The sequence below is a fragment of the Aythya fuligula genome, chromosome 2, assembly GCF_009819795.1.
Source record: "Aythya fuligula isolate bAytFul2 chromosome 2, bAytFul2.pri, whole genome shotgun sequence".
Taxonomy (NCBI): domain Eukaryota; kingdom Metazoa; phylum Chordata; class Aves; order Anseriformes; family Anatidae; genus Aythya; species Aythya fuligula.
In genome coordinates this window covers 121,963,319-122,540,034 of record NC_045560.1, presented here as the reverse complement: position 1 = coordinate 122,540,034, position 576,716 = coordinate 121,963,319, and the positions used below count along the sequence as shown (strand labels likewise).

The window sequence follows — 576,716 nt, the reverse complement described above, 5'->3', positions numbered from 1 at the left end:
TACCTGACTGAGGCAGCCCCAGCCCAAGCCTTCAAGTAGTGTAAGTTCCTGTTGCAAAGGGCTCTCTGTTTAATAGGTGTGGCCACACAGTCAAATACCAACTTTCAGAGCAGGTTACTGAGATCTCTGAAAATACAAACCACTGTCTTTCACATCACCAACCTAATGCTAAAGGGGGTTATGTTCCCTTGAGTAGGAACAGGTATTTTCTGTTGGCACACTACCTAACACAGGAGGATCAGCTACCACAACATAAATATTTAACCCTAATAACTAGGGAGGTAAGGGAGGTAATATCAAGGGGATAAGTTAACATGATGCTCTCCAAAACTTAGAATGTATAAGCAATATCTCCATCACTTTTTTTTTTTTTTTTTTTTTTTTTTTTTTTTTTTAATAAATAGGGGAATAGAAGTCAGATTTTTCAAATGTAGAATCAAAAGTTGGTTAAAGTCTGAATTTCTGTGTCCATTAACACTGTAGCTGAGGAGCCCAGATTTTCAGCATAAGGTATAACAAGTGGAGATTTTGCTAGTGTAAGGAGTCAGACAATAAGAACAGGGTTGGCGGTGAAAGTGGGGGATTGCCTCTCCCTCCCTCCCCCTCCTCTCCCTGGAACACAACATATTTCTACCAGGAATAAAAATAAATAAATCCTCAGTTGTCTTGCTGTGCCCAATTAGTATTCCATCCACGAGCTGTCCCATCAGGGAAAAATGCCGCCCTCACACACGTGTTCAGGATAGCACTGATGGATCTGAGGGCCTCTCCAAACACAGTGACCATCTGCTAGGCAAAACATAGGGGTCTGACAAGCAGGAGCCATTCAGCCCTGTTGTTGGGCCACATTATTACATATTTGACAAGGGTAATGAGAGGCTGTCATTAACCTTACATGACAGTCTCCACAATGACACACACTAAAGCAAGAACAAAGAGCAGAACTCAGTAAAAAGGCACCTACTTCTCATTTAACCCCGGAATTGTCAGACACCATTATTGCTAATGGAGGCTGGCAGTCCTGGGGTTAATTTCCATCTCTGTGCTCTGCTTGTTCTCTTTTTGAAATGTACTCCTCATATGGTTAAAGAAGCAGTTTTATCAAGGCTATTGGGAAGGCAATGCATTATTTATCATAACACACTGAGATGTAAGAACAGAGAGGGTCTCCTGGAGGAATGAACAAACAGACATATTTCATGAACCCTTCTGATGGGCCGAAAAAAAAAAAAAAAAAAAAAAAAAAAAGGAAAAAAAAAAGCATTTCTGAGCTCAGTCTCTGATATTTAAGGTTATCATTGCCTAAGTGTGACATTTCTCTCATCTGTGCTTCCTGCCAGATTTCTGTCAAGCTTAAAATCACAAGACTGCTTTTCTTAGTGACCTTGTCACAGTCACCTGGCTTTATCCTCACAGGGAAATCCCATTGAGAAAGTTAATCGGTCCCCTGACTTTTACTTAAACAGCAGATGTAGGGAGCAACAGTATTTACAATCTCCAGAAATAGAAGGTCATCTGAATATAAAATCTCTGTTTCAGATGTGATGATATGGGTTACAGTCCTCCTGCAAGGAGCGGAGATCCCGTAACAGAGCTGCTTACCACCTTGGAGAGCCGAGGAGCACATTTATTCCCATAGTGACCTCCAGGCTGAACCTAGGATGGGGGGCTCTGGGAATGAATACGAGCACTTGTTCAGATGCTTTGGCATATTAGGGACAAATGACAGAAGTGAAAGTGAAGATTATGCCTCGCTGCAGGAGACTCGGATCTGGTACAGCTGGGTGTGAGCTCAGAGGAGTCACAGGGTTTGGGTACAGCTAGAGCCAATGAGAAAATAGGACATCAGGTGGCGGGTGCTGCAGTACGAGGATGCTCGGAGCTGTCGGGGGGAGGGGATGCCATCTCTGTGGAGAAGCTCTCTATAAATAGCATACAAAAAGCAAATCACTTTTTGTTGTTGTTGTTGTTTTTTTTTTTTTTTTTCCACACAAAGAGGGGAGTGCAGCAGCGGGAAGCTAGCCTTCCAGAGACTCTGGCTAGGAGGCTCAAAAGATTAACACTTCTGTGGAAAATGTGGAAGGTAAAAACTGAAATTACAAGACTAACTGTTCCAGAAGTGAGTACAATTAATACTCTTTTTTTTTTTTTTTTTCCTCCTGACAGTGTATTAGCAATCATCAAATGTTTACGATCCTTTCCACTATTATATAAGGTAGTATATGTTATACAAGTACATTTCAGATTATGGATTTCTTCTCCAAATTTATTGTGATGGTTCTTTGCAGAGTCAGATGCCAATGTCATGTGATGTCTTTTCTGTTATCTCACTGGAGAGTGTCCTCTTCTAAAGCCAGGCACTGTTAAATAAGTATTCTTGCCATTGAATCAAACATATATATATTTTTTTTATCTAGCCATCCAGAATTTGTTTTCCATGATCAAATCATTGTTTTACAAATGCCCTTGAAAAGCTACTGAAAGGGAGACAAAACACACATGAAACAGAGCTCTGCTTTAAAATGACAAAAATGCCGGTTTTCCCATTCTTCCCCCTTTACTGAGTCTGGATCCACATATGCTTTCTGCTACAGCTACAGGCATTCAGTGAGTAGTGGAAATACACAGCCCAATCCCCATTCCCCTCATCAGAGGATGAGGCTAACTCACTAGTGCTCCTCCCCAAAAGAACTTTCTTCTCAGTTCTCGCTCCATTCATTAATTCCCCAGCAAATGTTCATGTCAAACTGCTAAGGATGACTGAAGCATTTGTGCTGCAAATCCATCAATATATGGATTGTATACAGCTCTCTGTCTTTCCATCTCTCTCTTTCCCTGCCCCCAGCTCTTATCTACCTCCTTCCATTCCTTGTTGTTTTCTCAACCCTTAGCCTGAAAAATTCTTGGCTTTAGCTCAAGACAGAGTAATAGGGAAGTCTAACTTCATCATCTGAGTCTTAATAGACTGGTATGATCTCTAATAATGGTTGTAAAATGATATGTTTCATGACCCACTGATGGCAGCCTTAACGAGTATGCCTGCTTCTCTCTAGCATATACAATGAGAATGAAGCCAAATTGCCCTTGGTTAGGATTTGCTAGGCTGTCTGAAACTGGTGGATATGCTCACCTCTGCTTGGGTCAGACTCTGTCCATATGCCTATCAACAATGGGAGATGGCTGTCATTTGAAAGACAGTAATTTCTTGCTAGCTTTTCTGAATATTTTATGTGTTAGTCTTACAGTAGGAGAAAATGATTTATGAATATAGAAAGATCACTGCTCCTAAAGAAATCTTCAAATATAGCATATGCATAATATGCCAGTGACTTTTAATTCTATGGAGAATTTGAAAAGTCTGTTTTATCAAGATCCCTTAGGACAACAAAAAAAAGATTTGATATATCTTTCCTTAAAGGGAATTTTAAATGGATTCTTTAACTGTAATTAGTAAATCTGCTTGGGAATTCTCAGAAATAGTACTTTGTACTCAGAAAGGAAAAATACCTAATAATTTTCAAACAATACAAAGTTGATTTCCTGTTTTTAGTGCAAAATTCATACTTAACTATAGGGCTGCATCTGATGGCTCCATATTAACATACAATGAGTTCCCTCAACATATCCAACCTTTAACCTTTTATGAGCAGGACATCACATTTATCTGTAAGATATATTTCCTTACAAATGCATGCTTTTAATTATTTACTGTTTTATTGTTCTTGTGAGGTTATATAAATATATTACATTTTCTTTTAACACTATGCTTAGTAATTAAATGCTCATACTGTTATTGCCAGAATTGCTCTTCATTTTCTCTTTCTGAAGCTGAGATTAGTGGCTGTTTTGCTCCAATATTTTGTCAGAGACCCTATTTCCTATGACTTTTCAAGAGATATATATGGGGTAAGATTCTTCCTGTGTTATGTTATTAAATAGAGATCATCATTATGGTAAATGGTAACACTGTACTATACTTAAATTCTCTTGACATATATTCTAAAAGCTGAAATAAAATGATATAGAAACTGAAATAATACATAGTACTGAACTTTACAACATGAAAAGAAATAAAGAATACTGGTAGAATGCAGTTCTTCCGCATAACAGAAGTATTTTGCATAATATTAAGAAACAGATAGTGAGTTTATCACCTGCCCAGGGGATCCTTATATACCCAGTCTTGGTCTTGTGTGAGGTGTGCTACATATGCAATAGATATGGATATTTAAGGTGTAAGCCTGTCTTGTTTCCAAATAAAGAAAGAAAGAAAAAGAAAAAAAAAAAAAAAAAGATAAAAAGAAAGAAAAAGAGGAAACAATTATCAAAGTAAACAGAAATTTCTGCTATCCCAGAGAAAAAGGGAATCTGTATTATTTGGAATATAGGACCATATAAAATGATTCATATATTTTAATCAGCAGGAGAGAGTTCATTCTACATGCTTATCATATATAGGCAAGTTGTGCAAGTATAATGTTTTGCCTTTAATTTAGCCTCAACACTACCACATGAGTCAGACTAAGCTACGTTTAATCAGATGTCTGATGAATTATGAATGGGTCTACCAAGCAATTGGGCCATTAAGCATTAGATGAGACATAACTGTCCCAGATGCTTCACCTAGGGTAAACTCAAGTATTTATATTCCAACTTCCTAAAAGTTTGAAGACTTAACCACCTAAATTTTTTGATACCTCAGGAGCATAAGAGATCTGGGGAACTGTGAACCTGACTGTATAAAGTTAAGACAGGAATTACAGACTTGTAGAACAGACATATGTTATATATAAATATATACATTATATATATATATATTACATACACGCACACACATTTTTCATCATCTTTGGCAGAAGTAACATAGTCAAAATCTAAATAACTGGATTCCAAAGGAATTACTCAAACTGTGTTTTCTGCAAAGTTTTGTTTTCTCTATTTTTATCAGCAAATTTATTAAAATTTACGTCTTTAGGAATCCTTCTCTCCTTTCTTCTCCTTCCTGCTTCAGTTCTGCATACTCCACACTCGCTGTCCAGCCCATTTTATTTTTTAACTCTCTGCATATGAAAGAAATAAGTGGAGCAGGTAGCTACCTAAACTAGAGGTGACCTCTCTGAAGAAATGGCAGGCAGCTTCAACTTAGACCACATTTCCATATAAAACCATGAAAAGTGTCATCCATTCTAAGCCAAGTATTTGAAGACAAGACAGTAAAACAGCACAGGGGTACTGCCAGGCACTATTAAAAGATTAGTCAAAAATATTCTGTCAGTAAAATCATAAGATTTTCAATATCGAAGAGCTGGCAGCATTTTCAAAGTCACAGGTAAAATAATTGACTGACGCAGAAAATTCTGACCTACCACTGTTGTGAACAATGGCTGCAACGCGGAGAAACTGATCTCACTGTTCCAGTGTCAGGGCACTATTTCATCAAAGTAGATTGTAAACAGTCCAGAATTTAAGTTGTATTTCTGTCATTCCTCTCATGGTCCACAAAGTACTATTAGCTTTTTATAGCAAGTAGCTGCTGTCAGCAGTTCCATCGCACCCAGTTTCTTGATCAACTTTGCTGGAGAGAAGACAGCCCTGCATAAGACCGAAGTGCACAAAGTAAAGCAAGTCGGTATGGCAAGATTGCATTACAGCTCTAAATGTAAAATCCAGAGATGCATATATCCAGAGTGACTGAATTCAAGGTTATGAAGATGGAAAAGCAGGTAGAAGTCCTAACAATTCACTGGAAAGGAGCTCTTCTTGATAATTTATGAATACTTTTTGCTAGTGGTGTACTGGAGGGCTACTTTGCTAGTAGCCCTGGAGGAAGAACTTACTGGAGACTTCTCTTATGTATTGTGTCACTGCTATTGTCCTGGTTCCTACAGCTACGCTGGAAGCCTCAGTAGAAAGCATCCCATCCTCCCACTCACTCTCCCTGTGTCTCATCATGTGTTCACTTGGTAGTCCAGAGTGACTTATTTCCTTTTCTACACAGAGGTCCCACAGTATTCTCCCCTGTCCAAGAACCCATCGATGCTGTGTAACAGCTTTCACAGTTTCTCTCAGCATGGTCAAAGTCTGCTCTGACCCTCCTGTTTCTCACCACAGCTCCCTCCATATGAATGTTCTCACCATGCATCTGCTGGAGGCACATTTCCATGCCAGTGGCATCTGTCAGGACGGGATGATGATGACTCTCAGCTCATTTCTGTACTGAAGTTAAGAGTAATAAACAAATTATCTTGAGGAGTTATGCCTCTAGCCAAACAGCAGCCTATAAGGATACTGATGCTCCCCACTCCATGTCAAGAACTCTGCATGGTGCAGGAACAGCAGCAGCAGCACAAACACAACCCAAATCCTCTTGTTTTAGAAAGAAAATCTGAAATCTGATCTAATGAACTCTGAGAACACTTCATAGGAAACATGTTCTCCAGTGTTGCCTGCAGGAGTCAGGGTTTTGGAGCATTGTGATCTCTTCGTTATCAAAAACATTTTCTCTTAGAACTGAAGTATTCAGCTGGAAACTACCACAAAAAGAAAAACACTCAAGACTCAGATGTATAAAGGCTCAGTAAAATGTTCTATGAATTTCTACATCATACATAGAGCAAACAAACGTGTTCAAATCATCAAAGGTTAGAACAGGGCAGCAGCCTCCTGCCCCAGGGTAATGCTGAACTAGATAGCTTATTTGTGCCCTGCCTGAGTTTTTGTCCGTTCTAAAAACAACAAAGTGCTCTAGGGAGTCATTCAGCTGCCAATAAGAGCTGGGACTTCCAAAGTCAAGCAAGCATAATTCTGCTCATGTTTATGCTTCTGAAACAGGTCGTTGTCTTCTGAGGGAGATCTCTCTGGACATGGAGGGTTCAGTAATCTTTTGTGGAATTCCAGACTGCTCTGGGATAGTTGCACTTCATGAAATTAGGAAAAACACAAAACATGTTGTGCTCTTTTTAGGAATTGAGATCAAATTATTGCATTGGTCATAGTGGAATACACCTCTCCTGCTTCTTTTCTTAACTCACATTCTGTCCCTTACATTTCCTTTCACTGTCAGGCTAAGATCATGTTTTTGCCCTGGACACTCACCCATGCTGCATTTCATAAGTAATGTGCTGGTATTTTACTGATGGTACCCTGGACCCTTTCCTGAGAAATTCTTTGGCAGTCTAAGTAGGGGCTGATATACTGCTACCCCCTTCACAAGGCTCAGTCCAGTACCTATTTGCACACAATTAACTGGGTTCAGTACAGCAAAGAATTACAGCTGGGTTCTTTTCTCAAGAGGTGTTATACCTACCTGACAGCAGGAAACTGCATCAGAGGAGGTTCTGGTTGGATATTAGGAAAAGGTTCTTTACTGAGAGGGTGGTTGGGCACTTGAAAAGGCTCCCCAGGGAAATGATCATGGCACCAAGCCTGTGATCATGGAATCAAGCATTTGGACAATGCTTTCAGACCCATGGTCTGATTTTTTGGGTGGTCCTGCATGGAGCCAGGAATTGGACTTGAAAAGCACAGGGGTTAGAATGCTGACTCAGCAGAGGCAACCACTTGGCCAACCCAAGGGGACAGGAAACGACACGCCTATCTTTCTGATGTTTTCCTGACTTTATACCACTGAAAGTGAGAGGCATTTCTCACACTCACCTTGTTTCAGCTCTGCTATCATTCAGCAGAATGTAGAACCCACTGTGCAAGACAAGCTAGCTGAGCTCTACTCATATATCTGTTTTCACTCCAGCCTTGCTTCCTGGATTACAAGTAGAATCTTTTACTCATGGACAGAGACAGAGGCAATCTTTCATTTTAGCAACTAAAATTCTTAGCACACACAGAGAGGCCCAGTACCTTCATTCCTTACCTTTTATTGTATGTTGTTTGTATGTTTCTTTCTGCCAGTAAAGCACTGGGAAAAGAAAAAAAAAAAAAAAAAGACGATTGTAATCAGATCATTGGCTAACATAACTGATCAATAGCAACTGCATATGCTGCAAAGAGCCTTTAATGGCTCTTAATCCCCATTAGGCTGAGCTGGAGGAAGTTGAAGGGGAAACTGCATCACATTTCAACCATTTATAGCAGCATCCTGGTACTTGAGCAGCTTTCAGGGAACAGGAGCATTTGTTCTGAGGTGCTCTGGGACAACCATCAATAGGATAGGAAACTATTGCATCATTATTATCCAGGAAATGTTCTGGGGACCCTCCAGGGAATTGACTCCAAGTCTTATAATTTTTTAAAAAGAGTATAGGTTGGGTCAATCAGCAGAGCAGGCATATATGAAGCTTTTCTGACACTGGTAATTAAACATGTTTTGGGATATGTTTGACACAATTTATGAAATCAAAAAGGCCTGTTTTAATAATGTATGTCACTATACTACCTTTAGGAACATCTTCCAAACACAACTCATGTTTGTGGTATGTTTCAATGCAGACATGTAATGACAAAAGTTTCCGTATATTTTTGTTTTGTTTCTGTACCAAACCAAATATAATATTCACATCAAGCTTTATATTACACGTACAGGTCGCTTGAGAATATGTACTTTTAACTCACATGTAACTTCTCTGGGCTGAATCAATTCTACACGCATGTCACTTCAGCCTACATATTTTGTGTTGCAAAGACAAAAGACCAAAACAAAGAAATCTAAAATACTTAACACCTAGTCCATAAATACTAACCATTGAGACAGAATTCAACACAAAATCTTAATGAATCCAGTATTAAGTTTCCCTGGCGATGTATCTTGCTCCTGCAATGTATTGACTTTGAGAAATATCAAGCCTTTGAAAAACAAATTAAGTTGCAAGCTGTTTTACCTTAGCCATATGCTGTGGGCAGCAGCCTCTGGGAATGATCTTTTTTGTCTTCCAGTTACATTCACCGTGTTAGGTGGGAAAGCTAGAGAGGCTTGACAAGGCTGTGACTGAGATACAAGGTCAAAGAAACTCTGCTCCATAGGCTAGGGGTATATGCACGTCTTCCCTGAGCACAACCTTGGTATGTATTGAAAAACATATAGCAAAGCATATTTTGTTGATGGGATCTAGGGCTGCTCTAACAGCTGCTTCTTATTACCAAGGGAATTATTAGCAGCAAGTACACTCTGGGAATGACTGGGGGTCTTTTGATGGATGGGGGAAAGATTGGTCTTAAATGACATGTGTTGTAAAATGGTGTGGGAACTTTGAAAAAGGAAGTAGTAAGGCACTTTGAGGAAGCAGAATGGTGTTTTCTTGGGAAAAATGCAGTGTGAGGCTATGTTAGAAATAGCTACAGATTCCTTGGTGCAACTGTTCTTCTGCCTTTTAACTGTTCTGTCCTATCTAAGAGGAAGCAACAGCACCGGTGCTGCAGAAATATGAGGTATTGCTTAAAAATGCATTATTGAAATAGCAACCAACTTCCTGGTTCTCAGAGTTCTGAGTCTAGAAGAGTGTAAGGAATTAAAGAGGCAGCTCTGCATCAACACACACAGCTGGCACAAGAGACAGGAAAACACTGCTCTTCAAGATTACCTTAACTCACTATCATCTAGCCTCAAGAGACTCTACCACGTTCTGGTGAAGAACACAACCAGGATTTCTAAAGAATTTGTATTTGTTTCTTCAATCGCTTATAAAAAAGAGCTTAATACAGAAGATCAGCAGTTCTTTGCTTACTCGTAGGCCCAAAAATGCTAACAGTTTTGGTCTTTAGTATTAAGAGAAGAGTGCAATCTTTTGGTAAAACTTTATTATCAAGTTGGTTTTTTTTTGTTTGTTTGTTTGTTAGTTTGTTTCAGATCAATTGCACTAAGAAATTTCTTTTTAAAACATTGGGCTGCAGAGATCCATTGTTCTAGAGTAACTCATGGGAAGCCATCCTGCTATTCTTCACTTTTTATTGAAAAATAATCAGAGCCTTATGAGGTCACAGGAAATACTTTTTAGTGGACACTAGCTCTAGCTTGGATGACGGGCATACAAACTTCTTTTTTAATGACTAGACTATATTTCTCTTCATTCACCATGAAAATTCAAAGATTTGGAAATTGAGGATCTCAGTGCTCCTAATGGTTATACAGCAGTTTTAGCAATAAGACTAAATATAGAATTTTATTGAACTGAGTCTTTTTCCTAGGGCTTTTTTTTGTCAGTTTCTAAGGGTTAAATAACAGTTGAAGTAATATGAAGAGATCACAGAAAAACATCAGACACTGGAACCAATGCAGTTATCCCATGGTGCTATTTTGGAGCTGGCTCTATAGCTGCCTCATGAGGTCTTCTGCCTTCCTAAAACTGTACTTAATTGAAATTCAGAACACATACTTTCTACTGGCAAATGGGAGTAAAGCATAGTGACATTCTTGAAAAAAGCTGATTTTTAGTGTTTTTTAGTTTTACATCTTCAAAATGACATTTGCTTTGTGAGAGACTTAGAAATCTAAAAGGAAGTAAAATACAGAGAAGAATGAAATGGTATCTCTGATCCTTCTTTATTCTATCCCCTTCAAAATAAATACTTGTACTTGCCTTCCTGCAAAAATCAGTATAATGCCAACTCACTTTCTGACAGTTTTTAAATAACACTGTGTTTTGTGGAAATATTTTGAAAAGTTTATTTCCAAGTTCTATTTTCTATTAGGCTAATCAAAACAGTAAAGCATTTTAATATACATACATGAATAAGAACACACATCTCTCAGAAAATACCACTGATTCACAGTACTATCTGCAGTTTTACATGCTAGTTGAAGCTAGCTGATACAGTAATTCTTCCAAGATGCAACAAATTTTTCATTTTAGATAAATTGTATATTCCCAATTTTTTGAGTTCCTCTGGTACTTTCACATTAGGGACAAAATACCACCCACATTTCCTTCCTGTCTGTAGAAGAAAGGGCTTTATTTGCTTAAATGACACCCTCTGATGTGTGTATATAGATGAAGTGACTGGGGTCTGTAATCGTGTAAGGATGCACAAAGACATGAACTTCAATCTTCTCATCTCAGCTTGAGCTCCTGAGGATAGGACATGATTCTCTAGGCTGGGCTGCTATTTGCCTGGGACTCTCATAGAGGCTGGGGCTGGGGAGATAGGGTCCTCGCCACAGGTAGTGGGTGCTGGTGGAAATCTGTGTGGCATCAGAAATAAGGAAAGCGGTCCTCTGGACCTTATTGAAGTCCCCATGGAGACAAACCTACTTCTGTGACATGGCCAGAGGTGGTGGCACACAAGCCATGTGGCAGCGAAGGTTGAAGCACAAGAAGCAGCAGTAGGGGACAGAAGCCCCTGTGCCACCCTGACACCAGGGAGGTTTGCCGTTTGGCAGGGGCTTGGATCTGGGACATTGTGGAGAAACTACCAAGGCTCATCTGCTCTTCTACATTGGCACCTATGGCACGGCCAGGAGAGGTCATGGATATTATATGGCTCTGACGTGAAGGCTAAGGGCATGCGTGTCCAGTGGTGTCTCCTTGGATCTTACAGAGATGAAGGGCTCAAGGAGTACTGCATCCAGGTCTGAGGCCTCAGCACAAAACAGATGTGGATCTGTTAGAGCAGGTCCACTGAAGGGACACAAAATTGACCAGAAGGCTGAAACAACTCTTATATGAAGAAAGACTGAGAGAGCTGGGAAGAAGAGAAAGGGAGAGCTCATTGCGACCTTTCAGTACTTAAAAAGGGGGTTATAACAAAGATGGAGAGCGACTTCATACATGGGCAAATAGTGGCAGGACAGAGAGAATGATTTAAAACTAAAAGCAGGGAGATTTAAATTAGACATTAGGAGGAAATTCTTTACTATAAGGGGTGAGGTACAGCAACAGGTTGCCCAGGGAAGCTGTCAATTTCCCATCATTGAAAAAGTTCAATGCTGGGTTGGATGGAGCTTTTGGCAGCCTGGTCTGGTGGAAGGCATCAGGGGGGCTGGAAATAAATGATCCTTAAGGTCTCTTCCAAGCCATTCTATGATTCCATGAGTGGATGGATTCTGCACATCAACCAGTGTTTGCACACATGGTGTTGATAACAGAGATTCAGCTTTTAGGACCCAGGGATCCTCTCTGAAGAAGTGCCAAGAAAGGATGAAATCTGACCAAGAGGGCAAAACCATCTTTGCCATAGGTTGGCCAATGTAGTGAAAAGGGCTTTAAACTAGAAGTGACAGTGGGAATGACAGAAGAGGTGGACCAGGCTGGTAAGTGAAAGGCGAAGAGTCACGTGAACAAAAGAGACCTTTAATTATCAAAACAGGACAGAAGAAGGCCTACCCCCACCACATGCACACAAATATGGAAGTACCTACAGGGAAGCAATATGGAGGAAGATTTCATATGTTCTCTGGGAAATCAACATGAGTTGAGAGTCTCTCTGAAGTGTCTATACACTGATGCATGCAGTGTGGGAAGCAAGCAGGAAGAAACTAGAGGTCTGAATGCAGGTGCAGGGCTATGCAGGGCTATGATCTTTTTGAGGTCATGGAGACGTGATGGGATAGCTCACATGATTGGAGTAATGAAGGGAGTAATATAGGCTCCCTGAGAAGGACAGACAAGGATGATGAGGAGTGGAGTTGCCTTGTACATGAGAGAGCAATGGGGATGTGTGAAACTTTTGCCTGGGGATATGTAAGGAACCATATGAAAGCTTACGGGTCTGAATTAGTGGGCAGAACAACATGTACAACATGTTCTTGGCTGTTTGGTACAGAGTCATGATCAGGAAGAAGGACTTTTCTTCAGAGAAGTGGAAGAAGCTTCACATTTCCAGGCCCTGACCTTCATGGAAAATGAAACACCTCAGTATCTGCTGCAGGGATAACACAGAAGGACATAAGCAATTGAGGAGGTCTCTGGGGTGTATTGCTGAAAAGTTCTCAACACAGGTGATCAAGAAGCCACTGGGGGGGGGGGGAGGAAGAGAGTTTTGCTGGATTTCAAACCTACAAACAAGTTAGAACTTACTGGAGATGTGAAGGTCAGGGACAGCCCTGGTTGCAGTGACCATAGCATATCGTAAGTCAAGATCCTGAAAAAAGGGAAGAAAACAAAAAACAGAGTCACAATCCTGCTCAAAGATGTTGTGGATGCCTCATCCCTGGAGCTGTTCAAGACCAGGCTGGATGAGGCCCTGGCCAACCTGATCTACTGGAAGGTGTCCCTGCACATGGGAAGTGGGGTGGGACTAGATGATCTTTAAGGTGCTTTCCAACCCAAACCATACTATCATTCTACAATTCTATGATCCTGAGCTCCATGAGAGCAGATTTTGGACTTTTCAGGGATCAGCTTGAAAGACCCTCATGGGGTACAGCCCCACAGAGAAGGATCCAGGAAAGATAGCTGATATTTAAGAATTACCTCCTCCAAGTTCAAGAATTGTTCATTTCCATGTGCAGGAAGTCAAGCAGTGGTGACAGGAGGCCTGCATGGATGAAGAAGGAGCTCCTGACTAAAGTCATACTTTAAAAGGAAGAATACACAAAATGAAGGTAGGGACAGGTGATCCAGTGAATTGTTTGTGATCAGTAGCACAAAGGCCAGCTAGAGTCCAGCAACTAATTGTGCACCACAGGGGCTGATACAGGGTCCAGTCTCATAACATCATTGATGACCTGGATGAAGGGACAGAGTGCAAAATATGTGTGCAAAAACTTCAACAAAATGATACAAAACTGAGAGAAGTGGCTGACATACCAGAGAGTCATGCCACCATCCAGAGGGACCTCAATAGGTTGAAGAAATAGACTGACAGGAACATCGTGAAGTTCAACAGAGGGGAAGTGCTAAGTCCTGCAACCAGGGGGGAGTAACCCCAGGCACCAGTACACACTCAGGACCAACCATCTGCAAAGCAGGTCTGCAAAGAAAGACCTTGGATCTCAGGTGGACAGCAAGCTGACCATGAGCCAGCAAAGCACCCATACTGCAAAGGCAACTAACAGCATCCTGGGCTGCAGGCAAAGCAGAGCATTGCCAGTAGATCGAAGGTGACCCTTGTCTTCTGCTCAGCAGTGGTGAGACATATCTGGAGTGTTTGGCCAAGATTTGGGCTCTTCAGCTCAAGACATGGATACAATGGGGAGAGTTCAGTGAAAGTAAGGCAACAAAGATAATTAAGGGACTGGAGTATCTGACATACTAGTTGGGGCTGAGAGAGATGGGGTTGTTCAGTGTGGAGTAAAGAATCCTGGCAATGTGTATAATTACCTAATGAGGGGAGTGAAGGCAGTGAAGCCTTCTTCTCAGTAGTACCCAATGAAAAGGTAAGAAGCAATGGGCATAAACTGAAGGAAACTCTTTTTTTTTTTTTACTGCAGGAGCAGTCAAACAGCGAAACAGGCTGCTGAGAAGATGTTGTAGAGTCTCCATCCTTGGAAGTATTCAAAGCTCACCTCTACAATATCTTAAGCAAGCTGCTCTAGCCAGCTCTGCTTTGAGCAAGGCAGTTGGACAAGGAAGCCTCCAGAGTTGCCTTCCAGACTCCTTGATAGCATGATTCTGTGATCCATTTGTGAGGGGCTCAGTTATCACTTTTTTGCTTTCTGAGATGAGCTGTCACGGGAACTAGAGATGTACTACAATCTCACCCAAACTGGCAGATCCAGGAGCTCTTCCAGGATCACAGTTCTGTGTGCACACTTTAGCAATGGCTTGGGTCAGGGAGTGCTCCTGCACCTTGTGCCTTGATTTCTACTGGAAGGGAGCCACATTTGCACCACATCCAGAGCTCTACAAAGAAAAATCTCCCATGTGCACTAATGATCTCATTCTTCTTCTACATCGAGAAGTTTTTTAGGGGATCTTGGTTTTCTTCCTTAGTCCAGTATAATTTCCCCACAAGTCCCAGCTGACGGAGCAGAAAAAGACAATCTCCATGCAGTTTTGATTCTTCCAATAGATGAATCAACAAGGCTGGGACTCTAAGACAAGTCCAACACAGACAGGAGAGCACCAGACTGTAGTATGTTCGGCAAGCAGAAAGCTGACAAGCTGTTGCATTTTGTAGCAGATGTGGCTTTAACAGGGTATATGGCTCCATTCCTAGATATAATGAATTGCAAACGCACACTGGGAATGCTGTTTTTGTTCAGAAAGTATCTCCTCAGTTAATATACAATATGTGCACTGGATGAATGTGTGTTTCTATTCCCATAATGCAGTGAGAGATCACAGAGAGGAGCTGTCACACATTGCTGGACTGATACTGATTATTTTGGCTGTTCATATCATTGCTGTCTCTTCCTCTTCTAAACAATACAGTTAAAAAGCTAATGCTCAGAGATCAAACTAAAGGATGGTTCTCCTACCTCAATAAATGCTGTACCAGGCTCTGTTTAAAGGGATAGTTATTTTTTACCTCAGGTTCAAGGTAGCAGAATGCACACACACACTGTCTGCTCAAAAGGATGGATATGAAGTCATATATGCACCAAAATGCAGACAGGCTCTTGAACAGATCAAATGCATCTCTTCTGTTTACTCAAGCAAGAAAGGAGAAAATAGAAGGGACGGGGACCTCAAATAGTTGGACCTCATGAATGGATTACATGGCGTCAGGAGGGTGTTCAGGCAGAAAGATTCTTCCTTCAAGATAACTCAAGGACAAGTACAGGTATCAGACAGCTAGCTGGATAAGGCAAATTCACTAACTAAACAAGAACATGCTATTAGGGCAAATAAGCAGCACTCTCAGACAGATATCCAGGCATGTACGTAATCCCTCTGTCAACTTCATCTCACAGCATTAACATATGAATGACAAGTCTCATGAACATCAAAGACATTATGTTCAAAGTAAATTAAGTTTCTAATATGGAGCACAATGAAACATGAAAGAAGGATTGCTATCAGAAATAATGTTGATGAGAACACTGCCTGAGACATTACATATGTACACAGTGGAATCAGTATCAAAGAGGTACAAAAATACCAGAATAGCAAATTAAGGAAAGTTACTTCTTTTTCTGCTTCAGTCTGGGAGTCCAAGAACATGCTGAAATGCTGAAATGTAATGCCCACTACACTGAAAGCAAGTCACCAGCTGCAGCCCCTATCTTAATGAGTAGGAATATTGTTTGAGGCACTGGCAGTAAAGGGAGAGAAGAGTGCGATCGTAAACTTGTTTTCAGTGTTGTCATTAGTGTTCAGATATTGAATTTTTTATTAGCTTTTGTAAGCTAATAATGAGGAAAGACAGAATTAGTCTTGCAGTCTTTGACAGAAGCTGATATATTTCTGCTGCCACAACAAATTGCAGAATCATGCTAGTTCAAGGCGTTGCAAAACACCTTTATCAAAGTGGGTGCAGCTTTCTTGTCAGAAGAACCTTTCAAAATCAGCTCCTTGAGGAAATTCCTCCTACTGTTTCCTTTATTTCAACTATATTTCACAGCTAATTCTGCCAGCTGGCACATTTTGCAGTTCACTGGTGGACTCTGAATCACATCGAGTGGTCTACCCAGTACAGAAGAGGATGGTGAAAGAGGAAAAAAGAAGGTCTACATTTATATTAGTCTACTATGTTTAAATTGGGGTTACTAAATGACACAGACAGTTCAATGCATGAAGACAATTGTGTTTTGCTCTCTAAAGCTCCTGCTGATTTTGAGAGAGGAAAAGGAATAACGTCTTCATGTGATTGCAGAAGAGATTGCTTTACATATATGTATATACATATATATAAATTTCAAAAGGTGTTATTAAAAAAAAAAAGCGCACAACAACAACAACAAAATAAAACAAAAACCCAAACTACTACTGGGATCCTAAGTTTACAGGGTTAAAATTATGAAATATTGCAAACCATTTCAATAGGTAAAATACAACCCACCCAGGTACATATATATTATGAGAGTATATTTAACTGTATGACTTTACATCATAAACACAGAATATCATGTATATCTGCAATACTCTTGCCTCATGCAATTTACAAGATATACCATGTTCTAAGCATGAATCAAAGTGAAGTGGGAAGTTATGTGTAGCTGTGTCCAGCTTGTTGCTGTGAGAGGGACATACCAGGTGAAAAAAGATGAAAATTCCCAGAAGAGAGGCTGACTTCCTGATTAAGTGCCTTGACTATTGTCCGGAGAATCTCATTTTTTTCTCTGTCTAGATCACAGAGTTTCTGTGTGATACTGATCATTCCATTTAAGTAAACTCTCTGTGATAACTGCTGCCTCATTTTATGAGTGCCCAATCTGAAACAGCTGGAGTACTAAACTCTCATAGTTGCAAAAGTTTGATATGAACTGTGCTTTGAACACATAAAAAGCAGTAGAATGCCCAGAAAAAGTAGGCTCTAATCCTGAAAATTAGCCTCAAAAATGAGCTGATATAGGGCAATTTTGGCAGAGTCTCTGCTACCAGTTTGTAAAAGAGTGATACCATCCCATTACCTTGCTAGTGCTATAAATACATTCATTAATATATACCAAGAAGACACTGTGACCAGAATCAGAGAAAGGAATATGAAAAAAAACGAATACATTTGTTCACAGTGTAGCTTTTGGATGTTTAGAGTTAAATGACATCTGGGACCACTCTCCAGAAGAGGATGAAGAAAGACTGTTGTGGATAATGTGGAGTAAAAACTTTATCATAACACATATATACAGTTCACAGATTTTATTTTTTTTTAGAGATCTGTACGTATGTATTAGAAAATTTCTGAAGTTTCCACACAGACAGCTAGGAAATAGCTATGTCTATTCCCATTACATGGATGAGGGATTGAAACTAAACCATATGAATCTAATTAAAGAAAAAAGTTCTAAAATTTCTGAGAGTTCTAATATTCTTCTGCAGTAAGTCTAGCTTCCAAATTATCCAGGTTAAGGGGATGAGATGTTCAGAGAAGGAATTCCTTTAGACACTCGGGTACAGAAAACATGGCCTGGACAACCACAATTTTTTTAGGATATTATCATCTGCTTTCTTCTTGGTACCCTTCCCTGATCTTTCATATCCTATAGAATGAGCAAATGCAATGCAAGGGCTTGAAGGTCTAAGTACAACCATTATATAGTTCAGAACATCATGTTCCTAGGAAGACAAGGTGTTCAGATGATATAAAACCCATTATCTCAGCTCTACTTGCTCCTCCCTGAAGTCAGGTCAAGACTCAAGCTTATTTTCAGTCTTCCATAGACTGCACCAACATTTATTCTTGATAGGAACTCTTCATTGTTGGGATCCTTGGCCACTTCTGAATTATTTTGAGGTGAATGACATGTTCTTATGGAAGAAAGGATAGCAGATGATTGAAAGGTGTGGACTCAGGGTATCTGCAAAGCTGCTGCATCACACATCATTACCATTTTAGTTAAAAGCAGATGTGTTTGAAAATACATAGCTAAACTGAACCACAAGAAAAAACATGGATGTTGGAAATGTTGTGATGAACAGGTGGCCAAGAAGGCCAACAGCATCCTACCTTGTATCAGGAATAGTGTAGCCAACAGGACCAGGGAGGTGATCATCCCCCTGTACTCTGCTCTGGTGAGGCTGCACCTCAAGTACTGTATTCAGTTTTGGGCCCCTCAGTACAAGAAGGACTTCGAGGCCCTGGAGCATGTCCAGAGAAGGGCAACAAAGCTGGTGAAGTGTCTGGAACACAAATCTTATGTGGAGGGGCTGAGGGAACTGGTGTTGTTTAGTCTGGAGAAAAGAAGGCTCAGGGGAGACCTTATTGCTCTCCACAACTACCTGAAAGGAGGTGGTGGGGAGCTGGGGGTCGGCCTTTTCTCACAAATAGCCAGTGAAAGGACTAAAGGGAATGGCCTCAAGTTGTGCCAGGAAATCTTTAGTTTGGAAATTAGGAGACGTTTCTTCTCAGAAGGAGCAGTCAGGCATTGGAACAGGTTGCCCAGGCAGGTGGTAGAGTCACTGTCCCTGGGGATGTTTAAGGAAAGGTTGGATGTGGTGCTTAGGGACATGGTTTAGTGGGTGACATTGGTGGTAGGGGGATAGTTGGACCAGATGAACTTAGAGGTCTTTTCCAACCTTAATAATTCTATGATTCTATAATTATACAAGAAGCTGTATACCAGAGTGATGGGCACTGTCTTAACACACCAGGATTGAAGAGATCAAACAATAATGAAAGGGGATACCACACTCCACCTGAGACGATTCAGTACAGATCTCCCTGTATTTGGTCCTCAGCTAACTTCACAGTAAAAAAGGAAACATTTCAGAGCTGTGATATAAATAAGTACATTGTAAACAAGATTGTTTTTCCTCCAACTCAGGTGTAACTCATCTCAAAAGGGTGAAAATGTGTTTGAGACTTCCTTAGGGTCTTTATCATTAGACCAAAAAAAATATTTGATTAACAGAAAAAGAAAAAAAAAAAGTAAAACAATGCTCTTGGATTGGGATTTATTTTTCTCTTTTGTGGTCTTGCATACATATATTTACACATGACTATTCTCTTTACAGAGGTTTTCACTTGATGTTCTGTTCCCTCTCCTGAAGTTGAAGCATATGCAGTACCTGTTTCATTAGTGTCACTTCTCTTTTCATTAGACAAGGAAAATGAGCCTCTACAGCATTCAAGGAACAGACCAATAAAGATATATTACTGTCACTTTACTCAATAAGAGCAGATGGGTCATAATAGTGTGTCTGATACCAGTACGTTTGTAGAGTAATTTTTTTCTTATCAGGCAGTTAATGAAATGAATTTCTATCATAGCATCTTTAAAATATAATACTCTCACAACTGTCTTTAAAGACCTATTTTGAACCAAATATGTTATCTATCAAAATATTCATTAAAATTAGGTGCAGGCCTACAGGAAGAGACAGATTAAATCATTGAGGCATCTGGGTCTCTTATTCCTCTAATGTGACCTCATTATATCGTAATCTGTTATTGCAGAAATTTAATTTTCTGATGCCATGGAATTATTGAGGGTCTTCCCATTTCCAGCATTTTCATTCTACCTAATTGTAAACTTCAAGATCATTTGGTATTTGATAGTTTGGTTCCAAGATTGGATAGGAAACCAATACACTGTAAATGAGGAAGCATTTAATGAGGAAAACATGATCATGTTGTATTGACTATTCTATGACTACACTACCAGATAAGAGATAAATAATATTTTCACCTGAGATGTCCTAAACTTCTCATTAACACATTTATTAACTCTAGTTGAAGCAAACTGCTTCATTGCCTCAAAGAAAGCAAAGAAGGAGATTGAAGAGGCTAACTATGATCATGAGCCTACTAGCACCAGAACTGAGAAGTCACTGAGCCCAGGGTTACGGTAACAGAAGAAGAAATTACCTATAAACTTGATTGCTGGACTTCAAATTACAAAGAACTGACATAAGAAAGAGAAAAGGGCAATCCTGTTAACATGTTCTCTAATGTCTTCTTCATGCATTTGCTATATTGTTTACTAGGACACTCTTCTCTCCCATAGACTTATATTAAATAAAAAAAAAAAAAATGCTTTCATGGTACTCCATTAGTCCTCTCCAGTTGAGACATGCCACTGAAGGACTCCAAAATTTCCAGCAACACATGTTCAAAGTTGTATCACCTACCAGATTTTTATGGTAGAAAATCTCATCTCTACAATTTGAAAAAACTGCCTTGCTGGGAAGGTTCTGTAAGTTTTGGATACTGTATAGTTATTACATGAGGGACACAAAAACTAAAACACCTCTTAAAGAACACAGATACAGACTCAAACCTGTTACAAACTGGGTCAGCACACATAAAGGACACCTACCGTTTATAAATGAAAGTATTCCAATGTTTCTGTCATTTCTCACATCAACCAGAAAATGCACTTCAAGGACTTAACATTCAAAATCGGTGCTTGATCATTCTGGGACAGCTTATTCTGCTGTTCTGAAGTTTGAAAAAGTTTGTGTGAGATATAGTCTTAAAGAATCTACCCTTCAGATTTAGGACCAAAATATCTTTAATTAAGCAATTTCAAAGAAAAGCAGGTATGAACAACTGTATTGAGTTCTCCACAAATACAGCAATATGAAGAATGCATCCGAATTACATGCAGCTTGGTCATGTACCAGTTTACATGTACACCTGTTAAGGCTAAAATTTAAAATTTTAAGATGGCTCTAAATCAACACAAAGTGGGTTAACACCAATATGCATATGCAAAATATCACCAAAACATCATTTTCTAGGAACATGTCAAATGTTAATTCTTTAATGAGTGAACGAAATGTCCTGGTTTCAGTTAGAACAGAATTAATTTTCTTCCTAGTAGCTGGTGGAATGCTGTGTTTTGGCTTAGGATGAGAAGAGTGCTGATAACACCCCGATGTTTTAATTGTTGCAGAGCAGTGCTTATACCAAGCCAAGGACATCTCAGCCTTTTGCTCTGTCCTGCCAACAGGCAGGCTGGGGGTGCAGTAAGAGCTGGGAGGGGACAGACCCAGGACAGGTGACCCGAACTAGCCAAAGGGGTATTCTATACCATCTGACGTCATGCTAAACAATATATAGGGGTGGCTAGCCAGGGGGAGGGGGCCGGACTGCTCGGTGTTAGGCTGGGCTTCGGTCAGCGGGTGGTGAGCAATTGCATTGTGCATCACTTGTTTGTACATATTTTTATTACTTTCCTATTATCACCATTGTATTATTATTATTATTATTGTTATTATTATTTTTGTTATTATTATTTTCCTGTCTTATTAAACTGTCTTTATCTCAGCTCACGGGCTTCAGTTTCCATTTCTCTCCCCCATCCCAGAGAGGGAGGGGAGAGGGTGAGCGAACGGCTGTGTGGTGTTTAGCTGCCGGCCGGGTTAAACCACGACAGAAAATACTTTTGTAATGCTATTCCAGATTACACAAAAACTTCATGACCTGAATACACAAAATAATTGTTCAGAATGTTCAAATCTTATTATTGAAACAAAAAATCTTTCATTTTCCTCTCTTCAAGTGGTGCAAGTGGTACAGGATTTCTAAGATATAAATGTATATATATTTATTTTTTAAGGGCATTGCGTGTGTCTAAGCTCTCCAATTTAGCTTCTGACGTGTGTGTTTAAGTAAAAACACTTTTCTTAATTATCTTGTAGCTCAATAACCTAATAATTATTCATTTCAGCAAACCCGTAAATAACACTTAAAACACAAACTCCATTTTTAATCAGTGAAAACTGCCATTTGTTGAAAATGTTTTTTGAGTAATTACTTTGCATTCTTATTAGTAATGGGAATTTATAGGAAAATCAAAACTATATTAATTATACCATATCTTCATTATATATTAATAAACTCAGAAACCAAACATTTTTTGCCTTGCAGAGTGAGGTGTAACATTTATATGAGGCTTTGCAGCAGCAGCCAACACGGCACTTAGCTCTAATACACCTACTTTAAAGTATTGACTTGGTGCTCCTGGGAGCCATGAGCTCAAATCCCACCTGGGAGTGCAGATACTCTGCACTGAGTCTGCAGAACAATGTCTTGGGGTTTTTCTGTTCTCATAAGGGGCCAATTTATACCAGTGGGTGCAGTTTGTCTTTTGAGACATCAGCCCCCAAATGCAACATGTGTGTCCTATATTCATTTTGTGCAAGGCTATAGAATTCTCTCCCTTTGTTGGGAGGCAGAGCTGGAAAGATGCAGTATCTCAAGATCAGTTATACACAGCCCTATAAACACAGGCATACATGCATACACAACCCTCTCACACAACTATGAGCTGCAATAACGTGTCATCCTCGGAGGCACAGTAACAGGAATGTTGCTTCTTGCACTGCACACAATGTATTTGCCTGGCTAGGAAGCCTGGTCATTTTGTCAGCTGGTGAGATCCAGGATATGGGTTATTGTTTCTGGGTATAAGCTGAGAGCAGAATGACTGATCAATTGCAGCTCAATTATAATAGTTCTTGTCAGACATGTGCTTAAGTCAGATGTCAGACTTATGATGTTACTTGACCATTGCTGATTTTTCTAACTTCACTGAGTTTAGTACTTTTTCATCTAGTTGTTGCACAGTCCAAATTATTAATTTTGAAGGGTGGTAAAGTTGACCAGAGCTGTCAGCCAAATGTTAAAGCTCGCTTATGTCAATATGAATCTTTACTATGCTGCCAAGGACTGCCATGATCACCCTAGCTCCAGGACTTTGCTTCAAAAGTAGCATTCCTCAAAAGGGCCTTTGTGGGAAGACACTTTCCCTTGAGTGCTCTTTTGGCAACTGATCTGGAGAAACTCAGAGAGCCCATAACAGCACCTCTTGTGTGTGGTTTGCCACATCCCTCATCCCTGCCCCATCATACAAGGAGAAGGGCAGTCATCATATCACTGGTTCCCCCAGTCATACACTTTCCACATTTGCAGGTTCTGTCACATGCCTGGATCAGCATACCCTGTGAAGTCCCAAAGGAAAGAGAGGTCATGGATAAGATCCGTTGAAAGGATGAACCCATTCCTCCTGAGCTCAGGGGCCTTAGGATAAGACAATGGACAATTCTGGAACAGCTATGAATTGTCCTGGTGGATCTGGTACCATAGGAAACTTGCTCCTACAGTGACCTTGAGTGGCCCATTAGCCTCATTTATATGTGGCGCCTGGCAGTCCATACTTGGGTGAAGACTTCAATCCTCTCCCTTACAAAGTCCCAATCCCACGGCACAGTAGGGAATGATGCTCCTATAAAGAGAGTTAATTTCTCTCTCCAACAAAGGAAATAGCTGTTCTTCATGCCTGGTGGCTGCTCTCAGTCTGTTTTTAGCTTTTCTAAGTTTCTTTTCTTGACTTCACCATCCTCATAAGTGTTTGCAGCTCAAGCTGTGTCATCTGAATATGTCATTAGTCACTGAATAGCCAAGAGAGGAACTGTCAGCTGGGGAGGATTCAGGGCTATATAATACTGATCTCTGCCCTCTGTAGATTATGAGCATTTTTCTAAGTGTCTCTAATTTTAATCTCCCAAGCTGTGGCTTGTACAAAAATATATTCAATGGCCTCCTCTCTAGTGTAATATCTTTATATTAAGGATTTTCTTTTTCACCTCAGGAAGTCAGCTTTGTGGCAGACCATCTCATTTAAAATGTAGTATAACAACAGTGGCATTTTTCTGAGGAAAATTGGAAGTACCACAGGTGATAGATTCAGCTTTTGCCTCTGTCTACTTACAAGTGTTGGAGGCAGAAAAAAAAATCATTTTGAAACACATTGCTGAAAGTTCAGATCTTTTCCGTTAGTGAAAGTAAGTAATTTACTTCTGCCTGTAAGTAATAATTATCTATATAGAAACCATAGTGATGGAGAAAGACAGCCCAGCAGGATAAAAGGAGAATAAGAAATCCTGGGATTTTCTGAAAGCATTCAAAAGGATCAGTAAGCAATCTGCCTGTATCTCCTTCCTGCCACTGTGCATATAGGATGGAAACACAATAGGGGAAAATAAAATAAAATAATAAAATAAAATAAAATAAAATAAAATAAAATAAAATAAAATAAAATAAAATAAAATAAAATAAAATAAATAAAATAAAATAAAAGCAGACAGCTAACAAGCAGAGCATAGATGACTCTCTTATGATCCAGCAGTTAGAGACAGGATCAGGCTTGCAAGGAATGGGAGATGGATAAAGAGCCAGAGACAGTGTGGGTTTAATCCTGATCTCAGAAGAGCCAGGGTGTTTCAGAGTTTCTCTGTAGTTGTGTGTGGATCAGAATTTGTGCCCACATGAAAATGTAACAGTGGATATGGATGACTCAGGCTAAAATTTCTGAGAATGGATCAGGTGTTTCTGCCTAGGTCCTGGCTGAACATCTGTCCTTATTCATTCATTTATGTGCTTCCCAGCCAAGGAACCACAAAGCAACAGGGCCTTTTCATCAGCTTCCCTGTGGTTGTTGACCTATGGCTTCAGGCATAGGAAGCCCAATGGATCCTGGTGACCACAGGACTGTTTTCTGATACCTACTTTGATGTGTGCTAGGACACATCACCATGGCACAGCTTCAACCTCCTCCATGGGTGGCTTTCATGGAGACTATTTTTAGCATATGGCCACCACATCCTTCTCTTTTTTTCCTTTATTCATCCTCTGCACTACTTTGGTTATTCAGTCACATACTTCTCCCATGCAAGACAGGAATTTTAGTTTCAGGAGGATGGGAAACCAGTACAGGCAGCAGCCATTAGCAAATGTTTATGGAAAGACCTTTAGAAAAGGAACAAATGTAACAGTAATTATCCACTATATACAGACTATCTGATACTGCTCCCAGTGCTTCCTCCCAAGTGAATTCTTTATTTTTTTTATTTATTATTATTATTATTATTACTGCAGTCTGACCAATTTTTTCTACAGTAGACATTCCTACTTTTTAATGAATCATTAAACTCATCTTTATTTACCCAAACTCAGACTCAGTACTTTCTGTTCAGTGCCATAACTAAAATGTTTTTCACACCGCTAGGCCTTCCTCCCCAAATTGTTTCTGATCGACAATACAGCTTCATCTGCAGTCAGTGCCCTGAGCACTGCACCTCCCCTATCAACCGTTTCAGGCAGGAGGGAAAACACACCCTATCTGCCTACGATATCCTCTTTATTTCCTTGTTGCAGCCCTTTTCATTTCTCCCTGGCTGTTCTCTGACAGCTGCAGCCCAGGCTCCAATCTGCTGCAGGTGGCTCTTTTTGCCCTTCAGGCTTTCTTCACCATTGTGATGCATTAATGAAGTAGAGCTCCCTGTCAGACTTCATCAGCAGTCTTGTGAAGGCAGAATGAAATCACTTCTATTGACCCACTGGCATATTTATAGGCTCCTTCTTTTTTTGCTGAGTATGGCAGTTATCACCTTTCCATCCTCATGTTGTGTTTATTCAGCAGAAAGCTAAATCACATCTGTGCACAAGTGGAACATTAATCAGTAAACGTAAGCCTCTCATAAAGACTGCTGAACCTATCTAATTACCAGAGCTGGGACAGCTCACAACACCTACCCCTCAGAGGGGTTCACAACCCCATCAATCCACAGCCCTCTAAATAGAGCCCAGTGAGCTCAGAGACTTTCAGCTCTCCTTTTGGTAGGTTGTCCCCAGAATGCAGCATTTTAAAGTTTTCCTGGACTTATTCCTCGCAACCCTCTTTTCTTCTACAGCAAAAACAACAAACACTGGGGAGTACTTTTTTTTTTTCTTTTTTAATTCTGTCTCTGTTCTCTTCTTTCTTATTCTGCTTACCAGGCAGGAATAGAATAGAATAGAATAGAATAGAATAGAATAGAATAGAATAGAATAGAATAGAATAGAATAGAATAGAATAGAATAGAATAGAATAGAATACCTTAGTTGGAAGGGACCTACCTAATATAATAATGTAATATAATTATGAGAATATTTGCTTCCAATGTAATCTGTTACCATGCATATCCATCTGCCTGCCCTCCTTAACAGTTTTCCTCCCTATTTTCCACCAATTACCAAAATCAATCAGCATTCTACAGTAGACAGAATGGTCTACTGGGGTTGGAGTTTATCACACATGCAATTGTATAAATTCATATTATAATACAAGGTAGAGCATAATACTACGTCAGCATGGTAATATTTTCAGTGATGCAAAAGTAGCAAAAGATTTTGATACATATTGTGTAAAAAGTGATTAGTTGATATCTTTACATCTGTGATGGAAAACAGATGTTGTCCAACAAAATTTGCATCATTTTTAATGAGATAATTTGGCTACCCAAGATAGATAGATATACTTTAGCTTCTGAAATGTTTCTGACTTAGTCTTCCTTCAGTCTGATGAAATTAATAGTTTTCTTTCTGAATTTCAGTTAACTAATTTATTTTCTGAAAGACTGGTCAGCACTATCTAGAAAACATCAAATGGATTAAAACCAGGTAAATCTATAAATCTTAAAATAGTAAAGCATAATCTTCTGGGCATATTTTAAGCAGTAATTTTTCTTAGTCCTTTGCTATATTTAACAGTCAAGAGGAAGATTTTGAAGGTAGATTTTGCCAATAAGATAAAAATTTCTACACTCATTAACAAGGACAGATCAGTTCCAGAGAGAAAATGGCTTATTTTAGCAATATGCATTTTAATAAAACTTAATCTACAAATCAAGGTATTTTACATATTTATGAGAGAGGAAAATACTTCAGAAATTGTTTTGCGGTCACAAGAGTAGACATGGTGTCATGTGGCAGCTAAAGAAGCAAATGTGGCCCTTGACTGAGTGATCAAGGGAATGTCAGATAGAAACTAGGAGGTGTTTACACTACAGTGAGATCATTAGCAAAATCTGCTAATGGCTCCTAAGTTTATCACATGAGAAATTCAAGAAAGAGGGCTCCAAGAATTAATTCAGTAACTAGAAAACCTAATTACTGTGAGAAGCTAAAGCTGTTTAGTGTATTTCAGTATATTTAGTATATTTCAGGAGGAAATATGATCAAGTAATTACTTAAATAGGACATAAATTTCAGGTGTTAGTAAACTTATTTATCTAAGTAGTCAAAAGTATAGCAACAGTCAGAGCTTGGTTGCTTATGCTCAATAAATACAGTGCTAGAATTAGAGTTAAGATAATTTTAAAAGTAAAGAGAAACAACGAGTGAGACAAATTAGCCAGGTTTGCATTGTTTTCTCTGCCACATATAGAAACCAGGATAACAAAATCTCTAAAAATAGATGCCATGTTTCAATCAAAAATTATTACTTTTTATAGATAAATCATTTTTACAATTTTAGAAACTTAGATGATCTTATATCCAAGTAGGTAATAACTCAGGTCCTTTTTGAGGTAGCATTTTCATGCTCAACAGTGATCTATCTTCATGTCCACTAATAGGCCTCATTCAAACTCTGAAAATTTTACCGATGACAAAATGGATAATTAAAATTTTAGGGGCTTGCCTAAGCTATTAAAGAAAATAATTAGACCAGGAGCAGATGGCTTAAAATTTCATATTCACATCACTAGAATACAGGTCAAGAAGTATTAATTGCAAGGATCATGTAAACCATACACAGTCAGGAATTCAAGAAACTCAAATCTAGATTATTGAAGTAATTGCTCATTGGACATGCAACCTCCTTCAGTTTACCTGGCAGGTTTTAAGGAAACCAATGGTTTTAATTATAGAGATATAAACACAGAGAAATTCTGTTCAGTGACTGTATTATAGACGTACTTAGGTGAACTTTTGTCTCTTTCTATATGAAGAAAGATGTGAGTTCTACTCCTCGTGAAATCTGTCTCATTATTCAGTTAATTTAGTGATATAGTCATAGTTTGTTGCCTTTTCTAGGAGATGACATTAAACTAGAGTTGGAAAATAACAGGTGACCATCTAAAAAAAAAAAAAATCATTGTTGCCGGTAATTTAACATTGATAGATTCTTAGGTTTCTTCACCATTAATGTTTATTTAACAGGTTTAGTTTTATTTTTTCACAGGACAAAAGAGTGGACTTGCCCTTGAATGACACTATTTCAGGTGATTTTCAAGCTTCATTTCTGTTTGTAAAAAGCTTTAGATATTTCCTTATAAAGGTAAGCTAGAAATCTAAGATAAGCCATTACTTATGACGTCTGAAATTCTTTCAAATACAATAGCCTAGTAAGTATGAATTAACAAGACTTTATTATCTTATTGTGAGGACTCAGATCATTCCAAGAAAAGCCAAATGAAACTAGAGGATCTTCCTCTGGGATCTGAGTATTTAAAAGAAACTCATCATGCATGTGGAATTGATTATACTGTGTTGAAACAAAATGAAAGAATCAAACAATGCATTTTTTTTTCTGTTGGGAAAAGAACAGCAGTTTGTAAGTCATTTGTGGTTTCAGCATCCATGTCCTCTATGTGTAAGACACTTTTTGTCTGTCTTCTCCCATCGGAGAGTGTCTATTGAGCCAGGCAACTGATACAACCTACGATTATATGTTCCTTGTTATGTCAGATAAGAAAAAGGAGACCATGTCGACATGAATGTGTGTAAATCTAACTATAGAACAAGAACTCCAGGCATCGCTTTGCCATCATGCAATAACAACACAATTACCAAAAAGCTACCAAATGTCAATCAGTTCAGTCTTCAGACACTGAGGAAGTCAGGGAGGTAGAGAAGGCTGGTACCACTGAAGTAAAGACTACTCTTGCTAAGAATCCATAGCCCACCATTTACACTACAGTTCTGACGTTTGAAGTAATACTTCTACCACATGCTGTCAGAAGGAGACCATCAAAGAACTGCTGACATCATGCACTATTTCCTGGTCTTAAAGTTCCAAGATAGCAAGACAAAGAAGAGTGTTCACATGCATGTGCACATGTGAACTCAGGTACCTTTTTGTTCTGCCACTTGTCATTCTCCAGCATGCACCAAAAAACAATGAATTCAGATGGTCATTTCACTTCTACCCTGCTGTATTCAAGAGAATTAGAGACTTTGAGTGTGTTTTCAATGTCCTTATTTAATTATTTTATCTATACTTCCAACATTCAAAAATATGTCAGAAACAACTCTCTTGGTGAGGGTTCATACCTCTCAAGATTAGGTAATATTTTATCAGATCACCTGCAGCAAGACAAACACGCCTTTAATTCTGCAGTAACCCACAGAGGGTTTGACATGAGCAGCTGTGGTAGTTCCCTGTGGACCAAATATTGGCTGTTATTTACCTTAAAAATAGTCTCAAGTTTATAATACTCTGGACCTAGACGATCTCTATTCAGCTGCACATGCTCAGTCGTTTCCTTACATCATCATATGTAGTGCCAATGTTGCCCTAAGGAATTATTTCCATGTGACAGCATTGCATAGTCTTTACAGACTGCATGAATAAAGACTGTTATTCTGAGTTTTATCACAGCAGGAGCTGAGGAATTTCACTCAAGAAAACAAATTGATAGTGTTACCATGAGCCCTTTTGGAGTGGAAAAAGACCCTAAGAATAGTCTGGGGAGCAGATAAAACTGGTCTGGTTCCAGGATATCCCTTCCAAATTAATTCTGAAGCAAGTAACCTCAAAAAAGATCATCTTCAAATGCTCAGAACATGAGAGGATGTTAGGGTGCATGGTTAGAACCTGTGTCTCAGCTGAAGGCAACAAAACCTTTCACTTATGCCATGAAATGACCCAGGATAAAATAAGGATGCTCTTCAGGAGTTTCTTGAAGACTATTATCCTCTTTGTGAGATCTGTTTTAAGAGGTACCTTGTACATATAGAAGTTTCTCTATGACCAATATGACACACTTATTTCAAATTATCTAGAAAATGAGGTATTATAGACCCTTCCAAACCCACCAATCTTAACATTACTATTACTACTACTGTGTACATACTTCCCATGACAGGCTCTTCAAGGGGGAGCTTTTCCTTGATGTCTTGTTGACTGTTGTACATCTGTCATATGAAGTCAGAATACTGCTGAGACAGCGAGGGTTAATACCATAGCATGCGTTTTGACTAAATGGGAAAAAGGATGGGGGTAGAAAAGACGGGAAGAAGTAAGAAGAAAAGAGGAGAATAGCAAAATTTGACAAATGCTTTTCTCAGCATTATGTCAAACATGTTTACAGAACTGCACAATTAATAATAAAAAAAAAACTGCACTAGAGTCCCTAATTACTATTCTACACAGGGTGGAACACTTCTTCATTATCCCTTTTTGAATTGATTGTGTACATCAAACAGTCAAGATATAAATAAAATATGCCTGCATGCATAATACCCTCACATTAAAGCTGAAGGCAATTAACCTATGATTTTTCATTAATTAAATTAAAATAGCCCTCTGAAAATGTCTCAAATCAAAACAAGTTCCTTGCAGAGTTGGTTTGTTGGTTGTTTGATTTTTTATTTTTTTTTTAATTTCCATGATGCAAGGAGACTGTTTGTAAAATTATTGGTACAATGAAACTACAATAAACCTCCTCAATTTTATTTAAGGCTACCAATTTTTATTTGTGACTCCAGTGTTCTATGTATTCTAATAGTATTCTAATTACAATATTGGCTTTATTCTTCCATCGTTAAAATATTTACAAATGCTTGTCCACTAGTTAGCACATTGTTTATATTCCATTTATTACTAATTATAGTGATGTACTTCCCAGAATCACAGTTGGTATTGATCTGGCCAGCAACTTGGCAAAAAATATCTGACCCTAAGAGTGAGACACATTTTTCTCCTAAATTTATATAAATAATGACAAACTTGGTTAGTGTAAGGGTGTATTAGAGCTTTATGTTTATCTCCAGTTGACTGAATTTAGGCTGTGTTACCAGACAGAGGTAAAAGTAAGTCCGCTTGCCACCCCATAGCCAAACATTTGTCATTAATCAGAATGTTCAAATAAATGGAGTTATGCTAAAGACACCTTCAGATGTCTATTTGCTTTGTGGATTGTGAGGATACACAATCAAAAATCAAAGAGAAGACGTACTAGAGCCAAGAATACTCATTGGATAATAACAGAATGTCTAATACAAAATTGCTGTTTGTGAGATACAACTGTTTGCCTTTATCAGTTTTAAAGAATAGCTACCCTTACGGTCTATCAAGGTCACAGATCTGGATAGCAAATGTGATAGAGTTTTTTTTGTTGTTGTTGGCTGGTTGGTTTTGTGTGTATTTGCTTATTTGATTTTTTTTTTAACCTGATGATACAGAATTTTACATAGCTCCAGTTATTTAAATACCTTTAATAATATGAAAACATAAAATAAAATACCTGCATGTTACATTCTAAAATTAAATATTCTCACTGTAGGAGTGTTGAATTAAGTACCTCCCTTACATGAGGGAATTAAGATTTTCAAGTACAGAAGATGTGAACAGAGGTGGTAATTTTTTTAGTATGGGTCACACATGCCAAGGTGATAGAACAAGGCTGTGTTCTTGAATCTAAGCATTGCTGAAAGTCCTGAGGCCATGTGCACAAAAGAGCAGAGAGCATTTACTGCAGGGCAGGAACATGCTCTTCCATGCTTTATCATCCAAGGAAAATCCAGCACGGATTTCAGAAGACACAACCAAACAATTGCAGTAAGTCTCACAGAAGCAGCAATGACAAAAAGAGAAGTACTACATGTACTCACAAGAAGTGTAAGAAGTTGAATATTGAGACATGGAAGGATAAGGACAGATATTTTGTCTTTCTGCTTTTTCAGACATCACTGGTTGGAATCTCTTGCCTCAGGGAAGAGAATCACCTTGGTTCTTATTTCTTTGTCCATAAAATGGGGATAATACTGACCTCCCCCAAGTGCTGTTAGAGTAAGTACATTGAAGATTGCATGGAATTCAATGCATTTAACAGTGAGTTAGTTAGTAGAGACCAACAGGTACTTCTGCTGTGTCACAAGTCTTCAGGTCAGATACAACCACAGCTTCTCTTATGTTTTAACAGACCATGCAAGCCTCAAGACTTTGACTTTCTGTTAGGAAGAATCCCACATTTCTGAACACCTCAAAGCCTTCAGCACTGTTTTCTCTTCTTCCTCCTTTTTTCTGCTGGAAGGCAATGTGCAGCCATCGCTTTTCTTGGCATCGGTGCAATTCCATTCACACACTGAGAGCTCGATAGCTCATTTATACTAACACACACTTTTATGTTCAAATATTCATTGTGTGTTTGCCTCTTCTCCAGAAGGAATTAATTTTAGATTGTCAAGGTCTCCTAATCTTGGTCAAGGTAAAGAAATAAGCAGGTGAAATAAGTCAGTCATATCTTCCCTAACAACAATACAGAAAATCATAACACATCACTTTTTTTTCTAGTTGAGATTTGGCAATTTAATGGGAAATAATGATCAGAAATTTCATGAGAAACTGCAGTTTCAGCTATCTATTTTCCCTCAGATAGTCTAACTGATTAACAATCTAATTAAACTCAGAATAATTGTTCTTAACCTGTGTTTAGCTTTGAAGATAACTACTATTTCAGACCTGAAAGAGGGCTTATGTGTCTGAAATCATCTGTTTCTTCCAACTGTATGACTTGCTCTAATAAAAGATCTTACTTGACCCATAAATCTTGCCTTGAATTTATTATTGCATATGAGCACAATTGACATTCCGTGGAATATTCAACCCATTTCCTTCCCAGAGCAAAAAATAAATAACCTCTCATCCAGGTCACGGCAGAGGCTCAGTCAGAAAATTAATTATACTACCCACGTGTCTAAAAAAAGCTATACCAACATTTATTTTTAAGCTTGAATTCTTGCACCATTAATTTTTAAATTAAATGGGAAACAATCAATGTTTTTTAAAAGCATAAAGTGTTAGAAGCTGGACAGAAGACTCTATCAAGTACTGCCTTCCCAGTCTAGTTACCAGACATTTTCTCAAACTAACTTAACTGCTTCTCCTCCTATAAAAGTACTGCAAGATATTCATTCATCTTCTTTGTGGAAGACAACTTTCAGCTCCTAAACTGTCATCCTAATTTCATTCATAACAAGTAAATTGAGTTATTTTCTTTATCCAAGGGTAGATAACTCCTAATGGACTCTGTTTCTGCTCTTCAAGCAGCAGAGCCCACAGTGCCAGAGAAGAGCTATTGGTCTGTTGCAGGTACTTAGCTGATGCTTTCATGCACTGGAACTGGCAATGCCCCTTATTTCCTACAGAACATTAAAACTGGTTGTATATCTCTATACCTCAGTCAAAATACATGTATGATCAAAGTAGATTGCATTAGGGGTACTACATGTTGAGAAACAAACTAACAAACTACTGTTGAGAAACAAACAAACAAACAAACAAAAAACAACAGCAAAACCCATGAAGACTACAGGCTACTTTTATTTTTATCAGCTAGAGTCATTTTATAGATTGAGCTACATCTCCATACCTCTGATATAAAAATCATTAGGCCTAGAAAATAACCACAGTGAACCAAGTGCTGAGCTCTTTGCACTTCTGAGGGATTTGTGACCAAAAATAATTTTGTGATTCTAAGCTCTGGAAGCTATTTTTTATCCTAGACAGGAAAAATTCAACTGAGGGAAGAATGGAAGGGCACATACCTCCGTCACATTACATCCTTAAACAAAAACACCACAACCACCACAAATAAATAAAATAAAATAAAATAAAATAAAATAAAATAAAATAAAATAAAATAAAATAAATCATAATAATAACTTATGTTTAGGACATGGACTGGGTCAACATTTCTCTTCCAAAGTCACCTGGAATTTGCATGCCACTTCTTGTAACATTTTCTTCCTCCTATCAGTTGTTGTTCTTTCCTCTTCAACTACTCTTTTCCTACAAGGAAACCAATCAGAGAAATTTATCTGAAACAAGTTTGTGTTACGTAGACCAGAGTCTTAGACACCACAGGTGCTAAGGAAAGCAAGTGTCACTTGCTTAAACAGTAACTGATATTGTTAGCTTTACTCTATGCATGTGAAGAGTTTTGTGGGGCTTATGCAACATTAACCAAAAATAACTTTAAATTACTAAAAAGTGGGATTTTCCCACTCTTCTCCCCACCCATCAAAAATAAAGAGTTTGTGAAAAGATATACAAATGTGTTTGCAAACACATGAACATGAAGATTCTTTCTGGCAGCAAAATACTCCCTCACTAGAGTCTCAGGGGATTTGCATAAATACAAAAAAAGTGAAACTGCAAACAGCTGCAGTGTCATAGGCTATCACATGGTTTCCTATGATTATCACCTAAACAGACAAACAGACAAAAAAAGAGGAAAAAGAGAAACTGTTATCATATACGGGAGGGACAAGAGTGGGAACACTCTGCCTAATGTTCTGCCTTAATGGAGAGCCATGACAGTCAGCTTCACCTAGAAAACCTCCAATGTATGAGACAGCCGGGATAAGCAGACATATCACATACCAGGGCATTAGCCTGGGATTTCCCCTTTTATATCATGCTTAGGATACTTCAAGATGAACTAAACATTTTAACAAATTTAGGAGTCACAAATAGCTGTGCTGGCTTTCAAACATGACTTTTCTCATTTTCATAAAATAGAAAGAAATGGGGAATATAGACAAAGGATTTTGGTTACACAGAACTTCAACAAGCTAGAGTCTGAAAGTTTGCCATAAAACTCTTGCTGTTTTTTTCAAGGCCAGCAGAAGCCAGGGAAATACACCTTAAATACCACCACCATGAATCATTTCAATAAACACAGTCGTAGGGGAAAGCAGGAACATGAACACCATATATTTTTTAATTGTAAATTGTACATGTTTTTAATTTTTAATTAAATGTTATGATTTTTTTAATTGTAAAAATTACAAGAAACAATATGCTGGATCATCATGAATACATGACCAAGAGGTCTTTAGATCAGAAACTGACCACAGTTTCCAAGAGAGCTCTCCATGATTTCAGTTCAGTGACATATTTCTGCTTGACCAGACAGTTATTCATGTAAAACTTCCATCTGTAAGTGCTGGACAGGATCTACTATTAAAAAAAAAGTAAAAATGGATTGCTGGTATTTCTTCATGTTGCCTGCTTTGCCACAAGAGAGAAAAGAAAAACATGACAAATATAAAACTATTCTAGGATGAACAGCCTGAACATAAGTTCTTGTCATCTTCCTACCTGTCAGGAGAGCAGAAAAGAAATAAACACTCATTTAAGTTAGTCTAAACTGCCTAAATGAAGGAAAAAGTAGATATGATTCCAACAAACAATACATTTATTAGATTTGCCACTTGAAATCACTACACTATATGCCCCTATAATTCAAGAAAAAAAGCGTAGGATTACAAGTTACAAATTCAGTTCATGTGATGAAACAGTACATTGCAGTGTGTCTCTTCCTAAAAGAAGGATTGTGATGGAATTCAAAAGTGTTAAATAAGCTTAATTCTTGTCTCACACTCTAAGGATGCACCCATAGTCTGAGCTCAGTACAGGCCTCTAACAGGGTAACACTGGCTTTCATGACCTTTGTAGCTTCCAGTCCATTACAGCTGCTGTTAGAGCACAGTCAGGTCATACTGAAGGTATTTACACTGATCTGAGAAATGTTCAAGCTCCAGATATATATCAACTGGTGTTTTGTATAGTAATGCACCTGGTATTGTCACAACAGATTGTATAAATGAGAATTAAGACTCACAGTGAGTTGCTGACAGTGCTTAAGTGTTCCACTATGATAAGTGCTGCAGCTTATTCTAAACATACAAGTTGCACATAAATAATGTGGGAATTAAACTAGCCTGCTCTCAGAACACACAAAGTCTTCTGGTACCCAACAAGGAACCAGTGTGAGGAGCAGCTGAAGCAGCAAGAGCTTCTGAAGCTGGAAAACAGAAAGATGAGAAACTGTTGTGACAGATCTGCTTTAGGACGTTTCTGATTTGTCTCCAGATAGTCATTACATCCCCCATTACAGCCAAAGGTTTTCAGACTTTGTGTAACTGCAGTTATACAGTTATAAGTGCAGCCTAAACAAGCACTGTGGTGGGTTTGCGGTTTGGGAGTGTTTTTTGTTTGAGGTTTTCTTTTTTGGTTTGGGTTGTTGGTTTTTGTTTGTTTGTTTTGAGGGCTTATTTTTCACAATCATGCTTTTTTTTTTTTTTTTTTTTTTTTTTTTTTTTTTTTTTTTTTTTTAAGCTGAATTTTCATAAAACATCTGACTTACCTGCAAAGGTGGGGGAGGGTGGGAAAGCTTCCCTATTAAAACGGGGCTTGAGGTATTCTTCTTCACTCTCTTTTGAAGTCTGCACAAGTTATCTAGAGTTGGTGCTAACTTCCTGTGCGGAGAGAGGAAGTGAAGTGAGATGCAGAGAAACTCCATAGAGGCACCAGTGGGTGGCCAGCAGAGACAGGTGAGTAAAAATTAATATACTTTTCCTAAGGAGGTTGTGTCAAAGGTTACTATGTGGGCAGTAGCTGAGTTTCATTTTGCCATGACTAGGCAAAATGAAACTTTGCAGGTTAGGTGGAAGAGGAAGGTTTCCAGAGATCCAAGTTCCCTCCAAGGTAAATCATGTATGAGTGTGAACTATATGGACTACAGATGCACCATGGAAAAGTTAGAGGTGCAAAATAGACCTAAGACCAAAGCCATAGGTGTCATCCAGACTTACCTTTATTGGTGTTTTAGGCCTCACTCTTCCTATGCAGTGCTGGTAGTGCATGAGAAACAGATGTTGTGAAAGGCTCTACAAGTGAAAGGGAACGCTAATACTTAGTTTGAAGAAAAAAGAGTGCATCCATGGAGGGTGCAGAGAGAGGAGTGAGAAGGGCGAAGTGGCATGACAAGAAAATCACCTTTGCAGCAGGACTCCAAGAGTAAGTGGGAAGGCAAGTTGACAGCAGCAATACCCAAAGTAAAAAGATTTTGCAGTAGTTAAAATGCAGAGGTCCGGGTGTAAGTATGATTTGGGAATATTTGTGATTTTGTGCTTGCAGCTTACAGATCTTCAGCAGAAGAAATCTTTGCAATGCAGCAATAAGATTGGACTAGACACAACTGGAGACTGCCTCACTCAAAACTGGGGAAAGTGAAATGGGAAGGATTTTGGTACCTTCCAGTGTGACAAAAGGAGGGGGGAAGGTACCTCTGTGAGTGTAAACAGGAGCAACTACAAAAGGATAAATAATGCCTCCAGGATATTTCCCATGCTCATGTAGATGTTTCTACAGCAGCAACAACATGCAACATATGACTTCTGGTCATTCCTGGTTTACAAATAATAAATGCAAGTGATATATGTTTAATTCTACACTATTGAAAATGCTTAGGGCTTTCAGGAAAACAAAACAAAACAAGCAAAATAGTAACAAATGACATTAGAACTGAAGGCTGTATCCCTTCAGACACAGGCAACCTTAGTTTAAGAATTCTCGCACCACAGAGTGAAAATGTCACATGGTCAAGCTTCAGATGAAATCGGCTCATGGATTGTACATGTAAATTGCATTGCAGCCTAATCTTATACAGAGAAGTAATGACCAGCATGAAATAGCAAGTGGTAATGAAATATGAATTACTGTTGCATAGAAAAATATCCAGGTATTGGAAGATAATATTTTAGATGTAAGCAGTAAATAAACTGGTTTTATCATGTGTTGAAAGTGCCTGGTTAATGAAATTAAAGGATTGCTCACAAACCTCTCAGACTCCATTCAAAAATTAAGAATTCAGTAGGATTAAATCAATCAATCACACACACACACTTCCTTGGCCCTGTTCCATTTAGTTCCTTACAACAAGGTCATACATAAGATGTCTAGATTGCTTGGACTCAGTTGACGATAATTACTTTACTCTTGGCTACCTTCCTTCCCAATTCATCCCTAATCTGGCATGTTCTCTTCATCAAGTCCTTCATGACTGTCTGAGGAAATGCAAGAAAAGTATTTTCGAAGGATGGCTATAATGCAGAAGCAAAAGTTAGTGTGTTAAGGTGCTAAATATTTTTTAAAAAGAGAGAGACCTGAGAATGTGTGCATTAAGTGCTGTAAGTGTTGTGACATCAGGTCCGATTCAGTCTGTAAAAGCAGATTTACAGGTGACAGGCAGGTGTGATGGCTGACAGGTAAGGTGCACAGCCAGGGCACAACTCCATAATGGCAGAGTGCAGGTATTACAAGGAATAGGGAAGAAAGTATTGCTTTTTTTTCTTTCCAGTGCCCGCTTTACAACACGGATAAGCCTCAGTCAAAACAATCTGTCAATTATTCTTTAACTTCTCTATCTCTCAATGCTCAATCTTCTAGCTGGAAAAGGAAACAACTCTGTGTTTTCATGCTGTATGTCATTTTGAAAATATTTACAATATTTAAAGGTATTCTGTGACTCAACATGTTGAATATATAAACTGATTTTTCAGCTACAACTCTCCTTCCACAGTTTTTTGATTAAGCTGACTTACCTCTCTTTCAGATGTGTTTAGAAAAACATTATGCTTTCCTGACAGATCCTCAGCAAGACAGGAAATTCAGAATTAAAGCAGTGTAAGGCAGTCATACACTCTTATACTTGAAATTTATGCTCAACTAAGCAACTAACAGTGTTAAATTTCTACCAAATAGTTGGACATATTTAGCAGCTTCTTTTGTTTGAAAATAACTCACTGAAAGATTCAAAGCTTTGCAGATTTACTTGTCAATAAACATTAATCTGCAAATGGTTCATGGAAACATCCTGCAGCCAATGGGTGGCTCACAATCTGTTTATTGCTCCTATTGCTTGCTAGCTGTTAGCACTATAACTCTCAGCCACGCTAGTCACCTGGCTTGGTTTCTGTTTTCTCTCAGAACAACTCCTAAAGAGCTTCAAAAGGCCACCAAATGTTTTAAATCAAATCCTCATGTAAAGCCACATATGATGTTTGCTTCCCACAAACATCCTTCTGAACGCAGATCTGCACAGCAAATATTGATGGAGACAGAGGGGGATGTTTTTGAAACATTTGCCTAAGGCCAAAAATTTCAACATTTATTAATTATTTTTGGTACCAAAATTTCAGTACTTTTCAGACAGACATCTGCAAGAAATCTATGTACAGAGGCAAGTAATTCCACAATATCTCCAGAACAGGTTCTCCTCTGAGAACATCTCAGGCTGGACACCCAAGAATTCAGGTGTTCAGTACCCACAGGCATTTTTGAAAATTTTCATTCACTGATTTTTTTTTTCCCTAAAAGAACCACAGTGCTTTTCTCTCAGACCCGCTCTCTCAACTAAGATTTTCAAAACATAACATTTTAGGGTATCATTTTTCAGTTATAATTAAATTCAGATAACTTGTAGTTTGTTTTTGCCTTTGGGATAGCAAATTTACAGTAAAAAGAAAAGGAAAAAGAGCAGGAGAAAGGGGACCATGCATATTAAATGACAGGGTGAACTCTCAAATTACCATAGATATAACATTTACATTTTTCAAGGTCATGTGTCAAATACAAATGAAATAATGAACCTTTGTTACTCTGTGGTATCCCATGCCAGGCAGTTTATGCATCAGCATCAATACAGCAGCTTTGATGAACTGCACTCCTGTGCCCTGCTACTCTAACCTGGAAGTTAAAAAGGCAGCAATTAAGTTTTCTAAAAAGGAGGAAGAAAAACAGAAAAAAATATGGTTACAAGCTGCCAGTATTTTAATTATAAAATTGTTACTTAACATAAAACCAAAAGAGCTAAACAAAATGTGCAGAAGAAGGGTAAATGAAATGAAATGAAATGAAATAAAATGGGGATGTTAATGAAAAGGTTGAGTAGACAGCAGCCAGGATATTCACATCTGACCCATGAGACACTTCAAGAAAACAGCAAGGTGGGAGTGAGGAGGGGAGGAAAGACAGAGGCGGAGGAACTGTTATTTATGCTGCTATGATGGAGTGCACAGCAAAAACATGCATCAAAGCTATTCCTTCAGAAGACACAGAACTGAACAGAAAAAACTCTCCCCAACTTGTATGATTCTAAACTATGCCACTGCTGTGATATCATGCACTGCCTTCCAGAAAGGCAAGTTATAGTTAAATACATACAGCAAAGGAGGCTGGATATTCTAATCCAATTTAGGATAGGTTATATTGTATCATTAGAGAACAATTTTCACTTGGTACAGCACAAAATGTCTTAATGGGTTTAAAACACATGCCTCTTTTACTTTTCTCTTCTCTTCTCTCAACATGGCAAAAAACAACACTATGGGTAGTATTTCTGTTCCACATGCCTTCCTGGGAAGTATATATTACTGAAAATGTAATGGGTGACTCCAGAGATGTATATGTTAGTCATATTGTGAAACCAGTCATTTCAGGAAATGTTTAAAATTTTCAGCCATTTCACAAAATGGCAGTTTCATTCAATTACTCTAAAATAAGAGAAAGCTTCACACCTTTAATGAAGTTAGTGAAACTATTAAGGAGGCACCATGTAAAACATCTCATAACTTGTTAGCTGAATTAACTTTAAAAGACAATATGTAAGATTACTTTTCTTATTTATTTATTTCTAAAGTCAAGTGAATTTCTGCATTTGTTTCTGAAATCATCCCATAAAATACAACACCTGCCAGAACAAAACTTGTCTTCCTAACTGAGACAACTGTGACATTAGCTACTATATCTGCCTTGCTTTTCAGTGTTTTCATCCATCTGATTTTACAGATGACTCTGCTTTGCTGGGAACTTTACCTGCAGAGCCTGTGCTGAGCAGGCTCCTTCCTGTTGCCACTGTGGTCAGCACCCGGGGCAGGATTTTGCAGGAGTTTTTTGGGATGGTGCTCCAGAAGTAAAGGGCCAGGATATCAGTGGATGGAGCATTTGGTGTGTCTGGATGAATCTTTTCTATCAGACCTTGAGATATAGGAAGAGGTTGAAGCTTTACTTTAGATATAGTTCCAGTTTGGCTACCTACAGCTGTGTCACAGGGGCCAGTGCATCTTCTGGATATGTTGATGCAATAGAGTTAATAATAGAGTTAATAGCTGCTGAGCACCGAGAGCAGATTGTACACACTGTGGAGGTGGTTGATGATCCTTGGTGGTAGAAAGGTTGAACTAAGCCCACATTTGGTAACCATCAGCTCTAAACAATGTACAGTTTATTCTATATTTGTGGGAGGTGCTTTTGAGAATGGGACTAAGAAAATCCCTACAGTTCAGTTCTATAAATTACTGTCTACCATGCATGCTAGGACCTTTTTAATATGACCTTTGGAAGAGCCCTAGCTCTGTGGACATCTTACATTTGCATGCATCAGGCTAAGCAGAGGCCACAGAATCTTCAGTTCTTGGGTCAGCCTCTTCTAACAGGTAACTAGTGATAGGACAAGAGGGAATAGCATCAAGCCGTGCCTGGGCAGGTTCATGTTGGAAATGAGGAGGCATTTCTTCTCAGAAAGAGTAGTCGGGCATTGGAACGAGTTGCCCAGAGAAGTAGTGATGTCATCATCCCTGGTGGTGTTCAAGGAAAGGTTGGACACGGTGCTTAGGGACATGTTTTAGTGGGTGACATTGGTGATAGGGTGATGGTTGGACCAGATGACCTTGAAGGTCTTTTCCAACCTTAATGATTATATGATTTTATGACTTCATCAGTGAATTCAATCTTGCTATCATTCTGAAACACAGCAAAGGTACCACATAAGAGAAAAAATATTGAAAAGCTGAAAGATCACTACTTGCACTCCCTGTGAGGTAAGGCCACAGAAAACAAAATTTGGGCAGGTAGCCTTAGCACATTATTATCCTCTTGAGACAAAGCTTGCATATCAATGTGGTCAACATGATGAGTATTCATTGCTGGTTTTATACAAACACCTTTAATCAAGGGTCTCTTTTTCTTCCTCTGGCACTTAAGACAGAAAGATCTGAAGAGCTCAACAGCTTCTCTTGTGATGTTTGCATATTTAGACAATAAGTGATTTATAAAATGATCACAACCACCATAGCCTGTAGCAACACGCACTCTTCTGATATCACACATCTTCAGTGCTCACACAATATATGGGAAATGCTTCTTTAGTCCTACATTTCTTAATAAGCTTCTTGTTATCATCAAACTACAGAATTTCATACCTATGAGCAGGGGAGGAAATATAGAAGAATTAATGGTCAAATCCATAACAAATGAAAAGACAAATAATAATAACAGCAGAAAGCAAAAAATAGAGTGTTCTTTAAAACTTGGCAAGCAGATAGTACTCATGACTGGACTTTGATTTGGGATCTTGGCTTGCCTTTTTGATCTCAGCAGCAGTCGCACAGTATTCTTCCCTGAGTATCAGGTAGTTGGGCACTTCCCATACTTTTTGTAAAGTTCTTTTCTGAAATTACTTTCAAAATTCAGAGCCATCTTCTGCAGTAAATGCAGAACAAGAAAAGGATCCTTCTTCAGTAGCCCCCCCACACACACCTTTTCACAATATGCCTGTTACTGAGTGAAACAAACAGTCAAATAGTGTAGCAGAATATCCAGCACGTCAGTCATTTCATAAAACGCATGAAACTTTTAGTCATTTTACCAAATGAGTGAGTGAAGGAGTCATTTTGCAAAATGACTGAAAATTTCAGTCATTTCATGAAATGACTGGTTTCATGATACATCTAACATATCATGTGCTAAGGAAAGGCTTAGGGAGAAATTTCAAAACAGATCATGTTCTTCACACACCCTCTTGTGGCTGTATGAAATAATGCCATAAAATACTGCATTTTACTGAGATCTTTTGTTTAAATACTGCAATGATTGTTCAGGAAGGAAAGAAAGAGATGAGGGAGCTGTTATTTTTTGTAGGAGGATGCATCCCGATGCTTTATATTCTTCCTTGAAGAACTCTGGCAGAGAAGTTAATCTATTTTCTTAAGTAACAATACATGGTGTTTGAGCTGGACACTTCTGCAGAGATCAAGCATAAAGCAGTACCAAAAAGAGACCATAAGGATGGATCCACTAGCTATTTTATGTCAGTTTTGACTACTTAGTATAACTGTTTATGCCATATATCTAAGTACAACCTTCACTTTGTTTTCTGAAAACCATTTGAAAGCTTCATAGTCTTCAAGTAGAGCTGGAAAGAAATGAAGGTGTCCAGAGAATACTTTTTTAGCAGATAGCTAGCAAGGAAGGAGCTTTCACAAATGCTGATGAGCAACTATTCAGATCTAAGCAGCTTTTGACATAAGCTAGCTATAAGGCAAGGCTCATGGGTTTCCTAAGTAGAAACCAAATTATTGATCCACTGATAGAATTTGAATTTGACAGAAAAGATGAGTTAACACAGGACCCACTGTAAGAAGAGACAAGGATAAAGACGGAGGCAATCATGGTTTACTATGAAAATTATTGCATAATTCCAATGAGCTTTAAAATAATGAGGCAAGTTATGGCAGAAATTTTTGTGAACTCCTTTCTGTAGAAAGAAATCAGCACCTTGACATAACAAAATTGAATATTGAGGGCCTGGTGGCAGAAATGGTACCATACCTCTAGTCCCTGTCAAAAGGATAATGCCAGAAGGATAATGAAGTCCATCATAAACATTATTTAGTTTGGTGCCTAATAAGGACAATATCAGCCCTGGTGTCCTTTGCAGGTCTTCAGCACAGAAGCCTTTAGACACCATCCAGCACTGTGATAACTCATCTTGCGAATATTTCCATCTTTCCAATACCAAACGCTTCCTCTTTTTTTTCTTTTTTTTTTTTTCCTTTTCTTTTTTCCCCAGTACCCCACTATTGTTTCAGGGAATTCCTTTAAATAAAAAATAAAATAATAATAATTTAAAAAAAGCAACCACAAATTTAAATGAACTGTTTTCCTTCTTCATTAATGGGGCTACTTATTTCTTAGAAAAAAAAAAAAAAAAAAAAAAAAAAAAAAGAAGGTCTGTGGACATTTGTCATCTAAAACAGTAGCCTGAGATAACCTGGTAGAAGTCCATTTTATTGTACATCGTTTTCTGGCACACTGAATGACTAGAGATCAGCTACAAAAGTATACAAGTGCTTGATCTAATACCAAAGAATACAAATTAACTTCATAATGAATTCAAGTTTCATATTAGTTTGAAACACTAAACAGGGAATCATTTAAAAATATAATCCAAAAAGACATTACGGTATCAACAGAAAAGAAAGAAAAAAATGGTTGTGCTTTACTTGGTGTTTGTTGTTGTTGTTTTCCTGTATGAGGTGTCCAGAATTTCAGTACATCCTGATGTGCCTCAGTTTCATAAAAATAAAGATATTTTCCTCTATGGGAAAATTCATTCATGCTTGTGAAGCATTCTCATGCTATGACAGCAGGAAACTGGCTTGAGTACAATAACGGCAAATTGGGAGTGGCCCAAAGCTCCTAGGTAGGGCAGATCTAAATTAATTTTTCATTTTTTGACTTAACCTCACAGATAGCATCAACGTGACTTCTCCAGGTATCCTCCTACCTAATGGACATAGAGCAAATATTGGTGAGGGGGGGAGTGGGCAGCCATCCCGGGAAATGGTGCTGGGTGGAGGTGGCCTTACCAGCCCCTACAGGCATGGGAGCCTCAGCTCTGGCCTGATCCCCAAAGCCTCCTGCTGCCATCGCTTTCCTCTATGGCTGTGAGAGATTTTGGCCTCACAGCAGGTTGTGTGGGTCCTAGAAACACTGACATGTTCCTTGCCTTGACTGGTGGCATAGGTTTCAGGGTTTTACAATGACCCACACAAACAGTCATAGAAGCTACTGTAATCCTGAATAAAACATCACACAGCATTTAGCTTTTCCATCCCAGCAGTTTTAATTAAACCAGCCGGTTCATACTACACATTTATCAACATTAAAACCAGTATTATTTGCTGAAGTGAATGTAGACATGCAGAGCAGTAAGGTATTAGTAATTACTCTTAAAATGCACTATACATATACAGCTATGCTATTGATTTCCAATATTTAATATTCCACAGTGACCAGCACAGAGCTAGCTACAGTAATGAAAATACAAGTATATTATTCTCAGTCCCTTAGCCAACATTGAGACATTTATTTTTATTTACCTAATATAAGACTGCTGAAGAAAAGCTCTATCAATAATAAATTTGAGTGAGAAGTTACTTTCAAAGACCACAATACTTTGCAGATATATAATGGGAAAAAAAAAATCTCTTTCTAAATATTATTTGTCTACTTCATTCAAGTGTTACCTGCTGTAAGTATTTTGCAACCATGTCATGTATTTTGGAGTTCTGCACTATGAGCTTGCAGACTGGTCCATCCATCCAAATTCTGTAGTTGTGCTGTGCTGAGACAATGCCTACTAACACCTTTCTGCTACAGAAGTTTGATAGGTTGGCTTTTTTTTTCCTTACTCCATGAAGATGGTTTTACTGAGTCAAACTCAGTGCTTTCTCAAAGGTGTATAGTAGGTGGACTTCTAAACCATTTGACCTTTGAGCTGTTTCTAGAAATAATTTTCTAGGAAATGTTGTGCATTGTTTCTATCTCTACATTCCCCAGATCTCCCCTGTGCTCTTGTTTTCAATGTTTATTATTATGTGATTGGACTTCAGGATGGCTGACTTCAAGGAGCAAACAATTTTGGTTGTCACAGACTTCGACTTTTTCTGAGAATTCTGCCATTGACTTCAGTGCAAGCAACTTCTGGTGAAGACTGACTACATTTGAAAGCCCCTTTTCAACTCAGATGCTTTCCAGATGGTTCCTGTGCCCAGAAGGAGACAAGCTTCAGGATCAAGACCTGGTAACAATTGTTTGCTTGATCCCAGACTCCAGCAGTGGTAGGGATTAGATACTTGACCATGAAAACTACAATACGGAATAGATTACAGGCAGCAGGAAAAATACAAGTTTTTATGCATTTAAATATAAATGTGAATATGAAGTAAATTGTCAGCTCACAAGAAGATACAGTACCTGCTTTCTTAACCTTTCCACAACAATTGAGAACAGCCAGTTGAGAGTTTTTTTCCATCAGAACAGATTTAGGAAGTTAAGATTTCTCAACTGCAGATCTTCTAAAAAGCACATCAAACTGGTATTATTTGTCAATCTCGTCCACTTATCAGGTAAGAGGATCTTGGCACTTTTTCTGTAGCAACTTACAAAAACATTCAGTCTAGTCATCATTTCTGTTTCTTTTCTTTTTAGTTTTGTTTCTGTCACTTCCACTTCTTTAAGTTGTGACATTTTAAGACCCCGCACTTCCTCAGAAAATAATGCTTCAAGGTGCAAAGCACTTCTTGAAGATCAGTTTTGTTCAAAGCTCTGATGTTATTCCCAGTCGCACCACCCTTCTGTCCTACCTGCTGTACTTTCAGTGGTAGACTTTGTCTTTGCAAAACACTAGGAAATTAATCATCAAAATGATTGGATTTATCTGTCCATATGAAAAATATTGAAGACATATGGTTTGACAAGAACTAACCTTCTCAACAAAGAACAGTTGAAGTTTTCTTAAGGGGATCTATTTTAAAATCTAAGTATGTTTAAAATTCCCATTAAAATTAATGAGAATTACTTGTTCTTACCTTTGACAATTGAGGAATCCAGTGCTTTTTAGTGTGCAAACAATTGAGTCTCAAGTAACAAGTGACCTCTCAGTGCTGCAGAATGAAGACTGGAGGATTTACAGTCCTCACTGTATTCTCTCCTGGCAAAGATCAGGTGCTACCAGATGGGGATCAATTAAAGCAATGTGAAAAAGCTGATAATTTGGCTTCATGGCTAAATTTCAAATGGAAAAATAAATTCTTTTATTATTATGTAAAAAATGGGGAGGTTATTCCTAAGAAGTGAAAATCTATTGGGAAAAAAAAAAAAAGTGAAATATTTTTTTAAAGTTTAAACTTATTTTTATTATTATTTCTCTGTATGTTTTTTGGTCAAATGAATTCAACTAGCTTATCAAAAACTTATGAAGAGTTTCAGCTGACCTGCACTTACATTTGCAGCAAACAAATCACTCAAGCAAAAGATATTCATCACCTTTGGGAACAATGCACATCTTTTTTTTTTCCCCCACACGGCTTTCCTGAACACTAGTAAGCCATTAACCATATTTGCTGCTTCTTGCATTCAATTACCAAACACAGTGTGCTTGCCAGACCAGATTTTCCACATGAAAGTGTTCAACATACCTACATTTTCTGCAATCTTTACCCTATTCTAACAATTGGTTTTGTTTTTATCTAAACAAGGCATGCTGTCCATAATCAAGCATGAGAAACTGTTTCTAAATGCTAAATGTAAAAATTTGGAGGACCCAAGTTCTTCATTTATCTTAGATGGGATGAGGCACTGTCTAGGCTGGGTATCCAAATTACAGCACTCAGACTGATTCTCAAGAGAGCTGAAGCTCAGTTTCTTTCTCTATTTTTAATTTTAAAACAATACCCATATTGTATAATTGTGCTCTCATTTTCAGAGCAACTGCTTCAATAGCAGATGCACTCCAGCAATGACAGATACTTTAAAAAACAATAGGAAAGGTACTTTAATTAATTAATGCACTGTTAGAAGCAGTTAGGGATGTAGAACCTATGGGGGAAGATTATTAATATTTTGTCTGAATGCTTCTTCTGTTTCCCAACAATTCTGTAAATATTTTAATAGTGTAGCAAAAATGATGCATCCCTGATGAAAAGTTAAGAGACAGACAAAGGAAAAAAAAGTGATTTCAACCTTTGTACTATTTCCCCCCTAAAATAGGAGATGTTGCCTGGGGCCAGGCAACTTCAACCTTGTTAACTGAGCCATGAGCATCCTCCTAGGAATGACTAGAATTCATTGCAGGCTCACCAGAGCCCTGTAATGGATTCAGCATTAGGCTTCAAATGCAAGAGTTGAACTCGCACAGGCCTGCAAAAGGCCTGGGTTGCAAAACAGACAAGAACAAAAGCTCTGTGCACAAACTCCTTCCCCTACCTTTACAAACCATTTTTTTTATTGTTGTTGGTGGTGGGTTTGCAGCTTTTTGTTTTGTTTTGTTTTTTGTTTGTTTGTTTTGCTTAAATGCTTCCTTTTTGTGAGAAAACCAGCTTTTTCAGCATTTGTTGTCTTCCTAATTCTATTTCAATGCGAGATATTGTTTGGGGAAGGCGAACACATTTGAAAATATATCTGGCAAAAAGTGATAACACATCACTACTCTCTTTCTTTAAGCTTTCTATTTCTAATATGAAAACAAAGGTTTCCATCTCCCTGCTTTGTGAAAATACAGAGAGAAGGACCCCTGTGTATCTTTTTAGGAAATCTGAGCTTTCTGGAAGGCAACAGAATATATTCTCTGTTAACCTGCAGTGTATCAATGGCAAAAAGCCTTATTGCAGCTCTTCTCTTTCCATTTTCAATCTGCTCTTGCTGGAAGGCATAATCTTCTTAGTCTCTGCTGGATAGGATGGGACCTTGGGAGTTCCCATATTACTTCTTGTCCTGCAAGTTCCTGATATTCTCCCTGCCCCTCCAGACATTTTGCTGGATCCTGCTGAGAGGGTCAGAGCACCCTCCCCTAAATCCCATTTTTCACCTGAAATGACAGCACTAAATCTTCCTGTTTACACAAATCTGATCTCTGGGACATCCAAGGATTACCCTCCTCTAAGTCTGGCTCTATCTGCATGCAGTGTTTGCTTTTCCTTTCATAAGGAACTAGAGACAACCAGGGAATTTTCTTTGGGAGGCAAGTTGACAAGCATGAATGTGGTAAACTCCAAAATCCCTCTTACTTCTCCTGCACAACATTTAAGTGTGTGAGAAGCTGCTGGTCAGCTCTGTTTCAAGGGTATTTGAAGGTCTTCACTTTCCATAGTGTAATACGGAAAATAAGTTTAAAGTGTTCTAGTCATGAACCACAATGCTGAGCAAAGCAAAGGCTGCCTGTTGGTTAAAGCATTACTGAAGTACCCCTTTCAGACTCACCCGAAACACAGCCACAAAGTCTAGCAGTAAGCTCCTGTGAGCAGGAGTTGAAATTAAAGAATGTAGATGTCAGATTCTGTTGCATATCTACAAAGGCAAAAATTCTGTGCTTTGGGAGACTCTGGAACAGTAATACCAGGGGAAATCAGTGGGTAAGCTCTGACCTCTTTTTTTTTTTTTTTTTTTCATTCCTCTGTTACTCTCTCTCCTCCATCTCCAAAAGAAGTTAAAGATGTTTTTATAATGTGGTTGATAGAGATGGCTGATCTGCATAATGAAGCTGAAAACAGCCTGCTTGTGTTGAAGCTCCTCCCCTGCATGTTACATGCCAGCAGAGATTTGCTACGAAACAGAAAGAGAGCTGCAATGCAGCATTTTCCTCTGGAACTTTGCAGCTGTATTACAGTTCCAAGCACACCACAAAAAGACTTGTGTTTACAGTATTTAAATTCAATTTGAATGGTAGCTGTTAAAAGGAGGCAGATGAATCACTGCACGTCCACTCACACTTTAGTGCTCACCCACCCTCAGGCTGTTATGATTAACTGAATTACTTCATGTTCTCTTATAATTAATTTTCTTATTGTTTTATGGTACTGCCTGCCTCTAATACTTACAGGTCCTCAATGCTCAGCATTTTAGAAACAAGGTAACTGGGTGAAAAAGTAGCATCATAAAAGAACTCAAAATAAGAACAAAATCAGTAACAGGGGTAAGGGCAGAAACAAAGGGGAGAAACTTGAAGGAAAATTTCATATTAAAATCATCACCTCTCATTTTGCACAATGCTATTTTATGGTTGTTCGTGATTCTTCTGCATCCCAAAGTGTGCAATGTCATCAGAAGGTCAGTTAGGATGGCAGTATCTTTCCGTCAGAAGTTAAAGCTGGCAAGCATTTGGTAACTCCCATACCAGACAATGAAGTAACTGCCTTTTCTCCTTCAAATCCATAGTGCTTTAACGTTATCTGAGCTCAGCAAGGCAGGATGTTATGAGGTCATTTCCAATATGCTATCCTGCATCCCAAGCCTCGGGGCAATGTTCCAATTTATTCATGAATCTGAACTCCAAATAACCTGGAAAAAGTTAATGTCTTGGTCCAGCTTCCCCCTCCTAGCCCCTCCACAGAGGTATTTAATGCACCAACATTTCCATTAGAGCTTCAAAACATACTGCAGTTGCAAGTGAGAAGAATGACAGTGCTATTAGATTAGCTCCCCATGGAAATAGTTACCAAACCAGTCAGCATAATTATCAGACTCTGGTAAAGAAAAATCCTGGATGAAAAATAGATCAGTGACAATGATAAAATTCAGCTGATGAAAAATTCTGACAGAGCTCTGGGGGAAACTATCCCTATATTCTCTTGCTTTAGACACATGAAGATAATTCATATACAAGAATTATATTTGCACCATTTTAGCAAGCAGAAATCTCAAACTGGACTTTTTTTTTTTTTTCTCTCTGTTTTTTAAAAAACAACTTCTTACATTCTGGGTTTAACCACTGATTTCAATAAAGCCAGGATTTAACTCTCATTAACTGCAATGCAGCCATTTCTCCCTAAGCCTGACAAATACCTAACTTCCCACATATGTGCACACAAACAGAACACGAGAGTGGAAAAGTATATATTCACAGATCTGCTATAAGGTCCTATATCAATTGCACCTTACAGAATGATGTCTGCAAGAATGCTTTGCACCAAGCATTCTCTATACACTTAAAGCTATAGCACACAGCATTATAGCAGTTGCAAAAGCTTATGACTCTCACAAATGATAGAATCATCTCTCCTTCTTTCTCCTGCTGTTTCACTGAAGAAGACAGTTTTATGATGGTTCCTTATTTGAATGATCATCCTCTGTTTTCCTGTATTTTTTGTTGAGATTGACTAAGACTGATCAGTTGTTGATATGCATGCACCATGAATGTTAAACTAAACCTCACTAGAAATGGGGATAGATTTGCTGTGTACAGACATAATATTGTACAGGCCAAAATAGCAGGCCCTTTCCCTTGAAGTACCTACACGTTGCTGTATTGCAAATATAACACAGCAGTGAGTTATTTATGACCCACTCAAGCCCTCTTACTCCAAAGCATGACAAACCCTATTGCTTTGCCTGAACTGACCTCCATTGGAACAAAATTAATCACTCAATTTCCACAAAGACTGTACAGATGTCCAATACATGGAATCTTCCTAGATTTTTTTATTCTTTTCAGTGAGCAGAGTGCTGTACTGCGTAATCCCTAAATTGCTGAGCAGGTTTAACAGGGGAAGGACTTTATGTGCCTATATGCTTCCCTAAGCATCTGTTCTCACCCGCTGCTAGAGACCGAATATTGGGCTGGAAAGACCCATAGCCTGACCTCCATTTTGTGATTATAATCACAGTTGAAATTCACTGTATTTCATTCCATGCCAAAATTTGCAACTAACTTGCAAATTACCTGGTCCATACTGGGAAGAGACAGTACAGCAAGCACCTGCTTACCCCAACAGACCCTTCCTCCCTCCCACCCTGTACTCACACCACCGGCACTTTCCCCTCAGCAAGAGAGCTCACCTGAGCCCAAGAAACTTCCTTCAGACCCACAAAGCACACTATTGTTGGGGTCAGGGGAAACATGAAGTTCCAGACGTGGACAAATTCTTTGGGTTTGAGGCAGCCAGTTGGACCTTGCTGAATAAACATGGCCACTGTTCAAACACTGAGCAACTTTCATTCTCAGAAGACTGTTTGTTACTTGATACTATCCAACAAATCTTTTCTGCAACCTTAATTCAGCCAACTAATTGTTTGATTGTTTATAATCTTTGCCTGTAACTGCTGCTTTTCTTACACTGGGAATTCTCTTTCTGTAGCCATTTGCACCTGACAGTCAGCCTTGCAAACAAGGACATAATGTTTATGCACAGAAAAAAAAATGTTAGAGGGAAAAATCCATAGTTCTAAATTACCTAATATATATATATATATATTTGAAATCACCTGTGACCAATAATATTATCCAAAAAAAAAAAAAAAAGTATTTAAAACCCAGACAAACATCTATGAATGATTAATTTCATAAATACTAGAATAAATGTCAGCACTTCACATATTTATCACCTTGCATCATGTGCTTCATAGTTCTACATGAAACAGTTTTGAACCTTGGCTTCAACAGCCTTGAACCTTGGTTTCTACAGAGATATGCAGGGAAATATTACCACCTTTGAATAACTATAATACCAGTGACACATTATCATTAGTGGAAAATTAAAAATCATACACTAAAAAATCCCTGTGTTTTACTGCTTTGGAACCATGTAAGATATTCTGCTTTGCCAGCAGCATAGCTGCCTTACTCAACACAAGCCTCAACAACTCATGCATCATTGAACTCTGAACTTGCAGGATACTGTGGGCACAAGCTGCACAACATTGCTTTTTATTACACAGGCCTTCCACACTTAGCTCTATTGATATAGATGAATCCTGGTGGCAACAAACCATAAGAGAAACTTTCTTTTTCAACCATCTCACTAACCTGACACCTGCATAATTGCATAAACTAGTAAAGAATGCAAGAAAAGTAAGGACATGTGCAACCAAAATGCTGAATTTCTTAATGAGTATGATCACAAGACAAAAACAAAACAAACAAAAAAAGTAATTCTTGTACGCTCTAATCTGTCTTTATTCCTTTATGTTGTTGCAATTAAATGGTAGATTATAATTTAATTTCCTTAAATGAAACAGTATTTCATAGAAAATGGATGTTCTCCTGGATCCATGAACTTCTCTCTGAGATGTAAGTCAGCGTTAATAAAACAGTATTAAATTATCTTGCAGTAGTAATTACTCAGCCTGAGAGCTAAGCTGTAAATGGCAGTAAGGGAAAAATTTTTCCCCCTATGGATATTAGTACCTACTTTTGATATCTGCATTGCAGATTGAATTTAGTTTTTGGCTGGCTTTTACTACTCCTAATTTGGTAGGCTATAGTTTGATCAAGAATGGGAAGGATGAAGAATGCAAGGGGAGAACAGCATGTCCTGATCAAGAAAGAGGCAAATTCAAAAGGTGTTCATTCTATTCACAGAAAGTTCTGCCAATGAAAATGAATAAAAGCAAAATTTAATCAAGTTGATATGATCTAATATTCAGGTACCAAGTCCAGCTTTATAATTTAAGGAAGCAGCTTTCTCTGATTAAGTGGTCAACTGCCTGGAAAAAAGACTGACATTACCAGTAAAACTCTTTGACATGAAATAAGAGAAAGATGCCCATCTTTCTGAAATATAAATAAATAACCATAACTGAACACAGTCAAATACTGCATAACAGCAAGACAGTGTCAATGGACCAGGTGCTTTGACAGGACAATGATACTCTTCTGACAACTTGAATTTCTTTGTTTCCCTATGAATTTCTAATGCTCAGTTAAACCAAAGAAGACAACACTGTAAAAGCCTTCTGACTGCCTTAAAATTCTGTTTCATTAATCTGTATTATGGCACAGATGTGCCAGACCTTTAATTCTTCACTCAGAAGGAATATAGATATACCTTGTACAGTACTGTTCCATCACTTAGCTGGGAACAGTGAGTTCTTAGCTGGGAACAGTGCCACACAGGCCAAATAATAATAATAAAAATTCTTCTAATCCTTCAACAGTCACAAATTTCAGGATGTAAAAATAACACACTTGAGATGCATTAAATGCTCATTAAAATTAATGAGAATGATGTGATTCTTACAAAAAGTACAGCATTGTCTCGTGAAGGAACTGTTTAGTCTCACAAGTGAGCTGAGAGTGTTAAGAAGTCTGGTGTTACCAGATAAAATACATGACAAAGCTGTATAGAAAAATTCACGTGGCCACCTGGAAAAGAAAAATGACATTTCTGTCAGTTCTGTTTTATCATAGATTTATTTTTTTTTACTGTTTCCACATATATTGAGAGCAGTTTTCACAAACCCAGGGCTTTGTGACTTTTTTTTCCTTTTGTCTTTCATGCAGCACAATCTCTCAGTTATGTTTCCTAGCCTGATTTTTACCTCTTTGCCCTTGAAAAACTGTATACATTACTAAGCAAAATGATGACAAAGAGTAACAAAACCAGCACACTATGGTTCTCATGTTTGGATGTAGATATTGATAACTTCCATACTGCTCCAATTAGGAATAGTATTTAAAGCTCTAAGATCTGTTAAACGGTAACATAGGAAAATGAATTTTTCAAGGGAAAGCAAATAAATAAATAAATACATAAATAAATAAATGGGTGTTTCAGGACTCAGGGTAGTATCTGAAATGTCTGAAGGGGGGTCGATCTAATATTAAAAATGTTGACTATAGTCAGAGATCTTTGGAAAGAAACCATGGGTACATCTCATCATCCCTCTGCTGGCTCACACAGCATTTGCTTTGCCTCTTCAGACTGTAAATTGGTGGAGGCAAGGACTGAGAACCATCTCTCACAGTGCATTTGTACATGGATTTGCACATACAGCCCCATCTCTAGCAAGATCTCAAGGTACTAATTAATATAAAATATTAAAATATTTTAAAAATATATTATTAAAATATAAAAAAGGGCAAAGACTAACTCCATACAAGTTAATCAGTGCTTAACAGGATGAGGATTTACCACAAAGAATTGTCTTCCAATAAAACATAAAACATGCCGGTACAAGAAAGTCTGGCTGTTTACTGTAGCTCCTTAAAGGCAATAAAGCAGTATTAAAACAGAAGCAACTCCTGTTAATCTGTGATGCAGTGAGACCAATAACAATTATTATAAAAAATGTAAAAGAGCACTAATCAATTAAAAAGCAAAAAGCAAAAAAAGCAAAAAAATAAAATAAAATAAAATAAATAAAAATGCTAAAAATATAAAAGAAACATATTCCTATTGCAACATTTAGGCATTGCAGTGACACAGCCTGTATGTTTTACCTAAGGCAGCTCTGCAGTAATTGCAAACCCTCAGACTATACCCAGTTTAATGCCTTCTCTCCTCTGAGTCACTAGAGACCTTCATCCTACGGAGATGCCCTGGGACAGTCCCACCATACAGCTGGTGTCAAGTACCCTATCACCCAGCAAGAAAGAATTGTCAATAATCAGGTCTCCAAAAGAGAGGTACAACATTGAATTGGTCAAGCACAAAGGAACTTCAGGAACAATCATTCAGGAACAAAGCCAGAGGAAAAATAAGTAAATAAATAAATAAATACAAAAACAAACAAACAAGCAAAAACAAACAAACATCAAGTAAGACTTGTTCAAAGCCAAATGGAAAATTACTAGATCCAGCATTTGTCTTGCTATAATATTATTTTTTATATTAAATTTTCAAAGGCTGCATTATCTTTCATTCATGCCCAGATTACCATGTAATTTAAAAAAAATAATCAAAATTAAAATAAAATAATACTTTATTATTAAATTTTATACAAGAAGACAGAATGATATACAGTGGTTATTTTTCAGTCTTCATGACATTTGAGTTCCCATTGTGTAGTACTCAGTTATCTTAACCAAAGACAAGAATTCAGCTACTTTAAAATGCTAAAATAAAATATACTAGCCAACTTTGTGTAGGGAAATGGGTCACAGAATGCAACCCCAGCCCACTAAATCTGCTTAATGCAGACACATTCCTTTTCCACTTTGAATCAATACCAAGATTTTCAGGAGATATGCAATGTTCTGCTCTGAAATAAATGTCCTTGTGCCAGTAGTGCTGAGCTCCTATTGTTTCAAAAAAGTCATGAAAGATATGAAAGAAATGGCTTTGTAGGATCAGAGCCAAACTGCCTATATGTGTATAAAACACGAAGTCACATTTTATACATAATGAAGACAGACGTACACAACCGTGAAGAAAAAAATAATAATAAAGAAAATAAAAATAAATTAATTTATTTTATCCCTACAATTTTGGGACTGAAATTCCTGTCTTCCCAGAAGAATGCAGATGACAATGCTTTTTTACTTTCTCAGCTTTCCTTAAAATATATTTTGTGTTTCCATTTCTTGAGGATGGAGGGGAGAAAGGATTGTATTACAATTCATTTTAATTTTTTTATATTTCTTAATTGATATTCATTTTTAAATTGAGAGTTTATTACAACATAAGTGAAATAAAAGTTATCATAATATTTTTCCTTTTTGAGAATCAACAGGGGCTTGAAACTATTCACTCTAAAATATGTTACTACCACACAGAATCAAAGATTGCTCTTTTTTTTTCCAGAAACCTGTATGCTTCTGTGTACAACATTTGTAGTCACACTGAGATTTAAACATCAACATGGTTAACAGCCTCAGTGCCTAGGAATTATGGCCACAACTCTAGGGACTGGATTGACCAAAGTCAGCACACAGAGTAGAGGAACACCTAAACAAGCGATACTTCTTGCCTGTTCACCAGTCTCCCTCAACGACTTTGCATATGCTTTTCCTTGAATTACCTGAATTGCTGACTTAAGTATATGGCAACACAGATGCTCTTGAAGAAGTGGGTGCTGATATTTCAGCTGTGTTAACACAGCACATGCAGTGGGTGCCATTATTCTTAAAAGGCCATAAAGGGTACAACCACTTAGAGAAATTAATTGACATAGCCTGGCTCTTATTCAAGCACTGAATATGAGAAGCCTGTGGCCTTGCATTTTGTATCTGTTCTGCTTAAACAATAAAGGTGCTGAGAAATGTTGGATTTCAGTTCAGTAAAGAAATTAATATTTGCCTTTTTGATGCCAATAGAAAAGAAATACCACAAAACCACCTACAGTTCTAACATCTTATTAGGACCACAAATAAAAGGAAAGACAATGATCACATCCTAAGTGTTTCTATGGTATGCAGCTTCATTTCTGACATCACTGAGCCTTTTATGCAGCAGTTGCTCTGTTGATGCCTGCCTTGTGAGTATCACTATGAACAAGCTAGTACTACCATGTAAATTCATTCTCTGCAATTCACCCTCAATCACTGATTGAGAATGTGCATCCTTTACCAAGTGGTCCATGTGAGGTAAAGAGTCATTGACAGCTCAGACAGGTAATAACCACATGGGATCTGACCCTCTGGGAGCCAACGTAACATCCGACTCTCAGTATCATTGCTTTCACACCATCATTTGATAGAGAGAAAGTGCCTCTCTGCAGTATTTCCTGTTTGTACCATTAAAAAGAGGAATGGAAATAGCAGCAAACGAATGTGAAGACAAGTAAGGGCCAGTTTAACTATATATTAGTACCTCCTAGTTCCTCTTAGAAACAAGTGACCATTTGATTTGCTGAGCACTGCCTATAGGGGATAGTGACCATCCCAGTACTGCTGCACAAAGCTTGACATTTTGCAGAATCAGAAACAAGAAACCATTCTCTTACTGTCTTTCCTTCCCAGTTCCTGAGGGGATCAAATGCAAATGAGAACATGAGAGAGCAAATGAACAAGATAAACACTTACTAAATATTTACTAAAGGGAAAGCAGAGCACATGTAGCATCACCAGCCCAATTTTTTTTTGTCTGCTGGAAAAAATGTCCATTGACCTGGGAATGGATTGAAGGAAGAATAATGACTTTCCTAAAAACAGCAATTGACAGAATCTTTCCTTATTTTAGGGCAAGATACCCAAATCCCATCTAGATTAGATGCCTATTCTTACAGATACCCAACATCCCAAATTAGGAGCTCTCTGTAACAAAAAAATAGCAACACGGAAGAGCCTGGGTTCCAATACCCAGCTGCATGCCCTACCAGAAGAGCCAAACATATGAGATGACAGGGTCCCTGCCTTTATATTACACCTGTTGGCACAGAGCATGCAGATTTTTCCTAATAAATTTCCACAAATGAGTACCTCTGTCTCTCAGAACTCTTCAACACAACCACCTTGGCTGGACTCGAATTTAAGGTGTGTGGCTGCTATGCTGTATAACTTTCCTTTCAGTTATGAAAAAGACTGTAGAAAGGAGTCATATCAGACTATGGGAAGAAAAAAAAAAAAAAAAAAGTGTCTTTCTTGTACTATTTCCTTGGAGTAGTGGTATTATAGTGGAGAATAAACATGGTAATCGTCTAATCGTCATACAGGACACATATACTTCTATTTATCTCACCCAAATTATCTAGTATACTTTTCTCAAGCTTGCCAATATAACATTCAAAGAGCCAGTTCAATTACTGAAGTATTTTCTATTAAATTAGAAGCAATGTACTTCTCCAAGAAATCATCTATTATTTATAACTAAAAGCCAAAGAAACATCTACCCCACAACATCTTTACAAAATCTTGCATCTGAACTGTTAGGCTGTAAACAGAGCCATGTTAATGGGCTTATTCTATAACAAATTACTTAAAGATAGCACAGAAGCAGCAATGGTTGATGTTAAACTGTTTTAATAAAATTACAAATCCAAAAGTGTTCATGAGAAAATGTTAGACCTGTAAGTGAAAATTTACCTACACTTAAGCATCACCAAAATGTCTGGTGTAGGATTAAAGTGCAGTTCATTGCCTCCCTCCCAAAAATTCTAACTGTGTCTGATATTTATTGACTCGTGCTATAATATATTACATGTATAAGAGGCAACAATCAATACCTGCCTCAGAGTGAGGAGGGAGGAACTTCAGTCCTATTTTATAGGGAAGAGAAAAAAAAAAAAAAAAAAGTGGAAATCTATAAATCTTATCAGCACCAAAGCCCTGATGATAAAGATTTTTGTCACTGATATTATCGCTGATATTAGCCTTAGTTTGGGCCCACTATAACATATCCTGCTCAATATAACCGCAAGGTTAAAGGGGTTTATTGAAGCTGTTTATTTTCATTAATAAGAAGAAATTGAACCAATTCTTTCGAATCTGGCCAAGTAAAATGATGACAGGACAAGGGTGGGAAGATCTGCCCCTAAGTCTCTCTTTTGGGTATAAACATTGCATCCTTCAAACAGAAAGCACAAAAAAAAAAATTAGAAAAAAAAGCCTGAAAGAGTCCTCCAGGCCTTACCTGTTTCATCTCTTATCCTACTATTTCTGCACTGCTTCTGACAGACACTTCTCAATCTCTTACAAACTTCTTATAACAAGTTGCCCAGAGTTTTCAAGAAAGCTTTTTCCCAGGTTAGGCTATCCTTATTTACTTTCCTTGAGTCCTAATTGCAGTCTCCCTCATTATAACTTGAAATCATTACTTCCTGCCTTTCTCCTGGTAGGAGAAACTGATTGGAAACCAAACCTCTCTTATGAAGCTTTTTTTTTTTCTTTTTGTATGGGAAGATATAAATGCATCCCAAATTATTCTAGAGAGCATATATTTTCTTGATTTCAGTATAGACATTTCCTGTATCTTGTCAGTTAACGCCTTTTCCAAACATGGTGTCCAAAATTAACATTACAGTGTTTGTTTTGTAAGACCACATCTAGCAGACATGATTTATACAACCCAGCAGATCTACATTTGTTTGCAACAGCAGGTACTTCATTGATTCATGCAATTTACACCTGCTATATCCTGCAGACCCTTTTCTATAGATGATCTTCTTCTTCACTTTGTCTTTATGCAGCTGATTATACATGCCTCAAAGTAGGGTTTTCAGTATTGAATTGTATCTTACTTTTTCCCCTAGCTCATTTCAAATTTTAGTGCTGTCCTCCAGCATAGTTCCAGGTCTTCCCACCTTGATGTCATCCATAAATTTAATAAACATATTTTTCATTTCATTAGCCATAAACCAAATCAAAACATTCAGCAAGTTGAAGCTCAGGACAAGAACAAAACAACTTCTTGAGCCAATACAATACATAATGTTCTACCTTGAAAACAAACTCAGCACAATTTTTTAGTGTTTACACCTGCATTATAGTAGTTTTTTCCAGAATTTGAATCTGTAGCTTACTTTTAAATATCATGCAAGTCAACTCGAGAAGCTTTTGTTAGAACTTAGAATACCTATTACACTCTCTCTCCCCAGAAGTTGTTACATTGATAGAAAGATATTAGACTGATTTGATGCACTGTTTCCAACAGCCCTCCATGATGACTGCCTTTCATCTCATTAACTTCTAGGTACTTGCAAATAGCTGTTATAATAGACTTCTCTGTTTGTTTGTTTGTTTTCACTTGGAATTGAAATTACATTGGTTTCTAATTTACAAGCGTCTTCTTTCCCCCTTTTAAAAACAAAAATCTTGTTTGTCTTTTTCTAAATTTATAAAACTTCAACTACTGTTCATGAGACTTCAAAGGAAGCCTTTCACTTTTCAGAAATTATTTCATGTTGCTTTTTAATGAACTTTAGCTATTTTCAAAAAAGATTGAAGTCTTCTGGACACTCTCTAACACGTACTTTCTTTATGTACGAAAAGTCTTTATTGTTTATAATCCTTTTTGTTGTTGGTTGCATTAATAACCTGAGCACAGTCTTTTTTTTTTGTTGAGAACAAGAGCAGGGAAGTCCAAATTTTTCAGACTCCATCACATTTGATATTTTTCTCTCTGTTTTCAGAAATGGACCAATTTTTCCTTGATTGTCTTGTTGCTAACAATATAAGATCATTTCTCATTATCCTTTACACCCCACATAACATTCATCTTGATTCATATCTTGCCCTTTTGACTTTGTTCTTGCTGGCAAATCGAATTGTTTTATACTTATGTTTAGGAACTTGATCTGGCTTCCTTTTTTGAACAGGTTCTTCTTTTGCTCAAGGTCATATAAGTAGTTATGAGTTGTCCACATGTGATTATTTTATTCTACTGTCTACCCTCCGCCTACACTGGACAGTCTTTACCTGTGGCCTCAGTGTGACTTCTTTACAAGGTCTCCTGTCTCTCTTGAGCAACATTTTCCTAAGACTTATTTTCTATGCAATCTCATCAGTTAACTTTCCAAGTTGACAGTGTTCTCTTTGCCTTACCTCTGTAAGTTGCTTCAGGTTGTTTGTACAGGAGAGTATCATAAATCACCAGGAAATATTGACTTAATGATTTTTTAAGGCTTTGTTATAATATTTTGCCAGTGACAAATGTTAGGTGGTTGGTTTTGTTTGTTTGCTTGGGGAGGTAGCCTTCAGTTTGGAATATTACTGCTTTACTCACAATAGACAAAATTTAAGTTTTTCCTGGTTTTCAAAAAAAAAAATAAATCTATTTTTTATGCTATATCAAAACTATGTTAAATATTTACAACCATTGTGTTACAGAAATTATTATGAGCAGGAAAATGGTGAAACAATGAATCATTTTACTGGACAGAACTAAGTATCCTCTTTCTCCCTCTTTCTTTGCCCACCTTCACTGCATCTTTAGTAAGTTCAGGAACAGATACTGAAAGGCATAAAAGCAGCTTTGAGATCCTGAGCGCCATAAAAGCAGCTTTGAGCACAGCAAAGAAAAGATGTCACATGAACAGCCATAGCTGAAAAAGGATTCATGCAGTCAAATATATTCCTTAGACAAGAGAAAGATAAATACAGGAGTGCTCAGGTAGACAGCAACAGTCCATTTTGGTAACAAACACACAGCATCATCTACGCAGCTACCGGGCAGAGCAAACACCTCCAACACAGTCAGGCTGTTGGGCACAGGCGCACGGAAATCCACACAAGGAGTTCTGCAGTGTTTCAAGGTCAGTCTCTGTGGCAAGGACATGAGATTTCTGCAGCAAGCGTTCGTCAATCCTGCGGCTGTAATAACGCGCTGCCATCTGCAGCCCCACACCCCCGAATCCCCTGTCGGCTGCCGAGTTGCCAGAGCCAGGGCTTTTCGTAATTCCACGGTCACATGCACGCACACTGCCCAATTTATTTAACTCTTTCTCAGCACTTTGTTAACAAAACAGGGAAGGAAAGCAAAACCACAGAGTTCAAGAGGAAACATAAAGAGAGCTGAGCAGCAGAGCTTAGTTGTGGTTAATCCAGCCAAGTGCCTGCAGGAGGAATAGGGTGAGCTCAGAGGAGAGCAAAGGGTAGCAGTGCCCTGTGCCCACCACGCAGAGCAGGCAGCTATGAGGATGGGAGAGGCTGCTTGGTCCCAGGGTCTGCTGAAGCCAGCAGCAGACATGAACATGTGAGTCATTACCCAGGCAATCCAAGTCCAGGCTCTGCTGACATATCACAACAGAAAGAGAGGAAAGAAACCAGCACTGTAGTAATATTTTCTGATTCTCTTCCCAACTTCCAGGCATTTCTGTTAAAAAGAAAAAGGTATTTCTCTCTGATCAGATCTCACTTGCACATACAAGCCCTTAAGCAGCCACACACATCTCAGGTTTGCTTCTAGTGCAATGTGCCATGCTGAAACCTGGAGATGGACAGTTTGCCCGCCTCTCTGCAGACCCTGCAGAGAGCTTAAGCAGCAACATGTAGGCTTTGAATTAGCTCAACCCACAGCACTTTCACTCCAAGCTCAGGAAGACCATATCTAACCTGCTGGAGGACAAAACTAGCATTCAAAACCCCAGCCAAGCTCAACTTGGGTGGGTGCAGAGAGGGATGTTGATGATGGGTGGAAAGTTTGTCACCTAGGCATGCTTGAGGCTCAAAGAAATTATCCACGCATGACTGCAGTCAGCACAGGCCCATTCTCGTGACATTATCCAAAGCCAGCAAGTCTGTCCAGCTGGCTGGGAGAAGCTCACCGCATCATTCATTGTGCACTTGAAAAAGCACATTTTCCAATGCTTTTCACCTGCATCAGTCCAGCAACAATCATAACAAAACCTCTGGCAAGACTGGTGAAATTTCTTCTCAAGACAGTAAGTTTCTTCACCAAGCTTTCATCATGTTCAGCTCTGCTACACAAGAAGACAGTACCTGAGATAAATGGACACAATTTCATTTATCTCTAGGTTTTCTTCAGTTACTGAATATTCTTTTATTTTCTTCTTCCTTTTTCTTCTTCTTTTTTTTTTTTTTTTTCTTAATGACAGTTCCTGAAATAGCATAGGCTGGTAGTAAATTCTCCTGAATTATCATACCAGCTATCGCAACTGATCAATTTAATTTTGACTGATATGTTAAAACCATTATAGAGAGACTAGGCTCCCAAATGTAATTGAATTTCAATAGAATTTTGGCACTTAGTTCTCTTAGAAATGTAGAATATTCCAGACCTTAAGACTAAATATTAAAGGTGTTTTTTAAAAAAAAAAAAAAAAAAGATTGCTACAAAATAAAAATAAATAAATAAATAAATAAATAAGAACTAGCCCCCATTTGACTTCAGAAAGTTCACTCAAATTTACATCTTTTTCAGCACATAAAAAGAAGATGAAATTCAAAAAAGAAAATCCTATGGAACAAAGGAAAAAAATTCTTGAATATGACCCCTGAAATTATTGTTTAGCAGAATATATACAGCCACAAGATTTCACATTTTTATTAGAAATTCTAACCAGCTAATGAAAAATTAACAGATACCTGACCTTAAATTAATTTAAAGTAAATATTAAATATTTAATGATTATCATAATATACCTAATATACTTTTTTCTAGGAATTTAGATGGTTCAGATCTTTCCTTTTGCATCATGTGACCTGATGCAGATTAATACATTTTTTTGGCACTTAAGAAAATTGAAAATAATTAATCCGTAATGGCATTGATGGAAAAAATGTTCAAAATGTCAATAAAAGTGCTACTTTAACAGTACTTCAAATATTCTACTTATGCAACTTAAGAGACACATTATCTTCCAGACTACACACTTTTCCATTAAGGCCTATGAAATTCTGCAGGTGTTTAATTACCTGCTCTCCCATTGTTCCCTGGCTGCAGCAGGAGTATTTTGAATACCACCATGTAAAACTTAATGTGCAATTTGACATAACGGTTATGCAGATGAAATGAAAACTTTCCCTACTTTCTATTTTGTATGTAAAGTCTCATACAAATAAACTGTAAGATGCTTTTTCACCAGACAGGCTTGTTTACATATTTTCACTAATTTCAAACATTTATGAAATAAAGAAGTTAAGTATCACTATTGCAATCATCAACAAAATACCATAAAATATCTGGAAAAATACTCTGTGAAAAACTGCATCTTGTGAGAATAGTTTAAATACGCATTCTTTTTTCCCCAAAATTAGGAGAGAGTTTGTTTAATAAACTCTTATTTCAACAGTTTATCTCAGTTTTCTGTTGTGTTTTCACCAGTGTCAGAAGGACTCAGACAACTCAGTTGGATGTTTTTGCTAAGGACATTTAGTGTCATAGGCCTGACCAAAATGCAAAGAAAATCAATAATTTTTCCATTTCTTTGGGCATTGGTTCAAGGCCCTACCAGCTTGTTTGGCAAGCTTCTAATTTTTCTGTTTCATGCCTAGTCCTTTAAGGCAAAGCCACCAAAGAGGAGCAGTATTTGACTGCCTCATTCATGAACCCTGAATGAATATCTTCACACACACACAAGGACCCAGAAGGGGATCCCATTAGACCCCCAGTAGTTCCACCCATTGGCTGATCTTTGATACCATACTTCACCCAAAATCAACAGCCCAGACCTACTTCTGGGAGCAGGCACTTGCACCCTTTCCTTCCTTATGGAGGAGAGCTCTCCCTTATTTCTGAAGCACTGTAGAGTAGGAAAGAAGACTTCCTGTCTTTTGTGGAACAGCTCAGTGATGCATAGTTGTATCAGGTTTAGAGTGTCATCACCACACTCAACGTGGGCCGTAGCCCACCCTCTACCCTGGCCATAGAGACTATCCTACACAATAAAAGAAGAATTAAAAAGTAATGGAAACAGAGAAAGAGGAAGTAAGAATGAAATCGTTTCCAGGACATACCTGGACCTTTCCAAGGGAAGGAGTTTCATTTGTGTTCCATTTTAAACACTTTACTTGGTCTTCTGAAGGAAACCTTACCTAATGAAAGCAGTCTGAGGTTTTCCAGTTTCCCATGTGTGTCAGGCCCAGATCCTCAATGAAATGGAGAAGGACTACATTGCACCTTAAATCACATATTACTCCTGAACCCTATCTCTGTTTGTCACATTGCTGCATCAACATTACAGACAGGCAGATAAGTCCCCTCGGAATCTGTATCATTCGTGATCCTTTCAATAGAGAAATTTGTGAAAAGAGTTTGTTGCTCTCAAAAATATCCTGGAATATATTTTTACATTAGTGTTTCTTCTGTAGATAAAGGGGCACAATTAAACCTTTTGCTTTCCAGATATGTCCCTTATATGGAAATTACCACCCAACTCCCAGGATAGCAATTGTGTTCAGAGGCACATTGTTCCCAAACCTATTGCAAATATGTGAGGTAGATGAGATTAACTGCTTTCCTAGCCTTGTAGGCTTCCTAATTGAGGTACTTACTTCACTGCATAGAGAACACAATTAGTGTTGTTAACTTTAGTTTTGTGGAAGTAATATATAGGTTTCCACATTACCACTTGGGAACTTTAGAAACCATTCTTGACTTGTTTTAAAGTAACCTTAGGTTTGTTCTGTCTGTGCTCCAGACAAATCAAATCAAATCACTGGAAATCATATAGTCCTGTTGATATAGGATCACACCTAGATTAGTAAACTCTGAAACAAACTGCAAAAGACAACCCAGATATCCCTTAATTTAGTTTACTACTAGATTGTTATTAAGCTCCTTGACTTGGACATAGCATAATCTTTACCATTTAGGGATGAATATCACTTTCAGTCCTGAAGAGTGCAAATCCCAAGTTTCCCCATAATATGTTTGACAAGGCTTGGATACTGCATGAGGCAGTAGCAATAATCTCACATTAGGAATTTCCTCTCTTTTTATACCTGCTGCTGTTCACCACCAACCCTGGCCAGATGAAAAGATGTTATTTCATAGGAGGTTGCCAAATTTTGCTGATTTTGCTGAAGCTACTGAAATTGGCTTATGTAATTTTGATCTTTTTTTGCAAAGCTAAAAATACTAAAAGGGAGGGAAAGGGAGGTGATGAGGGAATTATGCTGAGAGCTTTAAATATATAGAATAGAACCAAGAGAGCAATACTTGTATTTAGTAGCTGGAGGAACCTTTCAGAGCATGGGGGAGAAAGAGAGAGACAAAGATTTAAATTCAATTCTTTTCTTTTCCTATTATGCAGTACTGCAGCATCAACAACCAGCAATTGAGAGAAGAGATACATCATTAAACTTATTTATAGCATTAACTACTTTGCATTCATCCACACAAGTGAAACTGTAAAAAGAAGAAAAAATTATAAAGGGAGTGTGTGGTTCTTTCATTAGCTTGTCTGTAATGTTGGATTGGTCCATAAATTAATGTGTAAAAGAGGACAGGAAAAAAAAAAAAAAAAAAGAATTCAAAGCTTTGCCATTGTAATTACAGCTCTTTAAATATCAAAAGACACAAAGAAAGATTCCTTTTGAAAAGAGTACCGATTCTCTTGGCAAGCCACTATTAAATACTTGCATAAATCTACAGTCTGTATCCTGCAAGTTGAGGTGACATTACTATCATGGCTTACAGGTTTTTGCATGTAACTATTGGTGCACTTCGGGATTATTTATTCGTTTTATTAGGACACCTTGATGGGATAAGACACCTTCCTTCTGTTGAGGGTGAAGGGCTAGGAAGCAGCAACTGAAGTTAACAAGAAAAAGGACCTTGATCAAATCTCAGCTAATTGACTTGAGCTGTTCCAGATGCAGACTGAAGGAGTCTTTGGTACAACTCAGACATCCAGGTGCAGTTTCATCAGATTTACCAGCAGCTCCTTCATAGCCTGGTCCATGTACTGGTACCGTGTCCACCGTGTCCTAGCAGCAGATATGTAGCTGCATCCCTCTGTGTTTGTTTTTTTTTTGTTTGTTTGTTTGTTTGGTTGGTTGGTTGGTTTGGTTTGTTTGCATCTGGCTCCAGAAAGTCAGCAAAGTTTGCAGACAAAATGTACTAGTTACACACCCTGTAACACACACAGCAGAGTGGATCACTAGGCATTGCCATGTCTAAATGAAACACTGCAAAGCTCAGCTCTCAGCCCCCATTCACTCACTCACTCACTCCCAGGCAACCATTCCACAGTGTCCCATAGAGAGAGGCTCTGCCATCCAAATAGTGCTGTGAAGAAGAAGATCTCATACTTGACACCTGTCAGGAGAAACCAATGCCCTTCAGTCCTATACATTTCTCAGACTGCAAACTTACCTAGGTCCCATCCCATATGAGAGCAGCAGCTTAGGGTATTCCTTTTAAAAGGATAAATCCTACACTTGATTCCTAGACGAAAATGGAATCATAGAATGGTTTGGGTTGGAAGGGACTTTAAAGATCATCTTGTTCTGACCCCACTGCCTTGGGCTGCAATGACACTCACTAGGCCAAGTTACCCAGGGCCCCATCCAACTTGGCCTTGAACACCTCCAAGGATGGGGCATCCACAGCTTCTCTGGGAAACCTGTGCCAGTGCTTTACCACCCTTACAGTGAAGAATTTCTTCCTGATGTCTAATCTAAATCTATCCTCTTCTAGTTTAAGAGCATACTCCCTTGTCCTATCATTATCAACATGAGTAAAGAGTCCTTTTCCATCCTTTTTATAAGCCCTCTTTAGGTAGTGAAAGGCCACCATAAGGTCTCTCTAGGGCCTTCTCTCCTCCAGGCTGAAAATCTCCAGCTCTCAGCCTTTCTCCACAGGTGCTCCAACCCTCTGATCATCTTTGTGACCCTCTTCTGAACCCACTCTAACAGCCCAACGTCCTTCTTGGGCTGGGGGCCGCAGACCTCAGCACTTAATTTGGGGCCTCACGAGGGCAGAGTAGAGGGGGACAATCCCCTCCCTCACCCTGCTGGCCACTCCTCTGTTGATGCAGCCCAGGATGCAGTTGGCCTTCTGGGCTGCAAGCACTCAATGCTGGCTCATGTTGAGCTTTTCATCCACCAGAACCCCTAAGTCTCTCTCCGCAGAGCTGCTCTCAACGAGTTCTTCCAGTCTGTGCTCATATCTGGGCTTTCCCCAGCCCAGATGCAGCACCTTGCACTTGGACTTGGTGAACCTCATTAGGTTCACATGGGCCTACTTCTCAAGCTTGTCCAGGTCCCTTTGAACAGCATTTCTCTTCCTTCTGTTGTATCAACTGCAACACTCATCTTGTCATCTGCAAACTTGCTGAGGGTGCACTCAATCCTATAATCATGCATTGCACATGAAATAATTCAGAAGCAGATTTTTTTTTTCCTTTTATGAAGCTGAACAAGTGTTTCCTCAAGACTGAGGTCAATGTATGTGTGAGCAGCTGCAGCTTTTAAGGGTTTTTCAAGGGGCCGGTTGTTTTCCCACAGCTCTCAAGCTGCCAAGCAGAACTTGCCTTATTGATGCTCAACAGCCACAGCTAGACCCATGTGGAGCATGGCACCATTAAGCCCTGGTAATAGCACAGCCTGTCCTCTGACTTGACACTTTCAAGCAAAATACAGGGCACAGCTCATCAAATACACAATGAAAGGCAAGAGTGCTTTCATGAAACTCAGCATCTTTTCCCCAGCTGCTACAAATGTAAGCCAACTCTGAGAAGTAGAAGTTTGCAGGACAATTTTCATGAAGTCAATGGAACTGTTTGCCTAAGCGCTCTCCTCATCTTCGTCCTCAAACATGCAGTTTGAGTAAAACAGATGAGGTAATATCCATCCTAACACCCAGGTATGTTTTAAAGGTAATCCAGCTGCAAGGAGAGAAGCACAGAGTGCCTCGGTTGGTCTTCCAATGGGAATGACCTGGACAGCAGGATGGAAGCAGGTGAGGATCACATCAATATTCACTGCTGTGACATTGCTGAAATTGAGAGCCCATAAGGAGAATGGGACACACCACAGAGGACTTCTTCACATTAACTTATTCTCAGATACTGTGGGTGAGCCAGCTGGTTACCAGGTGCAATAAGTTTGCAAACTCTGCTGCACAGCTTGGGCAGTATCTCTTTTAATGGCTCTTATTTGAAACAAACTGGCTTTACAATTCAGTAGAAAGTAGGGAAGCTCTTGTCATGTATTCTCTAAAAATCATAAAGAATACAGATATTTTTTTTCCTTGCTAGTGACAAAGAAAAGGTTTAAGAGGAGATCCTTGAGGTACTCTGTACTGGCTGCTTCTAGAATTGACTTGACACCATTTAGTACAACCTATGTGCATTCTTCTTTGCAAGCTAACAAGCCAATTAATTATGAAAGGCAACAGGTTTTGGCCTACAGCCAAATTACAATGGTGTCATTAGTCTCTGCTCTGTAACAAAGTGAAGAGTCCTGCCTGGATTACATTCTCTGAACTCTTCACTTCAATGATGCTGTTCTGTAGGACTCCAAGTAGGTGCAGACACTTACACACATCCTTATAGTAGGCACAATGATAGTAATAACAATGCTGTATTTGTAAAGGTCTTTTCACATTTAAATATTCAGAATTTCTCTGTAAGAAAATGAACTAAAACTTGCAAGCCTCTCCTGTTCAACTACCTACCCAAAGGGACCTCACCTAGGGTAATACATAAATATAAGCCTGGAGGCTGCTCACTCTCCAGCAATGCTCCTATCCCAACCCACCCACCCAGAGCCTATTACTGCTCTCAGTATAGCCCCCATCTCTGAAAGTCCTTGCCTCTGATTTTGCATGGATTAATCCTGAAGATTGATTGCTCTCAGGTTTAATTTCAAGAATGGTATTTTTTAGAAAACTGGTAGAGGCTGTACACACACACACACCAAAAAAAAAAAAAAAAAAAATCAATAAAAATACTTAAAAATACTTAAATTTAAATTAGAATATTATTCACACTAAAAAAGTAGATCTGATTGGTTTACAATGTACATATGTAAACTATACACAATAAGAAAAGAAAAAATCAGTAAAGTCTGAAGCACAGACAATTTCAGACAAGATGGTGGTCCCCTGAAGATTTTGTCCAATTTGGCTGCACCTCTATCACAATACTTTTAGGTCTCCCTCCTGGGATATCTTCTCTTTCCACCCCATTTCATCCCCCAGCACCACTGTGCCCTCTCTCTCCCCCCCTCCGCTCCACTCCCCCCCCCCGAGCTGCTGGCTGAATTGCTGAGCAGGCTGGAGAAGCTGCCACAAGCCTCCTAGCCAACTGAGACACAACGCATGGCCCACTGATATGAGCGAACTGGCTGCTGCAAGCCAAGCAAATTGCTTTATTCATAAATTGTGAAAGCTGCATCTAAATTTCATTCAGTATTATTATAAAGTGCCATAGTTTAAGCCAGTAGGATCAATGGCTCATCTAATCTGATTTCTGTATAATGGGAAACAATGGGAATTCACCCCATGACTTCTATGTTGCTATTGCTACTTCTGATAAAATATTATACAAACATATTAAGGAAACCAATAGAAAACACCTGAGATGTCTATCTATGTTAAAGCTTTATTACTTCTGGGATCTCAAAAGGCTTAGGAAACATCACTGAACATTGTTTCATACATACTTGTGAAAGGGTAGCATAATAAAAATAGGTCAAACAATGCTGAACATTAAATTTAATGTAAAGTATGTAAGAGAAAGAAATACAGGAAGTGTCAAAAGAATTATTAAAAGAGGGAAGAGCAAATAATTGTACCTGTGATTGTGTGCATATTTTTGCTGGCAGACAAAACCATTTTACCTCCAAGGAAATATACAATTAATTTTCCTCTTTTTTTTTTTTTTTTTCCTAACAAAATTTGGAGCAGCTGAGAGTATGGCTATTTCTAACCATCTTTAAAAATGGACTTATAATGTTGCCATCTGTTGGCATATGACAGATATAGCATCCCTCGATTCCAGACAGAGTCACAAAGACACAGAAAATTAAAGGGACAGATGTGAGGAATGCATGCTCTCATTTGGTTTCAGTGTTCACATCTGTTCTCCTCAAAGATTTTTAAATCATATAAATCAGTCCTTGGAAGCTAGTACCTTGAAATGTTATGGCATTTCTGGTAATAATAAAAAGCATATTCTAGTAGAGTTTACTACATTCCAAAACATCACTGCATTCATAAAAACTGGTTTCCATCAACAAGATACAGAATACATAGCAACATTATCTGTCTAGTTAACTTCCCTCTCCTTCACAAATCATGAGCAAAAAGGTGGGTGATTGATGCTACTGTAACAAAATTACAAGCATACAATTTCAGCAGTTAACTGCAGATACTTTATTTTTACACAACACCTCAAAATGAAATTGGTATCCCTTTCTAATGGTCACTGCACACTAGACTGTCCCTGTGAGGCTCATACAGAGCACTACTCCTGTTCTGCTGGTGTAATGGCATTTCTTTTCACTGAATTGGTTGCCTGCTGTTGCGAGCACATCTGTCTTCATTCGCAAAGTCACTCATTTCACTGTGCTTCTGCCCCACTGCTCCCACAGCACCAGCTCTCTGTGGCCCTGTAAGACCCTCTCTGAGTTGGATGGCCTGACACCCCCCCCAATTCTCACAGATGAAGTAACCACATAATCAGAAATACTTTTTTTCTTTTTCTTTTTTTTTTTTTGTTTGTTTGTTTGTTTGTTTTTTTTTACTCTTCCTTTTCTTACCTTCATTTTCTTTTCCTGTTATTCCTTGACTCCCTTTGGAATTGAACTTTGCATATCATTTTCATCCAACGGGAATTAGAAAGCACATTTTTTCACCATTATTCTGTCAGTTGGAGCAGGTACTGAGGGTTGCTGCATAATTGTGAGATATGCATCTGTGCTTCTATGGGCAAACATGTACCACCACTTTCTATTCATCATTAAAACCTATGAAAATAAGTAGAGTCTGTGAAGGACAAATATTTTTATTTTTCCTTGCATGCAGTGAACCCTTTTTCACCTAACGTATAGCATACCTCCTTCTTTGTAACACACTGCACAAATTCTCTCTCAAAATGGCACTGCCATCAAAAATTAAAAGGCATAGAACAAAGCAAACAATATTGGAGCTACATAATCATGCTGATAATTCACATGAACAGTTTTCAGTATTTACAGAAAGCATTGACTGATACAGTTCACTGGCCCCATGAGCACTATGTTAAATCATTAAAGCGTGAGCAGTCTTTATTTGTATTGCAATAATATTCCATATCCCCAGCCCAGAACCCTGGTGTGTTCACTGCTGTACAAACAACCACCAGATCATGATCTGCATTTGTGCATGATTTTTGTCTTTAAAGAACTAGTTTCATCTTTGATAACTCTTCATTTTTCCACACAATTTCAATTATTTTGAAACAGAAAATGACCTGCAGGCTACCAAGTGGAAGTCGGAATTCCTCCACACAGTTCTTACATTAAACGCTGAATTAACCTGAAGAGCCTAACTATTGCATGTTTCAGAAAGACCAGTGGCATATATAAATTTCAAAACATGTGAATATGTACTTCGGAATACATGCTTGGCTTTAGCTGATAGGAGCTACTTAGCAAACTGACTGTTTGGTGCCACTTGCTCCCCAGGAAATTAAGTATGAAAATGTAATGGAAAAATATTTCCCCTGAAGCTTCTGATTGTAAGACATTTTATTTTTAGCAGCTGGTACTTATCTGTCTTTCTAAACATGCTAGAAGCCTTAAAAAAAAAAAAAAAAAAAAAAAAAAAAAAAAAAAAAAAAAAAAAAACCAGCAGAAGTAACCATAGCTTCTTAAGTTTCAAGTGCCAGTAAGCAGTCGGACCGGTGATTCAATATATTGCTTCTGTGGGTTGACCTCATCTGTGGCCACATCTTGTGGCCACACAGCAAGTGCCATAACTTGTATTTCCATGAGAAAAAAATCCAGGGGATAAAGAAAAGACAGTAAAATTAGGGCTATTATGTCTAATGTGGAGTCTCTCAGAAGTATTTTGTCTCACATCTAACTACATTTAAAAGTATATTATATTTACGTGCTTAGTGCAATTCAGTATGAAAATGGGTGTAGCGTAGGTTTTAGTTCAGATTAACATTTCTCTGTAATACGTGGCATGAAGTTTTCAAATACCTTTTCCTTGTAGATAAAGTCAAGGTATTTTTTGGCAAATTAAAGGAAGAATATATAGGAAGAATGTATTTTCAGCATATTAAAGGAAGACTATCTCACCTATGTCTTCTACAGAAGGGAAAAAAAGAATACTCATTAGCACAACTGTCTCCTACTTGACTTCCTTAATGACATCATTCGCTGTTTCCTTCCCAGTATACCCAGTCATTTTTTCCAGTTCCTAAAAGGATTCTTCTTGCAGATATTTTGACCTCACTCACTCAAGTCTTTGCCCTATCACCCCTCTGCTGAACTTCTGGTCCCTTAATTTAAATATCTTCCCTACTTTTTCTCACCTATTGATTTAGTCTCTTCTTTTCTTGTATTCCCCTTGTATTCTTGGTGATAGCTTCACAAGTTGATCTCTGTTTAGCCATTTCTCATCCATTTTCATGTTTTCATCCATGCTGATAATTCTCTGCAAGACCTTTCACTTGAGCCAATTACTTTTACTACCATCAGTCTTTGCAGGAAGTGTTTGCACATTCCTGAGACCTGAGCTATGACTAGAGACAAAATCCCTCTTTCCCTCCATTGACAAAGGAGCGAGCTGCTACCACAGGTATAGTGATCCTCAGCTGATATTTTCAAGAGTTTTTGAAAAATGCTTAATGCAATTCAAGAGTAAGGTATTAAATAAAGAGAGTCATCATGACATCAGACTTCAGCTGCATTAAAAAGAAAAGCAGAAGCAACAACTGAATTTATGAGGCACCCTATTCTGTCAGTGTGTGTTAGTCTCACATCTCACCTGCTGTATCAGGGGCGTAAACAGAGAAACACTCAATTTTCTGAATCCTGAAGGAGCTCAAGCACAAGTAAGATACTGGGCTGCTCAGAACATCCTGAACTAAGACAATTCTGGCCTTACACTGCATGCAATTTTATCATTTTTAACTAACATCCAAAAATCAATAAACTTTTAGAGCTCAGGTATCTTCAGTTTTGGAAAGCAGTTGAGTAGGGGGGTTGAAAGCTACTTTTTGGTACATATATGTTGACAGACATGACTCATCAGCTGAGTGTATTGGTAAATAGGCAGCCCCCAGCCCTGATCCAAGTGTGAGGAGTCAGGATCACATCACAGGAGATGGAAGCAAGACCCAATTCTGGTTGTGCAAACAATGGGTTAATAGCTCATTGTATCCTCCTCCAATAGAGCCATTTCTGATAAATGCAGAGTGATGCATCATTAGAAATGAAAAAAATATTTTTAAAAAGGTCAAATTCAAATCCTGCATCATGGCACAAATGGATAATTCAAAGACTAACTTACAAACCAGAAAGTTGTCACCTGGCTATTTACAAAAGTTAAAATGCTTAAAGATGCTTCAATGCTTCTGTGTCACTAGGGAAAGGCTGTGTAAAAATTACTTCTGTTTATTATATTAGCATCCATCTTCATTAATACCCAATATGGTATCATTTCATACACTAGAAAAAGTAATTGTTAAAAATGTGATTTCCAAAACGTATCAATTGATCAGAGAGTCCAAACAGGATTAACCAACTTATGCAGACCAAGGAGAATTGTTTTCATAATCTTCTTGCATGTCTAAAGAAAGAAAGTACAAATAGTTGTAGCGAAGACCCTTTCTTTTTTTTTTCTTTCCCCTTAAACTATGTTCAAACACTCCTACACCACTGCCATCTGCTGGCAAACAGGAAATAGAAGTTTTACTTTAAAAAAAAAAAAATTAGTAGTGTTTAACCATGATGTTATAAGGCTAGAACAGGAAGCATGGCTGGAAGTAAGGCACCTGTAAGGTCCAGGTCTGCAGCAAGGCACTTGCTGTCACCACACTGCTAGAGATTCCCCAAGCTTGAAAGCACATGAGCTTCTTCTGCCGGTGGCATCATCAGCATTAACAAGTATTGCTGTTTCCTCTTCAAAAGTATTTTCTTTCCCATGAGAAAATCAAGTCTTAAAAATGACCCTTCATGAAATACAACAAATAAGTCCCACTTGGCTGCTGTGGGAGCTATAGGAAACATAACTCTTGTTGGAGAACTTTTTTCTTTTTAACTGTGAAGTTGTATGATCAGAAGAAGAAACAAAAAAAGAAAGACAAAGTACAACACAAAGCAGATACATCTCAACAGTTTCTTCCTCTTGCTAGTCAGTTTAGGTTTAGCATGAAATGCAAAGGAATATCTTGTGATAGGCACAGCAATACATGACAGAGAGCTCAACAGGCTTTTCTGCTACCTTCCTGAGTGCCAAAGTGCTACATGAATTACAACAAATATTTACAGCATAAGTGCCTTGTGATTTGCCCTGGCCAAAGGGTGGGTCAGTTGATCAAAACAAACTGGAACAAGAGCAGCAAGCTTTTATAAGCATTTGATTGGGATTAACTGATGAGGAAGACAAACATTTGGTTCTGAAAATTCATCTACCAGCAACCATTCCCCTGTACCCCAAGAATTAACATCCATCACAGCTCTAGTACTAGTTAAGACTTCTCAATAAATGAAAAAAAAATATTGAGCTTTTGGATAAAGTTATTTTAAAAAGATTATTAGTATTAGTGAAAATTTAAGATAAACTCTGGGACTGTTTTGGGAAAGAATGTAGGTTTTGTGATTTAAAGTTTTCAGGATTTCAAAAAGAGTGAGATTGTGCCTTAGAAACAAACAACACCCTCAAAATTTTAATCTATGCATTGATACATTTATATTATTGATATTATGAAAGCATCCAGAAGACTTGGCCTTGGACCAGGACTCCTTTTAACATTAGGGCACTGTAGAAACTCAGATCAAAAAAAATATATAGAGAGATATATATCTCCTTGCCTTACCATGCAAGGTTTCTAAGATAACAAGAAGAAATACAAGGAAGTCACAAATGGTGGAATTAATCCATCAGTTGGCCAGGAAGTTATCCTGGTAGCTACATCAAGAAGTTCCTCTGGGATGTCTTGAGTTCACATCTCAGAATGCAGTGAGTCATCCTCATAATGAGATAGTAGAGAGGTGGGCTGGAAAGAATATCACAAATTTCAACAAGTCCCGCACCTGAGGAGGAACAACCTCAATCACCAGCATGTGCTAGAGGCCACCCAGATCGAAAGCATCTTTGCAGAAAAGGACCTAGGAATCCTGGCAGACATCAAATTGAACATGAGTCAACAGTGTGACCTTGCTGCTAAGAAGGCTAACAGTACTCTTGGCAGCATTAGGCAAAGTATTTCTAGCAGTTTAAGAAAGTTGATCCTTCCCCTCTATTCGGCAGTGGTGAGGCCACAGCTGGAGTGTCACATCCAGTTCTGGCCTCCCACCCCCAGTACAAGAGAAACCTGGGCGTTCTGGGGAGAGATCAACATAGGGCCACCAAGATGATGAAGGGATTGGAGCACCTCTCCTATAAGGAAAGGCTAAGAGCTGGGACTGCTCAACCTGGAGAAGAGAAGGCTCAGGGGGTATCTTATCAACGTCTATAAATACCTGAAGGGAGGGTGCAAAGAAGACGGAGCTAGGCTCTGTTCAGTGGTGCCCAGCACCAGGACAAGAGGCAATGGGCACAAACTGGAACACAGAAAGATCTATCTGAACAGCAGGAATCACTTCTGTGATATGCAGGTGATGGAGCACTGGCACATGTTGCCCAGATTTCCTCCTTGGAGATCTTCAAGAGTCACCCGGATGTGGTCCTGCGAAACCTGTTCTGGATTACCCTGCTTGAGCAGGGGTGTTGGACGAGATGGCCTCCAGAGATCCCTTCAAACCTCAGCCATTCTGTGATTGTGATGTTGTGCCATAGGTAGTAGGCACTAATTACAGACAACAACCTTAAACTAGACAACTGAAAAAAAAAAATAATAATCCAGTTGAACCTCATCTCATGTCAGAGGAAATACAAGGAAGCAAGGTGCTGCTGTTCAGCATCAACTTTACTGGTCATAGCATGTAACAACCCTACATAAGGGCATAGAGGAGATGGAAATTTTGAAGGAGAGTATGAAGATTATTTAGTAACATGAGAAAGCACAAGGGTGTTTACTTGAAAAAATAAAAGAAAGAGAAATTGGCATCTTAGGCTACTTCAGAAGTAGTTCGCATATTTGCAGTAAAGGTAAGAAGGTGGGTAGGCTGGGAAGGAACTGTGAAACGAGGCTTGAGTGCGATGTGCTAAAGAAGTTATAAAGTCTAAGCAATGGCCTTGAAAAAAAGAAAATCTTTTCAGATGTGTCCTGCACAGTTGCGTAGACCAAAAATGCATTTCTCATGGCCAGATAGATGTTACAATAACTGACACAGAAAATTAAAAAAAATGCTACTTACATAAAATGGACTGAAAAAAATGATCAATCTTGAAAAAAACTGCAACAATTGGCTCTAACATGCAGGAGAGGGAAACATGACAGCCAAAGATATACTTTTATAGGTCTGAATTAAATAAGAAAGCAAGGTTGTCTTCAGAGACAAAAATAGGATGTGAATGTGTGAATATGACAGAAATGGAGGACTGTCTCCTTTTTATATATGTATGCTTTGTATATATATATGCATAAAATAAAATGTGTATCCCTCTATATGAAGTCTATATACATGTATAAATAGCCCTTTTGGTGACATGAGTTAATGATTGGACATTCTTGAAGAGATATCACGAAGGTGGAATGAGAGTGGATTTTTTTGAGGGTGGAGGTAGCTTGACAACAGAGAATAGGATTGCAAGTGTAGAAATAATAGTCATCCAACAAATACAATTCTGAGATACAGAGAGAGAAAGAGAGAAAGAAGATGAAGCAAAAAGGAGAGAATAAGAACCCAAAAGATACAATGAGGGAGAGATGCAGCAATTGACAGAGGTATAAAAGTTAAACCAGGCTGGATTTCCAAATGACATGTAGTCAAAGTCAGTCTTAGCACTTCTAAAAACAGACCTAGTGAAGAATAATTAGGAGCTTGTGAGAGTCACATTTAGAAGAAAATAGAGGCAGAAGAAAAAGAGGCAGAATAGGAAATAGCATAGTGCAGAACTGTAAAATAAAAACAAAAGGGGTAGCAGGCAGGACTTCTGGTGATCTTGGAGAAGCCAAAGCAAGGATGAGAGATAAAAACACAAGAACTGAGAGCAGATGAGGAAATCAAAGCAGATTAATTGACAGAGAGCAAGGGAGAGGTACCCAACAAGCAGTACTAGGGAAGACACCATGATGGCTAGAAAAAGAAAATGAGGCTGGGAGATAGAGGGGGACAAGGGACAGGCTGCTAAAGAATAAGATAGGTAAATGGTCTTTTGAGAAAATTTTGAAACAAGATCGTAGATTAAACTAAAATGTAAGAGAAAGGAAGCACGTAACTATCAGAGTAGGTACTTGATACTGGAGTTAAATCTGAAGTATTAATTCCCATTTAAATCAAAGGAAAGCATATCTATGGATTAGTTTTTTGGCCTATGATCTAGGCAATCTTGAGAGATCAAGCCTTCTCTTTGCCCAGGAGCCCAGCTCCCATGATCAAATATTAAAGCACGTGTGGAACATAACTAGATAAGTGGAGCATCATAGAGAAGTAAACAAGCAATTTGGTATTGAGCAGAGAACTTGCAAATGAAGGAGGAAAAATACCAGCACTTCCTTTCAGTTTGGGTCTAGAGTCTATCCTGCGTTTGAATTAAGTGTCAAGATCAAATGTGAGTGTTGTAAATTATTTAAACATATGATGCTTTGGGGGAAAGCCTTGTTTTTGATAATTTGTGACTAACTTTTAATCTTGACTTTTTTTTTATTAGTGTCTTTTGAATAATATTTTAAGTACTGCATCCTGTGAAGTTCCCATGAGCTCCAATTTGAGTGTGGTAAATAACATGTTTTGGAACTCAGAAATAATCTTCCATATTCCGAATATTGTAATCTTAAAAATGTTTTAGCCCATTTTTTTCTCCTTTGTGCAGTTTCTTATTCTTCTTTTGACCATGCAAGATTCTTTTCTTTTTTTTTCCCCACTTAGCGTCAGAGCAAGTATGGAATTTGGCTGATAATTTATTTCTAATACTGCTCATTGAGGGATTAACTCACTCCCCAAACCATTATGCATTGCCATTTCCATTGAGAAAGTGGCTAATCTAAGGCCTAAAACTGTTAAATAATAACATGATGGTAAAACTAGTGTATAAACGGCACCTGCTGGCTCTTCAGCTTCTAGTCTGTCCATAACCTGACATCCAATGGGATGAAACTAACTGTAGTTTTTTCACCCCACTTTTCAAAAGGTAGTGCCCTACTGTTCTAATCTTGATCCCTGGATCAAGTATTTAGGAAGCAGTTGTATATGATCAGAATCCTTTTTCAGGCAAGTAGTGTAAGATAGTATGTATGACAGCAATAGTAAGTACAATAACAATAATTAACATCAGGTGCATAATAAACTCTTTAACTGTAACTGGTTTATACTTATTATTTGTAGATAGGCTGAGAAAGAAGGTGAAAATTCTCATACTATGTGTGAATGTACTGGGTCTGGCTGGGATGGAGTTAACTTTCCCTGCAGCAGTCTGTGCAAGTGCTCTGCACTTGTAGCTAGAATAGCACTGATGTCACACCAATGTTTTGTCTATTGCTGAGCAATACTGGCACAACATGAGGACTCTCTCCATGAGACTCCTGATGGTCTCATGAGTGTACATTTACCCAATGGAATAAAGATGCCAACAAGTATGGAGAATAGTCAGACTTGTTAGTGTCACTGATAAGCACTGGCCTTGGGCAAGGAGGGAATTAAGAAGCTTTCTTCCACTTATTTCTTATGCAAACTTTGTGGATGGAGGTCTGCAAGCTTGGTGTGAGACTGTCAAAGGAGGGAGTCTTTCAGTGGTGAGATGGCCCTGTTTTGGTGGTAGAACAGGTCACAGTGCCCAGAGTGAATTTTTTTTCTTTATTATTTATAAAATTAATATTAAAGTTAACACACCTATAAAGAGCTTAAAATTAACACACCTATGAAGAGCTTAATGAAGTAAGTGCTAAACATATACGACTACAGTACTTGATACTTCACCCAAATCATGCCAAACATCACTCCAGGGGGAGAAGGTCAGGATATATAAAGAAAGTGTGGGAAAAAAAAAAAAAAAAAAGTATTAATGCTAGGAAAGAGTTAGTATTAGCATTAGTTAGATAAGTTTCAAGAGAAAATTTAGAAAAGAGAGAGAGGGAGGGATAGGAGAAATTGGAGACCTAGAAGAGGCTGTGCTCCTTCTCCACCAAGACAGGAACACTATCTTGGAAAGCTCTGTACCTTCAACTTTTGGTGAGGAATACCTCAGATAAGATTGCTGGCAATCTCATATTAAATTAGCACTACTGCAGTAAGCGTATTCATCAATGGCAATTCCTGATCTGTTATATCTGTACTTGGGAAGGCTCTGAAACAGGCAAACATTTGACTCAACTTTGTGAAATTGTCTCAGCGAAAGTCCTTGGCAGGGCTCCAAAGCAGACAAGTGTTTGACTACCCTTTAACATGACAACCAGTTAAGTTGTTTATCTCTGGGCCCCAACGGCAGAACACAGCTATGAAGGTCAGACATTACATTTGCAAGAAGTGACAGAGTTTCAGCATCAACTTCATAATTTTAGAAGCTATAACTGAAAACTATCTAGACACCTGAAAGGCAATAAGGAAGGACAATTAAACATAGGAAGATCAAGGTCATTGCAGTGTATAATACTACACTGTAGTGCATATTACTACATGACAGTTGGAACCTAACAAGGTCAACCTGTCACCAAAAAAAAAAAAATTAAGAAAGTAATTACAATGGACAGAGATGCCAGAATGCCCCAGCTTTCACTTGATGCTCAGTCTAGGAATTAAGAACGGCATGATAAGTTTGCAGAGAAAAAAAAAAAAAAGTATCAACTAAATGCAGAAGTCAAAGGAAAGGTTAGTTATACTGTTCTATACTAGAAATCTATGTATTAACCTAAATATTGTTTAGAACACTCACCAAAATTACTCATTCTGTTCTTCTCATTTATAACCCGGAAGATTATTTATTTAATTTTGGAATTTATTAGGTTTAAATTAATTCCAAGTTCTTAGAAATTCAGATTAGGTTTTTGCATTTTCAGCTAAGCAGACATTTTAAATCAATATTAAAAAAAAAAAAAAAAAAAAAAAACTGTAGACAATAAACAATTGCCATAATTCAAAGAGGAAGATAAAACACCCAGCCATCCAAAAAGATAATTCAAATGAATGAGAGTGGGTGCAAGAGTGAAAACAAACCATAAAAAAGTATGAAGTTTGTTTTACTTGAGGACAGTTTTGCATGGCATAAACCTACATTAACCTAAGAAGATTAAAGGAAAAAAGAATTTCTTTCTGTAAATCTCATTTTATTTGCACTAGTAAAATAAAGGCATCAAGAAGATCACAAGTATCTGCAGCTTGACTTGTAAAAGGTCTTGATTGCTTTGTGAAATAAATACACTTCCTAAATGATACTCTGAGTTCAGGTGTTATACATTGAAACCATATACATCAATAATTTTAATTAAAGAATTAGCTGGTGTATAATATAATTACTATAAAGAATGTAAATTTTAATTTTTATTCAGTGTCTTAGTTTGCAGCTAAAAAAACCATAGAAAAATAAAAAGTCCTTAATCTGAAAATTGAGTTCCCCAAACCTCTGCACATCCATTTATATGAACAGCAGTAGAAAATCAAAAATCTGTCAATCACAGAAAGGCTGGGGTTGGAAGAGACTTCTGGAGATCATCTGATCCAACCTCCCTACTGAAGGGACACCTACAGCCACGTCATGACAATTTTTGAAGATCTCCAAAGAGAGAGGCTCCGTAACCAGATCTCCCTCCTTAGAATAAGTCTGGTTACCACCTCCTTAAAGTCCTTTTATCAAACTGCCAATGTGGGCCTTCTCACAGATGCAATTGACAACAACATGGTCAGAGGCACAGGTCACCATGCAGGTCACAACAGCAATCCAAGTAGAAGCACTGTCTGTGGAAACTCAGACACCAGGAAGCAGAAGAGGATTAAAACAAACGTTATTTTAAAATATCCCTTTTTTACACCATCAAGCTCTGCACTACAAGCCTTGAGGGCACAAACACTACATTGCGTATACAGCACAATTTGCACAGGTCTGGAAGCTGCAGACAGTAGATTTGGCTATGCTATGCACTCCAAGAAGCTTACGGTATATATAAACCCTTTGGCAGCTTGGTTTCATGTAAAACCGCTGCCAGAACAAACATACAGGGATTTGATTACAGGACAGAAGTAAGAGGATCAAATCTGTCCCTCCCTTACATACATTTAGTTCTATAGATTGCATTGAGGCAGAAATGCTAAAGTGAAAACAGCACTGGGCTGTCATGTTTGTCGTCAAATGATTGGTAGCTCTAGAAGGTACACAAGAACACCTGCCAAGGTAGGATGGCAAGTAAAGCAAGAAATTTAAATTTCCCTTCACAAAGATGCAATTAGTGTTGAAATATTGAATTTGTATTGTACCTTAGGTATTTTCATAACAACAAAAAGGAAAAAGAAAAAGCAACCATGGAACTGAAGAAAAATATCTGCTTTTTGAGGCTGATATGTATTCAGCATATAGCTAAGCAGGAATCACCATGAAGAATGTACGTTACTCCTACTACTACTATTCAAAACTAGAGAACAGGCATCCTGTGATAATGAAGTCCTGCTGCAAACAAAATGCAATAAGCATGCATAACACTGTTTCTAAGACAGACATTATAATCTAGTTCTAGTTTATGGGAACAAAGATGCCTGGGGTAAAGTCACAGTTGGCATCAGCCTGCTCTAGGCAGCTGATTTCATCTTCCCCACCTCTGCTTTCTCACCCCACGTCACTGTTTGTGCTCTCCTGTTTGACTCAGGGAGCACGTGCCTCCATGTGTTTGTGGATACAGTGTGTACGACCATGAGCTGGCATTTTTTGCTGTCATTTCTAGCAGGTAAGAAGGGTAAAGAATAAAAAATAAATGCCCTTTTCTTCTCACCCATTTGCCACAGTCTATTTGTTAATACAGTTTTGAAAATATGGAAACACATTTTATGCACATATATTTTGCTTTTGGAAACTTCTGTTAACGTTCCTGCAAAGCCCACACAGCTCCAGGCACTATGCAAACATATGGGAATACATAGAGTGAAGTAAATATGGAACAGTAGAAAGAAATAAGGCTAGATATAAAAATGAGGCCACTAATAGCACAGACTAAAAATAGCTCAGGTTTACAGTATGGATTTTAATAAACAATGTTTCACATTCTAGTAGGGAGTGCATGCATGTAATATCATTCATTGCTCCACAAAATTGAGTTCTCAGAATTTATTTAGAAAGCTGCCCAAAACACTAATATAATCAAATCTCCGAAGCACATCAATGCTGCCAGTGACCATACTGTAAAAGGTATTGAACTGTCATTTTTTTCTTGTATTCCCATATTGAAGGGAAATCAACTTGATTTTTTTTTTTTTTTTTTTTTTTTTTTTAATTGAAGCAAGCATACCGAATCTCAATGGCTCCCTCTGCTGTCTTGTCTCAGAAGTTTCCGGTTCTTTTTTCCAGTCAACAAATATCTGGTGTTTTCACATACCATAGAATGCTCCATCCCTGGAGAGCCAAAGAGACCTTTATTCAAAAGCAACTTCCTCAAAGTGCGGTGAAACCTCTGCTTATCAAGGCTGGAACAGCAGCATCCCTTCAAGTTTGCACATCAGTATCAGGAAGCAATATTTATGAATATTTTATTATCTTTACTGTCAGCTTTGGGGTCCAGCTGGATTTAACTGCTAACAGAGAGATGGATTTTGCCACTAGTGATGCCAGACCACTTTGCATGATTCAACTGTACCAGAAAATAAAAAAAAAAAATATTTCAGAGCTATGGAAACAGTCCTAGAGGCAGAACAAAAAACAGTCCACAGCCTTGCCAAGCAGCTTACGATGACTGGCCTGCCTCTCAGCATTTAGTTTAGTGATATGTACTCCATCAGAGACCTAACTCCAAGCCTCAGAAATCAACAGGTCCCTCAGAAGAGCCCGTACTTCACCCAAACATCTGCCAGTTTTCTGCAGCACTCCGTCGAAACCCGGCAGTGTAAAATGAAGAGGGAAGCAAAATACTGGAGTACTTCACTTTTTGACCACCTCTGAAAACCTTCTCAGGCACATCACATGCATACAGAGCCAGTGGAGGGGGGACTCAAACACCTCTCTCCCCAGCAGTGCTCCCCTGATCTCAACAGTCCAGCAGGAATAGGTGCTGCTTATAGATACATCCTGCTGTTGTTCCCCCAAAGCATATTTGGCACAAGGTTAATGGAATGACTGCAGGGAATATTTCCATGCTAGAATTTGCCCCAATTGCTTCTGTCTCCCTTTCACTCAGAATCCGATACCTCCACTCCAAAACCGGGAGCTATATTTACCCATCACACACGGCAGCATCTGATGGTCTCATGGTTCTAAATTAAGCAGCTTCTGTCATGCCCAAGACCAGCCATAGCTCTTCTCTATCGACTCTCAGCATCTGCATTCTTGGTGCATTTGTCTAAATCATACTTAGATGCATGTACTTAAATAGCTGGCAGGCATCTCACTCATCTGATCTTGAATCTGAGATTGCTGGGTGTTGTACTTACACCCCTTTTTATTTGGTATGCATTTAAACTAGTGGAAGGCAGCCTTTCTCTCCTCAAATAGCATTAACACAGCTAGTCTAATTTTGCCTAAAAATTATTCACAGACTCATCTTTCCATCACCTTCTCCAGGAAACACGATAAAAATCATTGTGTTTCTATTCTTCACACATCTTTGGCATAGCAAAACTTCCCTCTAGATTTCAACTTTTGTTTTGTTCCATTTTTATTTTTTCTCAGAACATTTTTATCATGGCAGGCTAGTTCACTTCCAGTAAAACAAGTCTAGTTTATATTTTTTGTAAAGCTATATAAGCAGCACTCATTTATTACTACCTCTGAGCATGAAAAGGCCATGCTCTCTAGTTTCAACAAGCTAGACTCACACATTGAATTCTACCAACACAATTTTAAATATTTCTAACACTTCAGATTTAGCTTGGAGGGGAAGCATCATAATCTGACAAGAAAAAAGAAAAAAAAAAAAGAAAAAAGAAAAAAAGAACTTCTGAAATATTTCAAGTGAAGGATGCCCAAATAATATTGATATATTTGCTCCATATTTAAAATAAGACTTTCCAGTTATCTCCCCAATGCCTTCAGTTTACAGTCATGGTTATCAGCAATCCAAATCTCATATCCAGTGAACTTAAGTTTGGTCTTATTTGCTCAGATTGTAATAAGCTTATGAAGTCATTTGTATTTGCAGAACTAGATACTATATAAGCATATAGTGAAAACATATATATATAGTGGTATATAGGCATCAGGGGAAAAAGTTAACTTAGAATATTCAAAAAAGTTAACGTAAGACTCGTCATAAGGCATCTTGTAGTGCTAGTGAATACACAAACACAACAGAGTGGTCCACCTTTACTTACCCTCCAGATTAAAACTTTTGACATTCATGTTTGTATGAAGTTGCATCTTTATTTCCTTTGGTTCAGTTTGAATGCTGCACGCTACCAGTAGACTTTCCTGACTGGCAGAATTGGGAAGACCAATTTTCATGCAAGAACTGCTGATATTACAGCAGTTATTACAGATTTTTTGCAAAGGAAAAAAAAGTGGCACACTTATACCCTGACACTTCAACATACTGAATGGTGGAAGGCAAGGGGGTAGAAGAGGAATACAATTAGTTAATGCAAGCAGTTAGCAAGACCATCCTCCGTGTTTTTTTTAGAAACCAGTGAGAATGTAGCCTCCAAAAGCTCCTCTTGCATCTATTCCAAACTCTGCCTACAGAGCTGTAATAATTATCCTGACTCGGGATCAAGTGAGCGTCAGAAAGGCTGAAACAATAGAAGTTCATGAAACTTATCTTTAAAGAATTTGCATGCATGATTAATTTATTTCCTAACCCCTACTAGGTCAAGAAGCCTCTACATTACTAATGTGAAACCAAGGCATGAAGATAAAAGGATGTTTGCTGTTCAATGCCTGATGCACTTCTTTTTTCCCGTAATGCTCTCAACCAGTGAATTAAGCCAGAAAGTTGTGGATACCAAGTCTTCTATCACACTGCAGATACACCTGCTCGTTCTGCATAGTTATCAGCTGCGGTGGTCATTTTGTTGGCTTGTATGGTGGAGGTGGACTTGTGCAATTAGAATGACCATGCTCCAGACGTGCCAGATGTGATCCAGCTGCAGCTCAGAAGCTTGCCGCAGGCTGGGGGTGCTGCTGAGCTTGCCAGCTTTGTTGAAAGCAAGCTGAGTAGCAAAGAACATTACTGTGGCCCAGAACCATGCTGATCCTTCTTCTTCAATAGCAGGTAACTTGCATGGGGACGGCTTCTGGCCAGGAGGAGCAGGGAAGCATGTAGCAGAGATGCACAATGAAGTTTATGACCAGGGGATCATTTGCACAGATAATAACCTATGACATCAATGTTTAAAAATTACTTTCTCCACACTACCCCTCACTCTTTCACAAGCAGTTAACTTGGATAAAGATATCTTTATAGGCATTAGAATAACCTGAGCTCTGTGTGAATTCTGGCACAGCTATCGCTTGTGATTCAATCTCTTCCAAAAAGGCTCTACCTCTGTGAAGAAGGCTGAATACTCAGGTTAAAATCTGCAGCACGGAATAAGTAACATCCAACAGTATCTCAGCCCTTTTCTGGAAAACAGACATTGCTGGAAGGAAAGCATGGAATTCAAAGCATGGTTTCCATATTTCAGAAAGCATCTCCTCCAGCAGCTACAGTTCAGCTAAAAGCAAAGGAACTGACTTTCACCTGGGAAGAGGTTTTCCTATGCTAATTTCCACATGTACTGCCACGAGCGTGAGGGAAGAAGTGAACAGGGAAGAACCTAAACCAGTAACTAACCCAACATCAAGCACATTCTGTCTCTGTACAGGGACAGGAGCACTTGATTCAGTGGGAGTGCAGCACCTGCCCCCATCTAACTGCTAAATTAAGTCCTCCTGGAGGTTGCTTTAGCATGCTTCCTCTGGAACACCAAACATTTCAAGCTGGAAACTTCAACCCAATTCTCTCTCAAGGTAACTCATTGCAGGAGTGCTGCGGTATTTTTCCAGGGGAAAAGTCTGTGGACAGTTTATTTAGACACATCTATTTATTAATTGAAACTTTCTAAACATAATTCTGTCATATACAGTATAGATTTAATTTTGCAAAGCAAATGCCACTTTGCCTGGAACTAACCTTCAATTTATCATCTTGATATTTTTCCTATTTGTTTAAAATTTCTTTTAATGGAGGAAAATCACACTTAATGTTCAACTTAATCCTTTTGAGAAAGTTCTCAATGGACTCTTTTGTTCTTAGCTGTCAAATGAGTCATGCTCTTACTGCAGATATATTAATAATAAAAAGTGAAGAATATAGAATTTTCCTTTTAAAGGTTTTCTGAGTCTATTCAAGCTGCATTGAACTATTTATATAACTTGCAAATCATAAAGCAACTGAACTAATTCACTGAAACAAAATTCCAGAAGAGGTCCTGATTTAGAAAGTCCCAGCCAGCTGGAGGCTAGGAGAGCAAGCAAGAGGCAGCTTATGCTGTCCTTGCTCTTCCACTGGTTTTTAGATGTTCACAACCAGTTGTGGTAAGAGGCAGGATATCAGATTAGCTAAGTCTTTGGTTTCTCATATCCATTCTTATATGAAGCAATTTGTGGGAAGCTTTTCATTGTAAAATATCTGCAAAAAGGGCTGAATTTAAATTGCAAAAATATTTTTGCATCAAGCTTCTTGAACTTCTTAACACAACGAAATTATCTTCTCATACTTTCTGGATATCAGCTCAGGCAATATTTACATGTTTCATGCATTTACTTGTAGGATTTTTTTTTTTTTTTAAGCATAATGTTATGAACACTAAGATGTGCAAGTGTTGAAAGAACTTTGATTTAAAAAGAAATCAGGAAAAATAATGAACTGAGCAAAATTTAGTCAGTCTTCTTACATGCTACATTTTGATTCATGTGTTTAGTTGAAGGGGTAGAACACTCCTACACATGATTTTTTAGGATTATATTGTGGTAAGATTTGATACAATCTGCATTGGGTACTAGCACTGGTGACATTATTTAACAGGGACTTTATATTGAACAGGGACTTTAGGCTAGAACTAAGTCTATGAAGTTTTTTGCTTGAAAAGAACATGGCCCCAGAACTTTCTGCAATATTAATTCTTCCAATGCAGGTTGTAAGAATCACAAAATTGGAGCCCAATCTACCAACAATTTTTTTTTTTTTTTTTAAGTGATGTGACAGAAGATGGCTGCAGCTGTGTTAACCTCTCCTGTAAAATGTCATACCAAGGCATAGTCTCCCTTGAGGGTCAGCACTCTGTGTTTGAAAAGCTGCAGAGTTCCTTCTTCTTTACATTTTGCTAGCAAATTAGTGGGTAAATCACTTACCAGCCTGAATGTTTCTCTTGTGACTTCCCTCCTCCGGTAGGGATTCCAGGTCAAACTCTTACCTTTGTGCAAAGTTGCAACCATTGAACAAGTGCAGCCATCCTGTGAGCAGGGACCCATGCTTTCAACTCTTCCCTCCTACACGCGTGATGCAATGCCTACAGTGATTCCCTTCCCCCAGTTCACTCCCTCTTAACACTGAAAAATCCCCACTTACTATCAACAAGTTTACTTCTAAATCCTTTGTGTTCACTTCCACACCCTCGCTATCCATGGTTCATCCTGTACCTCCCCTACTAAACACTTCTCAGCCCTCAGTACTTTTTACTGTCCCCCCCCTCCCCCCCCCCCCAAAGGTCCATGTACCATGCTGGTTCACTGGTTCTTATTTAACCCTCCTCCCACCACCCTCAAAAAAATAGAGTAAAATATTTGCAGACAACACATTTTATTCAACTGTCTCCATTTCCTCTGTTTGTCTTAATTACAAGTTTTCAAGTCCAGGGACATCCATTTCTGAAGTGTATGGTGTGTCTCACTCTTTGCATGTTTCTCAACTCTACTAGTAGAAAATTACTAGTAGAAAATGTGATCTATTGTAATAGGACTATTACTTTATCAGTTAAATATAGATGAGTGGATGCCTGTCAATGGTTAGCTAGGTATAAATGGGAAAATTACTGCATTACATTTGTGCATTTTAGCTGAAGATGTTTCTCTAAAAGTACACAGCAGAAGTTTCTGTATAACAATGTTTGCAGGAAAAGATGCTTTGAACATCATAATCAGGATTGTCTTTTGAGTGCAAAATGAATGACAATCAAATTGTTTGATACCAGAATTAAGAAAATAACCATTAGCTAGTATTTTTAAATATATCTTACCACACTGAGTGACTTAGAAGTACAGCACAATAAGTAGCTATTCTGGTCTATCCACCTTATCACACAATTGTCCCAGCACTGTCTAATCAAATTTAGGCTAAAAGTTGAGTAAATATAGGATTTTCTGCTGTTCATTGTATTAGATGTGCAGAATATTCCAGAGCAGCTGAGAACCGACTCAACTCTCTCAACTGAGGTTTCCCACTTCTACTCCACAAGAGTTATTAGCAAACTACCTTCTCTGATGTGAAAATAAAAAAATCCTGAAGAGAACAAATTTTGCAGTCAGCACTGATCCCTAATAAGGAGAAATAAGAGCACAAAGGATAAGGTAGTAAGTCAAAACTCAGAAGCTGACTTTGATTTGTCTCTAACACCTACACAAGGTGTTCAACTAAGAGTAGGTGAGGTTTGTTAATTCCCAATCTGTATGAACAGGCTATTTTTCTCTCCTGCATGTATCATTTCTCACACAATACTTGAAGGACAAATACTCTGCTACAGAGTATGTGTCTCATTTAGGGTCTCTGGAAAGTCTCTGCCTGTGTTACCTCACCTTCTGAGAAGCACAGTTCAAAAAAAAAAAAAAACAGCTCATTCAATCTGTTATCTGGTACAGCAAGTAGCTCTCTTTGAAGCCTCTTTTCCTGTATGCATTTCAAGAAGCAAGCTGCATTATTTTTTAGGGCCAGCCAGGCTAGCAGCACCTCAGACTGATGCTTCAATTTGTACATTGTTTCATGGGTTGCTAGATGGCCCCTGAGCTGCCGCACTCCCAAACTAATTTGTTCAAATATCTGCATTACACAAACTTTTTCCTTCAATGTTCATACTTTTTTTTCTTTCTGGGGGATTAGAGGATGTGGAAAGATGGAAAGACTCAGAAGTACCTTCCAACTTTGAAAAGAAAATGAGCCACTTTGAATTTCTCCCAACTGAGCAGCTTTTTTTTTTTTTTTTTTGGTGATCTTTAGAACTGTAGATTTGAGTTTAGCAAACTCCTTCAATTAAAAAAGAAAAAAACAAAAAAACTCCATAGCAAACCAACCTACAAACATAGCAAAACATCATAGGGTACATCTGGAGAGTTTGTCCTCAGTTTCCTTTTACCTCAGACTTTGTTGGTGTGTTTGCTCCCTGCAGGTGCAAGCATCACACAATTCCATCTGTTTCACATTTTCTTGAAATATTTCCCATTATCCCTCCCACTTGCTGCAACTGAATAAATCAACAGCTCATTGTTCTTTTACATGCTATAGGAATGATTAACATAATTATGAGGAAAATATCACAAGAAAAAAGGTAGAAACTTAGAGTGTCCTTTCAAGTGCATTTTCTTGCAGAGAAAGCAGATTCCCTGAATGCAATTCATGTTGCAAGCTTATTCTTTGACCTGAAGACACTAAGTGACAAACTCCATCACAGTAACACTGCAGAAGCATTTAGACAGTTTTCAGCCTACTGAGCCTGAGTGCCATTAAGACAGATTTGAGACACAGAAAGCTAGCTAGGACTTTGAATAGAAGTGGTGAAAGTGTTCGAAATGCATGTTTAGGAAACCTTCCGTATTTTAATATACCTACTATAGAAATCACTTCACCATATTTCATTATCCTGTTTTAATGAGTATGAGGTTAAAAAAATAATGCAACTTACCAAAATAACCTGCTCCAAGGACTAGTAATTACCCACAGAAATACACTAGCAATTGAATAGCTTGTTCAGATAAGCAACTCAAAATAGGTAAGGCTAGAAAAATCACTGGCCATGAAATTAGCTGAGGAAGTTTAGAAAACATCAGTGACTGCTCCTTGCAGAAAGGGGCAGAGGTAGAATGGAGACAGGACCTGACCTATGCCGAACAATCAACTTCCAAAGCCTCAGTAAAAATATGATTTAAAGAAAATGTGAAGTAGAGAATTTTATACTGGAGTGCAAATTAACTCTAATACAATAAACTGACATAGAACCAACAGCAAAAATCATGTTAGGAGAAAAGTTGAAGTGCTTTAGGAGAGAAATGAAAAAGGCCAGCAGAACAAATTAGGAGCTCAACTGGAATAAGGTGTTCTATGTGCATAGAAGTATGTGCATTTTAATTCTTTGCTCAAAAAATTCTTCTGGCATCTGAGAAGTTAACACTGAAGTGCAAGTGAAGAATCAATCTCTCAACACTATCTTAGCTAACATCCTTTGTCTTGAAGAGCAGTCAGTTCTCTTTGGTACTCCAGCGCTTCATCCACTTCCCAGGACAAGTCTCCATCTTTGGCCTTTAAGTTTTCCAAGAAATCATTAATAGTCACTAGAAACCCAAAGGGCAGATAGGATAGGTATTTATTAACATTTAAAATAAGCATAAATTTCAGGAACTAAAAAGTTCTGAATTGTTCTTCATGTGGTATTGTTGAAATTAAAGAGGAAGATCAATACAACTGAAAGACCAAGAATTATAATGAAATATGAAGTTGAATGGAATACAGCTCAAGTTAATAGCAATTATTTTACATTAACTTGAAGAAATTAGTTTTACACATTTTCTGATGAAGCACCACACTCACAAGACCCAGTGAAGCATCTCATGAGAACTAAGCTGCAAACCAATTAAGCAGTTGTAAAACAAATTGGCAGCCAATTTAAGTTAAAAAAAAAAATAAGGAAGTTGTAAAAATTTAGTAGCGACATTTTCCAGAGGACTAACTGAAGAGGGATAGATTCAACATCCAATATATTCCAGTCACACAGCACAAACATCTTAATTTCAACCAATTTAACAATTCTGTATTCTTGTAAGAAGATCTCAGTCCTTTCATCCTCTACTTTACATAGCTGCTACAATGAACTGATGGAAATACTTGAGAGTCTTGGGTATTATTGAACAGCAGCTGCAGACATTAATGCCTGCAAAATAATGTTTTTGTTTTTTTTTTTTTACAGCAGATATACAATTACAGTAGATAATGAAAGACCAACAATCTTCTATCTTACCATTTTGTTGAAATGCATTAGATTATCTCAAACTGAAGCTAAACCTCCATTTAACTTGCTCAAATGCTTAGTTTGAAAATTTTTATTCCTGTTCTAAGCATAAATCAAGGATTTCTGTTTTTTTTTTAACATCTGAGGTTCTTTCAGACATTTGTAGAAAATGAAAGATGCATAAATTCAGAGTTCAAGATTAACATGTAATCCTTCACATATGAGGGCACAAATAAAGACAGCTTGTTCATTTGAAAGCCCACAAGCTCCACTTGAAGTACAATCATCAATCTAGAGCATCTTGTTTCACATTACATGAACATCCACTTCATTCTCAAGATGCACATAAACTTCTGCAGGCAGTTGAAATGTTACAGTCTGAGTGGATGAAACTAAAGAAAAAAAGTTCTTCAAGTGTTATGAACTAATCTTACAGGCAAAGAAAGTTAAGTCAGTACTAAGATGACAAGAGTAAATGCACACAGGATATGCAAACAGCTTTTAAACTCACTGTTAACACTTCAGTCATCACCACCACCAAATATCAGAGGAACACCTAAAGCAGATCCTTGCATGTAAATAACTATGCCCATTAAAATTCCAAAGGAACGATGCACCTCCACATTCTGAAAGAAAACACTGTAGAATAAGGTTAAAAAGATTGGCCTAAACCACATGAGGGACTCAATTCATTGAGTTCTTAAACCCATGCTCCTCTATTTACACTGCCAATTCCTGTGGCAAACAGGCTGAAACAGACCAAGACAAATTAAACTGTCACAAATTTCCTCCATCCAGAAAGGGAAATCAGTGGTATTAGAAGACCAACCCATTCGTGCTCTACTTGCACTATGGCAAACAGTTTGTTGTGAAATACAGAGGTAAACTGATTGGACAAAAAAAAAAATCCAACTCATGTCTTTCTTTGTCAGATACCCACTTCTGAGGAAAGACACAGTCAGATAAGAGCAGGTAATAGAAACATTATGCATAGAAGGGTACATTAATAACAAGTGTTGTATGCATTATTATTAATATTGGGCTTACAGATCCCTGGACACTGAGCATATGTTTCAGGATTATGGGAAGAAAAATATCGTCAAAAACCTGGACAGATTTAACTTCCTGTACTGAAAGGCCCATATTCATAATATTAAGATGTACTTTATCAAGTACATAAAGTAGAATAAACAGTACAGATGCTTTGATGAAAACATGTCAGTTGTACACTAATTCTGTAGTATTAAGTGTGGCCAAACTTACTTACAAATCCTACAACTCAAAGTCTCCTCTCCCACACCAAACTGTGGTGGACATGCCAGACTGAAAATAAGGATGTGAACAGGTTACTTTTGCTGAAGCTTTCAAAGAGATTAAGATCAAATTGTCAATTCTCATGCCAAAAAATCTCATCTATGTTACTGTACTCTAATGTACATAAAACCAAAGTTTAAACCAGATTTTGCTGCAACTAAGAAAAGATTTTTTTCTATTCAATCTCTTAATTTTATCAGTAAATTATATGGATTTTCACCTGTCAAAAGAATACGAGACATTGAAAACAGGTACGTATTTCTGTAACACAAAATGGTAGCAAAAATAAGGTTAAATGACTGGAAGTCACATGAAGGCCATTTCTTCATGAAGCGTAATTTGTATTTGAATACCTGGAATTAAGTTAAAAAATAGTGCAGTAGAAAATTCAAACAGTCCACAGAGGATTTCAACAGTGTGCGAATCACCTGAAGTATTTAGGTATCTTCTGGTGAAAGAACTACCAGCAGTATTGAAAACTTAGCTGCAATAGGGCCAAAATAAAGATAACTGATACTTACAGAATTAAAAATACTGTCACTTCATTGTTTTCACTTAAATTGCCAGTTTCACATAGGACTGAAGGGCTGGAGCACCTCTCCTATGAAGGAAAGCTAAGAGAGCTGGGGTTGTTCAGCCTGGAGAAGAGAAGGCTATGGGGAAACCTCATTGCAGCCTTCCAGTACCCAGAGGAACTCCTACAGGAAAGCTGAGCAGGGACTCTTTGTCAGTGAATGCAGTAATAGGACAAGGAGTAATGGTTTTAAACTAAAGGAGAATAGATTTAGTTATTTAGAATAAATTCTTTACTGTGAGGGTGGTGATGCCCTGGAACAGGTTGGCCAGAGAAGCTGTGGATGCCCCATCCTTGGAGGTGTTCAGGGCCAAGTTAGATAGGGCTTTGGGCAACCTGGTCTGGTGGTAGGTGGTCCCTGCCCATGGCAGAGGGGTTGGAATTAGATGATCTTTAACTTCCCTTCCAATCTAATTGGTTCTATGAAACATGTACTGATGATTGTACATCAATTTTTTAGAAGAATATTTTGTGTGGATACCCTTGTACACTACAGAACAAAACAGTTCAAAACAGAACTTTGACTCAATGAAAAATATTTAATATAAGTCCTCCTAAATACCCAGTTTTTCGCACCTGACCAAAAGCTTACCGTATTTGGTGTGACAGATTTGTCTTTGATCAATATCATTTTGGCAAGGGGCTTTTGCATCTCAACTTTGTAGAGTGTTATGAAACTGCTGGTGTATCATAGAAAAAGAGAGCAAGATGATATATAGAAAGAAGGTATTTGATAAATTAAGCCTGGTAAAGCAAAAGACATGAAAACAGTGAATTTTACCTAGTTGTAAATATTGAAGTTTTCCCAATCCAAATATCCCAAAAATAAAGTTGCACCCATGTTTTGCATCAGCCAGCAACCTGAGCATTCAACTGACAGAAGCTATTTCTTGTTAAATACCAAAAATATCCTATGTTAAAGATGCTGATATTACAAAGTCAAGACACTCAAGGATTAGCAAAGCTCAAACTTTAATTTGTCCCACTTGATTGCTGAAAGGCTTGGCCTGCCTATACATTTCTGACTTCTCAAATCTGTGAAAAAAAGTGAAAAAGTACTCAAAATGGAAAATACTCAGCATTTTTTCCCCTCCTCCTGGTATCACTAAACATGTGGTAAGTTATTTTACAGTACACTACAAAAACCTTACACTGAAAAAGACATCTGGTGGTGTGTTTTTTTCCTCAGGGTGCCCTCTCCTCTGCAGTTTTCACAATACTACTGCATATATGGTTCACCAATTCGAAAGCATAGTTACAATGCAGTTTAGCCTGTGCAACGGTGCTCCTGAAAGAACTTATATTCTTCCCTCCTCCCATCACCTCCCTTGTAAACAGCCAACCTCACAGAACTGCCCAGTTTGAGAAGTTTTCTGCTGGTTTAGCTGGCTTAGAATGGATCACAGGAAAACCGATGCTGACACAAAGGAGGTGGAATCACGAACAGAAAAAGGGTTCTAGCAACTCCTTCTTTAGCAAGCAGCCATTATGACGGCTTCACTGCATGGAAAAAAACAGACCCAAAAAAAGTATTTTACATTTATTTGAGATATTAAGCACCATTCCTTTTCTTTCTGGAGGAAAATAACTCGTGCATAAGAAAGCTGAAGGCTAGAAGTGTCAAGTGTCCATTAACCAGTACAGGACTCCATAGCTGATTTTACAACATTATACACTATTTTTACAGCACTTTATATGCACATAAAACTTTTTCATTTCAGCTGCACATACTAAACTCTCAGCAGTCTGCAAGTCGGTCACAACATGACTAATACCACCAGCAATGAAACTCTTCTATTTGTAGAATTGCTAACAATTCTGGAACAGCACAAGAACTGTCACAGCTTTCTAAATGTGATCACCTCCTTCTCTTACAATCCTCTCTCATTTTCCAAGCTTTCCAAGTCTGCAAAGTGACAAACCCATTTTATACTAAACCTGATTCAATCAAAGCGCAACGCTTATGCTATAGAGTAAAAGAGGCAAGGGGTAAAGCAGGAAATACTTTAAGCCTGCAAAAATATGAGTACTGCAGTGGAAGCAAACTAAGGTTGCACATGCAATCAATTCCTGAATACCTGACTAACAGCAGCTTTCTTAACTGGAAATGTCTTTGCATTTTCTGGAGATATTTTTGCAACGAAGAAGTAGAAACATGCTGATCCCTTGAAAGATCAGAAGGACTACATTCTTTGAACTTACAGCATTGGTTTTTGCCACTTCAAATAATTAGCTACAGTTGGAGTAACAGGCAGTAATCCATAGGTCAACCAATAGAGGGAAACAAATACCTACAAAATCTGTTAGCAAGAAACAGAAAGACATGGAAGTGGAAATTTTGGGGCTCAAGCCATGTTTCATAGGGTTTAGGGCTTGCAACCTTTCTCTCCTAGTCTCCTCAGGTAATAAGCACTTAATTTTCCCTTCCTTACCGTATTTGCATTTAAGTGAGATTGCTTTTCTCCAAAACATGGGAGTGGCTTCCATTTTGAGCTTCCAGAATCCAGGCAGTAAACATTAAAATTCATATCTGCTACTCTTCATTATAAAATAGTATTTTAAATAACAAGAAATAGCATGTACTGAAGGTTTTCTGTATGCGAGGTCAGAACAGAGCTAGGGGCTTAAAAAGAGAAAGTAAAATCCAGCAAAATAGCCAATATTTAAAACAAAGCTATAGAACTTAAGCTTCAGAACTTTGTTTGCCAGAATCTATAAATGAAAGGCTCGAAACACAATATAAACATCTGTGTTGGACATTAAGACATGAAACGTTCAAATATGTGGTATTGCTATTTTAAGCTATAACATATCTGACTTCTACAGTGCCATTCTAAAAAGAGAAAGCTATCCCTGGAGTTTGGTACAAGCTGTTCAGTATTTTGTACAGTCAATACACCTGCTTAACATTTTTCTAATATTCCCTTCCAGCAGACAATGCGCATGGCTACACAAACTGAAACAAAAGACATAATTTTGAGAAGTTAAAAGCTAGTATAGCATTAATCACTTTAATATGCATTCTAAAACTTATCGAATGTTCTAACAAAAAAAATCTTGCTAAAATGGCTACAAATGTCATCCCCATGGATCAGAGTATTTCTTTCAAAATGTTTTCAATATGTGGGAAAAAATAGCTGAACATTGGGACAATGAAACAAAAGATTTGAGAAACAGTATATGCTTGCTAAACAAGAATTATGTTTATTTAGCTAGTGAATCACCTAGAGGAGTAAATTTTCACTTTCATGATAGCAATCTGTCAGGCTTGCAAACACCCAGAAATAGGAATTAAAGATTATTTTAAATGTAGTTATAAAGGTCATAAAAAGTCTGATTTAGACTGAGGTACATTTACTCAAAACTGAGATTCATTGAGTGGTAGCAAACAAACAGTTCCTCAGACAAATGCACTTTTTCAGTATACATGTTACAGAAAAAAAAGAAATGTGCATTAACTGGTGGTGTCCACCAAGCTGCATATTAATATTCTCTTACACCAAACAGTTTGAAACAAGGGAAATGTCATTCTAATATAATTTTATGTTACGTTTCATTTGGCTAAACTGCAGCTTAAAGTTGCTTTGCCATATTAAAAGATTACTACAATAATTTCACATGAACATTTAGACTTGAGTTTTACTCCAGGACTAAATATGGCATGATTTGCTTTTAATCTGTTGAATAGCTAAAAACTGACAATTAAAAAAACTACAACAAAGAAAAAAATTAAGTTGAAGCAATGTGAATCTCACATCATTGAACCACTTCTAATGGTTAAATGTTAGTATTTAACAAATTCAAAGAGTTAATGAATCCTTGCATTCGTTCGGTCTCCTGTGCCTTAGCTAGGATGCATAAATACAAAAGACAGCAGATACTGGTAAAAGCTTCAGGACAGAAAGTGCTTGACGAAGGTACAGTTCTCAAGTGTGTTTGGTGAGAGAGTATAAGGGCAGATGCACTGATGAGAACCATTACAAGAAGAGTCAATTTTGTGTTAAAGTGTTCAAAGATGTCACCTTAAGCAGAAAAAAGCTTTAATAACGTCTTCTTAGACATATTAGGCATTTCCAGAGTCTACATCATTAGTGTTGTAATTCTAGCAGGACATCTCCGTATAGTTATTGTTTGTTCCTATTCCTCTCCTGAAAGAAAGCAAAAACAAAAAGAAAAATAATGTTAATACACATACATGAACTTTATTTGTTTTCTTCTCACTAGAGCAGTGGCATTGATTGTCATTTCTCTTAAATCAAGCAACTAGCTTTAAACGAAAAAAGTGTTTTTTTTTTTCAGAAATCTGAAATATGTCGTTCAAGTCAACTTTTTCAAAATAAGGCACACAACTATAGGTCAAATTAAAACACAAAGATGCTCAAAAACAGCTATCAAAAACCAAAGGTTTTGTAACATTACTTTTAAAAGACTGACAATAAAATATTGCACGAAGTGAACTGGTTAAGGAATCCAAAGAACCTACAAACAACACAAGAGGTAAACCTTCTATTTAATTTGTCAAAAATGTTCTAAGTTTAAATATCTGTCCACTAAATACCTGGAAAAGTGAGGATCATATTCCCAGGTACCTTATTCAAAGCCCACTATAATAAATGTTTCCGTGTGCTTAAGATCAAAAGGTAAAGGAACAAGTTGCACCAATACCACCACCTCCATGCATCATAGTGTTGAGAGGGCAAGTGAAAGACATTTAAAAAGCCATTCATACATTTGTTAAAAAGGTATTTACCAATAAAATTCAAAAACATTACAAATAGGATGGGAAAAAAACAAACTTGAATGCATGCCTGAGTTGGAACGCCTGAGTTGGAATCAGGCTCATATTCAGTACCAAGCTGCCACAGCATTATGAGGTGTAGCCTTTAATGTAAAGGAATACAATATACAACATCATATGTAATAAAAGAAACAATGAACTATAGTTCTATAGTTAAAGTCTAAAACACTAACTGCATCTCTAACAGGGACAAAATGTTCTTCTATTTTACGAGACTAACATAGGAGTAACTTTTTCAATGCTTTTGTCACCAATTTTCTCTACTTTGTTAAACATACAATTACATATTATGACTTATAGGAAAAAACAATGAAATATTTATTCTTTTCTTCATTATATATCGTTCTAACTAGACTGCAGGACACTATTGCTTGACTTTAGGAAACTAAGAAGTTTTCTTCCAATAGCATTTTCTTATAAAAAAAATATGTAAAACTGAGAAGGCTACATAAATGTTTTAAAATGCCTTCATGAAGATGTGGTTCTCTCCCCCATTTAAAAGAACAGAAGTAATTTGCTGTGTTTTATATTATTGTTGCATTACACAGTATGTTATAAATGGAACAAGCATAGCAAGGAAAACCAAAATAAACCAGGAGGTATTTGAACAATTTCAAAACCACTATCTGGTATCATATTGAAACTTTATTATGCCAGAAACTATTTAGAAAAAGCAAAAGTTAGCATGCAATCCCAAATAAATTCTTCCCAGAAGACATTATAATGAAAGAAAAGTCTATGTGACACTTAAATTGGTTATTAGTGTAGAGATGATGCTCTAGTCTTCTCCAAGACAGACTCCTGCCTCAAGAACAGTTGCTTCAAGATGAACACAAAAAAAGTAAGGCTTGCACAAAGTTCTTGGTCACAATAATCCCACCATCTCAGCAGCTGTGTGACTAAGCTTGTACAATCTACAGAACTTCAGTATATTTAAACAACAGCATCTGCAACTATTCTGCAGTATTTTTCCTAGTTCAGAGACAAGTGACCAATATTTGCATAGTGTTTTTGAAGTGAGATTGATGTTATCAGTCATTAATATAAATTGGTATGTTAAAAGTGTATCTCCAGGCTAAAAGCACATGATCACTGGCCTCATGCCTCACGACGCATGTAAGGCATGCAAAAATAGCCTGCTCATGTACATCTTAGATTATTGCTGTACTATTAGCAGACATAACTGAAAGGACTGCACAAAGTGCTGAAAACCACTACTGCAGTACTGTGGTAGCCTATGAAACTGCTATGTTAAATAATGAAGCAGTATTTAAAATATTGATATCTATACACAGGTAATACCATTAGTTGCCATCCATTTGCAAGTATGACAGATGTAAACACTTCAAAACATCTACAAAGCTTCTCTGCATCCTAAAGTGCTGCACAGTAAGCTGACCAGCCTTGTATTTCACACAGCCCTGAATCAAATGCATTTCAGTTCATAACAATTCACTGCAGAAAGGGAATGATATCCTGACTACCTGCTTCCAGTGTGTGAAATAAGGGAGGCTTTACTATTTTTAAGTCCATTTTGAACTCCAGAAAGGAAAAAAGGCTTTAAGAAAAATCAATGCACCTTTCCTGTAGTCTCAAGGTTACATTACTACACGTATAGTTAAGCACTTTAAGCAGACCGACAAACCTGACATTTTTCAACGTGTGCAAACACTGTCTTCTTCAGATATATTGGTGTCAGTGACATTTGGCACTGCGCACAGCAAAATGAACTGAGACAAAACCTGATTTCTTCAAAATACAAGAACAAGACTATGCTCAGTAGCAAACTAGAACCCTCCCCAACCCTAAGTCAGATCACTCAGTAACAGCTTCACTTCCTATCTCAAAAAGTATTCCCCTTTTTCTGCATAACCAGTGATTATTAACATAACAGAAGCCTTTATATCCCAAGCAGCTTTCCACCATCAGCACAGAGGAAATTTCCACTGTACTGTCTGGATTGTACCACATTTCCCTTTCACAAAGCACCTCTTAGTTATTCTGTACATTCAGATGAGCACCATCTTTGCCAAATCTCTCCTCAGCATCCTAGGGTAAAAAGCTTCTCTAGTCAATTCAAGTTGCCTGCCAAAGGCCAGCACAGCCTGCTTCACTTTACAATTTGCCAAAGTGAGGTTATTCAGCTTTAGGTGGAGTTTATGAGCAGGAGTGGAAAGTAATTAGCCATTTGAATTAGAACTATGTGGGAATGCAACAGCTGGTTAGCACTAACTGCTAGCTATAGACCATGTGGTGAGCAGATTGCACACAGGCAAACAACTTGCTACACAAACTGAAAAACCAAATAAAGGTGAACCTAAAGAGGCTCAGGCATTAGGAAGATGTCTCAATCTAGAGTAAACGAAGGTACAAAATGAGCAATGCAGCAACCTGGTCTTAACTGTTAGGTTGACTTATTTCAAAATTTCAGTTCTCTAAATTCAGTGCATTAATTGAATGACCCCGGGCTGAAAAGCAACTGCAGTGTAATTTATCCTCACATTTAACAACCACTGTGCCAACAAAATTTCAGCCTCCTAACAAAAAATGTTTTCTGATCTGAAAGAAACTGCCAAGATGCATAACACTGGTTTCTAGATTTTGATTTTGTTCCCCAAAAAGAAGGGAAATGAAAAAGACTGATTTTTAGTACAAAAAATTTAAGTCATGACCTAACAAAAAGCTGCTACAGTCCTCAGCTGCATTTTTCCCCCCAGGGTCCCACAAACTGAAGCTTAAAAAAGGTGACAGAGAGTAGACCTGAAAGAAGGGCTTGTGCTTTTTTATAGTAGTTGGAGGTGCAAGCATTTCAAAGTGTCCATTTTGAAATCTGTTCAGGATTGCAAACTTGCACAAGCAAATTGCAGATAGCTTCCCCACACGCTCACCTCCAGCACAATCAGCTATACTTGCAAAATAAAATTTTGCTGAACTTGTGCATCTTGCTGCAACATTTAAAACGTTCATGCCTGAAGATGTCTGCTTTGCCCCTCTGTCAAATGTAGCATTCTTAGAGCAGCTTCAGAAGCCAGTGTGTGGCATATCTCAGTTGCTTCGATGCAAACTTTGATTTAATCTTCATGTTCATCTGCAAAGTAAGCTAACATGTCAGACCGCATTTCTGAAGTGAGGTGCTCTGCCAGCTCTGCTGCGTGGGCAGAAACACCTGGCAGAGGCAGAACAGACAGCTGTAGAGGTGGTGAGGAGAAGCCACAGCAAAGTTCATGAAATCTCATTTACTGACGGCATCAGCCAGAAGCTGCAGTTTATTGCACCCCAGTCTGTCATTATAGCCGTAACAGCATAAAAATTGACCTTAGTGCTTCAGAAACAACGAAGAACTGATTACTGAGAAAACCAAAAAACACTAAAAATAGTTTTACCCCATTTACAGCAAGAATGTCATCAGCTGTTAACTAAGTACTTCACCGAAACTTTAAAAATTTGCCAAGTAGGAGTCCCTTTTGACTTCTCACTCATCTCTTAAGACAGATACTACCTCACAACTAGATAAAATACATTTTTCTGAGTAGTACTTCTAGTGAATTCTGGGAATCTTTGAGGAAAAGGTCAGATGAAAAGGATTTCCAGAGGCATTACATGGACCCAAAAGTTTCTTATGTGGCAGATGTAGTAAGAAATAAAAGGGAGATGATGACAACACAAACTAAAAGCCACAAATTAAAAATCAAGCTCAAAGGAAGTCAAATGAGGCTTTAAAAACTCCAGAGCAATTCCTTCTCCTGGTAAGTCCTATGAACTAATACTCCTGAGACCTCGCTGCTGCAGATGATTTCATGTCCAGATAGTAAATAAGGCTTTCTAGCATATAAATATTAAGAAAATCTACAAAACTTATCTACTCTTCATATCAATTTTGATGGCATTTTACTTTATTTCAACCTCTGCAACACTTAGCAACAGCAAAACTGAAAAATTACAATGGAAGTGGTAAATACATTTAAACTTGAGCAGAGCACTGTTAGTGGAACAGACAGATCATATTATTTTGTTATACTTAAAAATTGAATCCGTATCTGAATTTCCACAGCACACTAAGGAGCAGGGTATGAACACAGAAGGCAGAGGTGGGGAAAGAAACCTAACTAGTTTAAAGATACCATGTGATGACAACACGAAGGAAGGCTCTGCAGAAATCATGCTTGTACTAGAACTAGCAAAGTCTTTCCAGCCTTGTTTTCCCAGATGGATATTTTCAGTGATGAATAGGTCAATTCTAACCAGCAGTAGCAAATGCTTCCCTCCAGTGCTGTACACATTGGAATATCAGATGTTAATTAGCAACAATACAGCCATTTCAATCTCATTAAAAAGTTTTTTTAAAAAAAAAAATCAAGTTTCTCATTCCTCATTACTATTTAACAACGTAAGGCAGTGCAATATCGACGTTTGAAGACTGACAACTGATAGCTTTCAGAACTGCATCCATAGAAACTGCATCCACTGACGGTTACAATCACAGTTAAAGGAGCAGAAAGATGACTGACACCTCTGTTACTTCCACTCAGAAGCCCACAGACAACAAGCCCTTACTTTACTGCTCTGCTAGGGAATCTAGAGCACCCCTGGAAGGGTTATGACATTCAATGCAGGGTCTACAAAATATACTGGGGAAGAATTTCTGAGACATTCCTTAAGCCTCACCAATCTTTGCAGATGTGTAACTCAAATTACAGTCTGCCTCGAGGAACCGTGAACATTTTTAATCTTGGTTTCTCATTATATTCCATACGAAACTGGAATTAACATGCAAGTTTGTTTACATTTTCACAACCAACTATAAGCCTAAGTAGAGAAGCATACAATACTACTTCTGTTTATTAAGAACACTATCAGACCCCTGAAAAAGTGTTTAAACATAACTTGGCTCTAACAGCTCTTCTTTCAATTAAAAACACACTTCATAATAATATAATTTCATAATTTCAAATAAGTGTCTCTGAAGGTTAAAGCCAATTAATATTTATATAAAACTTCAACAATCCTAGTTTAACTGAATGTACAAAACAGCTTGGCTAGATATAAGCTTTGTATGGTTTTAAGCTGACATGGTTTTCCAGCAAAGCACCACTAGCAATCTCTGCTTGATTTTCTCCTAACTAGTCCATCCATGACATGAAACAATGAAATACAGCTGAAACAGTTTAGAAAGTCATGCAGGCTGTGATTACCTTATGCAGACATATTTCTTCCCACTTCCTGCAAACAGCAGGAAAAGCACTGCTGTTCTAGTCAATTTGTTTTCAGTGATCTGAGGAGATGCAGCAGGAAGCAAAAGGCTGCTGCATGATTTTTTTTATTTTTATTTTTAACAGCTACTAACATATACTCAGGGCTCTGCTTTTGCTCTGGAAGAAGGGATTTAGAATTGTTCCTTTATCTTATAAAAGATTACTTAGACACAGCATTTAGAAATAGTAAAGTTAACACAGATAACACTCCAAGTTGAAATTCTTGTTTTAAGGATCTACCTTCATATTCAGGAACATCAAAGAATTAGGTTCCAAAAATACCTGGTCTCTGAACACTAGGGTAAACCACTTGGTTGACATTCCTAGCTTTTCCAATAGGGGTCCCTATATTACAGGAGAAATTGATCATTCTAGTCCTAGAGTCAGAATTTAACTCCCCTCAGTAAAAAGGGCTCTGCGGTCTTCATCCTGCAGGCAGCACTTTCAAGAAAAAAGAAAAAGATCCACATAAGTCTTTGTAAACTCACATGTGAGTTTGCTTAGATTCCAGCTTTTTCATTCAACAGTCCAATACTGGACCTTCTCTGCTGCAGCACCTTTTTCCTTACTACAGGAAGGCACACCACTACCTAAACTCTTATTTAAGTCACTCTGACACTTTTTCTTAATACTCAGACCTCTCTATACCATCCCCATCCTGTAAGAAATTCTAAACACAAGCAATGATCTCAGCCACATCCACAGAAAACATGTTTTAAATCTCTACATCTACAAGAAAATTTGTAGGTCATTTTTAGGTACTTCCAAATGACTGAAGATGCTGAAGCAAATGAAGATACAGGAACTATGCATGTCATCATGGGATGAAACTTCTGTATCAATGTGTAAATTAATCTTGCTCCAAACAATCCTCTTCTCCCAAGACCAGGGGTACACATTAATCTTATGAGTATCAAAAGGAGAAAAAAAAAATCTTGATAACACTTCCTGAGCGTTTTTCTTTCTTAAAATAGTTAACAACTGCAATATGACTGGATTTACAAAGAAACTGTAGGTATGTAAGTTCAAGCAAATCATAACTACCTTTAAAACCTCAACAGAAGCATATAGCACTCACAAGATACTAGAAACTGTTTTATTTACTGTTTTGAATGTCCTTTAGACATACCTATGCAAAGTTCAGAAAGCAGTACTACAAAACAGTACAAATAGCATTTAACTACATTAAAAATGTCCATCAACTACCTGTTTTCCTTGACTTGTGCAAGGATTGTGTCTGTATCAGAATTTGACATTACAAAATTGTAATTGAATGGGTCAAAGGAGGGAAGAGTCAGTTTCCTCTTAATGGATTATTTCTCATTTCCCTTCTTCAAAATATTTTTAAGAAATATCTAATCAAGCATTAATACACCAATGTCCTAGAGTGGAAAGGAGATAAGTTGTGTCATTTCAGACTACACTGTTACATATCAGAGAAACAGAAGTTGCATTAATATCAGAATGAAGGAGAAAATAGGAAATGAATCCACTTAAATCAAAGTTCAGCTGTATCTGCATCGCTCTTACAAGATATGTAGTACAAGAGGAAAAAGCTAACATTTTAAATGTTTGACCTTCCATTTAAAAGTTTCTTGAAAAGTTAAAAATCCAAATGCAAATTAGAGAAATACAAACATACTGCATTTCCTTTATCCTTCCCTATGGATAACAATCAACTATTTTCAGTGCTATCACATTAAGACAACAATTTCATGTTAGTTACTGTGTCAGCATTCCACATTTACATGGGACCAGGACCTTGTTTCCATCATATTCTACAGAGAGCAGAATTCAAGAGGTCCTCAGACAACAGATAGTTGTAGTTTAATAAGCCACCTCCTGTGGGTGATAAAGACTATTAACAATCATTTGACTGGTTTTTGTTCTGTTTCTTTTAGTCAAATCCATGTTAGTTTGTTAGCATCTACATTAGTATGTTAATATCTACATAGTTATGCACCTGATCATCAGTAAATACTGTTTTTTTGCAAGCTATTTTTCTACTGCAATTATGCGCTCTTAAATTGTGTCTTTCTTCTGCTCCTTTAAAAAAAACTTTTTCTAACTGGTTTCTGTTGAAAGACAATCCAACAGAGTTTTAAACAATCTGAATGCAGTTATGCACACTTACACCCCAAAACAGTAGTTCAAACTACAGACTAATGCAATTTCAGATTTCAACGTACTATTAACAGACCTTGTGAAAAAGGGGCAAGATTTCTTTGCTCCTTAGGACTACAGCACTTGCACACTTAGAACAGGACACTAACCTGAGCCATACAAAAACTGTGAACGATTACTGCACAAATTAGTTTCCAATCCCACTTTTGGGAACACTACCCACAGCAGGGTCACATCAAATAACAGTACACACTCCAGCTCTAATATTTAGACTTGAAATGATTATTCACAATCATTTGGAAGTAACCTTTATCAAATGGCAAAGTTAAGCAAGTTTAATGTTCATCAGACTATTCAATGCACTTTTACAAGTATACTGTCCTATTTTAATAAAATATACTGATAGGTCATATTGGAAATTAATTATTGATTCCCCTGAGCTGTTAAGATTAAACTTTTACAACCAATTATTTTAAAATAAGTTAGCTGGAATGATGAACAGTTATAAAGTAAATTAAATCCATAAATCACATGCTGTTATGTTTAGATCAGTGATGGATTCAAATTTTTTTTTTTTACCACCTATTTAACAACAAAATATTAACTGAACTTGAAGGAACACGCAAGTGACTACTGCTGTCTGATGCACTTAATATTTTATTAAGAGCCATTAGCACATTTTTCATAACAAACACTAGAAACAAAATGATCCCCACAGCTGCCACAGAAAGCATTTTATACACAGAATATACAGTTTTACTGGCAGTAGAAAGTGCACTAATTTATATATAGCTCCATAAAAACCTAGATAGCACTAGGTAAAGGATTACTCAATTAACCATAAAACAGAGCTTACAATAGTAAGTAATTATTTCTGAGCTATGTCTGAATCATGAAGGAGTTAACTGTATGTTTACAGGTTGGGGATAAGTTGTTTATATACTGTGTCATAACAGAACAAGAAGCCTAGACATTTTAAATCAACACTCACATGCAAGAGAATGAAAATCATCTCAGTGCCTAGCATTAGTTTAATTTGGACTTCATACATTTTAAGTACATACTAATTTGCTCAAGGCATGTCTTAAATCCATCAACAGAAGAAATCTCACTAGATATCCAGCACTAAAGTCATTATTTGTTTAAGAATTGGTCACAAAAACAAGTTGTACAATGCTGGAGAAGAATCAATGCCTCCTGTGCAAGTATCAGGGCAAGTATGTTTGTTCTCATTAGTGCTGGGAAAGGCAGCTGTTTCAGCAGAGAAAAGCAGAGCTCACTACTTGAGTCATATGGATAATGCGTGCTTCACCAAGAAGATTACAGGAAATAGCAATGTTCCTTTATTACACAAAATATACATAACCTCATTGTCATCTAGAGACCCACTAAATGCTGAGTTTAGTAATTTGATTTTTAAGTTTATCATACACAGAAACACTACAAAACCCATGCTCCCTCCCCCCGCCCCCAATTACATTTCATGGCTTTTAGCTACTGCAGAGGAACCAAAACCACAAATAAAGCAGCTGCTAGGGCATGTCTGAATTATGACTCCTTTGACAAGTTCTTTCACAGAAGTATCAGCTTTTGAAGCAGCCAAGGTATGTGTGAAAGTGTCTTAAATAATCAGAAATATAAGAAACAGGAAGGCCATAGAGAAACACTATAATCCTTCTGAAACATTACAAATAATGTTGTATTAAAGCCTGAAAAAAATCAGTTTTCCCCATACATAGTATATTAGATACGAATGTGGCCCAATCTCCCATCATCAAGATGGCACAGAAGCAACAATACTGATTTAGGGCAACTCTGTTTTTAAAAAGGAAAAAAACAATACGTATATTTAAAAGGCATTACCCACGCAGATATTCATCCTGCCTCCAAATAAAAAACCTCTAACATAATTTATTGCGGAGTTGTGCAATAAAACTACGAAGTTGAATTTGGGTATACATGACACCAGTCTAGAGGAGATGCCAAACATATGTTGAAGGATTAGGTATGTTCAAGGGCTAGAATCACTAGACACTATCAGAAACCTAACAGAAGTAAGGAGATAGTGGAGCAGGTAACACAGCCAGAATGGTGACAGTTTCAAATGAAAACAAATACAGCACTTTACAGACCACAAGTTTCCTAATTAGCAAAACCCCTAGAGTTTTGGGGTTTTGTTCAGTAGGTGGTGCAATGGATGAACAGAAAGTACTACCACCAAACCCCAGTAATGCAAATTCTCACTTCTGAGTACTTGCACACCAAACTAGTACAATAGTTCCAGATCCCTGAAATGCTTCTCACCATGAGACAAGTCATGTATTTACTGTTACTAGCAAGCCTGGAAAGAAAATACAGTGAAAGTGAATATTGAGGCCAATAGCGAATAGAAGTGTTTTTAGTAGAGGGGGAGTACGCAAAACAAACAGAAGTACTAAAAGTAATTTAACTTAAATGCTTTTTTCTCTTCCCCATTTTTCTCAAATACTGACCTCCAAAACTAGTTTTCTCTACAGATTTATCATTTATTTTCTCTACAGATTTATTATTTTCATCACAGAAATTAACTTTTTAATTGCACTATCACCACTGTCCAAAAAATAATTCTGACACTGTACAAAATCACTGTATATCACATTTCACAAACTTAAATACAAATTAAATCAGGAGGAAGATCTTTTTCACAGTGATCTTGCTGTTAAAATTTTGCTAAAGCAACCTGAACTGAAATATTTTGTTAAACTTTCTGCAATTTCACATTTCAAATGACATCCAGAAAAAGTAAAAATCTAAACTAGAAAACTTCAGTCAATACACTCAATTTGGGTTTTGTTTACTTTGTAAAACACATCTGAAGTCAGCTAATGCCCACATTAGTATTGTGGTTAAATACGTAACTGTTGTTGTGTTAACGCAGATATAAGAACTTAAATCTTTTCATTAATAGGTAGTTACATCAAGTATATACACTTTAGGGGGGGGAAAGCACCACTTTCTGATTCAACACTCACAGAGATTTCAGTCATATGAAATAACAAGCTTACCAAAAGTAGGAAAAACAGGAGAGCTACTATAATACTGATTTCTTACCCTACGCATGGCTTCCTCCTCCTCTTGACGCTTTTCATAATGTGCAAAGTCATCAAAGATTGAGGTGGTATGCTTGAAAGTAGCAATTATTTTAAGCACTTGCTTGGCTTTTTCTAGGGGTACTTCTTGAGTGTCCCTCGAATTGGTAACTGGTTTGTTGTCATTGTTTTCCAAGCGAATATGCCGCAGTTGGTTATTGGGAACGTCTTTGACAAAGATCCATTTGACATCAAACTTGCCCTTCCACTTATCCTGAGACCAGACACCAGCATATGCATTGTAGTCCACAACAGACTTCATCTCAGCCACTCCACAAAAGTGTCCACTGCCATTCACGCTGAAGAGTAAATAGAGTGGGCCTTTTCCATTCAAGGAACGGTAAGCAGCATCCAAGCGCTTATTACCATGTTCAGTACTACACCAGATAGAGTACTTAATGGAGCGATGAATATCGTCCTCTGAATAACTTTTGATTATAAACACACGTCCATTCTTCAGGTTCCAATCGAAGTCTTTGGGATTGTAGTTGTTTATGGCCTTTAGTTTCTCCAGCACTGGGTGCACTTCCACACCAGAAGGTGAGGAGCTGACGGATACAACACCTAAACCAAAGTTTTCAGTACCAGCTCCGTTGTTCTGGCTGAAGCCCACCCCCCTATTACGAGGCGCTACCCAGCGGTTTTGCAGCTGTTGCTGCTGCAACTGGTGAGGCTGGGCCTGCTGCTGAGGTCCTTGTTGCTGTTGTGGTTGCTGTGGCTGAGGCTGCTGTTGAGGCAGTTGGCTTTGCACCAGTGGTGGTGGTTGAATTAATGGCTGAGGCTGCTGGATTATAGTCTGAGGAGGCAGTACTGGTTGGGCTGGGGGTGCTTTTACCACTGACCCTTTGTCATCCCAAGTTCCAATATTCATGTTGTGTTTTATAGGTGGGGGTGGTACAGCAGGGCCCCCAATGCCCACGTTACCTTTAGGCTTGAGTTTTGGCTGAGGTTTAGCAGGCTTCCTTGCAATGGCAGCCCATGAGGTTGGTTTAGGTGCTGAACTGCTAACTGGGGGCACGCTGTTGGCTGCAATGCTTGTCATACCTGTACTGCTCAGAGCTGAACCTACAGTTTTTGTTACAGCAGCCGTCATATCTCCACCAATTTTCAGTCCAGTCATGCCTTGCTCAATGCTGCTAATACCAGGCACCTTGCTCAGAGTATCGCTGCCAAATCCAGCCTGTCCATCTGCTATGGCTCTCCCAAGAGAACTAGGTGGATAGCCATAGCTGCTGCTGTAAGCAGAGCTTTGCGTTGATTGTCCCTGAGATCCACTCGTCCCCCATGTAGAGAAGTCTGCATTCCCAGGAAAAAAATTAAATCCATGCTGCCCAAGAAACGGAGGGGTATTTCCTAATGCCCCAGGTTGACTAAATACACCATCGGGTATGTAATGGTGTTCACCATTACTCATCTGTCCATAAGTTGTCAAGTATGGCATTGGAGGGTCACCTGCAGTTGACCATGCTGCTTCGCCTAAAGAGTACGGAAATCCAATGGATGGAGCATAATAACTAGGCATATATGGGTCTGACATTGGTGGATAGCTGTTACTCTGCAAGAGAACAAAACAAAAGATCAGCAATATAGACTACATCCACAAGCCAAAAAAATCTCTAATACCATCCAAATGTTTTTAACGATTATATGAATGAAATTATACTTTCACCACTCCTCACAGGTAACAAACACGAATACCTGTTAGAATTGGCCATTTTTTCCACAAACCATTTTAAAAACAGAGTCATAACAGTAGTTTCATAAGCAGAGAAGCATATCTGCAACTAGGATTTAAAGTTTTGCTATTTTTTTTTTGTCAGATTTCTCACTTTTAATAGGAGACAGCTGCAGGAACATGATGGCAGAAAGGATGTAAGGATGTCTATTTGTTCCAGGAGGAACAATACTCAAACCATAAGCTTTCCGTTAAGTATAATTTGTGGTCTAGCAGAACAAAGTTTACTGGCTAAATTCAAATATCAAGATTTGCTGGAAATCACAACAGTTATTTCTTTATGTGAGAAAGTACCAAGACACTTGAAAGACTACCCCCATGTAAATTCTGATGTTGTTTTGGAAAAAATATGGCACAAACATTATCATACCTCCTTAATATCACACTATTTGATTAAGTGGGAAAGCAAGAAAAATTCTCAAAAGCCTTTTAATAATTTGTCCTTTCCCATCTCTCATGGCCATCACAACATATAAAGTTAACTTAATGAATATTAACTTCTGACTACAGAGACAACTCCCAGCTCTGAAAACAAGTCATTAGCTTTCTGGCAGAAGTGTTATACCAAGCCATAGTAATATTAAACTTCAATCTATTATGCCATCAACTAGAAGATACTATTCCTCCTACCAATGTCAAAGGAAATCACATCCATGCAGTTAGTATTTTCTCAGAGCCAATTAAACTGTTGTTTTGAACTTAATCTAAAATATGATGAATTCATTGTAAATTTAAGGTGTGGGCTTTCACTTTGATATTTGGGTTTGTTTTATTTTAAGCTTCTTATAATTGGATCTTTCTGAAGTCAGAATACAAGATCAGGAGATATCAGAGCATGCTTTTCAACTGAATCTTTTCCAGAATTTAAGACAACTTTACCTGTTTAAGATATGATAAGACAGAAAATTATATTTCAACAGGTACTCAGACAAGTAATGCTAAGAAGCATCAAATTAGGTCTGGAAGTCCACCAAGTCGCACAGTTAAATTCAAGAAAGTAATATTCACTTACCTGATTTGTCTGACTACTTAGATATGGCTCAAAATCATCATCATTTACTGCATCCTTTTGATGAATCGAACCGTTTTGTACTGAAACTAAAAGTAAATCTGTATTAGGTATACTCTCTGGAAATCTATCACACTTTCGATCTAGGTAACACTTCTTAATCACCTGTGCACTGAAATACCTCTACTTATGCTTTGAGACTGAATATATTATCATTAAATACCACATTGCCAATTTAAAGAAAATAGTTTGTTTTGTCTTTAAGTCCCCCAATTACATCTCAGGAGAGGCCTGGAAAGACTGCAACCAGAACAGACTATTCCTGTCTGTGGAGTTTCCTCCTTCCTGAAAGAGGAATTTTCCTGAACTCCACAGACAAAAAAACTACAGTCACACCTTATTTGCATGGGCAATAAATCCAGCGTTTCCAGAAGTACCAGACCAAGTGCATATATACAGACCAACCCGACCACACATTCAATAGGTTCAGGGAAAGTTGCAACATGCACCTTTCTCTTGCCAAGAATAAAGTCAGTAACCCACCAAGACAACTGGGAAGAGCTATTCCAGCTGTTTAATTTTGTAATTGCTACATAACTATTATACTATACTAAATTAGCAGCATCTCTAGAGTTCATAGGGGACAAGACAAGATGTACGCAATAGCTGAAGTCCCCAAGGGTGATTACAATCCTTATGTGCCACTTCACACTGGAATCTCTACCTACCTGCTCTTCTTAGCCTTTTATTACTTTTAATTTCATCTAAGGCATTACACCTACCTGGGATTTTGCAGCTCCCAAATTATTTGAAGCATCTCTCAACTCCCCCTCCCAAGCTATTATTTAAACAAAGTCAAATTGCACAAATTTCTACTAAACTCCACTGTTTCCCATGGTGCAAAGCAGAACAGGCACTTAAATGAGGAGGCTGCTGATTTGAAATTATACAACTTCAATCTGAGAAGATAAAGAACTTCTTCTCAAAAAGAAGTGTCTGCTTTTCTGAATGCCTTTTTTGTTGTTTTTATTAGTAGCTTCAGTGAAAACAAGTTTTAGAGTAATCAATAAGGTACACTATGAATCCATGACAGCAGAAGTTCCAGGAGATTTTCTGACAGATGGCAAATCTGAGTTATGAGTTGACTCCTGTTTCCCTCTTCTAGCAAAAGCTTCTGAGAAGTATATACAACCACATAACTAAACTTTCAGCTTTGTTGTAGCCAGTTTTTTAGAGAAGGCTTTGTTGCTTGGTTGTGCTCCTCCCTCCCCCAAAGTTCACACTGCAAACCAAGCAGTACTTGGACCATATCACTTCCTAATTTTTTCACATTTGATTTCAATAACTCTAAAACAAACTATCCTCAGGGAATTAAACTAGATGAAAAATAACAATGGAATAGACGATCGTAAGAAATAACCAGAATTCTGGAAAAATATATTAATTTCAGACAGCAGTAACAAGAGCTGAAAAATCATAATTTAACACAGAACAATAAAAGATTTGTTCCAAAGCAAATACCTGGGGAGGAGGGAAGCAACTTGCATCTTGTGCATCTCCCTGGGGTTTTAAAAGTTAGAACACTTGACACTTCAATTGCTACAAACTGGCACAGTGTGTATGTATGCTAGCTGCAGCCAATTATGACCAGCAATAATGAGCATTATTAAAACAAGATATAAAAATACTTATAAATTAAGTAACAACTGAAGTTAATATTAGTGCTTTATTTTGTTTTCCCCATAAATAAGGAGTTTCAGTTCTGGTCATTAATCATCCCAAATTTACACACAATGGAAACACACTAATGAGCTGGAACACTGTATTCCTTTTTATGTTTGGCCCAGTCACACCAGAGGATGATCCTCAAAGTCTTTTCTCCACACCATATTCATTGCTTATTCTTAACCAATTAGTATGGACAGGAAAATTTTCAAATACTATTTTCTTCTAATAGAAAAGTAAATGGAGGGAGAAGTGTCTTGAAGGAATGCAGCCACAAATAAAGGGATGTACAAGCATGTCAAGACTGGAACCTTATCAAAATTAATCTCTTTTTAGCATCTGCCATGTTTGTTTCAGAGGTATCTAAAGATAACTTAGAATTATTTTTGGTCAGCCATGACACATAACAGAATGCTATTGTAAACTTATTTCCTTTCTTATTCATTCTGTATTGAGATCTTAAGTCAGAGACAAAATATTTCCACACTGCCATCTTTACTATTAAATGTATACATTCCCCAGTGAAATGGCCTGACTAGAAGTGTTTCTTTGGCTTTCCATTCTAACTTTACATAACATGTTAATCATGAAGAACGTAGCCCACACACAGATTTAACAAGAGCAAACAGATTAAGATGCATGCCTTATACCCCAAACCTCACACTAAGTGTTCCAACTGAACAGGGCAGCAATGAAAAACACTAATGGAAACTAATCTACAGTTACTAAAAATATCTGTATCAATCCAACCCTGAAAATACTGTATGCTTCCGCAAACACTGTGAAAACATACGATGTAATTAAACGTTGTGAAGAAACATCTCATCAAATACAGGAACTTAAAGCTTATGCTCTTTTAGCTGCCACTATCCTTTGAATAACCACTTGCAAAAAGCGCAAATGATGGCCAAAGGCATAAGAATAAAATTTTCCTTAGAAGCAGCCATTATACCTTGATTAATGTGGAGAATGAGGCCTAAAATAAACAGGTAACATTTCATTCCTGCTTTAAACCTCCTACAAAACCAAAAAAGATATATACACATATATATGTAAACAGAAGTCAGCACTTCTCTATCATAGGTGTGATACACTGGCATGAACAAAAGAAAGGGAAAGAGGGAGCTTGGGGAACACCAGGTCCCTATCACCCCCATCTTAAGACATCATTTGGTTGTTATCATTTCTGATGTTTCATGTCAACACTACAGCATTTGACAAACAGAGTAAGAGAACTTTCAAGATAAGATAATTTACTGGTTTAAGTCTCTGAAATACTGGAATTAACATCCAAGAGATTGATAGTACTGTTCTACGCCCTGCAACTTCAATCCCACACATTCTGGTCAAAGGAAAAAAGCACATTACACCAACTTATAATTAACTAGAACAAAGCATTAACAACATTTTACTAGACAATACAAATCAGCTACTTCTATCATTTGCAGGCTTAGTATTTTTATTTCAATATGATAAATACTTTCTATTTACATGCATACACCCATTCAACTGCCTGTTCTAAATCTCTCATATGCTCTATCAGCCCATGCAAACAGTAACCTTTTCACCATCCTTTTCAGCATCATGATTCTTATGCATAGAATCAAATTTAGTCTGTTGACTCAGACTAATCACATCTTCCCTCAAAGCCCCTTTAAGCTGGGACTATATCGTGACACCTGAAAAAGATTACTGTCTGCTAACATGTGGATGGACAGTAAGGATTTATGCTACTGACATACATCCTCTTGAATGAGTCGCTGATGCAAAGACAACTATTTGTGCTACCCTGTGCCACCATCTTCAATCTCCTAGCCCTTTAATCTAAGGCTAAATCATAAGTCAGATTCATATGCTATTTGCTTTAATGTATATTTCACCAGAATTGAGCTGATTATTGGTTTGTTTCACTACAACTTTCATTGAGGTCATATTCTCACCAGCAGCCTACATATATATACACATTATTTAACAGGATGCACTCCACAAAAATGCAAATTTAAAAAAATGCAAAAACATTTTTATTTAGGAATTTATGAGCTGTATTTTGATAGACATTCTGAAGTATTTACAAATTACAGCACAAAAAAATGCTAACATTAGTTAGTAAAGTTGACTTGTTTTCCTTATTGAACAAACTGCAAAAACAGCATCCAAAACAGAGATGCTTATTAATACTTCCACTCTCAATTCATATATATGGAGTACAGTTCAAAAAAACTACTTATAAGATTCTCTAATAGATGCATCTTAATAACCTCAGAAAACGAAACAGTGTAATTCAAAGAACAGGAAGCCACAAGCTACTTGCTAAGACAGAACTGACTTCTCATTTAAGAGCAACATGGAAGACAAACAGAACTGTTTTAGAGACACAGAAAGAGTTAAAAGCTCCATAAATATTAGAATATGAGAGAACATGAGAGCATGACCAAACTCAAAAGGCCTGAGGAGGCAAACAGGTTCATTTTTCTCTGAATGCATGTCACAATTAAAAGAGAACAGACCAAATTCAACAAGATTCAGGATCCACTTGTCAACACATGAGTGACATATACAATAAGCAGCAGATAATCTGCACACAGACAAGGCAGCAGAATAAGTAAACTGTGGATAACATTAAATGACAGTTCACTGGGAACAATTAGATTAGTTCAGGTAATGAACAGCATGGGCAAAAAAATGGTTCTTTTCTGCAGACAGAAATAACAAGCATATTGAATACATCATGCAGGTAGCTGTTTGCGTATTATTCTACAGCCCAGCTTACTGAGCAGGTAAAAAATATAAACGGGCACAAGTGTACTGATTAAATAAAAATAAATCCCAAATAAATTTTGAAATCAAAGATAAATCCCAGACCAGAAATAAATTGTAAGATATAATCTGAGATGCTGTCTAGGACAGACTTGCCAAGTATTTTTGAGGGAAGAATATTAAGTAGTTAACTGTTTGTTTCTGTGGGAGGGAAGAAACCCCAATGAGTATGGTATTTAAAAACTAAGATGTTAACAGAAATATGAAAAAGAAAAGCAAAGGGCCTAGAAAAACGAAGGAAACATTCTTGACTGACTAATACTAACATGAAAAGCCACGAAATTTTCTGAAAATAAGGGCGATCTGTTTTGCTCACAGATATGAGTAACTAAATAGTCACGTGGCTCTTGTCTCTCAAGCTGAGGAAGCTGTTCAAAGACTCTTCCTGATGATTCTAGTAAACTGATTCTATTCACTCTACAGAAAGACCCAAGGTATACTGTTAAAGAGATTATACAGACATATCACATATCAGCTAAAAATAAATAGCTATTTTATCTGCTTACTCGTGACATTAATCTTTATCTGCAAAATAAAACATTTTAAATTGATGTGCCATTGTGCAATAGTAAAAATGCTGGGAAATAATATTTGGCACACCATTTCCTGTCATCTTGCTCTGAAATAAGACATCCTATAGCTGCATTCTCTTCCCATAATTGTCTCAGGACACATTAACCTCCACAAACAACAAGATCAGAGACTTACACAAAATTACAAGGAATCAACTTACCTTTATTTCCCTGTCCTTTAGGTCTCTGTATAGGAAAGGGGAGGGGGAAGCAAAACAGAAAAGTTCAGTTAGAATCCTCAGATGTTTACTTCAGGATATCTCAATTTTTTTTGCTAGTTCTGTTGTTTTCAATTTAAGTATCAATTCAAACTACTATAAAAACACGCTGAAACACAAACCCAACAGAATCGTTTTAAAATTGAAAGAATTTCACAGAAAACCATTAAAGTATTCTACAGTCTTTTATAGCATGTGAAGCTTAACCGGTGGTGGAAATGCAATGAAATGAATTTTGATTGCCCCTCCTTGAGAAGCATAAGCAATAAACATAGCATAAACTGAAACAGAGAAAGTTAGCTTAAGATTACTGCCAGTGCTAGAACTTCATTATGATACGTCATCTTTAGAATTGACTTACAGTTATTTATCAGAGAAAAAACCTACCATGTCTTGCCTTTTAGATATACAGAAGTATACAAAAATACACGGTAATACTGCAAGCTGAACTACAAGCTGCGCATTCCTCATTTAGGCAATTACATTAAGTCTCTACACTTTCACACGGAAATACCTTAAGGAGAATTTTTTTTTCCAGGATTAGTCATTACAAAACACTGTTAATCTGTCATGCACTAAGAATCACTGTAACAGTACAAATTACAGTATCCTTAATTCCTCTACAGCAAAATAAAACAGCTTAAAGACAGAAACAACTACCAACCCTGAGAGTTTAATTCATCTCCTCATATATGTACAATTAAGCATGAGTTGGTCTCCTGGCTCCATCACTAGCAATTTTTAGTCCTGACAGACTCAGTATTTACTGGTTTGAAAGTTTAGGGTAGGTTAGAGATAACCACCTCCATCTTGCTTTCACATGCATCTGTCTCAGGGTTAGGTGCCTGTTTAACACAGCTCCATCTAAAGCTGCATTGGTTAGTCACTCCCCTCTACTCAGACGAGAAAAAAACATCTGTAACATTAAAAGCCCCAGCTATATCTTCTTTTCTGATATATCTCATCCAGGCACGCAAGGATCAACAAGAGCCGTGAAACTAAAAGAAAGTCGAGAAGCAGCAGCCCCCGCAGAAGCGAGGGGAGCAATGAAAAGCTAAGAGACCACTGAGCTAGAAATAAGTGCATAAAAGGAAACCGGAGAGCATGCAGAGGGACAAAAGCAGCAAAACGCTACAGGCACACGAGGAAAAATAAAAGAGGGAAGGAGGCTGCGGGGAGAAAACTTTTGGGGAGTGGCAGAGGCCCGAGGAGGAAGCAGAAAAGCACGCACCGAGAAACGAAGAGCAGCAGAGGCCTAGCAGAGATTAGTTAGAAATAATAAAAAAAAAAACCAACAACCTCACAAGGCCCGGGAAGGATCGCAGCGCAGCGACAGGGAAGGAACGGCGGAGAGCGGGTGGAAGGCGCGGAGGCCGCGGGGGAAGGAAGAGAAAGCGGCGAGGCCCGCGGGGAGGAAAGGTGGGTGAGGAGGGAGAGGAGAGAAGGCGTGGAGAGCGGGGATGCGGCGGCAGCAGCCCCAAAAGGCCGGGAGGGCGGCACGGAGGCGCCCGGGCACACAAAGCCGGCGGGCAGCGGGGCCCGGCGGGCCGGGGGAGGCGGAGCGGGGCGGATGGGCGGCTATAAATAGGGGCCGCCGGAGCGGCCCAGCAGCACGGGCAAGCCCATGGCGGCCGGGGCGAGCCGGGAGGGAGGCGGCCGCCGCCCCGGCGCCGGGGGGGGGGGGTGAGGGGGGGCCGGTACCTGGTCGACGCTGGTGGCTGACATTCTTCACGGGGAGCCGCGATCCCCTCGCTCCGCCTGGGCCTCGAGTGCTCGCTCGCACGCCGCCCGCCTCCCTCCTCCTCCTCCGCCTCCTCCTCGTCGTCGTCCTCGCCCTCCGCCGGGTTGTCGCCGCAGGAGGCAGGCAGCCGGCCGGCCGGTCGCAGCGCCGCTTCCCCCCCCGCTGCTGCTGCTGCCGCCGCTCCGGGCTCCGCTTGCCCACAATGGCGGACGGGCTCCGGCTCCCACTTCCGCTCGGCGGCGCCCTGACCTTCCGCTCCCCCTCCGCCGGCGGCGCCGCTGACCTTTCCCTCCCCGGCCCCGCCCCCATGTCACGTGGGGGGGCGGGGAGGGAGGGGAGGGGAGCGGCGGTGCGCTGCCAGCGGCTTAAATGGTGCCCGGGAGGGGGCAGTGCGCATGCGCAGGGCGCCTCCGTGCCCGCCCGGAGCCTTGCGGTGCGCATGCTCGGCGGGGACAGCTGGGGAGAGTTAATGGTGATGGGCTGCGCGCTACTGCGCATGTGCAGAGCGGGGGGGGGGGGGGAACAGGGCGCATGCGTGGGGAGCAACCGGTTGTGGCGGTTCATGTCCTAATCCCAATCCCACTCCCAGCCCCAATCCCAATCCTAATCCCAAACCTAGTCCCAGTTCCAGCCCCAATCCCAGCCAGCCCAAACCCTGAAGCCCCTCAGTTGAAGCACATCTTCTGACAGGAGCCCCTGCTGCCAGTGCTGCCTCCCCTCCCCTCCCTCCTCGTCGCCCTTAGCAGCAACGCCAAAATTTGGTGTGAGGGTGACCACGAGTTTAACGCTTGGTTAAACACAGTGTTATGTGTATGGCTACTTTCACCTCATTAATAAAGCATGCAGGCCTTAATCACTGTAAACACAAGTTCAGCATGCATAGGTGGTTCCAGTAGCAGACAATCTTCAATAAACACCATTGCTCATCTGATGATGGGGAAAATCAAGCAATTATGGGCTTGAATGTGAAAATCTATCATTGTAATTCAAACACATAGAGTTTTGGGGAGATAATGCCTTAAATCCTGTACCATCTGTAATATAAACAGAGTAGTCTGGGCAAAGTGAAAGGTATATCACTTGCAGTCAATTCCTTTTGCTACAGGGTGCACATCTGTTTTTTCCTCACAAAGTAAGGAATGTCTTTTTTATTGTTTGTTCTTCCTTTAGCAATTACGCAAATTGATCCAAATAACTGGGTAAACAACCATTCTGCATGGAAATCTCAGGTTAGAGTGGATAATAATTTCTTACTATTGTCAAAAAGTGAGCATTATACTGGACGTTACACAAAATTGGTGTAGTTATGACTTGAGTGCTCATGTATTCCACTGCAGTGCAGTCTGACAACCACCCATCAAGAAACATAGATGCTAGAGTCAAGAAGGAAACAACGAGGATGATGAAAGGTCTGGAAAATTGGTCTGAAGGAAAAGATTGAAAGAAATTACTTTAGTTGGACTAGAAGAGAGAATGAGGGTTGACGTGAAGACGGTCATCAAATATTTTTATGTATGAAAGAGAAAGTGATAATTTTTTTGTGCTTTTTTTTTTATTTTTTTTTTTTTTTTGAGCATCACAAAATAAAAGGGATTTAAACTATATGTGTAAATTTGGTCTTCTCTTATGACACCTGGATGACTAGCTGACCTTTCCTGACAACTGAAGTTTGGATAGGACTACTTTAAAAGACCGTCAGAGCAAATAAAACTGCAACCCTGCCTCTGTAGCACCACAGTTACAAATCAGGTGAGACCCTTTATGTTCAGTCTTTAAAATCACATTTCTCTTTTTTTTTTTTTTTTTTTTTTTACTGTTTTCCTACTCCATAGGCTGCTCTGGCATGAGGGGTTTCTCACTGTTTGATGAAGTGGATCTAGTTTGCATACAACAACAACAACAAAAGCACAATAAGACAGAGGAAAAAGTAAGAGTAACTCAAACAAAGAGCATGGGCACTTATGTGGGAATAATCCCCACCTCACATCTATCTATCTGTCTATCTGTCTATCTATCCAACTATTTATCCATCCATCTGCACCTTGGATAGTTTCCTTACCAGTAAGCTAGATGTTCATTTATACACTTTTTCTCCCACTGGCATCTTCTATCCTTGTTTTATTTAACCACAGTGAAATAACTTCAACACCAGAATACTTTTTAGTGTGGTGATTAGAATACTGCCACAATAAATGTGGGTCCTAATCTCTCTCCACTGAGGAGCTAATTAAGATTTCTCAGTATTTCAAGGGGACTACTTGGCCTACCAAGGTGGATATTGAATATGTCACTAAGGATTCCAGTTTGGATTTTACAGACCTAAATTTGACATTGGGAACACTAGATAGGAGTCTTCCATATCACTCCATTAGGGAAACCAGGCCAATGAATCAATGGGTTTTAAACCATCTTGCCAGTTTTCAGGGTTTTATCCCAAGATTTAGAAAGTGTATTTTTCAACCTCTTATCTTTGGAATCATAAAATGACATCAAAATAACATTTTTTTAAATGGTTTTGGTCTTCCTGATGGACAAAAAGTTTTGGAAGTAAGCAGCTAAGAACTTCAAAAACAGGTTTCAGAGAAAGGAAAACTCTATTTTATTTTATTTTATTTTATTTTATTTTATTTTATTTTATTTTATTTTATTTTATTTTAATCTCATTGGATTTGACCTCATGTCATTATTGTTTTAAGCCAAATATTATTGAATGTTCAGGGATTTAGGTATTGTTCCTCTTACACCACTAATGTGTTGCCTTTGAAAAAGTGCTGGTTGCTAGTGACTTAACAGCCTCTATTCAGTTGAATATGCAATGTAATAGTGGAACAAATAAAGCCAGTAGGAACTTAGAATTTATTTGTAATGGTCTCTGCAATGTGTGTGACAAAAATCCAATGTACTGCAAATATTTTCAATTTTTGATAAGGTTGGTATCTGTACTGGGAAGTGAATCTACTTTGTTCCTTCTTATCTGTATCATTAGGAATGTGGTAGAGTGAAAATTATCCTTAAAGAGAGTGCAAGTTCAGCAGGATTCCAGTCTGCATTGCAAGCTTTACAAAGTCTTAAGCTCAAATGAACCATTTTGATGGGAATAATGCACCACTCTGAGGACTTGCTGAAATGCTCTGTGGCAATTAGTTCTGTAACATTATAGTTCAAGTTCCTGCATTATGTGTCCCTAGAGACCTCAGAGGTATACACATTTCATTTTCAAAATGCTTTTAGGCCCCCTTTTTATCTCTTATTTTTCATCTTCTAATAGTTATCCTTGGGAAAATTGCTTGTGATCTGAACTGTGATAGTTTGATTCCATAAGCTTTTGCCATCAGATTACCATAATGAAGATTTGCATCATCCATGTGTGTGATTTGCAGAGTTGGTGCAGTTAGAGCTATGTCTAAGTCAACGTACTGTCAATTCTCCAGCTGGACTTCATTGGACAGAGATTGCCAACCAACACTAACATTCACTTCAGGACTCCAATTCCTCATGGTTGTTTGCAACACATACCAAACTGATGTGGGCTTATGACTGTGAAAAGGTCTTACGTAGCTCTAGACTACTATGGAGCTGAGCAAGAGGATCCTTTTTTTAACTATGGAATCAGTAGGTCATTATCAAAGTCTTCCCCGTTACATTCAACAAACCCTTCTAGATTTTTTCCATTCTGCTTTCAGAAGTTTGTTGTCAAATTAATAGCAAACTTAAAGGGCAAAAGAATGACAGTTTACCCTTTTGAGAAACATTTTTCTCTTCAGTTTTGCTGGACAAAACCAGAAGAACATATATATATTAAAAATTAGGAAAACTTCATGGTAATATCTTATTTCAAAATGATTGAGGTTTAAGACAAAGTTTCTTAAGCTCTTAGAAAATGTAGCAAGAATTCTTTTCTTAGCACGTAAAATGTTAAAAAGACCAAGTCCTAATAATCATTTTTTCTCAATACATCTCAGAGGCTCTCACTGGACTGGAAAACAGGTGCAATTTTAGCTACAGATAGAAAGTGATCCAGAGAGTCTTACAAACTAATAATAGACGTCAGACAAACTGTAAATAGCATGATGCCTGTGTTTCTCAGTGTAGTCAAACAGCTCAAAAAGATTATGAAACCACTTGTTACGGAGGAAGAAGACGGATGCTATCAATGTTCCTCTATTTCTCTTTCCAGAGTGTCTCAGTTACTGGCACACCTCCAGCTGCACATTGGCATTGAACCTCTGCTCCTTGCCTCTGTGGTCAAGAGGCTGGGCTGCTTGTCTTCATCTGGCATGAAGGACTTTCACATCAGTGAAAGTCCTCAAAACACTGCCATAAATGAGTGACGATCAGCTCAGCCTCTGATAACTAAACAGTTACTCTCCATAAGTGAGATTTGATAGTTCTGAGCTATTAAAAATAGGAATATATTTATCACGTATAATTTAGGTAGCAGTAATTAAACAACTACATGCTCTGCATCCTGTGTGAAATACAATCCTACGCTGAAGGCCAGGGCAGATCCCAGATTCCAGCAAGCATTCTTTTCCAGGGTTTGAAAGGGTTGAGTGATACATTATCATCTATGGAATGGTGAATTTCCATATACAGAGCAGGCATTCTGGAAAATACACTGACCATGAAAGAGTGATAATGTTGTATGATATGTTAATGTTGTTGATGCACTTCTTGGGAATGAGGAAATATGGGCTTGCATTTATGAAAGAGTTCAGAGGAAAACATTGTATGAAAGGACTGCAAATAATCATAGTACATGTAAAACTGTAATTAATGGACAATTAAATAGAATGTAATTCTGAGACAGAGTATTGCAGCTAAGTTGGTGCGTGTAAGTCTTTAAAAAAAAGAGATTCCATCGCTGAAACAACAATAATTTTGCCTCCTAATTACTTCAACTTTATTTCCTTTGTTATCCAGAATATTATTTTTGGTGGGCTCTATTAACTGGCAGCACAAGGTAAGACAGGATCTTCCCACACTGGCAAGCTTTTTTTCTAGGTATATACTAAAGTAAAGCATTGGTATATTTGATAACAATGTGTACTAGCTGTTTGGCTTAAATGATCGTGTAATCACATATCATAGTAGGCTGGGTCCATGACAATGATTAGTTGCTGATGGATCTTCTCATATTAGTTCTCCTTAAGAAAGACAGTCTTGAAAACAAACAAACAAACAAACAAACAAAAAATTTGATTTCTTCAATTTTCTGAAACCTGTCTATCAGTCTGTGTTTTTTTTTAATCTAAATCTCACTCACTTTTTTTTTTTTTTTTTCTGAAATGAGTATTTTCTCTTGCTGTATTTGCTCCTAGTCACAAAGAACAATCTCTTTTTTTGGTGCACAGTGTTGCTCATCTTAAACACTTTAGAAGCTTAGCTATGCCAACATCTTGACTACAACCCAGAGGGATGAGTAACAACCAAGTCCTGGGGTAGAGATACCCAGGGTCTGTATAGCAGGGGTACTTGGGGTATTGATGGCCCACATCACTGCGCTTTTAAGACTGTACCTCTACAAGTTCCTTGGTAAACTATACCACATCCAAGAAAACCAACAACTGCCTATTAATAAATAAATAAATAAATAAAACTTGTGTGTGGCTTTAAAACACAGATGCAGACTCCTGCAAGCAGAAACCCTCTTAAAGTAAACTGTATGCTCATGTTTCAAATTGTTTTATATGCCAGCTGAGAAAAAAACATGGAACTATGGCATAGACAGTGCTCAGATATATTACTGTTTGCCCAAACATTTTTACTAAGAAAACTTCTCTAGTTCCATTTAGCCTGTGACATTTATACTCGTGGGCAGCTGCATGAATGTTTCATTCCAGTCTTAATATTTCTTTGAGGAGCTGGAGGTAAATAGAATCATAGAATCATTAAGGTTGGAAAAGCCCTTCATCTGGTCCAACTGCCTATGTCTGGTTCATCTGGTCCCTTACTGCCAATATCACCCACTGAACCCTGAGCACCTAAGCACCTAAGCACCATGTCCAACATTTCCTTGAAAACCCCCAGGGATGGTGATGCCACCACTTCCTGGGCAACCCGTTCCAATGCCTGACTGCTCCTTCTGAGAAGGAATGTCTCCTCATTTCCAACCTGAACCTCCCCTGGCACAACTTGAGGCCATTACCTCTATTCCTATTGCTAGTTATCTGTGAGAAGAGGCCAACCCCTAGCTCCACACAGCTTCCTTTCAGGTACCTGTAGAGAGCAATAAGGTCTCCCCTGAGCCTCCTCTTCCCCAGACTAAACAACCCCAGTTCCCTCAGCTGCTCCCCACAGGACTTATGCTCCAGGCCCTTCACCAGCTTTGTAGCCTTTCTCTGGACACATTCCGTGGCCTTGATGTCCTTCTTGTACTGAGGGGCCCAAAGTAACCTAGCAGTTTAGGTGTGAAGCTTTACATGGTAACCTGTTTGCCTGAGAATATGCACTGAAATGCTGTTCTTTAATTTTAGATTAAGTTTATAATTTCTCTGACGTTCAAGAAAATAACACCCAGTAAAGGCAAAAGAATGTAATAAGTGAAGAATTGTATTCCTGAAATATGTTTGCCTTCAAATATCCATAATTATTTTTTTTCATCTGTATCATGTTCCTCTGCTATCTAAGGGTATACATTAATTTTATATGTATATCACTTTATATAATCAATTCTCATGATTATGTAGATTATATTGTCATGCTTGTTTATTTAAGAAGCACCTTTTTAGAATCATTTTTTTTACAACAAACTATGTTAAATTTCTTTGTCCTTGGGTGACAAAAGGGATGCATCTCCTTAAAAACATCTGCCTTCTGGGATGCTGAAGTCTTGTTAATAAATCCTAATCTAGGTACCAGCCAGTTTCTCAGTCCTTGGAAGCACAGATCCTACTGAAGGAAAAAGCTTCTGTATTTCTGTGTGCATCTTGGGTGCCATGATCTCTCACTGAACAAAACAAAAAAATGTACGTTCATTCTCCCTGAGCAATATGGGAGGTTAAATTCAGCCCTGGTATCGTTGTACAGTAGAATTGCTCCCACTGACACCAAGCTGAATTTGCCCATCAGAAATATAGAAGCTGCAGAAGGCAGCATTATGATTAATATAATATGTTATTTCTGCGTTGCTAAACAATCTTTACAATTTACCATTTGCAGGCACAAAATCCAGCCACCCACCCCTTTATCAGTACGATAACAGAAAGAATTAATCACCAAAGGCTAATAGAATTTAGTTAATTTCTCTGTTTGCCGATTTCCTTGACCAAAGTATGTGGGAGAACCAGACCTATGAATCAGAACATTTGATATTTTGTATGTGCGTCATTTTAAAACATTTAATGCAAATCTGGAGAAGGGGAAAGCCTTGTTTTCTTCAAAGTATGTAAGCTTTGCATATATCTTATCAGCACAGCCACACACCATCCCCAGTATGAATGTATTTATTTAAGTAGGCCCTAAATAAATGTGATACATATATTTATATCCAAATATTTACAAAAGAATATAATGAGCAAATATGCAGCAAACTATGATTCCCCCATTGTTATCTGTAGGAAGAGAGGAACTTAAATTCTGGTTTAAAGCAGAGATATCTTGTAATGTACCACATACAGACCAAAATACCTTACATAACTTCAAACCAAAGATAAAATTGTAATGATTAGTACACAGTACTTTGGTCATTTTCATTCAGTCTACTAAAAATAACTACATTTCCTCATTAATGACATATTTTCTCTATCACTACTTGTAGCTCAATATTTCTTACAAGAATTAATCCGTTTTCAGTCATGCCTTACTGTAAAATAACAATACGGTGGTTTTAGTATACAATGGGTGAAAAATACTTTCAATACACAATACAAACATTAGAACCAATAACTTTTTTTTTTCCTAATTTTAGACTAATTGAATAAATATGAGATAAATCCTACTGAACTCATTGCATGATGAAACCTACAACCCATTGGCTATTGCAATCCACTTTTATTTTAATAGCCTCATCAGAGAGACAAACAAAATCCTTATATTTCACTCGACACAGATGATGACCATTTTTTTGAGGCTTTTCATTAACCTACATAATCATTTCTGATCAGCTGCTGGATCAACTCCATCAGTTCTAGTCCACATGAAAGTGTCTCCAGGGTGGGGAGCTCAGGGTTATTTTTTCTCAACATTGGTTTCTGCCCTCAGTTCTTTCACTAATTTCTGTTTGCCACTGTTTGATCTTTCAGCCATCACTAACTGCATCTCATAAATGGTTGTGCTGATTCTGGCACAACAGTACTTTATTGTTTTCTAATGACACTTCAAGATATTTTTTCTATTTTCTATTTTAGTTGCCTGATCATGGCCATCTCTATTCCCTAATTTTACAAGGGCTACACTGGCTAGCTAATATTCGATAAGGCATAAGTGCTAAGTTGCTTAAGATTTGGTCTCAGTCCCGAGTCAGAGTAAACTCAGTTTACTTAGGCCAGCCACACATCACTTTAAATGTATGACATACATTTAAATGTATGACATGACAGTATGAATGACATACTTTACTTCATGAAGCAATATTCAGATCAACTACAGAACTTAAATAAGTAACCATCCATCCACAATTGAATTAAAACAATGAAATCAGTAAAAGTGTTAACAAACCTATTTATTGATTCTTGTGATATTATTTTTATTTTAGGAAAGTACATGGATAGAAGGCCTACTATGTGTCTCTGAACATACTCTATAGTCATATTTTTAAAACTATATTTTTATATAGTTATATAGCCACATTTTACTGACCAGTAAACAACATTAGGAGTACTTTCATTCTTTAGTTAGTTATTTTTCAATATAAAAATTATGACTTCTCAATCTCTCTCACTCGCTTTCATTTCAAAGGAGAACTTAATTTATTTTTTTTTTACTCTGGAAATTCTGATCATTAAAGGACATAGCTCTTTTACTGTTTTGGTCCTAATAAGTTGGGAAGAGAATGTCTCATTCTGAAGCTCCATAAAAGCCAAATTTTGACTGATGCTATTTTTTTCACCTTTATTAATTTAGTGTTTTTCAGAGATGTGACTTGTTTTCAACAATATCTATCAAATAGGAACATTTAAAAAGGGTAAACTGAGAGCTGTCATTCCTACTTTCAAAAGCTAAAATATTTTGCTAATAGATATATATATATTTTTTGAAGAGATCCACTAGGTGGTGCTTGAAATAAGCTACCCTGATGTTACTCACTTAGCCTTGCCAAGCACATCTCAGAAATCCGGGGGCAATTGGGAATTAGTGTGGCTGTGAAATATTAAACTATAATTCATTAGTTTAATCTCCAACATGAATATTCCTGGCAACAGGAATAAGATTTCTCTCCAAGTGCTTGGGTTTCTCCTTTTCCAAAAACAGGTTTTCTATCTGAGAAGTAGACTACCTCTTCACCACTCCTGAGGTGTACAGCTCTCAATTATAAATTTCGGTGATTCTTCACCTCTGATACTCTCAAAATGGTTATTTATTTATTTATTTTAGTAGATTATTTTCCATATTATTTTTTACATTTGAAGAAGAATTTTGTCCCATTCAAAATGATTTGCATAAGTAGTTCTATAAACATGTTATATAAAAACAAAGACTGGCATTACCAGACTGCTGCTCCACTCCTGAAAGTAGTTTAACTTCCAATAAGAAATGCAGGAAGATTTTTGCCATGTTACTGAGCATGGCTGAGGCAAGGAGCAGGAAGGCATATATTGTTATTATACTGGTACAAATTGAAGATGCTGTGCCAAATTCCTTGTGGAGACCAAGGAGTGTTTTCTCAGACAATACTTTAGCCATTTGCTCCATAATATAATTTCTAATGCAAGCCAGCATCCTCAGAGCTTTGAAAAACTCACAGCCACACAGCAATGCCCTGTTCAGTTGCCCGATCATTCCCCTATCTTTCAATCTGTCAGTAAAAGCTTCTGGCATGATTACTTGTTCCTGACATTGCTCTTCTACCAAAGAGGGTTTTACTTCTGTCAAACATCTGTTCAGCACCCCTGTGCAAGCTCCACAGCTCCTCCAGCTGCCAGGAGAAGCTGACAACACCTTCAGCCCTTGGGCCACTCTGATTTCCTCTCCTCTCCCTTGAGGAAACGAGGTGAAATTCTGGCAAGTTAGGTTTTCATTCTGCATGTGGTTTTGAGGGAAGTGTCTTTCAAAGAACATTTTTCATCTCTTTATAGACCCCAGGAGAACAACTCTAGTCCACATGGACAGCAGAATATAGGCAGAGGAGAGGAAGGAAATAATGAATTTTTTAGATAAGTGGCCCAGGGCAGCTGCCCAGGCTGCATGGGTACATGTAGTGCTGGCACTTGTATGGCCTGTGCAAGTCTTACCTGAGAAGCAGGCCAGCAAAAGCTGGAGCCATCAGAGGGCTCTGATTGACAATGTAGGCCTGGGAGAGCATCAGGTTTGAGGTGAGGGAGCTGGGGAACTGAAGTGGGGGAGTCCAGAGGGAAAGCAAAGGAAATACTGGGGAGGAATCAGAGGTGTTGCACTAGCAGCTGTGGAGAATTAGCATGAAGGTGACTGGAAGTAACCATAGCGGAACAGTTTGAGAGACACAGGACAAATTTACTGTAACACAGGCTTCTGTTATTCATAGAAAAATAAATGTTTAAAATTAACAGTATGGTTGGGTATGAAGGAAAACCGTATGTAAACAGCCAGTGGAATAGCCTGTAGATAATCTATAATAAAACTCCCTAAAGGTTACACATGCAAAACCAGAGAATTCAGACCTTGTTATTGATAAATGCACTGTAACAAAATGCAATGTGACATTTAGGAATAACAAAAAGTCTCATTTGCTCATAGCCAAAGCACAAAGGCTCTTTTCACCAGAGTTTTTAGAATCAGAGATATACAAACTAGGGTGATGTACACAAGAAGCTAATCTTCCACTTTCAGAATGGGTACTTTCAGATGGGAAACACCTCATTGGGTATTTTTCATGCTTAAAACAGCCTTTCAATACTTAAAAAGGGGTTGTAAAAAAGACGGAGAGCAACTTTTTGTCAGGAAAATAGTGATAAAAAAAGGAGGATTGGTTTTAAACTAAAAGAAGGGAGATTTAGATTAGATGTTAGGAGGAAATCCTTTACTGTAGTGAAGGATTTACCTGAGGTGGTGAGGCACTGGCAGAGGTTGCCCAGAGAAGCTGTGGATGCCCCATCCTTGGAGGCCAGGTTGGACGGGGCTTTGGGTAACCTGGTTTAGGGGGTGGCATCCCTGCCCATGTCAGGAGGGTTGGAACTGGGTGATCTCTAAGGTCCCTTCCAACTATTTTTCTGTGATTCTATTCTACAATTCTATGAAAATATAGTATATGAAGAACGAGCTTAAGAATATTGATCTCACATAGGAAAAATAAAAGGATTTGGGTCATTGGAAAAATATAGAGAAATTAATCACAAACTGAGATAGCATTTTGTGTGTAGTTGATTTATTGATCATGGAAAAGGAGAACTATTATCTGCAATGTATAAAACTAAAACCTTTTTTAAACCAAAACTCAACTGTGGGTTGATGGAGTTAGTTGATTTTACTGTTAAAGTATCACTGTTTATATAATACTGTTTGTATTGTGTGTGATTTTATCATTTATGTATTCATTAAATTCATTTTTAATGGCCTAATTGTTATTTACAGCCTGTTTCAATTTCTTGGCTAAAGAGGAGACTGAAAATATTTGATCAGATTATATCAGCGGCCAAATCACCAGAACTACCACTAGAAGTGCTGCACTCACATGCAGTTCTGGACAAGCTGTAGGTGGCCATTTCAGCAGGGAGCCAAAATAAAAAAAAAAGAAGCCCTTGGCTCTCTGAGTCCTGAAAGGGGGATGGAGGGAGCTACTGCCTGTGCCAGGCTCAGTAGAGAGCATACTGAAATCCACATTGAGAAGGAACATACTCTGACCTCTGTGCTTTACCATTGCACATACTGTTATCAGATATAAGTTGAAGAGAGAGTATTCAAGTTCAAGAGCTGAAAAAGGACTAGATAGGTTTTACATGTCTTTGTAGGACCTCAGCTAGGACACAGGAAAAAGGTTAGTTTCTATTTCAGTGAAATAAGGTTGTGTAAATTTTCACTCGTTTAAACAAGTGATTTAGCTAGGTTGTTATAACATCTTGTAAGAACTAGGAGCAATATGTTTCAAGATCAAAAGAAGAAAATATGTCTTTTTTATTATTTAATGCTAAAGTAGGACAAATGATGTTTTCTTCAGTTAGTTTTTAAGTTTTCCTTTTCAAGCTAAACAGAAAAATGCTTAGGTTAAGTAAAGATTTTTTTTTTTCCCTGTCAAGTTCTGAAATTGCTATTAGTTTTAAGGCTAAATTCATTTATGGTGTAACTTCAAACAACTTAACATTACTGCTTTAGAAACATTTTCTGGGACAATCTGTGAGACAGACACTGGAGCTTAGAGACAAGTCAGTCTGAGGACAGAACTGCAGAAGAGTAACTTGATTGAAAGCCAAACCAACACAACCTTTGTAAAGGGGAAGAAAAGTGCTTTGCTTGCAGGCTTTAGCCTGTGAAATAGCAGGTGAAGATGTCCTAAAAGCCGAGTCAATTTTGCACAGGATATCTCAGAGAATTAAGATGATTAAAGATTATGAATAAGTGTGGCTTTTGCTATGAAATAAACATTGAGTGTGTGAGGGGAAAAAAAAAAAAAAAAAAAAAAAAGGAAAGGAAACAACAACCAAAAAGCTGGAGTGAATGGCAGTTTCTCAAAATAGAAGGAGGTTAGTGACAGGCCATCCCAGGGATCTGTGTTAAGACCATATTATTTTCCTTTGGAAGCAAAACCTTTTACCCACTTGTTCTAAAAATAGGCTAATATGAGATGGAAATAGCTCTGTTAGAATCCAAAGATGAGATACCCCTTTGCAACAAGACAGAGTTGACTAATAACTATTCTGAGATAGAGTACGGTATGTGCCTGTTTTGTGGTTGTATTGGCTTCTCAACTATATATCAAGTCCAATTTATTTCCATGCAATTGTGTAATTGCTCACACTTTTAGGATTGTCACATCCACTTCTTCCCTCCAAAACTTTTCTTACTAGCAATTGAAATACAAGTATGCCTTCCTGGCTTGTCTTATGCCTTCCTGGCTTCTCTCACGGATGGTTAGCCAGCAAACTCCCCCCTCCCTACCCAACCTTTCTCTGCCTCCTCTTCAATGCCAATGTCATCTCTCTGCCTGTCATTTTGACTATACCTGAACACCTATCAGACTCCTTTCTCAATCCTTGTCCCTGGTTCATACCTCTTTTTCACTATTTCTCTCTGCATACCATGTCTAGGATAGAATTCTCACTGTCTGCTCACAAAGCTGTTGTTCTCATTCATGTTATCTCATTCATGTTGTCTCATTTATTGAGGCCTTTTTCTGGTCTTGTCAAATACAGTCTTGTCCTGCTCACACCTATCTATGAGGCTGCTGTAAAAATTGTTTTCAGTGTGATCCCTGAAAGTGTTGTCTCTGTGCATTCTTATACTCCCATTTCTCTGTCACATCAAAACTATACTGCTGCTTCAAATCAAAGCATTTTTTACTGCTAGCATCTAATCTATGACACCAGCTTTTCTGTATCAGTGATTTAAAATTAGGTGCAGACTCCCTTTTGCCCTCACTATTGGGAAAAGCTCCATATATTATAAAGGTCCTCTATTTTCTCCTTTCATTTCCAACTTCAAGCTCTTGTCTGGGATACTTCCAGGCTTCTCAAGACCTAGGTTGCAGGCCTATTGTTTTGACTAGTATGGTCTTACTGCTTTGTTTGTTTTTTTTGTTTGTTTGTTTATTTGTTTTATCCTCTGTCTAGCTCTGCCTTTTTGTATCTTTTTTCATATGGAGATGCAGGCTGCCTGTGGTCAGGACCCTCTTTTTGTTCTATGCCTACATAGAAGCTCAGAGAAGAGAGTAATGCAGTAACATCAATAACAGTAATAACACCATCAATGCATACGTAATATTATTTTTATGTCAGTGGTTTTTAGGAATCACAGGCACCTTTTTGGCTTAGCCACTTCATGAAGGTACCTTCTCTTTTCTCCTGTGCTCATGTCTTTCATTTAATTTCACTGATATCACAGCAAGTTCCCCTGCCTGGACAGCAGCAAGGACCTCACAAGGGTGAAGTCCTTACTTTTTCAGTATCTAAGGACAGTTGTGTCCTCTGGCTACCTTCATACACTAAAGAAAGGAAAATGTTGGTAGGAGATTGCAATCCTGTAATGATGCTGCTATAAAATCTCTGGATATGATTAGTATAGGCAATATAGACAGCATCATTATTCTTTTCATTTGAGTTCCATGAAGAAATTGTAAAGAAAATAAAGAATAAAAATGCTTAATTAATTTATTAACTCAGTTGATTCAGTGAATACCAACCAAACTAGTGATTGCCAACCTGGATTAAAGTTTATATATCATTCAAGAACTCAAATATTGTTTTGCTTGGCAGGCAAAGGTTTAAGTAAACAGGTCTACCCTGAAGGTAGCAAGGAAAGATGATGCAATGTAGTTATTTATTAGCTTTGCTATTACTGTCTGGGAAAAGGGCAAATAATGCCCTAATGCTTAGAAATTAAATGGGTTTAACTGCACTGCTTGGTCTCTGCCCAACTTCTTTATAAGTTCCTAGAAATAAACTTCTTGGTAAACTTTATAATTTTCTGAAGTACTTTATTCTCTTTTGGTACTTTGTGACAGTTTACGCTCTTTTAAATATCAAGCCATTCATTTAAGTTTTGCAATAAAACTACTCAGAACATTTTTTTTTTTCCTAGAAGATACTCCTCATTTAAACTCAAAGTTTTCATACAGATGTACTGATTTGCCTTCACAGAGATCTACCAATTTGGACTGAGTTCTTTCCTGAAATGTTCAATGTTGACTGTTTTGTCACTTAAAGTGTGATATCTAAATATACATATTTTAAATCCAAACCCAAACATTTGACATAGTATGCTCTCATAGTTCTTTCATTATTATTATTATTATTATTATTATTATTATTATTATTATTATTATTATTATTATTATTATTGCCTTTTTTTTTTTTTTTTCCAGTATAAGATGAAAGCAAATATTGAAATCTTAGAATAACTGGATGGTTCTCCTCTGGACAGGTTTAATTTTACCCCTAGCTTAAATTAGTTATTTGAAAAATATATAAAAACCTCTTGATCTCAGGTTAGGAAAAAAAAATATTCCTTTAAAAAAGCAACTTAACTGACTCAACTGGGGAAAAAAATACTGAAAGTAAGAGAGGCTGGAATGAGTTTCCCAGGGAAGTGGTGGCATCACCACCCCTGGGAGTGTTTAAGAAAAGGTTGGATGTAGTACTTAGGGACGTGGTTTAGTGGGTGACATTGGGGGTGGTTAAACCAGATGATCTTGAAGGTCTTTTCCAACCTTAATGATTCTATCATTCTGTGTTGGATTCTGTGTTTGTTGTTCAAATCTGTTTTCCATTTGACTAGGAGAAAATAATTTATGTAGTGGCGTATACCAATTTCACTTTCATAATACCCAATGGACACTAGCATCAGATCTTTGCTGATAGTCATTCTGCTCACTTTCCTCTGCAATCTCTTTTACAACATGGTTATGAGTTGGAGTTTGCTCACAAGATTTGACAGTGTCAGTACACCTAAACTACCATGGCACATAGTTCTTTGCTACGGAGCTCACATGCAGAAGTAATGCAAACCAAATGAAGATATTCCTTGACTGTGTCTTTGAAACATTTCACTGGTTATCTCCCCTAAAATATAATATATTTGAACTGACAATAGAAAATGGGAGATCCCTTACCTAACATATATTCTTATTGTACTGAATTAGTGTAAAAACTTGCAAGAACAGTGCTTCAGTGTTAAATACTTGGCACTAATCTAAAGCCTTGATTTCTGTGTGTCATTTTAGCATCAAGACAATACATGCAAATGAAGGCGTCTAACTTCAAAATTTTCAAGGTTTTCAGATATTATCATTGTTTTTCTGTAAGTTTCATAGAATTATAGACTCTTAAATGAGTGCCAAAACTATTGTCTACCATTTTAAACACAGCAAGTGAGATTAAGACTACTGAAGTGATACAGCAAATCCTATTAAAGTCATTTATGATAGGACTTCAAAGTTGCTTAGGTACCTAATTCTCCTTTTATTATAGTTAAGATGAGGTGCATAAAGAAATTTGCAGCACTGCGTCTTAGGGACGTTTGAAAATCCCACCCACCAGCACACTTTTTGCAGTTTTGCATCTAACATAGATCTGACTTCTCAAGGAAATAAATGTGCTTTATGTGATCACGTTGCCTGCTCATCTGTCTGTCAGTCCATCAGTCTGTCTCTGATCTGTCTCTCCCATTCAGAACTTTTGACTGACAGATAATTGTTGATTATATTTGATGAGAAGGCCCAAAGATACCAAGTTCTTACAAAGCATAATGTCAGGGAAAATAACACAGGCTCTATTCTCTCTCTCTCCAGGAGCTGCAACATGGACTCAGCTCTTGTTAGTCCCCTCTTGCCTGCCCAGGTTAACTAGTAGCACGCCTGCAGTTGAAAGCCACCACAGTCCCTCTGTCTCCACCAGCCTGAAGGTATGACCTTGGCTTTGGGAGCAAACAGTGCAGAGAAAGCACTTGGCACTGTTCTTCAGGGGGTGTTGTCAAACTTGAAACAGATCCAGGGTAAACCAGGCACCATGAGTTTCACCTGTCTAAAACCAGACATTTACTAGCTTCATATAGCCAACATGGAAGAGCAGCTTCTCAATACAGCTTCTGAAAAAAACACTCACAAAAACAAACAAACAAACAAACAAAACAAAACAAAACAAAACAAAAAACATGCATTTTCACTGCAAAGGCCATCAAGAGAACTTTTTAAAGTTCCTCTCTGGAACCCCACAATTTTGACCTCTTGCAAAGAGAAATCAATAAAGCAATCAATAAAAGACATGTCACTAGAGCAGCAGCTGTACTGAAGAGTTAACTTCGGTGACGACCCTGTACAAGGCTCTCCAATCCAGATTGGTGACATGCCACAGGCATGAGATGAACTGTAATTTCTTTTTGGTTCACATGGGTAATATTTCTTATCCTCCAGGTTCGCATCATCTTGATCCCATGTGACCAGCCAGCAGGACAGGTACCATGCCAGAAGGAAGCAATGGAACTCCAGTGCACAGTTCTCAGATCTAACTTGAGCTCAGGCTCTTTTGTAAATAAATCAATGCCTGGGTCCATGAAGCTCTATGTCTTCAAGGCAGTGAACATGGTCAATAAAAGTACAGTATGAAAGCCAGTAGAGATGACTGAGCTTCAGCTGGAAACTGAGAAGCTGGTGTCAAATGAAATTAGGTCAATTGCTCATCTTAAAGAGTTAAGACAATACCAATTGGAGGCAGCATAGACCAGGTTTTAATCGAGTGTCAGGAAGGAAACATAGGGTAGAAGCTATGTATCTCGCCTACTCAAGAGTATATTTATTAAGGGTATTTACAGAGAGTTAAAAACAATTCTGCACCTATCTGGAACCAACCATTTTCTTTTCCAGAAAAGATGCACCATTTATCAGTGGCTGATTTTTGTCAAAATTTTTGAAAATTATTTTTATTCACCTAGAGTGAGGCAATAGTGCAATATATCCCTCTCCACCTCATAAACCTCTTTAGCAGTAGGAATGAGGCCTACTGGTTTGTTTACAGTTTGTTAAATTGGCCTGATTCTGGTCACAGCACCTATGTTTAGGCAGTCCAAAGCTTGTCTAGGTGAGAAGAGGCCTGTTGTTTCAAATAAGATTGTGGTTTGCTAAGATACAAAACTAAAAGATGGACCATAAAATGGGTCAGATTTTTGGCCAGGAAGTCAAAACCAGCTGTGGATACTTACTGTTTGTGTTTCCAAAGGCACGAATGTGTTCATGGTGAACCTGGATATCTTTTTGCAGCATCTGCAGGTGCTCTTTTCTATGTTAAGTTTTTAATCACAGGTGTCAGCTTGTATATGATTTTCCCAGTGGCTCAGAGAATCAACTATATGTATTCTTGAGTGAAAAGTAGGTTTCACTCCTCTACACAGAAGCAGTAAACTTCATAGATTTTTGAGGAAAGTGAATGTCTTCAGAGCTTCAGAATCTCCCCGGAACAGAATATACCATGTACTAATTATTTCCCTGGAAATTGCTTTTAGTAATCTTTGCATTACTATCTTATTTGCCAAATAAATAAATAAATATATGTTTGTGACTCTGCTTACTAATAGATCATATCAATGAAAATCATATCAATAAAAATCAATGCCATTCTTATCTCCACAGCGCTGGTAATCAATGATACTCATGGAACATAAGAAAATGCAGACTTGCTGAGGATATAAAATTAAACATTACTTTTATAGGGGTCATTGAAGTCAATAGCACTGCAATCTGATTTCATTTTTAAGGCTTATATCTCTACAGAAGTGGTTCTCAGCTTTTCTGTGCCTGAAACCCCTTCATCTTCCAGTTCCCTTCTCATTCCTTGGGAATCTAACTCAGACTCTCATATCCCCAATATTTCTGAATTTTCTCTGGTGTTCAATGAGTATCTGTGTTTACTGTCAGCAGTACTGATGTTGTTTTATTGTTATTTTCTTCCTACTTATTCAGATGAACACTATGTAAGATATACTACTCTCTTTATTTAGAATTCAGAGTTTAAATTCAAAGCAAACTTATTTACTACATTGATCTCAGTAGTTTCTATGTGTTAAATTGCATATAATACATTCCTTTTTTTTTCTAAAGGAATATTTTGTCAGCAATTGCTGCAAATATTTTATTTTTCCCAAAATGTCCATTTTCCAAAAGACAAATATAATATTTTTCTCTGCCTTTGAAACTTTCATACCTCATGCAGGCTTCCTCAACTACTGTAGCAGCTTACAACACAACAGCAATGTTTATTCAGTGACAAGAGAACTGCTCTGCAGTCCTTCCCTCTTTATATCTTTGTATATTATGCTTGTAAAATATTTAAGCTGTTCCTGGAGCAGGATCCTGAACCAAAGTTCCTGCTGTTAGTACTCTGATTGTTCTGCTCTACAGTCAGGTTCATCTTACCATGCACTAAGACCCAAATAACTCTAGTGAAATATGTGTACTAGAAGTAAAGGACAGAGTGTTCTCATAGTATCGTTTTACAGCATTTAAGGATTTTTTTTTTTTTTTTTGAGATAAGCATTTGGAGGTGGAGGAGGGGAGTTAAACCTGGGGCTTTTACAGTCCTGGCAAATGTTCTAACCAGCAATTGACATTAATATGAACCAATTCCTCCCATTCTCCTCCTGAAACTATGTTTTAGTGACAGAAATTGATTTCCTTGGTTTTTGTTTTGTTTTGTTTGATTGATTGATTGTTGTTTTTGTTTTGTTTTGTTTTGTTTTGTTTTCAGTGCAAAATTGCAGTACAGGACTCTGAGAAGGGCACACCTTGAGAGCTCAGGAATCAGGCACACAACTCCCTGCTGGTAAAACTCCATTTAGAAGAACCTAGCTCTTTCCAGGCAAAAATTTGCTAACTCAGGGCAGTGGATGCTGCTTCTGTGCCAGGACTTGTATTTATTACCCTGTGTATCCTGCTGCATACCACAAACAAGACTACAGAGTCAACAGAACTAAGGAGTTGCCGAGTGCAATCAAGTCAGGTACAAAGAAGTGGGGAACCACACCTTGAAACAACATGCTTTTATTGAGTATTTGGCAGTAAAGGAAAAGAAACTGTAATTTGCTACGGTAAATCATAACTCGTAGAGGGCTGCTGAAGGCAGTAACTATATGCCTAGCATAGATCCAGGAAGAAAAAGACAAGGCATTTGAACACACAAATATTCACCCTATTGATTCTGCTTGTTGATTTTGCTCTCAGCTTTTCAGTGGCTGTTAGCATCAGAAACCTGAGTTAGCATCTTTTATCGCTTTTATACATTAGAAATCTTGACAAACTGCAAAAACAGCAAAAAATTATGAGCATAGGTCCCAGGGAGGGACACTGCAGCCAGCCAGACCAAACACACAGTCACAGACAGATGTTGTGAAATGCACAGATGCAGGCAGGGAATAATGAGAAGTTTGCGGAAGAGCTGTTCTGTTTGCTATTTTTTTTTGTTTTGTTTTGTTTTGTTTTGTTTGTTTGGCTCCTCCTCACCACTAGTTTACAGACGCTCTGCAGTGAAAACATTGTGAAATTACCTAGATAAACTTCAACTAAAAATGATGGATAAGTGGAAAACTGAAAGGTGAAATTAAAGCCTGCAGTCTTCAATTAAATGTGCAGCTGATGGGTAAATCCTTTCCAATATGTACTGGCACAAATTTATTTGGAAGAAGTGAAGAGACGAGAGGGTGAAGAGAACCTACACAGGTCTTTCCTCCCTTTCTTTAAGCACCTATAATGCAATACATATTCTCCCAGACATATGGCAGGGCTGGGCCTTTCCATTATCGCTTCTTTAACATGTCCAGACTTTGAGGGGATGCCCATAAATCTGGCAGTTATTAAACCATCACCTTTGCAAAATAGTTTGGTGTGGGTGATTCACACTCTTGCTACAGCAAGGCAGCAGGATCAAAATCTCTCCCAATCAACATACAGTCTTTGAGTTACCTTACCAGTTCCTCATAACAAATATTTTTCATCATCTCTTCACACACCAAGGGTTGTAATGTTTTACAGAGTAGATTAATTAAACTTTATTTAATTTAACTAGAAGCTTGAGGTGGGCTTATACTATGCTTTTGTTTGTTTTAAAACATTTGCTTTCATTACAAGATGGTTTTGTAAATAATCTACTGTGCTATAAAATCACAGACAAAGTTCTCTGCCAATTCTTACCATCAATTCTCTCCTGAGATTGCCTAATCACATTGTAGAGTGAGACTTTTAAAGGCTACTGCTAAGTAACTGACACCTGCTAACCGTGCTGTAAAGAATATTACAAGCTTTAAGGTCTAGTACAATAAGAAGTTTGCCAAATTGAGCAATGCTGCTAGCACAAATGAGCAGGCAGACCATGAGAAAGATGGATCATGGAGAAATTCAGGCAAAAATCAGAAAGTATTTACTGCAGCAACCAGAGCTACTAAACCTTGGGGTTTACATCTTTGGCACTACTGTCACTTGCTGCAGCATTCCTATAAGATCAATGCAGAGAAGGATGACATAGAATCATAGAATGGTTTGGGTTGGAAGAGACCTTAAAGATCATCTAATTCCAACCCCACTCCCATGGACAGGGATGTCACCCACCAGACCAGGTTGCTCAAAGCCCCATCCAACCTGGTCTTGAACACTTCCAGGGATGGGGCATCCACAGCTTCTCTGGGGAACCTGTGCCAGTGCCTCACCATCTCACACTAAAGAATTTCTTACTAATATCTAATCTATTTCTATTACAATTAGTTTAAAGCCATTACCACTTGTTCTATCACTACAATCCCTGACAAAGAATCCCTCCCCAGCTTTCCTGTAGGCCCCTTGTAGGTACTGGAAGGTTGCTACAAGGTCTTCCTGGAGCCTTCTCTTCTCCAGGCTGAGCAACCCCAGCTCCCTCAGCCTGTCTTCATAGGAGAGGTGCTCCAGCCCTCTGATCATCCTTGTGGCCCTCCTCTGGACTTGCTCTAATAGGTCCATGTCCTTTTTGTGCTGGGCACAGGGTTCCAGGTGGGGTCTCAGGAGAGCAGAGTAGAGGGAAACAATCACCTGCCTCACCCTGTTGGCCACGCTGCTTTTGATGCAGCCCAGGATGCAGTTGGCTTTCTGGGCTGCAGACGCACATTGCATGTTTAGCTTCTCATCCACCAGTATCCCCAGGTCCCTCTCACTCAATCCATTCTCCACTCAGCCTGTATTTGTACCTGGGATGCAGACATCTATTATATATATATATTTTTTTTTTCTGTTCAAAATTGTCAGCCTTCAGATAAAGTAATGAGTTCTTGATTTAGTTTTGCTTATCTTGAAAGATTTATTTTTTCCATCCTTACTGAAACAGCAATATTCCAAACTACTGTCTGTGAACACTCATGGCAAACTGGTGGTCCCATTGATTTAACTATCTGCTCTGTATGTCACTGGAGCTTGCATTTGTACAAGAGTTTGCTTGCACAGGAATGTTATTTTTACCTGTACATGCTAAGTACCTGAGTGATAAATAATATTTTTCCATGTGACGTGCAATTTTATGTTATTTATTTATTTATTTGTTTATTTTTGATAGAGAAGGACTATTTTATCTTAGCTGTGTATGTTTCTTTAAGGAGAAAGGCAAGAGGAAGGAGCAAGCCATCTGGCACTCTGTGAAAGAGTTCTCCCAGTTGTTGCCCTGATTTCCTGACTAACACTGCTGCACTTACACTTTTGTGGATTTTTCATTAAAATATAAATAGCCAAAGATCAGAAAATTAAACATTCCATGACATCTTTCTCTGCACAAGTTTAAGCAAGTTAAGTAGAACTTAGCTCACAGAGTTGCTGACCAGTGGCTGTTCTCACTGATGGAAATTAAATGTTCAGCATCTCTGAAGGTTTAATTTTTAGTTTCAATCCTATTGAAATTGTATGTTAGTGCTAGCTTAAATGTGTGTGCAGAAGACAAGGTCCTTCCATTTCATTCATAATATTCACAGAAAGAAAATATAACTGCTACTGTAGGGTTGAAATTTAAAAAATAAAAATAAAATTAAAAAAAAAATGGATATACTAGAAACTCTCACAGCTCCTACTTCCTGACCACTTTGAACTTTAGCCAGGACAATTATAAGGATTCCCTTGCACTGAGTACTACAACAATACGCAACAAATTTATTTCAACAGTGTCAGGGTTTCACACACGGGCGGTATGTTATGAGGCTGGAATCCTCATAACCTGTGCCCTGTTCTCAGTCTACTTAACCAAATGTGGTTTTTTGTTTGCTTGTTTTCTTTTTTATTATTATTATTTTTTTTTATTTTTTTTTTTAACTTAACAGATATATTTTAAAGCCTTAGAAACATCCCGTAGTATAATAGTATGAAGTTTGTATTAATGCATATTGTCTTACATACAGTGTAGGGAAAGGGGGATTTTTGAGATACAAGAACCCAGTCTTGGTATAATTCAGAAAAGTAATTGACATTGGACAATAAATAGGCCATAAAATACATGTTAAGCCTTATCTCCTCTGAACTTTAAAAGTTTTTGAGGTAGTGAGTTGTCCCATTAAATTTTTAAAAAGATATGGCATGCAAATGCTTTACATACATCGTTGACCTGAAAAAATAACTTTTGAGTCATAGATCATGTCTATACAATCTGACAACCTGAGGCCTGCCTGCAACACCACTCTGTGACCCAAGACTTCATTTCTGGGCCAAGTGCTGACTTTCACAGCACACCCAAAGCTGCTCTGCCCATTTTCCAAATGAGCTTGTGGGATCTTCAGTGCAACTGGCAAGTGGATGGGAGTTTGGAGGATGTACTGCGAGTCTTCACATGTGAGGACAACTAAAGAAAAAACAGCTTAAGCAGATACAGGTAAAGTCGTTAAACTTCAGAATGATTGTGTTTCTGCCACCTTTTATATACATATCCATAATATATGTGTACACGTACGCATGTATTTTACGGTCAAACTAAGATAGCTGCCTACACAGCACTCGAACTCTTTTCATGGAAGACCTTTAAAGTTATGATGCAGGTTCTGTGAAATTCTGTGATTCTGTGATTCTGTGATTTTACACAGATTTCTGCTGAAGGAGTGCAAATTCCAGCTATTTTGGAAAAGTCTGTCACAGGAATTTGCCAGAATCCAACATCTAAGAGACTTTGCTACAGTTGCAAGCCTTTGTTGCAGCAGTAAATCATCAAGGCCCAAGGACACCAGCAAGGTGTAGTGGGTTTACGTGGCAAGGTTTTGGTAGCAGGGGGCTATAGGGGTGGTTTCTGTGAGAAAGATCTAGAAGCTGCCCCATGTTTGGGAAGGGCCCCATTGTTTTCCAGATCTGAGCCAATAAGCGATGTTGTTTGCGCCTCTGTGAGAGCATATTTAAGACAGGGAAAAAAAAACGCTGCGCCACACAGCAGCCAGGAGTGAGAGAACAGCCTTGCACGTGCCAAGGTCAGTGTAGAGGGAGGGGGAGAGGTGCTCCAGGCGCCGGAGCAGAAGTCCCCTGTGGCCTGTGGTGAGGACCATGGTGAAGCAGGATGTCCCCCTGCAGCCCATGGAGTACCACGGTGGAGCAGGGTTCCACGCTGCAGCCCGTGGAGGAGACCACGGTGGAGCAGGTGGCCCTGCACCGACGGAGGCTGCCGCCTGTGGAAGACCCCTGCCGGAGCAGATTCTGGGCCGGACCTGTAGCCCGTGGAGAGGAGCCCACGCAGGAGCAGGTGACCTGGCAGGAGCTGCTGCCCGTAGGGGAGCCAGGTTGGAGCAGTTTTCTCCTGAGGGATGGACCCCGTGGTATGGACCCATATCTGGAGCAGTTCTGGAAGAGCTGCTGCCTGTGGGAAGCCCACGCTGGATCAGTTCATCAAGGACTGCATCCCGTGGGTGGGACCCCACAGCACAGGGGACGAGAGTGACCGAGAAGGAGCGGCAGAGAAGAAGTGCTGTAGACTGACCATAACCCCCATTCCCCCGTTCCCCTGCACCGCTCAGGGGGAGGAGGTGGAAGAGGGTGGATGGGGGGGGAAGGTGCTTTTGGTTTGCTTTTTCCTTTGTTTTCTCACTTCTCTCGCTTGTTAGTAATAGGCAATAAATCCTACTATCTCCTTATGCCGAGTCTGTTTTGCCCGTTACAATAATTATTGCGTGATTTTCTCATCCTTATCTCAATCCTTGAGCCCTTTTCACGTATTTTCTCCCCATTCCTCTTTGAGGAGGGGGAGTGAGAGAGCGGCTGTGGTGGAGCTCGGCTGCCCACTTGAGCGGAACTACGACACAAGGGAACAAAGAAGAGTATTTAATCTCTTGAACCTGTTTCCAGCTTTCACAATCCATGACACCTCTGGGTTCCTGCAAGCCCAGAACATCCCCTCTTGTGACAGTGATGGACACAACTCCTTTTGGGGGCTATAAGCAGGCAAACCAAAACAACAGGAGATCATAGAATCATAGAATCATTATGGCTGGAAAAGACCTCCAAGATCTTCTGGTCCAACCATCACCGTACCACTAATGTCACCCACTAAACCACATTCCTAAGTAGCACATCCAACCATTCCTTAAACAGCTCTGGAGATGGTGATGTCACCACTTTGCTAGACAACCCATTCCAATGCCTGACAACTCTTTCTAAGAAGAAATTTCCCCTAATTTTCAACCTAAACCTCCACTGGCACAACTTGAGGCCATTCCCTCTACTCCTATTGCTAGTTATCTGTGAGAAGAGACTGACCGCCAGCTCCTCACCACTTCCTTTCAGGTACCTGTAGAGAGCAATAAGGTCTCCCCTGAGCCTCCTCTTCCCCAGACTAAACAACCCCAGTTCCCTCAGCTGCTCCTCACAGGACTTGTGTTCCAGGCCCTTCACCAGCTTCATAGCCCTTCTCTGAACATGCTGCAGGGCCTCAATATCCTTATAGTGAGGAGTCCAAAACTGAACACAGTACTCCACCAGAGTACTGGAGTACTGGTGTGGCTCCACCAGAGCAGAGTACAGGGGGATGATCACCTCCCTGGTCCTGCTGGCTACACTATTCCTGATACAAGCCAGGATGCCATTGGCCTTCTTAGCCACCTGGGCACACTGCCAGCTCATGTTCAGGCGAGCATCAATCAGTACCCCCAGATCCTTTTCCTCCGCACAACTTTCCAGCCACTCTGCCTCAAGCCTGTAGTGCTGCATGGGGTTGTTGTGGCCAAAGCACGGGGCCTGGTACTTAGCCATGTTGAACCTCATCCCATTGGCCTCTGCCCATCAACAACATGTACAGGTCCCTCTGCAGGGACCTCCCACCCTCCAGCAGGTTGACACTTCCCCCCAGTTTGGTGTCATCTGAAAATGTACTGAGGCTGCACTCAATTCCCTCGTCCAAATAATCAATAAAGATATTAAAGAGGATGAGCCCCAACACTGACCCCTGAGGAACACCACTGGTGACCAGTTGCCAGCTGGATTTCAGTCCATTCACCACCACTTTCTGGGCCCAGCTGTCCATCCAGTTTTTAACCCAGCAGGGTGTACCTGTCCAAGCCATGGGCTACCAGCTTCTCCAGGAGAATACTGTGGAAGACCGTGTCAAAGGCCTTGCTGAAGTCTAGGTAGACTATGTCAACAGGCTTTCCCTCATCCACCAGGCAGTCACCTGGTCATAGAAGGAAATGAGGTTAGTCAGGCAAGACGTGCCTTTCATAAACCCATACTGGCTGGGCCTGATCCCCAGGTTGTCCTGCACATGCTGTGTGATTGCATTCAAGGTGACCTGTTCCATCACCTTTCCTGGCACCGAGGTCAGGCTGACAGGCCTGTAGTTCCCCAGTTCCTCCTTATGGCTCTTCTTCTAGATGGGCGTCACATTAGCACGTCTCTAGACATGTGGGACTGCTCCAGATGATCATAACTGCTAACAGATGATGGAAAGTGGCTTGCAATCACACACCATCAATCACATATCATCCTGTGTAACATGCTGTAGGTCACCCTGCTTGAGCAGGGGCTTGGACCAGATGATCTCTGAAGGTCCCTTCCAACTTCAACCATTCCATGATTCTGTGATCCACCAGCTCTCTCAGCACCGTCGGGTGGATCCCATCTGGCTGCATGGACTTGTGACAGTCCAGGTGGAGCAGCAGGTCTCTGTTTCCACCTGAACTGTGTGTGGGGTTTCTTCTGCTCCCTGTCCCAGGTCAGAAGGCTGAGTAACCTGAGGATAAGTGGTCAGCCTAGTAAAGACAGATGCAAAGAAGGTGTTAAGAACCTCAGCCTTTTCCTTATCCTCAGTAGTCATGTCCCCCATTGTGTCCTGTAAAGGATGGAGATTCTCCTTGCCCTTTCTCTTACTGTGAAAATATTTGTTAAAACGTTTTTTGTTTGTTTGTTTGTTTGTTTTTGTTTTGTTTGTTCTTGTTTTTGTTTTGTTTGTTCTTGTTTTTGTTATCTTTTACCACAGTGACCAGGTTGAGCTCATACAAGGCTTTAGCATTCCTGATTTTTTTTTCCTCTGAATATGCTGGCAGCCTCCTTGTGCTCTGCCTGAGCTGCCTGCCCCTTCTCCCACCAGACACAACCTCTCTTTTTCTCCGGGAAACTCAGCAAAAGTTCCCTGCGATGCGCTGAAAGCAGAAAGTTCTGAAAACTAAGTCTCCATAAGTGGGAAAAAGAAAAACAAACAAACAAACAAACAAAAACGGGTGGTTTGGGGGAGTAACCCGAAGGGTGCGGAGGGGTTAAGCCCCGCCGCCCCGGGGGCGGAGGCAGCCCGGCCGGGCTCTGCAGCCGCCGCCGCCCCGCACCTCGCCATGGGTCCGGCCGTGCGGTGGGGCTGAGCGGCGGCCCCCGGCCATGTCGCAGCGAGGGGACGGCGACCTCCCCGAGCAGTCGCCGCAGGCCCGGGGCGCCGTGACCGAGCTGCGGCGACGGGCGGAGGCAGAGCCCGGGCAGCGCTGGCCCCAGCCCCTCAGCGACGCCTTCCTGCTGAGGTTCCTGCGAGCCCGGGACTTCAACGTGGACCTGGCGTGGAGGGTAAGGTGGGGAGGGGGGCGTCACACCTCGGGGGTCCCCTCGTGTCACCCCCCCCGGGTGGGCTCGGAAATGGAGGCTGAGGGGTGAGGTGCTGCTCCCCGGGGGTGGACGGGTGGGTGATGCGCGCTGTTTGGGTGTTTCGTGGGTGTAGCAAAATGTTGGTCGTGGAGCAACGTGGGCGCACGCCAGCTTGGTGCGACCCCACCAAAAGCAGCCACAAAGGTTATGGGAAATGTGGGAAGGTCACAGCTCCGCTTAGGGAGTGGCATCCTTGCAAGGGCATCCTTGAGGATCCTCCTTGGGCCACCAGCACCTAGTACACCTGCTGGTTTTGTTATACATTTATAGTAACCCTAGTGTAAAGCTATCAGTAATAAGTTCCTTTCTCTTAGAGTTTGATGGTTTAACACCTTTCAGGCTTTAGTAAGTTTTGTTGCTTTCCTGGCTGTTTGCATGGCTTTTTGCCCTATAGACAATGCATGCCTGTTTTCGGTACCCAAAGGTACAAATTATAATTAATTGTTTCCTTTTTTACATAAAGGAAACCACTAATCCTTCTCAACAGAAAGTATTTCCGGATCTTCCCAGGGCAAAAGCATTTATTTGCTTGTGCCAGTTGGGAACTGTGTTTCCATGGAATGTGATGCTGATGACAAAGCATCAAACAACAGACCCCACCATTTATTTTCTGACTTCTGTGCATGTGGGTATACTGTCGGATCAGGGTGGCTAAACAAGACTGTGAGAAATTGTATGATGCTCTTAATAATAACTAGCTTAAAAATGTATTTTGTGTTCACCTCGCTTGATTCATATCATTGGCATTAGAGCTTTAAATCATCCCTCCTCAGCAGAAGAAGAAGCAAGTCAATCCAGATTCCTTTGGTTATTCATGCATCTCGCTTTTGCTTGAAGTTCATGAGATTGCTTATATCAGCTGTGCAGTAACAATTGTAGGACTGTGCTGTTCTTTTATTTCTTTCCCAGCAAAAACTGCCCCCCCCCCCCCCCCCCCCCCAGTATTACTAGGTTCCAAAAAGTACAGCTTAATGAAGGTAATATGCACTCCTACATGTGTTGCAATACTGGAAGTTAATAATTGTGTAGACATGGCTACATGAATTGCTCAGAATTTGGTCCATACATTTCTTCTGATAAGTTGTGAGACATATTATAAATGAGACTACTCTTCAAGAGTGTAAAATCGAAGCTAGGTTTAGAGATTAGAGTCTACAGAGTAGCAGATTTCATATGCTCTGTGAGAGTCAGCCCTTTAGGGCTGGAGACCTGCTTTGGAAGAACCAAGTCTTTTTAGAATCTCTTCAGAATTTCTGTGTCTCTGCTGGTTATGAACTCTGTAAAGTTCTTGTTTGGACCCTTCTTTGTTCTGAGAGATTTTGATGATCAAAAACCACACATTTCAGCTTTCCACCTAAAATTTCTTTCTCCAAATGCAGCTTGTACTTAATCTTCCACATACCAGCTGACACTGATTTCTAGGTTACTTCCCTTTGGAAGTAGCATGGGAAGAACACGAGAAACACAAACACTTTTTTTTTTTTTTTTATTTAATATCTGCAGTCAACGTGTTCTTAAAAAGCCCAAGAGAATTATTGTGCAAAAGTCTGTGGTGGTCATAAGATGAATATTCGTCCAGCCCAAGTGTGACTTTATGCAGAGGTTATAGGTTACATTAGTACTTCATCCTAGACAGAGCCCTCCTGTCGTCTGTCTAGACAGTGGGTGCTCCTCCCCTCCTGGTTAGATGTCCTCTCTCAGTTTGGAGTTGAGGCTGACACAGCCCCTTTTCCCCACTGGGCTTCTGTGTACTGCTGCATAGCACTTGTAGAGCAGTAAGGGATAATCAGAGTCTGTGGCTCTGTCAGTGCTTATGACCAAAAGATTGCAAGCTCTTCTCAAGCATCCTTCTTGGCATGGGCTTATACTTAGCCTTAAATATTAATTCAGAGTCTGGCCACTGACCAAACTGTCTCTTGATGCATGCCTGGTTAATATGTGACACAGATCTATCTGATTATTGGCCTCCCTGGAATTTCAGTTTATCAGTGTTTGGATATCTTTCAGAAAATAATAATCTGGTAGATTGTGAAAAGACATTCAATTCCTGAGTCATTTATGTTAACTCATTGGAACAGAAATATTTTACATTTTCCTGCTGGCAATTCCAGACTTGTTTCAAAGTACTCATCTATTGATATATACATATGATATGCTAGAAGAAAATTCATCACTGAAACAGGTATTTGGTGCTGAAGAACTCAAAGGAGAACTAGAACTGTCTGTATGCTTTAAAATCAGTGATATATTTAATTAAGCTTAGTAGCAGACTGATCTTTTTTAGAAGAAAATTCTTTTCCTGCATTTTGAATCACAGGAAAGATTAATTTTGGCCACATGCCTTATCTTCAAAAGTGGATGGAGATGTCTACATGAACCCTAACCACTTAAGGAGAAACCTCAAGAAGAAGAGATGAAATTAAGCAGATACCTTCCGCTATGGGATTTCAAATGCGTGAATGCTATCAGTGAGAATGGTTATGATGAAATCCTTAAATCCTATATGAAATCCTGTCACAGTTATGTCTCCAGGAATAAACAGAAGGTCTGTTGACACAGGCTAACAATAACTGTCAAATAACACATCAAACCCTGAATAAGTCAATAAGACAGTTCTTGTCCTGTGAGACTTCAAAGCAATGCTGACATCCCCAAAACATTGACACTTAGAAGGAATGGTGTTACATTGTCACAAGCACTTCTGCTTGTGGCTTTGTAATCACCGTGAGAAATAAAGGTAGGGGTCAGATGTTGATCATAGAATATCACAAGTTGGGAGGGACATGCAAGGATCATAAGACTCCACAAAGGACTACATAAAAAATAGATGATAAGTCTGAAAGCATTGTCCAAACGCTTCTTGAACTCTGGCAGCTCAGTGCTGTGACTGCTGCCCTCGGGAGCCTGTCCCAGTGCCCGACCACCCTCTGGGTGCAGAACCTTTCCCTAACACCCAGCCTGACCCTCCCCTGTCCCAGCTCCATGATGTTCCCTTGGGTCCTTTGGAGAGAAGCAGCCATTACTGTGGCTGATACCAGCAATTCAAGCTAATATATTAAGCAAATATATTCTGCTTAAATTATATGGAAATCAAAGAATCACAGCATAATTTAAGTTGGAAGAGATCTGTGTAGATCATCTAGTCCAAACTCTTGCTTAGTGTGGGTCCACGTAACAGATCAGTCAGGGCAAGGAGCAAACCTGTTATGTCATGTTTTGAATGCTGCAAAAGATTTCAGTCTGGATATAAATTCATACCGGACTTGAATATGTTGTTTACTTGTTCATTTGTACACGTATACCTACAAACTATACATGTTTTAAGCTAAAAAGCAGGCCATGGGTCTCCATTAATGTGGCTAAAGCAATGGGTTTAATTCTTTTAATTCTTTTTTTTTTTTTTTTTTTTTTTTAATGTGCCAGCTACATTTAACTTTCTTGCTGTGATCAAAGATACTGTCACAGTACAATTCAGTAAAAATGCATCATTGAAATGCTTTTCCTAACATACCACTTACACTTCTTTAAGCATCCTTTTTAGAGCGCTCAAAACCATCTAAATATCTAGGATCCTTTTAGGAGTTCTGGTTGACACAAAGGCATATATCTGGACTCATTCTTTGCCCTGCATTTGATTTATGGAGGAAACTTTGTGCTGCAAGTAAGTTGCATAGAAAATCTAGGATGTACAGTATGTGTCAAACATCCTGCTGTATGTGCATACTACATGTATACTTGGGTGGTGTCTGAATACTGCTGGATTTCAGGCTTTATCTCTGAGGATCTTCACAGCAGTCAAATGTAACTACTAAGTTCAAACCAGTTACTTGGTTGATTTTCAGACCTTTTGCCAATGAGAGATATGATGAAAAGGGTGGAAGAGCCCTTGGTAGGCTCTCTGAACTGACTTGAGGAAACATAAAACAGTTGGCCACTCTTCCCTTTGTGCTAAGCCAAATGCCTAAACTTATGCTCGTGCCTGTCTTCTCCCAGCTGGTGAAGAGGTAATACATGTGGAATTAGGGAAGTTCTGTGTCCATATAAAAATATTTTAAATTCTATGCCAGTATATGCTCAATCTTTAAATTCTCTGTGTAGATGAAAGCGCATATATAAGAAATGTAAAATACACACACACCTTTTTGCATATATTTATGTTTATAGTGGTTCTGTAACAAACACTGTTGTCCAGTTCTTTTAATTCTAACTAAAGTACTAAGTTCACTTTTCTTCGTTTTGCATCACATGAAACTTGGATTAATCAGTAACATTTCTATCTCCAATGTTCAGAAATCTGGAACTATCCCCAAAAGACCTCAGGAAAAAGCTCTTAATTAATGCTTAACTCCAGACAGTGGAGTTTTTCATCCAGCTTTAGCCATTTATCAAGCTATCTTGCATCTATTTTCAGATGCTCAGCAGCTTCTAAGTAGGTTACTCAGTTTGTAAACACAGATAATTACACATTGAGATGTTTTCCTTGTAGGTGCATGAGACATTTTTATTACATTTACATTGCATTTATCCAATGTAATCCATGCTTCTGTTTTTCCTGATTATATAAAGTTGCTTTATCTTCTGCATTCAGACTGATTATTATATATAAAGTTTACATTTTCCCCTGCTGCTTTTGCTGAAAAGTTTCCTATGTTTTAAATATTCCACATGGATTTCTGCATTTAAACAATATTAAAGTAGATATTTTCAAAATATAGTAAAACTGTAAGTATGTAGTGCTAATTTTTGAATTCAGTTACATATGTAGGAATTACTCATGTAAATAGCTCCGTGTGACTGGAGTGTGTCCAGCTGCTAAGAAAGTGATTGTTTACATAAATAAAGACTGAAAGAACATGTCTCCAAACTAGCTGCAGATGCTGTGGAGGGTTGCTAACGTCTACTTCAGCCATAAATCACTATTTCAGGTAATTAAATCACATGGTTTCAAAATCTGAGAGCTATTTACTTTGTAGCTTCCTGAACAAGGGAGGTAGGGCTGGAGCTTAGCCATGCCTCTGTAAAAAGATGTAGCATTTGCCCACGTCATGGAAGGTGTCAGAAGTGTTCCAACCGTATATTTATTGCTGAATGGACAGTCAGTAGGTAAATTATATCTTTCATAAAGATCTTGAGTGTGTTGCAAACTGTGAACACCTTTCCTTTCCTCTTCAGGCTCAGAACTTGAGCTCTTGTTTTTAACTTGGGAAAGGTTCATGCTCATGAAAAGAAGAAATGAACTGTACTGACAAATTGGGATTATTCAGGGGATTGAGTAAACATATTTATTCTCATCTTGGTTTTGGCAGGCAGCTCTTCAAAATCTGTGGAAAACATTTAAGTAATTGTTAATTAGTTCATTATGTTGTGGTACAACTGAAGTTAGTAGAATAGGGACAAAGGATGCAGCTACAGATGTTTGGTTAGATGTTTGGTGCTCTTTAAGCATCTGTGTTGGAAAGACAAAGGAAAAGAACACAGTATGTTAACAGTGCTGTCTGGTTGTCACAAAAAAAGTGCTCTTTATTGATGCTGGACTCTTTATGTGGCACCTCATCAGGCCTATTTTTGCAATCACAGTGAATTTCTGTTCCAGAGATTAATTTCTTTTCCCCCACTACTTCCCCACCGCCTGTTTTGTTTGGTTGTTAAATTAACCTAGACTAGAACATATATAAGACTAAGTAAAATTCTATAGCACTTATATGTTTCTTTTTTACAGTGTATGTCTTAGGATGAGGTTTTTATCAACTTGCTCATTGCCAAATCATATGGGATTTTAGTGTGGCTGTTGAACTCTCTCGTTTTTGTACCTATAAACACATATTTATAGGTTGTATTTCCAGGAAGGATATAGATAATTGCTGAGCAGTGCATCATCTATTTGTAAATAAATTATGTTAACAAACAATAATGCCCTGTAAATAGTTCCCTCATGACAATTTGTTTGAGAGACCTTAAAAATAACTCAGGACCTTCATTTAAGAAGAGCCTTAAGCTGAAGAAAAATGGTATGTTGTATACTAAATGATACAAGAAACTTGAAAGTAGAAGGAAGAATAAGAAATTACTGCTAAGACTAATTATCTAACATAAGTGGGCTATGAGGTAGACCATGGTGAATCTTCGGTTTCACTCCTGAGTCTGTAGCTACTCTGATGCTGTGATGTTCCAAGGGATGGATTCAGTATCCACTGAGGTTCCTTCCAACCATTCTATGAAGATGGTGAAGAAAATCATCCTTGCATAGCTATGAGAAATGTTGTTATTTATTAAAGGTTATGTTTTATTAGCTGGAGATTGACAGTTCTTTTAATTCTACTGCTTCTGTTCCAGAATGTGGTATAACTTAGAGATGAGTAAATACAAATTAACAGAAATAAAAGAGTGTTGGCTGATGTTTTTTCTTTTGCTGAACATACTTTATTTGTGCAACTGTACTGAGGATGATTGTTTTCTTGCTGTTTGATGAAATATAGCAACAATTTGAAAGGCTGGCCTGCGTGTGCTACCTTTGAGATTTAAATGTGTGTGTGAGTTTGTTGTGAAATGAGGTACTGAAACATTCTGATGCACTTAGATCCTTTGAAAATCTCAGTTAGGAGTCCAAACTGTAGCTATCTAGGAAATTTTAATGCAAAATTTAAATTATTTTCTAGAGCTATCCCCAAGGTCACTTCTGGACAATTGAGCACAGCAGAGGTAGATCATAGCTGATGAATTTACAGAAAGATTTATAAAAAACAGCCACTGTAACTCCTTACTTACCTATTCAAAATGTCGTAAATAAACTTTAGTTGCAGGGCACAGCAGTTCCTTTTCTCTACCACCACTTAATTTCTTTATTTTAAAAGGGAAACGATAATTAAACTGGGAAATTGGAACTAGTGCATCACCGATTTATTATTTCACAGTCCATCTCTACAATAATCTTTCACAATATTACCTGTAATTCCTCTACCTAGATGTTACCTCAGAAAGAAACACCTGTAATTGACTCTTCCTTAGATTTAGACCATTTCCTTTCAACACATAGCCCTTCCTATCCTTTAGAAGAGCCTGCATATGATGCTGCCTTCCAGCCTCGGGAACAAGGGCAGCAATCATGTTCCTGACAATGGGCAGAATCTTTGTTTTAGCAAAATGGGTTCTCGTTATTTCCACTCTGGGGTCTGATAGGTAATGGGAGAGATGAATCCACTACACTGTTGTGTTTTGTAATTTCAGAGGGATAGGAAGGACTGAAAATGTACTTAAGATATGCTGATGACCATATGTGTTTCAAACAGTAAAATGAAATTATTAATAATTGTGAATACAAAATGGGCCCAGACTTTGGGGGGAGGAGGGTGAGGAAGGAATTGTCCTCTGTAAGAAACTTTTTTTTTTTAATGTATTTTACATAGAAACGACTGCTGCTTTCTACGTAGTCCAATTTTCTTTTCTGACATAAAATAATAACTGGAGTCCATTAACAAGTTGATAGGATTCTAAATTCATAATGACTTGCTCATTTGATGAAGGATAGCAGCCTTCTGTTTCTAGGAGCGATTTTCTTAAAATGCACAGTGAAATGATAGCTAATATGATGAATTAAACCTCTGACTGTGACCACATGTTGAAAAGCACATTTTTAACTGTGATTTTTATGTAATACCTGATGCAAATCTGACATGCACATTTATTTTTTCCAGTTACTGAAGAATTACCAGAAATGGAGAATTGAATGCCCAGAAATAAGTGCAGATTTACAACCATCTTCTATTCTTGGTCTTCTGCATGCTGGCTATCACGGAGTCCTGAGATCCAGAGACCCATATGGAAGCAAAGTTCTAATATACAGAATTGGTGAGTGACAAAATTTCTTGGACATGTTTCATACCTGGTTTTTGCACTAATGTTTTTATGTGTGTTTTTGTTTGTTTGTTTAATTCTCACAATTTCAGTAGCAAAATAAAAGTATTTTATGGGTATAACACTGGGAGTTGATAAAATGGAAGATGATATCAGAATATCTTAACTAGAAAAGTAATATATTTATTGCTCCCTGTTAGAAATACCTTTAAGATAAAGATGGATTCATTGAGCTGCAACAGTTATATCATTTGACTTATCACTAGTATGGCTAAAGCTATACAGTCCTTTATGATGGACTGATTTTCTTTTAAATAGAATTATTATGTCTGCATCAAAAAAAGTCTTAAGGCTAAAAGCCTGAAGGTTAGAAGCATAAAACTTACAAGAATATGCAGTTATTTAGCCTTGAGTTACCAAACATTAATGTTGTTCCTATGGGAATTTTCAAAGCTGTATGCTAAGACTGTGCTGGTGCAGCCGCCAGCACAGAGTGGAGAGATGGAACAGAAAAAAGGCACACATCTAGCCATGTAGCAACATTCAGCTTACATGAGGATGAGTTCACTGGGTTTTCACCACTTAGATGTATGTAGCTGAAGAGCCCTGTTAGTAAGATACACTCTGAACATCCTTGGTTTGTATGATGCACTCCCCAAAATCTTTTAAAAAAGTTAAATGATCACATGATGCCATGCTTCTTTGTGCTTGTGTTGGACATAGAAATGATTTTTGCCAACTTTCAAATAATTTTTTTAATATCAGCTCATCTAGCAGAAGGAAAGGCTTTTCTTTGAAAAGTTGTGCTCTCTGAAGATTGTGTCCAGGGCTAATGCTAATACCATGCAATTCTTTTTCAGTCCTCACAAATGAAAATGGGATTCACTGAATCTTCGCAGTATTACTGTACTGAAGAAAAATTATATGAATTGGCTATGAGTTGATGATCAGTTCCTGAAGGCCATAGACAATGATTAGCCCATTTGAGCTATACTGTGCTTTGTTTTGGTTTCTGCTAAAATGACAGTTACTGACTTAAGCCGTTCCTGTCAAAATCTTCTACTGGATTCTACAGTAGATGTCACACACTACTCTGGTACCATCTACAGAAATAGAAATAGCATCAGAGATAACTGATGGAACAGGCGCATAAAAGAATTTCTGTACTGGCAAATCTGTTTAATTCAGAACCTTTGATATAGCTGGTTACTTTTTCTTGAGAAGAACATCAGAAGCAGTAGCAAGTGAAAGTACAAGTGTATGTTGTATGCTTGTGGTAATGCAGTGTAATCTTATTTACTCTTCAGGACAATGGGATCCCAAGTTATTTACAGCATATGATGTGTTTCGTGTAAGTTTGATCACATCTGAACTCATCGTAAAGGAGATTGAAACTCAGAAGAATGGAGTCAAGGCTATCTTTGATCTTCAAGGGTGGCGATTTGCTCATGCATTTCAAATCAGTCCAGCAGTGGCCAAGAAAATTGCTGCTGTGCTCACAGTAAGTATAACATACTGCTTTATGTTACTTCACTGCTATAACTCCCAATTTTTCTTCCATTGAAACTTATGGTAATTTTTCCTTCCATAGACATTTTTAGAGGTCATGCAGTTTGAAAGAACAAAAACTTAAATCCATGAAATGTCACACAGCTGAGGCATAAGCTGTGCTCGACTTGACTTAAAGTCTGTTCATGTATAGCAGCAAATGCCCTTTAACCTCTGATGTTTTATTAGAATTCCACTTGCCTGTTACAATACAGGAATTTCATGAGTAGATGAAGCCTACTTTTGTAATGATCTTTTCTGTTCTACTCTTTTGTACATTAACTTGTCGTTCAAAACCTTTTTATTTCTTTTTTTTTTTTTTTTTCCCCACTGAGACTCAGAGAAGGTGAGAAATAGCATGTGCTGGGAGCATTTAAGAGCAAGAGAACAATAACTTGTTGGCCAGTATGGATGATGCCACACCACCATCCATGTGCTACCAACAGTGTACAATGTTTATTTTGATTGCTTTTCTCACCAACACGAGCATTATTTTGTGCAACTTAGTGCTACCTCACCTCCTGACTTTAACAACACTTGCAGGGATCTTACTGTCTTTAAGATTTTTCCTTTTTGTCAAATTTGGTTGAATTTTACTAATGAATTTGACAAAAAAAAAAAAAAAAAAAAAAGGGGAAGGAGACAGAGAATTGACAAGCAGGCTACACTGTGCTTGTACTGTATTTGTGCTATTTTCCTTCTGAAATTAAGCTAAAAATCAGTAATAATAAAACCGTTAACCTATGATGTAGAAATGAGCTAGGGACATAATCTCTCACTTTGATTTGGTAAGGTTCGTGTCTGAGGTTTGTCTGAGGTTGAGTCGAAGCTTAGTCAGTGAGCTAATAGCATCAGAACTTCATCCATTCTTCATTTTTGATATTTACTATAGAAATTCAATGAAACTAGCAGGTATAACCCCCCCCCCCCTTTTTTTTCCCCATCTAGAATAAGACAAATCTCATTCATATGATTCTGGGCCAGATCTCACTAAAACAGCCATTGAGAGTGTTTCAGTCGATTTCTGAGGCACTAAACTAGTTACTAGTAATTTCATGACCTTGAAATTGAGAGCAGAAATTATGTATAATTATATTCACAATTAAATCTTAAGGTTTGAATCCATTACCTCTAACCAGGAAATTCTTTGAATGGAATGTTTCCATCATGACTTATTTCAGATTTATTTTATGCTTTTTAGGCTTCTAAAGGCTTAATATAGCTATTGAAAAAGAGGGAAAAACAGATTGTGTTTCTAGTGTTGTTTTCTTGTATAAGGAATCAACTTAACTGGTTTTTTTATTTGTTTGTTTTTTAGATTCTTTTCATCTTTCTAGCTGGGTTCATATACTTCTCCCAGAGATTTTAGTGTTAATTGATATGTTTATAAAAAATAATTAGGGACGTTGTTTTCAACTCTATGTTTTTCTTAAGAAATGTATCTTTCTTGCAAATTATTATCCTGTATGGAGAAACAGAAATTAATAGAAAGGAAATAAATGCAATACAGAGTGGAAAGCATAGTACCATCAGTAACGAACATCAGCATGAAAAAAATCTATTATCCACAGGCAAAACCAAATTGTTTTGTATAGAACAGTAGCCTTTAAACATATAAAACATAATAATGTGTAGTAAACCTAAAACCTGACAGTTTTGAGGTTTTTATCATACATTAAAATCTAATAGATTTTGCACTTAAATGCATGTGTTTTTTGTTTGTTTGTTTTCCTTAGCCATAGAATAGTGCATGAAATAAGGAGAAAAGGACTATTGTATTAGTGGGAAGAACTGTTTGTGACAAGTGCCATTTTTATAAGCAGAAAAACTCTGGTTGCAATAGTAGTATCGGAGAGATATGAATGGAACTTATTTTTACCCTATTTTATAATACTGTCTTTGAGCACTGCCATACTTCCTTTAAACTTGCAAAGTTGTGGTACTTCTTCATGAATCTTGAATCCAACTGTCAGTATTTCAAACTATAAAGGCTGTATAGAAGATGCAATTTTAATTTTATGAGAGTAATCTTACTGTAAAACTGAAGTTCTGTCTTGGGTAAATTTTTGCTACTTTTAAGACTTTTCTCTGGATAATATTTTATTATATTATTGTATTATATTTATTTAATTTTATTATATTGTATTTAACTCAAAGACAGCAACTTTGATAGTTTGTGTGTATATGTATATAAGGAAAAGAAAATACATATTTTCCTCCAGGTTGTGAATTGCCAATGAAAACACTAGATAGCTTTTTGGTAAAGGAGCAGCAGGATCTCTGCTGTGGAGGAAAAGCTTAGCACAAGCTTCATGTGCATTACTTACGTGCAATTCGTTTTTCATGCTTGTTTTTTTAAGTCAGCCTCTTCATATACTGATTTTTTTTTTTCTAATTCGAGGAACAAGATATGCTTTTCTAAGCAGTGTAAACTAAGAGCACTCCAAAGTGCAGGAATTAGCAAGGTCAGGAAGAATTCTTTAACCTATGGACTAGGTAGTCTTCACAGATTTGTCCTTAACAATAGAATCTTTTCAATAATTCCTTTTTCTCATGCTGTTTTTCATGTATGTTGACAGGATTCCTTTCCACTAAAAGTTCGAGGTATCCACTTGATTAACGAGCCTTTATTCTTCCATCCAGTCTTCGCTCTAATTAAGCCTTTTCTCACTGAAAAAATAAAGCAACGGGTGAGTGCACACAAACATTTCTTTCTACCACAAAACCCCTACGTTACAATCTGCAGCATTTCCTTTAGGATCTGAATACTGAAGAGGATACGTCATGTTTATGTCTTAATACTATACTGGCCTCTGGAATCTAATTGTAAAACATTCACAGTTACCAATAATGTGAGAGTTGCAAGTGTTTGATGTTGTCAAGTTGTCAAGTGTTTGTTGTTTAATCTTTTTGTAAAGATTAAAAAAAACCGTGGTAACTCAAGAGGGTTGGTTTAAATAACTTGCTTAAGGTCACACAGCAAAACTTCTGCAGAATTAGGAAGAAATAGGTCCCAGATCTCCTAGCATTCAGTCTATAAATGCCAGTGAGAAATTGTCACTGTTCAGTGACATTATGCTCTAAGTTGTGCAAAATTAGTAGAAGACAGCTATCCAGTTCTGTAAAAGCTGCAGAGGCATTTATGCATCAATAAAGAGGTCAGGCTGAAGTTCAGATTTATTTTCCAAGCAGCTTCTTAGCTGTTGCAAATTATTTTGTAGTTTTAAATTGGAAAACTCTGCATTTGGATGCAAAAGCATGCCAAGAATTCTGGAAGAATTCTGGTTTATTGCAATACAGGAAGGAAATATTGAAAGTTTCAGCTGGCAGAAGAGGAAATGCTGTGAAGTGTTAACAGCAGAGCTAAGGTACAAAATAAACAGCACAGTCTTTTAATATTCTCCCTCTGAGGCCTCCTTGTGCCTCCAATGCACGTGGATCTTGTGCATTTACAGTAGCTGCTGCACTCCAGGACAGTAAAGCAAGATTTTCACTGTTAGTGATGTTTGCCAGTCCCCTTTTTCTTAGCATGTGCGTTTTGTTATGGTAGAGAGGCAGGATTACTTCTGCCAGCCTTGTGTAGTCACTCACTGACACACAAATGATAAAGAAAAGAATACATTCCAGCAGCCTGATGCTGTGGCCCTTCCCCTGTCATATGTTACATGTCCATGTAACAGCCCCCTATCACCAGATCCAGCTCAGAGAATCTCTGGGGGCTAGAATTCAAAAAGTGGGAAAGAGGACAGATGGACAGTAAAGGCCTGAAAGAAGACAAACCAAATATCATGATTCGTGGAATGGCTTAGAGTTGCAGGTATAAGCTGAAAAGAAACTAGAAGGACCAGTTCCCCATACTTTCATAGGAATAATTACTATTCACTCATTATCTTAGTGCCTGATGTGGAAGCATTAAAGGCAGCTAGCTACATTTTGAGTGCATGTGTTTGTAGTGTTTGTGTAGTAATAATCACAGAAAATTCTTGTCAATTTTTAATAAGAGACCTATAAAATTTTCTGACCGAAATTGATGGACAAGGCTTCAAATCAGCTATAATAAAGCAAGAAAAGAACAATTAGAATGACTGCATTAAAAGGGTTAAAGTGGAGGAGCAGTCCAGGATCTAATTTCTTCTGGAACTGAATTGTAAGGACTGAAATGTAAGACAGGTATTCTTCTGAATATCCACCTTGGTACCTGTCTGAATTTACATACCTAGCATATAATGTTGAGTGTAAATGCATATAGCAGGACCAGATAGGAATAGCCAGGTGTCAAACTTTTTTTTTTTTCTGAAATGACTGAAAAGCAGCTATGCGATACCCATCATGACAAGACCAAGCCCCAGTATTCCCTGGTTTAGGTCAGTTTATCTATATGGGTGTAGTTAGTTTTGGCTCTTGTGCTTGGAGCTGCATAAAATGCAGTTCTTTGTCTGCAGATTGATTGAACATGGACTAAAACACAGACTGAATAATCATTAAGCAGGAGAGAGTTTGAGCATCCACGTGAAACTTGCTTACACAGTACTTTCTTCCTCATTGAAGGAACTCATTATGAACACTTATTTAGTAGAACCAAGCTGAGGGCTTAAGCCCTTGCATTGAGTTTGTTTGCTGTCTGTTTTCACCCATGAGTCTAACAGCTGTTCTGAAGTAAATGTTTTTCATATATTTTCTTTAGGTGCATATGCATGGAAATAACTACATGCAGAGTCTGACTGAACACTTTCCAGTCAGCATTCTCCCACAGGAATATGGAGGGGAAGGAGTCTCCTTCGAAGAGCTGGCCAAGGAATGGACTGACTTCATAATGTCGTGTGCAGATTATCTCCAGAGCATTTCTCTGGTTGCCCATAAATAACCTTATGGCAGTATTACAGCAGATCATGAAGACTGGAAGTGGAAATAAGTTTAATATGAAATCTTTCATGTAAACTTGAAGTTGCTGTAAATGGAAGCAGTATGTCTTTGCGGGGCACTGAGGGTTACATTGACTGCACTTTAATAGTAACTGGAGTGTATCTGTATGTACATCTGAGGAGACTAATGAATTCTAAATGTTTGCAATACTGTTTGTAACTGATTAAGTTGTATGTCAGTAGTTGTGCATTGGATACGACATTATTGATACTGCTCCTGTTAAGTCATTGGAGAAAACTCCTGTGACCAGAACCTTATGCTTAGCTCTTTTAATCATCAAGCCAAGATAAATACAAAGCCAAATAATTTAAGTAGAACAGAATGTGAATGGGGTAGACTAGTTGCAGAAGTATGAATACAGGCCTAATTTACAACTGGGGGAAAGAGGCTGCTTTTTGGATTGATCTCAGGGAAATGGTTGTTTTGTTAGTTTGTGCTGCTAAGATTGCACAGTCAAATTGAGAATTAGTCAGCAATAGTGAAACATTTGTTATCTCTGTGCTGCTTGTGCAGCTTCCCATTTTGTGCTAATTAACACAGTAATCTGCTAGTTTCATAGAGGAAGATGAGAAAAACACCATGTACGTGTTCTTCAAAGGACAGCATGAACCAAGAGGAACTGTTAAGAGAGTCAAAACAACTTTGAAAATTCTGATTTTCGTCCTTCAGAGATACTGTCTGTGAACAAGTTATAAGCAACCCAGTAATGCGAACACTTTTAATTCCTGCTGTAGAGTGTTAGAGGTCAAGAGCTCTTAGCTGTTTGCAGTATCAGTTTGTTTTGAAGGGTGAAGTAAATTATCCTTCATACATCTGAGCTTTAGAAATATCTGTTCTGTGGTATAAGGGTGCTTGTAGGTCACTTTGAGCCTCAGCTTAGGAGCTGCTGGCTGTCTTCCGTTTTATCTTCAGAAAAGTAATTGGTGTCTTGCCAGCTTACGTCGTGTTGGGCACTGGATGATTTAACTTTCTGTCAAGTCTTATATGTAATGAAAAAAATCTGTCTATAGTTATGGAAAATGGATTTTTCTAAGGGACATGATTCATATATGAGTACTGTATATGTATAAGTTGTCACGTATATTACATAGCAGTAACATCCTACATTCCTCAATATTTAATAATCTGAAATGTTAATTTACTTTTGACTCTGTTTTTTGTTAAAATTCCTGAAATACAGCAACTGCTGGAGTTCATTTACACAATTTTTATCTCTCTTTTGTAACAAGCCAGGGGTCTTTACATAAATACTAGATATTTAAGCATTCCATGTGAATGTTCATATAAATGAATCATTAATTACTTCTCAGGTAGCTAGAAGTGCTTAACTTCAGTTATTTTGAAATCATTAGAACATTGGAATGCTGTATTAATATATGTTTAGGGGAGAGAAATAAGAATATCTTACTAAGTCAGAAATGTCTTATTTTACTTTATTATTGATACTCTGTTATTGCAAAAGCCAGTGGAAGCTTCTCTTTATTAGCATGAGGAACACCTATGAAAGTCCTATATTATACTTGGTGGTGGTAGTTTCCTCTGATATTGTAAGATCAATGTCTGTTATAAAATTCCTTCAAAACTGACAAATTTTTTTTTTCCAATCCCCTCATTTTCACAAGTGCATTTTCATTCTTTTCTTTCAGGATATCTTTGAAACAGAGCCTAAATCTAAAGAAATTATTTTTGTGATGCATTTTCATATATGCATGTATTTCATATCCTTCTTTTTCTCTGAACTATTTTGTGATATGAAAAAAGCGCCTTAAATTGCTGAGTTCATTGCAATGATTATTCTTCTTTATTAGAAAATAAACTAAGTAGCCAGACATCTGGCAATTCTTCAGGAGTTTAACTCAAGTTCCAAATCATTTATGAACTGGAGAACTGAAAGTACTGTCCTAAAGTTATGCTCCTTCAGTTTTAGTGCTTGAATGTAAACTGCATAAAGGAATTAGCCATGTTTCAGTGAAAAAAAAAGATTCAATCCTTTCCTATGAAACCAGTCCCCGATTGTTGTGGTTTTATCTGAAAGAGACAAGAATCAGATTACTTCCGTTGATTGCATTTGTATATGTATGCAGACAAAATGTATGGGTTTTATCTTCATTTAAACTACACCATCTCTATGAAGTCCAAAATGTCTTCAAAAATATCCTGGATCTATTATTAAATGGTAATATATATAAATATATATATAAATGAATATATAACACAATGGAGCACTGAATAGTTATTTTTTTCATGAACTGTTAATTATTTTTAATGTTTACATGTTCAGTAGGAAGTCTGTACACTGAATTTGCTGCTATTAACGATGATTAAATAATCAGAACATTTGCATAACAAATGGCAAAGGTGTTAGTGTAATGGGTGGAGAAGGAGCACCCGTGAGCTTTAGAGTAAATAAATTTGTAAGTGCCTTATTCTTCTCTAGTGAGACCAGGAGTGCCTTTAAAGAAAACAAGCGTGCTGTGAAATGCTGATGCAAGTACTGGCAACAAGCGTTGATGTAATGCAAAATGGTTTTTAATCCTTTTTTTTTTTTTTTAACATGTCAACACCATTATTATCAATAAACCTCTTCTAGCTGAACCGGTCTTTGAGAACTTTTTTTTTTTTTTTTTTTTTTTCATTTAGCGATATAAACAGCTTGCCCGGTCCACGTTAACCCCTGGGGCCCAAACCCTGCCCCTCGGCCCCGCCCGCCGCCATTTCCACCCCTCGCTTCAGCTCGGAGCCCGGCCCCGCCGCCAGGACTACACTTCCCAGCGTGCCCCGCGGCGCAGGCAGCGAGGGGCGGGGCGGCGGCCGTAAGGAGCCGGGCGCCCCAGCGGCTCCGAGCCGTTGGTTCCGCGGTGCGCGGAGGGCGATGGGGCTCTGTGCCGGCTGCTCCCCGCTGCTGGCCGCCGCCTTCCTCCTCCTCCTCTTCCTCCTCCAGCTTCGCTTTGCCTCCCCCGCCGCTTTGCCCGGCCGCCAGAGCGAGCCCAACGACAGGCCCATCGTCGGTAAGGGGCGTTGTGGGGTGGGGGGCACTCACGACGTAGCCATAGCGCTGTGCTTGCAGCCTCTTGAGGTGCCTCCCGAAACTGGCGTGAAACCTCGCGGTTTGCTACAGTTTTGTTAAATTGTAGGTAACTTACTTAGGATAAGGCGTAGTACTTCCCTAAAACAGAGGAGTCGGGTAAAACGCGTTCACCTGACCCCCTGTGGCTAGGCATTGCGATTGATGCCCCGTTGCCTCGCTGTTCACAGTTCTTCCAGGCAATAAAGGTATCAACCTTTGTAACGTGGCATTTCAAAAACTAAGCTCTGATTTCTCTTTCAGCGCGTAACATTTCTGTGAAGTGTTCTCTATAATGCTGGTTTTCTTTCTTGGACCTTTCAGGGGTGCTGGCACAGGAATGTCACTTCAACAAGTTCCAGCAGTTTGGAAATTCGTATATTGCAGCTTCTTACGTGAAGTTTTTAGAGTCTGCTGGTGCCCGAGTTGTCCCACTAAGGTAGGTTTTTATATCCTTGTGAATGGTTAATAATCCTGTAACATAAGGGCATTAGAGGCACCTGAAGGTAGTTCTGCTGATTTTTTGAGTGCTAAGTGCTCGTCAAAGACCATTTCAAGATGCCACAATTTACAAGCTATTTTAGAAAGCAGAGTAAAGGAAAACTGGAACATATAATTTTTAATTTTCTTACCAAAATGTATTATTTTTTTCAATTTTTTTAACCTGTAAAATTACTCAGTAGTTCACATTAGTGTTTTTTCCAAGTTAGCTATGTTCAGTCTAGTGTATTTTGCCCTAAAAACACGCATATCTAGATAGATAAGACTATCTTTTGACACATTCTGTAGTCCTAGAATCTGACTAGTGGAGGAAGACTATCAGTAGTCCTTGAAGAAATCTAAATCCAGTTTGGCTCCAAGTATGGGTCACTAACACCATGTTGTATAATATTTTGATTGCTGTGTAAAAAGTAGCAAAGTAAGTAAAAAAAGTGACAATATTTCATAGCTAATTGTTAACTACGAAGTAGTAAATGTGCTATTGTCCAATGCTAAAATGACCTTTATACAAAGTTAAAGGTAATACTAATGAGGCCGCAAAGAAAAAAAAAAAAAAAACAAAAAACTAAACACAATAGAATGTATAAAGGCACCAGTGAAGTGCCTGAATTATAAGCCAGTGTTCCTCATGTAGCTGGTGAAAGTTTCAGAATGGTTGCTGACTGAAAGCTGTATCAATAACACATTGAACCAAGGCTTCCAATTCTTTCAACAAAGTTAGATGCCATAAAGCTGACCACTTTGAATATACCCAGTGTACCAGTTCTACACGAGTGTAGGCATCATACTGTTTTGCTGGTGCTGAGGTCATTCTCACCTTTCTACTTCTCAGCTTCACCTTTGTTGAAGAATGGGCGTGACTAACTGTTTGCAGTTCTTGGAATCAATCTGAAACTGGAGTTGCCAGTCTGCAGGAAATAATAACTACACCACTTACGTAAATGCTAAATTTAATGATTGGTTGAGAAGGGGTCTCAGACTACCTAATTCTGAACTGTACTTGACAGGGACCTGTTCTCAGTTGTGTGGATTCTCAATCTCTACTGAGCTGTTACACGTGATATGTTTCATTTGAACTGGGACTATTGTATTCTAAATGTTTAAAGCATGCTTTCTATGTATTTTCTATGCCCCTTGCTTCAGTTCAATAACTAAGATATTTTTGTGATTTAAATACATATATTTCATGTGTTCTGTAACTATTTTTTGGTGTTTCAGATTAAATCTTTCAGATGAAGTGTATGATAAAATATTCCACTCTATTAACGGGTAAGTTTTGAGCACTATCTTTCTGTTGAAATATATGATAATTCCTGTTTTGAGATCTGGCATATCCTCAAGGATAGTGTCTTATACTCTTTTGGAAGGTTGTGCTGAGTGTTGCAGATGTGTAAATCTGTTCTAAGATGGAGTACTGTTTCATCCCACATAGGTCTGCTGCATTTCCTTCCTTTTGGAGCATGTCAGTTAATCTGCAACACTGTCAGAGTTCGTTTTAGCACTCTCCAGTGCTTGCCTGCAAGTACACAAAAGTGGCAGGATAGAGGTTAACAATTGTTTTTACTTTACTAGTGAAGTAGGTCACTTCCTCTTTGTTATATTTTTTCTTACCCTCATATGAGTGATCACCTTAATTTTGAATTGTAATAGTGCTTACTGGGTGTGTCGTCACTCTTCGTCTTCCCTTCCCAGATCTTCCCATCCCTTCCCATCCTCTCCGTATTTCCTCTATTGTGAAAGCTTCTGATTTCCAGTCTTCATTACCCTATCTCTTTGGGTTCCTTCTCTCCTGCTTCTCTAATGGCCCATATTGCCTGGTGTGATTCTGTGGCTTAGATCTCTGTTAGACAAATGTATTTTAACTTCTCAGCTGACCTACAACCATTATCCACCCAAGTGTTCTTCCTGAGTTTTTAAATGTCAGATAATGTGATCTAGTTCAACACACATTTAATTATGGACTTAGCAAAGTCAAAACCTTTTAGGTTTGCTTTAAGCTAACAGTGCTTTTCAGAAGAGTTAAACCAGCTGGTGCTACATTTCAGTAGCTTGGTTGTGTGTGATCCCCTAGCATGTGATTGGGCTACTTGTAGTCATGAGATGAACATCTTAAACCATGAGTATTTTCATTAAACGTATGCATATAACAGAATGTTAATCAATGTGAGTAAAACCTGCATGTTTAGATTTGTGGCTGTCTGGGGAGATCAGTCTTACACAGCACACCCTATACATTAAGATGCGGGTCTTTACAGTGTTTTGGTGAAAACAACCATATGACAGCTATGCTTTCTCCCCTGTGTCTTCTCATAGTGGAGAAAAAATGAGTAATTTCATCCTTTTTTTTGTGACTGTCACCCTCTCTTTCATTGCCAGACGGACTGTAACCTGTGGAATCTCCTCTTTATTCTACTTCCCACCTCCATCAATGCACGAGGTGGTATTAGGCAAATAGATCCAGTTCTGTTATCCTTCTGTCTTTGCAGTGACTGGCAGTTGGGTCTGTGCTATGTAGGTGGGTAAGGATGATCTATGTTTCCTCTTGTTGCCCTCCTCTGTCACCTAATGGCTTCCACAATACAGTTGTTTATAACAAATAAGAGAGAAGGACTCGCTATACTGTGGAAACTTATTATAAGAAAGAGTCACCACTGATTTTTCTGACTAGATCCCTGGTGTCCCTAATTGAAGGTTAGATATCCATCTATAGGCTTCTGAAATCTAGGTGTCCTAATGTAGACCCGAATCCTACCCTTAAAACCACTGTCAAACTTTTTCTCTGTGTATGCTGCCCAGGTTTTAGTTTGATCACCATCATTCATTGTTGCTAATCAGATTCTTGGATGTTGCCTTTCAGGGTACTTTTTCCAGGAGGTGGTGTGGATCTAAAGACATCAGAATATTCCAGGGTTGCTAAGATATTTTACCGCAAGGCATTAGAGGTAATTACTAAAGAACAGTCTGTTCTTGTTATTGTCACTTCTTAGAGATCAAAATGACAGGGAAGCTTGTATTCTCAGTTTCCCACTGGCATACAGTGTGTTAACTATAAGCCAAATAATAAGCAGCTTATTGCTAGCTTCTGCTTAAAAAAGTCATTTCATAGCTTAAGATTCAGACACCCGATGCCCTTTCCTGTTACGTGTTGTGTCATTGTCTTAAAATCTGATTTCTTTGGGTGGGTACACTATCATTTATTCATTATAACTGGGACTTTATTGCTGTTTGGAACCTGCAATAAAATAACAACAATGCCTTCCAAAAGCACAGGGTGTTCAGTGACATTAAACATTGAACAAAATTATAAAAAAAATTAAAGGTAACTACATTTATGTTCACTTAAAGTTTAGACTTTGAAGGAATTCTAGAGAGACTCTCAAATAATCCAATTTACAGTAATATAACATTAAGGCTTCCTTTAACATATATGCTACAGCTAGTGAAAGACCTTTGTTCTTACTTACCTGTAAGTAGATTTAAATACATATTTGGAGGTTCATATGAAAGATGTACATGAGATAATCATAAGAGTTTTTATTTATTTATTTATTTTAAGATAATAACGTATTTTGAAGTAAAATTTTATCTTGTAAGTGCATTGTGGAAAGGAATGGAGATTCACTGAGCTTTATACTCAACCCCTGTGATTTCTGAAGGATCTTCTGTATTCAGGTTGAATAAAAAATGCAAATTTTCTTCACTTTTTCTTCTTTACTGGCTTTATTTAATTTTATTTTCAGCTGATGTTGATTACAATTGTTGCAGAAGTCATAGCTCAGAAAACTTTGCCCAATTCTAGAGCCAGTTGAGAGTAGTGCTTAAACTACTAGTACAGTAGGAGGCATTCACTGGCAGTGAGGAATTCCTTTCTGCTCTGGCTGCTGACTTTTCTTCAGCATGCAAGGAAAGTGAAAAGAATAGGAATTTCTGTTCAGTCTTCTTTCTGTAAATCTTCAGAACTTTTTATTTTGCTGCTTTTTATTTTGAAGGCTAATGATAAAGGAGATTATTTCCCAATATGGGGGACATGCCTTGGACACGAAGAACTGACATATCTCACAAGCAACAAAGTTTTACTCGTTAATACCAAGACAACTGGTTTGGCACTTCCTTTGAACTTTACCTCAGGTGAGAAATTCATGTCTGAGTTTTGCTGAGAATTAATGGAGAGGTGTTGTGGTTTTGTTTGTAATAAACACACGTGGCTGAATGTTTGGGAGGTTTCTGAAGACTGTCTTAAGTGCTTTCTTAATACATTGCTGTGACTCTTTATGAAGGCAGTGCAACTCTATGACTTCTAAGGAAGAGATGTGAGCACAAGCTACTTGAAACCAACAGCAATCAGCAAAAAACAGAGTTGTGGCTCCGTGAGTCATTTGATCATTTGTACCTACAAAAATAATGTGGGTTTAGGTCCCTTTTTGTTACTGAGCTGGACAAAATTCACAGTCCCAAAACGTATCAGACTTGGAGAGCAAGTGCATTTAAATTTTTCACCTTGCATCTTTCCTAATGATGAATATTTACACTGCTGTCTCACTTGAACAGTATTGAAATCAGAGAGGGTCCTGAAAGTAGAGCTGTGCCACTCAGTAACACTTGTCGAACGTTGATTCTTGTTATACTTCATATGAATTTATCCTTTTGTGAGTAATCCATGTGTGGTGCATGTAGTATTCATGAATTCTGGCAATTGTAGCCACTCTGAATGGAAAGGTCACTGAACTGAGTGGCAAAGCATTATGCTTATCTGTGGGAACTTAGGTGGTAAAGTTGGGTTCTCTCTAGGTCAAGGCTGGAAGACAGTGGTAACATCATACTTGAAACCTGTTGGAAGTTACTTCACTGACTTTTTTCCCCTTGCAGTATATTCTTAAATCAGAAAGTTATACCACAGAAACAAAAAAGGTTGCTTTAATGTAGTGTTTTATTAAATAGGTCTCCTTCTATTCAGTAATAGACAATCTGTTAGCAGTTTGAGTAATGGACAGTATCTTTTTTTTCTCTTTGTGACAGCTGCAAAAGACAGTAGGTTGTTCAAGAATCTTCCTAAGGATTTGTTACGTGCACTTGCTAACGAGCCATTGACATCAAACTTTCATAGATGGAGCCTCTCCATGGAGGTATTTAATCATTTTATTTCATTAACACAAATGTATTCTCTCTGTTAAAACTAGAAATAAGTAAACAGATAACTCACCTTTATTTTCTTTCCTCCTTATTGCAGAATTTCACAAAGAATGAAAAGCTTCATAAATTCTACAATGTTCTGACCACTAACACTGATGGTAAAGTGGAATATATATCTACCATGGAAGGTAGGAAAACGAATTTCCTTTGTATGCTATGATTGTAAGAGAGTATTTCTTCAGAGGTGTCAGTTTATGCTAATTTGTACAGCAAGCTTACCCTTAGAATAACAGGGTGAGTGCCGACCCTATATGTGCTGACTGTGAGGAACATACAGTTTACAGACAGAGTTTATCTTTTGAGTACATATCCTTGAGCCTAACTGCTTACTTCTTTTGCCCACTGTTCCCCTTCCAGATATGCTGTTGCAATTTAGCAATATTGCAGTGCTGTGATACAAAGTGTACAGCACTCATCTTGTAGCAGTTTAACCCCTCCATAGTGCAGCATGCCTCTGTTGTATCTTGCTTGCTATCTGCCTCTTTATGCTTGTGTTCCTGTGTGATGCTTTATTCTGTGTGCTGTATGAGGAGAACAATTCATGGTACTGAGATATAACAGCAATATCCCTCATTACTTTGACAGCAATCCTGGTAATTGTTCTCCTCCAAAAACCTTTTGTGCTGGGTTGTATATGTTCTGCACCGCACTTGCTCAGCTCAAGAAACAAGTTAGCTCATTAGAGAGTAGTTTATTTTGAATAGTATACTACTAGCAGCTTTACAATAAAGCCCAGCTGTCAGCCTATGGGATTCTTCTGTATGGCATGCTGGCAGTCCTCCAGAAGAGGAGAATAACCGTTTGATCAGAAGACCTAATTAGGCTAATAAGATATGTATCCTGTGTCTGCAAGCAGTTTATCACAGAGTAGTCATCAGCTGCTGTGCTTCTATTCTTTTTTTTTTTTTTTATATGAAAGGACTGGCTTCCCCTGGCACAGAGCAGATGGGAGCTGCCACTGTATTGACTGGGCCTTCAAGGGGATACTAAGACTTGGATCTGTTTTGACTTGCTCTCTAAGCTTTTGTGAAGCTGTTGATAAGTCAGATATATTTGTAGGTTGTCCTTTGAGTTTGTTTTGCAGTAAGACTTAGCACATCACTCTTAAGGCATAGATCTTGCTTAGATCATTCTTTGATGAAAAATGTGTTTGTTGCAGCATACAAATACCCAATTTATAGTGTTCAGTGGCATCCGGAAAAAAATCCTTTTGAATGGAAGAAATCAACAGGCATTCCACATTCCTCATCAGCTGTAAGAGCTGCATATTACATAGCTGACTTCTTCGTTAATGAAGGTAAAAAGTTTTTTGTTTATCAGTTTTTAGAGTGAAGAAGACTCTAATCTTTCAAGTACCTCTTGCTGCTTTCTTAAAAGTTTATTCTACAAGCTTTGTAGACTTACAAAACACAAGGGGTACTAGAAGTAGAATGGTTTTGTAAAAGTGACATCAAAATGCCGGTCATTCTTGCAGAAGTAGTCTCTCTTTTCAGTAGACTGGGCTAAGACTAAAAGTCTTGTCTGTGCTGTGATTTTTCTACCATTTTGAATGGTCTCTGTAACATCTTATCCTGCCTGGCACAAAGACATTGAAATGGAAAAAAATGCTCCATTCAGAATCCCACATACTTCCTCAGTTCTGAACTGAGGAAAGTTGTTGAAAGTGTTTTCTAACCAGAATACCAAGATTATAAATGCTGCTTGGGCTCAGTATACAGATGTGTCAGGGGGTGCAACATAGTGCCAGTAGTATATAACTGCAGGACGGCATTTTGAGGAAGTTTCTGAATTTTCACTGAGCTTCTAGTTTATTTCGTCATACGCAAAGATGTTGAAAGTAACTAATGTGTGAAATTTTGATAATTTATTATACTTTTTTTTGTTCACTGTGAGTGAGTGATGTGGAAATGCAGAAGTATTTGAAGCAATCAAACTTGCTTTATTCTTTTATCTGTACCTCCTAAACCATTCCAATGAAATAGCATTTTCAGATATTAAACTGGCGATGCATAAAATTGTCTCAGCTAATTGACTGGGAATATAATGAACATAAGCAATGGCCTAAGTGAGTTAGGATTCCAGATTTCATTTCTCATCAAAAGAGTCACCATATTGGAGAAATCGGACAGTGATTTAAAGAAGTGAAATATGTGCTGACCTGGTCAGTGAAAATGTAGAAATAAAAGTTATACGTTGTACAAGTTTAAGGCTGTTTCCTTGCATTATATAGTTCTACATTGGTTTGTGAAAACATAACAAAATAATGTAAAATTCCATATTGGTATCCATAAGCTTCACGTATTTATGAATTTTAGTAGTGTGCTTATGGGATAAATAGGGTAAAGTGTTAAGATGAATCCAATTTTTCTTATGCTGTGTTCTAATGTTGTACAATTCTTCAGCTTTGTTTGCTACATTCTGTAGTACCTATCTACATACTGTGTTACAGGCAGAAGTAAGCTTGCTCTAGCCATTATCCAAGTAAATGTGGCAAAATTCAGTGCCAACTATTCTCATAAGTCCTGCAGCGCATGTGAGTTTGTTCATTTGTGTATGTGCACACATAGTTGGCTTGTATGCAGTACCACACTGAAATGTAACCAGCTTTTGGATGTGCTGGACTTTAATTCTAGCAGAACAAACTGGTGTCAGCTAGCTGCGTGTGTCTAGCCTCTGCCTCATATCAAACCAAAAGTTCCTCTTAATTATCTCCCCTGTCTGTGTACAGCTACTTCTACTATTTCATATCTCAATGTTGTGATGGGTAGTTGATATTTTCAGCTAACCTAAGGCAGAGTGTCTTCCTTAACTTTGAAAATTAACCTTGGGGCAAAAAAATGTAAACTCTTTTCAACTGGCAAAAATATTCTTATTTGTGATTTTTTTTTTTAATAACTAAACTGATATCGTTTTTATATTCACCTGTTAATTTTGTGTAGAGTTGCCAACATGACCAAATAGAGCAGAATTCAATTTTTATTGTCCTCACCAACACATGCCATGTTAGGCTGATAGTCTGATACATTTCTTCCAGTACTATGAGTGCTGGTATCTTTGGTAGGTACCGACAGTACCTCATGAATAAATCTTGTTGTGTAGTCTTGGTTTTAAATGAGCAATTAATTTTCTCCCTCTTCAGTAATAAAATACCATTGTAACCAGCTTTCCGAATCTGTATCTTCACAGTTCTCCATATATTAGTTACTGTGATTCTGTTTGCTGTTACGCTACACAGAATAGTTTTGCCAAGAAAGATACTGTCAAGGCTGATAACAGTAACGTGATGTATACTTTTAAAATGTTTTACAGCACGGAAGAGCCTGCACCGTTTCCCCAGTGAAGATGAAGAAAGAAAAGAATTGATTTATAATTATACTCCAATTTACACAGGAACGTTTTCTTCATTTCAGCAAGCCTATTTTTTTGATTGAGTGTCTTGTCAGAGGTGCCGCATTGCTATTTATAAATGGAATTATTTGCCTGCATTGCATAATTAAGCTGATATAGTGCAGTGCACGTGATAGAAAGCCAGACCAGTTCTCTTCCTTTACAGTGACTTATTCTGTGTTTCTTCTGCACTACGGGACCGCTAATCTGAAAATTTACGTTCTACACCATAATAGTTGTCTTGGATCACACTTTAATGCGAACTACAGAAAAATGCATTTTTTTCCTACAGGGAAGGCATCTTGATTGTGCTGATGAATTTGAACAATTTCAGGTTTAGTACAGGGAAAAATACTGTATTCTTATATTGCAAAATATGGGGGTTATCTCTATAAAACGTGGACTATGATAGCACTACAGATTTAAGGTGTATTCCTTACTAAAATGCTGTCCTCTTCAAATGATTTAGTGAACAAGACTTTGGATCTTGGGCCTGTCACAAATGTATATGTAATCAAGTTCTTGACAGCGACTAGTTTGTCATTTGAAAAATTGTCCAAAATAAGCATGATAGCAAGGAGACATGAAAAGGATGTGTTATATCCACTTTGTGAAACTCTCCATTGTGCATTCAATTCAATGTTCAGAGAGTTCATACCTTGTGAGGTCTACATAAATATGAAGATGTAGTGTAAATTAGGCATTGCAAATTTCAGATAAAGTAAGTAAGTGTGGAGAGTGTAGTTATGTGCTGCTTTCACTTTCTGTTCTTTTCAAATTCCTTTTTATATATATTCCAAGAATCTGTTTGACAGTACCTAGAATCAGCAGGCAGATATGAGGTACAGACTTCTCTTTGTATGTAAAAGAATGTAAAACTAACTTTTGCTTTATATACTCTAACTTTTCCTGTAGTTACTTAGTAGAATTCTCACTTTTAATCTGAGATAGACACTATTGTCTCCACTGAGTCAATGGAAAACTTTCTGTGTTGTTGGATAGTTAGTACATCTGGAATTCAGTAAATGGATGAATGTGTATAAGAAACCTGCTAATATTGACATAATGTGATAATAGCAGTTGCATTCGGTACAGTGCAATATTTTCTGGGTGTTTGATTTTTGCTTTGCTACATGGTTAGTTTAAATCTTGTTCAGTGGTTTTGTTTAACATTCAGAAATTTACCAAGACAATCAGCTATAATTCTTTATTGCACAGCTTCCAAATCCTGTTAACATCAGTGGGGATTTGGAATTCACGAAAAATTCGGGTTTATACCTCAACTCTGTATCATAGTACGTTACACTCTCAAGTACCACTTGAAAGTCAGATACACTTCTCAGGTTTCTCAGGTAAAGGGCACTCTAACTTATTCTTTATAATGAAACAATGTCATAAGACAGAGAAAATGTGAAATGTATTAATTAAAATAGTAGTCACAGTTAATGTTTCCTTATACTAGAAAGACGCTGCTGGGTAACCACAAGCTTAAACATGTGATACTGTGGATTTCTATGCTTGTCAGATCAGCCAAATTCAGTAAATCTCTTTTTCATATGGGTGATTTTATCATGTTAACTATATTATCTGATTCCTGAGTAGAACCAGTGTAAAGAGATAATCATGCTCTACAGTTGCATATAAGTACAGCAGCTAATCATAGGCTCTCAGAATGGCTCAGGCTGCCTTCAAGATCATCTAGTTCCACCTGCACTGCCATGGGCAGAGATGCCACCCACTAGCTCAGGTTGCCCAGGGCCTCATCTAACCTGGTCTAGTCTATCCAGCTAAGATACTTATGAAACAAGTCCAGCCACCTATTTCTTAGTCAGGTTGAGTTCTTCGGAATACCTCCGAGAACTTGCCTAAGTAAGAGGGGCGGGATTTAGCCTTAAAAATAGGGACCGACCTTAGAAGTCAGATGTCTGCTAACTGCAGTGGGAGTAATTAGTTCCTAAGTGTACAACTTTAAGGAATATTGTGTGTAATATGATGAAAGAGAGCAGTATATTTATTATGAATTTGTATGTGTCTTTTCTTTTTATCCTTTATCTTGTAAAGCCTTTTTGATGGTGGCAGTGATTTTTCTATGATACTTGAAATAAAATACATTCAAGCAGATGTGTATTTTTGTTCTTTGAGGTACCACAGATAAAGCATTAACATTGATTGGCCTTTTTTCCCCTCCATCTATGTCTGTTATCAAGGCAATGAATTGTTATGATTTTTCTGAATCATAAAATTTTGCTGAACATTCTGTGACAGTCATAATTCAGGAGGCTACTCTAACCTACATGTATGTCCACTCGTTGTGGTTTTGGGAACCATTTCTCTGTTGAGATGGTGAAAGTGAGGGAGCTGTCTATGTCAACTTAGTCCAAGAAGGTATGCAGTTACTAATCTCTTTCATTCTGCCTCTTGGCACTATAGCTAGAGTATCCAGGATCAGAATGTTTGCCTGCTTACTTGCTAAATTTTTAGTCGCTTCGTTTCTGCAAAAGTGATGCTCTTATGCTGTGTGTTGCTTCTATGCAGTCACAAAGCTGGTAGGCATGATGGCTAGCGATTTGCACTTTTTTTTAGTGGTAACTCATAGTCAGATGGGAGGCAAACAAGGGAAAGCTGAAATAGCTGAATGAGCTACTGATTTTGGGAAAATTTTGTGGAAAATGCAAGTGATTGAACTATGTTGAAGGTTATTGTCCATCAGAAGTAGATAAGGCTTGTGTGATCCAAAACAGAGTTAAAAGCTTTTGATTTAGAGCGTTGCCTAGAAGAAAAATTGAACAGGGCTACCAGGGAAGGTGGCAGAACAGCTGGCATGATGGCCTTAGGAGGAAGGAAAGTAAGGAAAGCACTTCAGTAAGGAAAGCAGAACTTTGTCACTTGTTCAGTGACAATAGCTTGGGTCAGCCACAGTCTGAAGGTTGCTAGACAAGTCCTTAGTGACATGGCAGGTCCAAGGCCAAGCCAGAAAGTCACATCAGCAAGTTAGGGTCAGGATAAGTGAGTTCCGTGGCCAGGCACAGGTGTATCTACAGCACAGTTCAGGCAGGGCCCAGAGACTGAGTTTAAATACACTGAAATGTAGCAGCTGAGCCAGGCACAGAAGCTTTCTACAAAGCTGCTCACAGCATCTTCTTGCACAGGCCTTTCACAGCAATCTGATCCTAAGTGTCATTGGGCATAGGCAACCTAACCCCTGTAAAGGTGAGAAGGGCTTGTAGAGCTGTTGGGTGCTCTCAAAGTCCTGAAACTCCAGAGCTGTAAGCAAAGCAACCGCTATGTTCAGTGAAATAAGAGCCTCTGTCTGTTCGTGTATGTGGCATCTTCCACCAAGTTCTCTATTCAAAAAAGAGATATAGGCACCCAACAGAGGGTTTGAAATTGTTTTTAGGAACTTTCAGTAAACCTCTTACTGCTCTAAGTGATTACAAGATTTACAATATGGTTTTTAATTTCTCAGAAATTATAACAGGTAGTTTTCAGGATTAATGCTGGAGAGAAGGCTGGCCATACTCTCATATTATTCAGAGTATGGTTTATAAGCCTAATCATCTTGCTTACTGCTATGTGGGGAAAGCGTCCACCGATCAGTAAAGTAAACTCTAATATAACCTGGCAGATTATATTCAAACACTTTCAGAAAAATTTGGTTTTCTCTTTGTAATATTTCTTTCTTACCACTAGATGGCCCACGTGAACTAGTAGTTCAATTTCTTACTCAGACGAGGTGGTCTGTCAAAAGTTTTAAGCGTCACGCTGAATAGGGTGCTTATTGTATTGTAGTGTTTACATATGTACTAGGATACATTGTGTTGTGGTACCTACATATGTACCAGGATTTTGTGCATGTGGAGGCAGATGGAAGGAGACAGACTAAAACAGAAGCCTTAGGGCATGACTGGCCAGATTGGCAGGGCAGGAGAAGAGAAGGAGAGGGTACAAGAGCATAGAATTATTTGAGCTGGGATTAAATCATAATTCCAGTGAATATTTAAAACATTTGAGCATTAGCCGGAGGTGATTAGAATGAAATCCCAATATCCAGGTGATGGTTCTTCCCCTACAGCTACAGCGTCTGTCTTGGTTCCTTTTTCTATGAATAAGAAATGAACTCATGCAAAACAGAAGAGTTTAGGCAGGAGTCTGTGAGAACCTGAGCTCAGAAAACCTTTGCCTGGGAGGTGGAAAAGACCGTTTTGAATTCCTTCAGGTAAGGAAGAAATTACAGGGAAGAAACATTCTGAGTAGGTGATCTAAATACTGAATAAAAGAGTAAGATGATCCTAACTCATAAGCTGCTTCCTGGGCTAAAAACAAAACAATAAAAAAACAAAACAAACAAACAAAAAAAAAACACACAAACCACCACTGACCAGTTTTGTGAAATTACCTACCAAGATTGTGAATCCAAAGCAGATCAGTGTCCGAGTACCTAGAGGAGCTGGCCATGACCCAATTCCCACTTCAGCACTGACTATCTTGGTTACAGACTAATTTTTAACAGTTTTCAATTCATCATCAGAGCATCCTATTCATTGCTGCAGATGCCACTTGGATAAAAGATACAGAAAGCTAGACTGTACTGTACTTCTGTGCACATTTCTCTAAAAATTAGTAATGTATTAGGGATGTGATTAATTTTTTTTCATGAAACAGTGAGAAAGGTATGGGGAAGTCTTGAAAAAGCAGGAAAACTAGCAATGAGTAGTTTCCTAGTTGTATCATCCCTGCATTGCCCTTTTATGAGGCAAAGGTCCTGGGGGGAGAAAAATAGCGTGTGGTCAGACAGTAGAGAGTACATGCCAACATATACTCAAGAATGTTTGTGCTTGTGGTATGAGGGTATATGCAAGACGATTTCACAGTCGCTTCTATCATGGTAATTAATTTCATTATTTAAATTTGCCTTTTTTTTTTTTTTTTCTTCTTTGCAGTTCACTTACATGTATCTGGTGGTGGTGCTAGCATAAAAGCTATGGAACTTGGCTAGTATTCAAATTCCATTAAGGTTCAAATTATTTTGGCTTGAGTGCTTACATGGAAGACAGATTGACAGATACAGTGAGGTGATTGATTACCTTCTCTTGCTAGCCTTGTGTCTTTCCCCAGGGCAGGTCTTTTTCCTACTCTAGTGCTTATTTATAGGACAAATAGTGAAGAGTATCTTCCCCAGGGCCACCTGTCGATCAGGATACTATTCCAGCTTTCATCACTTCCTCATAATGTTTACAACTATTTTGTGATGTAGACAGTATGTTTTAAGAGCTGACTTTCCATATAAGTTCTTATATAACCAAAAATTTCCAAGAACCATTCACCACAAAAATCCAAATCATCTAAAACCAGCTGTCACTATTTGAAAGAGCTCTTGAACATGGCAACATCTGAACTTAAGCTAAAGAACTCAAATTCCCTTCTTTGTGATTCACAGAAATGCAGCGAATGAACATCCCTTTCAACCAAGCTTTCTGAAAATGAAATGCAAAAAGCAATCAGAGCAAAACGCTTAAATGAATAAATTCTAGGAATTGTAGCCTTACATAACCAATAGTACTTGGACTGAGTACAATTAACCTGGGACTACATACCTCCCAAGAATATTAGAAAGCTTCATTTGATGATCTAGGCTGTAAGGTATTTCATAGTCTTTTCCCTGTTACAGCAGTCCAAAAGCTGATTTTATATGTGTGTAATTTTTTTACTATTTTCCTGAAGAGATCAACAACAACAGAAAACCTGAAGTGGTAATTTTCTAGCTAGGAACACATTAGGAAATTAGTTTCTCCCTATGGCATTCTTGAGGCAGCACTGTAAACAGGTTATAATCATCTTTGCAATATTTCCGAGAAGCATCTCAGCCTATCCATTCAATCAAGAGTACCAGTAAACCTGTTTCTAGAGTTACACCCACACCAGCTTTGTTTCTTTGTTATGCCAACAAATTGAGAAAAAAAAAAAAAGTTTTTCTGTTAGAAACAGAAGCTGTTTCACCCTTTATCCCTAGCCTCTCAAACTTTACTTCAGGTTTCTCATGCCTCACAGGGATGAGTTCAAACACATCCTTGTAGTTTTTCTACTTGGGTTCTTGTGGCCCATGGTACTTCACAGCTCCTCAGGCAGCCTAGTTACTGTACCCACCAGTGAAGCCACTACTTCATCCAGCAACAGCTGCTGTAGTCTTCCCAAATTAATCCCACTTAGAGAAAGCTTTCAAAGAAACGCAAGACACAGCGTTCCACTTCAGATGCTTGCAAACAAGCGTATTGGGTTTGTGAGCATGCTGAGTGTTTGAGCAAGCCTGGAAGCTCCCTGGCTTAGAAGCGCCGGTGGATGCGTTAGTTGGAGCCTGCTGCAGAGCTGGGGGAAAGGAAGCAGCAAGTAACAGAGGCAGCAGCCTGTGCTGTCTGAAGCTGCAGCTCAAGCCATCCTAGTGTGCGCTGTGGTTAGGCAGCACTTGAACACAAATGCTGTTTGTGTCGTTTTAGTCTTAACTGTCAATACTCTTGCCCTCCTTTAGTTGTTTGTAAGGCTTCCCTAAGAAACCCATTCAGAAACTAAAGAGAAGTTTCCTCTTTGTTTTCCACAGCCAGGGGGCTGAGGCAAGTCAAAGGAATGAATCTGGACCAATTTCCAACTGTTTTAATCAGACTAGAAGAGAAACTTGCACTGTGGGTGTACTGTGGCTTTCAGCCACACCTTAGGGCAGCAAGTGGGAAATAATTATGGTACAGACGAAAGTATATTTTATACATCGATTTAATTTGAAAATAAACTGAATTGTATCACATCAACATAGGGAACACCAAAGCAGATAACATCTGCTTGAATAGCAGGGCTTACTGGGAATCTTTTGCCTCCCCAGATTTCTCACTGGAGCATTTAACAAGGGAGTCCAGGCTAGTTTATAAACCATCCTTTTAGCAACTGCTTCTGTGAAGTCTCAGTGTAGATAGTGATGGTCATGTGAGGAACTCCCTCCTTGCCCCAGTCAAAATCCTGGACCAACTCGTGTTCAGATTCAGCGATGTTTTGTTCTCCTGTTTGGTTGCCTGTGTCAGTCAGACCATGGGATTACATAGGTGAAAAATACAAATGACAAGTTATGTGGCAGATTAGGCTTGACACGTCAGGGTTTCACAAATCACACCTCATCTGTCACGTCTCACTCAAACAGCTTAGGAGAGTTTCACCTTCCCAAATGCAGAGCAAGCCCAACAGGCTTGTATTTGACAGTGCCATGTCTGAGTGCAGACGGGTGCACAAAACATGCCATATATATGTGTCATTCATTATGAATGACATAAAGGATTTAACACGATATTCAGAAAGGTCATGAGGTGTCAAATAATGTTCTGCCTTCCTGCATTTTCCATGAGAGATAAAATTAATACCCATACAGCACAATGAAATTATTTCTAGTCAGAAATTTTATCTTGTCAAAATAGTTTTTTCTTTCCTTTTCCTTTTCCTTTTTTTTTCTTTCTTTCTTTTTTCTTTCTTTCTTTTGTTCCTTGGGGCCTTGATAGTATAGTATTGCTTCATCTGAGGCTTTTAGCACCCTCCTGCTCCCTTTTTCAATTTGTTGTCTCTATTCCCATGACCTTTGAGGAAGCGAACAGCCAAGCTTGTAAGTGTGGCATCCTCAACATCTTCTCCTGCGTGGATATCCCTCCCAAGAGCATCCGTGCTTCCCTGCTGCTGCCCTACAGTTGTGTGGCAGAAGAAGGATGGCAGTGGTCACAATAAACCTCTCTGCTGGAAGTGGATATTTTGTATTCCTGACATTTATCCTACTTGCTGCTATGGGTGGCACTAAGCAAACCTCTCCTGGGATCAGTTGCTCTGACGTCAAGGAGGGAGGGCATTTTTATACAGTGGCATTAGGACTAGGGATTACTGGGAGGAAAAAAAAATCCTGGGAAAAAAAAAAAAAAAAAAAAAAAAAAAGAACTTCATAGTTATGCTCAGTTTTTAGTTACAAGACAGATGACCCCAGATGGTAAATGAAGGGGTAAACTGTCATCTTTATTATGGGCTTTGCTGCAGCCTCTAAATCAGTAACAAACATCATTTTTATTCTTTTAGCACAGCTTCCTGCTATGCTTGCCATGAATTCATTGCATGTTTTTTAACTCAACTATAGCACTGAAGAATATAATCCAAACAGATGGATGATTAATTATTTGAGAAGTAATTATAAAGAAACATGATCTCATACTTTAATGAGTAGTAGGATTTTTGGTAGTTGTTTTTTTTTCTGTGTCCTGTAAAACTTATTGATAAATTATAATCTAGATACCAAGACTTCATACCAGACAAGAAAAATTAAAGTGTGTCATTTATGCAATTTGAAATTAGATTGGAGTACTAAAAAATTGAGACAATTAAAATTTGGGATGTCTCATCTGCCTGATTAAACATGCAACAAGATGTGTGACTGACACTCCTCTCCAATCTTCATTTATTTGTTTAATATTAAAAAACTCCTCAGATGTATATAAGCCATCTGCTGTTCTCACATTCACTGAGCCTTGCTATATTATGCATCTGCAAAGCATTTTAATTTGATGCCATTAACTATGGAAATTTGCTCATGAAATTTGCTCATTTGAAAATATGAAATTCGCTCATTTTCCAGTAGAAAAACCTCATGCTTTCTAGACATTTCTGATTATGACCCAATCTTCTTTCCTCTTTTGTCTTCAACAGCTCTATTTTCATCATTACAGTTAAGCTGCAGGCTGCTTTGGTGATAAATAACACTGAGTGAGTCACTGCGAACAGGCTGGGTCCTCCTCAACACCTTCAGGCCACTTAACATTGTTAGCTCCTCAGTGCACTGTGAACATCTCCACCTGGAGATAGGGCCCTTGCTCAGCCAGTGGACTATAGAGCTACCCTAACCTGTAGCACGGTGAATGTCATCGTCCAACATTGCCAGGGTAAGTGGGAGAGTGTGACAGCATGCAGAGAGTTTCAGACAGAGGAGGCAACCATGCCTTCTGATGTGGAATCCAGGCAGCCCAGGGAGGGATTCACCTGAGCAAGCATTCAAGGTGGTCACCTTGACTCCCTGCTCTACACCCTCTGTTGCACTCCCCACCACCATGCCTTGCCTGTTTCTCTCCTAAGAGGGCGGGGAAAGCCCAGAGTTCTCTCCAAAAACAGAGTTGTAAGGCAATGTCAGAGGATGACCAACATCAGCCAGACCTTCTGCATGGCTGGAGGTGGTGAGCTGCCTCTCCTTCCTCTGCCTGCGTTTGCCTTTCTTCCTACCGTGCCTTCTGCCTGGTGCAAGCTGTTATGCATATGTACAGTAACAAGCGTGGTGGGATTTGTTACGGCAGCTGCTGTAATACAGCAAACATATGGAAATGAGAAGGAATACATCAGTGCCATAAAAGAAACTAGCCCTTAGGTCTTGGATGTAAGCTGAAGCAAGACATGGCAGTTGCAGTCAGTTAACATTATGAGTTACTTCAGGTGTTTGAGTTACTGGTTGGCTCTTATTTTTGTTGATTTGAACAAATACCTGTAGATTTCAGTCATTAGACTGCTTGCCAAGTGCAGCACCTGAAGGATTTAAATCCTTGCTGATGATTTCTTCTCAGTCTATTCAGGAGGTAGCTACCATTTGACCATCAGTGCTGATAACCTGCTTCGACTAGCAAAACACTGGGAAAAGGCCAAGATAAAGGAGAATAGTCCCTAAACCCTATACTGTAGGAAGAACCTTACGTAGCACCAATTCTGTGGCCTCCCCATACCTCATGAGGGAAAAAAATTGGGGTGAGGTATCACTGACTTGCAATTTCATTGTACCAGGCCTCATCACACAGTGGAAATGACTTTATCAAGAGGAAGGTGGTAGCTCCTCCATATACAGCCCATGAGCGTGGCTCTGACAGGCCCTGTCCGTCAACCCTCTCAGCTGCACTGAAGGGACAGCACTGGCACCACATAGCAAGGATTTAATCTCTCTCAGGAAAAAGGGGAGACTGAAATGTGCAACTTCTCAGTTGTGCCACCTCTCCTTTGCCACCTATGACTTGCACCACCCTCCCTTTCCCTCGTTCCTTGCAGGGACAAGTGGAAAAGTGCAGTGATGTTAACACGTGGCATCTGTCAATGGTCACAGGGCAGCTTCTCCCCTTGGGGTTCCTTCCAGTCTCAGCACAGAGTGCAGTATGTGCACTGCGTGAAGAACCATGGCCCCACCGCCAGCTAGGAGGAGTCAGCAGGAGAACTTAAGTTTGGTGTATTTCATTTTATTTTATGTCTCTTTGCTCCTAATGACCCTTTAGTCTCCTGTGCAGTAGAGAATGGAAGTGGATAAAATGGCAAATCATTACAGTCACACTTTATTCACTTGATGTACAGAATGCCGATTTAAACAAAGAGGACTGAGATGCAGAGTGCCTGGTGCATGTGCACAGAGGCACTCCTATTTATGATAGCCTCTTCCTGGACTATATAGAGATTTAATCCAGAGCAAGCAGTGACTGGAGCTCACTGAATGTATTGAAGGGACAGGGTGCGCGTCACTTCAGCAGGTACTAACTCAGCTGTTACTGTGGCTCTGATCATTGGTAATCATCTTTATTACTGTCACTGGGGCCAGTTTAAAAGACAGAAAACTTAGAGTCTGCAGGGTCTGCCGATCTGCATCTGCAGGGTCACCCAAATAAGTACATGCTATATAGCATTAAGTACACCGTGTCCGAGTTGGATGTGTCCTAGGGGTATTGAATTTAACATCTACTGTATTAACAGCCTGTGTATTCACACCAAACAAGCCAAGACTTGTTAATTTACAGCATGATCAAAAACACCACTCACTACAAGGCAACCCACCCCAAAAGATTATGAGATTGCTAGAAATCTGGGAAAGATCACAAGTCCTCAGATAATGATCCCAAATGGTGTCGAACAGGTGTAATTTCTGGCTGGGGAGAAAGGATATATACAGGAGCAAGGGCCACACTGCAGCCCTACAGAAAAGATCCCTTGCAAAAAAAAGAACAGCAAGTCAACATAACACTGGGTTAGTGTGCAGGCAATAGGATCTCATATCATGTTAACAGCAACATGGAGTACTATCTCTATCTCTCAGTTACTTTCTAACTGAGTGAAGGCAAACTCTGGAGACCATATCACATTTCCTGTCTATGATTTTATACTTTACTTTTCAGTGTTCAGTAGCACTTCTGAAGTGGAGAATAATACATTTCTACTTGTGTCTCCTAATGTGGAAGGTCTTGTGGCTGCTTTTTTTTTTTTTTTTTTTTTTTTTTTCTTTTTTCCCCCTCATTTCTCATTTTTTCCCTGAGGGAAAAAGAGATGTAGATAAAGCAGTCCTGTAAATGACAACACATTATTTTTAGTTCCTGAACTTAGCTATGGTTAATTAGTTTATCCAGCTGAAAATGAAAAAGAAAACCTCATGCCCCACAGTAATATACTTTCATGTGTAGCTCCCAATAACTGAAATCTTTTACTTTGTCCATGAAGAAAAGCCATTGTTGTGTGTGAAAAAGGTGGCACAATCTGTTATATATAATCCTCATATTTAATAAAGAACAAATAATTTCATCTCTCTTTATGAAGGTGGCCAACATGACTATCAAATTGCAAACCCTCATAAGACACCTTGAAAAAAATATCAGAAACATGAATGTAATGCAAAAGTCCAACCCTTTCTGTTAGTTTCCTGCTAGTTCTCTTTCTTGCCTGTTGGGTTTTGCTCCTTGCACTGCCCTTAGAGCTAACCTCTCTGTGACTGGCATTTTTATTCTAAATTACTTCTCCCCTCTGAATATAGAATATTCCCCTTCTTATGTTTCCATCTTTGATAAACCTTTCAAAATTAATGTATATAAAGGGAAGAAAAAGTGCTCAAGAAAAGGCAAGGGAGACCTTATGAGCCTTCCACCTACACTGAGCTCAAGCGTAGCCAAAATTCAACCCCCGCCCCATACGGACTGCCTCTCCGTGTCTTGTCCATTCAGGCTGAAGGAAGAGGAGCCCCAGGGTTGTAGTGAGCCTCCTGCCCCTGCTGTTGGGTCTGGTGTTGAGGCTGGTGTCCAGGCACTGAAGCTTTGCCAAGTGGTAGTGGTACCACAGACATGCCTGTCCCTTTGTGTAGGTTACAAACCTCCAGTTCAGCTGCCATTGTGGTCACAGTGGTACAGAAAATAAAGTGGGCCAGGGCCTATGATCTAACTTCTCGGTCAAATGTCTCAGTGCAGCTTATCCAAAAGCTACTAAAGCCTAAAGTGGACTTTAGTTAGTTGATATCCATCCATACTGACTACCGGGGACAGTCCCTGGCCCATGTTTTCCCCCAAGCTAAGCCATGCATGCACTGACTGGAAGAGTACCAGCAGGCCTGGCTCAGAACTATACCAAGGGATTAGTGACAGCAATGTTGGTTCAGTCAGCACTGGTGCTTGAGGCCCCAGCTTACTTGAGTTTACTAGGCAGCACAGACCCTGAGCAGCTGCTGTGCTCTCATCTTTACACTTAGCCATGGGCAGGCCCCAGGCCTCCTTTTATCAGGCTGGGCTCAGGGAAGGAGAGGGGAAGGGGAAAGAGGTTGGTGCTGGCACAGGTTTGCTTTGTGAAGGAGGTCCAGCTCTGGTCCTTTGCCAATGATTTTCTCTTTGCAGCTACATGGTAGTTCCCAGTTGAAGTCAAGAGAAGTTGAATCTCAGAACATGACCTGGGAGCAACTGATACAGCTGCCATACAAAACGTTGTGTTTTATAGTCAGTGGCTCCACTAAATTAAATGTCAAATATGAGTGAAATCCTGTTTCTGTGGACAAATGTTACATAACAATTATTATTCTCATTTCTCAGAGGAATGTGGTAGCAAGAGATTAAAGAGCATAGCCCAAGTCTCAAAGCGGGACTTCATGTCACAGACACAACTACAGTTTGGACTATTAGGGTGAGGTCTCACTAGTGGGCAGTGTTGCTTCTTCAGAAAAAATCCAAGTACCTTCTGTTTCCTTAAAGTTTCAGCATTCCTGCTTTGCAGTTTCATAGCATAAAGGGAAAAGAGCTGCATTTTCTTCTTTGTTTCTTTGTAAGGCTTGGACCTGAAGTAACAGCTGTACTAAAGTACAATAAGTAGCCACATCCACTGAAGAAGCTGTTTTCATTTTTCTCCAGGAAGACAAAGACATATCTACACACCATTATTTACTAATGTGTTGGCCCAAGCAAGTTTTCATCAGTCATTTTAAAGATCATTATAGAGGATGTGAGTGTTTTCAGAAGATAGCTTTTGCGTGGATATTCTAGCCAATGCCAGGAAGTCATTTGCATGCAATTTCAAAGCAGAGACTCTGTTTATTAAGGGCCCCCTACTTCTAACATACTGACTAATGGTATGCATAATTATCTGTCACACAGAGCAGACTGAGAGTCATAATAGTTCCACTGGATGAACAGAATGAATATCAAAGGTAGGGAGCTATTCTTGCAATACATTATTCATGGATGGCCAAATTTATCCCAGAAACTGGAAGTAGGGAAAGAATGCACAGCTTATAGCTCTTTTATTCCCAGTAAATTCTGACTACATTGTCATATTTGCTGCACACACTATCTCCTTCTTTAAACAATCTCCAGAAAGAGTTTTCAGGGCTCTTAGGTAGTTATGCAGTGTAAATTTTAAAACTGGCATAATTAGCAACATATATTCTGTTTTACTTTAATAAACAATTGCTTTTGAACAGGAAATAACTAGTAACTGCTATTTTTTTTTCTGATGACAATGTCATTTTAATTTATTTGAACAGTAAGTCATCTTTTGGGAATATGAAATTTCTGGCAAGTCTGAGAAATGAGGACAATCCCTAAATGCATCAATAATTTTGTAATGCCTTTTTTTTTTTGGTAAAAACAAGGTACAGTCCCTTTTTCAAACAACTACATTAAGAAGAAAAGCTGAATTTCAAAGAGCAAATGGTGCCTGACTTCCACATTCACTTTTACAAAGTTAACCTACAAGGCTTTTTCAAAGAGATAAAACCAAGGAAGGTTTCTCTATCCTCTGTCATGATGGAAAGACTGTAGTACTGTTCAGAGGAGCATTTTTAAACTATGTATAGTCATATAGTGGCTGGAAAGTTGCCTGGTGGAAAGGGACCTGGGGGTATTGGTCAACAGCAGGCTGAATATGAGCCAGAAGTGTGCTCAGGTGGCCAAAAAGGCCAACGGCATCCTGGCTTGTATCAGAAGTAACATGGCCAGCAGGACCAGGGAAGTGATTTTCCCTCTGTACGTGGTGACGCCGCACCTTGAATACTGTGTTCAGTTTTGGGCCCCTCACTACAAAAAGGACATCGAGGTGCTGGAGTATGTCCAGAGAAGGTCAATGAGGACCAGTAGGGGGAGCTGGGGTTGTTTAGATTGGAGAAAAGAATGCTCAGGGTACCTTATTGTACTTTACAATTACCGTAAAAGAGGTTGTAGGGTGGTGGGGATTAGGCTCTTCTCCCAAGCACCAACTGATAAAACAAGAGGAAATGGCCTCAAGTTGCGCTGAGGAGGTTTAGGTTGGATATTAGGAGAAATTTCTTTACTGAAAGGGCTGTGCAGCATTGGAACAGGGCTGCCCAAGAATCACCATTCTTCAAGAAACGTGTAGATTTAGAACACAGTAGCATGGATTAGTGGTGGACTTTAGTACTGGGTTAAAGGTTGGACTGGATGATCTTAAAAGTCTTTTCCAACCTGAGTGATTCTATGATTCTATGATTTCTCATGTGTTCTGGATTGGTTATCTGGTTTGTAGCTAACCAGAAACAGAAACAACCAACAAACCAACCAACCAAAAAAAAACCAGAAAGACATATTTTTGACACCTCATTTCCAGTTTTCAAGTTGGCATGTGTTTGCCTGATTAATAAATGTTTTGTTTTAAATGCGGTTTTTGTCTATTTAGTTTTCTTTAGATATTCAGGAATTGGCCATACTCAGAACTGTCTGAAGCTGAGCATGCTTCATTGATAGATCAGGAAAGTAAAAACAAACGATCTGGAAGTACATTTGTTTTACATTCCTCTGGCCTAACTCTGAGTGGGACTCAGATGCCCAAATTAAGAGCTTGATTACCACGTCAGGTGACTGGGCTCTTAAATTTAGATATTTAAGATAAATTCCTAAACTTAAATGAGATTAATCTATTTCTACTCATTTGTATTCAAGCTCATATTCATCTGAATCCAAGCCATTGGTTTAAGCAAACATTTTGTCCAAAATGATTTTGGTGTAGCTGAGAGGCTGTACATCACCTACCTGACTGTACACTGTTTCTTCGTTTCCTAGCTCCACTAGCTCCAATTACTACTTCACTATATAACTTATTCTGATGTAAACATATAATCTAGTAATTGCTAGTGTATTATGAACTGAAGTGTAAATTATATTCTCCTGAGCTTTTGAATTTTTTTTTTTTCTTTTTTTACTATAAGATGTTTAGGTCACCCTAAAACACTAGTCTGATAATTAGGTGTTTATTATCCACATCCAGGGCTGGAATTTCATATTAGTTATCCAACTTGTAAGTGGATAACTACAATATATACAAAATAATATTTCCTCTTACTAGAGTGATAGAAGCAAGGAAATGATACTTCCTGGAGATGATAGCACTATGTGCTTTCAGTTAATGGCAACCTACCAAAACCAGGCAAACATGAGAATTTAGTGCCATAGGAGGAGTTGTCTGTGGGGTGCTATCAAGTCAGATTTGGATTATCTGTTATGTTAGCAATCTGCTTGCAGTAAAACAGCAAATTCAACTGTTAAAAGGAGGTATGTTTTGCAGTGTTTTGTCCTTTCATACTGTATATAATTCACAGATTAGATATTAGCACTTTGTGTTGATTGGTCCCAGTGGGACTTCTGACATTTCAGCAATATATGCTGATGAAGGAGAAGTGCTATTCTTTTTCTTCTGCTATATTTTTGAAATATCAATCTTGAATGTGGTGTTTCTGCCACTAACCATGAGGTGGCATAATGTGCACATTGCGATGGCAGAAGAAGTGTCAAGCCTTCATTTTAATACTCCTTTGTAGATCATAGTCCTTGGCATATTAAATTTTAATGCTGAAAGGCAGGCTGTAAAACTTGTCAGGGTTTTAGAAACCCTACACTATGATAAAAGTGGTGACAAAGGTATATATTTGTGTGCATGTGTGCTGTGGTTCTTTTCATTCTAGCAAATAATCATTTTGAGTATACTGCTTCCTGATGATGTTAAATAAAAATCATATATATATATATATTTTTTTTTCAAGTTTGCTTTTCATTATCTACTTTTTCTTTTAGAATGATCCCTTTTGTCTGATTTATTTATTTGTTTCCTCAAATCTTTATTCTTTCACAGGGCTAGGTTTGATTTTCCTTTCAGGTTCTTGTAACGTGAAATAGATTTACTGAGTTAAGAATAGTCACAGGTTTAATTTCTTAATAACTGGACAGAGCTATAGGATTGTCTTTTAAATCAGATACTTTTCACACATCTGTTAATTACATGATTGAGTCTAATACTTCCCCAAACACACAACACTTTTAAAAAGGTGGAGTCTAAATTTGTATAAGAATATCTTTGTAAGAGCACTTGACTTCATATCAAACATCATTAGAAACTCATTTTTTGAGCACAGATTTTCATATTTGCTGGCTTGAGGAAAGAAGGACAAAACCTCTCTAATCCTAACACTAAGGTTTCTGGCAGATTTGGAAAACTTTCTGGCAAGCCATAAATCAGTAAATGGACTACATGCCAGGTTCTTTCATCCCCTGTAAACACAGTCTGTTATATCCATCTTATTTTCATCACCAGAGTCCTTGTGGTGAAGGGATGCAAAAGGAAGGTTATTTTGTCAGTGCAGGATACTTTATATAGGAAAAACAAACAAAACAGAACAGAACAAAACAAACAAACAAAAAAAAAACAAAACAAAAACAAAACAAACAAAAAAAAAGGTAAGCCTCTGTCAGGGGAAGTGGGAGAAGGATGCTTAGGAAGTGAAGGCAAGCCAGGAACCACAGGTGATGGGCCCTTTCCCCCTGTGCCCAACAAGAAGAGTGACCACCAGAAAAAGTGGCCACGACAAGGCAGGTCTGAGGTGGAGCCAGGAAGGGGCCTCAGTGATCATCACAGAATCACAGAGTGTTTGAGGTTGGAAGGCACCTCTAGAGGCCTTCTGGTCCAACCTGCTGCTTAAACAGGGCCACCCAGAGCAGGTTGCCCAGGAAAAGTCCAAATGATTTTTGAATATCTCCAAGAAGGGAGACTTCACAACCTCTCTGGGAATCCTGTGCCAGTGGTACATCATCTGCACTGTAAAGTGGTTCATAATGTCTATACCAAGCCTTCTCTTCTCCAGGCTGAACAGATCCATCTCTCTCAGCTTTTTTCTCAGAGGAGAGGTGCTCCAGCCCCACCATCATCTTCATGGCCCTTCATTGGACTCTCTCCAGTAGCTCCAAGTCTCTCTTGTACTGGGGAGCCCAGGACTGGACAAGGTACTCTACATGGGAGTCAGGGTCAGGCAGGTCCTTGGCCAGTCGCAGGCAGGGCCACAGCACATCTCAGGGCTTGGGTTTAAATACAGTTAAATGCAGCCTCGAGCAAAGCAGGGGAGAGCCCCGATGGGGCCCTCAGGGCTGTTTCCAGCAGGCTGATGCAGGCCACAGAGCCTACAGGTGGGAGCTGGCTGTGGTAGCCAGGGCCATTTGGTTGTCTCTGAGCCCCAGGCTCCTCTGGGTTTCTTCCAGAGCTGCCAGCCTGGATGGGTCTTATGTGTGCTCCTGCAGGCAGGCAGTGGTCTCCATAGGAGTTATTCTGGTCTCTAAAACACTCCAAGGAACACTTCCCACAGCAGTCTAGATACAGCTGCTCATCTAAACTTCAGAGCAAACAGACTTACGGCCTTTATAAACCAAAACATGGGTGTGAATATATATGTGTAAGAGCAAAACAGAAGGTTATCACACACCTGAGGATCTGGCTGTAACCTTTAAGCCAGGCAGCTTTACTTGCTAAGAAAAACAACGTCCTGCTGCGTGGATTATGAATATCAGACCAAGGTTGTTTAGATGAGCTGCTGGCTTTTCTGTACAAACACTTGGGTCTTTGTATCTGCTTGCCATTCTGATTCTGGCTATACAGATAAAGTACGATCGATACACCCTAGTGATGTGTTGTACAGCGTGGGGTGCAGATCTGCTTGCCTGTGTGTAGCACAGTTCTCATTCCAAGTATGGAATACTAGGAAATGCTGTAACCTTTCCTTGCATATGATGCTCTACTAATTGGGCAGGTACGCAATGATGTGGAAAAAGAGAAATTAGATTACACTTTGAGTCATATTCAGCCAACTTATAATTCAGCTTCAGCGAGTCTGCTTGGCAAGGACTCACGTGAGTGTTTTGAAAGCATGCTTGCATAAGACTGGTGTGAAATAAATAGGAGACTGGGACAGAAGGCTTAAAGCTGTGATATTAGGTCCCAGAGGAATAAGCAAAACAAGGAGAATCCTTTTTGCCTTCCCAGTATTATTTATGCATGGATGCTGTTTAGTGAGACTATCTCCCGAGTCTGCTGCTGGCTTTGAGAGGCAATAGACCATGCAATAGCAGCTATGCCACAAAGCTGTCACACACGGAACTGTGTAATGTGTGTGACCAACTAGCAGGTATTCATGTGGAGGAAGGAATTAAATCCAGATGCTTAATTTGTTTAAAATCAAAGAAAAGCATTCAAATTATGACTTATATGAAGAAAATGGAAATTATGGTGAGAAACCATCATTTATCAGCCATTGCTTATCGACACAGGGAAAGAAGCACATCTTATATGTAGTTGTCAAACAGCAAGCTGTACAGGCTTGATCTGTGTCCTTAGCTGCTAAGTAAGGACAACCTTGTGACTGGTTACAGTGAAGCAGAGTATTGCTGGTACACCAGGGTGATCAGGGACACCCTGAGAGGCTGTGAGCAGACCACCAGAATATAATGCAGATAAAGCTCTAAGGGCTAATCCTGCAGCAGTAACCTTGATCTGAAGCATCTTCTTCATGTGCTCATTGCATAGATCTGAATCCCAATTGTCCATAATGCTTGTAAACCCTATTTCAGTGCAAATTAACTAATCTTTCAGGTTTATCACCAGTTATACTTCAGGCAAAGTCAGCTCCCTGGATAGAGAGGACAGAGAGCGCTCATTAAGGCTGTATGGATATTGGGCATCCTCTATACCATGCAGTGCTATCCCATCAAACCTCCGATGTGAACTCAGCCACCCTACTCTAAAGGCATTGTTCTGGTGAGCAATAATATGGCCCATAGCTGTTTCAGGCACTAAAGAACTGGTTTCTATCAAGGCATTTGGCATGGTGGGTAAGAGCTGAATTTGTTTGTGAGAAAAAATGGCCTGCAGATGTGGGAGCTGTATGTGGAAGGAACATTTTGCCAAGTTGAAAAGAAACTTCTTCAGTTTACAAAAGAGCTCCCAGGTTGTAATTTATTATAATTAAACTAGATGAGACTGATTCTACAAGGAGGCAGGCCAATTAGTTTGGGATGTCAATTTTTGTTTGCCACTGTCAAAGTCTGTTAAGGGAACTTGATAGATTGCTGGGTTGGCTTTTTTTAATCAGATAATCCCCACATGAAAGGCAGACAGACAGCCGGGTGCAGAGAAGCACAGAGCAGTTGCCACTGTAAAAATACACCTGCCAATGTGGTGCTTGAAGGTGAAGGAGGTTTTGCTATGCCTGAGCTGTGGACAACTGTATGGAGAGGTGAAACTCAAGACCTAAACATGGAGCAGATCCCTGTGGGGCAGCTGCAAAGAATGAAAGAAGCCTTAATCGAAAGGCGTTTGAAAGACAAAACAGCCACTGTTTTTTATCTGGGAGAAAATCTGCCATTCTTCAGGAAGGGCTATGTCCTTCTGAGTGGCCCAAATGTGTGGTTCCACAGCTTTAGACAGGAAAAGTTAATTTTGTCACACATTAGCCAGCTCCCATACTCTTCAGACTCTGATATTCTAACTAATATGTGTTAAATATGTGTTAAGCCACTTGCCGAGGCGATCGGCTCCGGGGCAGACGCATTCTGCAGCGGAGCGGGGGATTGGACAGGCAGGGCTAATTTTTCCAGCACTCGAGGGAGCCGCCAGGACCCGGCAGCCCTCGTGAGGGAGGTGAACGAGGTGAGAATGTGGCATAGGCGGAGCCAGCAGCGCCCCCTCCCCGGCCCTTCAAAAGCTGCCCCTAGGGAGCTCAGCGACCAGGACGGGCAAACAGGGCACAGCGCGTCGGAAGGGCGTGGTGCGGCAGTTAGCACAGGCAGGGCGAGCAGGAAGGGCAGAGCGCTCCCCCCGCCCATATGAACACCTTCTCTAATGGCGGTCTACCGCTAGCTCAGCTGCAGTGGTGTACACCAGGCACAGTGCTCTCTCTAGGAAGTCTGTACACACCCAGACCGACTGCCCGCTCAAAACTGCGGTAGTTCAGGTCTCTGGATGCAGGGAGTGCCTGAGCCTGTTGCTACCACCTGCGGGGGGCACAGAGACTGTGTGCGTGAGGTGCGAGCAGGTGGATGACCTGGTCCGCCTGGTGGCAGGACTCAAGGAGGAGGTCAAGAGGTTGAGGGATATCAGGAAGTGTGAGCGCGAGATAGACTTGTGGAGCAACTCCCTGCACAGCCTGAAGGACAGGTACTGGGGTGAGACACCCCAAACAGGGGTGGACCCCCTGCCCTGCTGCTGTTGGACAGAGGGAGGGGACCTAGGAGTTGAGGAGGAATGGAGACAGGTCCCTGCTCGACATTGCAGGCGATGCCCCCCCACCGGCCTCACCTTCCCAGGTGCCCTTACGCAACAGGTTTGAGGCCCTGGAGCTTGAGAGACCGGTAGCTGAGGAAGAGGGAGAAAATGTACCCAGGAGGATGCCTAGGGTGAGGAAGTCAACTCCACGCCTCAGGACTGCCTCCACCAGGACAGAAAGAAGGGTGATTGTTGTGGGCTACTCCCTTCTCAGGGGAACAGAGAGCTCTATTTGTCGGCCTGACCCTACCCGTAGGGAAGTCTGCTGGGGGTCAGATATTGCCAGAAAGCTTCCCAACCTGGTTTGCCCCTCTGACTATTATCCTCTTTTAATAGTCCAGGCTGGCAGTGATGACATTGAAGAGAGAAACCTGAAGACCATCAAACAGGACTTTAGGGGACTGGGACAGTTAGTGGATGGAGTGGGAATACAGGTAGTGTTTTCGTCTATCCCTACGGTGGTAGGTAGGGGTACAGAGAGGACATGGAAAGCCCACCTGTTAAACACGTGGCTCCGGGGCTGGTGCCAACACAGAAATTTTGTTGTTTTTTTTTTTTGACCATGGGGCACTTTACTCGGCACCCAGCCTGATGGCTGCAGACGGGTCCCTATCTTTTAAGGGAAAACGGATCCTGGGCCAGGAGCTGGCGGGGCTCATTGAGAGAGTTTTGAACTAGGTAAGAAAGGGGACGGGGCTGAAACAAGGCTACATCAATGCTAAACGGAGGACTAAGGAGAATCTCCAGCCTTTACTGGATGCAGGGGGAGAACTTAGTTACAAAAGATGAGGAAAAGGCGGAGGTGCTTAATGCCTTCTTTGCCTCAGTCTTTAGCGGCAAAACCAGTTGCTCTCTGGATACCCAGTACCCTGAGCTGGCAGAAGGGGATGGGGAGCAGAATGTGGCACTCACTATCCATGAGGAAATTGTTGGTGACCTGCTACGGCACTTGGATGTATGCAAGTCGATGGGGCCAGATGGGATCCACCCAAGGATACTGAGAGAACTGGTGGAGGAGCTGGCCAAGCTGCTTAGCATCATTTATCAACAGTCCTGGCTATCAGGGGAGGTCCCAGTTGACTGGCGGCTAGCAAAAGCGACGCCCATCTACAAGAAGGGCCGGAGGGCAGACCCAGGAAACTATAGGCCTGTCCATTTGACCTCAGTGCCAGGGAAACTCATGGAGCAGATTATCTTGAGTGTCATCATGTGGCACTTACAGGGCAACCAGGCAATCAGGCCCAGTCAGCATGGGTTTATGAAAGGCAGGTCCTGCTTGACGAACCTGATCTCCTTCTATGACAAAGTGACGCGCTGGGTGGATGAGGGAAAGGCTGTGGATGTGGTCTACCTTGACTTCAGCAAGGCTTTTGACACCATTTCCCACAGCATTCTCCTCAAGAAACTGTCTGCTTGTGGCTTGGACTGGCGTACGCTTCGTTGGGTTAAAAACTGGCTGGATAGCCGGGCCCAAAGAGTTGTGGTGAATGGAGTCAAATCCAGTTGGAGGCCAGTCACTAGTGGCATTCCCCAGGGCTCGGTACTGGGGCCGGTCCTCTTTAATGTCTTTATTGATGATCTGGATGAGGGGATCAAGTGCACCCTCAGTAAGTTTGCAGATGACACCAAACTAGGTGCGTGTGTAAATCTGCTCGAGGGTGGGAAGGCTCTGCAGGAGGATCTGGATAGGCTGGACCGATGGACTGAGATCAACTGTATGAAGGCCAAGTCCTGGGTCCTGCACCTGGGGCGCAATAACCCCAAGCAGAGCAACAGGTTGGGAGATGAGTGGTTGGAAAGCTGCCTGGCGGAGAAGGACCTGGGAGTATTGGTGGATAGTCACCTGAATATGTGCCAGCAGTGTGCTCAGGTGGCCAAGAAGGCCAACAGCTTGCATAAGAAGCAGTGTGGCCAGCAGGTCTAGGGAAGTGATCGTCCCCCTGTACTCGGCTCTGGTGAGGCCACACCTCGAGTACTGTGTTCAGTTTTGGGCCCCTTGCTACAAGAAGGACATTGAGGTGCTTGAGCGAGTCCGGAGAAGGGCGACGAAGCTGGTGAGGGGTCTGGAGAACAAGTCCTACGAGGAGCGGCTGAGGGAGCTGGGCTTGTTCAGCCTGGAGAAGAGGAGGCTCAGGGGCGACCTTATTGCTCTTTATAAGTACATTAAAGGAGGCTGTAGCGAGGTGGGGGTTGGTCTGTTCTCCCACGTGCCTGGTGACAGGATGAGGGGGAATGGGCTAAAGTTGCGCCAGGGGAGTTTTAGGTTGGATATTAGGAAGAACTTCTTTACCAAGAGGGTTGTTAGGCATTGGAATGGGCTGCCCAGGTAAGTGGTGGAGTCACCATCCCTGGAGGTCTTTAAAAGACGTTTAGATGTTAAACTTAGCGATATGGTTTAGTGGAGGACTTGTTAGTGTTAGGTCAGAGGTTGGACTTGATGATCTTGAGGTCTCTTCCAACCTAGAAATTCTGTGATTCTGTAAATATCATCTTCTTAACAGGCTCTATTATACTGCTGAAAGAAAGCAGGTGTTAAATAAAAACAGGCATAATTTCCATGGTTTTAACTGATACAGCTCCACTGGAAATTGTTTAGAGTAGTTAGTGTCATATCCTAGCACTGTAAAGACCCTTCACCAAATCCAGGTAATAAAGTGTTCAATTTTAGAGAGCAATTTGGGATCATAAGTGATCATCAAAAAATGCATTAATTGCAACTTTTTGAGTCAAAAATCTCTATGGAAAGAGCTGGGATCATCAGCCCAATCAATAATACCTCCAGCAACACCAGGAATTCTAATACATAATCACTCTATGTCACTCATACAAATATCTATTCACAAATATTTCTTTATACAATTCCAGTTTCAGGTCCTGAAAACTGAAAATCAGCTTCTTTAAAAACAAAAAACAAAAAAAAAACAAAAAACAAAAACAAAAAAAAACAAACAAACAAAAAAAAAAAACACTGCTTGTACCTGGCTCAGCCCTTAGTGAATGTGTAACACCATCTTTCTGCAGTCACATCTCTAGTTCTGCTATCAGTCAAAGCACTGTTTCAAATCTGATTCTCTGTAAAACTTGAATTAAGCAGAAACTCGGAGAATAGAAAAAGGTGTAGAAGGCTGAAGGACAGATCTTCAGCTGTTATAAACTTTTACAGTATGAGTTATTAATGCTGCCAAGAAAGTTTATACCAACTGATAATCTGCTCTGAAATTTGAGGATTGTTGGCAAATTCTCTTTTGCAGTACAAATTTAGTCATTTCCTGAAACTTCATGTTACAGTTAAGCTTAACAAAACTATCCAAGCATATTTAGAAAGCTGACATTTATTTGCTATGTAGCTGGCTGTTCTGTGACTCACCTAACACCTTACTGAAAGTATGTGTTGCATGACTCCCTACCAAAATGTTACCCGATATGTATACTGTATTGGAGGACACAGCAATTAACATTCAAGTCCATTTATTATTCTCAATTTTTTTTTTCCAACATGTACAGATTACTTGGTACTATTTTGTGTCTTAATTTAGAAAAGAATGACAGTTTTCCTCAGCATTGCAGTGTGCGTTTTAGTTTGTTCTAATGAAGACAAATTCCTCTCAATCAGGTTTGTTCTGTTCATTAAATGAGACAGATGGCAGACTTGCTGTATAGGTAACGATTCCAAGATTTTAAGCTTACTTGGAATGTAGTAGTTTGTGTTCCCCAGCTAAAAATTGATCAATATCTCAGATGAAAGAGTAGTCGGTTCTGTCTTTGCAGAATTTTTGTGGCATGTCCACAGTTCTTCATTAGAAAGCTGAAAATCTGAAGGTGCCACAGAAAGGCATAGAAGAGGTACATTCAGTCAAATTTGTAAAATATGGTCCAGCAGATGTTTCTGTCTTGGTTGAAAATTAATATATGTTTCCAAAGCTCTGCCAGAACAGAGTATATTATCTTCTGGAGGAGAATCTGCAACTGACTAGGATGTAGTGCTCCTTTCCTTTCTTCCCTTTGGTTCTGAGAGTAGCAGTGTGTTTGGTTGGAAGCCTTTAATCTGCCAGCCCATCATAATTAATGCCATGAAATTAGTGTTGAAATGTAAAACCCAAATGGGAACTGCTTTGATCATAGGAATCTGTGCTAGATGCCCACATCATGGACTCTCTGAAATTGAGAGAGGTAAAACATGGAAACTGCTGAACAGTGCTCAGAGATACCAGTCTCTGAAATCCTGGAGCCATTTCAAACACAGAAGGCTACAGGCACTGGCTGGATAGACATTGTCACTGTTTAAGGCATCATAGAAAGAAATGAAATAATCTTTTGTGCTAAACAGAAGTAAAGTATTACTCAAGTAGATAAAAATGTTTTTGCCTTATTCAAATATTACAACTATAAAGCAATTCTCATTGTTATCTTCTTCATAATGCCTCAAAAATGGTATCATTTATATTAGTTTTGTGATAAATACCTATTTTTTTCAATGCTAAGATAAGTATTCAAGATGAAGCAAGCCATGTAATTTGCAGTATTCTTGAATATATGAGAACATCATGTATGAGGGAAGGTATAAGTACAAGAGGACATTATCTTCATGTACATTCCTGGTTTTGGCACAGTCTGATTTTACACACACATACTGTTTGAGGTATATCTAACCCTAGGAACACTAAGAAATTGTTTTATTCAGTTGTCGTTTCTGTTCACTTTGTCTTAACAAATTCATACTTGATTTCAGGGAAGGTTATCCTGTGTTCAGACAGTGTTTTCTCCAAAGATGATAATGTCTTTGGTTCAGCTAACTGGGAAACAGGTGCATGCACCACTAGAGCATTGTCAATAATAGACTCTGCCTCTATTATATTTATTAACATTCTCATTAGTTCATATCAACGAATAACACAGATAGACTTTATAAGGGAAAGGATCAAGACAAGCCTTCATCTACTTCACATCTGCTCAGACTGGAAAAGACAGGGGATGCATCCTTCAAGAGAAGACTGGAAACTGAGAATCTGAATGCTGTTGGACCAGAAATTACCAACCGAATACTATTCAGGACATTTACGAAGGCCCTTAGTTCAGCTCCTATTTGAGAGGTGGAGATATACATATTGAAAGGAATGTCCTTCCTGACAATCCCACCAAAGAAACCACAAAATGAGAAAGCACAAATGCCCCAAAACCCTGATGAATTTATGCTGATGCTGAGGCACATATGCTCTGTGGAGAGACATAACTCTCTGGTGTATACAACTATGCACCCTATTTTAAATAGCAATTAAGAAGGAAGAAACACAGAATTCTGGTAAAAAGACTACCAGTTGCCCAAAGAAAGTAGCTTTTGTGTATCACTTTATGCTAGTGGTGACATAATAGAAAACAAAATACCACAGAGTTACATACATGTTATTTGTCCAGAAGTATTTACAAATAACTTTACAAATTTTTATACACATTTTCAGGTTTGCTTGTTTACTTTTAAATTAAGAAAAAAGTTAGTCCCCAGAGGCTTCTAAGGCTGAAGTTGGTGCCTTATACTGTACATTCATGCTTGGCTTCTTCCTGGGAGAAGGGAGGAAAAGAGTTTAAAAATGTGCAAAACCCAGACACCTAAAGAGCCATGGATTTAAAGGTTCCTAGATACTGACATCCACAGAGTGGTCATTCTACTTCTCAAATTAGAGACACTATTGTTGATGGGCTCAGGACAAAAGAGATTAGGGAAGGAGAAGGAGCCATATATGAATTGCAATAATGAGATGAGTACATTAGTGCCGGAACATCTGGCTAAGAAGAGTCATAAATCAATTCCTACTGCATACAGCAGTTAAGAAAATACAAGGAGTGGACACTGTGGATTTTAAATACAGCATTGAAATGATCTCTTTTACACTGTTAGGGTTTGACTCATGCTGGATGTTTTGGAGTCAAAATCACTGTTTACTGATACAATCTTGACCAGGCACAGTATGATTCTGTCAGTTAAAAAATACTGTCTTCCTTGAGGAAGATGCATCCTTCTCATAGTTTTCACAGGTTTTGTTTTAATGCCTCAACACTAACTGTTGTAAAAATATTAAAATTAAAAAAGAAAAAATTTACAATTTACAAGTGTCCATATAAGTAAATCATTCAAAAATTCCAGATAATCTACAAGGATCTACCAAATAACAATGCTGATAATGACACTGAGCCTGTGGGAAGAACAATCCACATGCCGTGAGAAACGGATGGTGGGTTTCTTCCAGAAGGATGAGTCACAAGGTTGGTCTTTTCTTCTAAAATCTGTTTCTTCAGCTACAACAGCAGAAGTCTTGAGTCAATGCTCATTACTTACTTCGACCTAAAAAACAGAATATATGAATTACTTACAAATTAAAACCTGTTCAGTACATCTTATTTGTGAGGTGTACGTTCACAGCAGCTGACAAGTTAGTAACTAATGAACAAGTGGATAAAACACCTCTAGACACTAATTTCCCCAGCTGTAAGACACAGATATAAGGTCAAAAATGAAAAGCTGGTTACAAAGTAGTAGATTTGCATCATGCATACCACAAAAGCAAAAAAAAAAAAAAAAAAAAAAACATTTTGGGAAAAATACGAGAGGTGATGAAAAATGCCTGAAGCTCACATAATAATAAATTATTTTCAGAATTTTAACAGTGTAAGATGTATATTCACCAGGTTATAGAATTCTCATCTGATTACAAATGTACATTTCAGCTGGACTCACACATTTACAGTCTTCATCATAGTCACCTGCCTGCTGAATCTATGTATTTTAGTGTCTGCCTGTAAGCTGTGTTCACTTGGATAATTTTGGAAAATCTGTGGTGGCTTTTCATAGTGATTTCATGGTGGCTAGGCTCTCAGGAGAAGATACAAACAGGGCAGGAACACACAGACCCATCATAGAGCGGTAGCCTTTCCATTGGCCATTTCTCAGGCACTGCATCAATCCCACAAGCAGAAGCTAAGAACATCTCTAGAAAAGGTCTGTATTCTTTGGAATTAGGGGTTCAGTGTCTGTCCAGACAAGGCTACCCAAAAGTATAGTAGCAATGAATCAGACCTACTCATCCCAGCAGTAATGGTGGACATGTAAAGCTTAACTTCTGCAGCCAGATAATAACAGCAATAAAAAACCCAAGTGCAAACCAAAATGCAACATTTTTAATTTCTTCAAATCATTAATAATCATAATGAAACAAAACAAAACAATGAAATTAAAATGCAACATTCTGTTTTGTTTTGATTGTGTATCTCCATACTTCTCTATTTTACATGTAGCAGTACGTGGAAGCAATTTTAATTACTACCAGGTGACCTGGCTTTAGATATTGTGCTTGAAACAAATGAAAATACAACAGTCTTCTTTAAAGCCCATGTGTTTCAGTCCCAAGAACATGACAATCTTTTTCCACTCCCTCTGTTGTCCCTCCCGCCACATTTTAATTGAAACTGCATGGTTCAGGGCAAAGATTCTCCTTCTGCTAGTCCAATGGCCTAACGGAGTTATAGGCAGAACTGACAGCAGACATGCTATGGTTGTTCATATTTGTGTTTAAAAACATTCCCTGTGAGCACAGATTCAAATTTAATCTACATGTATACTCAGAGACGAAAAGGAAAATGACTCTTAGACTTGTTAATGATTAGCAATTATTGTAGCACCAAGCAGGTATCATACTGAGTAGTATGGGCACTCAATAAAAACAGAGAATGTCTTCTACATACATTCAATGAGGCCACAGAACCTTTTTTTTTTTTTTTTTTTTTTTTTTTTTTTTTCCCAGTGTCTTATTTTTAGTTAATTTATGAATGAAAGAAGGGACATGAAGGGGATGAGAAAGCGGGGTATATAGCCAAGGTATAAAGAGCATCACACTAATCTTTCCCATGAGTAAAATGGTGAAGATAGCAAAAGATCTATAACCTTTATTAAAGCTTTTAATGTATTTAACAGGCATTATTCATGTTCACTTCTCAGTGAATAGAAATGGAGTTTTTCACTGGATATCAGCAGTCACATTTCTTAGGGATACTATGGATTTTCAGACTACATATAACTGATATTGATAGCAATTAACTTCTTAAAAGAAGTCAGGAAGGCTGATGTGCTGCAGACATATAAGCATCTGCAAATTTCTGGCACAATCCTCTGACTGTTCAAATGGTTTCCAGCAATTTAAGTCAGACTTTGATCACTGATATTATTTTTCCTCCTTGCTTGAGTAAAGATGCTTTCTGTAGCTTTCAGTGCCTAAAAACATAACATCAATAAAGAAGAAAATACAATGTAATTTGTTTATTTGTTTTACAGTTTTATACTTCTAGCAGCCATAAAGAAGCCAGATAAGATCCTTCCAACTGTACAAGAATACCTATCCATAGGAAATGGGAAGACGCTATTTATTTTCCAGTATAAAAAGCTCACCAACATCCCCCATATCCTCCAAGCTATTTAACCTAAATCTGCTAACAAAGAACAAATTCTCATATTCTTTTTTTTTTTTTTTAACATAAATGAACAGATTTTACAGGAATGTATATATAAATATTTCCTGAATATATGTATATATTTTTTTTCTTTTTTCTCCTTTAGTTACACTGAGTTTGCTCAATGACTGTTTTAAAACTAACCTCAACACAGCTTTAGAGATTAAAATCTCTAATATGGAGAGGTGTAAATGTTGTAGCTGTGGCTTTCTTCTTCCCAGATACCAATTTCATATTTTCATTCTCAAGCATCATGTTAAGAATGGTCAAACCTCCTTTCTGCCATCATCTTTCCTATATAAAATGCAGTAAAGCCAGCACCTAGAGAAATATTACTGAAAATACATATTCCAACACAGAGAGTATACTTATTATCATGTTAAACTCCTCATTATTTGTTGTTGTTCTTGTTGTTGTTGTTGTCTTAATGTGATATTTCTTCCCGTTCTAACATGTACTATCACACTGAAATAGGGCTTTTCTCTTTTCTTGGCTTTCATAATCCTACAATTTTTACTCACTAAATTTGAATAAAATTTTGTTCATTTTTTTTTTTTTTCCTGCAAACTGAAAGCTGCAGCACTTGTAAAATGTATTTACAAAACATGCAAATATTAGCAAAGTCTCAAGCAGAGTTCAGGTGTCAAGTGCCCACTCAAAGCATTTTGTTAGCAACTGTCTTCTTTAAATTAAAACTCCTAGAACATGTAACCATACATACACCAAGAAAAACCTTCAAACTCATTTTAATTCTCTTAAGTGATAAGTAAAATATAGTAAGTCATTAGATCAAGTTCGGTCAGTTAGCTGCACTTGGGTTTTGTGCTGCATTTAAGATGCACGAAAGGCCCAAAGATAAATTTAAAGACGGAAAGCATCGAGGCAACAACTTACAAATATCTAAGATCTCCAAATGAACATCTGTTTTACCAGTAACACTATGAAATATCTATTTAAATTTATCTTAGCTTCTGACAAAATATATGTACTGCTAACACTATATTTCATATACATGTAAAATGAACAGATTTGTATCCAAATTAATTCATTAGATAGCAGAGAGTACTTCATAGAAAGACTGTGTAAAAACTGTGATTTTCATAACTGATAACAAAGAGATAATGAAGTTTCAATGAAACTCTACAGATAGATTTTAAGCCAACTAGCAGTTTTTCAGCAAACATTTTTTCTTCCAGTATCTTAACTGACAACAGAGATAATGAAGCTTCAATGAAACTCTACAGATTTTAAGCCAACTAGTATTTTTTCAGCAAGCATTTGTTTTCGAGTAGCTAGAAAGTTCTGTTTTTCTATAAATGGGTTAATCCCATTAAGATTTATGAAGCAGGAGCCATAAACTAGCTCTCTTTTTTGCTGAAAAGTCAGCAGGAAACAATTCCATCCTTTACTGCAAGCCTCTCCTTGTGTTAAGCCAAGGCATGTCACAGCAGACATGGTGATATTTACTAATCCTTGTTTTAGCAGATGTGTCATCAATGACAAAGTGTCCTTACTAACATGTTTTATGTGGATTATTTTTTAGTTAAGTTCTAATTGAAGTAAAATTATTAGTAACCTCATGCCAAAATTATTTCAGGAGAAAGTTAGCTTTCAGTCCAGTTAGAAGGATTAATGTGGTCCATAGGACCAGAACCTTACCTACAGGCTTTACAGGCTTTAACTCAACATGCTCCTGGGGGGGCTGTCGGTAGGAGTATGTGTCAAGTCCGCCTATGAAATCAACTGAAAATACAACAGTGCCAGAAATGAACAAATGGAAATGAAAGTATGTCAACTGAAAAATAAGTATGGACAAATTATATTAAAAAAATAGTAAACACATGCACAGGTTTGCATAACAGAAATAAACAAGTAAAAATACTGTGGAAGTGTCTTCCAGAAGGCTCTGTGGTCTGTCATCTACAATGTCCACATAGCACTGTGCCAGGCCAGACAAGGCAGCAGCTGTCTGACCAAACATGCATGCTTCTTTCAGCACACATGCTTATTCACATATCTGAAGAGTACGTAGATAAAAAATACTGTGGAATAATTAGCTTCTTGTTTCAAAAGCAATCTCAGCATAAATTTCATAATTCAGATTCTGCTCCTTCTGAAGTGTTTAGAAATTTAGTGGTGGAAACTATTTAGTTCATGAACCTAATTTCTCCCCAACTTTCATAAACCAATGGACTCATGAAAGTAAGGAAACAAGACAAACCAATGAGCCCACTGAGTTGAGAATAAATAGGTAACAGGTCGATGTGAAGAAGCAGCAGAATCTTCTCTGAATTTGGGGGACAGTAAGTCTTTTCAGAATCCTTCCAATTTCTTTCAACATTTCTGTCAGAAACTATGTGGGGATATCTGCCCTTGATAAGTTTTTGGTTCCCTTTACGGTCATAATGATTTTTAAATTACAATGCTTTAGTCTAAATCTTCTATCTTGTTACTCTTGGTAAGATTTTCAACAGCTTCAAGAAGACACAGTTCCAAGCTACCACAGAAATCTAAAAGCAAGTTTGGGATGAAGATGATTTTTCTGCTGATTTAGGAGGGCTTTTTACAGAAGCAATGTAGAGCTGACAATCACATCACATTAGGATTCTTTGGTCACATGAAAGGCAACTGCCTTTATTTGTTTACACACAAACACATTTATAAATCCTAAACTGAATTTATGTCCTCATCATGTTAATCACTGTATGAGGACCTGTACTGGGTTTATGTGGCAAGGTTTTGGTAGTGGGGGGCTGTAGGAGTGGCCTCTATGAGCAGAGCCCATCAGCTGCCCCATGTCAGATCAGAGCCAGCTCCACAACAGATCTGCTGCTGGCCACAGCTGAGACAGTGAGCGATGTTGGTTGGACCTCTGGGAAAGCAGATTTAAGAAGGGGAAAAGAAAAACAAAAAAACTGGTGTGCAACAGCAGATGGGAGAGTGGTGAGAACCAGCTCTGCAGCTCCCCAGGTCAGTGCAGCAGGAGGGCAGGAGCAGCAGTTCCCCTGTGGCCTGTGGAGAGGCCCCTGGTGGAGCAGGCTGTCCCCCTGCAGCCCATGGGTCCCACATGGAGCAGCCCATGGCCCGTGGAGGAGCCCTCGGTGGAGCAGGTGGATGTCGCCTGGAGGAGGCTGCGGCCCATGGAGAGCCCCCGCAGGAGCAGGCCCTGGGCCGGAGCTGCAGCCCGTGGGGAGGAGCCCACGCAGGAGCAGGGGACCTGGGGGGAGCTGCCCCATAGTACGGAGCCGTGTGGGAGCAGTTCTGGAAGAGCTGCTTCCTGTGGGCAGCCCCCCGCAGGCTCAGTTCGGGAAGGACGGCATCCACGTGGAGCAGGGGCAGAGAGTGACCATGAAGGAGTGGTGGAGACGAAGCATCAGGGGCAGTCTGCAGCCCCCATTCCCTGTTCCCCTGCACGTCTCGGGGATAGGAAGTGGAAGAGGGCAGCGAGGAGGGGGGGGGGGAGGTGGTTTTAGCTTGCTTTTTTCTCACTGTTCTAGCTTGTTAGTAATAGGTAATAAATTAGATTAATCTCCCTATGCTGAGTCAGTTTTGCCTGTAATGATAATTGTTGAGCGATCTCCCTGTCCTTATCTCAACCCTGGAGCCCTTTCTATCATATCTTCTCCCCCTTTCCCTTTGAGGATGATGGGTGAGAAAGTGGTTGTGGTGGAGCTCAGCTGTCTAGTTGAATAAAACCACCATAGCACCTAATATGAAACAGCCCCTTTCCCAGCACTGTGTATGTACAAGGCAAACAGCGAAAGAGTGCTCATTGAGGCTGAGGGGGATGGAGAAATGAGGTTTAGAGACTGAAGGACTGATGAAATGTCCTGCAAAATCTGTGGAAGTGGTGCTGCTGATTTTAATTGCCTCTTCTCTTGATCCCAGAAAAGGAGTAGCTTAGATGAAAACTGAACTTGATGTATTTCAATCATGCAGCATCCCCTCAGCTGCAAGAGTATTTTCTTAAAACTGCTTGAACAGGACATTATGCTCACCAGCTAGCCCAGTCTGAGTGTCAGACCCAACCTATTTTCACCTTCTCCTTATACTGCTTTTCTTTCATGTTGCAGCCCCCCTTCAGAATGGTATAACAAAATAAAACACCAAAAGTCAAAATTGCTCTAAGCACTAATGGGACCAAGAGATACATTTGCAGATATACTCTTGTAAAAACTGATTTATAAAATATCTAGATGTATAATGTAAAACATTACTGGTTCATTTTTGGAAGAAATCATGTCTGTGGTAATAGATTCTTTTTTTATTGTTATTTATGTGTGTGGGGGGTTATTTATACACCTTAGTTTTCCCTGCTCTTTGAAGAGGATTTTTTTTTTCCCTGAGGATATGATAGAAAGAGTTAGCAAGTATGCTTTTGAGATAATTCACCACTTCAGAACTACACATCATTCCTCTCAGCAATCACCAACATAATCTGCAACAGTAAGCAGGGAGAGAATTTAAAATAACTAGTTCAACAAGCAGGTCTCTTGGAGAAAGACATGAAGTCGGTATGTATTAATGATTGGCAACATTGATGTGTCTTTGTCTGACAAAGAAAACATATTTAATAGCACCATCAGAAAAGTTTTGAGATGAGCTGTTCAAATCCGTTTAGCTGAGGCTTTCTATTTTGCAATGAAAGACGTATTATATAGTACTAAAGCTGAAGTTTGACTTAAAATTCATGTGAAGATAATTCTTTAAGCAAGAAGCTGCTCTATCATACAAGACAATGGAATGTGCCATTTTCTATTATGCACTCTATTTTACGGTTGATAGCTCTTTAATATGAAGAATCATCATCAGTTATTTGAATTAAGTTACTTTTCATTCTAAAAATTCTCTCTGATTTTACCTGATATTTTCAGCATTTATGTCTAGAAGACTGCCAGGACTAAGACTGCGGAGGACCGTTAAATGGAACTTTACATTGACTGAAATTTTAGGATGCATACATCTAAAGAGATGTATGCATGTTTAATTGGGAAAAAGTAAAGAGCAATAACATCTGTATAGGTTTCCCAAGGGGAAAACATTAGTTTAGGGCTGATATTGAATAACTGATTTTGTTTATTCCTGACTAATGGATTATGGATAATACCTGCCATACAGTTTTAGGATTACAACAATTAACTTCAGAAAGCTGCATAGAACTGGAAGTTCAATGAAAAATAAAATCACTTTCTATACAGTTCTATAGTTCTGTGCTTTATTATTATTATTATTATTATTTTTTAAAGCAACATGTCATCAGTAGAGATATTCAGTCACTAAACAAGAAACACCCCATGGAGTCCAGTCATTAACTACAGTCATGCAGAGAGAAACTTAAAATCCTAGGGAGAGGATTTTTTAGAACCCCACAGATAATAGCAGGTTACAGCAGAAACTGGTTATTTTATCTGCAGCTGGCTGCAAAACATGATCCATATTCCCAGGGAATTTTTCTCTCCTTGTGTCACCTCAGTTTTGTGGTCATGCTGGATGCTTAATGGCCAGTGTGAAATGTTCTTTTAGAGTTCACTACCTGCTGGGCTTGGAAGTGCAAATTTGTGCTGGCTTCCCACTGTGGGTAGTCCATTAAAATGATGTTCATTCACTCATGGGCCATATCAGAGGAATAGTTGTCATAATCTGTCTGAGTGAGAAAAGTGCAACATGCTGCTAGCTGAAGAAGGTGTATCCACTGTCATCAGTAATTCTGAGGGTTATTCTTTTGTAGAAGGATGACATTTAGGTATGCCTCACTACTATTAATGCAGTGCATTCACCCATATGCCAAAAATTTCCTCTCCTTTTGAAGGTAGCACAGAAGAATCAGACATCTGAAAAAATCCATTCTCCTTTGCCACCCTCTCATCTGTAATTCAGCTTCTCTGGCAGTATCTCACTGACCTGCTAGCAGGCCCTGTGCAAACAGCTGCCAGAGCTTGTCAGCCTATAGGTATATAGGTATACTTATAGGTATATTACTAATTTCTCCTTTCAAAGCTGGCACATCCTAAGTGTGTCTGGAGGAAGGTGCAGGGTATGAACAGAGCAGTGATATGCAGATAGCATAAATCTTAGTAAAAGTTGCAGCTTCTTGTGCTGAAATAGCTTAGATTCTCTTGATGTTTGCCTCTCCATTTTATAAATCAGGATAAGCCCTCAAAATGATGGCTGGAGTGGATAGCACCTTCAGCTGTCCCCTGTTGCAGGTTAGAAGCTACTTGCCTTTGTGCTTTTATGTACAGAATATTTTCTTAATCAATGGGGCTCCAAATACTATTTTGCACTGCATTTTTTCCCACTGCGCTAAGATTTTTTTGAATGGCAATATAGTAATGCAATCACATTCATTAAGAAAAGTATATAGCTGGGGTGGTTATAACCAGTTGAAGTGACAAGTAGTAAGACAAGGAGCCAAAGCCTCTGACAAAGAAGTAAAAATGGGGAATTGATGTTAAGTCAGTGCTACATGCATGAAGTCCAAAATTTAGACTTGCCAATGTTTGCACTTGGAGCATATATAAACTTTCCAGATAAGCATCTGTGGGTTTGGTTTGATTGTTTGTTTTCCCATTAGGTCTCCACTTTTTCAGTTTCGTCAAAAGATACACTGTTCTTATATCTGAACTACTCAGATTGATCCAGGTATCTGTTGGGAGCCAATACTATCAGACTTCATATTACATCTGAGTAGCTGAGCCTCTAGTCATATGGCAGAAGAATCACACATTGCTTTGCAGGATACCTGGAATAGCTTCTTATTTATGGAGAGGTCTAAATGAGGGAAAACATGTACAAGACAATTAAGAAAGGAAGAAAAAGACACATCAGTAATAATGTGCCACTGCGATTGTTTTTCTGTCTCTATGAAGTATTAGAAGATAGTAATACGATGAAGACAGGAAGAAGTGGTAGCAAACTACTGAGAAACAACTTCTTGCATAAACTTTTATAACCAGAAGCTGGAAGGGGAATATTTCATGGTTCCACTCTAATTATTATGATTTGGCACCAAATTTTCCTTTTAGTCTTTACCTTTTAAAACTGCCCCACATTTTAAAATGTGAGCCCTACTCTGATCACCACACTTCTCTGCAGGACTGCACTGAAGGAAACACTCTCTCACAAGCTGCCTTAAACTGGTATGGAAATCTTAACTATGGTCTCTGCTACTGAACTCTCTTCTAATTTTATTAGTGTTTTGACAACCAAGATATTCATATCAGATGTTCAGATTTTTTATTCTCTAAGGATGCAGCTGCCCAATAAGATGAAAGAAGTCTGAAGAACATCAAAGATGTTACGAGGTGAAGGTGGCTCAAACCTTCTCATCCCAGTTTCCCCAGTCCTTCTGAATCAGAAATCTTTCCAAAACATTTTCCATGCCATGTCTTTGGCAGATATTTAATCCCACTATTGAAGTTAAAAGGCAGGCTGGCTGCCTGGTTACATGTATTTTCTTAAAGGAAATATTTATCAATCACTTTCAGGTCATTAAGGACTCATGCCCATTACAGGGTAAAAGTTCCTGGTAGAATATGGTCATCACCCATAAGGTCTATAGAAAAAAATACTTATCTTGAGTACTTAACACTAACATGGAACCAGAAAAAGCAGCAAATATGTAGGGATTCTTTCTTTTAGGCTTAAGCAAACACCATTTTTTCATGATGTGCTATCTGCAAATTCATACTTGAAGCTTGAGTTGTTGAGGACTAGTTTTCCATTTTGGTTTAAAATGTTTTACTGTATTCTTTCTAAATACATATCAAAGCTTCATCTGTTTAGCAAAGCAAATCAGCTTGGGCATCAGACATCCCATACATGTCTGCATGGCTACAGCTTATATTATTCTTCTACCAGGCTGTCCTAATGAAATATTTCTGATGATGCATTTTCTTCCTATATAGGTCACTATTCTGTTCCTCATTTTTCTTAAATTTTGTCTTGATGACTAAAATACTTGACTAATGACTAATGTCTAAATAACTTGTCATTTATTTGTGGAAAAAAATCATATGGAAAATATATCTAAAACCACTTCAAACAAATAAAGCTTCCCCCTCCCTCCCTTCTTCCCCCAAGGTTTGTATTTAAAGGTGTTATTGCTAGTACTAAAATAAGATTGTTTCAAAGAAAGTGAATGGTAGCTTTCTTTCTGCCTATGGCCAAAGAAAGTTACAAATGATTCCTATTTGTAACTTCTTATTCCTTTCAATATGGATGATAATAAACTTGGTACAAGTATTTTCCATATAGAATTTATATGTCATTATAGTCTTTTTCGTACAGTAAGAAAATTAGAAAAATGAAGAATCTTAGCTCACTCGATTTCACTAATTATTAATTTTTTCCTCTGTGGCACCCTTTCTAATTCAATCTCCTTTGAAGCAGAATGCTCTGGGATTTTTATTATTTTTTTTTCAATAGAATGGTTTGAGTTGGAAGGGACCTTAAAGATCATCCAGATCCAAATCCTTGCTATGGGCAGGAACACCTCCCACTAGATCAGGTTGCCCAAAGCCCCATCCAGCCTAGACTTGAACACTTGAACACAACAACTTCTCTGGGTAACCTGTTCCAGTGCCTCACCACCCTCTGAGTGAAGAATTTCTTCCTTATATGTAATCTCTCTTTTTCTTACCATTAATTTTCTTACCATACTGCATTTATACAAATTAAGCTGGTAGAGGAAAATAATCCATGCATAGAAGATGATAAATACCCAGAAACTACACCTACCAATTAAGTTCATATAGTAACAAGACAGAGACAATGCCAATGAGGTTTTGCTATGCATACCCAGTCAGTCCTCTAAACTGGCAGAATAGTCAAGAATAAAGACTTAAATATAGAAGGCTGCTACAACTTCAATCCCATCTCCTAACACACGATCTTCACAATAAATGTGTCCAAGCTGACTTCAGAAGAGATAGAACTCTGAATTTGCTTTTTGAAGATATGCTTTGATCTTTTTTGGTAGTTTGATTCGGGAAGATATGTTATGTATTAGTGTGGCTTTATATTGCTGCTGAGTTTGGTGCCAGAAACTACACACCTCTTTAAAAAATGTTTAGTACAGATGCTAGGACCAACTGGAATTGATTTATTCCATTTAGAGTTCATTGCTAATTCACAAGTTAGGTGTTTTGTTCCTTTATTGTTAATTTTTCTTTTTTTTTTTTTCTTTTTTTTTTCTTTTTTTTTTTATTTTTTTTTTCCCTGTCAGTTGAGTCCCACATGGCTCTATTTCTGGATTTTGTTCTTTGTATACATACCAATTGCTGTTTGCTCCAGTTATTTGTCAGTATGATCCAAATATTTACTTTAAGACAACATCTAACTCTTCCTGATTATTGTATATCTAAGAATATCTCAGCTGCTGTTTCTAACCTTAACTACAAGACACGGACATTTTAGTATGCAAAATTAATGTCCCTTATATAATGTATAACCTGTTCAATTCTACTGAATAATTAAAGATAAACTTCCTAGAGCAAAGTATTTACAAATCAAATAGTTGGCATAAAGCAGTGCTTTTCAAAACACTTGTGACATTTGGAGTTTCTGTATTGGAATTTCTTTTGGATTTCTGTACATAGAAGAAAGTTCATGTCATCTATTCATGACAGAAGAATATTAACATTATTTTAATAATTTAGGTTATGGGACAGGAGGGACCCTTTTAATCATTGAGTGATTCTGGATTTTTATTTCCACTTTTCTAGTGATGGAAGGCTGTTCTTGAACTTTGCTGCTAGCAACCTCTGTGACATAGTATTTGCTTCACATTTTTCTATCTTCACTGCTCTTGTGAAGATTGAGCGGGAGTGAGCTAAGGATGTTCAGGATAGTACACCTGTGTGCAGTTCACAGAACAGGACTCAAGTGAGAGAGGCACCACAAGATGCTGGCACTCTGCTCCTCGAGCCTCGGCTGTGGAGAGGAACAGCAAACCAGGTGGGTCTTAGAGGTGATGGAAAACAGACACTGATAAGGACTGGGGAGGGTGAGCAAAGTTTTCTGCAATTCAAGAAGCCAGAGACCTGGCTGGGACTCAGAAGAGAAGAGTGGTTCTCCAACTGCATGGACACAAAGGGAGGAAATGTTATTAACCTCTCATTTTTATTCTGTAAGATCAAGTAATTTTGAGTTTGCTATTTAATTGTACTAGTTTATAATCTCTCTCTCTCTCTCTCTTTTTATTTATTTTTTTTTTTAAATTTAGTGTTGTTTTCTTTGGGAGTTCTCAATGAAAAGATTTGTACACATCTACTTCAAAGCTCTAGATAACTGCAGTTCTGTCACATTCAGGCCATGTTGCAATTTTTTTTTTTTTTTTTTAATGGTGATATTTTCAATATAGGGCTTTAAAATCTGCTTAATGACTCTTCCTGTTAATTTTTTTTGCAGTCACTCAGGAAAGTCTCCCTTTTTCCTGACCCTTCCTTACTGTCTAGTAGCTAACTGCTGTGGTCCAGTTACAGCCTACCATCTTTAAGTTGACAAACTAGATAATGTGAACTTGACAAACCTGGTGAAATTTATTTCCATTAGTATGAGAGTTCAGGTATGAGGTTTTGTAGCAAAATATTGATCTTGCATTTTCTTCTCCATAGTATCAGGCACACTAACATTGTGTAACTTTGTTTTACGTTTCAGATTGTACTGGGTTTATGTGACAAGGTTTTGTTAGGGAAGGGCTTCAGGAGTGGCCTCTGTCAGCAGAGCCCAGCAGCCACCCCGTATCAGATCAGAGCCAGCTCCAGACAACTCCAAAAGGGATCTGCTGCTGGCCAGAGCCGAGCCAGGGAGTGATGCTAGTTTGCCCTCTGGGAGAGCAGATTGAAGGAAGGAGAAAAAAACTGCTGCACAACAGCAGCTGGGAGATTGAGGAGTGAGAAGCAGCCCTGCAGCCCCCCCAGGTCAGTGCACCAGGAGGACAGGAGGTGCTCCAGGCAGGGAGCAGCAGTTCCCCTGCAGCCTGTGGAGAGGCTCCTCATGGAGCAGGCTGTCCCCCTGCAGCCCATGGGTCCCACATGGAGCAGATCTCCATGCTGCAGCCCGTGGAGGAGCCCCCAGTGGAGCTGGGTCTGGGGGGACCTGCTGCCCTTGAGAGAAGAAGAGGGGGAGTGAGAGAGCGGTTATAGTGCAGCAGCCCAGCAGGGTAAAACCACCACACAGATGAAGCAGTTTCCACTTCCGAAAACCTCCTTTTCATTTATCATCCTGCGTTTGACTCCATGAGCATCTCTGAAGCTCTGCGTAGAAATCCTGATTTACCAGATGACATTTGCTCCTTATGGTCAGGCACTGTGTAAATTCCCTCCTTTGCAAATTCTGCTCACAGCATAGACATGATCATCATGTGTAGTGATGGTCTGCCTCAGTCCCTGAGGAGGTAGATCCCAACGTCTTCCATGGTTTCAGCATCTTTAAACTCCAAACTACCTTTTTTTCCTCTGCTAAGCAGACAAAATTACCTCCAGCACTGATAGAACGTTCCTTTCCTCATGCTAGCAGAAACTCCCACATTCTCCTTCTTTGACCAACCAGCAGGTAAGCTTGTGGTCCTACTGTGCCTTCTTTGAATTCAGGTCTACAGATCAGAAATAGAACTGGATAAACTCCTGTGATCATTATTTCTTCTTATGACTATGATTATGTCTTCTCCTTTCTATGTTTTATCTCTCTGGATGAGCAGAAACTAGTGACCTCTGGTCTTCCCTTTGTTTTTGCCCTTGGTTTTTCAAGCCAGCAAAATAATCCTTCTCTTGATTTGTGTCAAACCAGCATTCTCCAGTCTCTGTAAATGCATTATTAAGTTCTTTTATGGTGCCCTCGGTCTTCCCTAGAATAAGATCATCCACTATGCTCCATTTTAGAGCTGTTGCAGAAGCACCTGGTAAGTCTTCTACTTAATCACACCCAAGTGCATCAGTGAGCACTGGTTTGTCTCTGTAAGTGCTTTTCTGCAAATGGGCAAACCTACTGTACCTCATATGTTTATTGCTTTTCTCTGGCTCTTTCTTCATCTTCAAGTTGTCTTGCTGATCTCTTATCCTGGCATTTTTCCTGGCATTACCATCGTTCTCACTAATTAAGCTCTTCTCACTCAAGGTAGCTCTTCAAAAATACCCAATATATATGATTACATTCTCAGCTATGAAAATAGACCTAAGAATATAGAGCAGTAAAAACCTGGAGCTTACGATGGCCAGTGGATGATGGACACTTCTTATGATGGAGTGGAAAAAAATAAATGTCCTTTGTGTCAGAAAACATGATGGCTAGGAAAATGGTTTTCTCATTGTTAGAAAGTTTGTATCATTTCATATTAGGAGAAAGATGAATGTGCAAAAGGGGAATAGAGTATGTAGCAGGATTAATACTCATTTTGAAGCCATCAGTGAATCAATCTGTTAATGATAAAGAAAGATAATTCAATACTGACTTCATCAATAAAAAATTCTCTTCCTGAGGAAAGATGAAGTAAAAAATACATTTTTATGAAAGCCTTGTGAGTCTTGAATTACAATCGTACAAAATAGCACATTGTCCTGATTAATTGTAATGATTATGAAGGAAAAGAAAATGTGCAGAAATCAATGCCAAGGAATAAGAGTCATCTTATAAATGGTGAGAGTAACACAGCATTATTTGGTTTTGCTTCACCTAAACTGTAATATTGAGAAAAACACAGATGTACTGAGATTAAATTTCAGCTAACAAAACGAACTGTATTGAAACAGTCAATATTTACTGTTTCAAGACAAAAGAATGTAAAATGAAGTTTGAATTGAGTCCAGCTATGTCCTAAATCACAGAGGATTCATAAGAAAAGTCTTGTTATGATAAAGAGCTAATAAAACACATAACCAACACAGATTAACTGCAATAAATATAATACAGTCAACAGTAGGCTCAACATGAGGCAGCAGTGTGCCCTGGCAGACAAGAAGGCAAACCACATTTTGGGGTGTATTAAACACAGCACAGCCAGCCAGTCAAAAGAGGTGATTCTGGTAAGATATTTAGCATTTGTGCTGCATCACCTTGAGTATTGTGTGCAGTTCTGGGCTCTGCAATATAAAAAGGATGTTTTTATACATCCTTCCAAGGATGTATATAGGATGTATACAGGTTGTATACAAAGATGTATTTATACATCCTTTCAAGGAATCCCTTTCAAGGGGTTCAGGGACACTTGAATGTGTCCAGAGGAAGGCAACAAAGCTGATGAAAGGGCTTGAAGGGATGCCCCATACGGAGAAGATGAGGATCTTTGGGTCATCTAGTCTGGAAAAAAAGGCTAAGAGGGGACCTCACACCTCACACCTCTTAGAGAGGGGACCTCTGCACCTTCCTGAGGAGGGGAAGCAGAGAAAGGTGCTGGCCTCTGCTCCCTGGGAACCAATGACAGGACATGTGGTAACAGCACAAAGCTGTACCAGGGGAGGTTCAGACTGGACATTAGGAAAAATTTCTTTACCACGGAGGTAAAGACACTGGAACAGGCTTCCTAGAGAGGTTGTTGAAGCCCCTTGTCTGTCAGTGTTCAAGAGACATTTGAACAATATATGTTTTAATTATATAATATGCTTTAATTTTTGGTTAGTCATGAAATAAATGGTCAAGCAGTTGGACGCAATGATTGCTGAAGGTCCCTTCAAACTGAGCTATGCTATACTATGCTATGCTATTCAATTCAATTCAATTCTATTCTATTCTATTCTTGAAAAGTAAGTTTTCTATGGAGAGGTGATACTTTTTATGACCAGCAGACCCAACTGGAAAACTGTATTAGCTAAATCAACAGATTTAATAAGACAACATCTCTTGTTATAAATCCCGCTTCTTTTGTATCCTGAAAATTAGGACTATTGAAATACTACAACTAAAAAAATTTGAAAAGTACAAAATATAGACAACAATTCATGGCTTACAAATAGGAGGAAGTTAGAAGGATTATTTTATGAAGGGTTGAAAGCCTGATGGCATCAGAGACTCAGTACACAGAACTAAATAATAAATTACAGTAAAAATCAATAGGATTAAAAAAAAAAAAAAGGATTTGCAAAAAATATTTTAATATGTTGTTTTTCTTTGTGGTTCTTCTAACAAATCTTTGTGATGCCTTATTTGTATGGGTCTTTCTCTTGCTTTGATATTGTCATTAATCAACATTGGTATCCCTTCCTTTTCCAAGAAAAAAATTACGACCTATCTTGGTTAAACATGCTGGTTGTCTTTAGGTTTACTAGATTTAGAACTGAGACAGCTACAATTATGGATAACTAATTCTTATTTGTTTAACTTTGCTATACTTGGGGAAAGAACATTACCAAACACATTATCTTCCAAAATTACCTGACTGTAACTGTGACATAGCTTGATTTAATGTATTTCACTGAGTTGTGCTGGTTAGCCACCTCTTAGAATTTGTACTGTAGCTCCTTTGCAAAGTAATTGTTCAAGTGGTCTGTAAGGCAATCATGTTCATATATACATTGGGAAACATTACATGCAATGGGACCCATAGTATATCAAAACAAGAAATGAGCAGCTTTGGCTTTTTTTTTTTTTTATTATTTTTTTTTATTTCCTTTTTACCCTTTTTTTTTTTTTTTTTTTTTTTTTTTTTTTTAATACTGGATTTCAAAGCTTAGTATTGATAGACAGGAATTGAATATAAATCTCAGCTTCAGGGAAATTTAGTGACAGTCTCTTCTCTCATCTGGTCAATATGGATCTGTTCATTTTTGAGGTTATTGTCTGCAAGGAAGAAAAAGGGAGGACATTTCTTTCTTATAAGATGAAACTTCAGTGTCACTCTCTCAGACCAGACGTAGGCATAAAGGAAAAGACATTGAGAATTCTGACCACCTAAAAAGCCAGTTCATCCTTCTGAGCCTTCTGAGCCTGTCAAACACATTGAGATATTTATAACGGGAAGCAGTTATATATTTGTCTCAATTGTAACTGTTCAGCTCACTGAATCCCCAGATTTCTTACCAGTGTATTACCAAGATAATTTATGGCCAGCTCCCTGCTGGTGTAGGGCCTCATTAAATGTGTATCCTCTTTGACTTGGTATGCCACCTCCATAACACAGGCCCACCACTAATTCCATGCTTACACATCTCACACTAAAAACATGAATTAAAGCTGTTACAATATAGATCTCTTAGGTATGATGTGGTAACTAGCCTAAGGGAAATTCCCACTCAGGCAACAAAAACAATGAAATGGATCTTATTTAAGCTGAGGCCCAGAAACTGGAAGAACCCATCTACCTGTATCTTAAGACTTGGAAGAGATGGTATTTATAGGGAAGTACAGGAGTCTGAAAAGTTTCCTTTCAAGCTCTACAAATTAAAACAGACACAAAGCTGTTGCCATTTAGAAATGAAAAAGTAAGAAGGTTGCAACTGGAAGTGGAAAATGGATTTGGAAAGAGATTTAATTTTAATGGAGAAGCTGGGTGAAAGCTAGGGGCAGGAGCAGGCACCACTTAGGCCTGTATGTGATGTCAAGTGGAAAGCTCAGGAGAGGGATGCTGGATGCTGGAGTAAGATTGATTTAACAATAGATGCAATTTAAGTGAAAAGGCTAAGGTGCTGGCAACAGAAGGTTGAGATGGCATCCATTTAAAAGCAGATCTAATTTAAACAGAAAGGCCAAGGAGGTGGAAGGTGGAGACTAAAATTAAATCAATATTGAATTAGCTAAGTAGAAGCTTGAATCAAATCTGCTAGTTTAAAAAAAAGGGCATACTGTGAGTATTTGGGGACCAAGGAATGGACCTAAGAAATGTCAACGAGCTGTCAGTGTACAATATATTGCCTCTAAATTGAAATTGTATTTCCATTTTAGTAAGAATATTATTTATTACAGTAGTAAACCAAGAAATCTTAAAGGAAGGTGTAAAAGGAAAAATGCATTATTATAATTATATACCTATTTGAAGCAAATTGTCTTTTAGGTATATATTAATCTATGTATATATATACCTGGGGTATGGTATATAGTATTCAGAATCACAGAATCACAGAATTGTCTAGGCTGGAAGAGACCTCAAGATCATTGAGTCCAACCTCTGACCTAGCACTAACAAGTTCTCCACTAAACCATATCGCTAAGAATCAACAACAGAAATGTTTGACGTTAATTACATTTGCAAAACAGGAAATTATAAGGTAGTAATGAACTAGCCTTTAAATGCTGTCCTTTCTAGTTATCAGTCTGGAAACCAACTAAAGGCTAAGGGGAGTTTGTATTTACCTATGTTTGGAACAAAATATGTGTGTGATATATATATATCAATACACACACACATTCATACACATATACACATTCACCTACATATATATATGTTTATCTATTTATTCATAAAGGTCAGAATTGGCCCATATATGCCCTGGTAGTGTTCTGACACATTTCTCTGTTCAGAGAAATATGTTAGTATGCCCTGCAAAAAATAAATCAAAAATATTTTGCTTTCCATAAAAATATTTCTAAATGTTTAAATGAAGGCCCATTTAAACATTATATATATATATATAATATATATATATATATATAATATGTGTATATATATATATATATATACACACACACACACATATATGCTACTGCTCTCATCTATTAATATTCTGTGGAATATTCAACAAAAATTCAACAAAAATTCTTTGTGATAAAGTGATAAAGTGATAGTTTACTACTGAATTTCAGGAAAAAAAAAATCCATTTCATATTTATAGGAAGAATTGTGGATAGGCACTGGAGGACTCTTATAATGAGTGATTTACCCCTATCCTTTAATGAAAAATAAATAAGCTGCTGGCTAGCATGAAAATAGTATCTAGACTATCATCTTCATACCTATGCCAGAAAAGATAGTCAGAGTTTAATGCATAATTAAACTTGGTGATGGCAGAGGAAATTAGAGGCAACCCTACAGTAAAAAATGAGTTCTTTACTGAAGATGTATTAAAATATTTTGTTCAAGTGGTACAGAAACTCAGGGAGAATTTCTTCAAGTTATGTGATTCGCATATTATAGCAGGCTATGCTTTATCAATGAAAAACTGAATTCATTTATATGTCTTTTAGATGTTGCTACTCTCTCATACTTCATCTACACCCAACTTGGATAAACCTTACATGTTACATTCCACATTAAATTTATGATACTTTCAGGCAGATAAGTTTTGCTGCTGCTAGAATATTCCAGAGCCATGACTTCCCCTTCTATATATTGTGCACTATCTATTATTTAAAGACCATCTCTCAGCTAGAACAAGGTGTTCTGTAACAGTCCATGAAGATTACATCTGGAAACAAAGACTATTTTGTACATTTTGCTAGAGGACTGTAAAAGCAGAGGATGGAATGGGTGTTTTGTTCTTAGTTGTTTTCCTGAAATGGATTATTCATCTACAGTTTTATAGCAGAATAAAGAAGGGGGAATCACGCCTCCACTGTAATTTATGTATTTATTTATTTATTTTGCCACTGACTTAACTAGGATCAAGATTTCTTCTGGTCTTCAGCATTTATATTGTTTAACAGTTTTTATTTTATGCTACTTCAGAGGTTTTACTTTTGTTTTTCTGAATTATATCTATGTGCTTATTTCCATAGGAACAAGAACAAATGCTTGTTCAGGCAATTGTATAATAAAGTAATGTAAAAAAAAAAAAAAAAAAAAGTAAGAAAAGAAAAGAATGTAGTGTTAATTTAAATAGTATAATGTGCCATATGTATTTGCTCCTTCATTAAATATTTCAGAATTCACTATATCAGTTCAAAATAGGACTGAACATGCATTTTCAGTCAATTCACACATTAAGGCTAATGATATATAGGAAGACACTAACAGGACTGTAAGACCATGGAATATTGTTGCAATAATAGGTTTATCCTGTATATTTACTGTACGGGAGAAAGTGGAGTAAGCATGATAGCAAAGAGGTGAGTCTGCATCTAGTCAGTAAACTCCCAACTGGACAGGCCTCTCTTGTGGAAGCTGGAAGCTGACATTTGGCTCCATTAAATTTTTGGTGGGGTTGTCCTGGGCCACCACTGAGCTGAGGGAGCCTCCTGGATACTTATGGTGGTATTTCTGATCGTATGTCACCTGCTTCTCTTCTCTGTTTTATAGTGGGCATCTACAAGGTAATGACAGCAGCCATTGTCTTACCAGAACTGGTACACCAAATTCTGTGATTTTGCGTCATTCTTCCAGATGAGCAGATGCAAATTTCTTTTCAAGCCTTCCAAAAATACTGATTGTCATTTTGCAGATATGCAAAACCCAGGAGAATACTCTCAACCTGGAAGCTATAGTGCTGTTTGAGAGCCAGGAAGCAAAACTTACCGTCATTTAAAAAGTCTGTGTCAAGCATATTCATCTGCTGGTCAGTAACAGCACATTTTGTTTCAATACCTAAAGTCATTATGGCCTAATAAAGTGGTGAGTGCTAAAACTCAATGATGATCTTTGGCTACTGTTTGGAAAGTTTCACAAGTACTCATTTTCAGTGAGATAGTTTAAGATAGTCGTCATCTGGGGATGTTTAAATCTGGTAATGCCCAATAGAAGTTTAACGCAGTATCCTCTTTGTTGGTCATCTTTTAAGTTAACTGTTTTATTATAAAAATCATATATTTTTAGGAGTTAAATGGACTCAACCATATTGGAAATTGCAATTGATGTAAAGATATTAGTAGTGGATTCCCAAATACTGCTTAGTTAAGTAAACATGTATATTTATACATAAAGGTAATCACACAGACATATGGATATGTTACTACTATTAGCTACTATGATAGCTCTTCATTCCTTTTGCAAAACATAGCATATTTATAAGAAATTTATCACTGCTGGACCTCCTGTGTAACTACAAAAATTAAAAGCAAATAAAAAATTATCTTGCATTAGATTACTGACAACAGATGCTCAATGATGTGCATAAATGTAATGCCATATGTCAGATAAAGCATTGTGGTAGTTTTTCAGTGTTGTTAATAATTTGGTTTACTTAATTTTTGTCTAATGATAGCACGTGGAGGTTCCTATAGATAGCGCAGTATAGGGGAAACTCTTCCTTTTTAAAAAGCAGGTTATTGTCTTCTGTTCTGAAATACAGCAGAGATCTAAAAACAACTGGTTCAGGGGAGAGAAAAACAAAAACCATTTTTTTTTTTTTTTGTTAACTTTGTTCTTGTGGTTTCATTTGTTGAATAAAACTTTTCTTTATGATGAATGGAAGCCCTTTTTCTTATTTTCATTTATGTACAAAAGAGGCTTGAACTTCCTTGGATTGACCTTTTGATATTTCAGTCTTGTTTTTATAATGAATGGTGAAAGAGCGATTGTAGGTTTGTCATAAATCTTCCTCTCTATTTTCATGTCTTTTTCCTTATGCAATTTATATGCAATTCAGCTTCCACTTTACATACTCACATACAGTACAGAACTATCACTTTTGAGATGTGTCAATGTCATATTTATGAAATAATATTTAGCAGCAATAATGCTATTGTTTCTCAAAGAAAGTCCGGAAAATATTTATAAATTTAAAAACATTTTTAACATTTTTATTTTGCCTAGTCTCCAGACTCCACTTTATTAAAACCATTCTGTAACTCTGACAGGGTGGTAACAAGATTCTGAGTTCATTTTTTGGAGAAAATGATTCACAAACAGGATAGTGACAGGCTTTTATGATTACGGATTTCACTTATTCTGTTCCTTCAAAAGGGCTTATATAGATTGATAGATCTACAAAGATAGAAATGAAAAAATGAAAGGAAGAGATATAAATAGACTTTTTCATTAGGATGAATGATGGAAGGTATTAACCCCACTACAGCAGCGTGCCTTTTACATGTCTTCTTTTTTATTCCTTTTGACCTGCTATCATCTTCTTTCTAAGTAAAAGTTAACTACAGTCTGGAATGTAGGTAAAGGTGAGCAATAGCTGGAAATAAATGTTTCTTCAAGCATTATTACTGTTCAGAGAAGTGTCCATCAGCCAAAATGTCAGCCTCAAAATCCATTTAAGCACTGCACAGAGGCTAAACAGGCAGCTATTATTAATTTTTAAGTCTGCCTGACAGGTTTCAGACCAAGAACTGGGGTTAACTTGATGCACTGAATATTGCAGAATGTATTTAATTAAGGAGGCTGTGACTCTCAGATGGCTGAGGATTTCTTATATGCAAACTACTGCAAAACTATGATAGCTGCATTTACCTAAGAAAGGAACCTGTTGCACCATATTAAAATGCGTAAAATTGCTCTTTCATTACAGTTTCTTGAACTTTTATCCTAATGTAATCATTAAATAGTTTAAACTTGACTATTTTGAAGCACCACTGTACTTCTCTTTTAAATAAATTTTGTTCATTATGCTGCAAGTTAACAATATGAATTTTTCCAGAATAAGCCCTATTCATTTTTATGCTCTCTAGTTAGCAAACCAAATAATTTTCCCACTGTGCCTTGCATGGATGTTTCCTCATTTAAAACATAGCTGTGGAATTAATATCAATGAATTAACATTTGTCTTTAATGTATTTATCTATAAAAATTAAGGATTCTAAAACACAAATAGGCATTAAGACACAAATCAGCCCAAAGTGAGTTACTAAAGAGCTATTTAGTTGCTTCTGACTGGATTCGGGATCTTAGAAAAATATATATTAAAAACCAACAAACTAGAAATTATTTCACTCCACTGGTTGTTAAACCTCCTAGATGTTCTGCTGTTTGCTCCACTTCCAGCACACAGCTTTTTTTTCTCTGTCCCAGACAATCCTCTGCTTAATAATAATAATAATAATAATAATAATAATAATAATAATAATAATAATATATTCACACAAGAATCTGGAAGATTATAATCATACAAGTGAAAATGGGAAACTGACACAATCCTAATGAAAGATTTTAGGTACTGTTATCTCATTAGCATTTGATATGCTTTATTGTTTAATAAATAAGTCAATTGTCCATTCTCATTGATTTAAATTTCCGTTGATATCATACAGCATGAAACTCTCAGAAGATGGTGACTCAACAGTCAGAGGATAGAGGGTCTGGGGTAAATGCATTTTGTAAGTGAATAAGGCCATTACCTTGACAATAACCCTCTTGTGGGGCCCCAAATGTAAACTGCTTATACTCTTTATCAGGTGATGGTATTTTCCAAGAATATGCTATATTCTTTGGTCTGAGTTTTGTATTTCTTTCACGCATACCTAAACACTGATATGTGAAGCACACTATGAAGGACTAAACAAACAAACAAAATATATAAAACACCTATGGAAAAAGTAAAGTATAGATATCTGTGTCTAGATATAGACACAGATATAGATATCTGTGTCTGTATGCGTGCGTGCACATACAGGCAGCATTGCTTTTCTAAAAGTACTGTAGCCTGTGTCTTTCTTATGAGTTTGCCAGACTTCCTGATCATTTAATGAAGCCTCCCCATTACATTTTGTTAGCAGTTGTCTCATACACAAAGTTTCCCGACATCAATACGAAGCCTTAGATTCTGTCATGACTCACCACAGCTGTATGAAAAGAACATTTGTCTCTCCGTTTCTCTGTAGTCTTTAGTCCACATCTCGTATATCTTGCTGCCACCCTCACCTTTGGAGCTATCCTATACTACCAGTTCCTGACTAATCAGCACTTCGTAGCTTTCTAAGGGAGCGTTGTTTAGGCTTCTGCTCCTCCTTAAGACCTACATTTTATGTTGCTTCTCCAAGTGTTCATATTTCTCATTTACTGCTCCAGGTTCCTTTAGCCTTTTCAAAATGAACAATGTGTACAACAATTTAATGACTTCCTCCCACTAAATATTATCTGAGAATTTCTTTGCTATATTTACTTGCTATTAGAAACCTAAATGAAAGCATGAAAATAGATTTGACGCTAATAACTGTCACATTAGGATGGAGAACTGAACACAGTATTGTTTGTAACAGTGGAAAAATATATTCACACTGTTTTCAGTCAAAAAGTCTGTTTTTCCATCACAGCCATGAATTACCTGAATTATGTTTTCAATAAGATTTTCAAGATATTACCAAATACTTTCTTAAGACATGAGTTATTTTTTTGTACTCTATTTATCTCACCCACTGGTGCTATTCTATGCAGAAACAAAACAACTATGTTAAGATTTATGAGTAAAACTTTAGGAATAAATATTTGGTTGCATATTATTTATCCTATAGCTATAAAGGTGTTTTTTGTTGTTGTTGTTGTTGTTTTTTTTTTTTTTTTTTTTTTTTTTTTTTTTTTCCCTAAAGGCAGGTATACTGCTTAATTCCTTACATATGAGAGGAGGTAACTGACACAAACACATCCTTTTATTTTAAATAATTTTGTTCTTCTGCTTGCTCCTGTTTGCTCATTCAATATCATTGCAGTTTCACTACTGTTTTTAAGAATACTTATGATAGTCATGTGCTTATAGCAAGTTTGTTAGGCAGTTCTCACAGTCACTTTTCACACAGCTTCCTACCAAAGCATTCAACATATTCATATTTTTCCAAAGACCATTTAATTGTTTTTGATAAATGCTTTTTAAAAGATATTCACATTTTCAAACTCTGAACAATATATGGGTATGTATATAAGTGTTTTCTTGATAAAAGCATGTTAACAACATGGAGTCAACATTTCTGATGTGTGGTCTAGTTACTTTTAAGTGCTGAATAGGTCTATCTAATTATTGATGAGAGTAATACAGTACACTGTAAATGGCTTGACCTGTCATCTGCATTAACTTTACTGCCGATAAAACTGTCATTTGGAAAAACAGACTAAATGTCTTCAGAAGCTTTGGTTCAAATTTAAATATACATATAGAAAAACTCATGTATATATGCAGCATGGATCACATCCTTTTCAGCAGTATGACTGGTTCACAGATCCCTACAAACAAGTTCAATAAGTATAATCCTGACACTTGTAGTACCTAAATACTACAGTGTAAGTATGGGTTTGAGCAAAATTTGTTGTGTACATGACTGTCATATTCTGCCATTTTTACAAACTTTGTTCTTCATCTTGGTAGTTAATGCAAGACTAAGTCTCACCCCAGGTACTGTAGCTCCAGAGATGGATAGGTGTGTATCAGTACTTACAGCTGTCCTCTTCCTCCATGAAAATACTGATCACGTAACAGGCATACACAAATCCAATCAGCTGCATGAAAGAAAAGGAAAAGCAATCATTAGAACACTCTGAACACTTATTAAGCTTTTATTACAATGCTATATAAATACAGGTATTACAGCTATATTTAGAAAATATTTGCTTCCATTTCCTGAATTTATATGTAAATTTCAGAGCAAGTGGTCACAAACAGCTAAATTAAAGAGACTTTCTCTTTTTTTGCACATTACATTATATTTTAAGATCTTTTTCTCTTTTCTAGCCCCACTGAGATCATCACTGATGAATGCTACTACAAAACATTAGGTCTGAACATCATGTTAGAAAGTGCTTGGATCTTGATCTTTAGCTACTATGTACATTTCTTTGTTTGTTGAATACTTCTGTGCTCATGAGGCTCAGTCAACATTCATTGCTGAGGGCCCCCTAAGAACCTAATTAAGATATAAAAAAGATAAAATATTTACTGAGTGCTATAGAATTACGTTATAGTAAAGGTATTACAGAATCCACAAGAGATGTCATTTGTCTTACATAAAGTGATCCAGTGAAGGACTGCTTGGCCAAAGTTTAATTTGATATGTGAAAAACCATAATTTAGCTAAACAGTAAAGTTGTGTTATGATTCATCTGCATTAGGAAACACCTTATCAGAAGGACCTATCTGCAAACCACATTCACTATGCATGAAAAGAGCAGACGCATTTCCTCAGAGGACAACACCAGCAAAATCATGCCATTATTTTAACAGGAGCTCCCATAAGAACTTTCTTCCCTGTCCAGATCTGTGTCACTTGTGCAACTGAGAGGAATGGATTAAAATCTTAGGACCAGGGAATAGACACTCTGCTCATTAGCTTTTAATACAGACAAAATATTTTCTTACTACCATCACCAAAGATGAAGAAAATTCCACTGGGAAAGAAAACATAATAAACTGCACTGCCCAGACATGTCCATGCTTGAGAAAATATTGTTTGTGCAGCTGTACACAATTTGTGCTATCTGAAAGCCTTGAAGAGGCTGTTCATGAAAGATTTCTAAAATAACCTAGAGATTAGTGTTTTTTTTTTTTTTTTTAAATCTTTTTGTCTGATCCATTCAAAAAAAATTCTAATTAAAATAGTTCCTTTAAGGGTGTCATGGATCGACCATCTGAGAAGGAGGTAATTTAATAGCATCTAGACAGGTATAAGCTCCTTCACTGGCACAGAAATCATTCCAACCTGCTTTCTTCTTGAGCTATACCAGGAGCTTTACAAGCAGCTCCAAGATCCTCTCTGCAGACAAAAAGCTTGTCCACACAAGAGAATTCAGGGAAGTTAAGATGAATTAACTAAAGCTGTGAAATCAATGCATGTAAGATAAAGCACATTAAATCCCTGTGTGGCCTTTTCCATTCAGAAATAAAGTGGCCTCAGTTCACTGCAGCTTAATCCTCCTCCAAGGGATTAATCTTCCCCATGGAGAATTAAGCTTCAGTACACCCAGGCCAAGTTCTGTGTGAATGAGAGCTGTCACAGCGTTGCAGCCCAGTCCTGCCAGCTTCCTCTCTTGGGCATTCACCTCACCGATGTTTTGGGAAAATGAGCCAGTAAGTCTAATCCAGCTTTCCTCTCGCTTTGAGCAAGCTGCAGCTTCCTTAGCTTTTTTGGGAGTCATATTTACTGGGAGAAATTGTCACAGCCTTTATCAGGTGGGTATTGGATCGAAGTGTCTTTCACATAGGTTAACTGAAGCACGATTATATAAAGGCTTTCAAGGGATAAAAAAAAAATCATATTATATTTGAGGTATATTGCTTGTGCCACCCAAACATTACACATAGATTAAACTGCTGTTGCATTAAGTATCATACAAAACAAACAAACAAACAAACAAACCAGAAAATGAGTGGCTTTTCAAGAGGAAATGTCACCTGCTTATCTGCTTATTTACAGTATTTCCAGGTCAGCACTGACAGTGTGAGATTTGACTAGACAAGTCACTTGGGTTTGTTTCTTCTCCCTAAGTATGTGACTGAAATATTTGGAAGAGAAAAGCTGCTGAATAAATAATGAACACAATAAAAATGAATTGTAGTACAGCTTTTCAGGACAATAACAATTCATGTAAAACGTGGTATCAAAAAAAAAAAAAAAAAAGAAAAAAGAAAAATCAAAAAATCAATAAAACAGATTAGACAATTTTAAATGGACCTGTCCTAGTAATTCTCCCTCTTTTATGCCTCTAGATGAGGTTACTAGCTATATCATACAACATTTGAAGACTATAGGCCACGATTAAGTAGAGTTAAGCATACATAAGAGACTGGATATGAAGGGAATTGCAAGTGGTCACAGGCATCGCAGCAATGATGCCCAGCAAGTTGGCAGTGCAGCTTGGCATGAGCCCTGGATTGGGGGTGACCTCTTGCTTTGTGGAATATCTTGCAGGAAGCACATATTTTTTGTGCTATATAATGTGTACTGTTATCATTCTAGATATAGGCTCCAACTTCTGCAGTTCTTCCGCACCATTCCCATAACAGTATTTGGAATCTGACTACAGAAAAGACCACGTTTTTATCTGTGCATCACCCTTTGCTGTCTGGCTACCCCATGGTGTAGGCTAGCTAAAGCTGATGATTGGGTGTCCTCACCCTCTGCCTTCAGCAGTAAATCCTAAATTTGCTGAGCTTCAGAGCACCCTGAAAACATTACCTCTTCTTCCTGATGTGAGCAAAGAATGGCGGTACAGACAGAGCATTGGAAATAGGAGTGACAGTTCAGCCCACAGTCTTTGTGGGTTGAATGTTTGTGAAGGAAGCTCAATGATTTAGAATTATTTACCGTTATCCAATTCTGTATTTTGTAATTTTTTTGTACTCAAACTTGGTGAGAATGCTATTTCCACCTCTCATCCTCCCAGCACAGGAAGAGATTTCCACTCTCATAGGTAACAACCTACTTGACACAAAGAAGAAAGCTACAGGGAAAAATACTCTGGGAGGTCTTCCCTCCAAAAAAGTATGAGGTTTGGCAAACCTGATTGTTTTAGCAGTCATAACAGCTTACATCTTGCTCTTTCAGTAGATCTTAAAGTAAACCTTTTGCTACTGCCTTTAGAGTTTGAAACATGCTGTTGTAATGTCTTTGTCTTATTTATGGCCTTATTCTTGAAGAATCAGCCATCTCTTTCTGCTTCTTAGTATTTCTTTTTATTTCTTAGCATTAGTAGATAAATATTCCTCAATCAGACAAAAATCGATATTACATATTATGTTTATGGCATATACTGGTTTAAAAGATAGACTTTCCTCAACCTGATTATCAATTAATACCTAGAGAATTAAAAAAAATATATTTAGCCATGCTCAGTGTTTTTTTTTTTGTTTTTTTGTTTTTTTTTTTTTTTTTTTTTTTTTTTTTGTTTTTGTTTTTGTTTTTGTTTTTGTTTTTTTTTTGGAGGAAAAGGAAAAATCAGGTCTTTAATCACAGTGGGAAGTATAAAAATCCACCATATTTCAAAAACAACTGTCTGTAATCAAAAGGTAGAATGCATATTTCTGAAAGAATACAACAACAAAGAGAGAAAAGAGCCCTTTGACATTAGTTGTTAGGTATAGGTGATCAGTGGTGGACAGCAATATTTGGCTTGTAACTAACATACTTGTAATTATAGCTGGGTAACTGATATCTACAGTACAATTAGTAGGAAGTGATGAAGTGGGAATATAACCTTCTGCAGTTTAGATCTCTTTTCAGATCCTTAAACAGAGCTACAGCCACCACAGTGTGAATATTTTTATAAATGAATTAATTAAAACCTCTTCTTTTGCTTTATTGATGGACACACTAATAAAATATTTATTCCAACAAATTACTTTTGCTATCTTGATTAACCCAGCTGCTGTTTAATTAATAACGTTATGCTCATGTGAACCCATCCAGCCATCACATTAATTGCCAATTTGCAGTGAGCTGATTGATGCGAACTGCCTGGTTTCTTGACATTGGAAATGTTGGCTATTGGCCGGGCACCAAGTGATAGACATAAATGTGTGTTCCCTGATAACTAAAGAAACCATGATGCAAATGACCCGAAAGATATTTAATTTTCTTATCTTGTATTTCAGTAATCATTCAAGGGGACAAATGAAGTGGTTGGAACAGGATGTCCAAAGCATCAAATATCGCTAGCAATGAGAGGTGTATAAATGGGAACCTAGGGCTTGATCCAGACAGCAATTTAGATTCCAAAGTGGAACGTTAGAATCTAAGCAGGTATTGAGACCCCTGACAGCATCTAGTCTATCTTTCAGAAAAATAAAATAACCCTCAGAAGAGTCAAACATTGGCCATGGTTGGATATGAGACACTGAGTGCTTCTATGAAACCAACAATATTTTGGTACAAAAAGTCATATTTCTCCAATGACTAGCTGATAAACATTGCTCATATTCCCCACATCACAGTGATCAGGGTGTGGGTAACAATTGTCACCTTGTTTAAGTTGACAAGGACTTTGATGTGGAGTGCACAAAGGGATTTCTTAATAGTGGAACATAGGTACGTTAATATGATGTTATTATGAGGACATTTTATACGTAATTTCTTTTCTCCTGATACTCTTAGGTAGAAATACTAGACTGTTATTTTTTCCCTATGCAGGCAGTATAGTCTCTAGAGGACATAAATGCTTTAGTCTAACTAAAATCTCTAAGCTTGAGATATGGACATCTGCATGAAATATAAATACCTCGTTTAATAGAAGTGAAATTGTATTACATAATTGTTCATCATTAACTGTAAGAAGCTGTGAAAACATGTAAGAAATTTAAAAACCTAATCATCTCAGCAAATATATGCTGTGTCTTAATTGCTTTAATAAATGAATATTGTTATAATATATCCTATTAAAAAGAAGAAACAAACTGGGTGTAAAATGTATATTTACTTGTAAATTAATGTATTTTAATAGTTAACAGTTAATGTGTATTAACCTTTCCTTAGAAAAGCAAGGACAAATGCAAAATAAAATTAAAAGTGTTTATTTAAATCAAGGTTATGAACTGCAGACTGAAATATTTTTTTATTAAAATTGGTTATTTAAATAATTTTGATTTAAATCATTTTACCTGGCTTTATCATCATCAGCAGCTGTGGCCTTAAAATCTACTGTCTCAGTATGTGATTACTTTACTATCTCGTTCACACACTGCAGTTCCTCTAGTTCAAAAGAGATATATCAGAGTATACTGGGTATTTAAGATTACATGAAGCAGTGCTCTAGGCTATCAGGTTGATCTTCAAGATCAGATGTACAACAGGACACTTATCACTGTTAAGCTACTACCCAGAGTTTTATAGAGATCTCATTACAAGAAGACGGGACCATCCAAATAGGCTGGTAGCCTGGCTCTCAGAGAATGTACAGGTTATTATAGGTAAACTAGTTTTGGAAGATTCATCCAATCAAAAAGATATGACAACCCTACTTCAAGTTCTTCCTTGTACACTCCCAATACATTCAGGTCATCTCATTGAATATGGATTTATCTTGATTTCATTTGTTGCTCTTGACAGCTAAAAATCATTATTTCTTGTCTATCTGTGCGGTGCTTGAGAAGTGGTGCTTGAGAACCTTATAAATACAAGTCCCATTTTCTGTGAGATATTTCACTATTGGCTAATTTAGTAATGCATTAGTAAAGCATTAAACCAGAATGTGAGAATTCAGAGGGCTGGAGCACTTCTACAAAAACAGGCTAAGATAGTTGGAGTTGTTCAGCCTGGAGAAGAGAAGGCTCTGGGGAGACCTTACAGAGGCCTTCCAGTAGCTACAGGGAGGCTACAGAAAAGCTGGGGACTTTTTGTCCCACTAAAAAAGCTGGGGACTCCCTGACTCTTTGTCAGGGAGTGTAGTGATAGGACAGGTGGGAATAGTGTTAAACTAAAAGGTTTAGATTAGATATTAGGAAGAAATTCTTCACTCAGAGGGTGGTGAGGCACTGGAACAGGTTGCACAGAGAAGCTGTGGATGCCCCATCCCTGGAAGTGTTCAAGGCCAGGTTGGATAGGGCTTTGGGCAACCTGGTATGGTGGGAGGTGTCCCTTCCCATGGCAGGGGGGGTGGAATTAAGTAATCTTTACGATTCCTGCCAACACAAACCACTCTGTGATTCTATGATTCTATGCATAAGAGAAGCAGGATATTATCCTAGGATGTGTGTGTATATGTGAGTTAGTAAGATAGCAATATGTCTGAGATTATCAAGCATGAAGAATTTATAGCTCCACATATTCCACAGCAATGACAACAGATATCAAAAAATGCAATTTGCAGAAGAGGAATTAGGATCAAGGGTAACAACGTATACAGCTGTAGTTTAATAATAAGTATGCACTATAACTGCGTGACTATATAATGTATACTATTGTATATAGTTATCCAGTTTTATAATTATATATATAATTATTCAATATAAATGCTTGATTATATACTATAATTAATTAAATGCTTGATGATACACTATAACAATAGTTTTACACTATATTATAATTATACATAATTTCAAAACAATGCAATTTTTGAATTACAGAAACAGTTTCCAAGTTCTATTTTCTTTGTCTAGAACTAAATGTTGAAATGCACACCAATTTAGTATATAAGTCCCAACCTTAGAGTATTAAGCAATCTAAAAACATAAAAGTAGACCAACAGCTAGAAGTATCTCCAGAAAACATAGTATAGCAGTAAGTTCTGAAGTACACTATTTACTTAATATTCCTAAAAACTATTGGATTTGATTTGAATAAAATCCAGGTATCAGGGGCATTGTCTAACAATTTCAACTGCATGACCCAGAGCCAGTCTGGTCCAACTGTGCTATTTAGAGTTGTAGTGGAGAGCTCTCCCAGAGGCTCCAACTCAGATAGGACTTAAAATGGATTAAGCACTCTAAAAGTTGGTGAGAGGAGTTGATGGGTCCTTTAACTTTATATTGACAGGGGAGAAACAAGTGAGCAGAGATCCTAAAATAAACATGTGTTCTTCAAATGTACATAAAGGTTGTTGTTGGCTAATACTGCAGGAGATAACTCCTCTCAAATGCCATCTACCTAGCACTACAAGGGGAGAACAGCATGCTGGAAAAGACTATGCCTGTTAGTTACTCTGCTTTTTGAAGTCCTGCACAGTATCTGCTCTTCTCTTTTCCTGGTCTCTGTGGGGGCCCTTCATCTTTAAAATAAAAATTGTATTTGACAATCTAATTCTCCCAAGCCAAGATCAGAAGCATTATGATATGCATTTGATCTGGAAATTTATTTCTCCAGCATCTTAAATATAAAACTAACCCTATTGCTCGTTTGCCAAAAAGACCAGTTAAGAGGGAACAGTGCTATGTTGCCAATGTGTGTCCCAGCTTGGTTAGGGTTGAGAAAAACAACTGAGAGCATTTTGTATTACTTCCCTCTCTCCCTCTCAAGTGTTTATCTTACTTGCAGCTTATTCTCCTTACTTTGTTTTCATTACAGGACCTTTAGAAAAAATATCATATGTTCTTAGAACAGACAGCTGGAGAATTTGGATCAGACTCCTTAATCCAGACCTCTGTATAATTTAGTTTATAGAATTTCATCTAGATACTCTGGTATCCCAGAGATAACATTGTCAGAGCATCTCTCACAGATGAGGTTAGGGAACAGCTGCTCTAGATGAGTTACACCAACAGAAGGAATCTGGGAACATTTGTCCTTGAGACATACAAGAGAAAGAAAAACGCCCCAAGCAATAATCCTATTGACTTGGTTGTCTATCACATGAAAGATATGCTTAAAATTTTGAATGAAATGGAAGTCTCAATATGTAAAAACATTGAACACAGTATTTAAACGTGACTGGCTGGAATGTAGTGTTTTATCTTGCAATAAATTAATCAAATGTTAATGATTTAATTGAATACAGTGAAATTCAATAGTATAATATAGAATCAATCTCAAACCTTGATTGGTAAAGGACAGTATGATGCAAAGGGAAAGGAATGTGGATGGTAAGAAGGAAGAGGGAGATAACAGAGATCTACATGTGAACAGATTCCTACAAAATAACCAGAAAATCATTGGCTAGGCAGCAATTTTCTTTTTTTTTTTTTTCTTTTTTTTTTTTTTTTTCTCTAGATCTGTTTTTCATTCAGTATTTAAAGAAAATAGAAGTTCTGCTAGGAACAAGGTAGGAGTTCTCATACTTCCATTAATACCTAATCAGCTTGTCAGCTAAATAACAGAGTGAGAAAACACTTTACATCTAATTTTACAAGGAGACAGAAAGATGGTTTTCTTTTTTTTCTTTAAACCTGGCTTTGACCTGGGGACACTGGTTGATGAGAACCTCAACGTGAGCCAGCAATGTGCACTTGCAGCCCAGAAAGCCAACCATATCCTGGGCTGCATCAAAAGAAGCATGGCTAGCAGGTCAAGGGAGGTGATTCTCCCCTTCTACTCTGCTCTTGTGAGACCTGGTCTGTGTTCAGCTCTGGGGCTCTCAGCACAAGAAGGACATGGATCTATTAGAGCAAGTCCAGAGGAGGGTCATGAGGATGATCAAAGGGTTGGAGCACCTCTTCTTTGAAGAAAGGTTGAGGAAGTTGGGGTTGTTCAGTTTTCAGAATAGAAGGCTCAGGGGAGACCTCATTACAGCCTTCCAGTACCTACAGGGGGCTGGACAGGAAAGCTGGTGAGGGTATATATCCCTTTTGTCAGGGGATGTCACTTTTGTCAGGACAAGGAGTAGTGGTTTTAAACTAAAATAGATAGATTTAGATTAGACATAAGGAGGAAGTTCTTTACTCAAAGGGTGGAGAGGCACTGGAACAGGCTGCCCAGAGAAGCTGTGGATGCCCCATCGCTGGAGGTGTTCAAGGCCAGGTTGGATGGGGCCTTGGGCAACCTGGTCTGGTGGGAGGTGTCCCTGCCTGTGGCCAGGGGTGGAACTAGATGGTCTTTACGGTCCCTTCCAACCCAAACCATTCTATGTCCTTTGTTGATAGAATACCAATATATATATATTCTTAGTAGATCAAAGGGTCCTAATTGGAAATAAGGAATTGGAAAAAAGGGTCCTAAATGGGAATATTATTTCCACTTATTTATGGCAACAGGCACAAAGAATATATTTTAATTCTAATGAAGTGCAATCTGTAAGAATTATTTATTTTCTACTGAATTATTTCTTTCCCTTCAAGCACCATGTAAACAACACGTGGATGAAACTATTACATCACATTGAGGTAGTACCCGTACCCACTTAAAGACAGATGAGCTGTGGCACAGAAATAAAAATGCCAAATGTTTAAGATTTCGGTGAGGTCACAATGACTGTAAGGGTAGAAATACTACATCCTGATCCTTACTACTCTCTAACCTCCTTTAAAAATACTTCTTAAATACCTAGGTCATAGTAGCTAAGACTGAACACATTATAATTTTAGCTCATATTATCATATTAATCTATAAACATAGCCTGAAAAATGTATGAAAAAATTCAAAGCTTTCACTAACAAGAGTTATGCCAGAGCATGTGTCAGGGAAAACAGAACAAAAAAAACAACCCCCCCTCCCCCCCCAAAAAAAAAAAAAAAAAAAAAAGCTAAGTCTTTGTATTAACTCACTGTAGGAAATGTTCTATGATCTAATGAACTCCAAAGTAAGATTTAATCTCTAGCCTTCCCAGGTTGCCCCTATTAGCCCCCTAGTGGAACACTCAAGGAAGATATTCAGGAGTAACAGACACAGAGATGTACCTTAGAAGCAAGCTCCACAATGTGAAAGATGTGCACCAGCTTAGACCCAGCACTAATTAAATCACAGAAAAAAATAGACTTGAATAATAACTAGGAGGAGGATAAAATTCACAAGAGTGCAGAAGTTCACATAAGTCAGCACGGATGAGTACAGATTGTCTGAAAACTTTTCTTATAATCTAGTCTGCAGAGGGAGCTGAAAAAGCATCATATAGTATTTCTCTTTGTGGATCTCAATTACAAACTGTTTTTGCACACATCATTATTATTTTATTTTTCTATTAATAATTTATTAAATATAGACAAGGAAAATTACAAGCAAATGCTAGTTTTGTTATTATTTTTGGAAGTATAAATAAATACTTGAAAATCTCATCTTCCTTAGAAGTTCACAGATGATAAGTCTGTGGACTTATCTATCTAAAGTCTAGTTGTTGTGAAGGTGTACCTGCATCTTTAGGAAGGAAAAAAGACAGAACATATGTTGGATTTTGACTCTTGAAAATTAAAAATGAAAAACATCACTTCTATGTCCACCAGAGACTTTGATATTGTTTTGTCATTTTTTGTGCATTCATCGAAATGCTAGTGATGCACAGAAGTATATCACAGACAGATGAAGCTGAGGAACAGCATTCTGATCATCATTCTGTTTTTCCTAATCAATTTCCATCTAATACGATGTTTAGCAGATGATCTACCACATGTATGCTTTCACTTGTGTATCAATCTGACGTACTCAAACCAAAGAACAAATGACTATTTTGAGCCACAGTTGACCTATTTTTGCTCTTTGGAAGAAACAGTACTATTATCAGAATTGTGTTTGAATTTATGTTTGGCAGGTAACAGTAGCGTCTTCACCCAGCTGTAAACTTGTGCAATGATTGCAATGCAGGTCATTTTGAAAAACCCTTTTATGACAGTTTATTTTCTTTTATGGCTATCTTTCCCACTGTAGTACTTTTTACTATGGATAATATTGGTTAATTCCTTCAAGCTGCTACCTGAATGTGCAGATGGAGGTTCACATACACACACACAAACACACCCCTATAATGCTTTGTGAAGTAGCCTGCTGTGATATGTAAGAAACAAGACTACCATAAAAGCAGCTATGTTATCTGTTTGCTCAGGTATTCCCAGTAAAACTGTGTGCTAAAAGGTTTTTGTGCAGGATTCCCACTGGGCAGAAAAGCTATCAAGAATTGCAATGAAGCTTTGCTTGCTCTCAGTGTTTAATGAATTTCAGAAGCAGCTTCTCTAGTCATATCTGACCCAGCATGATCTCTTTTACCACCTGTCTGTGACACAGTTTATTTTTTTGGTCCCCGTATGTGACTCACAGTTTTGTGTCCGGTTGCCTCCTGTTTCTTACCAACAACTATCATTTGACAGTGTATCCTAGTGCCTTCATTACCTTCATCTGGGTCTGACTGTGGGGCTTGAAGCCAAAAATCACTACTTCTTTTCAAAGGAGCCTAAGTTCAGGCTGTAATTAAGAAGTTTACAAACATAGAAGAAATACTGGAGCCCTTCTAGCAATGACATTGTCTCTGAAGATTCACACAAAACCAGCATAAGCATCCCTTCATGGCTGATGATCACACCCTCATGTTCTGTGTCTATGGGTGGCAGCAAGTGAATTGCCCTAGAACCAAACATCAGGATGTTTTAGCAAATGGGAGACAGATTTGTCCTCAAATCCTACCTTGAAGATACTGTTATTCAGAAATGCAAATGTAGACATAGAGCCTACACTTTGCAACTGCAACTTCAGGAAGAGCCAAAGCTGAAACTGTAGCTCTGAGAATGCATCTTGACCAGAGACAGGTGTTACTGGAGCATGTCTTTGCAGTCCTTGACCTTGGATCATCTAGACTGACCTTTCAGCTACAGCATGTAGAGATTCTTTATGGAAAACAAACACAGACTTCTTTCCAGGAAGCCAGATTCTGAATTACACAGCCTGAAGGAGAGAAAGTCAGGCAAAGAAATGTAAGCCTACTTCTGGCATCCAGAGCTGGTATTGATCTTTGCCAAGAAAAAAAATAAAAGTGTAATAAAAAATATTCAGTGATGTATTACTAACAAAGGACAAGCTCAAGCAGTGAGCTGTTGTAGTCCTTAGTGATGTGACACTAAGGCTGTAGGAATATGCAGAGGCAATAATTGTTTTTCAGCATGGGCAGGTGACCCACCAGCTCTCCAGCCCATTGCATCTACACAAATAGCTCTTCCAGCTGAACAGGGCCATGGATTTAAGCAGGTAGAGATGAGGTTTGGCTATGTTAAATGGCATTAAGATGATTAATACAGAACTACGGCCTTGTGCTGGCTGAAAATCCTAGTATCTTTTATCTTTATTTTCATCTTCAGATAGTCAGCAAAATAACGCCACTGACACAACTGATGAAGGACTCGGGTGAGCATAAGGAAATAATATGCTTATATGCTTTAGATAATTCATATAAATCAGAAACCAGAAGAAATGCATATATACTAGTCTTGGTGGATTCACCTGAAAGCATATAAGGGTCTTGCTAAAGCAATCTCAAATATGTACACGACTTGTTAGAATTTGATTAAAACAGGAGAGACTGAAGAACATCGGAAAGCCAAAGATTGTCCCTATCTATCTTTACACTAAGACAGGAAAAGGGAAGGAAAAGACCCACAGAAAGACCCGTAGAATTATGTTCCTAACTTCATTTACCATAAACTTACTGAAACAAGAAATCAAATTATTAATGGGTAAATAAACATACTACTAAGAAGATAAGGTGAATTTATTCACATTAATTTATCAGAAACCGAACCATGTTAAATTGAGTCTGTTCTTTTTCAGGAGAGCTAATGGGCTTTGTGGTTAGGGAAGAAGCAACAAGTGTGATAAATCTTGTTTTTAGTAAGCATTTTGACATTGGTTGGCATTCTTATAAGCAAACTATGAAAACGTTTAGACCAGAGTATTGTTGTATAGATTGAACAACTGTCTTGAAAATTGAACTCATAAATATCTACCCACAATTCTTCATCAGATTAAGAGTCAGTAGCCAACAGGAGTCTGTTGAATTCGTTTGGGTCCAGCACTATCCAGTATTTTCATCAGTCACCTGGTTATCTGAATAGATATTATGCGTTTTACACTTCCAGACAGAAGCAAGCTGTCATGGAGTTGCAAGCCAAACACAAGATTATTATTAAAACAATCTTGACAAACTGACAAAGGGTTTGGAAAAAATGTGATGCAATTCAGTGAGACCAAGTGCAAATTACTATACCTAACTAGGACTAATGAAGTGCTCAGAGGCAGAATCAACTAAACAACAGGCTATATAGCAGTAACGAATCACAACCTATGACTTGATAATCTTATACTGTTGTAAAAGTATCAGATGGCATAGTGGGTTGCAAAACCGAATTTCCTCGTGAATCAGCAGTGCTCTAGTACACAGCACCAATAATGCATCAGATCACAGATTGTCTGAGTTTTCGAGACTTCTCTTCATCAAAGATGTGAACCAATTAGTGATAAGTCCAGATGAGAATTATAAAGATGATCAAACACCTAGAAAACTTAACCTCCAAGAAAAGCTTGTGATACTAAATTATGCACTCCTTTAAAACTTCTGTATCTGGGAGTATTTACAGTGAGTGGTTGGTTCACATTGTTCACATACAGATCAAGTGCAAAGGGCTTCTTCATACTGCTACCATCTAAAATACTTTTCAAACTATTTTGTTCTAGAAATAAGAAGTTACTGTCAAAGGATAAAAATCTTGACAGAGCTTTTTATATTCAATTACAACATGAAACAGCTACTAATATCATAAGACTCAAGGGTATTCTCATTAGTATTTTAAGGCATTGTGACAGATTGTTTTGGGTGTGTCAGAAGTGATTCATACTCCTTGTTGAGTCCCCACTGTAAAGGGAAAATTGTAAGACAGTCAAACTGTCTTTTTTCAGACCAATATATGAAAAACATCATGAACGTTGTTATGAACCTAGACAGGACATAACTTTGTGTGACATCTACAACAAGAGCAGATGAAATGCAAAGCAGAATCTGATCTCCTCAGACTTTCTGCTGGCTACTATGTGGGCAAAATTCAATTATTTTTAAAGAAATATGACACACAGGAAATCTATCTAAAGCGGAAAAGAGGAACAAGGCAGGGAGATTATTCTCTGATGGTGAAGAGAGACTATTTTATACCAGATATTACCTTCTTGATAGGTTAAACTGATGATCACCATGAAATAGTAAATATCTTCAACATCAAACAAAACATATGTTACTGTTGGACCCTGGGCTGTACATGAGAATAAAATTGCAATTCTTTCCAGGATGCACCTTTGACACGTTGCAAGCCCGATGTCCAGCCACACCTATCCAGAATGTGGACACACCTATCCAGATTGTGGACAATCTTAATCTATTTTAAACATCAAGTTTGAGTTGATTACAAGAAGAAGATACTGATGAGGAATAGGATAGTTGTTTGTTTGTTTGTTTGTTTTTCTTTTCTTTTTTTTCTTAAGTTTTAAAAAAATGACAACACAGCTCAGACAGTATGTTTCTGATTGGTCTAGACCCTCAAAGGAGTGGTAAGAAACCATTTTTCCATCTTTTTCTTTTCATCTTTCTCAAGATCAGCTGCAAAAATAGCAGGAGAGCAGAATGAGGGATGTCATTTCCAAAGAAGGAGATGAAAAAATCTGAAAGGAAAGCAGAAACATGTGGCTGTGTGTGTAGCCAACAGTTTTGTTTTCAAAACAGATTGATTTTCAGTGCTTACTGGTTATGAAAGAAGAGAAGAGGAGCTATACAACAAAAGACCAGTTAATGATGAAAATTTGACCACTTCCACCCCTACATCAATGCATACCTGGCTGCCCTTTTGTAAGCATATACAAGATTAAAAAGCTGTGTTTTCCAGACTTGGCTGAAGAGTATAACCGTAGTGCTGCAGGAGTTATTGTTGCTTAGAAAATCAGACCTTATTAATTGAGTTGAATAAATGCAGTTGTAAAATCTTACAATATGTTAAGAATATAGTTATAGAATATGTTAAGATATAGTCCAACTGCCCTTTTATGGCTTGGGTTAGAAGGTACCTTAAAGACCATCTATTTCCACCTTCCCTGCTGTGGGCAGGGATGCCATCCACTAGAGCAGGTTGCCCAAAACTTAACCAACTTGCCCTTGAACACTTCTAGAGCCGGGATATCCACAACTTCTCTGGGCAACCTGTTCCTCAGAGGCCTCACCACCCTCTGAGTGGAGAATTTCCTCTTAACATCTAACCTAAATATAGAATCATGGAATGAATGAATACCAATAGCAATGAGAGCTACATTAAGTAGGGAAGTGACAATTAAAATACAGGCTGGCTGGTTTCTTGTTAGAACATCTTTCAGCTGTACAGTTCAGCTAAATACCACTGAATAGTATTTCACTACTGTGAAAACTTTTAAAAATGTTATCTGTATCGCTTTATTAAGATTTAGTTTACTAAAATGTATGGTACAACCATGACTGATTATTATACTGAAATAAGTGATAGCAGCATACCTAGAGAAAACAATATACATGTATAGCTACAACTTTTCAACAAAGATTTCTAAAAGCTGTATCCATCTCAGATTGCTAAAACAGATCAAGAGGTTACACTAACAGAAACCTATCCTGTTTTATCTTTTTATATCAGAACTGAAGCTGTAATTATGGCAGTAAATAGTAGTAAATACAATTTCCTTACTACATTTTGCTATTTTCTCTTTCCAATATATGCCTATCCTATCCTATAGATTTGTACCTGTGTCTTATCTGCATTGCAGAAAGTGAATAATTGGGCTGGAAGAATTGTCTGCGTTTAGTTGTCTGAACAGAACCCTGGCAAATAAGATATTTTGACTGCCAATTTTAGTTTCTTTCACTGGAATTTGTAGTGTTATATACACCCCAAATATTTTCTAGTAATATTTACTTCATCTGAAACTTCCTCAGATTAGTTACCCTGAAAAAAATAAAATAGAATAACCATGGTATATAACGCTACCCTCTATTGTAGCAGAATTCCTAATTGTGGAAGATAATTCAAAGAAAGTCTTAATGTGTGTGAATGTCATTTTAGGCCCTACAATAACATTTTTGAACCATTATTTTTTTAGCATATTTTAAGCAAATTAATAAAAATATGGCATACTATTTGATAGAGTAGGTATCTAAGCCTGTTTAGAGAAATTTTCAAAACCTTTAAAAAAAAAAAGGTACTGTGGCTGAGGCAACTGAGAGAATTCATTTCTTCAGTGAATAAAAGCTAATATTGAGATAGCATTTATTGGATTATAAACATGGTAGCATTCAAACATAGGTTTATTGAAACATTATTTTAATACTATTTAAGATCAAATGATTCCAGATGGTTAATCTGGAATCCCCACAGCTAGGGCTGTCAGATATTCTGGAGTTTTAATCAGGCTTTTAATACACCAATGGGTTTTGAACAGCCTGCATCCTCTGAAAATAATAATAAAAAAATGTCCTTAGGAACAATCATGAAAAGATTGATGAAGGTATCTGAATAATAGGCAGCAGCAGTTATGAACATCAAGCACAGCATGTTAAGGCAAGGTAACTGTGGCCAAAAATAATGCACTTCCAACATAGGAAGCTATGCTTTTTATTTTCCCTTCCTTACTGAAGAAACATATCCTCAATCCCTCAGGGGTCCATAGAAGAGAAGCCGAAATCCTGATCCCATGTCACATATAGTCAATACCTCAAATACCTTGATATTATAAACAGGACAGACAAAAACCCTAGGTACAAATTGAGTCTGTAACCCATCTCTGCTTCTTGTCTACAGAATGCTGCTGATAGTGCTTTACACAACATTTTTCCAGGGCAAGGCAGAAGACAACCAAATCTCATGGCTAATAAGCATATTTCAAGTGGTATTTCACAATCACAGAATCATCTAGGTTGGAAGAGCACTCCAGGATCATCTAGTCCAACCTCTGACCTAAGACTAACAAGTCCTCCACTAAACCATATCACCAAACTCTACATCTAAACATCTTTTAAAGACCTCCAGGGATGGTGACTCAACCACTTCCTTAGGCAGCCTGTTCCAATGCCTAACAACACTTTCAGTAAAGAAGTTCTTCCTAATATCCAACCTAAACCTCCCCTGGTGCAACTTTAGCCCATTCCCCCTCATCCTGTCACCAGGCATGTGGGAGAATATACCAACCCCCACCTTGCTACAGCCTCCAGTACTGAGGTATAGTGAATAAGAAGCTGATACAACATGCAAGCCATCTGGCTGCAGATCATGTTTTCCTGAAGAGCTAGTCTAAAAAAACTATTACACCCAAAGCCTTTTAACAGTATTTCTGTGGATTTCTGGAGACCAGCCTGAGGCTCCTCCACACCATCCACTGGGGGTTCTGAGCCACTGCAATGCTGTACTCCTCCAGAAGAAAGGTGAGGAAATAAGAATGTGTCACACAGGTAATATTGGCCAGATTGACTGTATGGTTTTACCAAAGTCTCTAGTAACAAGGTGTAGGTGTTACTGCCTGTCAGAACATCTCCTGTCTTCATCTAATTGTTTCTGCTACAGATCTTCCTAGATGTGTGGGGTGATTAATAACATGTTCTCTCATTAATAGGGTTTACATCTCCTATGTCAGGTCATTGCCTATTTCTCCCATAGGTAAAACTCCTTCAGAGCAAAATGAGGAATCCCATATCATGACAATTATTATCTCAATTAGTGACATTATTAATATGCGCTAGCAAAAGAACAATTGCACTTTACTGCACTAACAGGTGGAAATGTTCAATTCTTAATTAACTTTATAGGACATAAAATTATTAGAATACATCTAGAAAGGTCAAATTAAAGGGTAAGAGAAGTGCAGAACTCTACTGTAATAAATCTAGTAGCCAGGGAGGCCATTTCAAGTTGTGGAACATTTTGCAAAGAATGGAAAAGCAAAAAGCCAAAGATCTCTTCATGTAGTAACAATTTTTGAAGGGGTATGCTATTTTCTTAATATAATATTCTTATAAACATTAAGAAACTAATACTGCACTTGTAGAACAAATTACGGCATTGTGCATTATGGTACAAATGCTAATGTGCAGATGCACTGTTGACTGCTTGTGCATTTAGAAAATCTAAATCAAAATTCAGAGTAACTGAAAAAGACTCTGTGAGTTCTTTCTTCAGTGACTTCTTAGCCAGATATGTGACAGGAGCTCTCCTTTCTCTCCTGCTCTATGTCCTGCTATTATTTCCCTGGTTTCCACTCTCCTTATCCAATGATAAGCTCAGATCCAAAAGATGAGCTCAGAGGGATTCGTAACAGTGTAGAGAAGAATGAAAAAATAACTGTTTTTACACAGCACTTGCAAATGATAGAATGTTGCTGAAGCTTCAAAACTCAATATGAGGAAAATCTAGGCTTTCCTTTGAAATTCCCAGGCTTCCAATGAACCCTTTCTTTTCAGTCCAGTCACTGTGATTTTTAACACTCCTCTTCCTGCTCAATATATTTTTTTGTGTTTTCCCTAAGGATTATCTCATACAGTGTTTACAGAATTAGTGATTGTGTTTTCAGTATACCACTAATGTGTTTGTGTGGAGGGATTACTCTCCATCTTTGAAGACTGGAGCTACTTTCCTGTAATAAAGCCTGTTTTCACAATTTTAGTCCTCAGAGTTTCACAGCAGCAAAACTAAACAATATGGTATTTCACACGGAAACTTAGCTATGGAAATACAGAACAAAGTGTTCAAGCTCCATGTTTGGAGATACAGCAGGTCGAACAGTTTGAGGGGGTCTCTGGGCACTTTTCCAAATTATTTTGTACTGTTTTATTTCAAAACCTATTTAGACTGGAAATTCATCTTTCTCCAGAGTATTTGGCAGATGCCTTCAAATTCTCAGACATGAAGAGCAGACTGAGCAAATAATTATTTGTATATTTTAGAGGATTTATGTGTATATTATGGAGTCTAAAATCCATGTTATAAACACTGCCTGGTCTGCTGAGAAAATTCTACAGTTGATGTGGTGCCAAAGTTTGTTTTCAGACTTCGTGTGGCCTCAGTGAAGTTGGCCATAATGGGAAGACCATCAGCCAAGAAACGTATAAAAGGGAAAGAAAGCACTTTTGTAGTACAGGAATAACCCAAGGAAGTCTGTGAGACAGAAGAATTAGCACGAAAGCTAGTAGAATATGGTACTCCGCAAGGACTGCCATGTCCCAGCAGCAGAAGGATGTAATGAGTGAAGAACTTCTTTGTCTTTTATTATTATTATATTTATTATAAGAGGGGAGGCTCAGGGGAGACCTTATTGCTCTCTACAACTACCTGAAAGGAAGTTTTGGGGAGCCGGCGATTGGCCTCTTCTCACAAGTACCTAGTGATAGGACTAGAGGGACTGGCCTCAAGTTGTCCCGGGGAGGATTATGTTGGAAATTAGGAGAAATTTCTTCTCAGAAAGAGCAGTGAGGCATTGGAACGGGTTGCCCAGGGAGGTGGTGGTGTCACCATCCTTGGGGATGTTTAAGGAAAGGTTGGATGTAGTGCTTAGGGACATAGTTTAGTGGGTGACATTGGTGGTAGGGTGATGGTTGGACTGGATAATCTTGGAAGTCTTTTCCAACCTTAATGGTTCTGTGATTCTATGATTATTGCTGATGTAAGGAAACAATACCTGAAAATTTACAGGATACTGGTTGATGTGCTATTTCTTTTTCATTAGCTGCTGTTATTAGTTAATATAATATCCAGTTATCACTTAAATTTTCAGCATTTTTCATTTTTAAATGATATTTGGGAATGTAATTTTTGTATGTGGTAAAATCCGTATACAAAGGGAAAATAATTAATTCTTATTTGCACTAGCAGGAATTTTGTTATTCATCACAACAGGACCAGGATTGTATCTGCAGTCTTGACTTTTCTCAGACTCCTGCTTCTTGGTTTGCTAGCAACAGTGACTTCTAAAAATAATTTTTCATCCCACCAGCAAGGTTCCTACTGTGCACCATGCAAGCAATGGCAAGCCCTGCAAAACATTCATTTTGAATTTGCTCTTGTGTGTTTACGTGTTTACCTTATTCATGGCCCATCATGCTCTTTGCAAGGTAAATGTTCACTGAACTCATGGGTGTGTTTGAAGAGTTCAGACTTTGGACAGCTTTTGGTGTTTAGTTCTTTTTACCTGTCTGTCTCTCTCTCTTTTTTTTTTTTTTTTTTTTGGTCAAATCCATAATTTACCAAAAGTATAGAACCATTTTCCTACCTCTTCTTTTTATATTTATTTGTTATTGTGTTGACAAGATGGCCTACAGGATATATAAGCCTAAGTACCTTTAATTTGAACAGATAACTTGAAGAAGGGTCACAGAACACCCAAAAGTACTTCTATAAAGAGTACATTATATCTTTAACACTCTTTAATAGAGCTTTCTTTAAAACAAACAAACAAACAAAACCAAAACCAACAAAAAATGCTCTGTTTTTTTCTCTCTCTCTTTATTTCTTAACACATGGATTGCATTTTCCTCTGATGCTTTCTTCATGATGTTGAATAAGGGTGAAATTTTCTCTTGAAATAAATGACCATTGAAATAAATGACATAATGAAAGTGCTTTCATAAGTTATATCTTTATAGATTTAGAGTCTATTTGCAAGTAGAAGAAAACAGTTACATTTATTTCAAAGTTCCTTGGATCAGGCATTATTTTCCTCCATCTTCTTCAACTCTTTAATTACGTTTTATAACATATTTAAGTCATGCTACCTATTATGACTAGTTTTAATCCAGTAGATTTGCTTATACTTTAGCTTTACTAACTCTGTTTGTGTATGCTTTGGATGAGTATTTTACCTCTCTGCAAGGCAGCAGACTTCGCTTCTAGCTTTATGTACAAATGATTTTGATTTTTTTTTTTTGTCAATAAAAATAAGCAGCAGACAGCTGCACAGTTTTACTGCTCTTGTCTCCACTAACATCCTCATTTGTTCTTAAGAGATGAATCATTTTATTCCGTCCAATCAGAATCAGCGGTCAAATGGAAATGTGAATGGCACATAACGAAGTAAATAAGGAGTGATGCGAGGTGAAATTTGGTTGGTTAGAGCAGAGGTCTAGGCTATAAGGACAATAATAGAGCTCTGAAAGTGCCATATGGTGACTAAAAGGCTCAATTTGTTTCACAAGCGCTGCATTACAGTAGATAAAAGACCTTTTATATCAGCTTCTTTATATCTCATTTTTGCAAATCGATCCTACTTTATTCCTCCACTCAATTACATGTTTTTCTATTGTTAATAGCATATGTAAGAAGGCTGAAAAATGCCTATGTTCCATAAGAAATCAGATTTATTCTTCACAAGGTTGCAAATGTATGAATAAAGTTAAAGTTAGAAAGTTTATCTGTTACACTTTCTGTCATGAGAAATGTAATAAAACACACTGTATGGATAGAGATAAGAATTAAATCAAATCCGTAAAATCAAAATTCCCTAACATATAGCAGATAATTGTATTAATCAGCTAGACTGGGAAATAAGTAATTTGCATCTTTCATTGCTCATTTGATATAACAATGTATACATACTAAAATATACATGCTTTAATACATATATATTTCAAATTTGGAGAAAATAAACCAGACGTGATTTTAGGAAAGGAAATTCATATCTGTCCACAAAGGAAAAATACATCGGGGTTCTAATCATATAGACCCTTAATCTGGAAAAAACAACGAGTTTTTTATCTAAGCAATTCAATTCTGTAGGTTTCCATTTCTGTACAAATAATAAAAAGATACATAAAGCCAACATTTGATATAGAAGGCTTGGTTTTAATCTTTCTCAAACTAGTGTAAATCAAAGGCTGCTCAGCTAACGGTAGTGGAAATACAGCAATATAAAATAAGTGTGAAATGAGAATTAAGCTCAGGCTTTCCTTTTGGCATAGCTTTTTTATTCTAAGATGTAGTATTATGTGCTGTTCTCTCAGCACCAAAGACAGCATCTTTGCCAAGGGCATAAAATGTATTACCTGGCACACAATAAAAGAACTCATATTAATGCAGAATGGCACTTTAGAGTAGGGATTGGTTTTCTGTGTACTCCTGAAAGACATAGTAAAGGATAATTGCTATTTTCATTAACTATCTCACTTACAGAGTTACTTGCAGTGGTTTAGAAAGCCAGCATCCTGGAACAATTCCAAAATAAAAATAAATAAAAAATACACATAGCTGTCTCTTCGATACCCTGATAACCTGTGGGAATATCCAATCATTTCTGATAGACTTTCAGTATTTTTTAATTGAATGCAGCAACTTCCTTATACAGCCAAGCAAAAATCCTGGAAGTATACAGACAGAAATGAAAACTGTCCAGGAAGATGTTTTGAGATTGATAGACTCCACTGCAGTTAGAGGGACAAGATATTTATGGCAGTGAAAATGCTACATTAAACTGAACATCTCACTAAGGCTTCATTCATTTCCATAATCAGTTAGGTTTATAAGAAATGCAGATCAGTTATCAGTAGCAGCAATTTAGACACATGTTAGAAGCCAGAGTGCAATAAAAGACATAGTATAAGAGTAGAGTGTACTCTATTTTGGAGTATCCAGTGGTCTTGAAGAAAAGGTGAGCAGTCACCAGATAGACATTTAGAAGTGAAAGCTTTCCAAAGAAAAATGGAAAGAAGAAATAAAATAGAAGGTAAGCAGAAAGACAAGCAGATTTTTCTCTTTGCTTTCCTTTAACCTCTCAGGTTAAAGAGAGGTTCATAAGGAAATGAACCTTCAGGTTCATTGCTTTAACAAAACAACATCAGGAAAACCTGAATATGGTACTCCAGAAACATGCCCACTGGATAACCCATGTGCTGTCATGGCCTGGGGAGTATGAGATTCCTACGGCATAAATAAATGAGTGCATAAGCAGTCATAGAACTATGTATTTTTCATGAGAGAAAAGATGGACACTATAATTTAATGAAAGGCTGACATTTTGTAACAAGAAGATCATATTCTTGTATCTAAAACAGGAGAGAGTGAGCGTAGTATATGAGAAAAATAGAACAAAGTGTATATGGAAAGCTTTGGTTGTAAGCATGCCATTTTTAATAATTTAATACAAATACATTGATTTGCACTTCTGTATCCTCATGTGCATCTGCTTTATGGAAATATCAAAACGTGACCATTAACCATTGTCTGAATATCATATAAAAAGATTATTTTCTGCCATTTAGTTTCAAAAAATGAAAGCCTTGTATCATACACATTCTTTTGATAAATCAAGTCCAGTATTTTTGTCATTGGTTTACAAGAAAAACATTTGCCTCGGATTTAGTTAAATCATGCTGCTCAAATTTGAGTATGATTGCTGCCTTGTGCTGTCAATGTGCACTCAGTTTCTATTAGAGAACTATGCCACACAAAATTGGCATTCCCGACTTTTAATTCTTATTAATAATTAAATGACAGCTTGCTTTGAAATGAAACCACTAACAGTGGTGCAAGCAGGAACATACTGCAATTCATTGTGTTCTCTGGGGTCTCCATACATCAGTGTCAAGACTGAGCACACAGGAGCATTAGAAGAACTGTATTTTCACACAGTTTTCAGTGTTTGTTGCTGATTCATTGTCACCTCACCCTGTAATTTCCTGTGATTACTTTGCAGATGTCTAACGTGAAACAGTGAGACCATAGTTCCCCTTTACAACAGAAAGCCGATACAAAGTTTCCTGAAATCAATAAGAGGCATAGCATGTGGCATTTGTTATTATGGTAAGCAGAGCGTATGTACTGCTAGACAGCCATTGAGAATTTTCAAGTATTCATCCAAAATCTGAACTATATCCATCCTCTTTTTTTTTTTTTTTTTTTTTTTCCCCAATCAGATAACTGAGTATAATTATCTTGATATATGAAGGGAGGAGGGCTGAGCAGAAACAATTAATGCTTGAAACACTTATTTCATCTGCTAGCAGTGGATTTCACCATCCTTCACTCCCTCCTGGTATCATTTAATTCTTGTTTAAACAGCTCCTGCCTTTTAATTTCTTCTGCTGTGATTGTCACACCATTTCTCATAGTCATGACCCGCAATATAATAATGTCTTTGGAATCCTCAGGCAGTTGTTCCAGATTTGTTTTCCTTCCAGTTTCCTCTATGAATGTATTTGTTCCAATGTTACTACCTAGCATGAAAAAAATACTTTAGTTAGAGTGGACTAAAAATATAGTAAAATTGATATGATAAATATAAAATATGATTCATAGAATACTACGTTTAGGGAACTTTCCTGTCAGCTCCTAACACTCTTAGTGTACACACTTAATGCTTGTGGTTCTTCATGTCTCTGCTCTTTGTTTTTGTTGTGCTAAAATGCGTTTATATTGATTAACCACATTTGAATTAAATAAGCAAACCCTGTGTTGAAAAAAAAATCAATACTGTCTTTAATTCTGAAAATGCCATTTTGTATGTAGAAAAAAAATATCCCCATTTAAACATGAGCATGAAACCACACAGACAGAAATACAGACTGATTTTTCAAAATCATGTCCTACAAATACGTATGCAATGAAAATGAGCCAGATTTTTCATAACTGCTATATCAATAATGATTGATAGCAAAGGGATTCAAAAGTACCTACTGACAAATAAAATGACTCCCATTTCTTCCATATCCTCATTCTATATTGATGATGTTTTAACTTATTTTGCATCTGGTCTATGACCAGCATCTAGTTCTAGAATCCATAACTTGGTTTTAGCAGGAGTCGAGATTGTCAATTATTATTAAGGGCTTTTAGAAGGTGTTAGTAATATGGATATAGATTGCCATTACCTTTGAGCCTAGATAAACAAAACAACCTGAGCTTTAACTGGCCATTTCTAATGAGAATATTATAACTCTGTATTCAGTAATTTTGCATTCAGTATGTCTTTTGATAATTGTAAGAAACATTTTAATTGAGGGTTTTCCATTTAAAAACCCACAAGAAAAATGAAAGCATGTTAGAAAGGGTAAAAATAACAACTCTCATTATGTATCTCTCAGGACTAAAGGCTGGTCTGATCTTCCTTCACATGCTAACAAATTTAGCTGCCCAGATACAATTTTAAACTATATGTTTGCTACCCTCATTTTTTTTTTTTTTTTTCCCTTCTGTGAGCATTTTGCTGGTAACAAGAGCCAGAGAGCCAGATAATATAAGCTGGTAGGTCTCTGAACATCTTTAAGGATTATTTACATGAGCAAATAGTTCCCAGATTGAGTCTCCAGCCCCTCAGCACCATCTCATACCTTCAATTTTTACAGAGATGTCAACAAATACCGAATTTCAAAAAGCCTTCAATAAAGCCTGAGGTTTTGTGCGTACTCCAAGTGATGCCAAAAATTCTATTCTTTGTTTCTTTCTTTGTACTCATGGATTACTTAACTCTTGAAGGATCTCTGGGACACAGTTCCTGTCTTAACATTAAAAATACAGTGGCCACAATCGTGTATTGCTAAAAAGAAGATAAAATGTTATTCTCCAGACCCAAGTGCACATATAAATCTTTTCACTGGACATAAATCCAAACACATTACTGAACCTAGATTTCTCATGGCAAAGAAGCAGAAGATAAAAGGTGGGGTGACACTTCCAACACACAGTTTTGAGAATCATGAAGCATCTTGCTTATTTCTCAACTACAAGTCTTCCCCCTTTTCCCTTCCCCCCCCCCCCCCCCAAAAAAAAAAGGAGAGAGAGAGGATGTCAAAAAATAAAATAAAATAAAATAAAATCATAGTTACTGGCTACATACATACATGGCTACAATAAAGTGAATATTGCATTTCCCCTCCTTACTGGGAACTCTAAATATTGTTAAATATAACATAAATATAATATAAATATGTTTGTATTGTTTCCACCACTTTTTAGCCCTGCGCTTGTCAAACAAACCTTGCATATCTTACTGTTGCAGTCCTACTATTCTCTACAGCTTGGTAATATGATGAACCCTTCCAATGACTTTCAAAGATGTAGAATAAATTTTCTTTTCTTTGTCATGTACCAGTCTGTGTCTCTCATAAGGCTATCTATTGTATTTCCTCTAAAATATGTTTTCTTTTCATATTCTCTGCTCTGCCCTCAGTTGCTGCTTGTTTCTAAGACCTGTGATCTAGATATTGTGCCAGCTTCAGTGTCTCAGATGTTCCCCATTCTGCTACCTCCTTGCTCTTGGTCTTCTCACAGTTTCTCTTCATTCCCATACTATTTTTAATTTATTTTTTATTCTAATCACTTATCTCCAACAGCTCCTATAGTCTCTTGAATTCTGTCCATGACCATGGGTCTTAAACACATCTCTTCATCCATGGTATAACTCCCTGCTCATGCTATTTTATGCTTCTCACTCTCTCTCTCTCTCTTTTTTTTTTTTTTTTTTTTTTTTTTTTTTTTGTTTGTTTGTTTGTTTTTTTTTGTTTTTTTTTTAAGGAATTTTCTGATACTTCCAAAAGCAGCACTGCTGCACCTCTTCTTCAGAAGCTTATTTCATTTTCTTTTTTTTTTTTTTTTTTTCAACTACCATATTATTTCAGTTGCTTTGATATAAAATACTGAAGTTGGTTTTGATTAGTTTCTCTTTCCTTCCTTTTATGTTTGTATCAGTATTCTAGCACACAAACTAATCTTCTTACTTCTCTCTGTGTAACAGTTCTAAATTCCTCTGTTCTCCTTCACTGTTATCTAAAACCATGATATGCCTATAGTTTTCTTTTTTCCTTCTGTTTTATCAGATCAGCAAATCACACTCTTTCTTAGGCTTCCTGAACTTCTTTGCTTTTAAAGCCAAACTTACAGCTATTTATAACAACGGAACTGGAGGCCAGTATCTGGAAAGGTGAAGCATGCTCAGATAAGACTGAAATGAACAATCTATCACAGGGCTTGCACTAAAATGGAACAAGACCACATTCATTAAAAATGCATGTTAATTCCTTAAGCAATGTTTCCTACAGCAGTCTAACAAAGCCTAAAACTTGAACTGTTAGCTGTGACTTCTTAAGAAAATAGATATTAACGAAGTCTTGCAGCAGTGATGGATAGAGACTATTCTTCAGCTACTTCAGCTCTCTCTGAAGAGAAAATGTCTTTTAGTGGCAGAAAATTAGTCCTTTACTCACTCCTGTCCAGAGGGAGCTTTCACTTATGCAGTTAAACAAATGGAATGTGCTCCCCTTCTCTTTATTTATGCTGTTGGCTGTATCTTTGCAGATTTCATTTAATCCTTGTGAGACTGTTAGCCATTATGCCATTTAAGATTAATTGAGCAGGGTTATGAATTAAATTAATATGATTTCATTAATATTTGAACAGTATGTTACAACTGCCTATAAGATTATTTATAACTGTTTGTGTGTCATAATATCATTAATATATATTGTCTAAATGAAAAACCTTTATTTAAAATATGTTTGATATTATGAATTAAAATATATACTACAGGGTGAAAGCATGTAACAAACACATTAATTATTAAAATAAATGTATAGGTACATTAGCTAATTATTTTATTCACATTTTCCAACTAGCAGAAGAATGAATCCATATGTGTGACACAATTCCATAAATTACTCACACCATAATAAGTAAATTGACCTTGCTTCACCCCTCTAAACAGCCTTAAGGAGGAAAACAAAACAGAGTATTTTTTGCATGCTTAGAAGTTCAATTATTCAAGCCCCTAATCCTAGAGTTATATAAAAAAAAAGGGGGCAAATCTTAGTTGAAATCATAACTTTACTTTCATTCTGTTGATCCAAACATTGGGACTGAGTTAGAATAAATCACAGAAAACTCCCCAGAGCAGCAACCACCCTGATTATTCAGTAGAGTAATTAACACTTTATTAATCAGGTAACAGGTGATGTAGAAGCACAGATACATACTTTCCCAAATATGCACATTATCCTAAATTAGGAAAAGTTATAAACAGAGAAAATAAGATGACAAGGACTAAGGTAACAATATGTCCAGGAACAGGAGAGTTTAAGTAGAGAAAAAAGCAGGTCAGCACATTCTGAAAATAATAATCTAAAACATAACTTTTCTGTTGGAAATACTTGGAAAGCAATAATGCTGGGGCAGACCAAAGGGAGATACAGTAGAAAACTGGATATGAATCTGTGCTGGGAAATGAAGGAAGCTAGTTTGATTTTGAGCTGGATATGTAGAAAAAGTGCATGCTAGAATACTGATAGCCCCCGTCTACACAGTACTGATAAAGCCAGTTCCATACAGACTTCCATTTCAACATGAGAAGGTGCCAACAAAGAGAAATTTTGAGAAAAATGAATATATATGTACATATGAGAAACAGAATTTTCACATATGGAAAGATGAAAAGAAAGACTCTGAAAAAAAGGAATATAACACAGGACTCCCAAATTTATAGTTCTACACCTTCATATTAGATTTAAAATATACTTGTTTTGCATGACAACAAGAATTTCTGCTTTACTTGAAATAGCTTTAATGCAGCTTTAAACATGGCAGATTAACCCACTATAGGTATCTTTTCTTTAAGTTTTGTTTTCTGTTGCCGGCCATTATTCATCATTTGAGTAAACTGTTGAAACAAAAGAATATTTATTTCAGGAGGTAACAAATTAAAGAAGGAAAAATATGATTTTGTTTAAAAATAAAAAAAATAGTAAAAGTGAGCAAATAGCATTTCACTTCATTGTGTTCTGAGAAAATGGTGATGTTTTGCTCTTCTTACAGCTGTTAACAACCTTTCCTGTCTTCAAAGTGTTAATTTGGAAAGAAAGATCAGAATCTTTTTTATACATGTATATGCATTACATGTAAATAAATTTTAAAAATAAAATGATGAAAGAATCCGAAAATATTTGTGATTCTGAGATAAGTAGAATGAGAATCAGATTATTTCCCATGTCAAATAGGGAATATAACTGCCATTTAGAATTGAGCTACATATTTTAAAGCAGATTTCCTTGACCTTGTACATATGCTGAACAAAGGAACTGTTATTTTTGCATCTGTGGTTTAAACAGATTATTAATTTTTACTTTTGCTTGTAAGGAAACAGCAATGACACAAATAGGGCAGGGAGGCAGAGACAACACAGAATTTGTGTAACCACTCAGTGCAGGAAACAGCGTGACAAATTGGTCAGATTCACCATTTTCTGTCTGAAAATCAGTAAGGTCATGCAGAGAAATTAGGGTTGACTAGTATTTCCTGGTAGTTTAAACTTCTTCAGATCACTCATTCTAAACGACAGCAAGATGCAAGCCCTCTTGTTTCCTGAAACATCTTTCTTTGCTAAAGATGAGAAGTGTGCTACAATTTATAGATGCGTCCAGAAGAAAATGTCAGATGGTTTTAACCAGCTGCTTTACTTCAGAACAATGCATTGGGTTCATTAGGGAAACACAGAAGTATTTTCAAACATTGCCTTTGTTGTTTGCCATTTTGTTTGTTTGTTTGTTTGTTTGTTTTTAAGCATACTAATGGAAATGAGAACTAGTTTCAAATTGCTAGGGAAAAAACAAACAAACAAACAAATAAATACTGATGTGTAAAATCTAGCATATTCTGTGATTCTATGAAAATCTAGCATATACACATTTTCAAATTAATGGCAAAAATCTGTGCATGGTCTGCAGTGCAGGTACCATATGAAAACATTTGTGTGTCATGGATAATTCTAAGAAAAAATCATATTGCTCAATATCTCAAAGAAAAAAGAGGGGATTGGTGATAAGAGCATGAATTTCATCTCATCTTAAACCTCTGCTGGAGTTTTTGCTGGTGAAAACGACTTTTGAGGCAAACTAATTAGCTGATCAGAGACCTACCCCTAAAATGCCTGAAGCAAGGGTCACTTCAAAGGTTTTGCTAAAAATAAATGTAGTAGCGTTCAAGGCCATTCACATTTTGAATATGAAACTTTTGATTACTCTGATTCCAACAAAGATGTTCGACTGGGAGAAAGGAGTCCTGTGAGAAATACATGAAAGGTTTTGCAGAAAAAGATGTTTTATTAGAGTGAGAGCCATGTTTTTGAGAATACAGAGTTGCACAGAGCCACAGATCAGCACCTGGGGGTATCTTTCTCCCTTTATCACAGTTGTGTTTTAGTGGGTCTCTTCACAAAATGTTCTCACAGACAATTCTTTTGGCAGTGCATTTCAGGTAGTAACCTTTCAAACTTCTTGAGGCATTGCCATGCACCCACTGTATTGGTTTTTGAGATTTTTTCAGTGAGAAACCATTGGTGCTTGCCTGTTTCCTTTCTGTACAGTCTCTTGATGACAGTACTTCAACTTTTGAAGCAAGGCACAGAAACAACACTGCCAAGCAATTCAAGCACCAAGAAAACAAGGTGGAGGCTTGGAGGCAGGTGAGGAGGCAGAGCCCAGTCCCTGACCAAGGCTGGGGAATGGCTATGCCAGGATCCAGGCCCAATTTGAACACACTGTCCAGCATTTCTAGTGATTAAGGTCAGTGGTGACACAAAATTTACTTTGATTTTTATTTTTTCTTAGTTGATACGAACAGGTCTTTTTATCAAACTGACCAAAACAAAGAATAGTTTTACTTTTTAAGGATGTTTATCACAAGTCTCAGAGGTTTGCAAATGCAGCAGCAGATTCTGTTGCAGCTACACACATTGTATCTTGATTTAATCTGAAGAAAATAAATCTTTTCAAATTGGTGAAATATTGAAACAGAATTGTATACATTTTTTTTTCTGCTAATTGACTTTAAATATTCTAAATAGAGTAATGTATTTTCAACATATATATATATATACATGTGTATATATATATATATTTATTTTTTTTTCCACAAGGCAATTTTCCGAATTGGAATTTGAAAAAGAACTCACCAAAATGAAGCTAACAAAACCCCAATAACCTTTAAACTATTCCTTATGTAAAGAACAGCTATGCGTAATTTAAAATGAGTAAAGACAAGCTTGAAAATAAAATTGCACCAACACTTTCACTAATTTAAGATTTTTCTTCATTTCACAACCAACTCTACTAGCAAACTACAGGTCATAATCAGATTAAAATTTAGTAGCTTAGCCAACAAAGGGAGTGAAAGTTTGCCAACAACGTCAAATCATGCACTTTAGCGAAACAAGTAATTGAAATGTGATTACTTCCTGCTGTAGTAAAGCTCAATTTGAAGTGATTTTTAGGAAAGTTATGATCCTACTTTTAAATACATTTCCACAACCCTAGAATTCCTAATTATGTAAATATATATATAGTTATATAAATTTACAATATGCATATCTATATATTTTTACACTGGATTTATAATTCTCTCTCTCTCCCCCTCTCTCTCTCTCTCTCTCTCTATATATATATATATATATAGTCCTTCAAGGGGCTAATATCTGTATAATTCAACTACAAAAGTAAAACATAGACAGACGAAAATACTAGAATTGCTACAAAGATTCATATTAATCACTGGGAGTAACATGATTTTTTCTCATGAGTTAGCCTATGGAGCTAACTACAGTAAGCAGTGAAACAAAATAGTGCTTGCACATAACACCTGCAAAAACATTCCTGCAGAAGTGTGCTTCTCTAAGGAGGACATGTAAATTCCAATCTATGAATGTAAAGTTCCAATGAAATTAGCGTCATATTAAAATATTCATTTATTTATATTGCTTCTTCATACCTGAAGATATATATCAACTTGCAAGATTGTAGTCCTAAAAAAATTTTGGATACAACACAGCTAAGATACAGATCAGCAAGGTGCAATATCCTCATCTTTTTCTGCTTGTAAAAGCATTTTACAATGTGGTAATAAGGGAGAAAAGCCATAAATGTAAGAAAAGTGACTCCATGCATGTGAATCACACTTGAAAATAGCACCAATATAATGAGATTAGTTCAAACTGGGATCATTTCCCAGCCTCATTTCAACCTGGAGGTCTTCCTCAGACACTGATCCCACAGGTTCATTTGAAGCACGTGGGTGCTCAATTAGACTTTTTTTTTATGATGCCTATTAAATTACAGAAGGTGCTCTACACTGAAACCTGTAAAGCACTCATTAGCACAGTGTTATAATGGTGAGCTAACTTGATTGCAAAAGCAGAGGCTGAGTAGCTCTTCAGTGTTTTCTGAATGAAACTGATTTTAATTGCCTGCCAGCTTAAACCTTGTGACATTGCAATGCCTCTTTGGAACAAACAGTATCAAACGCTCTACCAGCTGTGCCCACGCTTGCATCTTCCTTTCATTAATTGCCACATGAGGAGGACTTAGGACTGAGGTTAGCTGAGGAAATTTGTGCACTTCTTGCCCCAGTGAGCCTCTGCAGAAAGACAGCTGGTATTCTGGACAAGATCAGCACAGCTTAGCCATGCTCCACTGATCGCTGGTGCTGGTGCTGATCCCTGAGAGTGTGTTTTGGTCTCGTGTCAGGAGTGGGCAGCTTGACTTGATTTCTTTAAGTTGCTCACTACTCTCTTAGCTGTTGCTTTGTGAGGCTGTAGGCAGCTGTAGCCAGCTGCAAGCTTCCAGGTCTCCTGGAAACTGCTCTTAGCTTTTTATATCACTGAATTTTTCTCTCAAGCACTTGTATTCAAAGGGAACATCAATTACTCCAGAGCAGAGACTGATAGCTTGTATGAAACAAATCAGAGACTCCGATGCCTCTGACTCACATCCTAGCTGTAACTCAGCACTGAGCCAGAGAAGAGTGATCCATGACTGATAGTGTGCATACAGGGACACACGAGGTGACACGTGTATGTCAGAAAAGAACAGAAAGAGGTCATTGGACTAAATCAGTTAATAACAAAGTAATGGCTGCACAGCCCAGTGGTTGGGAAGCTATGACACTGGCAGTGCCTTGTGGAGGAATGAAGTGCCCCAGGAGAACACCTCTGGTGAGACTGTGTCACCTTTCTTCACATTTGGTAATGTCCTTGTTGTACAGTTCCTTTACTGAGTTTGATGAGCTCTCCTCTGAAGTGAGGCTCAGGTGGCAAAGTATGGTCTTATTATAGAGCAATCAAGCTTGGAACTAGTTCAGTAAGAATATTCCTGCTTCTGATACTCAGTGTAATTTCAGGCGACATTAGACTGCAGCATAATACATTTTGCACAAATATTTACTAAGGGATGACTAACCTAGTACTACTGACATATCTGTTACAGTTTTGCAACTGTTTGTATTCCCACCATAATCTCCTTGAGAGAGATTCTATACTTTCTGCATATCTCATTTACAATGAAAGTAATTGAAAAATCATTTTGCCTCTGGCTGCTATGTAGAATATGGGAAAATGGCATTTTTCTAGGGCTACTAGACAACTCTCCCTTCATATTAAGGAGTCTCTAAATGGAGAAAATTACTTTTAGTGATTCCCTCAGCAAGGCAAGAAAATATCTGTCATCAGATCAAGTTTCAGACATGAAGAAGGAATCATGTACCCATAACCTTGTTTCTTCTTACCAGGTACATCACTTGGACTGACCTCTGTTTCGTTTGTTCTGTATAACCTTTGTAGGTGTCTTGCTGATGCAGGCTGAGAGATGCAATCAAAATTTAGGCTAGCAAGACAGATGAGAATCAGGCATAAGGAGGCTCTGTGGTCACAATTTGAAAACAGAAGTAACCTGTGAAGAACAGAGGTCATTTCATCTAAGATATAAATGAGGCTCACTGCTCAAATCTCTTTTTAACATATCATAAATGAAATTTTAAGTGATACATTTTGTGGATTTAGCCCAAGTAGGAGGTATGATGATATCATTGGATAAAGCCGACACTGGGTACCATGTTCTCTTTGGGAACAGCATTTCAGGTAACATTGGAGAGAATCCAGAGAACAGTAACAGCTATCATGGGCTTGGAGAAAATGGTCTAAAGTCACAACTAAAAGAATTAGTTCAGCCTCATCTAGAGAAGACTATGCACTAGAGAAGACTAATCAGCACAGTGTATGATAACAATTTTCAAATTTATGAACAAAAATCTAAAGAAAAATATAAGCAAATTTTCTTTGCTCACAGCCTGAACGATTTGAAATACAGAACCTTTCATTTTCATAAAAAAAAATATGTTAGAAAACTTTCTAGTTATGAGAACTGTTAATTAGGAAGACTGGAATTGCTGGCATGGTTAAACTTTGCAGAACAAATTGTGCAAAGATCCATAAAAGATAGTAAAATCACTTGATTTTCCCTTGATGGATGATCTCTTAAGATACCATGTAACTTTTTTTTTGCTACATCACTGATGTCTTGATAAACAAATAATACATATACTATGCTAAGCGTTACAGGTATTAGAAATATTTAGTAATCAGATGAAACACTGAGACATATTAATAAGACTAGAAAAAGGATAAAATGAGAGCAAGCTTTTGTTTCTAAGGCCCTATGTCCAGGTCAGTTGTTTGCTTGCCTGTTATCCCCAGAAGTTATGTCTGCAGTAAATTGGCCACGTAGACTGTTTCCTGTTAGGAAGAGGATAAGAAAAGGATAATAACTCAGAGTCCAATTGTTGTTTTGTCTTAGGTATTGGATAAATATACATTTCTTAGTCTTTCCAGAGTCCTGGGAGCTTAAGCAATGGTTTCACACATATCTTTCTGTGAAATGCACTGTTGTGTGTTAGCTAGGTAAAAGCTAAGTATATGTGTATTTCTTATAATAGGAAGAAAGAACTAAGGAATTCCTTACGTTTCTTAAGATAGTCGTTAGATAAGGTACTTGCTAGAATTACTAGCCTACATGTCACAAAATACCTATGGGAGGGTTGAAATCAGTTGTGGAAAGGCTCAAAGCAAAGCATGTCTCAAAGTTGTTTCTTTGGAGGTGTCTTTCTAAAAGACTTGTTAAGACTTGGTGCAATTTACTCCAGAGCTAGTGCAGAAGAGGAAAGCGGAAAGAAATGCGGGCAGCAGGATGAGGAGAGCTGCATGGCAGTGTGGGCCAGTCATTGATGGATGCAGAGAGAATAGGGGGCATGGGCAGTGCCTATTTTGATACTTGCAAATCAAACACAGCACACTTCAGACTACACAAAAAGTTCTGTATGTAACAAAAAAAAAAAAAAAAAAAAAAAAAGGAAAATTCGCTTTTTAATATTTCACAGCAGCTCATAGTAGAAACCTTAAAAGTAACTACAGGACAGCCCCTATACACACACTTTGTTACTTTTTCTTTTCTGTCTGTTGTCATGTAAAATGCTCTCTTTTCCTTGAGTTTTATTCTTGTCAGTCCATGAAGCATTCTCACCTTGGGCATCCAAACAAGAAAGGACCAAACCAATAAATGTGCTAGGGTTGAGAAGGCATGTGCTAAGCAATAGTTGTGTTGCATTTGTACTTTCTTTAATAACATAGTAGGTGGTGAGAGAGTGAAAGAAAACAGACTGGAAGCTCAGGAGTACAGAAGGAAAATTAGAATGGTGTTAATGTCATCGTGCTCACAAACCAAGACTTTAAGCCTTTCTTACAATGATATTAATATCACACTGTGCTGATTAAACACAATCTCCTCTCATCTTTGGGCCTCCAACAGATGTGTGATAGCTTTTCACAGAAGTTTTAGACTGTATGAAGTCTCCCAGAGGCCCTATTATTTCGCCAGCACTCCTCCAACCTGCCACAAGCTCTTCTGCTTTACTATGTTCCCATTTTCTCTCCCAGCTGTTTTAATTCTGCTTGCAGACCTGCAAGTTGATCCTGCTAAGTGACTGTTAATCACTCAGAAGGACCTGTACTCACCCTCTCTCCATGGAGGGCTGGTACCAGCAATCATAATATGGGACTACCTATACCTGAAGTATCTGCACACCTGACAAGCTAGAGCAGCAGCAGGTGTCATTCAGCTGCACAGCCACATGTCAGCAAGAGGTGATGCTGGGCTGGGGTGGTCTCAGAGGCTCAGAGGTACCAGGCTGGCCAGCCAGGTACCGTGGGATGCCCATGGGAGGGCATGGTTGTTGGATGACACTTTTTCTGAGGGAGGAGGCATACAGGCTTGCTGGCAAGCAAGATAAGCCAGCATTTTCCAGAGGAAGTGCAATAATGCACATAAAGATGATCCACCATAGGTAGGCACAAAAAAGACTTATGAAAGAAAGTGTCAATGAAAATCTGTCCTGGTTCACAAGAACCTGCAGTTCATACTCATTCCCACAAGAATGACTGCTATTACTCCCTGAGAAAATCAAGGCTTCCAGCACTTAATCTTAACAGATCTCTTTTTTTTTCTATTACAATCATGTTAGCATAACTTAGCAGTACTTAAAATGTGGCTGAATGACCCACTGCCAGCTGATAATTATTTATAGTTAACACAAGCAAGAAATTGTGTAGGTAACCAACTGCCTAAAATTTACTTCTGTGGAAGACTTTTCCTTAACAAAGTCATGAAAATCACAATCTATTCCCATGAGATTCATAAATATTTATTTTCAAAAAATAAAAAAATAATAATAAAAAAATGTAATTATTTGCTGCTATTAGTTTGCCTCTCTAAATATTCTCTCAAATTTAACAGACCCAGCCTCATTGCACAATCACAGATATTGATGATGGGAAAGAACCAGATACTTTTCTTCTTTAGCTGAGTATCATTGTCCTCTCTCTTTGTGATATGCTTCCTAAAAAAATGCTGTGAGGAATTTCTACTGTGTCTCTGCATTCCTTTGATGTCTTGTACTTGTCCAGTCTCAGAATCTTCAGCTTCTTCAGCTTCATACTGAGTGCCTCTGCTCAGTTGAAACTGTGCTAATGACAGTATCTTTTTCTTTACTGCTTACTGAGATTGATGCTTTCTTTGAAGGTTCCCTGCTCATTTAAATCTTTGCCTGGTACTTAAAAAGCAGTAGTACATGCCTATGTGACAGGCATCAGTGTTCTGTCAGTTTGGTCCCATGTGTCTCACTTTGGCTTGTTGTAAATCATAATTCACAGACAAGACTCTACTAAGACCTGAATGAATGGATGTTCTGAGAAACTCAAAATGCCAATTACTAAATGATAGCTAGATGCAATGTGTTCCTGCTTATTCAGGATTGTTACTTCTAAAATAAATTGGTCTCTCAGTGTCTAAACCTTTTTTTTTTTTTTTTTTTTTTTTTCCCAGTAAATTATCCTGATGAAATTCTATAAAGTTTCTGAATACCAGTGAGACAAAATGTCTTGTGCCTATATGACAGTAGCCTAATGTCAGCTAAATAAACTAGTGATAGTGGTGACCCACTACATCTTAAACAGACCACTTGTTTTCAGATACATATCACTAGACAAAACCTGAGCACAGCTTTCAAGCAATTACTTGACACAGAAAAGAAGAGAGGAAACAGTGAGAATAACAACTTCACAGTATCACACAGTCTAGTGCATATAAGGAGTCTGATCTTTGCTATACAGAGCCCCCTTTTTCTGGGCTACCTTGTTTTACTTATTGGCAGGTGATGGTGCTTTTGTTTGCTATTAGCATTGTGCAGTGCAGATGAGTATAAACAAAACCACTCAGCCAACATGTTTATAACAAAGAGTTTGTTCTAGAAGGTGCTCAGCACCTTCTGAAGTTCTTCAGCATTTTTTCAGGATTGAAGAAATGAGAGAAGACTTGCCAAAGACACTACAAAGGAGAAAAAAAAAAAAAAAAAAAAAAAAAAAAAAAAGAAAGAATGATGAAGATATCATAATTTGCCCTAGATTTTACAGAACACAGCAACTGAGAAGCAACTAGCAATTCTTTTGAGTCTTTGCATCTTTTTTTTTTTTTTTTTTAAATATTTATTTTTACCTTGGAAAAGAGTAAACAGCAATTAGTCCTAATATGTACAGGTAAGAAGTACCCCAGTGTCAATTACTGTCTACTTATAGGAATAGAAGAATAAAGTTAAGAGAATTGGGGTATTTCAAAATTGGTGCTTAATTAGTAATGTTTCACTTGTGTTCAGACACATCAACTGTATATAACACTTTAACCCAGAAATGTCAGGCTAGATTAGGCATGAATCAGTACAAGTACTGATACGGAAAGGTGCTTAATGGTAACCATGAAGGATGAAGCAAACTGTGTACAAGAAATATAGCATCTGTGCTTTCCTACAAGATGTGAATGTACTACTTAGAGTCAGCTTAGACTTCTTCTCTGAAGAGCCCTTCTAACCTAATATTGGAAGGGGTGAATTTCTCCTCTCCATTTATCACTTAGCCTCTATGTACATTCTTCACTCTTCTGCTTTCTCTATGGGTTCTTGCTTATCTTTCCTCCTCATTCATCATCAGCAAGAGCATGAGATCAAAAGTCAATGCATTTTGGAGGGTCCTAGAGGAGGTGCTCTAAGTTCCCTAAAAGATACTGGGACTTTGAAGATCACCCATGGGAGCCAACGCAAGGCAGCTCTGAGGTATTGAGCTTGCTCTGCATTAACAGAATTGTCAGAGAATGGATCTGATGTATTTAAAATACACTACTGAAACAGGAGTCTACTAAATTTCTGCACAGTCAGAGAGCAAAAGTATTTAACATTAGAGCATTCCCTTTATCTCTTCTTCCCTGCAGACTTCAAACTCCTGTTCTACAGCAGGGATCTCCTCAGTAACAATATGTTTTCTCTTTTTAATTGTCAGGGTGGACCATTTTCTTTTGGTCTCATTCTCAGAAAAAAAAGTTGGATATTAGAGCTAAGTTAGGCATTAGCATACTATGGAAAATTTGGGCAGAATGTTCTAAATTTTGTCGAACATGTATTATATCATTATACATATATATCATTATACATGTTTTATCAAGCTAAGCAACCTTAATGACAATGACCATTAGGGCTGTGTCTACATGAACGGGCAGTGCAGACCACCAGGTGCAGAACCAAACAGTGAAACAGCAGGACCTCAGAACCATACTACTGCCAAACAGCAGGACCTCATAGCCATACTACACACATATCAGACTCTTTTGGTTTGGTTTGGCTTTAAAGTTTGGACTAGCTCTGGTCTAATCCCATCAACTGAATGCCTGTTTTGGACACTCATGCCTGAGGTGTCCTACAGGAACTCCTCTTCCAGTTCAGTTTCACGCAGAAGGAGATCTAGATATGAACCACAGCACAGAAAGTTGTCATGGCTGAGGGCTGTCCTGCAAAAGCCAACTCTAATTAGAAATGAAACACTTACAGAAATGCATGTTACCAGTACTAAGGATAATATTGCAATAGTAACAAGGGTATCATAAAATGTTAGCCTGGTTCCCATGGGTTCTGGACACCTTAATCTTCCATTTGCTTGTGCAAAGGCTCACTTGACATATCTCATGTTCAGAATCAGGGTTTCTATTTTCAACAGAACCTGATTCTGAGTTCATCAGAAACCTGTGTTAGTGACACTTGCCTATGTTTACTGTTCAGAGTAGAATATATGTGAGAATGACTGATCATCAGCAGATAGAAATGGCAAAACAGGAGCATAAGGGACCTAATTCTCATTTTAGAAGAACTGACAAATGAAAAAAAGTCCTAAAGTTGACAGGCAAAAGAAAAGTGGGAAGAGAGCAAAGCTCATTCTCTACAAAGAGAGAGTAGATTACAGTTTATTTTATGAATAAAGGAGAATCATGGAAAATATAGATGAGGGAAGCATGTAAATTACTTTCAGCTGAAAGATATTAATATTAAATTTGAACTGAGTATAGCCTCGTTCATGTGATAGTATCAGAAACCAAATGAGTTACCCATTTCAGTAAAAGTTCAGCTTTGCAGACCATAAAATTCATAGAGATGGCAACAGCATTCTTAGAGCCATTGCACCTGCAAAGATCCAACCAATAAAGTCTAATGTGTTTCTCCTGTTTTTGCTATTTGTCTCAATTCCACTAGGATTATTGCTCGGACTGACCTATTCATTCAGAAACTACACATCCACACAGCCCAGATGCTGCTGCTTCAGGTCAAAGTACAAAGCAGCTCCTATTTTACATCCTCTCCAACCCTGACTTATGCTGTCTGTAGTGGCTTTGGAATTCAGGCAGTCTTTCAGGCAAGTTCTTCCTGAATTGTCCCCCAAAATATTGTCTGTGAGTAACTGTCTAGAGAGTACACGTTTGTGATGCTAAGCAATGCTGTCAAATGCATTAAGTAGTAACAAATCATTAGGTTTTACTTTGAACTAACATGGTGCACATTTTAAAATCCCCACATGTGGGAAGAAAGGAGCAAATCCTCTGCAGTTTACTCATAAATATTTATAGGATTATTCAATCCATTGTGTAGCGAATAACCAAATGCATTCTGATGTAAACCAGCTCAGCTTCTGAATATATATATAGTCTATCTGGTGGAGTGCAACTACAAAACACATTTTTTATTTATATATATATATATATTTGTAATTTCTACTCCAGCTCCTTGAAGCACCTAGAATTTGATCTTGGCAATATAGAACTCAAATTGTCCAGGGACCCAGCATCTCAGATATTAGAAATGCATGTATTCTTTAAGGATAAAACTATATACTGTATACTTTATGTTCACATAAATGTATTCTGTAAGGACAAATCAATACATACTTATATCCTACATTTCTGATCCTGGTAGGAAATTCTACTGCCAAGTAGAGCAAACCCACAAAAATAACTTAATTCTACAGATCTGAGAAACAAACACTGCTTTTGCTTTTTATGGCTTTATTTTATTTTGAAACCAAAAAGGAAGATATAGGTGTAGGATGCGACTCTTGACTTAACATGTCCATGACTGGGGCAATTGGCAAGGGCTATGGCAAGGGCTACTATTTCTTATGATTTTATGAGTGTAAACATTTATGCTCAGTCTTAATTTTTTTTCCTTTTTTTTTTTTTTTTTTTTTTAATATATATTCTGGCTGTTCCCACTATTCAGTTTATTTACCATTGAAAGTTCTCTTTTTTTTTCTTTTTTTTTTTTAATCAGAAAATCATAGTCTGAGGCATAGACTGAAATGCCGATTTCAGCAACAAATTGGAAACTGAAAAATAAGATGAAAGGAGAGAGAAAGCAAGTTGGAAAGTGCAGATGCACTTTCATTTTCAAGAATGTCTGTTAACTCAAATGAAAGAAATACTCACACACACACACACACACACACACACAAAAAAAAAAAGGTTTAATTCACCATGGAAATGTACAAAACTTTTCAAGTCTTTGCATATGCTAAAGGCACAGATGATGTTCCATGTAAAGGATTACTTTTATCTTTATTGTTTTGAATATGTTGGATCATAAGAATGAATGCTCTCCAACTGCCACTTCAAAGCTGCACAGATAATCCCATATCCCTCTTGCTTTGTTTGCGTTTTTAATTTTGCTCAAGTAAAAGCAAAATCAAAGCTCATGCCTTATTCTCTGAAAAATGTCTGTACAACCTCCTTCAAAATTCCAGCTTGTCTGCACCAGGGTAAGTTACAAAGTTCTTAGCTCATTTAAGGATATTTCTATTTACTTTGTGTTTGCCTTTTTTTTATATATGATAAAGTGCTTCAATTTCTCACTGGGTGGAAGTCATCAATCTCTACCATTCTCAAAAATTCTTCCTCTGTAGATCAGGGAGCCCCTAATCTGTGGAGCAGGTGCTGATGTTGAAGCAGGAGCAGCAAGAGGAATGTAATTTTTTCTGATGCACGTGACAGTCATTGTCACTCAGCCTGCAATGCAGGTGTCGATAAAAGCAAGGTCAAACTCCAAGTCATTTTTGCCTGTTCTGGTCCCTGAGCCTGAAAAATGGGCTTGAGTGCAGGCAGTCTGTCCCCAGTTCCTTTATCACCTAGTTGCAGGCTCTGTGGGCTGCTGTGCTTGTTGCCCAAAGGAGGAGAGAAACAGCTGCAAATGTAAAATTTCTTCACTCACTGGTGAAAAGTTCCCAGGTGAGAGCAGTCAGTGATCAGAGCAGGTCTGCTGCCCCTTCATCTGCCAGCTCTCTCCATTCTTTCTGAACTGATCTCTGCTCAGAAGACCCCAAAAGATATGGTTCCTATCTTTACACGTACCACTGAAAGTCTTGCACCCCAGGAAGAGACTGAGAATATTAACATGAAAGAGAAACATTTGGCTTGGAAGGGCTTATAGATCAAGTGCTTTTCAATGGCATTTTTGTTCAAAGCACTTCAAACACAAAAATAAATGCAAGTTAGGGAGCTTTAAGTCAGTAAAGCCTTTTTCTAGATGACATTATTTCCTCAGATGATTTGATAAGCTATGGCTGGTAGTTAAAATAAGTGTTACTCCCCTAGTCTTTCATGAAATCGGGTAACTTATATAGCAAATTTGTGGGTGCTTTCCTTCTCACCAGAGGGAATACGTCTTACATCCCCCCATAAAACCCTACAAATAAATGAGAGCCTAGAAACATGCTATTTATTGTAATGAGAGCCCTAGGTTCAATAATACTGTAAGAAAATATGTGAAGGTCCTGGAAAGTGCAAGATCTATGCAATCTTCATCTTACTCATCATTTTCCATATAAATTATTTTATCAATAAGTACCCAGAGGATTATTTTTCACTTGCATCCGTTTTACAACTGTATGTTTCCATTTATTTTATCAGAATTATTTCTGGTTTACAGTGGTGCAGTTTAAAATATTTTAATAAAAATGAATGACTCCCCCATGAAAAGGAAAAACCCCTAATAAGGTATTTTCGAGTACCAGCTCTAAACTGACAATAACAGATTAAAGGAGAAAACATCAGTGGCCATAAAATATTCTTAGCTTGCAGGTATGAGAATGTGCCAACATGACATCATGAGGGAAAAAAAAAAAAAAAAAGAAAAAAAAAGATTTTAATATTATTTATGCTTTTTGTCTACAGACCTCCAATGGGGTCCATAAGAAGCCTGCGTCCATCAAATCCAGAAATCAGTAAAGTAAGAAGAATTTCTGAAGGATTAAAACTGATGGCAAACACCTGACTCTTTCAGCCACTCTATTACAAAAGAAAATTGGAATCCCCTCATGTTTGATACAGGATCTGAAGAGTGTGTTTGTATGAAATAATAAACACAGAGAGTACCAATGTTCCTGTGAAATTAAGTATATTTGTTAATGTGGAACTACATGTAATCTTCTAACTGGCAGACAGAGACTCCCTATACTAATGAAAACTGAACAGGTAGGTGTGGAAAACAAGGGAACAGGAGGAAAAATAAAATAAAAATGGTTCCAAGCCCTGAAAATTTTTTAAATTACATTATGCACACAGTAGAAATGTCATGCTCTCAGTTGTGAATCATAGAAAACACCAGAAAAGAAACTCCACAAAACTCTTGCTTTTGTGGGCTCCAAGGCAGCAGTAAATAAAATGGGCCAAGGCACAATCCCTGCCACCCCAGGGTAAGTGGTGTGGCTGGCATGGCTCAGGACTTATGTCCTCCCCATCTCTCTCAGTGCACTGCTTAAATGGTGGATTCATCTGCCCTGGCTCCTGGTATGGTCCCTGATCCGCGCTGTGCCCAGCTTTGGCAGCTGATGTAGCCAAAACTGTGATGCTAATGTTCACACAATGGGCGGTAGAGGACGATGCTCAAACATTTTCTGTTCCTGTTCGGGTTATTGGTCTAGACACAGCTATTGAAATTCTGCAACACACGTTGAGCGTGTTGGAAGCATGAGGGTGTCCCATTCTATAAGTGCAAGTAATACAAAAAGCAGAGCACTGGAGGATAATGGTGAACAGCTCTTAATATTCCTTTCATATCCTATTTTAGCCGACTAAGGAAAAATAAGGAGATTAAAAGATCCAGAAGCCTTTTGTGAATTTTCCTTGGAGTCTAATTACTTGGATCATATTGTAGTTAAGTAAAATTGCTAGGGATAATTATATTAATATTATTACGATTATTAATTATGTATTATATGATAATATTAAGATAATTATACATTATACAATATCAGTATAATTTTATAGTATTAATCTATCTCACTTTAGAACAATTTCCACGGTTAGAAAGAGCAGAAAAATTCTCTGGTACAATAAGGCCTTAATTTGGTTTCATCTCCACATAGTTTGTGTAGGATTTGCACAAGAAAATTAAGTGGTATATAACAGTATTAAATTGTGTTAATGGTTATAGTTGAAAAGAATCTTGTAGTAGTGTCCTTGTTTTGTCTGGGACAAGTTAATTTTCTTCATAGTAATTGGAATGGTGCTGTGGTTTGGATTTAGAATGAAAAAAAAGTAAATAACACATTTTTAGTTGTTGTTGAGCAGTGCTTACACAGACTAAACCAGGACAGCAGACCCAAATGAACCAAAGGGATATCCCATATCATAGGACATGATGTCCAGTAATAAAAGCTGAGGGAAAGAAGGTGGAAGTGGGCACATTTGAAATGATGGTGTTTGTCTTCCCAGTAAACCACTACATGTGATAGGTCCTGCTCTCCTGGAAGTGGCCAAACATGTGCCTTTCAGTGGAAAGTAGTGAATGAACTCCTTCTTTTGCCTTGCTTGTGCGTGCAGCTTTTTGCTTTAGCTATTTAGCTATAGCTAAACTTCTTTATCTTGATGCATGTATTTTCTCACTGTTATCTTTCTGATTCTCTCCCCTATTCCACTTGGGAGTAGTGAGTGAGCAGATGTGCAGTGCTCACCCAGCCTTCTGAGGTTAAACCACAAGCAGGAAAATTTCTCTAGACAGTCAATAAATTTGATAATTATACTATGTCTATTAAGCTTTGCAGTCAGAAGGGCCTGTCCCAGGTTGGACATTAAACTTAGTACCATGAAGCAGACCATTTCCATGTCACCAGTGAAGAACAGAATGGCACAGATAATAAGACTTTCATTACTGAAGACTGAAATGTGTTTAAATGAGGTTGTGGTTTAGGTCCGCAAATTTATTCTCTAAAAATAATAGATGGGGAGCTAGTAACTACTAGTAAAAGCTACTGGCACTACTCCTTTCAGACAAAACAGCATAAACACATGCAAAAGAAGGTAGAAATCAATAGCAGAGCCAAAAAGTATAACTTCACTTTCCAGCAGGGATGATTACTTGTGAGGTCACTACTCGGACAACCCCAGCATGTCACAGCTAGCCATCACTCACTCCCACTCCTGGTAATCTGCACTGTAACAAAATCTGCAGAGAATTGATTTTAGCTGCAATGACATTGGAAAAGGGGAAACAAATGTTCTTGTACATAGTTCAGCCAGATCTCACTACAAAGGCGGTAAAGAAAATAAAAAAAATAAAGCTGAGAAACAAAAGAAATGTGAGGCTTGTCCAATTGTGTTCTAGACTGTTGCCCCTCTGTGGGCTGATTCAGGGAGAGCACCTTCATGTGATATGTTTGATATTTCATGATATTTCACCATGGTCCCAGCAAGAGGCAAGGGAGAAGAAACAATAATGAAATTCAGCACAAGAAGGATGTGGATCTGTTAGAGCAGGTCCAGAGGAGAGCTATGATGTTGAAGAGAGGGCTGGAGCAACTCTCCTATGAAGAAAGGCTAAGAGAGCTGGGTACTCTCAGTCTGAAGAAGAGAGGCTCTGTGGAGACCTTATAGTGGTCTTTCAATACTTAAAGGGGGCTTATAAAAAAGAACTTTTTGCTTGGGTAGACGATGACAGGACAAGGAGGAGTAGTTTTAAACTACAAGAGGGGAGATTTAAATTAGATGTTAGGAGGAAATTCTTCACTCATAGAGTGGTGAGACACAGGAATAGGTTGCTCAGAAAAGTTGTGCATGCCCCATCCCTGGAAGTGTTAGATGGAGCCTTGGGCAACCTGATCTAGTGGGTGGCATCCCTCCATCACCTCCCTGGGCAACCCATTCCAGAGCCTTACTGCTCTTTCTGAGAGGAAATTTCTCCTAATTTCCAAATTGAACCTCCCCTGGCACAACTTGAGGACATTCCCTCTTGTCTATCACTAGTTATCTGTGAGAAGAGGCTGATCCCCAGCTCTCCACACCTTCCTTTCAGGTAGTTTTTAACCCAGCAAAGAGTGTACCTTTCCAAGCCATGGGCTGCCAGCTTCCCCAGGAGAATACTATGGGAGACTGTTGTCAAAGGCTTTGCTGAAGTCTAGGTAAACTATTAGATGATCTTTAAAGTCCTTTCCAACACATGCCATTCTATGATTCCATGAAATATTTGTGTCTTTCCATTTCACTCTTGTTTGTCTGAATTAAAAATAGTATCAAGGGAGGGGAATTTGGCTATCCCTGCCTATTAGTGCTGACAGCTACTAAGAAGATCAAGTTTGTAAGAAAAACCTACAGGTATTGGAGAAGGTATTTCAAATATCCACTATGTATGATTTCAGTCTTGAAAACTCACTCTAGAAATCAGTGTTTTGCTTAAATAAACATTACATCTATCTTGGTATAAGTGTTCAGAATGTAGCTTTAGTATTCAATGTTGATCTTTGTATTCTAACCTTTTATTTGAATTTATATATATATACATGTGTGAATATATCAGCCACATTTTAAGTTAATAAACAGGATAAAAATAAATTAATCACAAATAAAAATGGAAATGATAATGTTCTTTTAAGAGGCTGCTTAATTATCTACCACTTTTTACTGTCATTCACAGTGATTATCAATTAATCTACATAGCAGGAATTTGCATAGAAGTTAATGGAAAGTTAAGCTGGAAGGCTTCTGCATCACTAGGAATGATTTCTTGAAAAATCTTTACGTATGTGATAAGTTCAGACAGAGATCTAGCAGATGTATCTTTCACAATACGTGATTTATTAGATTATCATTTTGATTCAGACTAGCATCAGAACTGTGGAGAAACACTATTATTCATAATTTCTGTCCTTTCCATGCAGGCAATTGTTTCAGCTGAAACCTTCTGCGTATTCTCCAAGGTTAAGAAGAAATAAATTTGCTTTTCAGACTTCTACCTGAAGGTGATTTTGTTCTCTCAGCATTGTTTCTGACATGTGACAAAAACTTAAAAGCTGAAAGTAATTCATATCAGTCTCCCTTTCAAGACCACTAGCAATCTTACCTGTTCAAATCATAATCAAACCACAGCAAAGAAATTATTCAAGCATTAGTTTCACTCCATCTCTGTCTATTCTGAACATTCTGAGAACACAAAAGTTACTCCCAGCCATAACCTCAAAACCCATCCTTCTCACCTGTGTTTGTCTGTTTCCTTTCCATGACATGAGACTTTTTTCTTTTGTTTTATGAAAGCACATAAAAAGTACTCATTCTCTTATGCAAGCCTGACAACCATGGCAAAACAAATCCAAGTTTTATTAAAAAAAGGTAAATTCATCAGGCATTCTACCTAAATTACTACTGTGATACAGTAAAACATCACTTCTTAGGTGCTCATCAACATGTGTCTTGACTGTACTCATGCTGTATTGCAGGGTCATCCAGTTGCTGCTGTCTGGTACATAAGTGAATGAGTCCTGTGGATTAGCGCTTTTTTCTTTCCTTCCTTTCTCCTCACAGCTAAATTGTGAATGCAGAGTGTTGCAGCACCATCTCCTCTGACAGGTACTGAAAGAGCAAAACCACAACTCTTGCATCATCACTAAGTTTTACAACAGTTTCTGCAATATTAGAGTGTAAACAAAGAACAGCCAAAAGATATGCAGATATACTACACAATCTTCCAAAATCAAAATACATTTTTCAGAAAACCTCATCTTCCTGTGAGTAGTTCTGAGAGGAGCACATACATGTATACACATTGACTTTCTTCCTCAATGAAAAACAAATCACACCATCAAACCTTGAGGAGTCTGAACTGTTCTACTGCTTGTTTAGTGAAATCCCTGGTTTGCGTTCTTATATTTCCCTAGGATAAAACAGAGAGTGTTGCAAATAATCAGGGACTGTAGTCAAGGGAAAAAATATATATTTCTGCAGTCTGGTCACATTCAGGCAGCAAATTTTAATGGAAGAACTAGTCTGTGAATCCACTACATGATTAAAAGAAAAATGTCCTGTCTGTGGAAGCTTACACAGAGATAGGTTTTAATCAGTGAATATTTCCCCCCCAAGAAAGAGTGGTCATGTGGTTATCAACTACAATGTGCAGAAGGAATCATTCCGATAAGCATTAGTGAACACGTATCTACTGCTGTTAAGATCACCAAGACTGTAGTGTGAGGCTTGCCTCTGATTTCCCTGTGTTCTTTACACTAAATGTGACTCAGGCTAAGAAATCAGTCCATATGAATAAAAAGTATTCTCATTATTTAAAAGCAAGTCTGCAGGAAAATATCAATTATATATATATATATATAAATGAAAAAAAAGTAAAACCTATTTAGCCAAGTGAGTACTTTGCCTAAAGAAGGAGTTAATTTCCTTGATTGGCTTATCAACTTTACAAATGGAGCAGACTTTTTGCAGCACACTTGCTGGAGACAGAGCAGAGTTGTTTGTATTGAACTGCAGCTTGGCAGAAAGGTATGAATTTGATTCTGCCTTCCAAGGGAACTGCTATGCACTGATTGGCAAGGTTCCTCAAATTTGGGAGTGTCCTGAGAAGCAACAAATACAGACATCCTTGGGAGCACTGTGCTCTGACTTGAGCAGGATTTTCCAGGTCCTTAAGTGTCTCAGTAGCTCATCAGTTAATGGCTTCAGACAATATAGTCAGAAGAGTCTTCCTAAAGTCCAAAGTAAATATTGCTTGATTTTTTTAGCTGAAAAATGTTGGATTTTCTCGTTTCCTAAAAAAACACCACCAACAACAAAAAAATCTAAATTGCTAATCTTTGTTCCAGTGCAGTGCTTTCTCTTATAATTTTCAAATTCCCAGTGTAACACAATTTCAGCATTCTGCTCTGATGTCTTTACCTCTTTCACTGCCTCTGATGCTTGTCTACTGGGATGCTGCCTTGTGTTTGAATCAGCAATCTCTGAATTTACTGTGCATTGGGCCACTGCAGCTCCCAGTTCAGCATCAACTCTATTTAACATGAAATGGATCTGAATGAAAACATCTGAAAGAATTACCATGACTAAGATGCAGACATACAGTTTATTATAATGCTTGTATCATGGGGGACGTAATTTCAGGCAAAAGTGGAAAGAAAAAATGTTGGTATTTTCCAAATCTTCCATTTATCTCCGATGTTTCTGTGCCACTTCTATCAGAACATTCATAAAATTAAAATTAAAATTAAGAGCAGACTTCATTTTTACTTCAAATATTTTTCATGTAAACGAAAACATTTCACAATATTTTCACAAATTCATTTAATTTTTTGGGGGTACAAAATATTGGAAAAATGCCATAGTGATTTTCACATCAAACAGAAAACAGATCTATATCAAGTACTGCAAAATGTCTAGAATAATTTAGTTCTTGTATTGATTAGTTGACAAGGTGAAGACACTGCCATATTGCTAGGCTTAAATTGCTGTCCCCTATCCCCTCACCTTTAGCCAACTCCACTTCAGAAGTCGCCCAACTTTTTTGCAAATCCATATCAGGACAGTTAATTAATAAATGATCATGCAAATAACTAAATCATCAATGTTTTCAGTTCATTTTAAATTAGCTCCTTGGAAAAACAGGACCACCCAGGAAAGGAGAACTCAGGTGGAAAAAAAACTATTTTTCTTGATTCTGTCTCAGAACAAGAGAACTCTGCTTTATTGACCCAGACAGGTAATTAGACAAATATACTTGTGTGTTTTCTTAACCTATGCACTATCACGTATAATGGTGTCTGACTATATCTAACAATAAAGGACAAAGCAATTTTTAGAATGTAGGTGCAGATATAGTCTCTCATTAACTTTGTTTCTCTTGGAAATATACTTTTTTAGCAATGAAGGTGTGATATTGGCAAAGGAGAAATGGACTCTGTGCAACCCTGATCTATTTCTACAAACTCTGGAGGAACTGCACAAGATTACACTAAAAATATGAGACTACTACTACAGAGCACTGGGGGTAATTTCAAAAGCCACAAGTTTGAACAAGCCATCTTCTCTGCAGTTTGTTCCAGGGACTGAGAACTCCTCTGTAAAACTGCCCAGGCTGAATAAGTTCTTTTGACTTTTAATAAACTGGTGATCACTCTAAACTTACTAATAAATCTTTGAGAAGCCCACAGCCCACCTGAACCAACTATTCACATGACTAAAAGGTCTTTCTAGCTATGATGATGATGATGAACAGGTATTTACCTCAGACCCTCTTCTGGAGTAATGTTGAAGTTGAGCTCTGCAGACAATGCCAAGTTAATTTTCTATGCCACTTGTGCAATTCTTTATTTGCAAGTTATTTGCAATTTGAAAGTTACAAGCAAAAATTCATGAAGAGATGTAATACCTTCAGGACTACTATATTTGAGTCATGTACCATTCCTGCAGCCCTTAACAGTAAATTACCTCATGTTTTTCTATCACATTTCTATCACATATGTTGACTGGCTTTCTTAATCAATCACGTGTCTCTTGAGGAAATTGAAAGAGAGCAAGGAACCTGGCTGAACACTAGTGTCAGCCCCTACAGGTCTTTTCTTTGGAGAACAACGTACATGATGTGCTCCCTAGCATCCTTTTCTGTTCAATTATAAAAATAACAGGGCCATAACTAATGGGAAAAAAGGGGCTGCTGCAGTGCCCTGGAGGAACCACATTATATATTGATATCATTAGCACTTTTGTTACATCTAAATGAATAAGAACCAGGCTGCAGCTCTGTCTGCCTGAAGGGAGGGGCAAAAGCTGCTTCTAGAGCAACTCCTGGAGCTTTTAGAGTGGCATAGAGAAGGCAATTCTTAACACTGGGGATATAGGAAGAGCCATCAAATTACCCTAAAAAGGATTCAGACTCAGGGCTCAGTAGTAAAAGTTTGGTCAATGATCTGAAATTTGGCATTGCCTCTGCATTTAGTCTCTTGATATTCACAATGTTTCTCTTGTTTAATTGTCTACATAAGACTCATAAACTCCATTTTAATGTATGTTGTGCTAAATATGATTGTTAATTAATTTATATTTTTATCTTATGAAAAAAACATTTAAGTCTACCAAATGTCATAATTCATTTTAGTATTACATAGTCAACATTTGGCAGATTCTTTGAAGACAGCAGGGCAGAAATAATTCACAAAGGGAGGCAATTGCTTGGAGTTAGTACGAGGCACTGACTGATGACAGATAACCAGAAATAATATAATCGGATCATATTGTTTTTCTTTTCCCTATAGAACTGATGTTGCATCCTCTGGGCAGAAGAGTACACATTTAGGACATCAGAGAATTATGATGAGAAATTAACTGAAGGGAAAGTAACTAATTTTATGGTAGGGGTGGTTGCATTATTATGAATCATCAGAGTAAAATGAAAATTCAAAATGAAATCATCCTACCTGGTTAATTAAAACAGGGAAACCTGCAAATGTAAGGATGACAAATCTAAGAATGTTGATGATTAGATTTTTTAAAGTGTTTAGCATCAGCTTTCATTGGCAAGCATGAATATTTTGGACAGGTTAGTACTATTTTTACAGAAAATGAGGTAAGTGCTGGAAATATCGTTAAAGGCTTTTTTTTTTTTTTTTTTTTTTTTTTTTTTCTTAGCATAGCATACAGAGGTTGAGATTTTTCTACCAGCAGTGGAAATGTTATCAAACTTTCAGGCACAGATGCTTTGCAAGTTTATTTCCTATTCAGAGAAAGTACAATTTTTATAAATTCAGGAATTGAAAGGTGCACTGGGAAGAGATATTCTTAGGACACATACTTTAGCAATTGTATTTTATATGTACTTATTTTCTATTCCAACTCCTGGGAGACAGTGATCAGTTACATGTAGTCTTGTCATCTCTTGTACGCACAATTGTGGGTAGATATATCCAGACCTCCACCACCAACAATGGAGGACGGCAGTGCAAGCTGCCTCCACACTGTCAGACTGCTATGCACGCTGGATGTCTTCCTGTATCAGCATGAACGCATGCTCCAGCGCAACGAAACCAATACTGAACAAAGACAAAAGTCTTCAAGCTATTTAAAGGTGTTGGCCCCAATTTTCTCTAGAGTACCAAAGAAAGAGTTTTAGCCAAAAATTATGGTCAAAGCCCTATCACTTTTGGTACCATCTTCACTCCACCATTTATGCAAAAGACAGAACTTTCTTTGGGGCCAGAATGAGGCCAGGTATAAATGAAAATAATTCCCACAATAAATTAAAAAAAAAACATCTCAGGCCTTGGCTATTTGTGCCCAAAGCTCAAGGTGTTTCCATCTTGTTTTCCTGTTGATACATCATGAAGATACACATCCAAGAGTGAAACATTTAGAAACAGCACAGAAACAACACAAACCTTCTCCAGGCAAAGCCTCAGCTCCATGCTCAGTTCTCCATCTGGAAAGAGGACAGCAGAACTTCTGACACAAGACAGATGTATGTTCCTTAATGCAGGGCTTGAGGTACTCACACAGTGTGCTACATGAGGATGGTGGAAGAGCTTAACAGAATAGAATGCCTCTCAATGGAAACCCACCACCATCTTCAGTTGTACCACCTGTGGAATTACCTATCCATCAAAATGGATATTAACAAGGATATCAATTCCTGATATCAGTCCAGTATTGATTGCCTGACATCATGTGCTATCATAAAACATTGCTGTGAACACTAGGTGTCACATGAAAACATACCATACTGTGTCAAAAAGGTAGATCATTAGCTTCTCTGGCAGAGATTAAAAAAGTAAGATGTTGGTATAAATCAAGGATTTCTACACTCCTCTAGCTAAAGAGGCCCCTTAGCCATCTTCTGCCTAGGTTGCCTCTGCATAAAGAACTGCAGCTGGACATTTGTCTGCTACAGCTTCATCAATAAGAGAAAATTCCTGCATGCTTGGGAACGTTCCTGGCACTAGCATGCAGTCACCCATGTCACTATGAGTTTGGCCTTTTCCAGCCTTTGTTTTCCCCAGAAAGTTTGCAAAACACAGTTTTGGTTGGGAGAACAATCCAGGGATTATTCCTGCTGGGTGTCTTGGACATGCTAGCCTATTTTGGAGACTGAGACCCTTTGTGTAGACATGAGCTTGAACTGTCCTGGACCGATTGGCCTCAGCCTCCAAGTCCCTTGGCATGGTTAATTGATGTGTATAGATGTAGTCTGTCCATCTTGCTGGAAAACTGAACAGTGACCACAGTATCCAATTCCCAATTTGGCTGCCAGAAGTCTTCTTATACCTGTGAGTATACAACTTCCTACATACAATATACTGTGGAAAATAAATATTATTTTTTTTTCTGGCTATGTTTTGTGTGTGATAGAGTTAACAAATAAGTTATTCCCCATTGATTAGTGACTGACTTTACCTTAGGCTGGTATGTTCACTGCTTTCAGCTCCTCTATGGATAAGACTCTTTAAATCACATCCTTGCCTGTCTTTATAATGTATTGAAAACCAGGTGACTCTGAAGGTGGGTTTTGTTGGTTAGTTTGTTTTTATGGTTGTTTGTTTTGTTTTGTTACTGTTATTTTGTGACTGCTCCTCATATGTAGTCCAGTGGTCACCTAGGAGCTATAAATGACACTGATTGACAAGAGCCACCAGATGGACCTCTGCAAAGTAAAACAGAGATTTTCTTCAAAATACCCTGATTTTGGTCAGCAGCAACATGCCAAACAGCTTGAATGCTTTGGGTGTTTTCAATTTTTCAATTCTCTTGTCTTCAGGGTTCTAGGTATTAGATATGGCTCTTCTGTACAGTGAAAAGTAGTGTGCTGGGACTCTGGTGGAAAGTTAAACTCACTTTGCTCAATGCAGCATCACAAGAAGGTTACAACTCCTACCCCCTGAAGCACTATAGTGTCAGCCTGTCACTCTGCCAAAATTAATTCGTTTTGCTTTTTCAGTACTAATGAAGTTATACTGCTGCTAATTCCAGAGCTACTTCCATGAACCTTGGCTTGAGGGTCTCTGCTTCACAGTGAAGCTGTAGACAAATGTTCTGTGATATAAGTCTCAGGGTCTAATACAAAACTTTCTGCAAGGTCTTCTCTTAAAGTTACTCACTGTTTTGACTATAATAACCATTCATTCTCCAAAAATTCAGATTTCAATAAAGATGACATATCTTGCATTTTGAAATAAAAGGTGCTGTGTGAAAAGCCTTACCCATCACAAGAATATGTGCTATACAATAAATAAATGTATATTTTAAACACACAACTTAAATATATTTTGTTATTATTAATTGCATTCCACTCTCCCATATGTCTCTTGATTATTCATCAGTCTACAGAAATTCTTAATACCTTCAATACTCAATCATTTCAATAGCTGGTCAAAATATGGACGAGATAGAAAGTTACTGTTTCACTGATAAAAGATATTTTCTTTGGAAACAACTAAAGAGCAAATACAAAAGGAGTCTTAGTGTATTAGAATGAAATAAACTGCTATATAGTCTATTACCTGAAGTAGGGTCTAATGTAGTCACAGCTGCAGCATTCTATGCATATAAATATATATATATATATATATACACCTTTTATTTCATTTATTTTTTGGACAAACACAGCAGATTATATATCTGGACAGGTATCTGATATTTACCCCTGGAGGGATATTTTATTACAGTGGCTCTGACTCCCTATCAATTGGAAATGCTCACCTTTCCAGTCATTTGGACAACAGTTAGCATGATAAAATGATTTGTTATGCCAATAAAGTTTTTGTTACACTGTAAAATGGTTTGTTACACTCCTACTGCTACCAAAAAAAGAAAAAAAAACTTTATGAAAATTAAGTAGATTTTAAGGTCCAAAAACCGAAAAGTCTACTGTGGGGTCTAGATAATAGAAAAAAAAAAAAAAAGAAAAAAAAAAAGAAAAAGAAAAAGACAGGCCTTCTGATCTACATGTCTGGCCATCTAGTAATTCTTCAGTACTGTAAAAAGACAACCTAAATGACCTTTTAACTAACAACTGAAATTAGTATCCCAATTAGGAAAACAGTTATGCATCTGAAATGAATGGGAGCCTCCTCAGGTCAACAGTACTCAGAAAATGGGAGGAAACTGCAGCAAGTCTGATAATCTAGGTGGTGACTTATATTTTATGGGACAGTAAATTAAGCAAGGCTAAATTACAATTCTAAATGGAAATTGAAGTACAGACTCATATGCTAATCACACTGCCTCACAGATGGAATAAGGAAGATAATAAGACTGGAGGAAAACCCTACTTCCCATATTTTAACATTGTGTATATCAGGCAAAAACAATATCTGAAACTGCAACTATTTAATTCCCAGTCAAGCCTTACAAGTTCCTGGCACATTTTGAACTTGCAATGAATTGTATACAGAATTTATTTATGACTGTTCCAGGCAATCATTCACAGCACAAGGAATGGACATCTTATGCTTTACACAAAGCTGTACAAATTATTACATAGTTTTCCTATTTTTTCCATATGCATATTTCATTAAGTTTATATATATTAAATGCTTTTATTCTATTATTATAATATTTCTATCTGTGTTCTTGTCATTTGGTAAATTTTGAGCTGAATTTTATTACACTGGATAAGCAGAGAAGAAAACTGTTCTTGATTTCAACCACCAGCTGTATTTCCACTGAACTCTAAATTTAATCACAAAAAATTTTTGATCAAATCACCAAAAAATCACCAAAAAATCACAAAAAATCTATAAAAAATTCTGAATATCACAATACATTTTTCTTATAGAAGTGATGAATAATTTATATAAATATAATTTGGAAATATTAATGTTTTTCTCCTATTAAATAGACCATACTACAGTTTCCCTTGTATGGGCAAAACTAGAGGACTGTGAAGGAAATTTTCTGCAGATGCAGAGATGGACCTAATGGGAGAGGCAACCTGGTTTCAGTATCAAACCCTCACAAGAGTAAGAAAGCTACACTCTATCAGGCTTTGCAGTTGCAGTGTGCAATATTCTTTTCCAAAGCCTGCTTGCATTGTAATTTCACAATGTATGTTGACACATACAGGACTAAGCCTCAAGAGAAGTAATTTTATCTTCATTGAAAAATATCTTGACTCAAAGTCTTTACTTTCTGACTGAACAACACTCGGGAAAAGGCTGGTTTATGTGCCTGTGATGTCGCTAGTGCCTGAGAAGCTGGAAAAGGCACATGTGATATGCAAGCACTTGTGATGTCACTGGTGAACTAAGAAAATGCACTAATTCAGGTCTGGACTTTCAAGTGGAAGTTCACTAATCACTGCTGTAAGATCAAAGTTTATTAAATTTTGACTCAAAGCAGTGGTAAGACAATAACATTTGGCATCTTACAAAAGCATCCTTTAGTAATGCTGAGAAGTCTAAAACTTCAAGACTTTTAGACTGTGAACACTACTGTGTTCTAGACGGTTGGGCAGTTCTAGACAGTTAGATCTATGATAGATAATAGAAATCATCTAGGTCCTGACCCTGTCAGCAAGACTTCTGAATAGGCTGATGTCTGCCCTCCAGAAATCCAAGGTAACAGCTCTGTTAACCCCTATCTTACTTCACCAAAGATCAAAAACTCTATTTCATGATCGCTGTGCCCAAGACAGCCTCCAGCCATCACATCACCCCTAAGTCTTTCCCTGTCTGCAAGGATAGGTCAAGTGAAGCACCTTCCCTAGATGGTTCCTTCACCGCATGTGTGAGTAAGCTATCCTACACATACTCCAAGAATCTCCTAGACTGCTTCCACTCTGTGTTACTTTATTTCTAGCAGACATCTAGGAAGTTGGAGTCCCCAAGAGAACAAGGGCTAGTGATCATGAGACTTCTTGTTGCTTACAGAAGATTTCATCTGCCTTTTCACCCTGTGTGAGTGGTCTATAACAGACTTCCAACATAATATCTGTCTCATTGCCCTTTCCCTGACTCTTACCCAGAGACACTCAGCCCTTTTTGTCACCATCTCCCAGCTATGTGCAGTCAAGGCATTCCTTAAAATACAGGGCTACTTACCTCCTCTTCTTCTCTGCCTTTCTCTCCTGAAGAGCCTGTTATACCTATTACATCATTCCAGGCATGCAAGTTGTCCCAACATGTACACTGATTTTTTTTTTTTTTTCATTCAGAATATAAATGTCATTAACTTGAGAAAATGTAAAAATTAAAATGTGGACATAATTTTAAACTAATAAGCTTAAAATCTCGAATCTCTTTCTTTGTTAGTAAAGGACTTACAAGTCAGTTAGTAAAACATCTTGAAATACTGAGTAGACCAGGAATATCCAGCCTATCTGGTTGATCAGACCATGGAGTTTTTTTCATGGAGCAGGTGTGGACTTTAGACCACAACTCTTCTCTGACTGTCTGCCAAGCACTGGAGGTCATAGTTACAACCATGAACCATGAACATATGTGTTCTCAGAATAGGTGCAGATATCTAAGGCATATCAGAACCATGTGCACCCACATGGTGTGAACCATTTGCTATGTACTACACTCAGCTATGTAGAGAAAGAAACCAAGAAAGAGGTACTACTTCTAAATCACACAAAGTCTGTGCCAGTCAAGATTTTGAGCATAAGCAGAACCTGCTACCAAAATGAGGAAAAACTGTGGACAAGACTTGGCTGCTGCTCCCAGAGTAATTCATCGAGCCCCAGTGCTTCTTTGAATTGCCCATATCCCTCAGGTGCCCATTGTCCCGTGGCTCAATGACCATGCAATAGACAGCATACTTTTTGTAATGACTTCTAGTGCTTGCATTTTTTTACTAGTAGTGCAACAGCAAAAAGTAGATCATGAAGGCAGAGTATTCTGATAACCCAGAGACCCAGGAAAGAACAGATAATGTCATTAAATATACATGAGTACTCCCATTCCTAATATTTCCCCGACTTTCTTCACGTGTCACATTCATATCTCCCTTTGGGAGAATCTTAGCTGTGTGTCAAGTAAAATATATTTACATTCAGGACTGAATAAATACCATCATTGATTGTGAACTTTGGAAAAGTTTAGGCCAACTGATTTTGGACAAGTCTGTTCTCCTTTTCAGTATGTCTCAATGAATGAGAGATGAGAATTTGAAATAGTTTTCACCTTTCCTAGCAAAGGCCAGAATGGGGACTATGCCACTTTGTCACTTTTGTCGTAAGCAAAGAGAAGAGCAGTGTACATTTTAATAATGTGACTATCATTCTCTAATTCAAAATACAATACAATTCCAAATCCATGCTGCTATTGATCAACCACTACATCACCTTGTCAGGAAAGAGGCACACAACAACTGATGGCTGAATGCGGAAAGACGTCTTGAGTCCAAGTACAAGAGAAAATTGGTACTTACGGAGAGGAGTATTTGGATAGCACTGTGAATAACCTCTAGGTACTGGAAATCAATTATGCAGCCTGTCACAGAGACGTAGGAGTAATCATCTAGGATGCCAGGAGCAGAAGGACGCACCACCCTTCGTATGCAGCCGGGCCCGTGCTCCCGCCACCAAGATCGGTGCATTGAGATGTTAAATGTCATGAGATCGGTTTCCTAGGAGACAGGGAGGGAAAAAGCATGAAATCCTCAAACTCAATATTATTTAAGATAAAGAAAGGGAAATAAAAAGTGATTTTAGTTATTAAAATGAAAATAAGATAAATAAATAGCCTTCCTCTTCACCCACATAATCTTAACATGAAAGTAGACCATTAAGAGGGAGAGAGAAAATTGCAAAGGTTTATTGTTTATTTTGTAATTGTGCATTAGAGTTTTTGTCTGGTAGAAGGGCCATCATATCACGTAGTACACAAAACACAGTGAATATCCTATGTCTCCATGGATTCACAGCCTGAAAAGCAATTTTGTTTTTACTTGATTAGAATTTGATTCAAGAATTATTTTTTGAACAAACAACAGAGACAACTTTACTCCGTGGTACTGGAGATGATCTAAAAAAAAATTCCATCACATTTATTTAAGTTAATAATTATAGAAAAATTAAGTATCATTTTAAATTAGGCTACAACCAGGCAGATTGTCCCACTTGCCAATGGTTCAGATGAAATGTTCTCTCCAGCCAAAGATTTGGCTGCCTTTCCTTCCTTCTATTACCTCCATGGAGATTATCTTTTTAGCTTAGATAATAAACCCACTTCTGTGAACTGATTTCAGTTTAAAATAAAAGGAATAATTGCTCTTCATTCACATCAGCTTCAAAATCAATGACAACTTGTCCAATCAGTCTACCCATAGAAGTAGCATAACACACTAACAAAAAGTACACTTGGTACAAATTCCAGTTCAAGAAAGTCTTTATATTTCCCTTTGATAATTACTTTTATTCTGGCTACACATGAAAATTAACAGGTGTTACACATGGTCAATCTCTGTTAGTTAGCAGTAAGTAATCAGCCTTTGTGGTTTGATGTTTTGCTCTTCATAACTTCTTTACCCTTTAAATGCAGATTTGTAGGATCATTATTCACAGTTGATGAAGCATTTGTCTTTTGACTTTGTATGTCATTCCTTGATAGTGGTTTAGAAATTTTTCAGCTGCAATATGAAAATGATTTACAAAATCAGAAGTTGACAGACAATTCAGTGTAAAGAAAATATAATTATAAATACAGTCATAGGAAATAGCTGAGGCTTTCTCTGTACAACAATGCCAGAGATTGCACAGTGTTATCAAGTGTTTTTTACAACTGTCAAGTGTAGGAAATACCATTTGTCAAGCAGTACACAGATACTCATCTATTTTGGTAACTCTTTGTTGAGTGGGAATATGGATTTACCATGTGGGTTAGTCTATATCAAATGTTGCAAGTTAACACTTTGTTATCATACCTATGGGAAAAATTGTGAGGTCCGTGTGTTTGGTGTTGGTTTCATAATTTCACTTATTACAATTTCAAGGTTTCATATTTTTCTTTACCCTCAAAGTTTTTCTTTTTGGTTCCATTATTTCATTTTTTTCTATCTTTTGCCTTTAAGTTTTATTGAAGTTTGTGCTTGGGCAGGTAACAGGAAAAGGCAAAGGAAGCCAGTAAACTTGAAAAGGAAACATCTCTGTTACATCTTGCCAACACCTTTAAAACATAAGAATTTGACGTTATTTTTCTGATTATTATCAGAGCTTGTTTACATGGATCACATCTGTAGTTTTGTTCATATTTCAAGGTTCCTGGTGACACAGTGAGAAAAGGAAACAGCAATATTATAGCTAAAATTACTTTATATAATTAGAAAGAATAGAGATATCATCACAGCAATTGCTGCTTTTCTTCTTATTATTATTATTCAGACATTATGGATAAAGGCTTTCTAACAGTTATTTGTCACTGTATATTATGTCCTGAGTCCTCAAAACAGGTAAATGATGATAATGATGGCCCAGTAAAGATCACTTTTAGAAATGCAAACAAAACCACCTGGTGCACAAGCTTGACCTCTAAAATATCACTTCACATATTGGCAGACGTAAGCTGTTTGAGCTGATAAATGTTAAGCTGTCAATCAATAAATGAAAGCCTAAAAAAAAAATCAATTTTCTTTTTATTATTATTATTATTTTTAAGCAGCCAAAGCACACTCCCACCTAATTTCTTGGAGATTTTTAATCTGTGAAGTCATTGGAATATACCAGGCTTTGAAAAATTAGCCTGTATCTTCATTACTACTTACAGTAACATAGAAAATGAAAAAACACTTTGGCTGGGTGTACAGATTTTAAATACTGGCGTACTTCTGAGAGTGTTTCGGTATCTGTAAATTCAGTGTTTGGAACCTCTGTGCATAAACTGGTGCACAAGTGGATTATTGTATGTTCAATAAAAGTTAAGAATTCTTTCAGAATGTACAAGCAAGTACTTCATTTTTTTTTTCAAGAGATAACGTGCTATTTTCCAGTGTAACAAGCAACCATTAAGCAAATGGTTATAAAATGATCAGACTTCATCAGGTGATGTAAACTGTTTATTTCTTACAGGAGAATGGTGCCTATTCATAATAAGAGACCAAATTCCAGGCTCTGTACAAAAGACATCAATCTGTCTCTTTGATGAGTCAGTTGGGATTCATGTAATAACTGAAATTTCAATTATGAATTGAAAATTGTTGTCTTCTGAGCTACAGACTCATCATGTTTCTTGATCTTGATTCCATACATCAGCACACAAACCAAACTTCCCCAGCTAGTAACCTGTCGGGAAGATGCCATAAACTAAGTGTAGGTAGAACATAAATAATAGGACTTCTAGGAAATTCATGTGGCACTTATGGAAGCGATATAGCAAAGGGAACCCCTATGCTCTACTTTTGAGCATAGGGATTTCATTCAGCACTGAATAAATGCACATGGTAAGAAGTTTTCACCTGAGCATAGGATCAGCACAATAATCACACTTCTACTGATGTAGAGTCCTGCTTAATGGCTTTTTAAGCTTTTAAACTATGTATAGGATTTGTGTTGGTTGTCAACCAAAGGATTAATTTTGATCATTATTGGAAATCATTGCTACAGCAGGTGCTTTCTTTTAGGTGAGACATAATCCCTTTAAGTCCCAATAATACTGTTTTCTAAGTGCTTGGAGATAATGTTTAATTTCATTATATCTGCTTAAATTCCACATTTGGTTTCAAGCGGAGATTTTCTATATTCAGGTGGTGGATCTAGATAAATCTTATCAGATAATAACAGATAGCAGGGCTTAGTTTTAAACTAAGTAACAATAATAAGGATATTTCTTTCATTTATTTGTTTACTTTGTGTACAGTGCCTACAAAAAGCAAAAAAGATCATAAAAATAATGATAAGTTAAGACTACTTAATTAAAATCACCAGAACTAAAGAAAGAAAAGACAATAAAACTCCAGGGGAAAAAAATAACAAACAAGATTCACTTATGTAACAGACGTATTTTATTGTAACATAATGATTATGCATTGTAGATTTTTTTTTTTTCACTGTATGTTTCTGCTTTATGCCATGCTATTTTATATTTTTTTCATTCCTGAAGAATAAACTCTTAGGAAAACCACTAACAGAGACATTTGCATGTCTAATTGGATGGAGGAGAAGCACTTTTTCTTCCATAAAGCAGTCACCACTTGAAATTTCACAGAAAGATGCAAGAGCAAGGGCTAGCAAAGCATAACAGTAGAGATCTGGACATTATTTTCACTTGTGCAGTACCTAGCCCCTACCAATACTTTTTTATTTTATTGATATATGCCATAATTTATATTATAAATGAAAATTATTTAGGCTGAGGCTAATGTTAACAGGTTGATGTTAATAAACATTCTCATCTGATTTCTAAGACCAACAAGTATGGTCTAGTTCTCACTTGCTACCCAGTTTCTGTTTTTACCAATGAGGAGAAAAAGTTTATATCAAATCCTAATCAATAGTTAAAAGGTAAAGCATGTAGTGGTAGGAGAGCAGAAGTACATTACATTTGTAATTTCCTGCTCCTGATTAAGCTTAGAGTTAAACTTATAGTGGTGCTGGCATGGATAAGGAACACACATATTCTATTATATTCTATATTCTATTATATTCTATATTCTATATGATATATTCTATTCTGGTAACTAATTTCGAGGAGACATTAACCCCTATTAGATATAAATGGTGTGTTCCAGTGTTAACAAAATCTGCTCTAATTGTAGAAGAGGTCTGTGGTTCCCACTGTAATTAGAGTCTCACACACTGAATGAATCCTGTAGCCATGATATTGAACTATGGCTGAAGGAAAGGATTCCCATGTCAACCATAACTACAGTTAAAAAAATTGTATGCATTTAATCTCAAAAAACTAAAAAAAAAAAGGTGTTTGAGTTAGGCAGTACTGTCTTTACTGTTTTTTACTGGTGAGCTTTGCCAGAATTTATATATATGCATATATATGCACACACATATATATATGAATGAATATATATGCATATATATGAATATATATATATATAAATACATATATATATAAATACACATATATACACACATATTTTTTTAAAGTGAGCAAAATAACTTTGGGCAATTTGTTTGAAAAATGCATAGATGATCTACTGGAAAGATTAAAAAGAAAAAAAGGTTCATCTGCATTGTTTAATTTGCCACATGCTCATAAATTAGTTTCCTGTCTTCTGCAGAACTTACTTTCAAAGTGGAGTGTCTTTAGAAGACCAGAAGGCAAGAAGTCAACAAAAGAAGCACACTGCTGTCTTCTTTATTCAACATTATTATCAGTCATAAGAACCCATCAAGGGGTTGTTTTCTGCAACCTGTTTTCTGCAACCTTCATCTCTCAAAGGTGAGCTCTCATGTTTGGCAATATTCAGATCTATGCTCAAATCTCAGTTTTATGGCTCATGTTTTTTTCCTCCACCACTTTTGTGGCAGTCTCTGTGTCTGAGAAACATCCCAAGAGGTAATATAGTATAGCTGAAATAAGCTCCAAGATCAAATGAAAAAAAGACATGAGATAGGGTGATTGAATCAATATGAGCCTTACTCATCACTTGTCATAGGAAGTTCAACAGGAGCACAAAAAAGTCACAGCTGTCCAGAAGAGCTGTTTTGTTCCCATGGGGTCCTTGACATGCTATTAAGTCAAGCACTTAGTCTGAAAATTGTTCTCACCTATTCCCTCTGACGATACAGACAAGGATAAGAGACAAACCAGGTTTGGACTGATGGCAAACTGAGCACTGCTTTCTGTTTTGAAGACTGGAGATGGGATAAGGGCTTGTGTGAAGTCAAAGCAGACTGGTGTGTCCCTCAGTCAAGCCCTATGCAATTCTGACTGAAATGAGTCAAGATGATACTGACATGTAACTATAATAGTGAAAAATTTGAAACAGCGTCAGCAAGACATATATAGTCACCAAAACAAATGCTGTATGAAAACTTCTCAGGGCAGATAGCCAAGAAAGGCAAAAGAAGGCCTGGAAAAGTCTTGGAACACACACACACACACAAGATTTGAAAAAAAAAAATCCAATTATTGGTCACAAAAATTTTCTGTCTAAAAGGTTCATAAAATTATGAACATTTGAAAAAGGAGTTTATAATGTAAAGCAATTTTCAGTCTCAACAAGACCATTTCATTTCAACCCATCTTATCTTGGTTTTGTTGCTTTTAAACAATAATGCTCAGATCCCTAAGGAGTTCTACATACATTTGAAATATCAAAAAATTAAATTTTGTCACCAATATATCTTCCCTGAAAGAAAACCTGCTATAGGAGGACTCTAGCAATGTTAATAGGGTCTGGTTTGACTCACTTGTGCTGAAACTGTTTGTTCTTATGTAGTTCTCCATCTTTAGTACCACGGGCATCCTGAAGTGACAAGCCTTACAAAACCAATCCTTGCATGGGGTAGTAGTTCTAGTGTTCCTGGGAAATGTATGCAAATAGGAGACATAACTTGTGCCAAAAGCCCACATAATTCAGTAGGAGGAACAGATGCAATCTAGCTTGCAGCCAAAACAGGATTCATCTTTGTTGTTATCCAAAAAACTGTATTTTGTGCACAGTGGTTGTGAACAAAGAAAAAATATGGTGATAAAGGCATGATTAAGAATACAATAGTGCAGTAATAGTACAGTTAATTTTAATAATTTCCTTAATTTCTGATTGGTTCTGTGCTCTCTTTCTGTTGTGGATGTAGGAATACTATAACTTCCCCTGCTATATAATGAGATAAATGTTATGCAGGAAATAAATGCACAAGAGAGTGGGTGCTAAATTTAAGGGTCTGTACCAGAATCCAATGCCATTAAAATGAACCATAAAAAGATTTTTGAAAACTCTCTTGAATGTTAAGATTTCCAGCAAGAAAAATAACTCCCTCTTTTGAGACTAACTACAATGTTCATACCTGCATCCAGGAACACTTTTAAAGATTAATAGGCCAGTTTAAGCAACTGCTGTTGTGTTCTCTGCTTTGCTTGCTTGAAGCGAAACAATTGCTCATGATATTGCCAACCCTTGTTGTTTTATGGCAAGTCTGGTTATGTTCAGCATTTTTGTTAAAGGCTCCATTCCCAGGGACATGAGATTACAATAAGGAGTTTGGCTTGTTACAAAAAAGTGAGTTGAAGAGTAGAAACTTCAAAAATCATGAACCCTACTGATAGGTACTTCTGATCTGTTCTGTAACTGGCATTATTTGCTTAAAGCTTAGCTCCTGGGATCTAGGTGTGAAGCATCTGAATCACAGTTCATGGCTATCTAGGACACCATGTCCCCCATCTTGTACCGTAGTCCCCCATAGATCTTGGATGATCACGGATCCTGCAGGGTATAGGAAAGGATCAACTGTTTATTAACTATGAATTGATCAAAGAGTTCAAAATTCAAATGCACCCCAAAGAGCTTAAAAGTCAGAAGTCAAAAGGAATACCCAGTTTTATTGATTTTTATATCACATCATATGATTTACTGGTATTTCTCTTAGGAAATTTGAATACATGACTAAACCCTAAAAATTAAGAAATGAAAGAACATTTGTAAAAAACAAACAAACAAATAAAAATGATCTAAATCAAACCAAACCAAACCAAGTCAAATCAAACAATAAAAATGCCACCTTTTCTATTTTACAGGTATTGTTATAGTTATGAGCAGTTGAAAACATTGTTACCAGCTGTACAGGGCTGCCTTCTGCATTAGAGATACCTTTTTTTTTTTTTTTTTTAATTTTAGAGTTTGGAACCAGAAGGATCTATGCACTCACCACACCTTTTGAGTGGACTCCTATGTAGTTTATTGAATAAAACTGTCTGCAGCCAACTGATTGCAAAGAATGAGTATCTGCACTGCTGAAGCCCTCCTGAGGACTCAGAATACAAAATGAGAAGAGCAGCAGTAAGCAGCAGCAATGTATTGAACTAATAGGGGACGCTTTTCTTACTATTTTTATTTAAATGAAGTACAAGATGTAACTTTTTTATTATTTTTTTTTCCTGTGTTTGAAAACAAACATCCTGATTACACTTTTGTTTCTATATGTCTGGCACGTGACATCAGGTCATCATATTTTTACTAGTCTCCCAAGTTTTGTGGTGTTGTTTCCCAGTGACCTTGACTTTAGGAAAGTGATGCTTTAATCACAGACCTTGCTTACATTCTGCTGGAACAATGAATGTCTTTGAAATACATTTGTTACATATATTTAAAAAAGCAAAGAGAGTACCCATAGAAACTTTAAGTTTAGATGATGAAATTTGAAATCTTCTCTTTCCTAGAGAGGAAGTGAAGTACTGACAATGAATATAGAAAAAGAATCTGCTGTATCAGAGCTCAGATAATATGATTTCTTTAACTGAATTCCAAATTTTCTATAAGCATTAGTCCATATGTTAGGTTACTTAAAACATTTTATGTATATAAATACACGCATACTTTGTAATTTTTATATTGAAATTATGCACGTACTTATATATCTACATGAACACATAAAATAAGAATACATACATTTACACTTACCTGCAAAAATTAATGACACAACAGTGCTTTCCTGAGAACATCTGCCAACTGTAGCCAAAGCAGGCAGCATTAATAATATCCTTGAGCAATGCCTGGCCTTAATCAGATGAATCTAATTTCCTGCGTAATCTACCTCCAAATCTCAGTAACTCTCACAGACATTCACACGAAAGAGAGTTATAATTTGTCCTCTCTAGTCATTTCCAGATTTTCAGAAGATTATCGCAGGAATAAGGACCCTTTTTTCTCTGACATGTGCAGGTTATCTTTGTTTCAGTCGGGATAGAGTTAATTTTCTTCCTAGTAGATTTTGTAGTGTACTTTGGATTTAAAATGAGAATAATGATAACACACTGCTGCTTTGTGCTTACATTAAATCAAGGACTTTTCAGCTTCTTATAATCAGACTTTCAAAGTTCTTTCCATGAGATTAATCAGAAAGATCTGATAATGTCCAGTAACTTTTGGAAAATTTCATGTTTGTTGTGGGGTGTTGTGCTTACTCATACTTTTTTTTTTCATTGTGAAGAAATTTCTCACAAATGTACTTCTACTCAACATGATTTAATATGTTCCTATAAAATGTATTTTTAATCCAGGAGGAAAAGACATAAAATTCTGTTAAGAACTTCAAGTCTAGGCAGATTACTTAATCATCCTGTTAACAGATGTTAAACAAATCTGGTCACTTTAAGAGATGAATAAAGCCATAGAGAAGCCTAATGATCCATTCATTCTTTAACATCACAGACTTGTTTGTAATCCTTCATCAGGCAACATTTAATATAACTTGCTCCAATAAATAAAAATAAAATGAGACTACTGCAAAAATGTAAGAGCATATCAGAAAAATGATTTTTTCATTTCACTATCAAATTTGAAATTATCTTAACAAACAAAAAGAAGGACATTGATCAACTTTCAGATAGGCTGATACAGTTGTGAATGACAGCAGGACACAAATGTAAAAGGACAAGTAAAATTAACATCCCTTTATTTACTGAAATTAGAAAATTGAGAATGCTACATAAAGAGCTGCCCAAGATAAAATATATAGAAAAATAATTTTCAGTTTGTATGAGGAAACAAAACAAAACAACATTGACATTGAGGACTTTTTCTATATGCTGCTGTGTCTACAAGTTCCAATATACTTCAGAGTTCATTAATCTTTACTATAAATAATAATTATTGATATAACTAGCATTTTCACTGTGTGTTTTATTTTTAAAACCATTTAAAAATCATTGATATGAAGAGGTCAGTGTAACCCCAGAACACAGCTGAAAGTCTGATCAGTCTACAAAGCTACTAAGCTAATTCAACAAGCATGTATGCAAGTCACTTAATTTCAACAAGCATCCCGTTGACCTTAGGGATCTACATATATTTGCTGGATTAAGGCCAGCAAGTAAGAATGAATAAAACAGATGTGAGAGAAGGAGGAGAAAGATAAGAATATATGAGCATATTCTTGACAGCCTAATTGTATAAACCTTGGAGATAATACAGTTTCTTATCAGTACATCCGATACAGATTTTTTTAACTTAATGCATAAAGAGGAAGGTTTCTTCAGACAAACACATGGTATGTGTTGCTCTGTTGCTCTAAAAGTCTAGTAAAATCTGCCCACAGATCATTCTAGTAGATGTTAATGTTACTCCCAGGTACAACTGGTGTTGTTTCAAGTATACTGCTTTAAAGGTGAATTATCATTTCAGTCTCTGGGAGAGGAAGAGAAGCACAAAGAGACTAGATCATAGAATCAAAGAATCATTTAGGTTGGAAAAAACCTCTAAGATCATCACGTCTAACCATTATCCTAGCACTTCCAAGTCTACCACTAAACCATGTCCTAACCATCACATCTACATGTCTTTTGAATGCCTCAAGGAATGGTGACTTCCCTGGGTAGCCTGTAACCTTCCCTGGTCACTTCCCTGGGCAGCCTGTTCCAATGCCTCACGACCCTTTTAGTGAATAATTTTTTCCTAATATCCAACCTACGCTTCCCCTGGCACAACATAGTCATTTGCTCTTGTCCTATCAATTGTTGCTTGGAAGAAGAGACCAACTCCCACCCCATTACAACGTCTTTTGAAGTAGTTGTAAAGAGTGATAAGGTCTCCCCTGAGCCTCCTTTTCTCTAGGCTGAATAACCCCAGTTGCCTTAACTGTTCCTCTTAAGACCCTAGGCCCTTCACCAGCTTTGTTGCCCTTCTCTGGACACTCTCCAGTACCTCAATGACCTCTTGTAGCCAAAACTGGACACACTACTCGAGGTATAGCCTCACCAGAGCCAAATATAGATGGGCAATCACTTCCCTGGTCCTGTTGACTGTGCTATGTCTGATACAAGCCAGGATGCTGTTAGCCTTCTTGGCCACCTGAGCACACTCGATCATGTTCATCTCACTATCACCCTCAGATTCTGTTCTTCCAGGCGGCTTTCCAGCCATTCTTCACCAGCCTTTATGGGGTTGCTGTGCCCCAAGTGCTGTGCCCCAAGTGCTGGACCCATCACTGAGCCTTGTTAAACCTCATACAGTTGGCCTTGGCCCATTGATCAAGCTTATCCAGATCCCTCTGTAGAGCCCTCCTACCCTCAAGTAGATCAGCACTTGCATCTCATTTGGTGTTGTCTGCAAACTTACTGAGGGTGCACTCATCCAGATCATTGATAAAGATATTGAACAGAACCGACCACCATATTCAGCCAGGGGAGACACTGCTTGTGACCAGTCTCCAATTGGATTTAATTCCATTCTCCACAGCTCTTTGGGCCCAGCCACCCAGCCATTTTTTTCTCCAGCAACGCCTGTGCCCTTCAACGTCATGAGCAGACAGTCTCTCCAGGAGAATGCTGTGGAAAATGGTGTCAAAAGCCTTACTGAAGTCTAGGTAGACAACATCCCTTCATCCACTAAGCATGTTACTGTGTCATAGAAGGAGATCAGTTTAGTCAAGCAGGACTTGTTTTATGTAAACCCATGCTGACTGGGCCTGATCATCTGGTTGTCCTGTATGTGCTGTGCGTTGGCACTCAGGAAGATCTACTTCATAACCTTCCCTGGCACTGAAGTCAGATTGACTGGTCTGTAGTTCCTCAGGTCCTCCTTCCAGCCTTTCTTGTAAATGTTGTTTACATTTAGTTTATGCCTCACTTGCAGCCAGCTAATGTCTTTGGAATAAATAAAAAAGATGTGGATGGATTCAGAGCTAAGCATGTCTGGGGAAGATGATAGATACAGCAGGTGAATATTGAGATGTGAAAATGTAAAGCAGCACAGGAGTGCTGCTGTTTCTTATTTCCCACTAATCCTTGGAGAATTCCCCACTGCTGCTGTTTCAGTACTTGCCACTTTTCAGAGCTAGACATGGAACAACAATTTTGCTTCTTAAAGAACTGTGGAGAGTTGGGCCCTTCCTGAAAAGGGCTATGAAGATGGTGAAGGGCCTGGAACACAGGTCCTGTGAGGAGTGTTTGAGGGAACTGGGGTTGTCTAGTCTGGAGAAGAGAAGGCTCAGTGGGGACCTTATTGCTCTCTGCAACTACCTGAAAGGAAGTGGTGGGGAGCTGGGGGCTGGCCTCTTCTCACAGATAACTAGCAAGAAGACAAAAGGGAATGGCCTCAAGTTGTGCCAGGGGAGGTTTAGATTGGAAATGAGGAGACATTTCTTCTCAGAAACAGTAGTCAGACATTGGAATGGGTTGCCTAGTGAGGTGGTGGCATCATCATCCCTGGGGGTGTTTAAGGAAAGGCTGGAAGTGGTGCTTAGGGGCATGGTTTAGTGGGTAATGTTGGTAGTAGGGGAACGGTTAGACCAGATGATCTTGGAAATCTTTTCCAACCTTAATGATTCTATGATTCTGTGAGGGGGTGGGTCAGCTTGTCATCTGTGCACAGGCTGCATTTCTGTGGGTATCAAAGCAGTGACACCAGCTTAGGTCACACCAGCTGTGGTGAAGAAGACCAAGTGGTGTGTAGTACATTAGGATGTTGCTTAACAGGTCTGTGGATCAAGAATGTGAAAAATCTCACCAAATTTTGCCTTGGTACTTCTAGATAACTCTTATTTCAACACGTGTAACACTGCATGTCCTAACATCTACACATTCATGGATTCAATTTTAAATCTCAGTTGTGTACTAGCAATATGACCACATGGCCACTAGCAGTACCGAGACATGCAGAAACTTTGGGAAGCTTTGGATTAGATCCCTCTAAACCTAACTGTGGGACAAAGAAGCACTGGGTCTGATCTGAGGTAAAAGGATCTGATAGGACAGGCTAGCTACAGATGGGCAGCTGTAAAGTCACACCAACATGCATACATGGAAAACAGAAATGCCTTCACTCCCCTCCTCTTAACTTTGTTGTCCTGTTTGGAAGCTTTTTTTTTTTTTTTTTGCTTTTTTTTTTTTTTTTTTTTTAAATACAGTTATGCATGCAAACACAAGGAGGGCAATCAGATATTCATATACTGTAATAAAGTATATCTATGAACATCATGATATTCTGCATGGAGGGAAAACTTTGCTTCACAAGTTAGAAAACAATGTGACATCTGCAGTCGTCTGCAGTTGACAATCCTTTTGAAAACTGAAATTGTTATTTCTGATTTTTTCTCTTGCCATCAGTAAACACAGATATTAAATAGTAAAGATTCATGACCTGAACAGGAAAATTAAAATATATATATATAATATTAAAAAATGACTCTAAAAAAAAAGAAGAAGAAAAAAGAAAAAAGAAAAAAAAAGAAAAGAAAAAGAAAAAAAAAGAAAAAAAAGAAAAAAAAAAAAAGAGAAAAAAAGAAAGAAAAAGGAAAAAAAAAAAAAAAAAAAAAAAAGGAAAAGGAAAACCTTGAATGTTCCCATTCTGTTTCATCTTAAATGCATTCGTAAGGGAGCAATTTTTCAGCTGAAAATGTACTCCCATGGCAAGACTACTAAAAAACAGTACTAAAAAACCCATATGTCTCATGACTTACCTCTGAACAAAGAATATGGCCTACTTACAAACTCATGAGGCTTTCTAATGGGGATCTAATTTCACAGCTTTAAACATCATCTAGAATATGGTAGAGTATAACTGTTCAGCTTTCTTTTCAGAAACAACGTAGTGGATTGGATGCTCTGTTGCTGTAGCTTGAAATTATTTCACTGGGTTAAGTGCTCATAAACATGGTTTACGTAAGTCAGGGCTACCCATCCTGTTCGGTAAGAGTATGAGCAACTACTGAAGTCACTGTGAGTCAGAAATGTCATCTAATGCCCCCATTAAATTCCTAAATCAAAAGTGAGACTTCATAGTAATTCATACTTACTATTTTAAAGATGTAAATGGCCACTCATAATTCAGCTTTAAAAAAAAAAAAGTCATACAAGATAGCAGTAGTAAGCAGTGTCTAAATGTCATAAACACATTGTGGTGTTTACAGGTATTTTTTCACAATACACGTTAAGTAATTTCAAGTAGTGTCTGGCAGAAAGGAAATAGCCAAACTGAAAGGCTCTGTCATGGAGCAGACAGACACCTAACAAACAAATCCCTTAACATCCCCAAATGAGCTTTCTTGGAATGTACTTCCAGAATGGAGCATATTCAAGTGATCCCATTTAATGAGAGCAACGAAATAGAGGTACAAGTGAGGGCAACTGCTTGTGATAATATTACAATTCATGGAAGTATATCTCTCTTTTTCTCTATATTAGTGCCTGGCTATAAAATTCACCTTCCTATGATTTGTGGTAAATATCTATATTCTTCAAAAGTTGTGCTAGTCTGATGTGTTGGTCTCCAATAATACTTTAATAAAAAATAAAGTTATTGTGATTACATTAACAGGGTTATACAAGTAGACTTGTCAACAAAAGCATATTTGAATAACTATGATTAGCTTACTGGATTATAACTGTGAAAGATGTACTTTTTTAGAAGTGGGGAGAGCATCTCAGTATATGATTTGGACTTAATTCAAGTACAAACCCTCCCACAACTTTTTGAATTCCAGTCTCCGGAAGATCCACAAAGAAAGTGAAAATAGAAAAAATGGAGAGCCTCTTACTTTCTTTCACTTACTTTCTAAGTAAGCAGATGATTTTCTTTACTTGAAATACAATTAATAAAAATCCAATGAACTTTATGTATGGATCACATCTGTAGAATGACTTCTTTGGAACTTTTACTAAAGGAAGAAAGAGAAAACCTTTCTAAGTAAAAGAAATTTGCTCTTTCTTCCTTGATGTGCAGATTCTTTGAGCAAACTGTAATTTAAGAATGGTATCCATCTAATTCATGAAGGAAAACAAAATCAACCAAGTAAACAAACAAAAACATCCAAACAGAAACAAAACAAAACAAAATCTCTATTAACACAGCATGAGTAAACTGTACAGAAGTAAATCACAGATTGCCGCATCCAAAGCCTGGTCCCAGAGTTGTACTATTTCAGCTAAATTGATAAAATTAAATTGGCAAGAATTCCACCAGCATAAAAACAATTATAACGTTATAAAGTTATTTTAACAGTATTTCTTATTGTGTTACAGAATGCAGAATAAACCAAAATGGTATAAGGAAGGTTTTTAATAAAAAGAATAATAATGACCATAGTGGTCACTATACCATCTGAATAATTTAATTAAAACAAAAATTTCACCCCTAACTCCTGTAGCAATATTGCTGTTTAGCTCAAGTCTTTACTGCCTTTAAAATGTATAATGGTCTATCAAGGAGTAAATTACCCTGCAAATGTCATATAAAGGGGTCCTACTAAAATTACAATTGGCCATTCACTGCAGGTGTAACTCAAAGTGCACTAAAGAATTTGTTTTGCATATGGTCCTTACAGATACTTTCAAAGAAATTTGATTTGATTTATATCATTTTATACAAGGAAATTTGTTTGATTTATACCTAACAGCTTCACCAATATGCCTGGATAAAGTACTACTCTGAGTGTAAATCTGCTATGTTCTGACAGTGATCTACCAATCTTCTGAATATCCTGAACAAATTACCACAACTCAAGTACAGCACAACTCAACATCAAATGTACGTTGTATAGACTGCCTGACTTGCTGCATGTGTGTAGGTCAACTGAGCATTTTCAGTACATTCCTAGTGAAAAATGTTAGACCTATCAGTCTCAAATAGCCAGTGCTCACAGGTGTATCATAAGTCAAGCATGATTTTTAGCCTAATTTTAGTTTGGTTCCCTAAAGAACCAAAGATGTGCATAGCATCTGAGTGTCTCAGTCTCTTAGTCCCTCAGTCCCCTCAGGGCATTTTAAGACATTTGCAGATGAGGAAAGGTATCAAGTTTATTAACATTCCTAAAGATTTCATTGAAATAAGTCACCGGGAAGAGCAGAAGTACCCTAGGGAAAGATTACATTTTTTGATATCAGAGAAACCATAAGGGAGATCGATGTCAAAGTACAAATAGAAGATGAGGCATCATTACTTCTACTACTCACAAAACTATCTATGTTGCATATTTACCAGATTTTCAACAATGTTATGATAGAATATTGTTAGCAAGGAGATTGCTACATTTTTGGGAGAATGGCAATCAGAAATTGTGAACTGTTTTCAAGGTGTCAACATACATTCGGTACCCATTAAAAGCAAAAAAGAAAGGAAAAAACAAAACAACAACAAAAAAACATCCCCCATCACAGCCAACAAGTACATGCTTATCTTGTCCTGCTCATCTGCACTTAGGAAGTCCAGGGATGCAGGACTTAGAGGAAGATCCTATGAGAGGAAGCTAAGTGGAAACTAGATATCTTGCATGAGGCAAGAGATTTCAAATCCTACAAACTCCCAGTATGAAGTAGGACAGTCACAGAATCACAGTTGGAAGGGACCTCTGGAGGTCATCTAGTAACACACCACCACCACCACCTCCCTGCTCAAGCAGGGCCACCTGCAGGCTGCCCAGGACCGCGTCTGAAGATCTCCAAGGGGGGAAACTCCACAACCTCTCTGGGCAAACTGTGCCAGTGCTCTGTCACCTGCACAGCACGGAAGTGCTGCCTGGTGTTCAGAGGGAATCTCCCATGTTCCATCTTGTGCCCATTGCCTCTTCTTCTGGCACTGGGCACCACTAATAAAGAATGGTGGCCTGTCTCCATCCTCTTTGCACCCTTCCTTTTGGTATTTATACACATTAATAAGATCCCCTCTGAGCCAGGAATTTATTTTCCACCAGGGTATAAAACATGAAAAAAAAAATATAGTCACAGGAATTACTCCTTCAGAATGTGTTATGAGGCTGTGGCAACAAGAAATAGTATGTATTTTGTATGACATGCATACTCATCTGCAACACTGGGCTCTTTTTAAAAGCTATGAATAGTTACAAACCCTTACATGTTATATAAACAGCAAAGGATTATTGAAGTGCAAGAGAAAACAATTCAAAACTAATTTTATGCTTCAAGGAGAAGAAAGTTTGTCTCTCTAGAATATTTCCTTTTCTTTCCACCAAAGCTTAGACACTCTTCTAGACAAAATGGGCAATGAAATTTATTGGTACACCTGCACTGAAGCTAATGCAGCTAAGAACATTTATATTGCTAAAGAATTTGGCTTTGAGAAGATGGTAGTTGGGGAGAAAAGAAATTAGGCATTAGATTCCGGCTTGGAAAAGCAAAAAATCTGAGAATAAGAAACCTGAACAGTTCTGAATACTGACAGTATCCCTTGGGTAATTAGAATTTCTGCAACAGCAACACTCTAGGTAGTAATGCTATTGTCATTTATAGCCAGAGAGAAAAATTATTAAGAGTTTAAAAATCTCCTGTGACTTTGTTTTATTGTTAACTTACAATCATATAACTAGTGCCATCATATTTTACAGCAATGTAAAATATTATACACATCTATGGCTGTGAATAATTCCAGAGGTCTGAATGGAAAGATACAGACTGATACTAACATTATCTCATTAATATTTAATTCCTGTCATGTTCAGAGAGGTCTGTTTTCTGAAATATATATTTATATATTTTGCTTTTAAGGTATTAAGGTGTTTTTAGAGTATTTTCACTGATCTTTATACCTAAAATTAGTTGAAATTATGAAATTGCAAACATCACAAATATTTCCCCTATTTCAGTACTTGATTTTGTAACCTGCATAAAATATCAAAGCTGTAATCATGCTTCATTGTGAATGCTGATTAGTTAGTCCAAGGTCATTACAGACCTGCTTATCATGTATTGCTTAGGTTCAGTTTTTACCTGCATGCTGTCTGTCTACAAAAAGTGGAAAAGTAGTTCCAGATCAACCTTATGGTTCTGCAAAATCTTGTCATCAGGCTAATTTAAAGCAGGCTTTTTTTTTTTTTTTTTTTTTTTTTTCCTTGCCCCCTATTCCACCAGCTAAAATAATCCCTCTTGCTTGACTCTGCTGTATGTAATACACTGCTCAAGGATTTTTCTTCTACACTCTTAGTAACTCAAATAGACGATATAGGTTTATGACACGAGAGTCTCTAACCTTGAAGGTAATCCTCAATGACTTGTTTAAAGGCGGACTATTTGGATTTTATTTTAAAGATCTTTCCAAAGAAGTACAATGAAAAGTGGTGTCTGTCCCACTCTCTGTCTGTCTGCCCTCCATTTCTTCAGAAATCTCTAAAAGTGGGACCTGACAGACACCATTTGTAATGACACGATCATCAAGAGGACATTGTCACAAACAAACTGCTAGAAGCAATATTAACATTAACATCTTCCTTTTCACTTTAGGCATGATTTCTTCTTATTATTTTTTATTTTTTTCCTGAAGCACAAGGTAATGGAAAATAGATTAGCAGTACCAGACAGGCAGGGAGATATCTTCAGTACCAGCAGCAACCAAGTATATTGCACCTGCTGCATCATGTCTGAGATGTCACAAGAAAAGCTTAAACTTCTGCTATTCCAGAATGTGGGTGGTTTGCCCATAGTCAAAAGGTGCAGTAGCAGTGAAAGAGTGCTTTTATTCTCAGAAAATGGCTACAGATTGTTAAGGAAGAGTCTTAGTGCATTGGAAAACAGTGTTTGCCTCAGTGCTCCTTTGCAAGTGGTTTATGCTCTCAGTCCATCTTCCGGTGCAGTCTTCAGTGCTGCTAGTGACAGTCCAAGAAAGAAAAATAGGTAAACAGAACAGCTAATGTTGAGAACCTAATTTTTTAATGATTCCTCTGGAAGATTTCCCAGAGTACACATCTGCCTGCACTTCAGAAAACAAGTCTCACTGGAGATGCAGTGAGAACAGCTACATTTACTCACAGTGGGTAGGCTGCTTCTCTCCCCTTCTTTTGAGATACTATGCCTACTACTTATCCTTTCAAAAAATTTAGCCAGTTAGTAAGAACTGTGCATTTACTAAAAGCCACAGGAAGATCCCAATATGCCAGTTGCAATACTAAGAACAGAAAACAAGGAGAAACAGATCTATGTGACAGACAGATCAGATTTTCAACATAGTCAGGATTTTGTTGTTGTTGCCTCATTGTGATATTTTACTTATCTCCCGTGCTTCTGTCCTTAGTTGTAATATGGAAGTGCTAGCAATGATCATGACACAAACGGTACAGTTCCAGGTGTTAATGCTTTGGATAAGTTTTATGTAGTACAAATATCAGAATCAATTTCCCATACATAATCTTTTATCTCCAATATAATTTATTTTTTAGAGTACCTTCATTCATATTGTAAAAGGTTTATGGCCACATAAAGTTAAAAAATAAATGCTGAAATAAATCTTCACATGACTTCATGACAGTCATCATGTTTATTCACAGCATTGCCAGTCAGTGAAAAGGAGACCACATATGAAGGAGTTACCTTACTTCTACCAAAACAAAAAAGATGGCAAGTGAATTTGTTTTTTTAATTCTTAGTTGCCCAACAGTCAAATGATACATACTATACAGATGGAATGGCTATTATTTTGCCATGTTCCTAAGTTAAACTTAAGTTTGAAAACAGTGCAAAATTCATCCAGAGTTTCCAACATGCCTGCAGTCCATTCTTCCCTTGAAAGCAGCTGTTTGTCTTTTCCTTGTGAGGAGAATGACAGAAAGAAAATTCCCACAGTAGAGGTAAAATGGCAGAATTGCCTAAGAAAATTGTATTTGCTTTTACATTTTTATTTTTTTTTAATTTCATAAGGAATATATGTGTTTTGCAGAGGACCACTTACAATATTGCTTGTGGAACCATAACAAGGAAAGCGAGAGTGTCCCCTGTTTTATTTCTATGGCTGAAGGGGGAACTATCCCCACAGAACAGCCCTTCCAGTCCTTTCTCCCCCATTGCCCCACCTCAAAATAATCTTTTTCATGAAGGGCCCAAAAAATCTTACAAATGTTGCTAAAAATAAAACTGTGGTGTCCCATTTTTATTTCATGCAAATTAATCCTATGAAGAAAATATGTTATATATCTTCAATAGAATTTCATTTGCTCTGCAGTCCCATTAAAACATTTATGTATATGTTCCCCAAGACTTAGAGTATATGTCTGGACAATTATGGACTCAGGTGTGCTAAAAAGGTCATTGAAGAGAGCCAAATGGCAATCACAGTCCCTTCATTCATGCGCCTTTTGTCCCCTCCATCATATACATACAGTATTTGACTTAATTTCTTATAAGTAGGATCTTATATCCTAGTTTTATAGCCTCCATGGCCAGCAACTCAGCTATTACATTGTATTTTTCACAGGTTTGACTATAATTTCATTAAAATCCTACAGAATAGGCTTAAGTGTCTGTGTGAACATAAAAATAAAATGCATTCTTGATAAGCAAAAGAACAAAAACAAAAATAAAGGCAAAACCAAGGAAGAGAAAAACTACCACTAGTTCAAAAGCCAAGAAAGCAAAAAAGCTGACATCCATACCTGAAGGAAACCTAACTGCTGATGGGGACTTAGTTTGGGACTAAAAGATTGTTATTTTTTAACTGCTGAAGAATGGATTATGATAGTAGAACTGAGGAAAAAAGCTTTTGGTTGTTAAAGTTGTTTCACTTAGTTCAGAGAGCTGTAAAGATAATGAAATTGAACAGAATAGAAAGTGCTATTCAAGTCAGTGACCTGGGAATAAGGTGTGCACTCTTCCTAATATGAATTGTCACAAAAATAATCAGCTGGTGTAATAACTTAGTCTTCTCCAATTAGAAGGTCTCCCCAGGGTCCCAAATTTAGTGACAACAGGCAAGTGATATCTAGTGTTATTCTTTAACAGTCCCACTCTGATGGCAACTTTGACTCTCCAATTACTATATATCAAACAAATAGCCATTTTTTACAGATCCTAATTAATATTTAAATGGAAGAATAAACTGATACAATTTTACAGTGTTTCCCCTTGATAATAATCTTTTTCTTTAAATAAAGAAAATAGAGGGAGATTTTTATGGATGATAACAATTTCTGAGTCAATTAAAGGTAAGGAGAGTGGCAATGAAAGAATCTTAGGCATCTTAGAGATGAGAGATAAAAAGAGAGTTTTATCTCTCTTTGTCACTTAATTAGTTAAAGCTTATGTTTAATTTTACCAATTCTTACTACTCATTACATGAATCTAATTTATAAAGACATGCAGTCCATTTAGCATTAATCTGAAATAATTAAATGGCATACACTAGGAATTCTTTTCAGAGTATCAAAAAGAAACCAATGATTAGACTCTCAGGAAAAGAGATCAATCTCACCTATCTTCAGTAGGTCTAAAAAGTCTAAAAGTTAAGTACCTAATTTCACCCAATTTTCTATCCCTCCTGGAAAAAGAGATGTAGCTCTAAAGGGCAGCTGTTACTACATTAGGTATTTAAAAGATGTAAGATGCCTCTGGAGGATGTCTCCTTCTGCTTTCTGCTGAAGATGGAAGGAGCCCATATAATCAACCTAGACTAGTTGGAGATGATTAATCCCCCAAAATGCTTTGAAATGTAAATCAAGACTTTAAATCCAGCAGACAAGATCTGTGTTACATGCATTTATTTAATAAATGGCATTTTTTTGTCATTTAGAGGTACTGATGAGGCTAAATCCAGTTATATGTAGAAGGTGCTTTTGAATCCTAGAAGATGGTGTATAATCAGGTGACTTCATATTTGCAAAAAGCACAATGAGATGTTAAAATATAATTATTTAAGAAGAATGCAACTGCTTGCATTTCTTTAAATGCAGTAATCATACTAAGAAATTACATTAGCAATTACTTGCAATAGGATTTTCCTTTAATAAAATGCTCCATTCTGGACTGGCATTTCTATCTTTTTATTTCAGTATTCAAAACCTAAACCAATTTCCTGCTACAAATAGCATTGTTCTTCGCTTTTTGGAAGATGTTAACAAATAAGGAATAAAGTAGAAGAGAAATAAAATTATTAAGGATCTGAAAAGGCTGAGATATGAGGAAAGTTTAACAGGATGAAACTTGGCTTGGGTTGGAAAGTCATCTAGTTCCAACCTCCCTGCCATGTCTTGAACACCTCCCAGGATGGGGCATCCACAATCACAGAATCACAGAATCACAGAATTTTCTAGGTTGGAAGAGACCTCAAGGTCATCGAGTCCAACCTCCAACCTAACGCTAACAGCCCTCCACTAAACCATATCCCTAAGCTCTACATCTAAGCGTCTTTTGAAGACTTCCAGGGATGGTGACTCCACCACTTCCCTGGGCAGCCTGTTCCAGTGCCTCACAACCCTTTCAGTGAAGAAGTTCTTCCTAACATCTAACCTAAAACTCCCCTGGCTCAACTTAAGCCCATTCCCCCTCGTCCTGTCACCAGGCACGTGGGAGAACAGGCCAACCCCCACCTCGCTACAGCCTCCCTTGAGGTACCTATAGAGAGCGATAAGGTCGCCCCTGAGCCTCCTCTTCTCCAGGCTGAACAAGCCCAGCTCCCTCAGCTGTTCCTCGTAAGACTTGTTCTCCAGGCCCCTCACCAGCTTCGTCGCCCTTCTCTGCACCCGCTCAAGCACCTCCATGTCCTTCTTGTAGCGAGGGGCCCAAAACTGAACACAGTACTCGAGGTGCGGCCTCACCAGAGCCGAGTACAGGGGGACGATCACCTCCCTAGCCCTGCTGGTCACACCGTTCCTGATACAAGCCAGGATGCTGTTGGCCTTCTTGGCCACCTGAGCACACTGCTGGCTCATATTCAGCCGACTATCCACCATCACTCCCAGGTCCTTCTCTGCCTGGCAGCTTTCCAACCATTCCTCTCCCAGCCTGTAGCTCTGCTTGGGGTTATTGCGCCCCAGGTGCAGGACCCGGCACTTGGCCTTGTTAAACTTCATGCAGTTGACCTCAGCCCATCAGTGCAGCCTATCCAGATCCTCCTGCAGAGCTTTCCTACCTGTTCCAGTGCCTCACCACCCTATGAGTGAATAATTTCCTCTTAATCTCTAAGCTAAATCTCCCCCTTTTACTATAAAACCATTCTTCTTTGTCTTGACATTGTCTGCCTAAGCAAAAAGTTGCACTCCATCTATTTTATAAGCCCCCTTTAAGTATTTAAAGACCACTATAAGGTCTCCCAATGAGTTCTTCTCCCAGTCTGGGTATATGTCTGGGCTTGCCTGACCCAGGTGCAGCACCTTGCACTTGGACTTGTTGAACCTCATTAGGCTCAGATGGGCACACTTCTCCAGCTTGTCCAGGTCCCTTCACATGACATTTCTTCCTTCTGTTGTATTGACTACACTGCTTAGCTTGGTTTCGTCTGCAGACTTGCTGAGGCTGCACTCAACCTCATTGTCTATGTCATTGACAACGATATTTAACAGTATTAAACAGCAGAATCTAGTTACACTTCTCTGCTGGAAGTGCTTCTTCTGCCTGGTCTCTTCCAGAAGAGCAGGGAAATGCCCCAAGGATGGGTCTGACCCAGGAGCGGGCTGTACCCTGCTTGGCCAAGACCAATGGCATGCAATCTAGCAGAAATGTAGGAACTATCCTGTCTGAATAGTTTAATAGTTTAAGTGTTTTGTGTACCAGGTACTCAAAACAAGAACATTATGTTCAAATGCATAAAGTGGATTTGGACACTATACAAGAGTGTAACAGTCTTCAGAAGAAAGCCAATGGATGTTTGGGAGCACTGGTGAAAGTTATCTTAACACAGCCCTCCAGGTTGCAAGTTATCCAGCCCCACAGCTCTGAACAGTAATCACTGAAGATGGGGTTAATTTGTTCCCAGAAAAGTAAAATAGAGGAAAAAAAAAAAAAACATGGAAAGGTGATGTTGGTCTAGCCTCCTCTCTAAGATACTTTATAATCCACCTTCACACAGAAAGGGAAAATAATGTTTACAGGTCCTAAAATGCTTGGCAACATCATCCTTCTGTGTGGATTGCCCCAAAAATCTCCAGTTTGCAGTTTAGATCTGGTCCAACACTAAAAGTCCTGTCACTTTCAGACTGCTCCCTCAGACTGCCATTCCTCTTTTGCCTAACCTGATCTCTGTTACCTTACCTATATTCTTTACTTCTCCTGCTGTCAGAAATTTTATATCCCACAATATCTGCTCTCCCAAGAAAGACTTTCTGAGAAGGGATGAATACTTTCTTTATAACTTGTACATATTTACATTTCAGCCACATTTTGGGAACAAAAAATAAATTTTTGTGTACTCATAATTTATTAGTAACTACAAAATATCTATTTCATAATTATATGCTTCCTTCCCAATTACAAAACTGATATCTTAAAAGTAATTTGCACTCCTAAAGAAGACAGAAGCAGAAAAATCAGTGTACTGTTAGAATGACTTGGCATTTTGTAGTAACTTGCACTGCACTTACCAAACTGAAAAGACTGGGGGTGCATGATCCTTTCTGCTCCTTGCATTATAATGAATTAAATTTAGCCGTACCCATATCTTCTGTGTAAAATTTTGCACACAATATGCAGGTTTTAAAACAAATCTGCAAAGATATTGCTTTCCAGTTATCTCCAGAAAAGCAGTGTCAATGTTTGAAGGAATTTGCTTCCTACATTTCTTTCTTTTTCTGCTTCCAGGCATAGAAATCATAGCATTAATCTCCATAAGACTGGAAAAGATTGAAGTCTCCACCAGACAATATTTTGTGAGTGTGTATATTTTAATAGCTGCAGTTACTCTTGCAAGTACACTGTCTGAATTCTGCACTTAGTGCCAGTTATAGAATTGTGTTAAATATGAAAGCCCAAGCCCAGATAATACTCTATGTCTAAGAGTCAGCAATTTTCTTAGTGAACAGAGTGCAGCGGATAATGCTAAGGAATATCAATGACAGTTCACTTCGTGTCCTAGAAGAAATTTGACTTCAAAGTATTTGCCACAGAATATGAATAAGTGATAGAAAAAAATCCTCCAAATTCCTTTAAAAATAGCATTAAAATAAATTACTCAGTAATTCACTGCATTTCTTCACTAACTTTTCAGCATTTATAGTTTAAAATTCCAGTCAAATGTGCAGAATGAATATGGAAGATAATTTTGCTCATGTGAAGTAATTCTCTTCACCCAATGTAATTTAAAAGCGAATTGGGTTAGCAAAGTTAGGTTGTCCACTAGTTAAACATCAGCTCTGGAGTATCTAGAAATATCTGTGAAACCAAATTAAAAAAAATCCAGTGTTTTCTGAGCAGCATCCCACCTTATCGGTATAGGAAAAATACAGACATGAATCTGACAGAATGGCTGCGCTCTTGTGGAATGAAGTCACCACTTCCTAGAACAAGCCACCGATATTTGTCCTCATTAAAGTGGTTATCAAGGGAGAGTAAGTGTTAAAAGAAATTAATTACATTAGGGTAACTGAATCATTCCTTCAAAGATACAAGTTTCAAGAACAGTTCAGACAAAGAGTTCTCATGCATATCAGAAGAGAAAGATATGATGTAGGGTTATGTTTAGTCTATCGAATCCAGCTCACGGGTATGAAATTGAAATGCAATAGCTATGAAATTGCTGAGATTAAATGACATATGGACAGAGAAATAGTGTATTTGATTTCTCTACCACACTGGAGCTGAAAAGGCAGAAATAAATGTGATGGTTTCCTCCTAGGATTTATTTTAAAAGATCAAAATCCTAACAATGTTTCTAAATTAAATTTTCAAAATAAATAAATAAACAAAGCTTTCCTGGATCATAATAGTAGATGTAATCATCTACTTAATTACGCCCCTTAATCTGCTGGCTTTTCCTGTGTTCACCTCATGTTGTGCTTAATAAAGAGGCACTAACCAACCTAACACTCCTATGAAAGCTAAATTCTTCAACAAGTTCATGGAGGAAATAGAAAAATAATGCACTGTACTCCTATATATTATCTCTTTCTTGACTGATACTAGATGAAGTGAAAATAAAATTGGAATTCCTGCTTGAGGAAAACAGACTGGAGCTTTTCTATTATTATAGTAATATTATTATAACATATATACCATTATTACAATATTAATATATATATGAGAATTTGACTAACTATCTACATTTAAAAATAAATAAATAAAAAACCTATGTAAAACTTGTCCTTGTTGCCTGACATCACATTTCATCAAATCTATAAAAAACACTGTCTCTGGCCTTATGGATGTAAACAGAGGGACAATTGCTGTTTAACTGGAAAATAAAATAACTATTCTGTGAAAAAAGACCTCATACAACTTTTGTTGTATCAGCAGAAATTTGAAAAAAATAAAAGGGAAAAAAAATTTGACATCAATCCCCAGATTATGTGTCCTTTATCTCCATGTAAGTAATGGTATCTCTCCTTTTGGATGACAAAGGACTGCAAGTGCACACTACCTGTAAAGGTCTGCCAGTAGATTTGTGTTCTTATATTCAAAAATATAAAATGATGGAGAGTGTCATCTTCAATTAGTCAGGTACACTTTGGAATTCCTGGAAGCATCTTTATATAACCAACACTGGCAAGATGACATTTATATAATTCAACTTTCCAAATGGCTATTACAGTAAGTAGCTGCTGAATTAAATTTCAGAGAAATTATGTCTTTAATTTAAAATACTTGCAGAAATTTTACTTATTTGTTTATTTTCAATGAGTATATGAGCATGATATAAATTCATTAATAATTCAATGAGAAATGCTTTATACATCCAGAGCAATTAACTATTTTTAAAGAACATTTGTCAGACACTTTTGAAGTAATTCAGTTGTTTTGTGACTAATTATCACACAACCTACAGTTTTTAGATCTACTGAAAATGGTGACTTTCAGAATATATACACACAAAAAAAGATATAATTATGTACTAGTTAGGGTACTGTGTCATCATTTTTTACAGTATAATTAGGAAAATGTTACATTATTGTATAGAAAAACAAAATCTGACAGCAAGACTGCATAATTAGGACACCACCTCAGTGATGATGTCAGATGTAAGGTCAGAGAGCAAATCATTTCATCTCCCACAAAGAGCGAATAAGGAGTGCACTCCCACAGTGCTATTGCTAACATGAAATAGCGTTTATGCACAATGATGGAAATCAGATTCAGGTGTTATTGCCAGGGTTATGACTTGTAGTAACACTGCAAACACCCAAAAATACTGTCATGGAGCACTGCTAAGTACTTTACAGCATACTACAGAAGACAGGATAGATGGGATGGGAATGCAAAGTTGTTTTCAAGCGTTTAAAATGAGCTTTTAGTTTCTAGAAAACCATGTCTTAATCATGATTATTTTCATGACTAAATAGCTCCTTGCTAAATATTCTGTAATGCTAAAACGTTTGGCTAACAGCTGAAGAAGTCATTCTTTTAAGACATTCAGATCCCCTCCTTGTGTCTCTGATGTTCCCTCCAAACTGAAAAAAGCAGAAATAACCAGTGAACTAAAAAAAATAATAATAATAATAAAAAAAAAATCTCCCAAACTAACTTCCTGAATAGCAGAGATGCTACAAGTTATACCAGATGGGTATCAGGCTCTTCTCCCAAGCACCAAGTGATAAGACATGAGGCAATGGCCTCAAGTTAAACCTTGAGGGGAGGTTTAGGTTGGATATTAGGAGAAATTTCTTTACTGAAAGAGTTGTGCAGCATTGGAACAGGCTGTCCAGGGAAGTAGTTGAGTCACCATGCCTGAAGGTCTTCAAGAAATGTGTAGATTTAGAACTTAGTAGCATGCTTCAGTGGTGGACTTTAGTACCAGGTTAAAGGTTGGACTGGATGATCTTAAAGGTCTTTTCAAACCTGAATGATTCTACAGTTCTCCAAAAATTATTCATTGAAAATCCCTCTCAGTGAGTGAAGTTACTTTAGCAATTCTTGTTGCAGAAACTCCTACCACAGTCATGATGATGGTTTATGTCCCACATGAGAACAATCACAGTAGAGAGCTTCCTGAACTGCTTTACCCTGTACTCTTCTTCCCACAGAAACCAAAAGGACTTTTGAAGGAGTCAGAAGAACTATTAAGGCTGGTTTTCTACAAACATGGGCAACTATGCAACAAATTTTTAGTTCAAAAAGGTCCACATGATTGTCTTTCCACCTATTCCTATATCTATCCATAAAACCCTTCCCAGAGCCATGTAGAAAGTACAAGACCTGCAGTACAAAAGACCCTGCAAAAATATAACAGTTACTCTGAGTTCAGAATGGAACTGGAATGATTTAATGTATGGATCTTCAAGAAATTGCTTTGTACACGTATCCCTCCATCTTTTGCTTTCATAAAGGATTTATCAAATGAAAATCAGAGGAGTTCTCCAGTGCTGTATGATGCTCTTTTCCTCTAGAATAGTATTTTTTTTTTTCTTTTTACTGTGTTACCAGGGCATCTTTCATAGTGTAATAGCTGACAGACAACATTTTTTTCCAATGGAATTTGTCCATTGTTTTCTTACACTTCTTTGGGGAAAAGTATTTGTCTATGGTTTTGTACCAATGAATAAAGGACCAAAGCTGTGTCCCTGACCTACCCCCATCTCTAAACAGAGCTGAGGTCTCAGTCCCAGTGTGTGGGACTCTATATGGAGACAACGAATTACAAGGTCGAGAACAATCTATTTTACTTTATTGTATATATTATGATCCTCCAGCTGGGCTCGTAGCAGGCTGACAGTTTAAACCACAGCTGGGAAAGATTCAGGGCATCTGAGCTTTGCTTCATTTATGTGTACTTATACCTGCCAAATGTCATGGTCATGTACTTGTCCCCATGGCTCTGACCCTGGCTGCAACAGGGGAGGAGGCTATTTTCACTTCCCTCTTGTAGCTGCTCAGGTTTGTTGATGAAGTTGCCCATATCTGAAATTGTTTCTTCATCTCATTCAGACAGGCTCTCAGCACTGCTCTCCTTTGGGAAGAGCAAGAAGCCATTCCAGATCCCTTTTAGAAGAAATGAGTCAACTAATTTGGGAGTATTACAAAGGCTTCTTTCCCTGGTCTTTCTGCAAATCTTAAGGTCTTCTCTGAGTGCACTATTAAAAAGAGATGGAATAACAGATGGACATCACTAATGTTTGATGACGGGCATGCAAAAGTATATTTTTAATAGCACCAATCTAGTGAGCTAAAGCCATTATAAAAATACAGTCAAGTGTGAAAGTGGAAGAAGGGGAAAAGTTAACTGTGGAGGGGAGGAATAGAAATACCTACCCCTATTCTTCTCACTTGTTTTCTGACCCTGCACAGCAACAGAATCAAATTAGAAGTAGAAAAAAATAAATGAGGATTAGTACTGGGGAAAAGGAACGTGAAGCTAGTGGAAGGCTTATGGGACAGGACAGAAGGAGAACTAGACCAGAAGGAAAGAAAACTAGCATTTATAAGAAAGTAATCACAGAAAGAGAAACAGAAAAAAAAAAAAAAGACAAAGAAAAGTAGAGATAAAAGGGATACAAAGACAGAGAGAGGTGAACAGGGGAGAGAGAGCAGTGCAGATAAAAATAGATCTAGGAAAGAACACTCAATTATAAAAACAGCTCCCATGCTCACACTGATGAAAAACATCTCTCTTGAAGCTACTCAGGCCTTGACAACCATACGTCCTGCCAAACACAGAATTGCTTTTCTGTGTTCCCTGATACACGCTCACCTCTTTATGAAATTATATTACTTAGATGAGCTATGAGCCATTAGCAAAAAGGTACTTAAATACTTAAAATTCATTTGTGATCACATTCATTTCTTTCACCTCTGTTCTGTCCTCTCCATTACCTTACTGTGCTGCAGACTTTTCTCTCTGTAATCCGTTATTAGCCCATGCTCAGAACATTTTTAAAAACTGGACACTTCTTAGTCGTTTTGAAATTAAAATGGAAGTGCAGTTGTTAGTCACCTTAATCCAAATTTAAGCTTTCAGTGCTACCATCTTTGGCTGCAATTTTGTAAAATTATATTTATTGATTTTATTATTATTTTTTTCCCCACGTTTTCAAAAACTGAGAAGCATGTAATAAAATGTAAAACCCTTACAAAATACCTTTCTTGCCAACCGTATGTAATGTAATGTCTTTGTAATATTTCATATGTTCACTGATGATCTGGAAGAGAGATTTGTTATCAGTAATAAAGCTCAGGTAAGATGCAAAACTAGAATATTTTTTAAAACAGCTGCATAACAAATGGATTTATGTGCAGTTGGAGAGCTGGGAGTAGCTGAGAAGGATACTCTATAAGGGTAATATTGGACAAAACGTCCAAAAAGGCAGACTGGGACTATCAGTCTTAATAGAAATACACCACTGAAGGAAGCAGGAAACAGCAGAGACATCAAGGGAATACAAATCAGGTAGAATATAAGGTTTCTGGATAATGGAGTGCGACTGACAAGTGAGCAGGAGAGGACAAAAGGAGGGAGAAAAGACAGAGACAAGCTGGGGAGGACAAAGCAGTAAGTGGCCAACATTTCTCTTCCCCAGAGATCTATGCTTTCAGAAACTTACCTGTTTGCCAGGGAAAGGAGCCCCAAAACTCCTATTCCCCTGCAAAACCCATGGGCAAAATCTTTTCTTCCATTCTAATTTTGATCCACCAAGATGCCAAACCACTTTTTCTAGCCACTGTTCTACTAGTTACAATGACAGAAGTCTATTCCGTGGATCAGGAAGCTCAAATCTAAACGTGTTAATATTTTTGACACCCCAAAATATGCTACAGAAGTATAACAAAGCCCATCAGTCAAAAATCAAATTTCAATTTTCTGTTTTGCTGAAAAAATTATACCCCAGAATTTTCTCTTGTCACAAGCAGAAAAAACAAAAAAATAACCAGATTTCAAAGAATAGAAGTCATCCAAACTATTCTGTATTTAGAAACATCAAATCAACCTGGATTAGCATTTATTTGCCTGTTTTGGTCTATGTAAAACAATGTCGTATTCTCATAAGAAAAAACCTGTAACAGTAAAGTAAAATGGATACTTCCTGACGTGACCAAAATGAAAAGTTTGGAGAAGAATCTTCCTAAAATGTCAGTTGAAATCCATATACTCCTTCCATTTCATTCTGTGAGCTGAACACTTTCTGCTAGAAAACCTTTTTGTCAGAAATTCTCGACCAGCAGCTAGCCAGCTGCAGAGTTAGGATGAATGGCCAGGCTGCCCACTTGCATGTCCAGACCTGGATCAAGGAGAAAGTGTGGCAATTCAAAGAGAACCACTATTTCAAGGAGAAATAGTGGCAGTTCCCACAGAGAAGCTCTCTATGGACTCCAGAGCAGCAGAGAATATTTTAATTTAATTTATCTATTTATTTTCTTTTGTACATGACTAGTGCAGACATCGCCATTTCATGCTGACAGAACCATGGTTTGGGAATAACCAAAGAGGCTGCAGTGTTCTCCCAGGCCAGATGACATGGCAATACAACAACCACTTGGCTCTTCTAGTCTCTCTTGTAAGCTATAGGTAGTTCTCAGTGGAGACCTTGCACTGTGTAACTAACCATGTAACAAAATAAACCCAAACACATTCAGTATTGTATCATCTTCCTGAGTCCCACTTCATACAACCCACATTTGTAAATAAATAAATAAACAAATACATAAAATTTACTTTATTTTCCCTTTCTTCTACTACACTGTGTCTGAGAGCTGGTCTCCCATTAGTGGCATGTCAAGTTCAGGCTGCCAGAGCCCATCTGTTTGCCTGCTGGAGATGGAGGGCAGCCCTCTTTCCTCAAACCCAAGCTTACGCACTGGACAGATGCTCCAAATGATGTGAGAAAAAAACATCAAAAATAAGAAAAGCAAGGAGACACCATTCCACTGTCACATTCTGGAGCATGGTGACAATTTCTAGAAGTATCATTTGTGCCCTCTGTTTGCTAAAGTAGAAGCAAAAAGATCAGGAAAAAGAGGGGGAAGAAAAAAAGGACAAAGAATTAACAGTAGAGGGAGAAATGCAACAGAGATGGTAAAGAAATGGAGGGCTAAGTTTCAACCAAAAACAAAGAGAAAATCTCCCAGGGGAGAATCAAAAGCAGGGAGGAAAAGGATGCTGAATAAAAATAAATAAATAAATAAATAAATAAAAGAGAGGGAGAGGGAGAGAGAGAAGTAATTGCATCCTGAAGGAAGGAGACTAGAGGAATATACCAACCTAGTCTTAAAAAATATATAAAAAAAATAGAGACTAATAATAGATAGAAAAGCCTGCAAAAATAATTATTTAAAGGGAAGTGTGTTATGCATCTGTCTTGAGTTTACATTGCAAAGTTTTGGTTGCAGGGGGGCTGCAGGGGTGGCCTCTGTGAGCAGAGCCCAGCAGCTGCCCCATATCAGATCAGAGCCAGCCCCAGCTGGGTCCAAAAGGGACCCACCGCTGGACAGAGCTGAGCCAGGGAATGACACTGGCTGGGCCTCTGGGAGAGCAGATTGAAGAAAGTGGGAACAAAAACAAAACAAAACAAAACAATAACAACAACAACAAAACTTGCTGCACAACAGCAGCTGGGAGAAAGAGGAGCGAGAAATATGAGAGAACAAATCCTGCAGGCCCCCAGGTCAGTGCAGCAGGACGGCAGGAGGTGCTCCAGGCAGGCAGCAGCAGTTCCCCTGCAGCCTGTGGAGAGGCCCCTGGTGGAGCAGGCTGTCCCCCTGCAGCCCATGTGTCCCACATGGAGCAGATCTCCACACTGCAGCCCGTGGAGGAGCCCCCGGTGGAGCAGGTGGATGTGGCCTGGAGGAGGCTGCGGCCCATGGAGAGCCCCCGCAGGAATAAGCCCTGGGCTGGAGCTGCGGCCCATGGAGAGGAGCCCATGCAGGAGCAGGGGTCTGGGGGGAGCTGCCAACCACCTGTGGGGTACCCGTGCTGGAGCAGTTTGCTCTTGGCAAATGGACCCCGTGGTACGGACTCGTGTCTGGAGCAGTTCTTTTACAGCTGCTGCCTGTGGGCAGCCCCCGCAGGCTCAGCTGGGGAAGGACGGCATCCCGTGGGAGGGACCCCACGTGGAGCAGGGGGAGAGAGTGACCATGAAGGAGTGGCGGAGACAAACTGTCAGGGACTGACCACAGTCCCCATTCCCTGTGCCACTCAGGGGGGGAGGAGGTGGAAGAGAACCTTGGCCAAGAACCACATTACTTCCAGAGAATCAAAGATGGTAGAAGGGCACATAAGAAAATTATTTAAAGCAAGGCACTCAGGGTAAACTAGAGATAACTGTGGGACTTGCTTGACCAGATTGCTGCTTTAGCCCCCCCCCCCCAAAAAAAAAAAAAAAAATAAAAAAAATTAATAATAATAATTGAAGAAAATAGAGCATTACCAATAGATGAAAAATACAATTATTTCATTTTCTTCTGGCAATATTGAATCTTCACAGGTCATAGAAGAAAAGCTATTAAAATAATAATAGGTAGTAGTAGTAGAAGTAGTAATGGTAGTAATAACAACAATAATAGCAACAACAATAATATAATTCTGCTAAAAATTATATTGGAAATTCTGTAGCACTATTGTAGGGCTTAGCTCAGGCTAACAGAATCAATAAAAAAAAAAAAAAGGAGCCTGCAAATGCATTGTGTCCCTCAAGGAATTAGCAGCACCACAGCGTAATTTGTGGCTGCCAAAACAGTGATTGTTTCAGAAACCTAATTCTTGTTTCTTATTCAGAGAACAGAGATGAATTGGATCCATGGGAAATAAGATTCTCCCTTAAACTAAGAGTTTCAAAAGTAATAAACAAAATAATATCTTTATTGTATATTTTGAAGACTAGTGCTTATACAGTTTTTTCTAGTCTTGGTTGTGTTGGCTGCACATTGTTTAATGCAGAGGTGTTTGAAAGCTCTTTTAGACATTAAAAGAGTGTAGTCATTAACTACACATGCACATGCATTCATCTCTAGGCAATTTTACACATGGAGAACCAATTTGTATGATTATGTGGATAAGTCAGCAAGTGGTTCCTCATGTGTAGGCAACTTGAGGACTACAGATTTTTTTCTTGCTGTTGCTGACACTTGCATAAATTTGAAACTTTAGACAAAAAAATCTTCACTTTGAATATTACCTCATACAAGCCTGCCTTCCAAGATCTGTTTTTAGAAAGAGGAAGGGACTTCATAAAAAAGTCCACATCCTTGCCACAGGACCACAGGAGGCTAGTTCCTGTGGCAAGATATTTGATTTAGAAAAATCTTGTCAGTTGTGTATAAAATTGCTATTGATTAAGAACAAGGCAGTTAGCACAGATATGCTGATCATTAAATCATAGTAGAAACAAATAATAAACTTAAGGCTAGTAACTGAGTATTTGATACACTTCTGGAGTGTAGGGATTCTGGCTAAATAATGTCTTGATATCAATGCATTGCTCTGAACAGCGAACAGGTACATTTCATAGGGAAAGAAGAGGTGTTTGGTAGTGTTGGAATAAGTAGTCCTACAAAGCACATTAAAAATGGATGTCAAAAAATTACATCACCTTCCTCTTTACACAGTACAGGTCAGGAGGATGAAAACATTCATTTCTGTTCAAGAAGCAAAAAGGTGCTCATTATACTAGCCTTTTTTAATGCACAATTTTATCCTATTCCTACAAAATACTGTCATATAGAAGCTTAGCATGGATACCAAAGATTATGGGAAGAAAAAAAAAAAAGAAAAAAGATTTGTCTAGTAAAATGCACTTTCTGGAACACACCAAAAGTAGAAGGTATCCTAGGTTAAAATATATATATATATAGGTATATACATATATAAATCACAATAATAAATTTTTTGAATCAAATGAATTTTTAGTAACAAATCAAATTCAATTGACCAAAGGTCTTTCACTTAAGTGATGAAGAAATACTTATGCTATAAAACAATCTATTGGAAATGGCTGAGCTAAAGCAGGACTGGATGTGCTAGCAACTTTTGGAATCACTTTTTTATTAGCATTAGTTAGGATCACAATTAGGATTAACCCAAATCTGACATCTAGAATAGATGAGCTGGAAGCTCCCTGGCATAACTTCAAGCTGTAGGTGCTCAGTGCCTCTGAAAATCACATTACTTCATTGGTGCCTTTTTCAAACAGCTAAACTATTGGAAATTAATCTTAATTCTCACCTTCAATAAAATGAGGTTACTACTACCTAACATAGTTTTGAAGACTTGTGCACATACCAGGTTGCAAAGATTATCAAATCTGTGAAAAGAAGCAGTTTATTATTTTTTATTTTTAATTATTTAATTTTACATTAAAACATACTGATTTGAACATTTTACATATTTTTAAAACTAAATTTATAAGTCATTTTGGATACACATAGATAGGCAATATGAATCTACTGAAGATATTGGGCTCCAGAAGGAAATATACAGAGATCTCCCTGTTTTTCATTATGGAAGAAAGACCTGTGACATTTCAAATACAGTTAAAATGTTTCACTCAGAAGACTTATAGAATATGCAATTGCAGCTTCCCCTGAATATAGAAACAAAGAAAGACCGAGACAACTTATCTAAAGATAAAGCACCTAGTATTTTAATTTGAAATGTCAATGTGATATGATTTAGAAGGAAGAACTAGGATAGAATCTATAAAACAAAGTATTATTGGTTTGTCCTTTCATGACACTACTTTTCTCATTCCATTAAAGTCCTCAGAATCTTTAGACTTGGTCTCCAAGTTCCATCCAATAAATATGTGATACTGTCATGGATTCATCTTCGATCTGTGTTTAGGTTAGAAGGGCACTATTCATTTTTGAGTGAAAATATCTGAGGACAGAACCTTTGTAAAATCATCTGTCTGACACATTTAGCCTCTACAGGAGTGAAAAGTACCTCTTAAATTACTTTCAAATCTATATAGGTTTCCCCTATATATTCTGCTTTATTAGCTTGAAAAGAGAGGGGAACTATGACTTCCTACAGTACAGCTGTTAGTAAATGTAATGCACTGGCCCAGTAGTTAAACATCCAACTCAGCAGGATTTAAAACATCACCATCCATCATAGCACAGCTTCTTCCATACAACTGTACCAACCAAATAAATGCAAAATAATGGTTGCTCTAAGCAATCAAATGAAAGAAGACAGGGAAAGCATAACATAAAATCTCTGGACACCCTGGCAATCTTTTGTAAATTTTTCTCTTTCTCACTGTGCTTCCAGGTAATTTATTTTCTATTCTTGCAATTTTTATTTCTGTAGTAGAGACATTAGGGTGAACATTGCATTGCAGGACACACTAAGACTTTCTCATTTGAACTGAGATTACAGTAAAGAAAATAGAGTTAAGCAGGACTGACAGAAAATTAAATGAATACAAGCAGCTAGATTTTAGTTTCTGGTTCAACAGCTGGATACAAAGGCTTGCATGGATAATGCATAATTTGCTTTTGCTCATAAGATGAACAAGAAAAAAAAAAAAGTCAGACCAACCCCAAATTATTTTTCTACAGTTTCCCTACTTTAGGGAAGATTACAAATCCTACTTAAATTACTGCCAGAACTAGAGCACATATTCTTCAATGAAGTCTACTAAGTCTTAGACAAGGCAGGATGGAGAACATTCTTTGTCCTACAAAGGATCCATTTTACAAAAAACATTGAGAAATGTTATACAAACAGGTTAGAAAGCCTTTGTGAAGGACATGAGTACGTGGAAGCATGGAAAAGTAATTTGTAAAGTTATTATATAAGGTTTGTGGCTTTTGAGTTCATAAACTATACTAAAAGCTAACTGAATAAACTACTGCATGCATTTAGATTTTACTTAAAATCCTAAACAAGAAAATATACATGATATGTATGATAGCACATTTACTGTAATACCACTCTTTATTAAAATGGAACATAATGATCAACCTGAAGGCAGGGCTCAAGACTTAATCATTGTATCTTCTGGTTTAGATTAGAGGTTTACACAACTCAGAAATGGGTAAAACAAGTGAACAATGTGAAAGTCTCGGGATCTTGGGATCCATAGAAACTGTTTCACACCAAGATTAAAGGTGCAATTACAGCACTTTGACCCATGGTGAGCAGTACTCAGGGAGGGATAACCACAGCACTATTTACTGAGTTTCAGTATTTTGCTGCTGTGATACCAATATTTTCAGTTTTCAAGTTAGCTAGTTTAAAGCTTACTAGCTAACTGCTGTTGGAAACAAGAAAGAGTTCAAGACCTGCAGAAATGCACAAGGACTCAACACCATGTCTTGTTTCAGATTAAGAATAAAAAGCTATCCAGCAATTTTACATTAGCACAATCTCCTTATATCTGCTATCAGAAAGTATCAGCTGTGTTCGTAACAAAAGATTCCTATGACTAATTCAATGACAGATTGATTTTGTGTGCAAGCATATGCATACAGAAACAAATAATACATGTAGTTGAAGTATCCTTTTACTAAAATACTGGTAGCAATAAATGGCTTGCACTTACTTTGCCTTTCTTTGCTGAACAATCTGATTCGTGAGGACCATTTTCTCCAACCAGGTGGGACAAGCCTTTCTTAAGGTTGCAGGCTGTTCAGTTTAATCCCATCAATTATTCACAGCTTTCAACTCTTTTTCTTCTAGACAGCATGTTCAGAGGGCTTGTAACTTTGGATTTTGACATAGACACATGCAGAAGAACTGCCTGTCTTCAGCATTCTCTTTGCTCACTATTTGTGCTGCCTCAATGAATATTTTTTATAGTTTAAAGCCCAGTTAGATCAACTTGAGAGTTTTGGAAAGTCAATTGTGAATTGCTCCTCTTATAGCAGCAATTCTTAGGTTTGTTTATTCATGTACAATAGGTAAATATCTTAAGTCTGCTCCAGGACTACTTACTCTGAAAAATTAGGTATATCCAGAAACAATTTGCCAAACTAAGCTGGAATAATCATGCAGGGAAGTAACACAACACTATGGTCTTGCTTTCTCAAGCTTAGAACAGATGAGATGAGATGTAAAGCAAGATGTAAAGCCAGCTTTGCGAGGAAAGTTTTATTTTCAAAGTTGAAAGGCAGTAGCTGCAAATGCAGATCTGATATAGGGACGAGAAGGACTGGAGATGCTGGAGCTCTATTGACTGCACCTTGTGCCAGAGAGATCATGCATTTGCATCCTCTTCACACTCTTTCCCCATGGCTTGTACTGACATCACCTGTGTGGTTCAGCCAACCCTTGATATTGGAAATGCACTTGATAAAAATCATGTCTGTTTCAAAAACTAATTAGCACATCCTAAGCACATTTCTCTTCCTGGCAAGTACTTTATTGTTCTCCATACTGCTTAAAATGTCATGATTTCTTTTCTAAGAAGGATCTGGGAGATTAGTAGAACAGCCATGGCTTTCCCTAATGGCTTTTGACCTAAGAAAGAAGACAACATTTTATTGGAACAAACTCTGCTTATACACAAAATTTCCTCCAGATCTACTCAAATTTGGACCTGCATGCTTTATATCCCCACTTAAAGAAACAATTTACATGGTAAGGTAAAGAAGGAGCTCTGGTCTGTTCTGATTCTGAGCCATGAGCAGGTATTTCCCAATAATTCTGCACTTGCTCTTTCAGGCAGAGGATTCTCTGGAGGATGCACTTATCATTTGTTGAAGTTGTTGAAAAGCTGATTAGGAATAGGGCAGGTGACTGCAAAAAGGAGAAAGGCTTTTTAGGTTCCTTTGCAAAATATGGGTAAAGCACACCTTTTGTGCTCACAGACCTTTCCCCCTCCACATTTTTGCTCTTATCCCATCCAGCCTCATCTGTCCTGCAACCTGATGTCTCTCCCTGGTTTGGTGTGCTCCCTGATCCATGTATCCTGATCCTCCTCCTTCCGCTGTGTCAGTTTGCACTCAGCATAAGTCTTATCCCACTTCTGCCCATTGTTTCCTCCTCTGAACTTTTAGTCTGAAGCCCAACTTTCTGTCCTACCACAACATCTCTCCAGTGCTGCCTTTCCTTAGAGGATCACCACCACACACCAGCCATCCTCTACTTTAATTTCCCTAGTTCCCCAGTCAATCTGCACTGCATACTTCTGCTATTTCCCCTACTCAGTTTCCTCAGTCTCCTTCATCACTTAGTCAGATTATCCTGGCATAGGCTCTGCAACCATTTTAATGTTTGAGAAGCCCTTTCATAATGCAGAATCCTCTCCTATATTGCTCAAGTGCCTGAGGAGGGAAAGACGAGCTCTTCAAGCTCAGTTCTTGTATTCAGCAGAGGAGAGAACCAGCTACAAAAGCCCTGAGGTAAGCACACCTAGCACAGCAGAATCTTTCAAGGTAATACCTATCCCATTCAAACAAGTTTCTTCTAAATGCATGAAAACCTTTTTGAAGACTTTTTTTTTTTTTTTCTCTTTTTATTTTCTTCTTCTTTATTTCTTTTTAAATGCTCATGAGCCTAGTGAAAGAAACATGCCTGACACAGAGGTGGCCACTTTCTTGATATCTTTCAAAAGCCCCCATTAAATTTTATTTCTCAAAAAAAAAATAAATTAAGAAAATAATAATTTTAAAAAAAAAAGCTTTTGTTTTTATTTTATTTTATTTTTTAAATCAGTATTTGTGTCTGAGCTATTTAACTGTAACTTTCCAGTAATAATACGCATTAAGTTAATTTAGATATCAGCTCTGGGAATGATCACAATAAATAGACTTTAAAAAACAAAAACAAACAAACAAACAAAAAAAAACCACCACACATTTACAATGGCTGTGAACAGCAGACAAAGGGTTCAAATGTAATAAATTCAGTTTTAGTGGGACTTATCAGTTGCTTTCCCAGGCTGGAAAAGAATGATCAACACCTTGGAACCAATTACCATTAACACATTTCCACTCTCACATAACTGGTATTTTCAGTCATTTGAAAAGCCTTAGCCAAATGTTAACTTACGCGTCAGGCCCTTGCTGCCTTGAACTGACATTTCCCAACCAGACTCCATGGACAGACAAAGTCCATGCAAACATTAAAGTCACTCAGTAAAAGTGCATAGACTTTTTCCTGAATGCATCTCAGCATAAAATTTTTCATTTATTCATCCAGAAAGATTCTACCTCTATGTAACCAAACATATTGCTAAATCTTGATCAGAAAGTACTAAGCATTGAATAAATTAAGTGTGATGGCTCTGGGAGGGCACTGTTCCTCGTTTTGTCCAGCAGACCATACAACGATAGCTCCTTCATATAGTGAAGCTGTTCATGACTGCAAGGAAAGAAATCTGTGCTGTAATGCATCATTAAGTCAAATTAACCCAATCATCCACCTGTTAAGTGAACAAAATGAAGAAAAACCTCATTCTCAGCAAGTTCTCTGGCATGCAATTGGCAGGGAATGGCTACATCATGCCAACAGTTCCTTAATCTCATTAGTTAGCTCTCAATTCTTTTATAGCCAGTAATGTACTTTGCTTCTAATGTTTCAGCAGATTTATTATGGGAAAACACAAATTTATTTTCAAAATTAAATGTACCAGTAAATAATGTATTTTCTTTGAATGCGTCTATTTTCATGGGAAGTGGTATGTGTTTTTAACAAAAACAAACAAACAAACAAACCAACAAAAACCCACCACAACAACAACCCAAAACTATTTATTATTGAAGATACCAGTATGGTACTTGCTACTTTCAGTTTGCTTGTGTTATTTCCCAATTGCATTTGGGCTTGGGCTTCTACCTATCTACCTAAAACTGCCTTTTTTTTTTTTTTTAACCTTTTTTTTTCACAACCAGTGACAACCTCATTGTCGCATAGTGGAGACCAATTTGCTCTTCTTCCTTACCAAACACAGTATCATGAAGACAATAGAACTAACCTGGAGCATTCTTTTTCTTTTTCCTGTGAGAATTGGTTCCAACCAAACTTCAGATGAAAGTGTTTGAAATTGCAACAGGACCCTTATTAGAAAATAAACTACCCCCATGAAAATAGAATCTTAGTGCTGCTTCATTTTTACAAATTGAAGCATCTCACTTCTAAGTCCTGCATTTTGTTAATCTGCTTTATTTATTGCTTTATTTATTGTTAATGTGTGTTGTTATTCATACAGGCATATAAACCTTTCTTACTTTGGTAATTTATTGTACCAATAGCACACAGTTTTCTTATCTTTTTTTTTTTTTTTTTTTTTTTTTTTAAAAGTGAGGCCTTGTTTAACTTGTTTAAGAGGCATCTCTTAAGAGGTGGGAGAAAAGTCGTGATATATTGGCTGATGTAGAAAAAGTTATAAGCTATTTTTCTATTACTACTTACACTAAAGTAAATCACCAAACTAAATGAAATGCTATGTGGATTTACTTGAATAAATGAGCCTTGTTTATTACAGCAAAGCAGATGGTCCTTTTAAAATACAAACTGGAAAAGTAAAAGGAAATAAGGGATGACTGTAGCTGATCTGACTTCCTTTGCATCTGACAGGTGAAGAATTATGGATAGAAAATTTGAAAAGCTGTGTAAGAAATGTACTTATTGTGCTTATTACAGAATGAAGAGAAAGAATGAAGAGAAAGTTTTTAGGCTGAACAATAATTTAGAAGCATAGAAGATCAAAACATCAAATCAGAAGATCAGAACATCAAATTGTTTCTTTTAATATGAAATGTTTCTTGTGATCCTATTATTAAGACTTGGGCTTGGTTCTGTGGGCAAATGTATTTATATCAACAGAAATATATATATTTTTAAATGTAGTGAGAAAAATGGTAATATAAATTATGTCCTAAGGTTTCTATTTCAGATTATATTTTTCCTCATCCTGGTCAAGGTTTTATAACCATTATTAATGCAGTAAATTTTGAATTTAAAACTTGGGACAACACAAATATGCAGAAAATCCTGCCACTCTAAAATTTATAAATAATTTATAAATAAATTTATAATTTATAAATAATGAGGACATAATGGAAAAACAATAATCCATCCAGCTGACAGAAAGCAAATAAATGTGTGAACCATAAACATTTTATTGCTCAACTTCCTGATCAAACAAGAAACCTTTAGTGTACCTGTCAGATAACATAAAAACACTGATATAATAAAATAGGAAAAATAAACTTAGGTGTAAGAAATAATTATTGTGCTTACTTCTGTCATACCTCAGGCCACTAAAAATCCTATATATTTCCAACATTCAAAATTCATGCATGTACTTGATATAAGCTTGCCTAGGAAGGATAGGATTTGATTCATTGTCCGTGGGATGTGTGTGAAATTTACAGTGGAAAAAGCTTTTGTGATCAATGCTGTGGAAGTACAAAATCTATTGAAAATGAAGCAAGGTGAACTGCTGTTGCACAGTACAGTAGCACAAAAGGAAGGACAAGAACTACACAAACTCATCATCCTTAATGGTCTGACAGTCATCAGGAAACAAACAGAAAACACTACTGCCTGAAAAAAAAAAAAAAAAAAAAAAAAAAAAAAGACCAGAAAAAATAGCATCTGCTATCAAAGTAGTACAATAGTAACATTTGATGCAATCAGGGCCATCACCTATAGCTTTGACCCTGACCTTCTTTAAGAGAAAAAACATGGGGCCACAGTGACAGTGATACTGCGGGCTATGAAAACCTCTTGTTTCAAGCAATGTTGTAATTCTCATACCATATAAATTCTCTGTTTTACCCTGAAGGTAACCTGGGAATTAGGAGTATGTTAGTGTTTCCTTCTCAGAGTCAAGTTTAAGGCTTAATCTGAAGGTGTGCTCTGGTGTTACCGATCAGTGAGGTGTATATTCAATGCTCCTCTTCAAGGACTCCGTGATATTAATATTAGTTACTGGCAAACACCAAATGTATTTGTTCTCTATCGAAGAGGCTTCAAGGCTGCTTGGGAACAACCTTTAAATGGTTCATCTTGCTCAAACTGAAACCCTACAGGCAATATTTTGTCTACATCAAACTTTTTTTTTTTTTTTTTTTTACGTGTGTGTGCAAGAGCCAAAAGGCTTATCTTCTCCCTCTGCTATTGCATGTGTTGCATGCAATAACAAGTGCTGTGAGACAGCGCAGGCTGATTTCTAAAATGAAAAACACTTAAAGACTCTTCTGTATAAAAACAATCCACCCATCTCTTAGTTTTCTTAATGGCCAAGTAAAACTGCTGAAGTGATACTCCTTTTTAGCAAAACATTGAAATGAGGGATTTCCTGAGACAAAAATGCTCTTTAAACAATGTGATACTTTTAGAGCACCCCCCACTAGGGATGCAGTCTCCACCAGCTTGTTTGAAATACCAGACTCCTTAAAAGCTGCTTTTGAGTCTCAAGTAGACAAAGCTATTGAAAGTCTAAAAACCAGCTGGGGAAAAGATTTCATGTGCTACAATTAAGTGGAGAGTAGAAAAAAGAAGTCCTTGCACATGTGAGACTTGATTTGTACCAGCAAAATATAATAATGTGGATGACAGAACTACCATCAGACAGTAAACACTGTTCTTCTGCTAGATATCTTTGAATGTGTCTTCCCTTTACTTTGTCCCTGATCAAGATCTCTGTGACAATATTTAAAGCTCTACAGTTAGATATGATGTGCACTTCAAAGCTGTTAAACTGGGGAACAGTGAAAAAGATTAAGTTCAGGAGAAAAAAAAAAAAGAAAGAAAGAAAAAAAAAAAAAACTCCAACATGATATACCAAAATTTGAATAGGATTTGGACTATGCAGGAAAGCTGCTAGCTCAGACAACAACAACAACAACAAACCTTTCACAGTTTTCCCTAAATATATTCTTTCTTGTTCACCTATCCTTCTACCTGTCCCTGCTAAAAACTATAAGTAAGCAAAGTGACTCTATTATCCAAGTTATTCCTCTTCCATCCAGATCAGGAAAAGAAAAGAGAAAAGGTTGTCTCTGCTCATCATTCATGAAATACCAGAGCTGCTTAGATGCTGTGTTTTTATGCCACATAAGAATCTACACAGATAGGATTCAAACTATTTGGTAGATGGAGAATTGTGCTCTATAAAATTCATACTACTGTACGTGAGGATTCTAATCAGAACATGTTATGGGTTTAGATAATTATAACATTTTAGCTGATAATTAGAATAGAAGCTGGCAGTTAGGACCCAGTATGGGGCTGAGTAATGCTGAATAATACTTCTGGCAGGCAAAGGACACAAGGGATCCGTAGTTCAGATGAAGCTGGGTTTGTGAATAGCCATATTTATGCCATCTACTTCAAAAGGTCACTTGCAAGCTGGAGCTACTCCAAATGTAGCAAGGACATGCATGCAATAAGGCAATATTCATGCAGAAGACATGTACATGTATGTGTATGCCTGTGCATGTGAAATATATGAAGTGCTTTGAAGATAACTATGTAATGCCTTGGAAGGTTTGTGAGTACAAGCATAAAATATATGCTTGTTCTTTTATAGATATATATTTGTGTGTTACTAGGTGGTGGTGTTTCTGCTTTCTTTGTGGTGAAAAGCAACTCATAAAATCCATGTAAAACATGTCTGAACAGGAAATAAACCATAAACCTCCATCCAGTTCTACTTTTAACAAAGACAAGCAGGAGAAATTCCCTGCTCCACTCTAGATTTCCTATATCCTTTGAGGACTTTTCACTCCTGGCTTTACAATCAACTCAGCTGTGGATGGATGCCATGAAAGAAGCTTTTAGAAGGGATGCTGAGCAGCCCAAGCATCTGCTTGTGTTGGAGAAAATTTCTTGAAAATATCTGTAACACTGGAGTTCAAAAATTCCATCTTTGGGATGATGCATTCCATGAAAAATGCAGACTGAAAGTACAGAATTACCATGAAAATAGTAAGACAATGCAACCTTGTAAAAAATATAGCAGTCTGCTCATATCAGTGAAAGCACTGGTAATCATAATGGATTATATAGACAATTTACTGAAACGGGAAGACAATTTAATTTTTTTTTTTTCATTTTAATATTGGTTTTCTCCTATGAATAATTTTTACTTTCTGGAACAGTCTTTCTAAAAAAAGTAGAACCTCTTTTATCATGCAAATGTGAACGCAAAAGTGTGAAAAAAAAATTAAACTACAGGTTACACAAAGAAGAAAGAAGTATATCAAAGTTGCTCTGAAAAGCCTGTTTCTCCCTAAGGAAATTAAAGTTGTAAATGTATTCCCTTTCTTTTCAAACATTTTTTTCTTTTTCTTTTTTTTTTTTTTTCCTTTCTTTTTTTCTTCTTTTTTTTTTTTTTGCAGGTGCTGGTGGGAAATCAGGGACGGTATTCAAATGTAGATTAATTTAAAAATATACATCTGATTGGATACCATATTTACTTGGAGCTTCTACTGACTGAAGTTCAAAGGCTCAATTAAGACAATGAGAAGAGACTAAGAAGAGGCTCTTCTAATAGAAGCCTTTTCTTTCCATGGAGAGCAAAGATTGTTAATTTAGGAGAAAGCTGATTCTATGCTTAGAGCTGAGCCAGAAGAAATCTTTATTTTCAAACACTCTTCTACAAGTGATGAATAAACAAACGCACACACACACACACAAACACAAAGTAATTGCCAGCATGCTGGGGACACACATTAAACATCCAATATTTAAATCTATATATTCTGCAACCTGCCACTCAGTAAAATTCTGGCACCAAGTGGTTACAAGCATTGGTGACCATCCAAAAAGATTACTTGTTTTCTTCATTAAGAGTATCTGGTACTCAGGCAGTGGGAGAGAGAAGGAGGCAGGACATCAATCATTCCATTTGAAAACATCCTGAAGCATGTGAGAGCTCATGGAAAAATAAAGGAAAAGCACTTATTTCCCTTTCAAACATTTTAGTTGTGATCAATTCCACTAGCTCCCCTGTCTTGCTGTATTCCAAGCATGTGTACAAGTGCTTTGGTTTCTTCCACAGTATCTGGATGCAGCAGCACTTTGCTGGAGCACTTGCAAGGCCTCACCTGGGAGATCAGTTCTCACAGACTGGGTGCACCTCACCCATGTGGTGACCATATCTGGAATCTCCTCTCCCAAAACACCTGAAGTCTACCCATTCTGGTGAGTCACCAAGTACAGCTCTTACACTGGTGTGCTCAAGATCTTATCAGAATATGGGTTATTACATTTACTAGGCAATGGGTTTACACAGAGTACTGCCACAGACATTAAAAAGCAGAGGGTGGTAGGAGGCAGTCAAGATATTGAAGGCCATGGCATTTCCAATGCAAAAGTCCCCAAAGATAAAGGCATTTTATGTTAAAATAAGGAATGAGAGCAACTGTCCATTCAACAGCACCTGTTCTTCCTTTCTCCTGTGGCTTCCATCAACCATCTCCGTCTAAGAAATGGCTTTTCTAGCCAAATAAACCAGAAGCCCCTGGAATCAACCATGTCAGCTGTTTCAGGAGGCTTTTCTTTCAGGAAGGCTCAACCTCGAGTGTGAGGAAAGTATCCTGGGAGCAGAAATTTGAACTCATTGCCATACCTGGGTAGACCTGAGCAGTGCAAGATCTGGTGAGGATGATCAGATACTTCACTAGATTCTTTCCTTCACCATGGTGATCTGGAGCAGAGGGGATGCTGCCTTCATGTTGAAGCTCTGCCAGAGGCTTCCAGCCAGAGCAACCGCTGACCTCCTGCTAGGTGCTGGAGAAGATGAGGCCCTGAGTACCCTTTCATTATTTTCACTCAAGTAACAGAACTTTATTAACATTTCCTCTCAATTTCTGAGTCTCTCCTGTGCTGCCAAAAACATAATTCAAACTAGTGTAATCAAAAGTCAGGTCTTCTGACACTGTATGGTTTATCTCCAATATTAAATATATGGAATTTATTTATTTTAATTATAATATTAGCTCTTACATTAGAAGATGCTTAAGCTGATTTACCCTGAGAAAGGAATTATGAGAATGATATAATTTTACCTGTGTTTTCATCAACCTTTATGACTTGATGTGCTTTGTTTATTAATGTTCCTAAAACATTTGCTTTTATATATTTTTTTTTTTCCTGTAGCAAGTTGTTTTCTTATTGGTGTCCTTGTTTATTCAGTTATGAGATTTGCTTGATGTGCTATTTGCTTGGGCACTAGAGTAGGTTAATTGAGGAGAAACATTATTGCTCTCCATGCAGGCACAGTTGTTACTGTGTAGTTTTGTTTTCTACTGAACAATATCCTCCTGTGATATTTTTCAGCTGATTTGGATTCTCTGATCTTAAGTTCTGCAGTGGATTTGAATTAAGAATACCTGTAAAACTGTGGGAAAAAAAAAATAAAAATAAAAAACACCTAAGGTCCTTGCATAGAATCAAAGAATCACAGAATTTCTAGGTTGGAAGAGACCTCAAGATCATTGAGTTCAACCTCTGACCTAACACTAACAAGTCCTCCACTAAACCATATCACTGAGTTCAACATCTAAACTTCTTTTAAAGACCTCCAGGGATGGTGACTCCACCACTTACCTGGGCAGCCCATTCCAATGCCTCACAACCCTCTCAGTAAAGAAGTTCTTCCTAATATCCAACCTAAAACACCCCTGGCACAACTTTAGCCCATTCCCCCTTGTCCTGCCACCAGGCACATGGGAGAACAGACCAATTCCCACCTCGCTACAGCCTCCTTTAAGGTACCTGTAGAGAGCAATAAGGTCGCCCCAGAGCCTCCTTTTCTCCAGGCTGAACAAACCCAGCTCCCTCAGCCGCTCCTCGTAAGACTTGTTCTCCAGACCCCTCACCAGCTTCGTCGCCCTTCTCTGGACTCTTTCGAGCACCTCCATGTCCATGTAGTGAGGGGCCCAAAACTGAACACAGTACTCGAGGTGCGGCCTCACCAGAGCTGAGTACAGGGGGACGATCACTTCCCTAGTCCTGCTGGCCACACTGCTTCTTATGCAAGCCAGGATGCCGTTGGCCTTCTTGGCCACCTTCTTGGCCACACTGCTGGCTCATATTCAGGCGACTATCAACCAATACTCCCAGGTCCTTCTCCACCAGGCAGCTTTCCAACCACTCATCTCCCAACCTGTTGCTCTGCTTGGGGTTATTGTGCCCCAGGTGCAGGACCCGGCACTTGGCCTTGTTGAACTTCAGACAGTTGACCTCAGCCCATCAGTCCAGCCTATCCAGATCCTCCTGCAGAGCCTTCCTACCCTCGAGCAGATTTACACACGCACCTAACTTGGTGTCATCTGCGAACTTACTGAGGGTGCACTCAATGCCCTCATGCAGATCAACGATGAAGATATTAAAGAGGACCGGCCCCAGTACCAAGCCCTGGGGAATACCACTAGTGACCGGCCTCCAACTAGATTTAACTCCATTCACCACGACTCTTTGGGCCCGGCTATCCAGCCAGTTTCTAACCAAACGAAACATACGCCAGTCCAAGCCAAGAGCAGCCAGTTTCTTGAGGAGAATGCTGTGGGAAACGGTGTCAAAAGCCTTGCTGATGTCAAGGTAGACCACATCCACAGCCTTTCCCTCATCCACCAAGCGCGTCACTTTGTCATAGAAGGAGATCAGGTTCGTCAAGCAGGACCTGCCTTTCATAAAGCCATGCTGACTGGGCCTAATTGCCTGATTGCCCTGTAAGTGCCACATGATGACACTCAAGATAATCTGCTCCATGAGCTTCCCTGGCACTGAGGTCAAACTGACAGGCCTTTAGTTCCTTTGGTCTACTCTCTGGCCCTTCTTGTAGATGGGCCTCACATTTGCTAGCTGCCAGTCGACTGAGACCTCCCCCGATAGCCAGGACTGTTGATAAATGAAAGTAAGCAGCTTGGCCAGCTCCTCCTCCAGTTTTCTCAGTATCCTCAGGTGGATCCCATCTGGCCCCATCGACTTGCATATATCCAAGTGCTGTAGCAGGTCGCCAACCATTTCCTCATGGATAGTGAGGGCCACATTCTGCTCCCCATCCCCTTCCACCAGCTCAGGGTACTGGGTATCCAGAGAGCAACTGGTTTTGCCGCTAAAGACTGAGGCAAAGAAGGCATTAAGCACCTCCGCCTTTTCCTCATCTTTTGTAACTAAGTTCCCCCCTGCATCCAGTAAAGGCTGGAGATTCTCCTTAGTCCTCCGTTTTGCATTAATGTATTTGTAAAAACATTTTTTGTTGTCTTTGACGGCTGTAGCCAGATTGAGCTCCACATGAGCTTTGGCCTTTCTAATTTTGTCCCTGCACCGCCTCGCAACATCCTTATAGTCCTCCTGAGTGGCCTGCCCTCTTTTCCAAAGATTGTAAACCCTCTTTTTTCTCCTAAGCTCAAGCCACAGTTCTCTGTTCAGCCAGGCTGGTCTTCTTCCATGCTGGCTCATCTTTGGGCACATGGAGACAGACCGCTCCTGCGCCATTAAGATTTCCTTCTTGAAGAGTGCCCAGCCTTCCTGCACTCCTCTGGCCTTCAGAACTGCCTCCCAAGGGACTCTACCAACCACTGTCCTGAATAGTTCAAAGTCAGCCCTCTGGAAGTTTTACTGGTCCCCTTCCTGGCTTCTCCAAGAATGGAGAGCTCTACCATTTCATGGTCACTCTGCCCAAGACAGTTTCCAACCACCACATCTCCCACCAGTCCTTCTCTGTTTGTGAACAGAAGGTCTAGTGGGGCACCTCCCCTGGTAGGCTCACTAACCCAGCCTTGCCATTGTTACCCTTGGCAGAGCTCTAAGAAGCCTTGATTCAGCCCCGTCCCCTTTCTTACCTAGTTTAAAGCCCTCTCAATGAGTCCCACCAGCTCCTGGCCTAGGATCCGTTTTTCCCTTAGAGATAGGGACCCATTTGTGGCCATCAGGCCAGGTGCCAAGTAAACTGCCCCATTGTCAAAAAAAAAAAACAAACACAAGATTTCTGTGTTGGCACCAGCCTCTGAGCCACGTGTTTATCTGGTGCACTTTCCGTGTCCTCTCTGTACCCCTCCCTGCCACCGCAGGGATAGATGAAAACACCACCTGTACTCCCACTCCATCCACTAACCGTCCCAGTCCCCTAAAGTCCTGTTTGATGGTCTTCAGGCTTCTCTCTTCAATGTCATCACTGCCAGTCTGGACTATTAAAAGAGGATAATAGTCAGAAGGGTGAACCAGGTTGGGAAGCTTTCTGGCAATGTCCCTGCATAAACAATTCCAAACGTTTTTCTGTATCATTGCCATTACCACCAGTAAGACTGCCATTCTTTCTTCCACAAAATCTGCTGATTACCACTCCTCAGCATAGTGAAAACAATTCGTAGGTATTATATGTAGTAAGCCGTAATGTATGAGATCTAGAAAAACATGAACACAAATATGCGTGCCACACATTAAATGCTGGATTTTGAGTGGCCATCTGTATTTCCTGCCAGATCTCTTTTTCCATAATAGTCATCACTGCAGCTTTGGTATTCAAGCTTTTGTCAACAGAACCTGCAAAATAGCTGAGGTACATGAGTTAAAGTAGTTACTTTCCTTTTTGTTGTTGTACATACATAGGAAAAATATAAAATAACTTCTATATACACATACAATCACAGGAGCCAAAATACAGTGTTATTATGCATATAACTCAAATGCTATTGTAAAGATAAAAAAAAATAAAAATGGTGGGGCATTGCAAAAAATACGAGAATTTGCTGAAAAGTAAATACTTTAGTGGCAGTTAAACGCATGGAGGTCTATGGCGTATATCTGAAAGATGAAGCTAGGTTTAAGAACGTGAAGACAGAATTAAACTCACTGTCTCTTTTCTGTCTTTAAAGTTCTCTCTTTTTCTGTCTTACCAGTTATCATTGTTATCTCATTTGTTTCATCATTTATGGGCTTCTGGTGTTCCTGTAGCATATGCTAATTTACACCTGAATTCCTTTCACTTAGCATTGCTTTTGTTTTGATCATTATATCTTAATGTTACAATTACTTAGATGCTTCTTATAAAACACCATAAATCAAAAACATGTTATTTTTTATCTTGCTTTTGGGCTTTAAAATTAAAAAAATGTGGCAGGTAGCTACTACAGCCATCTCTATGGTGATGAATAGCATGTGCTTTAATAGGTAGTTTACATAAAAATTACTTGGTGTTTGAGAACGGTAAAGCTATTTTAGAGTGGAGATATTCAGACTTACTTTAATACATTGGCTTAATACACTCTAGAAGCACTCTTGCAAGGTGTTTTCAACTAGGGAGGAAAGATTGGGTAATTTTTAATTGCTCAGACCTAGTTTTAATGTAAACTGACTGTGTTCAGCTGTACTTCATGACTCTAAGGCCTCTTACTATGGTGGAACAATAGCATGTGATAATTAACACTTCTGCCAGAGCAGGAGGAGTGGAACAATATACTTTATAAAATTCAATGACCTCAAGGCTACACTGTCTGTGCTCTCATATATAAAACTGTAAATGCCAGGAGGAATAAGTGCTTTTCTTAAAAAAGAAAATGACTGCTGCCAGCAACATGCCTCAGCAACAGGTATGGCTGAACTGACAAAGTTCAGAGTGCAATTGAAAAAGCAGGCAGGGAAAAGTGGTATTCAGCATCATCATAGAAATGATCATAAGCGTACACTGTTTGCCCTGATCTAGCATGGAAATATTTACTTGTTGTAAGTGGCCAGGATAATCATTGTGCAAATAAGCCTTTTTGTGGTTGTCCTCAGGCTATGGACTGCACAAACATGTTGCTCAGGAAAACATCTGGCATGCTTCATGAGCAAGGAGATTAAAACAATATAAACTGAGTCCCACAGGGAGAGCAACCTATGATGCTTGATACAGTACATTAATGGTCTTGCTAGTTATTGGCCAGCATAAGGTGGGGACCACTGCTTTAGTATATATGTTCCTCAGGCAAAGCACTTGGCATTTTATTTGCTTTCCGGGTATTCAGCACATTTCATCACTTTCCATGTATTCAGCACATTCAGCTGAGATGATCATTTGTGAAGGCGTTAAAGTAAATACTGGGTTTAACAGGGGTAACTCGAAAGTCAGTCATTCCTAGAAGTGTTGGGCTGAAAGATGGTCTATATTGTTAGAAATAATAACTGCCCTTATACCTATCTTCTAACTTACAGCATGTCAAACAGTATTTAAATTGCCATTTATACATCATATTCAACCCAATCCTAAGCAATTAATTGCAATTGAAGTGACCTGAGACATTAAATGTTCTGATTTTCTCTCCTATACAGAGATGCACTTGTGTACCAGTTGTGCAATAAATAATTGCCATACAAGAGTTGGCAAAGTAACCATTCACACATACGTTTTCAACCTTTGTCTTCCTTTCACCACAGTACAATTCATAAGGTAGATATGGCTCTAAAGGTGCAGAAAAAAAATAAAATAAAGTTCGTCTGGATTTCTTCCCAATTTTTCAGCAGAGTCTCTTTTTGTGTAACAGTAGAAACTTGATGCTAGCGAGCCACAAAAACTCACTATAAAATCTGTTTAAGGGGGATGAAAACAGCATAGCAATTCAGGTTTTGCATTCAGTGTCTCTATTTTTGTTTTTGTTTCATTTAATGGATTCTTTACTGTTCACTGAATGAAGTCTTTAGCGATTTAACTGAGGAAACAGTAGAACAGATTTTCTGGAATAAATTCATATTAATGTATAAAAATAGAAAAAAAAAAAAGAAACAAACAAAAAAACAAAAGCTGATGACAACCACAAGCAAGTTTGGCAACTTTACTTCAAGGATTTTGAGTCCTGTGCATTATAAGCACCCCAGCTGCTTTTCATTTTAAGTTTTCCACTGAAACTAGGAATGAGGTTGACTTGAACTGATACAATTGACCTTATCTCTAAGATAGATAAGAAAAGCTACACAGTCTGTTACTGCAGCTTAGAGATGTACAGTAATTTATGAAACCCTGGCAGACAGATCACCCGACTGAAACATTGCTACCTTCAACAATGTTAGGTACAAAATATCTGATTTGCAAGATCTGGTTACTTACTGGTTAGTCCCAATAAATTGTCTCTCACAGTGGTCTGCATCTGATATTTTAGAAAATAAAAGATACACAAATACACTTGCCTCATTGTTAGACAGGGCAAATGGGTGAAATTCCCTCCTAATCCCAGAGTTTACATATAGATCCTTATGCACAGCTATCTCAGTTCAGAATGACTTCTGTTCATCCTTGTAACAAATATACAGATATATGATATTCAAACCCCTTCTACAGATGTCTCTCTAGCGTGATTTGCAATGTATTATACAAAATACAGAAACAAAAATAAATAGATATTTCCTGAAACAGGAGATCCCCATAGCAGTAGCAAAGTATCACTTCAGAGGCACCTTATTTGGTTCCAGAGAATGAAGGTGCAAATACCATAACAAATTGAGAAAAGAAAAGTGTAACAGTAGAATACACATCTCCAAGTGAATTATGAGGAATAGGGTGGCTGAACACAGCCACAGATGTATGCACAAGCTGCAGCTTTCATTTATACAACTTGCTGCCTCACCAAGAGAACACCCAACTTACAACAGAAATGTACTGATGCATTTTTCAGCTACCAATGCCAGTAAAAAACAAAGTGGTTAGATAATTTGTAAGGAATAAAGTGCAATTTATTTAAGCTTAAGATCTGAAAATGTTGTGAAATCAGTTTTAGAAGCATAAAAAAGCAGAATTCTTCAAACAGTGGAAGAGAAAAAGCAGACAATGAGTCTTCACTTGGATGATTTTTTTAAGAAGCAAATGATCATTTGGGGATGTTTTCTTTGATCCTTTTTAAGGTTTAAATAAAAATATAGCATGGAAAATCCTCTTGATTTCCACAAGGTATTTATGGGGCATCCATTTATTGGACTAAAAAGACCGTCACATTATTAAGGCACCCACTGTTTCTCATAACTGCAGTTAGTAGTGAGCAGCTATGGGATCTGCTTTTCTGTATTGATCAAAAAGAGATACAGTAGGATTAGTCAATTTACAGCAGATAGACAGTTATTCTTATTCTTATTTGGATTTACCTCAGAATATTCCTACAAGACTAAGGAGTTGTAAAGCATCATAAAGAAAACAAACATCTGAACAACTTACATATTACTAAAAACTACTACATATTACATCAACTTTGCTTTATCTACCCTTATGGTCTATAAAAACATTATTTTTTTTTCCTTTAAGATCACATCTGTAATGAACATGTCTTTCACTCATTTCCTCACTTCTAAGGACTTTTCAAAATAAATGCCTGAAAAGATGACATTACTTTCTTATCTAATACCTTCAGCTATTGAGTTCAAATCATCTTCCAAACACTGGGAACACCCAAGGAGGCAACAGTGGATAAAACATCATCATCTTACATAAAATGCTCAAATCCACATCTCCTTTAAATAACATTAATATCATTACTGTTCAGCTTTCAAAATCACCATGCATAAAAAGAGCTGTTAATTGTACGGAAGACTAATGTAACACAGAAAGAGAAGGAGTACTTCAGAAAAATAAAAAGACAATCTCATTATTTTGGAGTGACCTGGCTCAGATTGATTTGTTTGGGTGACGGCTGCTAATGAGGCTGCCAACTTACATAAGGAAAATTTTCAGATGAAAACTCTTAAAGAAGCTAATGGGATATTAAGATCATGTTCATTCTACAGCTTAAACCAGTCACAGGTTTCACTTTGCAAAATTAACTTAAAACTCTATTCTCTAGCTTTGACAATTTTGAATGCACAAGACCACAACATATCAATTCATCCACAGATACAAAGGTAATCAAAATTCTAATCAAGAGATTAGAGACTGATAAAGAAGCAATAAGAATTAAGTTTTAATAAATCATGAATCATTGACACAGGTTTGGATCTGAAAATCAGACATTTCTAATGTTAAAAAAAAAAAAAAAACACACGACAAACCAACCAACCAACCAAACAAACAAAAGCATACTCAAAGGATAAGCGAGAAAGTCTGTGCTGTGTTATTAGCTCCCTATAGAGATTTTGCTACTTTTACTTTGATTTCTGTCTGAGTTTAAAAAAGGCCTTTTCTATAAGGTAATAACCAAATCAAGGCATTGACAAGAAATTCTACAATTCAAGAATTAAGCAGCACACCTTGCCAATAGTCTCCTAATGTCTTTCACTAGAAGCACACACACCTAAAGGTTGTGATCCCTTTATTCCAATGCTACTACCAACCAGAAACTTCCCTTATTGCAGCTTCAGTAGACCTCTTGACATGGATCATTTGTTAATCTGGAACACCTTCTATACTGGGCCAGCTAGGCTGGCAGCTCTCCTCTGACCTAGATCCAGACTCTGGTGCTTACAGTAAAGGCTTCTGTGCCTGGAAAGTTTTATATGGACTTCAGGGATGACAGGAAAAGGAGATGTAGAGGAAAAGGATCTAGGGGTGCTGATTGATGCTTGCCTGAACATGTGCCCAGGTGGCCAAGAAGGCCAACGACATCCTGGCTTGTATCAGGAATAGTGTTGCCAGCAGGACCAGGAAGGTGATCGTCCCCCTGTACTCTGCTCTGGTGAGGCCGCACCTCAAGTACTATGTTCAGTTTTGGGCTCCTCACTACAAGAACGATATTGAAGTCCTGGAATGTGTCCAGAGAAGGGTTACGAAGATTGTGATGGGCCTGGAGCACAAGTCCTGTGAGGAGCAGCTGAGGGAACTGGGGTTGTTTAGTCTGGAGAAGAGGAAATTCAGGGGAAACCATATTGCTCTCTACAACTACGTGAAAGGAAGCTGTGGGGAGCTGGGGGTTAGCTTCTTCTTGCAGATAATTAGTGACAGGACTATAAGGAATGGCCTCAAGTTGTGCCAGGGGAGGTTTAGGTTATAAATTAAGAGACATTTCTTCTCAGAAAGAGCAGTCAGGCATTGGAATGGGTTGCCCAGGGAAGTGGTGGTATCACTGTCCCTGGGGGTATTTAAGGAAAGGTTGGATGTGTTGATTAGGGAAATGATTTAGGTGGGTGACATTGGTGGTAGGGTGATGGCTGGACCAGATGATCTTGGAGGTCTTTTCCAACCTTAATGATTCTCTGATTCTATGAATGTCTGCGTACCTTTAAGTTAAGTGCTGAGTTACAGCTCATTGGAGCCTTGAGCTACCTGTTGGGTAAAAGTGTATGATGACTGATCTATGTCATTTCCCCGATATCAGTCTCTGTCATTGCTTCATGTGGGCAGACCTCTACTGTTAAGGCAAAATAAAACATCACCCATCATTTTTCACACACTTAGAGATGAAGCAATCATAACATACCCTCTTCTAGAGGACTTGAATCTCTTCTCTGTTTTCTCTTCCATAGCTCTGTTTATTTTAGCCTACTTGGTAGCCATATACCATGATTTTATCTGTAGTTGCAACACTTACCATGGTAATATGCTAAGCTACCACTGCAGCAGAAGAACAATAGTTTAAGAACTGTACCTTGTTCAATATACAAGTGCTTTTGTTATTGTGGAAGGCATTTTGAAAATACACTACAGATCTAAAACATCTGAAGGCAAAATAAATAAATAAATATATATATATATATATATATATTATTTTTAAATCTCATTATATTTCTGGCCTTGCTTCATTACTTTTGATTGTCTGGGTTAACAGTACTTGACCTTACAAACAATTCTGAGATAGTGCTGGACTCAATTACTTAAAAGAAAAAAAAAAAAAAAAAGGAGAGAAAAAGGGAGAGAAAAAGGGAGAGAGAGAAAGAAAAAGAGAGAGAGAGAGAGAGAGAAAAAGAGAGAGAGAGAGAGAGAAAAAGAGAGAGAGTGAGAGAGAGAAAAAGAGAGAGAGTGAGAGAGAGAAAAAGAGAGAGAGAGAGAGAGAGAGAAGAGAGAGAGAGAGAGAGAGAGAGAAAAAGAGAGAGAGAGAGAAAAAGAGAGAGAGAGAGAGAGAGAAAGAGAGAGAGAGAAAAAGAGAGAGAGAGGGAAAGGGAAAGGGAAAGGGAAAGGGAAAGGGAAAGGGAAAGGGAAAGGGAAAGGGAAAGGGAAAGGGAAAGGGAAAGGGAAAGGGAAAGGGAAAGGGAAAGGGAAAGGGAAAGGGAAAGGGAAAGGGAAAGGAGAGAAGAAATTATTGGTCCTTTATAATGCCTGGGTCCTTCACAACACAAAATGACAGCAGGATTGCCAGACTCCCCTTGTCCTGGTTTCAGCTAGGATGGAGTTAATTTTGCTCCTAGTAGCTGGTGTGGTGCTATGTTTTGGATTTAGGATGAGAATGGTGTTGATAACACACTGATGTTTTAGTCATTGTGGAGTGGTGCTTACACTAAGCCAAGGACTCTTCAGCTTCTCACTCTGTCCTGCCAGTGGGCAGGCTGGGGGTGCAGCAGGATCTGGGAGGGGACAGACCCAGAACAGCTGACCAAAACTGCTTTAAAAATCTAGATGCAAAATTGAAGCATGGATGTAGTATATAGGTCCTGATAAACTTCCAGTGGCTGCATCCAGCCTTTAACATTACACAGTGACAAAAATGGTGACAAGACTGATGAGGTTGATGCCATCCTTCTCAATGGTTCTTCTGGCTGCCTGCAATGGGCGCTGCTAGCAAGGAGATGCACCTGGCCACACTTAGTCAATGCACAAAGCCTCTCTGGTTTCACTCTAAGTCATTTAAGAAGGTCAGAATGCTGATACTGAGGAGAGAATAAACATTTGGTGTATAATAAACAGCACTGTTAATTGAGAGAAAGACTTTCCCTGGCCCTTGCCAAGAGCTTATGAGGAGTTTTGCTTCTTTTTTTGCACTCTCTGGGCAAAGACAAGATTTGGGGAATGTAATGACTGCTCCTTCTATCAACTCCTAAAGTGCAAATTTCCCCAGAGGTGCCCAGAAAATGAGAACTACAGTTTCAGCCACAGCCCAGACTCATGCTGGGGTGTTGACCAGCTGAAAAGGAACATGCATTCTCTTATCTTTTATGGGCAGAATCACTCAGAGTTTATGTCTACCAACACACATTTACTTATGCACAGTTTAGTTATTAAATACTTTGAAGACATGAAACGAATCATTAGAACAGAATGGTCAGGAACTCATCTCTTCCCCATTCTCTTAAAAATCAATATAATAGAATTGTGCTCTGAGACTAATTCAGTCTCATTAAACGCCAGTGTAAATATCCATGCTCTTCCCATTTCAAAAGCAATTCCAAATCAACTCAAGCATCAACAATAATACACATATACAAGCAGGTACAACTATAACTTTCATCATGATAATTCATCTAATCGCTAGCTGAGCAGAGGTGAGTCTCTGAGAAATTATAAAATTAAAACATAGAAAAACTAAAGGGAGGCAGATAACAAATCTCTTTACCTGTTGGCTATTAATGTTTCAACTTGGCTGTTTTTATTCAAGAGCTCACCCAAAAATGCTCAAGACAATTGCGACTGTAAAGACAATATTAATCAAAATTTTACAGACTGCATAGATGTACTGGAAAGTGTCTGGAAGGAAGAATTGATATTAAATTTTCCAAATCCTATCTGAAAATTTGCACCCCTACAGCTTCTGTGAAAATGCAACCTCTTTGTTACTTGAGGAATTCTGTAAGAAAATCAGGATATGATAGAAAACAGATATTTTTATTCTAGGTTTATTCAGAGTAGCTTCAATTTTGCAATGCAGGAGTGAAGATCATTATTATTATTATTATCACTATTACTAGTACTATTATTATTATATTTCTTTGTCTCCAGGACCAGAAATGTGCCTGCAGCTGGGAAAATCAGGTTTCTGGTTCCCTTGGTAATATATTCTACCACCAGCTGTCATTTCCAGTCTTTGACAAGAAGTCTGTAAAAGGTGATTCTTTATCAGCCTCACCTGAAAAATGCACCCATGAAAGATTGACATAAAGTTCCCATTTTTAAGTGAACTACAGAAATAGACCAGCTGCCAAAGAAACATTTAAATACACAAACATGCACATACAGGTATACACAAACAGTGTATTTCAGAAATAATTCTTGTGGCACACTAGAACATAATCCTGTCATCAACACATACCATTATTTATTCACAGATTTTCAAGATAGAGATGAAAGGACTGCTCTTCTGACATCCATCCCTAGATGACTAAATTTACAGTAGCAAAACAGGGATAAAAATAAATCTTTGAGAAATGCTGCAGTTTTTAATTCATGACATTGTATCAAGCTGAGAAATCAGGTCTTTGTCTGAATGCTAAGTCTGTCTACTTAGGAGTCAAACACCCATTTCTGTGTGTGTAAGTTATACCTACATGTCAGAGTTCCAGTGGATTGCTTTATTCCTATTAACTACACTGGAACCGTCTGATCTTTTTATTGCAATTTGGCAGCTACTGTATCAAGTAAAACTTTTACAATTTGATTGCCAAGAGTTACTACCCTATTTACAAATTTTCTAGTGTAGTAATTTTCTAGATAAAAGAAGATGTTGTCAGTCAGTGTAAACTACATGGGACCTCATTACTGAGTACAGACATTCCAATTAATCTTAAATACATGCGGTGCCAAGAGAGTAATTAGCAACAATAAATTGCTGTGATTTTTTAAAATAACAATCGCTCCTACAAATCTCATTTATGCTTCATAAGCCCCAAAATATCAAAGTGTATTATTTACTAGTGCTATTTTTAAAGACATTAGTTCTTTCTGATTACCACTGGCAAGAAACTAATTTACAAAGTCAGTCGTTTTATCAAACTCCTTCATGGAAGCCCAAAGAAAGCACGTGAATTTTGCAGAGTCAAGCACTGAAAAGTTACTAAGTGCAAGAATTAAAATTGCTTATGCAGTTCTCACTTGTCCCCTTTGTACATTTGCAGTTTGATAAAAGCTTTAGTCCATGAACAAATGCTTTCTTTTTTCTTTTTTTTTTTTTTTTTTTTTTTTTTTCTCTTTCTCTCTCTTCACCTTAAGGACTCATGGTATTTATAGATATGTTTCCTTAACTGTTGACTATTTCTTTTTATATCTGTGATTTAGCACATAAACCTAAATAAGGAACATGCAACTAATGACTATCACGATATTTATATTGGGAGCTACCTCATGCTGGGCCAGCATCTAAGGGGTGAAGAAAGACTCCTCATCTACTTGGATACAGCTAATGGATTATCCAGCCACAGGAAAAGAGGTTGCAGGTGAGGTAGAAAGATATGGTTGCCACAGAGACAGACGTTACCTGGCAGGAGCCTGTCAGTTATGGGCTGGCAGAGATGTGAAAGAGCAGTCATGCATCCTGCAAGAAGTAAATGAAGGCATTGCATTCTTTCCCAACTCCCAAACCATCTATAGAGCCCCCATGAAGACCACAAAGCTTATAAAGCCAGGTGAAAACCACAGGAAAATGGTAATTCTTTGACTGCCAACACAAGCACAGGTGTATAAACTTCTCCAGAGCTGGCCAATGGTAAAGGAGGTGCAGGTAGTTCACTGTGTGGTGCCACCAGAAGGAAGCAGCGCAAGAAAACCAGAAGCTGGGAGAAGATGGGCAGCACTGGGTCAGCTAGTGGCCAAACCCAATAGTAAGTGGTTAGGGGGAACTGAGTTTTTTTAATTATTTATTGACAAACAGTAGTTGTTGGGTTCAAAGATTATGACAACTCATTTCATGCTGTTTTGAGGGGAAGATGCAAGCAACATGCCATGGCCTGACTCGTAAGTGGGTATTGACATTCAGCTGTAAAGCTGACCTTACAAAGTCATGCTGGTTTCTGAGAAGCAAGAAAGTCTGATGCCAGTCTGATACCAATTCATACCAACCTCTTTTTATCAGGAACACTATAGTAGTTAGGCCAAGAAAAGGCCTAATCCACAATACATAACAGCTGGTGGCTTCAGGCAGCAGACACTATTGCACATTATCCTGCATCGTTTCTGCCTGTTCATTCACAGTTGAAACTGTAGCAGCTGGGCTCTTATAATTTTGCAAGAACTGGCCTAACGAGAGACTGAAGAACTTATTTCACTCAATTGCTGAGAGACAAATCAACCCACAAACCAAGAAATTGATCTGAAGCTTTAATCAAAAGAAATGAGAAAAAGCTTCACATAGATGTGTCTATACCACTGGGAGAAGACTCTCCTCTAATTTCAGATTGCTGTAAGAGAAAACTTCCAGGCCTCAGCTAGCTTTGTTTCCTTTTCTTTCTCCTGGGAGTATTTTGAGCCTAGCAAGACAAAACTTAAAATTACAGACAGACAAGGTTCTCCATGATATAGAAAAATTTGCACAACAGAGTCTCCAGAAAGTCCAGCTGGTACAAAATACATCAACAAAAGTGTCGTGGTTTAACCCGACCGGCAGCTAAACACCACGCAGCCGTTCGCTCACCCTCCCCCCTCCCTCTCTGGGACGGGGGAGAGAAATGGAAAGTGAAGCCCGTGAGTTGAGATAAAGACAGTTTAATAAGACAGGAAAAAAAAAATAACAAAATAATAATAACAATAATAATAATGATGATACAATGGTGATAATACGAAAGTAATAATAGTATGTACAAACAAGTGATGCACAATGCAATTGCTCACCACCCGCTGACCGATGCCCAGCCTAACCCCGAGCAGTCCGGCCCCCTCCCCCCGGCTAGCCACCCCTATATATTGTTTAGCATGACGTCAGATGGTATGGAATACCCCTTTGGCTAGTTTGGGTCACCTGTCCTGGGTCTGTCCCCTCCCAGCTCTTACTGCACCCCCCAGCCTGCCCGTTGGCAGGACAGAGCAAAGGCTGAGATGTCCTTGGCTTAGTATAAGCACTGCTCTGCAACAATTAAAGCATCGGGGTGTTATCAGCACTCTTCTCATTCTAAGCCAAAACACAGCATTCCACCAGCTACTAGGAAGAAAATTAATTCTGTTCTAACTGAAACCAGGACAAAAAGGCATCTTCCTAAATTTCGTAATTAGTACTGTTCCCTTACTCCAAATTACTGAAGAGGCAAAGACAACATGAAGCACCACAGATACAAAACTTTTAACATTTATTAACCAGATTGCAAGAAAAACAAACCATGACACCTGATTAGTTATAGGGTAAAAGGATACTTCAGATTGGAAGGGACTTTAAGAGACCCAAACTCCTGCTCCTGGCAGGGTCAGATGTAAGATCAGGTCAGGTTGCACAGGGCTTTATATTGTTGGGTCCTGATAAAGTCTGTCAAAACTTTAAAAGATTCTCATAGACTTCTACCTCTACAAACTCAAACCAGGACTCAGTATAGATCGTTTGAGAGAAAATTTTAACCTCTAACACAGGCGTGAATATTATGTTTGACAGATGCCTTCCATAACTTCAAAAGATCTAAAATAGATGGGAATACACAATAGGAGATGGGAGGGAGAATAAGAACAATATTCAGAGTACTTCCAACTATGCTAGATCCTCTTTAACTCTCATCTCCCTTCCCCAACCCCCTCCCACCCCCCCCCTTTCAAAAAAAAAAACAACAAAACACCACAAACAAAACAAACACAGAAAAAAAATGTTCTTACACAGATTTAGGTAGCAACAGTGCTGTCTAAAATTGGTGATTTTCAGTAGAAAATGTTCCAGAAACTAAGAAGACATGCACAGAAAACTTTATGTAGGAACTGTTTAGTGCTTATAATGGCTACAGTTTTTATAACATAAAGCTAAATTCCCAGGAAGTCAGCTTTCTTTAAAAAGAGCTGCTAGGAAAGGTTAGTATTTTAGGGTACTGGCTGCACTCATCATGATTAATATGTCTTTGCAGCTATGAGATTAAGTGGAAAATGCCTAACAATAACAAAAATTCATCAGTAATCCACTAATGCCTAATAGAACATTTACTTGTGCTTTGGTTTGCAGTCAGTTTCAATGCGAAACTGACGTTCAAGAAAAGTGAGCAGTCTTTGTGCTACTTAACAACTCAGTCAGAAGACGAAATTGTTAAAAACAGAAACATTTATTGAGAGAGCTAATGCATATATTTAGCAGAAGCTGAAGGACTTCTTAGAATATAAACCTTCTCTAGGAAGTTGCTCCAAAATAAAATAGACTATTGCACACTGTCTACTTTTGTTTAACTCTTGGTGTGGATATCAGCATGTTTTAAGTGAAATGAACTAATTCACATATTTTATATGACCAGGATCTCCATAGTGGGTATTAAGATACAGTAGTTAGTACATATGAAGATTCTAGTATTCGTAGATTTTTCAGGGTATGTTTCTGTATGTTTGCTCATACGGCAAACATAGTCTTAAAACTTGTGTCACCATAATGACACTTCATGATGCAACTTTCTAATGCCATTCTTAATGCTGTCAAACATCAATAAATAAATAAATAAATCAGATAAATAGAAAAGGTTCTGTTGTTAGAATACTTTCTTTTTCTTTTGTTCTGGAACCTGATACAAAATACTAGCTAATGTTGCTAATATATGAAGTCTTTGCCACTACATACGGTCTTTTCCAGGGTGGACTCAGACTTACATGTCATTTCACAGTTCATTCCCCTTTTCAATGTAGCTAAGTCTCAAAAAAAAAAAAAAAAAAAAAAAAAAAAAAAAAAAAGATAAATCTATATGTGAGACTGAAAGTAATTTTTTTTTGCAACCTAAGTGGAATATTTGTGTTCTCACTGTTAATTTTTTTTTTCCTTTGATAGTACTTATTATTAACTTTGATTCATTTAAAGCACAAGGAATAAAGCTGTTCAAAAGATAAAAAAGAGCACAGCTGTGTAGTACATATACTTTGCTACTTAGTGTGGCAGAAGATTTGGACATCTGAACCTTCTACCCAGTCTCATGATAACCAGGTTTTATGCTCCAAGTGCAGGAGTCCATGAAATGAGACTGATAGTGACCATAAGATAATGACCATAGTGTTGTTTTCCTTCTTAACCATCTACTGTCTGTATCCACCCCTTTCCTACACCTCAGCCATTCATTTTGTAATCTTCTGAATGCTGTTGAGATTTGGTATAATGTGAGCAAAAGAAGGCCCAGTATTTACGAATGCAGGTTGTATGCAATGCAATTGAGGATACATTAAATTCCAGTTTTGAGGCAAAAGACATGATACAGCCCCTGTGAGGAAAGAGGATAGGCCCTTAGCAACTGTGAATGGTTGGCACTCAGACAGAAGGTCTCAAAACACTCTGGAGCTGGAGTCTACAGTGTAGTCAGCTACATTGCTGTGTGAACCACTCCCACAGGTCAGAAAGACTTTGTCTGTCTATGTTCACTTGTGTCAATGTAGATCATACACCTGCTATATCCACCGCATCAAGCTTGACCATAGAGCACTGGGAGTCTGGGAAAGGGAACTACTGTACTAGGTTTCCTACCAATTTTGCCCCCAAGGTATAGGCATTTCTGAGATCCTCACATCTAGAGACTAAGAAACATAGCTTCTGACTCCCAGACAAACATCCCACATAGTTAGCACAGCATTATTGTGGCATCTCTCAGCTTCTTTTAAAAACAAAACAATATGATGATCTGAATATTTGACATAACTCATATTATATGGAAGGGAAAAATACCTTCCCCAGGAACTGTCAAAGTATCAAAGACTTATTAAGATGAAGATGACATCTAGTCATATTGGCTGGATGTAATATTGGCTGGGTACAGTACATCACCTCAGACAGATGTACTGTTTGATGGGTAAAAATCTGAATGGATGACCGAGCCCAAAAGGGTCACTGTGAATAGAGTTATAACCAGTCGGTGGCTAGTCACAATGGTGTCCCATGGGACTCAGTACTTGGGCTGGTTTTGTTTAATATCTTCATAAATGATATTGATGAGCGGATTGAGTGCACCCTCACTAAGTTTGCAGATGACACCAAGTTGGGTGTCAGAGTTGATCCGATGAAGAGTAGGAAAACTCTGCAGAGAGATCTGGATAGGCTGGGTTGATGGGCCAAGGCAAATCAAAATCAACAGTATGGCACTCAGCAAGGCTAAGTACTGGGTCCTGCACTTGGGTCCTAACAATCCCATGCTGTGATACAGGCTGTGGGAAGCATTGCTGGAAATTTGCATGTCAGAAAAGAACTTGTTGTGTTGGTTGACAGCCAGCTGAACATGAGCAAGAAGTGTGCCCAAGTGGCCAAGAATGCCAGTTCCATCCTGACTTGTGTGAGAAATTGTGAGATCAGCAGGACGAGGGAAGGGAAGTGATTGTCCCTCTGTACTTGGCTCTGGGGAGACGGCACCGTGTTCAGTTTTGGGGCCCTCACTACAATACATTATAAGTTGCTGGAATATGTTCAGAGAAGAGCAACAAAGCTGGTGATGTGACTAGAAAACATGACATATGAGGAGCTTCTGAGGGAACTGGGGTTGTTTAGTCTGGAGAAGAAGAGGCTGAGGGAAGACCTTGTCATCCTCTACAACTACCTGAAAGGAGGTTGTGGTGAAATGGCTATCAGTCTCTTTTCTCAGCTGATAAGATCACAGAATCATAGAAGACTGCCCTTTCTTTCCAAATTCTTATCAGCAATAGTAGCAACTTCTAGAAAAAAATAACTGATGCAATGAAATGGCCTTGAGTTGTGCCAGGGAAGGTTTAGATTGGATATCAGGAAGAATTTTGTTACAGAAAGGGTGGTTAGGCTGCCCAGGGAAGTGGTGGACTCCCCATACCTGGAGGTATTTAAGAGGAGCTGATGCTTAGGAACATGGTTTATTGGTGGACTTGGTAGTGTTGGCTGTGATGGCTGGACCTGATGATCATAAGGGTCTTTTCCAAACTAAATGATTCTATATTTATTCATTCAAAAGGTAAAATTGTTGCACCAACTTCAACAGTTCAAAAGTCTTCTGTTTTGGCTTGTCCCCTGCTTGTAAATGAGGTACTAAAAGCAATTAACATCCTTATCTATTTATTTAGTGCTGTGGTTGTGGAGGAAAATACAATATCCAGCAAAGTCTGAAGCTAGCTTTTGAACTGAGATTGAGAAAGAAGCCTGCAAGGTATTTAACTGGTGGCACTTAATCTATAAGAATGAAAGATGTGATCACCTACAATCTTCTCCTTTCTCTCTCTCATTTATGAAAGTTGAAAGCTAGTGCCCTAATCCTCCGCTCCCTTCAAGACAGACCTTGCTGACTAATACACAAGAATATCTTCATCTGACATGCAATGCAGGTATACCACAGCATACTCCACTGTTGCCAGACCACTAAATGGCTGCTCAACATCGAGAGTGTTTGACATCTAATATATCCTTTTCAAAGCACACTAAAGCAAGCAGTGCAGTGCAGCAGCAACAGGGCATGACAGAGTTGAAAATGTGTTTCATTATCAGAAAAACCTATGGTATTAAGTACCTTTAAATATAAATGGAGAGAGAGAAAGAGAAAGAGAGAGAAAGAGAAAGAGAAAGAGAAAGAGAAAGAGAAAGAGAAAGAGAAAGAGAAAGAGAAAGAGAAAGAAAAAGAGAAAGAGAAAGAGAAAGAGAAAGAGAAAGAGAAAGAGAAAGAGAAAGAGAAAGAGAAAAGAGAGAGATCCATATTAGTATTTGGGTTTGCTTTGAAACATTTCTTTACAGTTCTTTTCAATAAACTTAGAAACATAGAATCATAGAACTAACTTAATTGTTAGAGCAATTTAGAGCAATCTTTTTGTTAGGGTATTCATCCAGGCTATGTAAAAGTCAGGCTGATACCCCTTTTTGATCAAAAGGAGGGATTTAAATTATGATCATCCACATTTTAAGAAAATTGCTTTGACAGCAAGCTACACTCTTCTGGGGGATGTTTCCTTTTGAGTCATTCTATTGCATAAGAAATATTTTAGTTTGGGTCAAAGGAAAAAAAGCCCTCATGGCAAAGTAGGTCCACTTTGGAATAGAAAATATTAGAACTTAATCAAATAAATCCTCTCCAGAGCAGGTTTAAACTATAAAAAGACAGAACAGAAGTATCTTCTCAGCAGTAAAATTAGGAAAGAAATGTCCCTGTGCCACCAATTACTAGGCTATTTTGCCCAGAACCACCTCACTCTCACATTGAACCCTATGATTTTTTGCTCATTGCCCCTTCACCAGCAGCTGTGACTGACAAAATCCATTAATTTTCAAACATCTCTTCTTATGCTTTGCCTTGCTGCAGACAGCCCTTGTGACTTTGGCAGTGTTATCTATCTGTGCACTAGCAGTTTAGAAAGTGAACCTCCACCACTGGTGACTGAAAGAAAGCACAGGGGCATCACTATTTTCACTCAGTTTCTGAATCTAGAATAGGGAAAACAAAATACTTAATTTTAGGGGAGAATTTGGATCACTCTTTCTGCTTTTCAGTAGATTAATCATTTTTGCGGAAAAGAATAAACACGAAGTCTTAGAATTTGTTACAAAACCTGTCTGTTTTATGCCCATCTAGGGTGCCAAATATTCCCCTCTTGATGCTAAAGCAAGCTTATCTAGCTGGCACAAGAGTGTGTACAGTGCACACCTGAATGCATTTTGGACCTCACCTGATGGGTCTAGTGCACATGGCTGCTTCTGCTTCTTGTAACATGGCACTATACAGAGAAGAATGCTTTTGCAATCTTTATCACATCTTGTTCTTCCATCCAATCCCTCACCCCACTTAACAAAGAAGGTTAACACAGTCTTGCTATATTAGTGCTATAGCAGTATGTGTGTATATATGGCCAACTTGTTTTGCATATATTTTTAAGTATTTTTTTTTTCTAGTGTGAGTATTGGGAACGGTGCCAGTTACTACATTTGAAAAAGGATGTTTTAAAATGCAGTTCATGAGCTCTTTCTCAGCGTTAAAAACAATTTCCTAATGGCTGGGCTCTGATCCAGCAAACGTTTCTCTGTACCTAGTCCTACCTTTATAAGCTATCCCATATGGATAGCAATGTAATTAATAGAACTTATACGGAGTTTATTTAGCAGTTCGGATTTAAAAAAATGCTGAAGGTGAGAAACTTTAAACTAAAAACCAAACTACAGAATTCTTCAAAAACATTGTTCAAACTGCTCTATTAAAATTATTTTTTCTAGAAGTGCACTGTTCACTCTTAAAGAGTGAAAAATACCTGCTATTTGGTGACATCTTAGGCTTTATATAGGCCAAGGCCAACTGTACGAGGTCCAACAAGGCTAAGTGCTGGGCCCAGCACTTGGGGCACAACAACCACATACAATGATACAGGCTGGACAAGAGTGTCTGTAAAGCTGCCTGAGAGAAACGGATCTGGGGGTATTTGGTCAATAGCTGGTTGAACAAGAGCCAGCAGTGTGCTCAGGTGGCCAAGGCCAAGAGCATCCTGGCTTGTATCAGAAATAGTGTGGCCAGCAGGACCAGGGAAGTGATTGTGTCCCTCTGTACTCAGCTCTGGTGAGGCTGCATCTCGAGTAATGTGTTCAGTTTTGGGCCTCTCACTACAGGAAGGACACTGAGGTGCTGGAGCATGTCCAGAGAAGGGCAATGATAGTGGTAAAGGGTCTAGAGAACAAGTCCTATGAAGAGCAGTTAAAGGAACTGGGGTTATTCAACTCAGAGTGAAGGAGACTCAGGGGAGACATTATCATTCTCTACAACTACTTCAAAGAAGGTTTTAATGGGGTAAGGGTTGGTCTCTTCTCTCAAGCAACACATGACGGAAGAAGAGGAAATGGACTCAAGTTGTGCTAGGGGAGGTTTAGGTTGGGTATTAAGGGAAATTTCTTCACTGAAGGGGTTATAAGGCATTGGAACAGGCTGCCCAGTGAAGGACGGTCACATATCCCTGAAGGTATTCATAGGACATTAGGACATGGTTTAGTGGTAGACTTGGGAGTGCTAGTTAACAGTTGGACTGGATGATCTTGGAAATCTTTTCCAACCTAAATTCTATAATTCTGTGAAACAAAATGTGCCCCCCTCAACTAACAGCTATGTGCTAACAATTTGGAGTGGAAAAGAAATGATTTTCAAATACCAGTTTGACTTTTACAGCATCTATAATTTACATATTTCTTCTTCCTATTCTTCTCAGCTGACTACAGATCATAGTGTCACACTGGTTCAACATGATTAGAGAACATGGGAAATGTGGTCAGATCAGATCCGTATATCAGGGAAGAGAATTAGAGATACGAGACTGAACACTTCTGAGTCTAAATTTTCATGTTTCAAGTAAATGTGCTGTTTCTTGGGGAAATTTTTAGTTTTCTATTTACTTTCATTGAAAATTTTAAATGGTTTCTGAAAAATATTCTGAGTACCCGTAGATCTTACTTCTCATGGGCTGCACCTATCATAACAAATACTGGATTTTTTGAAATACTATATGAGCTGTGCTTATGGTAAGTATTGAATTCCTCAACTTAATGTCAAACAGCCATTTTGTAGTATAAATGATGAAATAAAATGATGATACAGTAGAAAAAAATATTATGTTCCACATTTACCCCTTCTTCGATCAGGTCAGAGGCAGAGCAGTAACCTAAAATGCGTTAGATGAAACACATTATCACTTTGAGATATATCTCAAAACAGCGGTCCCAATATTTGATCACAGGCAACATTACTTAAGCAGAATGAGCAGTGGGCACTTTCCCATGCCCACAAGCAAAGGTGAAAAGTCTTCTAGGCAGCACATTGTCTGTGACTGAAGGCTGGAGAATACTATATTAAATATCTCCTCAACACACCTCAAAAGGTCTCAGGCGATGTTTTAACTTGCTGTTTCTTCTTGTTTTTATTTTCCCATCCCCCCAAAATTATGAGCCATAATTTTCCATATCTTGATAGTGAGAGGTAGCTAAGAATGAAGGAAAAGAAAAAAATTACTGTATTTCGTACAATTCATACAAAGATAGGGCTTGTAATTAGCAGTTTTGATATTTGAAGTAATTTAAGACAGTCCATTTTTTTCTTTTCTTCCTTTTTTTTTTATCATTACTTTTGACTATAGAAAAAATGTTTTCCTTTACAACAATGGACCACAGCAACAGTCCTATAAAACAACATAATTGCTCCCATTCAGCTGTAATCTCATCAGATCTATCTACAGACCCTCAGTGCAGTTAAATTTAAGAACAAAAACACATGCAGTCCTTACAGGCACCTTTTGCATGGTTGTGACAAACTGCTTATCTGAAAAGGGATTAAGCTGTATTCTTTAAGGTGTTTTGTTGTTTCTTCTTCGGGAATAGAAATGTTCAGTCTGAGGGTAGTACTTCAAAACCACCCTCTCTCTTCTCCTGTGCTAGATAGAATGGTGTGCTGAATTTATAAGGCAGCAGTCTTGGGTAAGAGTCTCTGTACAAAAAAGCCTATTACAATGCTGAAGTGTAGAGAAGGAGGAAACAAAAGAAACAAAATAGATAAACAGTTTTCTTAAAATTGTAAAAAATACTTAGTGTCAGGAGAAGTCTATGATGTTATCCAATAAATCCAAAATTTGCAACTTCAAGTCATTATGTGCTACATGGATCACAAAACTCAGTGTGAAAATGCAAAATAAAATGACACTGGGTCATATAATCACATTATATGTAACAAGTGATGGGTGAATCTCAACTAGTTTTTCAAAGAGATTACATGACAGAACTGTTGGTTATTCAAAAGACTGTACATGGCAACTGAGGAAGTATCTGTCCTTCATGTCCACTTTTCTTAATCCAGCTTCATTTTCCCTGTTAGCTCAGAAAACGGAACTAACCTTTGCAGGATGCACAGTTTGATTATATTTTTTCCTGATTTTTTTTATTTTTACTTTGTATGCATTGAGGTATTTGCTTCAATTATGTGGCCTGGGAAATACTAGGTGGTTGTATGTCTCATAAGGTGGGCCAGAACTGATTGATTTGCTGGATTTATCCAATAACCCTAGTATGTTATAGTCTGCTTGAAAAGGGGAAAAACATCTTCAGAAAGCTCTGAGAAAAAAAAAAATAGTGAAGCCAAGACAGAAACTGTTAATTCTGTCAAGATTTATTAAAAATGCCAAAAGCAATGCCACTGAGATAAACTTTTCAATGAGCACAGTTACTTCAGCAGGCAAGTACAAATTATAATTAAAGTTTTCTGAGCTCTACTGTTTAGTTTAAATGCATGGAAAAATTAACTTAAAACATACAGTAGAGAAGTAGAAATCATTATAGTAAAAATTAGTGTGCAATTTTACACTGTGAATTTTAAAATAATTTAAATCTCAGGTTTGAGGAAATTGCTGTTTTCAATCTTTCTTCCTAATCCCTATGTTTTTTTGGAAAATTTAAGCAAAGTACATCGACATATTCTTTAGTTGTTCAGTGAAAGAATAAGTAGCTTATTTTGTTGCTTGAATTCATATTTATCTTTGAGTATATGTAAGGCCATATGCAGTGAAAGATTATTCAAATATTTCACAAAAGCACTTTTGAATAGATTCCTTTATTCTGACGTTCATTTAGAGTGCGTTCAGGTTCCAGCAATATTTCACACCTTGTTGTTACCTTAAAACAGCAGAGAATCTTGGGCATTTCCTAAAGGATGTTCCGAATAGCACACAAAAGAAAAACTGGGGCAATGCAAGTGCTCATTTTAAAGAAGATTTTCTGTGTGTGTACATGAGCAATTATGCCTACTTGCACCTCCCTACATACACTTCTTAGAGGGGGTCCAAAATGTGCCATAGTATTTCATACTGTGAAAACACATTTTCTGATCTTAACACTACAGCGGTATCGCTTACCTTTTTAATAAATCTACTCTTTTTCTGACTTTTACATTTTTCTGTTCTATTTGATGTAAATATAATTCACTCCAACAAAGATGTGCTAAAACATAGCAATATTCATTTAGCAACCCAACTGATAGCAATATTAGGAGGTAGTGAAAGGTCGTGTGACTAAATCTGTGTCCTACATTGTGTACAGGACATACAATGAGATCAACAAAAACAGGATTTTATTTAACCATGAATAACACTGAGCATGAGATTGCAACCAATTAGAAATTAAAGAAAACTTTTCTTTTAACTGAAGGTAGGACTCAGAATATAAAATTAATTTACACCAAAAAAAAAGAAAATTTTCACCATATAGCACCTAGCTAAGAAGTCTAAGTCTATCATTTGTGACCTTGTAGCTCTTCTTGTTTTTACAGCTATGCCTTATTTTTTTTTACTCTTAGAGAAAATGTCTTTTCTGTGCTGTCCTGGTTTTCAGTTGGGATAGAGTTATTTTTCTTCACAGTAGCTGGTATGGTGCTGCGTTTTGGATTCAGGATGAAAATATTGCTGATAACACTGTGTTTCAGTTGTTGCTGAGCAGTGCTTACAGGAAGCCAAGGACTTTTCAGCTTTTCAAACTGCCCTGCCAGTGAAGAGGCTGGATGTACACAAGAAGCTGGGAGGGGACACAGTCAGGACATAAGACCCAAACTGAACAGAAGGAAGTCCTATAACATAGGATGTTTTACTCAACCATAAAGTTGGAGGGAGTTGGTTGGTGGGGCTGCCATTGCTCAGGGACCTGCTGGAAATCAGTCAGCTGGTGGTAAGCAATTGTGTACCACTTGCTTTGTTTATTCTTTTATTTGATTTCTTTGTTTCTTTGTTTTGTTTTGTTTCTTATTAAATTGTCCTTGTCTCAACCAGCAAGTTTTGCCACTTTCATGTTTTTTGTTTCTCTCCCTCATCTCACTGGACAGGAAACTGACCAAGCAGCTGTGTGGTACTCAGCTGCCTGCTGGTTTGAACTACAACATGTGGTTCTGGAAAGGACCTCCACAATCATCATAGAGAACTGACTGTGCCAAGGAAAATTCCATCAAAATATTTTATGTCTTACAATGTATTGTAAAATGTTCTAAATGAAGAACACCTCAAACCCCAATGTAAGATATTGATATAACTGAAAAAAAAGCAGCAGGTTGAAGATGTCCAGAGAAAAAAAATAAAGACTTCAAAATCAGTACTTTTCTCTGAAATGTTATGCTAAAATAGTTACCAAACTGAAAATGTGTTTATTATCTGCTTCCGTCATACTATTTCAATCATAGACATCTTTGCAAAAAGTAAAACAAGTATAATTTTAACAAGACTGATGATAACTGCATTGTAAAAAAAAAAAAAAAAAAAAAAAAAAAAAGATATCAAAGTCTTACTGCCAAAGACTAGCCTAATTAACAGGCGAATTTCATGACCACAAGTTTTCAAATCTGTAATATTAATTAAGAAACTAAAGGAGACAAATGGCCTGCAAAGAGACTTATTTGCCTTCTGGCCTGCAAATGAGCACTCACAATCTGTGTAATCAATACCAGGAAACTAGCTGGAATTAATGTCCAGCCTCACAGTATTGTGCGCCAGCTCCACATTTTCCCTTAATTTACCTGACCTTTTAGGTTCTGATATATCTTGTGGTTCTCAAATGACCAGCTGGCACCTTTAGTTATTTTAGTCATTGGCCAAAAATGTATGAAAATGTCAGCCTTTTTAAGATGACTTGAAGACTGGGAAAAAGACAAGCTTTATAAGTTCTCAGATACAAACAGAAAATTAAAATTATACTTTTAGCCACATTCTAGCTGTAGCAATAGTATCATTGCTGCACAGGATTCACCAGAAAAGCTTTTACATGTCATATGCACCACTTCCTGATATAAAAGACATATACAGCTGGCTTGGATGGCAAGCTTAAAAGACATAATTCAAATTAAGATTTGTGGATCAGCAAAGTAAAACTTTCTTGAGATTTTTTTAAAGAAACTAACATGTTAGGTACCAAGACTTTGAATATTGAAACTGTAAATATTACCCTCCGTTAAGATGAGGGTAAGTACATTCAGACAACTAAACATGTAAAAACAAGGACCAGCCATTTCCTTTATCTCTCTTCAAATGGCACAAAAGGAACAACTATCCAAACTAGACATCTCTATAGGGCCTGCTTGTATAGGGCCCCTCTGTGGGGATGGAGATCTGTCACACAAGCCTCACTGTGAGAAGTCTAAAATAAGAGCAGTCTAAACCAAGAAAATAATGCACAGGTTCTTTGAATAAGGTCAACCAAAAAGGTAGTCTGAATGAACAAACTACTTTGAGTAAAATAAGAAAAACTCAAGTCTTCTAAAACTAAATAAAGTTGCTTGACCTTTGAATTACCAGAAATAAGAACAAAATTTTCCTCAACAAAATAAAGTTCCTTCTTTGAGACTTGCAATAAAATTTCTAGAACTGATAGACTTTTCTGAATGAACACTTTGAGTAAACAACAGGTTCTTACTATAAACTAGTTATAACCACAAAGGCTTATTTTGATACCATAAACACAATAAAGTTCACATTTTAAATAAACTTTCCCTCTGTGCTTCATGTGTGTACATATGTCTCTGAAGTGAGGGTACATCTTCCTGTTGATATTCCTTTTTTTTTTTTTTTCCTTTTTACTAAAATAACATATACAAAAGTGAATACTTACTTCCCCAAATACTGATCTATCGATATTTTTATGTAAATATTGAATTACCCCCTCAAGAACACTCATTCTGAAGAAATACAGGCATACAAAACAAACAAACAAAACACAAACAACAACAAAAGACCCAATACATGAAGACATGATTTGTGATAGCTAATATTTAGAAATCACATTATGAGTTATGATGGGCTCTAGAGAGCAGTAGCTTGCAAGCTTGAGGTCATGGCTCCTAACCTTTCAGAAGTCTGTTCCAGCTGAAACATATCTCAATCAGAAATTCTGCTTATGCATCTTGTGCATTTTCTTGAGCTTTCTATTCTTACATTTCCAGAATGTAAGGTGAGGCTTGATACTTACATGTATGTAAAAATATTATTTTTTAAAATTTGCCCTTGAATTAGATTCATATAAAATTACTATTTGACAAAAGAAAAAAATAAAATCTAGTGAATTTATAGTGTTCTCCCACTCTGGGGGTATGTTTCCTACATTTTGTACAAAGACTGTTGAGGGGATAGAATGTGCAATGACACTTTTGATCAAGAGAATAACACACAACATACAAACCACAATATCCTTTGTCTACCCTCATGTGGAGTCTACACAATGACCATACACTGCTTTTCACTCATAACCATTATATTCTATCCCATTTTCATGGCAGAATTCAAGTTCACACAATATGCTGAAAGGAAACTCATGACAAAACTATTTAGCCAGTTCATTTAAACATATTCCATAAATTCATTACAAACTAACTTGGTTAATTTCTTGCAATGAGGTGAAGCTAGAGAAATGAAGAATATGCTTTCATCTTTTTCAGCATTTTTTTTAATCTTCATTGCTCGTCAAAAAGCATTTTCCCCTAGTGAATTAACCCCAGATGACTCATGCCTCTCAAAAAATTTTGATAGGTAGATGTCAAACTAGCTTACATTTTCCAATATAAAAATTGGTGATAAAAGGACAGAGCTAAGAGCACACACAGATTTTAAGGGAAGATGTTGCCTGAAAAACTCAAACAGAAATCCACAGATAGCAGAAAGTAGTTTTTATAAAGCTGAGTTTACCATAAAGTCACTTGCTCCATTTCTGTTCATTTTGTGGAAGCATATAAAATAAGATCCTCCTTGCATTTACCAAAAGAAGAAAGATTAAAAAAAATAAATCAGAAACTGACAGCAACAATGAATTATAATTTGTGTGTTCCAGAATATTTTAAAACATGACTTAGATAGTAAGACATGTTGGTAGAAAACACCATGAGATATTACTTAGTTTCTTAATTGCATCCAATATTCCAGAGATCTTCAAACAAGTCACTAATTATTAAACTTTCACTGTCAAGATTTATTTTTGTTTTGATTACATTATTTTGACATCTTTCAATTTAAAATGATAACGAAACAAACAGCAACATAAGGTTCCTTTGCAGGATTACTTTTTATTATAAAACATTTTGGAGTTGGGAGTTCCAAGTTATTTTGGAAGCATACTAAATGCATGCTAAAAGTTGACAGCAACTTCCTCAGATCAAAACCAGATACAGTGCACATATAAATTGAGTAATATGAAAGAATCTACAATTGCATTTTTAAGATATGTTTAGCCACAACGCTACAATCAACAGTTTTTTCAACCAAGTCTTTTAAATAAATAGTTTTTTATCTGCCTAAATTTTAAACCAACTATTTAGACTTGAGACAGGGTAATATGAACGGTAGCGATTTAAAAATGCTTCTTGCTTATTGTTCCTTTGTGGTGCTATTAGGTATGTACAAGAACTTGTGTTTGTTCGATGTCAGGCAGCCAAGAAAAACATAAGGCATGGCACAAGATCAGAGAGAAACCAACAGCAAACAGCCCAGGGATGGTCATTTGGAGGGACTGTATTTGTACAGTATCAAACAGAGACAAAGTAAATGAGCTCACACATGACAGCAAAGTATTTAATAGTAATTCTAAAATCTATTTACAAAAAAAAAATAAATTGGTAGTCTAATTTGTTTAGACTTAACCCTGGAAATAAAGCTAGTTTATAGAAGTTCAAAAGAGCTAGAAATCTGCATTTAGCTTTTCCCCATTAGGGAAAGTTGTTTTTTGAGAAGAGAATATGAGAAAAGAAACTGTGTTTCTTCCACATAATTCAAAGTAATGTTCCTGTTACCAGGTCAGACCATATGACCTCATGAATAACATACAGCCCATGTCTTCCATGCTTGAGGTCTGGTTGGTGAAATAATTGCTACTGCTGACCCAATTTAAGGTTCTTTCTTCTGAAAAATCAAAAGCAGAGAAAGATTTCATAGGACCTAGCTTGTGAAATATTGATCTCACTTGTGAAATAAGTCATGTAATACCAGACTAATGGGCCATTATTAATCTGTATTCATTGACCACTTCACTTTTTAATTCCTATGATGAAATTCTAACATTTTCTGTTCTTATTCATGGAAGTTCAAAGGGGAAAGAAAACTAGTCATTTATTAAAAAACTGTCACAGCTTCCCTTTTTGAGAAAAACTGGATGAAAGATGACATTAAAATAAACCATCAAAGATGAAAGCAGATATTAATTTGGAGTAGGGAGATTTGAAACACAAAACACAACGTTTACTCTTTCCTTGCTTATTTTAGCGTTTATACACAAAGCAGCATTACTAAAGTCCCTGGGAGACTGCATAACTCATATTAGTCCTAAGTGATGTGAATTCATGTACTTAAATTTGAGGAAGGAGATCTCGTAGTAGCAGCACTGTACTACTCTCAGCACCATGGCCTCTACCACTTCACACTGCCACAAAATCCTGTGCAGGCAGACTGACTAATGCTCCTCCACAGGAAAGAGAACTACGTGAATAGCAAACCCACTTTACAGAAATGGAAAAGACAACTTTTAATAAAGGAAGTTGAAAAACGGAGATTTTCTGTGCATACAAATGCATTGGAACCTCCTTTGCTATTTGGCTCTATGTGCCAGTATGGAGGGGACACGGACTGAATTATAAATCAAAGATACATAGCAAGACATTTAGCCAGGAAGTTTTGACTTCTAAATAAATCACAGATTTTGCTGAGTATTCTTAAGAATCTGTTTGTAATGAAATATCCCAATATCTTTTGCTCTGTGCATTACAATCCTACTGAACTAGTGTAGTCTTCCTGCAAAGTTGTTCCAGAGGAAAAACATTTTTTCTTTCCTACCAAACACTTCCCGAAAAAAAAAAACTTTCCATAGGCAACTCTACTTGGCATGACTGGAGAAGGTACAGGAATCCCGGAAGAGCACCTAACCCACTTGTAAATACTAATACACATGGGTACTAATACTAATACAGGGAATACTAAACATTTAAATCACTGTTATAATACAGTAACAATATCCATTTGTTGTGTATAATTAAATTTGGATCACCTGTCAGAAGCTAAGACCTGTTATCTGAGATGCACATTGGCTGAAATTTAGCAATATCATGGCTGGAGTAATAGGAATGGCAACATCTGAGAGATCACCTTGATTACTGGGTGACAACAAAGAGGTTCATTCTTTTTTTACTCTAACCTCTCCTAGGTTTGCCAGACATTTTCATTGCCTCTCTTTACCACACACCTGTAACAAAATTGCTCATTGGCCTTCAGGTATCACTGGCTTGTCCAGCTGGACAGGATTATCTCTGGCTTTTCACTTACATTTAATTCAGATTCCAGTCTTCTGTTTTGTCTCTTTTTATGTACAATACTTAGACCCTTTTTCCTAAGAGTCTTCCAGAAATATTGAATGTTTAAGTTACAGTGCACCTCCTCACAGTGGCTGTTTAAAATGTTCTCCATTGTTTATGATCACTTTCAACTTTAATGGTTTCCTGTCTTTTAATACTACTGGTCAAACAATTTTCCAGGTGAGCAGCACTACGAGAAATTCCTCTTCATGACTGTCTGCCAAGTTAGAAGAATCTGGTGTACTGACAGCATAATGGGGAAAGAGAGTTTTATGTCTGATTTTACTCACTTGGACACCATGTGCACAATACTCTAGGCAATACAATTTTAGACTGACTGGATTTCTGCCTCTCCTGGGAGAGTCACTGAAAGAAGAGTTTTCAGAAGTTTTTATGCAAAATCATTTATGCAGAATCTAGTGATGTCATATCCCTTGATTTGATTTCTTCAAAATAATTAATTAATTAAAAAGAAGTTTAGGGTTGGAACTTGCAGTGAAGAAATTGGGGAAAAATTATCATGTAGTGGTAAAACATTCCTTATAAAGTGCTGTTTTATCAAAATAAAGTTCTCTTTTTCTATTTTAACGATTCTTGGATAATTCACTAACTACCGTGACTTCATTATACCAAGACATCTTTTATACAAAACTAGACAGGTTTTTGAATGAGTGACTACTGGAAAGTACTTTGCAACTATTTAAAAGCCAGGGAATCTGAGCAGAAGTTATTGCGTGTCAAAAATAAATTTCTGGAGAGTGCATGTTCATTTTTGAAGATCATTAGAGAAAGACAAAGAAGGTGAATGGTATCATCACTTACACTGAACCCATGATGTTGAAGGAAAGTAGTTAAGAAAGCAATGAAACATATTCCTTAGGTCAAGCACTGCACATCAACATGCCATGGAAATATAATGGGAACTGAGTCAATAGGAAGACTTACAATTCAGTTGATAATTAAAACAAACAGACAAATAAAGCTGAATATCTCCTTCTCTGGTCCAATATGATATCCTGGCACCAACAGATCAGCTTCAGAAACAACTCCAGTAACCATCAGTTAAAGAAACCAGATGAAGTGATGAAGCTGATGCATACTGCTATATTCCCAGCCATCTGAAGCATTTATAATCAGGATTTCTGACATACCTCTGAAGAAAGAAGGTATTTTGGGAATATATTACTGTGTTAATGAGATGTAAAATATCAGCACAGAACCATACAGCAACCATACAGCACTGCAGAACACAAATGTCTAAAAATATCATGTAAAATTTCCCTTGAAAATGTTAATTTGCATGCATACATACTTCAGTTGCAGTAGGAGGTCTATGTGCTGTTCCCTACCCAAGCAGAAATATAGCTCAACCTCAGTTGTAAGGAGTCCTTCACTAAACTTTATAACCTCATTCTAAACTCTGGCTGTCAGTTAACAGCTTTTCAGAATGACAGTTTAAATCAAGAAAATGTCACATGTGTATAGTAACAGGTCTAATCTTTTCTGTAAATTGCTGCCTGTGGTTTTCAGAAACATAGTAAATTGCTGTCGATTTACACTGAGTCTCACTGCAAAGATAACTTGACTTTTGCACATTTAACAAAACAGTCTTAAATTATTCAAGCATATCATTCAATGTTTGGGCAATTTTGAGAGCCATTGATTTCAGGAACCTGTAGTCTGCCTTTCCACTAGATAAATATAAATCTTACACTTGACTTCTGCTTCTCAAATGTAAGACTGAAAGTCTATCCAGGTACCAAAGATCTATAACATTTTAGGACTCACTTATCAAGCCTAAGTGGCCAATATTTTCAAATACCCAACAACTACAAACAATGCTTTAGGCTGCTTTCAGGTGCCTCAGGACTAGTGGTATTTAATTCCAGTGATCCAGAACACAACAGCACCCACATTTTTTTTTTAAAACACAGTGAATCCAAGGGAGAAACAAACAAACAGAACACCTTATGGTTGTCTTCCATGAGTCAAATATCTAAGCAATGGCTGTCCAGAAACCAACAAGAGATTAAAAAAAAATAGTAGAGGACAGCCGAGGGTGAAAAACAATGGCATAAGTTAGTGGACAGTGCTTTGTGGAGAAAACAAAACAAAACAAAACAAAACAAAAAAACACCACAAACATGACAGCAAAATTTCTTTTATCCTGGTAGTTGGATGAGGTAGGACTGCAGCATCACTCCGTCTAGGATAGGAAGAGGTATGATCTATTTTTGGAAGGGAGAAGTCTGAGTACAGAGATGATGTGCTCTGCTCCTTCTAGAGATACAGCAAGACTCAGAGAGACAGTTTCATTCTGAGAGTTGCCACTGAGGCACAGTCTATGAGCAGCCTATGTGAAACCTGTGTCTGCATCCCTAAAAACTCATTGTAGGTGTCAAGTTAGCTATACATCATTGCTCTCCAGGTTTTTTTCCTCCTCAGAAAAGGAAACTACCTTTGCTGGAGTATACAGAAGAGATCTGTAAAACTTCTGTGACAAGCTGCAAAGTTAGCCTGTGCCTTGGTAAGAGAAACTTCTTCATAAGTTCCAAGGTACGCATTTATTTTCTTAGATGATCTAAGACCATGACCAGTGGCTTTGCAAAACCCCACCTCTTTTTAAGGTTAGTTTATTTTGCACACAAATGTCTTTGTTTACTTTAAAGAAATATCTGACCAAAAAAGTCAATTTTTTATCTAACCTGTGTGATCCGAAGTTGAATTTCCTGTAGCTGTGTTAGTTTATACCAGCTCAGCAGAAAGCCAAGAGCTTTGAAATATTAACAGAATTTCATAAAATGAAATATTCACAAAACTTTATTTTTTCCTCCTAAATATAGCATTTACCATGAGCCTATACATTAGCAGTAGAAAAAAATACAGTAACCAAAATACTATCTTTTGTTTTCAGTAGTTATTGTGTAATACCTTCTCCTTATTATAGTGTAACTCATAAGCTTCTGTGTTTCTTTTCGTCTATGGTACAACATGAATTAAATAGCAAAAGGACTGACAAAATAATCTATTAAGGCAAGAGAAATTACAAGTAAAAGGGAGTGATAACTCCATTAGGAAGGCAGAACACAATCTTTTGAACTATTAAATCACACTTATTTGACACACAAACTTATTTTACTTTTGGCAAAACACCTAAATACAGGAACTCATTCATATTTCCATACTAATAATGGAGCTCAAACTACAAACACTAAATTAAAAAACAAACTATGCCAGAAAGATTACTTATTACAATATCCATAGTCCTGGTGATATGATGAAACAGAAGAAATTGTAATGAATTATTCTTGGCAGTGTGTTTAGCAGAGCATAAAAAGCAACAGATAGTGCAGTCTTTTACGTACAAACCTAATGCTTCCTTTGTCTCTGAATCTTTTTTGGATCCTAAGAAAAGCTTTAATTCCCAGTGTGCTATGTGTTTGCTCTTGTTGTTATTTTGTTTTGTTTTTCCCTTTCTATAAACATTATAACTTTTGTATTGTTCTGTTTTTAAATGAATATTTCAGAGAGACACTGAAAAGTAAGATAAGGCAGAAGATAGCTTAAAAAAAAAATAACACAAATTTCATACATATACATACATATTCATCCCTCGCTTTTTCTGAATTCAGTTCACTGAATTCTCTCATCTAATGTCATGTATTGGAAGCATTTATGAAGCACAAGCACAACAGGAGAGGTGCCACAGTAATATATACAAGATCAATACAAATAAATGCAACCTAGATGATTTGAACATGCTGGTAAGAGATATTATAAACATACTGTAACATTCATCATATAAGAACATATAATAATTTACATGGACCCATACAACAGAATTTATTTAATATGTTAGTATATATTACATCTTTGCATTTCAACTTTACTGCATAAAGCAAGAATTCCATGCCTGATGTATGTTCAGGATTTTTTCAGCTTTTATAGTCAAGCCTCCTCCCGTTCCCAAACTTTAATATATGAAAACTGAAGAGGTCTATAGATTGCTTCTTATTTTAATGCTGATTCAGCAAACTACTTAAAAGCACAGTAAGCACGTGAGTAATTTTATTGAGTTTAATGAGACTACTCATGCATTTAAAGTTAATCATGTGTCTTGCTGAACTGAAGCTGCAAAAGAAAGCGTACAGAAATCTTATTGGAACCACACATTGATATAGGACAATAACCACTTTAATTTTTATCCACTACACCTGTTCTTTAGGTTGCAGCAGCCCTTTGGGTGTATGCTGTTCTTACTGCTTTTCTGAAGCAGATCAAAGAATCACAGAATTGTCTAGGTTGGGAGAGACCTCAAGATCATCGAGTTCAACCTCTGGCCTAACACTAACAAGTCCTCCACTAAACCATATCGCTAAGTTCAACATCTAAACGTCTTGTAAAGACCTCCAGGGATGGTGACTCCACCACTTCCCTGGGCAGCCTGTTCCAATGCCTCACAACTCTCTTCTCAGTAAAGAAGTTCTTCCTAATATCCAACCTAAAACACCCCTGGCACAACTTTAGCCCATTCCCCCTTGTCCTGTCACCAGGCATGTGGGAGAATAGACTAACCCCCACCTCGCTACAGCCTCCTTTAAGGTACTTATAAAGAGCGGTAAGGTCGCCCCAGAGCCTCCTTTTCTCCAGGCTGAACAAGCCCAGCTCCCTCAGCCGCTCCTCATAAGACTTGTTCTCCAGATCCCTCACCAGCTTCGTCGCCCCTCTCTGGACTCTTTCAAGCACCTCCATGTCCTTCTTGTAGTGAGGGGCCCAAAACTGAACACAGTACTCGAGGTGCAGCCTCACCAGAGCCGAGTACAGGGGGACAATCACTTCCCTAGACCTGAAGACATTAAAGAGGACCAGCCCCAGTACCAAGCCCTGGGGAACGCCACTAGTGACCGGCCTCCAACTGGATTTGGCTCCGTTCACCACGACTCTTTGGGCCTGGCTATCCAGCCAGTTTTTAACCCAATGAAGCGTACGCCAGTCCAAGCCAAGAGCAGCCAGTTTCTTGAGGAGAATGCTGTGGGAAACGGTGTCAAAAGCCTTGCTGATGTCAAGGTAGACCACATCCACAGCCTTTCCCTCATCCACCAAGCGCGTCACTTTGTCATAGAAGGAGATCAGGTTCGTCAAGCAGGACCTGCCTTTCATGGTGACTGGGTGACTGGGCCTGATCACCTAGTTGCCCTGCAAGTGCCACGTGATGACACTCCAGATAATCTGCTCCACGAGCTTCCCTGGCACTGAGGTCAAACTGACAGGCCTATAGTTTCCTGGGTCAGTCCTCCAGCCCCTCTTGTAGATGGGCCTCACATTTGCTAGCCGCCAGTCGACTGGGACCTCCCCCGATAGCCAGAACTGTTGATAAATGATGCTAAGCAGCTTGGCCAGCTCCTCCTCCAGTTTTCTCAGTATCCTCAGGTGGATCCCATCTGGCCCCATCGACTTGCAGGTCGCCAACCATTTCCTCATGGATAGTGAGTGCCACATTCTGCTCCCCATCCCCTTCCACCAGCTCAGGGTACTGGGTATCCAGAGAGCAACTGGTTTTGCCGCTAAAGACTGAGGCAAAGAAGGCATTAAGCACCTCCGCCTTTTCCTCATCTTTTGTAACTAAGTTCCCCCCCGCATCCAGTAAAGGCTGGAGATTCTCCTTAGTCCTCCGTTTTGCATTAATGTATTTGTAAAAACATTTTTTGTTGTCTTTGACGGCTGTAGCCAGATTGAGCTCCACATGAGCTTTGGCCTTTCTAATTTTGTCCCTGCACTGCCTCGCAACATCCTTATAGTCCTCCTGAGTGGCCTGCCCTCTTTTCCAAAGATTGTAAACCCTCTTTTTTCTCCTAAGCTCAAGCCACAGTTCTCTGTTCAGCTAGGCTGGTCTTCTTCCATGCTGGCTCGTCTTTGGGCACATGGAGACAGACCACTCCTGCGCCATTAAGATTTCCTTCTTGAAGAGTGCCTTCCTACACTCTTCTGCCCTTCAGAACCACCTCCCAAGGGACTCTACCAACCAGTGTCCTGAACAGCTCAAAGTCAGCCCTCTGGAAGTCCAATACAGCAGTTTTACTGGTCCCCTTCCTGGCTTCTCTAAGAATGGAGAGCTCTACCATTTCATGGTCACTCTGCCCAAGACAGTTTCCAACCACCACATCTCCCACCAGTCCTTCTCTGTTTGTGAACAGAAGGTCTAGTGGGGCACCTCCCCTGGTAGGCTCAGTAACCAGCTGTGTCAGGAAGCTATCTTTCACGCTCTCCAGAAATCTCCTAGACTGCTTTCTCTGGGCGGTGTTGTGCTTCCAGTCTCCTCATCCTGGTTCAGCAGTCTACAACAGACCCCCACCAGGATGCTTCCCCTGTTGGCCTTCCTGCTGATCCTAACCCATAAGGACTCAACCTTATCATTCCAGCCTCAAGTTCCACAACATCAAAACTCTCTCTGATATAGAGAGCCACACCACCACCCGTTCCATGGTGCCTGTCCCTTCTGAAGAGCCTATAGCCAGACATTGCAGCACTCCAGATGTAGAGGCTGTGCATATTAACAACGCAGGAAAAACTTCTCAGCAAGGGAAAATTCATTTTGCTATGCTGTTCTGTAGGAGTCAGAGAAAGAAAACATCCAGGGTACTAAGTACCCCGGTGAGAAGGGCTGCAGAAGCCCTAGGTGGAATTTCAGAGGTTAATAAGTCAAGGGGTATCCCGGGTGCAGAGCTATGGTGATTTGGGTGATGAAGAGAAGCTGGGAAGAAATACAAAATGATCTCTTTCCCTTCTCCTCCTCTGTGGTCTTTCTTCTGATTTAGTGTAAACCAAAACCAGCAATTATAAATAAAGGATTATATAGTACGTAGAACAATCATCTCTCAGAAACAGAACAAAGCAAGTTCTATTTATGAATATTGTTTATGAAGTAGAGCTGCCTATTTGCAGTTGGATAGTAGCAATCAAGCAAGTGTTTCTGATAAGAAGTTGCAGCACTTTTTGTCTATGGAGATGCTACACAGTTTCTTCTGTTCTCTCTTCCAGCTACATTTTTCCTTTGTAATGGCACACATGCATGAATTTAACCATGAAATATTTATTTGTAAAAATTTGTTCAATCAATAGGTATGAAAGTTTTCAGTGGCACATAAACACTCATGCTCTCTCTCTTTTGTATCAGCCTGTTCCTCAAGAAGGCAGAATAACAATGGATAAAAGATTTCAGTCAATATAAATTAGAAGACACATAATAGAGAATATTTAATGGGGAAGAAAAATGTCAGGTAAAATCCATACTAGCAAGGTTAAAGGCAGTTAGAGGTACCTCATAATGCTTAATTAGAAATAAAAGAGATTGTAGAGAAGATATAGACCTACAAGTAGATGAAGTCTGTCATTTTTGTAAAGAGGCAAAAAAGGTAGACATTCTTTAATAAATATGCAAGTTCTTTATTTAGTAAAGAACAGAATGAGAAGAAGTGGAAAGGTACTTTCAAAACCATAAGTAAATGGCTTAAATTGGTTTTAGTGATTTATAAATCATATCAAGTCTGGCACTGAACTTACAAGCATGCAAAAACTTGGGTATGGAGATCCATGAATGTAGAGAAGTTAGTTTTTAATACATCATTTGAACTTCATGAAAATGAAGAATTTTAAAGCTGACGCAAAGTTCACGAAACACATGTGCAATGGTTCAAGAACAGTTAGTCTAGCACCAGTTACAAAGAAATTGAGGAAAGATTGACAAGATCTTAAAAATAGATCTTCGAGAACCAGCAAAAGCCGTGTAATCAATGCCAGTCACTATGAATTCATAAGACATTAGAACTTGTTAAAAAAAAACAACTTGATTTCATTACTTTAAGAGGTTAAAACTTGAGTTGATATAAGCAGCTGCAAGAATGTAATTTACTTAGTCCTCTATATAAGGCATTCACAAAACATTTTTATTGAAAAAATTACAAAGTCAGTACATTTTTAATGGACTGAAAATTAAATGGATTGAAAACTGGCTAATTAACATAGTTGTCAATGGAAAATCATAACTGAATAAGAGTGTTTCTAGCAGGACTCCCCTGAGACTCAACTAAGGTCTGATGTTATTCAACACTTTCATCACTGATCTAGAAGTAAATATAAAATCACTGCTTATAGTGAATGTATTTGCAGATGACACAAAGAGAGGGAGGAGGTTAAATAATGAAAAGGCAGGCAGCTGTACAGGGCCATCTGGATTACTTGGTAAACTGGGATCGGCAAAATAAAATCTGTTAAATTATAGGCACCAGCAAAGTGATATAGCTTGGAAGCAGGAAAGACAAGTTGTGTAACAGAATTGGAAACTGCATCCCAGAGAATAAAATGTTTGGAAAAATAAATATGATCCTGAAATGTTGAAGCAAGGTGACTACTTACAGCTATAAAAAGTGATCATAGACAGAAATGGAGAAATCCTATAATATTGTTCTCATTGCTAGGGTCTAAGAACATTTTAAAACTCTCTAGAATTCTAGAATATCCCACACTAGAAGAGACCTACAAGGATGATTGAGTTCAACTCCTCCCTCCAGACAGGAACAACAAGAAATCAGACCATATATCTGAGATCATTTTCAAAACGCTTCTTGAGCTTCACCAGACTCAGTGCCATGACCACATCCCTGGGGAGCCTGTTCCAGTGCTCGACCAGCCTCCCACTGAAGAACCTTTTCCTGAAATCCAGCCTGAACCTCCCGTGACACAGCTTCAAGCCATTCCCTTGGGTCCTAAACAACCTTTAAAAACCTTTTTGTTATTTAATGTATTAAAACTAGGTAAATTTGTGTCCCAAGCATATTATAATATGTAGACATTTTCATGAATATTAGCGTATTGCATCAGAGTGATGCAAAAAGTTTTTACAGGAAATTACTGTTTTAAAACTGGAATAGAAAGTATATGTTTAAATAATAACCAGATTTACCCTTATGAATCAATTTATTATAAGTATACACAAGCTAAACCTAAGATACATAAAAATATCAATATGTACAAATTAAAATGTATTTGTATGAAGTAAAAAGTAATTACTAAGAGATTTATAACACTGGCTTTTCTGAAATAACTATTTTCAATGACTGTGCTAATGTTTGTAGGGTGTACACAAAGTCTACATGCACACAGCATGTAACAATAAAAATAGTTATTTCATGCAGATAAAAAAAAAAAATTAAAAAAAAATAAAGACAAAGGAATGCAAGATGCCCTAAAGCAAAACATAGTTGAAACTCAGGGTAAACATGAAGCATATAAAAATAGCCCCAAAACAGCACAAATGACTCTGAAGTTAAATATTGTACAAATATATTTCAGATGAAGACATAATGGATATCACAGTTTCTTCACAACTGGACACACGCACACGCACACACACACATATATTTTCCCCCTCAATAAATGTTGTCTTTTATCCAACAGCCATCTTTGAAGTGGAAAAAAATAAGACAGCTGTGAATGCCTCAGGAAACGGTAAAAAGAAAGAAACATTAATTTAGTCAGGGTGAAATGTCTCTAAAGGAAAATAATCTGCCCTGGTAATACTGATCATGAGAAAGTTAGACTGTAGTTTGTCACTTCTGTTCAAAATAATGAAAATTACAGAATAGTGAACACAAAGCTGAAAAGTGAAAGTATCATCCACAATTCACAGAAAATAAAGGTAAAATGAATCAAGCGTGTTTCTCTGCAGCAAGTAATCTGAGTTTTAGAAATAATATCTGTGCTCCTCTTAGCAGAACACTAGGCAGAGAGTTCAGCAGGCAGCTCAGAAAGTTCAGTCTCAGCATAAAAAATGCCCAAGCCTTCAAACAACTTTGAGATAAACAAGGAAACTCCAGCAGAAACTCCCAAATCAACCCTGAATCTCTTGATCTACCAAGGAGGGGTGGAGGGTGACTGTTTCCATGCCTGCAGAAGATCCATAGCAGTAACACAGAAGAGCCAAAGCCTATCTGTTCTCAACAGACAAGTATAATATATTCTCTCCTTGCAAAGGAAACATTCTTCCAAAACAACATGGACTTCTACGTGCTCTCTAAAGGCATATGTGGAGAGGTAATTTAAGTATACAGAATGCAATACGGACAAATAACACAGACAAATTATTCATAAATAGTGTCTGCCCTTGGAAGACAGTCTCAGGCAGGCACTCCTTCTAGCACTGTGACTTCTCCAAAGCTTCTACCTTCCCCATTTGACTGAATAGGTCAAAAAGACCCAGTATTATTCCTAGTGTAGTAAAGCCACTGACAATAAATCTCCCAGCAAAATAAAGGGCAGGAGGTCAGCCAAATCCCCAGTGGGATTCTCTCACTCTTTCCCCATTAATCCAAGCTGAAGACCTCTGTTCAAAGGAATGCTGATACTCATGAATAATAAACTCAGTCACATCAATATGTCTCAAGAATTTCCCTGAAGGACAGCTAAAAAAGGAAAAGAAAAGCCAGAAAGGTGATTCTACAACTGAAAGAGAATATAATAATCTACCCAAGGAACAATCCCTTCTTACTGAGGCTAAATATATTATTACACAGAAACCAAACATAGGATATAAACTTGCTCCAAGTCTTGAACCACAAAGATTAAGAGACTACTTCCTGTGATCTATGTGATCAAAAGTCTTTTTCTAATTAAGACAGATTAATACAACATAAAGATCAAGCATTCCACAAACAAAATACTGCCAAAACAGATGTCTTGGAAATATATTTGAAGTTTACCCGAGGTGAGCTACTGAACTAACCAGCACTTCTCTGTTTGCTGAAGTCTTTGAAAAAAAAGTAGTAGTAGAAATCTACCAGGGACACCTGCCCTATGGCTCCCCTTACTGAGCAGCAAGTAAGAATCATCTCATGGGAGCTAAAGAACAAAATTTTCTTGCAGATGCTTTTGAAAAACCTGATGAAATTCTGTCTCAGATAGGCTCACCAGACTTAAAAAATGTGTAAAACTCAAAAGGTAAAATGCTTATACCAGTCCCATGGAACAAAGCTGTTGTAAGCAGATGTTAATTCAGAAAGTTCAAGACAATGATTGTCTACTGTTGAGATCCTAGAAAATCCTAGGATATCTCTGACTGGATACACAGGCTCTGTGTAGTTAGTAAAATCACCTTGGTTGTCAAATGCAGATCTGTGAAATGTAAACCAAAGAACTGCTGCTTGTCTTTCCACTAAATTAGACAGAGTTCATGAATCCCAAAGGATGAAAGTGCAGTCTTCTGGATGACATTTGGTGGTGATGGTGAATCACCTGCTTCCTGTATTTCTTTTACAGGTCAAAGATAGTTCCACGTTAACATATCTATCTAAGCAATATGCTGAAGTTGCACTATTATGAATTTCTGTAAGATGCACTTAGCATACTTAAAAACTTTCATGCAATTCAGTATCATCATTTCTGGGAAGAACTTTTTCATATTCTACAATAAGTCCTCTGTACTTTCATCAAGCACTATTGAGTGTAAATTATTTACTCTTAAGTGTAAATTATTACCAAAAAAAAACATATTATATTTTGTTCCTAGTGAATATTGTCTTCAAATGGAAAAACATGCCATATGAATCAGTGCAAAATTCCCTTCAAAACAATAAAACTGTCTTAAAACTAGACATCAGTTGAATGCTGATATTTACTAGAGGACAGACTAAATAATAGGCTTTCTCATAAAATGGAAGAACGGCTTACTTGACCAACATAGGAACTCAAATTCTGAAAAGTGGGATACAACTGAAAAAATAGTGTATAGAAAAAAAATAGTAAAAAACAAACAAACAAACAAAAAACTAATTTGACCTCAGCTTGCAAAAAACAGAGCCAACACTAGCATTAAAATAAACACACTGCCTTATAGAAGCATTAAAATCTGGACACAGCAGTCACTCATGTCAATAGTTAGAAACAACTGGACAGACAGCAACTGTGGCCAATCCAATGCCTAACCAAGAATATGATTAAAGGAGCAATCAAAATATTTCTTTGAAATCTTGCCAGGACATCATATACAGAAAACAAAATCTCAGCAATCTTTCCTTTTTGTACAATAAGAGTGTAACAATCAATGCAAAATAGATTAAGTTGTCTATAAGTACATAAAATGATACCCTGAGTAATCAAACCTAGGTTTACCCTTGTTTGCAGACAGATTTTCCATACTTGCTTACAACCAAACCATGATTTAGAGGAATTTCCCTTCCTCTCTCCATGAACAAATTCAAATTCTCCATCCTCGCACACTGACCCTGCTCTGTGGCAGGTACTCAAGCAGCACCTATTCACCAGTCTCTTTATAGATGAGTTGTGGAGAGGTGGGGGCAGTGAAAAACTAATTGGCAGAGAGACACTTAATAGCAGAGAAAACACAGCATATGCTGGATATGAGACACCAAAATTCAAACTCCTGATCTAATGAGCAATTTTAGACTGAAATGCAATTTCTCTACAGTGTTTAAATCCTTACTTAAGTAAGCATTGGATATTTAAGAGCAAGAAAAAACATACACAAAAGATAAGGTACCTGTATTTAACACTAAGGTGATTAATCATAAGTGAACTATCACAATCTGATTGATTCTTCAGGATCCTGAAAAATTTGTGTTAGTGTAATAGACTAAACTGAACACAGGAAAATGAAAAAATGCAGCAATCTTTCAGACACATCAGGTAAGTGTAGATGACTGGACGATCCTTCCTCTCTTTACATGCTCTGACTCTTTATTCTACATCTTATTGTTCTCTATATAAATACCCAATCCTTCTTCAAGTTCTGTGAGGGGATTCAGGCAGTTATACTATAAGGTACACAGGGATTTAATCTCTCTGCCACAATAGCTATAACAGCATGCACGTCTGTATCACATGACCCATTTCAGGCTGGAACTGCATCCTTAGTTCTTTTTCATATCCAACTGTGGTTTTGGAGAGATTTTGCAAGCTACCTGCCTCCTCCCTGTAAGACTTTTTATACATTTTAGCACTTGTTTTAAGTATTGGATTTTTTTTTTTTTAACTTCAAGATCCTAGAAATATTTGAACGATTAAGGTAATAAACTCAAACAAATATGAATGCGATATTTATATTAATAAATTTATTTGTGTAGTAGTTAGCTAACCATATATAACACATCCATCATTCCAAAAGCCAATTAACCATGGATTTTCAGTGGCATACTTAAAAATAAAAATAAAAATAAATAATTAATAATAAAAAAAGACAGTGAGGTATCATCTCAGTTATTTAAACTGATGAAGGATGGTACCTCCTGCAAATATCAGCTTTAGACTTTAACATTAAGGTTATTTAAAAGGACATTAATTCTGTTTTAAAAAAACATATTTGAATGGTGCTGATTGTATAAAATATTATGAACCACTCTAAATGTCACCTGAAAGGATATGAAATTCAATTTTTGCACCATCTGTAATGTACTCCTGATTAAGTTGTTCTGCAATGTGATTCTATCACCTAAACAATTAACATCAGGATGACACATTTTGCAGTTTGTGTGGCATTTATCAGTGTCCCATTTGTTCTTTTTTTTTTTTTTTTCCAAAATGACCTTATGCTGAAACTGTGGCATCCAGCTATCTGCTATCTAAATTGTCCTTCTAAGAATAAGCATATATTTCATTAAAACTTACATGGTGTTGCAGCTTTACTCAGCACACAGAAACGGAATGAATAAAAAATGGCTTTGGTCATGTAAAATCTGGAACATCAAGAAACTTCCACAGTCTCTTCAGCTAAATAGAAGCCTTTGAGGCCAGTTGACTGTTCAAAATTCCAAACTGGATGAACTGATTTTAATACTAGAGTACTAACAGATTAATACTCTTCTGATATTCTCTCTCTCTCTTTTTTTTTTCTTTTTTTCTTTTTTTTTTTTTTTTAATATAGAACATATAAAATCTTGTTAAGCAGTCTGCAGGTAGCATTCCTTTGATTTATTTTAATAACACCAGCACAGATGTGTAGTTTTTCCTTTTTTTTTTTGTCTTTTTTTTTTTTTTTTTTTTTCTGGATGAGAAGTGTAAACTGTTAATAAAAACATAATACTTTTTACCACAGCTTCACTATTATGATTCACAGTTCATGGCAGATAGTATGCTAACTTTTAATGGAAACAATCATTGTATTCTAAACAGAAACTATATGCAGCAGTAGAAACTGCATGTAGTACCAACGTCAATATAACAGAACATCAGAAAATATTGTTTGTAAATACTGTGGAAAGGCACACCACCAATATATTGAATTCATGATTAACGGTATCTGAGGCAAGATCATGGTTATTATTTTGAAGCTCTGAAATGTTTTTGTTCAGCATTACACTGCATAACATCACAGTAAATTGGATTCCAGGTTTACTGCCAAAATAATTAAAAATTCAAAAGGTTGTTCTTAGAACAGAACATTATGGAAAAATATTAAATACAGATGAACCTGGATATTATTTCTCTTTATTATGAAAAAGCAGCACGATGGGAGGAGTAACATGCATAAAGAAGGTCATATTAGAACATTATGCTGTAGCAAACACATTTCAGTGGAATCTCTACTGTAAGAAAGGGAAATATAATAATAACAATAATAAAAAGAGAGGCAGGTGTTTCTTAACACATCCTTTTGTTGTTGTTGTTAATTATGAGAGCTGGTTCAAAGAAAGAGTGAAAGCTGAGATAAATTTGTTTGCACAAGGCAAGCATTGAAATGTGTATACTGGGCCCAGTTTTCCGTGTCTTACTATAAGTTTAATTCTATTTACTGAAGTGGTGTTTAATTAGCATTCCTCATTTCTCCATACCAGAAAACACTCTGGAACATAACTTTAAAAACAGTAATTCCTTAAACTCTTTTAGAATAACAAAGTCAGGAAAGTAGGAGGAAGTAAGAGGGTCCAAACTTCAAGGAAATGAAAACTTTCCTTTCTTCAGGTTTAATTTCTGCTAATTGAGTTTTATTCAAATACACACTAAGAAGAGATTATATTTAACTACTGCTATAAAACTAGTTATCTGTAACAACTAGAAATTGCAAAATGCCTCCAGCTACATCCACTGCTTTAGTGTGATCCGTTATTGCAGATATCACAGTTAGTAGCAGTTGATGGCATCAGCTGAAACAAATGGATCTATAGGAGCATGAAGAATAAGAATAATGGATACGTAGCCTCCCAAGGCCTAAGAGACACTGACCTAAAGCAATTGATAGTAGTCATAGGTGTGTGGGAAGAAATTCTCAGCTGAGTTGTACATGACTATGTACCATGTCCAAAAGGAAAGAAATACACCGTTACTGGTATTAAATTCTCTTTGGTGAAGGATGCGTTGTGAATGGCAATGATTTGTGTTCAATTAAAAATCCATCAAAAGAACTGAGAGAACATGAGTCTTGTGTTTAACAGATGCCTAGTGTCTGTCAGGAGTGAACAGCAGCGACAGCATCGCCTCCCACTTGGTGTCACACAGCTGAACACCAACATCCCATCCATGCATGTACAAGAACTGCCATCAGCCGCCTTGAAGCCTCCATTGGGTTTCCCCATTTTCTGTGTCCCTACACATCTGCTGAGGGAAAAAGCCAGAGACACCCCAAGATCCTCAGCTGGAACACCACTCCCGCTGAAGTTAATACAATTCTCAGTTAGTTGAAGAGGAGGTTTTCCATTTTCATAATCTATTCACTTTTTCATATGTAACACTCATACCTCAAACCATCCATGGATATTACCTTGGAATTTTACCGTGACAGAGGCTTATTTCTATAGATTAAAAATAGCAAGGAGGAAGAGTTACCTTGATCATCACAGATAGCTATTCCTTTACTTAATTCTTCACAGTATCTAGTGATGAAGAGTTACAACAGTGTTAGACCTTATTCAGTGCACTTAGTACTAGAAAGCTCCTCCTAGCCTCCAGACAAGTATTTGTCACATGTTCAAAAAGTTATTTGTTGACTTTCTTCTGAGTAGATCTAAAAAATGAACACTTGCCTCCATATAAAAATCATTTACAGTTGAGTAGATGTGTTATGCCCTGCCAGGAAATCCTTTCCACTCTCCTTGCTGATTTTCTATATAGGCTTTATTTATTTATTTTATTTTATTATTTTATTTTTTAAGTTTAGCACTTCTTCCTCTCCTAAAGATGCTGCCAACTTTATTCAAATGTTTCTCAGAGTGGGCTATGTCATTGAGCTAATTTTGATGCTAACTACACCAAAATAATTGCCTTAATTTTCTCATTTATACCTGCATGTTAGAATGAGAATGACTTTTTTTCATGTTGTTAGCCAACATATTTTGTATTGTAGCAGCCAACATGGCTTCACTAAGGGTAGATCTTGCCTAACAAATCTGGTGGCCTTCTAAGATGGGGTTACAACACTGGTAGATAGGGGAGGAGCAACTGACATCATGACAACCAACTACCTGGACTTGTGCAAAGCATTTGACGCTGTCCCCCATGATATCTTTGTCTCTAAATTGGAGAGATGGGGATTTGAGGGACAGACCACTCAGTGGGTAAGGAATTGGCTGGATGGTTGCACTCAGAGAGTTGTGGTAATGGCTCAATGTTGAAGAAAATGGGTGAAGAAAACACCCATCCCTGGAGGTGTTCAAGGCCAGGTTGGATGGGGCAAACTAACCTAATGGGTGGCATCCCCGCCTATGGCAGGTGGGTTAGAATTAGATGATCTTTAAGGTCCCTTCCAACTCACTGCTTAAGTTCCAACTTCCATTGCTTAAATTTAAGCAATGCTCCTGTTCTCATTTCACATTAAAAAAATAAAATAAAATAAATACCACGAGCCCCCAAACTTTACCTTTACATCTTTATTAATTAAAAAATGGCATTATTTTTGAGCTTAACTTGATCCATTTGAGATACTTAGATATAACTGTACAATAATTAAGAATTGACTGACATGCACCAAATGGAATAAAGAGGACTCCAGAAGTAGCCAGGATTAAGCGCACATGATTAGCTGATTAGCCCTTATTCTGATCTACAATACTTTGTTTAGAAAAGAGTATTAAGTCTCTATTCCCACAGCACTTTTGCTAAGTAATTTATTAGTCCATTTTTTCCTCAGAGGGAACAAATTAATTTTACCAGTTATAATTTTATCCACCAACTAAAGAGCTATATCAAAACTTAGTCCATATTTCTGTCTCTAGTTTAATAAAGTTGGCTGGGAGCCTCAGACACACTGATATAAATAAATATTACTAGAAAATAAATGTGAAAAAGATTGTTTTATTAATTAGCATATGCAAAATTTCCACTGGCTTCAGTGTGTGTAGTATCACAGACACATTAAAGAAGTCACATTGACCTCAATTCGACTTCAGAAATTAAGGACCGGATAATAAACGTAAGCTGTTTTAGAAGCAGTTTCCTACTGAATATGTGAGTGTGTGCCATGGAAATCTTTGCTCAAAAGCAGCACTAGACATAGCTAACAGACAGCTCAACCTTGAAAGCTGAACTTAAAGTAACCTAGATTTAGGCAAAGTTCATGCTTAAGAAGCATGCTACAGAAAAACAGCGAAGAACAGATGGAAACATCATAGAATAAGAAACTAGCTGATCAACATTGCCCAGTTGGTAAGGCAAGGCATATAAAACAGGAAAGGAATATGCAGCCCTGGAGTGCTGCCATACATTTACAGGATAAAGGGTAGTAACATGTGTGAGCAAATGTCACAGTAACCCACAATAAATCTAGTAGGAGAAAAATGGTCTACCAAAAAGTACCAGTTAGCAGATCAAATGATAAATACAAATAAACACAACTATTTTCATACTTGTTCTGAAATACTAGTGGGAGGTAAATGATAGAAATATTAACTCTGAAAACTAAATAAATTAGGCATCCTTTGTAAAGTAAAAAGTACATTAAAGAATGTACTGCTAGGGATAGAAGGCTGACTTATATAAGATAGATTATGTCTAGTCCATATATAAGAACATATAAAATTTCAAAAGGACAACTTCTGGTACTGGTAAGATTCAATTGAAGTTTATTTTCAAATGTGTTTTAGGGAATGTTTTGTTTGCCTCTTAATTCTTGAGATTTTTCTTTATGTCTGTATATCTAAGATTGTCCATACTCTCAAATGCAGCAATTAGAACAGTTTCATTTCAAGACATAGAATAAGATCCAAACAACTAATGAGCTCCACGACTAAAAGGTGTGTGGATGTAGCAATCTGTCATCCTGCTGTGGAGGATTAAAAGGTCATGTTATAACAACAGCTTTGTTTCTGTCACACAGGGTGGTTTACACTAAAAATTATTCTTTCAGTTTCAAAAAAGCAGTAAATGAAAAATATAGGCAATTTTCATTTTTTCACAGGGACAGTTTTTTCACTGGTAGGCAAATAGAGAGCTGGTGGGATTGTACTGCTAAAATGAGAAATAAAAGACAAGTAAAAATCTAAATTAATACAAACAAAGAATTAACTATTCTATTTCTGATCAAATAATATTTATTTAGCCCTGAAAGAAAATATTAATGTTTTATTTGCAATTCTGTAACAGAAGTGAGAAATGATCTTGACTTTACACTGTCTATAGGATAGTTAAAGATGAGCCCTTTACTCATTAGATTTGTGCTTAAACCACTCCAGCTGGTGGAAAGCCAAGTTTATTCCCCTTCCACACACAAGAAGATTGGAATCCATATCATTAATTTCTCAGGAGATTTCCCTGATTACCACGTTGTAGTTATTGTGGGATGAGCTGCTTTTGGTTTCTTCTGCACAACTCTCCTTCTTTATATTTATAATTCCTGTTTATAATACCATATTAATTGAGTATTAATTAACTGAGACCTAAGTTAATTCCTTGACCACAAGAGGTCCTATAGCCCCAGATTACATATGTATATAGACTATAGACTCAGGTTTTAATAATCTCTCACAAGATTATTAAAAACAAAAACTTAAATGGGCTTTTGGGTCAAAATATTTGGGTATTTGTGAAATTGAATTCTTTTGGCAAAGGTGAAATATGTTTGAAAAACATGAAATGTGTTTTCACTGGTATATTATGTATTTCAAAAATACATAAACTTTCCAGGAAACTCTTAAGAAAAAGCACCATACTTTGCTGAAAGAATAGAAAAGTTCAAGCCACTTCTGTGGTGTTTGACAATGAGAGAATGGATGACAGTTTTCATCACTCTTTATCAACAAAAGTTTAAGTATCTATTATATGTGTCTACATATATATATATATACAGTCACACACAGACTTAAAATTAAAATCAAGCTGTTCTTTTAATAAATAAATAATCACTTTATCTTTCTGGAAAATACGAACAGTATGCATTGTAACTGAAAGATAAATGTTTTCTTTAAACCCTCACAGCAAAGAATGGGTATAAATTAGCTAAGTCCTTCTTACTCAAATTTTCCATTACATTTAGTGGAATTTCTTGGCACAATTTACAAAAAATTCTGGATTTTATTATTACTAGCTTGGTCCTGATGCCAGTGCTACAATGTAATGTGTGATGTAATTTGTTCAGGAGCAGTTAAATTCCATGAGGATAATTTTGTGTGTACCACCTTGAAATCACTTTTCAAACATTGTAATTATAAATGACAAAATAAAAATTCCACCAAAAAGATCAATCAAAATAAATAGTAATAAAAGAGATTTTTCTTAATTACTGAGTGATATTTGTACTACATCTCTGCATTTTGTTTTGTCATATATATTAAATAAAAAGGCCTAAAAGTGAAGCATATTGGTGAAACTGGAAGATAAAGGATTTCTATTTATTTCTACTGTTTTATATTGGTAAGGACACAATCAGAATTATTTGCAATCTATGTAAAGGCAACTCTGATTTTCACAAATTTAGGGGTCACACTACAAGTTTCACGTCCAAGGCATTTAGATAAAAAATACTAGCAATCTTTAAAAAAATATAATAGTCCCTATAATAACAGTCATCAACGAACTGAAAAAAAATGCAAACTATGTGTACAGCAAAATGAAAAAGAACAATTACTTTAGGCATTCATCACTTCTGTGTACACAATAGATTTTTAAGTCAAAACATGCCAATACAATAAGTTATTTTGATCTATGAAGTGCACTAATCTCCCCATCAAGTCTATGACTCCGAGCAAACTAAATCACATTTGCAGAAAAAATAAGCTGTTTTAGTTTTTCATTACAAAGTTTTATCACCAAAAGAAGCTTTCGTTGAAAGCTTTAATTTTAATAGATTTTTTTTTTTTTTTCTGAGTAAATTAAATTTTATTTCTTATTAAATTGGTTTCACCGTTTTTTTATTTGTTGTCAACCGAAAGCCATGAGTTTTAATGATGAACCCAGAAAATCACATAGCTCACAAACATTGCTATCTGAACTGAGTGGAGTTCAGAATTCTTTAAAAGCATTGCATGAATCAACAGTAGCATAATCTATATCATTAAATCCACAGCTAGTATCAGGGACATTTATTCTATTAATTCCAGGATCCACTTGTGCTATTGGCATACTGTGCCTACAAACGTTTAAATATGAATGTGGTAAACAGAGATTAATTTAATTTCTGTCTAACAATAGAATAAAAATCATCAGACACTGTATGGAACTCACTGTAGATACAATGCTAAATATAACCTACACTAACATAAGCACTCTGTTTTATGAATGCAATACATATCCTGGTAATTCCAGCAAATACTTCTGCTCTAATCAGAGGTTTGAATAGAGAATCAATGGCCTAGAGCATTAAGTGCCGTGTAAAGGAAAGTTTTATTCAGATGTGAAAAAAGTCATCCTTTGCCTTTTTTTTTTTTTTTTTTTTTAAAGAAAAGAATTAACATTCTCACTGTAAGACCAATTTGCTCTACAAGTTACTACATTAACCTTCTTCGTAATTTTCTTTAGCTGCTTTCAAAGCAGCCTGAGAAATTCAGATACGTTTTCCACTTACGCTTGGAAATTCACCCAAAATGGCATTGTCTGTTTTTCAAGAATCAAAAAGAACTTTAAAGTTTCTACTGAATAACATAATTTTTCTTCAGATGGTGCTTCAGAAGGCAACTGTAGTTTAGATTCATTGCATTTATGTACTTCAAAACCATGATTATTTACTATCATATACAAGTTCAAACACTGAAGATCAGATTGTATGCTCAAACAGCCACATTTTTCCTCTATGGTTCCAGCCTTCTAAAATCCATGAGTTCTGTAGTTAAAACACCCTCCCATAAACCTAAAGAATGATAAGAGACCTACCTTGGAAAGTCCGCCTACTTCCAAATAGAAGCAGATAATGAAAACATTCCAGGTGACCCACAGGGCAGTCCACACCGTGTACTAAACACAAAGCCGGATGAAAGCAAAAAGACAGAAAAATAAAACGTGAAGATGAAAGAACTTTATACTGAGCAAATCAATAATAAAATACTGATATCAATAAGCATTGTTCTTCTGGGAACAGTCAAGGGCAGAGTTCAGAAAAGGAGTTTTCCCTGCACAAGTCCCCTAAGAATCACAGGAAATTACAAATCCAATACTCTTTGCTGTTCTAAATACATACTAATAAAACAGATTTATTCTTTACAGTTTTACACTACTCTACTGGTACCAATTAAAACCAAAATGCTGACTTTTGGGACAACTGTGAGTCATTTGTAAAACATGACTTAGCACTGTTAATGCACATTTCAGAATAGTATAGTAATTTAAATGCTCCATATTCTACAAAATATTATGAAGAAAGATACAAGGAAAAACAAAATGTCAAAGAAAACAGAAAATCTATTGATCTGATATTTAGAACTTGCTAGAAAACAAAAAGGAGAAAGGTTAGGATATTTTTTAAGAGTCTTTAAGTAAAAGATATTTTAATTAGATCATTATTTCAGCTGATTGTGTCTGGCTCATTAGTTCTCCAACCCTTGTGGCTGTGAACATGATTCTACAATGCACCCTTACTGGATGAATGTATCTACATCACTTCTGGGTTCTCCAGTGCTTTCCTCTAGTGCAAGAATGACCCTATACTCCACCCACAGCATGTATGGGAGATTAATTTGTCTGTCTTAAATCATCTTTTGCATTTTAATTGTCAGCATAATTGACTGGCACTGTTTCCTTATGCTGTTTATCTATATATGACAGTAAAACTATGCATAATTAACTATCCAAACGGCTCAGCTCAGAAGCATTTATGTCTGACTAGTCAAGTGCATACCCAACCATGCTGGGGCTACACCCACATAAAAATATAACGAGCAGTGGCAGCACAACTTTACATGTATGTGCTTATAACCTTCACAATGGAGAACTGCTGCTAAATAGCTTTGCAAGTCTACTTAGCTGTGACCAGGTGAGGTTAATATGCTATTGTTTTGCTTCAATGCACTCAGAAAAACTTAACACCCTAATCTGCACTATGCTAGATCCTGTTTCCATTCCAGGCACATTGTCAGCTTGGCTTTGTTGGGCAGGTTTCAGTTATGTTCTCCTCCTCCTTCCTCTTCCTATGGCATACAATGATAGGTTCAGCTGAAGAGGGCTGAAGTTTTCCACTCTTTGATTACACGAGAATATAACAGTTTCTGTATGCAGGTTAGCTGGTTTAATTTATTTTCTTTATGTAGTAATTAGGATGTTTGGAGATGTCTATGACATAAGAAGTAGATCATTAATAGACAAAATGAAAGTAACACTCCTGGCCCATTTCTGCTGGCTTCCAGAGAAGGGCAGGGTGGCAAACTAAGGGCTGTGTTATAAATTAGACAAAGCAGCTGTGGACTGTGAACAATATAAGGTCTATTCAGAAGATTAACTTAGAAGAGGATATCACAGTTTTTTCTGTTTGCTGACTTTGTAGTAACTCACCACAAACTCTTGATTTTCCATCGTATGTCCTAAGAACATCAGGTGCAGAGTGCTCAAAATTAATGAATCCTTAATACAATGCCAGCTGCTGGAATTTCAGTCTTATTAAGGCACAGCTGCTCATATACAGCAGATTTCTGAATATTGAGGAGAATTCCACTTTTTAAGAAAGATTTTTTCATTTGTCAATGAATGAATTTTATCATCATAATAAAAATAGGAAACATATTTGATCTGCAGGCCATGCCAAATCTGTTAAGGGTCTCGTTCTGTTACATGGGTGCAATTCTATGGGCAATTATAAACCACACAGGCAAAACCTATCTGTTTTACAAAGTCAGGACCTGCTCAGTTACATATCCACTTGACAAATACTGAAGGAGAAGTGATGATTCAAAACCAATGTGTACCTTGAAACCCAGCTATTGTGTAAGAAAGTGGCTCCTCCAACACTCACTGAAGAGCAGGAATATAAATATAGGCTCTGTATTGGTTAAGTACATGTTACATAATTACATATTCAGTAATAAGTCCTACTTAATTTTTATAAGTAAGAAAATTATTCTTCACACTTAAAAACACAGCTTTTTGATCTTGCAAGTAGCATATTTTTTCCTTGTATAGCATCATAGATGCTTAAGGAAGACTGCATTAATAGAAAACTTTAAAGAAAACAAAAGCAAGAAAGCAAAATGAGGAAATAGAATTCTAGCTATACATGCTATATTAGTTTTCCTTTTCGTGGCTGTGTAATACAATGCAAACATCAATTAAATCATTATATATATATATTTTTATTTTAGAGGATCCTACCTTACTCACTCACTGAACAGCTAACTTAACACTTTGTTTCTCTTTGTCACTCAGACCCTGCTGTGAAGACAGAATATTAATTTCCTCATGAGGTTTTCTAAGATGCTCATCGCTGTAATGTTAGAACTGCACAAACATTAACTAATTTATTTTATGTTATAAGGGAATGCTACAGCTCTCAGAATGCAAATGATGTTCTGATACATGCAGAGATTACATTCAGAAGTACTCGTACATTATAGGCATCCAATTTGAGATGCTTAAGACTTTGTTTTTCAGAACACTTGGGTTTATACAGAACTTTACAATCTCAGTGTTCAGCTCCCAGAGGCTGAGTGCTCAGCATGTGTGCAAATCAGACCACAAAGTCTCCAGTCAAGAACCCAGAACACAAGGGGAAAACAAAGCATGCAAGAAGTTTGGTTTGAGTGACTTGCCTTGTGTCAAAAAAGGTTTCACTGGTTGAGAGCAGAGAAAAAATTCAGCTACCCATAACTGCCTTCATAGCAAAAGCAGTCCTTTATTCCTGCAGTTTCATTGTTCCCATGTCTTTTGTTTTCTGCAAATCAAATTTGTATTCTATAGCTTTCATCACCAGAAAACTGCAAAATGTCTGTCCTTTCTATTGAAAGTGAGGTGTCACTATGAAAATATTGGTATGCATCCATGCAGCTCAAAACTGAAAATATATAAAAGGATACCATTAAGATTGTACATTAATAATAGTTTTCCTTAGCTTTTTTTTTTTTTTTTTTTTTGTGTGTGTTCACAAAAATTTATAATACTTTCTGAGCATTAAGTGTATGTGTGTAATTTTTTATGTATATACACTTTCAAAGTTTAAAACAACAACTTGTAATAATATTCCATGATGTGGTATCACACTTAACACCTGCTTAGGTCACTAAAAGAGGAATACCTTATAGATCCATTACAAAAAACTGTGCTTTGAACTAGTGGAAAAATTGACTACAGTGATGGTTTGTTCTCCTCTGTGTGATGGGACAACAGGCACAGGAGCATGTCATGTGAAGTGTCAGACAGTTGCTCTCAGTGGAGGAGTGGTCAGCCTGAAACATCAGGTCCAACCTGATCCACAGGGTTAATTTCTCTCCCAAGACACTTAAGTTAATCTGTTCACGACCTGAGCTGCCATTCAACCTCTCCTGCCCCATGTCCTGAACACTACCCAGGTGATCCTGCTGTTTCTGCACACTCTCATCCTACCCACATCCAGCCTCTCCTGCCCCAGTTCTTTGGCCAGCCCCATTCAGTTTCTGCCAGGCCCATCTGGTCTAATGCTCAGCATCAAAATCCTTCCTGTATCTGTCATCATTTTCCACATAAATTGAAGTAATAGGGGAAGCTGTGTTTTATTTTATTTTATTTTATTTTTTTATTTTATACTCCACATCATGCACTACCTAAAGGTAATGTGGATATTATCACCTAACAGGTGCCTTCTGCTGAAAAGAAGCTAGGACATTGGTGATAACCTCTGCTGATTTCTCCCCAGAATGCACTGTATGTTTTCTTACTTTTGGACTTTTGCCCTAGGAATGTTTGGGGTGAGGTAGTATTTGGTGTCCTGTAAGTTATGCAGAGAGTGTACTCCCTAAACATCACAGGTTAAATTAGTATTCATCCCAGGAGGTTCCTTTCAGATCCCTTCTTAACGCCAGGCTCCTTGTAACAGGATGCCTCTTGTGCCTCTACAGGTCACTTGCACACTGAAAGTGTTGCAGGGACACCTTTCGTACACCAGTGAAATATAACCACTTCCAGAGTTAAACCATTGCAATTGGATGGGAACAATGTCACAAATAGAAAGGGTTAAGGACAGTTGTGAAGAATGGCTTGTTAAATTGAAAGATAAGAGAGAAAAGGGAAATGTCTAAGTCTGAATATTACAAGGGTTGTGGGACAACTTTAGCTTTAATGAATAATCTCAGCACCTCTTCTGATGTAGTGTCTTGGCATTAGCAGAAATAAATGTTGGCTCAGAGATGCTTCAAGGGAAAGGCAGCAACTACTGAATCATCAGATCTTCTTCTATTAGGTACCTGGCTATGCCTCAGAGGCACCAGTACTTACACAGCCCTCCTTAGCTGTATTTGTGGATGACGAGGAAAGTGGCATAAATCAACATGATGGAACAGTAACAACTCAGGACTTACAGAAAGGGTATTCAAGGAATAATTCCGGTTATCTAAATATTTCACGTGTTTTGAAACAGCAAGTCTTTGTACAGCATTTGTTTGAATACTGTGTAAAGCAGTCTTGTATACTGTCCAGCCTTTTTTTTTTTTTAGAGAAACTGCTTTTTCAGGTGTACAGATTGCCTATATATAATATTATTTATTGGAATAAATTACAGCAAGTAAAGAAGAGATTTATTCTTTCTATTCCCCCTATATGAGTGCATTATTTTCATCTCTCACTGTTCATTAATACATTCATGTTCAGCTTTGGGCCAGGTTTGTGCAATTTAATCTATATGACTCATAGTTCGGAAAGCTTTTGAAGTCCCATATCAGAAATAGAAAGAGGGAAAAAAAGACAACTTTAACAAGTATCCTATCATCATCTTTAATCAATTTTAACAGCTTGAAAATCTTGCTGGTGATAGCAAGTTCTATCAAAAAAAGGAAAAGCATGCATAGGGAAACAGATCACAGCAAAGCTCTGGAGCTGTGTGACCAGTGTATTACACTGTAGTTAGAATTCAGATTTAACTGTTTTTTTTTCTTCTTTGCAAATGTTTGTTGTGTAAATTTCAGATGAGCCAATATGGGAAAATTAAGAATCGGCTCAGCATTTTTATGTCTCCTGGGAACGTTCAACTGATTTAATTCAGCCACAAAATATCCAAGTACTGAAAATAACACAACTGCTTAGTGACAGGACAAATTGTTCACAAGAATTGATCTACATTAGAAATTAACATAAAAACTGTTAAAAATAATTATTATATTTAAAACTAACTAGGACATTTGAAGTTAATGTTATTTCTCTCTCTGTGTTTCCTAAGCTGTTCTGAGGACTCAGAATTTTACTTATGAGCAAGTGAAATTCCAGATTTATTTCAGAATGACCATTTTTATAGTCCTGTATCCAAAGGCCAGTAGACTAAGAATGTCAGACACAACAATTGTATTTGACAGTGATGCTTCATGAGTTGCGTTTCTCAGTCCAAATTTCATATCACTCAAACTATAAGCAAAACTCATTTATTTTTTTTTATTATTTTTTTTTATTCAGACTTTTACTTCACAGTGGCTATGTTTATACTGTTGTCAAATCAATTACTACAGCTTATGTAGTTATTAAATGCTAGTGTTAAACTAACAAGCTTGGGTTTGATGACAGTGGGAGGGGCAGAAGCATCCAGCTGCTTTTGAGTTTATTCAGCTTCTATTGCAGCCCTCACTGAGCATGATGGCTCCAGGTACCTGCACCAAAAGCCTTTTCAGTTGTGTCTGCAGAACAACACTCTCATATTTGACTACAGTATAGATGTGTTTCAAATTATAGCCCTACATGTAACACATTTATTTATTTATTTCCCATCCCTGGCTTATTTTAAAGTTTGAGCAGAGAGAACATGGCATACTTAGCATAGAATAGCAAAGTGAAGGCTTTTGTGTAACTTCTTTAGTCAGGGAAGTCTCCAGTCACAGCCTTCATCACACAGAAAATACATTAAAGATCTCTTTAGGACAAAGCAGGGTCCATAGAGCAGGTCAGCCCAACTGAAGGTTCCTATAGAAGTATGATAGAATATCATAGGGACAATTTGCGGACATGTGCATTAGATCAATTTTCTGTAGACAGTTTACACAAGTAAACTGTTGTATCTGACATGATTTTTCATTACTTCAATTTTTTTGAATTCTGATAAAATCAGAATTCAAAGCAAAATTCAGCAAAGACGATTTCCAGGGAAGTCTTAAGGAAAAAACAATAGATACTAAGAACTTTTCAGGAAGTATTTGATTAGTCTTTCAATTAGCTTAATCTAAACCAGAAACTTCAGTAATCAGAGTACATAAAAACACATCACAATATTTCTTTTGCCAAACCCACAGAAACAAACTCTCACTCTGGAGTGGGATGCCAACCACGATCATATCCAGGAGCTTAGATGTGGCTGAAAGTACAGATATGGACTTGGAAACCCATTTAGAGCACAATTCACTACTCAATCTGGCTAGGAATCTTGCTGCATTCTGTGTTTAAGTTACATTGAAATTCAGGTTGGTGGTGAAGATTTGCATTAAATAGACTTTACACTTGAAGCCAGTGGTAAAAGTTTACTACTATAATGGGTGGAATGTGATTTCATAGGGTATCAGAAGCAGGGAGACAGTCTATGTCCTCCCCTAGGAGAGATGCCTTCAGATTCCTTTTTGTCTTGGACAAGTCAGCCTAAAGCTGGCACTCATAGGAGTCTTTGCTGTCCACACCATGCATTTCTTTAGGGCTTCTGAGGACAGCTGCTGGCAAAGCCAGAGGAAGCACAGTTTCTGGGAAACATGTTATTGGAAGATCCTCAGGCTATAGCTCAAGGAGCACTTTAAGCTGGTGTAAGCCTTCACTGCTGCAGAAGAAATCAATGCACTTGTCCCCCTCCTCTGACTGCTTGTTCCCATTTCCCCTCTCCCACCTCTCCCTTCTGCTGGAGCAAGCCTTATAGTGAACCAAGTCAGAGAGCTGACCTGCACTTAAATTAACACCACAAAAGAAAATGGTTGCTTTTCAGCTGAATCTGTTCTAGTTTGACAATTTATCAAGTGGCTGAAGTGACTCTTGTGCTGGTGCAAAAGAAGGATCAGCACAGGGACTAAAAGAAGCAGCTGAGCAAAGGGAGGATTACAGTTTATGCGGGTTTGAGGCATTCGATGTCTTCAGCCTGAGGGTGAAGCTAAACAAGAGGCTAAGCTGACAAGTTTGTAGCTAACAATAAGGGCAGTCTTGCACCTCCTTTCTTCCGTGATGCCTCTGCACTGCTGCTCATGACTGTGCAGTCCCAATCCCCATCTTATGCTGGCCCTGGCACCAACTGGGAACCTCACAGACTGTATTAACTTCACTGAACTAGCAAAATACTCTCCAGTTTTTGCTGGGTTGGTTTTCTGAGAGCTTGGGATTGGAACTGGCTCACCTAAGGGTCTGGTAAACATCTGCCAAAGTTGGTGGAGGGGCTGTGGAGAAGTATTCAGCCAGGTAGAAGAAAATGGGGAATAGGGAGGCATGTAAGACACCCCTTCTGCTGATGTTGAGCTGTGAGACTGGTACTAGACAGCCTGTGTGCTTTCACTCTTCAGACTTCATCATTCCTAATTCACTGGGAATCTTTCATTAGTAGGAATGGGAACTGCTCAAAAGTCTTGATCTTCCCAAGTAACGAGTATTCACAGTTGCATTAATCGCTTAAATATATGCTTAGATCAGGATGTAAGTTAAGTTAAATGTGAGGAATAAGTATCTTGGTGGGATGTTTCTTTAATTACCAAGCTTTAAACCTTTACTTTAAAATAGTTTGATATAGTCTAAAATGTTCATTTACATTTGAAAAATATAGAAGCAGTCAACATCTGTTGTTCTTCATTCTGACAGCAAAAGCAGAGCTTCCACCACTGAACAGCAGAGCTGAACTCGAGGGACAAGAGATTTGTGTTGTTGCACTTCAGACACCAATTTCTTGTGTAATTTTACAGATGCTTACCCTCACTTGCTTCCATTGTCTTATGTATAAAATGAAGAACATGAAGCAGAAAGGTGAGTGATCAATACATGGATGATGCTCTGTTCTCCAGTGACAGGTATCAGATAAAAATGTTATTATTTACATCAATCCATTTTCAATTATTTATAGTCTGCTTGTGAAATTTAGCTAATGTGAGTGTAAAGAACCTCAACATTACCTTGGGTACAGTTTTTGTTCACATTTAAGACATCAAGAAGAATTACAGGATTTCAGGCTTGACTAGAAAAGATGAAGCCTTTTAAGCACTGTTTTAATGAGCCTTTCCTAGCAGACATTTATTTCAGTCTTGTGAGGAAAGAAAAGAAGAAAAAAAAAAAAACAAAAAGAAAAAAAGAAAAAAAAGAAAAAAACACAACAAATTTAGCCTCTTAAAATCCATTACTGGCAACACAACTGAAATGTTCCAGATACAGACAATGCCAGGTGAAAATGTAATAATGATCCATTAAGAAGAGGTGGTGGGGGAGCAAAAGGGATATTTCTGATGGGTGTTCCTTCACAGCTTTGAAAGTTGTTGAGTTTGTTATTATTATTATTATTTCTGGCTATGTTGTGAACATAGGAAGAAGTCTGTGAAGCTCCAAGTTACAAGCATCAGAGTTAATTCACAACAATTTGGGGTCAAGGTGGTAAACACACATTTTGGCAGGTCAAGTTATAGTTATATGTAAGTAAGAGCAAGATGTCTTTGTAACCCTTGTGTCAAATTGCTTCTCCCCATTTAAGAGGAAGATGTAGCCAAATATGACTTGTTCCTTTTTTATTATTTTTATTATTTTTTTTTTTTAATGGCCATTGATTCTGTTTTTCTATTGCAAAGTGAACAACATTTTTACCTCTTTTCTTCATTTAATTTATATGTAACATAATTGTAGATGTTCCCATGACCCATCCTAGTATTTAATTCTATAAAGAATCTTACTAATAGCTTGTATCACTGTCATATTTTTGCAGCTCTTTCTTTAAGCTATCCATTCTTATAACTTCCAAAATTTCAGAAATGCTACTCACTAGTCCTCAATTTGCAAAAATACATAGGGACTCTGAACTTTCTACAGAAATAACATCCGGTGTTTTGAGGCCAAGAAGATTATGCATTGTAATGTGACAAGTTTTAAAACCAATTGCAAAAATAATATAATATAAATGAGACTTACCACAACTATATATCGAGGCCTAAACTGGATGGTTCCAAACAAACCCAAAATGACAACTATTATTTGTAGAAAATTGCCAAGGATAGGAGCCCATTGGAAACCAAGGAAGTCAAAGATCTGTCTCTCTAATGCTGCCAGCTGTAAGAAAACACATAAACAGAACATCCACTTTTTAATTATGGGTGACATAGAACACTTTTCACTTTTTGTTTGTTATTTGTACGAGGCTTCACTAGATTGAAATACTGCAAAATTCTGGAAACTGTAGTTCCTGGGTGTAGCCCTTAGTAGTGTTGTCAACATGCTGCTATCTGAAAATAGCTACTAGTCAGCATTCAGATCCCCTCAGAAGAATCCTAGGTGTAGCTACATGGATATATTCCTGGGAGTTCACTTATGCAGGAATTAAGGAAGCCTGCTGGAACTTCATTGATTTAAGGATACAGGCTGTGAGAATGAATGGCTGTAGAAAAAGTTGGAAGACCTTGGAATAAGCTGCTCCAAAACTGAGGGCCAGATGGGCTACCTGCATGCTGGCAAAAGCTGCTAAGATACTTTGGACACCTCTAATTCGGAAAGACACAGAAGCAGCCTAATGGCTCTCTCCCCACTATCCACATTGTACTTTGGGAATGCATTTTTATAGGTGTAGAAATGAAGGAAGCTAAGAAGCATCATCCTTAGGTATAAATAAGCAGCATCCTTAGGTATTTCTGCACTTCTGAATATATAGAAAAAAAAAAAGAGGAAAATAAAAAGCCAGATAAAAATCATCTTCTTGCTCAGCTCCTCCAGCAATTTCTGAATATTTCTGCTAGAATGCCAGCTTTATGCTGACAAACCCATTTTCTACTCATTCTTGACAATCCAGCCTATTGTTCTAAAGACATTAAACCCAGAGTTTTCCTGGCAGCATACTTGTTCAAGTTTAAACTTGGTTCAATATTTTTCTAGCCTAGCAAGTCTTTTTTTGAGCAGCTAAACAGAACCCTATTGAGCAACAACTGAGTTGCTGTGCTTGTCAGAATTTATTACACATCTACTTGATTTTACTACATTGTTACAAACTCTAAAATTTACTGAAATATGCACTTAAAATATTTATAACCGAGACAGATGGAGTAAGCATGGCCCTACGAATACCAATCAAAGTATTATCATATGTGGGTATTTGATGTAAAACATTACTTTCTACTCATAATGGCCTGATTCAATTCTCACTTACAAGATGGGGCTATGTGTAGCTGAGAGCAGAATACATCATTTCTGTACAAAAATCACCCCTTATTTAAGTCATGAAATCAGGAGTCTCTATGCTGAGGTTCTTAAATATGATAAATCTAAACAATTAAATGAACAAAGGTTAAACCATAAACTTGGTGCAGCTCCTCTGCAATTAGTAAAGTTTCTCTGATCTTTATCAGCTAAACATCTGGCCGGGTATACATAAATAAAAAATTATCACACAGCAGACTATTAAAATGATAATATCCTCCTGGACATGTGGGATGCTCATCTCTTTCTTTTGGTTCAGTAGGTAAGGGAGAACATCAGAGGGAACAGCACTCATGTGAGAAAGCTGTCCGCTTATGTGGCATTAGCTCTCTACCTCACTTTTGCCTACTTCACACTCTGTCCTCTCTTCTACTAACTTATTGTTCTGTAGCATATTAACTGTGTTTTTTTATTATTATGATTTTTTTTTTTTTTTTCCTGTAGGTATGGAATATAACTACAGAAGTCAATGCCCAAATCCGGAAAAATGGCATATGGACCTCAGGAGGAATTTTAGTTGTGTAAAATCCTCACAGAGTAGTTTGTCACCTACACAAAAATATGTGGTCTTTCTAACAACAGTGACCCTGATGTTATCCTCACCATGTTTTCAACTTGTAGTAGATTCAGGGACATTCAGTAGCTTCATCATAATAGTGACCTAGTTGGCACTTCACTAGCAGAGCCTCAGAATCACTAGCTTTTTCAACCACTTTCCAATGCCTTCCCTCAGGCAATTCAGATGATCTCACCTTGGGAATACTCCTGCCTGTAGCTTCCCTAAACCATAGGATACATCACACAATACAGTGCAAGGGTGCCCCAGTTCCCATGTGAAATGACAGAGAGTTTCAAAAACTCTTTGGCACAGGCAGAACTCAGTATTTAAGGTATTAGCAACAACAAAGCAAGACGCCTGTCCTATATCATAAGAGGATATAAGCAGAAGATATTTATGATATCATAAATATGATATCAGAGCCAGAGCAATTCCTACCACTGCAAGGGGAGATCTTTTGGGATCAGCAAGACATTCAAATAATTCACTGACTGTATTTTTTTCAGAGACAATGTATCTTCCTCCTGGATCCACAACGTTACCAACAACTAAGCAGGGGATGGCGCATGCTGTGAAGGAGCTGCTGGAAAATCTGATGAAACTGCACCTGCATGTGTGATTGTACCAAAGACTATTTCAGGGTCTGCATCTGGAACAGCCTGAGTTAATTAGCTGACACTTGTACTCAAAATCAGATTCAAACCTGCTCATCAACCACCTTTGTCCTGATACTCATTCAAGCTCTCACCTAGCAAAGCCTATGCCTTCACACGCAGTAATGAATTGAGCACGTCATGTAGTGCTCCCAGCACTGAGGGCAGCTGGCTTAGGATTTCCCTCCTGCCTCCAATGAAGAGTCCTTGGCTCTGAAAAAGGGAAGCTGTGCCCCAGATTCATATCTACCTACTCAAAATGGTCCCTTGGGCATGAGTGCACTGGCTGGGGAGACAACTGGTCACAACCTGCTCACTTAACATGAGGGAGGACTCCTGACCGCTCACTTGCACCCCCAGTGGTGTGTCTGGCTTCTTTCCCTGGCATATCTGAAACACCTAGAGCAGTCTGAGAGCCAAAAGCACAGATATGGATGAAGTTGTTTAGTATGTGCCTCTTCTTAGGAGCAATCTCTCAGAGATACCTGGAGCAGTGCCTTAAATTCCTGGAAGACTGTGCTGTAACGGCAACAAACACAGCCTCTACACTTTGCCAACAGGACCATGTTAACAGGCTTGGTACCCAGCTCATGCCTGATCTGAATCAGAAACAGTTTGCCTTCATGTGTCCATCTTGGTATCTGCCAAGCAAGGTCAGAGCTACACGTGCCAGGACTGGGCTCCCATAAAATTGGGCAGTGGCCAGAAGCACCTTCCCAAATGGAGTTCTACAGATATGTATATGCACCTTAGGCATTTGCACACATACTAAATAAATAAATAAATAAATAAATAAATAAAAATTAGCCTTTTTATTGGCTACTGTGATAAAGGCATCCACCATAAACACTGAGAAATAAGGTTCAATTTCTTCTCCTCCCACTTACATAGACATCCATTCTTCTCCTACCTCCTATCCACTATGATCCCCAGGGGAGAGCTTCTTCCTGAAGCAATGTCAGTAGCCAAATAAAATAAAATAAAATAAAATATTAAAAATTAACATTTGTTGAGTCCAGAAGAGAGCACAAGCAGAAATGGGAGTTTATAGCCTACTGCTTAGGGCACTTATCTGGCATTGGGAAAGTTGCTTGTATTTCTTGCCTGCAGGGCTCTTTATTTTTATATACAATGACAGCACGTAAAGCACAGGAGTCCTGGGAGCAGGATGCTGAATATACAGCAACATTTCTTCCCCACTAACAAGGGCTTTCACCATTGGGTTATGCAGTAAGATTTGCCTGTGCAGCTAGGTCTCATTTATTTTGTTCATGTCGCCAACACAGAGTAATTTGTCTCATCCCTAAAACCTTCAGAATACATTAGTGGGGAAAAAAAAAATCTACAGAAAAGAGGTAGAGGCACGTGGGTCCTGCTCAAATTACTATCCTATTCTTAATTACAAAATCTTGCGGACAGCACAGATAGAAGTTAAAAAAAATAACAATTCATCATAATGGTAGAGGAAATATATTTACTTCTGGATTCTTTATACGAAGAGCAATATCCACTAATAGAGATATATGTCACTGTTCTTATTTCTACTTTTTCACCCAAAAGAATCCCCAAGCAGAGGTGAAGGACACAGGCTTTTTAGCTCTATATAAATGACAAAAAAGCAGACCCTAACCCAGAGTATGATTAAGGTAATTAACTGCATTGAAATCAACAGAATAAAAGGAGGGAAAGAGGTATCTGTGCACAATTTCAGACTGCTTTTCTCAAAGAGTTACTTTACCCAGAGAATTTATGTGTTCAACCCCATTTTCAGATTATTCTGAGACAATCCAAACCAGATAAACCTTGAAGGCGAGACAGAGGTATCCAAAATTTGCTGGCTCAACTTACCCCATTGATAGAAGAATAGATTGTACAAATTAGAAGGGCAGAGGAACTCAAAATGAAATGGGGTATACTGAAGTAATTTGGGGGTTTGCTGCTTACCAGAAGGAGATAAGGAGGTCATATCACTTCCTTAAGAGGCACGTGTTGGTGGAGGCTGGCACCTTCACTACTAGTGACATCTCAGACAACAAAGTTTAGGAGTTTCCATCAAAAATTGTTGTTTGATATTGTTACTTACTGCTCAGCATAAAAGCAGAAAGAAACTCCAGATTTTTCTTGCAAACAAAAGAAGAGGGTTTCAGTTTTGGAAAGTTAAATACTGGAGGTTGTGAGAACTTTAAAAATTATATCAAAGTTAATAGGAAATTACATTTTTTAATTTCATAACAACACGAGGAAAAGGAAAGGTAATACTTCTTACTATTGCTGCCAAGAGACTGCTTTGATATTTAGTCATCATCAGCACTGACAATCTTGTAATGTAAAGTACTCAACTCAGGAGACCAGCACTAGCAGTAAAATGCTCTAGTGGGACTCTACCAGATCACTTAATGAAGACGTGCCACATTTTTCCTGTTCTTGTACCTCTTTGTTTCACTAAGTCTATCAAACATTCCCTGTGTCCCTTAGAGTGCAAGGAGGAAGTACTAAACTGCAAGATTGGGCTGCGCTAAAATCACACAGGCTGAAGTTTCTCTCAACATGTCAAAGTCATTTTGTGTTAAACGGTAAAGTGAGCTAATCTTTTTGAATTTTAAATTTCTCCACCTGGGTGGATCAACAAGATCATCCATGCAGCACATTTGGGACACCTCGAACAGACAAAATGTGGCAGCTGTAGCCTCAGTGACCCTACGGTGAAGCAGTAACAAAATGAACATGAGGCAGCGATCAGCAATGTTACATAGCATGTACATAACGAAATCACCAAGACGCTCCTAGTCAACAGACAGATCAAAAAACGCTTTTGAGATCAGGCTCCAACAAATATCCCTATGGAATTATGTCCTTTTCTAAATGCTCAGGTCCTATTATACTTCAAAATATATATCAGCAGCTGTCTGAGTGATGAGCCAGCACAGCAGAGTTCCAAAGTCAACATTTCAAAATAAGTGTAAAAATACAATTTCCTGTTCTGTCAGAAACTCCATGGATAACCCTCAGGTTTATATTTTAATCAAAAAGCTTTTGTATAAAAGACATGTTACTTTGAGATGAATAAATAACATTCATACATCCAAATAGATACATCCAGAATGGAAGGAGTCACTGGATCAAGAAAAAGGAGATTTTGTATGTAACACATCATTTTAGACAAGAAAAGTCTTTAAAATGGCTTAATACAAACATAGAAATATAAAATGGCTTCACATAAAAATAAAAGGTTAATGATACAGAGAAAAATCTTCAAATTTGATACCCTATAAATCACAGAGTTTACGAAGTTGAGAAAGTATAATATACTCTGCTTGACATTAAAAATCTGATTCAGCTTGTCATGTAAAACAATCCCCAGAAATAATAAGTAGAAAATTATCCATTCTATACCTAAAAAACTTGCATTCAAGAAATCTAAGTGCAACCATGAAATTCAATACGATGTATAACTATAGTTTTTTATAGTTTTGAAATCTTTTCTGAAATAAAAATTATTATAAGAACTATGACTAATACCCACACAAACTAAGGCTACTTCCCAAATGGACATAATACCCTAAGCTTTCAAAAAATGAAATAGTGTACAAAAAATAGTGAATCCAAAAATTATAGTCTGGAGCACTCATATTCTAAGTTCAAGTCAGGAATTATCCAAGCCATTGGTATTATGCATGTAAGACTCAGTGCTGGCTCATGTGACTAATAATGATCACAGGAGAAGTGCCAGGACACAGCACATCATACATACTAACTAGTGGTTCTAAGGATAAATACATTTTCTCCAAAATTCTGCTTCATCTTATTACCATAAATTTAATCTGTGGCTTTAGAAAGACAGTTTCTAGGACTTGAAAAATCCCTGAGGACTGTTGCTCCCTTTACAATTATCACTATTTTCCACAGCCGATGTGTTACCCTGAATTACAGACAAAGAATGGCTGAGGTTGGATGGGACCTCTGGAAATGCTTGGTCCAAGCCCACTGCTGAAGCAGGGCCACCCAGAGCAGGCTGCCCAGGACCAAGTCCAGGCAGCTTTTGAAGGTCTCCAAGGTGGAAAACTCCGCAGACTGTCTGGGCAACCTATGCCAGTTCTCTGTCACCTGCACAGTAACAAAGTGCATCCTGATGTTCAGAGGCATCCTCCTGGAGTCAATGTTAAGGCATATGCAGGACAAGGAGGTGATCCTGGACAGCCAGCATGGCTTCAACAAGGGTAAATCATGCCTGACCAATCCGGTGGCCTTCAATGATGGAGTAACTGCATAAGTCAACAAGGGAAGACTGACTGCTGTCATCTACTTGGACTTCTACAAGGCTTTTGACACAGTCCCATATGACATACTAATCTCTCAATTAGAAACATGGATTTGAAGGGTAGACCAAGTCCTACGAGGAGCAGCTGAGGGAGCTGGGCTTGTTCAGCCTGGAAAAAAGGAGGCTCAGGGGCGACCTTATCGCTCTCTACAGATACCTTAAAGGAGGCTGTAGAGAGGTGGGGCTTGGTCTGTTCTCCCACGTGCCTGGTGACAGGACGAGGGGGAATGGGCTTAAGTTGCGCCAGGGGAGTTTTAGATTGGATATTAGGAAGAACTTCTTTACCGAAAGGGTTGTTAGACATTGGAACAGGCTGCCTAGGGAAGTGGTGGAGTGACCATCACTGGAAGTTTTCAAAAGACATTTAGATGTAGAGCTTAGGGATATGGTTTAGTGGGGACTGTTAGCGTTAGGTCAGAGGTTGTACTCGATGATCTTGAGGTCTCTTCCAACCTAGAAATTCTGTGATTCTGTGACCATCTGGTGGATAAGGAATTGGCTTGATGGCCGCATGTAGAGAGTAGTGGTCAATGGTTCTCAGTCCAGGTGGAGACCAATGATGAGCAGTGTCCCTCAGGAGTCTGTCTTGGGACCAGTGCTTTTCAATATTTTCATCAGTGACATAGATGATGGGATTGAGTGCACCCTCAGCAAGTTTGCAGATGACACCAAGCTGAGTGGTGCAGTTGATAACGAAGAATAGAGATGCCATTCAAAGGGAGCTGGAGAAGTGGGTCCATATGAACTTAATGATGTTCAACAAGTCCAAGTGCAAGGTGTTGCATCTGGGTCAGGACAATCCCAGACATGAGCACAGACTGGGAGAAGAACTCATTGAGAGAAGCCCTTCAGAGAAGGACTTGGGGGTTCTGGTGGACGAAAAGCTCAACATGAGCCAGCAGTGTGTGCCTGCAGCCCAGAAGGCAAACTGCATCCTGGGCTGCATCAACAGAGGTGTGACCAGCAGGTGGAGGGAGGTGATTGTCCCCATCTGCTCTGCCTTTTTGAGGCCCCCAGAGCTGCATCCAGGTCTGGGGCCCACAGAAGAAGAAGGATGTGGGGCTGTTAGAGTGAGTCCAGAGGAGGGCTATAAAGATGGTTAGAGGGCTGGAGCACCACTCCTACGAGAGAAAGGCTGAGAGAGCTGGGATGTTCAGCCTGGAGAAGAGAAGGCTCCAGGGAGACCTCATTGTGGCCTTTCAGTACTTAAAGGGTTTTTATAAAAAGGATGGAGAAGGACTCTTTAGTTGGGTAGATAAAGATAGCAGCAGCTAAAAAGCAACCATCTGACCACAGAGGAGATTCCCATTATATTTTTAATGATCTCAATTCACTTGTCTAGGTAAAATACTAGCTCTGGGGTGATTTTAAGATAGTAATCCCTTATAAAACTTCACTAAATACATTTATAAGATTATGTGGCATGAAGGTTATTGAATTTCAAGGAAGGTTTGGAGTAAATCACCGATGTTTATAGTACATTGAGTTTCATGTAGCAAAAAAATAAACTGCTAGCTTTCTGACAAGTTGTTGTCAAAGGAAAAATAAGCCTGATGATCTAATATTAAAAGCGCCTTCACATTGTTGGTCAGATAGGTAATGGATTGTCATTTGGATAGTGGTAAGAGTGGATAAAAGATAATGTGAAAGAAATATATGGGATTGTTGCTGAAGGAGCTTAGTAAAAGAGAAGTAGCAAAGGTTAGTGAAAGCCAAAGCACAGAAACAAAGAGAAGAAAGGCAGGTATGAGAAAAGTCCTTTTGAAGAGATTCTGTGTTGCCTTTCAAAAGTGAAGATTATTCCTTTTCATCAGCTATTCAATTCATATGGATCATATGGAAAATATTCAGAACAAGGTGATGGTCTTTCCACCATTCTTGTAAGTGCTTTAGTGAATAAGTGCATTAGAGGAGGATGGTACTGATAGCACATAAAATTACAGATAAAAAAATCATATTTGGGTAAAATAATTCAAAATAGTTTTGGGGAAAAAAAATTGTTAGTCATCAATACTCCATCAGTAGTTCTTTGAGAACTGCTTAAGGAAAAAGACAGGTAAGTAGAGAACAGTATATGCTCACTCTTTTTTGAAAGCCAACACACTGTACTAATTTCTCAAAACCAGCCACCACTAAACAACTGGCAAACAATTGATATCATCTGAAAATTCAGACCAAAGTGTAAAAAGGAGAGGCAGTAACTGGCAGGTCTCAGAAATCTGCAAAATTAACTGTCAGATATTGAAAAGGTTCTTTTCCTTAGCTCAGTTTTGCCACATCTTAACAAATGTTCTTTTTTTTTTTTTTTTTTTTTTTTTTTTTAACAGCATTGTTTAACATTATCAGTCATGCACAAATCCAAATGTAATTCTTGAAGAAAAATGTTGTGTATATTCATCAAACTGAGTCCAAACATCCAGTTTTGGCTCAGATAATATCCCTGCAGAAGTCAACAGGAGCTTTGACTGCATCAAGACTGCAGGACCTGGCTCAGAAAGGCAATAGTACGTTATTTAAGAATATCATCAGCATAAAAGGAAGAGTCTGACATTATTTTTCTGCAGGGTCACCTGACTGCAGTGATATAAAAGGCGGCATCAAGTAGTCCCACTTCCCAGAGCACTATAGATGCCAGTGTGACATACCCAAGGCTGACTACTACATCTGTATCAAACAAACACTGTAAAAGTACAGTTGCAGTCTGTGGGTAGCCAAGATAGGGAAGAAGCCAGCTATTGCAGTAAAATCTCATAGCGCCAACTTGTTACAGCACAGTGATTTAAGATTGAATTTCAACCCTCCATTGAAGCTGTAACTGATCCCCAAATACTACAGTCAAGCCCCTTGGCTGGATGACTTGTACACTCCTACAACCAGCTGGAATGAATGTGCTTGAAGGGCATTCAAGATTCCCTTGGCTGATTATTTAAATGCCAGCACACATACAGCAAAAGATAGACTAAGAGATGGTTATAGTTTAAAGACTCTTAAATATTTCAATCATTTTATGAATGATGAAGTCCATGGCAAAAGATACCAGAAAAAGTGGAAAAGCAAATAAAAATATACCTTCTTTATATTTATACCAAGCTACATAGACTGGAGCTTTAATCCAAAAGAATGGCTTTGTCACACCATTGTAACCCTGGATACCCTTAAATCCTAACTTCTCATAAATGTAGGTTGTTACTTATTTTCAATTTTTTATTTATTTGCACATTCAAACAAATCTAGTAGATCTATGTAGCTTTAGAGGCTTCCTGAGTTGCTGCTTACAAAATTGTGAAGTAAAGCAGCTACTGATAAACCAACAACAGTGAAAAAACATGTTTATTGTTTCTTGGAATTCTTAAGGCATAGAAGAGGTAACCAATGATAATAGCACTTGATAGCAGTGATGCCAACAGCCCTGGATTGATTCTAGATTCTGATGACAATGGTATCAAGCAAAAATTAAAAATATAAATAAAGAAATAAAAAGAAGGAAGAAGAAAGAAGAAAGAAGAAAGAAGAAAGAAGAAAGTAAGAGACTTGGAAGCACTTGCTGCTGGATCTGTACCAACGTGTACCTACATCTGTACCCCAGCATGAACAGACTGAGTGTATGAAGGGAGAGAGGCTGTGGGATGGGCATCCAGATTGCAATGCAGAGTCAAATTGAAATCTCTGTAATGTGTATAAAACAGTATTTAGGGCCTCTAATGGATGAATGGCATGCTTATTTTGGTGAAGTAACAATCCCCTTGTCTTATGAAATACGTCTAGTAGTCTTTTACGCCCTATAAACCCTTGGGTTTTAATGCGCCCTCCGAAAGAAGACAGAAATTCAACCAGCTGGAGCTCTGTTTAGGTGGGAAAGGAAGACACATGTTCAGAATTCAGGAGTCAGACAGAGGTCAATTTGGTCAAGGTCCAAGTTTAACCAATCCAGATTTTTTGATATGAGTTTTGGCATAAAACATCGAGTGGCACAAACTAGCTTATGGCAAGTTTTGTGAAACATATGGTTTCCCACAGGACGGTGAATTTTCTGTTAGGCTTTAGGACTGTGGTTCCAAAGAGACAGGATATCCTAAATCATCAACTCTCTTCAGGCAAAAATGAAGTATTAATCCAGGGAGCAAAGTAATAAAAATCAGGTGCTGTCTCTTCCTCCTAACATAAGACACAGAATAGAGTTTATTCCCACAGCTGGGAGGAGTAACTTTTCCTTTCTTTCCCCAGAAAATTCTGTCTAGTGCCTCTCTCAGGTTCCCAGCTATGCAGAAATAGAAAACAAACAAACAAACAAACAAAAGCAAGTGTGCAGCTGCTTGGAGTCCCCAGATGCACACAGGAAAAAGGAGCAGTTTTGTACACACTCAGAAGTCTAAGAATACAACTGAAGATTTTGGTGGCTACATTGCAGTTCATTCTTATATTATCAAACACCAGGTTCAAGCATACTAGAAAAGGATTGTGGATCCTTTGACTTCTTCATTGCATATGGGTTAGATGAGAAAACTCTCTGATAATAGACTGCCTCCCATTGCCACATAAAATAGAAGTTTGTTTTTTTTTTTTCTAGTTTACAGCATAGCAATAATATCCCTCAGCCTCATGAGTTATTTGGCCAAGAAGACAGATTGTTGTCTGGATAGAGAAAGTACATGCTCCAGCATGTTGAAAAGGCTGTTGCTTTTTCTTTTCTTTGATGAGAGAAAAAGATATTTAGGGAGTACTGAATCTACCTCAGTCTCTTCAGAAGTCTTCTTTACTGTTGTCTTTTTCTTCTCCCTTCAGAGTGCTGCTTCATCCCCACAGGCAGACCAGCTCACCTCCATGAAGCCAGACAAATGAGATTGTTCATGACATTATAATTGAGCAAGTCAATTTACACTGTTGTTAAGAAGGTAAACTGAAGTAAATGAACCTAAGGCAGAAGCATTTAGAGCAGATGTCCAGGGCATTGTTTGAAAAATAATAAATTCAAAACTGTTCTTTGTTCAATCTTCTGTATAATCAAGAACACTTAATGCTTCCAGCATCCATTCCATTTAATGCCTGCTGTCTGCTGAAATCCTGCAAACTCTCAGAACATACTGCAGGATCTGGACTGGCATATACCAGCTTGGATCTTCTAATTTTTACGGACCCAGTCAACTTGCTGGAAGTAGGCCACCACCAATTTTTTGTGGCATGTCCTTTGCATTAAATCTTTTTTTATTTTCCTTTCTTTCAAGTATCAAACTGTAATATCTAATATCTGATCCTGCAGCCTGGACACATATACAACATCCCATGAGCATCTTCCTGCCAGGTGCTATCAGCAAAAAGTAGGGCAACTGTTTTATTTTTCCTTTTCTAACCTCTCCCACTAAGAGAAAGAAAATGATAGGACTGAGTAGCAGCATGACAAATTATTTTGACCTCATGTTATCTAAAGTAATTTATCATAAATTTTATCTTATGAAAAACTTCCAGTAGAGGGCTGTATTTTAGAAAGCATTCTTCAGATCCTTCTGTGAGGAATAGAATAAGATGTGTGTGTGTACTAAATTCATGGAAATATAAGTCACAGGTTTGTTGAAGAACTGGGAAGAGAAAGGTGTTACGTTAATGCCCAAATTAGTGTCAGTGGCTGACATGTTAATCATGTTACTTTGCTACTTTAGAAATAAGAATGTTGAAGAGCACTTAAAGTACATGTATATGTAAAAAGCAGATTTAAATGAAATTTGCCTATAAAGGTGCTACTCAGTGTGCCATTTCAATACATTCATAGGGCAGGGAAGTAAGCTTAATCATGTATGAACAGACCATATTCTCCTGAACAGGGAGTGTCTTGTATATAGCATATAAATTGGTACATTAAAAGGCATTTACAGCTCATATAGACATTTAAGAACATTCCTATTAAAAATAATGGGACGTATGAAGTTCAAACATGGAAGAACATAACTACAGTTAGAAGTGGGTGACAACACAGCACTATCCTGCTTTAAGTCTTGCCTTTTATATTTATTCTGAGATCTGGCCATTCTCTTGAAGAAATAACACCCGAAATTTCCAGTGATTTTGTATCATTCCTGTTAAATGGAGAATGAAATTCTCAAAGTGTATATATACATATACACTCATATTTGTTTCCAATAAATCTGTCAACAAAAGCAGGGAACAGCATGTACACTGTAGAAATCTAGGTCCTAAATATGGAAGTGCCCTGCCATAAGGATGGTATCTTCTGCTGAGTGCAGGATTCTGCAAAGCCACTGAGTGGTGACTCTGGAAAACGCTGCAAGATTCATTGTGATAGAGCTACAGGGGACTAAAAGATTGTCTTTTGGGTCATCAAAGCCCATTCCCTGTTATCAAAAGCAATTCAATTCTATTACTGCTTTTAAGAATTCTTTAGGTGATATCTGAACTAGCTTGTTCCCACTACCCTTTCTGGAACGCAGTTCCAAAATGACATATCTTTCAAAGTCCAATATGCTGCACCTGCTTCACCTTGAATCCATCTTTCTTGAACATCCTTGGTCAGAATCATCTTAGCTGTGCAGATGAATTTTCATTTGTACCTTTTTATTTGAAAATATCTATTTTCATTGGCTATCAAATAAAAATATCTCAACTTTGGCTTGGAATTAACTGATAATCCATAGTTTATGAGAGAGTGACAGATGAATTATCATCTGAATGAAAAACAATTATTTAGGAGTAGGGATATTACTTTTCAGACACATTTTGAAACTCTAAATTATATATAAAGAACTAAAAAATTTTGTCATATGTGACCGTTTTTGGACCTCTTTCATAAAATAAGTGTTCCAATTGTTTAATCTTCATGTTTCCAGTCTACAGACCTTATTTCATTTCTCAGTGATTTGCTTCCATTTGTCTCATTATTTCCATTTAATCCTCTGACTTCTGATTTTTCTCCCTCAAATGACCTCTCTTTGACAAACAACACTAATTTAGCAGTTGTTCTGTTGTGTTCCTAAAAAGTTTATCTAGCCTTGTGCCTGCAAACCACACATATAGCAATTATCTCCCTTTACTTTTTCCTGCTGCTCTCCACTAGTTCCACTGGTGGTATTTTAGTATGCACTACAAAAATAAGATAGCTAGTGATATTCAGTGGAACTCTTCATTTATCTCAGCAGTATTCTCTCTATTTATCCCATCAGTCAAATCTTCCCCAGCAGTCCTTTTGTCCATTCCTAATCTCAGCCAGCAAACAGAAATACCCAAGCTTGTCAACTGTCTTTCAAAATGACTGGAACATAAAAAACAAGTTGAGGAAAACAGGGGGACTATCACAATGTCACGAAATACACCATTGCTGCTCAAAGTATGAAAATAATTATCTAGAGATGCTCAGTAAGACTACACAGGCAGTAAGACTACACAGGCAAATGGGAAGAGTGATTGAAGTCATGCAATGTAATAAATACCCATTCTACAAAAATTCTTCTCTGGATTTCAGTGTACTGATCCCTGATCTCAGATGTTTGCAAAATTCCTGAAATACTTGCCAGTGCATCACCAGAAAGGGTGTTTGTATAAACACTATATATGTTATATTCAAAAAACAACTGACATAAGAATGCAACAGCCCTAATTAGCTGTCAAATGCCACAATTTTGTGCAGCTCTTTTCTGAGCTGCAGTACTATACTGTATCGGCCAGATCATTTGCATTGCCTAGTCCATTTATGGATAACAAAAATACTAGAGCCACTGTGCTGCATAAGATAGACCTCATAATTAGCTTTAGACATGATCTTCACTGTTAACAGCTGCTGCACAAATACCTCTATACCTCTAGGATATGATCTGTAGCTGTACAAAGTGCCCCATAGAAAACACAAAAAGATTAGATCATTTCATATAAGACCAGTGTTAAAGTAAATGCATAGATTCTACCTGAGTGCTAGCAGGGCAAAAACGCTTGACAGAATGGTTGGGGTTGGAAGGAAGCTCTGGAGGTCATCTGGTCCAACTCTCTGCTCAAGCAGAGCCACCCAGAGCAGGTTGCCCAGGGCCATGTCCAGGTGGTCTTTGAAGGTCTCCAAGGACAGACACTCCACAACTTCTGCAAGCAACCTGCACTAGTTCTCAGTCACCTGCACAGCAAAAAAGTGTCCTTTTTCAGGGCCTCTCAGTATGTAATTTCTAGTGAATTTCCATAGATGTGCTATGACAGTAACCGTGGAAAAGGGGTAACTTTGTGCAAACATAAGAAACTCCAAGGTATGTTTCTCTCATCAAAAGATGCTGTTTTTCTTGCTGTGGCAGACCCAAAAGGACTAAATCAGGATCAAACTCATAAACTTGAGCAAGTTGCTATTTCATAAGGGCGACGAAAGGAGATGATAACAAGAAGTGAGGACAAATTAGGGCAAAGGCTCTGGAAAGAAAACTTATTCTCAGTAGTTTTTCTTGAGACATTATGTGGGCTGTTCAGGAATGTATGAGCTACAGGATCACACAAATGAATGGTAAGTATGCCAAAGGTTGGAACTGCCCAAACTTACCTGCGGCTTCATGAGATAAAAACAGATCTTCATGATGCAACTAGAGCATCATGGCACTATGCAATTTTCTCTATAAAATCATGATGATTTAACTTAACTGAAATCATGATGGTTTAACTTAACTGAAATGAATGTCAGATGAATCAGAATCTGATTAGAGAAACCTGCTGTGAAGAAAAGTGTAAGACTAACCAATCGATTGATCAGTGAATTAAATGTAAGGTAAGGATTGAGAAATAAATGTATCTCTAGCATATGTAGAGGGAGACAGTATTGCTGGCTTCATGTTTGAACAAAAATAAGCCTGGGAACACCAGCTGCTACTAGATATCTCTCACACTACCTATATCCCAGAAGGCTACTATTGGAACTGTAAGACTTTGTGACTTTTAGACAGTATTATCTAGGGATATTTATTACACAACTGTTGAAGTTCGTATTAATGACAGTCCATGCAGATGAAACACTGCAATGCCTTTAGTCTCCTCCATGAACAAGGAATTAAGCATGTCTTAGAACACTGACTTTCTCTTGTCTTCTGCAAAAGAGGCTCATCTCTTTTTTTACAGTGCTAGAAAATTTTTATTTTTTACAGCTTTTTTACATTTTTTTTCTAGTTTACAGTGCTAGAAAATATTCCAAACTGCCCAGCTGAAGTGTGATGCTTCAGAGATTACCTCTATAAAACTGGACTTTACTAAATTCTATTTACTTCAAGACTTTTAAGAAGTGTTACTATTTATATGATGGCAGATTTTGGTCACCGTGGCACAAAATTTCAGTATTATGACTTGATTCATAATTCATAACTAAATAAGTCAGAAGATTCCAAACTCTTATTTGAGCACAATACTAGCAGTGATAAAATGTGATGAATAAAATTATGTCTACTAAATAGGTATATTTCATTGTCAGTGTAGTATTTGTTTGAAGGTCTTACTGCTATGAAAGTGATTCTTAAAAACTAGTGAAAAGAATCTTTAAAAAGACCGAGCTGGTAAGTATGTTATTTGCCTTCCTTCCTTACTCACATTTTATCTACAAAAAATAGCTGGATTAGTAAAAAATGTGAAGGGAAGACTTTAATCCCAGAAAAAAAGACCTGCTGTAGACCTGCCTCATTTAATTTTACTGTGCAAGTTCAAAAAGGGAAGACTGCAGAGGGAAAATGTAATGCTAGGTATCACTGTGAATACCAGTAACCACATTAACTGGTCACATGCTCATACATCCACTGGGTTTCAGTCACTGTAGGGATGTTTATTCCAGCTTCATCTCTCTGGCGAGAGACACCTGTTTTCAGCAAGGCTAGGCAATCAGTCAGTGACACAGAGTTTTCAGACTCCAGGGAAGGCAAACTGTAATCTCTATTCTTATCGTTGCTGGAAAAGACATAAAGACAAGGCACTGTCGTGGAGCCTGTCTTATCTGATTCCATGGCAAGAAATGATAAACATTCATTATCTTGCAGGACCTCCCCAAAAAAAACACTGTAAGAAGAGAAGCCTCTTTAATCCAGTGATTCAGCAAATGGAGTAATATGGAGGAAGCTGATACAATGAAAACCTGCTTATATTTTTATGAGGCATGCCTCCATATCTCTGTTGTCTCACCTCCTTTATCATTTCAGGGTTGGAAGGGCTGCAGACATGTTTATTCTTGGTTCCTCCTGAACTGGCATGTCTTTTGTCTTGGTTTGCCATAAAGACTTTTTTGCAGGCTCACACATCTCTTTTGGGACATGCTGCCCACTGAATCTCCAGATCTATTTTATACTTCTTCATGACCAACTGTATGTCCCACACACACTCTGCTGTAAACTCTTCATGACAATGATTATTGCATATTTACATCATCTGGGATATGTTCTGCCACCTGGTGCACTGGATATTTCTAATGGACTCCTAGAATCTAAGGTAAACCACAAACACCTTAAACTGCTGGACGCTTTATGTTTGCCAACAAGTCTGTATTCCAAAAACGCAGAGAAAATACACCATATTAACTATATTTTGCTATTTAATGCTCAAAAAGATGACAAACATTTATTTGGAAATATGCCACAAGGTGGACACATTTGCCATTATATTTATGCCTTACAGACCCTTTATTCTTGGTCTCAATTAAAGGTTGATGTCTATCTGTTCTGCTGCATGACTGCTTGGGAAATAAATAGCAATTATTAGTGTTAATGACTTGCCTGTACTTTCATTGAAGAACCAAAGCAAACCATAGGACATGGGACAGATCCAGGTTATTTTCTGTGCCAGCTCTGCACTCTGCTGCCTCTCCTATTCCTTCCAGAAAAGAAGCTGGGAACAAGGAGCAGTCTTGTGCTCAGAGCATTCTGCATGGTGTGCTAGTAAGGGATAAAATTTTTCTTACTGTAATTCTTTAGTAGAATTAGTTAAACCATAATGCTTTTTGATGGCACAAGAATAGTATATTAACATAAGCTTTTTGTAAATTCTGACTCTCAATCTGCAAAACATCCCTGTTTGTTTATCACACTGTCTCCCTACAAATCTGACTGCTGTTACAGACAGTAGATTACCTAAGTATTTGCTCTGATACAGTATGACCATTTTTTTGTTACTAAATGTTTTCAAATTTCTGGGAGTAACTTATTGCAATTTATCACTACTTCCAAGGCTATGCAACTCAGTGAAATGAATAAAATATCAACCTTTATCTGTCTTACAAGTACTGTCTTACAAGTCCTTTGAGTCCCTATGGCTTAGGATCAGTGGAAAGGCCAACAAGGGAAACATCCTGGTGGGGGTCTGTTATAGACCACCAAACCAGGATGAGGAGACTGATGAGGAGTTCTACAGGCAGCTGACAAAAGTTGCAAAATCGTCAGCGCTTGTTCTCGTGGGGGACTTCAACTTCCCAGATATATCCTGGAAGCACAACACCGCCCAGAGAAAGCAGTCTAGGAGGTTTCTGGAGAGCATGGAAGATAGCTTCCTGATGCAGCTGGTTACTGGGAGGTGCCACACTAGACCTTCTGTTCACAAACAGAGAAGGACTGGTGGGAGATGTGGTGGTTGGAAACTGTCTTGGGCAGAGTGACCATGAAATGGTAGAGCTCTCCATTCTTAGAGAAGCCAGGAAGGGGACCAGTAAAACCGCTGTATTGGACTTCCAGAGGGCCGACTTTGAGACGTTCAGGACACTGGTTGGTAGAGTCCCTTGGGAGGCGGTTCTGAAGGGCAGAGGAATGTAGGAAGGCTGGGCTATCTTCAAGAAGGAAATCTTAATGGCGCAGGAGTGGTCTGTCCCCACGTGCCCAAAGATGAGCTGGCAGGGAAGAAGACCAGCCGGGCTGAACAGAGAATTGTGGCTTGTGCTTAGGAGAAAAAAGAGGGTTTACAATCTTTGGAAAAGAGGGCAGGCCACTCAGGAGGACTATAAGGATGTTGCGAGGCAGTGCAGGGACAAAATTAGAAGGGCCAAAGCTCATGTGGAGCTCAATCTGGCTACAGCCGTCAAAGACAACAAAAAATGTTTTTACAAATACATTAATGCAAAACGGAGGACTAAAGAGAATCTCCAGCGGGGATCCCTGGATGTGGGGGGGAACTTAGTTACAAAAGATGAGGAAAAGGCGGAGGTGCTTAATGCCTTCTTTGCCTCAGTCTTTAGCAGCAAAACCAGTTGCTCTCTGGATACCCAGTACCCTGAGCTGGTGGAAGGGGATGGGGAGCAGAATGTGGCACTCACTATCCATGAGGAAATGGTTGGTGACCTGCTATAGCACTTGGATGTATGCAAGTCGATGGGGCCAGATGGGATCCACCCAAGGTTACTGAGAGAACTGGTGGAGGAGCTGGCCAAGTCACTTACCATCATTTATCAACAGTTCTGGCTATCGGGGGAGGTCCCAGTCGACTGGCGGCTAGCAAATGTGAGGCCCATCTACAAGAAGGGCTGGAGAGTAGACCCGGGGAACTCTAAGCCTGTCAGTTTGACCTCAGCGCCAGGGAAGCTCATGGAGCAGATTATCTGGAGTGTCATCACATGGCAACTAGGTGATCAGGCCCAGTCAGCATTGGTTTATGAAAGGCAGGTCCTGCTTGACAAACCTGATCTCCTTCTATGACAAAGTGACGCGCTTGGTGGATGAGGGAAAGGCTATGGATGTGGTCTACCTTGACATCAGCAAGGCTTTTGACACCGTTTCCCACAGCATTCTCCTCAAGAAACTGGCTGCTCTTGGCTTGGACTGGCGTATGTTTCGTTTGGTTAGAAACTGGCTGGATAGCCAGGCCCAAAGAGTTGCGGTGAATGGAATCAAATCTAGTTGGAGGCCGGTCACTAGTGGTGTTCCCCAGGGCTTGGTACTGGGGCCAGTCCTCTTTAATATCTTTATTGATGATCTGGATGAGGGGATCGAGTGCACCCTCAGTAAGTTCGCAGATGACACCAAGTTAGGTGCGTGTGTAAATCTGCTTGAGGGTAGGAAGGCTCTGCAGGAGGATCTGGATAGGCTGGACTGATGGGCTGAGGTCAACTGTCTGAAGTTCAACAAGGCCAAGTGCTGGGTCCTGCACCTGGGGCACAATAACCCCAAGCAGAGCAACAGGTTGGGAGATGAGTGGTTGGAAAGCTGCCTGGTGGAGAAGGACCTGGGAGTATTGGTGGACAGTTGGTCGACTATGAACAAGCAGTGTGCTCAGGTGGCCAAGAAGGCCAACGGCATCCTGGCTTGCATAAGAAGCAGTGTGGCCAGCAGGACTAGGGAAGTGATTGTCCCCCTGTACTCGGCTCTGGTGATGCCGCACCTTGAGTACTGTGTCCAGTTTTGGGCCCCTTGCTACAAGAAGGACATCAAGGTGCTTGAAAGTGTCCAGAGAAAGGTGACAAACCTTGTGAGGGGTCTGGAGAACAAGTCTTACGAGGAGCGGCTGAGGGAGCTGGGTTTGTTCAGCCTGGAGGAAAGGAGGCTCTGGGGTGACCTTATCACTCTTTATAAGTACATTAAAGGAGGCTGTAGTGAGGTGGGGGTTGGTCTATTTTCCCACGTGCCTGGTGACAGGATGAGGGGAAATGGGCTGAAGTTGTGCCAGGGGTGTTTTAGGTTGGATATTAGGAAGAACTTCTTTACTGAGAAGAGAGTTGTGAGGCATTGGAATGGGCTGCCCAGGGAAGTGGTGGAGTCACCATCTCTGGAGGTCTTTAAAAGAAGTTTAGATGTTGAACTCAGTGATATGGTTTAGTGGAGGATTTGTTAGTGTTAGGTCAGAAGTTGGACTTGATGATTTTGAGGTCTCTTCCAACCTATACAATTCTGTGATTCTGTGATACTAACCAAACACATTGAGAAGCTTGTCATCGCTTCCTTCATTCTCCATCGTAAACTCTTCGTATTCCCTTCTTTATAATGTATTCTTCTATAAAGGTCAGGAAACTGCTGCTTCATCTGAAATACCCTTTATACTCAGATGGTAGCACGTGAAGTATTTATGCAGACAATAGCGAGGTTTCGCTACACTGGTTAAGGACAAAACCCAAATTCACTTTCTCAAATGTTATTCAGCTTGCTCACGGTTTACTTGATATCTGGGTGGGTACTGTACTGTTAAACAGAAGTGGGCCAGGGAGTGGCTAGAGCTGTGGTGCTCGACTGTCCACAGTGTCCATCTCTGGTTTTGGCACCTTCATTCAGCTCTTTTCAAGGGAGCACTTAACAAAATTCAAAAGGTAGCCGGCTCCTAGACCCACTCTTAAAAATAGCATGCACAAGAGTGGCCCTGGAAGGATTTCTATTTCCAAGCATATCTGCACACTCTAATACTTCATATACCCCACCTCTGTTTTTCCCCAACACTGGTAAACAATATATACATGCACTCTGTTTCACACTGTAAAAATGTCTGATGGGATGCAACACATTTCACCTTTTATTTCAAGCTCACCTCAGACTCTTGGAAGACAAGAAAGCCACAAACAACAGAAGTGGTTATGCCTTTGCACCACTCTACACCACACAGAGCCTAGAGAAGCCTGCTGGGATTCTTTTCCCTCTCTGTTTGGTAGTACAAAAAATACCATGTTTTAGTTCATTTGGCACTTGCAGGGCCTTTTATTACACTTCGTATTTTCAAATTCTGTTTCTAACATAATTTACATAATATAAAGTTAACTATTATCTATATTGCTTATTTAGCAATGAACACCTGTTTAACCAGGTAAGACACCCACCTTCTTTCTATTTTTCTCCACAGCCAATGCAAATTCATTTCTCAGTGTAAAGAATGGGAAGGAATCTGAGTCAGGGATAATGTACAAGACATGTATGTCCTCAGGTATATCTTTTATCTTATCTCCATTCTGACTCTCTAATGATCTAACTTATAGTATATTTTCACTAAACGTAAATTCAAGTTCCTACTTCTGAATTCATAGTATATACCCTAAAGTGACTTGTGGTTTAAAAAATATGCTTGTTCTGATAAGCTCTTTGTATTATCCACCTAAAAGAATTCAATTCAGAGCTATAAAAATTTCTCCAAGCAGTACTCTAAATTAAAGCAGTCACTTTGTCCTGAAAGCCTGGAGATGTTGCATGGCTTCAGGAGTACACATGGAACCATTACCTTTCTATCATGTTTTTCTCTTCACATCCCAAATTTCTGCCTTTTCCTAAGTACCTCTCAGAGTGTAAAGCTCTTCAAATTTGTTTTTATTGAGGACCTAGTCCCATTACACAAACACAGGACTATACCACAAGGCTAATATTTCAATCAAAACACAATGAAAAATGCTGAGTCTACTAGGAACACTACATTATGAAAGTAGTTTTTAATGTTTGCAAAGTATATCTAACTAGATTATGCTGTTGCATTACATTTTTAGCCACCTTCAGTATTCATTTCAATTTTTCCATGTAATTATAAATTATTTTGCATTTCTCATGCAAAGATGATAAGTCTTACACAGAAAGCCAGGGAAATACAAATATATCATTTATCAGAAAAAATGTTTCAGTGAAGTCATTCAATGAAGCTTTTGGAAAAGCTGGAAACAGAATACAGTTTTTTGATTTCTAAGCGTTCCATTACTATATATTCAAAGTATCCACACCTGTTTTTTATGATTAAAGAATAGTCCTGTAGTTAAAACTAAGGAGAAATTTACAACAGGTTCCTATATTTTTCCCATAAAGCTGTGCATGATGTTTGAGAAGACTAGCATCAGACATGAAGGAAAGTCATGTATGTGCATATGCATGCAAATATCCAAATTCAGGGCCTAAGGAGCTAGTTCCTAAAAATATATTGATATTTCTATATGTATATCAATATTGCTTATTGACTCATATTTGGTAAAGTCCAATATCACATGACTAAGAAGAAAGATCTTGTTAAATCAATATCTTGTATTTGAAAAATAATAATAATTTTGAAAGCAACACAATATATATTATAGCCCTCTTCCAAAATAAATGATTGTCTTTCAGTGACTACTAAACTAAGGTGTAGCATTGGCTACTTTGGAAACAAAGTATTTAATTGCCAATATAGTATTTTTGGGCTTTACGGGCATTTGGAGAAAAGAACACTAATTTCATTATTTATCTTTATTATTTAACACTTTTCTATTTTCACATCCCTGCAAATCTTTTAAATTATGATTTTAGGTTTTCTGTTTGCCTATTATTTTAATGTTTGGTGGCATGGAGCCCGAAAAAAAACTATATGACAGTTAAGACAGAGCTTTAAAACATAATATTTTTGAATAAATCCCTGAGAAAATTGTCATTTTCAGACCTAGGTTTACTCTGTTTTTCCTATATTTAAGGTATGCCATAATATTTTCATAACACTTGAAATTTCATAAGGTCCCCGGTTAAACACATTACTAAACACTGAATATAATAGTAAATAATTCACTTATGAGATTTTCGAAATTGTAACATAACATTTGCACTCTTCTGGAACTTCTTTTGTATTCTAGAATGTGGTGAAAACAAGATCATATATACCATCAGATAATTTCTTGCCTAATTCTTTTAAAAACTCTCAATGCAAATGCATGGATGTATATCAATGTATATCACATCAAATGTCTGTCACTTTAATAGTTAGTGCTAGAAATCCTCTCAAATTACTGCAGGATCAAAAAGTGTTTTATCATCCTTACATTTTCAAACACCTGCATCATTTTCTTTTTGGATTTTTTTTTTCCCCCCAAAATGGAGAAAAAATAATGATTAATCACTTCTGTCATTTCTACAATATTAAGCAATTTGACCACTATTTAAGAGACCCTCATCACGGTTAACATTCTTTAACTCCAAGTACATATTTCCATACCCTACTTCTATTGCTACAGTTTTCTTTCTCGTGTTCGTTCGATGATTTTAGCAATTTTTTTTGACTGTGTATCTGAAGCTCTATATTTGAAGTTCTTGCTTCAGATACATATATATATTGCTACATACTGGATACTGATCTTTTCATGATGGTCTTTCACTTTCTTTTCTAGTATGTACATTCAAAGGCTAACATTGGTTACATTAGATTTAATATTTTCTGTGTTACTCTAAAGCTAAATAAAGTGATCTTCATTTCCCGAGTTTTATGGGAAAGTAAAGGGAAGAGAAATTTATTTTCCCATGGCCCAAGATGTACATTCTGTGGTTTAGTTAAAATCCCACTAAGTTATATAATGTAATCACTATGTAGCTAATTTATTTTATTTTATTTTTTTTTTTGTACACTTAAATTAAAAAGGCTTAAAATATTCTGTCATTTCTAGGTATAGGGTCTTGTTTGTTGCACTATATCATAAATTTACTTTTCTAGACCTTTTTTAAGCAATGAAACATACTTGTAGAATCCTTAAAAACTATTCTACTCTACAATTTTACAAAATAGTCCCAAGAGCAATCTAGCAGAACACTGCAAAGCTACCATGCTTTGATCTTTCCTCATTATCATCCTACTGTATCTCTTGAGCTAAGCAACATAAGGAACCTATGTACAGGGGAAAAAGCTCCCCTTGTGTACAGCTATTGCTTCCTCATTTTTCAGGCAATTTCCTTTGTTTCCATATTAATAGAACAGCTACATCAGTATTGCAATCAATAATCAATTGTGAATGAGGCTTTTGGTTGATAAAACTGCTTTATGCTGGCAATGATTCTGCTCCTGTATTTTATTATGGTCCTCATGACATAGCCCTTGGGGAACTACAACTACTTCAAAATCTCTGCTGAGTATGAGTATGTATGTGCAGAAAAGGGCAGAACGAATAATAAATAGTTGCTGTTAAAAAAATCATATTTAACACTGTGAGATGAAACCTACAGCTGTAGGTTTCAGAGCCATATTTTTAAATTTTATTGCATTCTTTTTTTTTTTTTTTTTTTTCCCTGCTATTTCCATCAAAATGCAGTAAAATGCCAGACAATATTTATTAACCAATATCTGAATCCAGAGGTCCTCTCTTTAGAAAGAGGACAACAAATGAGTTGAAAGAAACACATTACAGACCTGAATTTCAGTGGTATTATTTTGCACCCAAAACAGATTATGAAAGCATTAAAGGACTATGTATTTGGTCTAGTATCTATACCATATTGTCACCATATTGAAATTGGTGCTGTCACTATATGAGAAATCCATGTTAGCAAGGAAATCAAGGTTAAACATCTAATCCAGAGACCAAGCCTATCGACATATCTGCATCCAAAACCAGCTCATTCTCCATCAGAAACTATCAACACCTCCTTTACACAAAGGTTAAGATATGGTGTGCTTAAGTTAGTGGAATACTTGCTTTTTCTTAAAGATATAAACTCCATTAGCATTCCAACAGGCACCACTAGTAGCTAGCTACACCCACTTAAATCATCTGAGATCCCTGGATTTCAGATTGGATAATTAAAGGTAAACAGATAAAACTTGTCTTTCATAATTTCCTATGATGCAAGTAAGAAGGTTTTCTCTGTTTGGAAGTATTGACAAGACACGATGAAACCTCAAAATAAAACCATTCTGAGATGGCAGTATCAAGCAGAATGAGCAAACTACACTCACCACCCAGCAAGAGTAAACCATCACTACTCTTGGCAGTGTTTCTCATGTGGAGAAATAAGTATATGCAGTGATGATGAAGGTGATGAAGAAAAGGAAATCTACTGCCCAAGATCCCTTTAGAGACAGAAATACATATTTTGTAGCAGTTGTCACTACTCAAGTCTGGTGGGCTGTTGAAAACTCTTTGGACCCCCCCCATATTTGCTTAGGTAGGTAGGTGAACTTTGGCATGACTGGAATTCATGCATAAGAACACTTGTACTAATATTTTTTAATATAATATGATGAGAATTGATGGCATAGTGCTCAACATACCACTCTATTCCATTATAGCTAACACCATTATTTTAATTGGTAGCTGGAATTACAAAGCTGGCACTGATTGAAGAAACTAATAAGGGCCTTTCACCTGTTAAATGTAATGGCACTATTGAAGGTGGAGGTGACAGGGTAAAGGATTGCTATCTTGTGGGCACTGATTTCAGAGACCTTTAAGTCTATGTTAATCCTTATCTACAATTAATAGGTTTTAATTTGACTGTATATACTGCTAACTTGAACAGCTGTTAAATCTGAGCACATTGTTTGGCCTCTAGGGACCTGTGTTCATTATCAAAATGTCAAGAAGTGCTTGGGAGCAAGCATGGAGCAGTCTGAGCTTCCTATAGAAAGGGAAAAATACTCTTTAGAATAAAAGAGTATAAATATCAGTTATGTTGAAAGCCTTTAAAAGGAAAGCAAAACAAATCAGATACCCTCAAGGCCCATCAAGACATGGAAATGCCAAAATACCATATGTTATGGGGAGGGGGTGGATGTTACATTGGTACAATTACCTGGGGCTGCATGGGTTAATCAGAATCTTTGGGGGTAAAACCAAAAGAACCACTCAAATTAAAGGCTTGCTGTGTTTTCTCCTTCAAAGTAGATCTTCAATAATTTCTATTCGGTCCTACTATCTAGAAAGTAATAATCTCTATGTTGCCAGTATTGACACTGAATTACTTTTTCCATCAATTGATAATTAAAATTGGGTCAAATCATGATGTAAATCCCCAAACAGGAAATGTCTCTTAAGTGACACTGGAAATTTCAAAACAAGTTAATAATCTAGTAAGTATATTTCCATGTGAAATTATAACACGTTTTAGATCTGTCTGTAATGAGTCAGGGACAATATAACCAATTCTATGGCATGGCATGACACAAGCTATTAACTACACCAGGTTCTTAGTATCTTATATTCCCATAGCACAAAGTGGAGTCCTACTTCTTTCACATGGAAAAAATCACTGAATATTATTTGTATTGATATGGTTTGTCACATAAGGGAGTAGATATTTTACACCATTATGGCATTATAACATGAAGACAGAATAAATAAGTTTTATATTCTACATATAATTTTGAATCAGCACTTAAGTGTTTTAGCAGTGCAAATAAGCTTTACTATCTCCATTCCATGAATCAGGAAAAAAAAAAATCAGACAACAGCTATGGGCTACGTTTTTGTCTGAACTTCGTACGCATGCAAGAACATAAAAATAAGATTTTTGTATGGCTATGAGTCCTAATAGTCCAAATACACCGGAAGCAAGTAAGGACTCGCATGCCATGCGTCAAATGAAGAGTGAGTGATATGAAAGCTTTAACAGCTAAACGAAGCAGATGAGAAAGCACACATTTATGTTAGGATTTCCGTGCTGATGCTTAGGAATTTACTACAGACAGAGGTAAGCAGCTGATTATTATCCCCCAAGAGCAAGAGGAAGCTGGTAAGCAATTATTCTGAACTGTGGTACGAGGCACAATGCTTCCCAGAGTTATTCATAGGTTGAAGCAATTTACATACCATTGTTTGCTCAAGACTGTGCTTAAGAAACACAGTTTATCCAAGGTAATACCGATGTGCATGAGTGGTCACATTTGAAACAGAACAAGCTTTTCTGCCTCATAGTTTCATTAGATGCTTTCAGAGACATTCTTCTTCGTTAGTGCAAAAGGGTGATCCTTCAAACTAAAATATTAGCTGAAAGAGTGGTGCTGTTTCTGCAGTATCAGTGGGAGACAAAAGGAGATATGCATGTCAGACTGTTATGGGAAATTAGGAAGGGAAGGAAGGGAACAACCCTCTGTTTTCTATACAAAAGAATGGAGATAGAGCAGAATAGAAAGTCAAATTGCATTTCTGAAGAACAACTTCCAGTATTTTTTTTCATGTTGAAATACCATAGGATCCACCTTTTTCTTCCAGGATGGAAGGTGTTCAGGGTCTCAAATTCCTCACCAGTTAACATACTGAAAAGCCAGAAAAGGGCTAGGGTGAGCAGGCCAGAATGGTTGTAAGTAGGCAGAAGTTATCTCACGTCTCTAATGGAAACCTTCAAGGACTGTAGGAATCTCCCCAAACTGACACACTCCCTCCCTCCCTCCCTCCCTCCCTCCCTCCCTCCCTTCCTTCCTTCCTTCCTTCCTTCCTTCCTTCCTTCCTTCCTTCCTTCCTTCCTTCCTTCCTTCCTTCCTTCCTTTTCTTTCATTTTTTCTGTTTTAACAGCATCAGAAATTTTCCAGCCACCCTTCAAAAATCCAAAATGTAATGTCATCTGCATAATAATAGGTGGTTCAACCAAAATCTTTAGTCAGATATGTGGGATGTAGGTAATGTGTTAAAATTGCTCTTTGAAATGCACATGATGTGTGAAAAGCTAAGGGTAGGAGGGTTTGTATGTATGTAGATGTGTCTTTATATAAATAGATCAATACCTGAAGATTGTAGCAAGGATTGCATATGTAAGTAATGTGAAGACTTCTTTTATATACCTTAAGTACATTTTGCTTTGGGATCATTTAGACCTTAACATTTTTATTAATCTATCTTCTGTCATTTTCCTTTAACTTCTGTATTTTCAAATTTTCATAAAAGAGCACCAAAATAAAGCCAGAACTGGGCTATTTCCTGTTTAAAAAGCCAGCTTGTTTCTGTAGCCCAATGAAATGAAAGGTGAAACATCCAGACCTTGCACAAATACAAGGACATATAAATTAACTTAGATCTCAAACAGACCAGAATGCATTTCCTATAAATTATTGAAGAGCTCATACTGTGAGATAAGTGTGCAATTCAGCAAACTGAGTAACTCTAGAAAGAAAGGTTTGTAAGCAAAATGGAATTATGGAAACAAGCTAAAATAAATGAGAACAGTTGGTCTGGGATCCATATAGGGTGAGCTGTACAAAGCATTCAAAATAAACTCCCTTCTGGGGCCCAAGAGGTATCAAGCTCATTTGTTTCTTACAGAAGCGTCACATACTGCTTATGTCTTACTTTAAAGAGAACCAGTATTTCTAACCCTGGAGAAGTTTAACAGTAAGTCCTTCATATCCAGTGGATATTTGGTACTAGCATCAGGAAACAAATGTCTTTCTTTTGTAGCAATGAAAAGGTCACCCTGATTTTACTCTCACACTGTGGCAAATCAGTAATAACTCCTTGAAATGCTAAGTAGTTGGGCATGCTTAAAACAATGTAAATGAGAAAAGAATTAAATCTCAGGAGACAGACCTTTGCCTGCCATAAATATCACAGCTCCTTTAAGTCAATCCCATTATGATAATACACAATGAATGAGGAGTTGTTTTTATGTGTTTATTTTTCCCCAAAATATAAATAATTTCTATGTTACATATTTAATTCTTGAGAGTAATCACCATTAACAAAATTTCTAAAACGACCTGCTTCTTCTGCTTACATTTGATTTAAGAAACTCTAAGGAAGATATATGAAGGGGATGGAAGGTTCAGACATCTTTTCAGCATTGTTTCCCTTGTTCCTCATAGCTCAAACTATATTCCTCATCTGTTCAGAGATCAGGTGTATTTTTGTAATTATTTCTTCCAGTTAGGAGACAATCTGAGAAAAGATCTCATTGTCTCATTCTTTGAAACATATAAAACTTCATTACCAAGGCAGCTTCATAAAGTTTAACCTATCAAGTGAAATTAAATTGCCTATACAGGTTTCTATTGTGTCAGAAAATCATCTTTTCCCTCTTCTGAGGCTCGCAATGAATCCTGCATGAATCACATGTGACTTAAAAACACATATTTTTGTTCACTCTCTGTTTATTTTATTATCAGCATGTATGATTTGCTTTAAATTCCGTAGGCATTACATGGAATTTTGTTTTGATAGTGCAGCTCCTCAGCACAGGCTCTGCTGAGAGACTAGTCATTGTACCTAATTAGGATTCAAACCAAATTCAATCTCATTTCAGTTTCTCAGGGTGGATATTGTGTAGGCTGTCTTGAATGTTAAGCCCCTCATGAAAGAAATCTACACTGTATATACTAAACAAGTGTTTCATACCAAGGGGATGTTCAAAATGTTTGTTTCAGCTGAGGACTCAACAAAATCTTGTTAAACCATATTATTCATACACAAAAGTACTCTCTACTATGAAAGTACACTATTGATTGGGTTGTCTTCAGTAAAAGGCAAGAGGTATTTATAAAGGAACCTAAAGGGAAGCACTACTCTATGATCTTAAAACATTTTGTGTTCGCCGTATGCTAGATCTTGAACCTTGGCTAGTCAACAAAGTTCAAATTTTCTTTAAATTTTAACTGTGTTCTTCATACTCTGGAGTAGAAGCAGGATATGAACACATACATACCTGTAATAATGCACTGGATACAGATCAGGATATTTGCTATGGACCTGTTCACTACAGCTGGACAGCAGCTTTTGGACAGAGCCCAAACATGACCATTGTTGGTGTTTCAGAGGTGGTCCATGATGATTTAATGCCTGAGGATGTATTTAAGCATCCCAGAGGTTTTCCAAAAGTATCTGTCTGTATGTTCAGGAACCTACACACCTTTAAAGACATGGCCTCAAGTGCCTTGGCATAATAACTATATATTTCTACAGGCAAACCTGAAACTTGAATTCTTATTCACTAGACAACATACTACAGACTACTGAAGAGAATTCCTTGACTTAGATTAGATTTCTCTTTTATAAAAATAAGACTAGGACCTGAGGCTGTTTTTCTCACTAACGACACTGTGAAGGTTCAATGATGTCAATTAGAGAAATTAAGGAACTCATCCCATATTTAGCATCTTAGATCTTTTAGTCTGCCTTTGACTAAAATTAGGAAAAGAGTCAGAAGTTTCCAACTTTGTGTTCTGAACTGTGCTTAACCAAAACAAAATGTTCAGTTTCAGCTAATTTCAAATCATATAGCTTATGTGCATTCACTTGTTGGAGTCACATTCAATATATCACTTATGTATCATATTTATGGAGTATTTGAACATGCTTCATTTGTGGTCTGTACCTCTTCCCCATATGAAATAATCAGCTGTAGTGGTTCTGAGATATTCTTGAGGGATATGAAATCAATTCCTCTGCATAGAGCCAGAGGGAGCAGTTTCTGCATCATTAAATTCACATTTAACCCTTCAAAATGAGGCCTGAGTAAGTACTGAAGAGACACATAAGCTTTGTATTAACCTTCTTCAGAGAAATGAGTTTTGTTCCACTATGATTACCTTTTACTGCATATCCTTTCCTGTTACGTTGACATTTTCATATAAAGTACACTTTTCCTATACATGCAACAAAGTATTACTATAAAAGCACCCAACAGCTAATACCTAAAGACAGCTTCAACACCATAATTCGACTAATTCTACTGACAAACTACAAGAAAATGTGTATTAACTTATTCCATAAAAAATAGAAAACTAAGACTTTTTTTTCTTCTTTTTTTTTTTTTTTTTTCAATTTGAAGGAGACAGATTCTCTATCTGGATCAATTTTCACTTATATTCAACTTTTTAATAGCAAGTGAAAAACAGAGAAAGAATCATTAACATCATAAGAAAAAAATATCAAAAAATATTGTAAAATCAATAATCCTAGCTGACTGTAAAAAAGTGCTTCCTTTTTCTTCTGCTGCTCCTTTTATTTTTCTGGCATTGACACAGATTCCTTTATGGCATGACTAGAAAGAAATGATAACCTGATGAAAGAGTCATCATCATATATTGTATGCGTCCTGTGAAACAAGTATTTTTCACAGCCATGACATGATAGCATAGTCAAAAAAAAAAAAAAAAAAAAAAAGATACGGCTTTCAAAGATACATGATGACAAATTGCAGATGTCAAAATGTCAGTATAATCAGATGGGACCAGATACAAAATAGGCATATATCCCAGCTCCTCCGCTACGAAGCTGCAGGAGAAATCCTTATTACTATCTTATCTGTGGTTGAAATGCATTTCCATGCAAACAAATTGTGGGAGCACCTGCATGGCACTTAAGTTCTGCTTTAGGATCTTAAGCGAAGCTTATTGCTAAGGCCTCTCCATACAGGTTATTGTCACCATGAATGGGACACACTTTATATTAATCAACATGTGTTAGTACAGACATATCAGAGAAGTTTATAGTGATGAGTCTGACAAGGAAATTATTTTTGAAACCAGTTTAAACGATTGAATAAGGTACTCTAAGTTAAGAATTGCTATTACTATTCTAGTGGCATAAACATCCAACGTACATGTATACACAGACAATGATTAGAAATAATTCTGATGGAGTAGACCAGAAAGAATTCTTGCTACACACATGACCTGCTTTGTTTTGCTAAATGTTTCTCTTGCATACAAACAAAGCTTTATTCCATGCTCAAGTCAGTCTACTTCAAGAACATGGATAAAAACAATATATATGTACAAACAATGGTCAATCACTGCATGATTTCCCCTAAAGAAAAGCTGTTCCAAATAAAATAGAAAGTATTTTAAAATCTTAAAACAAACAAACAAACAACCCCCTAATCATCTAGACTAGAAGATAACTGTTATATACACCCCTAAAACTTTGCATGAATAAGCCCTTTATTCTTCAGAATATATTTTTAACATGGTCTACTAAGCAAATGAGGATCATGTAATCACCTATGCATGAGCATATTTCTGTGTCTGTCCCCATCCCTGTTTCCCTGTTCTTCACTTGGCCCATTTCAATTACATGTTTAAATATGAAACATGAACCAGGAGCAGAGGTCTCAAAGATAACTACACACTTTCAAGAAAACAGTATAAGAGAGATGTTTTCTTAGGTAGGAAAAGAAGTCACAAGAAGAAGTCACATTTGGTAAAACACCAGGCAGTGATTTCATCAAAGCCTACACTGAAATCATTTAACCAGCAGACAAACCTGTAGAAAACCAGGCTGCCTATTCCAGAGCCTCTAAAAGTCCTTGTGAAGTCTGGAGAAAGAGAAAATCACAAACTTGTGCCTCAGCAGCTGTGCAGAGAAAGGCAAGTAGGAGGTTGTTGTGCTTCCTAAGTTTAGTTTGTTTCTTGAGCATACACAAAATCCTGCTGTCTCTGAAGTTCAGACAACCAGGACTGAACAAGGGTGCAGTAAGAAGGATTAGAATAACAAGGATTAAAGACGGGCGTGTGAGCTATGGCACCAATGGGCTCAGGCCCTCTGAAAGATGGGCTCCACTCTCTTGACCTCTGTGAATTGAGATGGGTGTTTTTTCAGGTTTTACATAATTTGGGAATATCTCAGCCAATCTGGACTACATTCCATACGGACTACATTATGGTACCTCTGTGGTGAAAATACGAGAAGTGGAACCTCTCTGCATCCCACAGGCTAATAAGAGTCTAGAAAAAAAAAAAACATTTAACTAGATATTAACCTTGTAGTTAGTATCAATTAAGAAGTGGTTGGGTATGTTAAGGTTCATTATGGCGAACTAATGAAGAAATTTTAAGATCCATATTAATCTTTGATAATAGGGAAAATTGGCTCTTACCATGTGCAAAGCACAGAGAAGATGCAGACATTTTATTTGCTTGCTTCAATATCTTTGTTGGCTTCTATTTCACTAGAAGACAGCATGTGTCAGTGAATGGACCAAAATTTCACTTCCAATATGCTCAGTGTTTTACTGAAAGAAAGTCAGAGAATCTGAAAAGGGACTGAGATGCCTGCATTACTTTCAGCCATGAAGACACTGATTTATATTGTATGTTATGATCAAACTGTAGGTGCTGAATAATTATCTCTGAAAGATGATTAGAGGATAATGTGTTATTTGAATATTAGTATGCTGAGATACACATATTAAAATGAAATAGAATGTTGCAACAGCAACATGTAGGAATGGAAAGCACGCTGTTTGACTCACGAACTAATAGCTTTTGTTTAAAGCCATTTTAGCATATACTAAATACTGACAGCTGACAGAGAACTGTTATTAAGAGACATATTCAGGACTTCACCTCCATTGTAACGTTCACCCTGTTTGATGTTTTCCACAAAACCCTCAAAAGACAAAATTCTGTCATATGCTTGTTCTACAAAGTGTTACACAAAAGCACAGGAAACACATACCAGATTTGCTGATAAACAGACAGTTGCTTATATCTGGCATTATCCTTACAACTTAAATATTTTTCTTTGTACTGCAGATCTTTAATATTTAAAATAGGGTAAAACTTGACGACCATGCCGAGAGTTTTTCAAGCAGTAACACAGGAATGATCACAAAAAATACATGAGCTGCCACTTTCCAGAGAAGAAATCAAGAAGAATGGAAATGTTCATCAGCTTGTTATGTCTAAAGTTATACCTAGTCTATGTCTAAAGTTATACTAGTTATACCTAAACATACACGTATGAGAACTTCTGAGCTCCCAGGTCCAGAGCAGTCTCTGGTTGACTCCATGCTGGAATGAAACCCAGGCATGCACAGGCACACCCAGCCTTTCCTCTTCTCTCTCCCTGTTTCCTCCAACATGCCCATCCTCCTGGGACCACATGGCAGTCAGAGCACACTCCTACCAAAAGCACCAGTAGGACCAGCAGTGGTCTGGGACCTCAGCAGAACAGTCAGAATACCACTATGTGTATTGGAACTAAAGTTCAGTCTTTTTGCCATGCAAACATATTTATGGGGAGACAAGCATTCTGCCTGCAAAATGACCATAATTTTTTCAATGTAAATGTGCTAACCCCTTAACCCAGCCAACTACAGAAAGCAGGTTAGAAACACCTCCAGTGTAAATTGTGATAGCATACATATGCAGTACAGCATGAAGGCTGGAATGTCTGGATGGTTGGAATACCTATGGAGTCAATAAAGCCAGATAATGCAGACAGCTGTTTTCTGAGAAAAGGGATGAGGGCAATGTGGGTATAGCTATTGTCCAGTCTCTGTAAAGCCTAGCGATGTGTCATGTCTGATAGAAAGCCCTACTGCCCAACAGCCTCAGTTGGGTGTCCCTCCCCCTTCCCTTAAACATGGCTGGTATATCCATAAAACTTCAAAAGGAGTAAAAACAGATGGAGAAAAAAAGTGATTGGGTGTGTTTTTTTATAAACCTAGGTTACGTTGAACTTCTGTCACAGAGCTTAGACTAAACTGTGGCTTATTTCTAGCTTTGTCAAGGGCTTCCTATGTGTCTTCAGGCAATCACACTCCATTTATGAAGTGGCTTAACTACATCAAACACCTGGCACGTAATTTCTGTCATTCAGTCCTCTATATGTAAAATACAGGTAGTACTATTTCTTTTTACTCCCATCTTTGTCCATCTGTTTAGGATAGTAAACTATAGACAGCACCAGACCATGTGCAGACAGCACCTAGCACAAGTAGCCCCCAAAGAGCTCTGCAGTTACTGAAATAGAAATACTGAGTCAGGCAGCTCAAGAAGGAGCAGCTGGTTAAACAGTCTACTCTGGGATAAAAATGAACATAGTAATTCATCTTCTTCAGGTTTTTCATTCTAAAGCTGGAACAAAACAGGGAAATACTTTCTTCTTAAGAGCATACACCTTCTGAAGAGTAATATCATTGATATTCTGGGGTGCTCATTATCAATCCAGTAAAGGAATAGCCTTATGACCTCTGATGGTGCAGAACAAAGACAGAGGAAGAAATGGTCTAACAGTACTTCGCTGAAACTCCCAAACAATTCCTGAGTATCTGCTAAGTAAAGATGGCCTTAAGTCTGAGGCTCCCAAATGAGTTTGCCTCAGAGGATTCATTTCCTCTCAGAAAGTATTGCCTTCCTTTCTGATAATGTAAATAATCCTTTACTTAAATACATCTTCCTGTGTCTTCTTGCTTTCTTCCTCTTATTACTCTCCCCTCATCTTCACCCCTTGGATCCTACTTTTCCCACATCCTGTTGAGCCTGAATTTTTAAAGCAATATGAGGTAGGAGCAGTCCTATTAGCACAGTTCAAGTTAGCAGAGAGAAGAAACCAGTCTTTCATCCACTCTTTCTCTGCTCTTTAGACAATTAGTGCCAGAAAAGGTTGTTTGGGAGGAGGTGGCTAAGTGCTCATAGGTATGGCATCAAAACTTTGTGGGGAAGTTGATATTACATAGATTCTCTAAACCCAGCAAAAGAGCAGAATCTTTCTTACTGACCAGAATGGAGACCTGTAAGGGCAGGTTTAAAAGAGGAGAGGTTTTTATTTCAAGACCAATGGAAGACTACTGTCAGATCCAGTCAGATACAGTTTGTTATCAGAAATAGCAGTTCCACTCAGAGAAAGAAGGAAAAAATACTGTTCATCATGGCAAGGGCAGAAAGGTGAGATCAGAAAAGGCTTTTTACAAAAAAAAAAAAAAAAAAAAAAAAAAAGTAAGGGTGTTTTACAGCTTTATAGAGAGATTATAGGTCAAAGTATCCCTGACCCTTCTGCAAGTTTTCTTAAATCTTAACACAAGCAGTCCAATGATGCCCAACTTTGTTTGTAATCTGTATCTTTAAAAAATCATCCACAGAATAGGAACAAGCAGCTACTCCTCTGTAGTGCCAATTCATATTCATACTCTTAATAAGACCAATCACCAAAAATCTTGACTATCAGACCTGTCACAGAATCACAGAATGGGTTGAAAGGGACCCCTGAAGATCATCTAGTCCAACCTCCAACCTGTACAACCTGTCATCTATGAAAAACTGTTTTAGACATTAAAAGAAGCTTTCTTGCAATGTTTACATGTTCTAACAACAACAATAATAAAAACAATAATAATAAAACTTGGCAGTAATAGCTATTAGACAGTGTCTCCCCAAATGTCACTTAATGCACTCTATACCCCCCACTTCCCTTCCTCCCCTATCCTATTTGTGTGCATGTCTTTTCTGCAGACTTTCTGCTCCCTTGCTGTCATTTGCAATGCACTGCCTCCATTCAGTTGTCTGCTGTCGCACAGATCTCACCTAAAAAAGGCTTTTTATCTGCAGGCACATATGGACCATCCGTGGGAAAAGCAGCAGCACTTGAGCACCAGAAAGGACAAAGAAATCATCATCTCATCCCCTTGATATTTCCAGAAGTCATTAGTCATAAAAATCAGGATAAAAGCCATTTCAGTTTGTTATTCCCCACAGAGGGAGAACGTAACTTCAGTGGAACTGGTGACTTCATGGGGCCAGTGACTTCATGTAGCTTCATGGAACCAGTGAACATAGACATCTACAGAAAACTCAGCTGAAGCTGAATATATTAATATGCAGAAAGAGATGCACACTGCCAAAACCCATGCTTCCCCACCCCAAAAGCCTGCATTAGTGCGAGGAAACAGGAAAAGAAAATGGATTGTTACATAGCTAGTAGTAAGCAAAGCATTTGACTAACCCAATCAGGGACCAATTAGGCCTAATGAGATCAAATAAATATTTATCAACACAGCCAAAGCATATGTCCTTGCCTACATGTTGATTATGTTAGCTTATATATTGTGAACACAACACCTGGAAACCAGGGAGCTCCTATTGACTTTGGTGGTCCAGGATTTAATTGTCCGTATAGCAATGTGATGTACCACCTTTGCATAAATGAATGTCAACACCTTGGTGAAACATACATCCAAATACTTGAGAAGATTCATTTGGGATTTGAAATCTCATACATAGTTCTGTAAATCAGGGATATGCATTAGACAGAGATCTCACACCAACTGAAATTGAGCATTTCTTGGGACTTCCTGGAAGTATGTTCATTTACATATTTACAATTTGTAACAATTAGGCTCACCAATGATATCTTGACAAGATATCTTCCTCCTCCTCTGAGTGGTTTCCTCATTGAACATAACAGGCATTTTAGATGAGGATTTTGAACACTTCTACAGTTACATAACATTGTAATAGGAAGAGACTTTCTTGGGGAAAGGTGCAGATAATAAATTACTGGAGCACTAAACTGTTTTGATAGCACATCTGTTTTAACAGTATGCAGTGCCACATGGTGTACTACAGAACAAACCGTTCGGCTGGAAGAGGTTTTCACATCTGTTAAAGGACCTTTGCACATGTTCACATGAACTCAGATTTAACATGCCTTTTTGTTATTCTTCTTCCTGATACTGTACCCATACAGAAAAATCCAAAACTATAGGAACAAGGATGGCTGAGATAGGACACAGTGAGTTGAAAGAGCTAAGATCCACTTTTGTTTTTTCTCTCTCTCTCAGTAGATGAAATCAGCAGGACAACGTAGTATCAGGGGAAAAGCCAATAATCAGAGCTTAAAAGGAGGACATTACAGGCCAGAAATGATACAAATGGAGATAGCTGAAGGAATCCAGACACCAGAGGTAGAGTCCACGAGGGAAAAAATATCAGTCCTAGTGACATGTAAGATCTGAATTCAAAGCCCCATGTTTTTTAATGAGCTGTGCTATTGTGTCCTTCCACGATCTTGAGCATATCATTTGACAACACTGCATCTCAACTTTAGACGTTACATGGAAACCATGGTCGTTTCCTAAATACCCAACAGTAATATTGTCAGGATAAAGACAATATTGTCTAGATGTGTCTCAGACTATTTCTGGACACTCAGAAGGACCCTGCACACAAAGGCGCAGCCAATAAATAAATAAAGAGTAGCGCAGATGTACAGATCTGAGCAGAATAAATTCTAATAAATGAAAATAAAAGCTTTATTAAACTTGGTTTATTAAATAAATCCATTGAGTTATTTGAAAATACATTCCATTAATAAATGTCCTTTTTTTTCCTTTTTTTTTTTTTTTCCTGAACTGTATTAATTAGCCACTTCAGACCAATGCTTTTCTATCTAGAGAATACATTTTTTGCTTCATTCACAAGATCACTCTTAAGAACCTAAAAATCTTCTGAGAGTCACCCATACTTAAATGAAGCAGATATTCTTGTTAGCTTTTTGGCAAGAAAGCTCATGTTTCATGTGTAATGAGTCATTAATTTAACTCTCTGGAAGTCCTAGTAAATAATAAATTTAATCCCTAATAACTATTAAAAAGAAAAATAGGACTATATGGAATAATGTCTTTTACCTTCTCATTTTACACAAACACAAAACAAATCAAGTACAGACATAGACATTGTATTCTAAACCATTGCATACCACCAGCCTAAAACGTAAGGAAAATAAGAGGGGAAAACCACCAACACTAGACTTGTCTTGCTAATGGGATTAAAGGAAATTGGCCAAGACTATTGCAGATGACTGGGTTTTATCTTAACTGCTCACAGAGTGAAATGGTCTGTTGCTGTGAGTGATGTCCCACATTAGCAAATGTTGATCTTTCTCATCACATAAATCAGCAGTTATCTATCTTCTTGATGCTATCAGTCTTCTGAAGATGCCTCAACTGTGACAAGAAATAATGAGAGATTAATTAAACTGTTAACCTCTTCTGTAGTATTAGCCATAGAGGGAAAGATAGTCCTTCATGGAGACTGCTGTCAGTAAACCACATCTGGGAGAACAAATATCAAGAATTAGTCCATGACATTACAAAATGTACAGCATTTTCAGGAATTTTATTTTATTTTATTTGATAAAGGAGGATTTAGCCTGTTGTGATTTAACTCATGAAGAAAAGGAACCACCAAAAGTACAAAAAATGACAATTGTAGATAAGTTAAAGCCAGCCCTGTAGGCATCTGATAAGTTTTCAGTCCATACCACATTTTCCAAGAATAAAAACCCGCTGCAGCCAGTATGGCTGCAAGTTTACACAAGTAAAACAACAATGCAAAGCTACTTGGATAATATCAAATGGACTAAAAATCACATGCAGCAACATTGTCTGAGATTTGAAATAAATATTTTGTGTTCCCTGCAAAGAGGAATACTTACAAATATCCTTTATCATCTAGTCCATTCAAACTCATTACTAGCACACATAAGCTTGTGTGCTTAAAGGAAATAAGACAGCAAACAATGTTGTGCAGGAGAAGCAGCTCTATTGGTCAAAATGTCAATTTTTATATCATATGGAGATGCTTACTTTGAACTAGTCTGTCTGATCTCTTGGAATAAATGTTCCTGGTTTATATTCATTTGAAGGAAACCTAGTCCATACACTCCAGAGTGCTCCATGACAGAAAACAAAGTGCAGTCAAGAGGTGACAATCGGGGTATTCTGTTCAGAAGCACACTCCTGAGGCAAATTATTTCTAATGTTAACACAGATGTACCCTCTGTGTTTGCATTTGAGGAAAAAATGAAGAAACATAATACATACTCAAACAGGAGGTCTGCGTCCTAGTAAGAATGAATCCTTCAAAATCCTAAAGAAGGAGCTTGAAACTTTAAGGCTCCAATACTGCAAATATGATACTTATTTTCATGCACACAAGTCCATACAGACTGGTTTCAGTGGGTCTACTACTTGTTGCCATTTCAGCAAAGCTTTTAAGTATGTTTATGTATGTATGTATTAATGTATTTTAAGTATGTTTATGTTAAGTATGTGTAGACACCTCCATTCATGCTTTGGGCTGAGTTACCTGAGCAGAAAGTCCTGAAAGACTTTGTAAGACCTGAAAGGCAGGTGTTACAAAGCAATGTAAAATCACTTGTCTACATGAATTTAACACTAGATATGGTTTGTATTTCACACATTCACTATGCCATGAATGTCTGCACTTGACTACATAAACTTGCCCTTCGCTGTCAAATGGGCAATACTTAGTTGAATGGATCGTTTTAGATTCATATCTTGAGCAGAGCTGAGCAAAGTATCTGCCTATTTGAATAGAAAGCATATAGAAATTTCTAATAGAAATTAGAAAGCAAGCAAAGCATCTGCCTATTAGAATAAAAGGGAGGAGGAACTATGGACCAAAAAGTATTCCTCAAATTTTTGACACAGAATAATTGCTGCTTCATAAACTTGATAGTAATAGATTTAAATATCACATATGTAAAAATGCAATCACTTCCATTTACATTTTCCTCTATTTCCGTTGGGTTGGAATTCACACTTTAGAATAAAAATTTCATACAAATAGCCCTTTGCTATTTGTAAAGGAGCATTTCAGGCAGCTTCTGAGATCAGGAAAAGCTAATTCATGCAAATGGACCAACATCTGGACAATCAAAGAAACTTTCTTACTAGAATATCCACTTCTTATATGGCAGTAACTGTCACTAGGGAAATTTCTTGGGTTTTTCATATCTGAAAAGGACCTTGAATCAATGCCTTCTTAATTGTGAAATGTTTTAAGAGTTTTCAGAAATGACATTATTCTCTAATGCCCCTGCCCATTAATGGAGCACATTCATTGTACTTATTAAGATGGTAAAGAATCATTAGACTGGTGGGAATGAGGGAAAGAAAATTGAAATATTCCCTGCTAAGAAACTAATTTCACAAAAATGACAGGAAGCCAGTGGAACTGAAAAGCTGGAGATGTTAGAATTAGGTGTATTCATTTGAGTCACATTTGATGGCAACAACAAAGGCTGCTGTGAAGAAAATCATCCCGGTCCTCCTGCTCTCTATTTTTCCAGAGAGCACTACTCCCCATTCTTTCTACCACTATCCACATCATAGTCACTGCCTGAAGTTAACTTGTGCAATACATTTTTTTGAGCTCAGTTACAATGGTCTGAAGCTAACTGCTCTGGGGGAATGGGAAATTCACATGGCATTCAGAGGGACTACTGTGTTGTCTAGAACCCTGTCCAAGGTCCTTTCAAAGAGTTTGTCTGCTAACACCAATGCACTCAAAATTAGGTTTCAGAAGGATGGGATACTGTAACTCTCCTTCGACTGCACTCATATCTTTCAGAGAAGATGCATCCAAAAGGTTTTTTGCTTGTTTGTTTGATTGCTCTTTTGCACTTGGTTCTCATGTTACTGGCTAAAGCAGTTTCAAAGTCATAATAAGAAAGTGAAATACCCTCCCCTTCCACTTCCACCTTTCCTTCTAGGCATGCTTAAAGTGAAATGCTATAATATGCATAAAGGATGATAGAGAACAGAGAGCAGACAGCAACTGGCAAAAAGAGTGGTACATATCTACACACTAGGTCTTACAATTCTGATGTTTAATGTGAAATGCAACCTGATCAAAGAAAACTTAAAGTACTGCATTGTGGGAAATTGATTCAAGTCCCTGGGCACTCAGGAAAGAACCAAATGCTATTCTGCCAGAATGGCCATGCTCCAGCTTCATCCTCTATAATGACTTCTGAACTAGTGACCAATCCCTTCAACAGCATTGGAGTTCCTACTTCACTGCTTCAGATAGCTTTTAAAAATGAAGTTACATTTTGTTATATTTTGGATATATAAATGAATTTCAGTCAACCACTGCTTGCAAAAGGTTACTGAACATTCAAAGCTTTGAATACATACACAAAAAGCACAGGCAGAAGGAACATATGCAGTAGTAGTAGGAGTAGTGTTATACTTTTCCAAAATTATTTTTTCTTTCTTTTTGAGATTTCAGAAATACTCTTCATTTCTATTCTGCTCATCACAGCATTTTGGAAAAAAAAAAAAAAAAAAAAAAAAAAAAAAAAAAAAAAAGGCAATGCCATACTAGTAGTCATCCTACAGCAGCCCAGGAATTTGCCTGGTGTGGTGGTTTTACCTTGCTACAGAGCTGAACTCCACCACAGCCACTCTTTCACTCCCAATCCTCAAAGGAAAAGGGGAAGCAAATACAATGAAAAGGACTCGAGGACTGACATAAGGACAAGGAGATAACTCAACAATTATCACGGGCAAAACAGACTCAGCATAGGGAGATTAATTGAATTTATTGCCTATTACTAACAGACTAGAAGAGTGAGAAACTAAAAGCAAACTAAAAACACCTTGCCCCCATCCACCCTCTCCCACCTCCTCCCCTTGAGTTGCACAGGAGAATGGGGAATGGGGGCTGCGGTCAGTCCCTGATGCTTCATCTCCATTGCTCCTTCATGGTCACTCTCTGCCCCTCCTCCAGGTGGGGTCCCTCCCATGAGATTCCGTCTCCCGAACTGAGCCTGCAGGGCTGCCACAGGCAGCAGCTCTTCAAGAACTGCTCGCACATGGCTCTGTACCATGGGGTACATCCCCCAGGAGCAAACTGCTCCAGCATAGGTTCCCCACAGGTGGCAGCTCCCCCCAGGACTCTCAGCTTCTGCATGGGCTCCTCATATGGGGGTCCTCATATCCTAGCCGAATTTTCCAGGCTCCAGATACTTCTGGGGACATCGGTTTCTCTGGTTTTGAGAGAAAGCTCAATACCAGAATATAACATGCTTCATCTCAACATGTAAAACAAAAGGAAAAACAGTTCCTAACAAAACAAAAAGCAATTATCATAAAATTCCGACTAGCCATACTGTGTGGTAACACCATAAATGGAAATTAATTTCCAAAGCAAATCCTGCATCATATTTAAGTCTCAGAAAGTAGTAATTCAGAAATTGGTGGTTCAGTGTTTAATTGTTTTGCTACCTGACGTCATTACTACACAAATGAACTATAACAAGACTGACTGTACCTATGGGAAAACTCATCACAACACGAGGGCACAACTTTTAGAACAACATTTTTCACAGAATAAGAGAGAGACTGAGACTCCAATTCCTAAGATTTATTTTTTTCCTCAGAACTTCAGCCTTGCTTTGACCTATTCATAGTATTATGATCTAGGAATATGATCTGAATCAGAACACAGCAAAACAACGACCAGGAGAACTCATCTTCCATTCATTGGCTTGCTATTTTAAATTCAAAGATGACAACAGGAGTAGCTGTTGAGCTGGCGGTGTCGGGAACCGGTTTGTGGAGAACAGCATTAGCAGTGCTTCAGTGTGCATGCTGCTGGGAGCACAGGATGCAGAGTGTGGGTTTGAGCAGCCAGGGTGTTTGGGGAAGGGAAATCAAGCAGGTGGTGAATAGGAAAGCTGGATCAGTAAGTGGAAAAGAGCTGTCAGGGGAATCATTAGGAGCAGTTGCCTGGCCAGTTCCCATTTAGGAGCAGCAGCTGTGCCAGCCTGAGAAGGGGAGGGGCTGCTGCTACACACCAGATGTGCCCAGCATGAGTGAGCGGTGCTGGCTGCAAGGGACAGGGGGAAATGAAGAGGGGAGCCATAGGGAGGGTGGTGGAGAGAACCAGGGGAACAGCTGCTGGGTTGCTACAGACGACAGACGCTGTGAGCAGAATTGTATGTGCCACTGCTGCACCACTTTGATCTCTCAGACATTTCTGCCTAGCAGTAAGGGGTTAAATAAATGTCCAGGGAAAAAAAAAAAAGATATTTCAGGGGCTGTAGGTGCTGATTAGGATGATCCATCCCCCTGTGACTGCTTCCTGCAATCAAGACAAGTTGGTATTTTCTGCTTGAACTACTGCTTAATTTTATCACTGTACAGTAGCTAAGAATTATTTCTTGGACTATACACCAGCTTAAAACTGCAGTGAAGGATATTAGATTTTGTTCTGCCAAATATCCTATAAAGTCTGATTTTTCTCTCTCTTTCTCAACTCAACTGTAATTAATGAATTCACTCAGAATAGACACATTTGTCTGGCTGCTTCTGAAGCTGAGCTGTGATGAGCACAGGATGCAATTGATCAAAAGTTTCAAGACAGTATTCATGCCTTGGGACTATGAATATCTATTTTGATTTCCTCTCTTGGTGTTATGTGATGCCTCTACTATGCATTCGCACTTCTTTGACTATCTTCTGCTGAAACTCTTCTGACATATGGTAGCAATCGTATTTCTGACCATATGGGGAGGTCTGGGCTTTGGCTAGAATATTATAACCCAGCATGTATGATCTGCCTCTCTTCTTTTACAGCTGAATTTCACTACTTCGTATTTTTGTTGTTTGTTTTTGTTTGTTTTGTTTTGTTTTAATCAGTTTTTTAATCAAGTTCCTGTCTCACCCCACTTTAGTTGTATCAGTAGAACATTCCGTATCTCTTTAGGGAGGTCTGAAGTTTTCTCAATCATAATGTTCTGTACATAAATCTTTCAAGCGGGATTTTCACACCCCACTCCCCTGAGGTTGCTGCTAGAGTATAACAGTGCGAGTCAATGAATTGAGCTAAGCTAAACCAGCATTTTCTGTAATTCAACTTACATTTCAATTCATCAAAGAGAGCGTAGCTGGTTTAGGCAGCTTCTTTCGGCCTGTTTAGAAGTCAGAATATAAATAAATATCAATTTTTATTTCTCCCCTGAGATCTAAGCTAACTGCCATAATATATAAAGAAAGAGGGAATATGTTTTATGCAACAGAAAACTTCATCAGAAACATTGTACAATAAGCAGAATGGAGCAAATAATTCATATTGATTACTTTTTTATAGATGTTTAACCTGTCTTTTGTCTATGACACATATGCCAGGAAATTTCAATTGTTTTCAATGTGTACAGTATTCTGTGCTTATACGTGAAGTTTTTTAATGTGCAAATTAATATAACAGGTATGTAGTTAACACTTCCTAGATACTATTCACCCATTGATATAATTGATCAGAGAGGCCACATAGCATGCATTTTGCAGTTGGGACAGCAGTTGCATAGAATGAACTTTTAAAGCAAAAATAAATGCATGTTCAACAAAATATGTTGAATTGAGTACTTTGACAGATTTTCTTTTTATTCTCTTAAGGAAAAATATTAAAATGTTATAAAAAATAATCATTGCAGAAAAAAATCAAGTAGTGGGATAAATTTTGTTGAGGCATATTTTCCCAGGCTTAAAGAAATGTTATATTGTTAAAATAATGTGGACTCTTTGTCTTCAGAGAGTTTTTCAAACTGTAATCATGCAGACAGCTAGATAAATGCAGGAATAGTTAAGATTCCATCTTACACTAGCTTTTGAAAAGGAGAAAAAAATCCCTCATAAAATGTTTCAAAATTATAATAAACACCTCAATAAAGTTCTACAGTCATCTTCTCCAAATTTATGTCATTAGTGCATTTTCAATTTCATTTTCAATCTAAATAAAGTCATTTCTTGAGCTTGTAGCTTGACTTACTAACATAAAATAACAAAGACTGGACTGTGGTCCCAGCTCAGGACAACAGAGTAAGTAGTTCTTTGTGAGTTTGCAGACTGGGTTAGCCACTACCATTCACAAACTTCTTTGTTTCATACGGCTAGGACCAACCTGATGAAAAGTTATGGAGATGGACCATAGGCCATTCATCTAAAAAAAAAAATAATAATAATAATTGAGTCTGCTTTTCTAGACAGTCATTCTTTTTATATGCCCTGTTAAAAAGCCTTCACAGTACAGGTTTCTTCTGTAGAACAGCAATCATCTCTGACTGATTTATTCTTTTCATTCTTCCCTCCCACTCCATATATAATTTAAAGTAAGTAATTACACTGTACAAAATGCTTAGATGAAAATACGGGGTGTAACGCAGAGGCTGGCTTAAAATCAGATGACGGGTTCACAAGATGCAACATGAAGACATCTTAACAGCAGCATCACTGTTAGGTTCATAATTATAAAACCCTTCTGGGATTCCCAGTATTGGGCAATCTTTAAGAACACCTTCATCATTGAAATGGGAATTTATATTTGTGATAATGGCTATCATATGGTCTTACGGAACTTGTCCTCTTTTTACGAAAGAATTTTATCTAGTAAACATATCTATTTAAGCTGTAAACATATGTTAGAAGAATGTACAATGTACTTAGATGCTCTTGGCCTGATTTAGGCAAGCATTTCATAAAATGCGTAACAGAAAACACGTCAAGATTTTAAATGAACTTTTAAATGTTTAAATATTACACGTTCTTCTCCTTTGCCTTTATTTAGATATCAAATGTGTTCATACAGGCTTCATTTCACAAAGAACATTGCTCACAAGGATATACACTCAAACCAGTGCAAAGCACTTACAAGAATTTATATTTAAAGCACTGCTTCAACTCAAAAGCACCACAGAATGTTCAAATACTTCTTGAGCCGGGGAACTGAGAGAGGCCACTAGACCAGAAAACACAAAATTAAACATGGGGAGTGAAATCTCTCTCTCTCTCAAGCAATAAGGATTTTTTTTTTTTTTTTCTTACTTTAATTATCAAGATGGAAATAGCCCTGCTTCAGAGAAATTTGCATCCAGTATCTTTACCATCTCATTCTAAATCTAACATGAAGTTTAATATAAAAGCTAACACAATTCACAAAGTCCTTTCACTAGAAAGAGATAAAGACAATCACAGTGTTGTAATTGTCTTAGGTCATTCTGCCAATTTTCATTTCAAAAGATTTTCTATTTTGAGAATTTCAAAATGCCTTCATCAAATTGTGGTTAATAATATTATTATGCTCTTCAAAAAATCACAGATTTTGATATATTTGGCCTCTGGCTCACAGACAGAAACAGCTAACTGGAGAGTCTGGAAGAAAGACAGAACATAGATATAAATTCTGTGCTCCAGCCTACTTGATCCAAGGCCTGCACTGAAAGACATCTTGAAAATATTTCAATTTCCCATTTTAAGCATTTATTTTATCTTGTCCTCCTCAAATAAGCAAAGATTTCTGTGGAATTAATCCCATGACACACTTGAGTTTGACTTGCCAGCACTCAGCTTTACTTTTTCACTCTGCCACATGCCTTTACAAAAGGAGTTGATAAGGGAAGTACCTGAAACATGAAACCATTTGCACAGTAGTGATGTTCTGTCTCAACTCAGTTACTACAATAACAAATATATATTCTATTTATAAATTTCCATAAGCTGTTAAAATTATTTGTCTGGATTGGCCCAATATGGACTGCAGTGGAAGAGATCATATAAATAAATAAGAAAAAAATAAGACTTGCACTATTTCTTAAGCTGTTCAAGCCACTGACAAAAATTTTTCTTGCTTTCAAAAGTTTTCTGAATACCCAAGTGGTTATTCAGTGAGGGTGGTTCAGAAAACCCTGTAGGAAATACAAAGATTCAGGCAGTTTCCATTTTCCTCCCATTCTTACCCTTTGCCTATAAGCTGTCTTGCTAGCTTTCCTTGTTTGAACAGTAACCTATTACATATGTTTATTCCCTCTTGTGTACTTAAAACATTTTATAGTTCCTAATTTCCTAGTTATAAGATTATATCCTCTGATTTCCATGGCGCTCTGCCAAATATAACAGTTCATTCTCGATTATTGAAAACATATGCAGAAGCTCCTGCAAGCCTGATTTCGTATCCATCTTTATTTCTTTCACAAACGTACTTTCTGAACACACTCAGATATTTTAGCATTTATTTCTCCTCTTCCCTTCCTGTACTTGCTGCAGTCACTAACTACTGTCCCTTGCAATATTAACAGCTTAAAAAATTGCTCACCGGATATTCTGCAGTAAATGGAGCAGACTCTCAGCAGAAATCAATTGTACAGATGGAGCTACATGAACATACAGCTGCTGAAGAGGAGTTGTGGGCTGGGGTTCAGCTCCCTCACCTACAGGAGGCAGCTTCGGATTCTCCAAGCCTGCCAAAGGTGTTGGAAATATATAAGAATTTGCATAAGGGGCAAGCTAATGAAGTGGCTGTATCTAGGAAAAGCAGCTGTCATTATTACACACTGATACCTGCCCACTGGTACCTAACAGAAAAGCTCTTTGTGTTGTTTTTGGTCTTGCTTCCACCCTTGATAGAAAATTCTTTGTCTATTAATGGAACAATAAAGCATCATCTCATTTATTTATTTCAGTATATCTTAAAACTTTTGAAAATCCCTTCTGAAATTGTTTCCACTAAAATCCCACTGGGAACAATACAATTTAGACTCAGAGGGATGCTGAATGTATCCCCCATGATCAGTGTCCCAGCCTTTCCACAAAGCTGCTTCCTCCATCTGCATAAGCATTTCCTAGCCTGCCTTTTCATTCTGCCCTTGGAGATCTATAATAGTTTCCTGTGATTGCTCTTACGCCTTTCCTGTATTTCACTTCAATCAAAGCTGTCTCTGCACTGGTAGCCAAACTACATGTCATTTCATCCTTCAGTCAAGGCGTACTCCCTTGTCTCTCATATTCCTCTATATTGGTGTGGCAATCCATTTTAAAGTGTCTGCGACCCCGTTAGAATGCATCTGGGAAAAAAAATACATAATGTGCAATCTCGGAGAAAGAAATAGATAGGAAAAAGAAAGATGAGGAGACAAAGCAAGGAGAGGAAAAAGTTTGAGAGAAAAACAATCTGTAGACTTTCTGCTTTCTCTAGTTAGGTCAAGCTCCCCCAGCCTGCACAGAAAGCCTGCCCATGGAAGGAGGCTGGCACTCCCTTCTGGATTGCCCACCTTTCCACCGGTCACCACTGAGGTGACCGTTTTCAAAAACGGACGTGCTTTCAAAAAAGGACATGCTTTCAAAAAATGCATAACCCAGGAGCAACACTGGGAAGAAAAACAGAGGTGAAGCTGTCCTGCAGGCTGGTTTTCTATAGAAAAGATCTACTACAGAAACAGTTTATCATGCTGCCTCTGCTTCTCCCAGCAGCTCAAAGGGTAACCTAAAGAGACGTCTGTTTTCTCCGGCCACACAGTGGTTTCCCAAATTTCTTTCCACAGGTCCTTGCCACGTTCCATTTGTACCTTAAATCCACTTGGCCAAAAAGATTCACAGAATATATTTTGGTGATTTAAATAACCAATTAAAACGCTAAGTATTTTAAAATTATTTGATGCAAAAATAACAACCTACATCACTTTAAGCTCACTCCCTCACTTCCATAAAGCTGCTTATAAAGGCATTGTACCTACAAGTGACCTGCATATAAACCTACATTACACCTGCAGCTGAGCAACAGTATTAGGTGTGCCTCTACACACCTAATACAAACATGTCTCTACATAAGCAACTCACTGGTTTTCTGTATAGGACTTCTGTAGCAAGGTTTTGGTAGCGGGGGACTGCAGAGTAGTGAGCAGAGCCCAGCAGCTGCCCGATGTCAGATCAGAGCCAGCTCCAGCCAGCTCCAAAGGGACCCACTTCTGGCCAGAGCTGAGCCAGGGAGTGATGCTGGTTGGGCCTCTGGGAGAGCAGATTGAAGGAAGGGGAAAAAAAAAATTGCTGTGCAACAGGGGCTGGGAGACAGGAGTGAGAAACAGCCCTGCAGCCCCCCAGGTCAGTGCAGCAGGAGGGCAGGAGGTGCTCCAGGCAGGGAGCAGCAGTTCCCCTGTGGCCTGTGGAGAGGCCCCTGGTGCAGCAGGCTGTCCCCCTGCAGCCCATGGGTCCCACATGGAGCAGATCTCCATGTTGCAGCCCGTGGAGGAGCCCCCGGTGGAGCAGGTGGATGTGGCCTGGAGGAGGCTGCGGCCCATGGAGAGCCCCTGCAGGAGCATGCCCCAGGCCAGAGCTGTAGCCCGTGGAGAGGACCACGTGGAGAAGCAGAGAAAATTGGAGAATTATATTAAATAATATAGAAGATATTATAATTAAATTATATTAACCTCCTTATAGTGAGTCTGTTTTGCCTATGATGGTGACTGATGAGCTATCTCCCTGTCCTGATCTCAACCCAAGAGCCTTTTTCATTGTCTTTTCTCCCCATGTTCTTTTGAGAAGAGAGAGTGAAGAGAGCAGCACGGTGATGCTTAACTACCTAACAGTGTGAAACCATCACATCTATTGCAAAACTTTTTCTATGCCTGTTGGTGAAATCCAGCTGCTAATGGTATAATGATATCATGGACAATAAACATTGTTTGTGATCACTTAATCACATTTAACCACATTTTGATCTACTTACTTACATACATGTTCAATTTATGGTTTCTATTTTATTCAATATAGATATATGTTATTTATTATTATTATTATAACTGGGTTTTACCTATGATTTGATCAAGATGAGTTTGCTCCAGAGATGGACCATAGAAGGACAGACAGCACCCAGAATCCAGACCTTGCACGGATTCTCTCTGTGGATCACGGCTTCCCATCTGCCTAGACAGTAGCATTGGAGTCCAACCACAATACAGTGGATTACCAATAACAGCAATAAGTATTTTGATTAAATCACAGGACACTTTGAAGCATAGAGTAATAATATTTTTACTGTATTTTGTGCAGTAATTTTGTTCTGAAAAGAAAGAATAGGAGTGACAAAACTTAGAAAAGATGAACAATTTAAGCTGTACATACTGGAAATTTATTTGAAATGGCTACTCTTTGGGAAATTTTTTTTTCCATGCTGCATTGCCTTTTTTTTGATCAAATTATGAGCATTAATGCACCCCTTGCAGCTTACTTTTTCAAAGAAAGCTGAATTACAGTGAGCAGGAAAGTACTGAAGGGAAGTGAGCCAGAGATAATTCTTAGACGAGGTGACCAAAATTACAAGCATGCCTACAGACTCAGAGTCTTTATTCCGGGATTGATTTTAATTTCATCAAAAGGCTACAATGACTGATCTAAATAATAAAAAAGAATGGTTTATACTATCAGTTTTATTGGAAAATCTATTGGTCTGTCAAGCTAATTAGCTGACACCACTGTTGCAGTACATTAAATTCTGCATTAACAAGGAACTTGGCATCCTCATTTGTATATACATGACTCCTTGGGAGACTGAACATTTGCTAAACAACAAGCCAACAGACAACAAGACTTCTGAAGTTCCTACCTGCTAAGAGCCATTTACCTCTCAGCATATACACCCTACTCTTCCCCAGTTCATTTCATGTGAAGTATGTATTATGTGAATAATCTAATTAGCAGCTGGAATAAACCACCTTTGAAACTGATGTAGTTTGGGATTTCCTGTAAAGGAAATATCACACTGAACTTACTCATGTCTGAATCAGTGCATTCCCCCTGCTTTGACTAAATTAATTTTGTTTATATGTTGGTTTACAATATGATGCAGGAAGACATGGCCATCGCAAACATGGCACTATAATGAAAGCCTCATCACCCCCTGTGTAACAGGTAGGACAAAGCACTCACAGGGATTCATTGGAAACTTGTTTCTTCCTTTTGCACTCACAAGTCTGAGAAACAAGGAATGGAAAACAGATGTCTCCTACTTTTATATTTCTCAAGTTCAATGGCTACCAGAAGGAAGGTTTTGAGGAAATTCTCTTCTCGTTACTTGGGTTAGCTTAATGTTGCTTTGTAGCAATGAAGACTCATAAAGTCATTTTAAGAGTATCTGTGACCTAGAGCAAGGATCTGAGGATTTCATAGATCTTGATGTCTCTGGTGCTATAACATTAAAATATCTCCAGGTTAATACACTTACAATGCAAACTAGCAATGAGAATCAACTTAATGCATGAGGCTGTATTGCGGGGACTCTTTAAAATTTTATTTGGCAGTTTGTTTCTATAAAATTGTTTTTTTCTGTTGTTTTTTTTTTTTTTCTTTTTTCTTTTTTTTCACTGATTTCAGAATGTTTTATAACTTTGAGAAGCTCAGCTAAAAGCAGAGGTGGTGAACACATAGCTTGTATATAAAATAAACAAGCTTTTCTAATTTTTGCTGATAAAATAAAATTTTTCACCTAAATTAGTTTGAAATACACATTTATTCTTGTACATTTATGTGGCTTTATTTATTTTAAGTGCCTCTTTGTACTTCAGTGAACAATTACAAATCATTTTCCCAATTTCTTCAGACACTCAGGCATGCCAAGAGCTAATTAACTAGTGTGACAATTGCAGGAAGCAGCAACATAATTCAGTTTTTGAATGACTGGAAGGTATTTAATTTGAATAGAAGAGGAATTAAATAGCAGTAGTAATGAATGGTATTGACAGAAAGGGTACATATATCAGAAAGGTTGCTACCAAAGTATTTGCAGGTACTTTCAAAACTCCACTTCAGAGTTGTGAAATTAGGATTAATTGGCTGGAGCGGTTTTATAGACTATTTCACACATTTAATACCTTACAATCTATTGAGGCAATCAGCCATGTGTAAAGAACAAGTTTTGAATCGATTCCCTGATTAAGTAACATATAAGAGTCTTCGTATGCAAACTGTTGAATGCTTAATGGAAGATTCATCTTCCACAGTGAAATACTGGTAGAAAAGACCTTTTTCAAAGTTGTGAATCCCAGTTTTCGAGGAAGTATGCATAGCAATGAACTTACCAGAATTTGAGGAAATATTGGCACAGCTCAGAAATTCATTCTGCTCTTGCTGTTGGAAGTAAAGTTGATAGAAATAATAACTGAATTATATAGACTTCTTTTTAGTGACTATCAGTGTTCTTTCTTAAATATACAAAACTTCCTTGTTTAGTTTAAGTAAGCTTTCACGGTGTCTTTTAAAATACCAAAAAGAAGAGATCCAGTATGCTATTGGAAAAATATTCTTCCTTCCTTTCCTCTCTATAAAAATATAAAACATAAAAATGATTACATTTTCCAATAAGTTTGTGAAGGAGAATGCAGTTAGGATCTAAAAACTACATTGCCCAGAAATACTGGTCCTAGGTAAATTGGATTTTTCTTGACATTCTACCTCAACCATCACTCTTGGGTTATGGAGTCAAATTGTTCCTTATTCATGGCAGTCCACCATTCTTCCCCTGTTTTGTTTATTCCCTTCCACTGAGCCTAAGGATCTTGTTGCAGCAACAACAGTTGGATCAAATACCTGATGGATTGGAAAAAAGGAGTAGTCCTCCAACATGACCCAGAGAAGGGGCATATAAGCATGGGTAATATTGATCAAAGAATATTAAAATGGTAAAGTCTTGCCAAAAAAGATAAGTACAATTGCATTCCCATGGAGAAAAAGTGCATCATCATCTGTGGGTACAATTATATTAGTTCTTTATTTCAGAGCAGTAGTGAATTCTCTGATCATTCCTAGGTATTAGGATAAATATAGGTATTCATTCATCTGTTCGACAAGTTCTAGTGTGCATGGACTACATTTTTTTAGGATGAAACCAACTGGAAGACGTACTACAGATTTATATTCAGTGTGGTCTAACCCTGGGTGGGAACTTAAGAATCCAAACCAAGTGGGCTCCACCATGAATAAGTCTTCCAGTGAATAATGACATTGACATTTTGAGAGTCTTTTATAAATGTGTTACTCTGCAACTCCCTGATATGCTTCTTGTGCTTTTCTATGTATGAGACATGCAGAGAGGCCCAAAATATCAAAAGGACTTCAATTTCCCTAGGACAGGGACTGAAGAATGCTGAGAAGGATTCTTACATATTAACTCTTGCCAGAAACAGGTGGGCTTGCTAACAGTATACTCTATTTGGGCAAATACTTTGCACTCGAGTTCCTATGTAAGTCATGTGTTAAGCATTATTTAAATTATATGTTGTGTGTTTAAACATGGCATGTTACAGCAATGATAAACCAATCTTTGCCTTTTATTGTGAAATAATCAATAAATTATATTTATTATAAATACTTAATACTAATAAATTATCAGCCAGATGAATTTTAGCTTGACTGTACTTGATTAGAACTCCTTACACAATGATCAATATGCAAAGTAGTTCCTTATCTTGTTGGGAGATACTCACTGTCACACTAATATTATGTTCCTTACAGCTGTTTACTTGTTAGTCACCCTTTGATCTAATGACTATTTGACTTCTAATGTTACAAATAATAAAAAAAAAATGCTCTTTACTTCCTGTGTGACCAAAATATACTACTTGAGGTCTTCGTGCATCATACCTAGTCCAATTTCAACTTAAGACTTTAACAAGTAAAACTCATCCTTCTTTCTGTTCATCAAAAATCATATTTGTTTCTTCAGAACAAGATTCACACTTGGGTGGAAAATCAACATAGTAAAAATAACAGAGATTGATTATATCTTTTAATAAAGGTAGAAACAGATTTTATTTTTTTTCCTAGAAAACTGCCTTTCTCACAATCCAGACTATGCTCCAGACAGGTGTTTCTGCTTTAATTTCAAACCTTGAGTTCAATTTGATGCTTTTCATTCCCCAGTCAGAAATAGGAAGCATGTAATGAAAATTGAATAATGGCACACAGAAATCATTTAGAGCATTATCCTTCGTTTTCTTTGTTAGATGCCTGTTTGTTTGTTTGTTGGTTTGTTTGTTTTTCTGTAAAAATATGATAAACACGAGCCATTCTAATGTATCCTTTTTTTTTTTTTCTTACCATTTACTTCCTGATTCTTCCTATTTGTAGTTCTTCCTTACTTCTTTCTTGACTTTTCAACAACATATCTACAAAACTGTAAAATACTTGCTTATCTTGAGGAAATCCCCTCTGAGTGAAAATATATGGATATATTCATCCCTGGTTGCAGTCTACCAACATATATTGAGTTTTGTCATGACTGAATTTATCCAATATTTGAGTGAACATATTGAAAGAAGAGAATTCTTCTAGGCCTAGGACAAGTATCTCCTCTTACTGGGACTTTTCATACTGTCAGCAGTAGAATAAGATTACTAACTTATGAGGGGCTGAAAATGTACAGTTAGGAGACTGAAAAACATTATCTTGCAAAATTCTTCTTTCACTAGGAGATTTATATATTTTGCTTCAGTGGCAAGCAATGTTGCAAGAGGAGATTCTCTAAAACACTTTGAAAATAGAACTAGCAAGAAAAAAATTACATTGAAAATTACAGTGCTGAAATTCATGATGAAAATGCATTTGCAGAGATAAAGAAGGCATTGCAAGCTTTTCCTGCTTTTCATATCCTGCGACCTTGCTTAATCTCACAAAGCACTGTGCAGTGGCATGGAAAACCACCTATAATTTCTCTAACAATATGGTGTGCACTTCATGGAATAGACAGTTGTTGACCTATTGTAGTAATTGTTTGGTTCCCAATTACACAGCTTGAAAAACATCAAGTCCTTGTGAGACAGTATGCAAATTTTATCAGCCAAATGCACCCCTTACATTGCTTCACTATTGCCGAGCTGTTTTAATGGAATTACATCAGAGATGAGTTTTGTCCCAGTGTATTGTTTATTAAAAGAAAATCAAAATATCAATTAGCTTTTCTGAGCAGATATAACAAAAAATATACCAACAATATCCTTTTTACCTTTGGACGTTAGCCAAATTCCAGAGCTGTGTAAATATTTGCTTTCTGAGTAGATATTAATGACAGGGTTTATTTTTTCTTAATGTGATCCTTCTTACCCACAAAGACTATATGAAAACCTGCTTTTAAGAACTCAGCATTGGGCAATGCTTTGTTCATCATTGTTTCAGTCTAGCTCAAGAGCTATCCTTCTGTTTTCTCTCCATGTCTATGAACTTTTCCCCTTATCCTTTTAGACACAAATCACTTCTATGCTACATGCTTACCTGGTATCCCACACAGAAGCCACATCTGACAAGTGTCCAGTATTTAACAATAAAATTAATGATTCTTTAACTGCTTCTGTACCTTTGAAGGGATAAAACAGCAGGGCACAAGTAATCTAGGAGGTTTTTGGAGTGCATCAGTAGGCGGAGCCAGCAGCGTCCCCTCCCTGGCCATTCAAAAGCAGCCCCTAGGAAGTGCGAGCAAACAAGGCGGGCAAACAGGGTGTGGTGCGTCAGTAGGGTGTCAGTAGGGCGTGGCATGTCAGTTAGCACGGCAGTTTGAGCAGGAAGGGCGAGCAGGAAGGGCAGACCATTCCCCAGCACCCATACAAACAAGTCCTCTAACAGCGGTCTACCACTAGCTCAGCTGCAATGGTGTACACCAGGCACAGTGCTCTCTCTAGGAAGTCTGTACACACCCAGACCGACTGACCGCTCAAAACTGCAGCAGTTCAGGTCTCCGGGTGCAGGGAGTGCCTGAGCCTGTTGCTACCACCTGCGGGGGGCACAGAGACTGTGTGCGTGAGGTGCGAGCAGGTGGATGACCTGGACTGCCTGGTGGCAGAACTAAAGGAGGACGTTGAGAGGTTGAGGGATATCAAGGAGTGTGAGCGGGAGATAGACTGGTGGAGCAACTCCCTGCATAGCCTGAAGGACAGGTACTGGGGTGAAACACCCCAAATGGGGGTGGGCCCCCTGCTCTGTTGCTGTTGGGCAGAGGGAGGGGACCTAGGAGTTGAGGAGGAATGGAAACAGGTCCCTGCTCAACATCAGAGGTGATGCCCGCCCCCCCCCCCCATACCAGCCCCACCTTCCCAGGTGCCCTTACGCAACAGGTTTGAGGTCCTGGAGCCTGAGAGACCAGTAGCTGAGGAAGAGGGAGAAAGTCTACCCAGGAAGATGCCTAGGGCGAGGAAGTCGACTCCACGCCTCAGAACTGCCTCCACCAGGACAGAAAGAAGGGTGATTGTTGTGGGCAACTTCCTTCTCAGGGGAACAGAGAGCCTTATTTGTCGGCCTGACCCTACCCATAGGGAAGTCTGCTGCCTCCCTGGGGCCAGGGTCAGGGACATTGCCAGAAAGCTTTCCAACCTGGTTTGCCCCTCTGACTATTATCCTCTTTTCATAGTCCAGGTTGAGAGTGATGACATTGAAGAGAGAAACCTGAAGACATGTCTAGACAGTCTACAAACAAAGGCTGCCATGAAAGACCCTTCCTTTCCCTTTTTTTCCCTTCCATTTTTTTTCCCTTCCCACCCCACTTTCTCCTCCCCAGGTTTTACCACTGAACATAGCTTTATATGGTATGGAATATGCCTTTGACTGAGGTCGGGATCAGTCTCTTCTCCTAAGCAAGAAGTGATAGGACAAGAGTAAGTGGCCTCAAGTTGCTCCAGAGGAGGTATAGGTTGTATATTAGGAAAAACCAGAAGGACCTGGAAAGCATGACTAGCAGGTAGAGGGAGGTGACTGTCCCCCTACACTGTGCCTTCATGAGGCCCCACTTGAAGTGATGCATCCAGGTTTGAGGCCCCCAACACAAAAAAGATGTGGACCTGTTAGAATGAGTCCAGATAAGGGCTACAAAGATGATTAGAGGGCAGTAGCACCTCTCCTATGAAGAAAAGCTGAGAGACCTGGAGCATGGAGAAGAGAAGGCTCCAGGAAGACCTCATTGTGGACTTTAAATACTTAAAGGGGTCTTATAAAAAGGATGGAGAGGGACTCTTTATTTGGGTAGATAATGGTAGGACAAGGGGGAATGGTCTTAAACTTAAAAGAGGATAGATTTAGACTAGACATTAGGAGGAAGTTCTTCACTGTAAGGGTAGTGAGACACTGGAACAGGTTGCCCAGACAAGTTGTAGATGCCCCATCCCTGGATGTGTTCAAGGCCAGGCTGGATGTGTCCTTGGCCAGCCTGATTTAGTGGGTGGCATCCCTGCCAACCCAAGCCATTCTATGATTCTTTGATGCCATGAAAAGCTAGAAAAATGGGCCAACAGGGACCACATGAAATGCAACAAATGTTAATGCAATGCCCTTAAGCAGAGGTTTATAGTTGTAATAGGGGATAGGCTGGATGACAACTTCTTGGAGCTGGAAAGCAGCTTAATGAAAATGACCTAGGGTTCTTTGTGGACACCACATTGAACATGAGCCAGAAATGTGCCCCTGCAGCAAAGAAGGCCAAAGGACTCCTGGGCTGAACTAGGCAGTGCATTGCCTGCAAGTAAAGGGGGGAGTAAAGAAGATGGAGCCAAATTCTTAGTGGTGCACAGTAAAAGGACAATATTCAATGGTCATAAATTAAAAAAGTAAATTCCATCTGAACTCAAGAAAATGCTTTCTTACTATAAGGGCAGTCAAATACCAGCATAGGTGTCCAAGAGTAGTTGAAGAGTCTCTAACTTTGAAGTTGTTCAAAACCTGATATGTCCCAAGCAGTCTTCTCTAGTTCATCCTGCTTTGACCAAAGAGTGTGTGGAAGTGAATCCCAGTGGTTCCCTACAACCTCAATTACTATGATTTGTAGGTAATATTTTTTTTTTTCTGAGTTGATTATATTCATAACCAACAACTTTCTCAATATCCTTTACCTTCTTCTCTCATCTACACCATGCTTACACTTCTCATCCCCAGCTTTAAGACACATCTCTTTTCATTACATCAGCTTTCCTTACAACTTTTCACTGCTGCTAACATCTCCCCTCATCAGCTCTCCATAATATCTCAGCCCCGTTTTCATACCTTCTCTCACACTGGTAACCTAATTTCAACTCCAGAGAACAGTGGGTCTTCATATATGTCTGATTTATATGGTTTAATTTAAATTCTTGTAAAAAATACTTGTGAGCAAAGTTTCATCTGTATTTCATCTCTGTTATTATATTCTTATTTACCTCTCTTGCTTACAATGATCAACAATTTACTTTAAAATAATCTCTGAATATTAAGTAGGTGTCCTTCAGAGGCAGAGCAGAACAGAAGAAATCACAATATCCACAAAACATCACAGACTTCTATTTAGGATTTTTTTTTTTAATAGAAACAGTCAAAGCATTTTGATCACTTTGCATCATCAGCAGCAAGGTAGAGAAATAGATATGCAGGACTTTGTCTATATTGCCTCTTCTTGTTCATACTAGTATGCTTTCAAGCAGTCATGTAATTCTTGTTTCAGTAAATAGTGACACAAACAGACTTACTGCAAGTGGATTGTTAACTCATTTCTAATTCTGACCGCTCAACACACAACTACTGGCAAGATTTTTTCAGCTATTACTAAGATGAAGATTCATCCTGCAGCCTTCCAAAACACCCTCATCCTACTTCAAATCCTGTTAAATTACTTCAAATCCTTAAAATCCTGTCTGTGTTTCTGTAGCACCTCTCATCATCCTTCACAGTAACTATACCCTCTTAGTATGGAAGTAGTAAAAATGCCTACTTCCACAGTAAAGAACTCTTTAGTATGGTTGGACTAAGTGGTATGGCAAGCATTTGGTAAAATATATATATACATATATATTAACAAGGAAAATTTAAAAAATACCCACAAAACCTGAAAATAACACTTAGAAGACTTTAGCTTATTTTACAATTAAGTAATATGAAGAAGGGAACTTTTTCATTGTTGTATCAGAGAAGTTCTTTTCAGGAGGTAATAACGAAAGTGGGAAATTTCAGAGGTACTTGTTCACACATGCAAGCACAAAGATATTCCTTAACACATATTTGTAGAGTATTTTTGAATCCTTTTCAAGAAACTATATTAAGAATTAAAAATGTAACATATCAGTTAATATATACAGTTTTCCTTTGGACAACTTGAAGTAAATCATAAGAACGAGATAAAAAAATTGATAAAGCTCAAACTGATCATCACTTGGATCAACAGAGATGCTGACCCTCATGCTATTAATCTAATACTAAGGATTGTTGAAATTCTCTGAGAAACTCATTGTTCAGTAAGTATAGGCCAAAGGAAAATTGATTCACAGAATAAATTTGAATCTGCATCAAACTTTCAAAGAACATTTAGATAAGACAAGAATACAGAAAAGGAAGAAACAACTGAACAACTTATCAGCTGTTTACTCGATCAAGATGCTATGAGAAATTTGCTTTTGTCCAGTTCTACAAGATGACCATGACTGACAAAAAAAATCATGTGAGGAAACATTAACAGAAAATTGAAGACTAAGACAGCCATATATACAGCAACACATCTCTGCACGCTGGCATGCCTTACAAATACCATACCCAGCAACTGCTTAACATCAGTGATTTTTCCATTTTTCTTTTTTCCTGCCAGAAGCCTAAATTCAGTAAATGATATGGAAAAATGTCACCAATGAACAGAAAATGTGAATTTCTACTGGTAATATTTAATGGGTAGAATCGTAAAGATTAATTACATTAGACAAATTCAAATGCACAGACAGACAGACATAAAATTACCTAAACCTCTTTACAGCTGCCCATATTTGCATTCCTTAAAGCCGTAAATGGATTTAAACATATGCTGTTTATTTTTGAAGCTCTCAAAGAGAGGTAACTCAAACAAAGGGCAGAAAGTGACTAAACGTTCAATAGTGAAAATATTGCAGATATTCGGGTGATTTCTGAACATCTGTCTAACATACAGAAATAATAAGATTATTATTATTATAAATATATTATTATTATAATATTAATAATACACTATAATAATAAGTAAATGCTGAGCAGATTAGCAAAGAGCAAATTTGGATGCTAATACTGAGACAAAGCAATTTGAAATATGAGGTATTATGCTATGTTTTAAATACTCCCTTGTCGTAAGTAAATACACTTTAGTTTACTGTTAAAAATCAGAATTGGTGATAAATTCTTCCAGAAACTGTTGTATTAATAACACTTAAAATGAGCAGCAATGACATGTTAGTAAGAAAGATAATGCAAGGTTGTTGGTTGCGGGGGGTTGTTTGTTTGTGTTTTTGTTTGTTTGTTTGTTTGTTTAAAAAAGCTTATCTCCTAAGTATTCTATTTAGCCAGATGAAAGTCATCTGTACATCTTTAGCCAAAAATGTATCTATAAAACCTGAATGTTAATAAGACTTTGCAATTAATATATTAATTTTAGTTTCATAAACAGGATTTTTGCAGATGAATCCAAACTATTTTTATACATTTTGTTTGTTTTTTTTTTGTTTGTTTCACGAGGAATAACTGAATAAACCATGATCTATTGGCAAATACATCTACCTAGTAAGCTATTGGCATAATAAGACGCACACTACAATTATTTTGGGTCAGGTTAAATTCATTTTCCTCCTATAAAATAATTTCTTGTTCTTTTCAGTAACAAACAACTCAATCTGACTACCATTGAAGAATCTGTCCCTAAGTAATTATCACACAGGGGACCATTGATTATATAATGTTGAAATATGAAGGCATGTAACTAGGCATATTATACCTCATACTCAGATAAGTCTAGAGATAATAGCAGTAAAATTACAAAATCAAAAATGTTTCCTCTTCATACTCAAAGATCAGTCCAAGAAATTTTGTAAAGTTAATAAACTGTCATAGTTATTCTTTTTCTGCACCATATGAAAGAAGCTCAAAGGAAAATTACCTTGCAAGAAGAAATGGAATTAAATAGGACAGAAAAAACAAAGCTTCATCAGAAAAGTTTCTAAGCATCTTATTCTGCCATTTAAATATTCACATATTTCTGTGCCAGAAATCAATATCCAGTTTATACCCTCAAAAAAATAAATAAAAATAATTTTTTTAAAAAATGCAGAAGAAAGCAGAAGCTTTCTCCTGCTTTTCTGCTTGAATTGCAGGAGGAGTTCAGTAGAGTGAATGAATGATTTAAATGGAAATTCTCAAGTAGATACAATATGCTTTGATTTGTACCTTCTACAATATCACTGAGGTCAATTAACTCAACTGAGGATTTGCCTTTTATCTGCAATATATAAAAAATACGAGATTCAAGTGATTATATCTTGAAAGATGGGTATCTACTCAGAACAAAGATAGCTGAAATGCAGGATTTCCTTTTTCACAAAACACATGCTTGTTCAGAATTTGATTTCATTCCAGATTGAAACATTTTTGTTTCCCCAAAATTTCCAGTGAACTAGAAATTCAGAGAACAGTCTTTTCAAGAAACAAAAAGACCAACTCTTATTCTCGTCTTTACCGTTTGCATGTTTGATCAGTCCACATCTCCTCAGGTAGCAAGGACAAGAAGACAGTATACTCTTGAATGTTAGAAAGGGACCAGTTGCCAGGAATAGCCATCTTTGTCCACCTCCAAATAGGTATAAATACTAATTTTAGCAAGAAGTAAATACTTTCAATCTCGGTTGAATTTCACATCATATTCTACATCTGTTGGTAGAAAAGTCTGCTGATAGTTTTATAACTCAGTGCAGACAGGACATACAGTCTGACTTCAATGTTACCAGGTCAGCAACCTACCATTACAACAAAGCTTCAGTGAAAGCTTGCAATACCTCTGGTTGGGACCCATGTCAAAGGAATGTGACATCAGCTTACACCTGGAATGGTGACAGAGCAAATTTCTTTGTGAGACAGAGAGGAGACAAAATACCTTGCAATACAGTGGACAAATGCTGAAGGTGACGATAAAAGACATCTATAAGAACAGCTATAATACAAAAAAAACCTCTCAGCAATAACAGACATGCCAGCTGGAGCCTGTATATCTATCAGATCTACACTTTCCCCTTTCCTACTCACATGTGTATGGCAAGAACCTCTGCTAGCATCCATTATTCTACCTCTACAACACAACCATAGTGATACTGATTTACACCAGCTGAAGCACAAGCTGCAGAACCCTCTGTGAAATGACACCTCACCCATACAAACTCCTACACCCATGCAGTCACAACATCCTCTTTGTGTACTTCATGCCTCGTCCCCCACCCCCCCAAGTGCAGTCTGGCAACTGCAACTGTGCTGAGAGCCTCCCTTGGCCAATTTCTGGTAAGAAACAAGCCTGAACTTACACTGCGGACCCAAAGGAGAATCTGTCAAGTCAAACATTTATCTTCTGACCTTTTGCATTGAAGAGGGTAATTGGAAAAAAAACAGCAACAAAAACCTGATCGTGTATGTCCCCGCAGTAACTTCTGTATTAGGAATGTAGAACCTCATTAGAAATGTAGAACATTATCTAGGAAATCCACTGTCAACTGGCACCACTGTTATTAATAAAAAAATCCCAATGGCCACAAAGAGCCTTTTTTATTAACAATATTTTCTATTACAAAAAGCCTTCCTTTAAGCAGAGTGTTATTAGTAATGACGCAGGACACATATTTTGACTCATTTACTGAATCCCTTGCTCTTCTGATTTATTAAGAGGGGACTTCCTGGGTTAGTAGGGCTTATTACAATCCTATTTAATTCTTCTTCATTTTTCATTATTGGGTTCTTACAGGCGTTAAGCCACTACTTTTTTTCTGCTGTCTGAATTCCAGGTAACTTAGCCCAAAGATATTGCACAGGAAGAGAGTGCAGGTAATGAAAATAAAAAACTACAAAATCCTTAATATGCTTGAACTGGACAGTGGGCAGGGGAAGTTTAAAAGCCATTTTGTTTCAAATATTCCCCACATCTTCCTTAGGGACAGTGATACTCTTTTATTCTGACACCTATATTTGTACCCTCCCACACATTTCTTTCAGTCAAGGCTTTCAGGCTAAGCTGATGACAAACAGTAGACCTAGCATGAGAGGACCACATGCTGTGGACATTAATGAGTTTCCTCCAGGCCCAAACAAAAGTTTTATAACCTTAGGTTGAGTAACTCTCCTGTTAGGTTAAGTAAAAATATTTTGGCTCTTACAAACAATTCAGGAAGATACAGAAACAGCAAGATCCAAACGAGTGGAGGGATTTTGAGCTTTTCCAAGGCTTACATCTGTTTCAACCATTTTCAGTCACTCATTAGGCAATGTAGTATATCTCTGATTCTCTCTTTTGGTATCCAATATGTATTACCCAAAATCAAGTGAGAAAGGAAGACTGGGATTTAAAATTATATTGCAAAGCATATTTTTACTTCAGTGATGGACTTCTGTGAAATACAACAAAACAGCAATTCTGGCTATAGCTAACAAACTACAAATGCTGCCCTAAAAGAGTCAGTGTAATACCACACGTGGAATGCATCATTTTGATGTTTGCAGTGCCTCAGAGGCTTTACATATTTTATACCTTCACCATTTGTTAATGTTTCCAGTATAACACCAAAAGAAATCAGAATCCAGCAAGCTGAGCAAAGTAGCAATTCATGAGGACAGAAACATTCTTAACAAACTGCACATTCTAGTTGTAGATTAAATGAACAGAGCTTTGCTTGCCTTCATTCAACTGGACTTTTGGGAAGCTTTAAACCCATAAATTCAAACCTTAGACAGCAGAAAAGATACATGGTGTTTGCTCATGATAATCTTCATATTATGCCAGAGAAAGGAAAAGAAGCTCGTCTGTATAACAAAGTGTTAGGCTTTAAATGATCTTTCTTAAGTACTGGTTATATACTCTCTCATGACATTAAGCATTCATATTTATGGATGATCTCTGGACTCTCAATGATTGTGACAAGGATTATGATGCAGAAATCCAGACAGGGAAAGGCTGGACAAACTGATTGTGTATCAGAGAACTAGCACTGTGATACACAAAGAGTTTTAGTTCACGGCAGGACATCAGAAAACAAGAAAGTCTCTACATCTAGCCACTTGCTTATCTTCCTGTTTTAAGTACCTCGTGCTGTTTTTTTATTATCAGAACATCTCACCATTATGTACCAGTGTGCAAGTGCCAATTCACAAAGATCCCCAGCAGTCTTAAGGTAATAGTGGAAACTGTGACACAGATCGGGATTTAAACGAAGGACTTTGTGGTGGAAGATTCTCTTTTCATTACCAGCTGTGTGAATCATGACTCGTTTATCCTACCCTTAAAATAAACCACATTTCCAAAAGCATGCTTTGATACCTATTCTCTTATCCTTCAGTTATGACAAATGAAAAAATTTGTAAAACATATATTTCTGCTCTGACTGACAGCTTATACAAATTGTTCCTTTACGTCTTTGTAGTTTTACATTCAATATTTTAAATTCCTCAAATTGCACATAGTCGTATTGAATTCCATTAGGATTCCCCAGTCTGTCAGAATAATGATATATTTCAGTTTTCAAATTTCATACATAGTTCATTTCATTTACAATGGTTATGTTAAAAAGACTATTTTCTTATCCTTACAAATGAGGCATAGAGCAAATTCTAATAACTATCCCATGGGATCATGAAAAATGATTATTTTTCTATCAATATTTGAAACTAGTCTTTGAGAGAGGGCTGTAATATGTTCTTAAAGAATGTGCACCCACCCAAAGGTCTCAGTAACCTCCATAGTCCCATTAAACATCCAGGTTTCCCTCTTAATTTTATGAATGAAGATGACATTCAGGTGACCCCTTGAATAAAGTCATAGGTGAGACTCCCTGCTGCTGAAAAACTGAGAAAAATGTGACCCGATGATTCCAAAAGATAGGACTGATGAGACAGGAGAAATCAAAATTTTACAGTAATATTTGATTACAAATATCAACATAAATATCAACCATATAATATTATTTTAATTTTGCTCCCAAAGATAAAAAGAAAAGCTAATTTTATTAAAAGTTGGTGAAACAGACCATTCAGCCAATTACTTGATGGTGTTGTGGTGGATGAATACTTAGCTTTTAATATATTAAATACTTAGCATTTACAGCTTTGAAGGTTATATGCTGTGGTTTTTGTGGTGAACTTTTATTCAGTAAGTGTAGGAATGTTCCAGATGTTTTTGGTCAACAGCTGGAAACTCAACTTCCTAATCATACCAATTGATGGTCTGCATACAAGCCATGAACAGCATATACTTAGGCTTGGTGAGAAAGGGTTTTTCAAACTGGGAATAATATGTTGGCATAATATATAGACATAATAGACACCATGAATAGATTAGAAATTAAAACTATTATAAATCTGAATCCTTATCAGCATGGAATGAAATATGAATGATGCACAGAGTGGGGAAGAAGAAAACACAGTAGTGCACATACACACACTAAATTACACAGTGAATATCAAGATCCCATATTTCATCCTCTACCTTTATTATTCACTAATAAACCCTGCCAATAAAATAAGCCTCAAGTTATTCTCCCTCTTTGTCCTTGTTCATTCTACCTGCCAAATATTCTTCCTATCCTGATTTACTGGTCTCTTCATACCCCGGTCTCTCCTGAAGAGTATTTTTTCCATGATGCCCTGAAGAAGCAAACACTTAGCACATATTAAATTTCAAGACAAATCTTTTCTCAGAATTCTGCCTGCAACCTGTCTCTCTGTGTCTTCATTTAGGTTTTAAGTAGCTCAGATCAAGGATTTAATTTGTCAGCTTGTACAGAGCAAATATATACAATGATATTTAAGAAAGAATCTGTTATCATGATATTAGTTCCTTCAGGTAGCATACAGAGGCTATTGCTGAGGTCACAGTATATTGCATAATACCATTAAGCAGATATAGAGAATTTATACACAGACTTGTTAAAAGAGAAGGCCAGTCTCAGAGAGTTTATAAAGTAAAAAGCAAAAGCAGACTCTCATCTGTACGGATCAGAAACTCACTCTCCACTGTATCAAAGTATGCAGAGGGCACCTCCAGTACAGCCAGGGCAGCCAGAAGGCTGTGGTGATTCTTCTCATCTTACTCAGTGCACTCAGGAACTGAGACATGGGTAACATCACCCCTCCCGTGCTTTGGCCAGACTTGCAAAAATCATTCTCATGAAACTGAAGTGAAAAATCTTAGAAGAGTCAGGGACCAAGGAAGAGAAAAAATCTTTTTACAGGAGGCTGGGATGTCCAAGGAGACAGAAACATGAAATTCATCTTTTTGCCTTCCACTCTCCCCACCTGCCTGACCTACTGAATGGATCAGGAAGTCAGAAAACATATTTTCTGCAGTTTAACATTCTGTTTGTACATCTCTTCATTACTCCCACAGATATCCTTCCTGCTACGTCATCTGCAGGCAGAACGTGCCCCGCCACTGTAGCAGTGGCTCACAGCCACTTTTTGCAGGGCACGGTCTCTAGCAGTGATGGCCTTGTTCACTTTTAACACTTTATGCCCAAATATTTTCTCAACATAGTTAAATTGGATTTGTTTTGATTTTGAACACATACACTGCACCTTTTACAAATGCACAACTGAGTTTTTGTTCATATGGCATATGATTGAGCATCATCCTTACTGTCACCTGGTTAAAAGAGATTTTTGTGTATAAGAAATTTCTTCTTTAACTTTTTGCCTGCCTTTAGAGATTTTGTCATTATTGATTAGATGCAAAATTAGATCATAACTTGACTAAATAAAATTTCCTTTCATATGACAGTTCTTTGGTCTCTGCTTCCTGTGTCACTTTATTGCTCATTGTGCAAATTATATTAAAAATTTAATTTTCCTTTTCATGTAAAAAGAAAAATCAAGACATCAGACTGCATCCAATTTACATCTATCATTCATAATGATAAAACGAAAATAAACCTGTCTTCACATAATAAATGAGCATTGCTTCACAGTTATGATTATAAACACAATATCATCTCCTGCATAATAAATTCTAAAGTGTTTGACTTTCCTTCTCTAAACTCTTCTCCAAGTCTGCTTGTCACTATTTGAAAGTTCCTCTATGGAAAGGGAATTGGTGCAAGAACATTGGTGCCAAGAAGAACAGCACCAGGTCTGACATTTTGACTGTACTGTCACCGCAGTATTTGATTTGGCACATCCAACATTAGTTGAATGATTTTGCACATGATTAGCACCAAATCCTTTTGCAAATACATTTTCACTGGGTACAACTAAGTAACGGATAAGTTTTCATCCTTTAGATATCATCCTGACTAAGTACTGGGCCCTGTCTGTTTTGTATTCACACAGTACTGCCAAGCTGATTTTCCAACCCCCTGTTTATGTTTCATTTTTTAAAGAAAATCTCCTATAAAACAAACACCACAAGTAAAGCATGGCAAAGACTGACAACAAAGAGGACTTCAGGTCAAATATTCAGTATTGTATTTGACTTTCCCTAACAATTTGGTCTGAACAAAGCACCTTGAAGCCAACTAGCTGTTAGCAACACAGCAAAGTCATGTTCAGCTAGATTGGAAAAGAAGAAGCAAACTACAAGAAGTTGTAAACATTTTTAATTAAAACTCTGGAGTTAAAATTGAGGTGAAATTTCCCATATGTCTTACAAGCCTTCCCTCTTAGCATCTGAACAGTGTGAAATCCTTTGCCTGTTTTGAGATGCAGTTTTGGGAAAGGGGGCTGTAACAAATCAGAAGATAATTTGGTCTCTGCCCTGATTAGAGATATTTTAGAGCAGAGCTGTTTTTTAGCAATGAGCACGACTACTGAAGATAACATCTGTTAAGAGTAGGCTTGTCTTTTATGATCATTTTGTTCAATTACAGATACATTAAACAAATACAAACCCTGTTCATTTCTTCACCAAACCCACCTGAAAGCCCCAGTAGCAAATAAGATACAGATGGATGAATATTCTAATTATTTTCACATTTCAGTGAAACCTGGAGAAACAGTAAAATAAAGCAAGGGCTAGAGTTAAAATCTAAAGTAAATTATGAAGGAAGAAGCAGAAAAAATAATGAAATTGTAAACCATTCTAAATGCTAAGTGATCCTGACTACAGAATGTGAGTTGTACTTGAAAGTAGGAAATTACTTTATTTTTGTATGGAACAAGAACAATCTAGTCACTTATAAAAATCCCATGACCAAACACTTGATGTCAAAGCAGAAGGAGTTCAGATATTTCTGTCCCTCCTTTTCAGTTTAATTTGATGCCATATCCACACAAAATACAAGAGGAAAAAGAGTCAGCTGAACTAAACTGCATGAGGGAAAGAGTACCTAACACAGGAAAACAGAGGGAAGTGATGAGCAGAGATATATATTGCGAAGGCATTGCCTTGGGAACAGAGAACCCTACTTTTCACTTCTGTCTTCTCCCTGGCAAATTGTACAAATATCAGCAAGTCACTGAATGACTTCATGCATTCGAGATGAGAGCCATGCTCCTAATGAACTGGAGAAAGGAAAGATACATGGGCAGGCAAAACACAACATTACTCACATCTCACAGCATTACTGTAACAAGCTTTCTCGTACTACCAACAAATAGTCCCACAAGAAAATACTTTTTACTGTTAGGGCTGAATTATTTATTTTTGCAGATGCACATAAAAGCCACCATAAGGGGCTTAGCCCTCCAGTACAACACACTGTATACATACATATTGTGAAAACGTAATCACTGCCCCAAGGAGATGACAATTCATGTGTAATGTGGGGAGCAGGAGATGGAGCAGTATAAAAACCTGTGGGGCAGAAAGGTGAACATGAAGCAATTGCAGTTAGTGTCACACCTTGCCACCTGCTAAACCTTTGCAGAGTGCCTCCCAGTCAAAAACCCCTCTATTATTGCAAAGTCATCTACAAACAAAAGAGAGGTAACTCTCCCTTCTTTCCTCAGGGAGACTGGTATAAAAACCAGTCTATTTCACAGGTCCAGCTTGATTCCTGCAGGATTCATGCAAATAACTAGCCAGTGTTTGATTTCTGAAAGATTTTCAGGATGACATTATTTCAGAAAGAAGACAATATGATGAAAATGAAGCTATCTGCAAATACATTAATTCAGTTTTGTTATGTGACTTTTCCATTTTTGTCCACAGCAGTAGTTGGTCTTTTATGACCAACATTAAAATTACTCTTTCTGAAAATAACAATTTGCCCAGGAAAATTTTTAGATAATTTTTTCAACCACTTTCCAGGGTCAAAGACATCTTTTTGCCAACAGGTTACTCCACTTTATATCTATATATATATAAAGAGATAGATAGATATAGATAATATATATATATATATAGAATGAAAAATGAATATATATATGTGTGTACATATAACGAATTAACTATTTGTATATACAATGAATTAACTATTCACTACGGTAGAAATGAGAGCTTCATGTACTGACATACCTGTTAAGTGTGATACTCCCTGGACCATTGTGTCCATTTCACGTGCTTTAAGAGTAAAATGAAAATGTTCCAACTAAAGGCTGTGAGAAAGTGAGGTTCCACTGGTTATGGGATGTTGGAGATCCCTCTCCTGGTCACTTGTTTTACTCAATCTTTAATTATTGATACAAAAATTGAGACCTTGAGACTGAAAGAGATGCTTCAAACTTACTCAGAGTTCAGTGGCTGGGTATTATTTGAGTCCCATATTTACACCATGTGCTTTTGCAGGTACACTGCTAGTCGTAAAGGGGAAGGACATGCTCCTTTCCTTAAAGAGATATGACAATATATGCAAGATAGAAAATACACTCAAAAAAAATAATAAATAAAAGTAGACAACACATAAAAAAACATCTCTTTGGCCAAGTTCAAGTGATTCTGGTACTAAAATGCAGCCTTATTTTCAGAAGTACTTAAGCAATGTCATCTCCCATTCTTCCATTCTTTTTACGAAGAAGTTACCTTCAAATGAAGATGAGGTCACTAGGCTTTAGGTTTTATTCCAAACCCTAGAAAGTATAAGGTTCAAGTTTTGTTTTGCCTGGCTTTTTGTTGTTATTTTAGTTTTTATTTCTGTTTTGTTTTTCTTGTAAGGACCTGAAAAATAATAAATGCTTATATTCAGGTTAAAGAAATCATAGAAATTGAAAATTTTAAGTGATTAATTTGATCTTCTGAGCCATGTTGGTGATCAGCAAAGGAGGTATATAAAAATGTTCTAGTGAATCTATAAAAGGATACTTATGTTCTCCCAAAGAAAGAAAAGCTTTCCATAACTGTAAAAAGTTTCCATAACTGTATGGAAAGAATTAAGAATTTAAGATCTTACACACCTTTCAGGAAAGGACAGTTTCCCACCCTGCTCCCTGTTCTTCTCTGCTCTAGAGAGCTAAAACTCAACATTCAAACATAAGAATACAATTGAGATGAGGAGAGAAGAAGAAAAAAAAATAAAAAATAGAGAGATTCCACTAATGAGCATATAAAACTGGCAAAAAATCTTTGATTTTAAATGGACAGAGGAATGTAAATGTTAATGAAAATTAAAACTTTTGTTTTTAGTATTCTTAAAAAAGAAGAAAATAAGGAAGCAACAATATTATTTGAATCTATCACTGCAATAGAATAAAAATTTGAGAATCAGGACTGCCAGAAATGTCTAAGATGATAAAGAATACTTTGTCTGCCTAGTGACGTGTCACTAGTCACAATTTTTAGCATGAAGACAGTAACTTAATTATATTTTTATTATTTTTTATTAATAATAGCTCTCTCATCTTCTTCCATATTGGATCCATTCAACCACATAGTGCTGGAAATGCTCTATTAAAAAAAAAAAAAATAGTTTTGTAAATTCATTCCTGAAACAGAATAGTTCCGTGTACCCTTTATGTGAAAATATTACAGCCATTTCTATCTTATTAGTACCATTACATCTTACTTCTCACAATGTTCTTCCTCTTTATATTCATTATTTGTGCTTTTGTATTATTCATTAAAGTAATAGTATTGTGTTTCCTGACAAGATGAATAATTGTACTTCTTACATGTTCCAGCAGGGACACATTGCTGGACAGGCAAATTAGTATTCACATATAAATGAGTGCCTCTTCATTTATGAAAAGTTCCCCATACTTTCATGTTAACTTAGTCAATGTTCATTAATATTTTAATAAATTCAAATGACTCTTCATCCATTCAAAAATTTATGAACATCGACTAAGTGCGGGATTTGGAAACTCATCAAATGGATTTCACTGTTTCTATTTATAAAAATATTCATGTCCTGGATATTCTTACCATCTTCAGCTCTCATTGAGTAAAGGTAGGATCTGAAAAAGCACATGCTTATTGCAATATTTGCAGGCACAGATGACAGTTAGACTCCCTTTCAATCTCCTAGAATGGTAGCACCGAACAGTTTAAGCACCAAAGCACCAAAGAGTTTACAGCCCTACATAATACAGACAAAAGAAAGGGGAAACATAAAAACAGGAGAATCAAGAGGAGCGTATGAGTTATTCTTGTAACTAACTATGTGCAGGCATATAATGAAGATTGTTGTTATCTAGTGTGAAGGCAGAAGAGGAAGATAGAAAATAAAGTTGTCTAATATCAGTATCTGAGAGATATCTGAGTCTGTTCCAAAACTCAAGGAAAAAAAAACAAACTTACCAGTAGTATCAGTGTCAGGAAACGTAATGATAACAATGACAGGCATTACTTAACTTGACACTGAAGAATGGTGTCTCACCCATCCCATTTGTTTGGTTTTGGCACTCCCATCCTTTTGCATCTAATGAAGCCTGAAAAGCCCACCAGCTCTCCATTTTAGCATCTCTTCATTCCAATAATCCCAAAAATAGTGTCTTAAAATTCAAAATAAATTTAATCAAAGCCAATGGTAGCCTTTCCATTAATTTGAGTAGGAACTGGCCAGACCTTTTTTCTGGAAGATGCTCAAGGCAAAAACTTAGCATTTCTTCATGTACTAATTGTAAAATAATTAATAAAAGTAAATTAGATCAAATATAACTTAGAGAAAACCACTCTACTGAATTATGATTGTTGAAACATAGCCAGAGGAGCACTTTCAGGAGCCTGCTGGGCTGTTTAGTATTGATTTAATTATGATGTTTAGTTTACTATGGAGATACCTGATGTATTTTGCTAGCTACACTAGACCTTCGGTAGATGAGCTTATGTGTTAATAGTCAGAAATACAAAAATTGAATGCACCAATATGTGAATGAATATGGTTTATTTTGTAGAGGTTTGGATCCAAGAAAATTCAAACCTGTGATTTCTGTCTGAGATTAGGATTCTATGAAAATTTGAAAAAATAATCTTTATCCTTTTTTTTTTTTTTTGCACTAAGAATTTACTCTACATGATTCTGCAGATTCTCAATAATTTGGACATAACATGCATCAGTCCATCTAACTCATTTGTCAAGGGCTAGAGCCTTTTTCCCTGAAGTTTTTTCTGAGATACAATTCTGAAGATATGGAAAACAGACACAGAATCTACCAATTGAAGTTCAGTATTCAAACCCATCATTTTAAAAATAGTAAATAAAGACTGCACAAACAAAATCCACTAAGTACTTATTTTATATTTATTATATATTTTTCTGTCCTGGGGAAATTTAATCTAAAAATCAAAACAAATTTTCTTTCCTATAGCTACTAAGGTGGTTTCGTTATTGTTGTTTGTTGTGTTGTTTTGTTGTATGTTTTTTTGTTTTGTTTTGTTTTTTAATTATTCACTAATGAAAACAGGCAGTCCTTTATTTTGTTTCATAGTGCTTCCCTAAGAGCCAAAATAAACTCAATTTACCTATTCTGTTGTTCCTGGAATGATTGCTCTGTTCTTTATATTGTTTGATGTTGCCATCATAGCTTTTCAGCGTTCATTGCCTGATTTGTTCACTTAATTCTGTAAGTTATTAAGCCCTCCATTCCAAAAATAAGCTGTTTTTCTCATTTAAAAACCAATGTCATCTTTATGTATTAAATATTTACAGTTCACAATGTTAATGGTTCATATAAACAATGACATGAAAGGTTAAATTATGAAAATATATTTCACTTACATAAATGAAAAAAGTGATAGCACCATATAAGAAAATATGGATCATTTCTGCAAAAAAGATGATAATTGAAATGTATCTGTAAGGAATCTGAGTCACATCTCTCGCAAGTTCACAAAATGCTTAAAAAACAAAACCAGCAATTGTAGGTTATGACAAGGAGTGCATTAACTGCACACCATTCTCCTGGTGTTGCAATCACTCCTTAATCCTTCACCCCAGTACGAAGGCTGGTACTCCCCTTACATGTGCCTTGATGTGTGTGCTGTACACTCTGGTTTCTCGGTACTCTTCAAACTGTAACTTTGCTCACCAAGAAGCTCTTGCTCCATAGGCTGACATTTTGACACACTCACAATTCAAATCAATAGACATAGTTATTTGTAATTTGAATGCTGTTTTTACCATTTTGAGTGACCAGTCCTTTCCACACAAATAACATATAGCTAAGATCCCAATATTTTATTTACTTATTTTTATTCTATGTATCTCAAAACAGCATTTTTCAGGAGCATTTTATATGTGACAACCAAGTAAAAATATGATGACTCAGCTGTATTTTGAATTTAACTACCCAAACTGAAGCCACTATGAACTCTCATCTCCAGAGGTAGTTGTTAAAAATAAACAAAAATCCTTAAATTATTTCATTAAAAGATTTCTTTTTATAGTATAAAAGAGAATTGTTGATAAAATAAATAAAGGTAGTACTCCCAAAATGAAATCTTGAATCTGCTATTATCAGTTAACAAAGTGGCTTTGTTATATCTTTAAATAGCAAAGAGAAGAAATACCACATTATAATGTTTTTTGTTTTTGTTTTTGTTTTTGTTTTTGTTTTTTGTTTGTTTGTTTGTTGTTGTTGTTGTTGTTGTTGTTTGCTTTTTTTTTACATGGCCACCACAGATCCTACTGGGTCATGAGTTTCTGAAGCCCACGTATTAGTAAAGATCAGAGACCAATATCCATACTGTCAGTCTACTAATTTTCTGTGCATTCAGAATCAGAACAAAAAGAAGGTCAGCACATAGTTTTAAACTTTTGTAACCCTAAAGGCTTAATATATACATATTCTCCACCACCACTTTAACCTTCTTCATGTAAAGCTATCATCATGCCACTTGAATAACTGAGTATAACCAATATATTCCTACCACTTGAATAACCAAGACAAGACAAGACTAAGGAGGCAGAGAACTAATGCCACAAACATTGCAACTATGAATATGGGGTTACCATGCAGGACTAGCTTTAGGCTGTGGGTGCACAGCTATCTAAGCCATATCGAGTCCTTTTCTTGTGTGATAGATGATGTTGGTCTACTATATTGTAAGCCCATTTCAGTCCAGTGAGTTGGCATCAAACTAGATCTCTACTGAGTTAATTTTGTGGAGTTAATTTTGTGCCATATCTGTGAGTTAAACTTGTTTATCACTGGATGAGAGAATTAACAGCACAAGGCAAAAAAGGAAGGGATGGGATGATACACATTAAGTTAGTGCTGGCTGCCACATGGGAGGTAAAGTCCTGTGTTGTCCCTACTAAAGATGAATAAACTCTGTTCATCTTTGTTTAGATCCTCCATCTTGCAGGTTTGCAGTACGTAAGTGGCAAGGAAGGTGCCTATTCCTAAATGCAAAAGTTGAGGTGGGCAGAGGTAGAAAATTTTGTCATTTTGCTTATATGTGTCTCGTTAAAACACTTTCAGCTTCAGGAAAAGGTCAATCACCTGAAGCCGATACTCATCCGTATTTAGAATTAGCCAGTCCATAATTCCAGCTACAGCAAGTATGCACTTTTTCAGAAGTAAAAGCAATTTTGCCTAGGCTTGCAACATGTAGGCTGCACACTTGCATTTCGTGTACGGGTGCTATTCCCAGCCATCAACTGTGCACTTCAGAAAAGATCAGAGACATCATGAAAAATATAGAGTCTAAAACTAGTATGACAAAGCATCAAACATCATGTTAATATGCAGTGTCTGTCACAGATTAATTTTAATGCACAAGCCCTTGGGTCACATCAACATCACAGAGTTTTCTGGGTCACCAAATTAAAAGGCATGGCATCATTTTCATTTGACACAGAAGAAGTTCATTAAAATTATTTGTAGAGATATAGAAAAGTAATCTTGGTCAGACATATGCTTTGAAAATTCTTCTTCAAGTTCTTCTGGCTTGAGTAGAGACTCGTACAGAGACAAGCTCTTCTGGGAAGAAGAGTCAAACTTGGAAATTAAATTAGATGAAAGTTCCCAGCTGGACTTTGTTCTCAGTAACACTCTTTGTGAATACATAAGTTCCTGTCATAGCATGTACAGACAATAAATGCTTATTTTTCTACGGGTTTCCAAACCTACTGTACCTCTGATTTATCATGAGAACAGTATCAAGAATAATTAAATTTTCCCTCCAAACAGTGTTCTATTCCAAGTGTCAATTTTGATGAATAGCCTGTCAAGCCAAGACACAATCAAAGAGCTGAAATAAAACTACTATCACGTGGCTTTTGTCATTAAGAAATCCATTTTTACTTCTTTTAAATACTGAATTAATCTGCTTCTATTTGTTACTATAGTTACACTAATGTATTAGAGTTTTTTTCATATTATGTAACTAAATTGCATGTTAACTATACCTTAATTGGAAAGGTTATATTTTGCAGAAAAGTTATTTCACTCTTTGATTAGAAGTTGTTTCAGCAATTTTTTTTGAATCTCTAAAAATGATATAATTAGATCTCTAAGCTGCTGTTACTGTCAGTCTTCACAGTAATCACCAACAGCAGTTAGCGGGATGAATGAGATTCTAGTGTCAAGTTACCTGGGTACATAAAATATTATGGCTCATAAAAAATAGAGAAAAACTGATCAATATAACACTAGCAAATAATGATTTCAAGTAAAAGGCTATGGAGGGGATTACCATAGACAGACATCGGATATCTTTCAAAATCTTTAAGGTATCACAAAGAAGAATTTGTATTTGTGCATTCACCTGCTGGATTTCTGCCCTGCATGTGGTAGCAAATGCAAACTCATGGTCTCCAGTATGTGCATATGTCGCGGGTAAGAATTGGAGTTAACCAGAATTTGTACAGAAATTTACTCTGAAAGTGCCTGACAAATCAAAAAGAATAAAGTGATAACAGAAATATATATATATATTACTAAAATATTTATTTAACTGTGATGCTGTTTTGAGACTAAGTCAGTTTATATCAAAGCCATGTTTTTTGTTGTGATTTTGTGGTGGCTTTTTTTTTTTTTTTTTTTTTTTTTTTTTTGGGTGGGGGGCATTCTGTTTTATTTCATAGAATGAAAAAATGGTTTGGGTTGGAAGAAACCTTAAAGATCATCTAATTCCACCCTCAGGGATGGGGCATCCACAACTTCTCCAGACTACCTATTCCAGTACCTCACCACTCTCACAGTTAAGAATTTCTTTCTTGAATCTAATCTAAAACTACCCTCTTATCTATGTTCTTTACCTGTTCTTGTTTTACGGTGTTGTTAAAATGGAAAACTGACCATCTATTAGCCTACAGATGCAATTATGGAATTTTAAATGTGGGTATTTGTAAAATGTGACAAAGACTGTACACATCAGAAATTAGACCGTCATACCAAAATACAAAAATTAAATTGTCTTCATTATCTGTTCTTTGAAACAGAGGTTGACACTACATTTGAAGGATGCAATTGTTCCACAAAAAGACACTGAATTGGTCTAAGGTTTGTTGCCAATACATTCAAACTCAGAGATAATCTGGCAAAGGAGACATTGTTCATTCTTCCTGCTTCCATTGCTGTTCTACGACAGCTTTATTCCTAAGAAGAAGAAGAATCCTGATGCCATGAATATTTACAAATGAACTTCTTTTTATGTGAGTGCTCCTACTAAGTATTTCTCAAAGTCTTCTTTTTTCCTTTGACAAATATTAATTACATTATTCTTGTAATTAACCTACAGACGCTGTACTTGTTCTACTAGCTTCACTGATATTCCCACAGCTGACATCTATGCAGCTAAGTATGTAGGACAGTCTAGCACTCACCTACATAGGACTCTTGGATTCTGTAGATGATAAACTGCAGGATATTCACAGCATATTTGTAACACATCACCTAAACAGTGACATGTAGGCAAAAACTACATGCCTGAGGGTTCAGGCATTTTCCCATGTTCTTCATAGCTCTCCTCTGGCTAATGCTTGTCCTGGTGTCTCCCAAAAATGATTTGTTTTTTATTTATTTTTTTTACCACATACTGAAATAGACCGTGCACCTCCAGCAAGAACACTAACACTTCACAGTATTTCTGTTCTTGTACTACATACAGGACAGGTCACTAGAGGGTGGAACAGTTTTCTGTTTATTGCAGGATACTATTGCAGGTTACTGCAGTCTTCACGCAATGCTACTGCATAACCCACCACCTCAGATCACACTTTTAATACTAGACAAATGAAAAACAATGAATAAACTTATAAACTATGTATTAACAATATACTGGTGTCAGATCTGAATCAGAAATGTAAGAAAGATCTGCTTAAGGACATCTATTTTTCAGTTTAGTTCTCAGTGTTTTTCTTTCTTTTCCATCAGTCAAAAAGCTGTTGGGATGCTTGGGTAGTTGGATCCAGTTCTCAGCCATTATCTTTATCCCATGAATCACTTTCACTGACTGAGAAACATCTCCAAATGGATTTATAAGCATACACTGATTTTCCCCCAGGGATTTCTTACAATATTCACACTTTCCTGAAGACTATCTATGATTCATGAATGTGATAACTAATTACAATGTCAAGTTTTCTTATTCCTCTCACAAGACTATCAGCTGACCCCTACCACAAGCCTGAAATGCAAATATCCCTTGAGCATGGTTAGGCAGAGACATCTCCTGGCCATACCCTAAACAGAACATGCTAATGACTTTCCCAGTGCTTAACTCAACTGATAAACAAAGTTTTTGCCTGCCTGACTGTCAAGGCAGTGTTCAGACTGCAGAAATAACTGAAGTTCGGTGTAATAATGATCCAAGGATAAGTGATGCACTGACAAAAGACTTCTTTCTTCATGATCTTGAAGCTGGTATGATTTGTCTTTGCTACTAATGTGACAAATAGTGACCTGTCACAAACAGTAAGACTGAGATACAAAAGAATGCCACTTTCTTTTTACCTAGAGCCAGCTCAAGGCTTCTCAAGACATGTAACATGAATTTTGCCACAAAAGGAGTAGAGACATCGAGACCTGGGCAAGAAATGGGCATCTACTTTTAGGTAAATGTGGTTGTAGGGAAAGGAGAAGAAGGGAAAGAAGCAGGCAGTTGCAGGAACATAAAGGATAAACTGAAGAAACCTCTGTGAGGATCTGACTACATCAGCAGAAGCTCTTGCTCACTCATCCATTACTTGAAAGTAATGGTAGCACTAGCCAACAGTCTGACTTTTCAGGGATCCAGATTAGATAAAGCAGTCTGTCTGTTTTGTTTTTTTTTTTTTTTCCACCATAAAAACCATGCCTGATTTGCCTCTGTTTAGAGTCAGGATTGTCCTTTAACATCCAATTTACAGGATTACGCTGTTGTCGCATGGCACAGGCTATGAATCCATCAACCAGAATTTATGGAGAACTAATCAAATGTAATTTGTGCAAAAATGCAGGAACAGGATGAAGCCATGTCATTCAGCAGCCCTACCAGCACCATGTGGCACCATCCAGTCACACACTCTGCAATGAAATAATAACGCCAATACTACCTAGGTGGCAGTTCACCACTGACAAGAGTCCAAACTGCTTCATACAGATTTAGCTGTTCCATCAAAACCTATTTTATGTACCCTGGGCTGCGTAGAGCAAGGTAAGGTCAAATGAAAAGTAATAGAAAACTCCTATCACTATTTTATTTCTCTAAACCACAGTGACCTCAAAAAGAGAAGGTCAGAAAAATTTTGTAGAATCACAGAATGGTTGAGATTAGAAGGGGCTTCTCAAGATCATTTAGTCTAACACTCTGCTCATGCAGGGTCACCTAAAGCAGATTGCTCAGGTTCATGTCCAGCTCAGTTCTGAATACATCCACAGACAGAAATTCCACAACCTCTCTCCACAACCTTTTCCAGTGTTTGACCACTCACACAGTAAAAAAGTGGAATTTCATATTTTTAAATTTGTGTCCATTATATATTGTCCTGTCAGTGGACTCCACTGGCTTCCTCATTTTCTTTCATTCCTTCCCATCAAGTACTTATCCACTCTGAGCCTTCTATTCTCCAGATTGAATTGATTTAGGTTGACTGAATTGATCAGACTCTCCTCCTACAGTTGGTGCTCCAGTCCCTTCATTGCATCAGTGGTCCTGTGTTGGACTTTTGCCAGTAAGTCCATATGTCCTGCAGTAGGGAGCCCAGAACTAGACTCAGCACTCAAGACTTGGCCTCACCAGTGCTGTGTAGAGGGGAAGGATCATCTCCCTCAGCCTGTTAACAATTATCTTTGTAACACAGCTCAGGATACTAATGGCCTTTTTTTGCTGCAAGGGTGCATTGGTGGTCTCTGGTCAGTGTATTGTCTACCCCAATGCACTTTGCAAAGCTGCTTTCCAGACAGTCATCCCCCAGCATATACTTGTGCCTGGAGTTATTCTTCCTCATATGCAGGACTTGGCATTTCCTCTTGTTTAATTTCATGTAATTCCTGTCAGCCCATTTCTACAGCCTCTCTAGGACCCTCTAAATAGCATCAAGATCCTCTGGTATTAGCTGTTACTCCCAGTTTTGTCTCCAAACCTGCTGACAGTAAAGTGTGTCCCAGCATTCAGATCATTAATGAAGATGTTAACCAGTACTGGCCCAGTATTGACCCCTGTGGTATACCACTAATGACTGGCCTCCAACTGGGTTTTATGCCACTGATCACAATTCTCTAGGTCTAGCCATTAAGCCAGTTTTCCATTCACTTCACTATTCACCTATCCAACCCATACTTTGTTAGCTTGTCTCTGACGATGTTGCAGAAGACAGTGTCAAAAGCCTTACTAAAGTCACAATACAACACAGTCTTTTTTTGGATGAAGACACCCAAGGCCTTCATTTATTCATTCTTTGTTTCTTAACTCGCCTACCCCATAGCAGAAAATAAAGTTTACCATCTTTTATGCATGATTTTTCATTGCAACATGGATTACAACACAGCTTATTTTGCTAGCACTTTCAGCACAGCCTCGCTGAACCATGGTAATGCAATGTAGTTGGACATGTAGCTTTCAATGCTTAGGAACCACCAACTATTAAAGGTCACTACAACATATTTCCTGTGCTGAATAAGTTACCACAGGCTTATCAAGTCCTTCTCCTGTTGACTTATTGATTTCCATGAACTTTCAAATCAGCTACAAGACCTTGTTCCTTCAAGGTTAAGAACTTGTATCACTGCAAGATGACAACTGTTTTCAGTAACATCTCCTGTGGCACAGCAGAAGGCTAAGGAGACAAAACTCACATTGGCTGGGAATTTGACTGGGAATTTTAGTATGAACTTTCTTCATGCTAAATAATAAGGGAATGTTACTCATTCCTTTATTTTCCTAAAAGAAAGGACACTGCATTGATAGCACCTTCAAGCAAACCGCAACCACAATGTGTAGCTTTTAAGGAACATGACTAAAAATAAAAACATCAGTTACCACAAATAGTAAAATGACTGAATGATAGTGCTGATCCCTTGCTTGATTGGGTGAATAATAAAAAACATGACAAACATCAACCATCTTGGCTACTGGATTTCTGAAGAGAGCTTGAATGTCACCAGTGAGCATGAATTTAAAGAGCGCTGATCATCCAGATGAGCTCAGAGAAAAATGCCTAGTCTTCCCATTGAGAAAGCATAGAACAAAGTATTTCAACCTGTATTCTGAACAGTGGAAACAAAATATTCTTGCTTAACCAGGACTTTGAATAATGAACTGCCTTTTACTACATCTAGAACATAAAAACCTTTTCACAAAAGCAGCAGAGAATAGCAGCCAATAGACTCTGCAAATAACGATCTAACCTTGCAGCTTCTTAGGCCAGGAAAATTTTGTAATGTAGACCAAAAGAAACTGCGCTGATCAAGGCTATCAAAACATCATCCCTCTCTGCAGGCTATTTCTGCCTTTAACCACAGTACACACATACTCTGGGTCTATAACTCCAAATCTCCCTCCTCCTGAGCAAGCATCACTGATTCACTTCTGATCCAATGACACATTACATGCTGCACAGTTATTTAGCTTAAACAGGAAAAGGGAATTCTTCAGTCTTTCTCCCATCTACCTTTGAAAGAGCACTACCAGAAGGGCTATCATCTGGCTAAACAATAACACAGAACCTATATTTGATTACTCATCTGAAATGTGATTGACACCTCCTTAGACTGGATCCAGATATCTCATTTATTTCTACCCTGGAAAATTCACAACTTTTTGATCAAAACCAGGAACAGAAATCTGATGAATGAATTATATAAACAGAACTTCTGTATTCTTTTACAAAACTTGGGTGTTGAAATCCAGGTGTGAGATATTCTAAACTCCTATTTATTGCCTAAGTTTTCGGTAGTAAAATTTCTTAGATGGCTACAGCTCTGTTCTGGCATAAAAGCGCCCAAGTTTTCTGTCACTGTTGAACATCTTGGCATAAGCTGTACACAAGGCTTCTTCCTTACAAATATTCCCACCACAGTCCTAGTCAAATTAACATGTGTTTTTTTTTTTGTTTATTTTTTTTGTTTATTCATTTCTAAACATAGATACTGCTTTACCACACACTATAGACTCTTCATTGGATCCTGATCTTAGACACATGTTTCTCTGTATGATTTGATTCAAAACAGCATCTAGACTAGCAAAAAAGCTATTCAATTTACAATGAGCATAGTCAACTCCCACTTCTGCCCACAGGGCTTCAAACAGATCATTTCCCTGAGTGCGCTGTGATTAGCAGGCTAGAAACTGTGCCACAGTGAAACAGCGACAGCCCCTTATATGTAAAAGTGATATTCAGTATTGAGAACAAGCTGAACATCCCATTTCAAGTCAATACATAATTAAATAACCATCCCCAAATAGACACATTTGTTGATTTTACCCTGGATGCTGTTCCTTACACACTGATTTGGCAACTCCAATTGCTAGAAGCTCACGGTTTCAAAATGCTGAATTATCCTGATAACTATTACTTCCACTTAACCTCTCTGAAACAAACTAGCACCTTAAAAATGTGTGGACCTCTCGGATGGATAGTGTCATCAACTTCACACTATCACTGTTTCCTGTTGGACTCAGCACTCTCACCTTGATGGTTCTCATTGGGCCTTCTAGCTGAAACATTTCAGACAATTAAAGAGTGACTGAGTTGGGGATGGGGAACAAGAAGGCACACCTGGTTAATAACTCTATATTTTTGTAATCCTTCAATAAATTTCTCAGAGTTTTCTGTTTGGTTGAAGATGTACCCTAGATTAAAAATTTGGATTTTGATAATGACTTAGATTCTGAAAGCTAGTGAGCTGGATGTGGTCTCTCAGGCAGCAAAGCACCCAGCTCAAAGGATATTTTTGTCAGTTTGTCTGTACTTGTTTGATCTGTAAGTGATTTCAAAAGAATAATTGTCCACTATATGTAATTAATCTATGCAGACAAATGTGCAATTTATTATTTATTTACAACATTTAAACAATTTTATAAATTGTTCTGTCATTTGAGACAGCTCAGCCCAGGCCTGATCATAATTCCCAGAACTTGATTCAGATGATTCATGAATCATAGTCAGGTTACCAGAAAATACTTACCTATGCTTATGCTTACCAATACAAATACTTTATTATATGCTGCTAGGGGCAAGCTTTTCCTTTTCTGGAGCTGGAGTCTTCAATTAAGCAAGTAACAAAGTCATCAACAAATTGAAGGAAATACAGCGCTCTTGTCATGGTCACCAGTGAAGTAATCTTTCAGACCAGAGTAATCAGCCTTAGCTCTAAGCCTCTAACTGAAACAGTTAACAGTTACAATTATCTCAAGAGGTGATGTTTCTAGATTAAGGGCAAACCTTATGTCAGCTTGTGTCTTTAGACAAAAACACTGTGTGGATACCAGTCTTCTAGATCTGAAACAAGTAACTGAGATCATACCATACCATTTACTACATCAGTAAGAAATTAAATAGAAACGTATTTCATAAAGTGATGAGAAAACACATTGAAAATCTTTCAATATGGTAAAATAGCTGTCATGAGGATATCAGCTACTACTGCATTAGGCTAATGACTGAGAGTCTTTCAGCTCAGTTTCCTTTTATGCAAGTATGTCATAAGAATAACTGTGCAGGCTATAACCTATGCTAAGCATGTTTTTAGGCTTACATATTTGATAAAGGCCTTTTTTTCTACACTCTTCAGCACAATCAATATTGCCATAACTACTTGAACTCCTTCCACAACATTCAAATTATATTGACAATTAATATCACATTCTCCTCTCCTCAACGTCCTGAATCAAGTAAACAAGCCATAGCAGCTAGGTTATAATCATACTTAAAAGGCTTCATCCCTGCACTAATCTCATTTTGAAATACCAAAACTATTTGCTGCTGTTGTTGTTTTCAATATGTAATTTACTTCTCCTAGCATACTACGCTTACTTTTTACACTTGGCTGGCTGAATCAGGCTTAGTCCAATAGCAGTATAGAGTTCTTGAGGTATTCATTCATCTAGGCTGATTTTTGTCTCTCTTTTTTTTTTTATAATTCAGAAAGAATAAAAAATCAACATCCTAAAGACAAACAATTGTCGTAATCAACACACATCTAATGAGTACCTTGTTATTTTTATGTGTGACAAACTAATGAATACATTAAGTGAGAAGAGACCCCGCTGATACAGTTCTCATTCAGATATTCTGAGTCTAAGCAAGAAAAGTCATTGAGTACATGAACACATTTCAGAGCTCAGAAACAAAAGAAGTGCTATCCAACAAGAATTTACAGGCCTCTTTGCTGTCAAACTTACATGCCTCTACCAGCAAGAAGCATCTGTTCTCTGAAAAGACAATGAAGGCTTCATTTAAAAAGAAAGGACAAGTGTCATAATAAAGGTGGGAATCAGAATAATAGTGGATCTCCCTAACAACTGTACAAGAAGTCTAAACCTAGACGGTTCCTATCTGAAACAGGCAAATCCAAGTGGCTGAGTGCAGAGCCCACCCTGACCATTGCTGACCCACCGCATTTCCAGACAGCCCTTAGCACTGTCTGGAGTACCCAGCTGGTCCCAGAGAGATCAGCAACACTTGACACAGCTGCTGTTTCCTACTTCACCCATAACAACGCTGGCACAGAAAACTAAGCTTTATCTTGTCTCTGGTGTGCATCTGCACATTGCGTGAAATCCAGTGCTGATGCCATTTTGTCAATGGAAGACTGATGCCACTTACACAAAGTGCATAAATGATTACACAGGTATTAGTCCCATCAGGAATCAGTGACACAACACACTTGTGAAGCAAGGAGATTTTATGAAGTCTGGTGTTATGCTACAGCAGCACATCAGCTTCGTTCACCTGAGGCCCAGCTCCCCAAGTGACAGTCCCACTGTAGCTGGCAGTTCAGAGTGAGGCTGAGATTTTTTCTGTGACAGAACAGAGCATCCTTATTAAAGGTTTGATCTGAAACCAACAGAGAGACTCCCACTGATTCCAATGTATATTCTATCACACTTTTCTTAACCCCACTGATTGTGCAATACAGTTTTGAGCAATACTCAGTAGAAAATATGTATTATATTTCATAAACTGGAAACCAAACAATCTCTTTCGTTTTTAAAGTAGCTCAATATCTTATAGCACATTCTCACTCCAGCCTTCAGCTGAGCATGTTGGGAAAGCACTTACATTCTAGAGCTGGCCCTCTCAAAACTCTAATACTTGAAATTTCTACTTTCTTGGGAACAGAGAGTTAATTAAAACATTTGTCCAGACAATGATAAGTGACAGTTCAGTGACAGCTACATGTAACAATCAGGCTGAAAAAATCTAAACATGAAATCTGAACATGGGATAAAATCTGAACACAGATACATAACTTCAAGAGGCTAATTCTACATTTTCCTTCACATTCCTGATATCTTATGTATGCAGTGTGTCACTCACATGAAGGGAACTCAAGGAGAAACTAATAACTCATTCAGACAAAAAATAACAGGAAGAGTGGGCTGAGAGGCATACAAGAAAAAAGCCTGTCATGTCTTTCATTCACAGATCTTCAGTATTTCATCTTCTGTGCTAGATTTTCTAGTGCAGAAAATATTTGTATCACTCTTTTCTTTTCCTTTTTGCATATTGTATATCATTACATCAAAGGGACCTGTAAAAAAATGGGCCAAATTTCATATTCAGGCCAGACATACCTTTACTTTTCAAGGCTAGCAAGGTTGAATAGGAATTGCATTGATTGGTTCTTATTAATTTCAATGTATTCCATATAAACAACAAAACTGCATGGCAAAATTCATTTGAAATACTACTTTATTAATTGTTGTCTTTGAATATCCCAGAGTGGATTCATCCCATTTTATATTTTAATTGTAGTTGAGATAAAGAGTGATTGGATTAGATTCAATCTATGTGTAATTGAAATTAATGAATTTGGCTAATGAAATATTTATAGGTGACCTTTCCCTGAATTGATTAAAAAAGACTGTTTTGTTTAAAATATCTTTGATATTTACTGTCTAAGGTTAGATTTAAATTATTCTTTTGCATAAGAAAGCTAAATAGACATCTGTTAATCCTGTAGACTGGCAAAAAAATATTTCAGTTTTCTCCTGACAAATTTAGTGCTTCTTGTCAGGTATCCAAGTGCCATTCCCAAAAGTTAAAAAGTCTTACAGAAAATCATTAATGTACTTGTTTGTATGTGAATAATTTATTCTCATCTTGGTCCACCCACCAGTTCTACTGACATTTAAATGTGATCTAGTCTCAGGCATGTTGTCATTAATATTAAAGCAGTGTGAAACTAGGACACAGGCCTGTGCTGCATTAATGAATTTATCAAATTGAAGTATGTTACCATTGTCAGAATTAGCAATGCAGAAATGCTAATATGATTCTCCATGGACTACAGTAGCATATTCCACTTTGTTAGAGTGCTGGTGTAATGATGACTATTACAAAACCTTAGTTGCAAAATACTGACCTAGCAACTTTGTAAACTTTGAAATAACTGGCATACTTATCTCTACTTAGACAGATGTGAAACTACATTAAATTAAAATCAGATATAAAAATGCATTAAATCTCTCTCAATGTATATTAAAACATGAAGATGATGTAAAATGATAGCATTTACTCAATCAGAATCCTCTGTGTTTTACTTGTGCAATTAGCTCAACGCTGTCTGCAGGACCATTTTTTTAAGAAAGGTGAAAGACACATGGCCTTTAAAAACTTCTCTTTCTTTTCTCCTATTGCCAACAGTTCCATACTACCTGTGATGTGTGAAAGAGGAACAGCATCTGTGAGATACACCACGTCAATCAATCTCCTGCTCACCCATGCATGAGTAAAACCTACTTTGCAGTGTTACATAGTTTGGGGCATTGTACTTCAGGACAGATATGGATCAACAAAAGGAGTTCAAAAGCAAACAGCAAGAATGATCAGATCTACAAAAAATTATTGAAAGATTGAGAAAAATCAGGACTGTTTATCTTTGAGACCAAGGGGAGGCAGGATAAGTCTTCAAATATATAAAAGGCAGTTGTAAAAAAAATGGTAATGTTTTAATCCCCATATCCACTATGAGAACAAAAAAAGAAGGACTGGCTTAAAAAAGCAGCTGGGACAGGCAGACAAGACATGAGGGGAAAATACAACTTCCTAATAGCAAGGATAGTCAGTAAAGGCAGCCTGCACGAAAGCATTGAAAAATTACCACCCTTAGATGTTTTCAGAGCATGCTAAGCAAATATCTATCAAGAATAGAATAAGCCTATTTGGTTTTGCTTCATGCCTAAGATACAGAGTGGATGAAACCTCACAATCCCTCCTTGTCCTATTTTTTATAATTCCATAAACTCAACTGGGTTCTTTTGAAAAACCAAGCATCTCCAGCAGCTTCTTCAAAGACCAACAGTTTTCTTTTCCACAAAGCAGATGAGACCAAAAGTAACACTATCTCTAATCAACACACTTCCCAGTTCAGAGGAGGACACACATTACATCCAGGATTAAAGCATTCAATTATATGTGATACTCGGAGGTTTTACTGAGAAAAATCCTGTACGATTAGCAGTATATCAGTTAAACTTCAGAGAACACACGACAGACAGAAAGGCAAATGGAGAGGTGACGGCTTTGTGCACAGAAGCAGAAAGAAACAATAAAGGCTTTGCCCTGCCAAATATGCTTTCTAAGGACTTAATGTTTACTAGTTTAGGAGGCTCGGTCAGACAGTTAGATGGATTTAATTCTTGGCAAAACATTCTGTGACAATCATTGTGCCAGCTGCAAGTTACAAAGTGCTAAGAAACATGAATATGAAAGAAGGAAGGACAATTTTAAAGCCTTGAACTATCCATTTATATACCTCCTGCAGTGTTTATCTCTTAATTTTCTTCTTTTATGACTTTGATGTGCAGATAATCACTGGTCCTAATACCTCTAAATACAACACACTTTAAAACTGCACATTGTAATAGGGGAACTCAAATAAACAATTTTTGGCTAGTCAGTAGAGATATAAAGAGAATCATAGAATGATTTGGGCTGGAAGGGACCTTAAAGATCATCCAGTTCCAGTCCCCCTGCCAAGGGCAGGGACACTTCCCAGTAGACCAGGTTGCTCAAAGCCCCATCCAATCTGGCCTTGAACACTTCCAGGGATGGGGCATCTACAGTTTCTCGGGGCAACCTGTGCCCCATCACCTACATAGTGAAAAATGTCTTCCTAATATCTTATATTAAACCTACCCTCCTTTAGTTTAAAACCATTACTCCTTGTCCTATCACTACATTTCCTGACAACGAGTCCCTCCCTAGATTTCCTGTAGGCTCCCTTTTGGTACTGGAAGGCTGCTCTAAGGCCTTTCCAACCTTGTAAACTGCACATTCTGGGAGCCCTAAGATCCTTGTCAGGAAGGGACTTCGGAGCTTCCTGCCCCAAAGCCACAGATGAATCTACAAGACCCCTTCTGGGAGCTCAGGCCAGATCCCAGCCTTCCTGTTCATATGAAGCAAGCTAGAAGTCTTGAAATCACTGACTCTGAGACACTGCATTTAGCATAGCTTTCTGGAAATGGGAAAAGCCAGAAGGTTTTCATGCTGTGTTTTGCTGAAAGTTTATAAAAGCATGTAAATATTTGGGCTCCAATAAACTGTTGTCTTTGAAGATTAATAATATGTCAAAAACTTCCTGCCCATCTGTAAACATGGCTAATCTTCAGAGCAGAACCTAAGTGGCCACTTGTAGACTTGGCCACTTGTTCAATAATCAAAATACAAATGATAAACACAAACATTATAATTTTCTAATATTATGTTTCTTTCCATCTACAGAGACACATTACAGCAGTCACAGGACACACAGAATAGCATCTATAAAGTAAATTAGGATACAGCAGAGCATTACACACCCACTGATTTAGCTTAACTTTTAGCTTTCTGCAGCTAACCAATATTTTTTAATCCATCGTTATTATGCAGAGACAATACAGTAATGATAACTTTATTAAGCATTACATCTGTGTTCCCTGTGTTTGAACAAACACTGGCTGTCTACATAATGCTTAAGCGTTCTCTTTTTCCATCTCTTCTGTAAATTCACTGCCTGGAAATTCTGTACCCATCAGTGCAGCCATGGTGACATTCTCATTCATGAGACTGTCCATGAACTCTCAAGACATTTTGCACTGTATTGGGTTTACATGGACAGGGTTTGGGAGCAGGGAGGGCTGCAGGAGTGGCCTCTATGAGCAGAGCCCAACAGCTGCCCCATGATCAGAGCCAGCTCCAGACGGCTCCAAAAGGGAGGGACCCACTGCTGGCCAGAGCCGAGTCAGGGAACAATGCTGGTTGGGCCTCTGGGAGACCAGAGCTAAGGAAGGGAAAAGAAAAAAAAAAAAATAAATACTGATGCTCAGCAAAAGCTGGAAGAGAGGAGTGAGAAATGTGAGAGCAGTGGCCCTGCAGCCCCCAAGTCAGTGCAGCAGGAGGCCAGGAGGTGCTCCAGGCAGGCAGCAGCAGTTCCCCTGCAGCCTGTGGAGAGGCCCCTGGTGGAGCAGGTGGAGGTGGCCTGGAGGAGGATGTGGCCCATGGAGAGCCCCTGCAGGAGCAGGCCCCAGGCCAGAGCTGCAGCTCGTGGAGAGGAGCCCACACAGGAACAAGAGGTCTGGGGAGAGCTGCCACCCACCTGTGGGGGTCCTATGCTGAAGCATTTTTCTCCTGGGGGATGGACCCCGTGGTACGGAGCTGTGTGGGAGCACTTCTGGAAGAGCTGCTGCATGTGGGCAGCCCCCGCAGGCTCAGTTGAGGAAGGACGGCATCCCATGGGAGGGACCCCGCATGGGGCAGGGGCAGAGAGGGACCATGAAGAAGCAGCAGAGACGAAGTGTCAGGGACTGACCGCAGTCCCCACACCAGTGACATTTGGGGTGGAAGAGGATGAATGGGGGGAAGGTGGTTTTAGATTTTTTTGTTTGTTTCTCACTGTTCTAGATGATTAGTAATAGGTAAATTTTATTAATCTGCCTATGCTGAGTCTGTTTTGCCTGTGATGGTAATTGGTGATTTTCCTGTCCTTATGTCAACCAATGAGATATTTTTCATCATATTTTCAACCCTTTTTTATGAGGAGCAAGAGTGAGACAGCACTGTGGTGGAGTTTTAGCTGCCTAGCAAAGCAAAACTACCACAGGCACTTACCCATAATTCTTTGCAATCCACATCAAAGAGAAATAAAACCAATTACCATGCGGTTTTATTATTATTTTATTAATTAACTATATACTGGAATATACGCAGGGTTGAAGATATTAGACATAGACAAGAAATGGAAGGGAGCTGAATGCTAATCTGTTCAGTGACTACTTGGACCAGTTTGACTTCCAAAGTTGCTAAGCGGCCTAAGCTCACAGTGACTTCAGGTGGAATTTCAAATGCTCCACACTTCTAGATGTCTTTAAGCTCTCTGTCCTTATTTTTCCATTTTGCAAAACACAAATAGTCACTTTTTCAAATAATGTTGTGGTTTCTAATCAAATGCACTACACAACTACACAGCATTACTTTTAGCTTTAAGAAAGGAGATTGTATAGCAATATGATCATCATGTTTATTTTTTTCAGAGAAGCATAATGTTCCCAGTCAGAAAATTATTTTATTTCAAATGTCACATTTTCTTTATCAATTCTGAACCTGTAAGAAGAAGGTGTCAAAGTTTGGAAATTTCCTTTGCAAATCACACCTAATTAACTTTCTAATTACCTTACCTCTTTCTAATGAACCCTTATTTCATTAAGTCCACTCTGGTACTAATGTATACCTGAAAGGCCCAGCTCTGACACACTTCTGTCTCCATGTATAGAAGACTGGATTTCAGCTGAGCTAAACAGATAAAGTGACAATATTGTACCTTCCCAGATGGCTTGTAAAGACGGGATTTACAAAAGTGGGAAACAAAGCAGTAGATGAGCGAAAACATGTCTGAAAATAAATAGCACAATGTTGTAGGTAAACTGAGCTTTTGAGTTCCTTAGCATTTGTGTATGCACATATACACACACAGATAAAGCACATGAATAATATCACTTAAGCTTAAATATTTACCAAGAGCCAAATTCTTCATTACCAATGTCCATGCCAAATGTTTTAACAAAAGCACGTTGGCATGTCTACAGAGTCATTCCATCAAGAGCACCTGAAATAAGGCAGCTCCACAGCCACATTGAAATCTTTCCTCAGAAGTGAAATACCCTGACAACTGTAAGAGGTGAATTTCATTAAATATATACATATATATACATGTCTTCTTTCTTCTGCAGGGTTCTACAAGGGCCTGCATGAAGGTGGCATACCGTGCCATGCTAAAAGTGAGCTCTATACGTCAAAGCATCACATGGCCCTTCTTCTTGTATGCTAGAACATCCTTTCTGCAGTTAGAAAATTCTTCTAGGACAAAAGGAAAATGTTAGGACTTCTGCTTCAAGAGATGACTATCTCCTAACAGCAACTCAATGTGGCATATTTGGTTCAGAGATGAATTTGTGTGAAAATCTGTAACATTCAAGAGAACATGTTCAGTGTTGTGAAAATGCAGAAACTTTTTCATCAATAAATATCTCTTAAAAGAGAAATGAAAACAGGAGACACAGATGACAGAGTTCTGACTTGTTAAATGCAAGGAAGATTGACAAAGGAAGGCAGATATGAGGCAATAAGACTTTGAGGATTGCGCCAGCTTGATAGCTTGATGATTTCATAGTGATAGAGAATTATATAGCAGTGGTGAAGATACGTTTAAATTCAATTTCTTGCCTTGAACAAATTATTTGGTTGTTAAAACAGCAGATACTTAGCACATAGTTTCTTTAATTGTTATGGAGTCCACTGAAATATTGGTTTCATTTCAGTGACAGCTGTGAATTTTGTGGCCACCAATATTAATATTTTTCAGATGAAAAGGCAATATGAAATGGTAATTTGTTTTATTCCTGATAAACATGAAACATCCTGAAACAAAAGTGTCTTATGGCAAAACAGCTTCTAGGACATGTCTATGGACCTTATTGATTTCTCATTTACATAAATGGGGAAAAAAATCTCATTCTTTCTGGAGTTTTGGAGCAAGCAGTCAATATGATTGCTCCAGCTGTACTTCAAAGAGCCTTTATACACACATTTCAGTATGTTTATAAAATAAATATAAGAGGACTGAAAGTATTTCTTCTCATTTTCATTTCTATATTTTAGCATGCATGTCTGTTTCCCTATAAAACAATTTGCAGGTATAGAACCAGTATCATTTCTATTGCTCTATTTCTCCATTTAAAATGTAATTCCCATAGAATTATTGTGGAAAATACAGAACAAAAGCAAAATGCAATTTTACAAGATCTTAATCCAATGACTTTCATTAACACAGACAGACTTGAGAGCTATTTCTACCACTGACTGCTGTTTAACATCATGGAGTTAATTAGGTCAAACCAATAATCAATGCATCACCATCTACACTGTTAACACCAACGGTCTGTGGTTTGTTATAGAAGGCAATATACATGATTTAAAATGAAAGCATTTCTCTGCATTAGGAAGGAATATTCTGGTGATTCAAAAGGAGTCAAGGGGTACTGCAGATGTATTCAAAGAATGCTTTAACATAAGTTTAGTTAGTACTAATCACACCTATAAACTTGTTTGGCACCCTTGCCTAGTTTCCAGATAGTATTACTGCTGTCATTCAAATGGTTCGTGCACTTAACTTGAGCTGTTAAGATTTAAGAACTGGTCTAGAATATCTCAAAAGGTTCAGGTAAAGTGCTTTTTAATTTAAGTGACAGGTTGGAATGATTTAAGTCCAAAATCCATATTCTGATCTCCATTATACTAGTGTAAATCCACAATAACACTGTCAGCCAATTTATTTCAGACTCATTCTTGCTTAACTGTGATGAGAATCTGGTCTTCTAGGTTGAGTTCAGTCAAAAATCAGACACGGAGCTTTGCATATTTTTTTGTTACTAAAGGATTAAACTATGTCAGACTTTTACAATTTAGTGTCTGTTTCAGATTGCCGACTTAGAAAATGATATAAAAATATTCAGTGTCTACCTAGCGTTCTTTCACTGCAATTCAAAGTATCGGTACTATTCATATGAAAAGTTTAATTGAAGTCCTTGGAATGCAGAAGAGAGATAGAGTTACTGACATCAGTATGTAAAGCTTAGCCATGACAAGGTGTAACAGAAATAGGAAGGCTGTCTACTGTCATAAATGAAGAAGGTAAATGAGCTAAGACTCCAAAATACTTATTAATAAGGATTAGGACATGCAGCAAAGTGTAATCTTTTCACTGTGGGTCCAGCATGCTCCCTGCTGTGCTGCAGATGTTCCATCAGCATTTCAACACAAACAGTGGCCACTAGGATTCAGTAGCACAGTGTAGTGCAGTCTAATAAGCATATTTGTCATTTATTCAGCAGCTAATGGGTTAAAAACTCTTAATACCCCTGAGCTCCACCATTTGTTTCAGAGAAGAAAAAAAAAAAAAAAAAACATATAAATGAAGCATCAACACTCTACATCTTCCTGCCTGATGAATTTTCTCATTTGCCAAAGCATCAGTCTATTCAAATAGCACTAAGAACTGCGATCACACTATTTCATTTTGCTCATTTCTACCAAATACAGCATGCATTCAGCTGTTTCTTTTTTTTTTTTTTGTGGTTTTTTTTTGCCTCTACAATCTCTTCCACAGCTTTCATCCTAGCAAACATCTGTGTGCATCTTGATGCAAACACAACTCACCTATTACGCCTTACCTACTAGTTCAAGAAACCGACACCACTGAATAGAAAATCAATTTTTTCAAAGTTAACTAGCAATATATATTCTACAGTATATTGTTACAAAGGATGATTATACAATTCCTATTTAATTTTAATCTGTTTAAAGATGACAAGTGTACATGAATTATAATAAAGACCAAACAGGAAGGCTATTATAAAAAATTTGGACTACAGCATTCACTTTGACAAACAGATGCAACATTTTGACCGCTAATCACCCTGGGCTTTTTCATCTGTGTCCACGCAAGTTTAGTGCTGACCTATTAATTTTAATCACTTGTCAGACTCTCATTTAATGGTTCGATGAATATAATGCACTAGTGCTTTTTTTTTCATAAAGAGGTTTGGTAAGCAAAATCACTTTTTAAACTTAATATAGCAACATTTTTTTTCTGTAAATATTATACACATTTCAACTTTTTATTTATTAATAAAAGCTTATCTGAATTATTTCTAAACTAAGTTTTAGGCCTTTCAACAGACCTACAAATATACTACCTGCTCCTGACCTTGCCATATGTGAATTCACATTCACTCTTCAAGACGCCTAACCTAAATGAGAGTAAGGAGCCTAATCCTGTAAGATACTGAGTTTTTTTTAAGAGACAATGAAGCCATTATTTTTCAACCTCTTACCAGCTTACTCAAATTGCACTTTCTCTTTTTAGAAGCCATTCATTCTCCTCAAGGACCAAGTTATTTGTTTCCAGAAAGTATGATGGTGCTAGAACTATAATTAATGCTACAGTTCTTTCAGCACCAAACTTTAATTTGCTTCATAACTCCCAATGAAAAGAAAAACATATTTATTTTCAGACAACCAATTTTGTGTCCTTGCAAAATAAAGTGTATTTATAAGGCAATTCCTAATTAATCCTTTTTGTATTTGGACAGTTCATACACATTTTTCTTCTACCTGAACTATGATTCCACTGCACATTCCCCCTTCACTGAAAGTGAGAAATTCAAAAAATTAAATCAGAAGCTGAACTATTACTGTACTTATATAGAATAAAATGAAATGAAATGAACTTTAACATCAACTCCATGATAAAAAATGCCATTCCTTGGCCATTTTATAACTACTCCAGAAGATGATGAACAGACACTTAGAATAGAGCAGCTCTAAAGTCAGCATCCCCTTTTTACAGGAAATTCTGACATTTTAAAGAATGTTTCATTCTTGTTAAGCTCAAAGGGGAACTTTCATCTTTTTCTCAAGTAGAATAAAGATCCAGATTCTCAGGTTCACCTAAACACAACTACAAATCCAGAAATTGTAACTCAAGTCTACATGATCAAGCCCTTCCTCTTTGTTAAGGTAGCCAAGAGTCTGAAAGCTCCCTAGGTTTCCATACTCTTGAATTGGAAATGTTAAAACCATCAATTTAAGTAGACCTTCTTTGTGACTCCAGACCACCTGTTAAGAAGCTTTGATTCAACCAGAATCTTGCTAGAAGGCAGGAGCCAAGATCCACCTGATGCCTAGCTTTGCACTGGAACCCTCACATCTCTGACCTCATAGTACCTCCAATAGAAGGGACTGCAAAAGAAACATGTCCTGATGACAGCTTCACGAGGCAGCCCTTAGGATCCTAGACTGCAAACAAAACCTCTGGAGCTGCAGATCCAAAGTGAAATTTACCCTTCTGAGATATCATCCCTAGTTGTTAACAGCTAAAAGACAAGTTTTTCCTGATTTGCAGAAATTATTATAAGGTATCATTCAGTCCATAGAAGTTCCTGGACGGGTAACCTTGAAGAGCTTGTCCCAGCCACAGAGTGGATACAGAACAGAAATGAGGATGCAATTTGATGCATGCAGCATCACTGATTTATTTCCATGTATGTCAGAGCCAGACTCTAAATTCAGTAGAAACTAGATGAATACATCTTTGAGCCTAGTTGATGTGGGCACTTACACACTGACAGAGGACTTGGACTGTCTCGGCTACTGAGCAGCTGTAAGATGATAGCATGTTTTAATCACTTTTACAGCAGCTGGAGAGGAGCCAGCAATCTACAGATAAAGGGCTACAAGTTACTTAATGTTCCCATTAAATATGTCTTATTGTTAGCAGTACTGAAGATTAATGACTAAAATGAAAGTGAAAAGATAACACTGGTAGGTGACAGTTTTACTTAATCAAAGAGCCTCTGGGGCCTGTAGAACTGCATCAGGGTCACAGGGATTTATTTTCTTCCTAGGGTATTTAGACAGATTTGTTTTCCAATGCTGGTGAAGAGACTCCCCATATTTACACTATACAAAAACTATACAGTAGACAAGGGCAAAGGTCTCATAGCAATAGCTCTAGCTAGTGACTGGCTTTCAGTCTCTGCTCCTCACAAGCGTCCTTTCTGGTTTTGGACTATTTGCTGAGGCAACTCAGGTACTAAACTTAGCTAAAAATAAGGGAAGACCATAGTCTACCTCTGCAAGCAATGGCAACTAGTACATACATTTACATTTAATTTACATTTAGGCTCCTCACACCTTAAATGTAAGTAATTGTACCATACAGAGGTCTCTAATTATCCATTGACCAAAAGGCAAGATTTTCTCACTGAAGCACTCCAGCTAGATGCTTAAATTAGACTGGATTAAGATTTAGGATGTAGCTCAGTGGAGCACCAAGCAGAGCCAAGAACTCAGGTCTCAGAGCAATATAAATCCATTAGCTGAGAGTCTGACACTTCACAGTCTGTAAAATGGGAGTAACTGTATTTCCTTCTTTCACAGTGCTATGAAACTGCCTATTTAAAACATTAAAATACTCAGTCCATGAAGATAAGGCACTTCAGATCACTAAGTATTATGGAAGAATGTTACAGCAAATATCCATGAGTTTAAAAGTATTTGAATTAAAGGATATTGTTGAAAGTACACTTCATCTAAAGTTTTCAAGGTAACCATTTCTTCTTACACCTTCCGTTGTACCCAGGTGAGAGAATCCCAGGATCTAGTATTTGTAAACAATAAGAAATTTCTAATGGAAAGAAGTATCTACCCTGGAAAAATAAAACATTAGAAAATTTAGTCACTTGAAAAATGACTTAGTTGAGGTTTGTGAGAAGAAAATAGTTGGTATTTGTGAGGCGCTGATTATGCAGATAAGTGCTCTTGAGTATTTCTATAAGGAAATTAATAACCACGTATTCAAAAGAATGGAATGCTACCTACATAAGGCCTGTATTAGCAGGTTGCCCTCTATTACAAAGTTGTTGACTATCTGCACATCTATTGAATCCTTTGTCTCTTAGCTAAATGTAATCGGATGTGAAGGACATGAGCCCATACTATGGGTCACTGCCTGAATTTCCACAAGCCACAAGGTGGAGAAAACTATTGAAAATCAGTGGCAGTAGATGCTACTTCCTGCTATAAAAACTATGAGACACTACATAAATAGGCACTTGGTTCTGAGTCTTAGCAAAAACATTCACAGGGAACTCAAAAATCCCTTACAAATGAAATATTTTTTCTCAGTATTCAAGCATATGTAATTTAGCTTAACTAACTATATAGTATGGTTCCTTTGACAGTATTATTGTATATACTGTGACAGATTAAAACTACTTGTATTGATTTCAGAGACAGTCAAGTAGATCACTCAAATTGCTATGTCAAAAACTGTAATAATCATTCAAAATGAAAAGCAAGAGTTTAGCAAGTGCCCCTCTTTTTCTTTTATCTTAGAAGAATAATATAGGAAAAAAGATATTTTCAGATATTTTCCAACGGGCATCTAATATTTAATGCATCTGCTTTTTTGAGTAAACATAAAGCATTCACAGTGAACTGAAAATATGTCATTTAAAGAAAAATGCACTTACTAATTTGGAAAAGTTATACCTATTCATGATCTAGCTCTATATTCTGAAGGTATTTTTAAGTCTAGAAAATTATTCTAGTGGTTGAATAGCTGCTATAGTTGAAGGAAGCTTCATAACTGGAGCATGTTACACTTGGGAAAAGTTCCTTGATTAGCAAAGCTAGCTGTTAAATGGAAAAAAAAAATTACATTGATTATGGTCATGAGTCCAAGACAAGCTTAATTAAAATCAATGGAGAATTTTAAAGAAAAGAAAAAAAAGAGAGAGAGAGAGAGAGAGCAACAGTGTTCTCTCTTAATTATGTTACAGAAATTTTCTCTAAGTGATACCTGTCTCAAGTCACTACAACTAAAGCAACCTACAGATTTCAGCCTATAAATATTATTCCACGTTATTTGCCCTGAAGCTTAAGTAAGAGATGGTCCTTTCTCATTTTTCTTCTCTCTCTTTCACCAAAACTGACAGCACTGCTCAGCTTTTCTTTTTTCTTTTCTTTTTTCTTTTCTTTTCTTTTCTTTTCTTTTCTTTTCTTTTCTTTTCTTTTCTTTTCTTTTCTTTTCTTTTCTTTTCTTTTCTTTTCTTTTCTTTTCTTTTCTTTTCTTTTCTTTTCTTTTCTTTTCTCTTTTCTTTTCTTTCTCCCATCTACCACTTCTCTTGAGGCATTTATGAAGTGCCCCTTGCAGTGGTTTTTGTTTGTTTGTTTGTTTGTTTATTTATTTGTTTTGAGGTTTCTACTTTAATTTTGTTCAAAACACACAAGTAGAAATTAACACTGATGTAAAAATTCACACAGTTCATTAAAAATCAGTGACTAAGATTCAAAGCCTGTTGGGATTCCTTACCCAGTGTCCAGCATAGTCTGGATGCTTAAGAAGAACACAGTCTAAAATTTTACTGGGACTTGTAATAAGGTAGTAGGTAATACAGCTGAACTCAATTTTAAAATGATAAATTGGTCACCTATTCTCAAAAGAAGCACTATTTGACATTAATGAGACAATCCCTGTGACTCTACTGAACAACAAAACTACATGCTGCTATTCTGATGACACATTCCCTGTTTTTACTTTATGAACACAAATTACTACTCACACATGCTAGCAGTGAAGCTGTGGTCAGACTAGTGCTAATAAGTTGGCAGTCATCCCTGATCCAATACTGTTCATCAGATGGTGCTCTTTAACAGATTCCCACTGGTGTTACAAAAAGCTCTAAGCAGCAATAAAGATGGTACTTCATCCTGTTAAAAGGCTTCACTTGAAGTTACATTTACCTCCGAGTCTGTGGTACCTATAGCTATGGAAAGGAACAGAGGCAATTTGCCTCTGATAACATCTTCTTTTCCTGGTTTGTTTTCTTTGTGTAGAAAACAGCATATAAGAAAATCCACAGCTAATAAAAGTTCAGAAGTTCTCTTCTAGAATCAGGAAATGTAACGAAAACATTCAAGTCACATTAGAATATTACAAAAACAAGGGTTTGCCAACTAACAACATCACTGCTCAACCCATGTAATTTTTAAAAATTAAGAAGTCACAAATCTTAAGCTGATTTCACACAAATGCTCAGCCCAGTGTACATGATAACAGCTATGCTAGGACACTTCCCAACTAGGATCATTACATGTATCATAACAGGCCATTTATTAAAACAGCAAGCCATGCACAACTATATTTACTACACTGACATCTTCATGTAATGGGGTGAAATATCTATACAGCCTTTTATTTATTTATTTTTTTTTTCTGCTTTCAGGCCCTCAAAATTTAAATGGCTTAGGAACTAAACGGTGTAAAGATCAGAAAAGTCTTATACATTGGGTAATCTTATTGGAAACAACAATGGTAACAATAATTTTAATGGTAACTCAAAAAGAAAACAGAACAAAACAAAAACTATGTTTCCAATAAATATTCATAGATTCATACATCTGTGCTGCTCAAAGCCAGAGACAAATAGAGTCTTAATTTGCTTTTTACAAAGTCAATTATAAAACCTCAGTTTGGGAGGAAGTAACTCTTAATATGAAAATCAGTTCTCAGTACTTTACAGATTCTGTGGGCTTTTTCCAACATACAGTACAATAGAATTTCTACTTTACATGGTGAAATCTGTTTGAATACACACGTGGTGTTTATTCACATCATTCTTCTTTTCTTAAAGACACCTGGAAGTAAATAGAATCAAAGATATCACACATCTCCTTTAAAACTATGTTTTTCTTTTGTTCTCCTTATTTATTTATTTATTCTAGAATAATCTAAATTTGGGAGACTCCTGAACACAGCTGAGATTTAAAAAAAAAAACCAAACAAGGAAAAGCAATTTTCATCTTTAAATGCCAGTGTACACACACAATACAAGAGGAAAATGCCAGGGTCTTGCTGTACATATGAAATCTATTGGGATTTTCATTTAAACCTTCCATAGTCTTCTATTTACTCTGAAAAAGACATTAAAGGCTTGAACTTGTTCAGTGTTCAATAAATCAAAAAATAAAAATACACCTATCTAACACTAGAAACAGTTAGCAATATCCTAATAAAATTGTGTTTCATTAAAAACAATCTAAACGAATTAAAAGTGCTTCATGGATTCACCATAAGGTAAATCCTTGATAAGCTTTCACTGGTAACTGTCTGTCTGGAAGGCTCTCATGGCAGCAGTAGAGCTGAATCACAGTATATTGGTAGATGCCCACCACAAGTCTGTGCAATGATGAGGTCTTGGAATTGCAGCTGTGGGGGAAGTCCTTCCATAATGCTGTTCATGATGGGAACTGAACACCTTCAGCCTTGTCAGGTCACAGACCTTGGGATCCCACCTCCTGTTACGTAGCAGAAACCCCATGAAATCAGTGGGAGCAGGTGGGAGGCCCAGAACTGCCACCTCATCAATTCACAATAGTTTACATTCTCTAATTCCATGATGCCAGAGCATAAAATGGGAAAAACTAAAGAAAAAAAAAAAAAAAAAAAAAAAAAGTAAAACTGAATAAAAGACACAAACATCTCTTCAACTCAGACATCTCTGTAACATGAATCATGAGTAATCATTAATATATTAGGTTTTGTACTGTCAGAAGCCTGTGTTCAAAACATCATAGTTCTGTCTTTTTTTATTTTTAAAATGTTTTGTTTAAAAGAAAACACACCTGTCCCTGATCTTCCAACTTCTGAAGGTTATCAGAAAATGAAGAATAATGAAAAGAATTTGTTTATCATGACACTTGTAACAATGCTGGCACAAGGAGTACTTTCAAGAAAGTCGGTGTTTACAGGATTCCTAGGTAAGTTTTCAGGCCAACAATTAAACTTCCATATTTTAGCATGTTAAGATAAACTAAAGCACTTTTTTTTTTTTTTTTTTTTCCCAGACTCCTTCTCATGAATGATCTAGAACCACAGAATCACAGAATGGTTTGGGTTGGAAGGAACCTTAAAGATCACCCAGTTCCGACCCCCCTGCCATAGGCAGGGACACCTCCCACTAGACTAGATCGCCCAAAGCCCCATCCAGTCTGGCATTGAACACTTCCATGGATGGGGCATCCACAACTTCTCTGGGCAACCTGTGCCACTGTCTCACCATCCTCTGCATGAAGAATTTCTTACTAATACCTAATCTAAATCTCCCCTCTTTCAGTTTAAAACCATTACTTCTTGTTCTATCACTGCACAGAGACAAAGAGTCTCTCCCCAGCTTTCTTGCAGGCCCCTTGCAGGTGCTGGAAGGCTGCTGTAAGGTCTCCCCAGAGCCTTCTTTTCCCCAGGCTGAACAACCCCAACTCCCTCAGCCTGTCTTCATAGAAATGCTCCAGCCCCTTGATCATCCTCATGGCCCTCCTCTGGACTTGTTCTAATATGTCCATGTCCTTGTGCTGGAGACCCCAGAGATGAACACAGCACTCCAGATGGGGTCTCACAAAAGCAGAGCAGATGGGAACAATCACCTCCTTCAACCTCCTGGCCACACTTCTTTTGATGCAGCCCAGGATATGGTTGTCTTTTGGGCTACAAATGCACATTGCCAGCTCATGCTGAACTTCTCATCAACCAACACACCCAGATCTTTCTTCTGAGAGCTGCTCTCAATCCATTTTCTGCCCAGCCTGTATTCATGCTTGAGATTCATGAGCTCATGCTTCAGTTCATGTTGAACTTCTCATCAACCAACACCCCCAGATCTTTCTCCTGAGAGCTGCTCTCAATCCATTCTCTGCGCAGCCTGTATTCATGCTTGAGATTGCCACAGCCCAGATGCAGGACCTTGCACTTGAATTTGCTGAACATCATGAGGTTCACACTGGCCCACCTCTCTAGCCTGTCAAGACCCCTCTGGATGTCATCCTTTCCCTCCAGTATGTTGAACACACACAGCTTGCTGTCATCAGCATACTTGATGAGGGTGCTGCGCACTCGACCCCGCTGACCATGTCACCAACAGTGTTAAACAGTGCTAGTTTACCGACAACTACAATGTGATAAGGAAAATTAGGTACATTTCAGAGTTCTGCTTGCTTCTCCTATGGCCCAGTGAGAACACTGCCAAAAGTCAGTCATCTGTAGACAAGGTGACACAAAGACACTCAGATCTCAAAGACAATTCTGATTGCCTCAATGGATAGCTTATCCAATATTCTTATTACCGAACTTAAATAGCTGAAATTAAATAGATGAAATGAAAACTAATGGTAAGCTGTAATGAATTTAACAAAAATGTTGAACTCTTCAGGATTCCCACCAACACAATAACTCAAAATCAGAGAAAACTCAAATTAAATGTTTAATAGCTGACTGATTTAACCTCGATTACATCCTGTAATGGCATAATGAAGGAAAGAAGACATAATATAAAAGCACTAAAGATCACAAAGGACAGCGGGAGTCCTTAATACAAAGAAACCAAGCAATAGAAAGAGAAGTATAGGAATCTCTGAGACAAAGAAAATGGGTATTTGAAACAATCTTTTGAACAGAGAAAGAGCAAGATAGAGTGCCAATACTTCCCTTGAAGGCCTTGAAAACAATGAAATACCAGGCTCTGGAAATTATTTTATTTTCTTATGTTAAAGGATAAAAAATAAATTTAATTAGTTAGTAAAATGCAATTTTATTCCATTTGGAGTCATTTTCCAATACATTAACTTTCTCATTAGAATTCAGTTTTGTTTTGCTAAACAAAAGGAACCACTTCAATCCCTGTGGCAGGAAGAATCATCTAGAAGATGAGTTGTGCCCCAAATTACTGCAAATAACTGAACACAAGTTCTACACACTAACACCACACAGAAGTACTTGGGGAGACAAGCCCAGACTGACTGAGCAGGCAGCCAGCATAATGAGCAGCAACAAGTCAATAAAAAAAAAAAAAAAAAAAAAAAAAAGGATTTGGAACTATCTTAGGAAGGAAGATAACTAAGTTAGCAAGGAAGACTTGCCAGTACATGTTTGGTCCAGTCTTTAGTCTTTTTTCCCTCCTCTTCTTCAGTATTATCCCTTGATATTGCTCATTCTTGCCAAGGTCACCTTACACAAGCATCACAGGAAGTGATTAAATATAGCACTCTGTTCTAATTAATTTTGCAATTGATATAGATATATTGTTCCATCAGTGTGAAGAGTCAACTATCTGTACGCAGCTTAAACATATATAAACAAAACTATTTCACTTCACTTTATCTGCCTCTAATTGAAATGGCTACACTAACAAAAATAATCTTTCTATACAGGGTTTTGATGAACTGCATACGGTTTGTGTTACATTAGTGCAATTGCCACAGTTGCGTTCCACTTAAATTATTAGAAATTCAGGTCAGGGACAGTACAGTACATCTTTCTTCACCTCAGTACATCTTTCTTCAGTTTTTAATACAATAGGACTATGACCTGATAAAGCATTGTAATACTACTAAAACAGAAACATATTTGAAAGACAAATAACTATGAAAAAATAGGGACTACTAGGGTAATGTTGATCTGTGTCAATATGTGAGGCAAAACGAGAGGTCAATTACTGGTGTGACTTCTAAAACTCATGGTCTTTGCTCTTCTTGGCCTAAGCAGCCATTTCAGCTAGGAGATACCATAACTTTGTTCAGTCATGGACATATAAAAAAAATGTTCTCCCTGTTCACTGCCTGTGAAGAAATACAAAACCTCACTCACAAAATAAGTTTTCTGTCTCTAAAGACCACAGCAGTGACTGTTTGCAGTGGCTGAGTCACCAAACTGCTGATCGGTCATTATAGACTCTTAACAATCTCATCAATAACTTCATGCAGTGCTCAAAGGAAAAGGATTTTGGGCTTTTAAGGCAAGTCATTGCCTCTGATCTTGATTTTTTACAGGTCTCAGTCTATGAAGTGAGTTATAGTTGTCTAAAGTTCTCATCTATAAAGAAAAAAAATCATACAAAACCAACTGATATATCAAAACTTCAATAAATAAATAAGAACATTCAAAACAAAACAAGACAAAATATAAAGAAAAAGGCCTTTGGACATACTATCTCTAGTTTCAAACCAAAACAAGCTTCAAGCTAAACATAATTTGGGAACTATTGCAGTGAGTTTAACTTAATTATGTTAATCGTTTAGATAACTGATAGTGAGAAGAGTATGGCTGGCATCTGTGGAGCAGAGCACATTTAGCAAGGAGACAGATGAAAAGCTTGTTTGTCCCTGTGGGGCAGAGGAAAGGAGAGAGGCAATTACCAGCTGCAGAACACAGGACCGCTTCTGATGGGAGGAGGGCATGGGGAAACTTCCATGTGCCAAATCAATGTTTCTACTAGGTCCATGAATTTTAGGTTTGCCTTTTGAAGGTATTTTATACATTTTATGGGAAATGAGGCTTAAGGTGTCTGCTGATAATGTAGCTATGTACCACCTACCATACTCCAAAAGCACTATAGGGGTTATCAGTCTGGCCTGGGCTGTAGAACTCCAGAACACTCTGTTAGGGCCTGGTCAATGTGAACACGGCATTAATTCCTTCTGCTCTTTTTAGCCTGGCCTTTATTTTTAGCCTGGCTTGAGGGTGCTTGAGGAAAAAAATAATCATAATTGGGCCCCAGGTTCTGTGTGAAAATAAGAACCACTGGACTAAACATCAACAAGTGTGATCAGCTTTAGTCTGCCATTAACTCTTGCATCCTGTTGACTTAAACAAATAATTAAGTGCTCAGTTCATATCCAAGTGGTCTAGTAATTCCAGATTTTTGTTCAGGTAAAGAGGGAGGAAAATCTTATTAAGAGCTTCTGCTGTACTACTGTGATTCATGGTCTAGGATTTTGTTTAATACTGTCCTTCAGCATTGAGGTGCTGTGAGGGAGTTTTTCAATATACTGCCCCAGGGCCATATCCTTTTTTTCTAGGTCCCTCTCCCCTTTCCTCCAGTGCCTCTGATTAAATCAGGGATTGGTACTCTACCCTCCTGAAACTGTTCTGGCTAAAGAAAATCGCCCTGTATCATCTCTGTGGTTTTACTCCTCTGTTAACAGACAGATGCATGCTCTACTACTTTTTATAGTGCTGTTTATTGTTTGTCTTTCCTGCTTTATGAAGCGTTTTTTAATAAGTATTTTTAATACTTAGCGTTTTTTAATAAGTTAAAGCATTAGATTCTTCTGGAGCTTCTGGTTCCTATTTATTTTATTTTAAAAAAAATGATGAAAATCTCACATTTTCTTTTCACCATTGAAAAATTTTCAACTGCATAACCACATCTGGAATAGGCTACCTCAGAGGTATATGGCATTTTCTTGAATGAGACTCGTACATGATTCTAGACATTTTCTAGTTCATTTTTTTTTTTTTTAATGCCTTTTTCTGTTCTGGATTTTAACTGTTCAAGAAGTGTAGAAAGGGCCTTTAGAAATGAATCTATGCCAGATCTGAATACAGAATTGACTGTCAAAGAAAAACTTCACGTGTTGTTAGGACTTGCATGACAGCTAATATCAGTCATACCATATAAACTCTGAATGCATTGGCATCCAGGTGTCCTTATCTACCCACATGCACAGGACAGTGGAATGTGTGTGCATCTTTCAGATGTTCACTATAGGCAATACTTCGACGTGTACTTTTGCATCATTCTCTTGTTCCTGCTTGCCATCACTGGAGGGCTGTTTGCACCTTAAGTGACTTACACCTCACAGCTTTTTCTTTTTACAGTACTTTTCAGAGGTCACTAATCTTTGAGCTAAGAATCAAGAGCCTTTGAGAAAGACACAATTCTATTATGTGGACTATAAAAACAATCAGTGATGGTAGATATTGTAGCGTGTTGTTCAGTTATTGTCAGGAGTTAACAAGTGCCACCACTATCAAGAGAACACAATGCAAGCTCCTGAAAAGGCTTTTCTCATCTAGGTTGGGCTCAGTGTTTGAGGTATTTTTTTGATTTGGTTTGGTTTGGTTTGTTTTTTTAATAATACTGAAAAATTCACAGGCTGCCTGATATGAAACAGTTTTTAAATTACAATTTTTATAATTTCTATGTATATACATATAGATACAGCTCTGGTATCTCTGTCTAAATGTATTTATTTAGAGCATTAAAACAGACAAATTCATTTGAAATCAATGTCCCGATTGTATGAAACAACAACTATTGAAGATTTGAATCTTTCACTCTTTAAATGGTTCTCTTCAATTTGAAGGGAATTTTCTTGCCCATATGTTTTAAGAAGTCTCAAGAGTTTCCTGCCACTCTAATGACATCCGCTTCTAAATTAGATAAAAACCACAACAAAACATTATGCAGGCTGTTCCCTCATTCTAGACATTCCCTGAATCGTCTCCACAATTTCTTGCTTGTTTCAAGTCAGAGCCCTTAGAAAGCACTTTAGCCTGCAACTTGGTATTAGCAGGTACACTAACTGTATATTTGGTATTTATAGGTGAAATTTATTCCCACACAGTCAACACCAGGTCAGCCCTGAAGGCAGTATGCACCAGTTAAATTGCAAGTGGATAGGAAGGAACTATTCATTTAAGGTGATAGAGGAATCTTTCAGAAGCCACTTACCAAGATTCTGGCTGCAGCAGTATCCTATTTCCCATGACTTTGCTTATTAGCTGCATAAGGGCAGCAAAAATGTTAAATCTACAGCAGAATATACCTAAACCTGTAACCTTTGCAACTTGCCAATAACCCTCATTTTACAGTTCAAAGGGCAAAATAACTTTAGGAACTTTCAGAAAGCAGCAAATTCTGCCCATTTTTTCCTTTGACAGCAGAGATATTCTTTGTTTTTGACCCCTGAGACTCTTACAGAGGTGGAGAATAATGTAAGAGTGCTGTGGAGTCTGAGATTGTCTTTCACTTCAGTTGTCAGTTCAGTGAGATGGAAGCAGTGTTACATAGATAGAGCTAATTAATTCAATTCAGTTTTTTGGAAGGCACTCACTTTGTATATAAAACTGTATTATAGGTGCTTTTCAGGGATTATATTTGCCTAAGAAGGGCTCTTCATCTTATGGCATGACTTCTTCAAAGGCTGATAACTAATACACTGTTAAATAAAGGCTGTATTTTCAAATTTTAAAGAAAAGATTCAGCCTTCAGAGTTATACTAACAATGCATGCCTTAGCACTGCACTAAAAATACTCTTTGTAAGCAAACTCCTCATGATGCTGAGCATGACGCCAAAGCTCTCCTTGACTTTGGTATGGATTAGAATTCACTCTGCATATGATGGGAGAATTTGTATATTCTGCAACACTGCTGTCATTGGTATTTAGACGACATTACTACTTTGCTTTGTTACAAAATATAGTGTGTGATCTAAATAAATATCTCTGCGTGCTTAGTCTGTTAATGATGCAGAAGAAATGGAGTCAATTAGATTTTCTCCCGTGAAAACTATATACTGGTGCTTTGTGGATTATCTGAGACAAGGTTATGCATAACAGTCTGGTGAACAGGCTAAACAAACCATTTCTAGCATGTGGTTTTCTTACAAACTCACACATTATAGGTGTTGTGCCACATCATTGATCAGCTAAACTGCATGGTCTGAGGGAAGGTGTTACTTAAAAGATCAATAAGGAAAATAAAAATCTCCTCTCGACATCTTCTAGGAGCAGAGAGGACAAACTCTCCTAGTATTTCAGAACAGAAATCAAAAAGGCAGAAAATAAGAGGTCATCTATAAAAGAAACAAATTCCAGAGCTAGTGGCAAGAACAAGGGAAACAATTTTCACTATGTAGGTAGCATAAAGGTCTCTTTAAAACAGGCCAAGTTGGCTGTGCAGACTGAGGAAGAGAGAGGATGCTCCAGACCAAAAAGCCTAGAATATACTAATTTTTCAAACCCTAACAACCAGTAGTAAACAAAGATTTCTGTTGCAAAGGGTTCTTTTTCACCTATTTCTGTAACATTGAAAACAACTTCTGGAGAAGATGCAAGAGAAACAGAAGCATCCTGTCCTGCTATCATCAGTTCTTTATGAAAGGACATCTCCTGACCCAACTCAGTACTTTCCAGCCCAAACCTATCACATGCCAGAGTAAGACAGGCAACTATCTGACTCTTCCAACAACCACCAATAACTTCTTTTCTGAATTCTCTCTATTTTCAAATAAATAACTCCAGTGAGTAAAAAGAAAGTAAAATGACAGTAAAGTAAATGACAGTGAAATGACAACTAAATGTTAAGAGGGCAAATAACTCCTTTTATTCTGATACTCCTTCTTTGTCATAACCAAGACCAATCTGGTGGCTTTCTATGATGGAGTGACTGCTTCAGTTGACAAAGGAAGACCGACCAATGTCATCTACCTGGACTTCTGCAAGGCCTTTGATATGGTCCCACATGACATCCTGGTCTCCAGATTGAAGAGAGATGGATTTGATGGATGTACCATTCAGTGGATAAGGAGTTGGCTTGAAGGTCTCACCCAGAGTGACAGTCAATTGCTCTATGTCCAGGTGGAGGCCAGTGACAAGTGGTATACCTCAGAGGTCTGTCCTGGCACCGGTACTGTTTAATATTTTTATCAGTGATATAGACAGTGGGATTGAGTGCACCCTCAGCAAGTTTGCAGATGACACCAAGCTGAGTGGTGTAGTTGATACAACAGAAAGAAGGGATTCCATCCAAAGGGACCTGGACAAGCTTGAGAAGTAGGCCCATGTGAACCTAATGAGGTTCAACAAGTCCAAGTGCAAGGTGCTGCAGCTGGGTTGGGGAAAGCCTGGAAATGAACACAGACTGAGAGAAGAACTCACTGAGAGCAGCTCTGCAGAGAAGGACTTGGGCATTCTGGTGAATGAAAAGCTTGACACAAGCCAGCAGGTCGTGCTTGCAGTCCAGAAGGGAAACTGCATCCTGGGCTGCATCAACAGAGGGGTGGCCAGCATGTGGAGGGAGGTGGTTGTGCCCCTCTGCTCTGCCCTTGTGAGGCCCCACCTGGAGTGCTGCGTCCAGGTTGGGGCCCCCAGCACAAGAAGGATGTGGGACTATTAGAACAGGTCCAGAGGAGGGCCACAAAGATGATCAAGGGGCTGGAGCACCTCTCCTAAAAAGAAAGTCTGAAAGAGCAGGGGATGTTCAGCCTGGAGAAGAGAAGGCTCTGGGGTGACCTCATTGTGGCCTTTCAATATTTAAAGGGGACTTATAAAAAAGATGGAGAGCGACTTTTTGCTCAATCAGATAATGACAGGACAAAGGGGAATGGTTTTAAACTGAAAGAGGGGAGATTTAGATTAGAGATTAGGAAGAAATTTTTCACTCAGACGGTGGTGAGGCACAGGCATGGGTTGCCCACAGAGGTTGCGGATGCCCCATCCCTGGAGGTGTTCAAGACAAGTTAGATGAAGCCTTGAGCAACCTGATCTAGTGGGAGGTGTCCCTGCCTATGGAAGGGGGGTTGGAACTGGATGATCTTTGGTTGGAACTGGATGATCTCCCAACCCAAGCCATTCTGTGATTCTATGACAAGGCTCATTACAGGAGGCTGGGCAGAAGGAGCAAATTGTGCAAAGTAGTAAAGAAACCAGTAAGAATGGAGAAAGGATGGGTAAGAGAAGGAGGCTCGGCTAAAACTGCAAAGAAAGGACAAATTAGAGAGAAATAGCATGTATCTTGTCAAAGCTCACTGCAAGTAGTGTAATGATCACCAATAACACATTTCCATTCACAGTACTTCCATGGGAATCTGACTGATAGTCCTTAGAAGTACTGTCTATTTATCCTCACTTGATATCAGAAAGATACAGTAGAAAAGAGAAGGGAAACAGTAAAGGTTTATGCCAGGGTCAGGGGACTGCAATATGTTGTGTCTCTGTAGGTGAGAGGTGCCAATGAAAACTGATGGAGTAAGAAGCTATATTTGTCTCTGATCTCCTGCAGATGCTACGCTACCAGAAGAAATTGAAAATGAGGTATTAGCTGTGCTCAGACACCTGTCTTAAACTTCACTCGAAAGCAATTCCACAGGGAAGGCTTCATAAAAAGCTTCACTGCCCCCATAACTTAGAAATGATCTGAGAGATGGCTTGGAGAGATATTTGTGACTTTCCTATTCTGGGCACCCTCCCACTCCTCATTGCACTTACACCTCTCTAACAACCCTTCAGTGCAAATACTTTCTAAAGCCTTTCATTTTTAGGGGAGAATCCTTAAAGAGTCCTTTTTTTTTTCCTGTTCAGGTGCCTGGGTAACTGGGCTAGAGGAACAGAGCAATTCCCCCACATGCTCCTGCCAGCCTCCCAAATCAGGCCATAGCGAAGCCTATAAGCAGGGTTCCCTCTAACACAGCATCCCTGGGCTGCAGCTTTGAAGTGGAAGAACAATTTGCTGCACTGCAGTTTTACAAACAACAGCTGCCTGGGGACCATGATCTGGTCAATAGAGATGAGCTCTCAATGTTGCCCATGATTTCATTCACCAAAGCTGAAAAGCAAACAGGAGAAGCTGAGTGGCTTTACAGCAACACAAACCATTTTGCTTTGGGTCACTAGATTGCAATGACACAAGACAGTGAGAGCCCAGTGCATCTTCTACCTGGTAGCTGTTTGATGATCTGATACTCATGTAACAGTGTTTGCTTTATTCTTGATAATGAAAGAAAATCTATCTCGCACCTGGCAGTCCTGATGGAAATCACATTGGAGAAAGCAGAAATTAAACAGAAGCTGAAGGTCAAAACTACATTTTCACTGTTAAAGATGATCTTTCTGTAATCAGCACTGGGAGGTAAGGAGTGCAGGGAAAGCATATATGCTCTGAGAAAACCTGTGCAGGTACAGCCCTTTTGTGTAGCCTCAAAAAATCAAGTTTGATAATTACGATTCCTTTTACCATCAAGAGAACTATATAAGCAGGAAAACAACAACAACAACAAAAAAGAAATGTTTACTGCAGTTTAACTGGCATAAGCTGACTTAACTCCATTTAAAAGAAAAGGGTTTTGCCAGCTCACATTAGCTACCTGTCTACGTCTTATCTACACCCTCTGAGAGCATCTTTGTTTTTCCCTCACTCAGTTTAAGATACATTCAACTTTATCTATCCTACTTAAGAAAACAGTATTCCTCTGAAAGCAATTCAGAAATAAATGCAAAGGAAAGGTCTGTTGGTGGGCTAAAATCTGCACACATCATTACTACCAATTACATGCACGGTGATCTATAGTTATAAACTGCATTAGGGATGCATTGAGAGGAAACTGGAACAACATAAATAATAGCTCTAGAGAGCAATAGTGCATGATAACATACACGCAGGAACCTGGTGAAGAGATGAAGTTAAATGCTAAGTTATATCCCATTAAAATTTGACCAACTTTTGCAAATATTTAAGGAGGGAAAAAACACTTTCTAAAAGTTTCCATGAAATAAAAAATAAAAAAGATTCATTTCACCTTTACCTTTTTCCTCCCTTCATAAAAAAAAAAAAAATTTGTGCACCCAATGTAAAGAAGAGCAAAGCTTTAATTCCAATCAAATCTTTAACATCTTGGGATCTCTCACGTCCCAAGTGAGCACTTTGTCATCTCATTAATTCAATGTGAGCAGTCTTAGCCTTTCATTTGCATGAGAAATTGCAGCTTCTGTTCAGTAGTAAACCATAGTTTTAGCAATGCATCTTTCTCACTCAGAAGCCATGTTGTGAAAGTCCTAACCAGCATTAATTATTTCCCATTTTTGAATGAGGACCAAGACAGTGTAGATTCTTCACACTACAGAGTGACCCTGGCCTAGACAATGACTTAGAAGGTAAAAATTTTATGCATCATGAGTAGAATTCATCCTCATCTAAGATCTAAGATCTAAGGCCATAAAGTGCGTAATAGCAGAAAACAGAAATATGGTATTCAGTTAAAGAACTTGTTGACCTTAGAAATGCACCATTAAAATTACCTACATATACATTATATATATATATACATATATATATATGTATAAAATTACCACACAAAACTGGACAAGCTGAAGCACTTTTGTTCTAAAGTGACTCCATACTCTGTTGCAGGCAAAATGTTAATTTGGGGTTACCCAGGACTAGAAACTTCTTGCAAAAGCTGGAGTTTCTGATTCCAAGAACAAGTAAGGACCAGAAAGGGTCAACTTCCCAGACAGAAGTTTCAGACTTCTCAGTCTGTAAATTGCTTTGCTTCCTATTTCTAGGCCTAGACTCACTGGCTTCTTCTCAGGTCAGCAAATTTGAAAATGGCCCATTGTGCAGGACCCTGCAAATTGACACATTTTATCCATCAGATGCTGATCCACAAAGATGGAGATGGAATAAAGCAACTGCACAACTTTCAGTAGTGTTCTGCACAGCGGTCCCTTACAGTATGTACTAATAACAGTATATGCAAAGTCCATTTAGTGGCATCCATACAAGATACAGCTTGATCTTTTTTTTTAAAAACTAACATGGTACACTGACCTGCTCCTTCTACCTGTAGTCTCTTCAGATACTGTACTCTTTACAGTGGAAAGGAACAAAACTGCCAGATGTGTAGCAATAGTTACGCATATTTCAACAGGCATTGCTGTTTCAATTCATAATTTTGTAGAGGCGACATTTGAATCACTCCTACTGCTCAGGGAGCAGTTTACTTAAGACTTCGTCCAAATACACCCTGATATAGGATCGAAGGGTGCATAGCTGATAATTACCAAATCCTCCTCTTCCTCTGGCTCTTTCCTCTTTACTTTCTCCTACTTCTCTCTTCCTTCAAGACAAGCTGTTTGTGATTGGATTTTGTATACCTCTGCCATCATAGCTGAGCTAAAGTCAGGGTGGAAGGAAATTCAAGCTACAGCACTTACTGACTGCAATTCAATCTGATTTATCAGACAGGACTGTTGAAACAGCTCTTGGAACACAGCAGCTCTTGGCTCAGTCCTCATGTATTTTACAGAAATATCCGTATAACAAATTGACTTGCTGCGTTTCCTGATATGACAACTCATTCAATCAAATCCTTCAGACAAAGACGTCTGGAAAGAGAAACGTAGTACATCAAATAGTGCATTCCACATAACACGTACAATAATGTCTGCAAATAGGTTTACAAGCACGCACCTTTACAGCCTGATACTGCCACAGTGGAGGAGAAAATAAAAAATATCAGATATTAAATAAGTAAGTATGCACAGCTAGTGCCTCACAGTCCAAACTATTTTCCTAGCGGGGAAGATTATGTTAATTTCCTGTACAGGTCGAAGAGGCCTAGTGATCATGTGTTATTGGCTACAAGTCTTATGATCAGGAAGCACTTTTCTTGCCAATCTAGGTAATACATTTTTAATTTGCAACCTCATTTGCAAAGGCAAGGCAGTAATGCCAGATGTTAAGAAAGTTATTATCAGTACAAAAGAAATCTATCAGTTTTGTAGGAGACTCTTTGCACAGTTATTCCCCTAAACACAGGCACACATCTGCTACGACTATACCTTAGGTGTGTCCCTTCACTGAAGCTTGGACAGAGTGCCAGAAGGTGCCTCTCATTTCTGGGTCCAATGAAACACAAGCTAAAGTTTACTGTTGATTTATTTTCAATTTGTTGGGATCTATGTCTGATCAATTGTACATGATCTATTTAGGTTTTAAGCTCTCTCTGTATAACTTCTGGCATACATTGGAGTTGTGATTGTAATAAACACTAATGCTGAACAAACAAAATATTAGCACATGTGTTGGCTGATTCATTTCTCTGTACCTCAATTATACAATAAATGTTTGTTAAAATTATTCTGTACAAGGGAAAGAAATTTCTGTTTTAAGTGCACTTTTAATCAGACAGACTGTCTTTATGGCTTGAAATTATTTGCAAAGAAAAAAAAAAATCTTTACTGAGCAGCAGAAGCCTGCATTTGAACAGCAACAATACTGAAGTCTCAACAAAAACTTGCATGCACATTGGTATAAAGAACATACACAGGAACAAAGGACTTTATACATATACAGGAACAAGGCACCGCAGAACAAAGCCCTTATCTTTACAGACCCTCAAAAAATGATAAGCAACATGCTGTGATTTAGTCAAACGTAGTGGACTTAGAAAAAGAGATTCACTCATGGAAATCCTGTGGCTTCTGTATGCAGGACATTTTGTGGCTAGGACACCATTACAGCATTAAAAGCCGAGAGCCTTTGGGAAAACAAATAGTCACATCTATTGAAAATAAAAAAACAACTACCAAATGACTCAGGAATGGTTTCTACTGAGGTCACATTAAATACCACAGGGGTCAAGACAAAATGAAAATAATGAATTCTCTATGTAGTCTTTTTCCTAAGTGTACTTCTTGTAAATACCATTATAAACCAGGCAGGGTCACAAGCCTCCCGCTGTGGCAAGGGAAGACCACTCAGAGCCTGAGCCCGCACCCAGGATCTTCCTTGTAAATGCACCCAAGCAGCACAATGCCTCTCTCTTCCAAAGGCATCAGTGCTCAAATATAAGAGGACAAATTTTAAGGTCACAATGTAGAAAGTATTAAGCACCCTTAGTATTTCAGAAAACAAACTTCGTACTCATCCAAAAGATAAGTTAAAATAATGTCAGTGAAATCATGCGTGAATGTCTGGTACATTGTACATGTTGTTTAGATATACACTGCCAGATTGTTCAGACTAGATTTAATTCAAGCTTCTAGGCAGCATTTTTCAGCAGACAAGGCTGTGAAAACAACCTGTGGAACTATGATATGAGCTGTATTTAAAATAAAGCTGTGAACGCATAAATAAGGAAAACACCGCTGGTGGCACAACTTAAGGTTTGCTAGGCGGATTACCAGAAATTCAACTTCTTACAGATGCTCAGCAATCATTGATGGCAAGTGCCTGCATTTCAATCCCCATCACAGATACTAAGAGTATCAGGCTGACTGTCACAGCTCCTGAAAGAACTGTGCCTTTTACCATCTGTTCTTTGCGCGTACTTGGATTTTGATTCCTCAGTCCCATTCTAGAGTCAAAAATGTCCTTTAGCACAAGATGTAGGATAAGGAAAAGGAGGTCATTTCTAGTGTTTAAATACATGAGGTAAGTTTAGAGTTGGGCTTTGCAGAGTCCAGTCACTGATAGTGCACTCTCCTGCATCTGCCCTCCTGGTGTTGTCTACCTTGCATAAGCTTCTAGTGAGGATGGGCACATGATTCGGCCTTAATGAAGCAGTAACAAATGAAGTGATCTTCAGTAAAATGCACTTCTCATGGTTGTTTGCATACTCTGAAAATGATTTGGGGACAAGAAAGGATTTTCTTTTCTTCTTATTATTATTAAAAGCTCTTGCATTTCACCTTTAAGGCATTATTGCAAATTTAATCTTGTTAATTGGCTTCTCATATGGTAATCATTTTACACCACATTAAGTAATGTTCTAATTTGTTTTAATGCCCTCACTTAATGTGAATAAAAAGCAACATATATAGAAATTATTAACTCATTTACATATTCAGTATACATGCTGGTCTTCTGGTTTTATATTGGAAGGGTGTAGGAAGGGTGTCAGAACATAGTAGGAATATACACATGGGAGGGAATGAGGCAAGCAGTACAATAAACTGTCAAACTGAGAAGAATGAAGGTGAGACACCAATCCAGCAGGCATCAATTCTACATTGTTATGTACATCACTGAATGCTTTTTGCTGCTTCAATTGGGCTGAAAAAAAGCAAGATAGAAGTTAGAACCTGATTAAACACACCACTGAATGTATCGGGAATGACAGATTCAATGAATGTGTTTCTTTCTATTTAGACAGAGGAGTCATCTTTAGTTTGTGTGTGCAAGCAGTAAAGAATTGGGAATGGTGAAAAGTAAAAGTCACGGCTGCTTCCTGTACAGTAACCTTTTCTGTGGAGCTAAGTTACCTGCGAAATCCATGCAGCACAGAAGCAGAGGATATTCTCTCCCTAATGTATTTCTTCTCTTTTTAGGGATTTGACTCCATGCTTGGATCCGTTATAGACCATTAAAACAAAAGTTAAGAATAAAAAAGGAGTACAGCAGCCATGTCATGAATATTCAAAGCTCCCAGTGAAACCTCAGACCTAGAACTTTTTTTCCAAATGTTCCTAGAACATTTTCCAAAAAACAGCTTAGACCTTTATAACTAATATACTCCTATAAACACCATAGTAACAAGAATATTTGTCCTTATATGTCCTACTGTTGCACACTAAAGCATATTAATGACTGGAAACTGAGCGGTGTAAATTGAACTCACAGCTGTTTGCATTCTTGTTGGTGGCTCTCAATATTCCCAGAGCAACCATTTGGAAAACTATTACTTTTCTGTCACTTTCTACTCTCCTCCAGAAGGTCTAATGAAGTACATAGGTCAACTTTCTGCCTTTGTCTTTGAAAGAAGAGCTAATATCTTTTCATGATCTGATCAGACTCTCATTATTGTACTGAAACAGTTAAACACTTCATGATACTAGATTTCGCGAGAATTATGTACATCTGTGCATCTGTGAGGACACAAAAATACTATGGGTGGACTGAGATAAGCTATAGAGAATTTTAAAAAAATGAATGAGATTTGTGATTTTCTCCTAAATTTGCAAATTCAAACGTAGATATATTAAAAGAATAAAAAACGTTGCAAACAATACTGTTAAGATTAGAATATTCCTATTTTTTCTCCTTTTACATTAATCCAACACTAGGATTAAAAATTTAAGGCGCAACTGTACAGTGAGCTCCCTGTCTCCTTGTAAAGATTGTTGCATAACTGTGATCTTAAGCCCTTTAAACCAGACAGCTGTCCTGGTTTCAGTTAGAACAGGGTTAATTTTCTTCCTAGTAGCTGGTAGAATGCTGTGTTTTGGCTTAGGATGAGAAGAGTGTGGATACCATGCTGATATTTTAATTGTTGCAGAGCAGTGATTACACCAAGCCAAGGACATTTCAGCTTCTCACTCTGTCCTGCCAGTGGGCAGGCTGGGGGTGAAGCAAGACCTGGGAGGTGACAGACCCAGAACAGCTGACCCAAACTAGCCAAAGGGGTATTCCATACCATCTGACATCATGCTAAACAATATATAGGGATGGCTAGCAAGGGCAAGGAGGGCCAGACTGCTCGGGGTTAGGCTGGGCATCGGTCAGTGGGTGATGAGCAATTGTATTGTGCATCACTTGTTTCATACACATTATTAGTCTTAGTACTATTATCATCATTATTGTTATTATTATTGTTATTATTATTTTTCTGTCTTAATAAACTGTCTTTATCTCAACTCACAGGCTTCACTTTCCTGTTTCTCTCCCCCATCCCAGTGAGGGAGGGGGGAGGGTGAGCGAACGGCTGTGTGGTGTTTAGCTGCTGGCTGGGTTAAACCAACAGCAGCTAAAACAAAGTTCCCATCATTATTTTAAATCATGTATGCTGATTAGACTGGCCAAAACTCAAAGACTTGTGAGTACTGGCAACTTCTGTTGGGTTCTCTGTATAAGAGAATTATTATCAGCATAACCGGCAATGTCAAATACTGTATCATCCCTTACTGACCAAATAGAACCTGCGCATTTGATTTAATATTTTACAGTCAAAATGGAAATACTTATTGACAGATACAAACATAGATATAGATAAAGAATACAGATAGATATAAATTCATAAGCACCGCCAAATTTCTGCAGTGTCTGCACAACCTCTTTCCATGCTGCCAGTGACCTTCAGATGCTCCTAAAAGTTTTTGAACAAATAACTTCAACAACAGATATCTCAATGAAAATATTTTTTAAAAATCACAGATAAGGATATTTTGTTCCATGAATTGTAAAGTACTTAGTACGAACCTAAGCATGGTGGTCTAGGCTGACCAGGAGGGCAATCAAATTGTATCACCAAAAGCTGATAATTAAATTAATACCTGAATAAGTGAAATGTAAAAAAAAAAAAAAAGAAAAAAAAAAAAAAAAAAGAAAAAAAAAAAAAAAGGCTGAGAAACGTAAGGAAAATATGAAACTGGAAAAAGAGAAGAAAAAAAGTTACAACATCCAGATTAGCTCCATGTTCTTCCCCTTCTTCACGGATATAAACAGGAGGATAAAGGTGAAATCTTTTAAGAATTTTTGTTTTCATTTACAACAACAGCAAAGCCTTCCATTTCAATAAGAGCCAAAAATATATTTCAAAATATTTTTTTTTCAAAAAATATCTAATGGCAAATGCTCTTCCAATTTTTTATTCTTTTTAGTAGTTGTTGTAAGTAGTATAAGACAGCAGAACTGAAATCTGAACTGAAATGTTTGCATGACATTTGACTCTTTACTCCATCCTGGTTTTACATTTGACACCAACCTGTCAAAGCAGGCTACCTTTCAGCTCCTGAAGATAAGACTTTTCTGTTCTTGTTTGTCCTGAAAGCAGTTTTCCTCTTTCTCCCAGTTGTGGATAACCACATGTACCACACATTCAACCAACAACATTTTGGGACACCTACAGTCATTTTCCCCTATTAACTCAATAGTTACTTATCACCCCATTCCCACTGATAGCTTGTTCTCAACTGACAGCTTGTTCTCAGCTGCATAACATTGAAAAGGTTAACAATTATACAATGAAAACTGGTTCCACTTGGTAAGAGAAGGGTTTGCATTAGCTTCACTGACTTCCCCTCTTCCCTCAAGACATATCTGTCAATTGTTTTCCCATTACAAATCCTTTCATTCAACCACAATGCATATGCAGCTGTGTAGTACTAGTGCAAATAATGTTTTCCATCATGTAAAGGAGCAGAAAGCACAATATTTAAATTCTTCTTGTTTCTGTTTTCATGGACATTCTGGTAGCAGGTATTCTAATTTGCCCTGTGCAGAGAAAGAGGGGAACAACTTCTCTCTTGCATGAAACTCTCAATGATACAAGTGAGAATTTTTTTACTGCCTTCACAGTTGAATGAACCTGTTAAGTTTAAGGTTAAGGTAACAGTAGTTAACAGTGAATCTCCTTGGAATCCTTTAACCATGATGCCAACCAATGCACAGATCACTGCAGAGTCTGGAAACTAGACCCTAACAAACAAAGCACACAAGTCTTATAGCATAGGTCCAAAAAACACTTAACTTTTCTGTTAAGTACACTCTACAAGTGTAACAGATACTCAAATAGGGACCACACTTTTTCATTCCTTTCATGTCATACCTATCACTAACCTGTAAAAGCAATGGCCCTTGGAAGAAAATATTGTAGACAAAGACAGCTTATGCATGGCCTATTTCCCTAGTGTGGGAATTTGCAGCAACTGAAATTAAAAAAATACCCAGAGGGGACCTGCTTCTAAATACTGAACAGTTTGACATTGGAAGCAATTCTTCTTTTCCTCTGCATCATGATATCCCTAGGGCTGAAGGACCCTCTCTTCTCAGCAAGCTGCTATTTTCACAACAGGTGAGTGTCAGTTTCCATTTCTTCTCAAAAATCGCAAAAAAAACATTGCCACAAAAGAGAATTTGTCATCCTTTCCCCTTCCCATAGTGAGTTTCAAAATAGTCCTTTAAAAAATATGCAAATTTTAAGCACCACTGGAGACATGTTAATAGTCAGGAAAATTTACTAGAGACTGTTGCCAGGTGGATTTATTGGAGGTGTTTGCAGAAAAACCCTTTCTCGACTTTTTCCAAAATGCCAGGCTATTCTTATAACTCGTATTTCTAAGGATTTCCTGATCTGAGATACTGGCAAGGTTTGATTTGCAGGGGATAAGTGTCCAAAGTTCCAAAAACTCAAGCCTGATACAGACAGCACACAAATTGTTCTGAATTTTTTGTTGCTAAATTTTGAAATTTCTGTAACTTTCTTGCCTTTGTTACTATTGCCAGAGGCAGGTCCATGCAGTACAACACTAAGATGTACACTTCACATGAATGCATTGTTAAAATCACTTTTCTTTTTCACCCTATGGCAAAGTACAAAAAGACAATTAATTACCAAAAAGCCTAATGTACCTAGATGTGAGGAGATGCTACTACCAAAAGTAATGTCTCACATGCTTACACATTTTAGCACCATATGGAGGATTTCAGCTCCTTTTAACTGAAGTAGAAGAACATAAATCTATTTATGCCTATAGATTTAATGTATAATGGAAAAGAACCTCTACTTTTGGCTTACAAAGCATTTTGCATCTTATCAGCTACCATTAAAATGCATTAAATAGCTCAAATAATGATGCACAATTGACCTGCATGGTGCCTCAGCATTTCTAATCATCTCCAATTTTTGTCTAAATATGAAACAGTCTAATTATCAAACTACTAACTTCAGGTCTTTGGAGTATTAAAAAGAAAAAAAAAAAAAAAAGAAAAAAAGCAGCATGTTAATTAGTTCCAACAATACGCTTTGTGAACATTAGAAAGTTCAGAGTGATATTAACATTAGAGTATGTGTTATGGTTCACCTAAGCTTGGAAGTTATTTTGCACTATAATCTTCCATTTAGACCCATTGGGAATGGCTAGGCTACAAATTGTACATCCATGCACTTTTGTTGTATCTGCTTCATGTACTTCTCTTCCATCACAACCACACACATCTGTGGTATTTCCAAATAAATATAATTTTTTTCGGCATAAATGCTAACAGCAAACCTCAGCACAGCAAGTGCAAATTATGGAGTTTTGATTATAATTGGGGTCATCCTTAATGTATCTTCCCTTTGCATTTGTAATTTGGATCAGATTCCCATAACCCCTCTCCTGTTATGCCTTTACTCATAAGAAGCGAGAGTCACCATCATTTTTAAACTGCTGTTGAGCAGTACAGTCCAAGCTCCAAACGCCACACTCCTGATGGACTTCAACACAAGGAACACAAGAAAGCAGTGACAGAGCTGCTTTGCAAGGTGGCTCTTGCAGTAAGGAGGGTGATCGGGGACTCTGCACCTCTGTTGGTGGTTCTGCTGCTGCACAGCACTTCCACAATTCTGATCAAATCCCTTTGCTTTGCGGTAGACAAGGGTCATGACAGAAATATGAAAGAGGTAACCTCATCAGATAATTCTTCATGTATTTTCGCATCCTATTGACTCTCGACAACTGGAACAAAAGACAGCAAGAAAGTCCTAAACTTCAGCATGAGCAGCTGAAACTACAGCTATTTTGCAACCAGTGTGCGATGACACCATGTACACAGATTCAGGAAGAGCTGGAATCACAAAAAAGGCACTACATAGAAGATGTGAAAGCAGATGAGCAAGCCCAGATCTGAAGAACAACAGTTAATAAAAGAAATGCTAATATCATCGAAAGCAACATCTCAGTTTTGAAATGGGATGTATCTACTTCTACCTTAAAGGACAATTTCTTCCAAGTCTGAGTGTTTGTTTCCAAAAATGTAAAATTTAAAAAAAAAAAGTATAAATAAAAATAAATAAATAAACAAAAGATTCATCTTCAACTTCACTGCACTTTTTTATTATTTTTTTTGATGTAGAGTAACTTGGCTACTCTACCTGCGGTACTTTTAAGCAGGTTTCTTTTTTACTCTTTTAAAGTTAAAAGTTTACTTTTAAGCATATCCTTCAGATGTGAAGGAGACACGAATAATAACAACTTTTTTTTTTTTTTTTTTTTTTTTTTTAATTAGGTGAATTTTGTACTGGTCGTAGGGCTAGAACAGAATTATCAATCTCTAATAAATTGACTAATGAGGCATATACTGTGACACTGCTTACTGTTTTAGGACATCCTATAGGCTGCCTTTGGCTTTGTGAGGGTAGCACTGGAGAATGAAGATGAAAAATTACTCTCCTGACTTTTCTTATACTTGTAATTCAAGTAATCTGTGACTATCCTAAACTGACTGGCCTATTTGTGTTTGGAAGTGATGGTGATAAAAAGCTAGGAAGTTTTGAAAATCACTAGCTTTCTTATATAAAATATATAAATACCACTTCAACAAAAGGGCAGAAAGGAGAACAGTAAGTAATGAAACTGAGACATTTTTAGCAAAAAGAGTCTCATTTGGAAGTGCAAAGTGCATTTTCTGCTTCTAGAATGTGGTGGACTGGTGATTTGAGTGAGTGAGTAATGATGGCAGTGAAAGGCTGGAAATCTGGTAAACTTCATAGGCAGATACATAACTATCACCTTACCGAACACTCAGCAGTTCTCTTGCCATAAATAAACAAATGGCACAGATGAAAATAAGTGATCCCACAGACAATGCCATATAGTTTAATTACTGAATTTATCATATATGCCAATCAGGGAATACAGAAGAGTTACCTGAAAAGTCCTGGGAAAAGCCCTGCTGCTCAGACAATCAAGCAACATAGACAATGAGAAATGATCATGCTCACCATTCACAGATGGCACTACACATGCAAATACAAACACAAATACCTCGTGTTAATGTCACAAAAGAAAGCTGACTATAGCATCTGCTGAATAGCCAATAAATGTTAAATATCTCATTCTCACTCATGGCCAAACAGGTATCTGAACCTAGGATTACAGGAATAACTCAGTCCTGAAGGTTTCAAGCATCTATCTCCTCATGCTGAGCATCTTAAACATTAACTGGTTACACCAAAAATTTGATGAGCGTTAATAACAAAGTCCATAAAAATGAAGTCTCCTCAGCAGAGTTTAGATGGCAACCCTGAAGTGAAGAATCAATGCTGTCTTCTGCAGAAAAGGTCAACACCGCAGGTCTGCTCTTCAGTAACTTCCCTAGGAAAAGGAAGGATTGATGATTTCTTCTTACTCTTCTTAAATCAGAAGTCATCTAAGCAGGGAAGGGAAACTATACCAGGTGCTGTGCAACAAATTGAAAAAATGAACTCTCATCAAAAGCAGAAGTCTATACATGGAAACTGAAAGGAACTGAGTACACATAAAAGAGATCTGAAGTGTAAATATAATGGATAAGCTGTTCTTGATCTGCTGGCAAACTGTTCATTAAAAGAAAAAACTCTACATAAAACTGTCCATAACAAATAATTTAGCCCTCCCCTGGATTAATATGGTTTTGATTCCTATCACCAAGGTTGCACTGAAATAATTTGGGTCAAACGCCTGCCAAGTTCTTGGTATTGAAAACCATTTTCTAATTCAGCTAACATAGATTTACTGTGATTGCCAGATAGTTTGTCACCTTTTTTTTTTAAAAAAAAGTCACCTTCAATGTCACAGATAAGGCATTCTGATTTTCTTGACTAACCAATAGTTCCCAGTGGCATTACCTATACAGAAATTAAAGCTGGAAAAAATACCAGAGACCAAGAGTTGAAGCAATTCTAAGTGGAAAATGAAATATCATTAAAGGGATTCTCATCCTTTGTAAATCTTTGTCATTTTTCTAGGCTGAGATAACTATTTAATGCTATCATTACACATATAATAGAATCATAGAATCATTTACGTTGGAAAATATTTCTAAGATCATCAAGTCCAACCGTTAACCTAGCACTACCACTAAACCATGTCCCTAAACACCACATCTACATGTCTTTTCAACACCTCCAGGGAAGGTGACTCACCTACTTCCCTGGGCAACCTGTTCCAATGCCTCACAACCTGTTCAGTGAAGAAACTGTTCCCTATACCCAACTTACACCTCCCCTGGCAGAACTTCAGACCACTTCCTCTTCTATTACATGTTGCCCGGGAGAAGGGATGATGCCCCACCCCAGTAGAATGTCCTTTGACGTAGTTGTAGAGAGAATCTAGTTGTAGAAAGTCATAGAGAGAATATATGTCCACCAGTACCAGAATGCAGAGAAACTCCATGCAAATTCCAGTGGGATTTTTCTAACATAGATAAAACAAAAATGATTCAGAAAAAAACATATCTAACACTAAGTGACACTGTTCTTGACAGACCACAGAAAACATGTGTGCTCTTATATCCTCATTTTTTAATGTTTCAACTAAAAGGAACAGTGAATGAATCTGGAGTGCAAACCTAAAAATATATCCACACAGATCATATTTAGTTCTCCATTAGGGGAAAAAGCAGATTTATATTCCTATATGTGAATTCAAACAGAATTCACATAGATGATTGTGGAAAAGGTAATACACTATTAATAACAGCCAAGCTGCCAAGAATGCTAATTTGAGACAGTTTTCTCAAAGTATGGTTTTCTCTATGCTTGTAAAGAATGATTGTAAAGACTCCTTTGGCCACTTTTAACTGCCATAGGAGTAAATTCCTAGAAGGTCTAGGATAGTTCAAGCTAAGAACTCAGACATCACAAGGTTGTTGAATACCCTCTGGGAATTATTACTAGGAGGGCAGATATGCTAGTTCAGTAAAAAGTATGTGACAGGAAAGGAAACAATTGCAGAAGTAAAACTAACAGGATTTTTGAAAGACAAAATGCTCTATTCTTGCCTTGGACAGGTGTATTCTCTTTTGCAATGACACGTGATCTATGGAGTACACTTATTTGACTTTCAGAGAGGCACGGATCAGGCTCTGTAGTCTCATTCAACTCACTGCTGAAGCTTAAGTGAGGTCTCTCATCCATTTTCTAACACTGCTTGTGGCTTCCCCTGACACCTCGACAGAAACTTCCCAGTGGATAAAGTTGGGGCAGGGGGGAGGTGATCCTCCAGCCTGGGCTTTCCAAACAGCCTGCTGTAGGACAACTGTTACCCTGCAACAACTATTGACTCCTATAACGTATTCTTTTCATGGTCTATGACAAAAGACGTAGGTGGGCAATGCCACACTGGCTGTGGCTGCTGTGACAACCCCTCTTTCATCTGGCTCATCAATGAAAGAGGAGCCGAGTAACACTGTGCCACCAGGTCATGAAAATCAAAAACTCAGGACTTTCTTTGTCCTGAAGCCTCCCCAACCCAGCACTGGCGAGGAGCCGTGTGCCTGCCCACATGTGAGAGAGAGATTCAGACTGCTTTTGTGGAGTGTAGAAGAATAAGCTGCATTACAAAAGAACGAGCATCAGGACTGCACAGACAGCTTGTGCTCAGGAGAGGTTTTTTCTCCTCCACTGTGGATTTCACCAACAGCACGGCCTTTCGGGCCTCCACAGTACAGCCTAGCTGCACAGCCACCTCCATCAGACCAGCAATAACTAAGCTTATACTGTATTTGCTACATTTACAAGTAAAATTCTTAATATTCCCAAACAGCTGCAGTTTGTTTTCTTGTTGATAGTACCAAAAATAACGTGAGCAGAAAAACAAGTTCATCCTATAGCTAAAAAACAAGCATAACTATTATGTTGCTCACTTGGCCAGCAAACGTGAAAGGAATAGTGAAACTGCATAGGAACAACGCTCTCCTCATCTCCTGTTGATTGGCAGCTTTTGCTTGCTTGTTCACCAGACAAAAAAGAGGATGGTCATGCTGTCCTTGTTTATCTACAGGGGGAATCGGTGCAAATGCATGAATGTTGCCTTGTACCCTTCAGGAGGTGTTCTTGAATCTGAATGTCAGCTGAAACTTCATAAGAAGAAACAAGGAATGATCTGAATTGGAAAAAAATTGGAGGACTGGGGTTTGTTTAACCTTCTCCCAATTTATATGAAGACCTTGCTGAAGGCAATTGTTGGCAATTTAATTCAGGAATATCTTGAGATCAAATGCTTCTATTTACTGTGTAATTCACTCAAAGCATTTGTTCTTGCTTATCAGCAAAGATGTAGATCTTGAGGATCCTGTGGATTCTTTGATATTTGCAAAGAATCAAGCATGTGTCTGAAATTCTGTGTATTGTTTCAAAATATATCAATTGCTGTAACAACAAATCTCACAAACTTTGACCTGCTTATATCATTAGTCCACTATAGCTACAACAGAGAATGAAAGGTGGTATTACAGCTATCATTAGGTCTCAGAATTACCAGATCTAACTGAGACCTTGAGACTTTGAGTCCTTCTGAAACATACTTGGGCCCACAGACTGTATTTCACTCTGGGAAAGTACTAGGAATTAGATTTTTAATAACATACTTCCACAGAAATTTGTTGAGTTGCTCTCATTTATACCAGTATTGGTTTTGGTTTCAAGAACATTTTTTCCTGCTAATTTTATCTTAATTCAGAATTAGGACTCATGCATTGTTGCTTCCTCAGATCTCCAGGTTCTGAAACAATTTTGCTGCTTGCTTATGGTTTGTTTTGTTATGTTTTGTTGTTGTTTTTTTTTTAATGACTGTTTTAAACACTTATGCTTATTTAGAAATAAAGGAAAACAATGTCTGAAACTATAGGTTCATTAAGCAAACAAGCCATAACTGTACACAGCTCGGAAGATAAACTGTCTTACCTTTCACGGGGCTTGAAAACACTATGGAAGATAATGCTGAGCTTACTGAGATGTAATTTAAAAAACTCCAGCAATATAATAATAATAGGTTTGGCTACTGGCTCTGTTTCCCAGCTACAGTGCATTGAATGTCATTTTACTGTTCCAATAAATTCAGGCTCATAGGTACAACTGGTAAGCATAAGAATGGAATAAACTGGTATAACAGATGGATCGATAAACAATACAAAGATGTAACAAGCATTCAATGTGTTGAGGATGGAAACAACCTGAAAAATCCTTGTTAATTGTTTTGAAATTTAAACATTCAGAAATGAGTCTGAATTAATAGTTATTTACTGTGTGCTGCAACAAGTATTCTGTTAAATTCCTGTTTCTGTTAAATCTGTTAAATTTCTGTTAAATTTCTGTTAAATGAGTTACCGCTAGGACTTATTTAGCAAAAGAAAGAAAACATTTGCAATCACAGAGGTTGTTCCTATGTCAGATGTAAACTTATAACAAGACCATTAGTGCTGTGCTTTAAAGACAAACTGAACGTTTCCTGGGATTTTCTAATTCCTGTGAAAGAACAAAACACAGCAAGAAATTGCCTTGTGTACCATCACTGCTGATACAGTAGGGAGGGATTGTCAAGAGGCTGATGTTTTCACCACTCATTTAACTTCAAATAAACATTTCCGAATGAAATGCTTTCCATGGTGCATTCCAATTCATTTTCAGGATAGCTAAGGCTGTTAGAAGAATTACCTTCAGTTACAATTCCTGTAGCCAACACAAGGCACCTAAAGCCACAACCACTGGAGCTCCGCTGGCACTACGCTGGCAGCAGTGGGGTCCTGGTGCTCATCACACGGTGCATCTTCAAAGCTTCTGCTGCTGAGTGAACAGGCACTTCACAATGGTTATAAACCAGCTCTGCTATGCTGCTGTCTAGCCTGGGATTTTAAGCCTCCACAGAGACTTCCCTGGCACAGTAAGAATTTGCTGCTGTTCTTCAGATGAGGGCAAAATCAGATCCTAGAGAAATTCAAAGAAAAATAAACCAACCAGCTGGCTCCATCAGAACAGGGCACACAGCTCTTCACTACAGATGCACTGCTCCTGAAATAGATGCTCTTACTCAAAAATCAAACCCCGAGTAAAAGTAGGTATCAAATGGATGCATACACATGCTGAGAGCCCCAGCCATTACTGCTGCTTTATTTCTGTACAGCCAGAAGTGAGACCAGAATGGTAGGAAACTAGAAATGCACAACATTACCCAAGAAGCAAGTCCTTGGTCCTGGATTTGACAGCAACATGTTACAGGAGCAGTGTCTTCTTTTATTATTATATGGCTGATTCAAGACCAGGGTTATGTCTCATACAGCGGGACAACAGTGATGTACACTTCACAGCCATTGTGCAAGGGATTTCTTATGTCCTGCAGTGCCAATCACAAAGCCAAGGCTCCTCCTGTTTCCCACCTTTTCACCAGCTCTTCCTCACACATGCACACTGGGAATGCAACCACACCACAGAGGCTGCTCTGCTCCTTCCCCAGAGGTGATAGGCTCTAGCCTGTCTAGAGGGCCAGGATCTAGCCCACAATTTGCCCAGAAGATTGGTTACACTCCTGGTCCTTTTCTCGACCATGCTGGCTTTATTGTAGGTGATGGAATGATTTGGGCCATAAAAGGTCTTTTCCATGTAATTTCAGTACTTCACAAGCCAGAATTTTATATTCTGCTGTGAATTTGAATGAGAGAACTGAACTTTGTTCCTTTTTTTTTTTTTTTTTTTTTTTTTTTCCCCAAAAATAATTGAAACATCACAGATTTGAAAAGTAGGGAAAGCAAAGCAGACAAAGTACCACAGCAATATTTATTTATTTATTTATTTATTTATTTTTCAGAGAACCCAACTGCTTGTTAATTTTCTGGACTCTTCATCTTATTATGTATGTCAAACCTGTAAAGGAAAAGCCAATCTTTGCACTATTTGTGTGCATAATGTTTAATAAAGTGGGAGCCTGATTTGCAAGAGCACCTAAATATCACTAAAGAAATAAAAATAATATTACTAACAATAATATATCTTCTCCATGACACTGGCATAAAACATAGCTCTTTACTATGGGGAACCTACACAAAGAAAATAAGAAAAGTGGCCTGGTGCCTCCATTATGGCTAAGTACTTTTCTCAGTCAGAAGCATAATCTGTGAACTAGGTAATTATTTCAGGAAGGTCTTTTTTTCCACCCATTTGTTCAGTGAGTGAACAATGTTGAAATAAGTAGGTTTGAAATTAATTATTTTTCTCAGGAGCCCCAGCAGGATTCAGTGGGAGGTCTGTTGCAGTGATTTTATTCACTGCTTTCAGGATTTGTGATCAGAATTTACTATTGAGAATTACCAAAAAAGAGCAGCATAGGCTACCTTTCACAGTTTTCTTAAACAAAAGAAGTGGACCATGTGCAAATTTTGGGCACAAAAGAAAGGAATGACACACAGCTGAGAAATGCATCCCTGGATTTCTCTTTTTCTTGAGGCTGAGGAGAAAGAACTGCCTGCTCTTTGACATCCACAGAATCACGACCTGCAGTAGGAAGATTTTTGAGCATTTCTGTTGTATTTTTCAATGCAGGAAAAGTTGAATGTGGAAATGGTAAAAATGTATGGATGGCTTTATTCTCCTTATGCAATGCAAGGATGTCAGCAAGTGCAGTTTCTCGTTTCTAGCAGGCACATATACTGCCTATATAGCCCCTTCCATAAAAGTTACCCTATATAATCTATAGTATAGATATAACTAATTATTCTGAAAACATAAATAGATTCACTGAGTGTCCTAGCTCTAGAGCTAACCTTGATTCCCATTTCTTCCAGGGTCTTTGGCAGATTCTGTAGCACCAGGTTTGCAGACTGTTTCTAGTTCCACGAGACTTTCGGAACATAGATTGTCAGCTGTCTTCAGGAGACATTACAAAAAGCAGCAAAGCAATAGCTACAGGTATTCACGTAAATTAATTCAATATAGCGATTGCAATTTTCTCAGTCTTTTCTATCTGACTGAAATATAGTATCCATTCAGTGATCTGCTACACCTCTGGTGAAGCACCATCCCTGCACCTTAACTTGTTGCTCCACCTTTCCATTCGTCTGACAGGAGAATGAAAATGATCGATTGAAAAATCAATCAACAACCAATAAAACAAGTCTCCTGGTTGTAAATATCAGTGGCAGCACAGGACACTACTCAGCTCACACAAGAAGTCACACTAGAAATGTAATTGAGAGCATGAACCAAGTAACAACATATGATAATAAAATAACAAGGAATTGTACGCGAGTGAGACTAATTTAGCATAAAGGGGAAATGTACAAAGTTTCATAGCCTAACATCAGCCATCCTCTATAAAACACAAGTTTATCTTTGTTGTTGTCGTTGTTGTTAAATTCTGCCATGTATTTTTACTTATCTTAGGATATGCATACTTTCGCATTACTGAGGGCCAGCAATGTATCAGAAGCCTTTTTATATAAATCACATGAAGCAATCAGACTTGCCTTCATTTTTCATTCAGAGACAGCATATAAAATTTAGGTTCCATCATGGCATACTCTACACTAGCTTTTCTATAGTATCTTGAAGAGCTATGGGAGCATTAGAATAAAAACGTAGGTTTTTAACAAGCCTAAAGGTACTGAATGATTTTGTGCATTCTCATAACAGTCAAATGCATTCACAGTGACCAAAGCTTTTGACAAAGCTGATGCAGAAAGGCTTTAATATACTGTAGAAAGTCTGTTAGCAGCTGTTGTTTTATTATTATTATTATTTGAAGTACTGTAGATAGAAAACTTCTTTTTTAGTTAACACAGCTTTTCCTATCTATGAGATTCACTGGTGAGATATAATTTTTCACCCTTGAGCTGTTAATAATTAACAGGAATTCTCATTAAATTGCTGATATACACACCCTTAGGCATTTACTTTCCTAAGCAGAAAGAAACTCCTCTTACAACATACTTATGAACAAACCAACCAAAATACTACTTAAGTGTCATTTGTGTTTCAGCAACAACGTAGATGAACAACAATTTATTTTTTTCTGAACTTTCCAAATGAGGCATGTAAAATTAGTATTAAATATCCTGTGTTTATAAATCTACGATTTGACTTCAGTTAATGACTTATCAAGAGAGAATAAAACTTTGTGTTCAGAAAGCGGAAATTTATTAATGACTTCTTTCACTAAGAAAATTTATCATCAGCATCCTAAAGACATTGGAAGACCTAAGGATACAGGTTTATGTTTTTGCCCAAGGGTTGTATTACCCTAGATTTTAAAATAAATACAAGCAGTAGGTATTTTACCATTAGATGTAGCACTTGGCCATGGAAAAGGATCCTGAATATTTTGATAGCCCACATTCTCAAAGAACGTGTGAATCCAAATCAAAGGATCTTTTTAAAACAGTAAAAGTTGTATAAGCTCCTCTGAGCAGTGAAACAGAACTTGAATTGCGGGCTTGATAAATAGAATTTCTTGAAGTATAGTTTATCTTCTACATATGCTTTATTGCTACTTATTTTAAAATCAAAACAACATGCGTTTCCTAGGCAAATGCCACATCACAACAGCAGAAAGACTATGCTTTTGTGCCAGGTTTTTCATGAATGTGTGAAGAAAAATGTTATTACAAACTAAGAAAGAAGCACAGGATTCTACTTTATTAAATACCAACATTATGCTGTTCACTATTTAGAGAGAACAGATGTACAGCTACTTCCTTTAAATACATTATGCCAAAATAACTCCTTGATAATTATAAAAATACCTAATTTCCAAAGCATATTATAACTTATTGAATGGTAAATTATCAGAAATATAACTGCTTTATTTATACTGCATTGAGAAATACTGTTTTACACCTAGTTAAGAGAAAAACAAAGCTATTTGATATAGGTTAAAGACCTACAACATCCACAAGGTTCTTGCAAGGACCTCCCTTCAAATTAGCACTGAACATGCAAATGCATTTATATCTACAGATGTAGCCATGAGCTATTGCCAGATACACACAACATTTAGAAATAAGGCTTTATCTAATAAAGCATAGTTGCAGTCTAGAGCTAGAAGAATCTGGGGAGCTCTAAGGAGATGTTCATTTACCCTTCCCATTTGCCAGATACAAGAAGGCTCCAGACTCACCTCATCTGAATTTGTAGTAAATTTGCTTTCAGTAGAAATTCATGTTAGTATGGAGGCAGATGATCAGTGTTTGGCCTGATGTTTAGCTAAGTGAAGAGAAACTGTGGAGATGACATGAGAAATTGCTGGATGGTAACCAATAACAGAGTGAGAAATGGCCAAATTTCACTGAGAAATGGAGAAGAGTACTGACAAGCTCTGAGGTAGGCAGCATTTCAAGGTCAAGAGCACCTAGGTGGCCATTTTAGTAATATGTTACCAATAAGGGTGAGAAGACCTAGGTAATTGTATCAGAAATGTCAAATTTGGCTATGCGCATAGTTAAAGTTAGACTAACCAGGAAAAAATCATTCATAATGAGTCATTTATTTGGGAAGGAGGCAAGGGCAGGGACAAGGAGAGATAGAAGTGGGTGGCGGGAAAGAACACACATGGGAGAATGGAGAGAAAAGGAGATAAAAAGGCCAATCCAAATATAAGCTAACTGCAGGTTAGTACACTTGCGTAGCCAAACCCTGAACAACATCAGCAGTCTATTCTAACATTTTATTAAGCTCCTCTTAGCTGTTTTCTCTGTAAGTATGCTCAGATGTGCTTTCTGTTCTGTGTATGAGAACATGTGTGAGGTGCTAGCAAACTTAAAGCTGGACTAGCCAACAAGCAGGATAAGAGCTGCCTGAAAATCCGTGGTCTGGAAAGTCTGAGAGCAGGCTATTCTCAGGACCCACAGGTCTGGAGACATCTATCTGTGTGTGTGCATGGATGGATGTGTGAGCATGAGATGTACTAGCAAGCTGAGAGCCTGACTGGCTGGAAGAGAAGAGCAGGATCAATCAGATCATTCCTGCTGCAGAAATATATATATATATAATATATATATGCATGTGGTTCTGACCAAGCACTGTCCTTCTCTTTGTGTTACATTGCCAGTGGCTGGCTGTGTCTGTGCAGCACACGTGTGTACACACTGGGAATCCACGCTCAGAATTCCTACCACCTACCAAGGAACATGGGACAACAACAACCTGGATATAGTGGTTTGAACCAGAAAAATCCCGTGAGTCCCAAAGTCCATCTGATTAAACTTCTCAACAGCTCTGAATGATGGCAGAAGAATTATCCCAAGGATTATTCTACAGTGAATTTTCACAGGATGTCTTACCAAAACCAAGAGACAACATACTGTACTCAGCTATTTCTCATGTTACATTTATTCCTAACCAAGAATAGGATGGGAGGTATTTTGTGATATACAGCTAAACAGCAGAGGTGTGTTATATCTTTTGCTCCCTGAAATTTAAAAACAGAAAACTACATACAAAGCTAAAGATAAGATATATCTTTCTGTAGAGACTAAGCATGGGAGGAAGCAGTGGCTGCCTACTTTAATACATCCCAGCTTGCAACCACTCTTTTTTCATTTTCTTCACATCTTTCTAACTTCAGCTTTAAAAACACCAAAAACACCATAGCCAAATAACTGTCTTACTCTGTGAGACATAAAGATGTATCTCCCATTTTTAGCCTGTGCACCCAGAGGTGGACCTAAAACCTAAAAGAAACAAAGACTATATTGTTTTCAAGAACATATCTCTGTAACATAAATTTCTCACTGACTTTCTCTTCTCAGCTCTCTGACCTTGCATTCACATACCCCCCTTTTGTTTGGCTTGCCACTCATTCATTTTGGTGTCTGTACATCTCTCCCCAATTAGGAAGGTCATCCTTTTGCTTTCTCTGCCTCATTTGTCTGTAATTCAATCGTCTCCTCCTTTCTCAGCCACAAAGTCAATTTCTCTGCTTAAATCACACCTTAAAAGCTTGTATTTTATTTGTTGTTTAAAATCTGCTTCCTTTTGAACCATTTTGTGATACTCTGTGTGAAATTCACTAGATGATATAAATTATCTTCTGTTTCATTTGCTGGAGCGCAAAAATAAGTTAGAGTTTCAAGTAATCATACAAATGTGTATCATTAAACATTGCACTTAAAACAAAAATCATTTAATTAGAATATTCTCTTCCTCAGAATTGCAGTGCTGAATGCACAATAGTAATTGAGACAGAATGCAAAATTAAAGTATTTCAATCAATACAGACACATAGACAATAAGCTGCAGGCAATAGGGTAGCCTATCACATCCCATCTATTATTCCAAAGTTGTATGCTTTTTTTTTTTTTTTTTTTTTTTTTTTTTATGTTACCTTCCCTGAAGCTTGATGTCTTTCAATTACAAGCTGCACAGAGTCTTCTCCAAAGTGGCTGTAAAGTTGTACTTGCATTTTCTAGGATGCAAATATATGAAGGGGAAAAAAATTTAATCATTTGAATATTATCACCTTGATAGTTCTCTATTTAGAAATACGGAGTTAAATTGGAAGAAATAAGGTTTGAATTATAAGAGCAAATATTCCATCATGCACTACATGCTAGTTTATTCAAAATCTTACTTGTATACACTTTATATTAAAGAAATCAGGTATTCAATGAATGTTTCTGTATTCACTTTTGTTTTCAAATCTCTTTGCATTTGTTAAACCAGAAATTGATATAGAAACACTGAAGGAGACTTTACGGGTCGTCACATCGAGCCTGTTGCTACCTTTTTTCTAACTGCTCATACATATTTTTAGCAAATGATGAAAAAATGTCTTTGTCTTCCTCAGCTATTTGCAAGAGAGTAGCTCTATGCTTAGATCAGTAAATCCCAATACCAGTCCCTAAATATAAGGTCTTGCATTTTGCATTGTCCAATTTCTATCCATTTCTCTCCATTCAGCCACCCTATCATCATTTTGACACCTCCTAGCTTCATTCACCAGCAAATTTCACAAGCGCTATTTCTTCTGCAAGATCATCATTGCAGATGCTCAGACGCTTCCAAAACCAGTCCTTGAAGCACCTGACCAGTATCCTTGCTCCAGATCAACAGTTCCATACTCAAGAAAAGCCGCCATCCCCTCTTCCCTTACTGCCTATTGAACCCACTGTACTCAGACTGATCACCATGATCTGCTTTTTAAAGAAACATTTCCTGTGTGAAATCATATCAAATGCAATCCATGCAGATTAAGCCAGCACATGTTCCTGGTCTAGAAATCAGTTTTCCTGTTAAAGAAATATTTGCTCTAATCTGTCTTTGTTAAACCTAGGTGGCATCTTCTCCCAGTTTCCATTTATCTTCATGGCAGTTGACAGCTACACTTTCCCAAATGAAGAATTATTATGTATTATTATTATTACATTCATCTCATTGCAAATTATCATACAACTCCTGTCAATGAACCTTTAACTGCCATCAGGAAAGCTTTCTCACATACTCAGTTAGCTGCTGAAGTATTTATAAAATGGTTGCCATTTTACTTCACCTATGTATATTTAAGGCTGAAAATGTCTGTTTCAGTTAATGGACTTTAGAAAAATCAGGGACTATTTTTCTCGTGTGAAGCAGCCAATGCTCCAAAAGAATCAAATAATTGTCATGTCAGAAGCTTAAGTTTAAGCCTTAAGAAGCTATTCATCAATCCTGAATTTTGTCATGTCAACAGAAACATTTCAGCTAACACCTTAATAAAGTCAATGACACCTGGCCTGTGCAGAGCTCCACAAACTTTAGGCTTTAGTTATGAGGTGAATAGCTTAAGTTACACTACTACTTCACTACAAAACAGAATGAAATGCAACTCAGTAACTTTCCAATAATTAGCCATGGCAAACACCTTAATCAGTATGCCCATACTGCCTTGTATGATTTATCCTGAGCTAAGGAGTTGCATATTTTGGACTGTGATTGTCAACGCTGCCTAATAGTCCTAGCGTTAGAAAATGGGCTTTTCTCAATAACAAAAGGCAAAAGGCATTCTGTCATATTATTCTCTATTCCTTTCCTTTTTTAACTGTAGGACCATTTCCTTATTTTTTTTAAAGAGTAGTCCTAAAAAATAAGATTAAAAAAAACAACAACAACAACAACAACAAAAAACACCAATTACAGCACACATTCCATGTTTTTATACTTTTTAAAATCATTATTCCATCTTGTGAATGTCCAGGACTGATGCAGAATAATCTATATATGCAGATTGTCTCCAAATAATCTGAAGGAGAATTCAAGTTTGGAAACTGGACACTAATTTATTGTTTACTCTTCACAATTTTTTCAAATTAACAAATATCCAAGTCAGAACTCAATTAAAAATTACTGTATCAACTTTATTTTTCAGACGCTATTTTTCAACTTGCTTGTTGAGCTTTTTATAAAGCATACATTTATTTATTTCATTGAAGAAGCACCTAGAAAATAGAGGTTCCCTCACTGAAGGCATACCAAAGCCATTAGAAGTGACACTGCACCTTTTCCAACAACTTTACTGAGACAACATACAACGTGTTTATAGAAGTAATTGGTGGGAAATGGAAGATGCCAGTAGAAAAGACGAGGTGTATGGCACAGCCACAAGGCAGTGCAATTAGTGCCAACTTAAATCGACTGTCTTCTCTACCACGCGTATGGAATACATGGAACAGCAAAATGTCATTGCATTTGTGCAGTTCCCATCCAAACGGGAGAGAATTAATAACACAAGAGAGCAAAAGGTTAGTCATCTGCAGCCGTTCTGTTTTACTAAATTATGGCCCCATGCTTTCTAAACATGTTAAACTACAAATCCTGAAAAAGAGCCACAGTTTTGGAGCAATATTATCCGCAATTAAATAGCATGATCCCTGCAGCAAAAGGCTCGCTTGGGTATTTTGAAATATAGCAAGTTCCTTTCAAATACCTAATTTATTTTTTGTGCAAAACATATTAAAAAAACATGAAGTAGAGGTGGGGTAGGCTGGAAATTAGACCTGCAGATACAGGCTATATTTCAAGACTCTTGTGATAACCTTAGTAAATTAAAAGGGAAAAGATCAACTCACACTAGCAAGTATGTCCAGTTTTATTGTGCTGATACAGAGATAATTCAGCAGTTCTACACATCTCATTTTAATTGTCACAGAGTTAGTCACCAAAGATTACAGCTGCTTTCAAAGGAAAAGTTAAATCAACAACTGGAGAAAATGTATTTGAGTGCATTTTTCCAACAAATGCTAATTCACTTTCATTATAAAACTTTGGCCTATGGCATCCTTAAAGTGCATCAAAACTATGTAGATGTAGAAATCCATCTACCTGAAATCATGAATTCCAGTTTATGACCTTGCTGGAACAGCTTCCCTTAAGTACTTGCTGTGCCTTTCACTTCATCTTTCCCTGAAAGAACCATCAGCAAGTGATTGATCCTGTCCTAGTAGCACAACCTTGTCCTAGGAACACAACTGAGACTATCTGCCCAGGGCTATTGCTCTTCTAATAACTCTAGCTCACTGTAGATTGGAGGATGGAGAAGTTGAAGAAAAAAGTGTGAGTGCTACAAACACTGGGTCTGATTGGAACAAGCAGGGCTGAGTCGAGGAGGGGGTCACAGTGTGTGGAAGAAAGTCGTGGGTCCAATACAACAGCCCAGTGAGTATCCACAGAGAACAAGCAGGGATGAAACTCTAATGAAGATTTTATAATGGTCCTCTCTGAATGACCTGATTTCAGGAATTTTATTTATTCTTATAATTCTCTAAGAAAGTAAATGCAGTGTAAAAGTGACAGATTGCAATGTTCTTAAAAAGAGAAGCACTCAATGGCACCAGTGGAAACCACAATTACAAGCAAGACTACAATGCATAACAAATTCCCAGGGAGAAAAAAAAAATATGTCCATCGATGTATTGGCATATCCATCACCATTTTACTTTACAGGTTCTTGTCCTGACAGACACTGAGTATGCTGTCCCTCTAAATCAAGTCCATAAATACAACCACAATGTGTGACCTTGTTCATGTATCCATGAAAAGCTCCATTAACTTGCTTAAAAAAAAAAAAAAAAAAAAAAAAAACACAACTCAGTGGGGTGAACTCATCTGTGTTTCCTTGATGAATGGTACCAAATCAGAATCAGAAAAACACAGAAAACTATTATGTAAGGAGGTGATTACTGAATCTGTTTCCTCAATCTGTGGATTTGTGGCTATACACACATGTAAATATCGGAGGCTTTCAAACATCCGCAGGTAGCTGTCTTTTATGCGACACGGCAGGCATAGAAGGTAGCAGTAGGAAAAATGTTATTTTTGTGCCACAAGTGCTCTTCTGTCATTCTGCTGGCACATGCTATGGGACAAGTGTCTGCAAATTGTGACACAGGAACTGCACGCATAATCAAAACCTCTTCATTAACACAGGTATCAATATAGGTAAAGGTGAATTCCAAAATGTCAGACTTAAGTAAGCAATGGAAATAACTGTATAATAAAGTGAGTTCAAAGCATAAATGGATGACGTTTCAGTTCAAGTTTGTTAATATACTCATGTGTCCTTATAGTTGTTTTTTTTTCCTACTCCTTGTGAAAAGCATGCAAGTGAGAATTTTAAATAAACATGTTACAAAACAAGTGTTCCAGTGTTCCAGTTACCCCACAGACTTTTTTCCTCACTTTCAGAAGCAGATGTGTCTGTTTGCTTAGCTGTTCTATTTGGTAGCATTTGTAGAAACAGAAAAAGAACTACCAACAGTGAAGAAATTCCAGCAGTTTTTAAATAATCTTTAAGGAAAAGAATCAACTTTCTTATTTAAGAAGCAGATACATTTCAGGGAAATATCAATGCTGTAGTACAAATTATTACTGTTAATTTTGAAAAAAAATTTGCCACAGTGATAGTGTTACTAGTAAACAGAGTCACAATGTAAGCAGCAACCAGCTGAAAGAAAGAGAGATCTTTCTTTACATACAGCAGGCTTTTTAAACTTCTAAATGATCTTTCCTCTGAGCCTCCAACCTAGCAAAAACCTGCATCCTCCCTGACTTCACAGATTCTGCCACACCCTACTTATGCAGATTTCTTTTGGTAGGAATATAAATACGCAGCAATGTTCTAATTGTGGGGCAATTGCAAAATCATGCAATTTATTTTTCTGCTTTTTAGAATGGCAATCTGCTTTTCAGAAACAACCTTTCCATCTGGTTCTCCATACATTCTTTGCTAAGACTGGAAATCAAGAATGCATTTGCAGTAGTTATTCCTGCCATGAATGAAAAGAAAGATTAAACTTTCAAGAAAGATAGAGCTATGTCTAATTGTCTTCAAAGTTATAGACTTGCAGAACTAAGTTCAAGAATGGGTGACTACAAGGACAAATAGCTGATAACTTAATTACCTTTTATGACAAGGTTGCCCACCTACTTGACCAAGGGAAGGCAGTTGATGTAATCTTCTTGGATTTCAGAAAGCTTTTGATACTTTTTGTTTCTTTGTTTGTTTTTGATACAGTTTTGATACTGAAGGCAAGACATATGAGGAGAAGTTGAGGCCCCTTGGTTTGCTCAGCCCAGAACAGAGCAGGCTGAGGGAAGGCCTCATGGCAGCCTGCAGCTCCCTCACAAGCAGGCGCTGAGCTCTGCTCTCTGGGGACAGTGACAGGACCCGAGGGAATGGCATGGAGCTGGGACAGAGGAGGGTCAGGCTGGGAAGGTCCTGCACCCAGAGTGTGCTCAGGAACCGGAACAGGCTGCACAGGGCAGTGGTCACAGCAACCAAGCCTGACAGAGTTCAAGGACAATGCTCTCAGACACATGGTCTGGTTTTTGGGTGGTCCTGTGTGGAGCCAGGAGTTGAACTCAATGAGCATCATGTATCCCTTATTCATATGCTGTGATTCTGTGATAAAAGTAACACTTTTCAGTGGAGAGTGATTATCTGATGGAGCAGATGAAAAGGAACAGTTTAGGAATTTGTCCCAAGAAAGAAATGGAAACAAAGGCTTTAGAACACCGTTGTTATACTAAGTTGCTAAGGAAAACCCTTAAATTGGAGGCTTAGTGTGTGAAAACGTAAAAGTTATTCATAATGCCTACATATACCTTCATTGCATGCTCTCATTACTCAGTGAAACTCCAGGAGGGATACTTTATGCCATGCTGTAGATGTGATCTGTATATGTGTGTTCATTCCAGACTACACAGCAAAGAAAAAGAAACTATGGCTTATTAGCAGCTGACAGCATAAGACAAACTGACTTAGCCTGAGACTCACAAATACTATTCTGCTACTTGTTCACTTAATTTTTTTTCAAACTACTGAGAAGACATTTTCACTACTCCATGTTTTTCACCATTTATTCCAGACAGAATTCTGTCTAAAACAGACTCTTCTCTTTCTGGAGAAAAAAAAAAAAAAAAAAAAAAAAAGTGGTGGAGCATTGGAGAGGGGTGTAGACTGGCAAACAGTTTTTCAACACAAGTTTTTTTTTTTTTTTTTTTTTTCCCAGAAAATGCTCCATATTACATCTTCCCTAATTTTAATGAAATTTGACTATAGTGCAGGTAGTCAACAGAGAAAGTGACTTACTAGCGACTGTGCCTCAGAGAGCTGCCATTCCTCCTTTCTGTATGTAAAATGGGAAAAACAACCCATACCAGCATTGACATATTGTGCTTGCTTCCTTTCTGTACCAGTAGGGTACATTGCCTAAAGATCAGTTGCTATCATATGAGACAGTGTTGCATCTTCCATTTGCTTCCATTTCAGAAGCAAATTTCCACTTTATTTTAGACAGCATACTCAAACTCACTTGTGGTTTGTCTAATTTTGTTTCTACTAACATTATCATTTAGTTCATACAAGTCCATGCTTTAGTTATTACATACATTACAAAATATAATATTAAAATAATGGAACTGAAGTTTAAATATTGCCTCATGAGGAAGGAATACAGGGATTGCTAAAATAAAATCTATATGAAATCTGTAATAGGTTATTCCACAGTTCACTAATTATCATTTTTCCATGAATAAACTCGTATAGGAATGATGAGCTTTTTTTTTCTTGCTAGGGGATTCTGAGGTACCATGAGGTAACCCTACTGGAAGAAAAACTCCTTTTAGCAGACATGATACTAGATCAGTATCAGTACTACGTCAGACACTAGACGAGATTTCGGTTCTGAGTACATTGTCTCTAGGTCTTTCCAAAGAAAATCCCTATATAACAAAATTTTATTTTGGATAGGATCTGGTTATAAAGTTAGAAACTGGTTTGTTTTGGACAGGCACATCAAAGAGAAAGCCACCACCACAAACTTAGGTAATTTTTTTAAGCAATTGCTGGGATTCCCTTGATGAGAGGGGAGTATAGAGGAAGAAGGAAGCAGTCTAATGTGGGGCTGCAAAACTCAATTTGTATACAGCATTTTAACTAATCTTAAGGGAATGCTTCAGGTCATCAGCCCTGAACTGCTTTGTGGTAATACAGAACTGACTGATAAAGGTAAAATGATTTTTCCATGGTTTTGATTTATTGTTATCTAAACTGAAAACAAGAAACTTTAGTTAACAGTTAGATAAATGAACCTCACTTAGATCAAAACACATGGCTGTGCTAATTAGCAACTAAGCAAACAACAGCATGAAAAATGGTAACCCTTAATTACAGCCTCAAGTGTACTGCTGGGCATTTAGTATTGTCTGTTTATCCAAAACGAACAATAAGTAGCTTGCCACATGTTTCTCATGTCTCAGAGGACTAATTAAAAGTGGCCATCCCTGGTCCTAACCACCTGAGTACTGATTAGATCTCCCTGGGTAAACATTGCTTCCAGCCTTTGGCCACCAGCACTTTCCCTGTGACCCTGTTTCTTTTGTGTACCAGCTCGCTATTAAATTTCTCCTGCTAATTCAGCTGAGCGGTGATGAATTGCTGCTGTCCTGCCTATTTTAGCAAAACAGTAACTTAGTACTGTAACTGAGGTACCAATGACAGTAAGCACTGTTCACAGTAGTTTCTAAGCTCCTGGTGGGGAGCTCGACTGCCTTCGTGTTTGGCTACTGCAGCCAACTGCACACTCTGCGTGCCAGGCAAGAAGCACAGTCTCCAAAATGTTTCCTAATGGGTCATGCCTCCAGTTTGACCTCCCAAACAATCCTGCCAATGAAGTGCCTCCTTTGAGAGGGGCTGGCATCCGAGAAGTTAACCCATTAATAAGAAACCATAAGAGTACTAGAACCCTTAATAATTAAGTACCTTAAGAGTGCTAGTTCTAGAAAGCAAAATGACACAGATCATCATCGAGACAGAAGAGAAAAAGAACAAGCTGGATTGTTAAAACTATCTAATTGTGTGGACATAAAGAATTTGGATCCAAGGCATCTCAAATTACTCCTTCCAGTGCACTTTACTTTGCATGTATTTATAATGAATCTCTTAGGATTTCATGACACTGAGTTCCACTCACTCTTCCCTAAGCCTGAATTAACAAGTTTAAATGATTTGTTATCTGCAAATGTTCCAGTAACTGCTTGTCTTGCCTTTCTACCATCCTACTGGCAAAAGTTCTAGCAGCATGTCATCCAGAGAAGGAATCCACTGTTACTATCTGTCTGTATTAAATACAATTTTTACAGCCTAAATCTTGTAGATTAGACAGAGTATTAATAGTGACTATTTCGTCCTGATCTTAATGATAGTGCACAATAACCAGGATACCTAAATCATATTTTAATAATTCCACATGAAGGCAAAAAAGTTAAAAAAAAAAAAAAAAATCAATTTAATTATCTTGTAGAAATGTACAAATAAAATACATGGCAAAGGAAAAACAAAAAGTTATTTTTCATGTGTGTATACTTAGTGTCCACAACACAGGCATAGTCAGAATCTCCTGCCTGAGAGGATGTGTTTTTCTTTGAGGGACACAAAATCTGGACAACAGTGGAAATCTAACTCAGCACTTTGTACAACAGAAGACAAGGTCTTAAAGATAGTATTGAAAGGCTTTTTTTTTTTTTTTTTTTTTTTTTTTTCCCAGTGAGCTAGAATGCAGTTGATTCAGAATGCAGTATACACAGTTGATGAAAGCTGTGACTTCCAAGAAAGCAGCCAGTCCACTTAAATCTCACAGAGTGGTTAGCTTCAGCACACCAGTTGTAATGGATGCTTTTCATTTGGACCTTGGTAAGATACGTTTAACTGCTATGTTTCAAAACCAAGAAGATGTCTTTCTGTGTGTGTAATTTGTGGGGTAAACAAGCACAGAAACCAAAACCACATATGCTCAACCAGTGTGGATTCATATGAAGGAAGACCTTCATATTGTGAAGAAACCTGACAGGTGAGAGTAGGCATTTTCTTGGAGGAGGCTAGCATGGAGCCATGAATAATAAAATAACTGCTGCACTGAAGGAATCCTCTCCTCTATTTCAGCAGTGGAACCTTATGAAGAACTGTGTGTAGAAAGCCTAACTTCAAAAGCAGTACCAATATTCTTTTTATAAGAATAGAAGGGTTTATGAAATGTCTGTTTAGGAACTCAAGCTGCTTCCCCTTCCATGCAGAAACAATTAAGGAGAGAGAGGATGGGAGAGGAGAAAGCTGAAAAGCCACGTTAAGAGACTTCATTATGAGACTTTTTATGGAGAATGACACATGGAAAACAAAAGACAGAACAGGAAAACAAAAAGGTGTTTCTACATGCACACCACACTGACATGAAGCCCAGAGCAGTTAAAATACATTCATCTTCACTGTATAAAGTCCCATAGATGAGACGATGTGTTTTCGTTATGTGGATTGTAACATGTATCACTTATAAACTGTTGTACCATTTATACATACTTAACTACAAAGACAAAATCCTATGACAAAACATGAGCTTTGCAATTAAATCACTTCAACACATGATATTGTGTTCCTGTAAAATGCCGCGAGGTTATTGTTCTTCTGAGTATTGTTACAATAAAAGAGCCCACAGTTAATGTACCACAAATTAGCAGTATCAAACAGCTCTACTGAATAAAAGATGCAGACATATCGGAAGACAGACAGCAATATGACTGGGATATTAAAATATGCCATCAATAAGCAAGTTCAGAGAAATACTGATAGCTGTCTAGAGGGAAAACAGAGTTCTGAGGCCAAGGCAACCGTGTTTGTAAGGACTAATGATAAAATAAAGTTCATTTGTATTGAAGTAAATTGGAAAGGACAGTAATCCAGGAGATCGGTGTTTCAGATCTAAACTCATGCCTTGGAGAGCACTGTACGTTGACGATATGAGAATCAGTCTCCCTGGTATGCTGAATGGGTTGAGTGGTGGCAGAGGACCTCAGTTCACGTCACCTGGGCCTGTCACGCCCCAGTAGGAGGCACTCAGCTAATCCATCACGAACCCATTTACTGTAAAACAGATTGCTTGACAGCTCCTCAGCCTCATTGCCCCATCACACTAAAAACCTCTGCCTGACAGAAATATTGAGTCAATTAAAGGAGATGGCCTGCTCCTTTAATACAATAGAAATAACAATAACAATAGAAATGTGTTTTTCTTCTAACAGTTCTCTATTGGGTCTAAATAAACTGAAAATGTTTCAGAGAAGGTGACCATACTTGCATGGGCCCTCCCATTGCCAACATATTTTTTGTAAAAGCAAATTGTCCTTCTAGAGCACTCAGGAAACAAGGCTGTCATTTTCAAAACTCCAAACAATTTGTAATTAATTATGCTTAGACCTTACATGCCTTTTCTTGTATACTGAAATCAAATCAAGTAGCTACATAATGATTCATATAGAATGGTAACATACAAAATAAAAATATACTTTGATACTCTGAGCTGCTTTGCTAAGTAAATGATCAATTATTTATTGCACACTGAAATTCCATAACATATTTTGAAGTATTATCCAGGTCTATACTTAATTTAGTTTCATATAAATTAAAGGAGAGTGACTTTGAATTAAAGAAAATGCACACAGCAAGAGAAGTAACAAGACTAAAAAATATTCTGAAAAAGTGTGCTCAGTTTTACAATTCAATTCCTTATGTGATGCTCCCACCTCCTTGTATATATTTTCTATCAATATTTGAGAGATCAGGTTTATTACTCCGAGTAGTCACATGAAATGAAGATTTCCCCTGTATCTGCAGAAACAGAATTCTAAATTGACCTGACCACATATTACCAGTAGAAATGCTTACTCTCCCCATTTTGTTACATATGGAGTATTCTCCAACTATTTGGTGAATTAAGTACTTACAGCAATAAAAAATAAGTGTCAGTGACAGTCTTCACTGATACATAACCGGTGTCTAAATCAGGTAGCTGTGAGCAAACTGTCCATTTTTCCAGAAGTATTGATCAGTTCTTGATCACACTTTTGTGCCTTCAACTTATGATCCTCTGAAAGGGGAAGACCAAGATTAAGAACTCTTGATTCTCTTGAAAAAAAAAAAAAAGAAAAGAAAAGAAAAAAAAAAAGGCTGGTTTGGGGCTAAAGTCCAGCCCAGACTTCTGGAAGTGTCCATGATCATCCTTCCAAGAGATAATTGTCCATGTTACTAAACACTGCTCAGAAAATGGTGGCTGTGTTAAAGTGAACAGCAAGGATGTGATACTGTTCCTGGATGAAATTATTTTGTTTTTACAATACTGAAAATAAATAAATAAATAAATAAAGCCTATTTATAGTCCTGAAAAATATCCTCTGTATCATACAAATCATGTGCATTCAGTAACATCAGTTTTGCTTCTGCACCAGCCCATTCATGGGTTTGACTGGAGTGGTATTTATACATATAAATATATATCCCATGTACTTAAACCAGTACATAAGCGCTCTGTATATCTTTAATCTTCAAATTCTAATTTATTTCAACTAGTTTTTGCACTATGAAACAAAAGTATAAATAGTGTGTTTATACTTCAGAAAACTGAAGTGCTGTCTTTCCTAAGATTTCATGGATATCTCATTTACGGAAAGCATCCTTCCAACCTGAAGCACCAATTCCCTTCATATATTTTACAACATGACATATTATTTACTATAAATTTAAGAAGCTTCTATTCATACATAACGTTCAGCCAAAAATGTCCATTAACTTTCTAACATATAGAAAAAATGCTTATTTAAAAGTTGCAAAACTGCAAAAATTAAAATGGAAATAGTATTTTTTTCTCTATAGGCTTCTTTCACGTTCCAAACAATCATAAACTGCTTTTAACACAAAATAAACTTTTGGCTAACCGTGAAAATGAACTGGACTTTTTCTAATCTAATTTTCTGTCTCCCAAGGAAATGGGGATAAACACATTTTGTGACAGGATTTGTTCCTACCACACTACTTACATTTACTCTGTATGCACTGCAAATCTTGAGATCAAAAGACAGAGTGATGGGGGAAAACTGTTCTTAGTCTGTGCACCAAAGCTGCAAATGTGTTAAAATTCTCATCTTTCATGTTTTCAAGGTATTTTCAGTAAATGGCTCTTTACTGTAGTCTTCACGAAGGAACTTAACCTCTGATAACGATGGACTTTAAAACAAGAAATAGTATTGTATTTATTGCATAAGAACCTGTTTACTGCTTTTACTGCTATTTTTTTACCTATTTTTTTTTACCTATATACTGCTTTTAAAAGTCCTGATATCTACTATACTTACAAACAATTCTCAAATTATTTATCTTTTTATCCTCATAAAAGGAAAAAGCACTTGCTATTATTTGACTTTGTTACTTTTACATAATGTAGAGATAGAAGAAATAATACTAATGTTTTGAGTAGTGTCCTCTCATGAGAATTAATACAAACCTATTCTTAATGAAACTTTTAGATATTCAGACTTGTAATGCCAACTGATGTTCTTCATCTTTAGCAAATTTACTTCTCCCCAATCCCCTTTCTTTTTCTAAAGGAAAAGTTACTCTATTCATACTTAGGAAAGGAGTTGGCATGAAAAATGGGCAAAACCTTTCTTTGCCTTGCTGACAGTTCCAATAAATATATACATGCATTATTATTGCAGATCGATACAAAAACAAATTTGCTCCATTTTTTAGTGAATGAAAAAAAAAAGAATGGTTTGCTTTTTGACTATTTTTAACTTCATTCAAAGGATAGATAATTTCAAAACAAATGGATGGATTAAGTGGCTTTAGACATCATTCACATTCATATCTTAATATAGGTTAATAATGTCTCATGTACTATGCACTTAATAATGAGGACACTAAGTGAGCCTGCTTGACTTGCCCAGAAAAGTTCAGTTGGCCAGAGTTAGAACTTTCACATGCCAACACTTTTCAAAAGAGTTTCTTCTTTATCATTTACCGTTATGTTGCAGTTTTCATGGGCCACTAAATTCCTCACTGTAGTGGGGAATAGTTTTTAAAGTCACTAGAAAGTTATGATGTTTCCTTCTGAAGTGTTAAATGACCTGTTTCAATGTTTGAATTTTCATGTTTATTGTTATTTCAGACTAAACTACCCCATGAATTTGACCAAACCTATGCATCTCCTACCTATGCTTAAAAATACATATGCATATATATGCATACACCCAACTCAGAGTGTAAAAAATCATTGATTAATGTTCATAAGCTGCTACAAAGATAATAAAATGCATCCTACATTTTCAAACACATCACTGTTGTAATCCACTGGACAAATCAATTGTCTTCTAAATTGTTTCCACATGCTGTAATCAGAGTAGATTTTATTAGCCAGTATCAACTTCCTGGATTCATGTCTTGGTGACTTCCTATACCTCTCTGAGAAAACAAACAAAAGTTTCAATTTACAGTGCATGTTTAACTGTTCCATCTTTGTACAACTATTTAACAGGAGATTCTGCATCTTTATATTTTCTGACTTTGTTTTTGCTCTGGGGTCATTAACAGCTTGCTCAGATTTCGTTCTCTTCTTTTTGCTTTTGCATTTTTTTAAGTGTATCTTGAATAATTAAAAGCACAGCAATGTGCATTTCAGCTCAGTGAAAAGCTGCATATCAAAAGCGTGATGTCCATGTCACCTCTAATCCTCTCAAGGCTCTTTGCAGATCAGACAGATGACAATTCATCTAAATAGAAGTCAATCCTCAAAAGGTTAAAGGCACCTGGGCTAGAAAGACTGTAATGATTCCCTGAGAGTATCATAATAATCAATAGCCCTTGTTTTGAAAAACATCAGTAGTATACTTCACATAAACCAGGAATTAAGCCAGACAATAATACACACTGGGACAGCTTCAAGTCGATGCACTGAAAAGGCATGAAAAAAAAAATGTTTCTGTTGTTTTTCAATTACCAAAAATATATGGATATCCACATGTAAACATGTTAAATCATGTAGCAAAGAAGAAGAAAATTTTGTACTCCTAGCTCAGATGTGCATTCTTAACAGATGGCATGTACGGACAACAAAGGTGCCATGAATGACAAAGCAGATAGTCCAAGAGCTGCTGCAGAAAACCGGGCTATTTAATTCTGCTTTGATGTAAATCTGCTTTGATTTTTATGACTTACTTTATCCAGCCCATAATTATTGCAAGCATATGACAAGAAACACGGCTGGAAATGAGCAAAGAATTGTTGGCCCTGCTCTCAGCAATCACTTTGGTATGAAAGTAACTTGACATGGAATTTGCTTATGTATATAAAGCATATAAGTAATTACTGAGATAAGTATGCCAGGGGCCTCAGTAAAACAGCTTACATGGTATTTTAAGGATCAAGAACTAAGAAGTGTATTTGTTGTACAAGTATGGCTGTATGGAAGGTATGGATATGTGGAAAGACACAATTCCTCAATTACTGACACTAGGCAGACATATATCCTAGTGAGTAGGAAGTAAATTATGGCTTATACTGGGTTTTCTTAAGTCCAGGTGAGATTTTAATGGGATGATGCTAGGATGTTGGGTGTTACAAAAAAGCACTCCAGAAATGACAGGAAAAGCATAGGGAAAAGCACAGAGTTATCAGAGGACAGAAGCCAGAAGTACTGGAGAGGGTCCCAAGGTAAGTTTAGTTATATAGAGAAGCAAAAACGCCCAGTTCTTTCCTCAGATCTGAACTACGTTTCCTTTGGGTCAGGTTTGCGCTGCCATTTCATTGCTTTTGCAGCTTATCTGTTGATAAAGATTTTTCCTGTGAGCACTGTGGAAATATTTAAAGACATAACTGATTTGCTGATATCATTTAATTAATTCCATGAGCTGAGTGTTACACTTCATATAGGCCTTGTGATCCTATGATCCCCTAAAGATCCACTGCCTTCAAAGAAAACATCTTAAGAATACCAAACCAGCTGGATCAGCAACTTTAATATTATAATCTAAATGTGTTGCAGGGTTTTGGATGCCTAAGTCTGAATCTGATCAACTCTGTACAGCCATTAACTACTCCTAACCACAGCTGCTTCCTTAGGTCTCTCTCAGCACTTTAAAATGTAACTTCCTGCTGAAAAATGGGAAACGTGCTTGACGTCTAGTTCATGCTGAAACCACTTAGGATCTGGAAAACAAGAAGGGGATCCAAACATCCTAATCTGGACACTGAGTTGGAGGTTAACGCAGAAGTTTTCACGCTTTAAGTCACTTTTTCAGAGTGGCATCAATCAATCCCTAGATGTTAGAGACATCCAGGGGAGTTCCCTGCTCCCTCTCCAAAACAGTGAGAACACTTGCCCAGGTTGTGGGAGACAGGCTTAATTTATTTTCTTCAGCATAAGATTCAAACCCATGACTCTAAACACTAGGTTGTGATCTAACCTGTCTGACTGTGTGTTTGCATGAATGGAAAAGAGGAGGATAGGAAAGTGGGGATACCTATTTCATTCGCAGTTTGCATTGGGCAGAGAAGAAAGAACACAAACCCATGTTTCAGAGCTTAACAGACCACCAGTGGTTCAAGCTCTTCTCCAAGCTGATTGCTGCATTTTGAACAGTTGCTGCAATGCAAAAGCAGCACTGAAGCCACATCCAGAAACCCTTCTAGTGCTAACAACCTCATTCAAAAGTGACAGGATAACCTACTTCTCTGAAACTCTTGGTATCTCTCTGGCACAGCAAAAGCCTCAGTGCAAAGTGACCACTTTAGCGAGTGTGAGGAAAACCTTCCCAAAGAGCCTGTGGCCATACTGCCCATGGCCACCCACTGCCTCAGCAACCTGGGGAGCTCAGACAGTGGTTAACAGGAAAAGGAAAGGACAATGTTGTCATCACACTAGTACGACCTGATCATCCAGTTGGAAAATAGAGATAATCCTGTGTGATTTAGGCAACTAATCATATAGCTCTGATACCTATAAAGGTACCTATAAAAATAATTACGACTCATTTCCAAACAGCCAAGAGCCTGAAATAGATAGACATAAATTGCGAATCCTGAATAATGAATAGATATGTAAAAAGCAAGATCTCCACAAGCAGAATTTGCCTCCATCCACTGGAAGAAAGTATGTCTAATGAGTAATGTCACCAGATCTACTGCAAACAGCAGGCATCTTCCACACTGCTTACGTTAAACTCCCAGTGGGTAAGGTAAATGACATAAGTTATGCTTGAAGTTAGCACTCCCCCATTACAACAGAAAAAAAAAGATCAAAACCTTGCTATTAATCACAACTTTGCTCTTAAGCAGAACCATACCATTACTTCAAGATAGGTTTTCAGTAAGTAATAAAGTACTAACAGGATAATTGTAGCGGAATGGCAAATGAAATCCATTCTTGCTCACATTTGTTCCACTTCTCTGCACTGATAGTAAAAATACATAAAATCAGAAACTGACAACATCCATAGGAAGTGCTTTAAAAAGAAAAAGAAAAAAAAAAAAAGAAAAGCCACTAGCAGATACCATTCTTTCTCATGCATCATCAATTACATTCTGCCCAAGTCATAGTCAGCTGGTAAGAAGCAATAAAAAACTGAAATTGGATAATCACAGAAGACTGAGGGGATGTAAACACAAGCCTAAAAATAACTCATCCCTGTAAATACTCCCCTTACTCGCCTTCTTTTCCATGTTTTGGACATTGTTTTGACTGAGAACCCATATTTCTGTTGCGTTAGTCAATGACTGGATATTCACCCCAAAACATTTCTAATTTCAGCAACCCAGGAGTCTAGAAATATTCACACATGTTCCAGAGCCTAAAGGTTGGTCTGCGAGTCTACAATCTGTTAATATATTGACTTCCCAAAAAGTTTTCCAGGTGGCTAATTTGAAGCATGTATACGCTCTATACTGAACTTGCAGCCCCATACTCAAATCCATCTACCTTACTAGGTTTTAGCAAGAGATCAGCTCAAGAGAAGAGGCCAGTCCTCCATTAGAACAAGCAGGATGACACCAGATGTGGAGAGACTCTTCCACATGGGAATCTGCGTGCAATAACATGGTGGTTTTACGAGCATCTCTATCCAGGGCAGCTGAATCTTCTCGCCCATCACTTCATAGTAAGGAGGTTAAAATTCAACCTCTTTATGGAAGTATATCTCACAAGCACAGCACATGAAAAACACTGCGCGTCAATAAAACTTATCATATAAGAGAAAAATCATGTTTTGGTTATTATTAGTTCAGAATATTTGTCTTTCCAATGATTTTAAATCTTGCAGATCAATCACTATTTCATGGAAAAATGTATGTATGTCTGAGGCCAGAAAGCAATGGAATGTGGCATTTATCATGCAAATAATATTTTTTTAAAAAAGCATAAAAGCACCAACATTCACCTGTTAATTGAAACATACTTACTATCAAGTGTGATGGTGACTGCCGTGAGCTCTTAACTAACATTATCACTGTTACTGAAGACAATAAGCATTACTGTAACTGTTTTTGAATCTGACCCTGTGAGCTTTATACAAATATTAATAGCTTTTCAAAATACATTTGCCTTTTAAAAATTGCAATATGTACAGAGCCTACATTAACTTTCTATATTGCCCACATCTTTGCAGTCCATTTGACACTACTGCAAATCATCAGGAACAAATTCATTCTGAACATGCCAGCTAATACCTAGATGACATCAAGTGATGGTAAGAGCCCAAAAGTAAATAAATGCATACAAATTCATGTATTTGTATTTGCATGCATACATTTGGCAGAAAAGAACAAGAAACAAAAGAGATAACAGAAAATTTATCTTATTCACTTGATTAAAATCAACTTTGGTGAGAAATACCGCTAAAATTATTTCTACTGATTGAAATGTGTTTATGAAGCAATTCATATAATATCATCCCAAATTCAGAGTACTTCTGCTCAAAGAAGAGAGAGCTCCTGTAGAATATTAAAATGATAACCGACTGCTAACTCCATTATATATTCAATTCAAACAATTAGAAAACATGGAGAATTGGCTTCTGATTTTCAATTTAAAAACTAAAAAAAGTTATAGTGAAAGAAAGATTTTTTTTTTTTTTTGTAAGAGAGTATCTAATCCTTCTTAGAACTACCTGGACTGTACACATCACTTCAAATTACCAAGTAAATGTCTTACATGACTTGACTATAACATTGAAACAGAAACATAATAATTAATATGCAAAATACCAGATCCATATTAATGAAATTAGTAGGAGAAGATACCACTTGTCACCATAAGGACCACTCAAATTCTTTTTCCAGTGAGCAGAATTTGGCCATTATATTGCACAGTTGGATCTTCACATGCAGATGTGCAGCACTGGTCCCATGACACAGCTACAGATCAGATGTTACATTTGTGAGGACAGAATTCACAAACTAAAAAACATTATAAGACCTACTAAATTCAGCTCCAACACCTTTCATATTTTCCATTTTTTACCAATTACATTGAATCTACTCCTGGTAGATCTACTTATATTTCTGAATCCTTCTGGATTACTGCCGTGAAGGTGATTATTCAAGCGCAATGCATGACACCTGCTTCCTCCCATCCTATGGCACAAGTAACTTGCCTGTTTGTCTTCGAGAAGAAGGCACTAAACAAGAAATATCCAAACTATCTGTGTAGTCTTGGATAAACCGGCTTTGTAACAAACAAATCATTACTGGAACTATCTGCAATTTTACACCTATCATAAACACTCCCTGGAAAACAGTTCTCAAAAAATAGTTTGCATGTCCCTAACATAACCAGAAAAAAAAAAAAGCTTATGAACTAATGGGTTTTGGAGAATGCTTTAGGACAAACTATTTACAAAGAACATTTTCAGCTTCATAAATGCACTCCACATACTGTTTCCAGCCTTTGTTTATTCATAATTCCTAGTAATAATCTTCTAATACTACTTTTCTCTAACACCTGGCCATGCTGGATATTTCACTAAAATGTAGTGTATAGCTAAAATAAACTATGTGAACAGCCCACTACTGATAATAGAGTTCATCTTTACTTTTAGTATGAACATTTTTGCTGTTAGAACTGTGCTAGCAGTGTTTGGAGAGCTGGCATCAGGAAATTTTCTACAAAATAATTGGGAATATATATATACATGTATATTTAAACACATATACATGGTCCTTTATACACAAGCACACAAACAAGCAAAGTGAGGGGAAAGTTTTTTCTTGTCATTGTTATTTTGTTTTGAACATACTCAGCATAGTTTTGAATAATATGAAAAATCTGCACCCATCATGGTAACACTGTATACCTTACATCCTCTTTACAAAGGACACAATCCTTTATTTTTTTTTAAAAAGGGGGGAGGGGAGGAGAGACATCAGACTACCTACCAATGCGATGGGAAAAAGCTGGGAAAATTTGGTCAGTGTGGATTTTAAAGAGATAACGGAGAAACCACTGTCTTCACATATCTCAAAGCAGCACCTACTAATAAGTACAGGTATTTCACCTGTGCTGGAAAAACTACCGGTCCTGCCCCCAGAGGGAACAAAACCTTAGATATATCATCTGCATATCTGTCAGCTTGAATGACTCCTGGAGTCAACTGAAGCCTGAAAATATTCTCACAAGTTCCTGCCACATTTAAAACATACTTTCTGAACATCTATTTGGCAAGAGTTAGCACAAATTTTGTATTTAGAGAAAGGCAGTAGACAGAACAGCCAAGTCAAGGGTTTATGGAAAGAAGAAAAGCTATCTGTTTTAGCATTTAGCTGTCATGAGTTATTTCATGAGATATATGAAACCTAGTAAATCACATTCCCATCAGAAAGAAACTATATCCAATACTGACTAAAACACATCCCCTTGCTAGTGCTGTAACCAAGGAGTCTGACCTTCCGCATTACATTTAATGGGAGACAGAAAGAATAAGAGCCACATACAGTAGAGAATAATCTATGAAACCTCTTAAAAATAAATATTTGCAAGTCCTAAAGAAAACATTATGAAATAAGAGCTGTATGAAAAATTGTTTATGAGCTCAAATGCACAAACATTGTCTTTTTACATATAAGTATAAATTAATCTCTTTGCACACACACAAAAAAGGAAGACTATATAAGTATATATATCACACAACATAGAAGTCCAACAATTACTTGCTTTTTATTTCCATCTATAAATTTGAAAATGCAGTTGCCAGCTTTTTTGGTGCCTACTGTAATTTTCCTCCAGACAATTTATGGTAAGATTAATAGATTCAGTATGATGTACTTTCACTATTTAGCCCTTATGCTGCATCCACAACTTGCATATCATACAGTCACAGAATGGTTTGGGTTGGAAGGGACCTTAAAGATCACTCAGCAGCAATCCCCCTGCCATGGGCAGGGACAACTCCCACCAGACCAAGCTGCCCAAAGCCCCATCCAGCCTGGCCTTGAACACCTCCAGGCATGGGACGTCCACAGCTTCTCCGGGCAACCTGTACCAGTGCCACACCACCAAGAATTTCTTCCTTATGATTAATCTCCCCTCTTTTAGTTTAAAACCATTACTCTTTGTCCTATCACTATGATCCCTGACAAAGAGCCGCTCCCTAGCTTTCCTGCGGGCCCCTGTAGGTACTGGAAGGCCACCATGAGGTCACTCTGGAGCCTTCTCTTCTCCAGGCTGAACAATCCCAACTCCCTCAGCCTGTCTTCATAGGAGAGGTGCTCCAGTCCTTTGTTCATCCTCATGACCCTCCCATGGACTCACTCTAACAGGTCCATGTCCTTTTTGTGCTGGGGTACCCAAAGCTGAACACAGCACTCCAGGTGGGGCCTCACAAGGGCAGAGCAGAGGGGGACAATCACCTTCCTTGACCTGCTAGCCATGCTTCTTTTGATGCAGCCCAGGATACAGTTGCTTTTTGGGTTGTAAGTACACATTCATTGCCAGCTCACGTTGAACTTCTAAAGAACCACAACTTCCTCTGGACTTGTTCTAATATGAGTAACAATCCTTTTCAATGAAAATAAATAAATAAATAAATCATGTCAGGAAAACAAAACAAAAATCTATTTTACAAAAGAAAAAAAAAAAAAAGGACCCTGATAAAATTCATAAGGATCAAGTGCTCATAACTTAAAGCCCTGTCTTAGATATACTGATGTATCCATTTAACATCAGCAGCATGAATCTATTGAATTTTGTGTCTTTCAGTCTGCATGAAATAACAAATACAAGTTTGTCTTTCAGTATGGGAATCTTTTCCCTACACTTATATTCCAAATGCTGGACCTACACAGAATTAATAGCAGCTTATCCATGGACCACTAAAATTCATATCTGAACTCTCCATTCATAATTACCAAGGCCACTGTTCACAGGCTTATGCTTAAGCATACGCTATCTGTTAGGGAATTATTGGGGAGAGTTGCAGTAGCACAGTCCAAATGTTCCACACAAATAACAAACTGATCAAAAGTCCTACAGTGGAAGACTTTTTTATTAAAAAATATCGATTCCACAATAATAAAACTGTTCCATAAAAATCCTTTAACCGTTCAAGCGCTATCAGAAACAAAAAAGATTGGCTTTCTGTAAGCACAGACCTTCCAATGTTGTTGCTTTTCTGGATTTGCTGAGCAATTCCTGGGAATCCAGGACCAATTTCTTCAGAAAATGGCAGTACCAAGGGCCAACTGCATGGTGAGGTAGGCAGAAGAAAGCAATGGGAAAAATGCTTGCGTTTACACATAATGCACACACCACACTTTAACAGCTTCAGTGACATTCACCTAAATTATTTCCTTATTTTCCTGCTCCAGGTATGTATATGTTGGTATTTTTTACAGCAATGGCTGAAGCTTCTTTCTTACAACTGCTGGAGCACAGACACACTTCTGCATAAATTGCAACTTTCACATTAGGTGAAAATTTGAGTATTCAGTTAGAAATATTCTGCATAACATTCAAACAAACTGAATTTGACAGTGCTTTTTGAGGCTTCTTTGCAATTTTTGTGAAGCTTTGTCTTTTCTCTTCTACATGCTCTTCTCCTGTACTGTACCTGTCATGACACATTAAGACTACAGATTCACATCATATGACAACAGAGGAAAGCATGTCACTTTACTCAAAGCAGAAGTCATCTAGACTTCCACAGAGGAGACTGAAGCTACTTCAAGAGGTATCAACTCTTACTGAGGCAACATGATAGAATTTCTAAATACAAAGGGAATGTGTTCTGCCACAAAATTCTCACTGAAGGTATTTTTGATACTGAAAAATAAGCTTTTCTTTTGTTTCAGGTAAAACAATACCATCATATAGCAAAGGAATATGCCAGATTTCCTGTAGGGCAATGGCATCAATAGTTTTGTAGTTTGCACTGAACAGAAGATGAAAAATATTGACAGATCTGTTATCAGTAGCTACCAAAACTCATGCTGCTTTGCTATCTGTTAAAACATCTGGCTGAATAATGAACTACCATTAATATGGAAGTTCTCCCACTGGGAACACATTTTATTGACTGTTAGATATAGCTGACCACTACGGCAGCTTTTTCTTAAAGCAGTGTGTTAATGGAGACACTCCCCAAGACAATGCATACAATGTGATCTTTACTTTTGTTGATACCAGACATATTATCAAACCACATGCCTTATACATTTCTGTATTTCATAGCCTGTAATCTGCACAATGTACAAAAAATTATTAATTTGATTACAGATGTGCCTCAGCGTTCCAGCCCCTTGGTGCTGCACAAACTAAGTTGTCCTTCTTGTGAAGAGTTTAAGATATTAATGGTAAATTGTCAGTTATCTGAAACTGGGGTCTTTGAACTCCACTGACTGAACAGAATGATCTAAATTAAAAAGATAATTTAAGAAAAAAAAAAAAAGTGCAATCATTTGTTCCTTTGATCATTTATCTTTATAATTTTTTCTTCACCAACCAGGAAAGCATCAGGTTCCCATAAGAACCTCTGATGCCAAAGAAGCCAAAGCTCCAAGTGTATTTGACCTGGTGCTTGAAATGGGCTGTTTCACTGTTTGCTTTTCAGGTCCACAGGGACTGGATGCTGGGTGACATGCTGACCCTAGAGCCATTAACAAGATGTTGGTCTTTTTTATTTGTTTGTAAAGAACAGAGTGCACCCTGAAAAAGACAAAGTAATGATAATAATTAAAAGTAAGCTCTTACTGGAAACACATTTTGAAACTCTAGCGAACTTAAAGCCTTCAAAGAACCACAAACAGTAGGAGGCAATATCAAAACATTATGCTCAATATGCAGAAAAAAAATCCTGCTGCCCCCTGTAGATTGCCATGCTGCAGATACAACATGGTTTTCAAACTGATTATCTATGCAAGTCAAATTCTCAGAAACAGGATGAGGAGTTAGAGGAAAAAAAGGCCTATGAAAATGTTAAACCTGGTAGTGCCAGGATTTTCTCATGGAACTTACAGCAGATCTGTAAGTCTTATGAAATTCCACCCCCATCCATATCATAATGGTATCTTAACAGCAATGCTTCTGGCTAAATCCCATCAAGGGGAATACCTCTCTTGAAAATGACTGTAGGACATACCCCCTTGTGGCTTACTTAGCAGACATTCACAGAGTCACCAAGAAGACATTCGTTATTAATTATGAGGTTTCCAAAACATTTATTTAGCAGGCTAAAATGAGGACCAAGGAAATAAATGTATGACATAGGAGATTAAGCTTCCACTCCAATCGTCTTTTTCAAATATGTACGCTTTTCCACTATAAAATTGCACATTAACCACTTCATTGTTCCTCTAAAAACTCTTTCAGCTTCCTCATATATTAAATTACTGGTGGGCTGCTAAGGTGGAGCTGCTAAATAACTTCACTGTAAAACCTATTTGTATTCACAAAGCCACCTTTACCAACCTTAAAAAAAAAAAAAAAAAAGGACATTGGGGAAGTTTTCCCTTTTTGAAAATCTGGCAGAAATATTGAAACAAGTACATAGCTTTGGTCCAAAGGGTAAGTTTTTATTGTGTGATTAAATCTATGTGACATTATTCACATTATATTACTCACATGATGTTATACTCACATAAGACTAGGACATTTTGTTTTTACTGCATGAATGATTTTTTTTTTTCATATATGAATAGGTTGGAATAAAACTTATTGGTTTCCAAAAGTTTTACACTTTACATAACATTTGCATCTGGGCATAATTATAAAATCAGAATAATTTAGGTAGGAATAGATATGTGGAAGTCATCTGGTTTGGTCACTGCTCCATCCTCCCTCACTCCATACACACAAAGCAGCATCAACTTTGAAGTTGATTCAACTTCAGAATTAAATCAAGCTGTCCAGAGTCACAACCAGATCTGAATATCTGCAAGGATGTGACAGTGTACTGCTGTCTGGGTGCATATTGCAAGTTGGCAGCAGTTCCAGTGCTTCTGTGGTAAATGTGAAACTGCTGCTTTACTTTAGACACAGCACTCAACAGCACCTAATATTCCGTGGACTCGGAAAACCTGGCCATAGGGTGACACACAGCTTTATCACAGGAAGCTCAACTGATTCACTGAAATGCTACAGTTGTCCAAATTTTGTTCTTTGGGGAATACGCAATGGATGGTGCTGCAAAACTGCTTGATGTTCTAACTAAATGTTCCCAAATGGCTTCTCCTTTAAAAAGAGGACACGATCAAATTACTCTAGACAAGTACACAAGTCCCCAAAATCAGAAAAGCAAAAGTACAAAATGATTAACTATGTAACAGACGTATTGACTACGGGAGATAACAGAGCTCCATCAGAACATCTGATGTTTGGAGTATTTTTTTTCCATTAAGGAAGAAGTAGGTCCAATATTCGCTGTAAAATAAAGTATAATGAGAAGACAGCTGAATGGCTGAATTGCTTTTTTTGCTTAAGTCTTCACTTAAAAGGGCCAAATATGATCCAGCTCATGGTAGAAGATGATAAATAATATTTTCAAATTGGCTGGGCTATATGAAGTGCACTCTAAAACATATAAAGAACTTGACGAATACATTTTATTACTGTTAGTTTTCTCAGAGATAACACAATGATAACTGATGAGAAGACGGAGAAAAGGAAAAGTATAATCCCTATCCTTAAAAATATAGTAAATTACGGATTAGTGAGTTTTATTTGTACCTGTGTTTTCTGGAAATTTAATATAGCCAACAGTTTCTAAGATGCTAGGCAATGAAAAAGAAATTATTATCAACCTACATGGATCTGTTGAGAACAAACTTTGTGAAATCAACCTGATTTTTTCTGTGGAAAACTTGCTTGGAAGGGAAAAAATGGATCATATATTTTCATCTTTAAAGAGATTTTTGATAGTTTTCCATTTTATAACCTTAAAATAATCTAAGAAAGTAAGTGAAAATGTCATGAAGATGAAGAAAGTAAGAAGAAGAAATGAAGAAAGTAAGTGATAACGTCATGAGATGCAAAACTGGCTAAATAACTGTATTGTAAGAATTTTGACCAATGGTTCACTGACAGATGAATTAACTTGGCTTTTGCTGGAGGGTTTATCCTCGGCCACAGGGCAAATTATCTTACAGATTTATAAATGACTTGTCTGCTAGATTAAAACATATACTAGCTAGGTTTATGGACAATGTGAAGACAGGAAAGATTGTAGTCACGTTAGAAGGCAAGATAGTATTCAAAATGATTTTGATGAAATGGCAAAATGGTCTAAAAGGAAGAATGTAATTCAGCATAGTAAGAAGATTTGGGAACCACATTTCAAGAGCAATGTGGGCCAACTGGCAAAAATGCAGAGGACAGCAGTGAAACAATCAGAAAACAAGGAAGCATAACCTTCCTCCAAAGCAGAATTTGAACAGTTTAGTCTGAAGAAAACTGTGGGAAGAGGTAATTATGATAACCAAATACATCAAGGGCTACTGTTGAGACAGGAGCTGCACATGAAAAAGGAAAATAAATGGAAAATGGATTGCTGTAAAAATTTAACATACACCAAGACTGCATCTAACAGTAGTGTGAATGAGGGTACAGATAGAAATGTCATGTGTCCAGATTGCTCTAACAAGAGATGAAAAACCAGGCTGTACCATTCCTAAGTAAATGTGTGTCTGGGCAAGGCATGGACATGTTTTCTAGTTGTAAGGAAACTTAGGCAGTAGAATAACAGGACTTCCATAACTGGATGGGTTTTGTTTTATGAATAGCTTAGACAAAGCTATGGCTGATGCTGCCCTGAGGCATCAGTAATGGTTTACTTGATAGTTCCTCTAACCTGAATTTTTATGATTCATTACAAAAAAATACCTGCTCAGTAAATTGTTTTGGGTAGTCTAAGGCATTATCCTTGGGTAGTCTAAGGTTATCCTTGTACATTCTATTGAATAGCAACACAATAGCATGCACGTGGAAGAAAACCAGAGTAATATCCAAAACTGAGAAAATATGTTTCTAAGTCACTGCCAGACATTAAGCAGAAATGGGCTTTTTATCAACTTTGTGATAAACTGCAAGCTCTCCAGACTTAAGAAATAGAAGCAGAGAACCTGATCACAGCAGACTTACTTATTTTATTTAGAATCTGAGCTACAAGAAGGGCCACTGCAATCAGTAAGACTATCAGAAGTCAGATGATGCTTTAAAAGTATAATGCTGGAATGATAAGGTCAAGAGAAAAGAGACCCTCACATGCAAAATATACCTTGTATTCATTCTCTTTTCCTCTCATTACTCTCCCTCCCATCCTGTCAGCTGTTTATTTTCTTCTATTATTAAAATCCTTGATAAATATTTTTTAAAACAACATAATACATATGTAAAACAAACATTGGACCTCATTCATAATAAACAAAAGGCCTTTTTGATGTACACAATTTTCTGCTTCCAATTAATGAGATTCTCACACTTTAAAACATTATTTTAATTCATTATTTTAAAAGGTAAAAGGGTTGCCTCCTAACTTTGCAGGGAATAGTAGTAGCACAGACAGCAAGTACTTAGGAGATTTTTTTTAGCTTGAGCGCATTTCCTTTTGGCCACTTCTGAAATCAGGGTCAGAAGCAGCCACAAGAGATCAGACCTAGAAGTCTGGGACGGGGAGCAGAAGAACCCTTCCACAGTTCAGGTGGAAACAGTTAGAGACCTGCTGCTCCACCTGGACTGTCACAAGTCCATAGGGCTAGATAGGATCCACTCAAGGGTGCTGAGGGAGCTGGTGCATGTGACTGTTGTGCCACTTTCCATCATCTATCTGTGGTCTTGGTCATCCAGAGAGGTCCTGGATGACTGGAGACTTGCTAATGTGACACCTGCCTATAAGAAGGGTCGGAAGGAGGAAATAGGGAACTACAGGCCTGTCAGCCTGACCTAGGTACCAGAAAAGGTGATGGAACAGGTTATCTAGAATGCAATCACACAGCATGTACGGGACAACCGGGGTATCAGGCCCAGCCAGCATGGGTTCATGAAAGGCAAGTCCTGCCTGACCAACCTTATCTCCTTCTATGACTGAGTGACCCACCTGCTGACATAGTCTACCTAGTCTTCTGTAAGACCTTTGACACAGTTTCCCGTAGTATTCTCCTGGAGAAGATAGCAGCCCATGGCTTGGACAGGTACACTCTGCTGGGTTAAAAACTGGCTGGACAGCTGGGTCCAGAGAGTGGTGGTGAATGGAGTGAAATCCAGCTGGCGACCGGTCACCAAGGATGTTCCCTAGGGGTCAGTGTTGGGGCCCATCCTCTTTAATATCTTTATTGATGACTTGGATGAGGAAATTGAATGCAGCCTCAGCAAGTTTTCAGATGACACCAAACTGGGGGGAAGTGCTGATCTGCTGAAGTGTAGGAAGACCCTGCAGAGGGACCTGGACAGGTTGGGTTGAAGGGCAGAGAACAATGGGATGAGGTCCAACATGGCTAAGTGCAAGGTCCTGCACTTTGGCCACAACCTCCCCTTGGCCAGTGCTACAAGCTTGGGGGGGAGTAGCTGGAAAGCTATGCAGAGGATCTAGGGGTGCTGACTGATGCTTGCCCGAACATGAGCTGGCAGTGCGTCCAGGTGGCCAAGAAGGCCAACGGCATCCTGGCTTGTATCAGGAATAGTGTTGCCAGCAGGACCAGGGAGGTGATCGTCCCCCTGTACTCTGCTCTGGTGAGGCTGCATCTTGAGTACTATGTTCAGGTTTGGGCCCCTCGCTACAAGAAGGACACGGAGGCCCTGGAACATGTCCATAGAAGGGCTACGAAGCTGGTGAAGGGCCTGGAACACAAGTCCTGTGAGGAGCAGCTGAGGGAACTGAGGTTGGTTAGTCTGGAGAAGAGGAGGCTCAAGGGAGACCTTATTGCTCTCTACAACTACCTGAAAGGTACTTGCAGTTAATTAGTGATGGCCTCAAGTAGTGCCTGGGGAGGTTTAGATTGGAAATGAGGAGACATTTCTTCTCAGAAAGAGCAGTCAGGCATTGGAACAGGTTGACCAAGGAGGTGGTGGCGTCACCGCCCCTGGGGGTGTTCAAGGAAAGGTTGGAAGTGGTGCTTAGGGACATGGTTTAGTGGGTGACGTTGGTGGCAGGGTGATGGTTGGACCAGATGATCTTGGAGGTCTTTTCCAACCTTAATGATTCTATGATCTGCCTCCAGACAGAATCAACTGTATAAACAGTACATTCTTGATCAAATACTCTTGTAAATGAAACTATGATTTCTCTGAGAAATGTATTGTTTTCATAAATAAATAAATAAGCAGGTTTTAGCCCATATTTTTTACAAGCAAAAGTAATTTCCAACTGAGGCAGGGCATGCAAAAACATGCACCATCTAAACCAGAATAATAATTTTTTAAATATTTTTTTTTAAACCAGAATAAGTCTTTTCCCATAAAATTAAATCAGGATATTTCTCTTATTTTTCAAAAGAAGGACAATCAAGCTAAAGCTTTCTTCACCTGAATAAATGAAAAAGTGCAACTGTATCTGAAAACACCATTAAAACTGTTCAGGTTTTGTCTTTCTTGATGATAATCCCAACTGCCTCAGTTCTTACCACTCCCTGAGATAAGAACTGAAATGATGTATATTTCAAAATTCTTGACTTATGTTCATAGAAAAGTGCCTGTTTATTACAGTTTCTCAGTTTCTTCTGGTATTTTAGCACATTGCTGTAAAATGCTTTGGTTCCAGCCCTGAGTTGCAGGTTTGGCTCACAGCTCTTCCTCTCTTGTGAAAGGTTAAGATTGCATCTATAATATGCCTCTCCTGACACCTTTGGAAAGATTTTTAGACAACGATTCCAGAAACAAATGAGTTTCTACCCCGTCAAGTAAAAGTACTAAATGTAAAGAATTTTGTTAATATAATGTTACAGTTGAGATTTTCAGTCAGGCACAGTCTAGGAAATTATACCTCTCACAATAATTCTAATAAAGTATACTTAAGTGTCTGGAGAAAAAAAAAAAAAAAAAAAAAAAAAAGAGGGAAAACACAAACAGCATTGCAGAAAACTACATTTGAAATCAATGAGATCTCTGTTCCTCTGATTTCCAACAGATATTGGTTGTTATTCTTGTCTCAAGCCCATCCCATGCCTCTTGATGTATGTAACCACCATCCACTGTCAATGGGTCTTGCCTTGAAAGGGGTACAACGGTCATCTGAGCAGCTGATTTGCTTGTCCTCTAGACAATCATTAACCATAGGCTCCTTCCTTCCTTTCTTTCTTCCTTTCTTCTCTCCCTCTCACGCACATAAAAATGATGAACATATCTGTGCTTTTGTTGGCCATATCTTTGACCCTTACCAATACCCCTTCAAAAAGAGACATAAAAACCTGTTCTGGAAAGACTAGGTATTACAGGAGTATTCTGAGTCTTCTCTGCAGCAATAGCTTTCCACTAAAAAAAAAAATAATAATAATAATAAAAAAAAACAACTGTGAGGGTCCTGCTGCATCCTGCTGCATTTAGGATCTTTACACTTTTCAAAGTTGGAAAAGGATGGAGGAGGCAGAGGAGGTAGAGAGACAAACCCCCTAATTAAGGTAGGTGGCAGAAGCAGCTACTAAAATACACTTACTTCAGACCAGTGACACCATTATCAACTCAAACTCTATTGAGAATTTAATAAAATCTGGGGAAAATATTTGAAAACATGATTGTGTGAAGGACACTTACCACCAAGCATTCATCTGTCATCTCTTAAAACTGATATTCAGCAAATATAAATGACCATCACTCCATTTACATTAATGGGTTTACAGAAGCTAGAGAGCCAGAGAAAGTGAGTTTTGAATGATCTAATAATAGAAAAAGCAGGTGATGATAAATTCAGCTGTATCATCACCATACACCGTGTTGCTCATAAATAAACAAGAGTGGCACAACCAAACTTTACCAAGGAAAAAATCTATCCTCATGCTGTGAAAAAGTATGAACGCTTCAAGCTCAAGTCTCATTTTTCTGAGAGTTTGAAAGCACCAGACAAGAAAGGCTTTCAAAAAGACAAATGGTGATCATGTGCTTAAGACATGAGTCTGGGATTCATGAGTCTGGGTTTTTTTCCTGTCTCTGTCCCAACTTCCCTATGGCCTCATGCAAGGTCTTCTACTCGCAGCACTAGCAGTAAAAGGTTACAAACCCACTTTTGAGTGTAGCTGTAAGAAACAGCTCAAGGATCCCAGAAGATTAATAATAGTCTTCAAAAAGGACAGAAAAAAAAAAAAAAAAAAAAAAAAAAAAAAAAAAAAGATCAACTAAGCAGGAAGGGTTAAAATTAAATGTCTGTTTTAGCTTTATGACTGGCAGGGTAAGAAAGAATCTTTAAATTAACAAAGCAAAACTGGTGTACATAAAATTAGTCCCACATCAGCTAAATAATAATGTGGAGGTTTATTCCACCAATGGCTTCTGTGTAGAGTTTTACAAAACAAAACCTCAGAAATCAAAATAGCAAGAGATTTCCATGGGAACTCTGGAAAGCATAAGGCAATTTCCAGCCCAGTTCAGAGCATCCACCCCCCTCTGCTGAGCTTCAGCCACAGAGGGAAGAAGACAAAAACAGTCAAGATGAAACCAACTATCAGCAGCAGGATATTAACCCAGCAGTCTTAAGACTCTGCTGGATATACTTCTCTTCTATCCTTATATTCCTCTCAATTCTTACCTTTCACCTAATCCTAAAACCCCAGTACAGATGTATTATGGATTAAGACGGTCTGTTCCATTCTGCTGCCCAAGAATTACCAACAGAAGAGAAAAACCTGATTGAGCTGAACAACTCATGTTCTCACCAAAAGAATAAGCTGGAATTCAACAAAGCAATAACTATGGACCCAGTCTGTTCACCTAACATATCTCTTTTCTGTAGCTGCTTCACATCCAGAGAATGTCAATGAACTATATGCTTTCACATGTTGTTAACTCACCATGTTTTTCTGCTGGTTTGTCCTGACCCAGCTGCCATGTTGGGGTGAATATCCCTGATTATATCAAAGAACCATAGGATGGTTTGGGTTGGATGGGACCTTAAAGTAGTTCCAACTTGTGTGCCACAGGCAGGGACACCTCCAAAGCTCTATCTAGTATGGAAGGTATCCCTGCCATGGCAGGGGCGTTAGAACTAGATGGTCCAAAATCTCTGCACAAAGACCCTATTACCTACCATCCCTATCTTCCCACATCAGAAGGGATTGAGGCATGAAATCCAAAAATGAACCTATGGACTGTGTATACCAGCTGCATTCCTGATCTGGTCAGTGGGGTGACTCCAGCTTGTACTAAAGAACTTAGTTTCAACATAGTGCTGGAGAACTAAATTGGGTTTCTTTGCTCACAGGAATTTTAGAATAGTTTTAAATAAATAAATTTGGTGCAACTGTCAGGTTTCAATATACTTAGAGGTTTGTTTGTTTGTTTTTCTCCTTCCCTCTTCTGTATGCTAATCCGTAATTTTCCATGCTCTGATTTGGTTGGTTTAATCATCCTGATGGGGGATCTAAATCAGTGGAGTCCAAACTTTGCTTAGGGTTGTTCAGTGATGAGAACACCTTAACAATTTTGACCCTCTGGTAATGAGTCCTCAGTCAGAATTACCATGAAATACCTCAATGTCAATAGCTAAAAAACTCAGATACTATATCTTTAGAGAGACACAGAGTATCTGTCTAACAGTGTTAATTTTACTGAGGTACATATCTCTTCCAGACTGGATCTGATTGCTTTGCCTGTAATCCAGCCAAGCCCAGACCAGCTTCAGTCCAGAAGTTCTGGGGATGCATTAGCCCAGCACTGTGCCAGAACTCCATTATTCTCAGCAGGCTTATTAACCAGGACACCACACCATGCTAACTCCATTGTTCCCAGATGTGAACTGGCTTACCTCCCACCATCTTAAAGCAGCATGATCTGTAACTTAAAAGTTCTTTGAATTCTGTATATCTGCGAAAGAATGACCAGTGACAACAGCCAGAGAAAGGCTCACCTTGCCATACAGCTAACATTTCTACTGCAAAATTATAACTGCATATAAATATGCATTCAAATAGGACAAAGGGAGATATTTTATAAAGACTATGTATGAGGCTTGAAGACATAATTATATAATAAAATGACCTCAAAATCTGAGGTATTTTCTTGCTTATCCAGAAATCAGCATATATTAGCTTCTGACATTTGAAAGGCTTTTGTTCCCAACTAATAAAATGAGAGTAGAACAGACCTTGAAAGCATCTTAAAGTAATGGAAGATTTAATAAGAAAATGGATAATAAGATACTTTTAGTCTAGCAAAAAATGCCATCATGTTAATAATAGATGTCCAGCACTACTCAGCATGATGTAGGGGATCTGTGAAATGTTACAAAGCTAAGTCTCACGCTAGTGAAATGCTGGCTGGTAACACTGACAGAGTCAGTACGTGTGAAAGAAATCTTCCCTGGAGGATATCCAGTGGGTATATCCTCACCCACAACACTTTTAGATTATGAAAGTGTACTAATTTTTGCAGGCTTCCTAATGGTTCAATGACTTCATCTAATGGCACCTTCTAATAGTGCCTGCACTTACAGAGCCCAGTCAGTGGCACAGCTGCCTCGGTTATATCTCGATCCCCCAAGGTAGCGATGCTCGAGTGGAAGGCAGTCAGCATCCCTAACTCCTGCTGCTCTCAGAGGTTACTCACTCCTGCAAAGGAGGTGCTCCACATTTGGCACAGCCAGACTGGCAGGCCTCTGATAATTTGTGTACCATAAAGACAGAGATTATCCTTTAAACTCCAATATAATATATTGCTTTGTTTTTAAATGAAGGGAATTATTAGCAAATGGACTGCTTTGAGAATTACTCTTCTGCCTAGATAGTTGGGATCTACTGTTAGTCATGCTTTTATCATTTAGATTAAAAGGTACATGTAAAAAATCAAAAGTTTACCACCCAAGAGATTAGGATGTCTTCTTCCTATGATGATATATATGGTATAATATCTTAGCCAACTCCAGTTAGCAAAAATTAAATTAAGCAGATGGGTTGACAAAAGTAACATACCAATAAAAGAATTCACAGTTCTTTTTGTACAAATTAAACAGTGCTTCTATTTAACAGCAAAAAGAAAACAAACCTTTTCCCTTCCTCAAAATTGTCCTTTCCCTTTATGCAGTTGGTCAGTTTCAGCATTTAGGGAACATTTACTTATTTTCCTGTTCTCCAGAATACCCTAGGAGCCTGACTCCCTTCTTTTTTTTCAGAGCCTGTGTCCAGAAGTGACACTGTAAGGGGGAAATCCCCAGCTAAGCATGCAGCCAGTACAGTTACAGGTATCTGCAAGTCTCATTCTGCAGCAGAGAATTCCAGTTGATCATGTCAGGACTCAAATCCGTCAACACCTGAAAATAATCTTTCCAAAAGAGAATTTGTAGTTAGTACATTCCTCCTTAAACAGAAAGATATTTTTGCCTTTGCAGTGACTTTACCACCCCTAAATCACTTTGCAAACAGTATGCAATTAAAAAATAATGTAATCTCCAACTATGCCCCCACCCAAATATAGAGAACTTGCCTATCAAACTGTTAATACACTCATAGTCACTTGTGGCCAATACAGAAAAGGAAGTATGGTAATTGTGTGCAGAAACATGAGCAAACACCAAGCAGAAAAAATGGACCAGAATTGGGACTCCAGAGACTCTCTGTAGTGCCTAAAGAAAATCATTTAATATTTGCATGCTTCCTTTTCCAAGTGCACTACCTGTTTTGGTTTATAAGCACTTTAGGCAAGGTGTATCTCAGACACACATCATAGTCTATAGACAACCTTAGCTGCACTCTGCTTCTTGTGATTTTTAAAAGCACTAACCCAGTACTGGATCTGGGGCATTAAATACTCAGCTTCTCAACAGATGAGTAAGCAGGGTGAAACCCTAGCAGTAATGGAGCACTCCAGCATGTCTGGCACATGTACAAGATGCAGATCAGCCTAGAAACCCAACTACAGCCTAGAAATCTCACAGAAAACTAAGAGATTCACGTGACCAAGAATTTCACAGGTCAGGTATCCTAAGGCAACCAAATATGTAGGAAAGCAAAATAACACATAATGAAATTATTATCAAGGGAAAGGCCAGAATCTCCATTGCTAGTAAGACCTTGGATTAACCTTGACAGTCTTCTGGCCACAAGGCTCTGCAGAAACAGTTCATCAGCTTTCAATGCAAATAAGTATCTCTAAACTCTAAAGCCTGGAACCTTTCATGGCTATAAAAATGCAATGAAACTACTTCATATCACTCTTTCACAGAGTCATAGAATGGTTTGGTTTGGAAGGAACCTTAAAGATTACCTAGTTCCAACTTCTCCATACTCTTTATAAGTGATGCAAGCTTGTTAAATTATGACTAAAAGAGGTCACAGGTAACTTTGTTCTCCAGACATCATGAAATATATATAAAAAAAAAAACTCCCTTATAAAAAGATATAAATAAAAGCCAGGGTATGTAGAAAAATTCATCAGAGCAGGGTTCATACAGGTTTAGTGCCTGTCCCACACTTGTCCCACAATGAACAAGGAGCACGCAGCTGTGTTAAATGACTCAGTGACCTCCTGGTGTGGCTGTTCTTGTTCTTGTTAAGAAGGCTTCAGGCACCCTGCATTAGTGCTGTGCATGAAGACCCCACATCTCAGCTACATGAGTGATATTGTGAAAGAATCATCTGTGTGCTCAACTGATTACAGGTGCACAGACTAACAGGTGTAACTTGTAACAATTAAAATCTAAACATACTTGACTACAGCTACTTAACTAATGAAAAAAATACATGTAGAGAAACGAAGGGCTTCATCACTTTAATTCAACTTAAATCAACTTTGGCACTTTGTGGTTACTTCTGGTACCACTCAGTCAGCTTTGGCTTTCATCAAACCACTATGATTAAATTATACATTAGTAATACAACCTAAAGCCATTCATGGCATCCAAAATACTTCAATACACTTAAACTCATTCGTGACATTTGAGTGAAGTTTGGTTTAGGCTACTGTCATCCATACATCTGATTTGTCATCATGAACTCAGACTTGGAAGAACTTCTTCTATTCCCTTCCAACACCCCTGTTGAAAGTCCTCTGACAACAGCATTACAGTAAATTATACTACTAGCTCATTTATCATGTATCACTCATTAACCACTCTTCACACTGCCTTCTCCTCTAAACTAAGCAGACCTTTTTTTTAATGTTGTGCAACCAGCACGATGCAAAGAACCACAGCTAACTGTGGATAAGACTAAACAAAATTCTATTCCTGTCGTACAGATATAAATCAATCAGATAACAACCCTGTCCTTGGTTTTCCTACAAAGGAAGAGAAATGGACCACAGTACTATACATTCATTTCTGTACATCTTTGATTTTTTTTTTCTTACGCTGGAAGAGAAGTTGAAGAAATATGTATGCGGATCCTTGGACAGGAGACTTATCCTTGTTTATGGAAGTGCTCTACTCAGCAGCACTGATTACTTTGTTTTAACCAAGCAATTCTACCTGCCATTTGTAAGAGCAAACATTTTTGCCATTTATCACAGTTCACTAGAATGACACTATTTTAGCCAAGGGTGTGATAATGGGACAGTGCAACCACAGAAGTGAAGAATACTTTCAGGAAGGAAGAGCCTTAAACCAGATGTTCACTGGATCAATTTACAGCTACAATTAAATTTTAAGTTTTACTGATTTGGGATTAGGGCGAACCGGGTCTGAATCCTACTTTAATAAAGCAGATGAAGATCAGAACTTGGAACTTGTTCTGAAATACTTGGGAGGAGAGATGGGAACAAATCATCTGGCTCAGGAAAAAAGGGCTCTCAGACAGAATGGAAATAGCATATAATTTCACAGCTAAGCACTGGAGCCAAGAATTTTATGTTGATGAGAACAGAAACAGTTTATCAGAAGAAAGATGAAGCTGAGCACCGATCAGCAACTGGTGCCAACTGGAATCAACTGGAAACAGTGGGAAACACCTAAAATTGCTTCCAAATGTGGAGATATTTTTATTTTTTTTTAAGATTCCTGAATGCACATGTTAGTGGATACATTGAAATGGGCACCTTAAAAACGTACAGCTGACTGACTAATATCTGACTTAATCTTCAGCAGCTCAAGGGATCTTCGTGAGGAGACCATCTCTTCAGTTCTCTGAGTAGAGTAGCTCCATCTGTGTTAGAGGGCAGAAAGGCTTTTGAGGTTTCTGTGATGTAAATTATTCACACAATCTGTAGGAGCAGCAAGGTTTCTATTCCAGTTAAAATCTAAACACACTTACCTTGACGATGTCTACTTAATTCATGGAAAAAAAAAAAAATAGAGAAATGAAATACTATTTTCTCTGTGCAGAAAGACATGGTAGGCTTTTAGCTGCGGGGAAAAAAAAAAAAAAAAAAAAAAAAAAGCTCACAAGCAGAGGCAAAACTACATATTTTTTGTAATGTTATTCCTACATTATCATGCCTTATAGTTTCCAGCTTGAAAATGTTTCAGCTTTTTATTCCTTGATTATGGAGACTAAACTTCCTAAATAAGTTTTCTCTACACACTCTATTTTAACAGAATCCCATTTCTGAAATACATTTAGACATATTATAAACTCCTTCCAATCCATCTAAAAATCTGTCTAATTGTTTTGTTGGTGGTAGTTTTTTGTTGTTGTTGTTGTTTGTTTGTTTTATGTTGTTTCTTTTGTAGGGATGTACAAGGCTTGTATTCTATTGGAATTTATATGCCTACTCATTTCTACAGAGGCTCATGCAGAGCTTCAGCTGCACCCTCACAAGCTCCAGGACTTTGCTTACATGAGATTGCAGGGACTGCTGACAGGACAGTGAATCTGCATTGTTCCCAGAACAGTACCAAATCTTCAAGGCTCCACCAAAGGAAGAAACTAAAGTCGGGTGAGAAAAACTGCAATTCTAATCTCTCTAATAAATATCATCATAATACAGTTGTGCTTCTTTGTCTTTTTATTCAGAAGATCTGACACGAGCAATAAAATACAACAGTTGAGAGGTTGGCCTATTATCAGCAACACGTTAGATAAGATAAAGATTATTTTCTCAAGATCTCTCTTTCAGTGAAACCTTAGAGAGGAACTCCTCCTACACACACAGTTAACTTTCATCTGTGCACTGAAGAGGGCTCCTATGTCTCACCTTTTTTACACTGATCTAAACGTACCTTTCTACAATTCATCTCATGCTCGCACATAATCTCCCTCACTATAAACGTGTATCAGGATCTTTCTGTTCATAGGTCACCTTCCTTTACTTTATCTGTAGCTTCTTTGGTGTGTGTCAAAACCCTCCTTAGGGAAATTCCATTTGACTAAAACGTATGTTCTTTATATATATTTATACTCACTCTCTGCTAAAACTTCGGTCCTGATGAAATAAAAAACCTCATTCGCCTTTGGAGAGATCTATGGAAGAACCAACTGTGATTGTTCAAGAGTCGCACTCAACATAAGTAATTCTTTGCCAATTATCTTTCTTTTGCATTTCACAAAATTTTCCATTTCTCTATTTCTTGATGTTAATTTCTGTAAGAGATATTTGTCTGGCAAACCCCACTTGTTTGATTAAGTAGAAAACTTTTCTTTTTTCTTTCTTTTCACTGTAACACTGGCATTTGCTAGTTGGAAGGGTTTTCTGCTGCTTTTGCTTGAACCTATTATTACGAAGAGCCTATATGTAAAAGAATGACTTTCAGGGACTTTAATGAGAGCTGGAGGGCATTCAGCAACTCATAAGAACAAGTCCCAAATCACCACAGCATTAAAAAATCCATCTGAGCTGGGATTACATGCAAGGTATGGCAGTGTTTGAAGAAAGACCAGATGATAAGGAAGTATAGTAAAAAATAAAAAGACTAAAAGACTAAAATAAAATCTTTTACTACCTTTTTATTACCAGGGTCTTAAGCACTCTGTATGTTCCTGAGATCAGAGAACAGTGATTAAATCCAGCTTACCACTGTCTTTTACGGACCTGCCAAAGGCACAGATCCTTAGCAAGATCGCAAAGATTTCACTGGTCACACACAGGGAAAAAAAAGCCCATGACATGCTAAAACCTGTGATAGTGCTGCTGGCACTACTCTGTCAGGGAATTGTGGATCTCGCCGAGCGTAGCATCTGAAACCTGGTGGCATACCCTTTAGGAAGATGCACATTAACTGCTCTTGATAGATGAGGAGAAAACTCTCTCATCTTAGATGAATCTAAGTAGCTTCAAGATTTAAAGTGAGACATTTTCCATTCCCTACTACTGAATTTTATTTTCAAGACAAAACGTACTAAATAAAAAGCAAGAAATATTCTTCTTATGAAAAAGATGAAATTCACACAAAATCAATGTGATTTTTTCAAACATTATTTTTCATTTTTTTTTAATGTGACTCATAAAGGTTACAAATGCCTCCCTATGACACCATCCCTAGTGAAGATATCATTTTCAGCATGAGGAAAGGCAGTGCAAACTTCATCACTCTGTCCTGCTAGCAGCACTGAAAAGATGACCTGAAGAAAACACGGGCAAAGAGATTGTTATGGTCTTCACAATACCATGCCCACCTCCTTGATCCTCCTAGTAAAACATAAAAGGTAGAAATCCGGACTAATATGGAGATGTTTTTATATTGACACCTTGTCAAGACTGCTAACATTTCATACAAGCTATAATGACTGCTGCCCTCATCTAACTTGCAGTGCATTTCAAAACGTGACCTAGAGGTGAAAAACTCTGTATCATATTATCACCCTCTTGAACTACACAGTCACTTATTACTGCTTCTCATCTAGACCCAAATACATGCAGTTCAGTTCCCCATACCGATGAAAATAACAGGCACTCTGCCCCCAAAATGTTTTCCATTTCCCCCCAGTCTTGCTTAGCAAATAATTACAGGACAGAATGAATAAAATATATATTTGCTTCATTACAAATGAGCTCAAAAAATCTGGCATACTATATTGTATGACAGAAATACTCTTTCTCAAATTACAAATGACAAGGCCATCATAGGTACTTGTTATTTAATTTAACACCTTAGTTTGGTGTTCAGAGATACAACTGCATAGGCCATTTCAAGCCTATTTCCACAGTATTACACTCACAACAAATTAAGAAGATAGTTCCCTCAAAACAACCTAAATTACTGTGTATCTCAAATACCCTCCTAATAAAGAATTGAAGGTCCTTATTCTTTATGCTTTTGTAAAACGGCATAGTCATAAGGTAACCTAAGTTGAAAGAGATCTCTGAATGTTACCTGGTAAAACTCTTACTCGTGGCACGGCCCAGTTCAACATCACATACACTTCAAAGTCAGATTAGTTTTTTCAGAGCTATATTCATCTGGGTTTTAAAACTATTTAAGAGCAGAGATTCATCAGCTTGCCTGAAAGCATGATCCAACATATGGCTGCTCTTACTATCATTTTTTTTCCCCACTAACATTTAAGCAGAACTTCTCCCTAGCAGCACTAGGTGAATTGCCTCTCCCCCTTCCATTGTGCACACCTAAGAAGATCTTACCAATATTTGCAGAGAACACATGAATTGATGCTGAGCCTACTCAAGGGAACTACAAAACTTCCACACACTTTCCTTGTGCAATATCAGAGCCAGTCATCTGTGCAACTGGTTTGATTCTCTCTTTGGTCACCTAATCAAGAAAATTATTTTATTTATGTGCAAAAGTAACAGAATCACAGAATTTCTAGGTTGGAAGAGACCTCAAGATCATCGAGTCCAACCTCTGACCTAACGCTAGCAGTCCCCACTAAACCATATCCCTAAGCTCTACATCTAAACGTCTTTTGAAGACTTCCAGGGATGGTGACTCCACCACTTCCCTGGGCAGCCTGTTCCAATGCCTCACAACCCTTTCAGTGAAGAAGTTCTTCCTAACATCTAACCTAAAACTCCCCTGGCTCAACTTAAGCCCATTCCCCCTCGTCCTGTCACCAGGCACATGGGAGAACAGACCAACCCCCACCTCGCTACAGCCTCCCTTGAGGTACCTATAGAGAGCGATAAGGTCGCCCCTGAGCCTCCTCTTCTCCAGGCTGAACAAGCCCAGCTCCCTCAGCCGCTCCTCGTAGGACTTGTTCTCCAGGCCCCTCACCAGCTTCGTCGCCCTTCTCTGCACCCGCTCAAGCACCTCGATGTCCTTCTTGTAGTGAGGGGCCCAAAACTGAACACAGTACTCGAGGTGCAGCCTCACCAGAGCTGAGTACAGGGGGACGATCACCTCCCTAGCCCTGCTGGTCGCACTGTTCCTGATACAAGCCAGGATGCCGTTGGCCTTCTTGGCCACCTGAGCACACTGCTGGCTCATATTCAGCCGACTATCCACCATCACTCCCAGGTCCTTCTCTGCCTGGCAGCTCTCCAACCATTCATCTCCCAGCCTATAGCTCTGCTTGGGGTTATTGCGCCCCAGGTGCAGGACCCGGCACTTGGCCTTGTTAAACTTCATGCAGTTGACCTCAGCCCATCGGTGCAGCCTATCCAGATCCTCCTGCAGAGCTTTCCTACCCTCAAGCAGATCGACACATGCACGTAGCTTGGTGTCATCTGTGAACTTACTGAGGGTGCACTCAATGCCCTCGTCCAGATCATCGATGAAGATATTAAAGAGGACTGGCCCCAGCACCGAGCCCTGGGGGACGCCACTAGTGACTGGCCTCCAACTGGACTTGGCTCCATTCACCACGACTCTTTGGGCCCGGCTATCCAGCCAGTTTCTAACCCAACGAAGCGTGCGCCAGTCCAAGCCTAGGGCAGCCAGTTTCTTGAGGAGAATGCTGTGGGAGACGGTGTCAAAAGCCTTGCTGAAGTCAAGGTAGACCACATCCACAGCCTTTCCCTCATCCACCAAGCGCGTCACTTTGTCATAGAAGGAGATCAGGTTCGTCAAGCAGGACCTGCCTTTCATAAACCCATGCTGACTGGGCCTGATCGCCTGCTTGCCCTGCAAGTGCTGCGTGATGACTCTCAGGAGGATCTGCTCCATGAGCTTCCCTGGCACTGAGGTCAAACTGACAGGATATCACAAAGGAAGTAAGATGCAAACCTTTTACTTGAAAAACTAAAGAATAGTGATTTTATTGCTTATTTGTCAACTTACCAGATTGGCCCCAAAACTAAAAGGACCCACTTTACACCTCCAAGATGCATGAAAGGTATATAAATATTGGAAAACATGTTCTAATGTTCTAGTCTTACAAGTTTCTATTTCAGATCCAAACCTCACAAGACCAGCAAGGTTTAAACACCACCCATTCAACTGCTGGTGCAGTCAATCTCATGAAATCTCTAGGCATAAACCTCCTCTGTGCTCAAGTTCTGCAAGTCCTACCCAAACCCCATTTGGATCCAACAATGCCACCCTTCTAAATTTTAATGATTTTCAGAACTGCTATCTTTGCTTCCCAGACCCCAAAATTTTGGCAGAATGTAGCAGATCTTGAAATAGAAGATCCGCTGCATCTTCCAATACTCTTAAAATAAATATTTCCAAAACTTCCTGTTCTTATAGACAGAAAGGATAGCTGCATAACTCGATTTTCAGTGAATCAAATGCCATTATTGTGGTTAAAATCTTGACTCGTTAACTTCATCACTGTACAAAATATTCTGTATATTTCTATATGACAGAAGACTGTCAGTCACTGTCAGAGCAACAAGGGATGGTAGAAAAATAGCCTGCTGTGGTGAATAAAGCCTAAACCAAAGAAACAGTCACATAGCTTAAGAGATTCACCTAGTTCAAAATTTTCAGATAGCCCTGCAAAGTCAAGGTTTCTCAAGCTCTGAATTCCCAACTTCAGAACACCAAACTGACAGAAGTATTGCTTGTCATTCAGGGAGGAGGGGATTTCCCTACTGAGGCTGAATTTCTGGTGTATGGAGTGGCTAAAAAAAAATATCTTCTAACAATTTTGTAAAATAAACCAAAACCAAAGCAAAAAACACTTATTGGTGGTTGTTACTCTTTTGTTTCTGATAATAGAGCTCCTCAGAAGGATATTATCTCACTGTTTTTGGATTTCAACTTGTAAAGACGAAACTCAAGCAGTTGTGCTGGATGCAGCATATTACTTCTAATTTAACATTAAGTGCATTCACACATCCACAGCACAAGTGCATCAGCCTCTCAGGCACAGCTACTAGGAACAGTTACATGATTTGGGGGTGTCATCTGAGTCACCTGAGCAAAACACCACTCCCCCAACAGTATGTGAAGCATCCTGCTAACAGCATATTGTTCAGGGCTGAAATCCTAAGTCCCCTCCATCTCTGTTAGGACAACGTGCGCTCCCTCATCCTTTACCAGTGGACAGATGCTTCATCTGCTGATCAATGGGCCAGTGATTCTGTTACCAACATAAAAAAGATGCCACAATTTACCGGTTCAAAGATTTTACTTTCTCAAATTTATCAAACCTCTTGAACCCCTGAGCTGTTAAGTGAAATAACTGTGATCTGTCAGTTCTAACATACAAGCACGGACAGGCAAAATCATAACATTTTCAGAAGGTACATTAGCAGAACTTAAAGTTTCCACCTTAATAAAACATTTTTGAATGAGATTAAAATCTATGCATGGCAAATACCACTTCCCCACATAACTACTGAAATTCCACTATGTATAATAATAAATGGGGAAACATTACCTTTTAGTTTAATGGATACAGCCTCAACCCACAAAGTAAGAATTTACAAGCGTCAGTATAATTAATGTTAATGGCAATCACAAACATAAACCTTCTGAATATTAAGAATTTGTTAACATGACCAAGTGCACTCACCAGGCAGTCACTTGGTCAAACCATTAATACACAGAAGCTTTTTATTACCTATGTGGTCTGTTGGCACAAAAACTGTTTGGAACGCAACAGGTTAAACAGAGAATAGACTCCTTTATGCCAACAATTAGGAAAAACATACACTTTTAAATCTGAATCTATATAATGAACACAGTGCAGCAAAGCCCAAGGAAAAACAAATGAAATGCGATTTTCAAAGCAAGGAAGCTTCCTTAGCACCTTCCATTTATCTTCCCCTCACTGCTCTGAAAATCTCATTCATGACCTCTGTTGTGTACAGTTGTTTGTGTTTGCATATCTGTGTACTTCTAGGTACCAAAAACTTCCACTTTCTGTAAAATGAAATTACCCTGCAATGGTAGTTACTCAGAAACACATTTTCAGAGCAGCATGAAGGTTTCCACAGTGTGACACATATTAACATCAATTGGATTCACACAGCTAAATCTCTCTGCAATTCTTTGCCAATTTACCCCTTCCAGAATTTAATATTTTTTGAACTTGCTTTATTTTCCAAACATTTTCCTGTTACAGTATTTTATGGCATGATGGCTACTCTAACACAGGCACCATCTCTGGCAGCTGCTTTAATTTTCTAGTACAAGGGAGGCCAACATCTCTGACTTCTGATGGCACTAGTAAGACTTATGGCTGTAATCCAAAGGGCTCATATATCCTTATGATATATTTTTCAGACATATACATAGCTCCTAATAATCCTAATGACAGATTTATGTGCCAAACGATATGCACACACTTCTGAGTTCTTAGCTTGACAACTTTGGAAACGGCATATGCTTCACTCGGGAAGAGCAAGATATTGACAGAGATCACGGGGTTTAAATGCATGGGGGGGACAGGGAGAACACAGTACTGTTCTCCTTCCACAAAATTCCCTTGGCTTCCAGAAGGAAGAATCAACCTGCAGAGGTGCAAGGCAACTGTTCAGGAAACCCTGTGGTTAACAGCTTTTCCTGCAGTGATGCCACCCAGCCCACCCTCTCTGTGATTATTTCCAGAATCCTGTACCACACACAATGATAGGGATTCACTTTGATGAACACGAAGAATGAGATTATCATTAAATGATGTAAAATGAACTACAGAATGTCCTTGGGATTAGTGGATTCAATATTAAAATGTATTTACTATAAAATGGAAAAGCTGTCAGTCAGAAATAGACATTTTCATGAATCAAAACACAATTGAAAACTGGTGTTATTGTCATTCCACATCAAAGTCCCCCAACAGACAAAGAGCATTGAAAATCACAAACAAATCTTCTTGAAGTTTACACACTTTAATGCATTATTGTTAGAGAACGAGTATTTTATACACTGTCATGCAACAACCATTGTTTGTTTTATTCCAGCAATATGCAGAGTAGGCAAAAGTTAGAGAAGAAGCCAGTTTCAAAGAATCACAAAGCTGTGCTGCAAGGCCACTGCATACTGTGTATTTCTTTCAAACAAGAAGCAAACCTTTGGTGTGAACACGTTTCCAGGAATTTGGCTTTTCACTTCACCTCATTTTATATCAAAGAGAGCCTACACAGTATCTGTATGCTACTGAAGGTGTTGCCAACTGTATTCTATAAGATCTGTCTTCCTCAGGTGACATCTAAAGGTTAATCCTAAGGTTCAGGCAGAACTGCTCACAGACCCTTTTCTGACATGACTAGAATATGACTAGGAGGAACAATTTTAAAATATATGCCCAGCTTTATCTTTTCCTAAAGTTTTTACTCTAGTTGTATAAATCACCTGTACTTTTGAAATGCTAGAAATTAGCACAGGTATTTTGCTGTTACAGTACTTCATCTAAACGTTGTCCACACGCATCTTTCACCTCTCCATAACCGGATGCAAGGTAAAATAAATCTCGCCTAATGACAGTAATGTCTGGGATGTAGTTCTGTTGTGCATGCTTTATACCCGTGACCTCTGAGATGTTAGAAAAAGATCTAAAACCGCCCGTGGTGACAACTTCTACAGGCACAAATTGAACACTACCACCACTGAAATCACGGAAAGCGCCTGAGTTCACGTGTACCAGATTACACCTTGGATGTAAAACATGACTTCTTTTTTTAAATAAAGCAAAAGCATTTTGCCAGACAGGCATTTATCAGTGCCTAAAAGATATGGATATGACAACCATGGAACATTACTATAAAACAGGTAAGTACAGCAGAAAAAGCTCCATATTAAAGTCATTTCTGAAAGTTGTGAGATCATCTGATAGGTCTTTTATAAAACAGGAATCTTTTTCTGAAAGATTTTATATGCATTTCTCTGCGGATTATGGTGGCTATTCACACTTTACTTCAATTTTTATAGCCTCCAAGTAATTCTACAGCATAGTAAATACAGTTATTATAACCTTCGTAACCGGTAGAGGGATATATTTGAAGAAAAAGGGGCTGTTTCTCCTCCCACACGCACTGAAGTAAATCAGGAGCAATTCTCCTGCAGTCAATGGGAGAGTATCTGTGAAACTGACGCAAAACAAGAAAAAAAACAAAGCCAGAAACGTACAAGCAAAGCTCTCCTAACCCTATGGGCACAAATTGCAGGTCTCCTCTGCCTTCTGGTGAGGCTGAACCATTGATGCATCTATCCCACACTTTGCTCCATCCCGTGAAAGGGAATCTCAGCAGGGTCCAGACTCGCACTGAGCACAATGGAGGTAGGTACAGCAGCTCGGGCAGGCTGAGAGCCTGGCATAAAGCCCTGAGAATGAATGAGGATTGTCAAGTGAAGTGATTGTACGCGTTGCATTTCAGCACGTTGCCCCTGAAACACAGGGCGTTTCTGAGCGCTGTAACAGGAAACTAGGAAGATTAGAAAACGATTTAGGGGAAAAATAAAAATAAATAAATAAATAAATAAAAAACAGTAGACGCATCCCACTTTTTTTCTTTACAGACACAAGGACCAGCACTCGTCTTAGGGAAAGATCATGTGGCAAAACGATGACTCTGAGTCACTAGAAAAGAGAAAATCTTTTAAAACACTCTCGGGACCAGGGACGAACTGTTAAGGGAAGAGCACTATTTTATCATTCAGCTAACGAGCCCGAGGAAGGATGATCACCGCTCGGTGCGGTTTCGCCTTGACAACTCTTTCTCCCCGAAACAGATACGCCAACTTCGGTAAACAAAGAGCAGAAGACGCATTATCCTCCCTCCCGCCTCGGGAATATTTAACGAGAAGAAAAGGAAACCCGGGAAAGTCGCGGACGGGCGGATTTCGCCCTTCGGGAGAAGAAAAAGGGAGACGGGCAGAGGATGGCGACGGCGTCCCCGAGCACCCCCACACGGCCGGGGGGGAGGCTCCCCGGGGGGACACCGCCAAACTTCGGGGGTCGCGGGGCGAGGAGCGGGGCCGTCCCCCTCGCCGTGCCCTGTGGAGCCGTGCCCCGGAGCTCACTCACCAGCTGCAGCGAGCAGAGGAAGATGAGCGTGCAGCGCCCCGTGCAGCAGCCCATGGTGGCAGCCGGCGAGCCGCCGCCGCTCCTCGCTCGTCCCTCCCGAGTCGGTGCGGCCCCGGAGGCGAAGCCTTGCAGGAGGGGGTCACCGCATCCGGACAGCGCTGCCGCGGCCCCCTCCCCTCCCCTCCACCTTCTTTCTCTCCCTCCCCTGCTTCTGTGCAAGGGGCGGCGGAGGGCAGCGCGGCCCCGCGGAGGAGCAGCCGGCGGCGGGGGGCTCTGCCCGGCTGCGGGGAAGGGGCAGGGGCCGGGGGTGGGCGTGTGCGGGGCGGGGAGGGAAGGGAGAAGAAGGGAGGGGAGGTGTGGGCGTGATGGTGGGGATGGGAGCGGTGGAGGGCGGGCGAGGGGAGCTGAGGGTGTGGGGACGGGGCAGCAAGGAGCAAGGAGCGGGGCGCTTGTTGCGAGCGCCCGGGGAAAGTTCAAGGGACTCGGGCGGCTGAGGCGGGGCCCGCAGGAGGGGCGAGGCTGAGGCACCGGTGCCCCGGCCCCTTCCCTCGTCCCGCGGTGCCCGGGTGTGTCAGGGGCTACTTTGGGGACCCCCTGCCCGGGCTAGGAGCCCGGGTGGCTTCCTGCCCTCCTCGGTCTCCCCCTGAGGCGGCGCCGTTGTGCCAGGGGCTGGCGGTGCCCGGCTGAGGGGCTCGGCTCCCTGGGGGCTTCTCTGTTGGAGAATAAATAAATCTGTAAATAAATCTTTTCTGAGAAGGAAAAAGGAACATTTTCTGCAAAGAAATCCCCTGTGCGAGGAGAGGGGTGAATAAACCACAGCTCTGCGGGGGCCTGCCGTGGGCAGCTGAGGAGAGTGGGGTCTGTGGAGGTACCGCAGTCCCCACATCTACCTAAACACTTTGGCCACAGATGAGTGTTGTTTGTGGGGGGTAAAATAGATTAAAAATGCCCATGCTGTCTTAAAAACGTTTTTACACATGGATAATATGTTAACTACCCTGCCTTTTTCTCTCCAACAAAGTATGGATAAATCAAATGACTTCTTAGAGGCATTAAGGCGTTTACCAGAAAATGCTTTCCTACAGCCTGTTAGTAGCTGCTGTTCCGTGATACGTGAGCTTCTGCCAAAGAACACTGAAGCCTGCCCAGAGAAACAAAAACTATCTTATGTAAGGCATTTATACAAGGTATCTGGCTGCTATCTCTATGAAATGTACAGTGTTGTATCCATAAATTATGTAGAACTTTTGAGTTATGCATAATGGTAGTGACAGTCAAATAATTACAAAATTACCCCAAAGTCCTATTGTGTCATACTACATTTGGAAAGCTGCTTTTTATGCATTTTAAGTAGGAAAGCATTTGTATAGTTTTATATATCAAACTGAAAGAAAAAAAAGGAAGTCAGACAAATAAGAACCAAGTTCTGCTCACCCAGGATATATATTTGGTTATCTACGTGAAGAGTAGAAAATAAACCCCACGTTGCACAATATACGAAACTTGAATAAAACAGCCTGATGGCTTTTGAGATAAAATTCTTTCCAGAGCTAAACTTCAGTAAAGTTACATGTTCTGGGAACGTATATTTTGAAGGACGAGTATTTGAAGGTATGCAAGTAAATTGAAAAGGTGATAGTCGCCAAAAATATAATGTGCCAGCTGAAACTGGTAACATTTATGGATAATTGATTTTCTATACAGAGGGCTTAGAGTAGGATCTCTGGACTTCTTTGAAGTAGTTATTAGACCAGAAGTTTTTAGTTAAACAGAGACTAACCATAAGAATTTTTGGGTGGGTAGGAACCAGATAAAGGAAGTGACAAGAGCTGCTGCTGAATGGATTTTACTTGTACTCACCTTAGTCAGCCCCTGCTTGTATGTCAGTGGGATGAAGTCCATAACTCTTCCCCTCTCTCTCCCCAGGGGGAGTACTCTTCTGGGAAGTAGGTACATCTTTACCTTTCCTTTTCGAAAGAAAGCAGATATCTTCCAGTACTATTGTAGTAGCTGATGTTAACTCATGTTTTTGTTATGGCAGAGCTGCCTGAAGACCTGGGTAAGATACGCAAGTCACTCTTCACCAATCTGTTGTTTTATCAGCCCGCAGAACCATGTGGGTATCACTATTTTAGCAACAATCAGTGTTCAAACTGTCTTCCAGATAATGAGAGAAGAAAATTATAAGAAAATTTCTTTTCAAAAAAAAAGAGAGAGAGAGAGAGAGAGAAAAAGCCAGTAGAGGTTATTTTTGTATAGACAGTTTAACTCGCCTATTTTCACAATTTCTAATCTCTGTGTGTTACTGAACTTGAATTCCAGAACTGATAACTTTCAGAGCATGTAAAAGTAAGTCCCAGAAATGAAATCTAAAGAGTGTGTGGGGGGAAACAAAACTTCTCCAAAC

The 576,716-nt window shown here is 37.9% G+C and overlaps 4 protein-coding genes across 6 annotated transcripts; 2 read left to right on the top strand and 2 right to left on the bottom strand.

The window, feature by feature from the left end:
• Nucleotides 1-97,877: 97,877 nt before the first annotated feature.
• Nucleotides 97,878-119,880, bottom strand: YTHDF3 (YTH N6-methyladenosine RNA binding protein 3). The gene is made up of 5 exons (XM_032181563.1): nucleotides 119,778-119,880; nucleotides 118,020-118,044; nucleotides 112,748-112,833; nucleotides 109,963-111,555; nucleotides 97,878-98,846 (listed from the first exon to the last, which is right to left on the bottom strand). The coding sequence occupies exons 1-5, from the start codon at nucleotides 119,799-119,801 to the stop codon at nucleotides 98,823-98,825; spliced, it is 1,752 nt and encodes a 583-aa protein (XP_032037454.1). The 5' UTR covers nucleotides 119,802-119,880; the 3' UTR covers nucleotides 97,878-98,822.
• Nucleotides 119,881-147,424: 27,544 nt separating this feature from the next.
• TTPA (alpha tocopherol transfer protein) lies at nucleotides 147,425-163,407 on the top strand. The gene is made up of 5 exons (XM_032181231.1): nucleotides 147,425-147,604; nucleotides 155,374-155,527; nucleotides 156,841-157,034; nucleotides 159,661-159,771; nucleotides 161,766-163,407. Exons 1-5 carry the CDS (start codon nucleotides 147,425-147,427, stop codon nucleotides 161,943-161,945), a joined length of 819 nt encoding a protein of 272 aa, XP_032037122.1. The 3' UTR covers nucleotides 161,946-163,407.
• A 1,445-nt stretch (nucleotides 163,408-164,852) lies between these two features.
• GGH (gamma-glutamyl hydrolase) lies at nucleotides 164,853-176,265 on the top strand. The gene is made up of 9 exons (XM_032181230.1): nucleotides 164,853-165,012; nucleotides 165,393-165,507; nucleotides 166,788-166,838; nucleotides 168,427-168,511; nucleotides 169,559-169,697; nucleotides 170,586-170,692; nucleotides 170,797-170,887; nucleotides 171,919-172,056; nucleotides 174,069-176,265. Exons 1-9 carry the CDS (start codon nucleotides 164,877-164,879, stop codon nucleotides 174,188-174,190), a joined length of 984 nt encoding a protein of 327 aa, XP_032037121.1. The 5' UTR covers nucleotides 164,853-164,876; the 3' UTR covers nucleotides 174,191-176,265.
• Nucleotides 176,266-199,832: 23,567 nt separating this feature from the next.
• On the bottom strand, nucleotides 199,833-574,596 carry NKAIN3 (sodium/potassium transporting ATPase interacting 3). Of its 3 annotated transcripts, XM_032181232.1 has the most exons (7): nucleotides 574,310-574,596; nucleotides 393,139-393,276; nucleotides 383,788-383,868; nucleotides 284,896-285,093; nucleotides 226,677-226,737; nucleotides 205,164-205,247; nucleotides 199,833-201,345 (listed from the first exon to the last, which is right to left on the bottom strand). In XM_032181232.1, the coding sequence occupies exons 1-7, from the start codon at nucleotides 574,361-574,363 to the stop codon at nucleotides 201,332-201,334; spliced, it is 630 nt and encodes a 209-aa protein (XP_032037123.1). In that variant the 5' UTR covers nucleotides 574,364-574,596; the 3' UTR covers nucleotides 199,833-201,331. The 3 variants fall into 3 exon arrangements, with proteins under 3 accessions (XP_032037123.1, XP_032037126.1, XP_032037124.1); XM_032181235.1 differs by lacking the exon at nucleotides 205,164-205,247 and having other exon boundaries at nucleotides 226,629-226,737; XM_032181233.1 differs by lacking the exon at nucleotides 205,164-205,247.
• Nucleotides 574,597-576,716: the final 2,120 nt, after the last annotated feature.

Bases quoted from the DNA above. Each gene is read 5' to 3' on its own strand.
- TTPA (XM_032181231.1), top strand. From the start codon at position 147,425: ATGTCGCAGCGAGGGGACGGCGACCTCCCCGAGCAGTCGCCGCAGGCC. The intron at 155,528-156,840 runs GTGAGTGACAAA...TTTACTCTTCAG, and splicing joins AGTTCTAATATACAGAATTG to GACAATGGGATCCCAAGTTA. The intron at 157,035-159,660 runs GTAAGTATAACA...GTATGTTGACAG, and splicing joins AAATTGCTGCTGTGCTCACA to GATTCCTTTCCACTAAAAGT.
- GGH (XM_032181230.1), top strand. From the start codon at position 164,877: ATGGGGCTCTGTGCCGGCTGCTCCCCGCTGCTGGCCGCCGCCTTCCTC. The intron at 168,512-169,558 runs GTAATTACTAAA...TTTATTTTGAAG, and splicing joins TTTACCGCAAGGCATTAGAG to GCTAATGATAAAGGAGATTA. The intron at 172,057-174,068 runs GTAAAAAGTTTT...AATGTTTTACAG, and splicing joins TGACTTCTTCGTTAATGAAG to CACGGAAGAGCCTGCACCGT.
- YTHDF3 (XM_032181563.1), bottom strand. From the start codon at position 119,801: ATGTCAGCCACCAGCGTCGACCAG. The intron at 112,834-118,019 runs GTAAGTTGATTC...ATTTACTTTTAG, and splicing joins TAAAGGACAGGGAAATAAAG to TTTCAGTACAAAACGGTTCG. The intron at 98,847-109,962 runs GTAAGAAATCAG...GCTTTCTTTCAG, and splicing joins AGGAGGAAGCCATGCGTAGG to GAGAGGAATAGGAACAAACA.
- NKAIN3 (XM_032181232.1), bottom strand. From the start codon at position 574,363: ATGGGCTGCTGCACGGGGCGCTGCACGCTCATCTTCCTCTGCTCGCTG. The intron at 393,277-574,309 runs GTGAGTGAGCTC...GTTTTCTTACAG, and splicing joins TCCTCTGCTCGCTGCAGCTG to CTGGCAGCATTAGAGAGACA. The intron at 205,248-226,676 runs GTAAGTACTGAT...TTGTATTTTCAG, and splicing joins CATGGAGGAAGAGGACAGCT to TTGATTTCATAGGCGGACTT.